General features: G+C 38.2%; 1 protein-coding gene across 4 annotated transcripts; it reads right to left on the reverse strand.

Moving 5' to 3' along the window:
* Positions 1-6794: 6794 nt before the first annotated feature.
* TENM3 (teneurin transmembrane protein 3) lies at positions 6795-310987 on the reverse strand. 4 transcript variants are annotated; one of them, XM_065736563.1, is made up of 31 exons: positions 310694-310987; positions 295895-296173; positions 171735-171944; positions 138477-138714; positions 132937-133029; positions 119071-119309; positions 98606-98728; positions 91402-91616; positions 84943-85153; positions 84004-84105; positions 83648-83842; positions 82068-82268; positions 78964-79149; positions 66310-66336; positions 63598-63744; positions 57044-57260; positions 55907-56026; positions 55260-55521; positions 48714-48981; positions 48207-48350; positions 45076-45325; positions 44651-44671; positions 40012-40244; positions 39384-39538; positions 37673-38547; positions 22262-22437; positions 21415-21650; positions 16483-16779; positions 13693-15304; positions 10827-10957; positions 6795-7667 (listed from the first exon to the last, which is right to left on the reverse strand). In XM_065736563.1, the coding sequence occupies exons 1-31, from the start codon at positions 310923-310925 to the stop codon at positions 6912-6914; spliced, it is 8451 nt and encodes a 2816-aa protein (XP_065592635.1). In that variant the 5' UTR covers positions 310926-310987; the 3' UTR covers positions 6795-6911. The 4 variants fall into 4 exon arrangements, with proteins under 4 accessions (XP_065592635.1, XP_065592637.1, XP_065592638.1 ...); XM_065736565.1 differs by lacking the exons at positions 132937-133029; positions 171735-171944; XM_065736566.1 differs by lacking the exons at positions 66310-66336; positions 132937-133029; positions 171735-171944.
* Positions 310988-576716: the final 265729 nt, after the last annotated feature.

A 576716-nucleotide genomic window follows, 5' to 3' on the forward strand; every position in this document is an offset into this window, starting at 1 on the left:
ATTTTCCATTGGCTTCAGGGCATCTCAGGGTTGAAGAAGGGTGAGGCATAGAGGAAGACAAACCCTAACCTCTGGCCTGATATTTGTCAGAGTTTGAAAGTTTTCATGGTAGTGTCTGCTGTGGGATTGAATGGGCCATGCCATCATGCAGCCAAACTCCTATTGCCAGCAGCCATCAAATGCAGCTATTCCAACAACCTTCTTGGTTTTGCCAAAAGCTTCAGGAAAATTCTTTCCCCATAGTTGGTGCTAGGAACCCCCCTGCTTCTTTTAGTACTGGATGTGAATTTATCAGAATTGCATTCCAGGCTGCTGCTGCTTCCCACTCCCACACTTTGAAGCACTTTACTCACTGTGGTTTTTTGTCTTTTGTTTTTTTTTTTCCCTCTGGAGGCTCTTAGAGTCTATTGTCAAGGCATCTTTTGGCACTTTTTTGTTGGTGAGCTGTTTAAATCTCTTTCGGCAAGCTGCTGCTTTTTTTTTTTTTTTTTCTCCTGAGCCTCAGATTTATTTGTGATGTCTCCATGTGCACTCTCTCCAGGGTTTAACAGCTTCTTCGCAACGTGCACATCACAACTGTGTGCAAGAGTAGTGTTGCCAGTGCCATATGCAGAGATAACATTGCTTCCCTATTTCCCTTGTTTAACAAGGCTGGTAATCTCATTAAGTTTCTCCACCCCAACGAGCTCTTCCTTGCCACCACTATTGTGCTGGAATCTCACAATGAGTTATTTATCTATTATGCACACCTCATTCTTTCCAGTGGCTGCTTTCTTGTAGGCTGCTACATACCTTTCACAGTGAGATTTGCAATTTTTATTCTGATATCTTCTACTGGAGTCACTGATATTAAAAAGCTTTTTGTTTGAATGGGCTCACTTCAGCAAGTGATCCATATTGTTCTGTATGACTGCTCTGTCCCAGCCGTTATTTGCCACTCCATCAATTTTTGTCATCTGCAGATGTCAGCATCGCTATTTTTATTTTTTTTATATGTACTACTTTGTCATTGCAGTAGATGGGAACTAGCACCTGGTCCCTATCTTACATCCTTGTGCCCCCTCTCGTTCTTACAGATTTGCCCCAGTAGTTCTTGTCAGTGAACACAGGAAGGATTTTTTTTTACAGCAGCAAGTGACATGCCTATAGGCATTTTCAGATTTTAATTCTTGAGCTGATTTCTCTATTATTAGCTTTCCTTATGCTGTTTGTTTTTTCCTCCCATATTTATTTATTTAAATGGAGGTGAGGTTAACTGGTCCATTAGATAGCCATTTGTGTCATTTCAATTTCAGATTTGTTCTTGGGCTTGGAGTGTAGAACTGCTTCATTGTGTTGGGTTAGCAATTATTTCCCGTGTGCCTCCGTAATGCATGGCACTCTCTGTGCTGTCTCAGACAGCTTAAGTGTGATTGAGTAACTAGAGCCAGCTGAAACATGTCGCCTTCCAGCCCTGTTCTTCCTTTCAGAACCTCTTCCTTTTCCTCTTGAATCCCAGAAGGCTTTATTAAGACAGCTTTGGGGGTGCCATTAATTCCAAGCTGCATAATTACCTTACTGTGAGCTTTAACTGTGTTTATAGTTGGAAAAAAGTGCTGTGTGGTGCTAGAAATTTATATTCCTTGACGTCAGAATTTACACTTGGTAAATGAAAAAGTTTACTCCGTTTACCTAGGAATTTATAGTAATTAATGGCAAAATTTACATGCACAACTACTGAGTATAATGGATTAGGTTTTGTGAAAACATGATGTTCTAATGAGTCACTGTGTTCTTACACTTGTTCTTCACTTCCCAAACTGCATGTAAGGCCCTTATATATTTTAAGAAAGGCAAGCTTTTGCTGTTCAGCTTGCTTTGTTTAGAAGTGGGAAACAATATTTAGAATACTTGTCTTTACTTGGGGGTTCTGTTTTAATGTCAACCTTGTACTACCTCAAACTTGAACGTGTTTGTGATGCTAGAAATCAGACCAGGCTTTTTATTTTTATTTTTTTTTATATTATTTGTATTTTTTTTTTCTTCAGGGATATGTGTGTAAGGATTAATGGTGCTGAGATAAACCTTGAGCCAGTATTTGTGTGATACCGTGTGACTTCACTCTCACTGCTGTGTTTCAGACCAGGTAAGGACACCTCTCTTTCTCTCTCCTTGTTCAGCCATCCCTAGCATATCTCAGTGTGCGTATCAACCAGACTGTGCCTGAGCATGTACTTGGTCTTTTGTCACCTTACAGTGCTACCTGCGATCCAGTGTTGTGTCATCTGATTAGGAGGTGGCATGGGTTTTAGTGATCTAAAACCATGTGGTTAGTTCTAGAGCAATGAATCCTCTGTTTCCTGAGGTGAAGAGCTGCCTTTTGTCCAGGCTTTGTTCATGGAGTAATTTAAAGTGCTGACATCCTAATTTGCATTACTACTGAGGTTGAAGATGGGCCAGGGGAAAGCAGTGGGGTGTTACTGTTAGTAGCGTTTTGACTGTTTTTTTAGCTCAAACCTAGGCACTCATGCAGTTAAGTTTTGCCTCATGTGGTCATTCTGCCATGAAGATAAGAACTTCAGACACAAAATTAAAAGTCTTAAGTGTTGTCTATCAATTTGATGGCTATGGGCTTCGTGTTCCTTCTTCCTAGGAGGGTGACAGTTGGCACTTCCTTGTCAATTAACTAGTTTTCATTTTTTGGCTTTATTTTTGATCAGTGAGTCCCAGGAACCTGTGTGTGCAAAGATCAATTTAATTTTATAAGTGTGACATTTTTAGTTCTTTGCACTAATTGGCTGTAGCTGAGAAGCTGAGCGGTCTGGTCAGTTTGGATGTGGCTTTGCAGTTGGGGATGATTTTGTTGTGCTTGTGGGGTTCAGCTGATGCTGTGTGATGCTGTCTGGCTTGTCTTTAACCCTGGCTGTTTCTAGTAAGCTGCTTAGAAACTGTTTCAAGTGCATGTCTTTGCTTTGCATTTCCCATCCCCAAAGCACTATCCACTAGTCTCTCCTCACAAAGGTTCTGAAACCAGCCACGTTTATAGCTATTAGCAGTAAACAGTAAACCAAGGTATTAACTTTCTTAGATTCTTTTAAGTAAGTGATGTGCCTTTAAAAGGATGGCATACGGATTCAAAACTGTGTTTTAATTCAGCAATTCAGCAAGGTTTAAGCTCGGGAATCGAAGATGGAATTCAAACATTTTGTCATCTCAGATTCTCTGCAAACGGAGCCTATTCTCTCATAGACAGTCATTTTAAACTGCTATTTTATGCAGCGTTTCTTCTTTTACAGTCTTTCAGCCATCACTTTAGAAGTGCCTCTGAAGAGTGGCAGTGGTAACTGGCATTTTTTTCCTTGTCAAATGCAAATCTCTCACCTCCCAAGCGTGAACATACAAAGCTCTCTGGCTGTTTTTTTTTTTTTCTTCTTAGCAAAATTAGGGCACAGTTAGCTAAGCAGAGTGACCTGATTCATGCTGGATCAACATGTTATCAACTTGAGGTTGTCACTACAAAGTAAGTGTGGTGAAGTCTGCCTGTTCCAACTAAAATCAAAGCAGTTTCCTGACATACGGTAGCGCTGAAGTCAGCAGTTTCTACAAAGAGGGTCTAAATGCAGATTGAAGGATCTCTTCAGTGTGTATCTGTAACTACCAGTGTCAACCTAATTATTTATAATCAAATATTTTTTTGTCATATTTCTTACTCTGGAGGACACGTGGGGAAACAGTTCTAAGTGCTTTTTTTGTTTTTTTTCCTTTGGCTTTTCCTTATCTACAGAAGATGTGACTTGGTGAGGTATATTTAATGTTTTCTCTAAAGTAGGCTGCCTTAGAGATCCCATGGAGTAATTCGCTTTGCTGAGTTAGCAGACTAAGCCATTAGACAGAGGGGAACAAAAAAGATACAGCCAACTGCGAAGCAAGTGAATCGATACCAGTGCGACTGGATCAGTTTGCTTCTTACAGTAGAACCAGAAAAGCGATAGCGCAGCTGTAAAACCTGACATAGAGATTTAAAAAACAAATATAAACACACACACGCACACACACATTGGGTTGGCTTTTATTGGAAAGCCCAGATGCAATCTATAGTTATCAATTTGTGGAAAATTCAGGACACATATAAAGTTAAGAAGGCAAATTAAAAGAACAGTACAAATCAGATGAAATATACATCTCAAAATATCAGGATAGCATTTAGACTGGCATTGCCTAAAATACTTAAATCTCCTTTTTTTTTTCTTTTTTTTTCTTTTTCTTGGTAATATGCTTCTTTTAACCGTACATATTTTAACTTTAAAAAGTTCTTTCTTTTGTTTAGATATTCCCCAAGGTCACTATTTCCTGCAGGAGCATGTCCAGATCACAAGTCTTTTTTAGCAAGAAATAGGCTCGTTATACCTACTAACAAGGTCACTAATTGGCTTGATTTGACTTTATTTAAAATGATCACCAGCAGATACTCTAATTTGTTGTTTATTGGTGCCAGAACAAAGGAGAAGGAACTGGTACGCATCAAGTAGAAGATATATTTCATTGTTGATACGTTAGACACGCTTTTCATATTCAAACAGAACAGAAACATTTGACATCGTAATTTAGAATATGAGCCTATTTCAACAGAGAGCACTTAAAGCATGCTAAATACAGTGCTGTGGAAGAGCCACCCAACAGAACTGCGAACACCTAGCATTTTACATCTTTAAATAATACGTAGGTCAGTGACACGCCTCTGGGGGGGTCTGGCGTTTTGTCCTCTCTAAATTTAGGGCCCTCAGGGCTTCCAGGGTAAAAACACTACAACTATTCTGTGCTTTCATTCTAATAGATGATTAGCATTCGTTATATGTTTAATTAGTTCTGTGTGCTTTACCAAATGCGCACATACAGTAACAACATTGATACTGTAGATTTGGTAGCAACTAGGCCGGCAGAAATTCAAATCTGTTAATCAATCCTAATGTGCAATTTAGAGTATGTAATACCATAGACTCTCAGAATACAAAGCAGTTAGTTAGAAAACTATTTTTATTACATCCACTTGAACCATTCATAGTTAAGACACGTTCACTTACTATGTTTTGTCATTATAATACATGGATAGAAATACCTGTGTATATTTCAATGAACATCAAAAAACCCCAATTTTGTCTCATCTTAAAAATATTTGTTTTTGTGGCTGAATTTAGTGCTCATGAGAGTAAAGCTCAGAGAATGGTTTCAGCCAAGATGTAGAACAGATGCCATAGATGCCCCTGCAGGCTTCCTGTAAGGAACCAGCTGCACGCTTCAGTTATGTCTTACAGCAAAGACGCTGGACCTTGGAGCAGAGCATGCCAGTTCCATGCAGTGGTGTTGAGATGCAGACTAGGCACTAGGATAAGACCTTCCTCTCCATCCCCACGTTCAGTTTTCACAGTAATGGGATGTGATCTGGCAGCTTAAGGCCAGGAGATGAATCTGCTGAACAGCCTGCCTGCCTAAAGAGCAGTTCTGTAGCATCAGGTCAGAGGTACGCTTCTTCTATCTATCTGGAGTTAGTTATAACATCTAAAAGAGCTGTACTATACAGAAGACAAAGTTGACATAACTGGATGAAACTACACCATTTCTTCTTCTTCTTCTACGTACAGTTTGCCAAGCACCTGAGACACTACTCTCTCCATTGTGAAACAAAGCTTCTAAAAAAACAACAGAAAGCCCACTTGGTATGAATAAATGTCCATTTATTACATTAGGGCTGGAAAAAGACAAGGAAAACCCATCCTATTAAAGTCTTCCATCATAATAAACGAGACTTATTTGGTTACTGTGCCTTCTAACAATGATGAAGTGGCACTGGCCTGGGTGACAGGAGAGGTACTGGAGGGAAGGGAGCTGCAGTCTGATTCAGCCAGCCACTTTGGAGTGTTCCGTCCTATCAGCAGAGTGATAGATGCACAGCTTTAAACCTAATACAAAAATATTAACACTTTTGGACATTAGTCATCACTGTTATATCTCTACAATATAATACTTTATACTGTACAGCTATAACATAAAAGGTGCAATTCCTTTTTCTTTAAAAAAAATCACACACAGCACATGTTTTTATCATTTTATTTTTAAGTATAAACTTTTTTAAACACTTTACATAAATTAACTCCTCTGAGACTAATATTTGATGTACAGTAAATTGTAATTCATATAAAAATCCATAAACAACTTGTCTCACATAATTTACAAAAAAAATCAGGGTTTCCTTTGCTTATCTGTAACAAGGATTCTACTTGCTGCTTTTTTTCCCCCCCAAGGCAAACCACGTTAGCATTGTAAAATCCATTATTAAATTCCCATGGTAGCGTAAGTCACTTGTGCCAATGTCCTTTTAGAAAGCAGCACAGTTTAAAGCAGTTGGGTTGTCTATAAACAGTAATTTTTGTCCCACGTTTTAAAATTAACAGGTATATACCACATCCTATGCAGTGAGAAAAAGAGAGAAAGAGAGAGAGAAAGAGAGACTACTTCTCATAAGCAAAGGTCAACAATTCAGTAATATTTAGAAACACTGTATGGGTCTGTATCTTAATTAAATACAGTGCCTCAGAACAACAGACAGACTGTTGCAAAATCTTTAGGCTTTTTTTTTTTTCTTCTTTTTTAATACTTTTCAGTTCAACTTGAGTGCAGCGATATGCATATGTAAACATATTCTTTAAAGCAGATCACCTTTAAGGTCATTGAGAAAAAAAAAAGTTTTGTCATTAGCAGTATCATTCTTCTGGAAGGCGCTCTTTTTGTTACAGAGTCCGTTCAGATTGTGCTACAGAAAAAATCTGAGCAAAGATGTAAGCTTAGGCTCAAGTAGTAATGCAGCAAAACAGTTTGGTCTCCTTTTTAGAAGACACTGGTACAGTCTCTTTGGCAGCCTGAGCTAAGCCAGTGTGTTACCTCTTTCCTATCTCACTTTGTCTGAGGAACTGTATGTTGTTGGCGCTGTCTGCTAATTCTGGATATTGCTCCACAGAGAGTACATAGTACCCATCATATCCTTGTACCTTTCCAGCACTTAGCAACTGCCTCTTTTCTCCTTCTGTCCACAGCCTGGCACCTTCCTCTCCATCCCTTACTCTCTGTTGTTCCCTGGCCCAGGCACTGGAAAGGGCTCTTTGCCTGGCTTGCTCCAGTATTCGGGCTTTTTCCTCATCGAGTGTCATGCCGTATCGGACATGAAGAGCTAGCGCACCGTACTGCATTTCAACATCAGCAAACCTACGAGTCCTGCCGTTCACCACAGTAGTGGACTGGGACACGGTGACATTGATGCCGTTCTCCAGGGCCTTCCGCCCACTGGTCAGCCGCAGGGTCCCAAGGTCACTCTCTGGGGAGGTGGTCTTGATGAAATAGTGCGTGTCTTTTCCCTCAACGGTGAAATGCAAGTTTTCTAGGTAGTAGGCGTTGTTCAGGACAGCTGCCACTTTGATGCAGTCCTCATTTGCTATGTTGAGCACGTTTGTCTGTACTTTCCCTTGATTGACAGCAAGCATCACCCCTTTCCCAATCAGAGACTTCACTGTGGCAAACCACAGCCATGACTTCTCGCCACTGGATTTCCGCCTGCTGACCTGCACTTCTGCCATCTTTCCCAGGGAAAGGAAAGCCTTTGCTTGTCTCGCCACTTGTTGTTGCACTCCAGAAATTGGCTGTAAACAAGAACAGACAGAAGTTTTACCAACCATCTGTAGCCCTCTAGATGCCAAGTGGGCAGGCTTTCTTGGTGTACTGCCCATGGACAACAACAGGATATGCCGCCACTGACAGTGCCAAGGAGCTAATTAAATCTGCATACTGCTTTTTCTACTGAGCTACAAGACTATTTGGTTTGATAACGTTCTGTATTTCTTTCCCCTTGTCTCGCTGCAAACCTGCACGAGCACAAAAAGGATGTTTATTTCAGAGGCTACTTGGAGGGCTACACGTAACTTCTGCAATACTAACATTTAATATGGGAAAGAGCTGTCTTTCTATAGTGTTATCTCATCCTTTAAGCTTTTCAGCTATGATTCCTGTCTACCATAGTTTCATCTAAATCAAGGGGATTTTTTGCAGGCCACGAAGCTGTGATTTAGAACAAGAACAAGCCTTTCTTCATGGCCAGTCCAGAGGTAGATGGAGTCTTGGAGGCAGCTGCAGTCTAAGACCAGACTGCAGGGAGGCTCTCACAACCCCCGAAGCTGCTAAAGGAAGGGGACAGTCAAACCACGAGGATAGTCGCCATGCTAAGAGAAGAGGAGGTAAACAGTACAGAGCAAAAAGGGTGGAATATTAGGCATCAGAGGGGTGTAATCCTGAATACAGCAGAGTATGTTGTTGGCAAAGAGGGCAGTGAGTCAAAGTAACCAACAGGCAAATCACTCAGTATTTCATACTGTAGCACATCGGGGGTGCTCTTGTTGAACTGGTATATGTGTGTTAGAGGGGAGGGAATTGCAGTTGTAATGGTGAGATGCAAAAGTAGTAGGTGGGAAAGTCTAGATAGGAAAATACTATAAAGTTTCACTTTTGAGAGCTATGTGCAGGCCAGTATGCTTGGTGTGCTCTTGGTTAGGTGAGAGAAGACAGCTAGAGACTAGGAGCTGTCAGCAGAACTGCTGTGATTAGCCAGAACAGCTAGAAGTGCAGGAGCAGCCAGCAAGAACAGCAGGGTAGCTCACTTCATGGGGTCAGCTGTGGTCGGGATGAGAACTTACAACTGCAGGATAGGCACATCTTATCTGTGTAACTCTGCGGCTCAACAGCGACAAGCTGTGAATGAGTTTAGTACTGATGGAGGTAGAGAGTAGACAGCTGCCCTAGCAGTTGTCTCAGCAGGAAACAGAGAGAAAGATTTAAATAGCTTTGGCTACACTTCTGAAACTGAGTAGTTAGTTTCTGTAGATTATCCAGCTTATCTTCCAGTTGACCCTTTTTCCTTCCAGTAAAGTATTGTTTAAAACCACTTGATTCATGACTGACAAATGAGGCAAGCGCCTGTTCACTCTTCTCAAATTTCTGGACCAAACAGGAGTCATTAACACAGACTGCAGCAACCTTAATTCCCCCTTACTGCTAATCAAAGCCCGGCAAAAGGTTTGCAAAGACTTCTCTGCATTGCCACGAGGGAACAATTCCTGAGGGAATTCAAATTGATTTGGACTCTCAAGTCTCCTTGAATGTGGCAAACTCTTGTCTGCACTTGTTAACAAGTGTGGATTTCAGCTGCCTAAATCCCACGTAAAAGCTATTGAGTACAAAATATATTTTAGCCAGCATGCTCATCAGTAAGAAGCAAGAAGCTATAGCAGCTTAATAGCAAAGACTGCTTATTTTTCATCGGTATCTTCGGAGCTCTGAAGTTAAAGCTCAGAGGTAAAGCTCACTACCTCCAGAATGTTTCAAAATACCAAGTACGTGTTTTGTATCTTTACTTCTGGCTCCCAGTTGTATTTGCTTATTCAGTTGTGAATACCATAGTTACAGCTTCTTCCTACCTGAGCATTTTTCATCTTTGTTTTTGTCCCACCTCTCTCCCTCTCTTCTGTCATGCTGCTGCACATCTCTGGTACTTGCGTGCCTCCCTGGTACTCGCTGTCCTGAAGGGGTCTTTCTAACAGCTAGCTGTCTGCTCACATCTCCTTGACCAGGCTGATTCTCTTCCTGGTGTGCTTGTTCTAGTGGTGCTGGATAGTCTAATTCTTTCAGCCTTTGAGATCTAAGTAAACAACTTCTAATACTTCTTCACAGCAGTGCCAGATGACAAACACTTTGCCCACTTGCAACGCTTTCTTTACTGCTTTTGTTGGTCATGTTCTTACCCTGTGCTCTAAGGTCCTTCTCCATTACTCAGCTCCTGGCTGTTAAACTATGTAGACCGTGGAGGATTTTACGCATGCAGAATTTCCTTTCGTATATTCCCTACTGCTGGGCCACCCTTTCTGAATGATTTTTGGTCTAAATTAGTTAGCAGAGTTCTTCAAGATTCTATCATCTTTTAATCTTGAAAAAAGGGAATGTTTATTGACTGCTCACGATCAGATTACCCATTTTAATGTCAAAACTTCCCTCTTAACTGAGTACCGTAGGCTTTGGGGGCCCTAGGCCTCTGATCTTTGAATAAGCTTGACCTGTAAACATCATTTTCTTTAATAGCAGATTTGAAAATTAACTTTTACTGTTACTTATTTTATCATGTAAATTTCTAAGAGGTTTTTAGGCTTCAAGTTCTTTTTTTTTTTTTTTTTTTCTTCCTCCCAAAAGAACTTCATAAGCACTTGCAGTTTTGATTTTTATGTAATATAACAGGTTTTACCTCAGATAATTTCATTTTCAAAATTTTATCTTTACATATAAAGCGTAGTTAATATTAAAGAGAAGTAAAACTATGGTGGTGCCTGGTATACATAATTTATACCACCTGTTCTTCTGTTTATTTCACAGTCTATTTTTTGCTATGCTGTTCAGTTTTTGCCTTTGGGCAGAGTGTTAGTACAGATCTAATCTCTGTAGTTTCTGGTAGGAAACTTAGACATCTTCAAAGGTTTTTAAACTTCTTTTCATTGATTATTGTCCTTCAATATTTTCATTGCTGCTAGAAGCAAATAAAAGCTTATTTAAAATTGTACTTAGCAAATCTGTAAGAAAGAACACCATCTGTATTTGTTAAAATTCTTTTGAAAATAAATAAGATAAAAAAATAGATATTTGAAAAGTACAATTCAGATTAATTTAGCAAACGGTCCTGTCAGGATTATCCATTCCTCTCAAGCTGAATAGGAGGGAATATTCTATCTTCTTCTGTTTGTATACTTAGCTTCGATTCTTACAGGTATATCTTCCCATTGCTGGCTCTTCACAAGTTCATAAGAAGGTTCTGTTAAATCAAATTTTGGAACAGGAAAACCAGGAATGGCATTGTGCAGATGGAAGCCAAATGTCACCAGCCAGCTGTTAACATCTGAAAGAGAAATAAGAAAAAAATGAAAAAAAAAAAGCCAGAGAAAAAGAATACAATGATTTTGTAACTATTTGTTAGCATTTGTACACAGAACAGCTTTTGACATAGTGGATTTTCTTCTGCAACATGAAAATGATACTGTGTTTGTTTTGATGCGCATGGATTAAGACACACTGCAGCTAGAAGACCAAGCTTATGTAGAAAACCTGAAGCTCTAAACTTGCATGAAAACTTCTGTTCTTTGGTGTAGTCTCTTCTGAAGGGTGTTACAGGTACCAACATTTTTAAAGGCCCCAGTGATTTCTAGAACTTCCAGAAGCATAGGACCACAATTTGGGTGAGATTTCCTTCTAATACAGTCTGAACTACTTGGTATTTCATGGTTAGACTGAACACTCTCTTTGCTATTACTTCATCATCAACATATTAATCAAAGCAAAGGAAAAAGATAAAAAGGTATTATAGGAAACATCCAGTCCTTTCATTATACATTTGTTATTTTAACGTCTTCATACTGTATCTCAGGTAACACCTGTAAAGTCAATTACCTTTACAGTGACTTGGCAGACAATTTACGTTGATTCAGGAGAAATCTCCCCTTCCTCAGGATGAAATTGGATTGATGAAATTAAAAACTAACGAAATGTATTACAGTTGTGTCAGTAAGTAGACATGACACTAAATTAGCACTAGATAACATTATTTATGACACACTTCACATTTTATTAAAAATAAATATAATAGAGATGCCAGCAGTAAAGTAATTAACGGTGGTTGGGCAAGAATGGGTACCCTGCCTTGCTAGTTCCTGTCTTTTTACCCTATCTTATGCAAGTACTAAGTTTGGCAGAAGTTGGCAGAGTGCTCCTTATCAAGTCTAGTGGCTTCCCCTTAAGATAAATCCACACAATTTGAACAAGGAACAGAATTTTTCCATATCTTAAAACAGTAAAAAAAAAATATTTACTCAAGATTAACGTATAATCTTTCCAGATAGTTAAATGATAAGCCTCAATCTAAAAATGCTAGCCAGCCAAATTAGTAATTTTAATAACCTTGGGTAAGCAGCATGTACTCCCTTTTTTATTCTTTTTTATTAGAAAAAAATGTTAAGATAACTAAAACTCTATTTTGAGGGCAGTTTTTGAATTATGTGTGCTATTTTCAATGCTGCAAAGAATCTGACTGCAGTTGTATCCCCTACAGCACATGCTGCTAGAAGAAGCCGGAATTCAAAGGCTGTTATCATCCTTGCTCCCAGGCAGCCTGTTAGCTACCCTGCTAATAGCTGCTGTTTTTAAATTAACGCAAGCCCCCTCCTTGACTCCCAGTATGCTTCTCTGAGTGGTAGCTCATGATTCATAAGGGGAGCTGAGACCATCCTGTAGTCTGCCCCTGTCTGAAAAATAGTTTAGATTGTTTACATCCATTCAGACACAAAAATTAATATACATCTGATCGAGCCATGCATTTTTCAGAACCTTCTGGTGATGTACACTATTTTTTGTGTATAGATTATTGGAAAATACTACTCATCGCTAACTCTAGATGCACAAAAAGCGTATAGATTCCCTAAAAAATCAATGACACAAGTGGCATGTCAGCAGCTTTCTATTGCCAAAAGAGAATTTTGTACCAATTTTTCTGTATCCACCCTCCTTGTCCTAGCTGTTTACTCCTTATTTTGTGCTGGTTCTGGACCTCACTGGACTTCTGCTTCTTAGCTAATTTACCTCAGTAGTTTGGAAAAACCCACTCTAGGTAATACCAACCTGAGAACTTTGAGTGAGTACTTTCTGCCATGTTAATGGGTAAAACTGGTTGCAGAAAGACCCCTCCTGCCCTTGCTATCTTACATTCCCATTCCCTTTTTTTTTTTATGCCCATAAATAATACACAGTTTTTACTGCTCTGTAACTCAGATCTGTGAAAAAAATTGGACAAAAGAGATTGTCATGAGTGGTCTTTAAGGGTTCTCACTCTTGTACTTGCTTAAGTAATCTGTTTATTTTCATTGTATGAGCACTTGGCACTGTGTTAAGATACTGGAAGGACAACCTGGATATCTGCTTTCCTTTTCAGTACACTGAGATCTCTGAGCCACTGAGAGTTATAATTCAGTCCGTGGACAAAGGAAGAGATACGTTCCACTGGTGGTCTGAAAAGTACTTTGGAAAACTGAACCCATCTGTGTGTTCAGATGCTCTGGATTATCATTTTTGGTCAGGTCTAATACTAGGTAATCATATGGACTCATAGGGTACAAATGCATCTCCTACTACAGGTGCCTAAATGGAAAAGCTAATATCGTGTTATGGCCCTCCATCTCTCTCTGGTATCTAAATCTATGTCTAAAGGCAGTTGAGATATTCTCAAGATTGCGGTTTCACAATTCCTGATGAGCATGTTCGCAGTTGTTAATGATGTCAAAGTGCTTAATGCTTCCTCAAAATAACTTTTCCAAATGTAAATATATCTAAATGCTTCATTAGAATTATGAATTCCAGTCTAAATTTGATGTGCACAGGTCCAAGTACACCAAGCTAAAATCACTAGGTTGATCTAGACCTAAATTTCATGCACTTCTCTGAACAATTATTTTCCCTGAGAGTTTCCTTATTAACCTTCCTCACACAGCATCAGTCTCCCAGATTGACAAATTCCAGATTATAAGAATGCAGAATGAGAAATTACTGAGCAAGAGGGAGAAAGTCTTGCATGAAGTAACCTCTTACCTGTGATGTAATCTTTCACATCATGTATTTTACTTGCTGGGTTGTTATTTCTAAACATGTACAAATTAAAAGGAGCCGGATCCTTCCCAATTCTCTTCCAGACTTCAATATCAGGTGTTGTCCACCGGCCTGCCATGATGTCATAATCTCTTTCTCCAAAGTGAACTAGCTTGGTCAGTGGGTCATATAAACCACCGTGGAATCCTATTACCAGCTGGAAGTCAAGATTAGAGTCGAAGTAGATCTCCCCATAAGCAGTGTATTGGATTTGTTTAAGCATGAGACCATTGCTACTAAAAACAGCCAGTGGTGTTCCTGTATTGTCAGATGCAATGTAAAACTCATCTCCGCTGCTAATCTCCATGGCAAAAAGGTGTCCCTGCAGGTCATAGTAAAGGGATGTGATTTCAGAACTTGAGTGGTTGTATACGTGAGTTATCCTAGTTGGGTAAGTAAGATCTGCATAAAAGAACTGGAGGTGCTGTCCAAGGCTAGTTTTACTGGAAACTCGTCGTCCGAGGCCATCGTAACGGTAGATCACTGTCCACCCACTGCCTTTGCTATAAACTCGAGTAAGGAGACCCTTTGAACTGTATTCAAAGATTTCGGTACCCCTCTGGCGCAGAAATCCATCTTCATCTAATCGATACTGCACGTCACCAAGTCGGGTTATTCTGTCTCTCAGGTCGTAGCGAAGTGGCGTCAAACGGGCGCTGCTACTGGGGTTGAGCAAATGGAGGTTGCCATTCAAGTCATAGTTGTATCGCCACATTATCTTCTCATTCAGGTAGACCGTCTGGAGTTGACCATCTACATCATACTCATAGGCATATTTTGTGGTGTTGGCGAACGGCCCGATCTTAATTTCTCTTTTTGTCACTCGTCCCATGTTGTCGTATTGAATTGTAATCCAGTACATCAGTGAACGAAAGATTTCATACTGGATCTCCTTGATTCGGCCGTGTGCATCAAAGTGTTTTGTGTATGTCATTACAGCTGTAGAAATGATCTGGTTAATGTCATAATATATAACTCCAAATTTGCCAAATTGTTCGACCTTACCAGAGATGTCATCAAACTGGTAGAGATCAATAGGCAGTGGGGTTTCATTGATGACACCTTGCATGCTAGTCACTCTGAAGCTATTGTCATAGCTGTAGTCAAATCGGGCGTTTACCATTCCATCTTCACTGAAGCGGAAAATCTGTCTGTCAATCAGTGGGCCAATTTGCCTGTATCTAATGGTGCAGATAAACCCATCGCTTTGGAGGTTTACTGTTTTCAGGACTCCCGCTGTCTCATCGTAAGTAAAACTAACTCTTGTACTATCGTATAAAATTTCTGAGAGCTTGGTCTGCCGTCTGTACTTGAATAATACTCTTCGGCTTGTCCCCAGGAAAGCAGTTTGAAGGAGCTGCCCTTCTTCATTGTAGTCCATTATAACAGAAGCATTACTTTCAGGGGGGTTGTATATATTCCGGTAATAGCCAATGGAGCGGATAGTCTGCATGGTATGACGAGCAACGCTGGGCATGGTGACAGCAGAAAGCCGATCCAGCAAATCATATTCAAAGATATACTGCCTTTGGCTATGAAGCAGAAGAACCATTGACTGAAAATCAAGAACAGATTTTTACCATGTGACAAATGGTAGAGTACCTCCCTGCATCCCCCTTGCCATATACAGATACTATTTCTTCGCAAAAATGTGACATTCCCACTTGGGAAAATTTATCTCCTCTTTAATTGAGTTATCCTTGACCTTACATGTTGTTAACATCTCCCTGCCTAATTTACTTGGATGCTTAATTGTAAGGGGCTCTGTAATTAGTAGTTCGACATTCATAATTTGCTACTTGTTATGACTGTATCACTTTTATCAAGCACTCACAGCTAAACAGCAGATTGTCAATGGATTCGGATAAGTCATGTTTAATATGGGAAGACGTAAAACTGTCTTAGAGCCATTAACTCACGAGGAGAACAACATATGGGAGATACAATTTCTTCCCTACAATTAGAGATGATTTTGAAGAATTTGAACAGCCTGAGATCCCTGAATACCGTGTTCTTGTTCAGTAAGTGTTTAAGACACAGGCAAAACAATTGTTTGATTATTTATATCAGAAGGAGCCACCCGGGATTATTCTGACATTTTTCTCATGTGTGGCTATTATGTATCATAGGTCTTGATTAAATTATGTCTGTAATGTCTAGCAAACAATATTTGCCGAGCAACAGATTCAAAAGAAATACAGTTAAATCCCACAAAGAAATGGATTCTGTTTTTGCACAGCAGGCATGAGATCTCACAAGGGGGATTTTCACAGCTATTTCCAGAGGAAGAACTTATCATTCAGATATCATTATATATGAGGCAGATTCCTGTTTTTTTCTATGCTACCACAAAGAGCAAATTAAGTGTGGAGCTTTAACTATCTAGAAACAAGAGCTTTTCTTGGCAGTTAAAAAAAAAGCAGCGAAGAATTTACAAATAGATGATTTTCAACTGACTTACATTGCAGAGATTTAGTTCCTGTACCTCGATCGTTGAGATAAAAGGTAGATATAGATACTGCTTGTTAGTCTATGGCCTAAATGGTTTTAAAAAAGTCATCAGTTCTTAACAGTCACCCAAAGCAAGGCTGCACATCTAGTTTATAAATCATTCCCATAGGAACCACACATTGATACTTGGAATAATCAGAATATGCTTCTGCTACATCTTTTGGGATTGCTGAATGATCTTAGCACAACCAAAGCATTTTTAAAACCTTGAGCATTCTTTACCTTCTCCAAATATGTGTAACTCCACGTTTTCCCATCAGCAAACACTCTAGACACAATCCTTCCCTGTCCATCATACTCTATTTTTTCACTGGTCGTTCCTCGCTGTATGCTGCCTATTTGCCCTGTGGATGAATAGGTAACATTGACAGCCATCAGCTTGCTGCTTGGTAGCCACAGGGTTGGGTGCCCTGACGTGTCATAGGCAATCCTCAGCAGGAATTTACGGTGGTCGTCGTAGATCTTTTCTGTCTTAGTGGTTCGATCAAAGTCAACCGAAAGGAGGTTCCTGCCATTAACCTTTTTAAAACAAACAAAGTGACACAGTGAATCATGTTGTTCAAACACTTGCCACCTATTATCTCCAGGAAATGGTAGCAATTCTTTAACTGCCATTTACTGTGATTGACTTGCTGTGAGTATAAATTATTTTAGCACCTCCTTAATATAAAGGCACTGCATTACATTAGCATGCATTTTTAAAAGTTCCATTATGTGAAGAAATTTGTTGTAATTTTTTTTTTTCTTGACTCTTAGTCAACTGTTAAGAAAACACTACAAGATACACCTTGAAAACTTCTGCAATAAACAGTGCTGTTTTGGGGAACAAACTACTTCTTTTGCGGGCAGTCCAAACTATACCCAGCAAAATATTAAGACATATTCCCAACAACTGCTGGTGGAGTTTGTAACAATCGTACTCTATTAAATCCCAATCTTCCACAGCAAGTATTTTTCAAAAGAGTAAATACAAAAGGAAGATCTTCAAAAGCACATTTCATAAGTGACATCAAACAGTTTTTAGAACATAGGCATTCTGCCCCTTCTAGATCAGATGGAACTTGAACAGTACACCATCCATTGACGTTACATATCATACAGCTGAAAGTGTCAGTAGAGGATTATGTCCTTTGCCTAGTTAATTCACCAGATAAAGCCATACACGACTGGAAGACTACAGAACGATCGCAAAACATTTACAAATTTTATTCTGAAATATAGATATTTATATTGAAAACTAATGTTTTATCAGTATATGTAAACTATAATGGTGGACAGTGAGTTAGTTTAATTATATATAATACTTTTACCTTAGAATCTGTCCCTGCTATTTTAGTAACTTACTTACATTAACTTTCAGTTTCATTGAAATCAGCTCTCATTTTTTTGTATGCATGAAATGAAAACTCCTGGTTTTCTTTCCCCATACAGGCATCTTTGCAATTCTCTGTTCATCCTCTCTAACTGCTTTTTAGTGTTCTCTAACAGACCTCTAGGTTTCTTTGTTCATCTGCAAACCATTTCTATATCTGCTCTGCCCTTTTAAAGTTATTGCAGATAAGTAAGTAAGTGTGAAACACTGATAACTAAGACTTTTTAATGCTGCATCTTGCTAACATATGAGAAGTAGAGGACAAATAGACATAACTTCATGAATTGAGAATTTTTAAAAATTCGTATTCAAGTACTTGATGCATGCAGAGTCAAGAGGTGAAGAAAGATGGCTAAATAATGTTTGGAAAAGAAAATAAGATACCCCAACCAAAGAAATGGCCTGCATTTTCAGGCCTGCATGTTACAAAATCCATATACTGTGGATTTTGGTACTTTTACCCAGAGGCGGATACATTTCTACAAGATCAGTGTAAATTAGGTTCTTTACTATTAGCATAAAAGGTATTAAAAGTGCTGGAGATGGGTTATGGGCAAACATGAAAACATCCTCTGAACATTCAGTTTTGCTTATACCTGTCTATTTATCTGTCTACCTACATCACTTATGCTGATGTGCTCTTATTTAGTACGAAGTCACAAGCATGAAAACAATCTGCACTATCAGTGTTTTAGAACAAGAATCATATTTTCATGCAAAACTCAGAAAAGAACACAAAAAAATCTAGCAAGATACAGAAAATATACTTTACGGATTACACGAACCATCAAATTTATTTAAATACACTAAAAAATAATTCTAGAAGACTAATAAGTAAAAAAACTAAGTAGGTTTTTTTAGTATCTTTTGGGTATTTTTTGTTTAAATATTTCAACATTTATATTTGATCATTTGCCTAAATTTATACTTAAATCTTGTCTATCTGCCTCTTTCATCTCAGCCCCTCCCACGCACGCTTGCAGTCTTCTCTCCCTGCCTGTTTTGCTTCTCTGATTTTTTTCTTCCCTTTCTCTCCGTGCCTTATTTTACATTTAATTATGATTTTTAATAATTTTCTTGTCAGCCTCTCAGGCTTAGATGCTGAAGTGAGAAGAGGCACTTCTGATTCCTGAACTGGCAAAGAGGGAAGGATGGTTTTATGGTTAAGGCAGATGTCCAAGCAATTGCGGGTAATTTCTTGGCTAAGCACATCCTTCCGGTGTAAATTACAGCAAAGTACTTAATCTAGCTGTCTCACTGCCTTATCTGCTAAATGGGATAATAACATCCCTTGATTCTCACTTTCCATCTGTCTGGTCTGTGTAAGGACAGAATAGAAGAGGGAAAGGAAATGCCTCTTTCTATAGCCAGATTCATGCTTCCAGAATCTGCTGACAGAGCTCTTGCATTCAGACTTGAGTGTTTGGTGAAACTGGCTGTGCTTGCATAATCCGGTGATACAGGTGTCAGTTATAATAACAAATAAGTTTTGGTGACATAGTTTCTTTCATTGGACAGTATGGGACTAGAATAACGTGTCAGTTGAAGTCCTGCCATCAACTGAAGCATTAACAACAGCTCAGTACCAAAATGTTTCTACAGTAAAACTTAACAACATCTATGTTGCGTCTAAGACAAGCGTACTCTAAATATATTTGATAATTCTGGGCTTCACTATGATAGGAATAATTCAGGAATTTTTCAGTGAATAAACATTTAATGACAAAAAACCAAGTCTCTTGACACTGCCTACATGCTGACCTACTATTTCATGAATTCCAGTGTCCATCTGTCCTGCTGTGTTTTAACTCCTGGCTTTCTTTCTTGGGTTCCACTGAGAAGCGTGAAATTGGTCAGTGTTTTCCCCATGAGGATTAGGGGTACATTTATGTACCTTGCAGGGAGATTTAAGATATAATTTGAAATCCGCACAAGTCATCAAGGCTTGGAGCTTGTAAATTGTCTGGAGGTAGTACTAAAACCCTTCTTGTAAGCTCTCAATTGTATGTTAACTGTCCTCTCTATGTACAACTCTTTGAGACAGAGCTCGTACCAGCTCCTTTAAGACCCTTGAGAGTGAAGGTCTTTCTGGCCTCAGCACAAACACGCTAAAAAACCTCCTTCACAAAGAAGAGTGCCAGTACCTCTGCCAAAAATGACCTTTCAGAACAGAGGTATAGGTCAAGTGACAGACTAGCTTACAACAAAGAAAAACAACACACATGGAACAAACTTGAACAAAATTAGACTGATGAAGAATTATTAAGGGGTAGGGAAAAAATGGTGTGTGTCTATATACGTATGTATATATATAATATAAAAACTACTAGTAGTGGGTGTAATTAGTACAAAACAGAAATCCAAGAAGGTACCATCTGTATTCTTTCTGTTCCTGCTTTCTTTTTCTGTTTTCCTATATTCCCCCCCCAGCCCCTGAGCAACCTTTCTGTACTATCTTCCTAAGTACATTACTTTGAAAAAAACGTCCTTTTTTTCCTTCTGATAGATCACATACTCTGCTTGCTCGACTTCTCCCATTTGTATATACATTTTTAATTACTACTATTTTACACTAACTTACGGTCTTTCACTTCCTCCCTCTCGGGTTAGATCTTTTCTACCTCTTTGCTCTTTTAAATCGGAGTTTCCCATGACATTTCTTTAACCACCTTAGTACTTGAATGAATTTTGCTTTACTTTTTAGAACTGGACTCATGGAGGTTTGTTTCAGTGTCAAAACCAAATATAATCAATATAATTGTTTTATTTTTTCTTAGGTTTCCATCAAGAATGAATTGGCAGATTTACGCTTTCACCTTGCTATGTGATGAAACTGCTGTAAACCTGAACCATAAGGATAAGCTTCATTAAGCATGGATTCCTTTTGCTCTTCCCACTACTGGAGCGACGTACAAGTACGTTGTTGAGCTGCTGTTAAGCTGCTAATCATTCTTTCTTCTTACAGAAAAAGCAATTATTCTTGGAGGGCAAGTAGTAGAAATGCAAGATTCATGACAGCATTCCCTCCTTCACAAAGGAAAATATAAAAATTTTAAAATTGAAAAGTGGCGTGTTACCATCTTAGAAGTCAATTGGTTTGAACTTATTTACCTTTAGCTGATATACTGTTTAGGCCGTATTTTAAACAACTGAGTTCAGTCTTAATATGTCAGACCTCCAGTGTAGTCTTGAAATGGTTTCCTGGCAACTCTATTTTAAATGCTTAATCTATGTTGTCTTTACCAAATGGCTGTCATAAATCACTTCGCTTCCTACTTACATTTCGCTCACTATATAGGAAGAAGAAATGCCAACAAAACGGTAAAGACATATGTTAGAGGAATATGCCATACGCAGTCACACAGTTGAACTCTCTCTTCCAGAAATAAGTATTTTTCAATTTTTAATAAAAATTCTACTAGAAAGAAAACTGCAGGCCCATGTAAACCTATGACAAAATAATTTAAAGCAATTTAAAATCAGGTGTGAGAATTCAGCACTGGAAATAAAAAGTGAAGGAAAACCTAAAAATCATCTTTCTATCCTGATTCATTTCAAGGCATTGCAGGCTAAAACCAGTGTAGATTTTAGAGAAATGAGTAATAAAGAAGAAGAGCCAATACACAAAGTAATAAAAGCAACTACTTCCAGACTTACAGTAAGCTTACCTACGGTAAATATTCTGTGGAAGCTGGATGGCAGCATCAACAAGAATGTGTTTATCTTTCCTCTCACTAAGTGAGAATGCAGTAGACACCACCCATGCCTACTTGGATGCTTACCCTAAGCTTTCGGCCGAACACGTTGACTTTCCCCTGGGCTTGCTCCTTCCGGAATCGCCACTCCACCAGGTTCTGCCCATTCTCCCCTGGCAGAGTCATGTTTCTCTTTGCCACCGTTGGGTTGGCGGTGCCAGCCAAGACGTGCGGCTCCGTCTGATAGTGAGAGTCCAGGCCGCTGGCATACAGGATTCTGAGCGAGCCATCATAGCCAATCTGGTAGCTGTTTCTTAATTGATCTGAAAATGCAAAGAATCGAACAAAAAAACAAACAGAAACACACATGACATGTGAATTAAGTCTTTCTTCGTCCTGCACTCCTTATACATTACATGCATGTAATATCTTTACCTGCTGACTCGTTAGAAATAAAGCCCAAGGGTGAGAGAGATGACAACATTTGTATTGCATACATATGTATCACAAGAGAACACAAATGCCTTTGGGACACATATTCAAATTCACTTAGACACTTAAAACAATCCCACCTCTAGAGTATATCCTCGGGGCTGGCACAAAACGCATTTTCTGCAGCGTTATTAGACATTTTTGGCCTCATCCTGACTACTGACTTCTGCTTGGATGTGGCTCCAGGAATGTCACACACTATTTTTAAAGCCCAGATCTCACTTAAGTAAGCTATTTGGTTAGGAAACGTTTCACTACACTTTCATTGTACCTCCTTCCTTCCCTGAACAGATCTTTTCATGCATGTATAAAAACATGTATTATCTCTACCTCTAAACATTAGGCCTTTAAAGTCTCCCTCTAATGCTTCTGATTTGAGCTGCTGATACTATAAGAAAACAGGTTTCAAGTCAGTATCTGAGAAATCTTTTGTATACGGTACCTTGAACCATGGTGTAAAAAGAATCAATTGATGATAAGTTGGAAGTGATGCTGACATCTTCCTCTCTGCTGGATGATTCGATGTCCACTGTAATGGCCCTTTCCATTTCCCCATGAAGATTAGTGACAACTCCAGTTGGGAACGTAACATTTGTCAGACGTCCCTCACTATCATAGCTTTAAAAAAAAAAAAAAAAGAAAAAAGTTCCTAGGTGATACATGGCAGGAACAAATTGTTTTCATTTACAAGTAAAATGAATCAAAATACCAGCTACTCAGTGTTGTTAGGGCACGTTTACTTTTTGTGCATGGGATAGGCACAGCACAGCCTTCAAGCATGTTTTAAAGTAGTCGAAAGACTGGTTAATATACAGTATCCATACTGGTGACTGCAAGAGTAAACAGATAGATCCTCAGCTCTGCATGTTATTCTTTGAAGTGTGTCCAGATCATGTTGCACAACTGATGCACCATTTCAAAGAGAGTGCATTTGTCGGTGCTACATTTTGTAGCATTCTGTACTCACTCCCTAATACCGGACTACGTTTCTGCTGTTATTGTAGGAATCCTCAAATACATTCATAAAAAGGGTATCTTAATAGACTGTTCCTGTGGCCCTTCCTATTCACTGATTATGCAGACCAGTTGCCCTCCTGCTCCTGAGTGCTTGACATCTTTTGTATCATTTAGAGAAAGGATCCTGGGTAATACTTAATCTACTTTAGCTGTTTGTAGCTGGAAATCATATAATACGTATCTCGTTAGCTTCCTATGGGTCGTAGCTTGAGAACTGTGGCACAAACCATGCAGGAGATGCTTTTTCTGTCTTCACTGACACTTATTTTAAACTAGTGCTGTACATTAATTTATGTAGAGATAGATAGATACAGCGTCTGTAAACAGAAAAAGGCTTAGGACTTCTAAAGTGTATCTTTTCCTGTGCTGTGTTTGTTAGGTATACTGCAGCTATTATTACCACCAGGTAGGATAAGCACAGCTCTATGTATGTGAAAAAAAAAAGACAAAGGAAGTGATCCCATCAGATGTACAGCACTTTCTGAGGTTCAGGTAAGCACTCAGTGTACAATGGCATACTTCCATCAGGTTTTTCAAACACAAGACCAAGAGCAGGCTCAAACTCATTGTGGTCTTAGCATATAGAGGCAAGGCATTGTGGAAGCTTCAGGTCACATGGCTGCCTTTGAGATTAGTTCTATCAGTACAACAGCCTAGAGTCATCAGATTAGGTGTTCAACTGAGGTTCCCAGTTCACAAGTATAGTCTCTCTGTATCTGCAGCAGAGAGAAACATCTAAAGGGTGATTTGGCCCACCTAAGACCTATTTGCTGTCAGTTAGTTGCCCATCCCTCTACCACAGCTATGTAGTAGGAAATTAAAGGAAGCTTTAGTCTCCCAAAGTCCCTGTAACACAACCCTGCATTCCACAAACTGCGCTAGGAACTTCATACTTACAATTATTATCCCTCTGAAAGAGAAACCCCTCAAAACAATCCCAAACTCCAAGCATATCACTGAGGCTACAGAAACTCAATTTTAAATAGAGAGAATTAATTCCAAACAGTTTTAACCCACAATACACTTACTTTCTCTGAACATCACAAGCACTGCATGGATTGCTGTAACTGAAAGGATTAGGTTAAGAAATGTTTTTTTCCAGTTTGCTTACTCGATAGATTTGACAGCTTTTCGCACACAGTCATTTTCATCCTTTTAACACAGTTGATTTCCTTTGTTTATGGAAGACTTTCACTTAGCAACAGGAAAAATAAAAGAATGTTTGAAAATCAGAAACCCTTCTGCAAGCCAGGGAAATCAAGTGGGAAAAGTTGCTTCTTGAAGTTAAGTATACTTCAAGATAAAAGTTTTATTTTATTTCATTTTTTTCCAGGGTGTTTCTATCCCTAATTTTGGCTCTCTTTCACATACAAGACTTGGCAAGCCAAGACATCGCATTTAGGCAAGAAACTGAAACAAACGTACTAACATTCCTTGAGCATATATTTGACTGCAAGCCCATTAATGACCTTCGGTTCCTTAAATTTATTTATTTTTTCATATGCAACTTCCCTTTGTACCTCCCAGGGGAACATACATTCTCCACTTATTGTCTTTTTCTGTTCTCCACTTTACAGAGGAATGCATGAAAATAGCATCAAGTTACCTTGTTGGGAACTACTTGCATCCTTTTATTTCAGGAGCCAAGTGCCAATTTTCATTCTGAACAATGCTTCCTAAAGCCATAAAAGGTAAGATTTCTCTGTGAGAACTTTTCACCCTTTGAATCACAATGTTTATGAGAAATTGTATTTCTGAGTACAGCACTGGAGTTGGAAAACACTGCATCAGTAGCTTTTAGTTCAGCGTGCAGCTTCACTACAGCACATGGCACTGAACGTTGCTATTCTTGTTTCATGCATTCTTGCTTCCACATTGTTTTTTGACTGAATCTGTATAGTTCCTCAGTCAGTCTCTTCTTTCATAAATACATGAAAGCACATCACGAGCCTGAGGTAAGTAGCTAATACTATTGCAGAGATCAACAAAAATTCGTGCTACTCATTCGTGTTCTTATAAACACAACCTGAAAGTGGAAAGAATCTTAACAGTTTCACGTGATTGCTTGGTCCAGACACAGGACCAGATGCAGGAAAAAAATGTGAATGAGATGTGAAAGGTAAAATTTCTCATACTTTGATAGCCAGGGACAGAAAGAAAGGCAGTAAGTCCTTTTACAACTTACTACATATTCAGTTTTGTGATGGATTGTAATGTGTGTCCTTCATCCTTTTCACAGCACTTTGAATACTAAACTTACTTTTGTACTTGCTATCTTCTTGCTCACAATGAAAGCCTTATCAATGCTCAACATAGCAACATCACTCATACCTTTGGGCATTCCTATGCCATTTTTCTTATTACATCCAAATATCCTTGCGTTCTGCTGCCAAGGTGAATTTATTCATCCAAGTTTGTCAGTTTTAGACCAAGAGATTTTTTTTATCTGTCTGGTGTTCTAATACTGAAATTGCCCTAAAAGGAATGAGACATAAAGTCTAGAGGGCAACACCTATATTTGGCATTTCACAGCCTCTTTGATCTTTTCATCCAAACACAGCACAGGCACGTGTTACTGATGAGCCCTCTGATCTCCTTTGAGAGGCTCCATGACAAAACCATTGAACCAATCTCTTACATTCCTCAAGAGAAAGTACCACATCAGCTTCTCAGGAACCTAAACCAGAAATTGCATAGTGGGCGTTACCTCATGTGTTCTAATCCTACAAACCCCAGTTCACTCTTTAACACAATGATCTTGTGTTTGGTCAGTAACTTCAGAAGACAGAAGTAAGGATATGGCAGCTGCCACCACTTCTAGCTGAACTTCCCCTTAGATCAAATTTGTTTCCTTCCTTAGCACGAACTACCACTGCTGGCCAGTTTTCCCCTTCTACAGTGACAAATTCACAGAGATAATGATTATCAGCTTCCCAGATTCTCGACCTTTTGCTCTTTACCTGCTGGAAGTCTCTCTTCCATTGTTCATCTTCTTTAGTTTTAATTACATTCCATCCCAGACCATTTTCTGTTCTAGTCTATGTAGGACACTTCATTTTACAGTGACAGCTTCCTGGTAATCCTTGTCACAGATGGAAATGCCCTACTTTCTATATTTCTGACTTGTTTTTCATGTGAGGTGCCTCTTAGTTTGGAGCACATTTAGCTCGACCCCGACTTGCTGAGCATTATTAACATTCTATATCAGAAGTTATTTCAACATAAAATAGGTAACTATAGAAATGAAGTGTATAGTAAAGGTTGCTGCTAAAGCCAATAGCTAAGTTATGACTGATGCTTTTCTTTTCCAGAGACCTCTGCAGCACACTCCTGTAACGAAATACATTTCGTATGTATTTTTTTCTGTTGTTGTAAACATGTCAGGTTTAAGAGCAAGCCATGCTGGTTTCTGCACATTTCAGATAACAAGACATACGGTGCAAATGTATATTATGTATTTCTTTAAAGACTGGTTATGGATTACACTATTAGTTGGGATACAGTATTAGAGAAATGAGGCATGAATGCGTTTCGTAATGCAGACATGTATAATTTTGACAGTGGAATGAAAAGTACCGTTACACACTCACTCAGCATACATCAGGCATTTCCTCTGTGCATCTTGAATTATCGAGAGCTGTTTGAAAATTCACAGAACATTACCCTACTTGTTTCAAAGTGTTTGTAGGAATTTAATATCAATTTAATATCAACATGCTGCTTATCGATGGGTGAACACAGGAAGCTTAAAGTTTCCTTTACACAGAGCAGTGTGGGTTTAGGCATATAAGCACTGTGTTGATCCATACTGAAAATTAACCCTAACCTGGCAATAAATATCTCATTGAGCTTGTTGAGGCCATTAAGTTCACATTTAGAATAAGGACTGTTAAATTATGTTTGTTGTTTTGCAAGTACCTTCTTCCACTTGTAGCTAGCCTCTTATAACATACTTCATACTTAGTCCCTCCAAAAATTTAATCACAGTTTGAAAACTGCAGTGAAGAGAAGCCACCTTAAGTCACCTTGATTGCTTATCACTGCCTTGCTAAACCAGTGACAAAATGGCCATCATAACTGATCAAGAAGAAACAAAAACATAGTTTGCATATCATTCCTATCACTATCATTTCATCACTGGTCTGGAAGTCTCCTGTCCTTCACTGTTTAAAAACTGGGCACAACAACTTAATGGGAGTTCTGTTCCAACCATCTTTTAACTATTACGTGGGCTGCTGGAAGAGAGGAAAAGACCCTTAACTTCAACATTATAATTTTTCCCTTTCACTCCATTTCTGAGTTGCTTTCCCAATTTAGATATGCATTTTTGCTTTTTATTTACCTGAAGAGTGACTGAACGATCCTGCTAAGAATGAACAAACTGAAAATAATCTACACATGCATGGATAAACAAACAGTTTTGCCTGTTTTTCTTTCATTCTATAGTCTTACTGATATGCATACATCAGTGGATCCACAACTCCTCATTTATAATCCACCTTCTTAAAAATAATACTAATTGAAAGATGCATATTCCTTCATTTGCACAGTTTGTATTTGACCTTAAAAGATATAACATCGTGCTTGTTAATTCACGGTATAAATGTATCAGGAAACCCACAACATTAAACTATAACTTTTAAGTAAGTATTAGGTAGGTTTTTTTCTTCCAATGGAACCATAAGCAGTGAGATAGCTGTATGCCTTTGTAACATTCCCTTTTTTTTTTTTTTTTTTTGTTAACCTAACAAGAAGGGAACAAATGTGTCACGAATGACAAATTTGATGTATGTTAGTAGGCTTGTAAATTATGACAAGCAGCTTGATTTTTTTGAAAACTACTGTTTAATACTGGTGCCATTTTTCCTTTGTTCTTATCTGGAAAGTTGTTAAGCATGAGAAAAAAAAATCGGTACTCTTACCACTCTTACAGAAGTGTAAGTACGTGAAAAAAATCCTTCTTTATGTTGCCTCCCTTCCCCTCCTTTCCTCTCACCCTCCCTTCTCAACCTTCTCCATCTCCACCTCCATCTCACTCCTGTGCTCATCTCAAACAAAATAGGAGCTAAATAAAAATCACAGAAAATAGGTCTTGGAGTGGTGCTTGGAAGGGCACAGAGTAAAATGCAGCCTGAAATCCAACCACAGATAGGAATTTGTCTGTTACTACTTGATTTTAAAATACAGAAAATGCAAACTCATACAGAGGCTGGACATGCACTAAAAAGTCTGTTAAGTATCAGCTAAATTGCTCTGTCCTGTTCAACCAAGTGTCAGAAAATCCAAACCACAATTCAAGCAGATGGTCACCTTCTCCTGTCCCCTTTATCTCAATAGCTCCCTCCCACTGAGAAGGGGCTTTCATCCCAGTTTCATCCAGGATAGTCTGATCCAACTGTTTGTTACATAGTTCAGGTGATGGTCTTTTACCTTAGCAAGCTGGTCAGGAAGAATGTTTCAGCCCATGTTTAATGAAGAAATTTCCTGAGCTTGAAAGCGATAAACAATTTTTCTTTTCACTTTCTCCCATAATTACTGCAGCATTTGAGGCTTTTTTGTGTGTGCCTGTTTTGTCAAAACTTTATAAGGATAGTTTTCAGACTTTTTGTAGACTAGCATTCAGTATACTAGACTTGTGAAGAATTCACCTAAATAGGCCATTCTTGACAGCTCCGAGTTATCTGCAAGACAACAGGCACACTCTAAAACCACAGTCACTGCACAAAATGTGTGTGTTGGAAAGAAGCTCCAAGCAGAGAACCAACACCTTCCCCCAGATAGCTCGCTCCCCTCCACGTCAAGACGCTCAGTTTCCACTCCATCACACAACAGTGAGAACAAGCATGAGTTCCCATGCACTTCCCTAGGATTGACCACTGAGACAACCTAATCCAAAATGACTTCCAGACAGCTGTTTTGGGGGAACAGAGCTTTGCAGTGAATGAAGCAATACATGAACTTATCACGCCTTTACTTTTAGTAGAGGAATAAATAGGTAGCGTGAGGGCTGCTGGCACCCAGAAGCAAGCTGAACAACTGGTGTGTGCACAAGGGGAAAGGGTGCACTGGGAGCAGCTGATGTGGCTGAACATAGAGGCGTTAGCTGGGGACAAAGCCACTTCCTGAGGTTGTGGTTGCTCCTCAGCCGCTTTTGAACGGAGTGCAGCTGACTCAAGGTCAGTAGTATTGGGATTGTCTGTATGAGGATGAGACTACATTACAGTAGCTAGACAGCCAGAGACCCAAAGCTGGGCTTTTATCTACAAGACCTCAGCCCTCATCCCTTCCCTCTAATTAGAACCTCAGGGTCTGGGCTCACATTTTTGCCGAGCGTGCAGGGCAAGCACCCACCCGTCAGCAGCTCCCTATGCATGGCAGCTTTGATCTCAGGGCTCCCTGAGGCTGCTTCCTCCCCTCTTCCCTATGCCATCTATCACTGCACAGATAAACAGTCCGCCCTGTAGATATAAATACCGGAATATAGCCTGTCAAACAGAAGAAAAGTTGGTGTGTATGCACTTTGTGTGACAGATTGGCCCTTGCTGTAAGGTCTGCTTACAGTATCAGAGCTGAGCGCTGAGGCCTTCCATGCAAAAAGAGGCAGGTCTCCTCAGTCAGAGAAATCAAAGACTTTGGAAATACATCCTCCTTTGGAAAAAAGGTTAAAAAAGCCCCCAAAATTGCCTCTGTTTTCCTGCAGGAATCTCAAAAAGGAGAAGTGTGAAAGAAATATGGTTGCAAAGCATAGAGGAATTGGAAAAAAAAAAAAAAAGATGAAGACCGAAACAACAGTGAGCAATAATGGCAGATCAAATCTTCAGTAAGATTGACCATCTTTACAACCTAATCCAAAATGACTTCCAGAGATAAGTATTTCAGGGGAAGGGTGCGTTGCATGAAAGAAGCGGTGCCTGGGGAAAGAAACAATGCAAGATGAGGCTCGAACAAAGAGGACTGTGCTTGAATACAGCGGGACTGAAAACAGCTGTTGATGTGAAGTCTGGAGCTGCCCTTCACCACTCAGTGCACTGGCTTCCAGTGAAGTGAGTATAAAGGAGGGGCAGGGAGCTTGGCTGTAGCCTCACTGACTTTTATTTGACAGAGAAAGTGAACATGGGACAAGGGTATTAGCATGAGGATAACCGAACAAATGGTATTGTGCTCCTGATAAAGCCGGAAGCAAAATGGATACTTTCAAAAGCCTTATCAGAGTTGATTGGATTGACAATGCAGGACGTTTCTGTCATTAATAAGAACAGTACTCATTTTTTTATATTATTTTTTTGCTGAATTATTCTTCTAAGTGCTTTCCAAAACCACAGAGACATCATACGCTGATTTTCTTGGCAGAAATCAAAGCTCTCCTTTCTTCCTCATACATGTAAGATATAATAATGTTGATACGTCTCCTCAGCGTTGCTATTTTGATAGTATTACCTATTCAGTGGTTTTCTCAGTTCTTCTTTTATTACTTAGCCTCATTTTAAGGACAAGGAATAACAAACATTTGAGAACCAACAAAAGGGTAAAATAGGTCTACTGATATCAGAACAATTAGGAGACAAGTTCTCTGAAAAATTTTACATTGATATAAGATGGTATCTATTAGTGGATGATTTTCCAAGTCTACTTCATTATTTAGTAAGATGAGTCTGAAATGGCAACATAGCGTGCAGCACTGACAGCACAGCTCTCCTGTACTATATAACAGCATACTGCATTAGAATTATGAAATGTACTGTGAACCTGAGTTATGTTCCAGATTAGGAAACTGTGAGACCACAACCTCTATTCTCATCAAAAGGATGTTTAAGTTAGAAATTAGAAAAGTTACTTAACAATTTATTTAAAGGAGCATGGTGAGTATGGACAGCAAGCACAACTGTCGCTAATATCTCCTCAGAAATTCCATGCTGCATGAGTGATAGTTCTGTGTCTGTGTGATTGATGTAACTAAGGGAAGGTTTACAACATGTAATGTTCGTCAACTTGCTGCGACCTTGCACATCAGCTAGATATATTTCTTGATAAGTTCTCTTGGACAGAGGGAATATTTAGCTGGTTTAAATAGAGGGAAAGGCTTTAATGGCTATTTGGCCAGCCTTGTCTCCATGGGTCTGTGCAAGAGGAGGGGAGAAAGTTTTGCTTACAAGAGTTTCAATTTGTGCCATGCTGAGAGGAGGAGAAACGCCACTTCTTGATTAACAGAAAACCAGACAGTCCCTGAAATGTGCTTTAGAAGGGAAAAATGCATATTGCATGCTGGACTCAGAGAGACAGTGTGGATAAAGAAACATATGCACGGGGACTGGATATAAAAAAAAAACTTCCAAAAGAAACTTAAGAAGGGATTAAGAAGGAAGAGAACATGCATTAAGTTGCTTGAGTAAATATAATACTGAATGATTAGAGACACCACACTTACTTGTAAGTTGTGATTTGCACACAGGGGTTCATGTGATGCTACAAAAATCAGTGCAGGAATTTGAAAATCAAATGACTAAAACTCATCTGATTTAAGAGTATGGTTAATTACTTCATAGCCACTACACTGCAGACAGCCTACAGAAGAGAGAAGCTGCAACAGTAAAAGCAAGAGGTCCAGAAGGCTGCTGATGGTAAAAGGGAGAACAATACCTAAAGAGCACAATGTAATCAAAGACGTTCAGATAATGCTGCATAGAGCTGATTTAAAAAAAAAAAAAAGAGGACAATTTTTGTATGTAGTTCTGGTATTTGTAAGAAAAATAAACCAAATTGCCCAAAAATTACAAGAGAAAAAGACACTAGGCATTTTTTAGATACTGAAAGATAAATGTGATTAAAACAGTGAACACAAATAGAAACAAATGAATGCTACAAAGTTTAAAAAAACCCACACACAAATGCTTAAAATTGAAAAGTGAATTGCAAGCATCTTAATGCACAATACAGCAGCGACTGATTTGACACTTGCTGGAAGATAATTTGTATCTGATCAGGATTAAATATTTGCTTTTCTCTAAATTAAATGTTCCAGTGCAAGTGCAAGTTCCTTAGATATTTTTTACAGGCTAAATCTCAGTATTTCCAAGTCAGACTCAAGAGGAAGCAAGCGGAAAACTGCAAAATATCATCAGCTCCCTGTTGCCTGATGCAGACAGTTACAGATGATGTGTCTGGTACGTGGGGAAACTAAACAAGTCCACGCCAGAGGCAGTGCCTTACTCTGAATCACAAAGTTTTAAGGAAACGACAGCACTGAATGCATTGTTAATAAAAGCATCATATGTAAAGCATGATGCTCTGCGGCACGCACTGGAAATAGATTTCACCTGCAATTCTCTCTACTCTGTTAAATTATTGTAAGGATAATTTCACATTCTGCACAATTTCATCACCTTTCCAGAATGGCTGGAAAGCTCATTAATTTAACTGTGGGAGCAAAGTAAACTTGCAAGAGCTCTGCCTGCTAATGTCACTCTCTTTGATTTCTGTTGCATTCCCTTGGAGACAAGAATTGAACGAGAGAGGAGGGAGAGGAATGAGAAGACAAATGAGCTCAGGGCATGAAATGCCCGGGGAAGGATTGGATGGACTGTCAAGAGTTACAGGAGGGGATTGAGAAGAAAAGCACCTCTGGGAAAGGAGGAGGCAGGAAAGCCAAACACGCCTTAGAGAAATGACAGGAGACACGGGAAGGAGCAAGATACAAAGTAGAGACATATGGAAACCCAGTAGGAAGGGAAGGGCTGGGGAGGCAAAATGAGACCTGGATGAAAGAGAGTGAAATTGCAGGGAAGAGGAGGAGGTGTCTTAGTGTGGATCAGATATTTATTGCCTGCTGACATTGCTCCCAAAAGGAGAGAGAGTGATGCAAAGGGGGAGAACACAGGAAGGAGATAATGATCAGCAGCTACTGGAAATAACGCAGTGTAGGGAGTAAAGTTATCTCAGATTAGCTATGGGGGTGAGGGAAAGCTGAAGGTGATCCCACACAGTCTGTGCCTTCCACAGAAACAGAGGCACCAGGCAGAAGTCAGAGAAAATGCAAATGTCTGGAACTGCAGTACCTGCTGCCTCTGTGACCGATCGATTGGCTTGCCTCTGCACAACGCAGCCCAGCCTGCAGGTGCCCCATGGCTCCAGTCATCTTGATCTGTCCCAAGGCATCCTCAGGGAGGACACACCTGAGGGCCAAGCACACCGGTCGGATGCACACAGCAGCCTTGGTAGTGCAACCCGCAGCTCGGCCAGAACATCTCTGTCCTGGAATAATTTGCCCTCTTAAGCATCACCAGCCACTCAGCTAGCAGTGGGCTTCGAAGGCATTTTAAGCTGAACTGAAAGCCTGGCTGACCAGAGCTGGTAGGGCAGGGCATTTGAGGAGACCAGGAGTGCAGCTGCGGGTCTGCCTGCTGCTCAGAGCACTGCAGGGCCCTGCGGCAATTCAATTCTGATTACAAGTGCTTGCAATTTTCATTTAAAAGAACACGAAGAATAGAAATGCAAAGATTGCTATTGTGTCAGTCCTTCCCTTAGGCAAAATGGAGACTAAATAAAATAAACTCCAGATTATTTAGTATCCAGATGAAGTTTAAAAAAAAAACCCAAAAAGCAAAAAACTCTTTCGGGCCTGATATTAGTGTGACTTAGTCTGTAGGTGGAGAAAAAAGCACTAACAAAAAGTCATGAAAAGATGTTTCAATATGTACCAGGGAAGTGATTGCCAATGTTTGGGATGGAGCATTTTTCTTCAAAGATTTTTTCTTCTTACTAAAAGATTGTATTAAGTCTACTACAGCAGTGAGAACTTTGCTAAATCCATGTTGCAGTTCACACAGAATCACAGCATTGCAGGGTTTGGAAGGGACCTCTAGAGATCATGGAGTCCAACCCCCTGCCACAGCAGCTCCCTAGCCCAGGTAGCACAGGTAGGTGTCCAGGTGGGTCTTGAACGTCTCCAGAGAAGGAGACTCCACCACCTCTGTGTGCAGCTGTGCCACTGCTCCGTCACTGCACTGTGAAGAAGTTCCCACGCACATCTGTGCACAACTTCCTAAGCCTCAGTTTGTGGCCATTTCCCCTCATCCTATCACCACACACTACAGAGAGATGAGTCCAGCCTCATCCCTTTGCCTCCTGCCCCTTATATATTTATTCTGGGAAGCCCAGGACTGGACACAGCACTCCAGTTGCACAGCACATTTGCACAAGAGAGCAGTCACCAGAACTATTACTGAATTGACTCTGAAGACTCTGTTCAAACAAGAAAGTCAACGATTTTTTTACTCCACTGTAACTTCCGCCATTTAAACAGGCACAGGACCACCAAATGGTGAAACAGCTGAGCCACAGTGAGAGCTGAAAAATGCCTTTTCTATTCCAGTGCAGGTTCTGACAGTGGAGAAGTTCTACCTGAGTTGGAAGAAAGTATGAATTCACCGTGGAATATAAACTTAGTTGCCAACTCAAAATATTTTGAGAAGCTGAGTAATAACACAGAGTGACTAAAATACATAAATAAGTTCCTGTATTAAAAGAAAACGTATCCAGCAGTGAAACTGAAATATTGTGCTGTTACTAAAATAGAATAAGAAAGATTTCTCCTCCTAATTTCTTCTTCCTAGCCAGGCATCCTAGGGAAACCTTACAGTTTTACCAGGACTTCATTTTATTCAGCAGAAAAGCTGAATATGTTTTAGCCTGTGCTACCTACCATCATGATTATGCAAAAGCTGGGACTGAAGACACAAGCACACGGGCGCACCGTGCCACCCCAGTGTGAGCCCCGATGCAGTAAGCCTAGTTTCCATTTCAACAATGGTTGCAGAAGGCTCTGGAAAGGCAGCTGAAGTCAGATGTACTATTACAAATCATCAGCATCGAAAAGCGAAGTCAAAACGTTTGCCGATCCTAGAATACGAGGTGTCAGAACGGCCTTGTTTATATCTGCCTGTTCTTCGGGAGGGGAAGTACACAGGCACAGCTTTAGAGTATGGGGATTTTATGTCAAAAAAAAAAAGAAAAAGCAGCTGTGATGCCCGATGGATGTTTTCAAGAATGCTGTTTTGGCAAGAAAAATAACTTGGTGCTTTTTCTTTTTTTCTTTTCACTTATTCCCTGTAGCTTTACATAATCAGCACAGTTTTTTATTTTTGGTAGTAACTTGTACAGAGCATCACAGAAAACATGTCTGCAAAGGACCTTGGGAGGTCAGATGGTGCAGCCCCTACCCCAAGGCAGGATCTGTTCTTCCCAAGTTAGTTCTCAAAGATGTCTAATCTGCTCTTAAGGACAGCCTGCGCAGGGTAAGGGGTCGCTTCTGTCTGCCCCAGGCCTCTGCAGCCTTCACTGACAAGTTCCTCCAAGTGTCTAATCTGAATCTTCCTTGTTGCAATTAAACAGAATATTAATTTGCCACAGATAGGGGGAAGAGATTACTATCTTTACTTCTGCAAAAGCCTCATACAGCTGCACATCTGGGGTGAGTGGAACTGCTTAGCTCTCATCGTGCTATTTTGGCTTGGGTCTTCCAGTGAGACTCTGCTCTATTTAGGAAGAATGTAAGCAGCGGCTTGGGAACAATACTGGTATTTTCTGAGGGGAATGGTCTGCCCTTTGGGCTCTGCAGAAGCTGGCTGGACGGACCAAACACTGACTAGGAATCCTGCATGGAAGCAGACCAGATGTCAAGGGTGGCTATGTAGAGACTCAGTAAATAACCATGTATTTCGTGACACGCAGTGCCCTAAGTTCTTCCTGTGATGAAAAATACAGACCTATAAAACATTTAGTGGGGAACATAAAATCTACACTTTTTGCAATCTTGCAGATCCCATTAAGATACATTCAAGGGCCATCAGCAGTGCACTACAGTAGGCACACAAAAACCACAAGCATCACGGTGAGAAATTACTGCCCTGATTAGGACTCTGGCTCCTCAATTATCCAGTATGCACATCAGCATGATGTGAAGTGCCTGCTGTACCCAACAGATGCCTTAATTTCAGCAAGGGACTTCACTCTCCCCAGACTGTCCGCCTTTTCCAGTTCACACACTGGAAACCGGTGGTATTTGTGTGTCACGGTTAAATGCTGGATGTACTCTGTGGAAATGAGGAGTATTCACAGCCCTTCAGAAGCTGTGCTTTGGTCCCTGAGCATACAGGGCACAGCTAACTTACAGGACAGAACATGTGCCCTCCCCCCTGAACAGCTTCTCATTTCTCTGTGTATCCTCACTGTGCTTCTTTGTCATCCTGGCAGGACCTAAACAGATGCGCAGCGATGCACAAACACACCATTAAATATTACAGGCGTGAGCTAATGCTTTGGTAAGGTGCCCACTCCCCAAGCCCTGCCAATTTACAGATTACTGTAAGAATACCTTAAATCTGGCAGCAATGCCATTCCACCTGCTGTCTTTGGTAGGGATCAGCATTTCTAGCTGTGTCTCCACTTCAGGACACTATATGCAGTGAAGCAGCACCTGCTGCTCTCGTGTCTCTGATGGACACGTGTAAAGGTTGGAGAGTAGATACAGGTGCTCAGAGCCTTCCCGCACACTGCCTCAGCCAAATGCACACTGACAGAAATGTGAAGTTATCTCAGAACACAGATGTTTGGCTTTGCTGCCATTGCCTGACACCAGCACTTTATTTTCTTTATCATGTGTGTTGAATTGAAAGCGTTTTTTAGGCCCTGACCTTGGCAGCAGTTGCTAGTGCATTTCATCTAAAAGATAGAATAAAAGAAGGAAAAAAAAAAAGAAGAAAAAAAAAGGAAAAAGGATTTTCATGATGCCCTTTGTAATCCCAAGTACTTCAATGGAGGGCCCTTGAACACTTATCATAGCAACTCTACATCTTCATAGGCACATTTTTATCCCACCTTAGCATCCGTCTTTCAAGTGAATTAAGTATATGTGCATTTTCCAATTGATAGATGTCTAAAAGAAATCTGTGTTAATGTTGTATTTGTCTTTACTGAAATTGTATTTTAAGCAGTATTTTCTTTGTTCTCGGTTGATAGCAGTCCAACTCATTTGTGATGGAGCTGCCTATAAACGCGGTATCTGAGCTGTCAGGTGTATCTATAAGTTGTCACGACCTTCCTCATTTGATATATCTGAAGAGCCTTTAAAACTTTTTGCTAACCTGGCTCTTGCAAACTGGCACCGGTGTCTTAATGACATTTAACGTAAGAGATTTTTCCAGAGCTGGTAAAATGACAAGTCTTGTATCTCTCACCGTGAGGTTTACACGCGCATACCACGCATTGCTGGTGGTCTCTGTGTTTTTTTCCTGCAGGAATGGCACTTCCCCCCACAGCTCACATTTCTCAGATACTTGCTGCTCAACGAAACACAGCCTGTCACAACTTCAAAAAGGGAGAGCATACACCCAGTTTTTTTCTGGGTAAAAGACCAAAGGTACGCTGCTGCTTTAAGAAAATTAAGGATAAAATAGTCGGCAGTGATGCACGTTTCTTGTCAGTGTTTGCTGCAGAACAGTGTCAATCTAATGAGCAAAAAGGATGAAAATTTAGTTCTTGATGCAAATCTACGGAATCATGGTTGTCTGAATTACAGCTTTGTTGACAAGAGTGAGATGTTGTCTCACAATTATTCTGATGTATAAAACTGAAATTGGAAATAATGAATTTAAAATTATGCAGACCCAGTGCTTAGACTAAGACAGATGTAGACAGGCTGGGAAACTAAAAGCATCTCCCTGTGCATGTCGTTATCAAGCATTATTGTTGCAGTTACCTCACCAGTCCCCAGCAATATCGCAGGCGGTGCTGTAGAGCTCAACAGAACTATAAGGAGTGGGGCTTTATTTTATGTACTTACTCAAAAAAAGTGGTCCATCCCGTCTCATCGCTTTTAGTTGCCAGCAGTCCACTGTTGCCATGGTAGGTGAATAAAACAAGCTCCTGTCCTTGTGCAGTCATGCTTTTCAGACATCCGTTCGTGCCTATCGTCAGCCAGATGACTTGGTTATCGGGAGAGACCACTCTCACCGGCATCCGGTTGGGATCCCGCCTGATGCGCAGAGTGTTCCCGTTGCTGTCCGTGACTGAGGTAATATCGTTGTCATTACTGTAGCTGAAGTTGTACAGATAGTCTCCAGTGACTAAACTCACAGTGTACTGGTGAGTACCATTGACATCGAAGATATATAGCTCTTGATCGGTTGGAGAAGCAACTTCATAAAAGTTCATGGAATTCAGTAAGGGTCTGTTCTTTGACACAGCCCGTATCCTAATGTTCCCCAGATCAGCAATGTACAGCGTGCCGTCTGGAGACACAGCTAAGGACGAGGGAGCATTAAGTTTGGCGTCTTTAGCATAGCCATCTCCACTCTGGTAACAGTCACAGTTGACATCGTTCTTGCAGTCACACTCCGAAGGTATTCCGGCGACTAATGAGATCTCTCCGTCGGTTGTAACCTGCCTTATCCTGTTAATCTTTTTCTCGTCCGTTTCTGTAATGTAAAGTACCCCACTGTAAGACACAGCAATGGCGGTTGCTGACTCCAGCGTGGTCTGCACTGCGTGCTTGCCCACCGTGTACTCCACTCCAGGAACCTGGCAGTGCATGGGCCTCCCCGCAGCAATGCGCACCTGCCGGTTTTCAGTGATCTGTAAAACGACGTTGTTGTCCAGAACGTAAATGGAGTTATCCATTGGGTTGATGGCCAAATCTGTCGGCCATTCCAGCCGAACCTTAACAGAGAGAAGTGGTTCATTACAATTAACCAGCGCGGATGAAATGAAACAAATAAATTCACCTTCAGCTTATGATAATGCCTTGAGCTTATTTTTCATTTGCTGTAAGCGATGAAGACAGGAACTCTTATATGAAAATGTGCCCGGCAAATGAAAGACCCTCAAGGGAGCGAGGGGAAGGACATCAGGATACCTATTTCATTGAAAGAATGGCAGAGTTGGAACTGTTAACAGAGGTCACATTTTCCCTCTGATAAACGTTACGCTTCTCTGTATCAGCAGCGCACAAATAAAAATACACATCAAAGTCTAGTCTATGTAAGGCAGCATTCATTTTTTTATTCTTGCTTAGCAAACATAACTTACTGCCTTCCACACTGAAATATGGTACCTGTACTCCATTTTTAAAGACAGCACCACTGGCATCTCTTCTTACCTACATAAATGGTTCAGACAAAAATAAATACTCTATTGTATTATCTCATTCACTCTAGTGGGCTAAAGATGCAAGTAATTCAGAAAACATCAACGTGCCAATAGAGTTGTAACATATCTGCCATTCTTCCAGTATTTACTACAAGAGTTAATGCTTCCTGCTGATGCTTTTGCTGTTCTAAACTAAACTGAACTTTATGGGCAGAACAATTGAATACAGCAGCAGTTATAGCTAAGAGAACACACTGCGACTCACGCCCTTGGAGCAGGTTTCTTCCACCGCAGGTTCTGCTCTTGAATACTCGTTGCACACTCCACCCAGTTTTATTGTGAGGTGGAAGAAAGCCACATTTGCACCTGCAGCCCCAGCTCAGCTCTCCGAATGAGTTCCCGCATACCTGGCTGATGTGCATGCTGGTATCGCAGGTCAGCGGTCGTGCTGAGGTCAGGTCATTGGAGCCGAGCAACGTGGATATTATTCCATTTTGATCCACTTTTCTGATCATGGTCCCATCAACAAAGTAGATTAATCCGTTCTTGTCAATTGCTATTCCTTCAGCGAAAAGAACAGAAATTAAGTTTATTGAAGCAGCTGTTAAAATATCAGTAACTAAGGGCCTAAGAGGTATGCACGGAGTGGAAATTGAGGGTAGAGGTGATGTTCTTAGGCAACAGATAGTGCACCAACTCATAAACTCACTCTGCATTACAAAATAATGTTCAGTGCAAAATCTATAGTGCTGACTGTGCTTGCTGTTCACTGGAGAGCACGTAAGGTAACCTGCAAAACCGGTTAAGAGGCACGCAACACTGATTTTAAAACTTCACTGCTGTTTGCCAAACACATAATCTAAATGAGCATTTCAAAACATTCTGTAATCATGAAAGGCAAATATTGACTATAAAATCAACCTGGCTCTCTGGCACCTCTCTTCCTCAGTGGTCTTTCCCATTGGAAGAAACGGTTCAAAACGGCATTTTTGAATCAGCTGCTGCATTAAGCACAATCACACCCATCCTGTTTACCTTTAGGGCTCATGAGAGTTGCCTCGACCGCCTTGCCCCCATCACCACACCGTGCTTCATCGAAGGGCAGGCACTGCTCCCCGGTCCCTCCAACAACCTCTGCGTTCTTTGTCAGGTCTTTGGCACCCGCGAGTGACCTGGGCCGGTAGATCCTGCGTGTGTTTGTGTCGGAAACATACAAATCTCCTGTCACGGGGTCAGTGGCGAGGTAGTATCTGTGAGCTGGGTTGTTGCTGTAAAAAGGAATTACACATTGCACATGCTGTAATTGCACAATGTCACAATGGGAAGAAAAGGCTTCAGTTCATATGCACTGTATACTAACTCATAAATAGTTAAAGCCTATGATGGCACTCCGGGCTTACTCAGCACAGGTCATGGCACAAAGTCTTTCTTGGCTCCCCCTTCCTCCCTGTGTCATAGGCAGTCCAACCTGGACTCCTCACCCTCATGAGAGAAATGCAGTTTTATCTGTGATGCTCGGAGGACTGTCCTGCGCTCTGCAATTAGAGACAGCTCCTGTTGCCGCCGTGTCCAGACAGTAGAGCCTTAAAACTCCCCAGACTTCTACATGTTTAAAACCATGAGTCAGTTTCAAACTCTGCAGCATGACCTCAACCCTGGAGTGCACTTTGCTGCTGTTATCAACTTATCTGTTTTATTATAATTTACATAAGGCTGCTGGGGGTGCACGGCTTATATAATTCATAAACAGATAAGACAGAGTTCGTATTATTAGTTCACAGGCGAAAGATAAGACATCCTTCATAAGTATTTGTTTAATCTGCTGCCTTCAGAGACGTGATACGCATGATTTAACACATTAGGAAATGTCATCTTTTCCACCAGAACACCGAGCGCGGCTTTTCCGTTCTCCTTAACGCAGAGTTGTATTTCAAATAACCGTACACGTTGGCACAAAACCACTAACTATGCCAACACGGTCTTTATTACAGTGAAAATATATACTGCTAACCATTTTCCCAGAAACGTACATTTTGCCTCTCCGCTGGTGCCACATAAATTGAGAATTACTGCCTTTTCTCCCCTGCTGGTGAAAAAACCTACCCTGGAGAGTACCTTTTGGGTTGATATATTATGATGTAGAAACTTAACCCACCGCAGTTAGGATTCCTGACCTAATTTACGGCACGAAGAACTGAAATAAGGTCATGTAAACACAGGAGGTAATTTCAGATGCTCTCTTAATGGATTGAATCAGTGTCAGAACAGTCAGCTCCACTTCTGATGTTTGCAAAAGCGCCGCTGAAACATATCTCCCCGTCCTGGTGATATCCAAACATCTGTTCACAGAACGCCCTGCTTCCCGTTTTGTGAATACATAACTGCGCCAACGGAACACGTTTTTATGTACTGCCACTTGGAAAACGCAACAAGAGACCAACAGGAACAACTTGCGAACAAATTACGTCTTTTAGCAGGGACAGATTTTTATAGCCTTCCACTTAGAAAAACACAGAAAAAATGTGTTGCATAAATAGGATATGCTTTGGTTTTAAGGCTTTTACCATGTTGGTTCAGAAGGAAGAAGTCAAGTGAAGCAGACTAATGAAATCAAATACGCAGTGATTAGCACCTCTTAAAAAGCCCTGCTACAGAGCTGCGTGTTATACAGCGTGTCTGAAAGCGATTAAGTGTGGCCTTACATCAAATTCCTGTCTGCTAGAAACACGTTCCTGCCAACGTACCAAATAGCTTAAAGGTGTTTTCTGAACCTTAATTTACGCAGAGATCATTTATATGATCACTGTGTAGTGTACGAATTATTTATACCTCCATAGGCTGCAAATTTAATTACACCCATTTGTACAATTACTTTGGTCTTCCAGAAACTTTGCAGGCATTTCAAATACAAACACGCTGCACAACGACAAATGTGCAATTATGTTTTTGGTTTTTTTTTTTCATTGTAACTTAAAAGAAAGTCCTTTCTTAAGAATACTAACATCCTAAAGTATTTTTCTTCACCTTGATTAGCATTGAATAAATTGTGCTTTTCAACTGTTGGAATAAAGAGGCATCAAATCAATCAATAATTAATACCCAAAGGTCATCTCTGTCTAAAATGAATTTTTAAAGCTGTTCTCGTCTTTAGTATGAAAACATATCCATGTTTACTTAATTCCAACCACAGTGATGCAGTTATTCAGGATGCAAGGTGAGTTCTAGCAGTGGTTAGTGTATACTCATACAGAATACACACCCGATCTATTAAAGATATTTTCTCAGTTTATCCAGAAATAACCCTAACTACCCCCAAGTTTGGGAACTGAATAGGGTATTATTATTGAATCAACATAAATGGTCCAGTTTGCCATATGACACCTTATGGTTCCCTTCTGAGTCAAGAAGACAAGACAGCAGCCTTAACCTCAGGTTTACTTTCCGAAGGAAGGTTAAAAGCTGAGGAGGGAACCAACCACTAATTCTCCAGAGCAGGGCATGATCTCAGGAACTGTGTAACTGACCAGTGAACACCATGCTTCCCAGCCAGGAGACGCTCTTGCACACTGCCTGTGCACAAAATGGTACTACAGGGTTAAGCATCCAACACCTGGAAAGCTGCACAGAGACTACTGGATTTCATTGCAGCCTGAAATTACGTTAATGCTCTGCTTTCCACCAATAACAACAAAAAACAAGAAATAAAATGCAGTTGGTGATGTCTTGACTCACTCAGCACCGCCTCACCACTGCAAGGAGCTTTGAAAACTATAAGCAGCTACATGCCCACGTGGGGTTCAGTAAATACAAATGACAAGTTAACTGGTTCTATCTGCCCTTAATAACAGTGTTAATAACATAAAGCATACACGCACAGCTCAGGCCCCTTCCACTACCAGACTTTCCATATATTTCCAGTCCTGTTGTTTGTTTTCTTAATATGAAATTTAAAATGTTACAGAAACATACTTTTAAGTGCTACCTGTTTAGTTGGCATAATGATCTATTTCCTGCTGCCTTACCTTGCTTTTGCTGTTCCTTTAAATCCTTAGATCACCTGCATTACTCTCCACGCAGAGCTTCATAAAAACACTCTCCCTGATCTATACCCTCTCATTCACTGTGCGCCTTCTAAACTCAAAGCTGTTTTCAGGCCTTACTGAACTTCTTTCTGTCACCCTGAGGACTCTATGGGACAGTGCCACAGCCTGCAAGTGACATTTCTGTTTTCTAAGTCCTAAAGATTACCTCTTCTGTGAATGCCTAACAGCATTAATCACCCCCAGGCAGCAGTGTGTGTAAAGACACCAGCTCAGCTTTCAAATGGAAAAAAACATGAGGTCACCACTACATTGGTACTGAGGGATTGGTGACCACTCCTTCTTGTCCTATCACTGTTACCTGGGGGCTGATACTGACCCCCACCTTGACAAATACCCATTTTGTATATTACTTTGTCTTCTGTACATTTGTCAAGACAGTGTCTTATCCAGCTGCAATCACAGCTTGTGCTCTCATGAGGGATGTATTTCTTTTAAAAGTAATATAACAAATGCAAATTAAACTTAATGAGAAACTAAAACCACTGAAGAAAAGAAATCGCCTTCAAGTCACACCTGGCAAATAACTTCAAACCAGCCAGACTATGCATCACCTCCCAGTTCTCACCATTAGTGCTGGTGCAAATACCTTATTTAGTCATGGAAAGTTTTGCCTCATCTCTTTGAAGGGATTTCTTAAACATAACCCCCTTCCTCATGAACAGCTACCCCCAGAGCAAAGTGAATTAAAAACAAAATCACCTGGGCTAAAGGATAACTGAGGTATGACTCCCTTTGTTTAAAAACAAGGAAGGAGAAAGGTTGGCGGCAAAAAGGAGAGGCCCTACAGGGCTGCTGAGCCTGGAACTTAGCAGTTCTGTCACAAAGCCTTGCAGGGCTTCCCATATCCAACAAGGTTTCACCATGACTGTGGTTTTGCCCGCTTTTCCGTGACAGCTACTGTGGCAAAGTGCTTCTAAGCATCTACCTTCCTGCTTCAGTTCTTGCCACTGCTGCAGTTACGTCACAACAAATGGACGCTGTACTACAAACCTTCCAGTTCACCCTGTGTCTATGACAAATCTTGTAAATCCTGGTGTACTTTAACATCTTAACTTCTGGAATTGTCCTATTACGTGACAATTTCAGCTTTCGCTACTAAGAAAAGTTCAATTTTGAAGAAGAAGTCTGATAAATGTGAGCCTGAAAAGCCTCATCATTGGAGGATCAATGAAATGAACTCACTTCATACTTCTGTAATTCTAGTAGTTACACGCCTTTCTCGTCAGGTTTGGGGGATCTGGATAAAGAATGGGCTTTGGAAGGATCAGCAGAAGGGCCAGCAAGGAATGGGAGTGAGAAGATAGGAGCACGCAGGAAAGGAGGGCACATACAGCATGGAGAGAAGCCTGACTGCAGACAGAGAGTGATGAGAAAATAGGAGCCTGCATCCGAGAGGACGATACCGCCTGACGGCTGACATAACTAAAACATATGAACTCATTATTTTTGAGAAATACTCCTCCTTTCTAATAATACATCTTAGAAATGACTAGTCCATTATAAGCATTCATTTGTTAAAAAAGAAAAAGGAACAGTTAGAAAAATATAAATCTTCTTTAAGAAATGCTTACCTATGTCTAAAATCTTTATTTCTTGGTGGGAGCAAGTAAAAAAGAACAGAAAAACATTATTAGAGAAATACTCAGAAAGGATGGTAAAAGAGGAAAAGAAGGCAACATTTAAATCTGTCATTAGTGAAGCGGTTCGCTTATCCCAGCTATGTTGGTTAACCCTTCAAATCCACAGAATAATTACTCTGGGTAGATTAAATTCTCACTGTTTGGATGTATAGAGTGCAGATATTTTACCACGGTATTTTTTTAACTTCAGTTTTAAATATTATTTCACACGTACTAAAATCTTTTTTATCAACTTCCTGTTGTTTCCACAAGCATTTGGAAACTCTGACTTACGCAGTGCCAGAAATCTGTTACGTACATACTATCTGCAACAGTAATTCACAATTCTAAAGGTCCAAGACGTGAGAAAAACTTACCTTAGCTCGAGAACACTAGTTACATTTCCAGATGGAAATATCCGTCGAACGTAGTTGAAATCCCCCACGTAAAGACTGCCATCAATCCCACAAGCTAAGGCAACCGGAGCCAGTAATTTATTACCATCAGCTTGACCGTTACAACTCGGGCAGGAGATGCTGCGTCTTCTTCCATTGCCCATAATGCTACTGACAATGGGGGGTTGCTGAGATATAAACTGATTTTCACCATTTCCTTTGTAGAGGATTCCTGGCAGGTAATCCAAAAAAAATGGAAAGCAGTTCATTAAAACTGAATGTATGTACATGGAATGACACATAGGCATTCAGAATACTTCCTTTTCTTGGTTTAATATACTTTAAAGCACTCCTAAAGGACCATAATTTTTCTCACTACAAGTTAGAGATCTTCTTGGTCAAGCGTTTCTAGTTGGATGAAGTCACAAACACACTAAAACACACAGAAAGCGTTAAATTATTCTGTCTGTTGAAAGTAGGGAAAATCTGTTCTAAACGTTTCCATTTTGGAATTCTCCTGAAATGACTGAAATTCCTCTATTATAAAAAAGAAAAAAAAGAGTATTTGCTACTGTAGATAACTATGAATGTGGTGTCAAGTGTCATCTAAACTAGATTAGTGCTGCAAACTGTAAATATTAATTAAAGAGGTACTTCAAAAAGTTGAACCTTGCAGTATGAAAAGCTCCTTACTCAGCTCACAACAAAAATTTACCTCTGGCAACAATGTGTGCCTCAGTACCACGTCTGCAGCTATAAGCAGTTATTAAAAATGTCAAAAAACAACAACAAAAAAAATGTGATGCCAGGCCAACCTGCCTCTTGAACTTAACTCGGCTTTGAGGCATGGAAGGAACAGTAATCTTGTAAAGACAGAGTGATGTTTCAGCAGTATTTTTCTTACTTATGCCTCCATAGGAAACAGAAGAAAAATGTGTATGCGTTACGTTAAATCTTCAGTCTTGGAAAAAATGTTTGATTTTACAGCATATTAAAATGTTGCCCAAACTTTCAGTATTAAAGATGGCAATGAATCCATCAAGGTGCAGTCTACTGATGGTCAGCTACCGTGGTGGTACTGGTAAGTCAAAACGTGCCTTTCCTTGGTACGATCCACGTAAAGCACGTCCACCTTGTACTTCCCACAGATGCATGTTGTACTGGTTGTCAGCACAGTTCCAAGGGAAGTTTGGGGCCGGGGGACGCAGTTCTCTTTGAGATAAGTCAAGGCAATTGAAGATGAATTCCTCTTTCAGTCCCCACCCCAAAACCAAACTCTTCATACTGACAGATATGCGGAAAAAATACTTTGCCTCTTTAAATGCTTTAGGTGGCTTCACTACTTGATAATGTTATAAAATTTGGGAGATTATACACGTAAGAGCTATAAACATGATAAAATTGGGAAGAATGAAAATGGTTTATGGAAACTTAATGACAAGTAATCTAAATAAGTAATCTAACTTAGGAAGGGGAATGTATTTTTCATGAATAGTCAAAGCCAGAAAGCATTAGTAGTATACGAAATCCCCTGTCCTATGATTACATCATTTATGACAATCATGGAACCATAATTTTGCCTGAAATAGCTGAGTTCTATAATTTTCATCAGAGGAATTCTACAAGTCAGCACAGTGCACTATTGCACCTGATTTATTCTGTCATTACCTTGAAAAATGGGTCCTTCACATTTCTCCTCTATTATCACAGACTAAGAGATGCATGTTAGACTATTTACTGCAGGAGCTGGGGATGTCCGTGCAAACACTGCCTGCATTCTCTTCTGAGTAATTTTCTCCCGCTCACCTGCCTTGTCATTGCAACTCTCCACTTTGTTTACTCAATTAGACACACCTCACTCTGAAAAGTCATTACTTGTCATACATACTCTTGAACACAGTTTAAAGCTACCATCAGTTCAACTTGTGATCAGCATCAGTTGCATGTATGTACTTATAATTGTAGCTCCTTGCATTTTTAGGTGGATTACCTTTCAGGAATTTGCACTCTTCCTCACCTCGGTTTTAAATTAGGTACAATGACATCCTTCCCTGTACTTGGTTATAGTGCTTGCTAAGTGAGCCAGAAGCGACGCTTTAGGCGATGCTTAGTGCAGCTCACAAAATAAGGGGAGGCACTGCAGGAAACCCCTGAGGGATACTGGGTACCACAGAAGTGGCTCTCTCCCTGCTCACTGAATTCTGAGCTCCTCCTTGCTATAACAATACAGTGCAACCAAGTCCCACCTTGAACTTTTCTTCAGCTCTCTATCAGCCAAATTGTTCCCAATTCCCTGCTGTGCAGCATTCAGTTGGGGTTTGCTCAGCATGACAGCCACCAGAAAGCTGCAGGTAGGACCAAGTGACCTTAGTGCCATGGCCTGGTACTTAGAAACACGTCCTGCTGAGATGAAGGAGAACTTGCTCACTAGCAACCAGGCTCTGCTCAACACTGAGGGGCATACGGGTTCTCACTGCCTGAAGGTACTGTCATTTGCCACCTGCTGGGCATTGAGCTGACAACAGCACCCCAGAGAGGATATATCTCATGGAAGAGTTTACATGGGAAGGTGGCTGCTCATCCCAGAACAGACAGTACCCGTGTGCTAACAGCTCCCAGCAGCAGCCATGCTGTAGCTGGGGATACTTGAGCTGTAGGGAAAAATTCTCCGGTGTAAATGGGGGACTTTTCCCTGGGAGTGAAGCACTCTTGGTTTGGCAGGAACGCGTGCTACCGCCACTTTATTTTCACTCAGTGTGAGAAATTCAAGCAGAAACTGCTACCATACAACCGATGAATGCCAGTAACAATGCTGAAGCCCTACCACTGCTTGAGAAACAGCATTTCCTTAGCATCACTACATTTTTAATAACAATGTCAAACCTTTTTTCTTGGTGAACATATCCAGCGCAGAATGACACTGTTGCTGTTAGATGCTATTATTAATGCATAAGTATTTGCAGAAGTAATAAACACGACATGCACTGTAAAACTCACAGCATTTATCAGATGCAAAACATCCCACAATTTCCCTTTTTTTAATTTTTTTTTTAATGGAGATGCAGTTAAGCATTGAAATTGGCATGAAGAAACTTAGAAACTTAACTCCTTACCATTCTGAACGTCCAATACATGATGCTTATCCAGTGTCCAGCCACCCATGTTAGAGGCATCTAGCTCATAGCCCTGCAAAATGGCAGTCCTCTTCTCCCAGAGAGTCAGATCCAGGCACGACTCATATTCATAGCCCACAGACACTGAAAAAAACATTAAGTTTCCTCATTAAAAATACTTGCTCAGGTGACGACTACAGGGAATGGAACTCCTTGATGAACTACGTACATTCTGCTGCTCTCCCAGACTACCCGAGAATCCCTATGGCTTCATATGACATACTGCAAATACTGAGCAGGATTCCAAAATACTTCAAAAAGTAATCCTGGGTTATTAAAGTAATTTCTATTATTAAAGGAAGTTGATGAGAACAGGTACAGAAGAAATCCATTTTGTGAATTACATCAGAATGCTACTGCATGTGGGGAAGGTATGCCTCTCTATTTTCAGTGAAACAGAAAAAACAAAACAAACCAACAAACCAACCCTCTTTTTAACACACATACCGACAGCTTCAGATAATCCATAGACTCTCTGGTTGTACGCGTCAGTTTTATCCCATATAAAAGTGTAAGCCAGATTGGGAGATGCAGGGAACCATTTCTGGAAAAGTCTTCCCACCACTGCCACCATAAGATGAACCTTCATTAAGTTAAATGGTATCACAGACTGGGTCATGGTGATCTTCAGAACAGATTTATATCCTGCAGCCCTGGAGCTTAAGTATGATAACCTCAAATCGGTTCCTGGTATTGTAGTTTCTTCATGAAGCACCTACACATTGGGTAAGAAAAAAAGGCACTATTTGAATGATTTGGAAATCAAATGGCACAATGAAGATACTATAAAATGATGCCTGACAGGATATTATGTGGCATTCCAATATGAGTTATCATCTAAACCTGGTCTTCAGTTAAGGTGCTAAGTAAAAATCAATAATGAGCGGTATTTCACCTTTTCTTTCCCTCTGAAAAGCACAGTCCCAGCTCTGTCATACTGAAGCTGTTTAGCTGATACTTTCTGTTGAAGGATTTCAGAGATGTCTCCTTTATTTTAAGGGGTGAGATCTGAAGAAGAGGGAGAACATTCCCCAGTTCCAGAAGAGGCAGAAAAGCATCTTTTACCTAAGTGCTGCTACCCATCCCTAAGAAAGGCAGAGGAGCCTCAAAACTGCAGGGCTTCAGATTTGGGTTAGGGTGTCTAGTTGCTCCTGTAGTTCATGCATAACACAGGAAGGGCTTTTCAGTGGCTTATTATTTGCATTATCTGTGGATTGTAAATACTTTAAAGCTGAGCATTCTTCCATTTATTTCAGAGAGATAAGTAGGATGCCTCAGGGAAAGCTTTTCCATATTTCCTGATCAATATTCACTACTCAGACATCAGCTCACCACTTTCTCATTTCAGAGAGGTGCAATGATTCAATTTTATTTTTAAAAGGTTCCTACCCCCCCCCCCCCCCACCTCGTTTCTTCCTCTGAGCTGAGAAGCTTCAGTGGGTGATGGATGGATGCAGGGGGTTTCTGAATAACGTGGATGAGGACAGCCAATAGTGTCCTATGCCTCCATCAGGACAGAAAACTCTATCAGGGAATCGTGTCCCTAAGCAACTAAAGTGAGCACTTCAGCTAAACAGACGCCAAGCAGCCTTGCTTATTGAAAATAAGGAAAAAGAAGCATCTAGACACATTTATAAACGTAACAGGAGGCAAAGGATGTGGAATCACAAGCCTTGGTGGTGTTGAAGGAGCACTTCCTGGGGAACTTCTGTTTTACCTTCCTGTCTCCTAGACCTGAAGACTAAGCATTGATCAGTATCAGCAGAAAGCAGCCTTCAGGAGAGCACGCATATCCCCAGCATCAAGCTTGAGGCTTCCATGGAATCAAAAGCTGAAGCACTATGTTAGCTCAGGATTTCACCAGCGTTCTCTGTGCTAGAGAACCCCTAGGCACTGCTTTTAAACAACCGACTGTGTTGAAAAGAGTAAAAAAATGTGGTTTTATGTTCTCGAGGAGGGCACCAGATGCTTCACCACTAACTATGTTAGTGCTGCTACTGGTATGTAGAGATTTGTATGCTATTAATTGTATCTTCGTCCTTCATAGCACTAACAACAACAGCAACAGATCAGAAATAGTGTTTCGGCTCATTGTCTGAAATGAGCACTTAAATCTGATATATGTAGGCATATGGCTCTTCATCTCCAGTAAGGCTGTAACAGAACTGTGGGAAATAAAGGAGGCATTGGAAGAGACGAAGTAAATGAAATTCAGAGTAATTCTTAGTCTTTGAATGTCTCTGCTTTCCCCACCAACAACCTGGCATCACTGAGAGAAATGACAAGCAATACCATCACCTGGAAGGAGGTGAGTGGCACCATTTCTTTCTGTAAATCTAGCCTGCTCTCCCCCAGTCCAATATATGCACAGTAAGGGAGAGGAGAAGCGAATCTTTTCTGCACAAAGCTAAGCTCTCCAGAGAAAAGCAATTGTGAATATATCCCCTTTCTAAGACTTTGAAGGAACAACACAAAACACAGTGAACTCGAGACAGATTCCTCCTCAGGACATCAGCAGGACTCTCATCTACTGCACATTAAAACTGGTCTAACAGATGGAGTTCTCTGTAAGCAAGAGGAGAAAAAGAAATCATACACTTGTAATAGGGCACAATTTCATGGACTTTGCTGGTCTCCTGTTAAGACCACTGTTTCTTTTACAACTTTGACTGTGGCAGAGCAGTGTTAAACACTTAGGTGGTCTTCCGATACTCTTGCCTGAGATAACAGGCAATAAAGAGGACACCTTGAAGTTTCAATTTCCAAGAAATTCCACTGTGTATTTGGATTACTATCAAATTAGAAAGTAGGACACACGCAGTTCTCAGCGAGGTTTAAAACAAAACAAAAAAAGAACCCCTATTATTAGTTTCTGCAGAAGCCTCAAACATCTGCTGGAAATCTGACTTATAACTTCCTTCTTTCCATAAAATATTCCCTGTAGTAACTTATTTTTCTTGCGAACTTTAGAAATCTAGAGGTAAGGTTATGCATCTCAATCTCTCTCCCAGAATCGAGCATTACAAAGAGAATTAAACAGTTTAATGTTCATCTGAAACGTTAAATCATCAGGCACAGCAGAGAGCATCCTATGGGAGCCATGACAACACATCAATTGTAAAGCAATCAGGAAAGTCACCGGGTATAAAAGTCGCATCAGGAATCGCCAGCACAACCAATCTGTCTGTACTTTGTGTTCTCCCGACACAGTATCACACTACCTCCAGAAAGGCTGATACCCCACGGGGGCTGAGTTATAGCCCCCCTGCCACATCCCAACAGCTGACATTTTACTTATTGATGATCAAGCTTCACAGGAGGCCAGCTGCGAAATACTTAAGCTACAGGACTGAGACAGTGGTTGCCTCAGTTTTCACAAAGGCAGAGGTTGCTGGCCCCAGAGTTCAAGCGGGTGGCTGAGGCACAAAAACAGTGCGGGGCTCTTTGTCTCCTGTGGCCACAAGGACTCACTCTGCCCAGGCTCTGCAATGCCTTCCTGCTCCCCTGCGTGATGTGATCGGGGTGACGTGCTCTTGTACTATTAAGAACATCTAATGAGGAATCTGTACTATTAAGAATTTCTAATGAGGAATTTACATTCAATTCGGGGGGAAATGCCTGCTGTAGCACCACCTATTTCTGTCAAAATGAGCAACAAGGATTTGAGAACAAATTTCACAAATGAGTGCAAACTGAAGTTCTAATGTCAGAGCAAGGTGCTTTGCTGACGTAAGGAACTGAACTGCTATACTGAAATAAAATATTGGCTTGGTTTGAGAGTGGTAAAAATGGCACATTTAGACACAGGCAGAAATGGACAATTAGTGCTAATGCACAAAGCTCAAGACCAAGGAACTGTAGGATTATACTTTTTTAAGTAGAAGCCTAAAAATGTGTCAGTGGAAGTGTAAACCAAGAGGCACACGTTAGGTTTCAAACAGAGTACAAAGAGGAGAAAATCAGAAAGCTTGCTGGAAAACAAGGACACGTAAATGGAAGACATTTGGCTTTGAGAGTAATGTTGATTTTTTCTCAGTTCAAACTCAGAGTTTTGAGATTTAGCTCAGTGAGAAGTAAAATGTAACTTCTTCTAAGACTGAAATATCTATAGGAATCCTACGAGACTGCATGTTGTAATGGTAAAACGCGTTAACTGATTTGGTGAAAACTTGGCCACTCTGAAGTCAGAAACACCATCACTTTTACTAAGTTACTGAGGCCTCTGTTTTACCCTTATTTCTTCCAGTGAAAGAAATTCTGCCATCCTCTGCTGTGCAGCACTGGCGGAAGTGAAACAGCCAGAGGAGAGGAAGAAATAAAAGCAGGAAACCTTGAACTGGTTTCATAGCACTCACCCAGAGTTCATCCAGGCAATACCTGAATTAACCCAAATCATTTGCTCTTGCTAATTGGTCCCCTAACAATGCAGGTTAGGTCTAACCTGCTGTCTTGGGCTCATAACCACGCAGGTCATACTCTGCAAATGCAGAGTCACTTCTCTCTAAACTCATACAAGCATAAAATTCTAAGGAAATCATACAGTTTGAAGGGAAACTTGCCAGTCTTCATTCACCTCCACACCTGGGGCAATGGAAGCAAGCTGCCCAGCTCCTGTTGAAGGCACCTTAGAGCCTGGCAGTGTGTATAATGGAAGTGTAGGAGAAGGAAACACACAAATTCAGTTTCAGAATTGTTCACTGTAACTCACAACTGGGTTTCTGCCACACTAATCCACAATATGTTTATTATATTAGGAAAAAACTGAAGTAATATTATGTAATCCTCACAAACAGCTCCAGCTCAGCCCAACCTCCCCTGCCTCCACATAGCTAGATGGGATTAACCAATGCTAAGCTATGTCTAGGCTGCGCGTGCTAGCTGGTTATTAAAAGTAGATAAAAACTCATGCCTAAGTGGTTCAAATTTCATTCACACGTATTTATTATCATCCCTCTTGAATAATGGTCTGCTGGGCTTGCAATCACCCTTCCACCTGCTGCATTCTTTCTTTCCCCTTGCTTGCCCTCTTATTCCATTTTCTTTTGTGCTGCTCCTTCAGTGCAGACTTTAATCCCCCCTCAGATCATTTTGAGATTCATAAGCCACTAAGTACTCTCTTTTGGAAACATCATCTCCCAGGGATGATGAAGCACTTCAAGGAATGATGATGATTACAGCAGCACATCATTTTCTCCTGCACGTGACAGTGAGAGCTGTCACACCGCATCAACAGGGTGACTGATATCGACTGCAAAAGCACGGGGAGCACTTTGTTTCTCTGTGGCTTCATCCAGACTCTTGTGCTTTAAGCTAGCATCACCCCCTTTACAATGAAAAGATTTACAGCAGTTCCTCAAGAGCTGAGCAGACAGCTTTGGACAGAATCTGATGCTGCTCATCTTTTATCAGATTGGCAAATTTTTTGGGAGACAGATTGTTGTGCAAGATGCATTTCGGAGGCAATTCTGACCCTACAGGGGTACGTTGCAGGCACAGCCATGCAGCTCCCACCTCCTGAAGCAGGGGATCACCCCATACAATGGGCTGAGTACACTGAAGAAAATACTCCTTGATGTTTTCACAGAGCACCAGAAAAAGTTTTTGCATCCGTGATCACCAGTACATTTTTCTCCTCATCAGAGATCAGCATTAGCACCATGGACCAAAGATACAGTGAGAACATGACCTTTTTTTTCATAAGGAAGTCAGCTTGGGCTACCAGTCCTGCCTGTCGGGCTTCCCACCCTTTGAACCTGGCAGCCAATCTCCATCACATCTGAAATATGTGAACTCTCTAAAATAACTCAGTACCTTTAATGTCTATTAAAAAAAGAAAAAAGAAAAAAGAAGGAGGATTTGATAGGAGTGTAGTATCCAAATTGGTGCTCCCATGAGACAAAGGCTGAATGCAGTCAGCAGGGGAAGGACTGGACACGGCAGACAACAGCAGCAGGTGGGAATCGGTTGGCATCCTGACTTTGTTAGTCTCACTGTTCACAAAAAGACATTCAATCTAAGCATTACAAGTATTCTGAGAAAAGAGGTACTCGCTAATATTTTTCTATTATTACTTTTTCTTGATTTATACCCCATTGTGGTGCCTTTTGCCATCACTTCAGGAACTGAATCTATTGTCTGTTGCCAAAACAAGTAAATAAGAGCTGCTTTTCAGTGGACTGTATTTTACAAATCCTTACTTTCAATTGATGCGCAGCCACAAAAGGCACAGAAAGATAGGATAAAAGCAACGATTTCCTAGTGTGCCCTAGGTTTGCAAGAGGGTTTAGTTGTAATTTTCCCCACATCTTTACGTTAAACTTGCTCCTTTCCATGATTTTTCTAAAATGATTTTGCTCTTCTCTTGAAACCTTTAAATGGAAATGTTTCAATACATTTTCTGTGTTTCCCTTTAACATGCAAGTACATTTCTTAGCGAAGGGGAAAAAAGAGTCCCCTATGTAATTATGACATTATGAGGGTGGGAGAAAGAGGAAGAGAGAGGGAGACAAAGACCGTAGAGCTATTATCAGAAATCAATGAGATAAATATTCCTTTTCTGTAACGCTGCTTTAAGATTGTAAGAAGACTACATTAGTGATTGGGGCTCTGAGATGGTGGAATCTAACACAGTCTATGTTCGAGAAAAAAAACACATTTCAACCACAGCTCTTTCAGTGGATAGCATTCAGGCATTACAACTTCTGAGGACATACATTAGCACCCATGTTCATGTCCTTGTGAGCCTGCCCTTACTGTTACAGAGAATTCTTTTTGTATATAAATGTATAGGTATCATGCTCTTCATTAAAACTAAATCGATAGAGTGAACTGTGTGGGTCTTTGTGACACAGCGAAAAACCAACTTCCATTTTTCGTTTCTGTGGTGTGCTCATAGCAGGAGGGCAGTCAAGAAAGTATGATGGTGCAATTTCTTAGTGATGTTGCTTAATTCTAGCCAGAGATAAGAAGCTATTTTTTTGTAGAACAGTTTACCTGTGTCTCTGGGATGATAGGACTGTCTTCAGGAGAAATTCTAAAGAAGGTAGATAAAGGTGATGACACGATGATAGGGTTTGGCCTCACAAATCCACTCAGATCACAGCTAGGAATGTCGTTCTCTTCCTTTTTCATGACCAGGGTGTCCATTACATAAAAGACGTTCCAGGGAATCCATACTGTGTGATACTGTGTCAGGAACGGTGATCGCTCAAACACCAGTGTCAGAGAGGCACCACCATTTGCTACCAAGTCAAACCTAGAAAAAAAATAGGGGCAGCTGTTGAGCAAATTCCCAAAGCCATCCATTTCACTGACCAATTCTTTATCCTTCTGTACTGCTCTGAAGACAGAATAGCTCTACGAGGAGCCATGAAGAAATCAATTACGTTACACTACATAATACTGCACTAAGAATGGGGAATTTGAGATGCTGTTTTTAAATTAAACAAGCCCTTCTACTTCTAAAGTATAAAATGGGCCTGTTCATCGTTACTCAAAAAATGTACAAGGTAAAGTGTTGCTCAACCATTTTTTTCATGTCTTTTTCCATTCTTTAATTAGAAGTATTTTTTTTTACAGGGATATATTTTATTAATGTATTGCTGTCTTTGTGTCTTAAAAGTGCTTCAAAACGAACTTACATGCCGTCTTGGCGGGTGATTGTATATCCATAGTCTGGGTAGTGTAAAAAGGAAACGTTGACTCCGATGAGCGGAGTTCCATCAGCAGTTAATACCTGGCCCCTTATGACAGAAGCAAGGCTGTAAGAAAGACACAGGATCAGATACAAATTTGGCTTTTATAACTCTCTTTTGAATGAATAATAGCTAGTACAGCAAACACACACACACACAAACATCTCCACACGGCATCAGCTCCCGTTAGCAAAATCATTCCCGAGCCTTCAACCCTTCTACAAATTCACATAATTTACATTGTATAAACACATACCTTAATATCTACATATAATCATTTTATTTTCATTTGGCTGAGTTTGCTTTGGATCATTTTGTCCGTACTGAGCCTAGTAATTCACTGAAGAATTTTAAGAATTTATAAACTCTAAACATTCTGCATGTCATACCTCTGGCACATTCTTGAAAAGCATACTTTTCAATTATCAAAGCAATCTGTAAAACTGCAGGGACTACAAAGTACAAAATTTAAAAGAGCAATAAGGAACATTTGTGCAACAACTTTTAATCATCTGCTGTGCCCAAACACATTAATGCTGTTAAATTACTGCAAACACAGTAGTTCCAGTGTAAATCATCTTCTTTCACTCAGTGAGATCTGAGACACCTGCTTCCTGTTACTGGTTTATTTTCAGGTCATTACTGCTTTGCAGAGCACCAGTCAAATAGTTTATGCAATTATACTGTCACGCACTTAACAGTTCCATTACATTAATTCATAATTTATATTATTTAGCAAGCTCAGTTTAAAAAGTGCAGCTTTGCTTTTCCTTCTGAAGTGTTTTCACTGCTTTGATACATTTCCAACTGTGCTAACCCAAATCAACTGGTTAAATAAAGATCTATTTAATCATTAATGAAGTGCCCACTTAGAACACAGGTACCACGTACGGTAAGTAACCCAGTGGCACTGAGAATCTGAATTCTGCAGGTAATGAGATAAGCACAAGTAATCTGAGAAAATGTTTTTGCTGAAAGTTCAATGCATGAAGACGAAGATCACAATGGATCTTCTTCCACTGTGCACCTCACATACTCTTCAGCTGCTTCACTACGCATGAGTAAAGGATGAAACACGCTCACCTCTTATTGAAAGGACTTTCCCCAGGTATGACATGAGTGCTGTCTGCTCCAATGAGAAAACTGATTCGGTCATAAAATGCTTTGGCAGCTTGCTGAGACGGTGACTGTTGGCTTTGGCTGATAATATCTTGGGGATCAGGTAGCCCACGACAGTAAGGCTGATTTTGGCAAGAGCTCTGTAAACAGCAGTCGGGATCCATGCAGTCAACCAGCCCATCTGTTGGCAGAAATTCAGGAAAATGAACAAACTCTTCCCTCTGCCCTTTGTATGCGAGCGAGTCAGCCAGCAGAGAGATTAGAAAAATTACGTAGCGTGAAAGAATATTAATAATTAAGATTTTAATGAATTCACTTTCAATTAAGGAAAAATAAGCTCGTTTCCACTGAGTTCTTAAACTCCCATGGAAATCCTAGCAGGCTCAATGCACATAAATTAAGCGCATTTGTTTGATACTTTTCTATAAACATGTGGAACAAACCAGAAAATGAAGGCAACTCGGGCTCTGCATACACTGCTAACTTATAAATATTAAACATTTTAGGCGAGTCTCAGTAGCTTTTATCTGGGGTTACTCGACCTGCCAGAGAAAAGAAACGAGGAATTCCCACTCTGCTGTTTTCCTTGAGTTTTTTAGCCCATCTGTGCAGCAAGGAGCTTTAAATATTTCACAGTATTTATCAAGGTGAATTTCTTTATACTTTGGCAGGAAGGTTTTGTTGCTAGTGGCAAAGGCAATTTCCACCTCTACTTTGCATGTAAATGCGCAAGGGAACAAAATCTGTATTTAACCTTTAGTGTTTTTTCTGAATAAAATGACGAGGAGTGCCGGCCACTATAAATGTGATTTAAACACGTGGGTGCTTTTATGCTCCTGTGCTGAAATATTCACATATAACGAGCGGTAGATGTGTCACATCACTGAAAATCTAATTTGGTGAAAGATTAAAATCAAGATCAAATTGATAACTACTAATTTGCTGTAAGTAAAGTCGTAAGGAAAATGAGCCTGGAAATGTCAGCGACAGAAAATTTGTAGATGAATGTAATATGGTATCACATTCTGATAATTGTTTCCCCCAAAGAACAGCAAGACTGAAATAGCTCAAACATTTTATTATTCCATTTATATTACAGAGGGAGTTTGCTTGCTGCACTAAACTGAAAAAATATACTGATGCAGCACTCTGAGGAAGCCCACGACTGCTTCTCTTACAAAAGAATCCAGCTTTATAGTAAAACTTCTTTCTGCAGGGAAAATTATCATCCATTTTTCTGTTCAATCATATGTTGAAAGAGTGTAAGTAAACAGAGATCTTCTAAAGGTATTCCTCTAAGAATTGCCATGCTATGTGGATCAGTTAGAGGATTGGCAAAACAGTAAAGGGCTGGGATTTCTATTCTTTTGCACATCTAAAATTCTTATTTAACTCAGCTGACATTGAAGTCAGTTCAAGGAAAATAAAAGGGATGAAAAAGTCATCGTTATATATATCAAAGCTTAAACTTTTTCAGAGAAAAGAAACATCACTGATTTTTCCTGGGATGAGTGGTTGATATGCCTGAGGGTTGTGCTGCCATCCAGAGGGACCTGGGCAGGCTGGAGAAATGGGCTGACAGGAACCTCTTGAAGTTTGACAAAGAGAAGTATGAAGTCCTGCACCTGGGGAGGAACCCCCCCAGGCACCAGGACGTGCTGCGGGGCAGCTGGCTGGCAAGCATCTCTGTGAAGAAGACCTTGGGAGTCCTGGCAGACACCAAGCCGAACACGAGCCAGCAATGTGCCCTTGTAGCAAGGAAGGTGCTGATGTCATATGGGGCATGTGAGGAAGAAGAATGCCGGCAGTTCATGAGAGGTGAACCTTCTTCTCTGCTCAGCCCTGATGCGGCCACATCAGAAGTGCTGGATTTGGTGTAGGCTTTCCATGCTAGACAGAGTTCAGCAAAGGGCCAAGAAGACAGCTACGGGACTGGAGCACCTCTCCTCTGAGAAACAGGCTGAGAGAGCTGGATCTCCTCAGTGCATATAAACACCTCGTGGGTGGGTGCAATGTAGATGCAATCTGATTCCTTCCTTGGCGCCCAGCAGAAGGACCACAGGAAATGGGCACAGGCTGGCAAACAGGAAATTCTGTTTAAATATTGGAACAAGTTTCTTGCAGTGAGAGAGATCAGATGCTGCAACAGGACACACAGGGAGGCTGAGCAGTCTCCATCCTTGGTGATATTGAGAACCCAACAGAGCCCTGAGCTGCTCGCCCTAGCTGACCCTGCTTTGAGCAGAGGCTAGACAATATCCAGAGGCCTTTTTAACCTCAAACCATCTGTGACTCTACTGATTCTCTACAGTATAATTCTTGTACGATACAAAACCCCTTTCCAGCTGAGATGCTCAGCTCCCTTGCTGGCTTTAACTCTAGAAGCCTGGCTCAGTGTCAAACCTGGGGGTACCGATGGTTAAAAGCATAGTTTTGCTTTTTTATATCTCTGTATGGTCTCCCAGGCAATATCTGGTGCAGTTGCCAAAGAAATGCTCAAATTTAGTCATTCATCTTTGTTAGTTTATAAAAAGCAAATGTACATCTGGAGTACAGTCTGCAGGTCATAAAACTGCAGGAGATTGACACCTTCTGAACTAATCAGCTGGAAATGCATTTTTACAAGCCTCTCTGCTAACATCAATCAGAGAAAGAATCTCATTTTCACCCGCCCAGATATAGGGATACGCTGTTTGTTATTTTCCTGTGGAGTTTATCAGCATCTTGCCCAGGCGAGTGACGGATGGTTATGAATCTGGCTCCTTATAACTTGAGAAAACATTTTTCATTCTTTCTCTGTATTTATGTGGCTAGAGCTACCTAGTACCACTAAGATGACTACTCTATTGCACTATGTGAAGCACAGTAGAATTTCCTTACTGAGAAGGTTCTGTGAAATATCAATGAATTGCATTTAAGCCTGAAAAATATGAGGCTTAGCTTAACACTAGCTTATCAGTTATATCACTCGAATGCAATAGGAAAATTATACAGAAAATGAAAACTCTTCTAGCCAGCTGGACAATCATCATCAGCCTCAGGGGACTACTCTTCTGCCTTTTTTTTTTTTTTTTTTTTTGTTCCAGATATAAGTGGTTCTTCTATATACAGCAGACATAACGACTATATTACTGCCTCTTCCTGGAACACAACTTGTGGGACAATATTACTCCTGGGTACATGTTCTGGCACTGTCAAAGACAGCTCATGGCCAAGGACCGACATCAATCACATTCTTGGTAAACAGCGGCAAAGTATCTCCATAAAGTGAAATTTAGTCCCTACATTGAGGCGCCTATTTTTGCAGCTATGATGCTGGCCATTCCACAAGAATGGGTTCAATGCCAGTGGCATACAAAGCCAAGAGGCTGGAATGGACAGAAAACTGTATTAACAAAACTCTGTTATCCTCATGCAGCTCAGTTTTACAACAGGGTACACTGAGTAGACTCAATTATAGACAGCAAAAATGATTGCCTGTAGGAGCAGCTGGTCAGAAAAGCCAAAAAAGAAGAAATAGCCCCTGATTTATTCCTAAGCAGCACACAACTATCTTTTTCAGTGCTGTTACTGCGGCATCCCTGTAAGCATACACATAGGGTACTCAAATTAGTCTGACCTCATACTGTGACAACAATAATCCTGAGCAAGCCATTGTAGTCCATGCAAGTAATTACAAAAATACAGCAGCATAGTGCTTAGTAGGCTTCGTTTTACCACAGTATTTATTTTATTTTTACTAATAATAAACTGTTAATAGTCCTTTCAGTTCTGCTGGTGGAAACATGTAGTTACTTTTAATAATTGGATAAGAGCTTGTAAAAGCAAGCCTAACAAAGGATACTACTCAATAAAGACCTATCTAAAGAGTCAACAGATTTTTCTTCCTAAAAGTGATGACAAAGCATAGCCCACTTTGTCCAAGTGCAACACAATTTTTTCCAAGTAAAGAAGCTAGGGTTATTCCAACCCCGGACAACTCTGACTTGCCTCCTTCCAAAAAGTCATTAAGAGTTTAATTCAGACACATTTTTTGGTGGATTGCTGAAGTGCAAAGAAAATCCTGTAACAGACTATCCAGCTTGAACACACAGAAAAATAAAGAGTGATCCTTAAAAGGAAACGATACACAAGACTTTCGAAAATCTGTATTAAAAGGCAGACAAGTAATCATCCTATTATATGTCAAGTAGTTTCTAGATGGGAAAAAGACCAAGAGTGCCTTGATGTCAATAACGTTTCTTAAGAAGAATTTTTCCATTTAGGTCATGGAATTTGAACAGTCAGTCCCAGAAACAGCTAACAACTATGCTAACTCCAATTATATCACCGATGAGCCTAGTGTGAAGGAGATGGCACTACCTGCAGTCATTGGTATAAATTCAGCAGAAGTGCTCAGATAACCTCAGGTCCCATAGTAAACGAATACAGCGAACGCATCCATGTGCCATTACCCACAACCATCTGGAATCTGCATAGCCTGCTTGAGAGATGAGTGGGCTGGCTGCACATATTCTTGGAAAGGGAAGAAATGGTGCTTCTCTTTCCAGGTGGGTTTCTGGCAAAGAGGACTTTTTTCTTATTCCCGTATGGCTCCAGTTTTTAATTTAATTGTTGCATTTTAACCCTGTTTCTCAGACACCAATCAAAGACTGAAGTGAACACGCTCCTTACTGAAGCATACACATTTAAAACAAGGTTTACTAGAAGAAAAATGCTGGTGACAAATAGTATTATATAGGTCAATTGTGGCAAAACAACTGTTTGGGCTATCCCCTCCCAAAATTTTGCTGCTTACTGCCTGTAAAGGAAATAATCATAATAAAAAAAAAAAAATCAAGAGAAAAGAAGCTATACAAACACTACCATTAGAGTTTCATTTTTGCAATATCATTCTTTCTCTTTAAACTTTAAGTCATCCTGTTAGATCCTTCTGCTCCAATTCCTCAACCCGTTCCCCCTTTTTCCTCACAAACAGCTATTACTGCTTTCAGTCTGAAGGAGTATCTCCTTTTCACTTGTTCTGTTTAAGTGCATTTCTGCTCACCTTGCTCCTCTTCCTCCTGCTGCTCTGTTATCTGCTGCCGACATTCTATTATTCTTAACACTTAGCAAATCTGTTTTAGTCTGTCCTTGGGATTTCATCCCCCCCCCCACCTTTTTTTTTTTCTATCAGCTTTTATTTCCATCCAGATTATATTCTAACCTGGTTTCTCTTCCCCCTGTCTTTGTCTCTTTTCTCACTTGCAGGTATCTCTTTCTTCCCTACATTTTTAACCACCCAGCCCACATGAACTCCGTTCTCTGAATATCACATCTCTGTAAGGAAATGCTACATACAGCTCAGTCCTCTTGCATCCTTCATGCACACAGAAATTTGGCTTTGCATTAGCTCACCGTATATCAGATCGCGTCACACTCTTCAGGCCTCTAAGTGTGCAAGGTTCACTCAAAATGTAAAATATTTAAGAGAAGTGTGGTAAATCGAAAGAAATGTAAAGCAGTAACCACCACCACTCTTATGACTGTATTTTCCTCAAGCTGTAAGAGCTAGTATTATTTACAGATTTTGATTTCCAAAATCCCAGCTAGAACCAGAGGGAACAGCCTACCAACAACAACAAAGGCCTTTACAAACAAAAGCTGAAAAACAGTAAGCCACAGATGACATTGCTACCATCTGTACTCCCTAGCAGAGTTTCTTATCTCTGCTCTGGGTCAGAAGGTGTTAAAAAAAAAAAGTTAATGAGAGAGGAGGGATGGACAAAAGACAACAAAAGTATTATGCTGATCTGCTACATGACTGCATTCACATTTAATCGTGTTTTGGTGGTGGTATTTTCCTCCTGCTTAATTCTGGAGTCCTGCCAAAGTCACAGCCCGTCTCCTTTCCCTACTCTACTACAACGATGATTGCAGATTGATTCCTTAAGTCAGCAGTCCTGCCTGCATCTCACTGCAGATTGTTACCTGTCACTCGAGTGACAGACTGCAGAGAAGCAAGCCAAAAAACCCCCCCAACAAACGACTTCTGGGAGTGTCCTGTCAATTACCTGAGCGTTCACAGGCTAACAGAGGGAACAAGATCTTTCTAGAGTGGGCAAGCAATTGTTTCCACCAATAGTACTGTAGGTCAAAGCGTACAGTCCTGGCCTTTCCTCATGGGATCATTTCTTTGTGAGGTCACTGAAAATTTGCACTCCTTCCTTTTTTGTTTTCCCCACTACAGTTCACTGAGTTGAGGCGATGCTTTATTCCACTCTAAAAGAACACTGCAGGAAAACTAAGGTGACACCCATCATTTTCTAAGTACCTATCTCGCCTGTCATGAGCATCTTGAGGGGCTCTGCTGATACGCCGTACAAAAGCAGAGCATACTGCAGTGTATTCTTACAGGCATGAGAGCTAGTAAAGTGTGTCTGCATGGTTCTCACAGCAGTATTTTGCCATCTGACTGTAAAATCTCCATTCCTTGACGCATTCTCCCCAGCACTACAGATCCAGTTGGTGTATCTTACCTCCCTCGTTGTCCTTACTGTCAGTGCACAGAGTTTCCATGGCCACATCACAGCCTGCTCCCCTCCATCCTGGCTGGCAGACGCAGTGCCAGCCGTTCTGGTCCAGCGTGCACCTCCCGTTGCTATTGCACAAGCCGGGGCAACCCTCTGTTAAAACAGACAAAGAACAACATCACAAGTGATTTAAATATTGCAATTATTTCAGCCAAATAAAAGATACAAACAAGGGACACTTACTGGGAACAGGCCTTTAGGACAGCACAAATACTGTAATTGCACATGGAGTGGAACAGCAACACTACCTGGGGAACGTAATTCTGAACAAAGTGGCATCTTTGATTGGCCTGACACTTGAGACACCACTTACCTGTACAGGCAGGAAATAAATGCATCAATCCTCTAAATACCTGTAGGCCAGACAAAATTAAGTTTGTCTTTAATTTTTTAAATTTTTAAATTTTTTTTTTGTCAGAGTAACGAAATGAGTGCATCGTGCAAACACAGCTGCATAAAATTATACATTTTTTCTGTGCTCATAGAATTGATTGTCATCTGCTCTCTGCAGTATTGGTTATTTACTGGCACAAATGTTGAAACTCCCTGTTACTATGAACAAATCCCTCCAAATCATTAAGTAGGAAAGCAGGTATGTTTTAGGCATGTAATAAAAGAGAACATTAACTTTATCTGGTCTCAGAGTTGCCGTATATTCATGTGAAATTACAGTGCGCTAAAAAAATGCACAAAGTATAGGCTGGTTTTAATGACTATACTTTATGCCAGAAGTACATTCCTTTTCACAGAATAAGCAAAGCCCAGGAAATAGTGAAGCAGCTTAGCATCTATTCTAACAAACAGTAGGATTCAGGCTGCATACGGATGGGACAGGACCAACAGGATTTCCAACTAAATGTAATAGCTGTGCGTATTTGATTACTTAGGACGGACAAAATGAAGTACCATAAGGACCACAATAAAACATTGATAGACTGAACAAAAACACGGTAGTGACGTGCTTCAAGACAGATAGCAGAGAGTGATTTTTTGTGACAATCTCCCTAAGGCTTTTGTGCTGTTACCTTTATATCCTATCTTGTCTGCTTTTATGGCCAAGGAGGGAAAATTTGGGAAACAATTAAAATAATTTAATATATATCCAAAAATCTATAATTGTTTTCAGTCTAACATTACATTAAAAAAAAAACAACAACAGTAGTTGTCACTTCCTAGTGATGAAATCTGGCATGCAGCCAACATGATCTGTATGAGAATGACAACACTATAAATATGTAGATTTTGGCGTTCCTTATCTGTGACTATGATAAGACACTGACAGAAGCAAGAACAGATATGGCACTAAATATCTTACGAGAAAGTGGCTAGAAATCAGTACTTTTGGACACAACAATTTCCTGTAAACTTTTATAAAAAAAAACCATACAAAATCTAAGCGGTTAAAACATTTCTCTTTCTGGAACTGCTGCTGCTGTGAACTGCTCTACTGACTCTGTTCCGGTTAAACTTAGTTGAGCTTAGAACAGTACTTCAGAAGGAACAGTTTCTTTTTTCTTCTAAAGAAACTTGAATTTACTGACTCCTTTCAAATTATAAACACTCTTGGAAAAACTTATAAAGAGTGCTTACCTCTCATCAAATTACTCTTAGGAGACAGAATCAGAAGAGCCTCTTGTGAGGAAGCATGGTGATGCTACAGTTACAGTTGCACGCCACCAAGCCAGGCTGTGATTAGTCATGCTACTCTTATTCTTTCAGACTGCAGCTGCTAATTGTATTTGTTGACATACAGAGAGCTATTTTTTCCTTAATGTTTCTTCTGCTTAATTTATGGAAGAGTTACATATTTAATTCCCCTACTGACAGAACGTTTTAGGAGTCAACTGGGTACATTCAAGACTTATTGTGTGAAAGCCTGGATATTGCCATGAATATTGCCATATTCTAATGAAAAAAAAAAAAACCAAAAACAAAAACACAAATAAGGAATAGAGAAGATACTCAGGGAAAGAGGGGGTGGGAATGTTTTAAACATCTTTTTCAAAAAATAAATTTTTCACCATAACTGAAGATACAAGAGTCTTTGCTGTTTCATGGTAAGTATTTAAATCCTTGACCCTTTCAATTGAAAATGTTGTATGGAGTATACAAGTTTTTTCTAGCTTCATATAAAATACAAGTCATAATTCTCTATAGATTTTCTGCTTTCAGATAACCAAAAGCTTAAACTCCTGTGTTATTCTATTGATCTGTCTATATATAAACACACATATCTATAATTAATCTGTTCTTTGGAACTAATGACACTTGTTTTAGGGCAAGAATATTGCTTTGCTTTGTCTCCTAAATATTTTCTTTTTCACAGGTACAGATCCAATGACAAAACCCACAAAGAAACAAATCAAACAGCAAATGAATACTATCTTCAGTTTTTGGCTCAAACAAAATCTAATGCATGTAGACAGTTTGTATAGAAATGTATAATAACTGATAAAATGTCATGACATAACATAAGCAAGATTTCATTTTTCATTTCATAGGAGTTGAAAATAGCATGAGTTAAATTTATAATCAATGGAAAATATGTAAGAGATGATTACTTTACCAATATAGAGTGTTTGTCACTATGTATTCATATATAAAAAAAATAAATACATGTAGGTATAGGCATGTCATCAAAGAGCAAATATACAGTACCTTTCACTATCTTATCCAAATAGTGAGCTTGAGAATTAGAAAGAAAAAAAAAAACAGACAGACATTTCAGAAGTGTCACATAAAACAAGAACTGTTCAGAATTCACATGCAAATCAAGCAGGTGCACCTGACATGAGAGGTCTTACATTACAGAATGAAAATGTATTTCTCATCCTTCAAAAATGCAAGAAATTCAGCAAACACAGTCATGACTCATTGAAACTGTTTCAAAAAGGAAGCCTGCAGAGCAAAGAGATGCTGCATTTCTGAGACTAGGATTTTCCTTTTTCTTCTCACTTTTCTTCACATGCTTTGATTTTTATGTATAACAAAACTACGATCAAATTTAGTTAAAAAAAAATCCAATTTTCAACACAATAGAGGAATAATCACTTAGCTTTTGAGCTTTAAAGCACTGGCCATACTGGAGATCTAGGATTTGTGGGTCACATATGGCTCTGAGAGCATAACCAGCATAATATGTCAGCTCTGAATGGATTAACGGTATTTTCAGGAGGACAAATTCAGCCACCATTATTCTTCTGAGCACACACACTGATTTTGTAAATATGTTAGACCATACACGAGGTGGGAGAGGGTGTAGTGAGGTTATTAGCATAGTAATACGCATCATTTGGAAAAACAGGTGAAAATTAAACTCAGACATTAGATGTATAAAAATAAGTAACACTGTACATCCAAGAATAGCAAGACTTATTTCTCATCAGTTATGACAGTTCAAATTTCAAGAAAAAATTGAGGAGGACAGATGGATGAGTGAAAGACAGAGCACAAGATGGATTTAAAGCAGCAAGTCTTTCTTCTAATACATGAAACACAGCAGAGATGGGCTGTAAGTTCACTCTTTACTTTCAGAAAACAGACATTAGCTGCAGTTATGTGCAAGGGACTAATACATACAACAAAATCATGTGGCACAGGCCCATTGCGAGTTATCAAACCCAGCTATCTTCAAACATCATGACAAGATACTGCAGACTACTGTAGTGGGGGCAAGCAAAGCTGAACGATCAGGATCAGATTCAGTTCCTCACTTTTCCTGTGGATATGATCTCCCAACAGAGGTCATATGGGCTAACTTCCAAAATTTGTCCTTTTCTAAACATGTGCTGGATGATGGATACAGTCAGGCAAGTACTGTATCACTTGTTATTGACCCTAATGCTAAATACTGGAGGTAAGAAAGGCATTTTCAGTCATGGAATTTCCTCTTATTTGGCTGAATGGGAAGTGGTTCTTCCCAAATCCAAAGATAATGCAGACCCACAGAAGATGCAATCACTGCTACAAATAACAGGTGGAAACTTCCTACTCTCTGCCTCTCAAAGAAAGCATCAGATGGCCACTGCGCTGTATGTTTTTATCTATAATTGTAAGGTTAAGGGGAGAAAGTAAGAAGATGAAAACATCAATTACAGAACATTTAGGATAGCAGCAACAAAGTAAGTACCTTTTCACATAAACCACAAACAAAAAGAAAAGTGATACAGCTGCATTTCAGGGTAGGTAAAATTATTCTCTTACTCATCCAGTAATATTCCCCTTGCTCCTACACAGCTGTTCTTAGAATAGTGCAGCACTGGAAAAACCAAGCTTTTTTTTTTTTTTTTTTTTTTCCTTCCATAAAATGGAAGCAATTAGGTCTGCCTGGGGAATGCATCTGTCCACCAGTGAAATATTAAATGGCTCCACAAACATAGTGATAGGTAACAAAATGGAACATACAAAAAAAAAAAACCTCCTAGGCAACAGAAAATAGTCCCTGCAAATAGGCCTCCACATGCTATTCCCTTTCAGAAATCCAATCTGCATTAAAAAATAAAAAAAAGGAATCAGATTTCTTTTTTTAATCCAGCAGCCTTGAAAGAAGTCAGACCCAGACCATAGTAAATAACCTCTTGAAACCATGTTCTGTTGTCCAATGTCCTTCTGCCTACGATCATTTGACATTAAGGGCAATGTGAGAAACTACTTCTGTGAGCATGCAGCATCCTAGAATCAAAAAGCAGAGAATGAGAGACCAGAAGCAGTATAATTTTGTAGTGAAGTCTAACTAGATGTGCTGTCTTCCTTATTTTCATGGCACTGCAACTGAAACAGGGATTAACCCCATACAGGCTGAAGTACTAAAAAACCTCTCAGCATGGTGAACTCTCTATGGGATTAAGAGCACTTTGGGAGGATAGAACATCTCAGCAGTTGCTCCTCTTCATGATTTCCAGACATCTGACACATACAGGTTAGATTAAATCCTTTAAAAGTCTTAATAAACTAGTTACTGACCAGGTAACACATATGTAACAGTTATTTTTCTGCAGGGTTTACAATTATAACACTGAAAATCTTGGTATTACTTCAAGGAGTTTGTTCCATCTTTAAAGACAAACTTTTTGTATAAAGTTTGTACGTTTTTTAGAACATCCAAAATCCAACATGTAAGTGGCAATCAATATAAAATATAAATGGTATTATTGCTGTGTGAGCGTAGGCACTCAAACAGGTGGCAGACAAATGAGTTTTAAAAACAACTGGTAGCAGTCAGACAAATTCAAATGCAACATGGCATATTTCAGAACCAGTCAAAACTCAGGTGTTTTTTTTTTTAGATATAAAGTCTCCCATTACTCGCCTACTAGAGTGTCTTCCTTAGGTTATTCAGATCCTCCTTCCTCTACATATGACAGAATAGCCTCAGAATGAAAGAATATATTAAATCCATTTATCCTAATCAGCTCCTGCTTAAATCAGCATGAGTCACACACCCATTGATTCGATGTTGCTTAATTGGTACCTATAGCACTGCATTATACTGATTATTTCGTCATAAAGAATTGTAACAGTGACATCTTTCTGAATACTGCATAGAGAATTCATAGTTCTATTAGTTCACATTATTACCATTGCATTGGGCTTAGGTGGCAAGTTTTGGGGTGCAGGGGCAGAACAAGGTAGAACATGGCCATGAAAGGAATGGCAGAGACAAGACACTATGGACTGGCTGCAGCCCCACTCCCCATGTGGTGCAGAGGCACCACTCAGAGGGGAGGAGGTAGAAGAGGGTGGATGGGAGGAAGGTGTTTTTAATTTGCTTTTGTTTCTAACTGCTCTAGTCTGTTAGCAGTTGGCAATAAATTACATTAACCCCTGCGTACTGAATCTGTTTTGCCCATATGGTGATTGGTGAGTGATCTCATCATCCTTACCTCAGCTATTGTCTTTTATCTCCCTCTTCACGTGAGCTGGGCCAACAACATTATGGTGTGGTGGAGTTCAGTGGCCCACCAGCGTGAAACCACCACAGTCCATTAAGACATTTTCACCTACCATTACCTCTGTCTTATATACCTTAAACTGTCATACACATTTTTTTTCTTAGTGAATACATATATAGTCCCATTTCAGTGTCAACTCAACAGCTATACAGAAATCACGAATTCCTTTGCAAGTATGAGCAGAATTTGACCTCACAGCACTACTCCTTAGTGAGCAATGCAGGCAGGCTGGTAACAATGGACACGGAGGGGGCTGAGGTACACAAGAACTTTTTTGCCTCAGTCTTCACTAGCAACTGCCAAACCACTCTAAATGATATTTGAAAAGTCACAGTGGTAAGGTGAAGTCCTCAGTGATGGGGAAGATAGACAATATTACATCCATTTGTAAGAAGGACAGAAAGACCCAGGAAACTGCCGACCTGACAGTCTCACCTCTGTGCCAGGAAAGGTCATGCAGATCTTCCTGTAAGCTATGCTGAGGCACAGTGAAGAGAGGGAGGTGATATGGGATAACCAGCATGGCTTCACTAAGGGCAGGTCCTGACTGACCAACCCTGTCTCTTTTTATGATGGTCTAACTTGTTCACTGCATCAGTGAACAAGGGAAGCACCACTGATGTCCTCTACCTAGACTTGAGTTAAGGCCTTTGATACAGTCCTCCATTACATTCTTCTCTCCAAATTGGAAAGATTTGGATTTGAAGGGCACACTGTTCAATGGATGAGGAAATGGTTATGAGATTGTACCCAGAGTGGTGGTCAAAGGCTCAACTCAAACGATTCTATGATTCTATAAATGCTCATTCTTTCATTATTATTATGATAATGACACAAAGACCAAATTGGAGTTGCCATGTGGCTTCCCAGCTTTGTTTTTGATTTTGCACATCTACTGATGTTCTTTCAGCGTGGCTTTTGAGCATCTAAAAGTTCTGAGTTCATATACATGTGAAATAAATGACAAGAAAACTGAGGAAAAAAAAATCCCTTTTGTGAAATCACCTTTTTTTCCACAGTGAGCAACAGGGAAACTTAGATGAACCACTTCCACTTCTGCCATTTGTGCTAAAAAGGCTTAATGAAAATTGTTTCTTACTCCTTGCACAGCCAAGCAGTAAGTGAGCATGAGGCACCCGCTGGTTCCACAGTCACTTGCCAAATTAGAGAGGCACTCTGAGAACTTCACTGAAAACTTCAGAGAAAATGCACTTTGTATTTGTTTTGGGGGAACTCGTTCAAAAATCAAAGTTGACTGCTCTGCCTAACCCCCCTAAACCAACTCAAGCCTGTCTGTGGTTCCTCATTTTGGTTTACTGCTAGCACATGTTCCTTTCATTTCCACCCAGCTACAGTTTTGCTACCCAGGCAATTAAAACACCTTCAGAACAACAACAACAACAACAACAACAAAAACCCACACATCTTTTGTGATATTTAAATCCAGTAATTTTTATCCTATCCAATGCAGACTTAGGGAATGGTGTACTGATTCCTTTATGAACTGCTTTTGTTCTCTATGAATGACTAAAACATGTTATGCTCCCGAGAAGGACCACACCTCCATTAGCTTTTGTGCACAGCAATTCACTCATGTCGAACTCATGATTCCACTACAGCCTTTTCTGAGTTTCTTCTACCTGGTGAGCTGCTTCCTAATGTTTTGTGTTGATTATTCTGACTTAATCACAAAACTCTGCATTTGCTGAATTGCACCTATTATTCTGCACCCCCTAATTCTATTTGTTAAAGTAATTTTAAATTCTTGTCCCATCTTCCAAAGTGCTTGGGGGCAGCAGTCTTTGGTATCATTTGCAAATATAATTCTCTTTATTCATCGCCTCACAATACTGAAAGCACATGTTCTTCCAGTGTAAGCAGCTCATGGTCGTCATCCTTTTTCTGAGTTTATAAGAACCTTGCCTTAGACATTCCATATGCTCAGAGTGTTGCTGCCAGTGGAGGATTACAAACAGTCTTTCCTAAATTCCCATCTTGCCCTTCTTCTAAGGGAGAACACATGGTTGGAATAATAGTTTTAGGTAATTTTCTTTGTTTTCCACTACATAGGCCAAAACATAATCCTCACCCTGAAAGCATACCTTCATCATCATCGCCTCACTCTTCTCCAATGTCTGCATAGACCTGTCTCTGCAGGGAGATCAGATTCACTGCAATTTATCCCTTGCCAAAACCATAACAGTTCCTTGCTGCAACCTATTATGTGTTTTTACATTCAAAAGCATAGAAGCCCACTATCTGCTAGTTTGGTTTTTTTTTTTGTCCTGGAGGCCACCTCAATTTTACTTTTAAAGCAACATTTATTACTGGAAAGTCATGTCTCTTAGAATAAAAACTTAAGTTGCTTTTAAGGATACAGCAGACATTGAATGTTTTAGACTACTAAGATGTTCATGAGCAGTGTTATTTCCTATTTAACATCTAATTAACTGGAAAAGAATTTAGAAGAAAGAGTATATGCCATTAAGGATTTAAAACTGCCTCACATGTTAAGGCTGAACAATTCAAACACCTGTTTGAGGCGTCTGACAAACTCTTGAAGAACTGTCTCAGGCAGTTGCACATAGAACCTGACGCTTATACTAAGAACTGCATGAAAGTTAAATTTGGCTTGAAAACATATTAGGGGCATGGAATGAGACAGGACGGGATGTGAAAGGAAGAATTACTGTTTCCATTTTTCTTCCTCGATGATCAGTTAATTTCAGAATGTGTCTGACCAGCACATAGCTATACAATTACAACAGCACTTACTTTCTAGCCACTTCAACTCAAGTAAGCTTTGCAACACACTTTAAAACTCTTCTAATCTCACAGGATTCTGCTGCTTTCTGAAAATGTGCCTAACTTGAACTTCACATGTGGTCCTCATTTAAATGCAAATCAACCAATTAGCAATTTAAAGCACACTAGCAGATAATTTGTATTTGAGATGCTTGGTCTTGGAATGTGTTAAGGCCTGAACAACGATTCACTTTGTTTTACAGCAGGCACTATTTTGCATTTACCTGGTAATGGAATGTTTTAATAGCTACAAAATGTGCAAATATTTCGCATATTCAAGTCTTGGCCTCGAAAATTAATAACATATTCTTCAAGCACAGGGAAGACTAATAACATATCTGTACTAAATTTCATGAAATACTGTTAAATTGTGATTACCAATCCTCTGCAACCCAAGAAAGTAATCTCTTTTCTGTTTTTAGGTATAAATACTGTGGTTGAATCCTGATTCCAGCAGTGTCAGTTGGTTTTGAATTTTGAAAAAAGGATTTCATTCTCATTATTGTGGTGAACTTATGGGTATTTGATGTAATTAGTTTTGAAACTTTGGTAGATTTTATCTGAGAATAAAGTGCTTGAATGGCAAAGCACATACCCTCCTTCAGATTCAGCCTTACTTTAAGATGGAATTTGTACCGAGCATAATTCCATGAACTTGAAACTAAGGGAAAATATACATGCAGGAATTTTGATAATTACAAGATGTATTAACAAAGCAGTATTCTTATTTGAAGGAAAACATTTCCTTCTAATTAAAACACTAATATCACAAAAAGAATGCTAACACTTAGGAAGAATTCTTGGCACAAATGCTTTAAGGTACATTAAAATGTACCTTAATGACATAAGCATTAAAACACTAGGAAATGTGAATATATTTGGGAACTTGATCTCTGTAGAAAAGTGAAACATGATTGCCAAATTATCATCAGTATTGAGATGATGACGGTCATCATAACGTATTACACTTTCCCTCTAAGCTGAAATAAATGTGGAAGATCAATCAAACCCTCAGAATGGTCCATGATTTTATTTGTGAAGCTCATACTGCAAAAATATACGATGTAATGATATTTAGTTGTATCAAGTCTTCTGTGAGCGCTCCCTTTAAAAGAACAGGAGGAATACATTTGTCTTGACTTGCTCTCTCATCTTATAAAGGGATAAAGTGTCATTTCCCTGTAGTCATATTTGAAATCAGCAATGTAAGGAGCCCTAAGCTAAACACAGGCTGAAGAAAGCAAGCACAGATCATATGGCTTGGAGAAGGAGACTATTTCTTAAAGTTAGCATTTGTCAACACTACTGGCACCTCTGAGCTTACGCTATTTGTGGTCACATAGAAAACCAGCATGCAAATGCCATCATGTTTGCTCATACTCAGGAAACCCTTTTTACCAGTAACCAGGGCAGGGGTTGTATTCACAGGAGTGCACTTAACAGGAGTGTGCTATAGATTATTATTTTTTTTAATTCTGAAAATCTAAATCAGATTACTTCCACAGAAGTAATCTAGAAGTAAACTAGAAAACACCTGCTAAAGAAAATGCACATATGCAAACAAATTACAACCTGTACACCTCTACACTCGACCATTACTGGATCTAAATTTCAGTTCTGTGTACCAGGTGAAGAAACATCACATCGCAGTCAAAAGTAACACAAACATCACTATGCTGACTTTAGCCCTCCTGAGGGATTAATATCGGGGCTTAATGACATTAATTCACATTTAGATCACTTATGTTTAACGACATGTTTTCCATACATACATCTATAAATATTAATTTTGGACTGAAAGATAATTGTTCAACATGATAACAATTAAACAGCTGTAACCTGTCTCATGTGTTAAGTAATGGAGCTGCAGGCAAGCTCCATAAACAGATGGTCTTACCCACCCATACTTAATGTTAAAGACTTTTTAAAAAAGAAGTGTTGACAAATCTGAACAAGAAGGCATAGTTCTAATGCAAATTGGCCAATTTGCAATTTAGATTACTCTAAAGCTGATTTGGTCTATGGTAAAAATTAAGCTGCATTATAAAACTGAGATGTTACACTGCACACGGATATATGATTCCCCACCAACATAATTATTTACTAATTTCATTCAGCTAACAGAGTTTAATGGAAAAGCAGCTGGAAAAGTATTCATATTTATGAGCTTCCTATGACAGTTACTTAATTTACTCATGGTGCATGCCAGTTATATCACAAAAAATAATAGACTTTCTGAAATAATACCATTCCAATCTCACACAACAACTATTCAGACAGGAGAGGGTCACCATGCTCATTGCAAGCTGGGACAGAAAAGAAACAAAAACATATCTGAGCACAACTGTGTTATGAAAACTTAATTACAGAACAAATTTTCATCCAGGCTATCACTTGGGCACCAGCTGTGCATGTGTGGTCATGATTCACATTGAGATGCAGGTTGAGCTTCACCAAATGATATACAGATGCTGACCCCAGACCCATGAATGTGACTCCCAGACCAAATAAAACAACTGAGTGGTGATTTTCCATAGCTTTGCAGTAAACTGGTGATTTAACCTGCTCTCATGTGGATACGAGAAGTGGTAGAATATTACAATTCTCAGCAGGGAAAAGACATTTAGATAGCCTTAAAATGCTTAGTATCTGGAATATATACTGCCAGTGCTTAGATGAATCCTGCATTATGCTAAACAATAGCAATAAAACCTGAGTTTCTTTTTTTCCTCATTAGATTAATTCCATTACAGCACTGTGCAGTTATCTGCAGAATATCTTTGATGTAAATGTTTGGAAGTATGTGTCCAAAGCAAAGACAAGCACTTGCAAGCGTGGTCCACACCAGGTATGGTGTTTATGTCAGAGCTACTCCTTGCCAGAAATGTGCAAAGGACTAGTGGTTGCTGGCAACACACACCATGCTTTTGATTAGTCAAAACAATCTTGCCCACCTTACTATGCACATTGCTTCAAAAAAGATTAAAAAAAACCCACAATTGCTTTACTTGGTCTACTCTGTTCTCTCTCACCAACCAAATGTATATAAAAGATAAATGTGTACTAATTCCTGTTTACAGTCTTGTGATGCTGGGCCTTAGAGAAATACTGATGCTTAACAAATGTATATTGAGAAGTAGATGTCAAAACTGTGCCTGAACAGACAACTCAAAACTCTGCAATCACCTATGATTTTGCTTCCTGATGTCCTGAAGCACTGGAATAAAAACAACCGTCTCCAGAAGTTTATAGCAATCAGAATTTCCTTTGGTCAAATTTCCACTTAAGTGTCTTAGGAGTAAATATAAAAACCAGCATAATTGAAGAAGCAAACTAGGGTGTCAGAGATTTCAGAGGAGAGTACCACTGTGGACTACTTTCTTCCAATTACAGCAACAGGCTTGTTTCTTTCCTTCTTTTTACCCTTCAATGATTAGAGTCAACTAAAAAACCAACATTGGGGATAACTGAAAATGAGATTGGACAGTAAGAAGTCTATAAAAACTGTGAATTGCAGAACATTTTAAATGCCATTCATGCTTCACAAAACAAATAAACAAATAAACAAAAAACCCAAGGCCACAATCTTTTCAATCAAAATGAACTGGGGACTTATAAGATTCAGTACGCATTTCACTTAGTGTCTTTGTAATTAATGCTTATGTATGTACCCCATTCTGTGCAACCAGCTAGAGATATGGTGGGCTTTCCCAAAGACTGAATGAAGTGCACTGGCCTTAAAATTTACAGCTTCTTCGGTATATTCATTTCCCAAAGAAGTTGTAAATGCAGGCCATTGTGTTTCATGTGACATCCAGCTAGCAGCTGCATCAAAGAAAGAAATCTGTATTTCTAAAATGTTTCACACTACTGTAGTTCAAATGGTTAATGAGTCAGAAATGAGAAAGATGCAGTTATTATCATTTAAGGCATTTGAAAGTAGAGCAGGAGTCTTTCCTGCACACATACAAGTTAGGTAAATATTCTGCTACCAAGTTGAGAGCTGTCAGTAACAAAAAAAAAAAAGCTTGGATTACATCAGAGGGCGACATTAAAAAGCTGCTGTGCATGGAAATACATTCTGATGTCCTTTGCATTTTGAAATTTATTGCACAGGAGGAGCTAGGGTAGATGAGAGAAAAGCAAACGGACTTTACCAAGCTTAGGAAGCATCACTTTTTACTCCACTAAGTTGGAACATCTCTTGGAAATGAACAATAAAATGACCCAGTTTCTTAATAAGACTGGTGTCCTCAAGAAAACAGGTCTAGGAACAATAAATATTAACAGCAGGCTAGTGCCTGAACCTCATTACTTGTCTTGGAGGCTGTAAGGGTAATATAAACAAATCAAACTATCTTTACAGTGGCAGCCATAAAGTAAACACTCATCTGAAGAATAAACAGGTGGGAAGACAGACCTGCTTGGACAGCACTGAGGAAAAACTAGTTTGTGCCTAATATGTTGGAAAAATTGTTCAAGAGCAGTTCATCCGTGTATAACTGCAACCCTTGAAAAGCTGCCAAGGTCAGTGAGACCAACAGCAGAGCAATCTGCTGAGCAATTGCTTGTTGGCAAGTTAAAGCGGTCAAGGGAAAGGCTTTATCCTCCTTCTAAAGATTTACTTTATTTTATTGTTTAAAAAGTTCTCTCCCCACCTCTCTGCTCACTTTGTCAGCATGTTTTCTGGAAGCTCCTTAAAAATGTTAACCACATCAATTCTCCCCAGGGTCCTGCACGGATGCATCTTGGTTCCCCCTCCCTCCTACGTCTGGGCAATCTCATTAGTAAACAAACAAAAAAATCAATTGCGATTTTTCTTATAAACAGCACACAAATCAATCTTACTACTTCACACCTGACTCCCTTCCACGAAATGAAATCCTACCTTCCCTTTGTGGTGCAATGATATGGATACCAGCAATACAGCTAACCCAGCCCTCATTTCCCTGTCCTCAAGGCTCACACCACTGTTTCCCGTGACCACCACACACAGCACTGCCACCCTGCCTCTCCCTGGCAGGGCCACAAGCTGCAGGGAATGCAGCTCATGTCTTTCATCTTGACACTCATGTCCCACTGATGACTTAGCTGAGTGAGCCCACACACTCCTGGTGACACTTCTTCCAAAACATGAACAGAAGTTGAATTTCTCCAGCCTCTTTTCAGCTTGTGGCAAAAGCAAACCACGTTGTTATTTACATCCATTATCTCTACTGCTATTAGACTTACTGCTCTATTCTGCTACACACACCACTTCTTCTGACTGACTTCTCTATCTCTTCAAACATTGAAACTCTTTTTTTCTTCTTGGAAGCTTTCTGGACTATTTAGATGATCTTCTGATTTCCACATCACTCAGCATTAACGCTTGCCTTTGCCTGACCTGTGGCCACCTTTTCACTGTCATTTTAACTCACCTCTAAGCACTTATCCTCTGTGCTGTTCTCAGGTTGGAGATGTGCCCCTGAATACCTGCAGAGCAGGTGTTACTCCTGAGACAGCCTTAGCTGAGCTTAGTACAAGGGTCACCACGCCTCTATGGATAGATGAGTATTCTATTAAAATTAGACCACAGCCAAGTGCTTTGTTTGCGCTTCCTACCTGTTGTCATGCAGTTGTTCTTATATGTGGTTAAGCAGAGACAAGATAGGTCCCACTCCTTTTGCATTACAGTCCTGCTGCACCTTGCACAAAGAACCCTACTGCAGAAGGGGAATTTTCAGCTCAACCACAATTCAAAACCTAATTAAAAATGATATGCTTTTGGGCAATTCCTCCTCCCCTTCTTCTGTTTTCTCAGTTCCTTTACCTACAAGTGTAATCTCCCAAGCTGCCTCACCATCATGCCCTGGGCAATGGAGAGGATGCACTGCACATAGGACATACATACTTTAAATCACTGAGTAAGAAAAGCTCCATTAATAAAGGCATAGCAATTTCTAAAGGTTTCACACACTAGAACTAACTTGATTACAAAAACACAGAAGTTGCAATAAGGATGACTTCTAAATCCACTGCATGAAACTGCTATTATGTTGAAGTAATTCTAAAATAGAGCATTATGTTGACAAGAATGTGATTTTAGGCAGTCAGATCACACATGACAAGGAGGCAGTGGTGGTTTTGTGTGTAGGTAAAACTCACTTTTTAGAGCTTCTTTTCCAAATAATAATAATAATTAAAAAAACCAAACAAATGGAAGCTTCATTTTTGAAAGTTATTAAGCTATCGCATAAAAATAGAAAAAGGCAAATCAAAGAATGTATTTACAGTTTAAAATAAATGCGACCTCCCCACCAGCAAAAAGGCAGCTCAAGGGAAGAGACTGAAAAGGGAATTCATTTCACAGCAAACTAGCTATGAAGACCTGATGAGCCATTATATAACAATTTCCTTTCTTAAAATATCAATTCCTTTACACAGACTGACAAGTGCAAATATTCTGTTTGAAGAAAAAAAGCTTCAAAGTGACGTACTTCTTCTTCAGACACAGCCAGCAGTGCCAGCTCTTTGAATTTTGCACCAAAGACACATTAAAGCATAGCCAGCCTACCAATGGTACAGTGCTCTCCGTTCCAGCCCTGGCTACATTCGCACTTCCCATCCTTGCAGGTGCCGTGCTCGGCGCAGCGGGGGTGGCAGGCCCTCTGGTTGCAGGCTGTGCCCGTCCAGCCGTCCTCGCAGCGACACGTCCCGCCCATGCACACGCCGTGCGTGCCGCAGTCCACTGAGCAGATTTCTAGATTTGAGAGGGGAACGGGGGAGAAGGAAGAGGCAGAGAGTGCACATGGGAGAGAGAGCGTACGCGTCAATTAGCAGCGTGGCGTTTTAATTCAACACGTGAAGAGTAAGATGGGGCAAAACGTTTGGTAATTAAATCAAAGGTATTTACTGGGAAAGGTGTTTTCAGGTAGGACACAACAGAAGGCAGGGTACAGGGTTTTTACCTCCGTGTTAACGCTTACTTAGTTATCCCAGTAGACTTAGTGGTGCTGGAGTGTACACAGCTCTTCTGTTAGCTTTAAGTAATTTTCAGTTACGTTCTTTGTGATCACATACATCCTAAGAGTAGCCTTTCATAACTAAGACTACATGACACTTAAAGCTCCTAGAAATTACAACACACAACGTACTTCTAGCAACTAAGCGTACCATACATTTAAGGTCATTGTGTGTTGCGAGTGAAAATCTAGCATTAATGAAAGATCATTTTAACAAGGTTTTCCTTCCCTACCCTGCTCGCTGTTTTCTTTCCAAGTAAAAATGTGCCACTTCTGACACGTTTTTTCATTATAAAGAGTCAGCCTTACTGAGACAAATTAGTACTATGCTGACATACTGACACATCTGTTAAATATAAAAGATGATTCTCTTTTACTCTCAGTAAATTTATACCAGTGACAGCTAAGAACGGTCTGGTTTAAATAATAGATTGTTAAAAAAAATAAATCAACATACAGCAATTTAACTTGTCATTTACGTATGGTAACAGGATCTTGTAACTGATAGAATAATTGAAAAATATGTTAAGAGCCAAAGGTAGACAGAGGCCAAACAACACATGTTAAGTCTCAGCTAATAAGAGACGATAATTTAGACTGCCGGATTTCGCATTTACAGTTATAGTTCATTTAGTCAGACTCCAAAAAACTTTACTTCTGCTACGCAGACAAGAGAATAAAAAGAGAAGCTACAATATTGCCTGAGGGACTTCTTCAGTTCCTTGGCATAGAGCTGCTTGTAAGCACATACTGCTTCATAAGAGTACCGTATTTAGTTTTTGTTTTCTTGTAAAAGACAACAAACAGTTTAGCAATAAAAGACTGAAATTATTTTCAGCAGCTTTCAGCGCATGAAAGGTTTCCAGTTTTCTATTCAATAGTGGTTTTCTTCCCCAGCAGAGGATAACTCTTTCTCCGAACGCTGCGCAACATTAAACAGAGTATCAAAGAGCTGTGACATTTTCCATAAGAATATTTCTGGAGAGAGACAGCTGCAACTCTCCCTCCTCCCCTCTCCCCCTTTTTTTTCCCTATACATTTTATATCTACTTTGAATTAAATTTTTGATTAAGAGATGTAAGATGGTTTGATTAATTTTAGAGTTGCAAAACGTCAACACAGCTCCAAAAAAGAAAGGGTTATTTCTCTTCAATCTAATCAATTTTTCATTAGAGTAGAGGTGTTTATCAGCTTTTAGCACACTAGCTTTGAGCAAGGTGCGTCAATCTTTGTAATGAACTTATTAATTAGAGTTAATTTAATTGAAGTGGAATTGAAGGGCTAATTAACGGACAAACTGCTGATGAAGATAGAGGAAAGCTCTGCTGATTTCAAAACCTATAAACTCCTCTGATGGAAATAACTCATTCCTTTTTTTCTTCTATCAGCTTAACAAAACATTTATGGGTAGGATTTACTTTTTTAGTTTAGCAGTATGAAGGTCATTTTGCACAACTTCAGAAAGCAGTCCTTTCACAAAGCTCTTTTGTGAGTTTGACACTTGTGAAATATCCGAGATCAGAAATACTGCATGTATTACAATTACTGATCACTCCTTGAAACCTAAGTAGAAGATGGCGCATAACAATAATCAGAAACAGCACAGAGGACACTGTCAAGAAATAGAGGACCCATGTTTTGCCTGAGAACTACAAAGGGTCTCTCACAAATAGTCGTTTTTAGTACAAGAAACGTTCAGAGAATGTTTTCTTCTGAACAAATTTAACAGAAGACATTTTCTTCTCTCTGTCGCTTTTTCTTGAATATTTAGAGCTTTGTCCTATCATCCTTATATGCATAAAACATTATGGAGTATCACAGATCCTGGTCAGGAAGTACATTTGTTTTGAAAAGATAGTTTCTCATGGAAATGTTATATTTATTCATAAGCTGGCACAAACCCAGCTAGTCCATGTGTTCAGTTTTCATTAACAAAATCAGTTAGATGAACAGTTTAAGACAAATATATGTCTCACAGTTAGAAATGATTTAGTCTCTTGATATGTGACTATCAAACAACACTCTAAAAACATGTATTTGTTAGGAGGCTGCTGTTACACTTTATAAAAATTTAGATAATGCTCTCAACAGTAAATCCTGCCATTTTCTCCTGCTTCTGAACTCGGATTATAGTTACAGTAAGAGTAGTTTCAGACTTCAAGAAGCTCCCTCTACTTCTTCACCTCTACCAACTCCTTCTGCCCTGGCAGTCTGTGCCTTTCCTCAAAAGCTGTTAAGAATTCATTCTTGCATTTGCATTGCCTTCAAAGTGGAACATCTGAGTGAAGATCTCAAGAATAAAAAATGTCTTCAATTAGCTAGAGATTTTTAAAATGGAACTCTCTATAATTTCACTGCTATAGCTTCTAACTAGTCTTATTAAGTAAGATGATACTTAGATACATACATTGTACAAAAAGATTCTGTACTTGCACGTGAACTAACAAGCAAAAATGGCTAACAGAAAAAAAAAGAAATGATTTTCAAATACTTCATCACCTATCCTGAACCTTTGAATCAACTCACAGTTCATGCTACAGTCATCTGAAAAGATTCCATTAGCCTGGCAGGACAGATGTTGACACAATAATATCACTGAAATAGTGCTATCCAAAACACCATCGTTTTACGAAGTGTGAGTGCTCTTAACCCTTACCATTGGAACAGTCTGGACCTGTCCAGTTGGGGTCACAGGTGCAGGTACCACTCTCTTGAAGGTAGGTGCCGTGGCCAGAGCACTGGTCTGGGCACAGCGTCTTCAGGATTTCACAGTTGCTGCCCCCCCAACCTGGGTTGCAGTGGCACTCGCCATGGATGCACACACCGTGGCTGGAACAGGCTGGGTCCAAGCAATCCGCTGCACGGTGAAGAGAAAGATCAGCTTAAAAATGTTGTTTCCAACAACAGTAGTCACCTCTTGGTGCTTGTGGCACTGTTGGGCTTAATCTGAACTTCACGACCTGGCAAAATGTGCAGCACTGCGTTCTTGAAGTAAATTGAAGCAGAGAAATTCACCTTCATTTCACTGCAATGAGCGAGGGAAAAGAATGGTGGACCAAAATAGCTTGGTGCCCGCCTCCCTCCTCTAGCTAAAAGGCAAAGGACCATTTATCTCATTTCTGACTACCAGTCCTAGCCAATTTCTGTCAGGATACATGCAATTTTCTTCATAAAAACAAACCACTTCCACACCATTTTCTGGTATAGTGAAATGTGTGTGGACGTAACTGTCTTCAAGACATTTACAGGCTGCCATCAAGTTAACAGAGAACCTTTAAAATTCGCTAATTTTTCTGAATTCCAACAAGATTGGCCCAAGGTCTCAGGCTACTGATCTCTGTTTTGCCTTATCACCACGTGACAACTGTTGGATTACTTGCTTGGTATCAGCTGACCCAATCCAGAACACACTATGGAGTTCTGACAGCTGTACAGGACCCTCAACTTGTTTCAGAAATAAATGAGTTGCATACTCTCTATCCTTCTTAATTCACTTTAATGTTCTTTAGATGACGAGATTTAATTTAGCAATTTGACTCAATAAAATGTTACACTTGTAGGGTCAATGGTCTGAAAATTTAATTCCAGGGACTTAATTGCATTACTTTGTACGTGGAGATCAATAAAATCAATTTCATTGAGGAAGAAAATGGCGCTTTTTACTCCCTAAAAAAAAAAATAGAATAGAAAATGAAGAACTGCATTTTGCAGCACACAAGAAAGAATATTATTATGCACATCTCTGGAATACAAAACTGATGTGCCATTTTTCACTGTGATGCATTGGAATCAGCATTTTCCACAATGTGGTTGGTGGAAAAGATTGCTAACAGATGCAATACATTAATGATTTATTCTAGACTTCAACAATTCAGCCAGTCTTCATGTACTCAGGCATCTATTTTTTGGGTGCTTTACTCTTAGCCAAAGAAAGTACAAACTAGGAAGTAAAAAGATATAATGTATTGTTGGGAATTGTGCATTGATTACTTAAGAATAAGTGAAGTATAATAATTCTGTAGCAGTACTAGTTTTTACCAAACTTTAGTATTCTTAAGTGAGTTCTGAAGAAACACTACACAACAAACATCTTCCAGAGTATATGACTCAATGAAAAACAGACTTTTTTTCCCCCCCTTTGGTACTAGTGCAAATGATCTAGACCTAGAACAAGATGTGCTAGCTGGAAACCTGACTAACAGCAGCAGGTGCCGAGGTAAATATTTGCTCCTTTACCTTCTTCACAGTTCTCTCCTTTGAACCCAGAGTTGCAGGCACATGAGCCCATGATGCAGATGCCACGGCCCCCGCACTGGGGATCGATGCACTGTGTTGCCGGCACGTCGCACTCGGTGCCCTTCCAGCCACTGTAACAGAGGCAGCGGCCTTTGGAGTACTGCCCATTGCCGCTGCACAGCACCGGGCAGGCCGCTGTGAAATAAAGCACCACGGAAAAATTCAAATCAAGGTTTTCATCAATGCTTTATAAACAAGAACATCTATGAAGTCGGTCACATGGCAATTTCTTTCCTAATGTATTTGTTTTCATGCTTGCTTAGGCTGACTTGAGAATAAGGATGGGGCTGATGTACCTCTCGAGCAGTCGGGGCCCAGAAAGCCAGCAAAACAATGGCAGGATCCTGAAACACACTCTCCGTTACCATGGCAATTCCGGGGACACTCCACCACAGACTCTGCAGGAAAAGAAGCGGGATCACTCACCGGCCCCCAGAACCCACCACGCAACCACTGACTGACAGCACGCCCAGGCTCCCCGTGCAGTGTTTATGGCTGCTTTGTTTCAAGAGCATGCAGAGCCGTTATTTTCTATAGCTATGCCTGTAATATCTCAGGACTTCACGTTCCAATGGAAAGGCTCAAATTATAATGGTAAAACAATATGAGCTCTACACTCAAAATATAGCACCGTGCTGCTTAGCAAACACTTCAAGATGGAGTACTCCTTTCAGCTCAGCTTCGCAACAATCTATGTGCCTTGTGCCTTAGACCAACTAATTACAGTATATTTTCTGCACATGTTTTCTGAGTAGAAAAAGAAACACTCTGAGTTAAAAATCTGTGAAGAAAGGGTCATTGGACTATGGATTTTCTGGGCTTGTTTGGTCTGGAGGAAAGAAGGCACTGGGGAAACCTCACTGCAGCCTTCCAGAACCCAAAGGAAACTTATAAACAGGAAAGAGACTGACTTTTTACGTGAGCCAGTGGTTAAAGAACAAGGGGGAATGGTTTTGAAGTAAAAGAGGGGAGATTTAGGTTAGATGTGAGGAGGAAATTCTTTACTCAGAGGACGGTGAGGGCATTGCTGCCCAGAGCTGTGGGTGCCCCAGGCCAGGTTGGATAGGCCCCGGCAGCCTGAGCTGGTGGAGGGCACCCAGCCCATGGCAGGGGCTTGGAAGTAGACGATCTTTGAGGTCCCTTCCAATCCAAGACATTCCATGAATCCTAAAAAAAAACCCCAACAACACAATCGGAGTGTATTTTTTGACAAGATCTTTGAAGACAACCCTTACCTATAATAATGGTATTAAATGACACCTGCTCTGCATTTTTCCCGTCGTTATAGAAGGCCAGATGCCAGATGCCAGAATCCAAATACTGGATAAAACCCGCTTCGTGGAGGCTGACGGACCTCGCCTGCCGACCCGCTCGCTCCACCTCGAGCAGTGTGTGCTGCTCCCGTGCGATCAGTCGGCTGCCATCCAGGAGCTCCACAAAGTCGTACTGCAGGGAACAGAAGGGAGTATGACATACAGCGGTGCTCAGGCTTACAGCAATGGCTTTTTAGGGACAGGAGCACAAGAAGGATGAGCCCATTTCTCACAGCAGGTCTATCAAAACATCAGCTGAAATAAATCTGTAGTCATGACTGTCAGCTGACTAACAGGTGAGAGCAAACTTTCAAAGTATGTTATTTGCACTTGGGTTAATAAAAATATCCAACATCAACCATCAAATATCCAACATCAACCATCTATGTGGCTTTTTATTTGTTTTCAGGTTAAGGATTAAATTGTCTGCTCAATCCTCATTTCAGACATTGCACAGATGAGAGGGATGAAGAGAAAGAGCTTTACTTCCATTCCCTCCAGTAGAAGCCCAAAAGGGGGAAATGAAAGCACAAAACATTACAACTGGTGAAAATGACAAAATGACAAAAAAAGGAGGATACCAGATCAACAGAGGAAGAATGCTGTTTTGCTAACAACCATCAATAGGGCTTTGAAAATATAGTACCTGAGCTGATACAACAAGTAAACTCTTAACCTAGGATTTCATGCATCTTTAACTACTGCTAATAGCACCTGGGACATTGCATCTGCTCTATAGTGGTTTATGCTGCCTGAGACTCCTAGCCTAAAGGATGCCTTTTGCACATTTAACATAGAAAGATCAATGTGTACCCAACAAAACTAAACACGGAGGAAAGTTAAAGGGCACTGATGCTTGTGGTGGAGAGTCTGCTGGCCCTGCTGTGCCCGCATACAGTTTTGCTTTGATACGTGTTTATGGCAGGAGGGAAACTGTTACACATAAACCTTCAATCTTCCCATGTGTTTCAGACCTCTCAAATGCAATTACATGTATGCTGGCCTTTACTTCAATGGGCCCTGGACACAATCAATGATTCACCTAAGCTAGGTGACTGGGTTACCAGGACTTCTACATCTTGACTTGTGACCTTCAGAACCTGCTCACCAGACAAAAGAAAACGCGATAGCCTTTGTCCCAGGCACAGAGCTTAAGTACTTATGTTCTCATCTCAAAATTGCAGACTTGCAGGTCAAAATTCACCAGTATTGTAAAGATGTTCTTCCACAGTAAACTGAATAGCCTCCCAACCATACAGGATGTGAAAAACACGCATAGTTACTATGCCACGATCAGCGTCTGAAACATTTTCCCAGCTCTATCTGACCAAGCAGAACATTAATACGATTAGTATGTGTAGGAGCCAGTACCTCACTGCATTGTCACTTTCTGTGCGCTACACCACATGAAAATGAATGCAATCGTTTTGGGAGAGCACCAATTATTCAAAACCAGTCAACATTCTCATTTGTCAGAGAATTAAATATTTATATTATTATGTGTGAGAGAGAAAAGCAATTTTGTCTTTTCCTCTCACCAGACTCAAGAATACTTCTTCTTGCTCAAGCTATTCACTAATACTTTTAAAAATAGAAAGCCCAGGCAGTTTTAACTAGTCATTAATAGATGTTAGGAGTGACCTTATAATTTGTATACTGCAGAGGGTCATTTTCTAATAGGAAAATTGCAGATAAACCTATGTTTTTGTTACAGGAGCAAGTGATCATACTACTTGATTGAACACAAAGAGTACACTAATGGCTGACAAGAATGGTACAATTAGACATTTTGTATCTGCAACGTAATAAGGGCATATGTCATTATCAGAGCACTGTTTTAGGCTATATTTTGAAAGCTGTACAGAGGGGAATTTACTATTCAGTTTGCCTCTCAGCAAACAACAACTGACCTTATCTACTTTAAAGGATGGCTCTTACATATATATGTTTATATGCATATATACATATCATACATATATATATATATATATAGGCACACATTTATACGTAGAACAGAGTAACACAAAAAGACTGGAAAAACTATTATCTTCTGAAGTAAAAAACATACTAATTTTATTTTTCTCCTGTGAGGGTAAACTAATTAACTTTATATAAATTCTAAATATGCTAATTTGCCCTAGTACTCCACTCAGCTTTTGCTTTAAACCAAAGTCTTTTTTTTTTTTTTTTTTATTCTTGAAGTCTCTTTAAATAAACATATTGATTCTCTGGCTGCAATGAAACTGACATTTTTAGAAAGTGTCACAAAGACTTTCAGGTTCACATTGATTGGGTTTTGAATGGACAGTCACTGTCAATTATTTCTGGTTGATTTATTTATGATTCCCCAGAAAGAACAGAACTATGCATCTTATACTGGTCTATGACACACACAGAGGCTGTGCTTGAGACTGATTTAGGTACTTTAGGAGAATATAGAAACACAACCAAAAATTCTGTCCTGATAACAGTAAATCAAAACATTTTTCATGTCCTATCCCTATTATATTGGATTATGGGAAAGGAGGTTTGCATTTGTTGCAATGTGTTACTATGTTATGGTGAAATAATAAACAACTGATACAAATGGTTTAGATTTAGTTCAACCTGTTCCAAGACAGGTGTGGACTAAAAGACCTAGTGAAATCTCAAGCTCATTTCTTTCATTCTCTCATTACAACTGTTGCAGTGATAGGACAATTTGTATCAATGGTTGTACAGCTATGGAAAGAAGGACTCCAGTTTCCTTTTACTGGATATAGCAAAGACAAATAGATGAAGGGTCTAGGAAGCAGAAGCAGGGAAGAAGTTGACCAATGTCAAATGCAAGGTTTGCTTATGGGAAGGAGGCAGATTTTCAAAGAAAGACCTATGCTTTGAGGAGCAAGCTAAGGAAGACAGAGGCATGTGGTTATACATGCAGGGTATCATAGGCAAATGAGCAAAGAGGGGGACAGCTGGTACGGAAATTTTATGAATGCTGGCAGAGGACAGGTTCTCAATTATTTAACAAAAGATCTGAAATATGAAACACTGACGTTTGAGGAACAGGCAGCAGTTGCACATTTGCATAAGTTTTGCTATTAGCACTTGTCACTCAGTGACTAGAAGATAAGGGCAGATAGCATTTAAGAGATGTAAACGTAATGTGATATATATATGGGTAAGACCTTACTTTACAAAGTCCTCATGGAACAACCCTAGCTTTACACATCTAGAGATGGGCTCTGTGCCAAGTTATATCATTCTGGAATGAGATCACAGAGTTACAGTAGACAGTTATATAGATACATCAGTTCTACAACAAAATATATATTAAAAAACAACAACAACAACAAACCAAACAGGAGACATCACTGCGATACCATACAAAACCACAGCAGCTCAAAGCTGCTATATTCTATGCTGTTCTCCCATCTCTACAGGCTGCAGTAAAACTGGAGGACGTTCCCAAACTGAAAAAGATGATCAGAGGGCTGAAACAGCTTTTGTACAAAGTAATGATGAAATTGGCTGGAAAATTACAGCTCCTCCAGGACACTACAGATTTACAAATTCTGAGTGGCACTGAAAAGAAATCAGCGAGAAAATCTTCTCTGTCTCTTCCAAAACACTAGTGACTGGGTGTCAGAGTACAGCTACCAGGTGGCTGCCTCTGAGGGTATCGTGTGAGATGTATAGTTAAGCTGCTAACTCCTTGATGCAAATGTCACACATGCTAAAAGCTTCCACGGGTTCAAAGGCGATGAGGAAAAAAGTATTTCAAAGGTTATAAAACATAAAGACTGCACCTCTGACTCAGGAAGTCATTCAGCCTTAAGGTGCAGGAGGCCAGGACTGTATTCTAGGAAGAATAACCACAAATCTGTCATCTGCTCTATAGATCTGCTAATAGCCAGTGTGGGCTAGAGGGGCCTTTGATCAGACCCAGCACGGACATTCCTGTGTTTTTCTAACATTTTCCTATGACCTTTGGAACTAAATAAGCACCCTCGCCTAAGGGAAGGATGCAATGAAGCCCAGAATTAGCTGGTAGTCTCCTGCTGATAGCTGTGTCTGGCCCGTAAGTTAAATGCATTTTTAGTACAAGTTGTGAGGAATAGGGAAATAAGAAAATAACAAACAGATTTAAGCTTGCAACCCTCTCGATATTCCATTTCATGAGATGGTGATTAGAACTTCGCTTTGCTGCAAAAAAGCCTCAACTGCTGAGAAACATTTCAGCCCTCCCCTTACCATGTGTATCCATAGTTTAGTTGATCTCAGGCCCCTAAACCAGACATGACTGGGGTCAGGCCATATAAACATTCTGATCAAGCCCGCACCCTAGGGAATCTTTAGCAGCCCTACAAGTTCATCAGGGCACTGATAAGTAAGCATGCCTAATTTTTCAAGACATCGAGAGTAAAACAGACAGTTTGTGAAAAATACTCTAGATATATACTAGACAACAATAGGACTTCACCTATATCCTGGGAACAACAAATCCAAGATCCAAAAAAGAAACTACACAAGAGGTACTGGAAGGATTTGTGTGTGATTCTTTCTACTGAACCATAGGTGAACACGGATAAGCATTTGTGTACTAGAAATCCAAAAGGAAAGGGGTCTGTGTGACACAGATGATGGGAAACAGATTTGGTTATCTCATTTTTCAGAGCTTTTAGATATAGAGCATCTCAATTTCAATCTTCTGTAAGGATAAGGAATAAAGAAAGGATCATTTCTGATACACATATCTAATTGTATAACCCTTCTTCTAAATGCACAGTCCCAATTAGCTTCTCCAATTTTATTCATCCTTGCCATACATTTATTTCCCTAGCTCCTGCTATTATTGTTACTACTAGGATGGTATTTGTATTCCAAACCCTTGTGACCAATGGCTGATAATTTACTGAATCAATTTTCTTTGAGCTAGACTATCTCATGCTTGTTGTCAGCCTAAGGGTAAGTGTTCACATGTGAAGTTTTGAAGAAAATCCATTTAATCATTTTTTATGAGGATGAAATTTTTAAATAATCATAAGTTCTTTTTCTGCCTTCAATAAATTGTTTGTTGTTTAACGGAAGCTAAACTAAAAACTAAGCCTAATGTAACATTCTGTGATTTTAGTTGCATGAGACTTCTTTGCCGATCCTAACTCTTCTTCCACAGTTCACATCTACATTTCATATCAACATGAGTCAGTACCTGCCAAAAAGGTGAAACAATTAGGAATATTTCTACTTTCTATGTTTTTAGAACTCACCCCTAAATAAAATATGAAACACATTTCGGAAGTATAACAGTATGTAAATCAAAATAAAAAGTAAGTACTAAATAAAGAATTTAAATCTTAGAGTTATGACTTTAATGTTGAGACTGTGTATATACCATAATCAGTCAGGCTTCATTTCAACTCTGCCTATAGGCAATCTTATGAACTTTCAAAAAAACAAAACAAAACAAAAACCTAACAGTAAGATATTACATAATTCCATAAATGGTGTATAAGTGCATGAGCTCAGTTCTCTTTTCAAGTGTAACAATGGTTCAGAGCCAGCACTTGGACTAATGCTGAGCTGAAAGAAATCCGAACTTGGAAGGTCTTAAAAACAAAATCTGAATACAATTGATTCTAAAATGCCACTTCAGACAATGCTTCTCCCTTTCTCCTGCCAATCCAGAAGACTGTTCATTCTTTTAGGCTTCAGCTCTCCTATGACTATGGATAAAAAGTGTTTCTTTGTCACTAGGCAAGAGCATAATAACGTGCAATAAAAAGTCTCTTCACAAACCTTTTGAGGGGTGAGCAGACTAAATCCTTCTGGGCACACAAGAACAAAGTTTTAAGATACTTCAGACATCTAGTGAAAACTGACACACAACCCCAGTTCACTGTATCTTCATAGGCACCTAGCACAAACCTTTTCTTTTACATATTTATTTAGTGAGACACCAAGCTGCAAACACTGTAGCATTTGCTTACAGAATAAACTGAAGCTTCTTTCTTTTCTTCTTGCTTGGAAATTGGAGAAACGTTCCAACTGCTAGGCGCATATGAGCATGTGTATGGGCACAGGAATCTGTATTAGTTTGCTGAGGTTTTTAAACATATGTAAACATATCTTTAAAAGTACATATAAATTCTGCACCAAACAACTCCATACCTAAAGCATCATCACTGCTCACTGCATCCAGACTGCTCCTAAATAAGAATCTTCCCTTCTCCCCGATGGCACATTTTAGATCCCATCACTTACAGTATTATAAATGTTTTGTACATCACATGAGATCAATATGGAAAAACCAAAATTCAGCAAAACAGAAAAGATACAAAATATCCAAAGTCACAGTTTTCAATAACATATCCTACTTCTCATTCAAGCAGCTCTTACCTGAGTATGTGAAGGTGGTAAGCCTTTTCGGCCATATACTCCAATCAATGCATCTTTCTGAAGGGATATATTGAATTTTAGAAATTGTGGCTGATCAATGAAGAGTTGTGATCTCCAAAAAATCCCAGGGGGAACTTCTTGTATTGCTCTTCGGCCTATATCAAGTTCTCCAGAATCTATAGTGTTGTTTTCTTGTGCAAATCCCCCTGATTTTCCTGACAGGTTAGAATAATAAGAGATAAAAAATTAGTATTCTTTTCTTGTTCTCAGTCACCCTTCATATGAACTGTCAAATATTTAGAATCAGCTCAGGTAAAATGCTCCCTGACAATCTTTCTGAATATAAGTTCCCAGGGAATTCACTGATTCAGAACTAACAAAGCAAAGATAACACAAATATCTACCGAGCAAAAACACTGTAACTTCCCTGGACACACAAGTCTTCCTGCTTTGGGATCTACAGCAAATATATATATATACACACACATATTAATAAATATTAAAAAATTAAAAATATTTATTTTTTTAACCAAGGTATCTAAGAATACAGGGTTTTCCAGGATAAAGACACAAAGTGGAACAAAGGAAAAGGGAAATGAGGTAGACAGATTTTAATAATAATAGACAAACATGACAAGAGAGCTAACAGAACCAGTCTTTTCTACCTCAAATATTAGAATTTGTACACAATTGTAACAGTAGTTCACTATGTTGCTTCTTTTTTTGCTCCCGAAAGAGAAAGGCTGTGTTTTAGGTTCCACTATGTCTACATCCTGACACACCTTTAATCCCCATAGCACCTTCATCCTCTGGGCTCCCTGGCCTTAGCCCCAAGCTTGTTCCCACCTTCTCAACCCTGCTGTCTCCCAAATAAAATCTGCAATAATATGTCAAAGTCTGCTATTTCCACCATGTTCTATATAACAAATATGTGTTTATCCAAAGGCTTAAATGTGAGGAATAAGAATAAAGTGATGAAGGGTATTAATGATCTTCCCCTAAAAAGCAACTATCAGCCTTGGGAGTCCAGTGATGATGGCTTGAAAATGCTCAGAAGCACAAAAGATCTTAACATGCAAAAGACTCATGATTTCAAATGCTGACACTGAAAAACTAGCCTATGGGTTGTGGCTTATTAAAAAAAGAACCTAAGTCATAAACTTTACATATCCCCAGCAAACTTTTTTTCAAGCGGTAAGTGAAGGCAAGAAATATCCATGTATCTATGTCTCATCTTGGGTACAGAATGGTATCATCCAACCTGCCAAGCTCTGTGACCTCCTAGTGATGCACTATCAAATGAATGGATTTAGCAGAACTGCACAGGTCTGGGACAGCTTGATTACCACATATGCAGACCTTAAAATATGGCAAAGATTTGCAATCTTTGTTAGTAAGCTTTGTATCAAAGCTTACTAGCAAACAAATTGTGACTTGGTTAGGAGAGCATCTTCTCGCCCGCCAGACTTGAAAGAAACAGAACTGTTAAGATTGATATACTAAAAAGGGCTTGGACGAACTGCCACCATCAGCTTCAAAATTGAGGATGGCTTAGTGAAGTCTGCATGAAGCTTGTGTGAGGCCGAAGGCCCAGAGCTGTGTCCGGGCACTATCTCTATGCCCTGTGGCTGCACACAGTTACTCCTGGAAGCCGGAGCCAGAGTCAAAAGCTACTACAACCCAATGGAGTCAGTGCTATCAGATCTAAACAAACCTTTGCCTAAGAACTTGTCTATCAACACATATCAACTCTGGATTGCAAGTAATTAAGCAGCTGGCTCATCAAGTTGAGCCTTGTGTGAAAGCAATATAAAGAAAAATGGAATTGTAGTTACAATCTTACAGCTCACTGGGTTTTTTATCAATTCATTTTCTTTTTTCAGCAGCTAGTCTGTTATAAAGATTGAACGAAATGCATCTGAATGTGATAACCATGTTCAAGTGATGCTCGCTTGTTTATGTACAAGTGTTGTAAAGAATTGACAACACTCTGCTGCTGCCCTGTCTTTTATGCTCAAATTCTACATTATTCATCATTTGGGGAAACAAACTGACACAACCTTTTTGCAAACATTTAGGCTGGAAAAAAAAACACAAACCCACAACTAGATTAAAATCTGAAATGCCAGGTGAGGTCACAGATTGATCCTCTCCACTTTCTATGCATCCAAGATGAACACAGGTTGCTTCTGAATTAAGCAGACACAGAAGCACTACTTAGAGGCCTGGAGTGGGGGCTTGTATCACCAGCAGAGCTATAATGCAATACTCCTGCAGTCATTGAAAACATCTCACTTACAGAAGCATCATATTGATCAGCCTTCTGCTTTCAAGAGGCAGTGAAATATCTGATCTTGGAAGAAACATTTTTTTCTCTCTTCGGGATGAGGCTGATGCTTTTTCAACTTTGGAGTTAACCTTTCACAATATTTACACGTTATTCTAGAAGACAGGTCCGTATTTACAAAGGCTGCTCTCAAAGTAATGTCTGCTATTTTAGTATGTTGTCCCATGACCTCAGAGGTGGATGTTGGTGGGAGGACAGTACAGCACTTTCCCACCAATATCCCATTACATTTTGTTGCCATGTGACAGATGGCAGCAGAGGGACAGTCTGACGGAATGGTGTCTGACATGAAAGTGTGGGTGGAGCAAAAGTATGTCACTAAATTTGTCCATTAAGAAAAACTTGAACCCATCAGCATTCATCAATGCTTTCTGAACGTCTATGAAGACCACTGAGAGGATGTGAGCACAGTGAGGTGGTGAGTGGTGCATTTTAGCAGTGGTGACAGCAATAGTGGGTCACCTCTGCTGGTGCAGATTTATATGAGAGCACTGTGCAGCTCTTCTTCAACTCAGGCAAAAACACAGGGTGACCAGTGGTGACTATGCTGAAAATTAGCATTTGGTAGTTGAGAATTTGTACTACCAAATAGTCTTATAACTTCCACCTGATTGGATCGAAGAAAGAATGACTGACTGTGTGGGCAAAGTTTTCCTAGCTACAACTCTTACCTGAGGAAGCATTTCTTACCTGAGGAAGAAGTCTTACCTGAGGAAGCATTTCTTTTCTGAAAGAGTGGTCAGGCACTGGGATGGCCTGCCTAGGGAGGTGGGTGAGGCACCATCCCTAGCGCTGTTCAAGAAGCGTTTAGATGAGGTGCTAAAGGACTTAATTTAATAGTTGGGTAGAGATAGTGATAGGAGGATGGTTGGACTAGATGATCTTATAGGTCCTTTCCAACCTAATGAACTTATGAACTTATGAACTCCATCACAGCAGCTGTCGAAGAGTGGTCACCTCAGCTGGTGCTGATTTTTATAAGCACTGCATACAAGCTCTTCTTCATTGCTAGTGGAAGTGCACAGCTAATGGTGGTGACTATGCTGAAAAATACTGTTCTGTAGTAGAAAATTTGCTCTGCTGAGTAGTATTATTGTGCTCTTTGTATATGTTGTAGTTTCCATGGAAATAAATGGGGGGCATTACTTTTGGAGCAACCTACATATTGTTGCAGTTTATTTAAATGTTTGTTTCTTACTACTTTCTTCAAATTGATGCACATTTTGTTGCATAAATTCACACACTGATGACTGGTAATCACTAACCAATAAACACTTGTTTGCAGTATTGATCTGTGACTTCCGTTGTTTGTATATTGGAAATGAAAAACAACTCTTGCTGCTAAAAAGATGAACTAGATAGCTTAAACAGGTGCGCTTTTTCAAACAAACAATTTGTCCAATTTGTTAGAAATGCTTATTGCTGGGCTTCAGCAATTATCCTTAGCAGGTAACAATCTTATCAACTCACATTTTCTTCATCATATCTGAGGTACATTCACCCTGTTGCCACATACCTGTTCAACATCACATCACCTCCCAAAATCATCACTAGTTTTCTGTCCTGCTAAGAACAGGGCATTAACTATACTTCTTCCTTTCTGGGAAATGGGCATGAGAAAATGCAGTAGTTTCAACATTTCCTTCTCATGTTCTAAAGTAGTAGAAGTTCTTACACGGACCTTTAATTAAATCCAAAACTTGAAATACAAATATGAAATATCAACACCACTCACACAATTCCATAATGACATAATAGCCCAAACATGAAATCCATTTTTCAAGTAGCTTTCCTCCTGAATTTTTTCTCTTTCACTATACTTCTTCTCTACCTCCAATGCTCTTTTCCCAACACCTCTCCAAAAGATAATAAAACAAATACCCCAAGTATTTACATCAAAATTAGCAATTATGTTACTAGATCTATTAATAATTTACAAAATAATGTGCTGCATCACATACTTATGATGTACACACATCATTATAGGAAATATTCACAACATAGCTAATCCAATGTATAACAGTTAATTGATAGATAAAATATTTGTCACATTTATTATTGAACCGAGCCAGAAGAAATGCCCTTTTCCCCAGAAATCCTTTTTCTCCCTTGTATCTAAAACAAAACAAAAACCAACAACCCAGCAATTAAGCATATATTATAAGGTATTTCTGAATTGCACACTGATTTTATAGACCATAAAAAAAAAAGAAAAAAAAAAAGAAAAAGCCAGTGAAGTATGATACGTTACACAAATTTTCAACTCTGTTTCTTAACCTTTCTTTTCTGCTGCATAGTTATAAAACCATGTAAAACGCCGAGGCATCTCAAGAAAGTGCTGGATGTGATTAAGCATGGCTACAAAACTACTTCGGAGAACCTGAACTGAAGTGCCCTACAAAATTCATCTTACTCACAGAAAATACATATTCTTATGATACCACATGCAGCCCTGAATCATGCCTGTCTAGATAGGCAAGTGATATGTTGGCAGCAGCTTACAGTTCATAGAGAGGAAAGCACTGGGAAAAGAAAGAAAAAGCCCACCACCTAAACAACAATCCACAAAAGCAACAAACAAAAAAGAGAAGGCTTGTTCAGAGAGTCAAGCTTCATTTAACAAGTTATTTGCATCCAAGGATTATTTCACATGGTTTTGCTGTCAGTTTATGACTAGCTATTTGTAGACAAACCACAGCTGACTTTTCTTCAGAGGTCAGAAGAACACATTTTAAAGTCTAACTTTTACTAATTCATTACTTGAAGTATCTGTACTTCTGAATGGCAAATGAGTATCTAGGATCTGAGCCACTCATCTAAGGACTACAATTTTCTGACCAAAGCTGGCACTTTTTTGGATTACTCCAGATTTAGATAAGAGACTCATGAAAAATGAATGGTCCCCATAACAATGGAAGTTTCTCCTCTCTGAATCAGAGTATCTTATAACTGGGGAAGTGGAGAGCTAAAGAGTAATACTGAAAGCTGTACAGCTGCCAAGGTATCAAAATCAAGGCTTTATTGATTCTCTCCTACAGTTTTTACTAACTAGTATGACAGTATGAGGGCTCCCTCCTTAAATTTCTTATCTAGCCATCACCACATCTTCTACTTAGCTTTCCTTTTGTGGTTTAAAATGTGTATTCTCTGGTTTATCTGTTGCTTAGTATTGACGTACGTTGATAAATGACCACTTACTATATTCTGCAGAGGACAGCATTTTAACAGCAGATGAAATTAACCCCATTCTTGGACAGTATTTATGGACACAGAAAGGAATAAAATATATATTTGATATTTGTTATTTTCTTCTAATTCTGAGGCAAAGTAAAGGAGGCTTTAATTTATTAAAAAAAATACCAAGGGGGAAAAAAAACAATTATTTATATTTTAAAAATATTTAACAAAATATTTTACAAAAGAAAAATGCATTGGTGTCTCAGAGCAGAAGACAAGAGAATGATGAGCTGCCACTTCAGCATCAATATTCATTAACCATACAGTACCTTTTTGCTATTCATTCAAAACAAGTAAGAACACAGAAAGAGATAATGAATATCTAAGTGCAAGAAAAAGGCAGCAGGGTAAAGGAAATGAAAAAGTCCTACTAGAGAAGTTATGTGTGCTTGAAAAGATGACAGATTATTATATTTCTATAACTTGGAACTGTGATAACTTGAAAAATTTTCAAGATGTCAAGTGCTGGCAGGTGCTTCCTCCTCCTCAGTGGTAAGGAGGTCAGCACTACCTTGCGAAAGGGAAAATGGATTTTTCTGTAATGAAGCAAATACCGCATTCATCAACCATTTAAATCAAGTTTTCCATTCAAAAACTATTGATTTTAAAGCCTCTGTTAGCCAGAAGTGCATAGGCTCTTAAATGTTTTGAGAATCTTAAAGGGCAACACGGAAAAAGGTCGATAAAAAAATAATCCCTTTATGTGGCTTGTATTTTCAAAGCTCCTACAACAAAACTAGTAAAGTTTTTTGTTTTATATATTGGCTGGACGATTCAGGCTCAATATTATATGCTAGACTTTTTGAGAAAACATACGAACATATTGTATGTGACCTACTATGTTTCAGAGAGAATTAAGAAAAATAAACTTCACCAGTTACATAAAAAAAAGAACAAGTAGTGTTCCACAGCAAGGTCATCATGCAATAGGAAGATCCTTAGTTACAAGTTACCTTCTATACACAGTGAATAGAAAAGCTTTGAAAATATACAAATCCCACTGCACAGCCTCTTGTGGTGCCAACCCTTCTGAAAAGGGTTGATTATGTCCCTCTGTCATGAATAAGTTTTTAGTCTGAAAACTATCCAGAGTTCACTGGGACTCACAAAGACGGCATCAGGTCCCTCTTATGGAACAGTGTGTCCTATCAGATGGGGGACTCTGGCTTTGCTGTGATCATTTCTGCAACCTGGATTCCCTGGTCCCTGTCAGCCTCAGCACTATCTCACCCCCACTGAGGACTCCAAAACAATCATTAGGTTGTTGCAGACTTTTACTTCTGTGGTTGTGATGTTTTCTCTCCTCATCCAACAGGGCATGTAAATTCCCGTGAGAAATTTTGGTTGACAGCCACATCTCCCAATTATATCAAGATTATCAACAAGGATTCATCGCTCATCTTATATGTTAGTTTACATGTTCTCAGTTGAAATACAACTCCTGCTTAGTATCTGCATGCCTATTTAGAATTATTATTATTTTCAAAGGCTCTGGGTTTAAAAAAAAATAAACAACAATAAAGTTGTGGAAGAAAAATCTTAAAATCTGGTGATGCAAACAAAACATGAAGAAAAAAAAATCCTTTGAGAGAAGAAAAGAAATGGGCGTGTTTCACTTACCATTTTCTCCAGCAGGTACTGTTACAGGATGCGTTGGCACAGTATCAGAATTCACTTTTCCATTCTCAAAAGTATCATTTTCGGTTTGCTGCAGCTGCCAGTTGAGGCCAAACAGATGCATTGCTGGTGGTAAAGGATACAGTTTATTTGACGCTCTTAACCACAATGACAAATTGCACAAATAATGGCTTTCCACGCTCTGCAGCAGAACAGTCATACATTAAAAAAAATTAAATTACAGGAACAAGCATTCACAGACTAATAGTTCAACTTAGCAATGGCACTAAGCAATTACTACCACTGTCCTTTAACGATACAGTGCTTTCAGTGAATGCAGCTGACAAAAAGCTCACCACTCTCATTTTGAGTCTTTTACTGGTCCCAAATCAATGTTCAAATGGATAGGCAGTAATTATGTCCTTTTCTCTTTTTTTTCACTTTTGATCAGTCTAAACAGACAAATCATTTCAGTGAGTTTCTAAGTGACCTGCTGAAATGATTTCTGCAGCACATGGATCTGTTCTGGTTAGCCAAAAAGAGAAAACAACACAAGAGGAGAGGAAGAAAGGTTCTGTGGGCACAATGGGGCTAACCTAAAACATTAACACTCCTTTCCATTCTGTCATCAACACTCTGTGTAACCTTAAGCTTTGCGCTCATCCTTCGTGCTAGTCCACAAAACAAGGCCAAGATCATTAGCAGAGTTGGAGACGATGGGTACTTAGTTTCTGTGGTAATGAAAACATGTAAGGTAGGTTTCTGAAGTGCTTAATTCCCCACAGTCACATTCATCAAAAGATGATATCAAGTTAGCATGTTTAACTATGATAATTATAGAAGCCAGAGCCAACCTCCCACAGTATTAAGGGGAATACCAGGGAACCTTGATATCTCCAGGGAGTAATGAACGAATCCTGGAGAAGAACAACACCAGACACCAGTACATGTTGGGAGCTGCTTAGCAGCAAGACAATTTTGAAGAACAGGATCTCGAAGTCCTGATGGCCACCAAGTTTAATTCAAGCCAGCAACATGTCCTTGCCACAAAGAAGACTAACAGTGCTCTTGGCTGCATGAGGCAAAATGTTGCTTGCAAGTTTAAGAAAAAGATCCTTCCACTTTACTCAGTGTTGGTGAGGCTGCACATGGAGTGCTGCACTCAGTTTCAGGCCCCCTGTACAAGGGAGAGATGGTCAGAGCAGAGAGAGTCCAATGCAGGACCAGAAAGATGATGAAGAGACTAGAGTACATTTCCTATGAGGGCAGACATAGAGATGGGCTTCCTCAGTCTGAAAAAAGAGTTTGAGGGAGATCTCATCCATGCCCACAAATACAAAGGGAGGGCACAGAGAGGACCAAGTCAGGCTCTGTTCAGTGGTGCCCAGTGCCAGGACCAGAGGCAATGGGCACAAAGAGTGTCCCTCTGAACATCAGGCACCGCTTCTGTGTGGGTGATGGAGCACAGGCACGGGCTGCCCAGAGGCTGTGGGGTCTCATCCTGGGAGAGCTCCCAAAGGGATCTGAGCAAGCAGCCCCAGGAGCAAGGGGGTTGGAACAGACTGACACAGAAATTCCGCCAATCTCAGCCATGCTGTGATTCTGTATCCCACACCTAAACTACTAGAGCAAATAAGGAAAAAACATTACCTTAACAATACACTAAGATACGCATAACTTTTAAAATTTCCTGCTGTCTGATGGTCAGTTTCCTTTTCCTCTCATTACTCTATGACACTACCAAAAAATAATTTCATTATAATTAAGCTAATTTACTTTCAGCATAATTTGGGTTTGCTTATTCAACAACAGCAGCTATCTCCAAAGGTGGAATTGTCTTTCTACTAGGGAGTAAAAATACACTGGAAAATTTTTCTCTACTAATGTATTTTGACTATCAGTGTATCATACAAGGAAGATGATTCAGTGCATCTTGTTCCTTCTGCTTCTTCCGCCCTCAAAATAGATCACTGCTGTAGTCAATGTTATTCATTCCTTCTATCCTAATGATAAGCAATTCTTCATCCTATTTACTTTCACCTCTAATCTTGCAATCTCTCTGTATTAACCGTGGCAACTCTTACTCAAGACAAACAGACCACAGTGGAAGTTTAGTTAAAGAGACAGCAAATACTGCAGAATTAAGACGCTCTTTGCCAGGTGTTTGCCTTAAGCTCTCCCCCTCACCAACACAAAACAAAACAACAGATAGCACCCAAAGACCTATTACTGAATGCTTCAAAGACTGAAATCCCTAGTAGACATGACATATTCTCTTTGTTCCAAGTCTCTGACTCTACTATTACTCTTCTTTCTCAGACCTTAAATTGCCTGTCAAAGCCTGATAATGTAGAATCTTCCATGACCCTAAAACCTTATTTCTTTTCTTCCCTCCCACCTCTTTTTAAAACATAAATTTGACCACCACCATTTTTGTCACGTTCCTAGAATTAGCCATTATTATTTCAGCCAAACTGAAATACTCAAATTCTTGCTTGTTAATCATTCGATGAGTTTATCTGTTTAATTTATTTCATCAAAATCCCTAGGGTCAAATTCCACTATCTGTTACATTAGTTCACTGGCAACAACAAAGAACTGAAAATAGCTAAATATTTCATGATTCAAACTTAGCACTCTTTGCTTCTAGTGTTTCTCAGAAAAAAAAAAGTGACATTCATTTTGAAATCAGGTTTCTCTAGATGTGCATCCTTACCAATCATGTGAACTTAGAACTTCTCTGTCTGCTGGTACTACCTATGCACCCTGTGCTTCTTCATACTCCACTGGGAGGTCAAAAGGGGAAGACCTGACAGACCTTCTAGTCATTCCCTCATAATTCTAAACAGCTGGAATTTTAAGTCTTCAAAAGCAAGGACTGTGGGATTTGTATTGATTACATCTCAAAAAAACATAGTTACTACAAGGTAAGTGACAGTTACCTTCTCTTTGTGCTTGTGCCTATGTGCATTCCACTGCAGCTGTCTGTCAGAGATGGTAACAGTTTTATCTCACAAAAACACTACTGTTCTCTCAACTTAAACACTGAACTAGAACCAAGTTCAGTAAACAACATTTAAAACAAACCAAACCAACCAAACAAACAAACAAAAAAAAAACAGGCTGACACATACAGCACTTTCACAAATTTTGCCTATTAGAATATTTTTGATGTAGACCAAAACTGTTGCTTGAGTTATAAGGACAATCCAAAATTGACAGCATGTGTTGATACACTAAGTAATTCAACCATCCATTTGGTGGAATTTAAGGAAGTTACATTCACTGCAAACAAAGAGGAAAAACATGAAAGAATTATTCCTGTCAATACGAAATCAAGATATAGACCCAACTGCCTTAGAGATGTTGATAAAATAGGTAAATTGACCAATTAAGACAAGTTCAAGCACTATTTATCAGTGTACTGCTTCTAGTTTTGGTTTAAATTTGTTCTCAGCCAGTCATCTAATTAATGGCAAGTCCTTCACAATGTTACAAGGGTAGTGAGGTACCTGCTAAAAACTCTTGATGACCAATGGCCAACAGGCAGCACCTGATACTGGTAACCCTACAGTCAAAGCACAGTTCAGTGGGGAGTCTGAGACTGACAAGTCAAATGGTATGAACTAGTGCTGAATTTGCAGAAGTGAAATGATTCAAGCAGGCTGCTGGAGTGTTCAGTCTGGTTTGTTTTCCTCAGGCCTAGGAAAGAATGAAGACGTTTTTCCACCTTTAAGATAAGAATATCAGAAGTTCATCTTTTTCCCTTTACTTCTGAAGATTTTTTTCTGTTAGGTTCATAGAAATAGCAAGTCACTTTTTTTTTTCCTGTAAAGAATTTGAAACTGGAAGCAAAATTAAGGGAGGAATGTGTTTCTCATTTACCAGCTACTATTTTAATTGCAAATCTAATGTAAAGCAGTTTATTGATTCTGGATTGGCTGTCAGTTCTAGTTTATTCTTGTTCAGTTTGGCTTTTATTTGATGTTAGGCAATGATAATGAAGACAACGGATCCCTCCTAGAATTACCAGTTCAGAGCCTGTAATTAGGCATCCAAATCAGTGAGGGTACTAACACGGGAACAACTTTCAATAGTGGCACATCTCTTATGGTGGTGAGGACTTGTCTGAGAATGCCGGATGTCTCTAACAAGGAAGCAAATAGCTTGTGATGGCTGTGGTCACAGAACATAACTCAATCCAAATAACCCACAGCTGCAAGAAGGAATGAACCCTCAGGGAACAGATGAAAATATGGAACGTTGCAATTGCAAATGTGTCCACAATCCCCAAGAAAAGCCTCCCTTTTCTTATATCAAGACTAGAAAGATTGTTCCCATCGAAGAACAGAATAACTTTTCAAGCATAGAAATAGATGATGATATCCTCTACTTATTCTGCCATTTCAGTCCACATCTCCAGTCTGCAAAGTAATCTCTAGCTACCAGCTAGGAGTTGAGGTAGCATTTAACCTTGGGGTTGACAGACTTGTTTAAGGTGGTATTTGTATTGCTACTGGCCAAGATTATCAGCTTTATGGATAGCCTTTAGAGCACAATGGTAAACGATGAGGACTTCATTCACTTCAGCTGGATAGGAAGAAGAGGCATCAGGAGAAAGTCCTCTGGGATCTCCAATGCTCTTTGCATGAATACAGAATCAGTGTCTGGGAGGTGCTGGTGGGTATAACTGAATTATCAAACACATAAGAAATAATAAACTAACAATTCAGCTTTTCTTCCTCCCTTTACACTTCTTCAAAGCAGCACAGGGCCTGCATGCCAGAAGAACTGGGATATTCAAAAGATTCAGAGCCCTGTTTACAGAATTGCACTTATAGCTACAGCAGCATCAACAAAAACACAGTTGTTTGTTACAGGTTATCAAGCAATCTTACCATCTGTCACCATGCAGTGTTTCTAAGAGGTTTCTAAGGCATTCTAAACCACCTTAAACTACTTTTTCAAGCTTGGTTGATCTTACCTTTCACTCTCTGCAATCATGGTCTAGTTCTTTGTTTTGAAAACTGTCTACAAAGTCTTCATTTCATTTCCACTTAATAATTAAAAAAGTAACTAGGTATACATTTCACAGCAAGCACTTGGAAAAAAAAGACTTGTTCACACTTACATAGAACATTTTACAGAAGTCTGCTTTAGGAAATAGAAGTTGCTGCTATCAGGCCCTTTCATTCTTTAAAGGCTGTCAGCCTGCTTGCCTGGTATGCTCGTTTCTTGAACAAGTATTGCTGTACTTGATGCATTTTCTTTACAAGCAACCCACTCTTGAGGAAATACACTGCATTATCACTTCAAAACCTTCTTCAAGACTTTCTTCAATAAGCCAAAAACAAATATGTTCTTTTATTAGAAGGCAGTAAGAGGTGGATGATTTACGTAACTATGTGACAAAACTAGAATGATGAGAATTGATCATTACCTGCTGCACCCTGCTTAGGTAGAGCTTCCCTTCACTGCCTTGCTCCCTGTCTCAATGGCCTCGTCTGCCAAAGTTCCAAGAGGTAAAGCAGAGAATGGTAACAGAAAAAAAAAAAAAAACCTCAAAGAGGATAATAGACATGCAGTTGGTAAAGAAATCTGACAGGTGTTATCCTCCAGCACCCAGGATGCAGCAGTTGTCATTTTTACTGATGAACTCGTAACAGAAAATATCTGGACACGGATGTGAATACATATACTTTGCTGGGGTTGATGATTGGTATCAGAAAGAAAGCATATTTTTTTCTTTTTTAGGAAAGAGTAGCAATATGTAGTAAAATCAGAGAAACTCACTGGTCAAAATTCAAGGGTGTCTCTCATAAGCCATCAGCACCAACCCTATTTTCTTCAAAGTACTGTGGTTGACAGGCACATACAGAAAACAAAGGGCATAGCAAACACCCTACACACTATGCAAGTGAAAGCATTAAACCTGCAGGTCATAAGGATGAATAAGAAAAACTGTATGAACATAAGCAGATGCTTTTTATACTTATACCCATTTATTCTCAGGCTACGAGTCTGAAGTCTCTGAAAAGCCAGTAATCCAGCAAGTGACATTCCAAATTTGGTTTATCTGTTCAGAGAAAGAACTCTGAAGGTGACAATGCACTTTAGGGGAGAACGAGAAATTTTACAGACAGGAAGGTTCTTCTAAACAGAAGGAGTCAAAACTGGGAAATGAATTGACCTAAACTGGGAAAGAGACTTCCAACATTTTTCCACCTCTTCTTAGGACAGATAGAAAAAAAATAATAACATCAGACAGCAGAAAAAAAAACCAAAAAACTGGCTACCTCAAAGGAGCAAGCACCTCCCCAAGATCTCTATAGAGATCCAGTCTGTGGTGTATGTATGTTCTATAAACATAAAATACTCAACACTGTGGGGAATGTTAGCAAGAGGAACTGAATGATGTTAGCGACCCTCCTTCCTTTCTCCCGTGTGTTTTACAAGGTATAGTGTTCAAGTCTTATTATTCATGAAGGTGTACTTGAAGATGAGCTTCTTGCTAAGATATTGAACTTATCCTTCTAGGACTGCATCTTCTACATATTTCTGGGTGCTGGTACTTTCAAACTACAGTTTACAAAACTGCTTCCCTAGAATTAATAGAATAATATATATGCACACTTGCACATAAGGAAAAGTGAATATAATTTATATTTAAAGCCATGCAAAAAAGATTATAATTTAAACTAAATAAATTGCAATTATTGCTCAATCTTGTTGAAGAATTGTCTTCTAGTTTATCTCCCTGTTAGCAATACATTTTCAAATGAAATATTTGAACATTGAAGTGGTTTTTAAAATTATCTTCCATATATTTTTCTTGCAGCTATAATTAGAATCTGAAACTATTTTATTCTGAAGGACCTGGAGTGGACCAGGAGACGTGCAAATCAACTGTCAGTGATTTGCATTCATTTGCACTTTTCTAAGATAATAGGATGGCTTGGATATTGCTGCAGATCAAATAGTCAATTAAAAACAGTTAATTAAAATTTTAAATAAGTGAATTGCAAGTTATAAATTCTTTATTTATTTCTGTCTTCCTCAAATCAACAAAAAGCTTGATATTTCCAAACTTAAAATAACACTTGAGTGCGTGCTTTTAAGCTTCTTCAAAAGGTTAGCCAATAGGTGCATCATATATTTACATCTATAGAAGTTTCTGAACCTATATTATGTGTATTTTGAGTATAAAGCAATTTGTATATCATTATATGTTAACTTAGCAATGCTGGTTAAGAAAAATACTGTAACTGAAGAAGCATGGCTCTCTTTCCCCTTATCCTTAATCATTGGATAGATGTATTATTATTATTTTTTCTTAGCAGGAGAGATAACATGTATACTCTATTCTTTCTTTTCTGATGAAACCTTTCAATAAAAGATTTGCAAAACAAATCTTTAAAAATTGGCTAGAAAAAAAATACGGCAACAAAGATGTGTCAGGTGTCTGCAATGGAAAGAACTTACTTTCTCCAACTACCAATTAAAGACAATTATATGCTGTTTCAAAGTACAGTTGCATTTGAGCTGTTAAGAAAGATGTGTTGTGGGCTTGGTGTAACTATTTTTAGTACATTTAACAAGAAATGAAACATTTATTCCTCTGTAAACTTGTATGTCTAGATGTCTCGTTCTAGTCGTCAAGCCAATGACTTTTACATAACAATGGTCTAATTCTGTCAACAGCATTACATGAGGCACATTCAAAGCTTAAGGGAGAATCCAGATTTCTTACAGCAGAGATAGCGATCGTTATTCAGTAACCACTTACTTAAATAATATCTATTTGTTACAGCTTATTTAACATTTGCCATTGACACTGATGATCATCCAGCATTCTCTTATATGTACTATCCCTCAATATAACCTAAATAGCCATTGGTATTATCCTGGGCCTCCTCTGAACACTCTGTATTTAATTTTTTTTTATTTTCTCCCAAATAATACTGTTCACAGTTAACAAGATGCTGAAAGTCAGTACAAGTGTAGAAATTACAGGGACACACATATTAGATTGCTGGCTGCTTAGAGACAGGGTTGTTTTGTCTGAAGTTCTAGAATGTTTTTCACACCCTTCTGTGAAATTTGGGGTTTCTATCTAATAAAGTAATCATCGATGATTTCCCTGTCAAGCACTGTGGAAAAAATTCCCCTAATTTAAACCTTCCAAGACTGGGTTAAGATGGCATGATAATAACTTCTCTGTATTCCTTCAGGCATTTCTTTACTCTTCCTTCAGTCTTTTAACTCCTTCCTTATCCTCCTTCAAACTCAATTTCTAGAAAACAGCTGAGGCTCATGTCCATACTTATCTATTTTAGTTTTTTTCCTACAGCTCTAACAGAAGTTTTGCTCAGGGCAACACCCTTTAGATGGCAGACCTCGTAAAACAGCAGTATAAAGAAAAGCAATGCCAATGTAATGTCTCAACATCCATTGGAAACATCTCACTTAGGCAAGAACATCAGTAGATGGGCCCAAGCACTTTTAAGGTTTAAAAACCTTATATACTAAAGAAAAAGCAAAAACCCTCCCACCACATTTCTTGAGGAATAAAATAATATTGAAATGGTACTGTACGTGATCATCATAATCTGTTTGCATGTTGATGGCACAAAGAAGTGCAATCTGATGAAAAGATTTAAGAACCAAAGAAAAAAGAAACAGGAGTCAATTACTGTGATGTTCAAAGGACACATCGAGCTGCGATTTTAGAGTATATAGTTAAAAACTCATGTTGCATATTTCCATCTCTTGACTGTCTAAAAAAGATCAAAGCTTTTTTATTCCATATTAAGAATGACAGAATATTACAGCAAACATGCAATAAGGAGAAATGTAGTAAGATTTAATAAAAGATGATAATAAGGTTTGATAAGAACTTCTGGAATGCTACCAAATGTGGAATGTTAGATGAAAGCATCTGCATGTAGAGACTGTAGTGTGTTATTTGGAACCCCACAGAGCTAAACTGTGATTAGAACTACATATTTTTCCATAAATTAGCTTTTGTTTTGAATTTCCTGCTGAGATCATATGCGAATTGATTGAACGTGCAAGTCAACATATAGGTTTTCTCATCCTTCGCTGTTTGTTAGACTTCGTGATATCACAATTGCAGCTGTCCACTTGTAGATCAAAGGTAGGTGACTGAGGCCAAAACAAAATAACCTGTAAACTCTTTGCAAAATTTCTACTCAGTGACTTAGATCAATGCCAGATAATAACCATTCACCCATGTGAACTGTACAATTGTGCTGATGCATAAGCCAAGCACTACATGCAGATCAATTTGCAACCATGCAATTTCCACTTATTTTCATATTAAAAAGTAAAATGAACGTGCTGAGTTCATCATGGAAGAGGCTCTTTTATACCATTCCACCTTACTTCAACACCCTGTAAGGCATTCACTATCCATCTGCACATGTTAGTGAACTTGTGCGAAAAGTTTCAAGGTTTAAGCCAGTTCAGGGATTTCAACCATGCTCTCATGGAAACCTCTTCAGCACCCTCTTAAATAGCTAAGTTCCTCCTAGGATACAGCTCCTCACTGTAGCATCAGGAATCAGGACTGGGTAAGCAGCTTTGTGCTTGAGCCAGAAACAAGAATAAGGGCAGAGGAGAGACTGGCTACTAGATAGAGAATCCTTAATTTTACTGTCATTAATTTGTTTTATCTGGATTGCAATAGCACACCATGACAATTGTTCCTCCAGAGGACTCACTAAAGTGAGATGTGGTATTTATGAAACTATTCCTGTGAGCAAAGATGCACTCAAGGTACATAAAAAATACTACTAATAAAAAGAAAACAGGAAAAAAAAATCATAAATGAGTTACGGAAGAAACCTATGATACAAAGACAACCCTACTGCTAACTGTAAGTCCAGTGGTCTGTGCCTCATGAGCCACTTTGTTCTTCTTCTTTAATAGTTATGTAAACACTGGGAAAAACAAGGTAGGATTACAGTTTCAGATTAAATATTCTTCCCCCAACCCTCATTAAATCAGCTATGACACTGAACTATGAAACCTTACAAGTGATGTAAAGATTAGGCAGTCTTAGCTCTAAATCAGCAGTAACTTAGAAAACTGATGGAGAATTGATTACATTTGTTACTGTATGAAAAGTTGGTGGCTCAGTGATAAGGACTTGCTTTAAACATTCTAGTTTTGGCTCCAGGTGCATTGAAATAACAAGGACTGAATTTCTCCCTTTCCAACTTGTGTTTACCTACATAGCATTACCTCTACCTGAGATTACTAATAGGAGAGAGATGGAAAAGAAGCCTGCTGGGAACTGAAAATCTGGCAAATATATTGAAAAAGAACTCTTATTTGGCACTGTGAGAAGTTTTGGAGTCAAGTGAGAAACCACATTCTAACAAAAAATGCTTCAATAGAGACTGCTCTGAAACTTGGCATTTCAAAGATGAAAGAGAAGATGAACAACAGATGAGTTTGAAGCTTTAACAAGTGAAGATATATTTACTGTAGCAAATTACTGTGTTACACCTTGTGTGAAACTCAAGTAGATTAGCATTTAGCACAAAGATGTTAACTGGCTGTTTTAGTTTTCAATTAAGTATTAAGTAATAATACCACTCTTTCTTTCTTTACCATAATAGTGATAAAGTTTGTTGTTGTTGTTTTCCTATTTAAAAAACATTGGAAATATAGCAGTTTCTTAGAGGCTTGTGGAGCTGGGTAACATTTCCAGTGGCTGACAGCCACTCACTACCTAAAACCCTTCTGTATTACTCTTCCTATTAGAGCTATTAGAAGAGACGACTTTGTGTGATCCTATTTCATTATGTTTAGGCAAAATCACTCTTTCTTGTGCTGTAATAGGTGATGATTCCTAAGAGGCAACCTTCTCTTTGGTTTTGTGAATGAAGTCTTCTGAAACTGCATGTGTGTGAAAATACAGGATCATGTATTTAATGGTTCCTGTTTACTTTGGGAGAGCCCTAACTTGCATGCTTGATTAATCACTGCAGTCAGGGATGTACACCTGTATTAAAAGGTACATGCACTTTCCACCCAGGTCACAAATGTAACACCAAATGAGACTGCTCACAGCAAGTTTGGACACGCATACTTGACCTTTTCATTTTAAAGCACTTAAGCACAGAGAGGTTCACAAAATTCTCATCTAAGTCAGGAGTTTTAGCAGAATGATTTCTGTAAAGCATTTTAAACCATAGAAAGCAGTTTTCTTCACAAGATGCAAGAAAGGACTGCAATTTAAAGATAAGATGCAATTTACAGAAAATAAGCAATTTGGACACTTAACTACTGCTTTTACACATGTACTGTAATTCAGATAGCACATCTCTGTGTGGACTGCAGAACTTCAAGGGCTATCTTCTTTCTCCATAAACACAAATCAGAAATTAATGGGAACTACCAGCAAAGAAAAGAGGTCTGTAAATCTTACATTTACAAACAACTTAAATCATCTGAGTAATTTCACCCCTACTTTGCAAAGTATCTTAAACATAAATTTGAGGTACTACATATGCTTACATACTCCTAAATGTAATACATATTTACTTCCACTGATAAAATAGGAACTACACTTTCAAATTACTGGTTATTAAACCAGAAGAGTAACTAGTATAATTTAACTACATTTCTCAAGTATTCATGATTAGTCTGAACAATTGCTACAATCTGTGAGTCTATCAGAAGATTAAAGGGGGAGCAATAGAAGGAAGCACATTTCCACATAACATGCTTGAAAGACATTTTGGTATTCCTGGAAACATCATTCAGATTTTGAAAAGCCACTGTACTACACTAAAGTATGACAGCAAAATGACACAGTGTAGGACCTATGGACAATGACATCATGTCGTCTTGTATTTCATCGCTACACATATTAAATTGCCATGATTACTGAGTTTCAATCTGCTCCGCTGGACAAATGTGGAAGGGTGACAGAACAATGGACAAAAGCCTCGTGGCAAACTGCTACTAGAACACAGCCTTCTGGGGAGTAGAGGTGGGTATGCTCCTTGGTGGATTAGGTTTCTTAATCCCACAAAATCTTGTCAAGTCTCTTTTAACCTCCTGACTGCAAATTACAGGTTCCTACATCATTTCGTGTGAGGATTATCTTTCTCAATGAATGTTTTACTTTCAATGCCATTAAGAATAATAGCATGCAACATCTACAGCACCAATCAAATATTAATACTCTGCACTCCTGAAATAGTAACTATTATGTTTTGTGCTTAGTCTAAAACCCCATAACAAGAATTTTGTTGAAACAACAACAACAACAACAAAAACCCATCAACTAAAGGCATTATCCGTAACAGTATTCTTGCTAGAAACAAAAAAAGTACGTTCAGTGTGCTCACATTTCAACATGCTTGGTTGTGGTACAATTTCAGGTGAAAGATGTTGGAAAGATTTTCAGTCTGATCAGCCCAACAAAGTTGGTGAAATGTGACATGCTTCCTGACTAGGCATTCTTTGTCTCTCATTTTTGAAAGAAAGCGGTAAACAAGAAAATATATATACTTTCATGCTATGGAGGTACCATCAGCAAAGCCTGCTCTAAACGTGGTATGAATCTCACACATATACCTACAAGCCAAAGGCAAAAAGCTTTCTCAAGTTAGAGATAGATGAAAATTACTGCAATGCATAAACTCGTGGAATTACTGGCACTAATATTAAGCTTCATGACAAAGCTTAAGAATGGTGTGGACAGTCGTCTGTATCTGAGTACTGCCATTTACAAAGAATATGTCAGAAATGAATTGAATGACCTGACATTCCTAAGGTATGCCCTACAAACACAAATTACCTAGCTTTCATAGTTCAGTTTCTGAAGGTTATGAAGTACTGAGATGGAAGTAGGAGATTGGTACTTTAGACTTCAAGGACTCTCCCTACTACTAAATCCTATCCATTCAGGACATTAAAATCCTTTAGAAACTTCAGAAGAGGGTTTCTACTTGCTAAATAATTATTCATTCACCAGGTATATGGGTACAAAACCCCATATTGCAGTTCTAACAGCAGAGGCTATATGCTCATTAGTACTACGGGATATTTGCAGCTCTGTCCTGCTAGGGCAAGGTCCAGGAGTAACATCTACAAAAACAAGTTGATGTCACACATCAGAGCCATGCACTGCAGGAAGGCCGACCCTTTCAGACCACCACAGTACTATCATCAGGGAAAATGCTGTCTGTGATACCTGGAGCTGAGAGAAACCTAAAAATGTTCATTCTGGACATGAACAAGACAGTGGTATGTACCTAATCCAAAGATTCCTACTTTGAGATGCAGACACTTCAAACTCCCACTGAGTTGGAACTGATAATGCAAACCTCTGGTCTGTGAAGAGAAGGCTGATACAGAACACTCCTGCTACCTCCAGAAGCACTAGAGACAACCAAAGCCTACCTTAAAAGCCTGAGGGATTGTTCTGATGAGATGCTGACTGCGACATATATGCATACACGAATATCATACATGAACATGCAAAATTCACCTGGTTCTTTTAAGTGCTTGGTACAATCAGCAGACACTAAGTAAACACTCTTGGTGTGTGTATGTGGGGGGAAGTTTAAATACACTGTGATACATGGATTTGGTAAAGTGTAAAATCTCAGAGTGCTTTCTTCAAACGATGACAACAGACCAAGAGGAAATGCAAAACATTTTTCATCTTTAGAATAACAGAATCACAGTTCTGTTTGAGTTGGAAGGGATCTTTAAGGATCCTTGCAATGAACAGAGACACCTACACCTACATCTCAGGTTGCCAAGACCCCCTCCAGCCTGACCTTTAAATGTCTCCAAGGACTGGGCATCCACTGCCTCTCTGGAGGAACCCGTGCTAGTGCCTCATCACCCTTAGTGTAAAACTCTTCTATGCCCAATCTAAAACTCTTTCTGTTTGAAATCATTTCCCCTTGTCCTACCATAAAAGATCCTACTAAAGGGGACAGACTCCTCCTCTTCTTTCTTGTAGACCTCCTTTAGATACTGGAAGGCCATTCTCAGGTCACCCCAGGGCCTTCACTTCTCCAGGCAGAAGAGCACTAGCTCTCTCAGCCTGTCCTCATAGGGGAGGCACTCCATCCCTGGGATCATTTCTGTGGCCCTCTCTGGATTTTCTCCTGCACTGAGGACTCCCCATCTGGATGCAGTGCTCCAGGTGAAGTCTCAGCACAGAGCAGAGCTGCAGAATCACCAGCCCCCTTTCCCTGCTGGCCAGGCTACTTTGGATGCAGTCTGACTTCAGTTCTGGACTGCGAGGGCACACGGCTGGCTCATGTCTTGCTGCCATCCACCGGTACACTCAAGTCCTTTTAGGCTCAATCCTTTTGTCTCACAGCTTGTACTGACAGTGGGAGTTGCCACAACCCAGATGCAATTTTTTTTTAATCTGTGATATTTACAGGTATTACCCTACTTCAGCACTAATTTGATGGAATAAGAAATGTAGTGAGAGCATAAACTCGGCAATATGTGAAAATCTGCCACACAGTTGCAGGCAGGGAACATATTTCCAACCCACACACACCTCAGTGAAACATTAGTCACAATCAAGGTCCATGAGAAACACCGGGAGCCAGAGTAGGGAGAGAAAGCAGGCACTCTGCTAGAAACACAGCAGAAGAAATCTTGGAAGTCTTCACAGAGATTCTAGTGACAACAGCATTACAATATTCAAAATTAAATGCAGGTCAAAGAGAGAAAGACACTTTTTGAATACATAATGAAAGTAAAGGTGATTAATGGCAACTAAGCTATATTCTCCCTCATGGCCGTTAATTACAATACCTATGCCAAGTACTGTAATAAAAATTCCATTTAAATGGCATTATTAATTAAGTTGTTTTCGTCTATCCTGGCAGTAATTGCACTTTAAGAACAGCAGAATATTGTTAACTTGGCACTGTAATCAAAAAGACATATTATACTTTTTTTGCTGATAAAATAAGATGGATTCCTTTTGATTACAGGTATATTTTGTAATTCTTTAGTCACAAAAATCCAGTTCTAAGTCCATTAATTTTGTGAAAGTGGTTCTGCCCTATTAGGACATCTGCCACTAAGCCTCACAGGAAAAGTATTTTTCTGGTCCTTTACAATCTGTGAGCAGATGTGAAAGCCAGCAGCTGTCACACTACATCCTCAGTAATGTGAGTGGAGTCACAGACAACAAACTGTGAAACAACACTGAAGAGATGGAAAGTTAACTTCAGCGTGCAGAAGCAGAAAATCTTCTCATTTTTCAGGAACACTTCAAACTCACCTGCAAGAAAGTTAATCGGCCCTTCTATCTAATTTTCAAACACTACATCCTTCTGTGACAGTCTATTCTAATGATAAACCTTGGTAGTTATCTTTCCTGTACATCCACCTTTATCTATAGAAACCTCCCCAGTTGTTCTGTTCTTATTCTCAATTTTTTCACTGAAGATAATTGTCCATGCACGTTGATTATTAGACATTTATCAGCAAATAAATTTGCAGTTCGCTTTAAACATCTTTAGATATTAAATCAGTAATGTTTTCAGATTGGGTAAAAAAATGAATGCATAATATAACAACAGCTGAATAAGTGCAACATATATATATATCTTTATATAAATGTGGAAGGGATATATTATCTGTGATTACCTAACATAGCTTTCTAGTCTGGTATATCTTCTATGTTCATATTACATTTCCAGTTCAGATTATGTCCATGTGGTCATCTCTGAGACATAAAAGAATGATGACTTTCCTAGTGGCTCTCAAAGAATGAAATATAAATTACAAATGCATTTACCCAGAAGATGTTTCAGTTAGGTCTAAAAGTTAGCTTTCTTTTCTGGTTTTCTGTCCAAAACAGATTTACTTAACTTCTCACAGGAAGCAGCAGTGATAAAAATAGTTCTGTGATCTATCAAGTCATCATGTGTGTCCCCCCACCCAAAGATGTCTTTACATACCACTGATATTTACGTAACTATGAAGAGCAACAGGCTGGTGTATATTTTTCTCCTGACCACTGGCTGCAGATCGACTCAGAGGATAAAACGCTCATCAAATACAAACAGGCTTCAAAGTGTGACAGACTGTTCTTAAGAAGTCAGGACAAATGAGGTGGACTAAACAAATCAGGTCTAACTGTGTATTTGAAGAATATTTTATGTTAATAGAAAACTATTTAGTAGATGTAGAACAACATTCATGACAGATGCATGTGATCTATCTTCCAGTGTGCAACTCTCAAGCCCAGTTCAGTAGATCTAATTCCAGAACCGACTAAGGGAAACCACTTCCCTGTTTGGTGCCATGCAGGGGAAAATGGCCTTTGGAGCAGCTTCTTATATCAGCTCTGACAATGTCATTGGCAATGGAGAATCAGTTGACAAAACAATTCTTGGGGTAGAAAGAGAGGTCCCGATATCCCCAAATTCTCATTAATTTTGTGCAGCATGAATCCACACTAAAAAATGATTACTGCTGTGCCAATTAGACCGTTACGGTAGCTGGTCAGTCTGTGTTATGCGACAACATACTGAAAACAACTCCTTCTCACTGACGCATACGTTTGTAACTGATTCTTCTACTAAAAGAAAACAAATCTAAGAACAATGAACTCCTCCCATCAACAACACCAAAAGTAAATAGAGAAGATCCTAAAATACAGAACTCGTAGGATGGTGATTATATAAAGGACTTTGATTTGATGCTCATGTTTCACCCAGGCATTGCTCTACCAAACCACTTCATGCATTCACTGCAAATGACGGATGCCAAATGAGGCACAGTAAGTTTTGGAGAGAAAAGAAGATGAAGTTCTATTTTGTCTTGCACATTGTAAAGCTGGACTCTATTTCTAGCTCTCACACAGACTGCGTGTACAAAGTTGGGTAAAACTCTCCACATGTATACAAAAAAGAGGTCAAATGAAGGCGACATCATATTTTTTATTCCTTCATGGCTTAAATGTAATACTTCTCCTCCCAGTCTTCCAAACAATGAAAAATAAAAGAATATTTTTTGAAGTTTTCTAAAAATGTTCACGTTGGAAATAAAAACTGTCATTTTCTTGGTTGCAAATCTTATTATGTATAGCAGTTAACCAAATGAGCTGCTTAAAGAAATTCCAGTGTAATCTCAATCCCTAAACTAAGCAGTTTATATTCTTTATTACTCCTCTTTTTAACACACTGTTTCAGGAAGTTGTTATTTGAATCCTTTAAACTAGAAATGCTTTTTATTTAAGTCTACACTTCTATATGTAGTGCACTGTATTTTGGTTCAGCATCTCTGGCATGCTCCTGTTGATTAAATAATTGTTTCTCCATAATTAAATACCAGATAAATCCGTTAACCGAAAGGTCAGCACTTTCCACAGCTCATTTTTATTTTTTGTAAAGATCAGCATGTCTTACTGACAGGAATGGTAAGCTTCAACATTCTGTACATTTCAGAATGGTTGAGAGAGACCACCAGGGCTTGAAAATCAAGAGTATGTGGAAAAGCTGGAAGTGAGACTTTCCTTGCTTTAGATTGAAATAATGTTTTCAACTCCTTGTGACCTCCATGACTGTATTAAGCGGCCTTACAGCACAGCACCTCCTCTGCTCCCTCCCCATGTTGATGTCTGCTGCTCTCACCTCCTCTTTGTAGACTTTGTAAACGTAGGAGTCTTTCCTGTCACAGTGATGGAAGAAGTGCAAGACAGACCAGACTCAGTGTAGCTCCTCTCCTCTGGCAGGGCTAACTGACTGAGCAGTTCTGCAAAGGCAGACACAAAGTCTAGCAAACTGTCTCTTCTGCCGTATGCTGTCTGAGCAGAGGGGATCCAAAGTCACTTTCTCTATCCCATACCCACTGCAACTAAAATAAGCCTGGGCAAGACATATTCACCCCCTGTGAACTACACTGGTCACCAGGTGAGCAATCCAGTTTCTCCTTCAACCTACAGCTGCCAGTCATGCAGTAGTTATGAGCTATGCCGCATTCCTTATCAACTCTACTGACATATTTTACAGCCGTGGATGTAACATTTTTATGCTAGTGGCAATGCCTCTCTGAGAAGTTAAAAACACATCTCAAATCAGCTTCACAGACATGACGTGCCACCTCAGCTGCTGTAGGCCTCAGGAAACAAGCTGGATCACCATGTTTGAGACACATCACAGTGCTGGAGGTCTCACAATACCACTACCCTTCCTGAGATTTTATTTCCAATTACCTGCCAACCATTTCTCTTTCATATCTACACTGCACAATGTTTAACCAAGATGAAGGACTGTTTCCATCTTACATAAAAATTATTTCCACCGATTCATACTTAGATGGCCTACTAAATGGAGAGTATTTCTGATACATCTGCAGAGATGAGAAAACCACATATATGAGAATATGTGTAATACATTCATGGTTTTATGGATGCAGTGTTCTCTAGAGAGCGTCACTGAGTGCTGGATTTTACATTTAGATTGCTGAGTTAGCTGAAATATGTGTAATACCACCAGTAGCAAAAGAGCTTCCTATTGACTACAGGCAGAGGAAGGCCCTTGTGCACTGTTTATTTCAGCAAGTATGTGAGCTGGCAAGTGCCCATGAAATGTTGTATAGCTGTTATTTTTTTTCCATCATTACTTCCTTTTTTTTTTTTTTTTTTTAACAGAGTATGAGAATAAATCGTGTGCGGAGATTAAAGCTCTCACTCACTGGAAAACCCAATTCTTTCCCTGAATACAGGAATGGAGATGCATTAGACATGCTTATATTTCTTAATCTTCCTGTGGGAGAAATAATCCAGTTCAGCTATCTTCTTGTGTCCTCAGATTCATAAGTAAGCTTGCTCTTTCTTGCTCTTCGAGGCACAATCAGACCTTCAGTATTTTACTATCTGTATGGCTGTTTTCTCTATTTCTTGATATTGATACTTAATACTGAATTTTTTCTTACACTTTTTTTTTTTTGGAAGCAGATATTTGATAATAACAACTTAAGAGATGACATTATGAATACCGAGCGCAATTAATGTGTTTTATAAATGGGATTATTTCAATCTCACTTCAAAAAAGATGCTGTGTTAAAGCTTAACTCCACACCACACCTTCATACTCCTGTGTACATTCACATCAAAAATAATCCAAGGCATGAAAAATGACTGGGCAGTAGTGGCATGCCCTACATTTGTATACATGCATTTAGTACTTAGGGGTTTCACAGCTGAGTTGAAAGGGTGCTCCTGGAGCTCCGCTTTGCCATGGCACGGAGGAATTTCTCCAGCTACTCAGCAACCCAGTTTCTTGCATTGTTCACAGAAGCTTCAGCCCAGAAAGAACTACTTCAAAGGCTTTATACAGCTTATGCTCTGCCCTGGATTGAAATGTAGAAAGCCTATTTCAACAAAGGCAACGAAGATTTAAGGATCACAGGGCCTTCTAGGCTTTGTTATTAATTTACCCAGATGTTAAAATGAAGGAGAAAAGGAGAGATTGACTCTTCTCATTTCTATTTTCTTTCCTTGACTTCCTAGGACTCTGAATTTCAGCGCAAGCAGTGCCTTATAAAAATCAGACCCTTATGCTTTTATTAACATAATTAGAAGTTTAAGCAAATACAGTTAACAATTCAGTTAAAAAAAAGTCTTTGAAGACCATTTAAAGACTCAGAGGTAAGAAAATATGAAAGCTGGACAAAGCCACGGAAGAAGATGCATGCACATTAAAAAGCCTGTTCTGTTCCCATACAGAAATCAACCACGTTTTCCTCACAGTTTAGCAATTAACTACCTAAAACTCAAATTATATAATATTAATAGCAAGCATTTATGAAATTATTAAATACAGTAATGAAGAAATAAAATAAATCATGTAGAGTATTTAAAACCCAGAGAAAACAGAAATTAAAAAAAAAAATACTGTGAAGGAGGAAGAAGCCTCCTTCTCTGCATGTTGTCCTAGACAATAATTTTCTCTACCTCTCAACCAAAGTCTATATCACGCTTCTGCTCTAGCTCTACATGCAAAGTATGTATTATATTATGCTATATACATGTGTATAATAATGAAATAAGGGAAAATTAGAATTTCTAAATGCTTCATTGCTTGTATCTAATGCAAAATGAGAGGAAAAGAGTTCCACGGGCATGCTGCAAGTTGTGTTTTGTTAGAATACTTTACAGCCTTCATTTTATAGATACGTTTGTAAGAACTAGACACCAGAAAGCTTAATTGCAATTCAAATACTACTTTGAAGTTAGTTCTACTGCTACTGTGTCACAAAATACTTTAAAAGTATTCAGATTTTCTACTATCTCAGAAGAACTAGGAGTTCTCATTAAGTCATTGTTGTGGTTTTTACTGTTAACAAAAGCTTTGCTATACATGAAGGTTAATATGGGACAGTCTATCCAACACCCTTGTTTATGATGACAGCTATCATAAAGTAAAGGAACTCACCTATGAAGTAGGACAGCAGTATTGCCAGCAGCACTGAGACCCCTACAGCACAGAGAGCAGTACATTTCCAGCTACAGTACTTCGAAGACTTCTTGAATTTAAAAGCACTTCTGGACAGAGTGTTCCTAGGTAGTGGCCGAGTAGGAGGGGAATAAACAGAGCCGGATGCCATTGTGTACCCTGGCGTTGCAGTACTGAACAGCGGTGTGGTCCCTGTTCCTGTTTTGAATAGGAAATGCCTGTGGAAGGAAAGAGTGTATGGTAAAGTAGAGAAGTAAATTAAGCTGGAATACAGGCAGTCATACTGTTTTTGCTTAATGTCATGTATTGTTTAAGAGCATCCAGTCTGCAAAGGATCACAACAGCAATACTGGTCACAGAATTTGCACTTTAAAGAGGCACTTTCACTTGAAGATCAGAATAAAAAGCCCCCAAAACATTAGTGATACACTGTTACACAGACAGGAAACAGTACTACCAGAGGGAAGGTATCTCACAGTTTATCCAACAAGTAAGGACAGGCTTTATGCTGCTGTTTATTTTTGTTGGCCTCAACTACAGACTACAGGGAACTCCATTAAAAAGTCAATATTATGCAGTCTGACTGTAGCCCACACTACTCATCACATTCTCCTGGGTCAATTACAAAGAAAACAGCAATCTCTCACATAAACTTCTGAGAATTTTGCCCAAAATTGGTCAGTTAAAAGATGTTCTTTGTGTTATAACTACATAGCTCACTAACCTGTATCTCCTCACACATAATCCTCCCCTATCAAGATCTCATTTATGGACACAGCAGCCAGTTACAGCCTGAAAAGTAATCTAAAAACATGTATTTAGTAGGTGCCCAGAGTGAACCCCAGCCAAAATTAGAAATTAGAAGCTTAATTTAAATTAAATTTTCTCCATGAAATACTACTCCTTCCATTTACCTACATTTTATTTCAGTTCACACTACCACAATTGTGGTGGAAGAGACTCTAAAAGGAAGCACACCATATAGGCATATACTACCTGCAGTTTTTCTCCAGGCACATGTGAACAACTCCATGAACAACAAAACTCAAACCAAAGATCTTGGCACCAGGGCTTTTTCCACTGATTTGTTACATTGGCAACTCTGCTGTGTAAGGCTTTCCCTTGAGCAATTAGGCTTTGCAAAGTGGATATGTTCTAGACAAATATTGTATGAAAGTCCACTGTGGAGAATTTTGAACTTACCAAGTGCAGAAGCAGCTAAACAGAACTCCACAGGAGTTTGCATTTTTGAATAGGTAAGAGACACTCATGAACTGCTGACAAGCAGGTCCTCCTGAAGCCAAGTAGGGCACGTCTGTGCCGTTTTTGTCTATCGCATGCCACCTACATGGCATGGGTCAGAGGCTCTAGCACAATGTCATCTACCTTTGGAGGAAAAGGCCCTCTAGCTAAACCCCCAGACATCAGGCTCACCAGGAGTGCCTCTCTGCTGGCAGCACTTTCAACCTCCAGGGCCCATGTCTGGATCCTTGGATAATAACGTATCAACCTATACTGGTACAGTGACTTCATCATGCTGTGGAGACACTGGAAATTAATCTGCCACAGTGCAGCATGAGAGAAATAACAGCAGCAGATAAACAGTTTGCTATGAATTTGATGAATTTGAACATAATGGCATAAGCCCCCACCTTGAAAATATTTGCATCACAAGTAACGCCATGAAATATTCTACATGCAGGTTACTTCATTTGGAACAATATGAAACTTGCTGGCAGAAGAAACGGATATATATTAGATCTACTGATGCACAACAGTACACGGAAGTTTTTCTAAGCTTCTGAGCAAGGAGGATTACTAATGATTTCAAAAGACAATGCCCCTGTGATTTAAATCTTCCCTAAGACAGTACTTCATTACAAGTTGTGACATTTTCTAAGCAGTAAACATAAAAAACAACAATGCTTAGCCCAACGTAAAGGGTGTTTCACCTTGGAACCGTTACTTTGATTTTACAGACTCACGGAAGCATGTAGATTCATTAAGTCCTGATAAAGAGTCTTATCCACTTGACCTTTACTGCTCTTTCATTTCAAGCTACACACGGTAAAAGGTATCTCCAGGTTCATCTGCATAGATCCCAGGATAACAACTAACAGAAAGAAAACTGTTTCCTTATCAGTATGTAATGAATACTGCTTTGGGGGACTGAATGGAAGCCATTCAGCAGATACAGTAATCGTTCTTCTAAATATCAGCTACCATGTTAAAAACTGGAAGTTGCCTGCCCAACCTGTGATTTTAACATCCCCCTTTCTCACTGTTAGGCTCAACGGACTGAAAATGGAAACATGCATCATATGATCACCTGTATGGAGCCCCATCCAGTCCCAGCTTTAATAAAATAATGCAACAAAACCATCAGCCTCTGATTTGCTTTTTTTCCCCTCTGAGAAAGTGAGAGCTGAGATGTTGGTACAGCATAACCTACTAGACACTGTAATCCATATTCTCAAAGCTTTTGAGGAGTTAATCCCGTAGATAAATCCGGGAGATGGCCCCATATCTGTGGTGGTGTGAGCTGTCACAGCTCTGACAGTCCACCTCAGGCACCTAGGCAATGAAAGAAAATTCTAACTTTTATATGTGCATACAGCAGTGTGCAGTCCTAACGTAGCACACGGCATGACTCCTCACTTCAAGCTATTCCTTCATTGCTTTGAATCATGTTAATACACTGGCAGAGTGGTTGTACTGGCTAGCTGGAGGCTGCTGGGGGAAAAATCCAGAGAGAGTAAAAGACCAAAAAAAAAAAAAAAAAAAAAAAAAAAGAAGAAACAAAACAACTAGCATCTTCCTCTGGGTAAAGAAAATTTGTTTGGATTTCTCTCTTACTAGTCAGTGAGGTTACTAACAAAGTTGTCAGAGGAGTACTCCCCTGCTTCATTAACTCAGAGTGAACAGTATTTAAAGTGCAATGCTATCAGGCTTGCATATCTTGCCTGCCTCTCTGAACCATGATCCTGAGAGACAGACACGCAGAAAGATGCGGTATCGGACAATAAATCCAGGCTGCTTCCAGATAATGCTGAAATTCCTTATCCTCTTGAAATATAATCTATCTGCAAATGATTTTAATTATCTGTATATCCATTTATCTTGTCTTTTCAAACCATGGTACTCAAGTAGCTATTTTTTAAAGCCTAAACTGTTTGCACTATTTGACCAGACACTGACTTGCCACCAATTACATTGCATTTAATCTCATAGGGAGCTTACGGCATCTGTAAGAGCATATCCTTCCATTCAAAACTGATCATTTAACAAGCACTTGCTAGATCCTCTGTAAGCAGCACTTTGAATATTTTATTAAAGCTTTAGAGTACAAAATTCCATTGAATCCTGCAAATATTCTACAAGACCAGGTAGTTCTGCCATTATTAAATAATTCACTTATTGAAGCAAATAATCTTCCACTTCTATGTTTATTCAATATATACTTCTGTCTACTAATTTTGTATCTACTTCTATTAAAAAGTGCAGCTAATCTTAACATTTTAGAGGGAAAGAATTTTGTACCTAAAAGTTATACAAAGTTTTCACATAACTAATAATCGCTTGCAAAGATAGCTGGGAAGTCACCTTGTTTCACAAATGGCAGGCATTGTGCTTAACTTTCCTCTCTTAAGAGACAGAAACTAAAAGAAGACAGAAGCTTCTGAATAAAAATAAAATTATCATGCTTTTAATTTAACTCAGTACCAGAGACTGGTACATACAATTTTTTTTTCCCTCCTCAAGCTGGGTGGAGAATTCACACCAAATAAGATTTTCTCTCTGCTGCCACTTCCTCAGTGGAAACTAAAATTGAAGTAACCTCTACTAAATTCAGAAAATAGAAAAGTGGGATGGGAAGAAAGTGATAAAAAACCCAGGAGTTGGGCAGAAAGATTACATTAAGGCTGTGGCCTCTGAGAAATGGAGATGGATTGCAAAACCATTCAAGGACAAGGAGGCTCAAACCCTAAACCCAAACACTGATGAAATAAGGTAGCACAGTGTCCAGCAATAGAAATACAATTTAGAATAACTTTGTGACAAAGACTTTTAACCCCAGTTCATAAAAAAACAGATACTCTACACTAATGAATGCAGTATTATGTAAACACATCTGGAAGACTCTAAATTCCAGAACACCATAATCTCAGACATTTTACCAAAAAGTATCTGTGACAAAAAGAACTATTCTATATTACCTTAAAACAAGTTGCTCTCAAACTTTAAAGAGTTACTGAATACTTTTATCATTTGTAACATAACATCTACATTAGATATGTGACTTTTTTTTTTTTTTTTTTTTTTTTTTTTTTTTTAGCTTAGATTGAGATTGATTAAACTTCCAAAAGGTGATTTGCAGCTGTGATTTTTCTGGTTTTGGACATCATATATAGAATGCTTTGCAGACATTTGAAAGGTATGAAAGAGTCAACCTCACTCTTTCCAGCAGCTTTCTTGGCACCATTTTAGTTTTGTATTAGCATATATTACATAGCAATACCAAGTGAGTGCAGAATCTCATGGCAAATATGTCACAACATAATAAGTTAGTACTAAACAAGGAAATGTGAAGAAGCTCCAGTGAAATCCTCTAAGCATGTCAGAACATGCATCATGTTTTATTACCATGATATATATATATATGTTTTTTTTTGTTTTTTTTTTTTTGTAGTGGTGTTATTTAGATTATGACAGTGACCAGGAAACTGCTGTTGCAGGATAAAGGTCAGCGTGGCTGGGCTTTATGAATACACAAAAACAAAACACTCCTCACCTAAAGGGACAGAATATCTTCAACCCAGAATAAAACCATATTTAGACCATACATCCTTACAAAACACAAATCCTTCCCTCCCTTATATTTGAACTTTGTGTATTATCATGAACTATTAGCACTTAAAGGAACTGGAATGGAAAAAAAAAATCAATTCGTTTGGTCATATTTCTGAACAGAAAGACTCCACTGTGATCAGAAAAAAATAAATAAATACATGGTGTCAGTGCATACAAGATATCAGCACAGACTGAGGTTGTCTTGCAGTGCTGCATTCTATAGTGTCTTAAATAGCGTTCTACCATTTTCATGATGGTCTTAATTATATGTGGATCTTCTGATCATTACAGACCACTAAAGTAGGAAAGATCTAATGCTCAGAAGATTGCACTGCAGAAGTCATTCTTCTGTCTTAGAAATTCTCCCTTTCCTGGTAATTAGAAATGGTCTCTGGCTAAAAAAACAGTGTATGGGGAGGATTCTCACGAGCACAGTGGTAACACAACCGCATCATTTGGCTCCAAAAAATTGTATGGAAGAAAGATAATCTTACTTGACAAAGAACAGTTATGTATTTAATGGTAACCAAATAAGTAGAAATAAGCCTTACTACAGAAGGGTAGATCACCAGGGACAACATCCTGTCTAGAAGAGACAAATAAAAACTGCAGAAATAGTCTTCCAAACAACTTATCCAGCAGTAGTTCACTGTCTCTAAAGTGTCCAAACTCAGGCTCCTGCTGAAATCTTGTGGTATTCTGCTGTGTAGGCTAAACACGCATTGTGTCAAAATCTGTTTTCTTCCATCAATTTCAATTTAAATTCAACCGATCGTTCCCTTGTTCTTTTATAATGAGTCTGTAGTGTTTGCCCTACGGTACATGAAAACAACATTTTTATAAAATTACTCTTTGATTCATTTTATTTCAAGAGTAGAACATATGAAGATATTAAAAAGTAATTGCTTAAAGCAAAATAAGATAGATTTAGGCTTTCTATGGGTCAGGAAAAAGCAACTGTGGAGTTGAGGAAAGCTATTTTCAGATACCTGCTGTTTTGGTCAGAATACAACAAAACTGACACTGGAAGACAACAGAAACTGACTTGTGGTGAGGTAAAAGAAGAAAGAAAACACTTCCCTAAAGTTCATTTTTGGATATGATTCTTTTACCTCTCAGTACCAACAGATCTCCAAATTCGTGTGTATCTGCGAGTCCCTGAAATCTTATTTTGTGTGAAAAACAAGGCCACCAATCTAGTAACTTTGACTCCTTTGATCTTTTCCTGATTTGAGAAAAAACCTGGACATAAAAAGCTATTGCCACTGTAGGAGCTTACTGTTGGACCACACAGTTACTACGCTGTACTCAACATTTCCAGTCAAGAAAGAAGTCATTTTGTCTTCTATAATCACAAGTTAACAGCTTAGTGAAATGCTCACACCAATTTTAACACCACGGAGCAAAAGCTGATCTTCCCTCAAATCTTAACTCAAGCCTGCCAATATCTCCTTCCATTAAAAAACAACTATTCACCTCTACAGAGTGTTGAATCTGTGGACATCATCATATGAAGAAATAAATTTGCAAGCAAGCTGAGGTAAATGTTTTTAACTGTTCTGATGACTTCCTCAGTCTGTTACACTGGGTTTGCCCTGAGGCACGATACAGTGTATCTGAACCTAGATACACTGAACTAAAGGCGGGAACACATCAATCATATTCTGATATTCTCACGTGGTGGAAAAAACTTCTGTTGAAACTTCAAGTGAAGGCAAGCTGAGAGAAATATAAATTTTAGAGAAATTACGGTTTGGTGGTGTGCCTTTCAGGACCAGTACTTCAGGACATATGACTTTACTGCACAGAAAGGGAAAGTACTCCTAATGGCCTGATTTTGACATTTCATATAACGGTATTACTGAATTTCATACACGGTATTACCGAATGTATTAGAATAAAAACTGCAATTAATCTATTTGGAATACAGCTGTGATGATTGTTAACCTGAACAAAAAATAGAACAGCAAGTTTTATCTAAAAATGGTCCCAGTTCATAATTCTCCTTCTGGGAAACAGAGGCAATTCCACATTTGAAAGCGTAGGAGCTCTTTGTATAAAACTTTGGCAGCACTATGAAGTCAATGTAAGCTAGCAAGACAGATGGGAAGCTACAGCATATATTTTTTTTTTTCCTTTTTTTCTAATGGTTCCAAAGGGCACAGACAAGAGAGATAGCAGACACTTTTGAGGTGTGGAAGCTCTCGTTCTCTATCTTGAATGCTGCCTTCCTGACACAAACAGAGATAGCACGCATCTATCTCTGTGAAGACGCAGTGCTCCATTTGCCACTTTCATTCAAAGAAATCAACGAATCTTAAGGAATTAACTCCAAAAGAGTATGGCTGCATCTAGCTGCAGATATCTTAGCTTGATCCAACTCTACCATGTAAGATTTTGTGTTTATCTCTCCTTGACTTTCTTTAATCCAAACGAGCTGATTTTCTCCCTCCCAGGAATGAAACACCATGCTCTTTCTTTGTGTACAAAAACCCTACCAGATACATTAGCTGTCAGAACATGCAGAAAACCATTAACCAGAGGAAAAGAAAACAGTGGTCTGAAATTGCAATCAATCATTTGCACTGCATCTACTGGCTGGTTTGTTCTCTGCCTTGTCAGACCCTTCTCACACACTGGATGGATCTGGATTCTCTGAGTGAGACCATGACCCTCACCTGCCATTTGACATTAGAGAGCTCTGCCTGGTTCACTAATGGATAGATCACATCGATAAAACTGATTCCTTGCACTGAGTTGAAGAAACAGATGGAATGAGAAGATTAATCTCTGCTGAATGACGTTACAGGGAAGATGTAAAAGAGATAACAGAAATTACTGGCTAGGTCTCATATGAACTCTAGTTCACTGATGCATGAGATCAGCATTCCCAGTAGGCTCCACAAGGAATTGGATTTTTGTTTCTCTGTGAGCACTTTATGCCTGTCTTCATCTTCTGTTAACAACTGTCTGAGATGAAACCTTGTAGTGAGTGATGTTTGCCCTCAGCACCACTTTATGATTGACTTTCACAGAACCATATGACTGCATTTAATGTAAATCCAAGCCAGTCCAGAAACTACATCAAACTAAGACAAATTCACATCGTATCTTCTCTGCAGAGTTGCAATAAAAAAGTATAGCAAAAAAAAAGTGAATTTCTGTTTCTTCAGAGACAATATTAATACTACCATAACCCCAGGAAAAAGCTCCAGGATCATACCAGATCAAATGATAATCAAAGTTTGGGAGAAAGACAGAAAGAAAGAAAACTATTATCCATATGCAAAAACAGAGGAAACATCTGTGGGAACTGGAGATAAGCCTCTTCTAACAGTTTATTCAAATCTTTCAGAGAAACACTTTGCACATGGTAACACCAGCTTGAATTTGGCTGGGTTTACACTGAGAACCTGCTTTCCTTACAAACTAAACACTGGAAACCAAGAAAGAAAAAGTACTATGATGACTGAGGGAGTCTTCCTTCATTTTTGAGTGTTCTTCCACATCTGACCCCTGTCAGGTTACTGCTCCATTGATGACTGCTGCCACAGAAAGATTGGAAAACTCAAGCAGCAGAAACATCAAACACCAACCCAGACACTAGAGTGCACCTCAATCAGCTGTGAAAGCCAATGGGACATGGTGAACTGCAGCCCAAAACTTATCTTCATGAGTCCAGGAATACTTCTCTTTTGGATGTGCTCACCTTCTCAGTGGCATAAATAAGAATATAGTGCTATAGTACGCACCTAGTGCTTGTAAAAATCCTATTAATAATTCTTCCAAATTCAGATTAGGGCAGATACCTCTCTCCTGAGAAAGAGAGTTTCACTTCACTGTGATATATATATATACATATATATATGCATGTTTATAATCAAAAGAATCAGAATAACCAGGCTGTTTGGAGTCTGCTCTTTCGTGCTCCTCTATGCTGTGCTGCACTCTGTGAAAATGAGCAAGGGAAACAAACAATGCTAAGCTGCACTTTGCTTGCAGAAGAGAGCAAGGGAGTCAGATGCAATGATGCTGGCTGGGCAAACAAAGAAAGCTGGCACAGTTTTAGTTACTCATTTTCTTCTCTGCAGTGTAGTTCCATTACTTGCCTTCCAGAAGAGAGCGAAACTAGATTCACATATTGCTCAAGCAATATAAATTGATTCTATTCTCCTTACAAGCTTCTTCTGGGTTTCTTAAAAGTTAAACATTCACACTGATTTCCACCTAGGTTACAGTAAGTAATGTGGCCACTGTCATTGTTGCTGATGCTCACTTCAGAAGGGGAGACAAGCTGCAGGGAACAGACTTGACACCCTCCCTTCCTGAATTTCTGAATAATGACAGTACTTGTGCTACCCATGGGTGTCCCTTTTTGGCTTGTCTGGGCCACACTGAGTGAAGAACAACTTTTTGGGCCACATCTGCAACAGTTGCTGCTAACAACAATTGATAAAAAGAGCACAATAACACTATCAAATAGAGTAAATTTGCAGCAACAAAACATGACTTTTCATAGTCATTTTCACCTGATGAACAAGAACCTGTGCTTACAAGAATCTGCACCAGCAGACGTGAATGACTGTCACTGTTGCCACCGTGAAATGCACCACCCACTGCATCACTGCACTCACATCCACTGTTTGGTCTCCAGAAATGTTCAGCAAGCATTGATGAATGTCAATGGGTGCAATTTTTCTGCATGGAGGAATTCAATTTCACCCCTTTGCTTCATCCACACTTCCATGTCAGAAGCCAAATTGTCAGACTGCTTCCTCTGCTGCCACCTCCCTGTCCTGGTTTCAGCCCAGACACCACTGATGACACACTGAGGGGTTCTGCTGGTGCTGAGCAATCGGTGTGTGCTTGCAACAGAGCTGCAGCCCTGATGGTGTGGGGAGGCTGAAGGAATGTCCCAACCACAGCTCAGCTCAGCCATGCCTGTGCTACTCCAATTCCCATCTCTCCAAAGAATGGGAGGGTAAAAGAAAGAATTTGAATTTTACACTGAGGACTGCTCAAGTGAACATAAGGATTTATATAACAGTTCTTCATCTTGTTCTCTGCTCTTCTGGAATCATATCCCAACTGAGACAGAGAGAGAGAGAGAGACAGTGGTCTCTGAGTTGGAGTACTCTAATATCAGCCAGTTCCTTTCTTGAACACTGAATAAACTAAGCTTTCTGGAGAAAAAAGATAGTCAAAGAAGAAAGCACAACACTAGTACTTATCCAATCTCTTTCACTATCCTTGCTGTCTCTAGTAATCTGAGAAAGTAATTGCAGCAAATGCCTTGAAATACACACTGAAACAATTTCAAAAAAGCAGATACAGTTTAAGAGAGAATCTCAGAACTATGATATTTATTTATCTAACAGTTTAATCCTGAAGCTGAAACGAAGGTTGAAATTTAATCCACGGTACGAAGACTTGACTGGGCTACTGGACATTTAAGAGAGAAGTTAAAGAAGTGAAATATTATTCTGCCAGTGGCTGAAAGGATCTGATTTTGCCTCAAGCTGAAGACAGGCTGAAGTTTCCATCATTATGGATTTGTGAATCTCAGGTCTCTTATGGATGTCCATAGCTGTGGCTGCCTTGCAATTCAGAGCCTGAGATAATCTGTGCTGAACTCTGTGTTGCCACTACTATGTTACCAGCAGTCACTCAAACAGCCAGATTCACGTCACTGAAGTGACAGCACTGCCACAACCTCTGAGTTAGAGTCACTACAACCAACCTAGCAACTCTACGCATACATGTGATGAACCTATCACTCCTATTTTCTAGGCCCTTGGTGGGAGCTAATAACTTGCACATTCTCTTACATGCAAAACACCAAAACCTGCATAAAGACTTGAGAGATCACCATTCAGATAATCAGCAAGGAAGAGGACCAGACCTTGTGCTCAGGCAGGGTGACAGCTTTCCCTTTAATAGTATTCATTTCCACTGATGTCTTTTTGGAGATGGACTTGTCAGTGCACAACCAACATTAACTAGGACCTTGGACACCAATGTTATAAAGTCATCCAGCTCTTTGCTTTGTCATGATACTTGGTAATATTCTCTTACTTATCTGATTGTGACAGAAAGAATCTGCAGAATCTGTTGAAGTTCATTCCTAGTTCAACCTAAGTTACACTGATTGAGATGGTAGGCTCAACTGCAAGCACGTAGCTGTAGAAAGATGTTAGTTTTTAACACTGTAACTTGCTATATGCTTATCTTCATGGTCTTTTACCAAACTTACTATTGAAATGTTTGTTGTTGTTGTTTGTTTGTTTAATTTGGAAGAAAATTCAGAGATTGCATTGAAAAGCTTCTTACTGACTAAGAACACCACTGACAGAAAGTCTTGAGTCTCATCATTCCTATTCTATGAGAGTATATACCATCAGCCAAGGCTTCACATCATGCTGAGACAGTCCTACAGGTGATGAGGTACATGCTATTCAAAGGGATTTCATAAGCACTAACAAACAGTAAAGGAAATCTAATAATCTTAGTTCTCACCCTACTTAGTCCCTAATGCTACAGCATTTACCTTGCCCCACCAAATAATTTGTTCTTCTGAACTAATCCATCTTACCCATTTATATAGCTACACCTACTCCTCTTCTGCCCAGACACATCAAGATTTCTCACCCTACTCTGCGCTCCTGATTTCTTAATTCAATCTAGTTCACTGTGGCTTTGTAACTATCTGGCCTTTTTTTTTTTTTAACCAAACTCCCTGAACATCTTCCCCAGCACATGAAAAATATCCCCAGCCTTTGCAATCCCTGGAAATAAGGCTCTCTTAAGTGCAACAGGTTTTCAGATCCTATCCCTGCCAAAAATTTGAACTTTCAGCAAACGAAGCAATTCCATAAATAACTGTAAATATAAAGGATATGTTTAGGATCTTTGAGATATCTAAATATAGTTATTCACCAATAGTGCACCTTTTTATTTTCCCAGATTTTAATAGGATACCCCAATATCTCAGAGAGATTTTAGATAAAAGAAAAACAGGCTCTTTACTTCAAACTAAGCTGACTTTTTAAGATGCAAACACGTATTTACATATTAGAGAAAAAAGTGGCCATACCAAGGAAAGCCAACAGTACAAACCATTAAAATAATTTGAGATTTCCAGCTGCCTTATGCTAATTAATGCACAGTGCGCAAAAACGAATATCTCAAAGTCATAAACAACCATTCCTAAAGTCTAGGCATATGAATCATTAGAATTGCTATAGAAAATGGCTTTTTCTATTATCATTATTAACACTAAAATTGTCAAATTCATTAGATTAATATTCTCTCTGTAAGTCATACAAACTAAGAAATACTACACCATAATGTAACACACACATGACATGAAAGCACAGAAACAAATATATAATGAGTCTAGCTGTGACACAGTATGTTAGTGAGATTGATAAACTGAATCTTCATGCTGAAAGAATATCCAGTTTCAAATCTATTATGCATTGGAACGGATGTGTTATTATCTCTGGACTACTTTCACGCAATGAAGTGATCCCTGCTAGCATAATTATCAAAGTCAAGGGATTACAAACAAGATAAATTTCATTGTACTGCTACCTGAACTAGTATCAGTCAACAAGAATTTCATATAATATAGTCCATTTGCCAAAATACTTGCATTTGGTTGACCCGTTGCAAACATATAAACCAGGCATGCCCTGATTAACTTTCCTTCAGCCATTACATATCCAAATCAGTATTCTATGGCACTGATCTACTGGGAACAGTAATATATGGCCTGTGGGTTTGGTTTTTTATTTTGTTTTTTTTAAATATACAGTAAGCTGTATATTGGAAGAGTCTTCCAGCAAATATTCGCAGCATCTTCAAATTTGCTGAAAATTACTAATTAATTGAAGTTAAGCACACAAATCTCTCACTGCTGCTGATTTCAGTTTGTATCTAAGGGAAAGTTTAGGAGGTTTTTTTATACATGAAGCAGATCAATGTATGGTGTCAATATATTTTACAGATTAATTAATCTTTAATGAACAGATGCAGAAATCCTCAATTCAATCACATAGTATCTCACCTTGCTTATATTTTAAGAGTTAAAATCAGCAAAACAGAATTTGGACAAAGTCCTAATTTCTAGCCTAGCACTGACAAAAAAAAAAAAAAAGGCAAATAAATGATTAAAAAATCTTTTCTGAAACTGAACATACTGTGTTGGTTAGAAGGCTGGAATTCACCAGAATTATATTGCTTAGACAGGATTTTTTTTTAATCAGAAATCATGTATACTGATTTGTTAGAAGACGAGCAAATTGCAGTTCAAATAGAAGACAGGTATTAATGAAAAAATAAATAGACATGGAACAGTTACGTAATAGAAATGGTTTAACTGAACTAAAATGTTATTTATATGGAATTCTCTATGTCTTTTTTTTTGTTTTATATGTACTATCATCAGTGCCTACATATCTGTATCTATTATCAGCAGTTCAAATTTCAAACCAGCTGCTCGAAGCGTTTCAGATGAAATGCACAATTCTATTTAAAAAAGCAACCTTTCAGTTGGTCATTGCCCATGATACAATAGTATGTCATGATATTTCTATAATAAACGTTTGCTAAATAGGAAGTTGTAACAAACTGAGGATCAGATCAGGCAAATGGAAAAGCATGCAAACAGTTTGCAAAAGCTTGCAGAATCAGGCCACAGAATTAATACGACCTCCACTGCCCTTCTGTTTTCTTAACTGAAAGTGAATCTATTAAGTGAATAGATTTGGAAGTCAAATAACAATTTTTATTTATTATGAATCTGTATGACAAATTATTTAAAGTGTAATAATAATAATAAAAAAACCCCACAAAAACAACTGAAAGGATTAAGAGATGAGCAAGTCTGTTCCAGATGTTTTTCTGACCACTCTAAACAGACTTTAAGAAAAATATCACATTTTGCCTTCTGCGGCAACAGTTAGCATCATGCAAACGCTTAGAGTCACATACCCATAACTGCTATCGTGATATGTTGGAGAAAACACATCCATCTCTATTACGTTGTCATGACCATTTGCAAGGACTGCTTGATTTCCTAATTCTCTACATATAAAGATACAAAAAAACGAAATTAGAGTGGCAATTTCAAATTAACGAATGGGATGATCCCACAAAAAAAATTCACTCATTCTATTGAATAACTTGCTTTTCCCATGGATGTAGAAAAAAACACAACTGCATGCTGAATCTAGGATTTATCTGCCTTCTGGACTATCCCTGGAGCTACATGCTGACACAGGGTTTATTACAAGGCTACTGTTAGGAGGACATTTCCCTTTGGCGATCCCCTACTTCTGTGAAAGACCTAGAATCAAATTCCTGGTTGCTACCAACAGCAAGACAGAGTTTAGGTCTGGGCAGTGTGTAGTTGGAGGATGTTTACTTGATGAGGTTGGAGCAGAGTTAAAGCAGTGAAATAGAACGGAGACTATAAAATGCACAGCCAGTCAGCCAGAAAACATGCTGAGGGGCAGCTGACACTGAGTGGAGATCTCATGTTCTGCATGTGGTGTCCCACAGTGGCAGGGTAGGGAAAGGACACACCACAGACATTTTCTCTTCCGGGGAACGGTGAGAAATGAAAGTGGATACACATAACTAGGCACTATTCCTGCTTTTATAGCTGCATATTTATAGCTCTACTTAAACAATGAAAAGATTAGTTTTGGAATTCTTCCTAAATTTGCATCCATGCTTGCTTCAACAATTCCTCCTCTTTGAATTGAGAAATTACTAGCTCAAGGAATTCTGTGGAAATAACACTGAAATCTGTCCTATTGGTGCTTGCCTAGGACACAGGACAAAAGAGACAGCATGCTCAAATTGCAAGTCTTCATGGTGACAGAATGGGATTCGTGTGTCAGAAGGATGCCAGAGACATCAAGCAGAAATCTGAAGCAACAGATCACTCACGCTGTGGGGAGCTTATAAGCATACAGGGCCATTGTGCTTGGATTCAAATACAGATGCTTGGTAAGCATCCTGACTGTACAAGAAATCTGTCACATAGAAACAACCTTTTTTGGACTAGTCGGTTGCCTTGAATAACATTTCTAGTTTGTGCTATCTACTGTCCCCACAGCTACAGCATGGCAATATTTAAAAATGTGTTCATCCTCCCAGTAACCCAAGTAAAATGAAGAACCATTTCCTCCATTTGCTGGTTGGCAATATGTCATGGCCAAAACAATTCTCCAGGTCTTCAGAGAAGCAGGACTTGAACTCCATTCCCAAACTGTGGTTTTAGTGTGTACCACTCATTTTCAATATAATTACATCTTTAATCAACTACGTGTGTGAAAACCTGCAAGACTTACAGAATGAAACAATTTTGAATTTGATTAAGCTGGACACTGTTTTAGTGGGTGGAATGCATAAAACAGCTGCTTTGAGCAGACTTTAACTTCCAGCGCTACTGTGGTTTTGCAGAAAATCAATCAGGCTTTACACAAATTGATTTAAGGGTACCCTGGAAACTATTAAAACTCTTTCCACACCTTAATCAATACTGAAGGTGTTAGCCTCATTGGCAGTCCACCCCAATAAAGACACGTGGTTGTTCAGCACTCATCACAACTAAGGAGCTCCTAAAACCTCTGCATGCTAAAATGAAGTTTGGAGAAAGCTCGCAGAATGCTTTTGAAGTAGCATATGCTAGAATTTGTTTTACCCGTGTCACCTCTGAGGTAATCTAGTAACTGAACTTAATGGTTCAAAATGCGGAGCTGCTTTACAGTCATCGTGTATTTTTTCAGACTTTTCCATCTTTCTTCTCAGTAAAATTAGCAGAAAACAGAATACAGTAATGCGTCCACCTATTCTATTTTTAAGAATAGATTAGGGGTAACAGAAGACTATGTGACATCAGTATGAACTGTGAGAAAATAATTTAGTTTCTTACAGTTTCTATTAAAAATTCTTAACCCATCATAAAAAACACAGTCTTCCTTCTTTAAAAACTAGGTATGTTACACAGCAAATCAAGTGAGAGAATGTAAAGTTCACACACCGCTCAGCACAAGTTTTGACTAAATTTATGTAAAATTCTCAGAGATTTATTCCTGGACTTGGAATATGTAAATTTTCCCCTGCTGACAATTTATCTTAGACATTCGTTGTCTTAAATTAATAAAATATTGCCTAAGAGATTATACCAGCTGGTTTTTATAAATAAATTGATGACATACTCTTCCCCTGCTCATTTCTATCTTATGTAATTGATAGTACGTCAGAAAAAGTCTGTGAAGATTTAACAAAGAAAGCATCTAAAGAACTGATTTACTAAGTATTCTTAAATCTCAGTCTTTCAGGTTCTACTAGAATGCAAAGCCATGAAAATATAAGTAATCACCTTGATGCTTGAGAATACAGTATTAAATCTAAAGAATATAAGTACAGAATAATAGAAGATTAGAAGTACTAAATATCTAAAGAATACAGTACTAAATTTTAATAACGAAGGTAAGAAAAACATACCAGTATTTAATTACTTAATTGCAATTTATAATATGCAGACACTTAGCAAGTATTCATGCACTTGCATGATTTTGGCTGTCCAACATATAATTCCAGGAACAAAATGTGAAGTTATTCAAGATATTCCTGCTTTATATTCCTCCACAAGTTATTATTGTTAACGGGTGCTGTTTTCCCCAGCTGAACCAAAATTGCATCAAGTTGAGAAAAAGGCTAATAGTAAAGATCACTAAATGTCCAACAGAAATGTCCTGTAGCCTGCAAGAAATCAGAGGAAACCAGCAGGAAATAATTTCCATCTTCCTTGCTTTTTTTTTCCCAAAAGTTGATTTTACTTTCATTGTTCTGAAAGTAATGTATCCTATTTATTTCCGTGGAAATGACAACTGGTACAAAGAGCACAATATAACTACTTGACAGAAGAAATTCTCAGCTACAAAATGCTAGTCAGTTATGCATTTTTGCCAGTGATGAACAGGAGCCTGCACATCACCATGATCCTAACAATTTGCACCAGCGGAGATGATCCACTGTATCACCACAGCTGAAACACACCACCGTCTCACTGTGCTCACACCCCATGTTTGGCCTCCACGTACGTTCAGAAAGCGCCCATGAACGTCAGTGGGTGCCAATTTTTCTGCATGGAGGAATTAAATTTCACTCCTTTGCTCCATATGTGCTTCTGCTGCTGCCACCTGTCACATGACAACAAAATGTAATGGAATACTGATGGGAAGGTTCAACCTCTACTGTTGTACCACCAACATCCACCTCTGATGTTTTGGGTCAACATTAAAATAGCAGGCATTACCTATGGAGCAGTTCTCAGCCTTAGTAGAAAGAGGTCAGTTTTTGCTACTGCTGGATAAGCATGCTGTCATTTAAAGATCACATCAAAGGTGCAAGAAACACTCATGTAACTCAAGTTGTGGTTTCAGACCTCATAAAATTTTAAGGAAAAGTTCTTTTTTTTATTAAAAAAATACTAGAATTTTGATTGGACTTTATCATATCAGCTTACAGTTCATCCATTTACAGACTAAGAGCAATGCTTTACAAAAGTATTAACACTATGCAGAACCAAATTGCAGCACATTCTATCAATTACACAACTGAAAGCAACGTTACAGAATATATATCTTGAAAGTCACCTCTTTTACTACCACAAAATCATTGGGACTGAAATCTCCCTCAGGTTCTGCAAATATATCCTTCTCACCTGCATCTACAAAAACACTGTATTCACTATCCAGCTGTATGCGACAGCAAGCTGTATTTCATTTTTATGCCACCCATCACCAATAAGAGCTATAGAGGGAAAGATAGCTATGCATATATGCTGACATTCACACTCTGTAGCTCTAAATGACAGTCATCTAAGTCAGATAAAAAAAAAGAAAAGCTGAGTACGGTCATAAGCTAAAATACTGCCAAAGATGAAATAAACTTCCTTTTAGGCTGAAAAATGGATAAAGGAAGAAACCCATCACAAAGTTGTTAATATAGTTGAAATTGAGACTAAGAATCGCACTCAGTAGGGAACTTCAACCAAAAAGAGAAAAATCAATGACAAGTTCTTCACCTCAAGCGTTCCAACCAAGTGATACTATTAGAGAAACTACAGTAAAACTGTGTCAGTTTTAATGTGAAACTTTCACATTTCAACTCAGGTACAAGTGTTCAAAACGTGAACACTCATAGACCTGTAGCTTCCCATCACGATCATTTAAAAGATTAAAAGTTTCTATTTGACAAAAAAATACTTAATCTTGACTGGAAGCAGTATTCTTATTTAAATATACTTATAAAAACAGTGAAAACATACACGGCAATGAATACAAATATCAAAGATCTTATCTCTCACAGAAGATTAACCAAGTGCCCTGAAAACATCCACCATCTTAATACTCTTTTCCACTACAAACTTCTGTCATAAAAACATCCCAAATATTTTCTCAGCGTGCTAGATTAGCTGAATACTACAATGAAATTCCTTCAGAGGAATTCTGTCCCACAGTTCCCAAGCAGCATAAGCAATGCAGCAGCATTTAAGTTTGGAGAGCTAAACTGTTCCCCCAAAAAATTGCCTGAAGCATTTGTAGGGACAAAGCAACAGAAAATCTTTAGGTCACGTATGTTCTGACATTCTCAAAATCAGTTGGACTATTATTACTTCATTGCAAATCATAAGCTAAAAGGAGTCAAAGAATGAACTGAAGGGATTTCATAAATATTTTCAAGAATTACTGTCAGCTTCAATATAGCTGTAAATGTTCAGTCTGATGACTAAATTGGAATATTATGGCTTATGCTAATAAAAAATTAGTGCTGATTGACTGTTTCACAAGTATTAATTAATCACTGTAGGTAAATTCAGCTCTGTGTCAGTAAGTCCTATAATTCTCTTTTTTTTTTTAATAGATCATTCTGCATCATACATTATTCTGCATCTATAGAAGCTTGTGTCACCCTTTATATTAGCTGCTCCCTTCCTAGAGCCAGCTATCAATTCTAAAAGACAGGAAAGAATGGGAACAAATTAATCATTATAGCAGAACTATGCGATTCTTTGGTCTCACCAAACCCTAGGTGAGTTTAGAAAACATCTGGCCTCATATGGGGATTTCTTGAAAGCTACCAAGTGCTAGAATTAAAAAGTTACTGAAAGTTCATTCACATCTGACGTGTATGACAGGGTATGTTTAACACACAACATATCTGGCAAGCAAAACAAGACATCTCTTCGAACAGTCAAAAGTCACAAATTATGAACAGGAAGGAAAATGTTCATCTTGAAAAATTAAGATACTCTCCACATCCAATTACTGTGCCATAATCATTGTAAGGGAAAAGAGTGGAATTGTGGATTTTGGAGCAAGGACAGAATATTTTAGCACAGAAAAGTTTTCAGCGTTATTTGCTGAGTAAGGGGAAGTATTAGCTGCTGGCTCACTTTCAAGTTAAATGTTTCCTTTAGAAATGCCAGTCTGTAGTAGTACCTAAGTAATTACCTGCTTTCCAGTGGCGCATTACTGCCAAGGACCCAGCTGTCCTGCAGCTGGACTGACTCAGGTGTGGTTTGCAGCTCGGCGGGCAAAGCAGCCGGCGGGGCCGGACTCTGATTCCTCCTATTTGTCAGTGAGTTTCTGTTAAGTGAGGTGATGGATGGGTGATGCTGTGCTGAATGTTGCTTGTGAGAAGGTGGCAAAGGCTGCAGGGTCGACTGGCCTTGGTTATTTGGAGGTTGTTCTAAGAAGAAAGAAAATTAAAAGTTTGTTATACAGTGTCTCAGCAGTTGCTACATCCAAAGCAGAATGTGAAATTCAATATGATCCTATCGTCTTAATATATTTGCATATTATTTTATTAGCAGACATTCAGTGACATTCTTGAAGAGAGAGTTTACCCTTGATACACAAAGTTCTAATTAATATACAACAGATGGTAAAATTGCTTTTGGTTTTAATTTGTTTCAGGGTTTTTTTTTATTATTTTTAAATCTGGTTTTATTAACACCTACAGAAAACAGCATCTGACAGATCTCCTAATGCGCCTTTAGATTTCAGCTTTTTTTTTTTTTAACAAACCAACCCTGAAATTAAATGGGTAATTTCAGTAGAACACAAAGGTTTTCAAAATGCGTATAATCCCTGTAATTATTTAATGGAGTTTTTTAAGCTTTATTTAACTGCAATAAATTATTACAAGCTAGTTGCTTAACAGCAGTAGACTACTCTAGTTTAGTGCATTCCAAATAAGGCAGCTCTGCACTATGATCTGCTAATAGATGCTAAGTATTCTTTAGCAGAAGGTCACTCTGTGAAGCAGATGTTGCTTCATGGATATTTAACAGACTGAATCACATCTGATTACAACGTCAGAAGACTCATATACTTAATGACCGTCACATCCATTAGAACACACACAGAACAGATTTTCCAATTTCACACTACGTAATAGAACTCCATTTTGGAGTATGTCACAGGTGATCAGACAGCCAGGCATCTAAACAGCAGAGGAAATCTTTTTTTGCTTAACCAAAGCACACAGCACCCACAAAGCTTGAAAACAAACCCTTAAGGAACAACAAAACCCACAGTCAAGTAACTCCAACAATGTTAGGTTCTAACAGTCTGTTCTGCGTAATCAGTAGGTAATAAATCATCACTTGAAGAACAACCTTGCCATACAACACAAGGAACACAAAGAAAGCACCAGGGCACTCCATTGATAATCATTTAGAGATGACTGATGACACTTAAAAATGTAACACTTCACAAGAGGGAATTAAAATTGTAATCTATTATTTCCTAAAGTAACGTAGTAAAACATAATAATATAAATGCAAGTTTTCAGCAAAGCAGAAGGTATAGGGCACGCACTTTGCTCACAGTGTAAGTGCTTTCACATGAAAGAGGGAAACTAGTTTTTTGATCTAAGTAAGAGATTCTGTTTCCATCTGGTTATGATTGCAAATTGTTACCAAACCAACAACACAGCTGCACAGAAAACACAGACAGTATCTCCATTCAAACAGATGTCTCCAGTAACTTGTGGGTGACTATTCTAAAAATACCTTTACAGCGAGTAATTTCTCATGTTGCAAGCGAAGTTTTAAGAATGATAAGGAATAGACATGCTAAACTTAAACAGAAAGCACAGCCTTTGGAATCATTCCTTTTCCAGGAAGCTCTCTCTTCCTTTCCAGTTTTTCTTTGTGGTCTGTGTGACATTTGTCACAGACAGCAGCAATGCTGACTGTCCCAGAAATAATTTACTTAGCCAATGAAGTTCTCAACTTCAGCCAGAACCTTAACGTGGTCACAAAAAGATGCTTATCCAGGAAGGATACAACTGATCGGCTTTATCATTACCAACACTGACACAATGGGTGTCACTGCACAGGACTGAATCCCACATTTCAGTAGATGAGTTAAAGGGCAGTGTAACAGACCAACACTTAACAGAAATTTTTTGGCCTCTGCCTACTTAAAATTTGATTTAGATTACAATCTTTCACCAGCAGATAAATAGACTAACTGTAGCACCATCTTACCTATAAATACATAGGACCACATATGTAATATAAAAGTATGTATATTCACATATATGTCTAAAGAGGCATTGTGCAACTTTATGTACACATAAAAGATTAATTACAAGACAGGAAAAAAATACATTCATTTGTTAACTTGTTTATTTTCAATCATAGAAATTAATTAATAGAAATGGCTCTAGAGACCCAACTTCTCTTTGTTATTCCTCTTTTTGACCCTCTTACTTGCCAATCCTTGCTGAAAAGCATTGCCAGGACCTCCTCCGTCCAGCTCCTACTATGCAAATTATTATTCTAACTTTCTCTTTCTTTAATGTTTCAGCTCATTTAAAATTCCAGCTAAAAAGTCAATCTCAATCTCACTACTATTTTGTACTAAAGACCTAGTAAGATCATCTGCTCAAAAGGAAGCAAAACTAACATTACTCTCCACAGAAGAGTGTGAGCGAGAGGATGGCCATATGCAGAGTATCACAGACAGACCTTCCCCCTACTACTGGGGAGTAACAGGCACATTAAGAGTTATTTATGCCCTTTTCTGAAGAAATACTTAGCTCTAGAAAGTACACAGATGACATGCTGGAGGACTCAGCCCAGAGAGCAGCTACTCAGACCTCTCTTTGGGGTTTTGATTATTTCCCCCAGACACTTACTATGAATTTACAAAGCCCTTCTGCTTCATAACATATAAGCATTTCTGACACCGAAATTACAGCGTGGTATATAAAATAAATTAGGAGTTTGGGGGATGGGCTTGTAACCATAAGGCGCAGGCTAGAAGCCAACAAGAAGAGCACATCAAGTGCTTTTTTGTGAAGACCACATGACCTAGAAAGTGCTGTCTTGCTCCATAGGATGCTGCTAGGTGACATTTTCTAGTGTCTGAGGGCAAGTTCAATTGGCAGGGAATCCTGAGCCTACACAGAATCAGAAACGCCAGCAGAATTTGCAGTGATGTATGCTTCTTCTAATTGTATAAGAGCCACAGGCAGAATTGAGCCTAACAAGGTTAGATTTTCCTGTAAGTCAATAGAGCTTCAATCTATAGTCCTCTGAATTTCCTCAGTCCTGCATTGTCAATCTGAACAAGAGATCACTGAGAACTGCTCTTTCGATCTTTTCTTCTACTTGCCAGATTTCCTGAATCCACTGATTTTTTGAACACCACACAATTTCTAACAGATATGTCAATCTTACTCATTTCTGAGGAAGAGACAAGAATCACACCAGTTGCCTCTTGAATGCTATTCTTAAGCCTGAGCCAGGTTCTCTTTTGATACACTCCTCTTTTAAGGAGCTAATAGCTAAAGAACTATTAGCATTATTGCAGCTTTCACACAAAGCTACAAGGGTCTTACATATTTAACTCAGCCTCTCAAGATCACTGTGATGTTAATGAAAATATTCTCACTGTACATGCAGGAAAACTGAGGCTTAGATGTTGACTGGCTCTTTCAGGTCTCCTGAGAAACCAGTACAGTGCTCTGAAAAGCACTGGATTTTTGCTTATCATAATTAAAATAGAGAATTGATAAAGACAGTGGGAGTTTCATGGGTTTGATGCATGTCTTCTGAACTCTGTAGCACCAGAGACTGGCAAAAATACTTCTGCACATCCTACAATAGTCAGCATGGACACATGACACCACCCTCTTCCTCTCTACTAGTCATCAAGTTGAAAAATGCAAATCCTAAAGAGAAACCTTCTTCTCTTAGAAGAAAAACAGAAGGAATGGGGACTTGGCCAGGGCCCTCACTACAAACTACTTATTAGGAACTGCCTTCAGTGCCAGGAAGAAGAAAGGCTGTTCAAAACTGCTAAGTCACAATTCTTCTGAAATACTTAAGAGGTACTGCAGAAAGTTACAATTGCTTTAAATTCGATTTTAAATGCTATCTCCATTGACTTAATCTCAATGGAAATGGCTGGTTTACTCCAAAACTAAGCAAGTATAGGTAATAGTGGGCTTCTGTCTGAAAACAGTAAGTTTTAATTGGAACTTTCTTGTTCTGTCTAGACTTTAACGACTGTAGAGCAACCCCATTCATCTTCCAGAGATTCCTGCAGAAACAAGCAAATGTAAATGTAACCACGTTGTGTTCACAAGTTGTCCAGGTACTCCAAAAAACCCTCTCATTTTTGAGGCATTTGCAACATAAGGGAACATCAGATAATTATGCTTGTCAACATACGTACAGAACTTGGAAAAATCATAAGAAATCGAGTGGAAGACTGTCTTACTACAGTTCTATGAATTTTTCAAAACATATTAAAATTGTTATTTACCCTTGGGAGCAACATTGAAGCAAAGCAACCATTTCAATTGTAGAAGTAAATTATATGCAATCTCTAGCCTTTCTCAATAACTTCTTCTCTTTTCTTTTCCGAAAAGTAATTTACATTTAATTAATTTTATTATTTGTTATTGAATTCAAACAGCATACAAAAGAACACACAAGAATGCCTGTGCAAAAGTAAAAAGGGAGAGGAGAGAGAGAGAGATTTAAAGTACCTACTGCCATTTGGAGGAGAGGGGTTAATTCAGAAGGAGAAAAGCAGACTGAGGCTTCAAGAAAAAGTAATTTGTTGCACATTTAACATGCTAGCCTTTCTGTAACAGACAGATTGCTGAGACCTGTCAGCCAGCTACTCTACGAAATAGAGGTGATTTCCATTTGATAAGGATGAGGCTTCTTAATAGTGTATAATTATCTGTAACTTTGAGTTTCCCTGACAAACACAAAAGCAAAGACATACATTATGTTATAAACATTTCAAATGTGAACAGAATGTAACTGAGTACCTATGTCTGTAAGAGAGCTAACTCTTTCTAATAAGCTTTCTCCTTTTTCTCTCCTCTCTTTAGGAGACTTCCTTCTAGGGTAGAATAAACATCCACAATATACGCTACGTAAAGTAGCTGGACTAGACTGAACTCCCTAGAAAACTGGTAGAGAAGAATGATAATCCTTTATTTCCAGGTCGCTGGCCACAGGTTTGGCTAGCAGCTGATTATAAGTGATCAAAAGTAATTTCCATAAGCAGTGGCTCAATTTTTTGAAAAACAACAACAAAAAAATCCTACCACAACAAAATCAATGCAATGCTTTGTCTGACTCAGATTTTACCTAATTGGTACAGGGATATACCTCCCAAAGTCCTATAAATAGAAATGGGATTTACCTTGGGAATTGTTGCAAATAGAAGAGTTTGGATGTTGCAGCTGCATTACTCCTAAAGCCCCCAGAGGCAGGAATTCCCTGCTGATGGAAGGGGATGACAGACTCCCTCCTGCACTGCTTCTGCAGGGTGCCAAACCACTTGCTGCAGAGCTCTTTGGTCTGGGGAGCATCCTTTGTGAGAAACTCTCTTTAACTAATGAGGGTTAGAGCTTTTGAGAAAAATGTACTATTTAGGTGCCCATTTGCAATTGGGCTGATGTGTCTTTTGAAGGAATCACTGCTTTTGTGTACTTTCACTGCCACAGCGTGCAGGAATCCTTCTCTGGTCATTTGCTACAAGCTAGAGTAGCAATCCAAGGTTACCTACCATATGCATCATTTTGTGGTTAATTGCAAGTATTTGCTTATTCTTATTGATGTCCAAATGGGCTTTGCCCTGCCAACTGTTTCAAGGAGCCAAGCTATAGGCTGAAGCCAAGGAATGAAGTGACACAGGGCCAGCCACCATAAGAGAGCCCTTTCATTTTGTTGTGCCATCAGTCTGCACTATCTTTTCCTGCTTCTATTACAATTAATGGTCACACAAATGAAAACAGCATTAACCCACCACCACTGCTCACCTCTTGATGCACTCTCTTTTGTACTACCTCTGTGTTGACTAGAATGTGAAGAAGAGACAAGGACACTTTGATCAAGATATGCATCTGTACCTTGTGTGTGAGTACGTATACTATTATAAGATAGGAAAGAGTCATACAAGTAGGCTGATCAAAGCAGGCCAATGTTTGTCTTCCCATCAGTACACTGCCTGTAGGGTCTGACAACCTGTCAGGCTACCTGGGAAATGAGAAACTACCAGTAAATCCAACTGCAGGATACGTTCCCAAACACTGCGCTGCCTTCTTTATGCATCATAAGCTTGGACAAAATAAAGAAAAACTGAATGTTGTAATGCACATGACACTTTTTTTTTTTCCTAAACCAAAGCATTATTTTACTTTATAAAGAGAAATAAAGATTTTTTCTGTAAAAGGAAAGGAAGACTTTGACTGCAGAGAAACTCAGTCTAATAGTACAGATGTGGTGACTATCTGCCAAAGATCTACCAGATGACAGGGGGCTCCCTGTAAGGTAGCAGGACAGTCTTGAACACATTGATATTTTCAACCACAAAATGTGTTGATAATTTCCCATATCATCTACAGACATTGTTTTTTGACACTTAAACATACACTGGTAAACAGAAATATATCATGCAAAAAATGTACAAAAATGCGGTCTTTAGAAAAGGAAGAGAAATATTTTTGCCAGTCTCTTTCAGCTAAATTATTCTGATGCGCTATCTGCAGGAGTGCTACTTTGAGTTACTGGTACACCTGTAATTTAGTCTTTCCACTTTGCAACCATTTAGCTATATTTCCTTTCAGTAACTTCAGACTGATATCACCTGTGCATGCTCCCCCATCTATTAGAATTCAGTCCTCTGTAACATTTCACAAATCTTACTGTAGTAAAGAGAAGCCTTCAGTTTCCAACAATCTTTTCAACACCTATCAAGTATCTTTTCACAAAAATGGGAAGTTTCTGAAATAAACTTTAAGCATATTTGGAAGAGAGATTTTTTGTCATCTCTGGTATTTTTAGAATAAACAAGCTAAAGAACTATCTACCATATATGATATGCGACCCTGTGAAAACAGATAAAATAACTTTCTATTTTATGGCATTTACTTTGAAAATCTGATTAAGATAGATGTCTCTAGTCCGTAATTCTTCAATGTCATGTTGTCACAGTTCCCATCAGCAAGATGCTTTAAAGGCTTTCGATTAATATTGCATGCCAGAACTGAAATTACATCCTTTGTCGTTTAGTTCTTAATGGTGCAAGTGATATCTATCAAGCAGTGTTTTATGAAGCATGTGTGATTTTTATTAGAGGCTGTTTTCACAAATCTTTTTCAGGTTTCATAAAGTCTGTTCATGGTTCACAACAAACATGCCCTGCATGCAAGATTATGCCTATTCACAAATGCAGAATAGAACTCAAGATTTTTTTGGTGAGGTTTAATCAACAGAAAAAAAAAAGTCCCATCCTGCAGTCTGTATAAAATCATCTTAATTGGCAATGCAAAAATATTACTGTAGAACTAGGCAACTAGATAGTAAAAAAAAACAAACAGAAAAACAAAGGAATGCAATTGTGTGTTCTTTTCTTAAAGACTGAGTTAGTTCACAAATTTACATGGATGCCTTTTCTTTTAAAATGAAGGTGAGGGGTAAAACAGAAGATGCATCACGCTCCCATGATCCAAATATGACAGATTTTCTTGCAGCATTCACCTTTGTAAAAGAAGATGCATGTACCTAAAATCTCTTCAGTTAAATGGAAACCAGATAGTTGAGAAAGAATCTTTGAGTTCATTGTTTTTGATCAGCCTTTGGTAGACATTTTAAATGAAAATGTGCAAAAATCAAGCTTGTATCATAGAGGACAGAATTCATTTTTCCAACATTTTTGTCCAAAGCCATAAGGAATTTTCTCTTAATACCTGACAGAGTACAGCAACTGCACTGCAGGGAAGAAACACTGCCCACTGAGAAGAAAGAGGGCATTTCTTACACAAATGATGGTGAAAAGGGAAATTGGAAGATTTACTTCTGAAAGGTTTACTAAACATTGTTTCTACTTTCTGTTGTTCACAGTGGGAAATGAACAAGCTTACTTTTAAAACATTTTTTTCCATTAGCTGGAATCGATTCTCAAAGCATTCCAGCAAATCTACATCCAGCCTGCAAGTGCCCCGTTAACCCTTCGATACACAAGTAAAGTGCCGTCGTTATTGTAGCAAGCAAGATATGGTTAATATACATACTGTAAAATGATGCATGCTTTCTTGTCCATAGTACCAGGAGAGACTGGTTAAGAAAAAACAATTACAAAAACATAATGTGGTGGAAGGGCTCAGATGAGCAGAACAAAATAACCTACAAGGAGGAAAAGTGATGATAATGCTCTCATTCACAAGACAAACATTTTAAGTAACAAAATAGAAAACTTTGCAGGTTTTTGATTGAGTTGAGGATGGTTTAGTCACCTTATTAAAGCTTGAAACAGATAAATATTTCAGCGTCACTGAAAAGAGCTACAGTGAAATGAGTTCAGCAAACAACCTTCCTAATAGCAGCCTCTTTATCCCCAGAGGGACTTAAGAAGCAAGACGAAAAATAAAGTACAGAAATGCAGTTAAAATAAATTGAAATTTAACCTGCTGGGTTAATACACTTAAGATCTTGCTTTACAAGAAAAAGAAGAAAGAAAATAACATAACCCACGAGATGGTAACCTCACACAGAGAATGAGCTAGAAGCAAAAGCATACCTTGCTGTCATAGCACGTGAGCACCCTCTAGCCTCATGCTGGGCTAACCCATACTGAGGTTTACCGGGGATGCTAAGAGGCACTACTTCTATAATCACATTAGGACCAGAAGTCTGTGAAACAAAGCATAACCCTAAAATAGAAAAATGTCATTGATGCATTTTCAACAATTTATGTGAGGAACAAAAGGGGGAACAAATGCTATTGGATGTAAGTTCCTCACTTGAGACACCAAAATGAAATTCAGCTAATGTTACGCAGTGATGCTAAACTTAATAATGAAACCTTTAGTGGTATGCTACTGGCATGGCTTCCCCACAGCAGGATTTAGATCTTGATGGAAGCCCTGTATTTTGCAGCAGTCTCTCAGAGCAATGATCCCACTTAACGACTGCACACTTGTCTCAACTCAGAATATAGTTTTCAGCATCTGAAATCAAACTCTCCTGCTTCCATTTTTTTTTTTTTTTTTTTGGAACTAGGAGTAGAAAGTTAGGCAATTATTGCTAGCTTCAGATAATGCTCGCTGGTAACTCAAGAAAAAAACAGTTGATGTCAATGTACCTTTGAGGTCACAAATTGAAGGCTAGCTTTTTAACCACAGAATTCAAGTATTCACTGAAAGAAGAGAAACACAAAACAAAAATGGTGAGGCCTAGATTCCTGAGTCCAGCTATAAGACCACAAGGGAAAGAAAAAATCGCCCATCTGAGCTGCTGAATGGGGACTGGAATTCATCTGAAAAATCTCTGAGAATACAGCCCTGAAACTGCTTGTAAAACAGGGGTAAAACAAGGTGAGCTATCACATTTTCTGCTGTGCTCATCCAGCACATCACATTTACCCCAAATACAGATGGCACACTTAAATTTGACTGCAACAATTGTGAACTATATATAAACGATACCTAAATTACCATGCTCCAACTGTAAATTGAGTAAGTTCTATAATATGGATTCAGGCAAAATGACAGGGTGTTAATATACGTGCTCACATCATACCACATGTTTAACTGAAGTGAGGTAGGGATTTGCAAGGCTTGATGTATGACTTCTTAATAGATTTCCTAGCATTTTCAAGTGTTAGATAATTTTGGTTCTCATCCAAAAATCATTAATCCAAAATGAGCTATGACTGTATGTTTTTCTTTGTCTTCCTATTTTTTTTCTTAACACTTCCAAGAAAAACAATTTGCCAAGGCTGTTTTACTTTAGAAGCACAGTTACTACTGGATAGGTTAAGAAAACCCACAACTTTCATGAACTTCAACCTAAAAAAATACACTCACAAGGAGCAATTGCATAATGCTTACAGCTGACAAAACTAGCGGTGAAAAAGCTGCCCTTCCTCCCAATAAATAAAACAGTATTTAAAGGCTCTTTTACTACTTAATCAACCTTTTACTGATATACGTTTGACATTCATGAAGGAGCAAATCACCAGACCTCCTCAATTCTGAGAGCCAGGGGGAAAATTCTTCTCTAATTAAGTCAACTGCAGATTTTTGTCATTGACTTGCTAAGGTCAATGGCACTTCTTGAACGTTTTGTAAATTTATGAATCCAAAAGTAGTTTGAAAGACCCTCAAAAACTAGTTCATTATAAGCGATGAAATTCTTGACCAATTTCTGCATGCTCAGTTTGGCCTGGAAACATAGAGCCTCACTAATAAAGCCTGTGAAAGATAAGCAAGGAATGGGAAAACACAATATAAAACTTGTAAGCACTACTAGATTTCATCAGATTTGAAATAACTCAGGTAAGAGGATTTTGTGTTTTGCTTTGGAGGAAATGAAAAAGAAACAGAGGCAGTTAGGTGAAAAGGAAACCACTGGGAAAAAAAATGGTAACATTGCAATGAGAAGTTGAATGAGTAATACACAGAAAAGAGGCAAATGCAAATAGCTAAGAGGAAAAATTGTAAGAAAAATGAGAAAGCATATATAATTTTATTGGCAAATCATAACTAAATTTTTATTAAAAAAGCAAAAACAATATCCTTAAAAACAAACAAATAAACAACCCAAACAGTTTAATCCTGGCTTCCCAATTTGAAGACAGAAAATCTTGCCGATTACAGCTTGGGCCTAAGAGCAAGACAGAAATAAAGCCGTAGGTTAACAGATGAATTTTTTGTCTCCAGACCAATTAACTGACATATCTGCTATCAAGTAGAAGCAAAATGTAGATCACGAAATAGAGGAAAATAGAGAACAGGCTTCCAGTATAGCTTTTAAATACTTTATTCCTCCTAACAGTGTCAGAAAAAAGAAATGCACGAGGGGGAGGCTTTCATATGAGCACACAGAGGATCTATTGTTCTCTAATGACTTTAAATAAGCTTTTTAGTCTTACACATGAGTTATTATTTGTGCTCTTGCTTATGTCTTAAAAAAAAAAAAGGAAAAAAACACTTTTTATTTTGTATTCTAATGGCAATCAAGAATTGCCTACTTAAATATTAATCAAAAGAACAAATTTATTATCAAAAGAACAAATATTACATAAGATCTGCTAAAGGATGTTCTGTTTTTTCCAGTACAGCTACTTCCCTCTACAGAAGGAAGTCAGTTATTAACCCTCAAATCAAACAAACTTTGAATTGATGAGTTGAAATAAACCCCAGCTTTCAGTCTGATTGTCTCAGTTCATATAACTTACTGACAAAACTCTTCCACATCTAAAACTGAAGTAAATATGAAAATTTGAGAGATATATGCAGATGCACAGAGTGACTCAAGATTTGTATGCATCCACTATTTTGCGAATACTGTGAAGAACAGCTGTATGCAGAGCAGCTTAAACAGACTGCACAGTAACTAACAGTAAGCGGTTCTGACTAATAATGAACAAAATGTAAGGGGAAAACTCCCTCTACTTTTCTTTTAGAAATATGTACAACGTGACAAATTTTCCTTCCTACTTGCATTTTATGTTCCAAGCATATTTTCATGAACAAAAATAGGTTTTGCCTTCTCATGTTTATTTTTCCATTCTGTCCTACTTCTGCTTCCACCAGGTGATCTTTCACATCAGTTTCTAGCTAAATTTTACAGCTTATTTTCTGAGCCAAGCTCCTTAAAAAAGAACATGGCTGATTCACGTCCATGTAAGCTTTTTCCTTTTAATAAAACTGCTGTACTTCTGAGATTGACACTGACAAAACAAGTAAAAGACAGAGAAATCACAGCTCACAACTAGATCTTTTGATTTAAGTAGCCGGCTAGACTCATGAAGTTCCAAAAAGAACAGAGCTAAAATAAATGTTCCTGAAACAATACAAAAGTAAATAAGCAAGCACAAAGTAAATCACTACCATGATACAGTGAAAAGTGACAAGATTCCCTGCATATCAGTAGAGAATGCAAGTCACACTCCCTGATGCTTTTGCCCTCCAGGCAATTGCAGCAGTAAGGGAGAGGTTGCTGTTGCTTCTGGTGTAAGCAGTGGTGAAATAAAATCATTTGTTACAATTCCATATCCTTCTGAAAGAATTATGAATTCAGCACATCCCTTCAAGTTCCTAAAAAAAAAAAAAAAAAAAAAACAACAAAAAGAGGTTGGCCTGAAACTTCCTAACAGTAACTCAAATTCTACACAAACAGAATTTGAGTTTCAAATTATTTAATTTGCACCAAGTGTGTAAACTCCCTTTATACCTAACAGCTGTCACTCCGACAGCAACAAATTTGGCAGAAGTGCCTCTTGGTACGCAGTCTGAGCACTTCTGAAGACAGCTTGCTCCCCACTTAACGCCACAGATGTACAAAGGAAGTTATGCCACAGCCATGGGGACCAGAGAGCACGCACACCGGGAGCCACGGGAGATGTGGAAGCCTGGAGTCTCTGGCAGCCTACTTCCTATTAGTCGCAGGGAAACACCCCGCTATTTCTAGCATAATTACACCCCCTCCCCCTGAGCACATTTCCCCACTCTGTCTGGTGGCTGAGCTATCCATGGGAACACGCCTTGCCTTTTGTCTTCTGCGGTAACCCCGGCGGTGATGACAAGCAAGCAGCATGTGGGGGTGGCATGCGATTAGGGGGGAAACAGATGGTCGCAGGCTGAGGAATCTGATATTTAACACGCTTTTCTAACTACCACCGGGGGCTAAAAACAAACATTTCAGGAGGGGGAATTGTCTCATATAGTATTGCAGCAGAGTAAGACAGGAAAACTGTTTATGTCCCTGGCACAGCCCGTGGCTTGCTGTGGGATCACAGGCAGGAGAGACCCTTGGCACATCCTGCGCTCTGGCTGCCCAAACTGCTCTGAGGTACTGGCCAAGGCACAAACGGCTGCAGCCACCAACAGCTCTTGGCTGAGCCTAGAATGAAAGATGCTCTAGTGATGAAGGCTGAAGAGAATAAAGGTCTGCTGCTCTCCAATGGGCTTTTACAAAGCACACAAAGACTAAAGCTTATGCAGAAAGGAGGAGAAAAGGGATTTTTTGGTGTTCTGCTGAGGAGCCATCCCAAAGCAGGGAATGGAAGGGGACAATCAAAGAGCTGATGCTTCGATAGGGATCAAGTTATTCTCACTTCCCCATAAAGAGAGCCCAAGGGTAGCAAGGTACATGCCACCTGCTCCCTGCAGAGCACCCAGCAGCCCACCTGCCAAGCACCATGCAGGGAGGATGAGAGCTGTACATGCGCACACTTCCCCTCAGAGCAAGGTTTCATGGGTTACATGCTGTGTTACAGGAAAACGCTGTCTCCCAGACAGAGAAAGCAACATCATAAATGAAGTAACATCTTCAGCAACAACTACTGGGCTGCTTTAAAGTCTCAGGTGAATTAAATCTGTTAGAGAGATTCACACTTCGGAAATACACATGTAAAAAAAGCAAACAACAAACAAACAGTGAAGAATTTAAGGTACATTAGCTGCAAAAATTACTTTAAAAGCATTTACTTCTGAAAGCTGCAAACACGGACAATTAATAGCATTCTTGAAAGCGGAAAGTCTAAATAGCTGTCAGCAACTACACCAGCAAGTGTACGTTATTTACAACAGCAAGCAGACAGATTATCAACATAACAGAAGCACTGATTAATTGCGTAGCCTCAACTTGCAAGAAAAGCAGTGTAAAGCTCTGTGTGAATAGCAGTTTTTAAATAGGTACATTTTAGCTCCAAGCCTTCTTCTATCTTCTACTCGCTCATTTAAATAGTTATTACCACTTAATAATAACCACTGAATCAAATTGCCCTGTTAATTTTCAGAACCTTAGAAATTAAGAACCTATCTTCGCATATAGCCAGAAAAAGATTTTTCCAAGATCTAAATACCAAAGAGATACCTACCAGGTGCTACAGGCCATTGCAGACTTTGCTGCAACACTTAAAAAAGAAGATGCCTGAATACACTATCTTTCCATGATAGCACAAACTTCAAGCCAAGATTCAAAATATTTTATAGATCACAGTAAAATTGTGGTTGAAGACCTAATTAATTTTGTCAAGTATGGACTTTTTCATCGCCTGTTATGCATCTTATACACTTCCACAAAGACAATGGGAAATCTGAATAATTTCCACATTCAGCAATTATATTCAGAACCCTTTCCAAATGTACAGAACTTTTGTTCTCCAAAATACAAACCTGGCTAACAGCCAGACCTCAACAGGGTGGAAGTCTAGACAAAAGAAGAAACTCATGTCCTCATCCCATGAAAGGCAACAGATATACTTATTCTGGAATCCAGGTGGTTGTGGTTGCTGAAAGCAAAACACCTGCCCTTGGCAAACAGACATAGATGAGCACATCCTGGGTTTGAGTAGATCTGGCAGCAAACAAGGAATCAGCAGACATGAGAAAGCTTATAGAAGGAAGGTACTCACAATGTCCTGGACCTAATTCCAGCTCACAGACATTATTCCTTGTCATTGTTTCCTCCTAATAGAATCCTTACAGACTTTTTTTTTTGCTGCTGTTTGTGCCCATGTATTTCTCTATAACGCGCTTCCACATATAGCTATCTCAAGTCAGATTTCATGGTTCCAGCTGATTAAGTGCATCAGGGTTGAATTGAATGGGATGTGCGAACACCCTTACTGGATAAATTCTTCAGATGTCCCAGGGTGCGTCTGTATTTGTTACAGATCTCTGCTGAACATGGGCAAGGATGCCCAGGTACTTCACGACCAAGCCTAATGCTCAAAGCAGTAGCCTAGCTTATGCTAGTAGCATTTCAATACTTGCTTGTTCCTGATAAAGCCAGAGGAATCTTGTTTACTGGAATGCTTACTAGAGAAGGGGACCCCAGCTAGTGCATGACTTATCTAGATCACAAACAACTTCCACTAGAGAGATGCATTATGACTCATTCTTCTTTCTATTTGTACAAAAAGAACAATAAGGTCCAGCATGGGTTTTTCTGACGTTATAAAAAGAACTGACAGTGCTCATGTACTTACCAATTAGTTCTTTAAAGCCACCTCACTAACAACTGCGACAAAAGGTCTCTTCCTGACCCATGTTTTTTGTTGTTTTTTTTTCCCCCCTTACATAGGAATGTAGTGAAACAGGAGGAGCACACAGTGCCAGGAGAAGCATCTATTCTTACAGAGTAAAAAAAAAAAACTCAGGTCATTTTTATCTGCAGCACTGTTACAGCTCTTGGAATATTGTTTGTACTATAGCTATTTATGCCTATGTATACAAAACTACTATCAATAAAAGTACAGAAAGTACCATAAGCCAGTAGTAGTACATTTTAATATTACTTGATGAATATCTGCTATGTTTGTGACGTGTCCTTGCTGTTTACTAAAACTAAAGTGAGAAGCCGCTTGTGTCTGGATCTGCCTGTGATAATTTACAACTCCCTAAGGATAAGGGTGCTAAGCTTTCCTCAAACTACTTTTTCTTGGCACCAAAACTGAGCAATTATAGCTATGTCTCACACTTTGTCTTTTAAGGATGTGGCATGTTTATTACTTGTAACCAGAAAAGGACACATGTAATGATGCTTTAAAATCACTGGGTTCATACAAAACACCACAGTACTTAGTATAAATGAGAAACTTAAGTTTGTAAGCAGTTTCCATCTCTGCGCCATGTAAGTACAAACGCCCCAGGCAGAAGAGTGTACTTTTCTTGCTCTCTCTTCTGGCGGGCCAATGACACTATGGAAATTACAATCAACGGCTGGGAAAAATCCCTACCAATATTTTGTTTCTGTACTAAGAACTACTAGTTATGGACCTGCAAATTATTAAAACTCAATTACAGATGAGGTGCTATGATAAGTTGTGATCTTCAGAATCACAAGAGTAGCTACTGAAAGATTGTTTTAGCCTCATAACTTGTTGAACTGCCATCTAGACCTGCATTTTGGGTACCTAACAAATAAATGCAAAAGTCACAGCAACTTGAAAAAGACTTCAAAACTCCTAGAACTAAACCAAAAGCTCAACAACCGTGTACATAAGTGTAAATACGAAATTGGTCTTGAGCTGCAAAAGGAAAAATGTAATGCTGAACGCATAATGCTATCAAATAAAATATATTCATTGCATCAAATGAAGGATACAATGATTACTAGCACTATCCATAAATCTGAAAAGTAATACAATAGAAAGCAAACAGACAATAAAATAGGAAGAGTTTTGTAAAAATAATTCAAGTCATTACTTGTGAAATACAAAACTATATTGGTCTCATTAATCAGTTCAGAATGTTGTGTTAATGAATGAAAATTATTTCCTCATAAGGCACCACTTTTACAAGGTAGCTTCCTCTACAGCATCAACACATCTCCATTCTAGATATTAAATATGAAAACAATGAAATATGTTTTCTATAATAAAAAAAATTAAAGCTGTATATGAATTTGAAGGGTTATAAACCTAGATGTAAAACTTGCAAACAAGCATTAAAAAAAATAGAAAACAGAGCAAGTTTTAATACATCCTAGGTTTTCTTCATTTTGTTACACAGGGTATTACTTCATCTACATGTAAATAATGATGTGAAGACCTGTTTAGGAATTCTTCAATCAAATTTCTCAGCTGAAAAGTAAAAACACAAGCAAAATTACTTGTTTATGACATGGTTATCATACTCCCTATCCTTTAAGAAAAGTAACTTAAATATTCACCCAGACCTTTTGTTTTGTTTTTTTTTAAGAAATAACAGCCTCTAGGCAACGATATCCCTCGAAGATGCAAACATCTGGGTAAGGAAAAAAGAAAGTACAACAGCAAGTGTGCAGAGACAACCACTCAGACATGTCAAAAGTGCTTCTACACTAGCATACAAGAGGATTAAAAATCCTATTGAAGAAAGAAGGATGACAAAAAAAAAAAGAAAAAAAAAAAGGCTGACAACAAGGGAAGGACGAAGGCACCCAAGAGGAACTTCTGTCCTAAGACATAAAAGCAGCAGTAATCTTGATTTGGTTCAAAGAACATTTTTTTTTCCTCTTGACCACATTCCAGATTATTGAATAATTATACTGCTCAAATTTTCTTTCCTGCAAATTAGACTGGCCACAACCACACTACTAGAGCAATTGGAAGAGCTCCTGAAATCCATCGCCTCCCAGAATGCCGCAGACACTCATCTGCTCAGCATTATGAAGCCAGCTCATTCTCTCTGAGCACTCACAGTCTTGGGAAACCACCAGCACAGAGGGGTGCTTTGCAGGCTGCTGGATTTGTGCTTGGAGGATGTGAGGCTACTCAGGAGAACTGCAGTTCTTCTCCCCAAGGACTCTCAGGCAGGATCCCACCTGCACTCAACATGGGTGCCACCAGGGCAGTGCTGGGCATTTACAATAGCTTAAGCATGGTTGTCAACATAGAAGCTAAAATGCTGACATTTTTTCCAGCACATCTAACCTCTTTTTATCCATAGCCCATCAATTTATCATTTAGCTCAAATGCAGCCACAAACATGTCATCCCCACTGCAACTGCCTCTTGATGCCACTCTAATACTGCCAACCTTCTACCTACAAGAAAAGTTTTCTCTTACATGCAGTGATACCATTGATTCCTACTTGCTGATTACCTGTCACCTCTTCAAGAAAAATACATTATCTAATGAGACTGCCTGAGCATGAAACACTACAGAGAACACAGATCCCCAAGATGCTTTCAGTAATCCCTTTATATCGTTAATTTCTTCAGAGAAATCTGAGATTCCAAAGTTGACTTTTGTCTGGTAAAAACCTCCCTTTCAATATGTCATCTAACAATACTAACAAGATTCCAGGGAGAAAAAGTTAATATCCTTATTTCTAAACAATCAATTTTTATAGAAATCATTACCATCAGCTATTTAAAATCTACCCATATGCACAATACTGTACATCACAAGCAGGAATACAAAACCGTACAAACTCATAGTAAAAGAAATAGAAAAAACAGTTGGGGAATAGCAAAAATTGAGACGTTAACTTCTACACAGCGAGCATAAAGAGCCACTTGATATCAAACTCACACATGAAAAGACTGTGGCATTTAAGGTTAAGTGGGAGCATCTCACTGAGAAGTCTGAAATCAGCTACTCCTTACAGCAGAAGTGGCCACATTCCTGGAAATTAGTGCTATTACCAGTACCAACATTTCCTTCGTTTCTGCTTGTAATCCTCTTGTAAGGATATGAAGGTCTCCACGAATACCTGAGTTCCCCAGTATCAAGTGTGACAAGAACCCCAGTATCCCAAAGGTTAAGACAATTCTGCTCTGTTAAAACCACCCGAGATTGATACTTCTCTGTATTTTTATCTCCCATTGCCCTCTCTGCAACTGTGAACTCCCCCCAGTAATCACATCGACTACCAAGAGAAAAGTCAGCTGCTTTTTTCTGATCATTTTTCATCCCTTCTAACAGCATTTCTGCCACAAGAGTGTAAGTGGGATCAGAAGTGGACAGGATGTTAGTTTTAATTCCCAATTATCAAGGAGCTAGACTTCTTGTAAGTGATCCTGTTTGTGTTTTGCAGACCCTTCTGCAGACGACTGAAATGCACACAAAACAGAAGGGTTAAAGAAAATTCTGAGTACTGCACTAGGGATTATAAATATATATATTTTTATTTGTGTCAGAAAACATGCACGCTGCATTGCATCCTATTTCTTTAATGGGAAGACACATATTAGAAAAGAAATATGACATGACTATTTTAATTATGCAAAATTGTAATTGGCATTTATTGCATAGAGCTTCAGAGGGATGGGAACATGGGATGGAAAGCTGATTTTTTCATTAAATAGCTGCCCCAAGGCAGATACATTCTGAACAAAACACCTTTTCATGAGATGTACCTGTCCCACAGAGAAAACAACAAAGGGAATGAGGAGGGGGAGGTGGGAAGCCTGAGCAAGGAGAGAACGATATGAAAAGAGCCTGCTAAAAGAGAAAGGAAATGGGAGGGAGTGAGAAAAAGTAGCCTTTAAAGGAGAAGGGGCAAAAAGAGAGAAAGGAGAAAATTAAAGGAGCACACTTAAAGGGTGAGAAGAACTATAATTGGAATAAGAGAAAAAAATCTCCAAAGAGGTGGAAGGAAAAAGCAAAAAGAAAAACAACCTAATCCATGCATTCTGATCACTTCAGGGAGCAAAAGCTCACATCCGTTTTCATCTGCTGTATCACACGCCTGCCTGTATGGCATTCCTCAGTGCTCAGGAACTGCTCAAGAGAGTTAACCAGAGAAGTCATCAGGGATGGATCTGGGGCAGAGTAGTGAGAACATCCCTGCTTTCTCATCTACACGAACATCCGTCTCAACTCCTTGTAGCTGCTGAGGCCAAGCAGGAAAGCCTGGACACCGCCTAGAAAGAGCATCCCCTTGTTTATGTTATTCAGAGATTATGGGTAACATCAGAAGAAACCATCCATCCCCTAACCAGCTGCGTCCACTGCTGGTGGAAAAGAAGATTCATGCCTGGTTCTCCATAAAAGATGTAAACATTTGACAATACCAGAAATTGATACAGGGTGGCAGATGAGCAGTCTCCATTATTCATTCATTTATTTTTCCCACTGGGGAACCATGCTTACGATGCCTGCTGACACTCAACAGCAGGAAGGAAGCAGTGGAAACCATCATTCATGCTATGGTAAACAATGAATATACCAAGTAAAAGGGATCTAATTTTTAGTGCCTTCTGTGGATTCAAAATTAGAGGCTTTGATGCATCACCACTTGGCTTCTTTTACATCTCACAGTCACTGTTAACAGATAGATAGGCAAGAAGCAACTTCCTTCCCTCCAGAGGTTCATATAGAGCAGTACAAGCAGCACATGGCTCTAGGATTATTAGCTTATAAAGCAGCAGCAGAGCTTTGCTCTTGGAGGCAAAAAAAATGATGGCAAAGCAGCTGTCTGATACTTATCTCACCAGTGTGTGGGCTTTTGACTAGAGGAAATACTGGACGTGCAATACTTTTCCCTTTGCTACTCAATGTCTCTCCCAAGGTACCAAACAGAAGCAGAGAGGTATTGATGAGGCAGTGAAAAAGCACTGCATCTTGAAGTTGCTGCATTTCATAACTCTTACGAGTTTTTCCCAAAGGCCTTCTACAGATACCATCGAATTGTTCAAGTCTGTATCAATGAGAGTACACTCCTTCTCATGTTTCTTTAAGTATGTTTTAAGAACTGCTGTAATCATGGGAATACAGTAACAGGAACATAAGCATATGGTAATTACAACACAATTCTGATGGGATTTGTGCCTTTATTTGCACTCATGTGAAGCGAGTCAAATATTTCTAAGATGAAAAGGTTAGCACATTGATTATAGTCTATTTATTGTTCTTGCAATTTTACAATTTCTGGTCTATATAAAATAAACTCTACATTAATAACCATAGACAAATAAAGCTAAAAATAAGCCATCTTGTAATAACTATTTATTTTATTCCTGTCTACATATTTATTGAACTTGTGGCGCAAGCAGCATCCTCTCCATCACCCTTATGAAACATATATGTAAATATCTTCTAATTTAAAACTGCAGGTGCAAAATTCATAGTCACTAGCTGTTCCTTTAACATATGACAGAACAGATTAAAACTGGTGTAAAACACCATATGAGAAAATCAACGTTACTATAGCATAGAGGATATACATTAGCATCCCCAACTTGCTCAGCATAGAACTAGTATTACAAGGTTCCTTAATCCCAAAGACATGGAGTCAATATGCTGAAGTTTCACCACTTAACTCTTAAATTGCTTGCATTTTAACTTTCTTTCTTTAAGGAACTTTTCACGCACAAGTGGGAAAAAAGACCCTGACCTGTTGTGGCCAAGTGCACACAAAAATTAATAAGGTAATGAGCCAAAGCAGCCTCCACTGAGTTATGATCGAATTCAATGATATATTTCATTAACAACAATTCTGATCTAAGTATTGCTAGGGATAGAGCACCTGATTGACTTGGGTAGGTTATTCTGTTTTACTCTGTCTTACTCAGACGTTATTTTGCTCGTCTCTCTTCAGCACTAGCCATTTTCATGTCTGGCTAATAACATGAATAGCAGTAGAGAGGAGGGAAGAATTTCCCTTTGAGGCTCCCAGCAAAGCTGGTGCACTGTCTGAGCTCAGCCCTGCCTAGGAATGTCCCGCAGGGCCTCCCAGCCCAGAGGGCTTACAAAGCAGATTACTCTAGAGAACTTTTTAGAAGCTAGAAATGAGTTTTAAAAATATCTAACCAATCCTCCTCCTCTCTGCCTCTGGGTTTGCTGGTTTAGGTACACAATACCCATAATTTACTACAAATTACTGGAGACAACACACACTTGTAAATAGAAGACTTGATTCGAGTAAGAAATAATGTCACTTGAGCGAGGAAGAGACCCCTACATGTTGCCTTGGAGCATTCTGATGACAATTATTTTGAGCTATTCATACAAAACTGTAAACAAAAAACAAAAATACTCTGTCTTACAAACCACTGATTTAAGGCCTTAAGGAAATAGACCAGGAAGGGCATCTGAACAAAAATACTGCAGTGAATTTTAAGAGCTACACACTGCAGCGTTAGTAATAACTTTGTGTTTTTATCTCCTGAAAAATTGCATCACAAAGACTTGAGAAAAAAGATTTTTAATTACCCAGGTAAACATGCTAAAAAAAAAAAAAGTGACACATCCAGAGATACAAAAACATCAAAGGACTTGGAAATTGAAGTTTAAGGGAACCAACTATTGCTTCCACTGGAGAATCCTTTTTTTGTGGGCATTATTTAATCTTTCAGTGTCAAGAAGATTAAAGTGGTGAAGTTCTCAGTACCAGTAAAAAATAACTGTTAATGAAAATCCAGATCTCTGGACACTTAGAGCAAGCTTATAACCACAACTAACCTCTCTCTGTCTCTTTTTTTTTTAATCAATATACCATTGCTTTTAGTTGTCTTTCAGCTTTTCCTTTTTCATCATCATCCCCATCTAGATTGCCTATATCAGAAACGGCTGAAGAAAGTTTATGAAATTCACACTTGTGTAGCTTAAGTCTGTTGCTCCCACTTTGCTATGCAGTGTTGGCCAGTGAAACCAAGTCAAGTAGTTAGCTCCAAAACTCCATGTTGCACATCTCTTCCCAGCAGCAATTACAGCAAGTGTCCAGCTGTAAAAACCCAACGGAGTTCCTGCGTAGATTCAGAGAATCAAAAGCTCTATTCATTAGAAGTGCTTCACTTGCTTTCCAGTGCTTTCACTTGCTTTCTGTACAGGCATGCAGAAGGAGAGAGCTACAAGGTCAGCCCTGTTTGTGCTTTTCCCCCCGCACAGCAGAGGGCAAACCTTCATAAAGTTACCCTGAAACTCAAGATTACCACCAGTGTTACCTTACACTGTTCCTGAAGACAGTAGAGAACAGTTTACTGAGGAGAAAGAAAGGTACACACAACCAAAGACTCCTAGTTTCTGAAATTAAGAATAACCAAAACACATATCTTTACACCAATTATGATAAACAAAACCAAGGGAAAACTTAAGCCTTCTTTGAAGCTGATTTAACTACAAGAATGAAATGAAAGCAGCTGACACTTTGACTCAGCAATTGCCAAGCCAACCTTCTGAACATTCAGCTATCATAACATATGGTTTTGTAGAAATAAATTCCATTTTATGTTGTTTGCAAGGGTACTGTACTGTTACATTAAATCTTTAAGAAAAGTATGTTAAATAATATCTTAAAGAATATTTAATGTGCAGCCTCCAGGTTATGACAATGATGGAGTGATTTTACTGCTTATTACTGCAAAACTATATTTCAATGCAGAGATGAGTTAGACTGATGGTGGGATTCACTGTAACTGTCTCTTCCTTTTTATTTGCAATTACCCTGCACTTACGGTATTTCTGAATGGAAATTTTTTTTTTTTTTTACAACAAGTTGTCCCAGTACATACAGAGAACTCTTTCACTCTGTATGATGCAGCTAACTCTTTGAGGATTTATATGCTGGAGAAGAATAGCAATGAAGAGACAAATTAATCCATTTTTCTCTAACTGTCCCTACCCCTACTACACCAGTGTAAACATAGAGTATTCCCTGAGAGAATGCATTCAGTCCTTTGTACTAAATGATCAACAGCTTAGCAGAAAGAAACATCCTTGTCTTTTTTTTTTTTTTCCCTGGCTCGGAGAATGTATCTCATACCTATGAATTCTAATGATTAAAAAATTCTACCAATTACTTTGCTACATTCCACTATGCATAGTCAAGTATGTAATGCAATAAACTATGCCTGAATGGTCTGTTTACCCCACAGCAAGTTACAAGGAAAACTCTTTCCACTTAAAGGACTTGTCTCTTTGGAATGCACAAGCTGGCAAAAAGCCAGGGGAAGCTGGTGCTTAAGCAACCAAGACTGAGGAGTGCCTGTGTGCATTGCAATCTCAGCCAACCGCAGTAAATGTTATTGGAGTTTTTGTGCTGTAAAATTGCTGCTTTCATGCCCACTGCATCTGACAATAGGAATCCTTGGCCTTGGATGACAGAGGAAGGCTGACGTGCCTTCTAGTCAGATCTCTGCATCCTTAAAAAGAAGGGTTACTACTCCTATGTACTACTAATGGGTTAGCAACAAAGAAATTCATGTCAATGCTACATCCAGACAGAGAAAGATACTAAATGGAGAAGCCTTTTCTGCATGAAGAGCAAAGGAATTATGCTTTAAGGGCAGTCCTGAAGCTTTTAAAATCATTGATAATACTTAAATAGATAAAGGATATTCAAGGCTTTAGCCTTATATTTTTCAAAACAACTTGGAGATAAGCTGTTAAGATTTCCCAATCATCTATTTATTTATTGTTTTCTTACTGACTCATGTAAAAACCTCAGTATTTCTCCTATGAAAGACGGTGTCAGGCATCTGCCAATAGAATTTGCCACAGTCCTCCTCATTTCCAATGAGCAGCACGTTCAAAGTGCTCAAACATCATCCTCCCTTTAGAGTTTAAATGGAAGTTAAAATCTTACAAGGAGACTTTGTAAAAAATTTCTTTCAAATGCTTTTCTTCCCATTCTCTCTCTCTTTTTTTTTTTTTTTTTTGCTTTGTTTGCTATGGGGACATCTACAACACTATAGAATAAAACATGGGCTGCAGTTGCATTACAATCATTTGGTTCCTGTAATACTTCACGCTCCCTGGAAACTTTCATTTATTTAAAAAGCAACCTGGTTTTCCTCAGAAACAGAGTCAGGAGTAAGTATTCATCAGAACTAAGGAATAAATTAGGCACTTCACATGTTTGCACAGTTCTTTTTCTTCACTGGTAACAAAAGACTCAGTTCCAATTGAAGAGTCTTCTGCAATCAATAGGACTGGGTAGTAACACAACATTCTCACCACAGTTACTTGTTATACCAAGCTGATAGACATTTGGTGCTCTCCAAATCACCAGCTCCTTATAGTCAGTAACCATGATTACATGAACCAATTTTAATCCAGTCAAAACAAACAAAGAATTAAATCAATAACCATGCTTTCAAGCACTGGGGAAAACAAACAAACAAAACACGGAAAAGAAAAACCAACACCAACATAGAAGCTACCTAAGAAACCAGAAGACAAAGACACCTCCCTACCGTCCTTCCACAAAAGAAAGTTCTGACATTTTTCATAAATAAAACTCACTGTAGGCTTCTGAGGGAGCTTCTGAATTCTGAAAGTTATCCAGGCTCAGTGAGTAGCAGAGCTGCTAAGGAAGTGCGCTTTGCAAAACCATAAGTTCACGAGGTTGCCACTTAATGGCGAACAAATGGGAGCACATACAAGATTCACAGTGTTCTAAATGAGATGCTTGGCTTTCTTTACAATTTCTGTAGTGCAGCACACTTAAAATATTAGATGTTTCCCTGAAATAGTATCATGAAAAATCCTAAGTAGGAGTTTAATCCTAAGTAGGAGTTTAGCACAGTGATGCAAGTTGCCTGCAGTCACCCAGGCTATCCGCTGCACACCTGCACGCTGCTTGTCCCTGTAGGTTACCTGCAGGGGCTGCAAGTCATCCTCAGAAACTGAGTGAACTCCTCAGCTTTATAATTTATAGTGAAAATAAACTTCCTTTGTGACTGTTTCCTTCTCCTTTTACCTCCTGTATTATAAATTAACTTCTATAAATACGTTAGAGCCTTCTTGTCCCCACAAGAACAATCCATCCTCACTCCTGCCTGTGACTTCAGGGCTCTCCCATTAGCAAACTGCAAGCAAATTTAAATTCAAGCTCCTTATCTTGCAATTAGTAATGCCTGTAATCAAGATAGTCAAAGGAAACAATCTGTGTGCAAGCATTAATGAGAAAGGAAGGAATGCATTGTTGACTCTCTGGTTCATACATACTCTCAGGTGCAAGTTTGCTCAGTTTAAGCCATCTGACATTTAGAATCAGCTGCCCTCCCAACCTCATTAAGACTACATTTGTGCCGATATTTCGCCATGTTTCAGAATGAATTTATCTTCACAGATTTTTTTGCGTGCTTTTTTGTGATATGATTTATGATGGGGGAAGGAGGAGGAGATAGCTCTGCATCAGATCATATCTGCAGTACGATGCACAGTTGGCAGGTCGTCCCATCTGGCACGCTTTTGAGTGTAAGACAGATAATTTGTCAATCGGAATCCTTTGATTTGTGAAGAGGACGAAATCATCACTGGAAAGATATTTTGCAGCTAATGATACAGGAGGTGTGGGGGAGACTGTTCTTTGAAGGCTACAAAGGCCAAAATCTGAGGAGAAATAATTGGTCTCGGCTCTTCTTCTAAGCAACAGAGATCGAAAACTACAAAAATCTTTAAGAGAAGCACATGACTTACAACAATCAGATATAATATCTAATTGCCCACTGCTTTGCAAAATTTGATTTTGGAGGAGTGAGGGTGAGATTGGAGAACTTTAATTTGCTCTTGGCAAGCAGAATGAATGCTTAATTAAACCGAACAAATGTACATTTTTGTACATTAAGGGAACAATGCCGACAGAAGTTTGGCTTAAAAAACAAAGAAAAAGGATAAAAAGATGGATTCACGAGACTGAAATCAAATATCAAAAAGGGATCAAAAATAAATTGGTTAGCAGTCATGACTTTTTTTTTTTTAATTTTTTAAACAGCTATATTTGCCCCAAGCATATGGAACAGATAAATTCGTCGAGCCTTACCTAAAGGATATTGGCCTCCCTGCACTGATTTTTGAACGGAAGAGATTAAATGCTTCTGCAGCTACTGAGGAAGCACTGCAAGCATCAGTACATACTGGTTGGAATGTAACAGTCTCTGGCCTCAGAAAAAAAGTCAGCATCTATTTTTAAAGAATGAACTTACTCCATATACACTGAAAGCTTGCCAAATACCTCTACTCAGCATCACAAGCATTTTGAGTTTATGAGTATCCAACACGTTTGCTTACAAAGTATTCTTATGAGCATGTACATGCCCAGAAGACATTTGTCAGTTTTCATTCAGAACAGAGAGCCTTACTTTATCATTTTGCAGAATATGAAATGTTTCAGCAAGTGGGAAGAGAAAGTAGCTGTTTTACAGTACAGGAATACAGGAGAAATGGCAGTTCTCTATCAAATGTAAACAGATGATGCATATGCACTGCTAATGAAGCAGACTTACTACAGCTTAGCGCGATAATCTCCATTATAAGCTATGAAGTCATGTATACCTGATTTGAAACACAATACTAGACAAGCACCAGGAGGTTATCCACGTCTGCCTTTTCCTAGGCAAATGCAGTCTCAGTAGCATGATTCTGACCTTCTTATTTATTTTAATTTGATGTTACAGGTGACAGAGCTTCTGCCATTTCTCTTGGGATAGCCTTTGACATCTTAATACAGTTTGCTGTTAGACAGTATTTCCTGACACTTTGCTGAATCCTTCCTCTCCTCATTTTCATTCTATTGCTTTTAATTATATCTGTGTGGTATATAAAATGCTTCCTTCCATGTCGAGATGTCGGTTTCCATCAGCACTTAATTAGCCCTTAGGCTACGTGATGAGTAGAAGTTTAGTTCTCTTACCTATCCCCATATATTAATATCTCTACCCTCTACAATGTTTTCATTCTGATGCATCTAAACAGCAGAATAGCCAGCAATAACACTAGAATAAGTAACAAGAGAAATTGACAGTAATTTTGAAACAGCAAGATGCCCCAAACCAAAATTTATACTCCACCTGATACTATGTCTACAATTTCCTCTTTTCTGATGCATTTGCATGCCTCGCACAATCTATACTTGTTAGTCAGACCACGCTGCAAATTTATGTCTGCTTTGCTGTTCAGTATCACTAAAATTCTCCAGGACCATTCTCCCTCTTCTGCTCCCCCGAATATTCAACATCTCAGGACAGTTAAAATTTTTCAGTTCTAATATCATTTTATTAGTTTCTGGCCATACTATTAAAGATCTTTCCTTGTCCTTTCCTATTAACTTTTTGTCCCCAGTTGGTACTCAGAACTCTCACTATTTAGTATCATTGGGAAATTTTATTAGTGCCATTTTTACTCCTTCATCCATATAATTAATGATGATGTTAAATAAAACCAAGATTATAGCATATCCCCATGATGTGCTTTAACACAAGACCTAGTTTGATCTATTATTCTTAATTTATTATATGAGGCTTCTTCAAACCAAACAGGTCTGAATTCATTTTTCAAGAAAAATGTCTTTGGACTAGTGTCAGACCTGAAGACAAATTATGCGTACTGATACAACAATGACAAAATTTATCATGAATTAAGAGATAAGGAAAAAAAAAAGGGGAATAATACAATGTACAATGCTTAAGATGACAATGAAAAGAAGGGGCCTGTGCACCTAAGGAGTTTCCATGGAATTCAGATGGCCTATGAGTTCTTAGAATGATGGAGGGAAAAAGTAGCAAATGTACACTTCACCAGAAATGCCCACACAGCTTTTAAGCATTTGATCTTACTTCACCATGTCTGTGTTTCCTTCTCTCCCAGAATTTTTCTCTTTCCTTTTGTTCCCCAATAATCACAACTAAATTGCTTTTTATTACATGGCAAGCAGCAGCCTGGTCACTCAGTTTTAGTTCTGTATCACATGTGACTTCCCTTGTGGAAGAACTACAGTAAGGAAAGAACAGAAGAACTAGGAAGTACTTTCCAGGCACTAAAGACTTCCAGAAAGTGCAAGGACCAAGGCCCATGAGGTCCATCTAAGATGTTAAGATGACAATTTACTGTAGATTTTAACATTCACAGGTTACTTCCTACCTTCCTGTAAACCAGAGGTATACATGGGAAACCACCAATGTCCCCCTGCTTTCAGTGTAAAACAGGAGGTCTTCCTACTCTCTCAGGAGCGACTACAAAAACTGCTAGATTGGAAAAGCTGCCTAAAGTTCACCACTAACTTTTAACACAGACTCCCATGTTCACTGTACAATTTCATTTGTTTCTAATGAGAAGAAAAAAAACAGAAGTGAGAAGAAAAAGAAACTGAGGATTGCTTAGTTACGGTGGTTAATATATACATTAACTGAGATATCTTGGCAGAAAAGTAAAACATGATAGTTGAAGGGCAAATTTAAGGTGTAAAAAACAAAACTAAAAATATCCATATCAAAAAATCACAGAATTGCAGAGGTCAGAATTGACCTCAAGAGATGATTGAGTCCAACACCCCAACATCTATGGTTTTTGCATGTCTTCATTATCACTTCCATGCCTGAGCACTTGGCCTGCATTCTCTCAGCTGCCTGCAAAGGAGCTGAACATTTTCAGTATGAATTTCTGACATCATGATATGAGAAAATAGTAGCAATTTCTGTATGACAGATACTTCTGTATAACCTCTTCTAACAAATTCTAATGAGTCATCATAAACAAAAGTCCTCAGATTACAAGAACTATACCATAGAGTATTTGATGTGTGTAGAGTTACGATATTGCACACTAAGATCTCCAAATATGAATATTCCTTGTATACGGTCATTCTCCCAGCCTTTTTAGACTCTGTTTCTCTTTCACAAACTGAAACTCAGAGTTGTGCTCTAGATTTCTAAGCTTCTGTTTCTGCAGGAAAGGTTAGTCGTTTTTAACTGAAAAGCCCATCAATCTGCAACTCCCTTGTGGCTGGAGCAAAATCATGTTTGTTATGCATCACCTGGCAGATCCTTGATCAAGGACAACTGAAAAAAAACATTATTAAAATTTATTTCAAATCTTTCCATCACATGAACTACTGCTACAAGCTGTTATGAGAAACTTGGACAATTTAAGTGTTCAAATACACTGTACAAATGCTGCTGTCAAACACAGCTTCTGCCATTTTTTATATTCTGATATATTTTTTATTTAGGGGTAAAAATCCCCAAACTTCATACCCATTGCCAGAGTGAAGCATTAACATTTAACTGTATCTTTTCTTCATGGTATCTACTTAATCTAAAAACTTAGCACTGTATTTGCCATCATACCAAATGTCTATGTCGATAGATAAGCTACTACTAGTACTATCAATAAATTCCCCTCCAAATTCTGACTTATCTGTATTTTTTGGCAGAAATAAATTAGGGGCCTATGAAGATGCTCAAATATAGACTTCACGTAACTTATACTGTTTATAAGCAGACCATTACATAAAGAAAACCTTCCCACAACTCAGTCACATTCCAGAATCTTCTCTTCTCCCAGCTCCTAGTTCATTCTTCCTCTTCAACTGTTCCCTCTTCTCTGAAGACCTATTCAGATACTGCTGGTTTTTTTTATTAATCGGTTCATTATTCTTTCTAAGAGTGATTGGAAATTTTCAGGAGTGCTAAAAATTGAGAACTAGCAAATTGTTCTGAAATTGGTAGACAAATAGGCTGACTGATGGGACAGAAGCAGGAGAGGAGGACTGAACTGCATTGTGGAGAAAAAGAACAACAAAAAATAGAAGAAATTGAAAGCTCTAAGAAAAAGAACACTTTTACACCTGATGGTCCGAAAACATATCTTCTCTTGAATTTTACACCTACTAAAGCACCTCTTTAAGAGAAATAAAACATTTTCTAGCAAACCGTGCACAACAGTTCTCCTCTGACATGAATTTCTAAAGTTAGTAGCAGTACCTTCCATGAAGACTACCACACCTCATGTGATGAGCATCCAATAAATGGATTTTAATAGTTCTCACTTCTCTTCTACCCAGCTTCTTAAGGGAAAGCTAATTCTTGTTGGTCAACAGAAGCAACCTATCAAACTCAAACTTGTAGATTAACAGAATTCCAACCGCAATCAAACCCTTTAAATTATGAGGGTGTTGCTATATTCATCAAATCAACTCAAGACTAAAATAAAACAAACAGATGTTTGCATAGGCTGAAGAGGAGGTAATTTAACTTCTATTCACAAAAAGTCAGTATAACTGAAAACAGTTCAGTAGCAGTTATTTTCAATCAGAACCTTTTCTATCCTAAATGCTTTGAAAATGATCCCTCCTACCCCTAGCTAAGATAAGCATCTAACAAAATCATCCAGAATATAATAGTTGAGTTACTGTGTTATCCATTAAAATCACACAGGAGGGAAGAGAGGGAAGGTTCCTTTGTATCCAGATGCATTAAAAGATGACTGGTGAAAAAAATGACATCCTTCTTTGAAAGGAATATCCTACTCATGCTGTATTACTTATCATTTTAGCTAAAGAATATACAACACTAAGAGAGTGCCCAAGGGTCACAATTAAATAGCCTTCACTTTCTAGCACAGATCTAGAGAGATCTACATACTACTAAAAAAACCAAAACTATGTAACTATGCAAGTCATTAAGAAGAAAAGTTATAAGTAGCACAGAAACTATTAGCTTAATTACTAAATTCAACTGTTGTTCCCCCCCCCCCCTCCCCCCCTAACAAGGAACACAATTTTTTTCATCTACTGCTGTAGGTTTAACCACGGTCTCTATCAGACAGCGGGCTTGCCACAAGAAGATTGTAACAAAAAGACAGAGGGCTTGCCTAGAAATGTGTCAGTTCAGACATAAGAAACCACCATGAACAAAACAAGTCAATTTCCCAAGCAATATTCACATACGTGCTGGATTAAAACATCCGGTTCCTCAAGTAAAGCAATCCCCCCCATCGTGCTGCTGACTGACACCAGACCATCTATGGTCTTTTAATCTTTCAGCAGAAAAAAATAAAGCAGCAATACTTCCATTTTGTCAATTACTAATATAGTAAAAATGTGTTTAGCAAGCTGAAGCACCTCTAAAAACAAGTCTGATCTTGGGAAGAGGAAAATAAGTTCATTAACTGTATTATACGACTGCCAGCACTACTAGATTGAGTGTCCATGTATCACTGATTTAATTCTTTGACAGCATGAAACAGCAACTGCAAGCGCTTCCATTGGACAGAACACAGGGAAGGACAGAATTGCACACATCCGCAGACAGAGAAGAAAGGCAAGCACAGAGGAAAAGGGGGGAGGGGAGCAAGGGAAAAAATGAACTTTTAGAGCATGCTGGGTGCTCCTTCCAGCTAGTCACAGTCTCACCACAGATGACACTCTTAACATACACCATAGTGTTAACTCCTGCCCTGTCAAAAAAACAACTTTGTTTTGTTCTGCCGAGAGGCTGAGATTTGCTGTGGGATTAGCTGAACTTATTTTGGCTGGGGTGTTAAGGATTGCAGAACATTCCTCAAGGCTGACCAACTTGCACCAGCTGGCAACTCCCAAAAATTTCCAAAACAGAAAAGCGCCCAAACCTAGAAGACTGATAACATTTACTTCTTACTCCTATGACTTTAAAAGGCCAGGAGGTGTAAGAATTTAACATAAAAAAAAAAAAATCCAAAATTTTTAGCAGCTTTCTCTTGCTATCACATATTTCATTTGGAAAGGAGGGGTTGATGGATAAAACAGCAATCTAAACATACTGACTTATTTAACTAAACCAGTCTATCTTTTGGATAACACGAATTGTCTAACAAATTTCACCTTCATGAACGTTAAAGAAATGATACATCTGCATAACATAACCTATATCACGTATTACCATACTTCTGAGGTCCTTGCAGATTAAATATTGAATGAGTTGAAAATGCAAAAATAAACTGGTAATGCTCATTTTTCAAGAATTTAAGCCCCTGACATGGCAACCCATACTCATTCTTTAGAGCATGATGCCTTTTCAAAATAAATAAAATCATTGAATCCATGCGCACAACTGCTCATTAGCAGATTAGTTTAGACACAACAGCAAAGTGGCACTCGACACTAGGAAGACAACACTGTTCTGCTCTGCAAAATAATTCTGTCCAACAAATCAATTCGCAATCTGTAGGCAAAATATTTCTCCAAACCCCCTCTAGTGGTTCACATGTAGGACAGTTCACTGCAATCAAAAGACAAATTGTTCCGTAAAAGCAAAAATTCTTGTTTCAGGCTTTGCTGATCTACTGGGTAACAGTCAAATTCTTCTTCCAATCAGTCTGTCCAACCCCAAGAAAGCTTGTTCAATCATACAACAATAACAAAAAAAGGAACCATGAGGCTATTTTTTTTTTAACATTTAGAAAAAAAGAAAAAAGGTCAAGATTTGTTTTCCTGTAGCAAGATGTATAAGCAGGTACTTGTTTCATATTCATCTTGCTCCCATCAACCATTCAAAGAAGTTGGAGGATGAAAGCCATGGAAACACACTTTGGAGCTGCTGTTCCATTTTCTGACTGTACAGCTCTCTTCCTCGACTTGTAGTGCCCTGTCCAGAAACCTGTAAGTCCTCTTCTCCTGCCCACAGGGAAACTAAAGCACCTACTGGAATCTTCTAAACTTGATGAGGTAGTAAAAAATTTATTTTACATTATTATGAAACTGAATTTTATGACAGCTTAACAAACTTCATCATATACTTCAAAAAGTGTCAGTAAAGCCTAGTCACTTGCAACAAATTGCATTACATAAGAAATCATCAATAGCTATTGCTTCATGTAAGTACTGCATTTTAAAATAACTGAAACGATCTTTAATACATTATGAGCTTCTACTCTTGCTTATCCTACAGTACTTTTGAAAAAGAGACATTTACGAAATTTCAAGTAAAATCAATTTTAAAATATAAAATTATTTAGATATTTTATTAGGCAATTTTGTAAGAGAATGGAAAATAAAAGGGTATTCAAACTATGGACAAATCGTCCTCTTCTTACCATGACCAGGGACAGACACTGAAACAGTACCGGTCTGTACTAGAAATGAGCTGGCAGTATAGTCCTCATCTGTATCAGAGTCCTGAACTGGCTGGCTGGCATTATTACTTAATAACCACCTCTGGTTGTCATGGAGATTGGGTGATGAAGGAGGGGAGTGTAAATGTTCAGTAACTGATGGACTAGATGAGGAGGATGGCATGGGAGGACCTATGGAAAAAAAAATATTAAGAAATGGGTCAAGATATGATATGAACAACAAATCAATTCTTTTTGCATCAGTGAAAGGCAAATTGTCTACCCCAAGTTATAAAAAGATGGAAAAAGAAAATATGACAATAATATGTAATATACTGGTTTAAGCACTTTACAATACATAAGGCAATGCTGTGATTTGCTGTTCCAATGTACAGCGTATATCACTCTTCTAGAATTCCAGTGTCTCCAGTAGAAGGACAGAAGAGCAAGTGCCAACTGAAATCAAGTAATTGCTGTGCAGTCAGTTGGGAAATATAGTATTTTCTATTTTTTAAGCATTTATTTTCTCAGGTCACTGTCACAACTGAAGCAATTCTGTTTTGTCTAACAAATACTAATACGTAATGCAAACACACTCATTGCACTCCCTTTCAGTTCTCATCTCTCCTAACCACATAGACTAGCAGAACAGAACTACTCAAGTATATGGCCAAATACACGGCTTCCTCTTTCACAGGATCATACTTGTACTTAGGGAAGAAAATAATACAGATTAGCAGAGAAACAGTTTTCCAAGCTCACAGATACAGAAACATGCAGCCTTTAATTTCTACCCTACGAGTTATCCTGACAAGAAGTTTTTGACAGTATTTTTTCAGACATGGATACTATTTAAAATCCATTAGAACGTTTCATCTGTCAAACCTGAGTCTATCTGCACAAGTTTTTTTAAAACGCATATGCAATGACTGCTTCTCATTTCTAGATCTTGCAAATACCACAAAGACATCATGAGGGACAACAAATTTAAATAAAGCTTTAGGATATCATAACAAAGCATTTAGTCTTTCAATAAAACCCAATAAGCAATGAGGAATTACTTAACTTATCCTGCCACAGAAATTCAGCACAAATCTCACTTAAGATGTCCACAGACCAAACCCACAGGGGCCTGCAGCCTTGAGGAGTTGTCTCCTCATAAGGAGGCCGCTTCCAGTAGACAGAGACCTATGCCATGCCTGAGCTGAAGTGGTCTTCCTTAATGAGAATTTATTTTTCAGAATCCCAAGATTATTTTTTTTTCCTGAAAAAGCAAGGCATGCAGGATGTGTATTGATCTAATGTTTCCAGTCTGGTGTCTGGAGCACGCTCTCTTTTTAGAACATGCACCTGTCAACGTGGATTGCTACAATCCTCGTTGATTTACTATATGCACCTTCACATGGGGATTATGGGGACAGAGGCCACACTACAGTACAATAGCTGTGCTTGTCATTTAGATGACTTCTATACAAGTCCTCAAATCCAAGAAAGCGTCAACATGTATGGCACTAACTTGGTGCTGTCTCCTTCCTTATTTATGTTACTGGACCCACCCATGGAACTTAAAGCCATCTTGCTGTCACAGATGTTCAAGAACCTCCTTAAGTATGTTCACACTGACACACAGCACTTATTTAATTTATGGAACTGAGAGATCCAACTATTAAGAAAAAATTAATTGCCTGTACTCTTGCTAAATATATACAATAGCAGGATTAATACTGAAGCAGAGTCAACTCTGTGACCTCTGCTGGGCTTTAGACACAGCAAACACTACCAATAGTATTCAAAAGCAGATTTAGCTTTACATGGTGTAAGACTGCCAGACTACTTTAGAATAAAGTATTTTACTGTGTGTAGGGGGGGGAATTCTAACAGCTAATGAAGTAGCTTTATTACATAATTTCTGAAAGAAAAAGATATTAAACTGCATGGATACTACTCATGACTAAGAACCTAAAATTAAAGTAAGGGAAAAAGAGTGCTTTTCCATCATATAATCACTGGTATTTTATCATACTCCACAGTATAGTTGTACTGGAAAAGTGCAGTACCTCAATGCTATATTTAAATTTAATATAATAATAGTGTTGGCACCGATAACTTGAATCGGCTTCTCTCCGTCTCCTTTGTACAATCCTAGGATCATGAGAATTAAAAAAAAATTTCATCCACATTCAGCATAGTCCAAGACATAATATCTTAGGACCTAATGTGTTTTGGAGAGCTATAACTAACTGGTTTTCCCAGGGAAAAAAAAAAAAACAAAAAACTGTGAGAGAGCCTAGTCACAAACTGTTTGCTTAATTCTTTCAGGCCATTTACTTCCCCTCAAACTCGCAGGGAACAGTACAGTACATACTATTAACAATTTTAAAACAGCCTTGGTTCTGGAAGGAAAGCGAGCACATATCATTAATCAAGTAACTCCTGTGCAAAACCCAAGGCTTATGGTTGGGGAAATAAGGATGAGGGAGTGACATTTTACAGTGCTCAGTTTGGGAATTTGAAATAAGAGATCAGACATTTTTTCAAGTTCAAGATAAAGAGCTACCACATTTTCTTGCTACACCTTGATTTTTTGAGTTGTTTGCTTCAGTGACCTGAATTATTTATTGAGAGTGTATTTAAAGCTTTCATTATCCCATGCCCAAACTCATTTAAATAACCACTGTATCTCATTCAAATAATTAATGATTTTTTCCCAACTAAAAATTTTAAAGCAACATATTGCTACCTTAATTCAGAACAAATCTCCATTCCTCCCTTTAGAGTCCTCTTTCTATGGAAGAGCATTTCAGATGCATATAATCTGAAGCTAACCAGCATACCTATGGAGCTTATGTATAAAGATGTTTTCAATATGCTTTTCCCCACTTCCTCAATTAACACTCATTATCTTTCATACACAACATAGCCTTGACTACACAAGCCATAATCACGGAAAGTATCTTGTTGCCTGAAGATGTGTCATGTCCGAGAACCCTTAATTATTTTGTAAATTCCCTCATTTATCCAGATTTATTAATTGCCTCAACAGAACGTGACTAATTGACACTGCACTGGTGAGCATCCATCCAGAAAGAGCAATCTTCAGATGCTCTGGACTACAGTTTCTCAGCTCAGAAAACAAGGTGACAGGTACAAGGCAGAGGGGTGGGATTATGAGCAAAGCTTCCATTACTATACTCAGTGGGGACAGGTAGTTGCTACTGGAAAAATCAGGTGGTTATGCCTGTAACCCTTGCAGCAAATCATGCAACTTTGGTGATTTTTTCTAAATCAACCTGATAGCAGCAGACAGGTCGTTCCTGTCTCAGAGTTGCACGGTCTGCAGAGAACAGGGAGCCAGTGAGAGCAAGAGCCAATTCCTCACAAGTACCCTAGGCCAACCAGCTGGGATGCATATTTCTGTACAATTTCATCCAGCACTGGCAGATCTCTACAGAACGTTAGTGTGAGTTCCTGTTTGATTCCAAGTGAAAAGACAGATAGCTATATACACTGCCATTTATAGAATAAGCTACTTGTTAAGAAAAAAAATACTTAACGCTAGAAAAAGAGGGATCATAATCATGTGAATCCCTCTCCAACTTTATTTTACATGGAATGGTAATATCTCTTAAAAATGTCTTTCAAACAGTTTAATCTTAGTTAAACACATTTAAAAATCACAATAATCATTACACTTGGCAAAATCCAGTTCTCCCTTTTTTATTTTAATCACCTTTTTTCCATTCAGCTTATAGTCAAACAACGCAGAAAACATTTCATTCTAAGGAAAAGTTTAGGAAAAGTAGAAATAACGTTTCCCTCCCCCTCCTCTCCTACTTCTTTTGGTATACATTCAACAAGAATTTCAATCCTTCTGCTTTATCTCTCTTACACATATTTAAAGAAAAGCAGATTTTCTTGCTTCTACTGTGTGACTTTGATGTAAGGTAGTACACTATTTTCTACTACTTACAATTATATCAGGCTTTAGAGAAGATACAAGTACTTTTTAGATTTATTTATGAGGACAAAAACACCTTCATTTGTTGCTATTTCCATAATGGAAACCACAATTTTTGATTTTTTTTTGCAAGTTTATATAAATATCTTGTGAAAATGCAGACTTCTGCAGATCTCTGATACATAGACAAATTCCATACAATCAGAAGCAATGTAGCAATTTGTGAGGATGTGAATTTTTTCAATGGAAGTCCCAAAAGAAAGTAAAACCCGAAGAAAATTGTCTGTAAGAATATTAACAAAAAAAGATACCTGAGATGATAAGGTGTTAAATGCCTAAAAAAGAAAGTATGTTTCTGTTCTAGGTCCCAATTAGCAAAGTGATTGAAGAACATGGAAGAGCCTGAAATCAGCACTGGTATTTGCAAAGATGATTTAAAAGCTGGAAGCAAAGGCGATGTTGTGTATGGAAAAGCTGAGAACAAGTAGGACACGTTCAGTCAAAAAAATAAAAAGGCAATGAAACAATGGGTAACTCTGCCATCAACTGCTTGGTAATAATTGAAGGCACAGGGATTTATTAATCATAAACCAGTGTTAACATTGAAGTTGAACTCTCATCTTCATAAGCTGAAATGAGGGTCAGTTCTGGAAACAAACTCAGACAGCTAATGTGGGACTCCACGTATGAAGTATACGAAGGCACCAAACTCTGAGCCTGATGCAATTGCTGCTGCCTAACATTACAGGGAGGAGAGCCTGGAAGTGACAGTGACTACTTCAGAGCATGGGGGGTACTGGAGCACACAATGGTAAGAGCAGTGAGTGCCTGCAGCAGCCCCAGTTTCCAGTATGCCTCCACCCACCTACAATCCACAACTTACAGATGTATATGGTAGGTCACCCACACCCTAAGCTTTAAAAATAAAGCCACTTGTGCTTGTTTATATTAAGAAAAAACAATAAAACAACTACTCAGCTTTCATCTTTTATCAGTCACTACATGTTAAAGCAGCACTTGGCTTCAACACCAACAGGTGTGTACTTGTATTTACACCCTGCATGCTCCCTAGATGAATTGAAAAGAAAATGATATCAGATGCTTTTGGAACACTGTATTCAGGAGAAAAATAGGATGGAAGAGAAACAGTAGTAATGATCTCTTACTGCTGCAGGGTGGGTGGCCTGGGAGAGATGACCCAGAACATCCCTGCAGAGTCCTAAAATACTCGCATTTATGAGAACTTCTGAACTTACTTTTAGAGTAAAACTCTTAAAACAGACAATTTGCTGGCACTACGACAGTAACAAGAAGAAAAGCTTACTTTTGATTTTTCATTATAAATCTATGCATTCTGTATAGCTTTTCTATTGACGTGCCTATGTGCTTAAAAAAAAAAAAGCATCTGAAAAGAAAAAACAAACCTGAGCACCCAGCATTATCAACTCACTCTGCATAAAATGTATTGCAGGTTACACATTTTACAAAAGTAATTTCACTATAAAAACTTGAAGGGCCATTATTTTCATCTCCATCAGCATGCATAAATCCTACACCTAACTCTGACATAGGACTCCTGATGGATGCTTAAGGCAATCTAAGAGCCGACAGCTCTGTTTAGGCTGTTTAGCCACGGCAGAACAATGCATTTTTCATTTCATAGTCTTGGCAGCCCTTGTCACTGAGACTGAAGAAAAAAATTCCTCTACTTGCATCTCAAAGCCAGAGGGGAAGAGGCTTATTTTGAAGTTAGTGGTAAAGAGTACTTACCGACTTCAATGTCAGTAAGAAAATGCTATTAAATCACAAATTGCAAGGTTGGTATTGCCTTTATTAAATTAATGGGATTTTTGGTGGTGATTCCATGGAAATGAAGTTTCCATGTTATGTTAAGTGCCATTATATCATATAAACCCCAAAACATAATCACATACTGTGCAGAAGTGTTATATATATATATACACACACATTACACCTCACTAACAGTAGATACACTAATATATATTAATTCTTTACTTTGCTCTTGACAACAGGAGATAAACAGATGAATTTTTTTTTTTTTTTACAGCTAATGCAATTTTTTCAAACTAGAATCAGACGGTCAGCGGTTTGTGAAGGTCAGAAATAACACATCTTCTGGCTAAATTAATTAGAAATCAGAACACTTTCAAACAGGCAGTAGGACACTTACAGCCCTTCTGAATCAAGCTGAGATGAGTCTTTGCAATCTGTTGCATGACTTCCCAGTGTGCTGAAAGCTGCAACACACTCTTAAATAGGGCACCTATACATCATTAAGAAGTTTACCAATAGCATCCTGAAGTTTCAATTTCCAATGTATCACATGCAAATTGACAAAAATACAAATGAAAACCTCCTGGTAAGCAGAACCCTACGCAGTCAGATTTTTTAATCTTTTCATCTCTTCGTAAAAGACAGTAAGTCAGGAATAAGCGAGTTTTAATTGTAAACCTGTTTATTTATTTATTTTTAATTCTGGACTCCCCGTATGCTATCCAACCTGTATGACTTGGCACTGGCATTTATCTCTCTGCTGGATACTGCAGCCTTCTGTAGTCAACCTGCAGTGACAGTTATCTCTTAATTAAAACTCTACATGCAAATGGAACTACTGAAAATTGTTGTGGCATAGCATACAAAGAACAATTATTTATAGCCGACACAGTTCTTTTTATCTACTTATACTAGAGTCAACAATTGTTATTGTGATGATCTGCCCAAGGGAATATATACATAGACAGTCTTCCCTACACATGAAATATATACACAAAAGTTGGTTCATAGACCTATCTACAGCAAAAATCACTCTTGCATTTTTTTCTTCAATAATGCTTTCAAATGCCTAAAAACTATGCATGCAATCCACTGCAGGTTTTCCATTTAATTGATTTTGATTTAGTTTTACATAACAGATAATGACCTTTTATACCCTGAATTTGTAAGTGTACTTCCCAAGTTCCAAACCTCCCTGAACTGTCACTACATCTCAGATGCAAATCTTAAATAAAAATGATGTCTACTTTTCCCAGACATCCTTGAAAAGTTGTTATGTCTAAAGAAAAGAAGTGCATTGTTTTGACACGCATTTTAATTCACAGAATTGCAACTGCTTCTGTAGACTCTGGAAGCTGAAACTTTACAAGATTATAATATGAGAACGCTGATTTGAGAACAGAAGTAATTCATTAGGAAGCAAGATAAATTCTGGTCTGATTTCCCTCCCCCCCCCCTTCTTGGAAATATATTATGATAATTATGAGTGTAATATAAAGCTTATAATTGTTTTCTGAAAAATTTTTCCTGAGAAAAATGCTTATGCATTCTAACTGGTGATCATTTCTGAAGAAAACACATTGAGTTTTGAGTCTTTTTGTTGTTTTCGGAAATTTAACAGCTGCCGGTTAGCAGATTGCTAAATGAAAGGAACGCCCTATTCTTGCAGAGGTCAGACTGCATGACCACATGCTCCTCCAGTCCTGAGCTAAGGCAGTGCTTATCTTTCCTTTAAATGGGAGTTCTACCTATAAAGAAACTGCAGAATCTGATCCTTAGCTGACAGATTATTCTAACCAAAGTATATAACTTTCTACTTTTTCAGAGGTTTTTTTTTTTTATTATTATTTTTTAGCTGTATTACCTTACAAATAGGCCGTCAGGTACAGACTGAAGGTCCAAACAGTGAGACAAAAAAGTTCATCAGCCAAACTGAAAATCCAATCATCTCTGACTGAATGTTTATTTTAGGAGCTATTCTGCTCAATTCAACTGAACTTACTTGCCTCAACATTAATTAAAAGAGAGTGCACATGAAGTTGGAAGGGGAGAAGAAAGCTATTTCCAGGAAAATGGTTTTCTGAGTCAAAGGAGGAGTTCTAGTTTAAGTGATAGGTCTTGGTATTTTTAGAAGAATATACTTCCCCCTTCCTTTGCTGGGGATTTTTGGACAGAAGCAAGCTGATGAAATGAACACCAGATTGCAAAACGTTTCCATTAACTCCTATCTATCTCCACTTGCAAAGTACAAGTTCTCTCACGGAAACGCCGCCTTCCATTTCGAGCATCTGTTGGGACAGACGCTCGTGCATCCCAGCCTTGCCACACAAGCCCCGCGTGGCGCAGCCAGGACACAGAAACACCAGCTCAGCACTGACTTGGCTACACACATCCAGTTTTAGGCTAGCTACTGCCACTGGCTGCCATCTCATAAGCGCTGGCAGCCAGCCTGTGGTGGCTGAGCACAGTGGCCTTGAAAGCTTCAGGAGAACAGAGCACCAGGAAAACCCACCACCAAAATTTTCTTTTTTTTCCATTTTCAGAAATGCAACTATCAATCAATAACAGAGCTGCTGCCATAAGCTGTAACTCACGTAACAAGGCTGGACACTCTCAGTCTCTGTAAGTCCTACATTCACCCAACAATGAGGCTGAAGCTTGCTGTTCCCACTCCCTCCTGACCTTTGCAAAAGTAATTTGTTTTTTGGATGCTGATATCCTTTCAGAAGGCAATTCATAAAGAGTAATCACCTAAAAAAGTAACCTTTGTGAAGAAATGCTGCTTTATTCTTCCTATCTGTGACATTTTATTATTAGAGTTGAGATGGAATGAGCCATGTCACATCTGGTTTATCACTCTTCCAGCATGACCCTGTGTTAGCCTTCGTACCTTTTATATTCAGCATTCCTTTGGGCTAAAATAGAGGAGGGGGAAAAAATGCCTTTTCGGAACAGGACAGGAAATGCATCTTGAGGAGTACAACAGCACTTCAGGATATCTTTGGAAGGAAGCTGGTGAGAGGCTTGCTAAAGAGAAAATAAATCCTCTGAGAATGACTCACATATCATCCAGTTTATAGAGCCAGGTAATTTCCCACCCTCATTCCTTCCATCGTGCTAAGAATTAATCCAAGGAGGAATAAAACCAAATACCCATAAGCTACATTGAATTTTCTTATTTTTCCTGAGTCCTCATGTCAAAACAGTGGTCAGGATGCCAGTTTTGGCCACTTCCACTACGGCAGCTACCTCACAGTTCATTTTAAGAAACCCACATTTTGAAGCAGAGTGTCTGGAAAAGCTACTAATGGCATCAGATTGTCTGTAATCCAGACCACAGCAGATGACTTGTTTTCTCAGAGATGTGGCAATGTAAAGAAATTTTGACAGAAGCTAACAAAGAGCTGCCAGAGCCCAAGCGCTGTTCCACGTGAAAGAAAACATCATGCTGTGCTGTTACACCCTATTTTCCCAGGAAATAAAGTAAACCAGTAACATCTCCCATTAGACTAAAACGGAAGAACCACAGGATGCTTATAAAAGCATCAATTAAGCAATGAGAAAGGGGAAAGCATTCCTGCTTGTGAAACTTCAAACCAGCAAAGGAGCCCTGAATTGCACAGCATCCACAGGCCTGAAGGTACCAGCTGAGTAGGTATATTTGGCATGCGAGCTCTTTGTTGCTCCATTTTCAGAAGCTCTCCCCTTCCTGCTGCACTATTGAGTTTTGTTCCATGTTGAGGCATTTTTTTTTCCTGCTATATTAAATCCAACTCCTTCACAAAGGAACTTTTGGGGAGGGGAGGAATTAGAGAATTACCAGAAAATTATCAACTGTTGTCTCACACAGCACCACTCTGACAAGCAACAGGACATTTACTGGACATTGATGTCTCATTACATCTAGCATGTAATTTATTTCTCTGCTGGAACAGAACTTATCAGCTTTGCCCATGTGGAGAAAATGTTTCTACCTCAGAAACAAATAGAACACCACAGCCAGGAAGCTGGAAAGCTTAAATGAAAATCCTCCACATGGTCACCAGAGCTCACTTGGTGCTGAATCCGTGGTAAGACAGCAGCATCAGAACAGGCTGGAGGTGGCATTTCAGGGCCAGATTTTCAGAAAAGCCCAGTCTCACTGAGGGACGATTTAAAAAACAGAACAATAAAAACTGTTGGGTAGTGAATAATCGGAACAGGCTGGACTCTTTCTTTAGGTGTCTCTGGAAATCTTGCATTTTAAACAAGTTAAAAAAAACAACAAGAAAAACCAGCATCACAACAAAACCTCTTAAACTGGAGCTAAATATAAGAACAAAAATATTTTAAACTGGTAAGGAAACATCCAGCATTTGTATAACACTGTGAAGTTGCATATTTTTCATTACTCTCCCCGAGTACAGGAAATTACCATGATCTATTTTGACAACTTAGATAAAATCCCTATTTGATAGCTTTAATTTTGTAGCATTTCATCTGTATTTAAACTTGTCAGGACTGCACAGTGCTCTAGCTATATGTAAAATTCTAACCCATAAATTTCAAATATATTTAGTTATCCTTCGAACTGCAGAGGAACAGGCTTAATTTTCTTCCAAGCACACTTGCAAAACCTTCCCATTAGTTTTAGTAGGCCAGAAAATGTTGAATAGTTTGAAATAATCTATTTAGCTTCAGACTAAACACGGAAATTTCTGTCCAAAAGGGCTATTCATTAAGTTATTAGATAATGAACAAAAGGAAGTTACAATATAGTTAACAATTCACGATAGTTTAAAGTCCAGAAATAATAATGTAAGTTTTACTTTGTTGCCAATTTGTCCTCTTCCGAGTAGTAAAACAAAGTAAGATAAACCACTCATGTTACTTCTAAGAGGTCTTATCTATACGAAAATAGAAATGCCTCAAAGACTAGGCCAAAATACATACAAGAAACATTCTGAAACAGAAAACAATTGTTTAAGCTTGACTGGAACTAAGGGTAACAACACCTCTTTACCATGCTGCTTTCAGAGTCCTTGGGCCTTTGTCCAAAGACTGGGCAAACACCAACAGGGCCATCCAATCCATCAACAGACAGAGGTTAGCCATCAGCTTGAAGAGATGAAAGACAACTCACATCTGACTGCTTAGCAAAGCTGAAACAACTGCACTTAATGGTAGGAATCGCTAGCTGAAGCTTTATAAGCCTTAGAGTTCCTGAAAAATTATAAACGTTGAAGCATTATACTTCCAAGATACACCTCTCAATACCTGTAAAATCTGCCAGCTAAAAAACCAATTACTACACAGAAAGCATTTAAAGGCATTGGTCTGGAAGCACTGCTCTGTAAAACTAAAATTCCCCATATACTTTATTGCATGTACTTTCCAAGATTATCAACTCCTTCGCTTCAACTTCAATCAATCTCTGCTTCCAAAACATCTACCACAACCACTTACTGGTAAGAAAAGACATGAACAAATTCCTTAATTTGACTTCTTTTCCCATTGAAAAAGTGCACTTTTTAGCAGTTTTTTGGCCAAGACTACATTTGTATTCACACAATTCTCCTTTTATACGATGAAGTAAAGCAACCAATTATAAGAGCAGTCTCTGAAAAAGCCAACTAATGTCTTGACTTTGTCCACATTCGTACAAGCACAAAGTAAATAATTTTATATGATGCTTGATAAAGCAGCACTGTATAAGGAAAAGATTATGCAGGAACACTTACAAGCTAAACATTCATTCTGAAAAGATCAGACTACATAAAAAGCAATTTGCAAGTGAAGAGAAATAGAGAAATACAGAATTTGAAATCTGTTTTACCCACATCTCATTCCTTTTGTACTTTAGCATGTGTATGCCTAACACACACACTATAGTTTTTCTGATGCACTTTTCTATAGTTTTCTGATGTGTTTGCTCCAAAAGTAATGCCTCCTATTTATTTCAATTGTAACTAACCCAGATACAAATAACAGCATTTGATAGAGCAAATTCTCATCTACAAAACACTATTTTTTAACATTTTCTCCACTGTTGACTACACATTTCACCAGCAATGAACAAGAGCCTGCACACTCACAAAAATCTCCACCAGCAGATGGAGAAATCCAGTGACACACCTTTGTTCCATGTTGAATCCCAGATGGCATTCTGTTAGAGAGCCCTTCTACTGCCATCTGTCACACAGCAACAACATGAAATATTGGTGGGGAAGTTCAGCCCCTACTACCACACACCACCAACATCCGCCTCTGATGTTGCTGGCCAACATCATAAAATATCAAGAACTACTTTTGGAGCTGCCCTTGTACATACTACTTGAATTAAATCTCCTATATTATAAATACCATGGTATCTACATGAAGAGATAAAGACAATGCAATAGTCTCACCACTTCTGCTCAGTTATCTGAGATGTTTCTTCCCCCCCCCCCCCCCATTTCTTATTCATCTCTGCAGTATTCTAATAGACCAAATCATTCATTGTATGTTTTCTGAAGCAGTCAGAGCCTGTAAAATCCGTTCTTGGTCAGACTTTTTACATCTACAAGAAGAAAACAAATCACAGGATATCTCAAAGTCAGATCCTGTCAAACAGAAGGATGTTAATCAGTCCATTTAACGTAAGCCCTCTGTCATACTCCTATTAAGATTGTGCGCCAAGGTGGGTAGTTAGAGATAAAGAACTATACTCAAACGCCTTCTGAATAAAGATCATACATCAGCCCATAACATTCACCAGCTCACGTAAACTCTCAGAAATCCAAGTCTCACTACAAGCGTCTTTCTGGATCTGTTTATTTCAGAAGATATGGTACGAACAATGCTATAATAAGTTTTACTATGTTTTAGCCATAAATGACTCATGCATCACTCCACTTGAAAGAATAAAATCCTAGCATGCAAGTACAATATGTTACTGCAGCTGTTCCATGGGAACAACAACATATCCATTTGGAAGGAAAATACATTTATGAAAAAGCCTGACTAGCAGAAAAAGCAGAAAACAATTTATTATAAACAATAATATACAACACAACTGCTTTATTTGACATTTTTATGGTTACAGTCTGTTTTCACAGAATCTATTGGATTAAAATGCATCCAGCTCTTTCCCTCCCACTCCCAGCTCAGATTATCTTTCATTGATGTTATCAATGAAAAACCCACTAGATTTCTATTAACTGGGTTTTGAAAGAGGGCTTCCCAGGCTAGTCAAATGTAAAGTCACTGGTCAGAGTGCACCAAAATATTTTTTTGCTTCAGGTATATCCTACCCCTTTTACCAAGATACCATTCTAGGTACAGAAACATGTTTTCTTTCTTGGGTTAGTAAAATATTGTATTTTTTTCTTACAAACCTGCAAAGGTTACAGACTGAATGCTGCAAAGCTGGCAGGCTATGTATCTATGTGAATTATACAATGTGTTTAAAGACAAGGCAGTGCCACCACTATCACAGCACCTATGACCTCCTAGAGACAAGGCTTCCTGATTCCTTTCTTTTCCCTATTACAGCCAAGGCAACCCTGCCCTCTCTACCTTATTCCTATCTTTGTCTTTTCCCTTTTATTTCAATGCCCATTTCTCATTCGTAGACAACTTTATTTGCCTTCATATTACAATTAAAGTTTCATGAGCTTCTTCTGTCATAAATTAACAGTGTATAAAGGAAGGTAACTTGCAAAAATTATCAAGACTAGAACAGGTAGAAGCATTTTAAGTAAAAGATGAATAATTATGCAAAGTTAAATAACTATGCCATTTAGCATAAACAATTGGCATATCAAAACAGATCTTTTACAGTGTTCTGTTTAATAACATACACAGAATAACATATATAGGTAGTACTGATTTACTGATAATGCCATTGTTCCTTCCCATGAAAGGAATGCTTAAAAGCAGTGCTCCATCTGGATACAGATGGACACTTCTAGATGGAATAACCCTCAACCATTTCCCCAGAACTGCTGCAGACTCGTAACACAAACCCCAGCTACCCTTGCTCCCACGCTAGTATAGGATGGCATCTCCGCTGGTTAATGGGACTTTCTGTCCACAACAGATGCAAACAGACTGAGAATGCAATTAATCAGAGAAAAGCAAACAAACAACAACCCACTACTAACACTTCGTTCAATTCAGGCCAAAGAGTTAAGTCAGGATCTCCCACATTCCAGGTGAGTGCCTGAGTTCTCAGCTAGCAAGAGAGCAACTTGTTCTCCCTCCCTTTTTTCACAAAAATCTCTGAAGAACTGTGTTTAGTTTCTCATCAAGACAAATGCCAAGCCTGCTAAATTTTTCATGACACTGAGTTCTTGTTCTCCTGCCAGCCCTGGTTATGTGTGAACATTTTTAGGCTCCCTCAGGCATTTATTTTACTACAGAATCCTGAAATACTTAAGTCTATTAAGACCTAAAATAAACATGCAAAAGGGAGGAATCTGCTAGCTGTTCTTCCAGTCTACACTGTAAGGAGGCAGTACCTACACTACAGAAGTTTGTAAATTATTCCCAAAATCACCAGTGAAGTTGTGGTATATTGGATAACAAAAGCCATTAAACCATTCAAGCTACAGCGTGGGGTTCACTCCAGTGCCCATCAGGAGAAGCCCTGGGAAGGAAGTTGGTTAGAAGTGGTCTGACAGGGCTGAGGTTGTGCAAAGCACCTGAACCCCAAGTGTGCAGCCTGAGCGCAGTGCATAAAGCATCTCAGTAACAGTGCATTTACTAAACATAACCATAATGGGTATCCTGCATGTGCACTGCCCTGAGTCTTTGCCTAGCTAAAGTCACTGCCTGCTCTCCTGCTGCCACAAAATGAAGGACCAACACAAAGTTACGTGGCTTAGCCTCAGTTACCCTCCTGGTCGAAAGCTCTTCTGAAGTAGAAATTGCATTAACCACAAGTTAGACTGGCCTACTTGAAATAAACTTAGAAAATCCTCTTGTTAAACAGTTTCTATCCTACAGTGCTCAGGTTATGGTTGCACAGATGGTGACAAGCAGTCCTCAGGAGACCAATGCTCAAGGTTGATATAGTGAACCAGATTTAACGTGGTTGTAGTACATCTATATAGTGCTTGAGGGTGATCATCATCAAAACCTAAGACTAAAAGACTCCAAATTCTTGCCATTCAGATCTGCAAGGAGTTTTTTTTTTTCCTTTCAATATGAAATCTGATAATGGGTTCCTGCCAACACAGAACATTACAGAACAGACACTTACATTGGCCTTTGCCCTGTTTCTGACCCTCCTAAGACAGCAGACCAGTAGAACATTTAAGACAAAACCCCAGAAGATTTTTCTAAAAACCAAGAATATGCTTGAGAGGAGATGATGAGGCCTTCAATTCTGTCATCTGCATTTATTTATCATGAAACAACAAGGGTGGAATAGAACATGGCCATTTGTTTACACTACTTTCCTGCATTAGTCAAGAATTATAAGGGTACTTCAGTTTCCTGGTCTATCTACAGTTAATTGGAAAATTAAAAAAAAATAATAAAAAAGAGGAGAATAGAGGAATTAAAACATTATTGAAAACCCTATATAAACAGTTAGTTAATGGAGGTATACTTACAGTTCATCTTCCCTGCCACACAGTTTAAAAATCACATCATGTTAGCTCCATTTATCGCTTGTAATTCATTTAGCCTCATCATCACATCATCTCTATGCTGTTTTCCGTATTTCGTCACCTCACCCACCTTCATCCACAAACTGAGAACTCAATACAGAAATATTTTCTTCCTAAAACCTGCAGAGTCCCAGAGCCTATCAGGGGATGTGCTTCAATTACAATAGTGGTCATTTGCCATGCCTCTAATATGAGAATGACACTACCAGGCTGAATGGCACATCTGTGACGAATCACACCTTGTGCCTCCAAATACACGCGGTGGAAGAGGAGAATCAGTCACTTCTACTGGGGACTGACAGGACATGAAATACAGAGAAACATGAAGTCAGAGAATCAGATCTGCCAGCTTTTACGTCACATGCAATCCTATGAAGGGCCACAAAAACCATTCGGTAAGATAAAAAACACAGTAACAGTTTCCCTTTGCTCAGCCTCCACCCTGATCAGAAAGAAGCTTTCTTCTGTTGAACTCTGAAGTGAAATGGTAGTTATGCTTCCACAGACACCTGAGGAGGCTCATTTGTTTTGCCTTCAAGCAGCAAGAGAATATGCTGCCAAGTATTTCACCTACAATGTTTTCCTACCTTGTGGGAGGTAAACCCCATTTCAGGGAGTTAAAAGAGAAAAACCCCATCTCAGGGTGTTAAAAAAAAAATCAGCAATAAATGAACCAAAAAGACAGAAAACCAGCCCCAGTGGATTTTAAATTTAAGCCCAGTCTAAAAATCAGTTCTGAACCCCTAAAATCTGAACACAATACAAACAGTCACAACTTCAGTCCAAGATACGGTTGTGACCTCAGATTTTTCTCCTCACTTATTCTTACACAACTCTTAACCTCATTCAGCTTTGAATGACAGCTGCACAAGAAGGAATGCCAAAGGAATGTCCTCCATTATTGCAACATCACAAAAGCTCCACACAGAAACCAGGCATGGCACAAGAGCGTGTTTATTATCCACCAGCTAAAATGTGACTATGTCAAATAAGATTGATGACTACTGATAGAGACCATATGTGTCTTTATTAAAGCTGAAACTATCCAATTATAAAGCCTGCTTCCATCTGATTCTTTCTATACTACTGCAGCTTCAAACATTATCCAAGCTTTATGTAAGTGAAATAACAACCTTCTGTATACTTTCAGGATTTTACAAGTCTTGTTGTTTGTAAACAATATCCTCCTCTTTCCTTGTCAGTTTGTATTTGTCTTTCACACACCAGTAAGGGAAATGAAACAGAAACAAAACAGAATAAGATATTACTAAAACTTTTAAATAATTGCACAATAAGCAGCAATTTTAAACCCACTTTTTAATGACTCGCCTGATTTTAATTTGTGACTTATTACACTGGTAAGGGCAAGAACATCTGTTGCACAAGGCACTATAAAAAGGCACAACAAACCCCACAGTCCTTTCTCTGTATGAGGAAACAAATAGCAAACACCATGTAGCGCTCACTCCAGAGCAACAACTCAAAGGCAGAGGAGTAGAATTACTGCTGACAGCACGTCACCTCCCCTGCACTTGCTACCCAAGGTCTCATGCAGCTAGCGTGTTGCCAACCTCTAATACAGGTTCTAGAAAAGCTCTGGGGGACTGAAATCTGAAAAACTGGTCCACTCTATACTGAAGCCACCAAGTTTGCAGACGACACAAACTCAGGGCGGTAAGGATGAGGGCAAGCAGGAAAGAATTGCATAAAGATGTTATGAGATTGAGTGACTAGATGATGAAATGGTAAATTAAATTCAGTGTAGATAAGTGTAGAGTGATTCACATGATTCAAATGTAACCTTAACTTCACATGTACAGTGATGGGTTCTGAGCTGTATGTTACTGCTGAGGAGTGAGACCTCTAGGTTACAATAAATTGTTCCATCAAGATGTCAGCTCAGCACTCAGCTGCCAAAAGCAGCAGCTCAAATGCTGGGTATTGTTAAGAATGGAACAGGAAGCAAAACGGAGCCCACGATTATGCCACTTGGTAATTCCATCCAGTTGATAACCTATCCCTGCTTCCAGGACAGAAAAAGTTAGGAGACACGTTTATCACTAAGTATTTCCCATTGTGGTTAGAAGCAAATCAGAAATAAGCTTCATAAGAAAGAGTGACCTACAATTATAGGGACAAATATAGCAGTATTAATACACCGACAGCATCTGAGTTTTTTAATAGTTGTGTCTGAAGCCACATTCAGAATTCAAAGAGACTGTGCCTTCCAGATACTTGCCAATGAAACAATCAAAAAGGTTGATGAATTACATAACTATAGAGCTCTATTAAAAAGCATCACTGTGTAACAGAAGGCTCCTAAGCTACTGCTAAAAGTGCAAGCTTTACGAGTATTTGAATTAGCTGGGAAAAGACAAGCTTGAAGATTTGCCTTCACTGTAGCACTATGAAGTCAGCTAAAAAATCACTTTGCCATGCCATTTTGAAAGCAACTAAAGATTTTAAGCCTCGAGGGTGAGCACAAGTGCCTGCAAAAGGGTAAGTAGGAACAAATGAATCTAAAGATCTTAAAGGCCTTTGCCTGCCTCATTGCTCTCTTGCTTCATTTTCTTTCCTATGAAGTAGTCCATCTGAGGGACTACTCGAACGAGGCTGTGCTGCTTCAGTGGCACACGGATGTTTTTAGATGCTGAGGCTCTTGTTACATACACGTGCACATAAGACAAATGCACTAATCTCACACAAACCAAGCTACGTGGTTGCTTTACTTGTCATGTAATAGCATAATTACAGAAAGGTAGAAAATATGTTGGATGGTTAATGAGAGGAACAATGAATAATAATTCTTTAATTTTAGATTAATGAATGTATCACACATGGACATAATTCTTTTTCAACAAGAAATAAAGCCTGCTGGGTATTTTATTACTTTAAACTGCTTGCTGCAGTTCTTAAGAGTTGCTCCAGGAGAGCAACAGGGATGAACACTATTCAAAAACAGACTAAGACAACTTATTTTTTCACCTTGCTTTAGACTTGCATTTCATTAAGAAATAAAATCTGTTATGAGTTATTTAATGCAATTTAAACAAAAAATCTGTACTGTGTTGAAAAATAAAAAAAGCTATTATTTTGATGTAGCCATAATTCTCCAGCACTTCAGGGCAGTTGAAGGCCCTTGCCTTGGCTGAGCACACTTCTATATTTGTCCCATCCATGCACGTTTTTATGATAGGTCATAAGGGACACTCAGCAGGAAGTGCTCTGGGAAAATAAGTAGTCATGACTTACAAAAACGTTTCTACAGGGAATAAATGAAGGAATTTTAATTAAAGTAGAATGAAGAAAACAGAAGATGTTAGCTAGTATCTAAGATGTAAAATTTTCAGTTACCACAAGTAAGTGAAAAATCAATCGAGTCGCTCACTAAATTCTTTGACTGGCAAGAAAACAATGCATAGAATGGGTGAAACCGTGACAGGCAGCAGATTCAATGCAAGGCAGACACGACAACTAATTTGAGCTGTCTTCTCCCACCAGAAAAGACAACTTATGTTTCAGCAAGACAACAGTTTCTTATATTAATCAGAGGAAAAAAAAAAAGGAAAAAAAATTCAACCTTCCTTCTCTTTATTCTGCTGCCTACTAAAAATTAACTCATCATTTGTGTACTGAAGCGAGGGGAGAAACGTTAATTAACCCAAGAAAGTCCGTGACTGCTAGATAAATCATTCCTCGACCCTGTGCTGTGTGCAAAGGGCAGGACCAATCCATTACACATGCTCCTCCCTGCGCTTCAGGTGGGGCAGGAGGGCAGCCAGCCCCATCCAGCAGCCCAGCATGCAGTGAAGCTTCAATTCTGCTGTGCCATTAGGAAATGCTGAATAAATGAAGTTTTCCAGAAAGTCATTCCAACTTAGTTCCTCATTACAGATCTAATTACAAGCCATCTTTCTAATGTACACCTGATGACATCGTGCAAAGCGCTTAGCTTTAAAGGTCAGCAGAAGTAAAGGAACAATCTTGCTATTTATAGTAAAGAGTGAACTTTTCTTATTTGGCTGTTTAAGCAGCCAACCCATGAGTTTAATGTAATTAGGGAGGGGATATTCAATTTACAGTATCCACAAGTAATGATGATTACACTGGTTGAAAAAAACTGCTGGTAAGCATAAGAAACCTTTGTAATTACATCCCGTTTCCAAAACGACCAGCGTACCGTGAACTTGAAGCATTCCAGCAAATGAAGGCCACAGCACATAAAAGCAAAGGAGCTTTGGCAGTTTCAAAGCTGCGCTGTTCAACGTAACGAGCCATGCAACTGTGGGGAGATGACTAACCACCTCGCAGCACTCACCCCAGCAGCTCAGGCCATCTCCTTCCACCTCAGAGCTGGCCATGTGCACCCTGCATGGTGCCCTCCCCTCAGCAGCCTGCGCTGATCTTGGCTTGTCAAGAAGGACGACGCTGGCCCTGGGGATATGGAAACGTCTCCTCCTCGCCTCTCCCCGCCCCGCGTGTGGCAGATTAGCTAGGTCAGCAATCCACCAGGACCAAGGTGAAAAATAAACAAACAGCCACGTTCACAGCAACTGCGGCGATCACTCTCTGGAAAATTATTCAGGCATTATGAAGGAGGCAGCATTAAACGCTGCTGCCACTTGCAGCTTCACGGCTCTCTGCGTGCTGGCAGCAGAGTGGGGCACGCACTTGAGGAGATCATCAGTGAGCTTGCCTGTCGGAGCATCTTCCATTAAGTTTTTGTCTTACAAGGAGATAAGCAGGAGCCTCTCTGCCTGATAGGCAAAGGGCTTGTCATAATTCATTAGTAGGGCAGCCTCACTCTGCTTTCCTTCAATGAAATCAGGCAACAGGGCTATGAAGGAAACGCTGAGCAAACACCAGCTTCTCCGGAGCCAGTGCATTAAACTCATTGCTACTTGGCATCGCCTGATGCCTGAGATGGGGTGACCTGCACTGTTCAACAAGGTCTGTCAGGGCCTGAAGGGCTGTCAGAGAGACCCACAAAGAAAGCAGCAATTCCTCATCAGGACAGAACTCACTACCTGCAAGTGAGAACTTCCCATCTTGGCAGTGGAGATAACTGCATTCACCTGCTTTTGCTATGCCCAGAATGAAGGTGACTATTTACTCTGCTAAACTACATATATTCATAGAGAAAAAAGCCTAGAGGAGATGAGGCAAAAAAAACCCACCAACTGCAACATTGGACTACCGCAAAAATTAACAGATATCACAATTCTTCAATCACATCCTAAATTCATCTGAAACCTCATTTCCTTCTGAGTAGGAATAATGTAAACTGCTATTGCAGTTATCTGTTAGCAAAGGAAACAAGCTCAGACAAAGTGTTGAGATAAAGTCATTAGGATGGCATTAAAGTAGTGAAGAACAGAGCATAGAAGAGCAGAGCATGCCTTTATATATTTTTTCTACAGTGCATCAATTCATATTGAGCTAAAACGTACTCATTCTATTTAATTGTGTTTTACATATTTCTTCATGATGAACAGATCCCGTAAGACGGAGTGAAGAATTGTACTCTGACAGCATTTGGTCCCGCTCACATTACATATATGCAACATTGCTTCAGATGACAAAATAATCCTGTACTAGCAAGTAAAATGTAAAGCATTTAAGGGCCAATGTTTAAACAGACTTCAGCAGAAAAGCTGGGGTTACAAGCCTTAAATTTAACTATTACAGAGCTTCTAAATTTGCATTCAATTTCTCAAAGTTGCTTGATCATCACATAACAGAAGCAGTCCAAAGATATAAATTAATCTGGTATGTTTAGAAAAAGCAGCAATGGCACTGAAAGTGGCTAATTACTGATTTTAGAACATCTGTGTCACAAAATCATCTTCTGCAATAAAGCAGGTTCAGGTAATTTGCAAACAGCAGAACAGCACTGCTTCCCTAAATTCCTTTGTGCTTCACTTAGGCATGATAATTTATTTTGAATGTAATATCTGTCTTTAAAACTCTGGTCTATAACCATTATTAGCAACAGCACTATTAGCATGTCTAGAGATTGCTTCATGCCAGCAGAACACAAGTGACTGAACAGAAATCAATAAAGGTGTTTAATGACTTCACGAGAAAAATAAGTGACCCTCACACCCTTAATGGATTAACGTCACTTGTGTGCAACACATTGCATAATGCTGACACAGAGGCACTCAAAGGAGTGTCACTTTTCATACAAGTGCCTTAAAACCTTATCAAAGGGAAACTGTGTTTTAATGCTATTTCAGATGTCATTTTTGAGAGGATTTTTACAATCCCATTTCATAAAGCAGAAAGCATGATCTGAATTGTTACAAGTAGCTTTTGTCATTGGCACATGCACTAGGTCACCCTCTGAAGCTAGCTGGTAAAGCGAAATCCTGAACACAGAAGGATAACACTTGGAAACACCACTCAACTTGTTTACTTTCCCCTCCAAATACCCCAGTATCTACACATCTGAGTCTTTAATACTATCAGCAGCATGCCTTTCTAGGTTCAGGATGCTATTCCTCACAATCAGTTCTACAGTGTGAGATCCATAGGATGTGCAGCTCCCCAACACCACCACCCAGCCTTGGAATGGAGGTGCCAGAGGAACAGTTTGAATGAAACAGTGCTGCACAATAAATGACTACCCCTCAGACTATTACCAGCTTTAAGAATATGAGTATCTGTTTTATCTTTAATATACTGCTTCCTAGCTCATTCTATTGCTGTTCTCCAATAAGGAATTGTTGGTCACAGCAAACTTCTCCGTGCTCTCAATCCTTTTTTTTTTATTTTTTATTTTTTTACTCTAGCAGGTTAAATGTGGAAATATATACAGCATCTAGTAGCTGTCTCTTTGAGGACGTGAAGGTTTTTTTTTGGGAAACAAGCAAGTCAACAATGTCAGTAAGCATCATCTAAGGAGACTGCCATCACCAGGCTGTGCACACAGTTCCCACTGAGCGAGCTCAAACAGAACCAAGGGCTGCGGGCATTCAAGCTCCTTGTTCAACCTGCCATATTATCTACCATAATTTCAGGCTGAACATGAAGAAAAATGAAAGAACTACAAAATCTTCTTCCCCAGGTAAGTCTGTCCCTGGTTTCACACGTAGTTTCCACCTGAAGAAGCAGGAAGGCTCACACTCAGATAAAAGGAGGAAGCAAACGCAAAAGCTTTTTCTGACTGACTTGAGCATTTCCTTATTCCTCCCCGAAGGACATGAAAACTCCTCCAGTAAATGTAGCATCATAATTGGCTATAATTGACTCCATCCTTCAATTTTTAAGGCAATCTATAAAATATGGATTGTTTTGTCAACTGGGAGACAATTTTGTGACACCACACTGTTTATCTCGTTACAGTGATCTTCCCTGCACTCCATATCATTTGTCACCCCTCAGTCTACCTCATTTGTACTGCAGCCCCTGGCCTCTCCTCATTTAAGGCACTGCGCACTCGTTAGTGTAACACTAAACATTTAGAGTGCTGCCGAAAGGAATTACTTGCTGAAAATCACTGCAACAGGATAACAGCACCAGCAACACAGCAGCAGGTGAAGTACCACACTGGTATTCAAGTGGGCACACTCTGCCCTGACGTGGTCTGCTAGATGCTATGCTGTCATCAGCCCATCTCACAACCTACTGTGCACAAAACAGAGACAAGGGGGGACAAAAGAACCCCTCAAGGTTTAACCAGTGTGCTGCTGTTTCCTTTTACGCCTGCTGTACTAGTGAATTTGCAACAGTTTAACGCAAGCTGATAATGCTCTGGCTGTGCAGTCCATTGGTACTTGCCTGGCAGCTGCCACTCCATGGCACTTGGGTCACAAAAACATGATTTTTGAATGGGAACAACTGCATCTGGCATCTTCCACTAGCTAGATGCAGAGAAATACCTCACAACACAGCCAGAATGACAATTCTTTTTCCCCTATTGCTTCAAGCAACTTTTTTTTTTTTTTTAAAGTACACCCCTCTGTCTCAATGCTTCATTTGAAAATCAGGAAGGAATCTAAAAACTAGAAAACCCAATACCGGTAGTCACAGAACTGCAGCACAGGACTGATAGAAACATTGATGTAATCCTGTCCATAGCAACAGTTTTAATTATGAACATCTTGGCAGTGAGCCTGCACTATGTGTTGATTTTCCCCAGCAGAGAATGCCATACAATCCATCTTTGTATTGCGCGCTACATGACTACATGGAGAGGCCAATCAAAGGGAACGAGGAACAGAGAAGTTGTAGTAAATTATGGGGGGGATACAGAAGTACATTGGCCATGAATAATTTCACTCCTGAGGATAAGCAAGCCTGAGAAAAAGGAGGGGAAGAAAAAAATAGCAGGAGGGTGCTACCCACAACAAAATACTACTACAGTCCTTAATTACAGTGATTACAGCACACAACATGAATACTCCTCAGTGATGAATGGCATGAGTTTCTGGTACCCATCTAAGAGTTCCCCTCGTCCAGTTCATTTTCGCAGAATGCCTACTGCACTGCCAGAGATGCAGCCAGAGGAGATCCTGCTACCCAAGGTGAGCAGGACCCCATGGGGACACTGGGCTTAGCAGTCACCTCCACGTTACACCCTGCAAAAAGCAGAGCAAACCAGCAGGTGTGGAACTGCTGTAATAACTCAATAGCTACATGTTTTGTATGGTAAGCATTCTCCTTGTGCTGTGCTGAGGGTGGAAGCACCTTTAAATTCTAGATCTACTATTTGAAGCAACATTTGGGAAAATCTCTCTGAAACACTGAAGTAAAATGTTAAACTGTCGCTATCTGCTCTTTAACAAAATGTTCCGGTAATTTTTAAGAGCGCGAACAAAGGTTTTGTGAAATCCTGTTAAGGCTATTACACGTGGTAAGAAAACCATCAATCATTTCTGCAGCTCGGTGTCCACATTCACAGCTTAACTCAATAAAGACTGGTTTTATTTTCTATTAAAGTATGAATATTTTATATGTGTAACCACATAAATCAATGAGAATACTCATACACATACATGTATTGCACTGAGTACATGACTCTTTGAAAGGAACGCAAAACAGTTCAGAACTTCAAAATAATGGCATTATAAAAATGAGCTTCTTACAGTCTACAAAATTTATGATATGCATACTTAAATTAAGCAATTAATTCTGAACTTCTGGGAGTTATGTTACAAGCATTGTTCTGTTTTACACTTTTTCACTGCAGATGCAAGATAAAGTATCAGCATCACAACATGAGAAAAATATTTTCTTCTTATAGCATCAGATTTAATGCACAGTGGATCCCTAGATCTGTTTGAGAAATGGCTCTTAAACACTAAGTGTCAGAATCTAGCTGAATCTGCTTTATGTTCACTAGTTCGTCCTCATTAAAATTTACTTAAAATGCTGGGAAGCACTGAAGAAAGGGATTTGTTTTGGTAGGTACAAGCTAACGCCTAATTCACTACGTTATAAAAATCTATTAAAACGCAGAACTAAAATTGAACTAGTTACTTAAGCTCCAAAAAGCTAAAGATACTCATCTATCAGTTTCCAGATACAGTCATTTTCAGCTCTAAACCCCCATTTCATATCCCAGCTCACACTACTCAAGATAATACGTTTTTGTTCAGAAAACTAGAGTGTGTTTGCATTTGATAAAATGTCACACTGCGTATCGTCACTTTTTCAGTACCAAACATTCCAGTTTGCCAACAACAACAAAATTGTTTAATCATCTCTTTAATGCTGCGATTCTCTCCAAATAAGCACATCTTTCACAATACCCATATGACTGCCCTGGTCAAACAATTACCTGAACACAATACCCAGCCGATTACACTGAAGATTCAGTTAACTTATTTAGCCTTCAACATCTAGAGACACAACGAAAGAGAAACCCATAGGAATTCCTGGTAAAGACGCTTTGTTGAGACATTAATCAAAGTCAGAGCAATAAGAACAGTTATAACATTCCTCAGTTAAGTTCACCTTGATATTTACACGAAAAGGCCATTTGCAAAATCTTAAGAAAAGAAAATGACACATCACCGTGTCCTGACAGGCTGGTGAGTGGGGGAAAATAGGACTTTGCTCCAGGGCACAAAGAAATACATAGCACAGAGTGCTTCTGATGCACTTTTTGTGGACAAAGCGTGGCTACAAGAAGAGAACCCACGTAAAGAAACACTGCTGTATTTAGAAACACTTCATGACAACCACGATACAGAGGATGCACAAGTTCCACAGCAGACAATTCTGAACTCCCAGTGCAATTGCAAATTCAACATGCATATAATTTTAATGAACTAAGAACTGAATTAACAATTACAGAACACCTGAAAGATCTGAATGACTGCTAACGCTGACATTAAAGTTTGTGGCCACTTAATCTTTTATTACTTTTGCTGCATTACTTTAGATCAAAGCGCACAAATCTGGCTGAAAGTATTTTTCCCCCAAGATTTCTAGCACAAATCTTTCTCTCAAGTTAAAAATTCATGTAAGAACAAACAAGAAGGCAACCACATCACATCTCAAAGCATCCCAGCCAGATCATCTGCCATCCAAGAGCATTTACCTATTGGAAAAGGTAGCAAAAGCCTTTATTCCAGAACAGAGGTCTTTTGGCAGACCTCCTGCTAGACAGCTGATGCAATGCAAATACACTGAGAACATTCAGCATTACCCAGACCCAAGACAGCTCCTGATAAGCTCCGCTACAGTCAGGCACAGGTCTGCCTGGCTGTCATGCTGACTATATATTATCCCTTCCAACCCCTATGATTCTATGATACACTGCTGCTCACTCAAAGAGGGGCAGTTCAATGAGAAAGCACTATTCAACATGGAGCCTGCAGTGAAACGTGATGACAGGCACTCTGGTCAGCTTTTGGTCTACACCTTTTTAGGAAAGCAGGACTGTGGAAGCAGCTGACAGGACAGATTTATATTCCTAGATGATTGTTTCAGAAACAAACATTTCACTATGACAAAACTGCAGCTTGATTTTAAAACAAAGTACTAACAGCACACGTGTGGAAAACATTTTTTAAAAGCATACGTTAGAGCAGAGCACAACAGACCTTCTCATGGAAAAAAAGCAGTAATTGAGGACCACTGCTGTAAAGAGAGCTCTTCACAGTCATTTACACATGCTTAAATTAAATATTTAAATGAAGGGGAAAGCCGTCCGGATGCTTAACAGGTTGTAGTCCTCTGAACTCACTCTGGTCATCTCCACAGCACAGCAGACTGCAGAGTGAACTAAACAAAAGCCACTTCTGAGGGAGTCAGTGCATTTCTACAATTTGCCACAGTGCCAAGTGGCAGCTGGGATCTTGGGATCAGCTGAACTGTGCCCCGTGCAGCCACACTGCTGTCAGTGCAGGCACTGGTGAGCTCACAGGGCTGTGGGGCTTTGGGGCTGGGCAGCAGCATGGGTACCTCCACCTCAAATTCTGTGTGAGTTAATTAAGTACATGTGATATTTGGATGTATTCTGAGTAGCGATATCTGGAAAAGAGGAATGTGTATGTTCTGGCACCAATATTTAATTATCTGTATCCTACAACAGTAAACTTGATTGAAAAAATCACTTAGATCAAAACAAAAAAATAGAAATATTTCACTTACTGCTCTTACTACATTTAATACGCAAATAATTTATTGTAAGAACTGTTAACACAATGGACTCTGAGCTTCTTTAGGCATTAGCCCATAAATGAGAGGGCACCATAGAAATCTGTGTGAACTGAAGTTGTGTTCCAGGCAACTACAGAACATGAAAGAATGAGATATCTCCATGCTGAAACGAGTGCTCAGACCGAGGGTCTCATGCCAATTACAGAAGCCTGCCAAAAGTACACCTGATTAGATAATAAACTTTTCCTCTTCCATAATCCAATATGGATAAAGTAAATTGTTCCTGTTCTCTAAAAAAAACACCAAAACATTCCAGTGAACAAACGTGAAACACAAACTTGTTTGATGGATACGCATCTGTGATGTGTCAGGCAGCAGAGAGATTTTAAATTGCAAACTGTTATATTGGCACTTGGGAAAATCCTGCAAGCTCTGCCTCTGCACATTCCTCCACTACTTGAACATACAGTCAGATGCAGAACAACGCTGAAGGCAACAGGGATTTTTCAGTATTTTTAACATAACAAACAGTACATACTTAGGCAGTATGCAAGTTGCTATTTCTGCATTTTAATTATGCTTCTGGAACTTAGTATGGTTAAGAGATTAGCCATTGATTTTCCTAGCTCTGTTACTCAGCAGAAAAGAAGTGTTTTGTCTTGCTTTAAAACACCTCTCTCTTTTGGAAAGCAAAGGAAGCACAGGCTTTTTAGTAGGCCTGATTTACCAGTAACAAGGTAAAGATGGAAAACAAAATTCTTTTTCTTGACCACACTGCACAGCCCATCCTGCTTCTGCTCATTTGTCTCCCTTTGTCTGGTGGGTCAGCACATCACACAGCTTTTGAGGCCATCTTTGACAGTGTACTCCAAAAACACTTACTGTCTGAGACATTTACAGTCCATTAAACAGAAGCTAACACTGAGGTCTTCAAAGGTTTAATAAATTACCCCTAAAAAGTCCAAGTGAAAAATAAGCAAATCCTTCCAAACTAGAAATCAGACAACAGAAAAAAAGGAAAGCCCTCAGTCACAAGTAATTGTTTTGCTGTTCTGCAGGTACGCTTCAGACGTTATTTCTGTATAAACATCCCATATTTCATCCAGTAATTCAACTTTCAATTAGAATTTCCTATCAGAGTACTCAGTATAAAAACATTAGTTAAACAGAGCAGAAATAAACTGGTCTCAGAATCACGGTCTTGATATCTGCATTCATCCATAAAGCTGTTTTCACCTTAGCTTACAAACTCCAATATCTTGTTTAAGCTCTCTGCTTCATCATAGCTTTGTTCACAGTTTCTTCCTACTTAAGGAGAAAAGTTGTGGAAGACACAGATGTGAAACAAAAAATGGAAAAGTAAGTAAAAACAAAACAAAGCCACAACAATAAAAGAGAGAAATCAATAGCAGAATTGTAACTTGGCTTTGTTTATACATTGTCTTTCATTAATACAACTAGGTCTTCTAACCCTTGGTCAGTCCTACACTTTCCTTCTTGAGGGCAGTGCTGTGTGCCTGTAGGGAATTCCATTTAGCCAAGCAGACTCCACAAGGCTCTGACCATTTGCAGTTGTGCTGCCTGTATTTGCTTGCTTGCTTCCTTACTGTGAATGTATTTGAAAACAAACAAACAAACCCCCTAACACCAAAGGCAAACATCATGATCCCCACCTACATACAACTGTGACTCTCCAGCCCTGAGAACTTGCCAGCCCTACCTTTCCAAAGTCATTTGTCAGTGATGTGGGTTTGGACATCAAGCAGCCATTTGCAGCAGGAAAAGCTCTCAGTCACTGCTCTTTCAAAAAAGATGTGATGAATTATAAGGATTTCATAAAGCAGCATTAATTACTCTAGATTTAAGTCAGTACTTGGCCTATTACTCCTCACGTGATAGAAGCAGCTTTGCTGTGAAGCTCATTCTTCATTTTCCAGCAGGTAAGTACAGCTCACAGTCTGAAAAGTTAGTATTATTTTTAATTCAGAAAACTGAGTTCTAATTCAGAACATTACCATTAAAATCCCAAAACAAATAAGCTCTAACCACACAGTATTACTGCATTCAATTACAGACACAAGCACACAGATCCAGATAGAGCTGCTGCTTTTTTTTGTTTTTTAATTTCAACTGCAATACATGAAATGTGTCAGCTTCTGCCACCACCAATACGACTGCACCATACACAATTTGCATGGCAAATGTATCAGAACTAAAACCAAAGATCAATAAAGTGAAGGCTCATGATCATTGAGATGCCAGGCGCTCTGCCTTCAGCCCAGGGTGGGAAAGGCACACATCCAACTTGTTACGCTGAAAACTAGCTTCCACTCAGTTGACAAAAAAAGCCAGGTATTAACAACAACAAAGCAAACAGCCTGTAATTTTAGAGAAGAATAACATTGCTATTTTCCTACCCGTAAATCAATATTTTCAATACTGAACAATACTGGGGAAGTGGAAGCAAATGAAACACAGTCTGGACCAGCATCAGCGATTCGCTGCAGTCCGTTTGTGCTGCTCCCATAGCAGCTCGGGTTTTGGACTGATGCTTTGATCAGCTTTGGGCTGATGTAGCACTGGGAGCACTCCCAAACCACAGCAATCTGACAGCTGCACTGCAACCCTGTCCCAACACCAATACTGAAGGAAGTAAGCTGACTGTCAGGGCAGCCCCAGTAGACGGTAGCACAAACCAATGGGCTTTGCTACACACTGGAGTGTGGGGCTGCAAGAGTGCCCTCTCTTCAGCTCAGAGACAAAACTGTTATATCTTGGCCCGGCTCTTTTCTGCTTCCTTCAGTAAAATAGAATTTAAACCAATTGCCTGATGTGCTGTATCTGAAAGCAAGGAGAACGCCTTTGTTTATAAATATGAGCATCTTGATACACAAAAGGAAATTATGCAGTGCTTTCCTCCTGTTTACAATTCCCAAAGGAGACATGAAAATAATTCCCTATGTGTATACAAACACACATTAAGAGAAATTGTGCTTCAACTTCTGAAATTCAGGCTCTAATGATCTCTGTCAGCACAGATTTCAGTATTACACAGGGACATGCTCTAACCAACCAGTATATATAGTGAAGGGCTCAAGCCCCATTCCCCCACCCCAGCTTCAAAGTTGTGAAGGAGACACACATGCATACCTCTTCACTCAACATTGCCTTGATCAGCAACAGCCCAGAGACTGCTTTCTGTGTAGACATAGTCCAAAGAAAAGATGTTACAGAGCGATGCTTTAAGAAGAGACATTTTAATTCAGCTATCCATTCAGAATAAATTTATGCTACTACATCTAGGGCACTAGTAAAAACAAACAGGTTGTATTAAATTGCAGGAACAAATTAGAAAAATCATCAAGCTTTAGTTATACAAAATATTTTTTTTCTTCCCCCCCCCCCCCCCCCCCCCGAGCATGCATTACTTCCTATACCCATCAACCTGACTCCACATATCCTGAAACCATTTTTGTAAATCTGCAGCTGTACACAACACGTTGCACTGAAAAATCAGCTGTGACATTGCAATACTCCTATCCTGGCCTTTGCATCAAGCACCCCTCTGCAAAAGGGATTTGTAAGCCCTGATAACTATACTCAGTGGCTCCTTTATTTTGTAGATGCTTCACTTCTAAGCTTTCCTGGAGATGCTGTGGAGATGCACACCCCAAAGCATTCCCTCTGTGAGCAGTTTGAAATATCTCAGAATTTTACTGTTTGCCCATTTACAATTTATTGATTTCAAATGCAATCTAAATGACATTAACAGTTATTTTATATAGTTTAGATCCAAACAAAGTATTTCATAATTATCTTTGGGAAATGTTTCCAATGATTTACACTAAAACGACTTTTTTTTTTCTATTAGCAACCACAATAATTTCAAAGATGCCCATTTTGTCCTGATTTGGAATGAGAATATCTTCCTAGAATATTAAAGCTGTTTTTTCTTCAGTTCTATTCAGAACATTTATGCAGATTATTTCTGCTGCCTGATGAACACACGACATACTTCAAATAGCAATGACAAAAGGGGAAAATGAGCCCTGACAGTCTGCCAGAAATGCATACGTCAAGGGCACAGTTAAATCACAGCTAAGACATGTCTATGTACCTAGTATGATTGAGACTTGAGGAAAGAGTAAGAACTCATCTATGCTTACAATGGGAACTGCAGTGCCTTGGTGCAGGCACATCACTCACCCAGAGCAGCCCCACTTTACATGCCTGGGAACTTGCAGAAGACCAGATTTTCACCAGCAAATCTTCAAGACTTTAATCCTACTACTGAATATCTTACTATTACCTTATCCTTATGAATGCATTGCATCTGGATGTTAACTGCTGCACACAAATGCTACTGACCAAAATTCATAGAATCGTAGACTGGCCTGGGTTGAAAAGGACCTCAAAGATCACCTACTTTCAATCTCCCTGCCATGGAGACCACTAAACCCACTAAACCCACTGCCCAGAGCCGCATCCAGCCTTGCCTTGAATGTCTCCAGGGATAGGGCATCCACAGCCTCTCAGGGCAACCTGTTCCAGTGCGTCACCACCCTCTGAGTGAACAGCCTCCACCTAATATATAACCTAAATCTTCCCTGCCTTAGTTTAAAATCATCCCCCCTTGTCCTATCACTGTCAACTCGAGTAAACAGGTAACATTCAATCTGTGTAAAACATCCGCAAACGTTTCTGAGGCTCTTGAGGAGTGCTTTTTGACCAACCATTGCCATTGTCAGATGGTACATGCCTCAGTTACAATGGGGCTCAACAGCTGCCAGACAAGCTCAGGTAGCTGCAGCCCTCGCTGATAGCACCAGGCTCAGCACCATTTCTTGCTTGTCCCAGTCAGCACGCAAAGAGGAAACGCGAATCCTCACTGTATCAAAAGCTGTAGCATTTACAGCTTAGTGCAGTGAGAACATGGCAGAGCTTATCCCTGCCACCAACTGCAGAGAGCAATGACAGGAGAGAGAAGTGACAGGCTAGGGCTGTTCACCTACACCTGTGGGAGGACGGCAGTCCAAGAAGGGCACCTACAGAAAAACAAGGAAAGTAACCTTGGTTTCTCGAGTCCTGATCTGCTCCCAGATCAGTATTACTCCCTTTTACTTCACTTTTCACAAGTAAAAAAAAAGTTATATATATATATATAGTTAATCCTCATCAGGATTAGAGATATTTATAAACTGGAAAGGAGCGAAGTCAGTGTTAACAAATATTAACAAGTGTTAAAATATGCAATTTTGCACGTCTCAAGTATTCAGTGCCAATTCCATGTTTTATATTCCATGTTTTAAGAAAGAGGCAAAGCACCAACAGAGAGGCTACAGCTCTCATTAAAGATCTGTCAGGATCAGAAGGATGTGACAATGTTAGTATATAATGTCCGTAATAAACTTCAGTGCAACATTTCCCTAAATATACCATCTGACTTTTTGCTGTTCTTTATGTACACCACGTTGTGCGTAGTACCAGACATTACAAAACACCATAAATTCTGTTTCTGGAGTAATTGCGTATATATAGAGAGAGAGGACACAAAGAAGGAAAAAAACAATGAGGAAAAGGATAAAGATATAACTGCAATAACTCAATTATACATTCCAACAGAATAAAAGCTCTTAAACTTTATCACAAATCAATCAGGAAGATAAAACAGCATCTCAAAGACTGTTCTGTAACTTATCCTAATCACTGTGTAAGAACAACAGATATCCATATTATAAAAGGCATTCTCTAAACTCATTGTTGACATTAGGGTACATTCAGTCACCATTTTCCATACTGTAATATAGTTTTCCCCCCCTCCAGTAATTACCTGAAAATATGGCAGCTGGGATTTCAGCAACCGCAATCACACTTTTATTGCTGAGAATTATCAGACCAGAAATTCAACGTATTGCTGGAAAACTCCCACACTCTCTTTGGGCTGTAATACTGTAGCAGCTAGGGAGTTCTGACAAAACAGGCCCATTATTATTTAATCCTCAGAAAATGCAATTTGGAAGATGAAAAGAGGACAAAGAGAGAAAGGGAAAAAAAAAGCCACAAAGGTTGGGTAAATATCTTGAGATTACTTTGTAGTAAGTTTTTCCACGTGAGAAATGGATACAGCTTCAAATGCTTTGTGAAGTTAATATGGAAATGGTTGCTAAAATGGGCTTTCAAACAGAAACAAGCTCGACAAAACAAACTGCAGTCCCCTCTAGGCAGCAGCTCCCCTCACTGCTCAGCAAGGAGACAAGCTCTCCTTTCATTACTCCAAAGCACTGCCTTCGATTGCAGCCTCCAAAGTACAGCTGCAGGATGCCTCACCAAAAGTCAGGCCATGGGCTGGGATGGAATGACCACCAAGCTGCTCAGTCCTCCAGGTCATGGCTGCTGTGCCTGCAGAGTGGGGCCCAAATTGCTCCTGTGCCTCAGGCCCAGCACATTTAACAATCCGCTCATGTAATTTCAGCTCATGTAGTCAGATTAGAGAACACAGGGACTCAACTGCCATAACAGATCCAGAAAGCAACAAGAAGTGACAGGGGGATGGTTGGACTGGATGAGCTTGGAAGTCTTTCCCAGCCTTGGTGATTCTATTAAAGAAGCGTTCAGCATCAGGAAGCATTCGGGTAAAACTCACATAAAAATGTTGAAATTATGGCCACTGTCAACAACCAGGACACACAAGATGGGAGGAAAATACAGATGTTTCTGCTAACTACTCACTGGTATTGTTTTCTTTGTTTTCTCACCTCCACTTTTTCTTCAGAATAGCTGAGCTGACAGCCAGATCTGTCTCTCACAATTTCAGAGATGCAACTTTCTTCACAGGTTTCCATGACAAGGGTTTTCCCCTACGCAGTGTATTTTTGGCTTAGTCAGAGAAATTGTCTCATCTACTTGCATTTTAGCATGAATTTCTCAGACAAGCTACTCTTTGATTTTTCTACACAAAGCAGAGTTTCAGTCATCAGAACAGCATAAATTCATTCTAATAGAAAGTTAAAAAGTAAAAAAAGATTTTTGAAGGATCAGATCCAAATACATGAAAAAAGCCTTACTGAGTACAGAAATATTCAGACTTTGGTCAAATTAAGAAAACAATGAAAAGTAAATTCTAGTGGCCATTTTAGAAAACACCCCGAGGTTACAGCTGCAGCAAATGGCTTAATAGTTGCGCAGCATCAGGACAGTACTTCCAAATCTGAAGACACAAGATAAAAACAGGATCGAAATGTTGTGCTTGTAACTTAGCAGGAAGGTTCAATAGTGACATTGAGTAGAACATCAGAAAGTGAAACAGCAGTTCAAACACACAGGGCAAAAAGTGAGAGTAGCAGGCAGAGACCTGTAGGAGGGAATGACTTCCAGCCCTAGGATAAAGTCTAACTGAAATAGTGATGGTCACAGCAACATAGAAAAGCAAGCAGCCCGCAGTTCTCCCATCTGAAATCCAAGATATGAAGCAGGAGAAAACCTCAACAATTCTGAGCCCTCGTTGTAAGAAGCTGTGGTTGTATACCAGGTCCTGCACACATCCCCTGAAACATTCTATAAATTTTTTAAAACAAAACTAGAAAAGACCCCAAATGTATGTACTAATAATGAAGTGTTAGAGCCAGTAGATCCAATATGCAGTAACAAGAAAAAGAGAATATTGCTCTGCACAGACCCTGCAACAGCTCAAGATCAGAGAAAACATCATACTTCATCCTGTGGGGACAAGCTAGAAGAAAATTTTTCAGTGCACATAGATGTTGAACTGAGACAAATGTAGCTCCTTTCTGCATCAACTTTCCAAGCCTGGTACCCTCACGTCTGATTCACGAAGGGCTCTTTGGGATGCACCGAGTCTCGGCCCTTGTTCAGCACAACACTGCCTAAGCTGCGGGAGGAGCCGCACACCACCAGCATAGCCTGGGCTGCCACAGTGCTGAACACCAGGAGGAAGGAAAAAGTGCAGGAAACTGCAGGCAGCAGACATGCAAAAAGGTACAATATGTTCATCTCCCACAGCTGAAGCACTTTACTCAAGAAGAAATTGACCAATTGACCACAGAGGGAAAACACCTTTCTATGTTGAGGTAAACCATACTTAAGGAAAACTAACAAAACCCTAAAAAAAAAAAAAAAACACCCTAAAACAATTTTCCCTGAAAAATTAAAAACCCTAAACAACACCCCAACAACACACCACCACCAAACAACCAACCTAGCAAAGAATAATGAATTATAAAAGCCAAATGATGCTTAAGGAAAGGGAATCTAGACAGCTCACATTCTGGAGTCTTTTCCTGCGAGCCTATAAAATGCTTCAACTACAAGTAGCAGCAGTTCTCTTATGTCTGACTTTTTTTTTTTTTAAAGATTCCCGTTGCAGTTTCACAAAGAGGCACAAAGACAAGTAGATGTGGCGATATGGTGCTGTATTCCCTTTGAGAAATATGACAGCTGCAAGAAAAAAAAAAGAGCATATATAAATACTTAATGAGATGACCAAGTCTCATATGCCATAAGAAGTTCTGTGATTTGTGCTGATCCTCTGTTGCTCTTCAGAGGCTGTAGTCTCAAGACAAAATAGTCTTTTTGTTTCTGATTAACTCTGATAGGGGAAACAAAAGCTCCAAGAAGATGGCCCTTAGGGCATGAGTGACTGCGCGAATGTCAAGAGCACAAAGTTCACTGGAACTGTTTTATAGCTCCCTGCTCGAGCCATTTAATAGATACGGGAGCACAAAGTTCATGTACTGCCAGGAGTGTGGAACGGAGCAGAGAGCAGTCCACCAAGGTGAAAGCACAAGGGGCAGCAAGCCAGGATATAAATAATGTCTGGGGGAGTCAGCACCCTGCGTCCCAACAACTGCAACAGTGACCGCATGCCGTGCTTTGTGAAACTCTGTAATGCTACAACTTTGTGCACGCAGCAGACACATGAAGGGCGCTGCGGAATTGCATAAAGTTACGATAATTGGAGCAATAAAAAGGGCCAGAGAAGTTGGACTGCGTACGTCCCTAAAAATGATTATAAAAGGATGACTATCAGTCACAGAAACAGCAGGAAGGAAACAAAGTACGACACTCTAACAACCCAGCACGACGAGCAGGACAGTGGGCACGTCACCACTTTCCTTCCAAAAGGCACCAGTTGGAAGCACCGCTGTCCTATTCTGTCCCTAGATTTAAACCTTATTCCCATTGATTTATTTCAAGGCCTGCAGCTATTTAAAAAACAAACAAACAAAAAACCCACAACCACAAAAATATAAGCCTTGCTATAATGTATGTTGAGTCAACAGGAGACACCATAAAAACACCACAGCCTCACATAGCCATAAGCAAACAGACTGGAAAATATGTAATGCTTAAAAGCCCCAAACAAACAAAATGCTTAAACAATAACTAGTCTTTGGATGAAGTAAGAAACTTCCTCTATGCAGGCAGAATACATAATACTGACATGTACTTAATGTAAGAGAGATGTTGCTACGAAGCTGCTATGTATATGACTGATCTTAAGAAAGGCTTAGATCATTAGAAAAAACTCAAACACATCAAAGGCAGAAGCAACGTTAAAATACCTAATGCATAGAAAATATATTCAGCAACTAGAGTGAGAGTATTCAAAACACTATTTATTCACATTCAAGAAATGATGCATTTCCACAGCACTGATATAACAGGCTATGGTTAGTGGAAGAAAAACTGAAAAAAATCCCACACTGAAAAATCCCACAGAACATACACTAAATAGAGCATGTAGAAAAGCTGAAACTATTAATGGAAGGGGTGTTTTCCTGACAAAAAGTAAAGAGATTGAAGTGCCATGCAAATCAGACATGCCTTTCAGCAGGTCAGGGTGGCTGATCAACAACTTTCAATGCCATAGGAACAAGACAATGGGAAACAAGTTCAGTCACGGTTCTATTGTTAGCTTTGTGAAGCACTTCGATTCATTTTCCTTAATAACAGAAGAAGGAAGAGGAAAAGAAAAAAACGTTTAACTAAGAAGTTCCAAACAAGGAAACACAGAAGTACCAGACCCTTAGAGAAGGCCACATGCACAGAGAAGTACTAACAAGAGGATCAAGTATAGATAAAGAGTGGAAACAAATAGAATAAGACACAGAAGGAAACCACCCACCTGCCTCAGAGCAGCAGCTGTGCCAGATGCCCCTCACATATTCCTTCAGGGAGAAACTCTTCTGAAAGCCAGAGTTCCTGCTGCCCTTTTGAGGCTCACATCCTCCTGAGAGTATGATATTTCTCCTACTATGGTCTGTGTATAGAACCTTGCTGTGTATATGCTACAGTTAGGTCTTGTATGAGTGAAGCACGTGATTTTGATGTGGAGATTCTTGGGTCACCAAGGTGCACTGCTGAGTCTTACCTACTAGGGACTGCAATAATCTTAAGAAGTCACTACAAATTCAAGATTTTTGTCTTCCTAGAGCTGCTTCTGCTCAGCCAATGTTATAAAGATACCAGAAAAGCCATCTGACTTCAGATAATCCTCCCCAAACAACAGATCTTCCTGACAACTGAAAAAGCAAGCAATGACAGCCCAGCCCCTGGCTGTCTTTCCATCCTGACCCGCTGTAGTATGGGGTCTTTCCTTCCCCAAGAGCTCACAAACTTACAGGCTGTAGGATTACCCTGTTACGGACACCTGCCTTGTGCCTTCCACTCACAGCACACCCCAAGTGGCACAGCTGGGGCTCCCTTCCCCCGAGCAGCTTCCTCCTTAGGTCAACCCAGTTCACACCTCACCAGACAATAGCATTTGATTTCTAGCTTTTAATTGTGCCAATTTGAATCAGCATACATTTTCAAGCAGTTACAGTGAATCCGGATCTCAAATATGGAACCAATTTGTACTGTATTTGGTTTCACTAAAGCCAGCAAAATTTAGTACAAAGAGATTTGTTCCAGCATTGAGGTAATCTCAAGCAGGTGAAATACAAGACTACTGCTATAATGCAAGATGTAATCACTGTCTGGGAATCTCACTTTCAGCATTCTCTAGGATTCTGTAAGTTGAATTTCAGGACTGTCCCTGCAACCCAAGTGGCCCATTGACAAAGGTTTTTCTGCAGCCCTCAGCTGCCAGGGACAAGACCTATACATTCCATTCTCTTTAAACGCTATGAATATCACATCTGGAATTATTTTTTTAAAAATTAGGAACCCACAAGATTGTACAAATTGCAGAAATGTGCAAGTATAAAGGAAGGGCAAGCCAATACAAACTCACATCTATCTGCAGTTTTGTTTTTCAAATCAGCCAACCGAGATACTAAAGAGAAATGGGAATATTTGTTAATTTTGTAACTTTAAAAGATTATAGTACATAATGCATGTATATATGATCAAGTCATTTGTTCCCATTTTTCATATATCCTTCACTTTGTACTAAAAGCTCTTCAGGACCAGGACTGTGCCTCTCTATATTTTTGAAAAGCATTTAGTACAAAGAGGTTCTAATGATGCGTGGAGACTTGTGTGACTACTAAAATATTAATAGTTTCTATTTAATTTTAATATTTAATTTTAACAATATCAAGAGCAGCAACAAATATATCTGTTGAGCTGTCATAGGTGTAATCTTGGCGGAGGAGGAGAGCCTCAGAAAGATGAAAGCCTGGATTTCAGACTCTCATGCCTTCAAGCCCCCTTCAAGCTGCACAGAGGCCCCCCTTGCATTCCACCTGCTGTACATGGCAGCTGCCACTGCCTGTACTTTCCATCACAAGTTTCAGGCTTGACAAGGTCTGCACTGGCACTATGTAACTTCAGAAAAAAAGAAGAAAAATTAAAAAAGGAAAATCATGCCCATGCACAACTGCGATGCACCATATGGTCTGGGGCAAGGGATCTCACACGTTTTCCTACACGTATGGTCGTCTTTGTCATCAGGGTAACTACTCCCCAGCCTTCAAAATCACTGATATTTTCATAGAAAAAACACAAAGAAGTTATTGAAGTGCACTAATGTGGTCTATGCAAGACAGAAGAGGAACAGCATGCACCCGGGAACTCTCAGTTCAGAGTTCAGGATGGGGTGAAGCACACTAGGCTGTAGCTTTATGTTCAGCTGAGCCTCAGCTACCAGCTTTAGCAGTAAGACAGAGGTAGAACAGATTTACTCAGTTATTCCTCTGCTCTCCTTGCTTCTGTATGCGTTATTTCTTCTCAGTGCTGTGTGCAGCCTACTTCTAAAAGAAAAAAAAAGTTTCTAGGACTTGAACGGCTTCCTCTTGAGAAAAAGTACACTTTCCTTCTGAAGCCTGTGCATTTTTCTTAGTCACAGTGTAGGAATTTCCCTTATTTCTATTATTGCCAGCTACTTGTCTCTTTAAATATATTTTCCTCCCTCTTCTGCTAATCACATATTGCTAGATTTGTGAGCTACTCCATCACTAACTTGTCCTTCAGCTATTTACCCATTGCAGTGAGCCCCTGTAACAAAATATTCTGCTGAAATAAAAGGCATCTGAACCAGAACCACCTAGAGAACTATAAACATAAAATCAAAGAATACTGAGAGTTGGAAGGGACCTTTGAGGACCAACTAGACCAACTCCCCTGCAGTGAACAGGGACACTGCAGCTAGATCAGGTTGCCCTGGGCCTTACCCAGCCTCGCCTTGAAATGACTGCCTTCATCCAGCCATTCTTAATCCCAAACATACTTAGTACATTTTGTCTTAATGTGAATGATTATCCCTAAAATTGTAGAGCAGAGTTTAAAGATGATTTACTAATTTAATGTACTTTTATAAGCAGAAAACCACTATTAATACATGAAGAAGAGCACTGTCTTTTTCCTAAAAGCAAGATACTGCCTCTTTATAATCAAACGTGGCTCTCCAAAAAAGGACTATTTCTATATCATCTGATTCTACACATTTAACAGCAACCTTTACAAAAAGGATTTCCCAGTATTCCCCAAATGCCACTTCGTACACATAATTAGAGCAGTGGTACAAAATGCCTTGAGGTCAAGTACTGAACCACATACTAGAGAACTACAACTTCCTGCAGTGGAAAGGATCAGACAGTATGTAGTAAGACACCAAAACTCATAAACTTCTGTCCTATAACCTACTTCTATTGTACACCACATCTTCAATCGCATGAATACATGGGCCTCAGTAAATTCAGGGTGACTAAAACCTTAATCTTCAACAGCAAGTGCAAGCTTCTCAGGATATAAAAGCACACTCATAGAAGGTTTGATATTTGGAATATGTAAGTAAACAAGAAGATAAGATTGAAACCTGTACAACCTGAACAAATGAAAAGAGAGGTAAAGGTGATTTCCAAGCTCTACTGTCCTCATCTTCATTGTCTGTACTCAACTGAAACAGTTAAAATTAACTGTATTCTCACCTGAAAAACATCTCTTAGTGAATTTCCTTATGACATACTCCTTATGACATACTAATTGATAATAAAACACAGCATTCTCTACACATCAACACTCTTTAATCCGTACACTGGCCTTCCCATCACGAAGAAGTAAAGGAGCATCCAGAGAGCTCTACATTCAACTCTACTTTTGCTGTTAGACAGAAACCTTTGTCAAAGTGAAAATAATAGTAATAAAAAAAAAAGAGTTGTACATAGACATGGAAAATCAGCATATTTCTTTCAGGCACAGATCCCTATGTTTATTTATAAAGAATGTAGCTATGCCAAAAATAATATTTTTAACATCGCAAATGAGGAATATTACTTCAATTTCAAAAGAAATGCCTCCCCCAATGCTTTCTTCAAACGTTCAAATCCCAACTTAATAAAAACAAATGGCATCCCTTATTTCTTCAAAATTGCATATTTGATATCCAAAGGCTTGCTTTTCTAACAAGATACAAGCACTTTGAAATCCCACAATTATGCATTCATGCGCCAGAAATCAGACATCTATTTTTCCACAGACGTGGGTGAATATAATATATTTATAACTCTGAAGTTTCAAGACCTTGCTTTTTGCTTTTGAAGCATAAATAAGGCATAATGGCAGCAGATATTAAAGGCCACTGGAAACACCACAAAACCATTGTAAAGGATAAGTCTTACTCCCTTGGTATGTTATCTTCAGTCTTCCACAACCACACACAGCAGTAACAAGCCCAGAACTTTATTTTAGATGCTTTTGCAGCCTTATTTACACTGGGAAGCTACAGGTGGCTTCTCACAAAGAACGCAGCTCAAATAGCTTCAGTCCATGGAATCAACACATATCAGAGGAGAACTGCAAGCCTGGCTCCCTGGAAGCAGTGGACTGAACGCAAGCTCAGCTGCTCACTTAAGTTGTTCACATATAACTTAGATTAATCTAATGACTGTAAGAACATGCCTTAAAAATGACCTTTCATTTCCAAAAGGACTCAGTAAAAAGAAAATGAAGAGCTATTTATTATTAGTAATGGAACTTACACAGAATAAAAGGGCTGGCTTACTTTTCCTTTGTATGTTAAGAAGTTTTACTGAAGACCTCCGTGAGGCTTTTTTTTTTTTCCTTCACCTGACTGATAGATATCAGGTAACTGCTGCAGACACCTAACTGACCCCACAAAGCAACAGGTAGAAGATGATAATATTTACTTTCAGTACACCAGAATGCAGAATTTCTTTTTTAAAGCATTTAGCATCGTAATACTTCTGAAGAAGATCTCCCCTATCACAGGACACTTACAAATAATGCAGTGGCACAATGGTTACTTAGAGGTCACAATTTCTTTTCCACACCACTTAAGGAAAACTGGTACACATCTGTTTGACACATTTAGTATTAAAGGACTTCTAATAAGTCTATCTGAGGGGTCTGGAATAACGTTTATATCATACGCTCTCAACAAGATACATATATTTAGCAAAATGATTTGAGATTATCACCATCAGCAGTTTCATACGACATTCAAGATGACATCAATAGCAACACTACAAATAAGACAAACTTGTGGTAACAAATAACAGAAAAACAGAACGATGCTGATCTAATTAGGTTTCCAAAAAATGAGCCTATCTTTTAGCCACATCCCTCTGTCGCTGCAGCTACAAGCCCTCTCTGAAGCAGCACAGACTCTTCCTGCCAATTAAACATGCCACAGGGAGAATGGTTAATGCGACACCAGCAGAGTTCCCAAAGGACTCACTTCCCTCAGTCTGAGTCCTAACGCATCATCTTACTTCTGCACAACAGCGACAGGAAAGCCCTCCCTGAATGATGCAGGGCTACTCCAGCTGACAGGCACGCTTTCCACTGTGGATTTGCGTCAGGACAGAACAACTTCAGAGATGCAACTTCACGTTTATAAAACATCCAGTTCAACTTGGTGAACACCATCGCGATTAAAAGACAAGGTATTTTCAGACCATGTGAAATAACAAAGGTTACTCATTAAACTGGCCCTCAGAAACGGCACTGCTGAGCGCGTGTGGGGTGACGGCGGCACCCCTCCCTGCCGTCTGAGGCTGCAGCAGCAGCTCCCGCAGGGCAGTATCTGGCACACAGCAACAAAATGCCTCTCGAGGTGCCACACAAAAATGTCCTACTTACAGCAGGCTGAACACAGGGAACGTTCAAAGCCCTTTGAGGCCATTCAGATGTCAGGAGATGATGGATACCGACTGCGGGATCCCGACCTCTTGCAGGAAATTATAAAGCGGGGTGCTGAAGGAGGAAGGCCTTGAAGAAATGTTCACCAGAGAACTTGCACCTCACACTGCCGCAAAATATGCTCTGTGCCTCTGGCCACTTTAAGCCTATTAAAGCTTCTATAGCCTCATCTAGAAATAGAAAAAACAAAGCAATCCGTTCTGATACAACACCCGGCAAGCCCTTCCACAGCTGCTGTTGCTAGGACATCGTGGATCCCTCTCAGAATCAAGAGCAGCATCTGCTTCTGTGAGACTACAGAGAACCAGCAGTGAAACAATTTGCAGCACGGTAAGATACCATCAGAGAGAATTTGGAAGATTCCCCTTCAGAATACATTAGCCTTGGTTAGGGGAAAAAAAAGCACAATAAAATCCCCACGTAGACATTTAAAGGGACATCAGCACTTCTGAAATGCTTCCACAGACTGTTTCAAAGCATTTCTGAAACACGCACCGACAAACACTCACTGCATGCCAGCAGAAGGGTTTGGTAAAAGTCAGTGGGTCTGGCAGCCCACACACTGTGAAAAGGCAACGCAGCTTCCTCGCACTTGGAGTTACCCCGGAACAAAGTCTCACAAATGAAAGCCCACTTCTTTCCTCTAACACAGTTTCCCAATTTAATCTCAGCAAAAATCAAGTTCAAGGCAGCAGCTTCTCCGAACCTGCAATTTATCTGGATTATTGACTGTCTTTTACAAATACCTTCTTCATTGCTAAAAAAAACCTGACACGGTCATCTTGTTTGTTTAGTGTTGAATTAAGAGCAAGAGTTAATATTGTCTTTCTGCAGCTCTAATGACAAAAGGGGATGATTCACTACAAACCCATAGTAAACCACAATTAACTGATGCTAAACAAAAACAGAGGTGTTAAAAAGGTATGAAGAAAACATTTTTTCTTCTCTCTCAACATATCCTCACCTCAGCTGAATTGAATGATGTCAAAGGTTCAATTTCTGAAAACATTTTATATGAAAACTTTGAAAAAACTAAGAAAACACACAATCTCCTGATTCCAATCCCAGCTTCTCAATAAATAGATCCTTCTCATTACAATAAAGCACCTATGCCACAGCACTTATTTTTTTTTTTTAACTTCGCCTGGATCTCAGCACAGGTGATAAAAAGTACATATTACACCAAAGGCACACCACATCCCAGTGCTTTGTGAAACACGATCTATATCAGGCACATGTAAATCCTTTGCTAAATATTATTAACATGCTTCCTAAATAAAAATTAGTTGGTTTGCAGCCATCTCACGCTTGCCTTCCTTTAGTAAAATCAATTAAATAGATGAAGCAAAATGGTATGTGGAGAAAGACGCTTCCTAGGGCACTGTCTATTTTGAAACAAGATGGAAACTTTGTACATCGCTAAAAATTCAAGCAGGCTTCTGAATAAACCCTGGTAAGACTCCCCGGTGCCAAAAGACAGAGCGCTGTACCTACTGGTGTGCAGCTGCAGACATCAAGAACATCTTAACAGTTAAAGAGGAGTTTTTGGCACACAGATGCATGGCCTGAAAAGGCTGCACACGTCCAGCAGCTCTCACATAGGGGGGAAACAAAGAATCAAACTGACCTCTCTGAGAGAGTTTTCAATCAATTAGCAACAGCCTGCAGCGAAACCACCAAAACCCAGTATCTCTAAAAGGTCACTCAGTAAGTCAGATACGGGTTATTTTAAACAGTCACTGTGAGGGCTGATCTGATGCTCTCCACCATTCATCTTCCCTTCCAAACATCGGCACAGGAGGCAGACAGCAGCACCAGGATGGGGAGTGGACACTCCACCTGCCCTGGCCTTCCCTCCTTGTCAGACATGCGCTTAGATGCTGTTTCTTAAAAACATTCTGCCCTCTCTCCATCTCCCTTGCAGACTGATACGAGGGAATGGGGATGACTCCACACAAATCCTTTTATTAGAAAAAAAAATACATAATGATCCATGAATAGAGCAATGATTTTTTTTTGTTGGTTCTCTGATTTTACCCAAGAGATTTTAAAATAACCACTGTGGTAAGGTTGCAGTGCTGACAGTAAAGACTGGCATGTTATCTGACAGCTAAGTTTTTGTTTTTTTTTTTCCCCTTTCCTCCCCTCCACTCCTTCTAGAATAGAGGTTAAGGCCTTCCAAAATACTTCACTATCTCACACCAAAAAAAAAAAAAAAATCCATCTGTTACTACAAACACGATATGATAAGTAATACATTATAAAAGCACACATTTATACCTGAAGCTAAGCAATACAGTTATTCTTCTACGCAAACAACAAATAGCAGTACACTGATAGCAGAGAGCAGCTTCCATGCAACCTGGGGGTAAGCAGCTGTGGATACGTTACGACATTTACTTGGCACTTACACATCTTGAGGTGACTGCAGACTGTCATTGCTCCTTAGGGGTGTATGCTTTAAAGGAACTGGGCAAACATTCAACCCCATGAAAATCATGCAGCTTGGCTAATCTCACTTGGCTCTAAAGACTACCTATTAAAGGAGCCACGTTATTTAAAAATGCCTGCCTGCACTCTGTGCAGCTGTTTCAGGTGTTCTTAAGGAGCAAACTCTCCCTGCAAGCAGGAGGGGAGAGGTCTGAGCCGCAGGGCTTTAGGGAGAGGAGCAAGGCAGCCCTGATTGCACTGCAGTCTGGTTTTTAGACAGCGCTGTGCTCCTAAGGCACAGGAGCAGTAAGGCACAGAGCATAAGCTCACAGGGCAACTGGGACAGACTCCTTTGATTTTTCTGTGGAGAAAGCCCCTACAGCTGCTCAGGTTTACGAGCCTATTGTAGTGATTTTTTCTTCACAGCAATTGTACAAATGTGCACAGTAAGCATACTGAGGCTCAAATAAGAGCAAGACAAGTTCAGTCTCATATCCCACTGGGAAGCCCAAAAAATAAGTAAACAGTAAATGCACTGCAAGTCAGCACTGAACCCTTCACTTCCACTGATACTGCAGTCATCAGTGTACATGTTTAACTAATGTGACTGTGCCCTACAGACATTCCAACTGCAAGAAAAATATCTTTAAAGAATAAAAGACTGGGGAAGGGGGTCACAAAATCAACCACCTACTGCAGTACCTCCAGCCACTGAGTCACCACAGCTACCTTTAGATGAATTCTAAAAAAAAAAAGTAAGATACACAAAATAGGGTAGAAATTCTTTGCAACGATCAGAGACATTAAACACTGGAGTTGCAAACAAAAGCTGAAGCTGTACCTTTAGGATGAGCTGTTGCATGGTCTGCCACCCAATCAGGAAAGCTTTGATCCACCTACCCCCAGGTCCTGACAGGTATTCCTACTCCCCTGCTGCGCCACTTAACTGCACACGTAGCTGATCTGACACCCAACAGAAAACTATTCTGTGTGCCCACCCGCCGCCCCCCCACTACGATCACATCAGTTTTCTTTTGTTCTTGGTAGCCCTGAGTTGTCAGCTTAGTGACTGGCTTGAGTCCTTGAGCATAGCTCTACCCCAAGGTTTAGGGCAGAAGGCAGGGGGAAGAGGCTTCCCTTAGCAATCTCTCCTCTCTCTGAACTCAGATGACTTTAACTTTCTTGTTTGGTCATCTCACATGGGTACCTCCTACACCTTATGATTTGAACCCCTGTAAAAATCTTGTTCCACTTGCAGACAGGAAGTCTCTAAAAATTTGGGTCAGTATAGAACTTGCTTTACCACTGGACCCCATGATTTGCATTTCCTACTTTGCTTGTGTAGATGGAGCATTTGCCAAAAACGCATTGACATACTACCACTCCACTGATATCCTAAGCAGTAACTATATTTTACGTCTAACATCAGCCACCAAGACACTAACAGGGCAATGCTTGATACATTTAAAGCCACAGATAGCCTGCAGATCTGCAGAGCAGCACAAAGCAGCAATGCAAGCAAACTGATCTCCAACTGTGGATGCCAGGCTTCAGCAGCAGTTAGGAGTAAATGCCAAGCTAGAAACTAGAGGAAATCCACCTCAAAACAATAGGCTCAAAGATACTGGAAACATGGCTTTTTCTTTGTCTCTATTCAGCACCACAGTTATTTGGGAAACAAGCAGAATTCAACTGGATATCTTAATTTTCTAGCATGCCACCCACATTAGTGCACAAACTAAAACAGTATTTTATCTACGTCAGTCATTCTAAGCTCCTGTTCAAATTTTGAAGAAAAAAGGGAAGTAGTAATAAAGGGATTGGGTTATCAAAATTTTAACTGCTTGGATATATGCCAATAGTTTGATTCATTCTTAAAAAATGCTTTCAGGATTCACCCAGCCTAATTCATAAATAGCAACACTGTGAAAGATTTGTGGGTTTTTGTTTTGTTTGAGAAAGGCAACAGTACTAATATGCAGCCTCATAATTGGGAACAACCTCCACAGAATCTCCTTAGAGGTGCTCTCTGGTAATCTGAAACCATTTTGAAGCCAAGAAGTATAACTAATTGAAACATTTCAAGGCTCATATCTTCCCTTTAAAAATGCAAATTTGATCTCAGAATAATTCACTTAATCATTATCTGAAATTTGAAAGAAGATTTGATTCCTTCTCCCGCACCTACTTGAAACTGCAAGACATGAATGCAGAGGTTCCAGGGCACCGTCCTAGGGTTCTGGTTGCTCAAGATAGCAAGTAAGCCACCTTTCATTTCCTAAATCACTATTTTCTAACCTTGCTACACCAATACTCACTTTGGATTAGGAAAGCAAGGACTTGAGCAGAAGAGCTGTAATGGCAAAAGGAGATGCACTGCACACTGAATCAGAAGCTGCTGCAGATGAAGTAGCAAAGAACTTCTTTAAAGATAATCCTGCAGCCAGCTGTGCTCTTGCTGAAGCTACCAAATACAACTCTTCAGAAGACAGCCTAAGCACAGCTCCTCTGCTCTGCCTCATGGCACTTATTTCACTCAAAACAGGATTGGCATGAAAATCTGCACTCTTGTAAGTTGGTACACTTCATTACAAGGCACTGAACCGAAAGCCAATTTGAAATGCTGTTTCCTGAAAAGGAACGGAGGCTGTACCGCAATCTCTAGTTCTTGTTTGGGACAAAACAAAGGAAACAAAAAGATGATAACGAGCTAGGGCAGAAAGCTGGGATGGATAGGAAGACTGGTAGAAGGGACAAAGGAGATGTTGCTTCTCCCCACCCTGCCAAACCAGAGGTGCCCCCCAAGCCCTTCTCCAGCCTTCCCTCTTAACAAGAACAAATTGCTTCCAAAACCTGCCTAGCTGTCAAGTTCATACTAGAGCAAGGGGATTTTGAAGAGCCTGAGCCAGAAATACTGTGGGCTGCAAGGAGGTGGTATAGAAGTGCTGAAAACGAGCAGCAACCTGAGGAAAGGAACAAAGCAAATACACCACTGACCAAACGATTAAAATAACACACAAAAGCTGGTGAAAAACTTAACAAGGTTGAAATCAGAGCAAAGGTGGAGGAGGAAGAAAAAAAAGTTAGGAAGCTTTCAGAACAAGACAGGTGGGAAGAAGGAGGCAGACTGCAAGCTGCTCCAGGTGAGCTGCTGGCCCAAGAGAGTTGGGCTGAATGGCCTCACTGTTGTCTGCTGTCTCATGGCACTGCCCTCCTGCTCCACACAGTCACCCCCAAGTACAATCAGCAAGTGATGCTCAGCTCAGAAAAACGTAACCAACTGTCTCACGAAGTACAACTGCCCGCCTGGTTTCTAGTCCCGCACAAGTGGGGAAAAAATGTGGGGAAATGTACCCAGGCACCAAATGCGGGGGTAGAAAAGCATTTACTCTTCCCACTGAATGCAATCTGGCAGCTATTCTGCTCAAAGAGAGGAGAAAACAGCAGTTATTTTATTTGATCTTTTTTATACAGATGGTATTTTCGTATTAAATTAATGAACACACAGCATGCTGAGATACTAAATGTTAGTGCATGCACTGAAGAAGTTTTAACTTGAAGATGCACTGCTATTTTCTTCTTGTTTTAAACATTTTTAGCATATTTCTGAAATGAACACAGGCCAGCTCACTGCACTACAAATAATTATACAATCTCTAAAACCGCACCTTGTTCCAACTATTTGAATTTGTTGTTGTTTTTTATTTTTCAACTATGATTTAAAGAAACCAAACAGACATCCTGCCATAAAAAGGCTTCACAACAGAAACAAGTCATACCTGCAATAAAAACATCTGAAACAAGAGCTTGTAATCAACATCTCTCCCAGCTCAAACACACAAAGCACCCCGATAAGCCTGTAAATCCAGACCCTGCACCCTCATTACAGTACAGTGACAGAAACCTCGACCTCCATCCTCCTCCTCCACATGCTATAGCCCTGCCATCCCACCTCAGGCCACCAACTCTATCACAATGAAACCATGATTTAGCTTACAGGTGGCTTTTTTGCAATGGAAGCGTTAGGGATAAAACGTAACTTGAACTGCAGCATATCAGAGATAGGACTTCCAGGGCTAGATATAAATCTGAGATAGGGCGTAGGGGAAGCAGTGATAAACAAAAGCTCAGCTTCTCTCTGCAGGTACCTGTTTCAAGCACCCCTACAAACTTAGTGTGTTTGAGGAAGATTGAGTAATCCTTGACTTTATTTGACAATGCTTTTTGCATTTGGCCACTTTCAGTACTTTTATCACATAGCCAGCTATTTTGTTGATTTAAAATGACCCTACAATGTCCCCAGGAAAATAATAGCCTGAAATTGTTGACAAAATACTTATCATTTAGAAATTATTAGTTATTAAAAAAAACAAACAAAAAAGCAAGAAAAAGATAAGCACACGTGACAGTAGACACTCTTCCTAAAAGAACTTAGAAGCGTACTTTATTCCTTATGAAATACATTTACATCAATACACACTCTATCAGAAATAAACCAGCAGCACATTTAAAACCACAGAAATAAAAATTCTTACACTGAAATAACATACGCTTCTACCAGTGTGAATGGCTAGCAGGGCTTGCTGATACATTAAGCTGAAAAACATTTGGGTCAAGTAAGGCCTTCACAAAAAAGTGTGGCCAGCAGGTCAAGGGAAGTGATCATCCCTCTCTACTCTGCCCTGGTAAAGCCTCCTCTGGAGTACTGTGTTCAGTTCTTGGCTCCTCTGTAGAAAAAAGACTGGGATCTCCTGGAAAGAGTTCAGTGGAGGGCCACGAAGATGATAAAGGGTATGGAACACCTCCCTTATGAGGACAGGCTAAGAGACCTGGGTCTGTTCAGCCTTGTAAAAAGAAGACTCAGAGGGGATCTGATCCACGTCTATAAATATCTAAAGAGAGGAAGGCCAAAGGGACAAGGCCAGACTATTATCTGCAGCGTGTGGCAAAAGGATGAGGGGAGATGGCCACCAGCTGATGCATAGGAAGTTCTGCACAAATGTATGTGGGAACTTCTTTACAGTGGAGTGACAAAGCACTGGCACAGGCTGCAGAGAGGTGGTGGAGTCTCCTTCTCTGGAAACAATCAAGACCCACCTGGACGCCCACCTGTGCAACCTGGGCTAGGGAGCTGCTCTGGTAGGGGGTTGGACAAGCTGATCTCTAGAGGTCCCTTCCAACCCCTGCAATTCTGCGATTCTTTTTTATTTTACCCTAAAATGTCTTACGCAGCAATTTTCAGCCTCTTGCTACTTAATTCTGGAGATCTATCTGGGAGATAGTGGGATCTTAGACAGTTTAAAAAAAGAAAGCCATTTTAAGATATTCTTGGTACTTTCAAACATTAACTTGGTAATCAAAATACCACTGCCCCATATACTAACAAATGTATCATTGTGCAATACTGATATAAACATACAGAGGCTGTTAAGTGCAGCTGCCTCAACAACTTTAAGATTGTTTCATGCTATATTTAAGAACCTACTATTTGCAATTCCTCTCATAGCTCCATGGCATAAAGAAAAACACTGTCTACTGAAAATAGCAGACAAATTTCAGTCGGCTAGTCTGAAATTCTGTCTAGTCAGTATTTCCTACCCTTCCATGAAGGAATTTGGGTGTTAAACAATTTATTTCAGAAAACATTTTGCTGGTCCTTGGAGAGCTACATTCATTACTAATGAACATGATTTTGTAGCCTGTTTTACACTCATGTTACCAAAAATTATTTATTTTACTGGCTACAGATGTGAGTTTTAACACCTTATCGTGTCAGATGTAAGTTTTAATGCTAGTTGCATTAAAATCGTCGCTCAGATTATACATAAATGTCACTCCAAAATACCAGAGGAACGTGCCACACCAGCATCAAGCATATCCTCTTATATTTGTATTTCTACATCTCTTGGGGTTAAAGCATTGGATGGTCTTTTGGGCACAGCAACAAATACAGTTTCTTCTGCATTTCTTGTCATATCTATTTGGAATCTGAAATGCAGCCACAGTTCTGAACTGTTGCTATCCAATAAAATTAGCTTATAGACAATTACTTAACAGTGTTAGTAGCATTATTCACAGCATATGAAAAAAATAAACTGAAGTAACTTTTCCACTGCATGAATTAAAGAGTTTACAATGTTCCTACTTCCCTACTCATGCAAAAGAGCCTTCCAAACCATTTTTTGAGAAATATTTCAAGACAGAACAAAAACACACTGGAGTGTTTGTGATCAATTATGAAGAATGAAAGAAGATCCCTCAGAACAGCAAGAAGTCTTTCAATACATATTTTTCCCATTTTCTTAGACCTTTCATGGAATAAAAAGGCTACCAATCCTAAAATGCTGCCTGAACATCTGAGTGACGCATGCAATTAACACCACCACAATTTGGAAAATAAATACGTAACTTCATTGCAATTTTAAAACTCACTGACATGGGAAGTAGCACGCAGAAGAAAGGTATTAGACTCACTAAACTTAAAACACAACTTCTGTTTCATAGAAGTCTAGAGATGCTTATAAAAATACTTAAAACATCAACAACAAAAAAAAAAAAGCAAAAAGATGATTAATAGCTCCATACATACTACTTTTTAAAATCTTAGTAATTTTTGCAGGCACATAAAGACCTGCGATATAGAACAGAATTTGTCTACAGAAGCAATGTGCCTCATTACTACAGCCTTCTGTAACAGGAAAACACAAAGGTGATTACTTCTGATTTTACTACATTTTACATGTTAAGTTACTACAGCAGTTTCTGGAATTCCAGTGCTAGAGCTGTCATTTCCACTTCAAACTCTGCTTCTAAGCATTTGAAACTTTACAGTTATAATTCACACCTGGCTGAAATTTTGTATTTGAGTCAGCTTGCATACAAAATTCTCCTGAAAAGACATGCTCTGCTCACAAAGAAACAAAATGGCCTCTGATGGGCTGCAGGCAATACCAGATCAAGTATTTTCAAATAAAGAATAGCCGTATACAGAAAGGAGACTAAAACTCACCCAACTAGTGAAGGGAATCTCTGCACATACAGCACTCCTTCTCAGAAAGCAGCCCAGGTCCCAAAGATACTCTCCCTTCAGTGGCTGGCCCTTATATTAGCCCAGGGGCTGCTCTGCTCTAGGTCCACCCCTTCTCGTCACCTGTGGAGCACAGGTGCAAACAATTTGTCTGTGCTCCTGAGGCCAGCCACAGCCCTTTACCAGGTGCTTAATCAACAGTTTAAACCCTGACCTAACTGCTCACCTACAACATAGAACAAACAAACAAAAAAAACCAGCATCAGATTTCTTCCAGCTTGTTAACTTTAAGAGACTAAACTACTTTAATAAATGTTAACATTATTTCAATTTATAATAATTACCTGTGCCTTCTTGGGTAGCTCTGTACTGAAACATGAAGCTGGGAGCACTGGGAGGTATCTGTGCAGAGTCATCTGCATGCAGCTGGGATGAATGCTTTTAATTACATAGCTTACAGCCTCTTGGAGTAATCACAGAACCATGGAAACACTTGGGTTGGAAAAGACCTTCAAGATTACCAGATCCAACCTTTAATACCAGGTGACACTGATCTCTGTTTAGCAATGGGACCTGGAAACTCCAGGTTTCTATTTCATACCCTATCAGTGACCTCCAACAGGTTTCTAAGTTCAGATTTTATGGGGAAACTAGCCTTAAAGGCTAGCCACAGCGACAGGGAACTGCCCATTACCAACTTAGCTATGTAAAGTCTACACATTCTCTCAGCTGTCTTAATCTTGCTGAAATAGGGGAGAATTAACGAGAGCTACCTGTGGCAAAGACAGAAGCAGTTTGCAGAAACATGACCAAGGTCTGAAGTAGCAGTGGATAGAAGGGGGGGGCATTTTTTTTTAAACAATACTTTGGCTTTGGTGAGCATTATCTTCGTTAAAAACACAGTGATGGCAGCTTTTATAAGGAGATGCAGCATCATCCAAACTGACAAGCTAGCTAGGTCACTTTTCTGCCACAGAGAGATACAGCATCAGTATATTTAGTGTAAGGTATAATCGACACAGGAGCTGGGTGCACTTCTTTAGGGTCTTCAGATGAGTAGCCAAAAGGGAGTATTTACACATTTTCCAGCCAACTTAAAATCCAACTGTAGCAATTTACTCTTAGGAACATCGCAGTACAAAGGTTTATTACTTTCAGGACTGTGTGTACAGGGGAAGAACTTGATTCTATAACTAAGGAATGTAATGCACAAATGGACATGCAGCAGAAAATACATCAAAACATTTTTTGCTGCAGCTCAGTCATCTCAAGAAACAAAATGTGATCACTGATATGACCTTCCATATTTTTCAGTATGAGGACAGCTCCAAAAGCAATGCCTGCTATTTTATTATGTTGGCCCATGACATCAGAGGTGGATACTGGTGGTACGGCAATGGGAAATGAGCCTTCCCACCAACATTCAGCTCTGGTGCGGCCGCACCTCAAGTACTGTGTTCAGTTTTGGGCCCCTCACTACAAAAAGGACATTGAGGCCCTGGAGCGTGTTCAGAGAAGGGCAACAAAACTGGTGAGGGGTCTGGAGCACAAGTCTTATGAGGAGCGGCTGAGGGAGCTGGGATTGTTCAGTCTGGAGAAGAGGAGGCTCAGAGGAGACCTTATTGCACTCTACCACTTCCTGAAGGGGGGTTGTGGTGAGGAGGGGGTGGGCCTCTTCTCCCTGATAAATAATGACAGGACGAGAGGGAATGGCCACAAGTCGTGCCAAGGAAGATTTAGATTAGATTTGAGGAAAATTTTTTTCTCTGAAAGAGTGGTCAGGCACTGGAATGGCCTGCCTAGGGAGGTGGTTGAGGCACCGTCCCTAGCGCTGTTCAAGAAGTGTTTAGATGAGGTGCTAAGGGATTTGATTGAGTAGTTGGGTAGGGATAGGAGGATGGTTGGACTAGATGATCTTGTAGGTCCTTTCCAACCTAATGTATCTATGAATCTATGAACATCCCATTACACACTGTTGCCATGTGACAGATGGCAGCAGAGGGGCACTCTGACAGAATAGCATCTGAACTGGAAACGTGCATGAAGCAAAGGTCTGTCACTGGATTCCCCCATGCCAAAAAAAAATGACAGCCAGTGACATTAATCGATGCTTACTTAATTTATGGAGACCAAACCGTGGGTGTGAGCACAGTGAGGCAGTAGGTGGTACATTTAGCAGCGGTGACTGAAACAATGGGTCACCTCCACTGGTGCAGGTCAGTATGGCAAGCAAGCTCTTGTTCTTTGGTGGCAAAAACACAGATAATATGTGAGGTTATTATGCTGTTTTGCAGCTAACAATTTTCTCTATCAAAAAACATTACTGTGCTCTTTGTGTCAGTTGTAGTTTCCAACTACTGAGTAGGAGGCATTACTTTTGGAGTGACCTATGTATTTCAAAAACTAAATAAATAAACGAAAATGAGACAAAGTTGAACTCTTGTAAGTGGATTTCACTGATAATAGAGACAATAAATCTTGCAGAAATTGTACATGCAATGTAGTTACACACAAAGCTGGTCAAACAAGCTGAATACTGAAGAGGAATTGGCAGCTCGTATAGCCTCGTGCTGTTTTTGTATTATAAATGAATCTCATGATCTTAAATAAAGAGCTATATGACAAAAAATCTGGAAGCAGTGATGTAATTTGGGTCAATCTGTGGCATCAAAGACTAGTGAACTTGAGATAAATGGTATCACTGTAGGTAAGTAGGACACCTGCTTCAGGTCAGGACCACCCTGAAAAGTGCTCCTTCTCTGACAACTCAGGCAAAAACCTCCAGAGAGAGAAGCAGAACAAATAAATTCAGACCTATCTGGGCTGGTGATATGAAAAAATATTATGAGACCCACATACTGGGTGAATTTACATTTAAGTTTGACCTGTTATGCTGGCATTAATGGCTTCTGTCAAACAAACTTGTTTAAAGCAGCCTGGTGTGTCCCTACACTGCCCTTTGCTTTACTCTTTCTGTATCAGCTCAACAGGACCAGTTCAGTGTTGGCTTGAGCACAGGCACTGGCACGCAGTCATCAATTAATAATTGTTAATCGACAGATTCTCCTGTGTTAATTCTGGTCTCTATCAACCAGTGCTCTCCTGGGTAGTATCCACACAACTCAGGGAAGTGTATGGACCAGAGACTGTTCCCAGCAGGACACACAAATGTGGTCCCTATGCCTTTCTATATAGACTATACCCTGTAACCTACTTCCAAGCAACTGAAGTTAATACTCAGTCTTCAAATACAGGAGCCACAATACTCTCTCAATTTCTAGAGAAGGCCCCTATATAGCCTACCACATAATAATGACCATGCTTAGCACAAGAATATGCATAGAAACTTACCCACATATAAAACTGCACATAAAAAAAAAAAAAGATTTCTTAGCTCAAGCTCTCCTTTATGTTGCAGAGAAAAAGAAAACATTCTGAAGGACCCATTTCTTACCTGCTTTATGGGGTACACTTGCAGCACTGAAAACAAAGCCAGATATTCCTGCTCTTTGTCCAGAAGGCAGATGATACACAAGCAAGATAAAACAGCACAGTTCTACATAGTTTCACTGAAATCACTGCTAGCAAAACCAATTACCTCAAAGGCAAAAACATAAGTTTGTCTGATGTAGGTTTTTATTTTTATTCTTTTTCACCTCATGTAATTGATTCTGCTGCCATGGGTCTGATCAGCAGTAAATTAGGATTAGGTAGAAAGAGCTAGGATAAGGGGGTAACAAAAGCTGGAGGGCAGAAATGAGAAAAGAGAATTGATAAATAATATACAGATCTCTCCTGTGAAAATCTGGCAGAGCTGATGAGGAATAACTGGAAATACTATCCGAGTGGCACTGATAGAAGAATCGGCTGAGGAGAAGGCTTACACACAGGGAGCAACCAACTGTCTGAAAAGTCAGTTGGAGATTCCTTTACCTCAGGGGGAAAGAGTGGTAAATACTGGGATTTCATACAAAGAAAGAAGTAGCAGAGCTTGCAGAAAATGACTACTTGAGATGCTCTGAAGATGCTTATTTCACATCATGAATCTCACTGTAGAAAGGAGAAAGGAAATTGGAATTTGGAGAAAGGAAAATGTTAAAAACAAATTATTCCAGCAGCAAAATAAGCGCCAGGTTCTGTAAACCAATGTGGTCAATAGGTGTGCAAATGAAGAAGACGACAAGGGGGAGGAAAAAGAAAAATTACTTGGATACAACTGGGCTCTGAAAAAGACTGAATATTTGACAGTGATTTTTGGCACACTTGTCAAAGAACAGTGAGAGCGTCTTCAGCACAAGTTCCAGCAGCTCACTGCTGGTCTCTTTGTTGGTAAGAGAGATCTTAAGGCTCAGTAGCATTACAAGACAATGGACAGGTGTACCTGTGGCATCCTTCCTGGAATTATCTGATGAAAAGGGAAGTTTGACAGAGAGAGGGGGCAGAACTACATTTTCAAACTCTGTGTGCCTTCAAAAGATTTCTCTTCCAGATGGATGGAGAGAAACATACACAGGCAGAACATGAGCGATAAGTACCAGGAGAGTGCTAAGGGGAAAGCAAGAATAATTAGAAAGAAAATAAAACTTTTTATACCGCAAGTGGGAAGGGGCACTTCCATCATTTAGGCAGCTAGATGAAAAGGGCACGTCTGTGAGGAATAAGGCATGTGTGAAAACTGAGATTCTCTCTCCATCTGGATGTTCTGCTTTCAAAATTGCTCTTCTGAGAATGAGCAACCAGCACTGGAACATGGCGTTAAGAAAAATACTCCACACCAATTAAGAAAGAGTGAGAGGGCACTGGGTACTTCCAGCTCAGTTCAGCTCCCGGTTTCATCAGTACATGATTTTACAAAAACCTGAGGGAATCAAAGGAATAGAAACTTCACACTGACCACATGGCCCGAAGACCACACCAACACATTGCTTGCAGCTAGCAACTTTAAACCTTGCGGTCAGACATGAAGCTAAAGGTCTCAGAGAAGCACTGCATGCTCAGACACAATGTGCTTTTTTGTTGGTTTAAAAAAGATAGGATGAGATGCAGCAGCAAGGAGTTTTTACCAGCTCCAGAAAGAGGCGTTGACAGAAGAACCCTGCGCTCTTCTTGGGGAGCTCCCATGTGATGAGGAATTGACCATCTCCAGCTACACTGTCTTGAACATTCTTGTAGATGGTTCTTTCATAAGAGCACAGATATCATGCAACTAAGCTACATACACACACACATTTTTTCCTTTCTTTTATTTATTTATTTTTTAAGTCATTCCCTCTAGCCTCCAGCCATTTTAATGCTTTGCTAAGGCATTAAACTTCAGGCAATTAACTTAAATCTTAAGTTGCTCGAGTTTAGATCCAGCTTTCCTGATGCAGTCTATCCTCCTATTTTGTACATATTTTAAAGTTCCCTTAAGAATCACGGCAACGTCTGTACAGAGAGCACTGTAAGAATTCCCACCTAGTTCTGATCAGAGACCAAAAATTATATTTTTTGTTTGGTGTAAAACTACATTGATTTGGAACAAAGAAAGACTGCATTTTTGAATGAGAAAACACAGCTAAAAAGAAGGAAGCGAAAGATGGACAGTTGAGAGGACTCTGATTAAACACATACATCAATGTCCAACTGCGGAAATTTTACGTTTATATGTTTTTAAGGCATCAGAATTGACTGCCAACACAAAGCACAAGAGACACTGGAATTGAAGCACTAGTTAAACATTTTCTAAACTATCTGTTTCCAGCTTAGCCACAGGCCTCCTGTGGTTTCAGTATCTTTGTGAAAACATAAATACGTAAACGTTAAAACAGTGTCCCTGCTGCTAATGCTGAAAGTTGGCTTGCCTGTCCTATTAACTTAGAACAAGTTTCAAAAGCAGCAGAATAAAACCTTACACGAACAGAAAACAGTGATCATCATTAAGAGATTCTTAAAGGCAGATGTGTAATAATCAACATTAACGGCACTTCAATATTTGGAGATATTTCTGTATTATCCAAGCTGAAGGATAAATTCCAACGTATAGAATTCCAACTGATAGAAAAGCCCATTTCCATTTTTGGCCTCTAATTCATTCTCTGTAATTAAGAAAAAAAAATCAGATTTCAAAGCAACAAGAAGAGATGGCAATAACACTGTTTGAAGTACTCTCTGGCAGGGATAACGGCAGCAGAGAGGTGGCTGTCATAAAATCACCAAATGGCTTTTTCCACCTCCATCAAGGTCACTTTACTGATGATGTGCTCAATAAGATGATAATGCATTTAACCACTTTCCTTGCATCCGACTTCGACCTTATTGCAAATCCAAACGGCCTTGTTTAACTACCCTGGCCTTTCAACATTTCCCTGAACAAAGATAATTAAGGAGATATACTGCCCCCTACTATCACAAGAATTGAAAGACAAATAAACTTTTAAGAGCACAGCCAGGTGTCTATTGCATGAATGTATAACATTTGAGCAGGGGGTAAAATGAAATAATGGTTAAATAATTATAAAAGGTTAACGAACTTAACTTTGTTACATAAGGCAATCCCGTTTTACTTAAAAGAAAGAGCATAAAAGGCTTTCCAGACTACTTTTAATAACTCCCCGGACAACAGTCTTTTCTTTAGTGTGATTTCTGACTAAGAGAAAAACCCTTCTGCAAAAATTAACAACTCAGAAATTCCTGTGCGTTTGGAACTGCCTGTACTTCATACACCAGTGCGATTACAGCCGTTTTTATGAAGTAGGTCTATGCGATTAAACGAAGATCTGCTCTAATAAAACTGTTTCTGTTCTTTTCTTCTCCTTTGTGTGTGGTTGGCAACCATACCAGAGACACAAATCGAAGTAGCCTAAAAATCAGGCTGGCAGTCATGACAGCTGAAGGTAATGTTTCCTCGTGATCTACGTGGCCAGGAAGACTGACCAAACACTGCTGACCAATAACTGATATTACTTTCTTCTACAGTTTGCACTCACGTATGTTCTGCCACACCAAAACATTCTACAAGACACTAATTCTTCTTCGTAGCAAGAAAAGAGAAACAAAAACAACTCACGTCAGTAGTCCCTGGATTTGTAACAAATGAAACATGATAAAAGGAACAAAAAGCCAAGCAAAGCAGTTGGGTCTGCTTTTTGTAGCTGCATGCAACAGCTCTGATTTTGGATTAGTCTTTTTTTTTTTTTTTTTTTTTTTTCTAAACCTGTTTTTCTTCTAAGCACCTTAGAAATTCTGCTGCACAGGTCTGAATTCTCTGCAAGAGCCTGAAAGAGGCAGAACAGCACGCTGTATCGGAGATAAAAACACGCAGTTCCTATCAACATGATACTAGAGCTGTGAGCATGCTGCTACTGCAAACATAGCTATCTTGTGCCACAGAAAATAAAGCACGCGGAAAACTTGTTAAGCGTCCTTAAACAGAGTTCTGCCACAACACAGATCTTGACAAATGACAGCAATATCTGCCCTTGCTGTTTGTTTAAGGCCACGCTACTTTGAGTTGTAGATAGAATTTACCTGAATTTCAGTGAATTCAGCTATTTGGTTAAACCCTTTAACAAAAGATTTCTCAATTCAGACTCAACTCACGAACATACTAGAACATTTTGCAAATTTACCTTCTGATACCCGATACAGAAATCAGTGCTTCTATTGTCACTGCTTACCACATCAAATACCCGAAGTTTGCAGCAATTCTTACAGTATTGCTGGGCAAAATCTCCACTGCTGCACACAATGTAGGCATAAGTAAACCTGAACTACAGCTCAAAATTGTAGGCTCGCATTCTGTTTCCTATATGCACTCCACTAGGATGAGATATTGTCTCCGTACAAGGTAACTCCACCAGTTTATTAGATTTAAAGGACTTCTTTTGTAATGCTACTTTTTTAAAGCAGCTCACACAAAGCAGTTACTCTCATTTCCACAACAATTTGTCAGCTAACCCCAAAAGAAGACTACACAGCTAGCTGTCATCCACTCTGATGTTCTCCTGTACAATCACACTCCCAATTCCCTCAATGTTAGACAAAGAAGGCAAGCAATTGTTTTCCATCCATTCAGAATGTCCACCTAGACTGTACAGAGTTGAACATACGCACAGCTTTTCAAAAGAACAGAAATAACATTTTTCCCATTTGTTCCTAACATTTAAAAGACTCGCATTATTTAACCTGGAAAGCTAAAGAAGCATTATACTAACACTGCTATACTATTTCATCGTGATTTTTTCTGCAGTATAAAAACCTTCAAGCGTTTCTACCTAATGGATGTATACATCTTCCAGTCACTCCTGAGGTCAGCAGCTCGCGGCACTGAGTCTGTAACACTCACTGAACATAAAAGAATCTCGCTGTTTTTAAACACACGTAACTGCTTCTTGAGAAAGTCTGTCAAACTCATACACACTGAAGCCTGTAAGAACACAAACTTATTTTCGTACTTGTGAAACAATAAAGCAACATATTATTTCCCGGTATTGCTACTGAAGCGTGTATGTTGCAAAAGTACACCTATCATGACCCTTAATTTTGCCTTGTTTAGTTCATAAAGTGAACTGGGATGCAAAACGAGTTACAGAAAGCAAAGCTGTAAAGCCCAGTGTCATACTTGCTTATCAGATCATTTCAGTAATGCGGTAAGTCAGGTTGAAATCGTTGTACACGCACATCAGAAATGCAAGAATGCAGCTCAAGACAAATTCTTTAACTCGTGGCAGCTTACATCAACCACCGATAGATACCGAGCAGCATTCTTTACTGTGGACCTTAAAAGCAAACACACACCTGACATACAACATGTCACTTTTTCTATAGAGCCAATTATCAAAGTCATTTTTAGACAGCTGCCACTTGAGCTAGTCTCCTTCAAAGAAGAGATAAAAAGGAAAAAAAATTATCTTGAACTGCACAGAACGTGTTCCGTCACATGTCCTCAGCTCTGCCCCAAAGGCTGGAAATCACCAAGGACCACAGCCAAAGAAGCCCAAAGGGGGATGTTGTTGTGAAGGTTACATAGTTGTTGCTGCCTGCTAAATTGTAACAGAGACTTTCTTATCCTTCCCTGAAGGAAAATGCTGTATTATGACATCTCTCCTGCCATTCTCCAGGTAGGGGCAGAGCGATGAACTGAAAAACTGTGCAGTGTCCCATGAGTAGCTGGGATCTGGCCCACAGCTCTGAGCCTTATCACGACATACAGAAAAGGGAAGGCTGCTTTCCGATCCTGATTTGAACACCCTTCCCCACGTTTCAACTAAATACTTCCCTCCCAGCTTACTGACAGCACACAGAAAGGTTTACATTTTGAAACAAGACACAGAAAAGTTACCTGAGGAGGTTACGGGTACACCAAGAGGTTCAAGGAAAGAAACGTGGCCTATTTGGTGCAATTATGCAAATGTACACGTTCTTATCTTAATGACAGCCTGTATTTAACACCAGGAAATCAGCTCCTCGCATTTATTCAGCAATTAAGGCACTAATGGATAGGGGACTCTTGCCATCTCCGGTAACTTTTCCACAGGTCACAGTGAATGCACGCTGCAGCCTGGGGAACCCGAGGGGAGGTGGAGGCCGTTCCCTCCTGCCTCCACCGCTCTCCACCCCGCAGAGCCGGGCACGGCTCGAGCAGCTCCGGCCGTGCCCATTACCCACCCCAGACTTCTTAAGCTTCTCCCGGGAACGGCCGAAAAACAGCAGCAAAGTTAACAAAGAGGAGCCGCCAGCACAGAGCGCCAGAGCTGTTTACTGAAATACATCGTTACGCCTTCAAATCTTCAAAACTTTCCATCTGTTGTAGCTCGATCGGCTGTTAAAACAATGGCAGGTGAGATGAGCCACGTGAACGTAAGCCACAAGCCGACACCACACCAAGAAAGCACACGCACTGCAGAGACGGGCAGCTCCAACCCAGCCACACGTGCATGCACACAGCTGCAGCGGGATCCATGCACCGCAACGCGGACAGCGGAACGGTAAATAGACTTAACTGCTGACATACCTTGCTCAGGCTTTTCCCCCACTCCTTCCTTCAAGTCTACTCTAGCAATTAACAACCCGGGGTCTCCGGACGGCTCCCTCAGACATTTAAAGCTGGGGAACAAAAGGTTTATTTTAAAAACGAAAAAACCTTGGCTCGTACAACTCCAGACGTGAATCTGCTTTCAATTACCCCAAGTATTTCAGCCAGAGCGAGAAAGCCTCAAACCCTCAGCTGCCGCACCGCCTCCAAGCACCCGGCGGCCGCGCTCACGGCGCGAGCCCCGCGCGCCTCGGGCTGCCCGCGGACACGGCCGCACGCGGCTGCGGAAGGAGGCGGCTCCGGGCAGCACTGCCCTCCGAGCGCATTTGGGCCGATTCGCTCCGGGAGATTTATCCGCGTTCATTGCACGGCTGCGAAGTTGCGCTTTTGTTTCCTGACTTTTGAACTACCGACCTCCAACCCCATCCCCCCCACCCCGCAATTCCCCTCCCCACCCACCCAGGTACGCAGCCCGCTCCGCGGCACAATCATTAACAGCGCTTGATACTTTTCTTATGAGGTCAGCATAACGGAGTTAGGCGAGGGAGCCGCAGCAACGAGACGGAACATCTCGGATGCGAATTAAGCAAAATAAATAAAACCCCGAACCCAGCAACAACGCCAGAACTTCTCATTTCTTACATCCCCGGCTCCCAGAGGCGATCCTCCCGCAGCCCGGACGCAGCGCTCGGGCTCCTCCAAGCAGCGACTCGAGCGAGGACAGATCCCTCCCGCCTCGGCAGCACCGCACCCCGCGGAACGGCCCCGCAGGGCTGCCGGCAGCTGCGGCGCGAGGAGGAGCCCGAGCAGCCGCTCCCGCCCCGCGCAGCCCCGCGCCCACCTCCGCGCCGCCTCCCGGCCCCGCTGTGTGCAGCGCGCCCGGCGGAGCCCCGCTCGCCCCCGGCCCCGCGCCGCCGGTCGCCGCGATAGGCTGAGACGGCCGTGTTTACTCCCCGGCGAGCGGCGGGGGCCGGGCCTGGCACCGCGTAACCCTTTCGGGGCCGCCGGCTCGGCACGGGCACCGGCGGGAGGTGGGGAAGCCGCTCGCGGCTGTCCCACGCGTGTCCGTCGGTCCGCAGCATCCCGCACCGCTCACCGTGCGTCGTAAAAGCAGCGATCTGCCACAGCGTCGAGTTATCGAGAGATTCCTCCTGCACGAATTATCAGCGAAGAGACAGACGCTGGCAGAAAGAAAATGAAGTCTCCCTGTATGGAGATGCACCCTACTCCCACCAGCGGTGTTTCTGCGGGTGGGACTGGGAGACTCCCTCAGTGCACGCCTGGTCCCACACAGGTACGGGCACAGCTCTTCTGAGGCCTGCCCAGCCACCATCACCTGTGCTCTGACACCAACTCAGATGCCACCTCTCCTTCCTTGCACCATCTACCATCTCACAGCTTGGTTCACCCCTACCACAGTACGCACGTAACAAGCAGCCCATGGGCAGCACTGCATGCCGCTGCAGCCAGATAAAGCCATCACCTCAGAGACACAAAACAGCCTTTCCGTACCCGCTGCTAATTGCCAAACTGCCAGAGACGGCCACAACGACCTGGCTACAAAATCTGCAGATACAAACACACTCGTTCAAAATAAATAACTTGCTTTCAGCTGGCCGTCAAGCTGAAGCTAGTGCCCCTAGCTTCAGCAAAACAACCAGGAAAAAGGAGATTTATTACATCCAGCACGGAACCCACAGCTCCTTTAAGATGTTTGCAGGAGCAATATCCCCAACGTTATTCTTAACATCACCACACAAAGAATCTCTTTCTGAGTTGGCATGGAAAGCACGGCAGTACGTGGCAATTCCCACAGAAGCTCCTATCAAGCTTTGACTCACCCTCGTGCCCCTCATCCCAGCACGAGATCTGCAGCCCACACTGCGCAAGTGGCCGCAGCCGCCACTTGGAAGCCACGTTCTGCCAAAGATCTGGTCAAGATATTGTTACTGGCTACGCAGTACTTCCAGGGAAAACAATAGCATTCCGGATTTATGTTTCAACGATGTTACGCTGCAAGGAAAGCACATATTTTTAGATGTATTATTCATAAAGAATGTTAATAATATTCAAAAAAGCTTTCGCAATTAGAAGTTCCATGTGCTTGTTTGCCACTTCCAAGAGAAACACAGACTACACAGACTGAAATAGTAGAATTCTGTGAAATGGGGGAAAATGAGCTCAGAGGCCAAGTCCTGATGATGGCAGTCTTGGCTGACAGTGGGGAAAAGTACTGAAAAAATGCACAACAGCTCTACCACCACTTCTTGAAGTGAAGCTCTTCAGTTAGATACGCAACAGATTACATGCCCTGTGACTTAGCACAAAGGAAATACTGTAACACAATCACCACCATTGGCTTACACTTCGCTAGACTTAAGGGGTTTGTGCTGAAAATTGGAAGCTCTTGGCAGTTCACATTCTGGACAGATTCTCACATCTGTGAGAGCTGAAACACTGGCCAAGGAGAGAGGTACGAGATGAAATCATGAACAAGCAGAGCCAGTTAACGAAGCAAGTCTCTAGCAAGGCCACAGTAACACACATATCCCCCTCTTCCAAGAGGTCCAGTTGTAACAGATTGGATATGAGAACGCAAAAAAAAACCCAACAACTATTTCCTGAACTGCCCGAACACAATGCCTACAGGTAATCACTTTCTGCCATTACAAAGTCTACGAAGTGGATTAATTACTTCAGCACACAGCCTTACAGATCTTGAAAGAACGAGGAAGGAAGACTGGATGTCTGGAGTGTTCCACAGCTCTCCTGAAGTCAGCATCCATCAGAGGACACAGGCACCTGCACCCACCCTCTGGAAGCCTGTCCCTGACTTGCAGGAAGCAGCATAGGGGGTGCATCTCACACTGTGATTCCACCATCTCATTAATGGCAGCACAAATCATCTCTGGGATCTAAGTGCAATATTAAAGGCATCAGAAACCCAAACGTTTGCTTAGGAAAATATCTATATGGAGGAGACAAATGTGGGTGATGCCAAATCCAGGACAGATACCACACTTTATGCTGTTGCTCCTCATGCCCAAACAGTAGGAAGAATGAACTGTGGTAGGTGGGGAGGAAAAGCAGATATGTTTCATTCACAGGAAAAGAGAGAAACAGCTTTTTTTTTTTTTTTTTTTTTTTTTTTTTTTAAGTATTTTGGTCAGAAAGATTCTTCCAGTAAATTATGCAGAGCATTAACCACTGAATTTGAACCCATTTTTAGTCTTTCTCTATTAATAACTCATTATAGGCCTTTTTCTTAATGTTGAATAAATTAGAGCCGTGTTAATCCATGCAGCTATCTACAGGTACATTTATCACCACTGCAGCCACTTCTACTCTCTTTACGGGAAACCACATTTCATGGGCAACAGAGACTCTCCTCTTGCTGAACTGAAGTCAGAGGCTGCTGGCAAGGGGCACCTGAAAGGGTACCTTTATTTATTTATTTTACAGGACAGAAAGGTACAGCACAGCTGGCCTTGGCATACGTGAAGGAATACCTCTCTCATATTTCCACAGTTTAGATCAGTGAAAGCAACTGAGCTGGGGCCTTGCTGGTATAAAAGAAAGAGAAACTGCTAACGGGATGTTCTTGGTGGGAATGCAAAGCTGTTGGAATGGATTCCTCTTCCCTGATCCAAAAGAGCTAAAATTTTATGGCCTCCATAGCATGTTGCATAGTTTCTATTTTTCCAGAATACATGAAAACAAGGAAGAATTGTGAATGTGGTTAGTTTCTGGAGCAGGGCTTTGTTTCAGCAATAAAATTGGTTGGATTACTTTTGGCTGTGAAAGGGAGGGTGCTAACAGCTTGGTCACCACAACTGATTTTTATCTTTGCATTTTACATGGGAGTGATGCCACACTGTCACTGGTCTACAGAATTCCTGACACAAGCAATTGCACTCCGTGCCTCACACGTGAGGATTCACTCCTCTTTAGTATCTTGTCTGAGCGCTTGCATGTAGAAAACTCTCATGCCCATTTCAACGTGGCAAGTAGATGCGGGAACAGAGCTGACTTGTCAATACTGCAAAAGTGGAGCAGTGGGAGAGTAAAAATCTGATGCCAGTCTTCCTATCCTAATTGCTGAGCCTTTCTCCTAATCATCAAGATAACAATTTCAGCTATTTATCAACATTACTGATGGACAGTGACTTTTATTAAAAGGGAACAAGCACCTTTTTAGGCAAATACCAATTCACCTATTTAAACAGCAGCAGCCTAAGTGCCCTATGAAGACATCCTGTCATAAATAGTTAATTAGTGTTCCAGCTATTTGTACTGAAATGCTGCAAGTACTTTGCAGAAATACTGTTCTCTGCATGTGCGGTACAAACAAGTATGAGCGGAGGCACTAGAAGCTGAAACGGCACAGTATCAGTACATCACTTCTGAGCCTGTTTTTCTTACAGCCCTAAAAAAAACCCTCAGGGTATTAAGTTATGGAATTTACACACTGCCTAAGAGAAAGATTCTTGTCAGATGAGGTGTCATACGTAACAGCAAGATACATTCCCGTGTCTGTTTTACAAAGCAGACATAATCAGGTAAAATACGTGTAATTTAGCTTTCCAGTTCCTGTTGGAAATGTATTTATTTTTAAAAAGGGAAATTATTTTCTAGAAATAAATTTTAAGAATACTATCTGATATCAGCAGGATTAACAGCACGTGTTACCATGAGAATTATATTTACACATACAACATCTTGCAATTCTTAAGCACTTTGATAGTTCACTAAATGGACTAGATTTTGTTTTCCTCATAAATAAGACAAGCCATGAAGATGATGAGAAATTGTATTTCTCATGCAATAATGACTACAATTTAAACGAGAACAGACTAAGTCAATGATGATGTCAAAGATTCAGTGTTCATATCAGAAAACAATAAACGTTTTTTTTTTCCCCTCACAGAGATAAATTCTAACTACTTTTTTATAATCTCTCCCAGGAATGTATTAAGGATTTTGCAGTTTCTGATTTGCATTGCACTGAAAATGCAAGTGGAAATTGCAAGTAAGGGGATATGAAGCAAGAGTTATCATAAAAATACAGTGCTTCCACAGAATGGTTGAATCGAGATATTCTTCTTGAATGTAAGCAGTCAACCTGTGATATTTTTCCTAAGAAGCAACACAAAACCACGCCCTGTATGTTAGTAGTGTGATTTTTGAGTGCTGTAGATGAATATGTTGAAGTAAATAATGCTCTTTTCCTCTTCGAAAAATTTCGAGTTCAGTGTGTTATCTGTCCAGGTAAAAAAACATGACTTATTTGCTATCTAACAGCACAATGTCCTGCTTAACATCACTCTACACTAATTCCCATCACAAAGAAGAGTATGGGAAAGCATAAACTGACAATTATTAAATACATTGACTATCTCGGTCTCAAAAATCTGAATTATTGAAGACAAAAATACTGACCATACTATTCAGAGTACTTACATAATTTCAGTTACATTTTCCACCAGTACCTTTCTGTGTCCAAATGCAGACAGCACCAGCCTGTCCATAGAGTACAGAGAAAAAGGGCTCGCATGCTTTGGATGATCAGTGCAGTTTTTGGAAGCTTTTCCTACACTACAACTGAGTGAAGATGAGGAGACAAAAATTTGCTGGGATTAGATGATGTATCAGTGAGCTCTGTGAAAGACATAGCTATCATGGGAAAAAAAAGAAAGGACAACTGGCTAATCCTATTTGTTTCAGGAAAACTGCTGTACTAGGAACAGTTGCAAGATGAAACTTTAAAATGTAATGCTCTGCTGTTTTCAGGTCATTTTACCCACATCTTAAAATAAAAGACAAGAGCATTTCAGGAAGAAGTTTAAACCCTTCACGGCAGTAAGAAAAATCCAAATATAATCCAAGTCTCGAACCTCTCTTCAAGATGAACCTATGAACCTATGAAGATCAACTTGCTGTAAATATGGATTCTCTTTTTATCTTGTGGGACGACTTCAGTGCATCATCACACTCTGGAACCCTAAAGAGAATGCCATTATAGCTTCAAAAAAAAAAAAAAAACACACACAGTTGCAACACCTTTCCTCCTCAAATTTTCACATTGCTTTCATTTTTTTCCTCAGACACTTTCATCATCAGCTGCTACTCAATAGCTTTCATCCAGAAAAGAAGGCAAAGAAGCACTTGCTTGCACAGCCAATGCTCCAAACTGGAAACAGTGTCTATTCTTCATAATGAGCAGCTTTCAACACACCAAGCTTTGATTTACATTTAATACTTAGGTGCACAGCTCTAAATCCTTCTGCATTATTAGATATTTATATTTTTCCTAATAAAAAATATACACTTTTGACAGAAAGAAAAATACAAAAGGGGCAATATTGGTTGCAAGTGAAAGTGACCAAAACAAAAAAAGTAATCTGACAGAAAAAGAGCTCTTTTGGTACATAAAGATGTGAGAAGACAGGACATTTCATAACAAATAAGGTAGGTGTAGGCTGTCTGAAACAACCTACTTAGAGTAAAATAGTTTTGTAGAGAGGTTTGACAAAGAGAATTGGCTTTTGTGAAAAAAAAACTACACTACTGCAAATCTCTTAGAATCAGTAAAGACCACCAGCAGGGCAATCCTATCAGTGCAAGAGGACAAAGAAAAAGCACTATATTCTTGTTAATAATGAGGCTGGCGTCTCATGCCTCCAGAAGGGTTTAACTTGTATTTTTGAGCATCTCGTTTTAAAACAAGTTCAAGGTACTACTCCAAAATGACATCTTTATAAAGATATCTTTAAAAGAAGCGCACACACACACACACAAAATCAATGCCCTTGTGATTCCCACGAAAAACAGTTCACGTATTTTTTGGAATAAGCACTATACTGATCAAGACTGAAGCTATGTGGCTGAGTCTGTGCTTTCGGCTGCTGCTGTCCTTCATTCTCTATTCTGCCTTCTTTGGGTGGGGTAGATAACTGAAAACTCACTATCAGTTTGATCAGAAATTTCTTTTTTTTCCTCAATAATAATAAAAAAAAATATTTTCTTTCTTTTCTCCTAATAATAGCTTCTTCCCCTCCCTTACATCATAAGTCTTTCAGAAAAACAAACAAACAGCAGAGCAAATTTTCTCTTTACACAGTTGCTTCTTTGGCAACATCAGAAAAAAAAAGCATCGTCCTTTGGGTAAGTCTGTCAAACAGATTTCTAGCATACAGTTTGAGAATGTTCATCTAAAAGTACTATATCTGCACTTGTGTATGCTTGTATGACATTTATTGCCTTGGAAAGATGGCATAAAAATTATTTCACACTCCTCTGACACCTGGTCTGAGCCACAATCCTGCAAGTGGTATATTTATGAAATGGTTATAAAAAATATGCATTTAAAATAAATGCTTTCCAAAACATTAGCTTGGGTACATTTAAAAAAATAATAATAATAAAGTATTGCAAGCTGCTAAGTAGGTAAGTAGGAACCTTACTGCTTTTTCAGAAAAAGAAAAAAAAATAAAGGTTTTCATAAACCATAAGAAGAGGTTTTCTATACCCTTTATGTGCACTCAGGCCTGCCTACGTGAACAAACTTTCCTCCCGTGGTATGCTTTCAGCCAGATGATGAATGCCTGGTGATAGGTGGGCTGTTAGGCACAAGACCGAGTGCTGCACTGTATCCAGAATTGCATTTATGGCACACCTTGCCGTGATTTATTGGATATTAATTCTCCTTGAGAACAGGTGATCATTTTCCACAGTTAACTCAACAGTCTTAATATTTGCCAACATGCCCCACTGCTAGTAAAATTTTTACTCACTCACTAGCAGATGTGACAAATCAGAAACAGGGTGTAGACACTACCAAGAATTTAAGGTCACAATTTACTTAAAAGTAGAGGAAGGAAAAGATATTTCTTCCTTCCTTTTATCCATAATTAAGTAGTTTTTGAGGTAGTTAATACATGTCAATGAGCCCGTGAACCTCGTGTTCACACATAGGGCCAGAACTCTCCTGCAGGTCTTATAGCCACCACTTAGGCTCAACTTACTTCAGGCAAGGCTAACCACAACACACCCCCAGAATACAGTACATTACATTGAGTTTATCATATGTAATTATCCCTGAAGTCCTTCCTCCTATTGCCACATCCCAGTACTCCATTTATTTGCTCAGTACTCCACTGTACTGATGTCAGACTGACACAGATCTACCTGTGCAAAACAGCTCCAGAAATCACAGCATTCAGCGCTGTTGTTTGTTAGCTTTTTTCACAGCAATCAGGTTCATCACAGTCATTTCCTAATTCCATCATCTAAATGACTTCACTAACAACGCATTTCAGTAAAGCCCTTCCCACAAGCACTGCCAGATTTGCGAGCTCCAGTATTATCTGCCAAGAGAAGGAGCTCAAACGCTGGCTGAATTATCTCATACAAGATACCTTAAAATGTAAGCAAGTGGTTGAATACTGGGCATAAAAGGTATTTCTCAAGGCAAATAAAGACACCAAATATAACATGCACGTTTACAGTGAGAACACAGAGAAAAGCCAATGGCACAGCATAAGATTTTAGACTGCAATTAGCAAAGATTTTTATAATAGAAGCAGCAAAAGTCACTGAAAAATCATTTTCCCCCCACTTCTTCCCACTCACCGTGTGCTTTCATTTTAAGAACAAAACATCCAAAATGAAAACCTAGATGGAGGAATGGAGCCAAATTTATAACGGAAAACATCAGTGTGATTGGATCGATTCTGAGGCCAAAGATCTATAGTGGTCAGAGCCAACCCTGCAGCAGAGGAATTCAAAAATAAGAAAAGCATTCAGTAAAAATGCTACTTGTACTGCAAATGCCCTAGAGATATTGGTAAGAAGGTGTATGGGTACATAATCACCGATAATGATACAGACATAGCATTAACAGCACATCAGTTTACTCTGCTTCCTACAGCAGTTTCCTGAAACATTTCCCCATGTGCATGCAACTTCCCTTAGCTATTCTTTGCCATCTACCGCACTGTAGTATCACCTGAGCTCCAGAAAGTTTCCATACACTGGGATTACTCTTCCCTCCTCATTTGCTGGTGATGCTTGTGTTTCTTCAGAGCCAAAAGACTCGGCACAGTGCATTTCCTCAATGCAACGTCGAATTGGGTTCAAAACCCAAGAACGGCTTGTTCTTAAAATTGCATGGAAAATATATGCATAAAAATACAAATTTTATTATAAGAAAGATCACCACTCCAAAGTTAATATGTTCAATTCATATCCGGAAAGCAAGTTTTTCTCTCATCTGTGTCCATTGCCCAGTATCCCCAGTGCTGTTCTCTACAATGGGGATGATCTACACATATTATACCTCAGCTATTCAACTACGCAAAGACTGATCGATGAACAATGAACTTCAGGAACTGCTGCCACCAGCACTCTCTCCCTCTCCCCTTCTCTCCTTCCCAGGTCAAGTTGTACTCTCTCATCACACTCACCTACCTTTGGGCCCACTTTAACAAGCCTCCAATAGATCTCTCCCTCGGAGACCAAAGTACTGACACTTGTCATCCATTTTGAGACAAGTCCTCAAATGTAGTATATAAGAACCTTAAATTATAGGGGTTTGAGATCTCTTTTTAACTCATGGCCTCCCACAAAGTTCTTCTGAAGTTTCCCAAGAGCCAGTCCTTCCTGCAGCTGGATCACAGATGCCAAGGGAAGCACTCTCAGGGCAACAACATGGCACAGTGGCTCCTGTGACTGCAGGGCAAAATTGCACCAGACTTACACTGCAGAGAATTCATCTGGTTGTGGTTCCCAGCTCTCTCTTGAGAGAGGAAAGACATGCAGAACCTTAGCTAAGATGATGCTCAGTTGTATAACTGAGTGATTTCAATACCATATCTAAAACTATCATCATTTAAATTCTTGCACAAGAACTCAGTGGTTAAAGTCTATCAGTTTTCTTGCCTTTTTGATCACACTCATGCTAACATCCCCTTATGAGGGTCATGCTGCTGTTTAAAGCTCTCTCAAAGTAAACAAAACAGACACTGACTGATATCCTGAAATACTCTGCAGCAAGAGAAGTTTAAAAGAGAGAAAAAAAAGATGGGCAAAGAAAAAGCTGCTTGCAAGAGAGAATTTTCCTTTAGGTTTTCTAAATCTCACCACTTGTATCTTATTCCAACAAATCCTTTAATTAATAGAGATATTTTTACTATTAAAATAATATTTCCCCTAAGTATTTATAAAGAGATAAAGTTGGGCCCTCTTCTTTGCAGCATTTTTTTTTTTGCATGCTTGCATGATTAATTAGGTTTAAAATGTGTCCCTGATACAGTGGAAAAAGGTGTCATGAGCTGTAAAAGAGTACTCTGAAAGGATACAGAAACATCCAAGAGAAAAGGTATCACACCAAACAGTGTTCTGAAAACCTGAAGCACTTAGTGGTGAAGGTGTAACTCCCCCTAATGGAGGCATATTTGAATTTATCTTAAAAGGAAAAGTCAATAATATAAAATCCTAATGCTCAAAACAGTAATAGTGTCTTGTTCATTTCTCCTTTCTGGCTCCTTAAGGAACCTTTTAAGGCATGCACCTATGAGCTACAGTAAACATCCAACCATTATCAACACAAAATATTTCTTTTCTTAGTGAGCTTTAATACATAAAGAAGTATCCTGAATTTTAAGGGCATTACAGCTTAGTTACACAGTATGCACTCAGTAACCATCAAAATTCCCTTAAATTATCCTCTGTCAGTCATTTCAACTCCTGTTTTAGCTACATGCTTTCCGTTTTCTTAAAATGCCAGCTATTTGGTATGAAAATGACAGTGACAGGCTGCAGTGGCTTGGGTTGTGTGGCATAAAGAAATATTCCTTATGCGCACAGCTGCTTGTAATGAATGCAGCATGTCTGAGGCCTGGTCTTGGACAGTTTTCTACATTACAGACTCCAATTTCCTTGGCAAGTTTTCTGCGACCATATTATCTATATGTCCCAGTATTTCAGCCAAAACTTTTCAATATGAGTCTGGCACTGTGCACGATGGAATGGCTTTCCAAAGTCTGTCCTCCCATAGTTAACAACTTCTTAGGAGTTTTTGCTCTCATTCTGTTCTAACAACAAAGCAAAAAAGCACTCTTGCCTACTTAACCCCCTTGTAAGATATGACAGACTGCATTTTTCTATAATAAAACCACATACGTGAATGCTGCCAGATTGACAGCATCAGAATCTAAAATTACTTTTGTCCAGCAAATCAATGGCAGCAGCAATCCAGTTGTTGTCAGAGCTCTCAATTTTGAGACACTCTGACTTCTAGGATAAGTGAATAGCTCTGGTCTTTGTTCTGCTGAGCTTCTGATCAGTCTGGATGCTGCTGTAATTGATTTGGTGATGCTGTCACTAAGTGATAGAAAGAGGACCACGATTAAACACTAGATTTTGCACAGGTCACCGTTAGAGTACACTCACCCATTTTCAAGCTGGGGAGATATTTAACCTCTCTCCTCCCAGTGCTAAAAGCCTCTGCATCTTACTCCACTGCCACAGCTAGTCGTTATCCAAACACATCTATACACAGCTATCTTCCTAATACAGAGAAAATGTAAAAGACAAGCAGTTTGGAACAAAGTTAAAGATGCAGTCGCAAATGAATTCCCCCAGGTTTTAATTATTTGTGAGAAACAAAATGAGAGAAATCTGGTGTTGAAGAGTTATTCTCCAGGTTTTTTTGTTTGTTTGTTTGTTTTTTTTACCTTTAAATGTGACCTTAGATGTTTTCTCTCTTCTTTTCCCATTAAAAAAAAAAAAAAAAAAAGAAAATATGCTCTTAAGTAACATTTAGCAGGGCTGTCAAGTTCTACTTTGTAGTGACAGCCAAATAAAGATTAATAAAATACTAATTTAAAATAATTATACTTTAAGGCAAAAACAGATGTGTTCTTGTACAGAAATAAGCTCAGAAGCAAGAAAGACACTAACAAAACAGGTCTACCTGCATAATTTAAGCTAAGGACATACAGATATATTTGTACCCTCAAATAAATATGAAGAAAGTTAAAAATGTACAACTTAAAAGGAAAGAACTGTGTTACAGAACAGGAAATCTGTAGACCATCTTGGAGAGATCTAAAACTATAAATGAGGAAGGACAAGCTAGAATTCACAAAGTAACTAGAGAGAAGTAAGAGCAACAATTAAGGAAGTACGTAAGAAACTTTGAACTTTCCCAAACATTTTGCTGCCTGGGAATTGTGCTTAACTCATTTTTAAAGGGAGCTAAAACTAGACACCAATACCTATATATAAAAATATGAAATCCTGCCATTCTTTATCTTACCCTGGCTCATTTCAGTTATCAAAGTCTCTACCAATAATCTTGCAACAGAATCCCTTTTTTCCCCTCCAAGATCATGGCAGACTCTGTGTACGTAACCAAGAATTGGTCTAGCTGTGGTTACAAGTGTTGAAACAAAAATTTTCACATCTGTCTGATCTGGACAATGAAACTGCGGGGCAGGCCATGATAAGAGATTTCCTGTCCAAGTTCCTTCTCTCCCCTAACGCCAAGTATTACTGAGATTTGTTTTATATGTTTGACAGAAAGTAAATTACTTAGATATAAGAGATCCTCTGAAGACTTGCGATCCTTGTGCAAGAGGTTAATGTGAGTCAGGAAACATCAGGGTTTAGGATATGTAAGTAATACAAATGCCGTCAGTCATTGTCTTAAGATGATAGCACAATTTTATTTGTTGGACTTCCTTGAAAATAAAAATAAAAAACCCTCTTTTATTATTACTTTTGGGACTGCAGTTCAACTCCAGAATACAACCTTAATGATGTCATGCTGGTGCCTGAAAATGCATTCCAGTATGTAGCTCATTGTTTAAAACCACCACTCACATCTCAGTACTAGTTGATGCAACAGCAGTTCTGAATTGTAGGAGTCATAAGGAAACAAAATAGAAGGGAACAATAGTTTTCCTTTTCTTTGTTTGATAAAAGAAATCTCTTCCCCCCCCCCACAACTCCAAACCCCAGCACCTACACCAAAGTATGAAAGCAAAGGCATGAACACATAATTAAAAAGTTTTAACTCTGCTAAGCATTATTTCTATTTTATCCGAAGCATTTTGGTGCAATCTCACAGCCTCTTTAAGGCATATGTAAATACAATGTATACGATAATACGTAGCATGTAGCACAAAACTGGTAGGTTACACAAAATCATAGACATTTGTCTCCTCAAGTACATTTGAGGTGATGATTGTAAAAACACATGAAGGATTTGGCCTCTCTGGCTCAGAAGGGCATTTGGCAACTGAAGAGGGCCTAGTGGAGAGCAAACAGGAGAGAACTTGCCACATAAAGTAAGGTTGAAGGAAAAAGAGTCTGCACAGCCTAGGGAAGAGAAGGCTCAGGGAGACACTAACAACAGTCTCCTGGTGCCTACAAACTGATCACACAGGAGAGAAGGCAGTCTTTTCATAGGAGTGACATGGTGATAGGACAAGAGGTAATGGGACAAGCAGCTGTAGGATATTAAAAAACATTTCATTACTAGAAGTAAGAACGAGACTGAGCTGCCCAAAGAAGTGGTGGGACCTCCCTTGTTGGAAGTTATTTGAATCTTGGCTTAACAAAGCCAGGGATAATTTCAGTCCAAGGCCCCACTTTTCCACAGAAGGACAGACCCAGTGAGCTGCAGGAATCCCTTTAAACCCCAGCTTCACATAATTCTGTATTCCCAGTTCCCTGTAGTCTAGGATACACATCCTTGCTGAATCACCATTTCTCATCCACAAATTACCATTTGTTCTTTAAGCACCCTGCCAAACAAAATACCACTCCCACATACAGGGAATAAAATATATTAAAAAAAAAAAAAGGAAAAAAACAAAAAGAAGAGGAAAGAGTTCAGCCATACTGACATGAATGTTCTTGTTTACCTTTTACACATATTCTTGTGGTATCCAAGTGATCCCAGAAATGGAAACTCATCCAGAAGGTCGTGGGTTTCTTCTATTATTATTTAATTAAGAGCTCGTTAACAAATGCACTGTATTTGTGCTTAGGGTCGCAAAATGAAAACTAACCTTGTTGTGAACCAGGAGTCTAATTCAGACACCATTGCTAAAGTGCCTAAAACAAACTCTGTTTGGTTTGAGAAGATGCTAGAATTCCTTTCCTCACTGAATTACATATTTCTCTTTGTTCTTTTGCTATGGAAAGTCCATTTGAAGCAATTCAGTAGCAGGAGAAAAATCCTCCCACTTGAGAAGACATAAATGACAGGGCTGTACAAGAACAGAAAGGCTTCTCTAAGTATTGTGGGTCTGGCCTCATATAGGATTCAGAAAAAACAGCAAGGTAGTCCAATTATGGTGGGCAAGCTAAAGCAGGCAGCTGCTGAGCTCAGAGGGTGATCTTTGATTTTGCTTTTACACCTAAGTGCTCCATTACAGGACAAGGAGGTTCCAAGCTCACCCCAAGACTTCTGGTGGCTGAACCACCCTACAGGGCCTTTCGAGTCCGAAGCCCTCGGTAACAGTGATAAAATAGTTGGACTATACATCACTTTGACACTTTTGTAGAAAACAAAATCTATAAAACAGTAATACAAAACTCTAAAATCATTAATAGGAAAGGTTGTATTTGTAGTGCTGCCTTTACTCACAGATTTGTTACTTATAGACTGAAAATAAAAGTCACATTTTAGTGATTCACATTTTATATTTCATCACATTTTATACTGCTAATTCTGAAATTACTGATTTTGTATTTATTAATTTTGAATTTGAGATTTAAGGTAAATAGAGATATTTAATTCTCAAGAGGACAGAGCTAGAACATTCAGCTTTTCAACTCTAAAACTCACAGTGGGGTCAGAAGAACTAGAAAAAGGCAAGGATGCTTTCAGATGAAATACAGGCAATTGCACGTTGAGAAGACTAGTAGAAAATAGTTCTTCACATTACTTCTTTGGTAGCACGATGGATAGTAAGTGGCTATTATCTTTTGGAGAGTAAGTGGCTACTGTCTTGTAAGTACAACTCAGTGCACACCCCAGTGAACTTCACAGACTCCCCAGTACAGCTGTTTGAACAAAGCTTACCAGAAAACAGGCGTACTCTTAATTTCATATCCTATTTTTTCTCAGTTCCATAGCAACCTTATTTGAACACAGTAATGATCATTAATTTCCAAATCTGGGATTCCAATTCCACATATCCAAGTACAATTACAAAAAGTTCTCCCTCCTTACTCAAATTTGGGATGAACCATGAAGAAAAGAAAGTGACTTTTGTCAGTCTCACGAATCTTATGGCTGCTTTCAAATGAGGCAGCACTGAGTCATAACTCGTCAACGTATATGGGATGACTAACGTACAGGATAAAGTTACCTCATCTCTAAGATGGGTGTTCCAATAGCTGCCTAAGCATAAGGAGGTGGTAATCCTAAAAGCTATAAACGACATATTTCAGTATTAAAAGCTAAATCTAGAAAGCCTTAACTGGAAGTTGTAATCATAGCTGTTCTGGATCACCAGAAAGCAGCCTGTATTTCTGGCAGCCTGATCTCAGAGGCATTCCCAACCCTATGCTCCAAGCAATATACCTGATTTGGCTGGACAAGCAGCAGACCAATATCCTTTGGATATTAACTAGCCTGAAGTCAGTCACTGTATGCTTTGAAAGCTGTAACCGCCCCTAGAACATGGAAGCTAACAAAATGAGCTGCTTTTTATCAGACTGGTCCTGACACTGTCAGACCTACCCAGCACGGATCAAACAACACTCATTACATTCCATGCACTGCTCACTCATGTGGGAGAGATTGGCTTGTGTGACAGCAAGCCCACTCAGCCAGAGCAGCATGGACATCAGCAGTGCTAGGAAAGCCTGTGGAAACAAAGGTGCCATTCTGAAGAATCTAAGAGATGGCTAAACGGGCACGAGAGAACCATTAAAGGAAACCAGCAAGCGACATTCTGGAGTGGGAATAACTTACATCAGACATAAATGCCACGCTGCCTCTCATTTTGGGGCACTTACCTGCCACATCCAAGAACCAGATCGAAAGTGTCAGGTCTGCCTGTTCCAACCTGTGCCAGGTTTCTGAAGCCTGGGAAAACGCAGGTGGAAGAAGGAAGTGAGCACAGTAAATTCCCATGGTGGCTTGTGCCTTCCTATGAGAGGAAGTCAGCTCTGTCGTAAGGCAGTGCCACAAGCTATTCCTGCTATGCCTGCATGAAGGGCACCATCAGGACCCGAAATATGCTAACATTTAGTTCTAAACTAGCTCTTTTAGCTGGGTAATTATTTACATGAAGTTCTACTTGCACTTTTGAATTTTGGTTGTGGATGAATTTCTTCCTTCCTCCGCCTCACAAAATAGTTTTGTAATTGAAATACAAATTGCGATGAGTGATGAGGAAGTGCAAGTGAGCAAAAATTAGATGATGTAAAACCGAAGCAGACGCTTCCACATTCCTCAGTAAGCTCAGAGCAGTCTCGTGTTACAGCCGTGCCAGTCTAACAGCTAGCGGCTGCCAAAAGGGGAGGCCCTGCTTCCCACCCCTTCCAGCCATGGATTCCTGCCTGCCTCCCATCCTCCCATCCCGCCTCCATCAGCTCCACTGTGCAGCTGCAGACTGAGCTCATTCAGCTGCTGGGGGATGAAAGGCAATTTCTGTCAGAGCTACGATACAGTCCCATTAAAGTTGACACTAAAATATTTGGCGCTGCTGCAGGTATGTTGCCTTCTCCAAAGCCCTGCCTCCATTTCTTATGTCGACAGTGCTGCTCATCTGACTCTGCGGGAAGCAAGTCCACGCACTAACCCCTCAGGAAACTATCCAAAGAAGCAGGAGGAGGAGGAGTGGGGAATTATCCTCTGCTGGCTCAGCGTCCTCAACTAGCTCATTGACGATTTGGATGAAAGCCTGCACCCGTACAAAGGAATGACAGCCACTGCATGGCAGGGCTCAGGATCAAGGAGGCACCAGCACAACATGTGCTGGCAGCAGCCATTACCTCTGGTCACTGCTGACCCGACACACCCTGTGTCTCTGAAATTGTTGATCGCAAAAGAAAGAGTCACTGTGTCTGACTGGAGCCAAGTGGAGTGGGACTGCCCCCTCCCAGCGCAGCTGGATATTTGACTGTCCTAACTGTTCCTCACCTGAGGAAGCATTTCTTTTCTGAAAGAGTGGTCAGGCACTGGAATGGCCTGCCTAGGGAGGTGGTTGAGGCACCATCCCTAGCGCTGTTCAAGAAGCGTTTAGATGAGGTGCTAAAGGACTTAATTTAGTAGTTGGGTAGAGATAGTGATAGGAGGATGGTTGGACTAGATGATCTTATAGGTCCTTTCCAACCTTATGAACTTATGAACTTATGAACTATGCTATTTGGTCTCAACCTTAAAAAGAAACTATATTTTCCATTATAATACTGCAACTTTGGGAAGCATAATGCATCAAAAGATCAAGATCAGCTTTGTTTTTGAAGCAGACATTTGTCATGTTGGTCTTTCCAGTGGGAGAAAGGTACAAAAAAATAAACAGCTATTTGCTAGGAAAAGCCAGTGCCCTTTAGATTTTTTTTTCTAATTAGCTCCCATTCATTTATTTTACTGAAGTCATTTCATATGTACTCAAATAATGATTTATTAACCCCCTGTGTCTAGCACAAGAGTTAAATTCCATAAATAGCTCAAATCCAGTGAGTGAAAAGAAATATTAAGTGAACTAAAACAAATCCTCAGACAGCTGGATCATAAAAAATTGTTCAACGCAGAGAACGCTTAAAGGTTAGAGATCTGTTACAGGTAAAAGAAAAAAATCATGGAGAAAGAGATTAATACACTGAGTACCTCATCCTTTTTAGTCATTTCATTATTACTATAAAGCTACCATTTTCTGGATAGTCAGAAGTATCACATTCCTCCCCAGTGCAAAAGGTTTTATATGAAACATTCTATCTACGCCTCTGACAGTATAGCCTACAGGCAATTGCTGGAAATGAAGTAGAAGTTATAAGTTTCTTATTATCTTTCTTCGGGACGACTTTTAAATATGGAATGTAATTCTAACATGGCATAAACCAACTACGGTCTGTGGTCTTGCATGTTGCAAATGGAAGTCAGACTCAGCACAGCTCAGCGCTGCCCCATGTCAGATCAGAGCCAGCTCCAAAAGCGACATTACTCATCCAACTTTATGTATATATATTTTTTAAATCAAAGTTGTTTTAGTAGTGGTTGCACATCTGATAACAGTTTTCTGCTACTTCGATATTATAAGTAAGTTCTTAATGAGTCAAAGCTTCCCCTGCTATGACTTTGTCACAAATGTTGCCGAGTTCTAAAGTTTTTATAACCAGCCCTGAAATAATTTAACTAATGCTACCATGTTCTCTTAAGCAGTGACAAAGAGAGGGGAGAACGCACCATGGCCATGCAACGTACTCTTTAAATATAAGCTCACTATTTGTTGTTTGTGTTGCATTAAAAACAAACAAACAAACCACCTAGGCTGACCGAAAACAAACCCACAGATCTGGGCCAATTTAGCAGGAACTTAAGCCAATGTAAGAACCAAATTTGTGCTCTCTCCCCCCTTGCACCACATAACTCCTTCCTGGTCAGTACCTGACCAATTTTATATGACAAACATTCAAAAATACAGATGTTATCATAACTATGTTGTTACTAAAATGCTATTTTCTACTCAGCAACTTCAGTTCTCTTAACACCTTATTAACGTTCTCCTCTGCCTTTATTTGATGCTACTCAAGTGTTTTTACCTGTAGACATTTCTATGTGCAAATTTTGAAAATGCTTGTCATTTGTCTTTTAGGTGCAATGTAGATGAATTAGATTTGTGATTTCTGTTGGAAACACGTTATCTTCTGTATCTTGCACTGAAAAAGTAATGCACTTGAAATACATTTTCAGCAGTATTTTTCCTGCATTTTCAGATATAGCAGAATATAATTTTGACTACCAGTATAAATAGGTTTAGATTTTTCCTTAAAAATGGAAAAACATATGCGTTAATTGCCTTAAGCTGTTGACAGTCCACGTTCAAATAAAACATGGCTTTCAGTACACTGCCTTCCTGCAACTATCTTCTGAAATCCTATTTATTTATATTTACCTTTTAGTGAAAGAGAACTCTAACAGAAAATAAAACAAATAACAGAAACCATAAAATGAAAAATCGCATTGCCATTCAAGGAGCTGGCAAGTGAATGGAGAGATGAGTGCTTCTCCCTCAAGTTTACCAGCCAACTCTCTTCGTATCAATAATGCACTGCCGTTAGGAAAAAAAAAAAAAGTATGACACTGTCACTTCCATTTCTCACTTCCTGCTTAAAAAAAACCCAGCAAACCACCCCACAGCACCACGTGTTAACACATTTCAGACATTTAGAGCCTTTGCATTCCTTGCTGGCGTCAAACAGATCACTGCCAAAATGATGAGACAACCGTGCAGTCAAATGCGCCATCATGCCTAAAAATCTCTGTGGTCAGCAAGCTCTGCTGTATGAAAAGGCTGACCTCTACTACCATATTTCATTTTATTTTATTTTTAAAGAAAGGTTAATTTAGAGACCTGTTAACTCGCACAAAAATAGATTTAATGAGGCCTTTCATGTTTCCGGATGAGATGTTGATTTATGGGTTGCCACCAGTAGGTGCCGAACAGAAGAGAGTAACTTGTTAACTCGGACAGCGTCAAAAAGGTTTAAATTGAATGAAATGACACGAAAGAAATGAGTTGACAGGCAGCAGAATGCTTCACAATACTTTCTCACAATGCATTATTCACTACTAATGATTTTAATGACTGGAAAAATATTATGTGGACTAGGCTACATAGGTGACAATATTAAAATGTATCAAAATAGAAAGGATAAGGGTATTTTTCTATCATAGTGCTTAAATGCCAGGTTTTATTAGATTGCTGTATGGAAAGTACATCTTATTTCTTGATAAAAGCAGGGAGACTGAAACAATAGTCACCATACAGCAATACGCAAATTAATTATGATAATGAGAGGATAATATTAATCTGCAACTTGCATCTCAGTACTTGAATATCTTGAACATTTCTTCTTGTCAGAAACCAGAGGTTCAAAGACAAGCACGCTTCACAAAAAGCGTACTTACCTCTTCTAGTATTTGCTCCTTATTCCACAAAATGGAGACACAGCTTCCTTCCATTTTCAAATTGCACATCTGCAGATGGATGTCTACATACGGATGCTAAAATATCTGACCTGGCAAGTATGTAAGGACCTTTGAGCTGAAAAACATCAAAGTGTGTTAGCACTGTGCTGTACCTCTTGACAAGGTCTATTAGGCAGGGTGAAGCTCCTGGCTAATGCAGACAGACTTCTGCACCCGAAGTGGCAAGACTGCACTGTGCTGCTTTTTAACACACAGATCGATCAGCTGGGGTCACTACAAACTGGGACAGTGCTGCTCTTCACTGCTCAGTGTAAGTAAGCCTGTCATTCCATTGGTTTCTCTGAAACACTGCTAACCACTGTATTTATCTATTACGAGTATTATAGTGATGAAGATGCAAAACAGAGTTAAGGAAATGTTTGGTCTGAAGAAAACATCCAATAAAAACGTGATGAAATATGTTATATTGTGCGAAGTGGAACCAAATGAGCCAGAGACATGCAGGTTAACCTCACCCTGACTGCAGAAAAAGCTGCTGCTGTTCTCTTTTCTTTGTCTCTTTCTTGCTTTCCTTTGTCCTTTCATATTAAGTCTGGCTTACATAGTTCCATTTCAGCAAGTCCCCTTTAACCTCCGGATTAGTGATGTGCTTTGCTCTCTCTCTGACATATTAACAGAGCAGACCCATGACCAAAGACACAGATACAATAGACTTAGTGAGGAGGAAGCTACGTAAATGCTTCCACACAGACTTGCTGCCTGAGAAATATGATGAGCTCTTGCAAAGGAAAATGAGATTGGAGATTAAATGCAGGATTCCTTCAATTTGCTGAGTGTTTGCCTGGAATTAACAGCGTGATAGTACTCAGAAAGGAGTAATGTTTTCAAGTTGTGAAACAGTAATCCTTCCCAATTCCAAGACTTAGTTTGGCTGATGAAATCACCAAATTATTTTGAAATCAGAACATTAAAACACATTTTTCCTGACTTCACCTACATCGTTCCTTAAAAACACAAACAAAGCAAAAGCAAACAAATAAAAAACACACTCAAGGCTTTTTTTCCTGTGGTTCCTGAAGGTTAGAAAGTTGCATTAGAGAAGGACAAAGCAATACAATGCTGGCCCAAGCTTAGCTGCAATAATTTTTCAAAAGTATGTCATGTTTTTATTGAGAAAAAAAACCCCAAAAACATTTTTGTCACCCTGTGGTATACACTGCTCCCACTCCACAGGCGACCCCTGCATTCATCTCCCATGTCACAGCAGCCTGAACTCTTGCTTCCCAAGTCCAGGGGGAAACCACTCTGTCCTGAACATCATTTCAGGATGGACCCTAGCCTGACCCACACAAAACCATCCCCCCACGGACCAGCATGACATGTAGCCGTCAGTGCTGCCAGTAGGAAAAAGTTCCTCCATCCACCTACAACCACCTTCTGTCTCCTAGTGCTAATGAGAGACTGCTTCCCCCTAATAACTGGTGATGCTCAGACCCATACCCACCTCGGGCCCCTAATTGTTCCTGCAGACTGGGCTCACTGTGTAGTAGCTGCAGGGTTGCTTACCGAGCAGTGCATAGCATCCAAGTCTCCTGAGGCTCATTAAAGAGCAGCATAGCAAACCAGCAGCCATTCCATAGCTGACAAATACACAAAAAAAAAAATGGATTTGGAAGAACCAGATTTCTAAAGAGCAACAAAAAATTTCTGACTTTACGCACTAGTTCACTTCAGCCATCACGGACTGGAAGAATACACCACACAAAAATAAAACTGCGAGTATCATCAACCATAACTAGAATATAGACCTTCAGTGGCAATCTGTGCCTTTAAGGAACTATAAGTACTTTATCTATAGGCTATGTTGTGGGGTCCACAAGGGAAAAAGATTAACTAGGGCTGTAAAATTGCATGATAAAAAGGTGTCACAGGGTCTGGCCCTCTACTAATCGATTAGCACATTATGTGGTGCAAATATTAAACTTCCAGTACAATAAATTGAAGGTATGAAAACCCAATTAGTTAGAAAAAATGTCTGAAATTAGGTGAAGGAGAGGGAAGATATCATTGTATGCAACATATAAACATCTACTGTTCCTAACAATGAACAGAAAAGTTCATAAAAGATTATTTATGAGTTCTTTTACATCAAATACCATTTCATTCAATGAAGATTCTGTTCACACAGCCTGGGAAAGACATTTCTAGTGTTATTTTGTACTGTTTAAACTGCTATGAAGGGACCTGCTATTTGGGTCACGCTTCAGAACTTCTCAGATTTCTCTTTGTGCGCCACATAGTCTCACAAGGAACCTTTCTCTTCAGACATTTCACATGTTGCAAAGCAGGTGTGACTAAGGGTGTTTAATTTGCAATTCCTTCAGTTAAATTAAGCCATAAATATAACTAGGATCAGGTGCACAGCAGGCCACAGTCTTCAGGGACTAACACTGGTGCCACGGAAAGTGTAAGTATGGTACAGATTCAGAGGGCCACCTCTTGAGAAGGCTTTCCTACAAGGCAAATCAAGTGGCAATGGAAGGGAAGAAGCCATTAATATTTAGGACCAGACTGCCAGCTATTGCAAAAGCAACTACAGAGCTTTTTGTAGGTGGGAGAATTGCATTCTGGCTACACATTGATTTCTAGGAACCTATTATAATTTTCTTGACTGCTGGGGCAAAATACTAAAGTTCTATGCACTATGAGCTGCACTTTCTGCAGCCTGCTGTCAGAAATATATGCCTGTATCACGTTAAGAATAACTCATGTGGGAAATGGCTACAACAGCCAAACTGAGAAAATGAGTGATGAAAACTATTTCCAAGTAACCTCTCTTCTGACACCAGGTCAGGTCAGCCCCATCTCAGCAGATTTGGTGCCCACTCCCACTGCCACACAGGGCCGAATGATCCCAAATGCCAAGGTAATGCCAGCTCTACCCCACTATTAATATTTCGCTCAGCTGGTAAAATCATTTATGTTACTCAGAGCTTTGTAGCTGGCTTGAAAGGGTAGTGTAGATCTGCTGGTATTGTGTACTCCCGCTGGAAATGCTTTCCCACCTGAGAAGACAGACTTGTTGTGAGCCCTGCAAACAGAACCCACAGGGGGTGTCAGGAAGCCATTCCACACTGCAGGTAGGTAATGCGTTTTTATCCACACCTGACAAAAGCACTCCTAGTGCTAATTGAGTAGTACATTGTCAGCACTCACAAAATGACTCCTGTCTCTGCAGAAAAGTTCTAAGTGCATGCTTTTGGACTTCGTGTCTTAAAGCCTGCTTTCTTGCAACACCACAATGGTTTTTCCACATATGACAAAAAGCAATCCACTGGCCATTTTAATGGCTACTGACTACAGCAAAGTACTGATGACTTGGTCTCAAGTTTACATTCAGGGAGAAGTTTTAAAAGCAACATTTCTTTGATAGCCTAATCTTCTAGGCAATTTATCTATTTTTAAGTCTCCTAAATGACAGCAATCCCATATAACCCATTGATGAGGCATTTTTCAGGACAGTTCTGGAAACGAGCTAAACTGCCCAGTCTGGATTTTGAAATGAAGGTGATAAATTCACTCACTAAAGGGACAATATCCTCAAACACAGATTGAAAATGCCATTTTTGAAGTAAAACAGGTGAGAAAAGAAGCGAACAAACACACATTACATTTTGCAGAATGAGTGGCTTCTTACTCAGCATAAGAAAGAATAGACATAAAAACAAACGAGATGCACATCAACCAAGAAAGCACACAAAAATGGCTTGCATCCACCATTTTAAATTACGAATTGATAAGGCACTGTAGAATTCAATAGGTTTCATATTTGCCCCAAAGCACTGTGAACAGCACTAAGGCAAACAGTGGCAAACACACCTGTACCATCTTGGATGATGAAGTGGTATCAAAATTGCAGCCAGGTGCTAACGGCCCTGTTTGGTCAGGCTGCAGGAAGGTAATGACTTGCTGCCAACCACATCCATCAAAGAAGTTGTCACACGTCTTGGAACTGATACGGTTCTTTAGGACACAGACAATCCTTTTTATGTGAACAGCACAGAATCAAAGAAAGCTGGCATCTCCTTGGAGATGAAGACTAGAAAGCATCTTCGTGGACATCTCCCAGTTATGCAGCTTACTGGTAATTTGCTCAGTCTGACCGCAGGACAACAGTACCTCCAATTTTATTAAGAAACAAGAGGCCATCTCTCATTGGTAAGTAAGTAAAGGTGGGCTCTCTGTTCCATTCTGTCATGGTAAAAGGGGAAGGCAGCAGTTCCTTGTGGCACAGATCTGATTTCTGGCTCTTCCCTAAGCAAATCTACAGCAATTTGTCATTCAGTATTGACACAGTAAGGATTGTGTTCCAATATGCTTATGAGTAACTTTACTGGTGTATGTATATATACAGTTCATAAGTTCATAAGTTCATAAGTTCATAAGGTTGGAAAGGACCTATAAGATCATCTAGTCCAACCATCCTCCTATCACTATCTCTACCCAACTACTAAATTAAGTCCTTTAGCACCTCATCTAAACGCTTCTTGAACAGCGCTAGGGATGGTGCCTCAACCACCTCCCTAGGCAGGCCATTCCAGTGCCTGACCACTCTTTCAGAAAAGAAATGCTTCCTGAGGTCTAATCTAAATCTTCCCTGGCGCAACTTGTGGCCATTCCCTCTCGTCCTGTCATTACTTATCAGGGAGAAGAGGCCTACCCCCTCCTCACCACAACCCCCCTTCAGGAAGTGGTAGAGTGCAATAAGGTCTCCTCTGAGCCTCCTCTTCTCCAGACTGAACAATCCCAGCTCCCTCAGCCGCTCCTCATAAGACTTGTGCTCCAGACCCCTCACCAGTTTTGTTGCCCTTTTCTGAACACGCTCCAGGGCCTCAATGTCCTTCTTGTAGTGAGGGGCCCAAAACTGAACACAGTACTCGAGGTGCGGCCGTACCAGAGCTGAGTACAGGGGGATGATCACCTCCCTGCTCCTGCTGGCTACACTATTTCTAATACAGGCCAGGATGCTGTTGGCCTTCTTAGCCACCTGGGCACACTGCCGGCTCATGTTGAGCCGAGCATCAACCAACACCCCCAGGTCCTTTTCCTCTCTACATTCTTCAAGCCATTCTGCCCCAAGCCTATAGCATTGCATGGGGTTATTGTGGCCAAAGTGCAGGACCCGGCACTTGGTCTTATTGAACCTCATCCCATTTTGCTCAGCCCAGCTGTTCAGCCTATCCAAATCCCTCTGAAGGGCCTCCCTACCCTCAGGCAGTTTGACACATCCTCCCAGCTTTGTGTCATCTGCAAACTTACTGAGGGTACACTCAATTCCCTCGTCTAGGTCATCAATAAAGATATTAAACAAGATGGGCCCCAAAACTGACCCTTGGGGGACACCACTCGTAACAGGACTCGTACAGACCCTTAAAGATGTAAGAAATCCATTCTGATTAATACCTCTATAGAAAAATACTTACTTAATGCCTTGGTAAAGATGAGAAACCTTTCCACTGCCCAATTTTCTGCAAAAATTTTGAGAGAAATCAGCAGTTCTTAGACTCATCATTTTTAAAATAAGGATTCTATAACTATAAAAGGGCAGGGGAGATGATGCATGTTACAGATACACTATCCCATCTTAAATCATCAGACACACAAACATGCACTACTCACCTTAGAACTTTTGTCCACTGAGTATCAATACAGCCCACATAAGTTCATATACGATGAAGAAACCTAATTTTCTTATTATGGAGTCACATCGTTTATAAAGAAACAACCTTATAACCTACCAAAGATCCTTTTTCTCCACCTGCCAAAGGTTAACATATTCTGGTGACTTGAGGACAGATGATTTTTTCAGACTATCACAATGTAAAAATTACTTTCAAAGACAGTATGTACTTTTTCAGCCTTTAAAAAAAAAAATCATTTTAATACCCAGAGCCTTAAGAACTTAAGAATATATTACAGGTCCATAATCTTCTCCCTTCAAGGCAATAAATCAACTTGTCTTACAATGCCAACAAATGAACAAGGAACCACTTGTTCTACTTTATGAAATAACACCCCCCACTGTGAAAGAGCAGACTTCATTTCTCACTGACCAACAGATTTTGTTAATCACCATCTTTAAATATGGCACAGTAGAGGCCAGAACCACCAGGATGGCAAAACACCAATTAACTGCTTCTGGTGAAGTGTGTCAAGAGTCCCATGCACCACTTAAACACCTGTCTGACAACGGTGTCTAACACCTGCTCTGGTGCAAGGCTGCACATGGAGGTTTGTGAACACAGTGGCAACTCGAATGTAAGGAAGGACATTGCCAGCAAACCTTACTAATAAAACTCAAGTTTCTGAACAGCTTAAAGAACTCCAGTGCCTGAAGTTGCATCACTTTGTCAGATCCCAGAGCTGCTTTAACTCACAGGTTTACTAATCAACATTTAATGTCACCGTAATGAATGCAACATCTGGCTTGCGCACGTTCATGTCCTGGACTTTCCCTAGGTGAAGATTTTCCTAGTTAGTATGAATAGTTACAATGGATGATAACAAACTACATGTTATAGTGACTGAAATCCATCTTATGTCCAAAGGAATAAGATCTTGAAACAAAGACCAAAAAATACAAAGTAAAATTGAGTGACAAAACCCAGCAGTGATATGACCTCACTGTTCAAACAGAGCCCCAAAATACCAGACTTCAAAGCCGCTCAGATAAAGAAATATTGAACATTATCAGACATAAGTGCTTGGAAGTTTGTACAATTATGGAAAACCACATGCATGGCAAAGATTGGCCTTCCATCAATAACTTAAAATTGAAGACTTCTGGCTTCCATAAAGTCTGTACTCTCGTTTGAGGGTTGTAAAGTATGAATAAAAGAGACCTCTAGGAGCTGAAATCAAATACATTTTTCACCACAGAGTCTTCAGCTATCTAAAACCAACTAATGTGTGCAGCTTTGGATATATGTGGTTGTAAAATCTGAATTTAGTCTCTTACAGAAAACAGAACAATCTTGTCCTATGGGGAAAATAATAAAAAGAAAACAATGTTGAACATTTATAAATGACCTTTCCATGCATAAAATCCAGAGTTCTCAGAGGAACCCTGCAATAAACTTGCATATGAGTTTATCTGTAATCCATCATGAGGAAAAAAACTAAAACCCTTTGAGCTGGGAGAGTACTTTACTAATCTATTCCAAGTCCAGTGGAGCTGAAGCCTGCATGCCCTAGCTGTAATAATTTGCTCCCTCAGAACAGCACGCTGCCCGTCACGGGTCACAAACATCGCTTATCAACAGGTTCACATTTATACAGACCAGAAGTCAAATCTCCAGACCAGCGATGCTTTTTGCCTCAAAAATGCCACTTCAAATTTTATACCAATCTAACAGACAAAAATGTAGAGCGGTGACGAATAACGCTAGTAAACCTTAATGAGGTTATTCATTATAATGAGGTTACTAATTTTACTTCGCTACCAAAAAAAAAAAAATCTAGACTAAGGAAATGAGAAGATTAAATCACATTCTACCAGAAAAATCAACATTAAAGTGAAAGTGCATATCTCAAGAGAAGGAAAACCATTCCAACCAACTTTTCATGTAATAGGTGATTTTATCACTCTCTAGGAGTTCAGAATGTAACGTGCTCTTCTTCTCATCATTCTCACTTAATCTTCAAGCTCCCCCTCAAAATCACTGTCACAAACAATAGAAGTGGATATGATAATTTGTTGTGGTTACACCACAACATCTGTGCAGCAATTTATCTGCTATCTGTATCACAGACAAGTATGTTCTCATGCAAGATTTCACTGTAACAAAAGATACTCCAAAAACTATTTCAAACACCAAGGAGATTTTTTTCTTTTAAATCTCAATTATTATATATTCTGCACCTGATTCTTATGTGTAAATGTGTAAGATCAAATGGAACATCTCATCAGGGTTGACAGGTGGGTGCTATAAAAAAGTAAATGTGCAGCAAAAATACTAGAAATGATTCTTGGTCCCCCAAAGGGACCTTCTGCTTGTATTTTACATTGACCCTGATGATTTTATCAAATCAACAACATCCAAATGAATTTAAATATTCCTCTGGTACATGATAGGACCTCAGCTAAAGAAAAATAGAGTCCCAGTAATATGTTCTGTTTTAAATCTATGCATCTGATTATTTGGGATTCTAACAAGAAACCGTTGAATATAATCAAATATTTATCACCAAATTCAAGGGGAACAGGATGAAATTTTTTCTACCAACACTCACATAAACGTTACTCTTTCAGGCATGCTTGGCGATCCACATAGCATTTCATAAACACTATTTTACAGCAGTAATATTGACAAGGATGCTTTCATTATACTGGCACTAGAAATAAACAGCACATTAGCAGCTTAAAACAAACTGTAAAAGGTCTCATGTACAACAAAAATGTCTTACTGGCATTAGGAAAGAAGTGTTGAATATCAATAAGCTTTAACTCCCAATTTAATTCATTCAATTCAATGAATATTTAAAGTTCAAACGTATTAAGATGGCCAGTGGATAGAATCACTTACAGGAAGAATCTGCAAGGAAAGCAAAAGCCTTGTTAGCTACCCTGGATATTCACAGACGCTAGCACATGAACAGGAGCTGCGTCGATGCAGTAACCATAACCAGATGAGATTCTGGCAGGCAGGCAACCAGAATCCATGCCTCCGAATATCTACATAAGCAGAGCATGGTAAAATCATAATTTAAGAATCCAGCTTACCATATATTTTTCATCCTGAAGACCTCCACATGAAGTAATGTTTGAGAATAAATCTTAAAAAGATTTTTCATCTAATATCTCTAGACAGCAAGTTTCACCAGACTCATTTCTTTTACGAGTCAGTAACTTCTGTTTTATAAAGTGCATAGGAATATATTTCCTCAATGGGCACAGACAGACAAGAAGAAGCAGCTAAGGAGAACATCCTCCTTAAATCTTTTATATGGCACAAGAGTGACTTGGAATCAAATCCTCCCAAAAAAAGCATTTGACAGCTGATCCCTAACTTCCAAAAGGTGTGCTCTGACAGATCACTGCACGGGACTTTTTCAGACAGGTCTCTGTCAGCCTTGCCTACTGAAATCATCCCTCCTTGCGCAAGCACATTTCAGTGGGGTTTGCACCAGACCGCACTGCAGCCTGGATGACTGCCTGAACTGTGGGTACTCCAGCCATCTCATATGCTCCTTCTGATACGTGAGTTCAAATCTGGAGAAAGAGAGAGACTAAATACACATATAAAGTATTCATCAATATGTTTAGGTAACTTAAACACCTGTAGTCACTTCGGGGGAATCCCTTCTGAGACCCCACTGAAGAGATGTTTCCTTCTCATTTTTGCAAGAATGTGTAGACACGTCTGGAGCACTACAATCCAAAGGAGAAAATCCTTTCATACAAATTGGAATGCTCAGGTGCCACCTTACAGCCCAGGGTACCAAGTCCTTATTACTTGTTGCATTACTTATGCAATGTACTCCTTGGCTGCATGAGTGACTCCTGAAGAAGTGCCCAAGCCTTTATTTCAGTTTAATGCATCTGCACATGAAGTGTAATTAACACACCATATGCAGGTGTAGGCAGCTAACACAAGGATCTGCCAGTCAGACACAGCACTGAGATAGGATCTCACTCTTGATGCAATGCATAGGAGATACCTATTTAAAAAAGCAAAATGCTGTTTTCTTGTCAGGAGCTACTTCTCATTAGCTGTAGTTAACTCTACATTTCTAAAGACCCTAGGTGTTCTCATCTGTTTGCAGACAGGCTTAAAACAAACCTGCATAGCACACAAAATACAATGCATTTTAGTAACCTTGTATTAAAAAATAAATAAATACTAAAGCTAAGACTTTCTAAGAACTCATTTCCCTACATATATTGGTTTGTACTACAGTCTTAAAACCAGTTACAAAAACAGCAAATGGATGCAAATGCTGCATTTTTGCGTTTGACACAAAAAATTCTTTGGAACCGCAGCGTGTGCTCATGCAGTTTGCAGAGGTGATAATAACTACACGCACTTGCTCCTTTCACCAGCACAGAAAAGCAAAGCTTTGCAATGACAGCTGCAAGAGGAGGGTGGGAAAGCAGAGGTTGGCAGGGGCTCGCATGACTGCAGGCTGTGGAGCAGAGCCCTGCGGTGGAGCCCAGGAGGCTGTCTGAATGAGAGAGGACACAGGCTCTGACACACTGCGGGCAGCTCCTGCTGAAACATGCAAGGGTGCAACACCCCTGAGAGCCAAGCACATGGCGAGCCTGTGGGAGACCAAGATTTGGTCTGTGGGGAGGAATGCTCTCTTCTCAGCCTGTTCTTTCCTACAGACCAGCCCTGCCTCAGAGGCCATGACTCTTCATCTACAAGTTTGAAATTCTCCTCACTAAAAGCTTCTACTGGGTTAATTTTAAATATGGATCTTTTCTGTAGAGGGTTCAATTCCACACTTTTCCCACCTCAAATGCTTAGTATATGCCAAGCATTTACCCATTTGTTTCAGAAGTGTCATATCAGGGATAAATCGATGTGTTAAGAATTGCCTGATAATGCTGTTGTGGGATTAATCTTACAGAACAGATCATCAGCACGATTACCTTTGGCATTCTGTGTGCACACTGCTCCATTTTAAGCATGAAAAGCCTTCTAATGCCAAAGTATAAGAGCCATATATTGAATGATCTGCCACCATTCAATATTTAATCCTGCAATTGAAGGCACTAAAGGGATACAGCAAAGTAACAAGATGAATGAATTGTGACCTTAAACTTGCAAAAAGACAACCCAAACAATTTATCTTTCTGGCCTGTAGAGCATCCAATGGGCGATGCTCCTATCACTGCTCCTCAATTTGGGATCTGTAGATTGATCAATGCCATATTAGCAAAGTACCTGCGGTGTCAGTTTGAGAATTCAGACAGTCCACTGCATATGCTTTAAGAATATTCTGGGTCAATTTGGCTTATCTGTAGCAGAAAATTCAGACTTCTTAATTAAAAATCAATTCAATTTTCACAACAAAGTGAGTAGAAATAAAGCTTCTGGTAATCAACAAAACAAATAGAATTTTCTGAAAATCAGTTTGACCTAAATAAACCACCAGACTAATGCAATTCAAGGCTTGCTAAAAACTGACTTAACTAACTCATTTTCAAAAGAAATGTATTGCTGCTTCTGCGAAGAAAAAATTATCAATACAAAAAGAACATAGTGATATCATGACTGTTGTGTCTGAGGGCCATTAAGAATCACAGAATCATAGGGGTTGGTAGGGACCTCAAGAGATCATTGAGTCCAACCCCCCAACTCAAGTGTCCAACCCCCAAGAACTCAGTGTCTATCAACTAAGCAGACCCAAGTCTGTCCTGCCACTGTCTTTCAGTCATGCCCTCCCATCACAGCCAAGTATTCTTTCAAAGGACCATCTAGGGTCCACATGGGAGTCCTAGCTAGACAGATAGAGTAGCAAATATTCAATTAGGCACTGCGGTGGAAGGCACAACAAAAATAATCAACACAGAATGTCACATATTTAGCTGCTCAGAGTCCCAAACTGGAGTCAGAATACAGAGTCGTGCTGCCTTCAAGCACAATCTTATGTCCATTTATTTAATGGTACACAGTCATGCTTTGGAAATGGGCATCCCTGTTTAGGAAGGACAGTCTTCCTGGCTGAGACTATCCCTATTTATCAATAATATGTCAGAAGTAAATATTAGCCAACATAAAACACAAATTCCCATTGGTCTTGTCAAGGAAATATTCTGAGATCTTTTAACAATAACAAAACAAAAATCACAGAAGGCCTGGTAATAGGGGATTATTGCAGGTAATCCAGATGCCCTGCTCCTGTCTCAACAAATGAAGTTCTTTTTAAAAAACAAAAACAAACAAACAAACAAAAAAACCCTACAAACAAATCACACACACACACACACACACAAAAAGCCAACAGCAAACAGATCTTATATAGGGCATCCAAATTAGTGATTTTACTACTTTTTTTTTTTTCTCCCATTATTATTCTTATACCCTGAAATGAATACAATTTTCATCCAAAATGAGTCGGTAAGCCAGGCAAGCTCAGAGGTGGCTGCACTCCACTGATTAAGATACAAATTTTATTTCTTTTTCAGGAGTGAATTTCATTTCTTCCTGGTTATAGATCAATGGATCAGAAATGAATGGAATTAAGCATGCATAAATCAAAACAGAATGTTATCACAAATGATAAAACAAGAACAATTTCTTTGGTTCATAGTATTGTTATACTGCTAGTAAGTAAGAAGGGACCAAATTATGTTGTTTGGTGTATACTGATCACTCCAGCAAGAGACAGGATATGTACACATAAACAGGCACAACAGGTTAGTTAATGCTCACAGTAGTGCACTTTTTAATGAATGCAGAGACTATTATTGATACTAATTGTCTGCAGTGATATAACAAAATCAAGAAAAATCAGTTTGTTTAAGAAATGCATTATGCATTTCTAAAAACCTTTCTCCATAAAACCATGCCTCTGGGAATCTCAGCTAAGCAGTACCAAGGTAGAAATGTGATGTAACATCTACTTATTTAATGGAAGTCTGCTAATGAGAAGAGGTGAGGTTCACTGAGAACCTTCACTAAACCAAGTGAGAAAGCAAATGATGGAGATTTTGGGCTTTTCTAAGCTAAGCTTTTTGTGCATAAGTAAAAAGATACCGAGCATACATTTGGTTTAAGGAGACAGTACATTTGAAGTAACAAAGCTACCAAAACTAAGAGTACAGTTCAGCAAAACCAGTACTTCCAACTTTTTTTGTTTGTTTTTATCCACCAAATGTGTATGCCTTTGAAAGAAATCATTCACTATTTCCATCCTTTTCAGTTTTTCCAAAATTTACCTACAGAAGCTCATCCCTAATCAGTCAGCAGTTCCACCATGCATTCACATTTTTAAATTTTAAAATTCGAGGTGGCCCATAAGATTAACTGCTGCTGCCTTTATGGATCTCAAAACATGCCTAAGTTGAAGCTCACAATGAAACGAGCTCTTCAACTGACTCACCCAGTTTATATTTGGCTCTGATGATGTATAATAGTGAGACACATGCCTTTAAGGTGGAGTCTTCTGAAATGTTTTTTTCAGTAGTGTCAAAACTCTACTAAAAAAATGCCATACTGCAATATTCATCCACGAAGTAGGTTGTTATGTTTTGAAAAGAAAGAGCAAATAAAAGTAATTATTTGGGTGCTTGCAGAGCCAATTGTCATTTTGGAAACTATGGTAACCTACAGATATGATGCAAGTTAAAATTACTTTATCCTGAAGTTGCATTGATAAATTCTGCATTAATTCAGTAATCACTAGGCTAAATTTGTTAATGTTACCAAGAACATCTTCATATCTGAGAATATTAACTTATCCTGAATCTAACGCAGACCTACCTGGTCTCTGGTGAATTCTCTCTCAGTTGCATTACAGAAACAGCATTATGATCTCCTCTGAGAAGAAGATAAAAGGAGGAGCTTGGAGACATACCTACACTGCCCAACATATATATATTTTTAATTTACAAGAAACACCAGGGCACAACTCAATAATTTTAAGCTATGTTAAATTCACAAGACAAAGGATGTACAAATCAGCATTTTCATTACTAAAATGGAACTGTAAGCACATACCAGCATCCAAGCAGTTGAGTCAGAAATGGTCTTTTCCGTTGAGGCTCCTTTCACATAAGACTCATAATCCAAACCTCAGCTGGAAAACCTAAGTACACTCAGGGCAATCTTCAGTGCCCCTCGGCTGCATGACTTGTTTCATCTAAAGGAAATGATGTATCATTCTTTACATTAGGAACCAGTTTTGTTGGATACTGATACCTATCAGGTTTGGTCTACTCTTTTCCTGATATGAAAAGCTTTCACAGTGCTATCAGCCTCCGCAGAGTCTGAATGCTGCTGAACAGATGAAAAATAATTCACGTTATCATATCCCAGTACTCAAATCAGCATGAAACCTGAAAATGCCATATAATCATTCCTCCAGCTTTTTAGTAAGGAAGCATTGGTGACTTCAAAGTCATAACAGCAGTCAACACAGCATGTAAAAATCTAACCAGCATTGCCCCCAGATGTAGGGGCCACAGACACAGAGGCAAGTGTCCTAGCTGGAGCTGGAAAGCTCAGTCACATCAAGACTGAGGTAACTTCTATTGATTTTTTCTACTGCACAGTTTACCACTTATTGGCAGGTATTCAGACATTGTTTGACTGCTTTCCAAAAACCTATATAACCTCATTTCTTTGGTTTCCTCTGCTGGAGAAACTGTCCTCCCGCTTCCCAATACCTAGTGCTCCCTCCAGGGAGTACAAATGGTGCCAGGACTACAAAAAAAAAAAAAAAAAAAGAGAGCAGGCAATGCAATTTATAGCAGTCAGTTTTTTTTTTTCTTTACAAATGGATAAATACAATTTCATTTTGTTCCTTAAAGGTTATCTCTGATGCCTCTGTTCTAATTAGTATTTTTCTGTTAAGTTAGAGGAGTATAAAAACAGCTAAATTTTCCCTTCAAGTCAATACTAAAGGTTATTTTTTGTTTAAAATTTTTCTTAGCAGTTGACAATTCATACAGATTTCAATTTTTAACATTAGATACAATTAATATTTTAAATATACAGTAACTTCCACAAGCTCACTTATGTTAAATAGAAAAAAAGAAAGAGGAAGTTCATTTTCTTCTGTTATATTATTCTACCAAAAAATCCCAATGTATGATCACTATTTTCTGGAATCAATATGTTAAATCTCCAAACAGTATAATTAGATATTACTTAAATGCATTTCTTAGATGCAGCATTATGTTGCTGTTGTATCTCAGCAACAAATATTGCATGGGTCCTTATTAACTGCTGTATTACACCAGCATATGAAAATAACACTACTGAATATAGTTACACAGAAGTTCTGTAATTCTGTGTCATAACTTCTATTCTTAAATATGTTATAAAAAATACGGTCTGCATGTAAACATGTACCATCAATCTGTATACAAAGACAAGACTGCATTCTCCTTTTGTGTGGATTAAGCAGGAGCGGGCAGCAAAGAATAAAGAAATGAGTGGGAAAAGAACCCAGCTTTAGCCTCGACTCACTGCATTTGTTCAGGGAAGCAGAAGACAGAGTTTGATTTCTCTTAGCCCTGAAATGCTGAACAAGTACTACTGTTTCTTCATAATTTTTTTTCTAGAGTTGTTGAGCAGGTGGCCTTAGGGAGATTAAAGAGCTTGGCAAAAGCCCATGCTAAACTTACTACAAAGGTAGAGGCGACAGAGAAGCATGTCACCCAAATTCGAAGGGAAAGAGTTGATAAAAGTGAATTTTTCATACAGAGACAGAGATTAGGAAAAGGCTGGTCTTAGTAATAGGTTAAGAAAATATTAATAACTAAAGATACATATGAACAGGAAAATATATCGCCATTGCATTGTAAATTATAATCATCTTCAAGAGGGCATGATAACAAACTCAAAACATGTTTCATCCCTGATTTAAAAAGCAGAATGCTTTCTTCTTTCCTAAGTATGTAAACCAACAGTATATTCTCAGTGGAACTCACGGTCAAAAAAGAAAAAGCTCCAGCTTTCCTTGAGAATGTGCTTCTGTTAACTTCTATGTATTTACACTTCTCAGTGACTCACAGCATCACACAGATAAAGCCCAAAGGAAATGTAACAGTTAATAAATTATTAAGCCATTCTCCTTTAAAACATCAGCACTGGGCAGTACAAAGACTTGGCATGCCACGTCAAATGCAAAAGGATCTGCAAATCTGAAAGAGTTATCTGCTCTCTGGAACAGCTGGCTCTGCAGATCCCGAGGCCCACCTGGGATCCACTTACTACAGCCTGTCATTCTCACTGAGTTTAATGCTTATACAGTCAATGAAACATAAGATGAAGCTAAAGGATACATCCCCAAAGAATCCAACTTATGCTTTGGGAAATGACCTTTAAGCAGTCACCTTCTGATAGAAAATTAAACTATAGCTCCATGCTTCTGCAAAAATACCTTGATGTTTGTGATTTGTTCCTAATGGCATTCAGGCATTACTTTAGCACTCTTTCCACTAGGTTTTCACAATACTATTTGGGATCTTTTTCTGTGTTTTCTATTTTCCCACTTCAGCAAGTAAAACCTGATATGCTAATGTGATTAATTTAAAATTACTACAGTTGGTGGTTTTTCAGTGACAACTGAAAGCCCAGTAATTCCTTTGGCTACTTTGAAAAGCAAGATTTGCATTGCATGTGGAAGCATTTCCTTAACTCTTTGTTTGGTGAGTATATAAACCAAACATATTTCCTCGTTTTATTAGAGCAGCAAGAGCCGTGTTTTGATGGCTACTGTCACAAACAACAGATCCTAGTACGATTTGACTTGTTTTCTGCTGTAAAACAAAGATGATTCCTTTTATGATCTTACTAAAGAAACATTCTTAATTAGGAGCTGGCCAGAGTGAAAAATAAGAGTATGACATAGGAAATACTATGTTTGCGAAACGACCTGGGAAGAAGCGATGAAGAGACATAAACAAGATAGAAACTTACATAAGAGCAGGTGAAAATTCAGTCTTAGCATTGCGTTTCTGATAGACCTGACACTGTAACCTGATTTTATTTGCTTGGAAAAGATTGTTGGTAATACTGGCATTTCCTCAAAGCTAAGGAGCAGAGAAGTCACTGGCCATACCACACTTACGAGCGCACATATTTATACTTATCATATAATGGATCACACCTCACTTCTTCAGAAATCAGAAAAAATGTGTAGCATCATATTCCCTCTCTCATCCCAGTCTTTCTTAGCTTTGACACAGTGCATATACTTCCAAATTTGGATTACTTAGCAGTTATCATCAGAGATGAAATAACTGTGTTCTGATGATGCCTGTGTACTCATGCAGGAAATGGCCATGTCAAGCACCAAATCCTTCTGTTACAAGGAAATGACTGTAATCAAATTTTAACAATTTTAAACACACGTCACATTCCGTAAGCAGTAAAAATCATATGCTTGAAATGTGTATGTATGTTGATATTAAAACTCCAGTATGTTTATTTCTTTATCTACCCTTATTGGAATTTCATTCCATCCCTCACAAAATTGCTTTTAATTCTATTTGAAAAGGTACTGTCAACTTGAGAGTCGTACATGGAAGACAGAACAGCACAACTTCAGAACAAGTTTTGAGACTTCACACACCCAGCTCCCAGGTAATCCCCACCATGCACAAGCACAACACAAACTTGAGTACATTTGATACTGATTTTAATTCTCTCTACACTTTTTCAGAAGAAAGCAAGCTTGATGGAATTTCCATGTCAAAATGCAAAAACTTAGCTTTGCAAGCAGAGCTGAAGTACAGTTTCTGCAGGTGGTTTTGGAATAAGTGTATGCATCTACTACAGCACAACTGATTATTTCTAATTTTGAAGATAGATGCTACAAACTTTTTCTTCCTCACAAACTACTTTCAGTATTCTAAAGTTACTGCAAACCAACACAAATACTTTTTCATTCTACAACTCCAAGTGATTCAACAAACTGATTTATGAATTTGAAACACTGAGTGACAGAATGATCTACACTAGTTTTTGAGAGGTGAAAAATCGCACACATTTGTCTGTGACATGCAGCATCTGCATTACTCCCATACTCTGCATTATGCACAGCAGCCTTACTGTAGGAAGACTGAGCAAGGAAAAATTGCAAAAACTCTCACTGAGAGAACAAGGAGCAATTGTAAGAACAGTCATAAAAGTGAGTAGGTCTCAAGTACTGGATTCTACAACTTTCCTACTCCATTCTTTGCTACTTTTGATCTATGGAACAATAACATTTTAATTACATTTTTTCACCAAAATACCTGTGCTCTCTCCAGTATCAGTACCATCTGAAACCCTCTTATCCTCCACAGTTTTGTCAGTTTTGTTTCCGATTTTGAACGACTGTGAGAAGAATGACTGGAGTCAGTTGGTTTAATTTTACTGCATTATGTTAATAATTAGTTTAATCAGCTGTATATTTTCTGAAAATCATATTTTACCCAGGAGACTGTGAAGAAAATGTTTGTCTGTATTAGAAAAAGATGGCAGCTTGCACTGGGGGGGGGGCAATCCAATTTCTTTTAAACTGATTTAAGATCCTGGTAATCCAGACACACAACTGAATTCTGGTATAATACTTTTAAAGGCCTTCCTCTTCTGTCAAAGATATGCTTATGAGCAAACTACCTGACATTATCTAGGGATCAATTTATGCCTCAAAGTACTTGAGCCACATTCCAGTGTTTCTTTCCATCCATTATGAAGGGCTACAGGCATTGTCTTGGCTCAGACAAACTCTACCATGCTAACTTTGACAAGAAACATTTTTATTAGCATACACTGAGCTTGTGCATGCAAGATATTCCTACATGTGAAAACTTAAAAATCACTGATTTATTTGAAGACAAAACCATTTAGCAATAACCATGAGAAAGAAACAGCTGACATAAATCTAATAAACAAAAAGTCATTATCTTTATTGGTAAGGATGGAGCGTATAAAGATCCCAGTTCACTAAGTACTCAAGAAAAAAGAAAGGAGGTGGGGAAGAGGGCCTTTGGCAGCAATTGACTTGGAACAAGATCTGCTGAAGAACACAGAAACAAGACAAACCTGAAGGGAGATGAATCCCACCAGTACCAATACTTCAAGTCAAACAGAATCCATGCATCTGCTTTAATACGTTTGGAAAACATTAGTTAGATAGATCAAATAGAAGCACTTACCAGAGAGACTTCTCTAATACAGACATGATCTTAGGGAACTAGAAAAGCAGTAATAATGCAGAGATGCTGTATGAGAATAAGACTCATACTCATGAAGAGTGGGAAATAGAAACATGAAAATACATGAGTGATCTCAAACACATTTCCCATCACTGACAACACCTTACAGCTTAAAAACAAAGAAAATCCAGACTACTCTTACACTAACATCTTACTTTACTGAAAGAATAAAGAGGGAGGAGATCAGTGCTGCTTTTAGTTTCGAGACGGCGTCACTAGCAACTGAATCACACTATTTCTTAAGGGGATCAGGAAATGCACAAGTTCCACTTGCATATTTGTTTGTAACAATGCAAGAAAATATATATCAAGAAGATGTAACGATTGAATTTTCTTGATAATTCTTTTTCAGCTTATATATGAACACTGAGCAAAGAGCAGTTTGCCCTTTCAATTGGCAGGATTATTTCTTAAAGAAATGATTTTTACATATTTTACTGTTAATTTTTGTATTTCAGAAGCTGGATATCAATCACATCTTGCGTGCTAAATTTGTGGTAGCTCTAAGTGACACTGGAAAAAAAAAGTATTCATTTAACTGCCCAACTTTACATTTTGAGGTCTTAACTGGGGTTATGCTGTGTCCCCAGTGCACACTAGACCTAAATTATATAGCATGGGCCCTGAGAAACCCAACTAATTCCCCTACCTGCACCTCATTCCTAGTTAGCTCTTGCCTTTTCCACATTATATATCTTGTTATTATTCTCACTGTATGGGCCAGAAGAGACTCATTATCCACCTGAAAAGCAAAAAACACAGCACACATCTAAATCTCAAATTGATATTTGCATGTCCTTGTTATTTCAACAGGAGCTATGCAAATTTATTTCAAGAATGTAGCTCGAGAATTTCCAGGAGCTCCCAGCAGAACTGACATTATATCTCACCCAGTCCATGAAAGTGAACCAGCCTGGCAAAATGAGAGATGCCTCTGCCCACTTGTGAAACTTTTCTTCTAATTTACATCTGTTGCAAAAAAGTAGTGTGTGCACCCAAGCGAAGCAGTAATTCTCACTCTCTGTGTTGTCACCGTAAATGACCTTACCAGCCAATTTTCAGTCCAATTATTGTCCACCTACTGGCTACCAAAACCATCCTGTTGAAGTGTTGAAGGAATATACCCCAGAAGTTTTCAGTGATTTTTTTCACTGGTGATAAGTCAATAGATCTCAACTGAAGATTTCACGTCTGTCTTCAGAAGTGTGGTCCACCTGTTCACATACTACTTGACAAAAAGTTCTCAACTCCATGAGAGTTGACTGCAATGCCAGCAACCAGTTTCATACTTGCTCTCCTTATAACCAGTGCCAAGTTACAGAATGCAACAGGGGAGAGGCACAGCAACACTGGCCAAAGCAAAGACTGCCCATTACAAGGGTTTTCACAGTGCACAGCCTTGCTACAAGGCCGTGCTGCAGGCCTCTAGACACCAAAGCAGCTGGTTAGTTTGAGCAGTGCACAAGAAGTTCCAGCAGTTTTCAGACTAGGGGATGCATCAGCAGGGGTAGAGGAACTGTAGCGAAGAAACCAATCTTCCACTGAAATCATGCAACCTGACAGGCCTGATAGAAGCAGAATCCTAGCGCCTGTGCCAAAAAAGACCGGGGGGAAATGAAGGAATTTTCTCCCTTTGAACTTCTTGTAAGGTTTCCAGGAGGCATGTGAATGCTATAGAGTTATTATAAAGCCTTTTCAGGGCAAATATCCTTTGCATAATAACATGAAAGAATCAAAAGCATGCAGATGCCTTATGCTGGAGGAAGAGCTCAGGTACAATTAGCATGTAGTATGTAGAAATACAAGCATGTGTTTTACAGAGGATTGTACTGAGTAGGAAAGAGCAAGCCATCCTTAATGGATGACAAGGAATTTGTGGGCTCTGCATCTTAATTCCAACCTCCAAAATTACACTGAGAACATATCACTGCTACAGTCCTGCTATCAAGTCTGAGTTCATGTTTTACATAAGTTTGTTCTTTATACAAGACTAACAACTACAGTATTATTTAATGCTATTAATAAATTGAAGATGAAGTTATCATTACAATTACTTGTTTAAGAGACTGGCTCTTCTTCTCATGCTAACAGAAGAGTTTGGACTGTACAGCACTGGGATATCAGGAAACCTAACAACTTCTGAAATTGGCAGGTGTCAAAGAAAATAAATAAATAACCAAAACAATTCTAAAAATCCAGCTTGCTAGTGTTAACATAATCTAAATATTGTCATAGGCATTACTATGTAATACGGTATTTGTAAAGGCTTGCTAATGATTTTAATAAATCTTAACTATGCTCTGCCTTCTTTTTCCTGATGTGGACACTGAGGAGAATTCGCTACAGAAAAACTAATTAGTTCAATGATAATGGCTCGTAAAACAATAAGGAGATTAACAGAAATTCCTTGTTTTTAAACTTTATCTAACTCACTAGAACAGGTGGATGATGCTAAACTTTGTCAGCTTTTACTATGCAACTTTTTTTTACCTGTTGTTTACAGTAATCTGTAGGGAGCACAGATTCATGGGAATGAATGAGACAGTGAGAAGGTTAATAGAACACTACCTACTCCTAAAGCCTCTGAGAGGCAGATTTCACAGCCTTCCCAAGGCATCTCAACCAGCACTCAGCTCCCCCGATGCCAGAAGAGTATCTTTCTTGTAGCAATTAGCACATTACTTCCTGGCCTACTGACAGAATGACCCTCAAAGTTGTTCCCCTGCTTCTTATCATCATTTTTGTTCCTGAAAGCATGTATGAGATCTTTCCCTCATTTTTCCTTCTTTAGAAAAAAACCTGCTGCTGTTACTTCAGAGGACATACTCTCCACTTCTGATTTCAAGTAATATTAGTGTTTTCCTCCCAGTGGTTTTGTTTCAGTACATAGCTGATTTGTGAGTCCCAGTGGCGGACAGTACCACCAAACAGTAGGTGAGGCCTTACAAGCACAGAGAGATGCAAAAGGAATTATTTTATGACCATTTCATATTTCACACATGCTTATACATCTCAACAAACTGCTTTCTCTCTCTTCACAAAATGAGTATTTGGTTCATTCACACTGTGAACCACTGTAACGCATCAGGATTGTAATGCTAATCTTGTCCAGCAAAGTGTTTGCAGCAGCTCCTCCTAGTTTGGCACCACTAGCAACTTAGCAAAAATACTCCAAGCATTCAAAACATCGATGCAGACAACAACCAGGCATGGAACCAAGAACCTCGCAAAACTTTGTTGTTCAACTGGTAGCACATACAGAAGTCCATTACTTTGCCCTTGTTATACTTTGCTGCCTAGCACACCACATAATGGAACTGAATAGCAATGGGTATTCCCAAAGTTATGACATCATTTGCTGAGAAGTAAAACAAAATATTCAACCACTTATGGATTACATAAAATGCTCCCATCACTAGTGCATCTGAAAATCCTAATGCTGTGGATATCTCTATTTTTATCACATGGAATACTTAGTTTGATTGAAACCTTATACCAATCCAAGTTTAGGAGCCAAATGCTCATGTCCACAGCCAAAAAACTTCACACTGTTAATAAAGGTGCAAGCCATAAGGCACACAGCCCAAAGTCAGTAAACAGACAAGAACAGGAATCACACGTACTGGAAACAGGTAGGTTCAGTTTTCACTGTTTGGTGACATGAACACAGTAATACTGAGCAACTGCTGACAATTAGCCAGAAGATGGAGCAGAGGTCTTGAAAGAAAATTACTCCCTAGTGGCAAAATATTGAAAATTCAATTACACTCTGTTTATTACAGACCTACATTAAGAACTGCATTCATAATAAAGACCTTGATAATATACAAATTAATCGCAGCACAGGGGAGTGCTTTAGTAACTTTTTTGCTCCTTGATGTATTCTTTGATATTAAGTTTTTAATATATCCATAGACGTATTAAAACACTTTCTATACACATTTCCATCTAAAGGTCTTTAAATACAATTGCATGATCGGTGAATATAGTTCCAGAAGACCACAAGATAAATTTTATTAGTTTGATAGAATAAAAAAAAAGTTTAGATAATTTAAAAGGCAAGCACTTTAGGTATTGCTGTCTACTTTAAAGTTCGTATTTGTGCTTCAATGAAGCGTGCTATTGTGCAAACACTGTTAAAGTCTTAAAGGCCTTACGTGTTTTGCCAAAAACTTACATTTACATATGTGAATATTCTCTTCCAGTTTAAGAAAAGGCAGGAACTTGGAGGTATGCTTATCCCATTTCTGCAGATACTGCTTTTCAGTTCGAAATAAGATGGAATAATCTAGTTCTCAATATTCAGGTTACAGCAATTGCACAGAATGCTCCCAAGAAGAGTAACTAGATAGTAATTCATGCTCTGACAATGTATACTGGATAATATCGAATAATTTAGTTTCTGAATGAATTTAGTCAGCAGTTTGTTTAGCCTTTAAATGGTCTGCTGCATCCTTTAAAGACTTATAGTCGCAAGCTCTTCAGCACAATGGGTTTAAACTGACACATTTCAAATCTAGCTACATGCTTGCTGATTTTAACTCTATTTTGCCACGGAGAGCAGTGTGATTTGTGAACCTTACAAATTTTGAAGTGGAATAAAAAAAAAGTCAATTGTTCTCATATTTAACAACCTTAAATATTAGTTGGTCTCGATCTCTAGAGGTCCCTTCCAACCTCTACAATTTTGTGATTGCTAGAAAATGTAAAAAAGTACTGAATAAATGCATAAAATTAGGGTAACTAATGCTTGAGAGAGATTCCTAAAGAATTTCTGTTACTATTAGGTGGAAGAAAAAACAAGACTATCCTGAAGTACTGCTACCAAATACTGCTACAAAGACTTGAAAGACCAAAGAAACTTGGCTGTACCTGACTAGGCTCTGTGGTGCTGAAACTTCCTTTGGATCCAAATAGCCTGAATCTCACTTGTAAAAGCCTTCTGTTTTAAGACGCTTTGTGCTTTGTAAAAGGCTGAATTGGTAGTGTACAGTCAAGCAATCTGTAGGGCACTTACAGTCAAGACCAGCCTCAGTGGCCAGATCAGAAAGGAGTTTTGTTCTGTAAGATATGCTGTGCCTAAAACAAGGGATTGCACATGAAGAGATCGGCAATGGCTTTGATATTTGAAATCTGCTTGAACGATAAGGAACTGCGATGGTAGCCTTGCCCCACCTAAGCTCAGGCACTTCTCTGGCAATCAGAACACCATAGAAATGAGCATAAAAAGAATAAAAAAAAATACATCTGGCAATAATCTCCAACTACAAATTATGAATTTCAAATTCGTTCCCATAGCAGATAAATCTTTCACAGACAGGTTCCTCCCTAACACTGCCCACAAAAACTCCTTCAGCACCTCTCCTAAGTCATCCTGCTCTGAAATTGCCAGATTACTGCAGAGCCCATGGAAATGGAGCTCAGATGATAAGATCACCTTGCAAGACAGACTGCTTCCCGGCAGAGATGAGATGAATGAATGCCTCTAGCTTTCAAGTGTGTTGTTTTTCAGGACTTGCTTGCTGAGGTCTTGCACAAAACAAAACAGAACAACACTGTGTTGGTCAGCATGACAAGTTTCAACTCCAGGGAGTGGGGATGGTGCATCTGAAGCAAACAGACACAGTAAAGAAGAAAGCAAAGAATTTCTACACTTTCACAGGCCCAAACACGAGGTCAGATCTTATTCAGTAAAAGTAGCCTGATCTTTGTGTTCAGGAGGTAACTGGGATGACAGAACACAAACTCCAGCCAAACTTGCAGTTGCTCTGAGGGAAGTTTTGAAAGCAGCCTTTCATATGCATGTACAATTTAATACCTCCAACCATCCACATTCTGCCCTGATAGTGTTAGATTTTATTATCACCTGACAGCACCGCCTGATCCACAGTTCATCACAACTCCACCAAACTGCCATCTACAACAGTGTGAGCTGATACACTGCTTCTCTCATGATATCTTCATTGGCACTGCAGGCTTTGTGTGACCTCTGGATGTGAGTCAACCTGCACATGGATTTCATCCCTCCTCAACTGTGCTTTCACAACTGGAAGATATCCTACAGTATTTGGCTCCCTGAAAAGTCCTTTTATTGCTATGTTACCAGCCATGTGGTACTCTAAAATAGAACACTGCTTGAAGGTTCAAAAGGTAGCCAAATGACTTGCAAGTTAAAAAGTTGTGCAACAGATGACTTCAAGAGCTCTGCAATGAAAAAGACAAACAAGAATGCTATGGATTTTCCTGAATCCCCTCAAATGTACGTTGTCTTCAGCTCTTCAGGTTGCCTATGTCTCAGAATGAGGAGATAATATGAACAGAGACATTTTCTCTTTAAGTCTGCTGTATCATCATCATCTATGGATCCTAAACAAAAAATGAGGTTACAACAGACTCCCTCTGATGAGGGGCAGGAGAAGGCATCCACAAGAAAATACAGCGTGGAAGACATCATACTTAGCATGGCATCAGAGCAATCCAAAAGAGAGCAAAGCAGCTCCAAAATCCAATGCTCTGAGCAGAGAGGGCCACGACCTGTGCTGACAGCCCTTGCTTTCATCTCTGCAATATTGAATGCCAAATCTGGGGCAGAGATTTGCTAATTCTCATGTAGAAAGTCTAACCTAGGAGCAATACACACAACACAGCACAAACAGCACTTGTAATGTCAGGAGCTCTGGTGCCAGCTGCTATTGCAACTAACCAAGTCCTACAAGGCTAATAAGAAGCAGTGTTGAACCTCCTGTCACTGCTGGAAATCAGAGACGACATATTTAACCTCAAACATACAACATCCAAAACCTCTGTCGTTAGGTTGAGTATGGTTCTTCCTAGCATCCATGTGTAATGGAAAAATTTAAGCAACTGCCTCCATTTCCAAGAACTTGTGGTTGTCCATGCCCTAGCTCATTCATTTTGTGCAACGGAACCTGGCCTGTCTATCCGAAGACAAACAGTTCCCATTATTTCAGTAAAATGGGGAAGAGGAAAGGAAAGGCCATTGATTCATTTAGATTGTATGAGAACATTACAGATAGTTTTGGAGAGTTGGTTTCACCCCTTCTCTCTCATATTCTGCACATCCTATGTAAAACAACAAGTACAGTGAGCAGTATGTGTAACTCTACAGAACAGGAGGCAGAGACACTTGTGTCCACTTGGAAAAAAAAAAGAAAATTAGTCTGAAACTGAATGGACAGAATTTAAAGCCTTAGGTTGAAGAGTACTGAACAAGAGATAAGGGAAAGCATAAAAACAGTATGATATCAAAGTGTGAAAAACGTCAGTACTTGATCTAAGAGCACTGATAAAATCAAAAGAATCAATTCAGAAAGTTACTACCAATTCAGCCACAGCTTGCACGAGAAAATTAGTTTAGCTGTCCCTACTATGATGGGAGGTGGCATGTAACCAAAGAAAGAGCAGTGACATCTCTGCTCTTTTGCTCTTCTACAAATAGATAAAGAACACATTTACAGTAATAGCAATTCGACAGATGTTTGAAGAACATAGAAAACTACTTCCACTTATTAAAAATACACAATATAAGCATCATTGCTTATAATTTGTGCAGTAGTTTCACTACAACCTCAAAGTACCAAGGATAATCTTTTTTTGTTGGTTTTTTTTTTGTTTTGTTTTTAAATAATAGTACACTTACATTACTTGCAGGGTTCAGAAACCCTTCCAAATTTATAAAGGCTCAACCTTTTTTAAAATTACTGCACATATTTTAATTTATATATACTTATGTGTATTTACATATATATGCATTTATAAAAAGTGATACTTTTTCAAATTCTTTTGTTCAAGAAGGTTAAAAAAGGTACCATTAGAAAGCATTATTGTGTTTAATTATAAGCAGAAAAAACAAATTCAGAAGGAGGAAGCAACGTATAAATGCAGAGACAGCAAGTTAGTGACCAAATCATGATTTCACTGCAGAATCTGACTTCAAAGGAAAGACTTTGAAGGTCTGCCACATGTGAAGCTCAGAAGAAATTGATAAGCAGAACAAAAGTCACTGGGATTGGAGTTTAGCTGAGCTAACACTTATGCTTGAGTAATTGCAAGTGATCAGGACACTGAACCTAAGCTTAACTCACAGCAGAGTACTCAGCACTGATTCTGTACTAAATTTAATGGACATAATGAACCATTATCATCACATCCAGGAGTATGGTACATTTTCTTTGATTATTTCTACAGACTATCCAAAACTCAAGTCCACTTAGCTTGTGAAGTCTGATGAGAGCACAGCCTGAAGTAATACAGACACAAAAACAACACAGAAAAGATTAGGTCAGGCTTGATTTAACAAGTAAAGTAACATAGGACCACAATGGTAGAAAAGGTGGCGGGTGCTTCTCTGGAGCAGGTGGGCAGGTTGTTTGTTCATTTTAAGGCAGTGTAGGATTATCACTTATTTGGCATAAAAATACACTATAGAGTCTTTTTTAACATCTTTCTCAAGAGAAGAATCATAGTTCCATACAAGTAAAACCAGAGTATAAAAACAAACATCCAGAAAGCATTACTGTTTCGGATGTGACTGCAATATTTTTTTTCCTTACCTTTTTGTGCACTCCATTCTGAATCTAATCTGTTTCAAATCACATTCAAAACTGGATTTTGAGATAATTGATAGAACCGTGTCAGCTAAATGAATAATTCATATTCATTTTATGAATTCTGGTGTAACCAGAATCAGCACAGAATCATGTAATCCAGTTCCCCAAGAGACACTGTCTCGTGTTTACTGAGCACAGATATTTTCTCACTGAAAACAAACCGACATCTTTTGAGTTCAATGAACTCTCCAGCTGCAGCAAAAGTGTATTACAGTAGATTCTTTTTAAAGCAATAAATTTATCAGAATTCTCCTTAGAGCCTTTTTCATAACATTGAAATACCTCCAAAAAGAGGATGAAAAAATTAATTCTTTAGAGGTGATCAGAGAAGAAAAAAGACATCCACTCTAAACTAGGGTAAACTGATCAACTCTTCAGAAATAGCAACATATTTAATATTACATAGAACAAAAAACTTGTAAGAAAACAAAAAATAAATGAATTAGTTTTTTCTTTCTTCTTTTTAAGAGCAGCATGCAAGCATGTGGACTTGGCTTCTATATTTTCAGTATTACAGCTGTATACATTTGTTCTCTGAGTCCTAGAAGTGCAAAGATGATTCACTGGTTAAGAAGAATGCTATCGATGCTTTTAACATGGACAATTCAGCATCTTATGATTAAGTTCAATTAACACCTTCATCTGATATGTTATATTAAGAAAAAACATAAAAAACACAAAAGCCAACCACAGAAACAAAGAGTTCTAATCTATTTTTTCAAAAACATAGTTGGGCATTGCTAATAACTAAAACCACATTTCTAGCTGTATGGCTGCTTCACTAGATTGCAGAGCCATCTAGGCGTCCCTGAGAAATAATGCCTAGGATCATGTGGACTCCAACATTATTCTTATTTAGGTGATGTTAAAAAGCAGGGATCTCCCAAGTTATTTAAGGTTATGAGCTATTAATTGCAGAAAGCAGTGGAAAGGTTTTTTTTTTTTTTTTTAACTGAGTTGTTTATGAGGCCAATTTAAAAGCCATTATATAGCTATACGTAGATGGTAATGAATCTCTTTTTAAAGACAGTGTACTACATCTAAAGACTACAGGCTGTAGTCTGAAACTTGACCTTGTGAGGAATAAAGATTGTAACTACTAAATAACAAAAGGAGGTTGTTTTTTTTTTTTTTTTTCCTCAATGACCATGAAAAAGAGTAATTCGGCCTTTTTCAGACAGTACTTTACCTAACAGTTAGAGGGCTTAGCTGGAAGGCATGGCCATCTTCTGGCAACCTAAAAAACAACAGAGGAATGACACAGCTACATAAAACTGCCTTGGCAGCATCAAGATGGCAAAAGGAAATGGCATTAAAGTCAGCCTTGAAGGTGTAAACCTCAGAGGCACCGAGACTGGATAAGCATCTTCACTGCCTCATGAGTGAGAAATTTATGAGCTGGATAGATAGTTTGGTGAACGTAAGGAAAATACTGAGAAGGAGTAATAAAAGACTGAGCTCCCGGGTTTAACCTCTGGTTGACAGGTCGCCAACAAGCAACACAGAGGTGGAACAGTCACAACTCATTCCATCTACGCTGAGCTGGCAGTCACTTCGACTTTGTTCGCTCCCCGTATGAAGTCAACACTGCTGCATTTTTATGTCATGGAGGTTGTTAGATATGAATAAAAACAGGCATATGAACTCTCTTCCTGCTCACTTCTACACATAACCTATTGGCCAGCAAACCCCAAAACAGTCTAATAAATTCAATTTGGGGATAAAATAGGAATACTATTATACATCAAGAAGTACTCTATCTCAAAATCAGTATTCTTGCAAACTGTCTTCCAGAAAATTACTAGTACTGTATGCATTAATCCAACATCTGCTGAGGACCCTCCAGATTCTGAAATCTTCAGAAGATATTTTCATGTTTATGAAGTATTGACGTGAAATTTAAACAACTAGCTAAGTTATCTGGTGTCTTAGAGCTTTTCTTTAGGAACAAAAAGGCTGGCATCTATAGGTTCTCCCCAGACCATCATTTCCTGCTGTATTTTTACAGAGCTCATTTTTGTGTTAAATACAGAAACGAAATGAGAGCGGGCAAAAAGAGTTATAGCCACAAAAACATGAACCCATTTGCACATCCATCCATTTATGTCCTGCAACGTCTCCACAACAAAAGATCTATAAATTCCACAAAAGCACTCAGGGAATAAGTCTAGGACCAGGATTTCTGCTAAATCCCCCATGATTTTGCAGTTCCAAACAGAATCAATGAAAGGGAGTGGAGGCAAAACAAAGCTTATCTGTGGGGCAAATAAGAGTCTGCGAACAACACTTTTTAACCCACTTTTACAACTAGTCTTTCTACAGACGTAGTCTACACTCTCTGTATTAACTTGATTTTTATGGGAAGGATTTTTAATAGCCCTTAAATGATTTAGGAGCAAAAGTCCTGCTACAATTTGTGAGAGTCTGAGCTCTAAACCTCTATGGCACTTTACAAAAAATTCACTCTAACTACAAGAAGAAGAAACAGTCATTGCTTTTTTGCCTTCTAACTACACTGAGACAAGGACTAAAAGGAATATCTAGTACTGTCCCTGCATGAACTCCTCACTTTTCCAAGGCTCAAGAGGCTAATATAGTCTTATCATGACTTCAGGTCAAAAGATTGAGTCTAATGGACCACTGAAAGGAATTAATTTCAGAGCTCAGGACCTTTAATTGAGAGCAGATGGTGCCTAGTCCCGATAAATTTAAAGTCTGGGGCCTGTTAACAAAAGTATCTAATCTCATCTCAATTGCCATAAGCAGTCAGGATCCAGCAATATTGAGTTTACAAAATAATATAAAAATTTCCTACAATTCCACTGAAAGCAAACAAGCAGCAAAGACAGATAATGAAAAAGACATCATGTGTTCTCTGCAGCTAAAGTAGTTAAGGAGAATGAGCAACAGAATTACCCACTGAGTGTAGCTTTTAAGCAATTTTAAATAAATCTCCTTATAGAACACATTGTGATCATGCAAAGAAGAACTTAGTGGCTTGAACAATTCTAGTCAACTGAGTATGGAAGATGACTGGATACCATCCATTCAATCACATACTGGTAACAGAGACTAATCTCTTCCATGTCATTTTGAACTAGGTATCTTCAACATTTTGAATATATAAAGATTTCCATAGATGATAAAATACCTTGACTCATTCAGTAACCTTCAATAGCAAGCAGAAAACTCAAATGTCCTCCAATAACTTACTTTTGCCAAAAACAATTTTGAGCATCTAATTTCTGCTGGTTTTGTTCAGTTTGTAGAAGTGACCAGTTGGTTTGGTGATACCCACTGCAAAAAGAAATTCAAGTTTTGTATGGAATTCTTATTTAAACTGTCTGCCCCAGGTGCAGATTGAGACCCTATAAGTACATCATTAGGGATGATACAACATTTGATTTATAACTATAAAACAGTTTACAGGAGTACTGCATTTATGAAAGAACGTCTTTCTTCAGCATATAGTATGTCAGCTGCACAGTGTGCAGTATCAGAATAACTTTCCTTTGCCTGTGTTCATGACTGCACACAGATTCATTACGAACATGGTTTGAAGTTTCTAGATCACTTGAAAAAGAAGAAACCTGCCTTTCACCCTCTATGATTAATCTGTACAGAAAAGTATGTATAAACTGTAAAAATAAAATTGTGTTACAAAAGGTCTTGTAAAGATAATATGCATACATATGCACATTTACACATCTATTTTACCCCAAAGAGTAGAAAGCTATCATGGCATGGTCACCCATCAAAAAAATAAAAAATTAAAACAAGGTCTTGGTAAGTGTTTTTGCAAATTCCCCAGTACCGTGTGGAATGCCAGCCTGACACATAACAAGTGCAGCAGGCATCGAAGGTTCTTCCACTGAAAGGTACTGAACGTGAAGGGAGAGAAAATGATTCTCCTTGATGTCACTGTGCCAATAACACCTTTCACTACAACGTACAAGTGAAAACAACAGCTAACAAGACACAACGCTTATATGATTTACCATGAAAGTGATGTTCACAGTGAGTGGAGAAAAAAAATAGTAACAAACACTTCCGTTTCTTAACAAACATTTCTTTTCCTGAGGGATCTGACATCACATCATCTTCCAATCTGAACTGAGAAAAACATCTTAAGTTTTGCCAACAAATCAGATGGATTATATAAATAAAAGCTCTGATAGATTCAACAGATAGATTGTTTTAGATAGACTATGATAGATAGACTGTAAAGAAATTCATTTGCAAATTTCACTTAGTATTTAATTTCAAGCTGAATTGTCATATGAAATAAATAGAACTTTTCACCCAGAAAGCATCAAAATAAATCTACATGTGTTTAATAACAGTTGAAAGTTATTTAAACTTTTTAATATTAAAAAAAAAATAATCTTGACAACTTCAAGTCTGTGCTTAATGTCTTCATCTAATATTTGACCAGCATATAAAGACAGTAAGCTAGGACAGCTACTGATTTTCTGATAATAGCACAGGCTGCATTTAAAAACAAAATTGCTATTAGATTATTTCTTAATGACATTATATTTAATTCTACAAAGAACACAATTAACATCTTCTTCCAAAGCAAAACCATAAGAAGGCTTAAAAGGGCTCTCTTAAGCAACTGCATATGAATGTCCACTCTCTATGAAGAACTATTATTTAGACTTTATACCAATACTTCAGTTTTGCCTAATGATTATATGAATACACACAAGTTTATATTCAGCATGTGCATATGTTTACACGTACCCTTATATCCATGTAACTAATAGGAGATGAAGGAAGCAGTGGCTAAGAAAGTTGCTTTCAAATGTCAGTAGATAAAATAACCTAACAGTTCTGACAAGATTTTTTTTTCTTCTCTTTATTCCAATGATAATTACATCAATAAACCTGATTCAGCAGATCTGTTAGTCTCTAATTCATTAATTAAAACAATTTACTGCTACCACTGTGATTTTTTCAAGGACATCAAAACAACATTCCAAATCAAAACAGCAGAGATCATCAGTTTATAGATGTGCAAAGCATGCTTTGCTTTCATAGCTACCTCACCATTAAAACACGACTCAAATGAGAAGGAACCATTCTCTCTTTCAGATTTCCTTGTGCAAGCATGTCCAGAACACATTTTGTTTAGGAGTTCTAACAGTAATATCTATATAGCCAGCTTAAAATGAATCTACCAGAAGTTAACTATTTGCAGATAGAAGAACAACGAAGATATTAATTTTATAAGAATGCAGCTCTGCAGTTTATTATGGCCTTGTTTTCTAAACCCATTTCCTGTTGATTAATTTTTGGGTCAAATGATAACACGCTTGACTTACAGAAAATAAAACCTGAGGGAAGCTGAACAGTTCTTCTTTTCATCCTCTCCCACAAAACAAGACTGATGGGAACTATGTTGACAAGATGACCAAAACAAATTTTATAATGTTTAGGAAAATATTCTAGATGACGAAATATTTGCACAGTCCTCAACAATCTCTTTCACTGAATTCTCCTTGGAGCTATACTGTCTGATCTAACTTCTTTCCACTACTTGCATCATTTGTTTATGGGCCTATTTATACTTTTATAATGGCATCAGTATCCAACCAAAACAGGTTAGGCAAAATGTTCTGAATCCTCCCAACCCTTTTCTAGTGTCTTATGTGTAAAACTTCAGACTGTTCTTGTAAACCTTTCTCTAGGCTTCTTGTTGGCTGGCATTTCCCTTCAAAACACACAGTGCTGTTGCCAGTCACAGAGACACAGCATTTCGGTCTTGGCAATGCTGAGTGCAGTAGTAGGATTACTTCAGCTATACAGCATATAAATTACATGCTATGAGATTGTGGAAAAAACACACATGAGTCACAGAAAACACTGACAGCAAATGCTTACACCACGCTCTAAGCTGGCTACAGGGGAGAAATGCAGAGACATTTCCTGGGCATGCAGCTCACGGGATAGGAAAGCCAATGGCTCAACTGCAGCTGAGAAGCACTGGGGCAGAGGAAGAGCTGTTAGTACCATTTACCACAGCCGGGCACACATAAGGCCAGGGGACCAGACAGAAGACGTGTGTGGGTGCTGACAGAGCCAATCAGTGTCACTGAGCATCCTTGGAATGTCTTGGCAATGGGAGGAGGTTACTGATGACTTTTTAGAAGGTAAAAGTTATCTCATCTTCAAGAAAACCAAGGAGTATGGGAGGAGGCAAAGGCAGTCAGCCTCACCCCAGCTTCCCAAGGACAATTACTGAATAAACACTGCCAAAACTATCCTCCAGGGATCCAGGAAAAGGAAATACTTCAGAACAGACAGCATGGATTTACCAAAAGCAGATCATTCCCAAACAACTCATCTGCAGCCTATCTCATCAGACAAAGGGAGAGGAGATTTTTTCTCTTAACTTTAGCATTTTCTCTTAACTTTAGCAAAGTTTTCAGTGCTGCCTACCACAGCATTCTGGTAGTCAAGCTGGGGAGACAAACTGGGCAGGTGGGTTACAAGTTCAGTGTATGGAACATTGTTTGGATAATCAGGCAGAAAGAATAGCATTCAGTAGCTCAAATTGCAGTTTAATGCCAAGTAGTTGGCATTAAATAACTGCCTTCTTCAGGGGCTAATACTGGGGCTAATGCTGTTTCATGTTTGTATTACATTTAGCATGTTGAGAATGAATAGGAAGAAATGTGCCCTCAGCAAGTTTGTGGATGGTGCCAAGTTGCAAAGAGCAATCAACACGCTGCAGGGCAAGACTGCCTTTCAGAGGGATCTCAACAGGCTATAAGAATGGGCAGAAAGAAGCTCATGAATTCCAAAGGCAGAATAACCTCATCTCACACTGCTGGCTGCGAATCTGCTGGAAAGCAGCTTTATAGTAAAGGACCTGGGGAGTCAACCTGAACAAGAAGTTGAGCAGGAGTCAGCAGTGTGCCCTTGCATCAATAACAACTAACCCCACGGCAGGATGCCTCCAGAATACCGGCCAGCATTCTCTTGGAAGTGAGCAGTTCCCATTTATTCAGAACTTGAAGACCACACATCTGGAATACAATATCCACTTTGAGGCTTCCCAGTATTCATATGACACTGAAAAAAATGAAATGATTTTAACAGAGGCTGAGCAAGATGACCAGTGTGATGAACCATACAACTCAAGGAGAAGCTGAGAGTACTGGGTTTGTTCAACCTTGGAAAGGTAAAAAGTTTAAGTATAACACAGTTTTTCCATCTCTTAGAGCAGTGGTTACAACTGCAGCGAACAGAATTCTGAATAAAGGAAAAAAAATCACGAAGAACCTGGCAAAACAGCTTCTCGTGTAGAAATTTCTCTTGGAAATTTTCAAAACTAAACTGAATAAGGCCTCAAGCAGCCTCATCTACATTAATGTTAGCCCAGCTGTGAGCAGATGGTTGGACCATATGACCTAAAATATCCTTCTAAACTCAATTATTCTTTGATTTTCTAAAGGACTGTGATCCAGCCACATGTCTTTCCCACATTTTGGAAACTGATTATTCTTATGTAGATGTAAGTCTTAGCACTTGCATTTACTGAACTATATTTCTTCAAATGGAATCATTTTTTCTCAGCTTTCATTCTGTACTACTAAGTGATTTTTTCCAGGTTACAATATTCTGTTTGTATTATCCAAACCATTAAGAAAATCTGTGGCACAGTATGTGGAAGACAACTTGATTCAGTTTGCCAGCTTATGAAATAGTATTAATCACTCTTCATGCATTTTCCAAATAATTTCTACATTCATCTTGCAATAGATGAACCCAGACCACGTGACTCTGTTTAGGAGTATGTCAGGACTGAAACAAGGACAAAAGCCTCCCTGATGTCAAAAGACCTATTGTTCTAGAATCTGCTCCTTTACCAAGGAAGAGCTTACACTATCACAGAAAGGAATCAATATCAAGTGCTCAAGTAGCTGACAAGACTTACTTCCCCACCAACACATGCTTGTTGTTACAAAGCAGAAATTTCTAAAGCTTCTTTTCTTGTAGGTTATTACCTGGCTAACTGATTACAACAGTTTGTTCTCCTTCACTTTGCCCCTTCTGGAGTTGTCACTTCTATTTTTTATTTTTGTCTTCTGGAACCATACCCATCCTCTCTGATGTCTCAGACACGAGTCATAAAAAGCCCAGAGGCTATGGGTGCTCTATACATGCAGGACAATTTTCATTTTTTTTAAAGTAACCTCTAATCCTTTATTTAATAGTACAAATGTTAGCAACATGATCAGTTATACTCTGAGCAAATGCTGAAAAAGAGCCAAGAAAACTTATGAATAATATATTATCAGTCTTCCTGCACTGCTGAGTAATAAATTAACTCTTTCGTGTACACAAACATGAATGCTTAGAAAAGGAAAGCATCTTCACTTTATTGCCCGTTATATGTTATAATTGAATCACAGACTGGATTGAGTTGGAAGGGATCACCCAGTTCCAACCTTACTGTATGGACAGGTCCTCCTAGTCCAGGTTGCTCAAGGCTCCAAACAACTAGGCCTTGAACAGTTTAAGGCATGGGGCATCCATAGCTTCTCTCGTCTGCCTGTACCAGTGCCTCACCAACCTGAGTAAAGTATTTCCTCCTTACAACTAATTTAAATCTCCCCTCTTTTTGTTTACAGACTTTTCCTGTCCCTATGCTCACTGATAAAGTCCTTCATCTTTCCTAAAGACCCCCTTAAGTACTGGAAGGCTACAATTAAGCTTCCAAGAATATTTTCTAGGCTGAACAACTCCTACTCTCTCAGATTCTCTTCATAGCCTCTTTCAGTTGCATCTTTGTAAGCTCCTCCTGAGGATTCTGACCTTGCTTCCATTTTCTGTGCTGTTCCTGAAATTCAGATCGCTTAAATTCTGAACGATGTCAGATGGCCTTTAAGCACCTCTTTCATAATTTGTTAACATCAGAATGATTTATAGTCTTGATAACCAACAGCAAATTCTTTGAAATTCCCTTTTTAGATTTGTTTTCTTTTCAGAACTCAAGTTTAACTACTGTAAGCTGTTGATAAGCCTACAATTCCTGTGCATCAGAAGATTTTGTGGATGAATTCAGAGTGTCATCATCTGTCCTGATATCCTATACCATTATATAAGCATCATTAGGATGGATATTTGGAATTTCAGCCACAAGTTAACAGTCTCTCATACCTTCGAAATCCAGAGGATCCAAAACATTACTGGAAAAGGTCAATGTAGCTGTTTCCCTCTTATGGCTACCACTAGACAAAAGAATCATCAATATAATTTTCAATTGCATTAACTGTTAACACTAGGAAGATTTACTGAAATACACCCACAGATGTGCAACCATAATATAACAAGCTAAATATTGGCATAGAGGCAGAAAATGTACAACAATATTGCAGAAAATCAGGGACAACTCATTTTCTGTATGTATTTCTGTCGATGTTCACGTAACCAAAGAAAAATGCATATTCCTGTTTAGGTACTAAATATTATTTCAGAGCTGAGTTCTGTCAACAATAAAACAGATGGATTTCCTGGCCATGAAATTTCTTAACAGCAAAGCAGGATTTAAGAGATATTGGCATGCTTAATGAGGGGTAGATAATTGCTAGATGGAATACTGTGGGAAAGAGTGAAGAAGCTGTAAATGGTGGTATGGCAGTAAGATGAATATTCAACTCATCAGATATGTGGCTGTCTTTGGTAAGTAGCTTCAGCTTTTGCCTAGTAGGTACCAAGCAGCTCCTATTCAGTAGAGCTTTTCCAAGTTTTGCCTTAAAGAAGGATGTTAAACGTGAAAATGTCTAACTCCTTCCTGAATGATGTGCATTATTTAAGAATGCAGAGTTGAAGTCCATGTTATACATGTATCGTGTTAGTGAGAACAGATTTAAAATGTCTTGACAAGTATCTTACCAATGCATTTCTTGATTTTCAGAGATCTGAATGCCAGTAAATTCACCATTCTGGAAGGACAAGAGAGTATTAGATTCACAAGAATGCTGTCTTCAGAAATTGGCTGAAGTTGGAGAAAGGAAGCAGGCAGGTGCCCAAGCTACAGATCTGATGATAATTTTTCTTCACAGAAAAATCCTCAGCAATGGACATTCTGTGAGCAATATCTGCTTTTCCATAGCTGTGAAAAATGGAACCGAGTTTCAAATCATTTATCTAACCAATTCAGAACGACAGCCCGAGGCCATGATCTCATACTCCTCTCTTCATTTTATTTTTTTTTCCTCCATTTTAACACTTCCTAATATCCTTCAATATTTTTCCTGTTTAAACAAATCTCCAGCCGTGCAAAACTTCCACTAAAAAACAAAATAAAACTCCACATTACAGTGCCAGTGCAAGCGTACAGCTAGTTACTCGTTGTGGATGTGGGTACGGTCAATTACGTGGTACACCCTAACTCTTACAAACACTGTTATCACTGCTTCCAAAGGGATAGAAAATGATTAAGGGTCTGCTTAAGCCTGAAATGACTAAAATCTTTTCAGTCACAATTAATGTCATAGCCTGGGCTTCAAATCTGCACAAATAAAAAAAATGCATGCAAAACTGGCAATGTAACTTGAAAAAAACCAAAACACCAACAAACCTAAATAAAAGCACAATTCTTTAAGGAGCTGCACTTTAGGAATAACTAGCTCAATTAACCTTTGTGTTTTGACTAACATCTTTCTGATGTCACAAAGTCAGAGACAGCAGTTTAATGAATTTAAAAATAATTCAAATTGCTATGCAAATTCTAAAATATCTTAAAAAAATGGTTATCTGAAACTTAACTGCAATTTCTTGCTCATAGTCTGCTGGAATACTAATCAATTTTAAAACACAAGCTTTAGCAATCTTAGAGCGTACTAAAAACAAAAAGCTACTGGCATGCACATAACAGAAGGGCTGCTTGAATTTCAACACCACAGCTCCAAGAACAATTAAATACCACGCATTTCTTGATGCAGCATTTTGAAACAGAAAAAGCATGTATGCCATGCTGATCCATTTTTAAGTAATGTGTTCTTTTTTTGTTGTTTGTTTCCTTTTGTCTCCAAGAGAACTGCAATGAGAATGGAGAAGACTAAGAAGCACATGAGAGCTTGGTGTGCTCCAATTGATGCATCATGCTGTACATTACACTGGTAGGTTGCCCAGATTAACAGATGCAGGACCTCCTTCAAAGAGGCTGACATGACAAATCTCCATGAGTGTGATGCCAAGACTCATACATGGAACCTGAACAAGCTCAAAGTAAAGTATTTCTTTTTAGAATAATTTACGCAATAATCTGAACCCCTGAGTTGAGAATCTATATACCTTATCTTTGGAAAAGAGTTCCAATGTTTTTTAATACAAAATCCGCTGGCATTCACTAAATGATTAACATATTCGTATTCAAAACTACACAACAATCATGTACAATTTTTTTTTTTTTTAAGAAACTTTTAATCCTGCCAATATGATGCAAGAACACAACAGAGCCTGGAGTTTTGCCTTTCTGAGGGAGATACAATCTACAACTATTTTCCAAAAGCAAACATACCCAGAAATTAAAAGCAAGGAAAGTAAATTGCATTTTGATGCCAGGCTTCTATTCTTACCTAACTGACAAGAAAGAAAACCTTAATTACATTCAGCAAATAGTTAATCCTAAATTCATAAACCTGTAGGACAAGTCACAGCTCTCCTCACTATGAATGGTACCATGAACTCCAATAAGAGTGGCTTACAGTAATGGAGTATTTAAAGCAGCAAGCCACTTTCCCAGGGAAAAGCAGCTTCACCCAAGAACTGAGGCCTTCCAGGTGAGGAAAGTGAGATCTGGAGCTGTGTTTTGCTTATTATAACCTGTTGCTCTTTACCTATTTTAGAGGTAAATATACTGCACATAAATGCGTTTATCTGTGAAACAATTCAAATGAAATTCAAACAGGAAGCTTTCAAACACAGCAGAGAAGAATGACTGAAATGCTAGTTTTGGATTCGAAGCTTTATCGTATCTGTCAGATTTTAACCACACGTTAGCACTGCTATTAACTTCAGGCCATAAATTATGAAATCTCGCACCTGCCGTTTGGTCCTTATATTCAAGCACCTGTGCCTGCCAAGATGGCATTGCTTCCCTGCCTTTAAATTATATTTCTGATTCTACTGCGAGCATTTTACATACTGATTTCAACAATATTTATAAAATCATTTCTGAGCCAAAAATTCCAGGTTCAGTGGAAACAAAATCCAGAGAAAAATACCAGAGAAGATTAAGCTTTTCACCACTTCCATAACATCTGCAACAAAATGGGGACCCGTGACATGGTCTGAGTAATACACGTTTCATAGCCCTAGGGGACTTTCAAGCCATCAAAATTTCATTAGCCTCACAGCAGTCCTAGTACCTCCTTAAGCTGGACTGCCGGCCTTCCTATCAATAAATAAATCAACTGTAATCCTTTTTAGTGACTAAACTCTTCTTTGAAGTTGTATCAAACATCAGACACTCTTTGCATGGTTTTAACTACTGCAGAGTAGTGCTTTTTCTAACACATTCAGATTTTTCTCACACAAAACATAAAACAAAACTCCCATTTTCTACCGCCTGAGGGGTTCTTGTAACAAGATATTAAAAAATATTAAAAGGGCAAAATAAGAATTATTAATTTAAAGTTTATTAATGAAGTATACCTAAGCTGAAGTGGTGACCTCTTGGATAAAGTACAGATACATCTCTCTTAAGGATATTGTATGTGTGTGTATATACACAGGCATAAAAAAAATCATTAAGCTAGGGTTTTACAAAAGACTCAAGGCAGTCAGTTTTAGCACAGACTTTTCAAGAGGAAAAAGAAGAGAATTCCTCAACATTTTTTTCCTAGACTTCTTAGCAGCCAAAGTAACAAGAGTCATTCAACAGAATCTCCACTACCAAAAGGAGGTAAGCACATGCTCCTATCTTCCTCCTTGAAAGACTGCTTCCTGCCCAAAATAAATTCACCAAGCATGAGACAAAGCTGTTTTGAACATGGACAGCTGCCTCCTCAGGTAGCACGCAGCATTAAATCCAACACAAAAAGCAAAATCCCCTTTGAGGCGGATGTCATGCACAGGTGCTTTCAGCCAGAAACAGCCACCAAGGCAAGGAAAGGCAATGACTACAACAGCTATGGTTCCGCATTCTCAAACTGAAGATGAAACAATAAATAAGTAGGACAAAACATTATTGCTCATAGTTTAAAGTAAAAGTGGTGTCTTTCCTTCTAAGTATCACAATAAATACTCACACTGCCATTTACCACAATGCGTCAAAGCTATTTCCAGAGGATAGAAAAAAAATGTTCCAGCTTTGGTACAGCTGAGCAGCCACGTTTAACAAATTAATAAAATGAAGTTTAGACATCTAGGCAATAGCCTTTGCTCTAATTTTCATTTTTACTCATTTTTCTTTACTCATCTTAGAATCTGTCACATAGCAAGTCTTGAAGTTAATAGAACAAGTGCATTCTAGTGAAGCTGAAAACCTTCTGCAAACAAAAAGTTAAAGATAAAATGTTTTCTAAGACTTGTGCACTTAGCATTAAACATCACAACAGGTTCTGTTCATAACCTCGAGTTGAAGTAAAAGGTTTTTCAAAGCTCTAAAAGTGAATCAAGTCAATTACATTAACCTCTTCTCACTTAAAAAGCTAAGCCTTAATATACAATGGTCATACCCCACATCCTACAAAGCCGCTGTTTAGATTTATTTGCAGATTTTAATTGCACAGTAATCCAGTCCCCTAGGCACATCAAAGGCCACACGTCCCTCTTCACCACAATTCCAATTGCTCTCATCAGCTAGTAAGTTTAAATCACGATCAAATTTGTTTTCCAATCACATGAGTCCTGTTAATAAGCTATTCTTTGTGTTCATTCATCCGTTCTAAGATTCGGCAACTTCTCTGAGATGTCTTAAAAGAGGAGTTCACAATGAAACCTTTGATTGTAAGCTGGCCTTGGGGATCAACTTTTATCACTGCTTACTTAGCTGCTTCCCAAAGGGCAACAGGTGAAATGGCCCAAGATAAAAACAGAGCTAATCTTTTTTGTGATGAAACTCCTCCAAAATTACAGCCAAAACATCAAGCCCAAAGCTTTTCTTAGTTAGGACTGATAGTGAATATTGACTTTTCTGGGAAGGGAAGGAAAAAAAAAAAGGAGATAAATAATTCAAGGCTATTCCTTGAACTTTTAATGACTTGAAATGATTGAGTACCAACCAAAACAGCAAATAAAACATTGATTTATATACGTGCATATGTGTAAGAACTTACCATTTTCACTGTCGGACTTGTTCTCGTGTTCAGTATCAGTCAGAGTGAGGGCTGAGTTGGAACGGCTCGACAGACAGGAGCTGCGCCCTGACTTGACCCCCCTGCCCCAAAGTCTCATGGCATGCTCTGGAGACATCACTCCTTCATTTTCAGTATCAGCATCTGACCCTGCACTGATAGAGTAACCTCTGTGGGGGAGCCCCATTTCCGCACAAAATGCCAGTCCTCGACGTGTTGCTGGTTCACAAACTCCTAACTGCCTTAGGGTAAAATTCTGTCCTGATTAGGGGAAAAAAAGATAACAGAAGGTGAGAATTAAAATAATAATAATAATAATAAATTAAAAAGTTAGAAGTAAAAACTCTTTGTGTCTAATTTTCTTAGGCATCACAAGTTGTTTTGTCAAAACTCTGCACGTACTACAATCAAGTGGTTCCTTCTGTCTCCAGCTCTCTGCAGTGCCCCTTTCCATTCCGAGTACCTTAGCCCTGTTTTGGCAACTGCTTCAACACATCAAAAGTGTTCTCATGTAGGAAAGAAACATAACAGAACATGCAAACAGGGAGAAGCTAATTCAGCACACTGAAGGATTAGAAGTAAATGGCAAGCTTTTTTCTTTTTTTTCCCCTTTTCCTTTTAACCTTTTTGAAGTGTGAAGCAGTGGAAAGTACTTGTCAGAACTGCCTTTTTTGTCCTGACTAGAGAGGCCTAAGCAACAGGATATTTTCTTGTACAGATGTCACCTAATGTGGCATTAGAAAATTAAATGGGAGCACAGCCCCCGAGGTCTTTATTGGAGCTCTCTGCTCTCCTTTAATGCACAAGTGTAAATAAACAGGAACACTGCCTCCCATTACCTGCAGTTCTGTGGTAAGATGGCATTGCCTGTCACTGAATTCTGAGAAACAATTTAGGCTTGTACAGCAGAAGCAGAGCTCTTACATTTTAAGCAGACTTTCACCCTCTGTTTTGGGGCAGAGCAAGAGACATAAGTGAATCCCAAGTGATTGTATTAATAAATTAGGTGTGATAAACTCACGACACTGCAATAACTTAGATATGCCTAAGTTATGTGACACTCAAAAAATGACTGCCTTTTTAACGGCTGTGTCTTCATCCTGCTTTTATGTCTGTAGATTTAAGATGTTGTATGATATATAGACACTTCACAAGCTCATTTGCATGCCAGCACCCATAATGCTTTCCCAGTCTGGCTCACAGTTATCTGATAGCTCCGGGAACATATTAGAATACACACTCAATTTTTTGCATCTGACAGGCATCTTAAGTACTCCAAAATTAGTCATTTATAAGTACATGAAAATACATGTTTGTAAGACCATTAAAGCTTAAAACACAGCAAAACCAGACTCCCCTCAAATAAAAACTAATAAAAAGAATAAAAAATGTAATTAGTTCCTGAAATGCTAAGAGCTTAAGCACATCAATGGGCAAGGCATTAAGTCATCCAATTAATTGCTTTATCTCTGTGGTCATATGAAGTGGTCACTCTAAGTGTCACTGACTTCACAGTCAGAACTATAAATGAATTCTGAAAATGAGTTCATAAATAATGAAAACCAGTTACTACCATTAGGTACAATGCTAACTGCAGTTATTTGCTGCTGCAAATGAGGATTTGAGCAGAAATGTCACTGGGGAGGTGCATTTCTAAGCAAATATAAAAGGAGAAAATGCATCTATAACTAGGTCTGGACTGTATGAAGAGTGTAAGAACAGGCAATTCCTATGTGTGCTCTAGCTGTGCCTTGCCACTTAAAACCATCAGGCCACATGAAAGATCAAGTTTTGTGAAAGCTGAAACTAATAAGAGAAGCAAAGAGGCCAAACAAACTGCCCAGCTGTAGCAGGCAGAGCAGAACAAAAGGAAATGCCTACAACACTTTTTTTTTTTTTGCCAAATTTTGCCAAATTTAAGCTAGAGATGACAGCCTGGCTACTGGTGCTATGTGTGGAAAACATTATTACATGAAACTAGGTTACTCCAGCAGCTCCAGCAGTTGGAGCAAAAGACAGGAGGAGCCCATGCACAGATGTGGGAGCACTCACTGCAGATGCAGCATCGGGTTTGTCCTAAAAACAATGTTAAAATAAGTAAAATAGAAAGAGGTAGCCCTGACTGACAAGACTGCTTGAGTCAGTAACCAAGCAGCCAATGACCTCCTGGCTATGAGGTGATGCAGTATGCCTATGGCCCTGACATCCTCCATGCCCAGAAGCAGGATCACACTGTGGCCAGCTGCAGAGGCAATGGAGGTCAGCAACAGCAGCACTCAGCTCTGCAAAGCACTGCCCTGCATGGCCAGCATCAGCCACTCAGGCAGCCACAGTATTCTGAAGAGACTACTGAGCCCTTTTAATTTTATTTCCTATTTTAATTACTGTTTTTAAGCTCTTAAGCATACTAATATTTGTTTCTAAGAAAAACTCAGGCACTCTACGTGAAAACTCATAGTTATTTTCTCAGGCTCAGTCACAGGCACAACATACCAACTACCCACTGCTCACGAGTTTTATGTTTTAATTTATTTTACAAAAGCTTGCTTTCACCTGCATTCTGCCTTTTCCTCTCCTCTTTGGAATAACATGAGAACCAAAACTGCATGTCACAGGACCAAAGCAAAGCTCCAGTGCAATTCCAGAGACAAAAAAAGGGGTTGTTTACTGCTCTCTCATCACATTCAATATTTTAAAGCTCTTTCACTACACTGAAGTTGTAAAGCAGTGCCCAGAAATGCTGTAACAGCTTTAGAGACATCAGGCACAATCATCTCCTGAATTAAAGCTTTCCTAAAAGCTTCACTAAGAGGATTGCACACTATGTAAGTTGCCCACACAAATGAAAAACAAGCAAAGTTAACATAGAAAAATATGTACTTGTGTAGGAATTTATGTCCCAAAGGAAATCATACATATGTAATGCAAAGATTTTACACCGTCTTAAGATTGCCTGAAATTTTCAGCATCCAGGAGAAGCCAAACAAGGCTGGGGTACAGAATTAATGGGCTGCACACTGGAATGGGGGCTTTTACTTGCTAGGAAACAATGCTACCAAAAAAATTGAAAAGTAAGTTTTAGAGGCTCAGTGGAAAAAGAGTATGAAGACAGGATGTTCTCCCTCCTGTGTTCTTAATATTTCTAATTAACCTTTTCAGGAAGACTTCAACGCAAGGGATTTAATCATCAGTTTCTTACACTATACACACATTTGTAAGTTCTCCCACTGACAATAGGTGCCTCAACATTTCATAATGACTTAAAAACAACTTGGAGAATTTTTAATGAACTAATTTCAAAACGTAGAAGAAAGAGAAAATAGATACGGATAAAGCTTTGTGGGTTTTTTTCCTTTTTTTTTTTTCTTCCTTTACAAGAAGTATGAAGTGTAAAATGGAAAAAAAAAAAAAAAGATTAGACGTGATGTTTCAACAAAACCTGGGAGACAACTCTGGGGTTTGGGGGCCATTCAGAGTGATGCTTGTTTTTAAAAACTGATAATAATGCTGTTACTACCATTCTACCATTAGATACTGCCATGTCCCTTGGCTAGGGATATAAATTTACAGTTAGTGTAAGGAATGCCGACACCACTCACATGTCCAGATGAACAAATGAACAATATAACTTGAAGATAATTTTCAAGAGCTTGTACAGCAATCACTGTTAACTACACAGTATTTACCAGCTGCAAACTCACCTGAATGATCGGAGTATCTCTAACTACATTAATTACATATCAATAAGTAATTTTAACACACATACACAAAAATTTCTCTGCCAGGACCACACAGGTTATATTTGTCTAGAACAACAAACCATTTTTTAATCAAATAGTGAATGTATAAACAAATGCAACATACGCAGAAGTTACATGTTATTTTAGTAAGCCAGGATTTCACAGGTGAAATTAAATGGCAACCTGCCCTACTTGTGCTTTGTTGGTTTCAATGGCCTACATTGGAGTTGTTATTTAAAGACGCCTACAGCAGCTTAATCTTCAAGTTGGAAGTGTTATCTGTGGAGAAGGGTTTTGGAAGGGGACTACTGAACAAAACAAAACAAGGTCCTGTGGTTCTTCAGCTGTCAATCTTTGCTTTAAAATGGATCTGTACTAACACAGAAATATTCTCCTAAAATGACAAACCACAAAAAATGGAAAAACAAACTAACAGACGGACAAAAAATAACCAGCAGAGAATTTGTCAGCACCTTCACACATCTCCACTGACCTCTGTAATCCATTAACTCCCGCAAAGTCTACAAGTCAGTTTAGCAACTACAGATGCTTTTGGAAACAAGGGGGAGGAATGCTCCCAGACTAAAAAGCCCCCTAAAAAACATCTGTGAGGTTAACAATAATACACATGCACACACACTCCTCTTTCAGACCAGATAAATTGTAGCGTGAGTGCCTTTGCTGCCTTTGGCTTTGCCATAACAGGGTAGAGATAAAACCAGAAGGACAGAAGTCTCACGCACACGCATACTCAACATTGTGATATGTTCAGGTCTGCTTGTGCTTAAGGTTCTGATAAACTTTAATTCCTCCTCTGCTGTGTCCGTGTCCTACATCACTTGCCAGTCCCTACTCCAGTCTTAAGATCTGGCAGCATTTTTCCTTTGTATCTTGCTGCCTTCTGTCTGCCCACAGCACCTTTGTGCTGTTCAGAAATCATTCTCAAACGCGTTTTCCCTGTAATCACTCTGTGGTAATGCATTACAGGAAAACACTAAATTTAGAAAAACAAATTGTGAAATGACTGAAGCAAGACAGATGAAAAACAACATGTGATCATAGTCCTCAGGAGAACCAATCTTCTCATTTCTGTTCTTCTCTTCAATTTTTCTTTGTTCCCATACTTAATTCTGATTATTTATTTTAACTAAAAGAAGACTAATCTAATTTATTTAGAAAGTAAATGTGGAAAAGTGCTCCTCTCATTTTTTTTTGTCAGTGGACTAGTGCATGCGAACAGGTCCTCATAGTACAGTGCTTGTCACTGAAATACCCTATTAGTAGAACTGATGTCAAAACTGTTTGTTGCAATGATCATGTAGTTTTCTGCTATTTTGATACTGGGAATTACTTTTGTATCCACACTTTGCTAATACACACAATAGACACATTTCTTTTATTTGCAGCTCCTTGCCTGGAGCTGATCCACAGCACTTCTGATTACAGTGCAAGAACCAGAATGCAGAACCTTTGAAACACTTCATCACTTCTGTGAAACTAGGAGCCCCATGCTACTGATGCCACGGTAGCTTGCCTTCCTAACTCATGCACATGACAACCATAACTGGTAACTGGCAATTGGCCAGGCTGATCTCTTTACCTAAAAAATACAGCATTCATAAGTTCATAAGTTCATAAGTTCATAAGGTTGGAAAGGACCTATAAGATCATCTAGTCCAACCATCCTCCTATCACTATCTCTACCCAACTACTAAATTAAGTCCTTAATTTAGGATTAATTTAAGATTAAATTAAGTCCTTAATTCAATCATGTACAAGTAAAAGACGGAGTAGGGAGCTTCTTTGTATGGAATGATAAGTAGCAGAATCATCCCTTCTCTTCTCAGGTGATCAGACAGTCACTACTCAAGCACCAAGAGGATGCCATCTTCCTAGACGCTCAAAGCAGAGCTGCACTGCTTCGACAAGAATCCAAAGCAATTTTATGAGATCTGATTATCTACCTCTAAATACCAATTCTGTTTGGTTTCTCAAGGAAAAATGTATAATTTGTTGTAATTAAAGTATGTTAATTTCCTTCTCCATTTACTGGTGGCAAAGACTGCATACCAGGCTCACTAAGGCAGTGCTTTCCAAGGAAAGATCTTGAGGAAGGACTTAAAATTGGAAGCACATGGATAAGAAAACAAATTTGCTAGAAATGAAAGGACAAAGATTTTAGAAAAAAGAACTGGCCAAAGATAGAGGCCTTGCATGCTTCATAAACTTCTGATAAAAAGTACACAAATGCTGCTTTAGGATTCAGAGCGTTAGGCAGGTAGAATTGTTACAGAAAACACAGAATGAGTAATAGATGTGATACCATCCATTCTGCCCCACAAACTCCACAGTGCATTCACTAAACAGGAGCTGAATTCTGTTTATCAGGATCCAAGGAACAGCAGCAAAGACTGACAAGTGATACACTTTGCCTTTGTTAACAAATATTTTCTTTCTGATCTGTCTTATTTTAATTACTTCAAAATGATTTTCTTTTCTGGTTTTGTGAAAGTTATCTGTGAAATTAAACCTCTCTAATTCACTACGTTGTGGTTTTATCCTGTCAGTAACTTCTGGATATTTCTCCTCACTCATCACAACCTCCTTCCATGTCACCTCTTAACCTCTCTTTCTCGACCTTTCTGCTCTACACTCTTTTCCATCTTTACCACCTTCTCTTGCCTTTCTTTGAGTCAGAGTGGAACTGTAAGACTCATTTGAAAGACAGCTGCCTCTGAATACATTCAGTAAACTACACAAAACCAAACAGCTTTATATCTTTTTTTTTTTTTCTGTGCATACAATGATACAGTTTTCCCATTCATTATGGACTTTCAAAAGCAGGTAGGGAACTAAGTCACCCTCACAGTGACTCCTGAAGGTTACTGGCAGTGACACAGAGCTCTCCAAGCTGCACCTTTTGTGCCACTTTTGTAGAAGAGTTCCATTGGAAAAGACCCAAAACCCAAGCCAAGTCCGACAAAAAAAGACCCACTTTCAATGTCTGGAAGGGGCTAAAGTATTTCAAAGCAGATATTTAGACTAGTCATGTATTCAGAGTTACTAAGCTATAAAGTTGCAAGAAAACACGGGTTTTAACACTGGTCTTGGAAATGTGTATTTCAAGAAATAGAAGAGAATAAATGTAAATACAACATATCTCCCAGCCACTAGCTTTTCAAGTTAGAGTTCAAACATATAGACTCTTTGGCGTGCTACAGGGGACTCAGTTTTATTCCTTGGCAGGCCTGGGGGTGGCAGGGGGATCCTCAGTACTAATCCACAGGCAAGAACATAAGAAGCACTTCTTAATCTAGTATAAGGATAAGGATTGTTCATCAAGTCCTTCTGAAGGTACCGCAGAGTAAGATTAAAGTCAATTGAAGATAATTTTACAATTGTGCAATTAAAGCTTCAAGCTGCAGCATAAGCAATCATGCTACAGTAAGTGAATTAATAATCCAAACATTACAGTTCCAAATTGGTGGATTTTAGATTAAAAAAATCTGATTTTCTGATTACGATGAAATAACATACAATTTAAATTAAGGGAAACTATCAGGGCTGTCCAGAACATGAGCAGCAAGGGAATAAAAGAGGATTCTGTGGAATTAAAACAGAAATGCAACTCCATGAGTAGCAAGGAAGCTGAATCTTGATCATGACCAGAATGACAGTATAGATATTTCAGGCCTCTAAAAGTTTGGATCAAACTGAAAATCATCAACATCTAAGCATCCATTTATTACAAAATACAAATAAAACCTAAATTTGATAGATGTGAAGAAAATACGACCCGAGGGTAAGCAATGCAGAGATGATGGATATGCAGTCTGCAGAGAGCCTAAAACCACAGATCTGACAGGTATGAACTGCCACATTAAGGTCAGTAGGATGCTAATGACATGACATATGGCTTGAAATGAAGAAAGAAGGTGAAGAGAAAGGAGGCAGCAGGGAAAGGAGCATGCAGAATACAGCCCAGGCTCAATCCTGTCTCTCCAGACGTGGAGAGGAGAACTCCACCCCACTTCAGGATGAAAGGCACGTCTGACAATGCAAGACAGTGGACAAGGAGAGGGATACACCACAACACAGAAGAAAATTTGATCATTTCAACAGGCTTTGATCTTGTGTAAAGAAAGAAACTGATCTTATTCAGAATAGCCCATACATTCCTATTTGCCAAATTTTATAAACAAATAACCCACATTCATAAGAGTCTCTTCCGCAGTGCATGAACAGAATGAAACTCTCAGACCATCACTGTAGGTAATCACAAGAAATACCAGTAACTAAAAGAGCCAAAGATTCCGCAGAAAAACACTATTCCTCCATCTTCATGCACACCTTCCTTCACACGTCCCCAGTGGACTTTGCATCCAGACCTAGTGCAGTGTAGGCTTAATTTTGATTTTCTAGCAGAAAGCCCATTAAGCTGAAGAAAAGGAAGTGTTTATGACTTGGACTTATCTGTGGCGTGGCAAATAAAAAAGTGCAAACAAAACATGAGACTAATCTGATCTGACGGCTCATCCATTTCCTCTTTTGGCTTTAATAAGCTAAGTAACACTAAGTACTGCCTGTCAAGTCAGTAAGCTGTGACATTTTTGCATGTCACTTTCAAAAGCTATCATCTCACTGAGAAATTATTCCCATTTCACTTCTCTGTCTCCCCTCCCACATCAGTTTGCTAGTAATGGAACTAGTAATGGTACTAGTAACCCCCACAAGCTGGCCCAGAGTCCTGACTCTCGACCCTAAATCATGGAGCAAGACTCCTAGCCTCCCACTGCATGCTTCTCCAGCTTTGTTCTCTCCATGGAAATAGACACACAGCAGTCATCTTTCACAGCCATGCCTGCAACTCATGTTATCTCCCTCATCCTCCAGTGAGATGTTTATTGTGAACAGGAGCAGCATACACATCTTGCTACATAAGCTACAGGAAGCTATAAATGCAATCGCTGGCCTTCTAGAATGTCTTCTATTCCATGAAGCCAAAAAGTCCTCAGGGACTTCACTCACCTTTAAAATCTGTAATCATTACGTTCAAGAACTTCATTCCCTTCTTTTGCAATTGGGCTGGTATAGGACAAGGCTTTCGCTCTGCAGACCAAGGCCATGCAGAAATGCCTGATCAAGCAGTGTAGTGCCAATAACCAAGGTTGATTTTTCCCTAGAGAATCACAATTGCCCTTTGTCTCCAGATCCATAGCTCATCTACAGACCATGACCCTCCAGGGGCCAATTTCAACTAGATGAAAACCTTAGAGAAAGCACGTGCATCACTGAGCAGGAGCTAAATATACTCTTAATCAAATGAAAGTGAAATGTTTTCCTTAGTACCACTCTGCAGCTAAGAGAATAACTTTAAAAGTCAACAGATCCTTATCACCTGGAACCTGAAAACCAATTAACTTCTTATTGTTGCATTAAGAAGTAACTAGTACAGCAATGTAAGATGATAATATTACTTAGCACTTACAGCATTTTCATCTTCAAAGCATTTTGCAAACAAACTAATTAATCTTCCCAACATGTCTGTGAGGTGGGCAAGCGTTATTATACCTGTATAACAGAGGGGAAAGTAAAAAAAGCAATGCTGGCAGAAGGTTACGTGCTTAGCTCAAGGCCACAGAATCACTGAACACATACTGGCACTGTATGCTTCTCACAAAAGTTACCTGCTCAAAGCAGGAGGATGCTGCAGGTGGCTGCATTTTAGCATAACAAAAAAGTGTCTGCCAGAAACACAGTAAGGACACGTTCTGCACTGCAGCTCACAAAACAGAACTCTCATAGCTGCCTCAGATTTTCAAAGATGGCACTTGAATGGCGATTAATTTGCTCATCAGGAGAATACAAAGTCACTCGTGCATCATTTCATACCTGCTTGCAATTAATGAGCACAGCAGGCTCATGCAGTTCTGGTGAGAATCCTTGCCTACCTGGCAGCCAAAGCCAGTTCACTGATAAGGCAGAGGTAGTGGAAACTCAAAAGTGGTCTGATCCATCTACTCTCCCATTGCCTCTTAAGGGAAGGCATGAAGCACGCGAGCTTTAGGTTTGAAACAGTGACCATTGAAACCCTTTAATCCTGCAGTTGACATTTATGGTGACTGAGAATATTCATCACTTTGCTACTGGAATAAGTCATTTCAAGTAGCTAATATTTAAAAAACAATAAAATGTGACATCCTGTTACTAGAAGTTGCAATTCATACTTCAGGTTTCTGAAAAGTTAAAAATAAATCCTTGACAGTGCTTAACATCAATAATAACATAAAATTGTCCTAACATATATATATATATCATTACTTCAGGTCCTCTTTTTATTGAATAGTGATATTTTTCCAGCACCTAAATCTAATTGTCACAGAGCAACAGCTGAACAGAGGCTACGATTCATCAGCACAGTGTAATGTACTGTAAATGGCTTTGCTTTTCAGCAGCCTCGTATCAGTGACCCAGCATACTGTGATGGGAAGAAATTCTTTTTCTTTGCTTGTTTGTTAAGTCCAGCCCCTCTCTTTGCAGGCTGAAGGAGTTACTAAGCTCCTAAGAATTCCAGAATAGTAAAGATATAAAAACCTCTACATGAATACTTTCTCCTGCAAAAGTGGAAGGGGCAGCATAAAAAGGAATTTGTGTTGAGGCTTTGCCAAAGCAAATTGTGCTGAATGATAAACACAGAGAACTCATGCATGCCACCAGTTAGAAAGACCAAGAAACTTTACCTCCAGGCTAAACTACAGATGCCTCAAGCTTTCAAAAAGTAAAAATTCAACACAACCTGCACTACCTCGTCAATCCTTCTTGTAGCAAAAGGTGTCCTGCAGCTCAGCTTCTCATCTCATATCATTCACAAACAGGAGTGAAATTATTTTGTGCGTATGTATGAACACACACAAATCTCCGTGTACTGTGCCAACTGCGCCTCCCACTCCAAACCTCACTGACTTGGCAAATGGATCCCATTATAACATTGTTATATTGCCTTGCAACAAAAAATTCTCTGAAGCAGAATGATGGCTACTTAATCGACATTGCAGAGTCCAGTCCTCTTTTCAAAACATATCTGGCAATAAATAAAATAGCTTTTGCCTGCCTGTATTTTTCTTGTTAACATAATGTACTCGCATAACAAGCCTCTCAGTCTTGCAGGTTTGACTCATGATCAACTTCAAATCTGCAAATCATTATACTGTTAATCCTGAATATTTTTTTAATGCAATTTTAAAAATACAGTTTGCTCTCTGTAGTTCTTCTCATCCATAGTCACACAATACTTCCAAATATTTTCACAGAGCAGTCTCCTATGTGCGTCTTATCACTTCACACAGCAATTTAATTCTGGAAACAAAGAAATTTCTCCCTGAGCAACAGAGAAATTCAACTTAATATATTAATTTCTGAATTCAGCGAGATACTTAGGCATATTCCAAGTATGAGCATTTAGGTTCCTGAATTCAATTAAAGAAGTTGCACGTTTACATCAGACTGCTCATTACAGCTGGATACTTCAAAGCATAAGTAAATAGGTATCAACTTCCTCTCTAACACAAACAGCAAACAATCACCACATTTTGGAAAGCAAACGGCCTTTTACAGTGTTTTATCCACTGTCAAGGAAAAGATTAGGCAGCATGCAATTTAAAGTTAAGCTTAAAATTAGTTTTAATGAAAAAGGCTCAAGTTCCTCATTTACATGGTTGGATGCACAGTTTAATTACTCACATTTACCAATTTTTTGAAACTTACGTGGAGATTAACAACAAAGTGAAAATAAACAGCTAAATTAAAAGTTATACAAACAGTAAATGAGATAATCCTTGTATGAAGAGTTTCAAAATAAAACTGCTCTTTCAAAAAATAAAGGTATTTGAGAAGGAGAACGCAGGAGATCATTGTCCTTTAAATTAACTGAAAGCACCCTGCCTTGATCAAGTCACTTCCCAGAAACACACATTCCTTCTTAGAATCGTGTCAGATGGATTTCAGAGAAACAAGATAATCCTAGCCCTATAATAAATGTTATAGTATTTTAACATTAAATTATTTTAAATAGTGTTTTCTGAAATAAAGGGATAAACAGTCTTTTAAACCGTTACCCCCAGTTTATGCAGTTAATATCAAACAACATAAATTCAGTGGATGAGGAAAAAATGCTGTGAGCTGAGCTGATGACAGGGGAACTTCCCCTCCATAAAGAAAGATTTCCTGGAATAAAACCACTCCTGAATCAGGCACATCTATCTCCTATAGCAGCATCCCCTTCTGAGTTCAACCATGGGCCTTGGGAAGCCGGAAGCACAAAGACATACTGAGACAAATGAGGAAGAGGAGGTGGTAAAAATCTGACTGTAACGGCAACGGGACCAACGCAACGAGAAGGCGCTACAAAGAAAGAAGAAAACAGAACGCTCACCCATCTCCAAGGACCCAGGCTTGCAGGAAAAAAACTCCAAAAAGAGGGATCTCCAACAAGAGATCCTTCCTCAGTGGCAGTCAGCCCTTAAATGAGGTCTAAGGGGGATGGAGCCTGGCTCTACCCCTTCCAGTTGTACAGCTGAATTGCCTTTGCCTGTGTTCCTAGGGCTGACCAGGTCTTTTTTCCAGGTGCTCAATCAGTGGCTCAGGCCGTGACTCAGCAGTTGTCATACACTGACACACAAACAAAAAGCTTTGAAGGGTTTACCCCTACGTACTGGCAGTAATAACACACTGATGTTTTTTATTTATGTCAGATTTGAGAGATTCAAAAAGTTCAAGTAATTGCTCCAGTACATTTCCACACTGGAAATTTGGTACTATTTTACATAGTCTGAGCAAAAGAAATGAAGCAATCATCATCAATAATTAAAAATGTTAATTTCCAATTAAAGGCATTTATTAACACTTGCCTTTTTTTTTTGCTTGTAGATTTAATTCCTTTGTTTTTGCAGGGTAGTATGTAATTAGGCTGTCAAAGCAGCTACATATCTGCACTGTATTTTTAGACAGAAGCAAAAAAAAAATAAATACAGAGAAGTGTCTTTAATATATTATTTAAAAACCTTTAGAACGATCTTGAACTCCTTTTCCACCAAATGCTTCCAGTGCCAGAAGCAGTAGATTCTCTCAGACAAAGATAAATCAAAAGAACACAGTATCTAGAACTACAAAACAAGCCCGTATTAATTTGACCCTATCAAACTTGCAGGTAGTCCCCAAAGGTGCTAAAACAGCAAGCGTTAGAGGAAGCCAGTAAGCCATACAAGGGGAACTGAATGGACAATGAAAAAAATCCAACAGACACAAATGACAGACAGCACTGAAAGATGAAGACAACTCTACACATCTCAAACTGACAGATGTGTAACTTATTGCATATGGGACAATAAGTATTAGCTATGTATTAAGTACTTTTCTGAAAAAAATGGAGAGGAAAAAAACCCGCAAGCCCCAGTTTTCATTCCACGATGTCTATTTAATAAAGAGAATAGTACTGTATTCAGGGAATGGTTTGTGAATTCTTAGTCAGGCAATATTAAATAAACACTGCCTATTTTGATATAATTTTGTCACTAGTAGTATGAAAGCACCTATAGTACAAGCCTTAGAAAACTTAATTCCCTTGATTTTTCCTTAGTAAAGTATCAGGATCTAATGACTTCAGCTTGAAAGTAGCGATGACCTGAAGTTTCAACATAACACAGAAACCAAAAATACACAGCAGAAAGCAGACAGACCACAGGAGCAGCCCTCCTCAGTTACATGAGTCTAAGAGAAATATTTTTATTTCCTTTGCAGACATTTTTAGGGAAAAAAAGTCAACACCATCTGCATGGCTCTAATTCTAATGTAAAGTTATTCTACTTGGAACAAAGATAAACCACGAATGGGGAAAATATTTTTAAACATTTCTAAAAATCAAAGCTAAAGACTTTCTCACAAGGAGAAAGCCTTCTATATCTACCCCTGAATCTAACTCCTGCTTCCTCAAAAAAGAGATTATCTCTTTATAAAGAAGACTGAGGGTTCATTTCATGTATCTTCTGGCCTTCCTTTTATTCTTTCAGATACCTAGGCTATAATATTGCACACATCTCAACTTCTTTTTTTTTTTTCCCCTACATTAAGTACTTTAGCTGGGGAAGTGCAGAAATGTTACGTCTAGGTGCTATGGTTTTGAACACAAAGTGAAGCACTGAGTTCTTAACCCTAACGGGAGCTAAGTGCAACCTGACAGAATCAGAAGGGTCCTCTTAAGAGTAGTTAGTCCAAACCCTCTCTTCAGCAGGGGTCAGCGACAGCAAACTGCCCAGGGTCACATCCAGCTGGGTTTTGGATATCTCCATGGATATCTACATCTCTCACATCTCTCCTGTCCTGGACTCAGATTTTTAGCAGAGACAGCAGTTAGCATCTGATTAAGTGTCACTGAAATCCACTAAAAACCAACAAAGAACAACTCAAAATTAGCCAACCCAAACTCTTTCAAACTAATTCACCTTACGCATTTACTCACTCTACAGTGCTCTATTACTGCCTTTGTGAACTAAAAACACTGAGCTATTATATTATTTGTATACTCAAACATGCATATTGGATTTTTCAGCAAGCCTATTTATTGGAACAGTTGCATTCATCTCTTGTGATTAATTCTGAAACTATCTAAATTTTAGGAATGTTGGAGTAGCAAGTTTTTGGACAACCCAGGATTTTTATTTTTTTTTGCCGGGGGTCTGGTTTTTAAACTGTAAGGCCTGAATACTTCATACTTGAACTCACAAAATCGTCACTGAGTCATTGCCCAACATGGGACATTTATGCAGGTTTCCTGTTTAGCATGTATTATTTATTTCAGAGATGGTACATAATGCTCTCCCATCTTTGTAAAATATTTAGGAAGATACAAATAAGTGTACTGCTTCTGTAGAGTACTATTAAAACTGTTAAACCGGGTGTAATAACATCCTCTTCCCACAGCAGGAATGCCTTGTTACTCTGTACTAATGAATTATATACCACAGTTGTATAAAAACTTCTTGCCTACCTTGTCTGGTATACTCATCTGCTTCTCTGTGGACCAAGTCTTTTACCCGGTTTCCATAAAGCAACCTAGAGGAATCATGATCAAAAGCCTTCAGGGTTTCACTGGAGCTGTAGGACTTCTGTGTAGGTACTCTGCACTCCTCATTTTCTGCAGAAGAATTCGTGTAGCGCCGCTCTTTGTCCCGTCTGCTCTTTGTCAGGGAGCAATAAGGCCGACGTTCCTTCACATCCATGCTTCATTCCTTCCGTGTGCACATCAGCCCAGCTTATTTGGAATTCTTATCTACATTCAGCTCACATCTACCTAAAACAAAATTAGAGAGACAACAGATGAAGTGTTACAACGTTCTCTAATTGCTGTGATTACTTTCTAACTACCTGATGTGCAGAGAAATGTCTGATCAACTACGCGCAAAACGCAGTCCTGTATTGAGTGCAAGACTTCTGATAGTTTCATGTACCAGCTATCCCAAAGAGAAAACACTTAAGAAATTCCTGTTAACAACAATGCTAGTCACAACAATCTTCTAATGTTTTTTTATTTATACAGCAGATTAGAATACTAAAACCAGACTGAAAGCTAAGGGAGAAAACACCCTCAGCTTTTCAGTTTAAGGAATGTGTTACTCACTTGAAGTCTTTCTATCTGCAAATACATCAGTTTGACTTATCCTGAGAAAGGTGTGTGCCTAATGGGAAAGGTATATGCTTTTTCCTCCTGCTTGTCAGAAACTTCTCATTTCAATGTCTATTTCTAAGATACAGACTACTACAATGCTTCTTGTCAATTCCATTCTTACAAAATTGTTCTCACCAAAAGCGTACACATAATTTTACAGCAAGCTACAGAAATATCTTAGGCGACATGTAGGAAGGCTTCTCTTGGGTAGTATGTTCAATATAATTTCTGCTGGGAAACAAGGAAGTATTTCATTTAGAAATGACATTCAGGAGTAATTTTTCCTTCCATCAACATTGTTGAGAAATGTCACAGTAAAAAACTTATTTCTATTCATTTTTCTTTAATGGTTCATTCCAGTTAGTTTTCAAAACAAGGTTTCTCTGTTTCATCTCATGGGCCAAGCACAGTTAACAGAAATACCTTCACTACTGACAGTTTGGAAATTCTGCCATTATTTTTAAAGAGAGAGCTAGATTAAAATCAAGAATATATTTCGTACATTTAAATGACTGTCCAAATATATAAACAATGAAGTCATACCTGTGCAACCTGGGCTAGGGAGCTGCTTTGGCAGGGGGGTTGGACTCGATGATCTCTAGAGGTCTCTTCCAACCTCTACAATTCTGTGATTCTCTGGGATTATTTTGTGTAGCATTACCAGTAAAGTGATGTAGAATTTATAGAACCACAGAACCAGCAAGGTTGGAGATCATCTAGTCCACCAAACATCCCCACTAAACCATGCTCCTCAGTACAACATCTAAACATTTCATGAACACTTCCTGTGACAGTGACACCACCACTGCTCTGGGCAGCCCATTCCAGCACCTCACCACTCTTTCAGAAAAGAAACTTTTCCTAACATCCAACATGAACCTGACCTGGTGCAACTTGTGTCCATTCCCTCTAGAAATGAGGTCATTCTCTCTAATTCAAATGACATTTTGCAGCACGTATCACAAAGTAACATCCTATTTCATTTGCAGCCAGTTCAGCAAAAACAAGGTTGCTTTAGAACTCTTAACATGCTTCATTTTTAAGCATTTAATAACAAACTAATTAGTTGTCAGCCATGAAACGAGTTTTAGTATTTAATATAACACCAAACTGTAATTCAAGTTATTGAATGGCAAGTCTTTTATCATCCTATCTGTTTTGAAATTCTCTGAAAAGCTCTCACATTTCTTGACCTGCCTGAATCTCACTTTATACTAGATGACAAAGCTGCAGTCTTCCATTTGAGCAAATTCTCTTCTGTATTAATTACACTTTCAAACACTCGAGCCATAAAAGCAATTGAAATATTTGTACGTGGGCCATAAAATTGAGATAGTATAATACTTTACTCACTTTATGACTATTTAGATGTCTGCATGTCCACATAGCCTTTTTGTTTGATATGAAACACTCAGATTTTAAAATATTTGATTGACTAATGAATGCAAGTTCTTTCCACATGAAAATAATTTTCTCAGCATTTTGTGAACTTTGTGCTTTATTACTGAAACGTGCTTTTAAAAATCATGATTAACGGGTACATGCAGGTATTCTTCTGGAGCATAAAGATTGTGCGTGGAAGCTTATCTCCCCCTTCATCTATGCATTTCAAAACTTTAAAGGGACACTAATTCCTAATGTCTCTGAATTGTGCCATGGGAAAACTGACATGTGCTATTCATCATCAAAGTTTAAGAATAATTCTGATTTTTTCACATTTCTGGGCTTATGTAGCTCCTTCTTGATATTAAAAAAAAAACAACAAAAAAAACTCTTTGCAGAATACTTTGTTAGTATAGCAAGCTAAAATCCTCAAAGATTTAATCTATGCTGTAGCATGAGGAGAACTACTGATCTGCTTCCCACAGAAGTCAATGAATTCAATAAAGCATCAAAAAGCAGTTTGCTGGGTTATCTATTGTCTCTCTAAGCAAAGAACGCAAAGGTTACAAAAAATACAAGCTGTTTAACAGCATTAGATTATTGAGATACTGACAGTGATTACACTGCCATGATAAACAATGAGGGCTACTGCATTTTTTGTGGGCATTTTGAAAAAACAAACCAAACCAAACCAAAACAGTTTCACAAGCTTAATCTTTTCAAACCCAGCGTTACTCAGATCACCTCGTCACCTTTAGCTTCTCAGAAGTTAACAGTATCTCTCTGCAAGTTTTAGGAAACATAACATACCTAGGCTCAGACCTCTACATTGTTTTCATCAGTGAATTAATATAAATATCAGAGGTAAGGAGCCAGAATAAAAGCTATGTTAATGATAGCTTTTTTATTTTATTTTTTATTTACCTGTCTATAAACAAATGTCCTGCGCCATGACCAAAACACAGACAGAAAGAGAGAGCACAAATATATTTGCAGAACACAGGAATATATCAGTGTTAACAATTACCAGACTGGCAATGACAAGTCAAACAAGAGGGGATATGCAGATGGCTTTACAAGATCTGAACTGTAACTATTCAGTGAAACAACCCAGCATAGCACAAGGTGCTGCAGCAGTTTCAGCACCATGCAGGATTTACTTGTCCCACTGGGAATCCTATCGCACATTTCCAATTCTTTAAATACACCCTTCTTTCCCCATAAATGGTGAACATTTTCAATTAATGATGAAATTCAGAAAAAACAAACAAAAAAACAAACAAAAACCCCACAAACCCTGCAATTTACTGCACCTGCTCAGCTGCTTTATTATATCACTTTAGTTAAAATAATGCTAAAAACAATCCCGCTCCAATCTCTAGATTTAATGGAACAAACTGGCAGACAAATTTCAACACATTTCATGTTTTCTTCTCCTCTGTTCTCAGTAACATAAAAGCTGCATCCTGCTGGGAGTTGCCTGAATGCACTGATCAGCTTTCCTCCTCCTCGGTGTCTTAGAATATGCTCAAATATTAGTAATGAGTACAATATAAACACAGTGAATAATTTGATGCATGAACAATTTTTTTAGATTAAAATTTTAAACCAAATAAAATTAAATGTGTGACGTTACTTGCCTTCATCTGTGAGTTATTTTTGCCCATATGCCAATATGAATGGTCCACAAAATAACAATTTTCACAGAGCAGTATTTATCAAGCAACTGAACCAATAACTCACCCACTCACATATGGATGTCAAAATAGCCATAATAAATAGTGTTACGTTTTGCATCACAACTTCAAATGAAGCCAACTGAAAGTTAACTGACCAAGGTATACCACTGTTCCAAGTGTTTGATGCTTTCCTGCGTACAAGACTCCAGGGGTGCTCATCTGAGTCACTGCCTGTTGGACCCTCTGTGACTTTGAAGGGATTTGACCAGGGTTTGGGCTCCTGTTTGGGTTACGTGGGTAAGCATGTCAATCACCAGACCCTCGTGTCAGCTCTCCTATAGCGAACCCTATCCCACTTGTGTAGCCTCTGCTGCAGCCCCAGGCAGCTGCCAAATTATAAAAGCCATTCAAAATAATAAAGAGCAGATGCCTGCTTTTTAATTAATAATTATTTCTTCTAACATTAATTTACAGAGAAAACAGGACTAACAAAGAGGCATCTATTTCTTATATGTAACTAGGTCACAGGGACCACAGAACTCCTTCCCTTGTGTAAATATTTACAATCTTTAACGACTAAATCAGGTAAGGTAACTAACAGTTAAGTTATGAGACGATAGTTCTCTCTTTCACTCCAAGTGCTGTCTGGGTGTGCAAAGCCACACAAGCTGAAGCTGCGGTGGGAGCTCCAGTGACAGAACAGAAGTCTCAGGTACAGACAAAGCCAGCTGAAGCAAAAGCAGGAGTTCTGTTTTTTATGTAGAATTCTCCAAGAAAGCCTTTCAGATCCCCTCCATCACTGCAATGCAAAATAAAGCCACCACAGTGAAAACAAACAATTGCATTGCTTTTTACAAAAAACAAAAACAAAACAAACAAGCACCTCAACGCTGAAGCCCTACACAGCTATATAGGAAAAGTACAGTAGGCATAAAATGTGCTACATATTTTAATTGTTGAGATGTAAACGAGGATTTAAAGTCATGCTATGGAGCATTATCTAAAACATCCAGCTACAACTACAGCATGCCTGCAGGCTTTTTAAAGCAGTTATGGAAAATTATTGCATTTAATTCCGCAGCTTCAATGCCAAGCTCCCCAAAGGGTAGTTACACTTTGGCAATAGGATGGCAGTTCTCCCAACACGTACACCGCTCCCCACCCGACTCACTGGGAATCTTCTTCCAGCACAGGAGCTGGATAGAATGCTGAGGTAATGGACTGAGGAGCTCAGTGTTTTATGCCTTCTGATATCCAAAAGCTACGCAGATACAAAATAATAAAAAGGTAAGAAAAAAGATGCTTGTTATCAAAATAAAGAAGTGACAGTCATATACAAGATGTTATGCTATTGCTGATGCTGATTTATCAATCTGCTATGGCATATATTATACTCCCTTGCAGTGCATATAGCCATTTTAGAAAACTCAAAATGCACAAAGCAAAAATTGAACTGATTCTGAGAAAAAGAGGGTAATATTTTCATATACACAGTGCCAGAAGAGAAAATTTTAAAAAGAAAAAAAAACAACTAAAAAAAAAAGAGGATGAAACATGCAATTTCCTTGTTAGAGAGGAGCAGCGACAAGCATGAGATGCAGTTAGAGCGTGGCCAGGCCCTCTCTGCTGGTCTCACAGGCTGGAAGCACCTCTGTGACACAGCCGTGCTGCTAAGAATAGGAGGGCAGCAGAAGGGCTGGAGAATGGACTGAGGTGTTTAGCACCATCCTCCCTCTAAAGGCTCACAGCTGACAATTTAGGCATACCTAAGAATGCCAGCTTTCACAGCTGCAGTAAGAAGCCGGTGCTATTACCAAATTACTATTATTTTTATTACCAATTACTATGATTATGAATTAGGGATCATTGATCCTCCTGCATTCAGTTAACACAAGCCTGAACTTTGCTTGCTTCATTCAGGAACAAATTTGCTCACACAATACAGTGCTGCAACAACACAACAGGAGAAGCGTTGCAGCACTTCAGTGGGAAGAAGCAGGCTCTGACTTCTGCTCGAAATTAGAGGTTGCACAGATAGGTGTCAGGACAGCTTCTACTGTCAGCTCTGAAAAGTGCTACAAGTAATGCCTAAGTATTTCTGCTGTATTATTTTAATTTAACCAGGATTTCCTTGTAATTGCAATTGTTTGTTAATGTAAATATTATGGTAATCACAATTTGCACTAGTTATAATACTTGCATGCCTTTTAACAGTGAAAAAACAAAGCAAATTCAGCAGGAAATGTATCACATGAAGATTAAAAACTGCAACACACAAATATCAAGCAAATTAAGAAAGTCTCCTGTCCACAAAAATACTCACAATTCACACAACTAATCACCCATAAAACCTATTACAAACAAATACTAAGAAAAACTCAAAAGGCATAAAAGAGTGATGAAATTTCCACTTCAATGGCTGATAAAGTGAGATATGTCAGAAATCAACTGAGCTGGAAAAATGACACTTTGAAGAGGTGCTTAGGATGATCTGTAGCCATGGTGTGCCATTAGTCAAACTGATGACTCTTAATACATGGATATTTCAGGTCATCATATCTAGAAACTCACTTCTTAATATTAAAAGTGTCTTCCAGCACAGAGACTGGAGCAAAAGCTCCCAAAGCCTGGGGAACTGGGAACAGAAGGGCTGCCAGCCAGCAGCTCACAGACTGAAAACAGAAAAAGCCTCCTTAATTCATGGGCTAACTCTAAGTTTTGGGATTTGATTACATATAGAAAAGGGAAGGAAAAAAATATGAACAGGGAGGAAGGAAGAAAAAAGGTGACCAGTAAAAAATATCGCACATTCTTCATGCACTTTTCTGCGTTAGTCAGGGGAGCAGAGCACTCATATCTGCAATACTTAAAGATGTAATATTAATAAAAGTGACTTTCCAGAGACAATCTAGAAGTCTAAGCTTTATCAGAGAATAAACAACAAATAAATGCATTCCAAATTCATCAGAAGTTGCAATGAGTGTTGGGAAAATATGCAAAAAGATAAATGAGTTCTGCGTGGTGCTGGTCAGACGCAGAGGCTGACATTTGTGGAAGTTTTGTGGCCAGTACAGCCATAATGTCTTGAGGGAAAATAAAAATGAAGGAATGCACATCTCACGTCTTCCCTCATACCAAGGGAGCACGGGCAGTACTCCTCCAGATGCCACATTCCTCTGAGGGCAAGAGGAGGGCAACAAAGTGGCAGCTGCTCACAGTTGCTGGGAGCCTCCACAGCAGGGCTGGGACCTCCAGGAGGGAGAACTGAAAGCAGACCCATGCTGACCCTACTCACATATAGCCTGTAATTCACAAACAGGGATTGGATCTACTTTCCCTCTGGAGGGGCTCAGAATTGGCTATCACCAGCAATCTCTGTTCCTACTTGGGAAGAATGGTTTGGAGGAACCTAGAAAGCCTAGAAAAAGAGGAAACCCTAAAAGGAAAACCTGAGCAGAGGAAAAGAACAAACAAAACCACAGAAGATCAGAGCATCGAGCCTGATTTACTTCAGAGCTAAGTAATAAACTTTCAGAGTCAGCACTGTGTAATTCATTATTCAGCAACAATTAAGAAGGCCTAAATGCTTTCCTCCACTCTTTTAAATCTAAAATTCATCCCTCTGCCATCATCTCTTTCCCAACCCTTATTTTAGAATTTATTTTTTTCCCTCTCTCTCCGCACTAACCATCTAAATGGTCTCCTGATTTATGCAGGTATAATTCCTTCCTGATCAGTACCTCCCAAGTTTACTTTTACAGAGCACCTGCTCTGAACTCTCTCCCTTGTTCTGAGACAAAGCTGAAGAAATGTAAGGATTTTTGAAACTGAAACAAGTCAGATGGAGAACCCACACGCAACAAGCCCACATGTAACCTACCATGTAATAAACTCTAAGCATCAACAAGGGTGCAACAGTCCCTGAGTCCCCACGCAGTGATCACGGTGCAGTTTTCTTCATTTCTTCTCAGCGAACAAAGCTATCTGTATATCAAACTTTACCATCTGAACAAGCTGTCCATCATTCAACTCCTCCATCTCCTAACAGAGTTAATTTCAAACAGTTTGACAGTAGTGAGGTTTCAAAAATAATACCTCTCTCCAGTCACTATAAAAGGAACAAAGCATACCACAGATGACACGCAATAGCTGGCACACCCTCACAGACTTCAGCTAAAAATGACCTTCTGAAGGTGTGTGAGAGTGTGAGGAGGGAGGTCCTGAGGACCCTGCAGTGAGGATGCCACTGGTGATGAGCAGGAGAGGGAAGAAAGAAGGCAGAAGGGCAGTTGCTGAAGCTGACACTTGTGCAGCACGAGCCCTGGTTTCCAACTACAGCTTCTCATAGAAAAGGCTGAAATCCCACATAAACAGAGAACATTCACAGGAAGTTTTTTCTCTTCTCCATGTTCAGATGGATAACTGGATTTTCAGTCCTGGTCCTACTGTAGCTACAATACTGTCTCTGTCTGGGAACTTGGAAACTTGCTAACAAGTCACCTTGATACAGAGTAACTGGGAAGATACATCAGGTATACTGTCCTTTTTATTGTGTTTTATTTTATTTTTTACTTTTTAATGCTGAACAGCTCTGGCTTGTTCCCTGCCCCTCTGACTTACCCTTCCAAATCAGCAACAAATGAAAAACAGTCCTATGCAAACAGTAGTCCTAAAAATGATGAAAAAAGTCTCAATACAGCATAACTGGTGTTTCTCCTACTGTTAAACACTTATTCACCACTTCTAATATGGAAGCGTGAAAATCTATTAGCTGATGCCCAGGTAGCATGAAATGTAGCAAAACACTGTTTATCTTACATTTACATTAGCAGTTTCATCTCTGCATGTACCTGTCTATTCAGACTGTATCAGCAGTCATGTCACCTTCGATACTCCCTGGGTTCATGTTTGCCTGTCTGCACAAGCTGCAGCATCTTCTCACAGCCTTTGTTTCCTCTTCTGCACTATTCTACACCAATGTATAGTAAAGAGTGGAGGATGTCTACTCTGCTGGATCACTTCCTTCTGTAACTCCTCTTCTAACTTCCTCTTATAGCATCAGATTTTTAGCCTTATCTTAAAGGTCATATAAAAAAAAAACCAAAAAAAACCTGTCCTCTCATTGCCCCCATTTGACTTTAATGTCTTAGAGTTTGCCTCCAATTTCAACAGAAAAAAAGACTTTGATTAATTGATTTGGGGTGGATAGCAGGGAGAGGGAGGGGATCGTCCCACTCTACTCTGCCCTTGTGAGGCTCCAACTAGAGTACAGTGTCCATGCCTGGGGCTCCCAATACAGGAAGGATGCAGAGATGTTGTAGGGGGTCCAAAGGAGGGCCATGAGGATGATCAGAGGATTGGAACACCCCTCCTATGAAGAAAGGTTGAGGGGGCTGGGTTAGATGTTAGGCATAAATTCTTTGGTTAGTGGGCAGTGAGACTTTGGAACAGGCTGCCCAAAGAAACTACGGATGGCATTCAAGGAGGTTGGATGTGGCCCTGGGCAGCCTGAGCTGGTGGTTGGCAATGCCAGCCAGAGGGGTTGGAGCTCGATGATCTTTAAGGTCCCTTCCAACTCCAACCATTCTGTGATTCTATGATTAATGCAAACAAAAGAATAATGTTTTAAAATATGCTCTTTGGTTAACTCTTTGAGACATAAAATTTGCAACCGTACTTATCAAGTTTGTTCAAAGAACCACACTTCTCTTTGAATGTTTCCACAGAGCTTACTCTGGCACAGCCCTAGCTGACTGCCAGCCAAGACCTTCCCTGGTAACTGTCTTCAAAGAACAAATGATTAACCTTTAATAACATAGAGCATCTTTTCCTTTGCAAAGCTAGGGAAGTCCCGTGAAGAACTATGTTCTACTGCCTTGCTCCTCTGCCTGTGTTTGTCACCTGTAGGTACAGCCCCAGCTGTGCTCCCACACACAGCATAATTCCTGATGTGGGGAGGGATGCAGCAGAGCTGCTGCTAGCAGAGCCCAGCAACAGCGGCTGGTGCAGTGCACTTGGATCTGACAGCAACCATCTCTAAAAAATATTCCACTGCCAGAAGTTCTTAGTTTTTGTAAAAGAAGCACAAGCTTCTGTAGTAAGCACTGAGCAGCTTCATGTTATGCTTTTGCAGGGTAGGGATACTGTTTCTTTAAATCGTTATTCCCACTTAAGATGATATGCTGGATTTCTCAGTACAAAAATTGATTACAGACCCTTCTAAGTAATGTAACAACTCAATGCAGAAACAGTTCTGAAAGTGACCTATAAAGGACAGACAACTTATACCCTCATAAATAAATAAATAAATAAATAGGTCTCCTAATACAATAAATGGAAGTTGACCTCCACATTCATGGACTACCAACTATAATTGAGTCATGAAAATATCTGGTAATTATCAATGAAATCCCCTTGTGATCTCATATGAGTTTTGAACAGAAATTCCACAGTTCAGTAACACCAGAACTAAATTTAGCCTACTACACCTAGCTGTATTTCTTACTAGACACATTCAGGTGCAAAGACTCAAAGCCAGGAACACTGCAGGGTCCAGCTCACTTATCAGGACAAGAAAAGGAAAAGCAGAAAAAGGATTAAAACCTTTCCCACAGTGATAGTCCAGATACCTCACATAAGAGCATATGGACTGCTGGACAGATGAGCAGATATTTGAAACAGGATGGAAACCATACTAAAATGGAATTGGAAATAATTTGAAACATACACAGTAAAAATATTACTAATGCATTATTTTTCATTGTTTGCATTGCCTCATATCTAATAATAAACTATTAGAGATTTTCTTAAATCTATAGGTAAGGACCCAACTTTCACCCCCGTATAGGCAGGAAGGAATGTGAGGAAGAGAAAGATGCATTCAGTAAGTGAGGATTCTTTCAAGATGCACAGAACTAAACGATCCAGTCTGCACCGAAAAGTTTTACCAGTGTAGTTGAATTTACTACAAGTCATAGCTTAAGCTAGCAAAATTTATTGTGCAGATGCAGCTATACTGACAGAAGAGTGCACTTTTAAAACCACTGATGCCACTGATGCAGATAAGCCCTGAGACTGGAGCCGGTCTGATGAATATCATAGGCTCTTAGTGCAAGCAGGTGAAAGGATGAGACTACCCAGCATGGTGAATGAAGGGGATCACACCACTTGGGCTATCATTTCCGGATGTGCTTGCCTTCTTGAGATGCCCTTATTCAGCTGAGAACAACAATTGTGCTGCTTCATTCCTCCTTGACCCCCCCAAGTTTACAGGTTGACTCAAAGCACTCTCATCAGCATTCACGAACATACTGTCTTAGTGTGCTGCAGGGAGCCATAGGACAAGATCAGCGATAAAATGTGTGTGAGAGAATGAGGGAGTGAATGTGCAAGTTAATTTGGGTTTGCAAGATGCAAGCATCCAAAAAGGAAAAGATTTTTAAAGGACAGATGCCAGTACTCAGAGAGCTTATCTTCAACTATTGGGGAACACTGGGAATAAAGGAAATCTTAATGCTCTGTCATCACAGATCTATGTATAAGTGAATTTAAGAACCCAAAATAAAAGAATTTGCAAGCAGTGCAAAGGAGAAGTTGCATTACTCACGAACACCAAGCACAGCTGGAACAGAGAGAGACTGTACAGGAAGTTCAGAACACAGCGAAGGAGAGTAGAGCAAAGTAGGTTAGGGAGCTTGAAAAAATGAGGAGACACATAGCTCTGTGGCCCTATTTTTAAGAAACATCAGATCTTCACCAATGTGCAGAGCTTAACTCCCTAAAGCTTAAAAGATTAATCAAACATTACAAAGAGTGAAATAGGTGTGTGTGCACAGAAATATATATATATATATATAAATGTTTTATATACATGCATGCATATACGTATACAAATAAAAAACGTGAAGGACATGCTGTGCTGGAAGTATTGTTGGGGGTTGTGAATGAGATAAACATAGCTGTCTCCTTTCTTGAAGCTAAAATACCAAAGAAACCACTGTGTAGCTAACCTAAGCCATGCAAGTTTGAGAAACATATGTCTGTGATTAACCTCCCTTCAACAACAGCATGTTCCAAAACCACTTAAACGCTGATCATTTGCCTCTTCACAATAATAAGTTCTTTATGGTAAAAGTGTCCAAAACAGAATAACCAGGGAGTACTGGAAGAAGAGGCAAGGCATGTTCTAATAACTACATAATTTGGTTTTTAAACAGTCCCTCTCTTGCTCTGAAAAATACAGGAAAATTGCCCCCATCTAAATAAACGGGAAACTTTAGATTCAAGTGACAAAGCAAATATTTAAATCTGCAAAGTGCCACTGGAGAGACCAGTTCTATACTGATTTTGCACTTGTAAGCCAGAAAAACATAAAACCAATAGCCTCAGAATTGGCTTTATTTGTTCCATTAAAATTTACTATACAAATGAAAACAGTCTCACTAATAATAGCAAAATACTGCTAACTGTATTATTCCATATCATCTTACCTGTTAAAACCACAGCACTATGCTCCAGGGTGCGTGAAGAAGTAGTCAGTAGCTTTCAGCACAAGAGTCAGATTCATCAGGAGCTGCTGCCTATCAGCAGGTCAACAACATTACTGAGAGGCTTCATCTTCCACATCCCATTTAAGGATTTAGTTACTGTTCACAGCAGCATGGCAACAACAAAAAAAACTACTGGCTGGTTCATGACTAATGCAAAGGGCACTGGCTGTGTTACAACCATTCAGTAGCAGGTACAACAAGGAGATAACAAAATAGTATCTTGCCCCCCTACAACATCAGTCCTGAAAGCCCAGCCATACCAGTGCACCATGCTTAGGACACTACGATATCATTTTCATAGAAAGTAGTCCCAGTCAGTCTCATTTGCTGAAAATCTTGTCCATAAAGTCATGAAGCAGGGTAGATTTGTCAAATGAAACACACTTCTGATTTACAAACTACAGTCTGTCAGAATCCCTGTGACAAAGTTCTGGAGTCCAGTTTTTCATGCATCTGAATTAAAAACAAAACAAGAACACTAGGCCTACACAGGCACAGCATCATCCGTGTTTCTTAAGCTGGAGCTGGGTCTTAGTGTGGCATTGAGCAGAGTCATGAAGCCACAAGAACAAGTAGCATGATGGGGTTTGGTGAAAATGAGAGACCTGGAGTTCTGTAACAGACAAAATGATACCATCACAACCACAGGTTCTCATGGTAGTACAGACTCTTGCCTACAGGATATGCTGCCTACTAGGAAACTACTCATGTCAGCTCTCTCTTCTCCCCATGTAGCAAGATATCAGCTTACTGCTTGCTCCTACTTTATCATTACTATTTTTCTTTAATTCACTGGCCAGTTCTAAAAAAGAAGTTCCTGATTCCAGCTATTACTACAGTCAGTCAGTTTCGAGAGCACTTGGTAGCACTGGTCTACAAAGTTCCCTAAGACAGGAAATACTACCCAGATACTCATAATTTCAGAAAACTTGAATCTAAATGATATTTCTGTATATGATACAGCCCAATAAATAAAATTCTTGCAGATGCCATTAAAAGGCCAGAGGCTCTTGGAGTAAGTGGCAAACTTTAGCTGTGAATGAAAAGGAATAAAGTAGGCTGGCTACAATAAGAAATCATGTGAATGCAAGACCATGTGGACCAACAGCAAGAGGAAAGAATCCTCTCCATGAACATTACGTACCCCCTGGTGAAGGGCAGAGAAAGATGGTGACTTCCTGACAATACATACTCCTCTATTTACTGCCAGCCCTACAACCCAGAGGAACACTAGAAGTGAGAACCAAGCCCCAAAGTGGTAGAGATTTTTCTGCATTATTATGAGTTATTAAACTGCTAATACGCTAACTGAACAACCAGTAAATTCTTATTTCCTTACCTACAGTAGGCAACCTTCAACAGGACTCATAATAACGTGTCTTCTCATCTGCTTAGTTTGCAAGCAATAGCTTTTAAACACAAAGACAGAACTTCAAAAGCTTTGAAGGTTTTAAAAAAATCAGGGTGCTTAGAATAGTAGATCATTAGCTCTCTTAACTGCTTTCCACCACTTTTCCTTCACTCTCTCCATATGCAAAATTTTAGTAGCATGTATGAGGGAGCAATGATGAGGATGGCTGCTGCCACACAAGTTCTCCTTAGACTAGTAGTGCCGGATTGATGAGCAAACAGCCTTTGTCACAGGACACTACTCATGACATTCATGAAAGACTACAGAGTAACTATTACACTCTGCATACAAATGATCACTTTCCATATTCTTAATAAACAGTAGTAGCTTTCAGAACAAGAAGAGAGAATAAATTTTAAAAAATATAGTATGATATTTGACCTATTGAAATGAAAGCACTTTAAATACTACTGTTAAAAGCCAGCCTCTTCACAAAAACAGAAACAGTATGTATTAAAGTAGACAAAACTCTAAATAGCAAATATTTTATCTTTCACCACATATTACTTATGATCAAAAGTCAAAGAGCCTCTTTGTTTGAAGAACATTTAATTACCATGGGGATTCATTTATTTGTTTTGGTGGACAGATGATTTACACATGTAGTAATTATACAGCTTTAAAAAAATCCGCATTATTACTAACATCATAACTGATTTTAAGAGACTACATGCTGAAATAGCACACCCTTTTCAGAGCTTCTTTGTTCCATGATTGCACCAAGACCTGTGATAATATTAAGCCTTTATTTCAAAACAGATTCTTACCTAAGTAGGAAGAAAATATTCCTTCTCTATACTTTGGAAGCTCTCACTCCCACAGACCTTAAATACTCAAATTCCCAGAGACTTTTTTGTAAATGAATCCTTTGATGCGCTTTACAATCAGGCATTTTAACAACAGAAAACACCCATAAACCTCTTCCTATACCCTGCTGTTGTGACCACCACTAGTGATCGTAAGCTTTCAGTACTCTGAATAATTCAGAATCTCATCTGTTCCTTTCAGCGTAAAGACAATGTTGAGAGAAAAAGGTCAATTTTTCTCCCTCCAACCACTGACTTTTCCAACCCAGCACTGGTCCAATCGCATGATACACCTCATGTTTGACATGCCTCCCCTGAAAGCTCCTTAGCAGCAGTTAGTCTGTTTAGAGTACAAAAATAACAAGGGCACAGAGGAGTGACAAGTTTCAGTAGTTATACACACAGTGCCAGCACTCATGTTTTCAGGAGCTGTATTTCTGATGCTTGGTGTATAACAACTCTATGCTTAATCATAATATAGACAGATGTCAGCATCTGCACTGTAGCCAGGCAGTCTGGTACTGATGCATGGGAACAGTGTTATTTGAAAAATATTTATGAAAAATAAAACTGAGCAGCATGATCACCTGTTTCTCCAAAACTAACACTTGAGAATATTCTCCTTAGGCCTTTTTGAAAAGATTGCAAATTCAGTGCCATTTCGTCTTTAATTTCATGATTTAAAAGTACAGTGGAAAGCTGTCAGGATACTGTATATATACAGCATACACATCTTACATGCAGTTTTACTTGAAATGATATCTATCAGAGATCAAGACAGATTTATATAACATTGTATTTACCACAGGGATTACTTACTGTTTACTTTTATCACTTTTTCTTTCATTTAAATTGTAAACCTTTTTATAAGCCAATGAAGCTTATTTTAAAAAAGGTCCTGCCTTATAACGAATACCTCATTTTCAAAATAAAGATGACTAGTTAAAAGTTTTTGAGTTAATATTTGTAATTTTAGCAAATGTGTACCCAAACAAAGGCTCTTGCAGTGAACCACAAATTTGTGTTGAAACATGATGGATGCTAGAGTGTTCTTGGATAGTAAAAACAAATTTACCAGACAATATAGCAAGGTGTGGCATTGAAGTTTTTGTTTGCTTGGTTGGTGGCTTTACAACCCATCTGTGATTGGTATTAGCAAAAAATAAGAATTTAATTCTTTTTTTCCTCTAGCTGAAATCAACGTTATGGTCAAGGCAGATGTCCAACTAAGGGAAAATAAAAGATAATGATGCTTCTCTCTCTCTTAAAAAAATAATAATAAAAAAATAACCAACCAAAAACTAAAACAACAACAACAACAAAAAAACCCTCTCAAAATAAAATCTAGGAGCTTGTTACTTGACATATTTCCCCCATTTCCTTCCTTCTCTCCAAATAATTCCACATATATCACAAAATGTCAAGTTTGCTGCTGAAGGACTTTTCAATGTCTTCATTATTGAGATCAATGAACTCCTCTCTCAGACTTCTATCCTGGGAGGGTAACCTTTCTCCAAATGTCCTTCACTCCAAACCACCCACAGTCCCAAACATGGCTAAACATGAATGATTTCGTAACAATAAAAAGGGTCAGCATGCACTTACTCATCTGGTATATATTTAGTTTTAATATTTTCTTTACAGAAAGTACTAGAAATATGTACTTCTTATTCTGAGAACAGGTCAAATCCTCTGTTTCTCATTTAAAAGCTCCCCAAACATCTCAATTCCATACTGAATGTGAGAAGCACACCACACAAAGCATCATGAAAGGTCATAAAATTCCCACTTCTCAAATATTGCTTGTCTGCAGTCTCCCATTATAAACATTTTACAACCTGTGTAAAACTGAGTAATCTAGACAGTCACCGTGCCTTCTGAGTCCTTGATCATTTAGTAAGACCATCTATCTATCTCTAAAAAAAAAAACAACCCAAAACACTGATACCACTTGTAGGTCTAGATTCTGTCAAGTCCTAAAAAAAACTAATAAACGCATAGGCTCTATGACAACAAGATATTTTGGAGTGCTTGGTAAAACGAGTAATTCAAGCATCTGTTTTTCTGGCAGTATTTACATATCTTAGAGATATTCTAAATGATACAACATTATTTTAAACTTAGGGAAGGAATTATTTTTTTCTCATTACTCTTCAGGCAATTAGGTTGCCTGTAGATATGAGAGAGAGGGAGAACACTCAGAACACTTCAGCAATTGTTTAGCTGCCCTCTTAGCAATTAACAGAGCATTCACTTCACTTGCAGATGGGAATAACATGAGCTGCAGTCTCCGAACGACAGCTGAAGGCTCTGCCTAGCCACAAGGCCTGTGCAAGTGCTGAAATCATAGAAGGCATCTCACCTCTCCATGACAAAACACCTCCTTCAAAGGCCATGAGAGAGTAGCACTACTAGCACACAGAAGATGCATCTAGAAATTCATATTATGAATTGGGGTTTTGTTGCAGGGTTGTTGTTTTTTTTTATCCCAAGAAGAAACAAAAACAAAAAGAATAAGGTAAGCTCAATAGAGACTATGTTCAACAGAAAAATACTCACATCAGCTCCCATTTAAATCAATTTAAATCAATACCTGTAACTAAACAGATGTAAGTAATTAACTGCTTAATCCCAATATTTTGTCTTGAAACAATAACAAGCAGTTTACAGCATTGTGCTCTGTATGATTTTTCATTATTTTACTTGTTGAATGGAAAACGGGTCTCAGAACAGAGAAGATTATTACCTTCAAGCCAATGAATTTTGTCCTTAACAGTGGGTTTTGCAGCACACTAACTGACACTGTCTAACGCAAAGTTAACACTATTACCAGTGCTCATAAGTATGACATTTTTTTGGTGCACTTGCCTCTCACCAATAATTTTCATGACAGCAGTGGCAAAGGAAGACAAGCAAAAATAAAGACAAAAAAAAAAAATACCAGTTTGTGTAATGACTGCTACCTACAATTCATTTATGGTATAATTTAAGACTCATGCCAGTGAGCACCAACAAATTACTGGAAGAAAAATCAGTTAAATACTTTTAAATATTTAGAATAAATTTAGATAGATTTAAATTTAGAATACACACATAATAAACAGTAACGTTAAGACATTACCAGTTTTTTTAATTAGTTTATTGTTTTTCACTTCTAAATTGTTGCCGTTTGAAATAAGTATCTAGGAAATACGCAAAGCTTTATTAGTATCAAATCAAACGATGTATCTCAATTTTGACACTGACAAATGATGGAAAAAACAGTCACAAGAGGCTCGTATCTGCTGTTTTTCTTAAGTTGCTGAGTGAATGTGCTGTCAATATGAAATCTTAAGAAGTGTTTGTATTTAAGTTGTCATTTGCCAGATTCCTACTGTTCTCTCTACTAGTATGTTCACACTTCTAATAATGTGCTGAAAAATGGAGGAATTTCAACAAATTAAATGCTTTTCTCTCTCTCTTTTTTTTTTTATTAAGATAATTGAAGTTTACTGGTAGCAGTAAAAAAATAAATAAAATCATTCAGCAATTTTCATCAAAGGGAGAAGGGAAAAAGAGGGCACTGTAGCCCAAGCTCAGAGGAAAAGCAGCATTACATTAAAAAATGGCAACAAATGGATTCTTGAAATGTGTAAACAACCATATGCTGTGGCCCTGCAACTACTTGCATATATGCTTAATCTTAGTGTAGTGAGAAGGGTGATGTTTGGAATAAAGTCACACAGAAATTTTCAGGTCACACGCTTATGGATATGAGTTTGCCTATTGCTGTGAAAAAAAATATATTAAAAATCTGTCTTGCTAAATGATTTCCATTCTAGCCTTCCCATTTTAAATAAGCTTTGACAATTTACATTCACAGGGCTAGTCAGAATCTCAGGATTCGTGATGAGTATGAAAGAAAAAAACAAAACAATTTGTAACATAATATATAGAAAGTGTCTTTAATTAGCATAGTTGTTTCTTTCACAGCTATTTAATTGCCTCCATAATCATTCATAATCCACACACAACTGCGCACCGTACATTCAAAACAATTCTATAACAGAATTGCATGAAAATGTCCAAAGCACCTACTTCAAAGCCCTTAATATTTTCATATCTCACTGCTCAAGTTCATATGGTGCCTCTCAGGAGTTTCCCAAACACACTTGCACACAGCAACAACAAAGTAAATCTAACAGACAACACAGATTAAGATTTATGACAAGTTTTCCCTCTTCAAAAAATTACACTACAAACAACTACATAAAGAAAGCATAATAGCAAGCTTAGTTAATGTAAAAAATACATGGCAGTGAAGCTCCACTGGAGTGTAAGGTTTTGAAATCCACATTGGAAAGTCATAGAGATAATAATCACAAATCATAATCTCCAGTGAAAAATCCAACATGTAAACTATGGCTAGAAGCACGCTCTTGGGAAATTTAAGCTATATAAACATATAAAAATTTACCTTTGTGTGCCAAAGTAAGCCTTTCTCTGCCAGTCTTTGGGATCTTTATCAATTTGTGTACTTTCTTCACTGATTCTTCTCTTGTATGGAGCCTGCAGCAGTCACTGGAGAAAGCACAGGGTTTGCCTCCTCCTCTTTACAGCAAGCCAAAGTGTTCAGGAAGCTGTGAGACCCATACAGAAAGGGGGCTGTGAGTGCATGGGTCTTCTTACACCATGTCTGTCCTCTTTAGCTTTGAGCGATGTGTTCAGTGCTGTCACTGAACTCAACTGGGGTGTCCAGAAGAATTTCTAGCTTATATTATAGACACAGAACATAATGGTCCCAAGGTTTTACAGAGTTGGTTAATGAGAAGGCAGAGCATTCTTGCATCTCTGAACATCTCCTGCAAGGAAAATTGCACAGCTTCAGGTACATCTGAATGATCCCATTTTGATCATAATCTGGAAGTAGTAACCCCATGAGTAGATAATGTGTGTCAGACTGAGAGAAATGTCTGACTGAGGCTTTTAGCATCCCCTTGAGAAGCAGGCCAGCCAAGGCCCAAAGAACACTATGCAGCCAGAAAGATGTATAGCTTTCTCTCTTTGTTAAAAATGTGTTGCTACTGTGATCAGCAAGATAGCTGATGCTTACAAGATCTTCCAAAAGAAGAGAAATGCCTCAGAGAAATACCTTAGAGAAGTGCCCTTTCTCCCCATACACAGAGGTAGCTTGTAGAAGGGGCACAAACAATAACAAAATAACTGCAAGAGGCCAAGTAGTTTTCTTCATTCCACCTTTTTACAGATAGCACCTCCTAACCACTCCAAACTGAAAACCAATGGGAAAGTCATTTTCCCACTGGCCCACCAACACAATGTGTGAGAAGTGTCCTGGAAATGTCCGTCACACAACAGCGTCACAAACGAGAAGTGCAGCCGTTAAGCCTCAAAATAGCTCTGCAGCTTTCTGTACTGAATCACCATGATCAAAATCACAGTAAGCTTTTGAAGAATGAAAGAAGCTGCCAGATGATGCTACAGGCACCTTTTCTATATCTGTTCATAAACACGAACATGGATGTGTGCATGATCCGCACATATAGTTGAGAATATTTAGGTATCTGCAGAATTTCTCCCTTCTAAATCTTCTAAACTCCTAGATTATTTTTAATTTCTTTTAAGAAATTTATGGATAAAGGAGACATTTGTGAAAGTTCCTTGCAAGACAGGTTCCTAAAGATGTTAAGTTTCTGTGATGTAGGAGGGAAAATGCTACTGAAGTAAACCAGCAGATTGACTTCTACGCTATTTTGCTGTCACCTATGTTTTCTTTGTGGAGAACAGTCTCATAAAGGTGTGCTAAAAACTGCAAGGAAAGATGAGAAGCAAGGCAAAAAAACTAACTGAGTCTGTAGACATGACTGACTACTTACCAGCTCTCTTATGACTCTTGAAAGACAGAGTATGGTCATGACTAGGTGTATATAAAAAAAGATCGTGTTTAAATATTACAGTAACTCTATGAATAGCGGCTAGAAAGGACTTGTTTTTGTTGATAAAGTCAGAAAAAAGCAATTATAAATGGAAAAAGTCATTTCAAGGTAAGTGAAGATTTTTCACTTGCAGGGACTACTTCGTTTAGCTTGAAAAGCATCCATACTTCAGATAAAAAATAATTGCTATATTCACATACAAATTATTTCCATTTCCATATAAAATATGCAGCTTCTAACAACACTGTAATAACTGACTGATTCTTCTACCCTAATGAGGCTTTTTGGTTCAAATTGTACATATTTAACTAACACATTCACACCAGCTGTCCTAAAGTCATCCCTTCTATTTCATACCTTTTCACATATGTGCAGCTTTTAGAAAGCAGAGAATGTTACAAGGAATGTATCTATTCCAAGGTAGCAAGGGATGGTAGCTGTATGACCTCCGTAGTTTTTCTTCAAAGAAAGGATCAAGTGATAAAGCAGTGCTGTGATTTGTAAAGGTCACATACTGGCAGACCAAATCAATCTTAGTTTAGAGAATGATGTAAGAATGAAACCATGACTGCCTGCTGGATCTTATGGATGCACAGTGTTAAAGAGACAATCATAACCAAATCTTCAACTCAGATGTTTTATGAATGTATTAATTTGTTCTTCTAAGGCAGAAAAACAAACAAACAAACAAACAAACAATTGTTGAGAACTGTCTATTTGCAGCAAGATTAACTTTTTGCTTGGATGCCTTCTGTGCCCTCATCAATCCCTGCTGCATTTTTTTTTTTTAATTGATGTTGTACTATTCTTACTACTAATAGATAAATTTGCATGTATTAAATTAAACACATCATCCAAGAAAAAATACTTGCATTTGGATTTTACCTATTTAATAATATTATTTGAAGCGCATCTTGAACATGAGGAACACCTTTTCAAACTGAATCTGTAACCTTTCTAGGGAAATTTATCACAAGATCGGGAAGGACAAAGCCCTGGTCTATCTCATTATGTCTACCAAATATATTTCAAGCTGAAATGTGAGAGAAATGGACAAACAAAAGACTATGGATAAAGAAAAATACATGACTTCTGTCCGTATGCAAAGAGTAATTCTTTCATCTTGAGAGCTAAGTTGGATTTTACCAATTTGAACATGCTGGTACTAGTTTCATTATTGCACAAATTCTCAGAACAACGCACATGCAAAGCAACACTCTCTTAAGAGAGATCTATTGTGCACATCAATTAAGCAAAATGTTACAGCACCTTTTAGGCAAAGAAAACGTCAGTAGGTGAGGAGAAAAGCCAGAAATAAGATTACCTGAGTTCATGGGTTGCTGCAATGGATTGTTAAAATGCTTTCTGATTTTCCTGTTATTTATTAGTAAATAGGTTTACATCTCTTGAAATAATTGCTACATATATACTTTGTATGAAGCCCACTGAAGAGTCTGCCTCTCCCTGCATAATGGGGGCTTCCAACTAATATGGTGACAGGTGTCAAGAAAAGCAAAAATGACTACTTACTGATGACACAGCAAAAACTAGGAAATATTTAACCTCTATTCCTTTTGATTAAAGGTTTTCCAGAAAAAAAATAATAAAAATCAAGAATTAAAAGAAATCTTCTCCTTATTAACATAAAATATTTGATAGTCATTGATCTTGGTCATGAGAAGGCTTGGGGATCACCTCACTGAAGGCTCAAAAATGCTGGGATTACCACCCTCTTCTAACACCTTCCTGTTTGGGCAGGAGGGGGCTCACCCTCCCTCACCTGCAGACTGCAGATCCCAGATACGGATGTGCCCTCTTCATCTGAGTTCTGCCAGCACTGTCACAACCATTTAGCACTTAGAGCTCTGTGCATGTGAAGGACGCTGACACGCCTTCAGCTAACAGGGCTCCAAGTAACACCTGCCAAACCCTGAGCTTTTCAGAGCGCAGCTGCTGACACTTCCATGGTGAGACCATTCGCTAGACCATCTTCCAGTAGACAGGCATGAATACAGCGTACACAGCTGCTTGTCATAGGAAAATCTCTCACACACATAGGAGAAAGTGGAGGACAACAACAGCAGCTACTCTAGAGCTGAGAAGACTGCTTACGTTTTTGGTGAGAAAACGCTGGCAAGTGCCAGAGGTTACTACTGGCAGCCTTACCATCTGCCAGCTGGGAGCAGGGCAAAGCTGCTGCCAGGACACAAGAGCTGGGTAAGAGCAACACAAGCAGCCAGGGCCACTCAGCACGCAACACTGCATCTGAAGTGCCACAGCAAGGAGGAGCTACCTTGATGTAATATGTGCTTCCTTGATTGTCAAAGCAACTATCTTTGGGGAAGCACAAGAACCAGGAATGAGGAGAGAGGGAGTGCCTTGGGTTTGTTTCTTCATGCTTTTAGGACATGGCTAGCTGGTATCTGTGTCAGTCCGCCTCTGCAACAGAACAATATTTTTCATAGCAAAATCCCTTCCTGCCACTGAAAAGTGTCAACACTTCTACCAACAAGAAGACTAGCTGTTTACAAATGGATTTAAGAATATCAGTGAGCTCTCTGGCAGGTACAGTCATACTGGCAATGAGAAACAAGTTCTTTCTTTAGGGCTTTGCAGATGTACCCATTTGCCTTCAATCAGAAGTGGATCAGCATGCTTGAACTGCTTGTTTCCTACGGAAAATCTCTGTATCTCTGTACTTCTGAGTGCTAATGGCCAAAGTATGTCTGCTATCTCACATTAAACATGGAGGGGGGGATGGCACATAAAGGAAAAGAGCCCTGTGCATCTTGAAATTCCAAACTGACTGGGACACATCAAATTCAAAATACAATTTTCATTCAAACTGTAGTTGTGAATGGAACAAAGAACTGATAGCAAACTACAAATGTCCATTCTAAAACACAACATTCAGTACATTCAGATCTCTTCATGAGCTCAAAATGCTCTGATCTCAGTGCCAGCAGCAGTCCACACTACACACTGGAAGCAGAGACATGTATATGACAGCTAAAATATTGTAGAGCTCAAGTGTCCAATGTTGCTTTTAAAGCAAAAGTTCAAAAGACTGCAGTACTAACTGGAAATACTGAACCATTCCTTCTGCTGTAACCAATGTTCTGGAGATGACACTCTGCCTGACATTTCCCGGGATTCCCTAAAGCCTTCCTCAGGCTTCAGCAGCTAACCAATATGCACTGTAAACCAGCCTGCAGCACACGTGGTGTTGAACAACGTGGGGTATCTCCTGATCGCCTCCAGTATCAGAAATGCACACCAGGATGCAATAATTTAAAACCACCTTTTGCAGCTATCTCAATATATGTAAACTAATATTCCAGATTACAATAAAGAATTGTCTCAGCCATAAATTTAACTCAACATTTTATTTCTACAAGAAGTCATGATTATAAGTCACCTTAACAAATGCAGTAAGTATAAGCCTTCACTGACAGAGCTATTCGTTGCAGAGCTACTCACTGGTCAGTCACTACAATCTAACTGAATTTGTCGTCCACAAGCAGCACCAACCTCTGGCTTCCACAAATCTCACCCAAAGACGAGGAGGGTATTTGATTTTTTTTTTGGTAATATAGGGCAGTTCTTTGAATGCAGAAGTCTCTTAAATCAGTTAACAAGCTAAAGTCCTCAGCACTGCGTTCAGAACAGCAAGAATACCTTGTGTAGCAAACACAATATATCAGAGTTTGTTTCTGCTACTCTAAAGAAGCTAAAGGAAAGCATGGGTATCACATGCCCATAACAATAAGTACATTTATATTTTGAAACAAATACAAAACACAAATGAAAAGTGCGAAAACAAAGAGTCTTTAAAAGAAAGTTTGAAGGAAATTACACAGGTAAGTAAGGTGATGCTGCAGCTGGAAGCAAATCATCTGAAAATTATCAACGCAATAAAATATGCTTAATTTATGTAAATAAGACCTGTGCTAAAAACGAAAGGAAAAAGTTGAAAGAAGAATGATGAGTCACCATACTTCGATTTTGAGCAAGAGGATGGTTTTCTATCAATCCCTGAAATTAATTGGAACCAGTAGTTATAGGGCACTCAGAAAAAGAACAAATGCTTCTTCCACATGCAGCAAATACGAAGATACAGAAGGAATGCAGAGAAATGAGTCTGACAAGAGAGGCACCATAGGCCACAAGGTAGCAAAAAATGCCAACGTTATATATAGCAAATGAGATCTGCAGGTAGAGGATAGGTATCACTTGAGAAGTTCAGGATCAAACATGGTACTGAGGTTATTCACAGAAAGTCTAAGTACAGTCTATACAAGCAGAACAGTTGATCTGTCCCCGGGAGAAACACATCCACATGAAGTATTTAAAGGGAAAGTCAATGCAGGCAGGCAGAGAGAACAGAAAGTCATTAGAGGTGTCAGGAAATATGTACAGCTGCGAATCACAGGCACATAACTGTCAGTTAGCAACGTAGTTTATGCATGGTGTATAGGAAGGAGCAGGTGACCAAGAAGTGACCCTGGTGAGAGGGACTCAGGAGAGCAGAGGTCTTGGCACATAAGGAGCGAACACATACACACCTTATTGTTAAGAGATGTGAGGAAAAATGTCCACAATAAAAAGATGGAGCAGGCAGCTATGATGAGATATGTGTAGAAAAGCAGGGGCTGTGCTAGGAGGAAGAAAAGAAAGAAATAATGCCTGCATACAGATATTCTACAGAGCTTTCCAGAGCAGTACTTATTATCAACAGCTAGGTCAATCTCAAATATAATTTCTTAACAAGTTATTTGGGAAGAGATTATGAGTGAGGTCTAATGCTGCCTATCTTCTCTTTTCACTGCCAGAATGTTCCTTAGCTGGAAAATTTTATATCAGGCCTTTTATAGATGTGACATTTAAAACTTTTATTAAGTGAACAACCCAAGCCAAACCTTACAAAGCAAAGCAGCAGGTAGGCAAGCTCACTGTAGACACTGGGTACGCTTACCCATTTATTTAAATTACCTAACTAGATAGAATTGTAAAGTGAAAATATCACTTGTCAGCACACATCAGCTATAATTGGTGCTGTACATTTAACGAATAAGCCAAAATTGAAGACTCTGTAGTTAGTGCCTGACTAACAACACAGCTTATGCCAAACTTCCTTCTCTAGCTTCAGGCTCAAGTCTCTAGACCATCCCGTTGCTCCTCTCAAAAAGAAGGATTTGACAGAATATGTTTATCAATTAAAGGAAATAATTTGTGTTATTGAAAACAAGATAAAAATGGCTAGGAAGAAAACAGAACACTTATCAACTTGTGAGACAGTTACTTAAAACAACTAGACTGTTTTGCTGAGAAACATATCCTAATGCCAAATTTTTCAATTCTCTCCTCTCTACACTGTTTAGATAATGGTTATACATTGAGATACTTAACTTTACAGTCTGAAGAACAGATCCAGGTTCCAACCTTCATAAAGCTCACAAAGCATCTATTTACAACATATATGTTTGATAAGTCTCTAATGCAGGCTGGAAATGAAAATGGGGCAGTCTTCTCCAGTCTCACAATATTTAAATGTATCAAGCCTTCATAACAAGTAGCCCTGTAATTCTGAAATCCTGAACCTATTTTCCAAAACACTGCTTTCCAAAACAATGAAGAAATTCGAACATCAGAATCTGCCATTTTATTACTAAGAAAATTGGGAAGATAAAGAGTAAATGAATATTTACAAGTTTTAAATCCCAATGATGCATCATACGCATACTGTTACAGACCACATAAAAATGTAACAACCTAATATGATTATGTCTATGTGTTTTATAAGGACATTCAGATGATATATCTTTGTGATTTAAATCATCTCACATTCTACTGAAGCAGCTCTATAACTTTAAAACCTGCTGCAGTTTTGCATGTCGGCTGCCTTTTACACCAATCATCACATTCTGCTGAATATTCACAAGCTAAAAACCTCAGCAGACCTCATGGGGTGGTGTCGCTTCCTGTGACAGGGGGTTGGAACCAGGTGGTCTTTAAGGTTCATAGAACCATAATCAGCAGTAGTCTGGAGCACAGAGGAAGGACAAACATTTCCCATGTCAGGGTGGACAAGGGAGACTCAGTGGGAATTTTGTAATGGCCGTGCACTCCACATGCTGATTAATGAGGAGGATCTTAACCACTGAATTTCACAGGGAAGGATGAAGAGAAGAGAGTCACGTAAGAGTTTACACCTTGACAGACAGCTCTCCTGTGAAACAAAGACTTTAAAAAAATCTGGTAACTCTTTTACCTCAGTCCTGCTCTCTGCAGCAGCTTTATTTTATGGTACACAAAGAGAGAGTTCCCAATTTCAGCAGAGCCATGATTTGCCACTTATACTGACATAACTCATAGAAACACAATTGGTTCTTTCCAACCCAAACCACTCAGTATCCCTACATAAAGCAGGACAAGTCATTTCGCTAGTACTTGAAAAGTTCAGCACAACAAGAGTGAAAACCTTGCAACAAAACAAATAGTTCTTTTGTAAAATAGTTTCATCTGATCTTGAGAACTCAAAGGTATACCTCAATTATTAGCATAGCTTTCATTCTCAAACCAAGATGAAGAAAGATCACAGTTTGAAACAAATTTAGTAAATCACATATATATATATCAGTTTATGCATTGCTAGCAGTAACTCAGCAAACCTGCCCTATCCACTTGAAAGTACACAGCCTTAACTTATCTTTCGAATTAAAAAAAAAAAAAAAAGGAGCTCTGTAGAACAGGATTCACCCAGCACTGATTTCATTTGCACAATGTTTCTTGCAGATTAAGATATCTGCATAAAGTACGTAACTTTGCTCTCTATATACGACAATTCTCCAGTTTCCTTTGGGGCATGCTAATACAGATCCCATTCAAGAAAGACTGCCCTGTTTTGCGGAGCTTGCTGACACTGAGGGGGTCTCCCAGCCACTAAGACACTGAAAATCTTCCTATTCCTTGAACGGGCTCTGCCTGGGGAAACCTGGAGGTAACACAGCCATCTCCCTGCCAAAACAAGGGAGGCAATGGCCTTTTGTGCAGTCCCACTGCTAGTCAGCTGCCCAGATGGTATGCTTGCAAGCACTGCAAGCTTCCTGGGCAACTGACCTGAAACTCTTCTGAAAAACAAGCGGGGCTAAACCCTGCTCCCCTGTGACAGCCTGGTGCCCATGGGGCTGCAGGAAAGCAGGAGCCGGCTTGGCACAGTTCTCCCCAGCACAGAGCTTTGCTTCACTCAAGCAGTGCAGAATGTGGAGTGGGTGTGTTAGCAGAGAACTAGAGGTGCCAGGCTACGTGTACACACATTTCAAATGCTGATGTGAAGGAGTTCAACTTAGAAAACAGAGGCTGAAACTTGTTAATTTCTATCCATCGCAGTAAAAGCACGCACACATGCGTCAATACGGTACAGAAAGCCAAAGTGAGTCCTCTGAAATAAATCTCATCTTTCACTTTACAACGTTCCTCACAGATGAAAAGCAACTGCACTGCAGTCCTGAAGGCTTTAACAGAAAATCCTTTCGCATTGTGAGAGACATTTCACAGGCATTTGTATCATTTTACCTCATTTGGTGTTTGTTTTTAATTGAAAAGCTTCCTGTCAAAACGAAGTGGTAAGCTGATAATAACATGATTCTGCTCCAGTATCACACAGTTACGTCAGCTATAGGCTGGCACCTTTCACAGGTCTCAGCTATTCAAAGGGAGGCTAACTAGTCCAAAAAATAAATGTTAGTGAGAAACACGCAACTGCAGGGAAATAAAACAGACTAAAAGGAGGACAGCATTTTCCAAGGGATGTGAGCAACCTGTAGGGCATCTTCTTTAATAACTGCATCTGCCGGAGTGCACAGAATTAATTTTTGTTCAAATACAAGTAATGTATTCATAGTTCTCACACAACAGACATTACTACCTGCACTGAAGGCACGGCTGTTGAAGTATGCTGACTGTAAGCATAAATGGTCGTATTACGATACAGAGAGACTGACTATTTCACCAGAAACATTACAGTCTGACATCTGTTAACAATTGTACTGTTAACAATTTAATTCTAATGAGAGTAAATGGAGACAGATCTTCAAAAATCTGTCGCTTGGAAAGATGTATGTGTGCCTTTAAAATATTTTACTTTAGATACATGATACCATAGCACCAAGAGGAACAAGGATATATTCTACTACACTGCACAAGTCTGATACTCCTGTATGGCTTTTGGGCCAATAACCAGAAGCTACAGCTACAGAATTGATTTGTTCAGGCAGAAATGCAGAGGCAGCACTTCAGGATTTTAGCCACAGCAGCCATCAAACTAATTGAAATTAAACTTACTTTTTACGATATTCTAAAATTCCATTACGCTCATCACTGAGACATCTCCTCACAAGTGGAGCGGTCACAAGGCAAGAACAGTAAGGGTAAATTTTACTCGTTCCTCACATGCTCCTAGTCCATGTCCCACTGCCAGCATGCTCACCAATGGCGGGGAACAAGCAGAGGCTCAACTGCCCTGGACACAGAGAACGACAAGGGACACATGGAGCAGCCAGTCCCTTACGCAGGTGCCTTATGGACCGAAGTAGCCACCAGAAACCTAATCTCATGAATATTAAAGCATGGACACAAATCTTAGTACTTTTCTTCTCTGTCACACCCCTTCCAGAATGCAACAGTGACCTCGTACTCTTCTATCTGCATGCAGCATCAGTTTAGTGGTGCTCTGAGTTCACTACAATCCTTCAGAGCGCAAGCACAGGTTAAGATCAGGGTGTAACATCACAGTACTAGGCTACCATTTATGCTGATTATTTCATTCTAAAACTGATTCATACAGACTAACAAAGATGACCCATATTTCTTCTTTATGGTCAGAACCCTGAAGACTATCTTTTCATCATTCACTACCTCATTTAAAGCTAATGCCTGCTTATTATCTCAGGATTGCTATGTTTTTGTCATAAAGTAAAACTACATGCTTCTAATTTTCCACAGACTATATAAACTGAATAACATCAGATGAAGAGATAAAGAGCATTAAAAGTAAGTCCTTTAACCAAATTTGTTTACAGAATACTGATAAAAAACAGATTGTATTGCATTTTTCATAGTTCAGGAGTACTGATTTCAACCATGATGTTCCAATGCTACGTGCTGAAGGTCAGGCATTAAATATTAGATTTCCCCAACTTGGTAATGACGTAAAGGCATGGTCATCATCAGCAGTTTCTAAAATAAAAAATAATTCAAAAAACAAGATCCTACTCCCTGCACAAACACCTTCTTTGAAGCTTCTGCACGGGAACACAAAACACAAATTAATTGTCATGTTTAAGCCATTGTCTCCTATCAAAAACCTAATTTACATAAGAGGTACGGTACATGTGTTTCCAGATCCCCCTCCAGCTTCCCTATGACAGTGTAACCGATCTAAATTAAAATAGGTACTCATTTTATATAGGTGGAAGGAAAAAAAAAGAGCAGGTTGTATTTATAATGTTTTAATTACTTTTAAGTAAATGGAAGAAGTGCCATAGTGGTTGTAAAGGAAGTACACATGATATTTGGGTGTTTTACAGCTCGGAATAGCCATCCAAGTCAGTATTCTATTTTTTAAATATAACTATTCCCTGCCCTGAAAACTGATAGTACAAATAGACACCATTTGTTTTTTCCAAACAGCTTTTCAGTGGACAGGGAGGGAACAAAGCAGACTGAGTGATTTCTGGAGCTCCAACTCCTGGAATAGGATTTGCTTTCTGTGGCCCTGAGCAAGCTGCCACCTCCTCCCGTACCACTGCCACCTACAACGTGAACACCAAAGATCCCTTTTTGACACAAATATAGCAGCATATCAAAGTGTGGCATTTAGCAGCAGGGGAGGGAAGGCAAGGGATAGCAGCAGTAGGTGAGGGAAAGAACAATAACAGTTTTATAACAGTTTTTCCCCCACAGTCTTCTGGATTTATAGCAGTAGAAACTTTTTAGAATTGTTTTTTGGGGGCTCCTTTTTGTACAATGCCAGTTTTTTACCTCTCCTTTAGTGTTGTTTTTTTTGTGTGTGTGTGACAAATATACACAGGCACACACACACACACTTGATACTCTCTCATTCCCCAGCTATAAATATGCAAATTCCTTTAAAATAACAGGCCCTAATTTTGAAAAGTAACTAGAAATGCGTAATACACAAAAGACCAAGTCTTTTTGTAACTAAAAAATACGTCTCCTGGAGATACAAACTACATTCTCTCTTGTAATTCTTTTGTATTTTCTTTCTGTCCCTTTATACATGAGTCTCATAGTGTTATAATAACACTGATACTGTAACTGGAGCTATTTGACAAAGGAACAGAATACAATGGGTAACTTCTATTCCAAAAGTAAGGAAATGATTTAGTCTAAATTGAATTGGGCACTTGAACATTGTCATGTGGAAGGCAGTAAATACCTATTTATTTATTTAGAAATGCTGAAAAAAAAGATACAGCAAGCTTTTGCTTTTTAAAAAAAATATATCTTAGTTCTCCCCTGCTTTCACCGCTGTAACAGTCCTCACGGAGCAGAGATTTCCAAGTTTGATGAGCAATCATCCTGGATCAGTCAGAAGGGTCTCAACAAATGCTCTATGAAAATACCAGTGTGCCAGCACAGCGTTTTATACACCCTCAGATTTGTTAACAACCCAGAGCATGCCCATTGAACGGAAGACAGCACAGAAGCAGGTTGCCTTCTCTAGAAGCTAAAGTAAAAAATCCCTAAATGTCGTAACAAATTTTATATATATCAGTTAGTACAAGGTTAAGAGACAAAAAATTCTTACTATGAAACCCATTTCCCTAAACAACAGCCTGTTTCTGTCAGGAAACCTAAATCTCCTTGTACTAACGCTGAGATATAGCTGAATCTCCATGCTTGGAGACCCCAAGCAGCACACATGCAGATATTTGACCACTGCTCCCCAGACTGGCCATGTGTGTGCCCAACATGGATGCTGCAGAGCAGTGCTGCTGCCTTCCAGGGCCCCTGGGCCCCCTTGGCTGATAAAGCCATCTGCAGGACAACACACTTCTGGGAAAATACAAGTTCTGAAACAGGAAATAAAGATGTTCCATAGATTTCTTAAAATCCTTCACACTTCACTGTCTAGAGACACACAGCGAGTTTGCTATGACAGCCTGTGGTTAGTTTGTTATATCCTCAAAATATAGAAGATCAATTCTGCATTGTGATCAATGCTCATACTACCTTATACGCTAAGTTAATTGCTAACAAAGCTGCAGTACATTCTTCAAATTGTTTCTGAGGAATAACTTAAGAATTTGTTACCTAACATGAACAAATCTCCAGTTTGTGAATACTGAGCACAGATGTTAGTATTATAAGAGCCTGCAAGTGACTTATGTGAGGTGTGTCAGTAGGGTAAAAGTAGAATTAAATGCGTGGCCATGGAAGCACAAAGGCATTATTTAGATACACATACAAAATGCATAGTTCTTTTTCCTCACCCAACAAGAGAACTATTAAAAACACAAAAGTCACATACAAAAAAGTGAGCTTTTACAAAGGAACAATTTTGAATCTTGACAAATCAGGGCTACATAGCTTTGCAGCTGTTATATAGTATACATATAACAAGCACATACTCTATAAAGGCATTATTTAACATTTTACTACAGAAATTTGCTAAAGATATCTAGCAGTTCTTGGAATCAAGGATGGATTTTGAATTGAAAACACACAAAAAATAGGTAATTAATTTTAATTGTACATGTTAGGAATTCTCTAAGACCTACAGCTTAGTTTCATTATTTCCATTCCAACAAAACTCTGAGATTCTTAAAAAGCACATGCGTGTCCATCACTGTCATCTTCTCATCCTGAGATCAGCCTATATACTGCTGGAACAGGGTGATGCTTGGTTTATGAAGCCTTGTGCAAGTACAAGAGCCCTGAATGCCACAGTACTCCTGAGAGAAGTAACCCTGTGCTTCTCCCATGCCTGTGCATCTTTTCCCCTCATCCCACACCAAAATTCATGCAGTCAAATGGTTTCCCAGTTACCAGAGCTCAACTGGAAGGGGCCAAGAGCTGCTTTTTACCAGAGCAGCTGTGCCGTAGGTGAGCTCCCAGCCTGCAGCCAGTGTGGACCCGCAGGGCTGCTATAATAGCCAGCACCAGAGGGACAGCAATGGCACTTGTTACACCATGACCTGCACCTCCCCATCCAGGAGCAGCATCCAGCCTGCATTATGCCACAAATCACAAACCCAGGCAGACCTGATAACTCCTTTTGATGCAACAGTCAACTTTTTGCTGAAGTACCTATTTTCTGCTATAGTAAGAGATCTGTGAATATTAAAGGACACCAGCTGAGCTCTGCTCTTTCTCCTCTTGTCCCCTCCCGCTGTTCTCCTTCCACACTGCCAACTCCAAGTATTTACCAGTGGTGATTCAGGGACAGAACTCAGGTTTCCACATAAAAACCATGGGGTTTTGGAGAATTCTGGCTCTTAGCAGCAAGATTTCTACTGCTTCTCATTCTGTACTTTACAGCCTAGACTAGACATCGGTTCCACATATATTTGTTTAACCTTCACACACACAAGTCAGAAAGCATCATATTATCACACTGGTCTGAAGCTTGGGTCTTACAGAGAATGCTAAATAAAGATTTAGTCAAAGGTAGGGAGCTGAGTAAGACAGTAATTGTTGACATATGTATTTGCCTCCCAGTGTATCACATAGTGGTAAAAAGCCAGAAATAGGGAGGAAAAAAGTAATTTACTGACAGGAAAAAGAAACTACACCTCGGGGATAGAGTATGAGAAAGAAGATCACTAAAGCTGCCAGCTCGTGTCTATTGTCCATTCACAGTGATGAAAATCTTGTTAGAGAGGGGAGGTGAAAGTGGATGTAATTACTGGGACTCAGCAGATTCATCTGTGATTGGAACAAAACTGATCTTCCAACTACTATTGTACATTCAGGTCATATGTATACAAATTCACAAAAGGAATTCTAGGGGCAGTTTTAAATAGATTCAATATTAACATAAAAAAATTATATATATTACGAAGCATTCTCTGGCTACAAGTGAGGAGGTTTCTTACCTGAAAAAACTCTCATGTTATGTTTTAAGTTGCACATTCAATATTTCTTGCTAGGATTTCCCTTCCCCTTTACTAGAAGAGAAAAAAAAATCCATTACCTTACTGAGTTCTCTGAGAAGAAAAGACTCCCTGATGCAATCTGATTGTTTTAGCCTGATTTTACAAGGAAACTAATGTTGTGTTTAGCTTTCTTGTAACAAGATTTGAGCATGTTGGCCCAGTTGTATCAAATTTACAAAACACTTTATGTCTCAGGTTAGAATTTCTCAGAAACTAGATACCTTTTAGAAGAATAAAACCTACCGTGACATCTCCTGAGAGAAGAACAACCACAGCTTCCTCCCTTTCCACCTGGAGAGACAGCAACCTACTAAGCTAAGCAGAATTCAGCTACTGTCTGCTGAAACCACAAGCCTGCTGTCCCACACCTGCTCCTGTACCACAAAGGGACCACAAGGACTGATAATCTTCAGGAACCTAGTGGGGAACTGGATGTCTGACACTGGAGACTAAGATACATAGGGATAAAGCTAGAAGAAATGCAGGCTTTAAGTCTATTAACTCACAGAACCACTCAGTTCATAATTCTGGACTATTCTAAAGCCATAATGCTAAAGAATAAAAAAACCCACATGAACAGTAGCTACATATAGAACATAACCATAGATAATTTCAGTAAGTCAATGCCAATTAAACAGAAGGGATGAAAAACACTGCAATTATTATTGTGACTGGACAACTTTAATATACAATATAACAATGTAGATCTGTGCTGAGGTGCCCCAACAAAAGACAGAGCATCTCTCATTTCTTCAAAATGCTTGAGTAATGTGATAAATATTGAAATTGAACAGTGAAAAAAGCCTCTCGCCATTTATTCTTCATACAAACAGACATTATTTGTATACGTAGGCTGTCAGGCACACATTCACCCTTTTAAAAGCCTAGTGTTCCAAGTAAATTTTATGGATAGCACATATTTACTTGGTTTTCTCCTTCCAAGAAGAGAGTATCATTGAAAGAAGAAAGGTCTCCAATAAAATAAGAAACAGAATAACGGATGTTCCCAAAAATCCAGAGTAGACACAAATTATTGTTGACTCATATTTTAAATTGCCTGTCCACTACAAGCTTTCAGAGTAATGTAACAAAGAAAAAAATACTTTTCAATCACTGCCATCCATCATCTTGGTAAACAAGTAAAACGTACACTCTGCCATCTGCTAGCTATTAGTCTGTGTAATCATAAAATATCATGTAATGTAATCATAAAAACCACTATTATTACCTACTCTTTCAATTTATAAGCAAATATTTCTATCTGTCAAATTATTTCATGCTAGCATGGGGCTTGAACCTTCTGTGCTGCATACCATCAATCCAGTCTTCAATCTAAGATAAGTCTGTCTCCTGTTTGGTCCTTCTACATTTGGAAAATGCTCAGCACAGCAGTACTTCGATTTCATCCCAGAAGAAATCATACAAAGAGAAGGAACAGTAAGCAATCCAGCTGTCAAAGACATGAGCAGTTGAATGAGGGCTGTGAGAAAGTCACTGCTTTCGTTCAAGCAGACTTCGATGCCATGAGAATTGAAAAGAGTTCTCAGTTCTAAGAGATTTTTTTCCCTGCATCATATTCTATTTTGTTTCATACTTCTTTTTAAACAATGAAAAAAGTATGAAAAAGTGCCCTAGTGAAAGTTACAGACTTATGAAATGACATCTTTTAGAGTTACAGTAGAAAGTTTTTTTTTTTTCCTAAAATGTTTCTATCAATAGAACAACTTCAGAAGTTTTTCTTAATACAACACACAAAAAAACATTTAAAGCCAAAAGACTGTTAGGTAGTAACTACACTAACAAGCAACTGTTCAGGAAAACTAGCGATTTTCTCCCAGTGATCTGTATTACCAAAACAGTATTTAGCACTGGAATTCGTTTTCTTCCTAAACATTTCCCAATAACTCGTGAAGTAGAGGTCACATCAGTTAATGTTTTCTCATTTCATTAGATTATGGAACTTGTCAGATTAATTATGATTGGACCAAGAGCAATCAATGGACCAGTTGCCTAGAGCCGAGACACCAATGGATTATTTTCTTATATAATTTTAGTTTCTGGCAGGAAAATGACGCTGCTTAAGAACGTTTTTCCCCTAGCTAAATATCAGAAACAAGGGTAATGGTGTAAGTAGCACACCAGCTGCTAGTTTGCCCATGATGCTAGAGTTTGCTCATGGATACTTGTGACTTTAGGGCCTGAATCTGTTCCCAAAGTGACAGAACAAAGCTAAATGGGACACCACGGGAAGACTTGCGATTTCAGTGTCCCAGGAATTGTCACTGAAAACTGAAACTGTAACTTCTGTGAAGATGCAAGAGATGCAGTTGCATGGATGGACATTGAAACTCTAAATTAGTACACTTGTCAAGCTACGTAAGAACCTCTTCTTTCTTCAGTTCAGCCCTTTCAGGACAAATTCAGCTACAGCCTGTGAGAACCCTCACTTTTTATTTTGTCTTAGTCAGTAAGATTTTGACTTTTTCAGAATGTTATCAGTCTACTCTGAAGGCTTGGTCCAAGGGCCCAAATCAGAGTGGAACTGCAGCACAGGGAGAGGAGAGTTTCTGGTCCACGAACAGAAGCTTTCCATGGGAAGGGGTCCATGCTACTAAGAACAGCAATCCCTCATGCCATCACATTGCTTTTTGTGGTCAGCATCAGAACCCCCCACAGCAACCCAGGTTTTCAGTCATCACCAGCCACTCAGCCCAGCACAGGGTGCTGCCAGTCTAACTTGGAAGCCCTTCACAGAATTCAAACCAACTCCTGAAGAGAAAACACAACTAACTCTCTCAAGCATATCCACCTCCCAAATCTAATATAATGATCTTCTCTAGCTGTTGGCTGAAATAGCCCTGCAGTTCATAGGCAGACTTTCAGTGAAGAATGAGGAGTTCAAAAACTGCACTTCAGAACAAAAACTACCCGCACCGCAAAGTTCTTCATCTAGAACTTATAAAGTGAAACACATAAGACTGCAGGACTTACTTGCCATCTTAAACTAAATAGTAACACATAAAACTTAAACTCTCTTTTAGTTCTATACATTATGATAGTATCTTTAATTACATAATCATACATTTACTGCGGAGTCACTGATTTGTGCCACAAGATACACAGAAAGGAAAATACAATTTAAAAGGTAAATACAAGCATCAATCTGTCCTTCTCCGAGGTTCCTGACCTTTACATGTGTATTGTACTTGACGCTGAAACCTAAATCAAATTTACTCTATGTATTACACCAAAAAAGTCACTGCTGTCATTAAAAGATCTACATGAGGAACAGAAACAAGATAGTGATATTAAAGCGGTCTGCAGTCTGGAAGAGGTTTAATTTCCTAGGATGCAATCTATAAGTCCAGCTAACTTGACCATTAATATCACTATCTTTACATCATTGACAGTGAAAAATTAAAGGAAGCCTCTAAACATAAAAGGCACTTCCCTTTTTTGGATATATTCTCAAATTAAAATCATATCATACACTGAACGGGAAAAGTGCTCTTACAGAAACAGGAGAAAGACTTGAGGATCCAGTTGTGTACTATTTGTCACTTGGACAGAGACACACAGAGAGAAATAGGCAGAAGCTTTCTTTTGTTGTTTTTTTTTTTTTTTCTGGGTTACTTTGTCAATTTCTCTTCCCCTAATCACAGGGATACATAACCTGCATCCTGGTAATAAATAAAGAGGTGGAGACATACGATGGCTATGCTTTTATGTCATCCCGAAGTGATGTTAGAAAATTGGTGCAGAGCTTAGACATTATTTCATTTGAATTTCTAGTTTCTTTGCACTATGAAATACAGTTGAAAATTCTCTTCAACCAGAAAATTTGCATTTTCTTATATTAACAACCTGGTCAACTTGTAGCGACATCAAACAAGAGTTTGATATCACAAAATCTACATCATTGCAGAATATTATTTAATTTCATTATTTGCAATCTCTCTTTTTTTAGTCCATATGTAGTATTAGAACATATTTGTTTTCAGAATTTATAAAAAACTGACCTCTTCAGAATTTCCAATATCAACTCCACAAAACCTCACTCAAAAGCCTGATTCAGTTTGCAGTCCTCATTAGTGGTTATAAAGAGAATGCAGAAAGATGTTTGCTCAGTGCTTTCCCTCCTGTACTAATAGCCAGCTCTGTAGATGTTTGACACGATAAGCTGTCAGCACAAAAAATGTTTACAAGGCTAATAGGGCAGTGATTCCACCACGGTAGCATTAGACAGGAGCACTGCTTCTTCACCTAATGGAACTAATGGAACCTGGAGGGCTGGGCCTGGATGCATGACTACATCAAATTGGTCACATCACCAGAAGAACATTATATGGAGTTTATGCAAGCTGCAAAACAGGTAAAACAAAACATCAGCACAAAGAGTAATACAAACAAGGTGATGTAAGTCTCCTTATAGAAAATGAAGCAACCAAAAAATGAATGGCAAAAGGAAATTTATATCGAAGCAGATTTTGCTCTGTATGGGCATTAGGAGTTGGTCTCTGACTACTGGATACTCTAAGGATTGATTTAGTGCACTGTTTAACTAGTTCATACTTTGAAGATGAGGAAAGGCTAAGGGTGAAATCTGGTAATATGAATGAACTGGTGTTCTGTTAAGAACTTGCATCATTAGGTTTATTTGTTGGCAGTGTTGTTTTTTTGTTTCTTTGTTTTTTGTGGACTTTTGTGTGTTGTGAGAGGAGAACCTGTGTGAGTGGATGCCTGTTTTATAAAGAGAATACAGGAAAGACACTTCTGGTTGCATGACCAGGAAGAAAATAACTGCTATTAATTCCTTACCCAACTTTCTGATGTTATTGTATATCTTCGTAATTCTATTATGGCTCTGAGTTCATGACAGTCGGATATTGTTACAGCAGCCCACTACTTTTAAATGACAGCTCTCTCACTTGAGATATCAATTAAGGAGGGAAAGTTAATAATCCAAGTACAGTTCAATTTCTTACTCACACAGTCAACATTTTAACTCTCTATAACAAATGACTGTACAGGATTTAACTCCATAACAAATGATAATGCATCCTTTTAACTCCCCATAACAAATGACTCTGCAACACAACAATAAAGCATCTTCCCTACTTTTGGGCAAACAAATAAAGAAGATGTTATGAAAAAGAAGTGGCAAAGCTTGGACATTGGCAGGAAACATTTTATAAGGCCAAAATTGAGCACGAATTGATAATTTGCATGGATTTTAAGATCCAAAAAGTGTTATATTACTAGGGGAGAGGAAAAGGCTTGCATTTAGCACTTCAGAGTCAGTGATGCATTTAGCAATAGATTAGGTAACAGTGTACTTACTATGACTAATTAAAAGAAAATTCTGCATACAGCTAGATTTTGTTTGCTTTTATTCTGCTGTTAGCATACTCCACTTTTTTCATCCTTTACTCACACACCTGGTGTGAGGCATTTCTGTGACAATTTTAACTTTAAAACTACATATTCCTAATGAAAGGGCTCTCATCTTCATCTCTGTGCAACACGTACCGCAGTAAAGCTCTTTTCCAGAAAGGTCGACTGGCAAATAAACACATCAGCTAACCTAAAACCTATTCCATCTTCTGGTTTATATTGCAGAGAATTACCAACATTCCTTAAAAAATTCTAATTTCAGCATGAGCAAGTATTTAGGTCATCTTAAAATGGCAAGTGTTCAAAACTTTCAGAGAAAGATACCTGGACAGGCTTTTCTGGCATGCACTTGGCATGACCTGCATAACTCACCAGCAGTGAATTTCTTTAATCCAAGGAACCCAACTACCTCATCTGTACCAAACACACAGTTTTGAATTTAATATAAAGCATATTCCTTAAATATGTACCCACTAATATGTTTTGGAAAAGATGTACAAGACTTTACACAAACACCTCTTCTCTCCATGTCTTCATAGTAATTCACAAAGGGAGGGCCTTACATTTTTGAAGCTTTCCACTACAAGGCATCCAGTAAGCTAACTTCTCATTCTTGTCCCCTATGAAGGCTCCTGAAAATATCATTACAACAGCGACAGTTTCCTTGAAGAAATTCCTTGCATTTCATGCACTCTGCGTGAGTCCTATTTTTCAAAAGATAGCAGTGTTTGTATCGTACAGAAGAAAATAATAATTTCCAGGCATGAAAAGTGATAAACCTTATGGACATAAAAATTAAACAGGTTCTTGAAGATAAAGATAAGCCACTGATTTGCAAGAAAATTACATTAAAAGAAACTAACCCGAAAAACAGCCTGACATCTGCCCTCTGTCTCCCCCAACTCTTTTCTATTTAGCCCTTCCAGAATGAACACAGCAGTTATTTCATGTGTAAAATGAGTTAAGTACTACTTTCTGAACCTTTTTTCTCTCGGAAACATGACATTTCTCAAGCTATGCAACTTGATGCACATTCCACAGGACTCTTTTTCCAGAAGGCAGCTGACAATGATGGTACTGCACACAGGGCTGGGTGCAAAACCAGACAAATGTTTGCACACTGTAAACTATCCATCTCAACATTAGCACAGAGCAAAAGCTCTCCAACATGATATAATTGAGGAAATAGAAAATAATCAGATATGAATGATTTTCTAAGGTAACAGAACCAAACATCCTGGGAGTTTCAAAACACTCCACAGCAGCTCAGAAATACCAAAATCGGAGACAAAAAGTCAAATTTGAAACAAAGGTCTACTACCTGAGTCTTCTCAGAGGCGAGTTAGAAAGTTCTGTATCAAAACAAACAGTTCTGCATATCAAATTAATCTGCATCTTACTCAGATGTAAGATATGAGACAACCAAAACAGAATCTGGATCCCAAACTTACTAAATACTCACATTAACTCCATTCCGCAGCTTCCTAATGTGAGAGGCTAAGCACTGGAACAGCCTACTAAGAGAAGTAGTGAAATCCTCATCCCTGGGGATTTTCACAGCTTGACTTTCACCAGCCTCTGAGCAACCTTACTCAGCTTTGAAGACAGCTTAGCTTTTTGCATAGGGTTGGACTGGATGACCTCAGGAACACCCTCACAACTGAAATTATTCCAGATTTACCCTACGATACACTAGAGAACTCCTTAATAAACATAAGTGAGAGCTGTTAGAACCACAAAATACTCATTCAGGATCTCAATAATGAGTTTCATGAAAACATTTATATAGGCATACTACCCTGAAAACATGATTTCTGGTCAAGATCAGTTGGAATGTGTCTAAGTAAACTAACACAGATGTATTATTTGGACAGAATCAGTCAAGGTTTCCCATAATGACAGAGGAATTGCGTTCACCAGTCATACCCATTCCATGTGGCTGGACCTATGCTACATCTTGACAGCAGCAGAGAACTTTCAACTCACAGTGCTACCAATGAATTGAAGAAAACAATAAATCAAGCAGCAGGTTACCACACAGAATAATCCTAATCCCACAGGATATGCATGAGAGGGTAGGGCCTCTTTGATCACAACAAACAGAACAGAACAGCTTGTTAGGACAGCAGGTCCCAGGAGCTTAAGACATCGTTCATTTGAAGAGGTTTCAGCACTGCCTCTCCTCCCTCTCCTTATCTCACTGGCAAACACCCTGGGCAGAGATTTCTCATCCTTCCTATAAATTAGGCACTGCAGTTGAGATGCTTTAAGTCCCTTACTAACAGGTCAGCTTTGTGAAATTCTGCTACACTGCATGCACTTCTTCACAGATCTCCAAATCTGGAGGGCACACTTGATTAACTTGTCACATCACTAGAAAAAATGAATGGGAACAATGACACAGAAACAGTAACTCCAAAATTAAATGTTTCAGTTCAGCTAATGTCAAAAGCTACACCTGCATACACAAATAAAACCCTGCAAAGATGCACCTGTTTTCCTGCCTCAGCTTCCTTGCTAGTGCCAGCAAATCGCTTACACCTAATTCTTCTTAGTATCCAAATTCCTCTTGTTTCCCTTTTTCATACAGTGAATTTCTCAGCTCCCTACAAACCAGACTGTATAGACCCCTTCTTTTCCGAGGATTTCTTCAAATGCTTGGAGAAATACTGCTTCCATTATAGCTTTTTGTTCAATGACTCATCAATCAGGCTTACCAAATGTCTTGAAAAAACTCCCAAAACGTGAATATTTGCTTCTGAGTTCAGATGTGAAGAATGAGCTCCTCTACAAAATAGTTATTCCATTATCAAGGATGCTCAAATGTCAATGTTACTGTAAGGTCTACATCAAATTACCGTTCTGCACATCACCACTCATCAGTTTTCTCCCACTTGGTGTGTCTAATCAAGTCCAGTATCTGAACTTCACAGACCAGTATCGAACAACTAATACACAAAACACCCGATTACCCAAAGCAGTTTCTATGCAGATGCTCTTTTAAGGTTTTGGGTTGTTTTTTAGGTTTTTGGTTGGGGTTTTTGGGTTGGTTTTTTTTTTTTTTTTTTTTTGAGATTTTTTAAACAACTTGATTTACAGTAATTGGAGATGAAAAATAGTAAATTTATCTTACACAGAGTTTAAGTGATGGATGCACTATAATTTCAAGTAGACTTTTTCCCTGAAACTTCCAAGTAGCTTAACTTTAAAATACTTACACTTCTGTTTTAAAGAAAACTTAAGAGTAATGTCACTCACATTGTTTCAGCAGCCTATAAAGCTTAAAAATGTCAGACAGTGCTACCCATGAATTTCTATGAATCTACAAATCAGAGTCTCCCAATCACAAAAGCACCACAAAATGCACCGTGTCGCTAACACTGTGCTCAGTGATCAAGTTTTTGACACGTTTTAGGAAAAGTTACTTCTCATCTCATGTATGTAGCTCTCTTGCCCAATTCCTTCCACACAGACACAACACAACTTCTTTTCAATAATACAGCTGTTAAATCTCAATTAGGTGGGGTAAATTGCCATGTGTTATTTTTGCACTAGACTGAAATTCTTTAAAACGTGCTGCACCATCGCACAGTATTTTATCCAAAGTTTCATCATTTGTATAAAGCAGCTTGCCGTGATTTGTTATCCAATATTCTGAAATACTCCACAGCTGTAACAGGGCTGAAAGCTCTCTCCTTTATTCAATTACTTCCTGGGATCTCAGGAATTCTTTAAAAAGCTCAGCACAATATCCACTTGTAGGGCTGTCAAGTTCTGGTAAATCAGCTTCTATTGAAGAGGGAAACAGTCAGACAACAAAATGCTGAAGACATATGCTTGCAAAAGGAATTTTGTTTTCTTTTTGGTAGCTGTAGCTCTTGGAACATATAAAGACAACACTAAGGAGATGAATATCACCTGCAGAGAATAACATGTGGGGGATTATGTGCAAACTTCCTTTATTTCATTAAAAGGAATGTCTGTTTTGGCTCCCACTTTCTTTATTGAAAGGTGCAGCCCATGAGTTGTATTTGTTTTAGCATTCAATGCACATGCACGTGTTCAACTGTCTTTATTTCTTTCAAAGGTTAACCTAACAGAAACTCAATGTGAAATATCACCACCAACAATGCATTCAGTAACAGCCTTCAACAGAAGAGCACTTGTCATGGCCTGATGCACAATACAGGGAGTTGCTCCTGCTCCACCCCATTCACTCAGCCCTTCTGTGCAGGCTTTGCAAACAGAGCCCTGAAGACTTTTGAGGATGCAGAAGGTGCAAAGTGTCTGGCCCTGCCTTCAGGAGGCTGCGTGTTGCTGCATGCTGCCCACCGCATGCTAGGCACCCTCCTCCTCACGTACTGGTGGGAAGTGCTCGGCGTCATGGAGAAACTCACATCCTAGAAAAAGCCACCACAGCTCACAATATTAATCCTGAATTTTAGAAAGGGTACTAAAGAACTGATGAGTGAAAAGTGTTCGATGCTGATAATGCTGTCACATGACCCCCTACCACATGCTAAACCTAAAAGACCTGTTTTTTTCTCTCCACAAATTGGAAATAATACTTCCCATCCCTTTGTTAAGTCACCTCAGTGTTGACAGCTGTACAGTCTCGCAGAACAGTATATAACAGCATGAATGGAAAAAATAAAGGCATTGTGGGGTCCCGAATATTAAATGCAATTACATGCATAACCAGGAGTTGAAAAAATAAGCCACCACCCCATCCCATCGGAAAATACATATTTATAAATGTAAAAAGAAGCAGAATCTTGTTTCGATTGTTTTTAAGACGTTATTCACACTCACCAATATCCCATAAAAGTCAGCAAGCCTCACATTCCCTATTTATTAGTATGCTATGCTTTGATTCAGTCACGTGCTAATTCTAAAATTAACCTAACAGTGCAAATCTGGTTAAATTTTCCAGTGGTATATGTCCTTTGGGTTACCAAGCAAGCAATGACTTCTATTACTACTGTGATAAAGCTCACGTCTGAAGCTTACAAAAGACAGCTGACCCCTTTCTTTCACAGAGCAGAATTCCACTGTTATAATAATGATGACTAGCAAAATAATCATGCCATCAAAAGCGTCTACTGACTCAGCTGGAATTTCAGATCTATCAAGTAAAGCTGCTCACAAAGGTTACTGAAAATGCTCACGATACTGGCATGAACTGCATTAGAAGAGGATGATCATTTTTCAGATAGGTCAAGTCATTCTAAAGAAAGTTAAATTAAAAAAAAAAAGTGAGAAAAATGATTCACCTTTCCCACACAGATTTAAATTAGATTATTATGCAAAGGTACTATTTGTATACTGACATTAAAAATGTGATATGTCTTTAAAGATGTATGTCTAGAGAAGAATCTGGCAAGCAGTGCAAATAACAGCAGTGCTTGTTTTAAACAAGCTGCACATCCAAGTCTTCAAATGTACACAGCACCAGGAAAAAGAGGATGCATGGGTTCTTCTGCAACAAAATGTATTGTTAAGGCAAATCCAACCACGCACAGGGGTTTTGTGCACTTGGCATAATGTTCCCAAGGAACACTCCCATGCAGACTGAAGTTCCACCCACTGCATCGAGACACTTGATGATTAAGAAAAAGTTTGCAATGGTGTTACAGCCAAAATGAGAAACCTGCCCAGTAATTACTTACATAATACACCCCCCTTAATTTACATGCACAAAAAGGCTCAGTCACATGAAAAAATATCACAGAAAACTAAGAAAGTAGCTTTTTAAAAAGCTACTTTCTATGTATTATTAATAGCAACATTCGGGTCTTTAGCATTAAAGAACAGTAATATTAAACCCTCCCTCGGAGCTGGTTATTTTCATTGTTGATCTGCCAGTAACTGAGATTTCAGAAGTTAACCTCTAACTAGAAGACAGCGAGGTTTTTTAGGTCATGAGGGTCTACACGAGTCTCTCAGAAGACGAGCATAAAAGTTCTAAAATAACAAGCACACACACAGGTTTCTCTTAATTTGCCCTGTTGGATTCCTATAATAAGTGCTTAACAACTCCATCCCCAAAGCAACTCTGCAGTCATCAACAAGACCATTTACCACATGATTTAGCAAACATATTTCCAGGATTTTCACTTACATATGCTACACGGAATTGGAATAGGAATTAATGTAAGGCAATTTATGGGCAATATCACTCCTACCTTCACAGTTATTTTCATACCAGATCCAAGAGGAAAGATGCAATGCTTCCAAGTTACAATACTAAGGGACCTGGCTCCTCCTCTCCCATTTGCTACATTGTGGGCAGTCAGACAAGTTTTTCAGTGGATCTGCTACACCAAATCAACAGTGATATCTGAACAGTGACACCAGTCTTAGAATATTATATGACTACTCATATTGTGAATATACTAAAGCATTGTTCAAAAACCAAATTTAACACACTCTGAAACACTACCATTTGGCAGCACTAAGGGTCCTGCCATAGCAAACCTACCTGGTGGCATTCTCTGCATAGGCAATAAACTGCAAAGAATTACTGTGCAAACATTTCTACAAGCAGTGTCAAATTAAACCAAAGTAGTTTTTGCTGCAGGATGATTTTTTCTTATTGTTATTTCACATCAGAAATCAGTCAACGATTTTAAAAATCCAAACTGAACAAAAGAATTCAGAGTTGGAGGAAGTTTGTTTAGACTGCTGTTACCACATCCCTCCCTAACTCTCTCCGGAAAAAAAAAAAAAAAAATCCCCCTAAAACCCAAACAGAAACAACCAAAAATTTCAAGAAAACAAAAAAACAAAAAAACAACAACACCCAAACACCCAAAGAGCAGAACAAGCCAAAAAGAATCAGAACAAACTGACTTGTCTACATTTTTAGTCTTTCATTTCTACTAGAAAGTAAAACTACTTTCCAGTTGTTCTCAAAGACAAGCTATTATTGCTCTGAAATACTCAGCAGGAAAAAGAAGAAGAAAGCATGTTTTCTATTTCCAACTTCTAGAAAAGGAATAGAGCAGGAGGCAGGAAGTTACAGCTTAACATCAATTAACTTCAGCTTTCAGAGAAATACAGAACAGTACAGGATGGCTAAATTACTGAGCTGCCATCTGCTCTCAACAGCTCTTTGGAAAGACAGCTAACTCAGTTTGGTGCCTGTCAAACACCAGAAAATAATAGGCAGAACCTAACCTGTGACAGCCATTGGTTTCTGGCAGATATGCATCTCCTTTCTAGCTCCAACCAGAACTCTTCAGACCTATCTGCACCATGCACATTCTGGATCTACTTTTTCCCGCTGGATGCTCCTACAGCTGCTGCTACACAAAACTACTCATGTGGAATATTGACTTGTCTGGAAGCGGTCCCACCACCACTTTAATAAAATAAAATCAGTCTGCATGGAGAAACTTACAGATTTGGTCTGGTTTAATCTGCCTAAAATGCAGCTAATCAGATTACCAACTGACTTTACAACAGATTAATTATAGGCGAGATTAATTATATTCAGCTCTTTCCATTTTGCAAAATTATTTTTCAGCTTCTTCTCTGATATGTATCGTTGGCTAATTTACTGCATTTAGCACTCAGAGATGTCATTGCAAAAATTTATTCTTCCAGGTACAAATTCCACTCTGCTGCCCCTTTTTATAATGATTGATAGTCAAGTTAACAATATTTTGTTCACTCATCAGTTTCTTACAGATAGCAATCAAATCATTGAGGTCACTTTAAGTACTCCACAGCTACGTGTCAGATTCTTACCTTTGTTCTTCCCCCAAGGAACGACACCCAGAAATCCTAACACTTCCAAAGACATGAAATATGGCTGAATCAGCAGCAGCACAGTGTAACAAACACATACACTCATACAAAAAAAAAAAGTTTCTGTTTAAATAAAAAAAAGAATGCTTTTCTATCATTTAGTTTAACCTGTAACTATCCACATTCCTGCCAGCAGATTATACCTTGAATGTGTATTTTAAGACTACAACCTACTTAAACAAAGGCCATGAAGTGAATGAAGCACTTCTGTGACCCCAAGTTTCATTCAGAGCCTGACCAATACGTAGTTTTTGCTGGGGATAGATCTCATAGTTAAATTCATGGCAAACTGTCTGATCAATGACTACTTGTTCTCAGGATTCAAAATTCTTCACTCACCAGAAGTATACATACAATAGGGTCTACTTCTATTATATGTTGCTATTCAACTGAAGGAAAAAATAAACATGGCACACATCTGCAGAGAATGAACTGAAGATTTTTAAGGTCCTGTGAAAAAACTGAACATTCATCAGAAGGCATACCAAATGAAAAAAGTAAAAAGCAGCCATCAGTCAGGAGAGAATGTTAGCACATGTAAGCACAGGCAGCAGACATAACAGCAGAACAAGTTTGATTTATTTTGCTTATTTAAGTGGTTTTATACCTCAGAACGTTCAACATTTCTTTCAGCATATGATCACCTCTTTTTCCAAACAAGCATGTATTTCCACAGTATGCACAATGTGGAGACTGCACAGGAAACACCTACATTTCATCTCAGTGTGAGCTGAGCTATTTTCTCACTGTAGAAACTGTAAAGAGTAGCTCTGTGTAATAAAGTGTTCATAAATGACATTGCTTTATAGAAATAATGTTTTACTGCATTTAATTGGTATAAAATATATGAACACTACTTGAAACCAAGTGTGCAGATGAGTTTTTTAATTTACATTTCCAAAGTAATGATCCATTTTATCTCTAAGTGTGATGAACACAAGAATTATTGTTTCTGAATATTGCTTCTTCACTATTTTGAGCAAGAAGTAATGGCCGTTTCCTCTGATTTTTCTAAGCAAAATATACAGAATACTGCTGAAGTGCCTAGCTAAGAAACTTACGTGATTTCTAAACAGTAAAAAGAGGTGATTTTTAAACAGTTAAAAAAAAAAAAAACAAAATGAAATGCTACTTTTTTATTATTAAAAAAACCTAATATAAGAATTACCTTTCAGTTCTAACTATTCTTTTCCCAAAAGAATAAAATTAACATCTGCAGGACATTTTTGTCGCTAGCGATTTAGTAACATACACAGTGTATACACAGTGCCCTAAAGTAAAACACAAAGACAAAATAAATCCAACCAAATAATCTGCTGGAACACTGCTAACCCGCTGTTCAAAAAAATCCACCAGCAAATAAGGTGGTGTCTCAAAGCCTTTCAATTTAAAGGATTAAACAAAGTTGCAGTTAGCACCACGAAGATGGTGGTCTTGGACTGTGCCCAGCAAAGCTTCTGAAAATAAGCTTGGAATTATTCTTATAGCCAAATTTTTCAAGATAAAAATGTACGAACACAACTTTCAACAGTTATCTATTTTTAATTTTTTGGATAATGGTAGAGATACTGTGCAGGAATGGGATCTGAAGATGCAACAAAATGCATAACTACAGCAACATCTGCATCAGAAGGCAAGGGGACCAAACTGATAGAATGACGGTCATATTCCCATCAGTATACAATGGCCCAGGAGAAGAGACATTCCAGGAAAACCTCTGGCACAAACATGAGAAAGCCTCAACTGATCTGCACCTCTCATTTTTCTTGTGTGCAACTCCCACAGCTTAATCCAGAAAATCAAGAGTTCTAGCTTATTTTGTAAAACCAATGGTTTACACTGTCCCAGTTGACATCCAGAAAGACAACACAGCAACAACTAGCTATAGAGCATCCACCTTGAAGGCCTTCACTGAATAACTTCACATACAATGAAACGCTATTTCAGTATAGAAATTGGTTTCAAATTAAATCTGATCTTCCCATGGAAGATGGGCACCCTCTTTTCTGAGCTTAACAGAGACCACAATATGTAAAGCTTCAGCAATAGCACAGCTGTGCAGAACAATCTCTGTAAAGCAGACATAATTGCTAAGCATCAATGAGGACAATTACTATCCACCTATTTGCACATCTCATCTTTTACATTTTGCGGTAACTAGAAGAGACAGCGGAATTTTGGGTTCAAGAATGGAACAAGGAAGTGTCAGTCCTTAAAGAAAGGGTACTTCTGAGAACATGTCAACACTGGGAAAGCTGGATGTGAGAGGTCAGCCTTAGGTCAAAATCCATCTCCTCTACATCACTATGCTGCAGAAGCAAAGCTCCTGAACTCTTCATCAATGAGAGACAGTTTGGCTTATCAAAGAGACATCTGCTGAGCTTTTAACAAAGAACCCATCTAAATCAAACCCTCCCGTATGCAAATAGAGTGTTAAGTCAGATGACTTATGGAGAAGTTCTAAATTTATCATGGTAAGATAGCTGCAGCTTAATTAAGGCTGTTATCAGCTACCACAATGAATATTTGCTCTCAGCTCTCCAGCTCTCACCTCAGAAGTCTGACTTGATTTAGCAACTAATATATATTAAGGACAGAGTTCAATAATTGGAGGAGAGTTGTGTACAAATCCCCAATGTCAGTTTCTAATTTCCATCCCTCATACTGTGAAAAGACTTGAAACTAAAGAAAATGTTTTAATTAAAGCACACTGGTTTTGATAGTTCAAGTGATTGGTGTTTCTGGCAACCTCAGTATAAGCGTCTAGTTCAAGAAGTCATTCACTAATAGATAAACAGGTTTAACAGCTTAAATCCAAAGATCACAATGCCAAGAATGGAGCATTGTAATCATTAACGTCTCACCTTTTATGAAATTAGTAGTGTTCATGAAGATAACTAGAAAAATCCTTCTATGTGAACAGTTACTGAATAATTTCAGATCACTACTGCATGAACAATAGTTTAACCTTACCAATGGCAATATACAGAAAACAGCTAACCTCTGTCCTTCGGTTAAGTTTAATTTTTTCCTTCTCAAAGGTGTTACCCCTCCCCCCCACACACACCTTTTCTGCTCCATCTTCCTTGTCAAACAACTAGATATTTTCATCTGCAGATTATAGCTTAGTAGAAATTTACACAATTCTTTGAAGTGCTCAAAATATGTAATAATAAAAAGATAACTTGAAAGTAAGTGAGATTTTTATTCTTCTATAAGGAATTTAGTATTTTTGAATCTTCACCTCTGTAAAATTGCTAGACTGAACAAGACAACAGAAACTGAAGTAGTAAGAACATTTAAAAAATTATCATTTCTTGGTAACCAGACACGATGCCCCAAGGTGACACTGAAAGTAAAAAGTCAATGGGGGACTTGGTCTGTTCTATCATAGTCCTGCTGTCAGCAGAATCTCTCTACGACCGAAGAAATATATGAAGGTGATGTATTGTTGCAAACAGGGAGCTGTAGCTGACAAATACTTTCTATGTTCCTTACAAAAGCAAGTCCCAATCCTTCATGTTGATCTATGAAAGCCACAGTTGCTTTAGGCAAGTACACAGGATCTTCTTGCACTGAAAAATTAACATGCGCGAGGTCACATTGCAGCCGTGTACTTTTTGCAGACCATGTTTTTACCAATATTCTCCTAACAATTTTAAAACTTCCAAAAGAATGTGAGAGTTTATCTGCAAACATCATTAGCTTTATCAGCTGCTCTTACAGTGTAGAAGTTAAAAATAGAGCACGGCTCTAGTTAAAAAGGGCATGGCCCAAAGCTGCAGGGAAAAAAGCTAAAAATAGCTTTTAGAACAAAACCCAACAATCCTAGTTTTTAGAAAGCAACTAGAGCTAAGTGAAGATTAAATACTTGCTCATCACATCATTTACAGATCCCCAAAGGAAATGATTTTCCAATGTCCAATAATGCTGAGCAGTCAGCATTACCAGTTGTACTTCGGCTAACAAACAAAAAAAGATGGTAAGTTTTGTTGTTTTTATTTAAGATGTTGCCAGCAGAAGGTAGGGCCCATACTATTTTCAAGGGAAATTAACAGTAACATACAGAAACTCTTCAGAGCAACAACCATCTGAAAGTCAAGAAAACAAATCACAGAACCATAGGATGGTTTGGGCTGGAAGGGATTTTTTAAAGTGAGAGCCGTACCAAATTACATCTATTTTTATCACCTGCTCCCCTAGCAGCCCACCTCAGAAAGAAAGCAAACTCTCGGGCATTCGCCACACAGTAACATGCAACACGTAGGGTTGTAGCCACACACAGAGAAGTTAGTGAGGCCATGGGTTCCCCAGCAATCTGTTGCCTTGAGCGCTATCACTGTCACACTTTCTGTATTTGTCTGCATACATTTTTTCTCCCTCACACACAATGTAATGCAGAAATTATCAGGAACATGAAAAACTTTCAACCCCAGCTCCCACCCAGCTTGCAAAGCCTACATGTGAGGAGTTGTGCCACAGTGCTTTCTGCTGCCCAAAGGGGATGGACTCACACCATGCCGCTCTGTCCTGATCTATCTCTGCTTTGAGGGTTGGAGAAAGACCTTACAAACTGCTACCTGGAAGTTATACAGTGACACAGAATTTTTGTGTCTGTCTGAAGTTGTAGCATTTTTCCTGGTATATTTTCAGTAAAAAAAGAAAAATAAAAAAAAATGAGCTCAAACTGAAGAAACACCATTGGAGCATTTAGGAATTTTTATAAGAGCACGCTGATAAAAGTCAACCTGAAGAGGCTGAATGATCTGGAAAAGGGTCTCTTCAGTGCCTATAAACCATCACTCAAGTGTTTGGCTTTTCCTTGTAAGCAAGAAAAGAACAGAGAAATTAGAACATGTATTCCAGAGAATATTTTCTTAAAGGCCAGAACCACGTATTTCCTGATCTCCACAGTTGGGAATCTTTTTATCATTCTTCTCAAACATAGCAGGTCTCAGTAAGAGATATCCTTAGTAAAGTTCTGTGCACAAAAGCGATCTGAAAACATGTTTCATTTTGTGTTAAAAGGTCTTACTTCCATCATTGTCTAATGCAATTCATAACTGATTTAATCATGGGGCGGAACAGGGGGAAGGGGGATGGGAAAGGGCCCTTAGATTTTAGAACACAGACAATTTTTCCTTAAGTACTTCATATATTTTTTTTCATAAAATCTCCAATTTTATTTTCAGTTCTGTTTAATGGATCTAACAGGTTATTCATATACCCTCTATCACTCAGTTTGGCTACAAGCTGTAGTTCTGCTTGGGAACAAGGACAAAGCACGCAGCATCAGGAGCACACTTTGATTTGCTTAAACTAAAAACTTTCATAAATTATTTACTAAACTTCAAAGCTTTGAAGTTTATGATGAATATAGTGGGAAAAATAAGATGTTTGATTACTATCAATTATTTAATACATATGTTTTACAGTATAAGATATGCACAACTTAAAAAAATGTGTTGTATTTCAGTAATACAAGATGCAAAAAAAACAGCATGTTGGAGAAAAAAAAAAGATTTAATATATACTTTGCAGTAAGAAACTTACATCTGTATATGCAAAACATCAGCCAAGACCAGACAAGAGAAAGCTTTGAATCAAAGTGAACTACTTACAGAAGTCAGTTCAAGTAATAAAACGTTCAGAGCCTAGAATATAAACAATAGCTGAACCAAATTCACATCCAAACCAGACAGATCAAAGAATCGGCTCATCAGTTCTAACCCAAGCAGGATATCAAATCAGTTGAGCAGTTAGAGGTCCAAACCTCCTTCTGATTAAGACTAATTCTGAGATGCACAATGGTATGCCAGAAAGCTATTGTTTTTAATGTGCCTAAGGTCAAACATGGTAAACTTCACACTTCTAACCAGTGCTGTTTGTAATAGATTGGATGAAACACTTTTACAAAAGAATCAATAAATGTAAAGACTGGAAAGAATTAGAGAGGCTTGCAGGCTTGTACCTATTGTCTGGGGGAATTACATGTCAGTTCGAGTATTGTAACTCCAACAAAGGTTTCCTAGCTTTAATTTACTAGAACACATAATGGGTGATGTAGAAACTAGGAAACACTAGTCAGTCCGAATACATTACTTAACAGACAATTTAATGAATGTTACAAACATTATTATAGTCCTGGCATACTTCTCTGCTCATTCATTTTCACTTTGCAATTTTATCATGAAAGGGCATTTTCTTTGTGAGGCTGTTCCACTTAAGTTTCAGAAGCAAAAGCACATTCAAAACATGTATCTAAAATGATAATAAGCAGTGTAAAAAGCTAACTAAATAACTTGTGATGCATAGCTTTCCAGTCTGTCTCACACATACTTTAGTGGGAGACATCACATGTATTTGCCCAGCTTACGTACTTTTAGCAAACGCAGGTTAGGCAGAATATATTGTAAATATGCACCTTGAAAAAAAGATCATGAAAACAAATATATAAAGGGAGACTAGTAAATAAACAGACACACTGGAAAGGGAAAAAACAAACAAACCCCACCATGATACACCTTAAAAACAAAAAGAGACTGGCTGATGTCAGAAAACACAGCCAGCTCGCACACATTCAAAAGACCAGTATTTTCTTTCCTGACAACGGTATAACTCTTCAAACAGTTCTTGTTAAACAGAACATCCACACCCTCCCCTAACTAAACATTTCAGCCACCTCAGTTTTATTCCTCAGCTCAACCTGACTTTGGTTCAGATGTACAGCCTAAATCTTAAAGGCACAACTTCTGCACTCTAGTAAAATAAGGCCTAAGGCATAGTTTTACACTGTGCTGAACTTTAAGGTTCACCTTCGATTATTATAATATTTTCCCTCACAACACCTGATTTATAAAGTAGAAAATGAGAAAACAGTGAACAAACAATCTGTAAGTTTTTCAAGATAAACCATATGGTCTGCTGTTCCAAGAGACAAAATGAAATTTTAAACACACAACAGGGTTGTTTAATGCCATATTCCACTGGGTAAAATTGGATACAGAAGGCTGGTTTTCTCCATCCCAGGTTCCCTCTTCAAACTACTAGCTGTTCATGTGCAGCTGATAAGTACAGTATCTCTGAAACTCCCTTTATAACCCAGTGCATACATTGAAAAAATCACTGGAGTGCTTTTTTTCCCTGTAAAATGTGTGAAGAACCTCATTTCTGAAGACAGAAATTTATTCTGTCATAGAGTTTTGAATAACAAGTTATTGAGATCTTCTCCCACCATGATGGAAAAGCCTCACCTGGGACTTTCTGGTTCACATGGCAAGATGTTGCTGCAAAAGATATATGTACATCTGCATTACAAAGAACGTCCTTGCTACTGAGGAGGACTGCCTATATGCTACTTCACCCAAAGATAAACACAACCTGTGTTCATTTTTCATTATTAAATGCTCACAACTTTATATAAGAGGACATTACTATAGGCTGTTGCACTGTTTTGCAGAATGATGCTGGTTTTGCTTTCTATTCTGTCTGTATTGGTTAATACACTCACATGTGCTCTAGCTAATCCATAGTGTAGCTGCTGGCAGTACTTCATCTTCAGAAACAAATATGCATTTTTGACACCCTCTCTTTTCATTTAAATCTACTTTAACAACTTGGGAGCCATGTCACTTGGACAGCCAAGGTCATGATTTCTGAAGAAGGTTCACTGCAGACAAATCCCAGAGGACTGGCTGAGTCTCTTTTTGTCAGGTCACATCAAAAGGAAGTTTTAAAAAGGGTTAATCATAGCTTTACAATAAAAAAGAAGCGCACTCCACAACAGACGCTGCTGTTTATGTTCCTTTAGGCTGTTCACTGTGGAAGTCTGGTTGACAGAAAATGGGATGAAATGCATAGAAACAGCTATTCCTAGAAATAGCTGTTTCTGAATAAGAGGACTTCAGATTAACTTTGTGGTATATATAAGTAGCTTATTAAATTGTAGCATTCTACGGTGAGGAAACATTCAGTAATTTCTGTGGGGGGAATAAAAAAACAACAACAACAAAAAAAGACAACACATTTGCTCAAATTTATATTTCTATCAATTTACAATCAATTTACAGTCTGTTCCTTCTATTTGTGTTATTGTAGCAAACAAGTCTTCCAGACTTTAGAACCAATGGCTCATTCTGCCAGCAGCCCACCCAGATTCACATGACATCACAACCCATACGTCAGTGACCACTTCCTACTTGTACACTGAACTGAAGGGGCCAGGCAAGGTCACATTTTGGGAACACTGACACACCTTCAACGAATTTGTTAGGAAAGGGAAGGAAAATGCTTTCCCAGCAAGAGCTATGATTCAGCTTGTCTCAGCCAAAAACTATTCCCAGCTCTACATCCCATTCTCAACATGGCTAAAAAAACTGAACAAAACTTCAGGTGTTTTCTTTTGTTGTTGTTGGTGTTGGTGGTGTTTTTTTTACTAGCTGTGAAAAAGGCATGAAGTGTATCTATTAAAAAACTTATGTTTGTCAACTAGAAGTGAGGGAGGTAGGAACTTGTGCATTTTGAAAAAGAAAGGCTAAGATGCATGTTATGTCAGACATAGTTAAGGACAAATATTACTTGGTTATAGGCATCCACAGAAAAGGGCAACCTCTTTTTACATATGAAAATGTCATCTTCCTCAAACCCCATTCTCCATTTTCTCTTATTTCCCTTCCAATATGCTAGCAAATACGAAACTTAACAATAGCTGCTGACCTCTAAGTTGAAGAAATAGTTCCCTGATTGTTTCCTCTCTCATAGACTTTAACCTTGCAATAGACTCCTATGGAAAATGGAAAGCCAATTACTGAAGCTGAATGAACTAAAAGAAAGTACATTCTTTCTCAATAACAAAAAAGTTAGAAAATTAGATTTCACATTTAAGTATAAAAAGTGTTCTCTATGCAAAGTCAGCAGTCTAGAAACAGCTGCAGGATGAAAACAGCTTCTTTGATGTAAGAGTCAACAGGACAAGGGAACAGTAATGGGAAAATCAAGCCACTTTCCACTTACTAGTTCATCCGAATTCAGTAAACTTTGCCAAAAGCAATATTCTTCCTGTCATCCCTTACAATGGGGTGGGGGAGTTATTACCATCTGCATGGGCAAATACCAAAGAGGTTCTGTTGGGCCTACAGGATTACAGGACTGTAGAGGTTGGAAAGGACCTCTAGAGATCATCGAGTCCAACTCCCTGCCACAGCAGCTCCCTAGCCCAGGTTGCACAGGTAGGCGTCCAGGTGGGTCTTGAACGTCTCAGAGAAGGAGACTCCACCACCTCTCTGTGCAGCTGTGCCAGTGCTCCGTCACTGCACTGGGAAGAAGTTCCCATGCACATTTGTGTGGAACTTCCTATGCTTCAGTCTGTGTCCATTTCCCCTTGTTCTATCATCACACACTGCTGAGAAGAGTCCAGCCTCATCCTTTTGCCTCTGGCACCTTAGATATTTATAGAAGTGGATCAGATCCCCTCTGAGTCTTCTTTTTACAAGGCTGAACAGACCAAGGTCTCTCAGCCTTTCCTCATAAGGAAGGTGTTCCACACTCCTTATCATCTTTGTGGCCCTCCGCTGGACTCTTTCCAGGTGATCTCTGTCTTGATAGTATCTGGATGTGGCACCAGCCAACCTTAACTCATCCTTTTGAGACATCCGTATTGTAGGAAAACATTTCAGGGAAAGATCAATGGGAATGTATTCAACATACTTTTGTGGAATTCACTTGATTATTCCTCATAGCTTAGAGTTGTTAGGATAATCTAGACACTTAGTAATTCAATTTCTCTTTTTTTTGTGTGTGTTTAATTCCTCACTTGACACAGCCTAACATATGATAAAAGGAACAACATAACTTGAATTTTGTTGAGTTCAGAGTTGTATGAAAACAGCTTGATTGCTACGCTGAATAGCCAGTTTTAGGGTTTTATTAAATACCATCCCAGACAATATTTCAGCATGTTAGGTATTCCTAAATAAATTCGCCTTTTTTTTTTCCCCCCTCCACCCCTCTTCTCTTTTTCCTCTGTGAACGTATAACTTAATACTTAGTTCAGACTCACAGTCTTATTCCTAAATAGGAGTGTATCCAGATATATCTCCATTGCTAACCTAGACTGTAAATGCAAAATGAAAGGATCACAAGGCTAATAGACAATACTTCAAATATAGTACTAGCATACCAAATTTTCCTACCTATGAGACTCAGTCTGGCAGTCCGTGAAAAAGGAAACATTTCAGTCTAGCAACTTGTACTTAACTTTCAAAACAAGATTACACTTACTATACTCACAGACAGTACATGAGTCATTGACATAAAGTAGCTATTGATTCATTAACACCATAGCAGGCAGGATATTAAGTTAACTTGTTTTAAATTCACATTTAATTTTTTCATGTTTATGCTATTTGAATAGACTGGAAGTACTGCATGATCACATACAGATGCCTTCAGAAGTGTACATGACAGACCTTCAAAGTAAATGTCCCTTAGTACTACTAACTGTGTGGGATACTTCATCTACCGCACAGAGACCTACAAGAACATATTGCTATTAAGACATAATATTGTTTGCCTATTTGAGATCTTGCTGAATGCTGGTGTCTAAGCCATTTATCATAATACACAAGCTACCAGTACAGGAAATCAATAGTATTTGCAACTTATCAAGACTGAAAAGCCAGCTCCACCGTTCAAGACAACAAACATGTGGCATGTAGAAACACTCCAAGTTATGAGTAATGAAAAGGAAATTTTTTTTGCTAGTGATGCATTAATAAAGCTATTTTGTTTGTTAAATGCCATGCACCTCACATAACATTAATTAGCATACTCTTCATTTAAATTGTTAACATCTTTTACATAAGAGAGGTGCCATGCTTCACACAGTAAAATTTCAGTGCATTTTCTTGAACAAAATGGCACATTTATGTCAGCTGTGTATATAAAATAAATAAAAAAAAACAACAAAGAAGAAGCAAATTAAGCCAGTGGAAAAGCTAGAAGGGAAAAAAAAATATAACATCACTGAGAATTTTCAGGTAGCTTTCATTCATAGACACAAGCAGACACTACAGATACTATCTGATTTCTTTCACAGTTGTGGAACAACCACCAGACAATACATTGGTAGTTGTCCTAATGAATATATTTCAAATCTCTGACAACACTAAGCACAAACCAAGACAACATTTCACCAAACAGAGGTGTCAGTAACTTTCTATTTTGTAGCTTTAACATTTTAAGGAGTCAATGGACATATACTTATTTTACTAATTTATAGTCTTTAAATGAAGCAAAAAACTTGCTTTTAATAGCTCCCTGGGTGATCCTCAGATCCAAAAACCCTTCGGCTAAAATAGTCCTCGGTTAGGAGCTTGCAAATAACCTACTTAGATATTATACTTTGAGTTGCAGCTCACCACTATTTTTCCTTTGGCGAGCCAAAGCAACCCAATAAACACCCAAACATGGAGTCTTATCCATAAGTACTACTTTATAAATTACTTTGACAGAGGCTGAAATAAAAAAAAATGTATAGCTGATATGCTCACATCTTTAGCTGCCTTACACTTCCAAATCACACAGCTTTATATAGCTACCTAGCTACCTAGCTATCTAGGACACAGACTACTGGATTCGCCACCTAGGAATCTCCAAACTCACTTGAAAACTTGGATAGCAGTTACTCTGCACTACAACTGAACAAAACTGTAGATGTTCCTTAGTTCTCCAGGTCCATATTTACAAGAATTGACTTCTGGAAGGCAGAAGGTATGTGTTTCTGTTTTCTGTTTTGTTTGTTTTTTAATTTAAAAACTAATACCTTTGATGAGGAAAAGAAATTGTTTAAGCATGGCTATAATCTTCCATGCCATATTAATGTCTTCTAAAATTATCTGCTGTTTTTTGTAATTTTCTCGTTCACATGTGGAGGAAAAAAAACAAAACCTTTAAACATCCTCTCATTTCTTCTCACAAATGCTTATCTTTCAGGTCATTGGCACGTCAGTGAATATTTCTTTTCCCAGCACAACTATTTTCAAAAAGCATAAAGAGGTGAAAAATCAAAATATGCAGACACACACTTCTTAAAAGTTCTTAAAGCTTAGACTACTGTTTCAGAAGGCTAATGCTAGCTAGGATCAAATTGGAAAGCAATCTGCATTTTTGTCTGCATCTCTACTTGCTAAAGAAGGCATCAGTAAGAAGCAACTGAAGGATATTCTGAATGTAAAGACTGATACCTTATATATATATAAATTACCTTCAAAATAGCAAGCAACTAATTACATTTCCAATATAAGGAATTGTGCTATATACTTCGTGTTGTTTTTCAGCAGAAGACATTCTGCCGATCAGTTAGTATGCTGAGGCACTGGCTCCACATATACTTTACTCTTAAATTTGTATACAAAGAAGCAGGAGAAAAATAATGTAACCAAAATGAAAAACTGTACTTGCAAATATATTCTCCTGAATGAATTCTTGATATCATAATGATAATGCTACTTATAACACAGAACACATACACTGGGACTGTTCCTATTTCACAAATGGGAAAATGAGGGTGAAAGGTTATTTATTTAAATTCAGCAGCAGGCATGAAAAGAACTGAAGACTGCAAATACCACACTTCTACTGCGTTCTACAGATCAAATGTAATACATATAAATACTACTTAACTGTCCTATTTGCAGTATTAATACTGATTTCAGGGAAAAGCTTGCTTAACTTCACCCATATAACTAGTTAATAGTGCTTGCAAGCTAAAAATGTAGTTAATGCTCATTCCTGAGTCCCTCAAAACTACGAATGCATTAGATGGAAAGGATATGGTAAGTGTACTTTAGAGGGCTTAAATATAATAGATAAGATATAAATAACTATTGCTTATCTGTTACCTTTTTAAAGTACAGAATTGCCAAGATGCCTGTTAAGTCTTATGTATGTATGCATGCACATGCACTGATGAAAGTGATTTTAAATTGGAAATAATTTCAATCTAGATTTTTTTTAATCTTTTCTTCTTTTAAAGCCTATCAGAACGTGAATGCCCCCTCCGTCGAGGGTCTCAAGGTCCTGATGGACAGGAGTTTGAGAATCTCAGTCTAGAGGGAGGTGCCCCTGCCTGTAGCAGGGGGGTTGGAACTAGATGACCTTAAAGGTCCCTTTCACACCAAACCATTCCATGATTTTATGAATCTAGAATACTTGTAAATTTTTCTTTCTACTCCACTTCCAATACACCAAAAATGTCACCCACAGAATTATTCTACCATATCCATACTTTAAGACATTTTATTTGCATGTCAATTATTCAGCAATCAAAGAAACATAGCCTTTGTTTGCAACCTAATATTCATTAGCTATATAACAGCAGTATTTTATGCTAGAAACCCACCACTCTAATTATCATAGAATGCCCTGAACTGGAAGTGACCCAATAAGGATTATCATGGTCAATGCCAGGTTCCACACAGGTCCACCCACTATCCTATAGCTACAACTCAGACAGATATAACACTCATTAAAAAGCGTGCTTCACTTCCAGATTAGGTCAATAAACTGTAGCAACAAATGTCCTGAAAGAAAAGGATTTTGCTTTGAGGTCTTCCACATCATCATTTTATCACTTACTTTGTCTGAAGGGCTGAGTGGGTACACTCAGCACATGGTACAACTCAGAGCTCCCCTGCCTCCTAGAAGGAGTCCAGCGGAGAACCACAAAGATGATTAAGGGCCTGGAGCATCTCCCGTATGAGGAAAGACTGAGTAACCTGGGTCTGTTCAGCCTGGGAAAAAGAAGACAGAGGGGATCTGATAAATTGTTTACAAACACCCTAAAGGGAGGTGGTAGGCAAATGAATGAGGCCAAGGATCTTCTCGTTATGTAGCGATACGACAAATAGTAATGGCTTAAAACTTGAACATAAGAAGTTCCATACAAACATGTGGAAAAACTTTATGGCAAGGGTGACGGAGCACAGGAACAGGTTGTCCAAAGAGGTTGTGGAATCTCCTGTGGAAATACTCAAGACCCATCTGGACACCTACATGTTACCTACTGTAGGGAACTTGTTTTATTAGTAGGACATTGGACTCAATCTCTTGAGGTCCCTTCCAACCCCTGCAGTTCTATGATTCTGTACCTTTGAGGGGTGCAGGGCTGCAAGATGGAAGAACAAGAAAAGCTAGCACAGCTGACATCCACAGCTTTTTCAGACCACTCTGGAAATACTAGCTACCTACCAATGTCTAAGAGGTCTTTCTTGTCTCAGGAAAATGAAAGTATTTCTTCTAACCTCAGGAAGCTCTAATCTTATGTTCAAAAGGTCAGAAGGACCTGAGTGCCCCAGTGCCAGACATCAAGTTCATCATCAAGTCTCCACAATGGCTCACTGTGAGCACTAAAACACTTTTTGTTTGAACACCCAAGTGTTTATAAAGGCTGTGCTGTTTATTCTGCAGTAACACTAACTTGAATCTTACCACCTCTGATTAAAAGGTGAAAATGACGGGGTATATATCAGACCTATGACTCACACCATCAGCTAAAAAGAACTCACTGAATAAAATAAAACATGGTAGTATGCACTCTTCACAATTTTCAATACGTTAGTATTCTTTTTCATGAAAAACCTTTCAGATTGCCTATCAGGGACTGTACTTCAACAGCAACAGAAGTGCTCCACACAGCAGCCTGCTTTACCCTATATGAGTGTGATGTGCAATCAAGATGCTAGCAAACTGAGATACAAAGCCTTACAATAGTAAAAGAATATGAATAAAAATGAAAATCAAACAAACACAGGATTTTCTGATAAAAATGCAGAGATCGTGAGATTATATCCAGTTTTGTAATATAAGAACAAATAGAGTAGCATTTTTTATGTAAAGGAACTATACAGATAACAAGGCAGTCTGTTCTAATCTTGATAAAATAACATAAAGGTAGCTTTTTGACACACACACACACACACACAAAAATAGCAGTACAAAACCCAACTGAATTACCATCACTATCACTAAGGATTTTAGTTTCTTCAAGCTCTGTAAAAGAAACTTTCTAGAAAGTTGTAAAAGCACAGCAATTATGCCTGTCTAGTTCAACACTCCCTACTCTAAATGAAGGAGCACACATTATTTTTCATTCATTGAATACTTTATCAGATCACTTCTTGATTCCTTCCACCTGCCTGTGCACAAAACTCCTGCTTAACGTCTCAGATTTGTTGTCCTAGCACAGGTGAGATTCTAAAAAGGCAGGAGATATTGAATACTACTCTATACGCTTTTAAAATGCTCCTAACTGTAAATTATTACTTAAATAATGCAATAGGATGGCAATCCTTAGAAATAATAACTGCAGCTTCTTAGAAAACACTGTATTTTATTCCAGTATGTAAGCTACAGCCTACTGCTGGGTGGAGCTTCAAATTCAAAGGGAAGCTGCACAGTGTCTTAAGAAAGATACTACACATTTTAAGGTATAATTGACAGCAACAGACATTTTTCCCTCCCAGTTACAAGACACCAGTAACTTCCCCTCAAGGATAGTTTCATTTGTCCTATAGACTGAAAGAATGCTGCATAAGGTATCCAGCAGATACTATGTAGCACCAACAGAATACAAACTGTCCTCAATGCAGCAGAATTGGACCCAACTGAGTGGTGAAGCTGCATAAGCACTCAAACTGGTGCTTAATTTAATACATTGTATTGCCTTGTCTTCTTTCACCAGGAGTACTCCTGCTTGCATACTTACAGAACCAGCAATCCCATCAACTGTAGGATATTTAAACTAAATCTACACTCACCTGTTCACATTTCACTGAGACTGAAAATGGATTTCAACTTACTGTAAAACAAGACCAAGGTTCCTGCAATAGAGCTAAAATCTCTCCCTTCTTCGAAGATGCCATTTGTGTGTTGCTGGACTAAGAGATATCATTACCACTCCTAGTGTGCCTACAAAAAGCAGAATGAGTTGCAGCTGTACTATACCTGCCTTTAAAAGCTACCCAACTTGGATTTTTAGAAGTCCATCTCTCAAAGGCATTTCTCCACTCTCATGCAATAACTATATCTGTGCTTTATTACTCATGGTTTAAAAGTTGCGGTTTGTTGACAGCATAATTCTTTTTCCAAGGTCAGCTTTAGACATGATGGCCCAAGTATCAGACATCATATCTATAATGGCAGCCTTCTTAAATTTCCCCTTGAAGAAGCAGACTGAACTCAAGTTTCCACTTGGAAACCCCTATTTCCCGTTTCACCCATTCCTCAGAGATTGCTGTACATCAGCACCAGCCAAGAAAAACAGTAACAACCTGAGCCTTCCTGAGGCTCCGCTATTTGGAGGATTTCTCTGCTAGCACAGTTCCATATGTTTCCCTCGTCTCAAAACAGCTATTGTCAGGAGAGCCCAAGCACTCTTCCACTTTCTCACTGTTGAGCGTCTGCACTCGATCTGTTCAAACTGAAAAGGTGCCAGTCTGCATCTTCAGGAGAGACCTCCAAGTCTTATCTGGAGCAAACACCAATCTCCTCTACATGCAGACCTAAGACAACGTCAGAATGACTCCAAAAAGAAGGGGTGGGGGGGCAAGATGCACACCCTATTAACACATCTTACAAAACCCCTCTTGTTATTGCTAGTCACTGTATAGCACAAAAGAAAAATCAAGTATTGTTACACAGCCCGCTAAGCAATTTTTACACCACCAAAACTGCCACCTGCTATAATGAATTTAATTAAAAAGACAGTTTTTGGCAGATAAGAAGTAAATACAGATGCCTCTTGAACATGATTAATTTAAATCCAATACTGTTATCACTAAAGCTACTTTTTAACAAGAAAATATGCTATGGAAGTGTCATTCATTTTACACACCATAAAACAGCTATTTAAAAAGTTTAAAGTTATATAGCTCATTTGTGTACATTCCAGACTTTTAAAGTATATGTTCACACTGTACTAACGATTGCCTCTTGTCAGCTTTGTATACAAGTTTTCTTTTTGTAGTTTCCACTGAAGTAATGAAGGATTCTGTCTAACCATATGTAGGTTGCTCTGAAAGTAATGCCTCTTATTTATTTTCATGGAAATTAGAGACACAAAGGGCATAATAACAGTTTGATAGAACAACTTCTCAGCTATTTTTTCAACAGTCAACACCACTAGCTGAGCATTTCTGCCAGTGATGAACAAGAGGCTGCATCCCATGCTCATAACAATCTGCCAACATCACAAAATAGGAGGCATTACTTTCAGAGCAGGCCTCACACTTAAAACTGTCTTACAATTCTTAATAGAGCTTTCTAATCTAAAAAGCAAAAGAAAACAAAAACAAACAGAACATGACACATTTTTATATGCCATTCTTACATTATTTATTAAAAAAAATCAAACTACAAAAAGTCTTTAATGCTTAAAATGCCCGACAATCAAGCAAAATAAATAGATAAATAATATATAAATAGATAAATAATTAGCATCTGAACCTTAACATATTTCTGTGAAATCCCAAATATTTAGAAAACTTGTCTGATTTCTGTTATGTATGATTCTTTCAGCTAACTTCACCTACTGAAATACACTATTCCTTACTTCTTTGAGCTGCAGTCTTTCTCCTGTGATTCTAGTGGAAGACTTCACACTGAGTAATTTGGCAGCACTTCTCTCCCTAAAATCAGGCTTAGAAATTTGGAATCTGCAACAGATTAGCAACAAAATCCACTTCATATCCTCAAACACATACAACAGACCAGTAATTACCCTTCATTTCATTCTTCTTTCCCTCCAGTCATCATGGGCTCTTTTTCTCTCTGATCAACACAGTTATAATGACCAAACTTTTGTCTCTGTCCACTCCCTCAAGTTATTATCACAAACTCAACCTTTCATTGCTGCCCATATGACAATTATTTCTAAATGTTTAAGTTAAAAAAAAATATCTCTTCAATTTAAAAATGCGTTAGGGGAACACACTGAAAAAATCTGTTTTGAAAATGGTATCATGATTTATATAATCAAAGGTTCAGAATAGAAGTTGTGTGACCATGCTAAGAGTTATTTATTATTATTATTTATTATTATTTTAAGTAATTCTCTTGTACCTTACCAAATCACCTGAAATACTGAAATGGCACTGAATATGTTCCCTTTGCTCATATTTTGGTGATGCATTTTTCTTTGTTTTTGCAGAGATCTGCATAGTAAGACACATCATCTAAGTCTTTGACCAATGCACTCAGGGAAGAAAATGGCAGTAAAAATGGAGAAAGTGCTTTCATAAAGCACTCCAGGTAACATATTTTTCTCCCAACAGATAGAGACTTCGTGAAAAGGAGACCTCGATACTTACAGATAACAGTAGTGTATTAAGACAAAGACAAAATTTAGAGACGACCATCAGGGATCCCCACACTCTGTACATCTCCCTTCCTTTACCCCAGTGAATCAGACACACCAGTGAGTGATGTGATGCCCTGCTATAGCCAAATTTCCACCAACAGGTTATGCAATATGCATCTGGTAAGTATTCTTGATTCACAATAGGTCATAGATTTTTATTCCAATCTTTTCTTTCTTTTATTACTGTTATTTCCTTGCTATTCTGTTACTCATCCTTTAAATACTGATTTTTAAACAAATATTCACAATCTTCACACTTCTGCATTTATAGTCACTTGCTCCACATCTACACCTTTTCATAATCCACGTTAAAATTTGCCATTTTTATTCTTAGCCTAACCACTTAGACCTATGAGAATGCCAAGACCCATCTGGCAACAGTCTTATGCAGTTATCTTCCACACAATGTACCTGATCAGCTCTTAGATCTAATCATTTTTATGCTCTCTTCATTATAACCCCACTGCTTACATATTTCAGAATTTTATTATAAAGTAGATAACTAATCTATAAAGTAAGTTGTGTGTTCTTCTGCTATCTCTAATGAAACTTTATTTAACTTATGAGCATGGCAATAAATAAATAAATAAAAATAAATGACCTTAAGAAAAAAATAGCAAAAAATAACAAAAGATTAACCTTTTATAATAATAATAATAATAAAGCCGGCAAAGACTAGCAAGTTCGTATCAAAAGAGAGCAACAGAAAACTGATGTTTCTGTATGTTTCAATATCATTTAAATATTTTTAAAATCAAAAGTTTCAAGCAGACAATATATGCATCAACAGGATAATTTATAAATGCTGGTAGAATGCTACTACTGTCCTCTTTAAGCCATTTAATGACTGTAAACAATAGCATTGTAGGCCAAGAGCAAAAATAAACTTATAGCAACACTACTAATATAGTACTCTAGTCTATCTCCATGAAGATATGAACTACAGAGGGAACAAAGTACAGGAAACAACTGTTTGCTCATTACGGAAATTAAGCAGTGCCAATGACATTTTAGGTATGTCCCTGAATCAGCTGACTACTGAATGGCTTCGGCTCTTGAAATAAAAAGAGATTTTGTAAAAATTCTAACATGTTCCCTGTGAGTTGGATCATTCAAAGCAACTTGTGGCAAGAAGGTCTATCACTAAGTAACAGTGAAAACATCCTCAATTTTTGTCTCTTTCATCTGACCATTTTTATTTTCCTAAGAGTGCCCCCCCCCCCCCCCCCATTACTCGCTGCTCAAGTACTGGCCAGGCAAGAGAAGCTGGACTTCACCTCTGATGAAAACAATCACCAGTAATACCTTCTACTTGCAAATCATTTTGAACAAGCACTCTTGTCTGCAGTTTCTCCTTGCACTCCTAACCGACCAGGCTCCCGTAACATTTCTGAGTGTATCAGAAAGACTTTTACCTCGGTGCTAAGTGGCAAAAGGTAAAGCAAAGAAAAACAACCTGCACTTCAATACATTTTCAAAAGGAGATTATAAGAAATTTACTTTCTTGAGAAATCAGTAATTTAGTACTGCATTTCAGAAAATGTGATCAGCTTCCACTGAAGTGTTACATTTCACTGGAACAATGCTTTCAGAGTGAGAACCTGGTCTAACAGCACTGCATTTGTGTAGTCCAGACAGATCCATTCTACGTATCCTGGAATGTATTTCTGATGCAAGCTGTCACGCCACTTGTATACCATGAATCTGTCACCATGATATTAGATCTGAAGTCACATACTGAGAACGCATTTCTAAATACTGCTCTTTTATGTAAAGACCAACAAGGTCTTTAATAATGCACATGTGACTCAAGAAACCAGACATGCAATATCCCTTTATTTTCACCGTGAAGAGATGTGACATCTTAAGTTAAATTCAGTAAAAATGCAACAACACGATACTATGAACTAATGGCCTGCAAAGGTTCAGGCTCAACTTGGCTGTACATTCAAAGTAAGTTTGAATGAACAGGCATTATGTAAATGGAGAGACTGAAATAAAAGGCAGCTCTCACATATTAATCCAAGGCCTGGGGTGCTTTCAGAGGAGGCTGGAGACAATCCCAGACACCTGGCTTTTGAAAGACCTCCGAGGGAATACACAAGGGGGAAGGGGGGGGGCAGCCTAAAATGAAATTTAACTAAATTCAAGACTGTCTGAAAGCATCAGGGTCAGCAAACAAAAAAATCAACTTTTTTTTTAAGTTATTAGATGCTGAAATATGCTTTTCTATCTTAAAGATAGAAAATGATTTCTGAAGCAAGGTGTATAACAAACTTCAAAATTCAGTAGTAAGTACAATCTAAGAAAAAGAGGAAAAAGAAAAGAGAAAAAAGTCTTTTAACTACAGGTTCAGAATGAAGATGCCAAAGCAAAATGCACAACTTATAGTTACTACACCTTGTAGATAAGTCTCTGATAACAAGTCAAGTAATTGTGCCATTCAAATGCTGGACATTGAAATTAGGCGATCACAAACTTGGCTACCAAGTGTAAGAACTCCTGCTAGATCATCACTGACAGCCAGAGGCTTAAGCTACACCAGATGACTGGTAAAACTTCAATATCATCACGCCTCTAACATTTCTTCTGCCCTTTCCCACCAGAGCTTAAAGAGGTTCTCCAAAACTGCCTTAAAGAAATAAGATAAAATTGATTTTCTCTCAGATTCTTTTTCTCCTCTTATGCCCATTTGTTCTTTGTAATGCTTCTCTCTTTTCCTCACCGATGTTTTTTTCTTTTTTCTTTAAGGAATCAAACTCCCACAGAAAGTAGGAGCAGAAAGAACACTTGCTTTCTTCTTTGCATGATTTTCTTTTCCTCACACTTACTGCCTAGTCTCCTTTATCTATATACTTCTCTACTTACTTCCCTTCCATGCATCTGATTTCCAATTATTTATCAGCTCCTGCTTGATAAATTCTTGACTCCTTTTCCCAGTCACCCTATGGCTGTTTTCTCCCTTGGCCCCCCTACCTGCCCTTACAGATTCTACACCTGATACAAACACCTGGTTTTGTACTTGGTCCTGCCCTGCAGCACCTCTGGGATGCAGTCAGTGGACACATGCAGCAGCTCCTGACCACTGCAACAACCAATGTGCTGCCTCCTGAACAGCTGACCCAGAAACAAAAGCTCCAAAACCATAGACTGTGTGAGAAACTACCGTGGGAAGAAGATGCTCACATCAACAGAAAGAAACTTTTGGAAGCCTAGAGGAACTACTGGATGTGTTTGCCATCCATCAGCTATTATCCTGTTATGGGAAAATGGTGCCACCTGGTGCTCAATTCATCCTCCTTTAGCCATTCACCTAAGCTGCTCTTCTGGCTGTTCTGTCCTCTCTTCTCCAGAAATGTACCTAGGCCTCCAGCAGGACCCCCAGATTTCAGTCTGTTCCTACATTCTCTTAATCTCATGTACATTCTCAGCCTTGGAGATGTTTTTTCAACTTGTTATACCCTAAAGGGAGCAGCAAAAAATACAGGTAAATAAGGCCACATCCTAATAGCCTAAAACTAAACCAATCAGCAAACTTACAGCTTGCTTACACAATGGGGACCCCACTCAGAACAACCAGTAATTAATTACGCAGTAGAACTGAGATCATCTGTTGATTCAAATAACGTGGCAAGAGAAAGCACTCATTGCATCTGTGCTCTAGAAAACATTAAAAAAAAAATACTTCCTGGCATATTGCTGTAGAGCTGTACACTACACTACACCGAGCAAAACACTGCTTTTACTTCCTGTAGTGTTGCTAACTGCTACCACAATACACATAAAAGGACAGCTATATTCTGATTCTGTGTGATAGCTATTTAATTGCCTGTGTATGATGCTTTATCTTTGCAACTACGTAAAATATATAGAATACACATAAGAAAAATCCTAGATGATTTTTTGTGGAGGTCTAAAAGAAATAATAACACATAACCCAGCCCTAATTGGAGGGTTATCTTCTGAAAAGGTTTCTGAGTCTGGGAGGGGATGCTTGAATTTGCCCTCTTTCAGTGCCAAGCATCCCGCTGAAATCCACGTTTATGTGACCACTTTCTATTATTCTAGATTTTCACATCTCTGCTTCCTTCTATCAGCTCAGTGGCTGTGGCCTAGAAAATTCACATCAGCTCCAATGATTGGCAACTCCAATCTTCTGAAACTGCCGAGTAGTGAATAGCGTATTTATACATTTGGGTAAAACACAGTTAAAGGAACTCATCTCTTACTTATTTCAAAAGCAAAATTCATACTTCATTTGCCACACTAAAATGGGTTAGTATTTTTCTTGTACTCCTTTAATTTTAAAGACAAAACATTTCCGTTTATTTAGAGTTAGACTTAGTCTTTGTTGTAAAACAGCGGGGTATTTTGAGCCATTTCCACATTCATTTTCTAACTACATTGTCTTGATCAATAGCAGAGATGCATCTGACTTCCTTTTTTTCATTATTTTATTAGGATTACAAATGGACTTCTAAACCTGTGATGGAAAAACAGTACCTCTTTAAAGCAAAGTTTGGAGCATCCTAGATGCAAAATACATAAATAAATAAAATCGTTATTATGAACAAGACTATTCTCTGTTTTGTTTTGCTAACTAAAATATTTTATTGATTAGTTTCATTTGGGAAACTAAAAAAAAAAAACCAAGAGCTGTTTTACTTTCCCTATTGTTCTGCCAATAAATCCACAATTTTATTAGAGCTTTCAATAGTATTTCATTGAAGCCTTAGAATGATTGAAGTTAACAAGTGGACATGTGCAAATAAAGCATTTTCAAGTTTCTACACAACTGCATTCTATATTTTACGCTCTTAATTGTGTGCAATGCCTATATTTATACACTTAACCATATAACACTGAGTCGAGTCATTACCTGTAATGTCTGCATACCCGAGTATTTATACACCATTATGTAAATACAATATAAACCAATATTCTATTCTTATAAGACACTTAAAATGTCAGATACCAGGAACAGAATTGCTTTGTAAAAACAGAAGCAGAATTAAGAACTATACTCACTCTCCTAAAATAGAAAGCCTGAGAAGATAAATGACATAATGTGCTGTTGAATTTAACAGGTGCATATATATATATATATATATAAAACCAGACACCTGTTATACGTACACAAGACAATGTAAAAGCAGAAATGGAACTGAAAACCCCTTTCCTAAAAGGAGAGAGAACTCCTGCAGAGTTTAGAGAACACGTTCCTTTTTAAATGTCAGTAGTCAAATACTCTTTCCTAATTGTGGTCATTTATCCCTCCCAATCGTAATCAGACCTTACAGCTTTCAAAAGACAGATATTCACCCCATACCAGGCTGTTTACTGTTCATTTCTCTAATACTTCAAGAAGTACTGTTCTCTAGCTCTGATTAATCATAATTATAGACAATAGACTGACCTATAGACTGATGACAGGATCAGAGAGAAGAAGATGAGCCCTTCTACAGTGAAAAGGGCCTTGATATTAGATAACATAGATAAAATAGATAATGTAAGTGAAATTTCAATGAGAGCATTACTAGCAAGTAGTATTTTCAACCACGGTTAGTTGTGATGCCTGCAAAACAATAAGCTGCATTGGACTAGAAGCAAAAACAGCAGCAGTGTTCCCCTAACTCCATCACAGCTAAAATCACATCAGGCCCTTTGCATTTCCCTCTTACTACTGTTCCCACAAGGAAGTCCATAGGAAGAGCTCACAGAAGGCACCTTGGCAGGCAACTTCTTTAGATATCCCACCTTCCAATATACAAATGATATTACCTTTTATCTATGAGATTTATTACATATCATTTGTTGAAATTTATGATTTCCCAGTTATACAATGAAAGCTAAAGCTTTAATATTAATTTTGTAATGCAAGTGCAAAAATAAAGAAAAAAAGCTAAGAAGCAAACAGCAAATATTACAAAACCCCCCAGAAAACCCAAAGCATTATCTATTTGTCATCCAATTGTCTAAGAAAAACTAGTACCACTAGTACCATGTAAAAGATTTTTCTGTCTTCTTAATGTAATACAAATCAAACATAAGTGAACTCATCGCTTTTGTCACTTGAAGATTTATAGTCTTTAATACAATTGACCAATAAGAGCGTATTATCGCTACTGACTGAATACATCTGAGAGGTGGAGGTCTTCGTTTTTGTATTTTTTTTTAATGGAATGAGATCAAGAAGCATACTGATTTCAGATTGCTATTAGACATGATAATTATATGCTAAACTAATTACAACTAAAGCAAAACCTGACTTACAACTAATTAAATTTTACTGCATGAAAGTAAAGCATAGTCTTTAACAAAGGGCACGGCTATAAATGTTTAGGAACTCACCAGCCTGCAGCCTTATTTCAAGCCAAGTGCCCAGGTCACACTGTGATGGAGCTGGAACGTCCCATGATTTGGTCACCAACCAGCAGACTGGGGAAGCCATCCATATGAGGCACGCTATAAATCAGATCTATGCTCCTAACATGGCTGCTTTTACTACTAAGAAAGAATCCTAGATGAGAAAGTCCCCATTAACATCCTATTTCATTTTCATGCAGATTCTCGTTGTAGTTTTACAAGGATCAGGTTTAAATTTCAGAGGCAGATAAGCAACTCGGGAGCTTAAGTTCAATTATCAAGGCTTAGAGACAGTTCTTTTTTAAAAGCCTGTTCAGACCTATAAAGATGCAGACAGGGAGCTTCCATGGAATATGAAACAATATAATTCAGTTTAAAATCCCACTACTCTTTCAGCTTTTGTATGGAAAAAGTATTTTTAATTTTAGCAGAATATGAGCATGCTCATACAAGCCTAAGTAAATAAATCAATACTGCCAGAGAAGAGCAAAGCAGGAGGATTTAGACCTCAAGAAGGATGTGAGAATATGATTTCCAATGGCAGAGAAAATGGAGGCTGAAAGAGCCAGCTGGGATCTCCAGGCACAAAAATTAAATGCAAACCACCTGCAGTTCTCTCCTGGTTTTGCATCCCCTTTTTGGGGCACTGAACAGCACCAAAGTCCTTTCATCACTGCCAAGACACCTCTGCTAAGTTCCCACGGCTGCTCAGTGCTTCCTGCCTGCCTGCCCCAGGAGCACCGCATTAGCACATGCCCACATGCTCGCCAATCTCTCTGCAAGCCCCTAGATTTATAACACTGTAATTCCGAGGTTCCCTTAAAGCTTCTATTTGCATGAGAATTTAAAATTTCATTGACAAATTAAAATTATTCCTCAGTCAGAGAACTACCATCTCAAAGGCTCAAAACCTAAAGGCTAACTAAATATGCAGGTGCTGCCCTTCAGTTCTGTCCCCTATCAGCCAAATAAAAATCACTGTCACTGCCCATCCCTTCCAATCACACAACTCTGGAAGCAGCTTCTTACCAGGAGCACCTATCTGTGTTTCATGCTGTGATGGCTGCATGTAACATCCTGCTCCCCCTCACCTTGGGTAACTTCTACTCGGATGGCACAAACACGAAGCAGTAGAACAAAGTAGCAGGGGGAGGGAGGAAGCACTTAAGCAATTTAATGAGCAGCACAGTTAATTAATCATGATTTGCTACAAACATCTCCTAGTCTTTTCTTCTCACTGCATACAGCCCATGCTATAGGGAGCTGTTAAGGCGTCTCCTTTCTACCAAGCCACCTGGTCTCAGATGCTATAGGAACTCAATGTCTTTGGAATATTTTCTGGCTGTCAAAGTTGTTTAAAATTGGCTAACACATTCAAAATTATTACAGTGGGACTGATGCCTACACAGTAGGATTGGGTACGCTGTGTTTCTTTAGGAAACCGAGATTAAAAAGCTAAAAGAAATAATGAGCTCAGGAAAGAACAAAGCAACTGAAGAAAGGGGAAAAAAAGAAGTAGCTGTTTGAGAATAAAATTGTGTAGAATAAAAAAAACAACAAAACAAAACAAGGAGGAATAGGAAGAAGAAAAATATGAGAAGAAAAGCAATCAAAGTGCTTCAGCAACACATATGCACTGTGTATGTTTTATTACATTACACTGAACAGCATGCGGGTTTTGTCTGAGCAGAAGAAAGGCACATAACTACTGAATAAACAGTGAAGTTAATAAAGCAAATATTCTAAAACAATTTTATGCGTCAATGCGTTCGTATAACGATCTTTTAAATATAACCATGATCCCCTCCCTACTGAAGATTTTAATCGACTTGGCTAAACTTGGGCTATTTGCAGAAGCCAGAAACCACAAGGGGCTTGCTACCTTTAACTTGAATTTCCTAAAAAATGTTTACTTTCTACCAGATGGCAAGATTAAATTACATAAACACTGTCAGCAAGTTGAATCCTCAAATGTATTCATTTCTACCACAGAAGCTTCAAAACCATCTATAATTTTGTTACTGATGTTTGGAAACAGCTGTAGCTGACATGGCGATGTGTTGTGTATGTCAGCGTTAAAGGATTAAATATTCTTAACCCCCAGTGGAATAAACCTGCTCTGTTAGCCAGACATAGCGTAGGACAGTCAGAGACTTTTCACAATAAAGATGTCTTATCCATTTATTGATAAACAAAAAAGTCCAAGATAACATATTTGGCTTTCCTCTGAGGAAGCAGCAGGGAAAGGAGGGATTTTAAAACTTAGGGGTATTTTTAAATATAACACAGTTTATGAGGGACATACTAAAGCTCCATAAGTGGCTAAAGGAAAATCTTTTATTTTAGGTAATATTATGTAGTCATAAAAGTTCTACGATAATAGCTTTAGAAAGAAAGATAAGTTCATAAGTTCATAACTACTAAGATGCTATTTTTTCTGCCACATTCGGGCCTCTGATACAGCAGAATGCCTTGGGCACATTACTAAAGCCAAGAACCATGCTGCTGAGGGTTTTGGCTCCTGGTATCATCATCTGAGTCAGAAAGGTTGACAGCCGTAACCTGATGCAAGCCCCTTTGCTTCAATCATCAGGTTAGAGGCCCAATGGATGAAGTAACAACTTGTCATTAGCAAAAAAAAGCCACCATATAGTGCCACAAAACAAACTAGACCTTTCACTTTGCTGCAACAGACACCTATCCACTGACTTGTCATCTATATGGTGCTGCAGTGAAGAGAACAGCTCCAGCCATACCAATGGATGGAATGAAATACAGCATCTATATAAAACTGTGGCTTACATAGGCTAAAGAAATCAATAAAACTGTGTGTACATAAAAGTGTACACACTACACATGGAATGCACTGGTAAGACTCAAAGCCCACATTCCTGACCCTACTATTTCATGGCATCTTCCATTAAGGTTAGCAGAAGATATCTGTAAATAACACTCTAATTTCTTTGTCTGCACTTATTTAGGAGCCCCTCTTCTTCATGAAGCCCCAATTCATCCACAGCAAACTGAGCTCTCTCTGCAGCTTGAAGAGGAGCAGAAATAGGCCCCATCATGTGAAGAACAGGGAAGAAACACTGCACGAGCAACAGGGCTCCTCCTTGCTTCCTGGGAGTTTTGTGAACTCTTGCAAAAACTGGATGATGAATTACGGCAGCCCTAGAGAATTCAGCACTTCAGCAGGTCACATGGAGCGCACATCGGTCTCCATAATATCAGAGATATTTTCTCCTTGCTGATGCACAGCAGTTTCTCTTAAATATTTCCTGAGGTACATTTTAAATTCAACATGCTTTTTTCACCACACTTTCGTGCTTTTTTTCTTACTTTCTCTGTTTTGGCAAGAAGAATTATCCTACTTGTCTGCTTCTCTCCTCCACCGAGCAACTCCCAACACCTTTTTAGAAGGTTGTATGATAGGGAGGGGGAGAAATGTTTTTTTCTCCCTTTTGAGCTCCACACACACTACCAACCCACTTAGCTCCAATTCTAAATGAGATTTAAGATTTCGTTTCCTCACTTCAACACACGAAGATCCAGGCTGTTCCCTCTGCCCCATCAATTCACGGTGTGCTCCAGCAGCAGGGATGCCATAAGCGGTATTCTGGGGCATCAAAATGAACATCATCAGGAACAGACTGCTCCATCAGTTTTGCCTCCACTTTCCCACAGATGCAAGCTGTTCAGTGCCCTGCGTTGGGAGAAGGCTGTCCTGTGGCAAAATGCTATATGTAGTTATAATCACTATGACAGAAAATGAATTTGCCTTAACTTCTCTGAAACTCTAGTTCTTTTGCAGATTTGTCATACCATATCCCAACCATAACATACAGTAATGGTCTGGGAGGAGGGATGGAGGAGCAGAGTAACAGAACACTTATCTATAAAATTGTTAGTTCTCTCTTAAAATATTTATAGCATTATTCATATAGCATGCAAGCGTTGCATATTATGTTGCATGTTATATAAGTAGAGATATTTTCTTAGTAACAGAATATTCTACAAACAATAAGCTGGCTATTTACGAACACTAGCTTTGTTTCTTTTCCGATCCAACATAACCCTGTGCCTTCTATATTTCTGCAATTCTAAGGTTAAAAAGAAAAATGTTTGCACAAAGTATTTTGAAACAGAAAAGTGTAGACTCTGCAGAAGGCAGAGGCAACCTGATTTACGAAGAAACCAGCACACCAAATGACCCCTGTATCAAAGTTAGAGCAGATGCACACTCGCAAGGTCATGCTGCCATTACTGCTCAGACTAGGTCAGCTTCTGAAGACATATTAGTGCAAGCGGGCTCGTTACCCTGACACAGACCTCACAGGCATATGTCTACCTTCACACCAGACAGCTCAACTAAACACCTCTGTTGCTTGAGAAGGACATAGCAGCCTGCACTGACAGTCAAACACTCACATGTGTGCCTAATACCAATTTGGCAAATATTCTCGCCTCCAGTCTTCTGAGCTATTGCAACAGCCAGCTAGCTAACACCTCAATTCCTCACCCTGGGAGGAAATTCTTCTATTTCATTAAAATCGTGAGGGACTGGACTGGATCATTACAGCCCTCGTGCCTGTCAGCAGCTACAATCACCCACTCCCCACATCTGGCAAAGCCTGAAAACACCCTGGGTAGAATCACTTGGCACCAGCACCAGCAGTAGGGCCTCTCCCTGCAGACTGCTTAGTTCCACTTCCACCAACCACACTTCTCCTTCAGCCATGCAAACATGGCAAGGCCCTCCTGCTCCAGAGCCCCACTGAGAACCCTCTGATGATAACTATCTGCAGTAGGATTGCCAGGCACCACATGCTCTCCAAGAACACACGTTGCATTAAACATTTCAGCAGTGAGAAACTCTAAACACTACAGTCACAGATGTTCTGTGTCACTTCAAAACAGAAAGTGCACATGGAAATGAGAATGCAATAAACAACACCAAAAAAAAAAAAGGGAAAAAGAGCAAGGATTTAAATGAAGCTGACAAAGAGCCAACATAGCCTACACAATTTAAGCCAAAAGAGCCACAAAACGATCAAGCCATCACTATGGACAAGTCAGAAACACAGCCCTCAGACTCCTACTGCAACCTGCCGATGAGCAGCTGACACCAGGAAACAAAGGACATCTCTCAGAGCTGAGATTTCTTTTACTGACGTTTTCTGGAGGACATGTTGGTTTGGCACCATCTGCGCAGCGACGAGGGGACCGCAGCAACAGGCAGAGCTCATGACTCACAGCTCACCGCAGGGAAACGATTCCCTTCCTTAAAGGCAGCTTCAAGTCATACTTCTCCAAATTTACTTTACCAGGCAAGTTGCTGCAAGGACATTGCATAACTGAAATCAGAGGGAAGGCAACACTCAAAGCATTTTCCCTGCTAAAACAAGCTGTCCATGGCTGTAAAAAGCACCAGGGACTTTGGGGGCTCTACGTTCCATGTGCTGAGGATGCCTTTTACCATCCTGGCTGCTTTCCAGGAGCTTACTATGAGACATCAAAATTCTCCGAAGTTTCGACTACAAATACAAAATTAAGCTTGTCATACAGAAAGATAAATAACTTTCTGAATATGTAATATTTAAATTAGCAATTATTTCTTACTACTTAAATGTGCAAGGCATACAAAAGTATGTTCACACACCTGTTTACATGGATTTTTAGGCTTCTAGTGGTGGGGTGAAGTTTAATTTTATACCCGTTTTACAGAATCCCAGTATCACAGAACTGCAGGTATTAGAAGGGACCTCAAGAAATCACCAAGCCCAACCCCCCTGCTACAGCAGGTTCCCTACAATAGTCACACACGTAGGCATCCAAATGGGTCACAAATATCTCCATTTTAACTGTGATCTATCTAAACCTCTGAAGCCAACTGCCTAATATCAGTTCCATAACACCAAAACAACAAACTTCTATTTTCCAAATCACAGGATGCTCTCAGTCAGTGACTTGCTACAGAGCAATTCCCATGTGCGCTTTACCACAATGACTTTTTTTCCATCTCTGGTTTCCAGTTTTATCAGGTAAGATACCTAAGAAAGAAGCAAGATCTGTAACCAGAAAAAAATCTATATTCAGAATGTAGATGCTGTGCATCTTCATGTGAACTCTTTGAGACATACTTTCTGTAAGGTCACATCCACATTTCCAGCATGCATACACACACCTGCACCTAAAACATTCGCTATTTTCACTGATGGCAGCAGAAATTAACTTACAGTTTTAAATTCTCTGAGCTGTCACCTAGAAACATTCATAGTACCATTGCTCAGTGCCCCAATTCTTCAAACAGAGATAGTAAATCTTTTCAGAGAGCTTTAACCACACTGGAATGAGGACGTGGCAGTGACTGGTCATTTTCAAACCAAAGGAACGCAGAAGACATTGAAAAGAGCATTTGCAGCTTTCAAGTGTGACTATATTTGAAGACAAGCAACTAGAAAACACAGCTTGACATTATTGTCATCTTCACAGAAGTATACAGGACTACCATCAGAAAGCTGAGAGAGAAATTAATGCATTAGCCAACACAATGGACAAAGCAAAAATAAGAGTATAAAGAATACAAGCCACTTTCTACACAGACTAACTAGGAGTAAAGGCTCTACTCTATAGCCCCTTATAGTACAACGAGTGAATCATCTTTCACTGCCTTCACATGTGGACTGTCAAAATAAGAGTAAACTTCATGGGTTTTATCACACTGACTAAATCTCATTGGCAGCTTTTATTCATGAACTGCTGAAAGGGTCTGTGGTGACAGTTACCCAGCAGCAGCTGTCCTGCTCTTACAGGGGGAAACAAGTTGTCACAGCGCCCTGAGAGTTATGAGGGCAAGCCCAGGATACCTGTGCATATGAGAATAACATTCTGAATTACATCACAAACACCGCTGCCAACATGAGAAATAAATGTTGGATATATACTAGATTAAAAATATATATATATATATATATATTTCATTTTCAAAATAATTTATTTTCATTTTGTATTTCTTCCCTTTGCATGTTCAAAACCAGCCCCATGTGACCTAGGATCATGATCCAAGCTGAGGCTCAAACTGACAACCGCTCCTCCAGAGAGAGAAACAGAAGTCAGATACAGAAAGGAGTGTATGCACTTAAACTCGGATTTGGGCCAGAAAGAGGGCAGCATCCCTTACAAGCAGGAAGCAGCCAAGTTCTACCTGTCCTAGCTTTTCACTACATATGCATTTATGTTGTAGTTACATGCTCGCTTTAATCCCATATAATCTCCTTAAAAAGCATCCCCAGCCTTCTCAGTGATTTCTTATTCCCAGCCTTGGCTACTGATTCCTTCCCTCTGTGCATCAGCACTAGCAACTGTACTGCGCACCAAGAGACAGGCTGCAAACTGAGCTAGTAAAGACTAAGAAATAAAACTGTGAGTGTAAACATATATGCACATTCCCAACTTGAGGCTGTTCAGAAGGACAAATTCAGGCTGATCCCCCAAACCATACCAGAATGAAGGAAAAGGACATTTCCAGCAGATCTCCCCTTCTTGAATGCATGCTCCAAGCAGCGGGCTGGAAAGACGCATCCCTTTCTTTGCCCTCCTTCAAGCTAACAAATCTTTAAGTGCTATGTGGGAAACAGGACAACTTAAACAGGAGAAATTGGTCCCTCTGTACCACAACCCACAGCTAAGGTTTTATGACCTTCTCCAGACAAGTTCAGGAATTGAGCTGTGCTGCCTCAACGCTGCAGCAAAGCATAAGCCCATCACTGGATGTAGAATTATCTGCTATCACATCAGCTGGCAATAAAAGTTAGGGCTAAAGTGTGCAAACACCCATGAACCCCTTATATATTCATGCCTGTAAGAAAAAATAGGTGGTTGGTAGAAAAAGCAACGTCAACTGTTGCACCTCCTATTAGCCTCCTATTAGGGCTGCAACCAGCCCTAAACAATCAGCAGAGAGTCTGAGGAAGCTGCAGTACCAAGTGCTGTCTGCTGACATCTGTTTTTTGGTGGGGAGAGGAGGTTTTGTTCTTTTTTTTTTTTTTTTTTAAAGAAAACCAAAACAAATAAACACATACAAACCAAAACCCAAAACTGGTACAGAGGAACATAAGCCTAAGGGAAGGAGCCGTCTCATGCTCTCTCTAAACAGCTGCTGATGGCTGCAACATCCATTCTGCTGCTGGTTGAGCTCCTGGAGAATGACTGCAATTCAATTACCAAGCAAGGGAATCTCAGTATCGTTGCCTTTCCTTCTATAAAAGGAATATATATATATATACTGAAAAGAAACGTGGCTCTATGATATGCGTGCACACATACCATTATTGGGGAAGAAAAAAGTGCTTTTTTACTTCAGTTTCCTCTCTTTTATTTATGGTTTTTCTTGCCTAGCCCTGAAAGTTTTCTGCTGTGATGGTGACTATGAAACAAAGCAAATCACAGAGAGGAAAAAAGTACGCTGCAAAGCCATTTCTAGGAATTCCCCTATCTCCTGTAGGTGTTTCTAATTTATGTCAGGAGAACGTAGAAAGTGTGCTATGTTGCTACTGATTTTTTTAATGAAACTGAAGAGGCAGTCCTACCCACCTCATATTCCTGCCTTGCACCTACCACTATGTTGTGGCCACCTGCCAGGTCAACCAGCCACCTAGAAACCTGCCAATAACAAAATATAAGTAAATGGGAAAAAAAATAAAATAAAAAACCATCCAAAGATTAAAATTTCTCAACTGTACTGCTGTTCTGAACAAGTACACAGCCAAACAAACAGCTGAGCTACTACACAGGAGAGGGCAAGAAGAGCTGAAGATCTGCTATAAAGGGTGTGAGATGTAACTTTGTTTTTAAAGGAAATACAATCTGTCTGTAAAAGCTTAACATGTTAACCAAGAGAAAGCCTTGCTTAAGTCAGTTACGAAGAGCTTATGGACCAAGCAGCTTGTGCGCTTGGTACGCCAAAGCCTTATCACCCATATTCTGCTAGGAAAAAGCAGTATCCAGCAGGAGGTTCAGCCATCAGGGAAAAATGTAATAGGGCTCAGTGAGACGCTCATGAGAGTGGCACTGTGGAACGTGACAAAGAAATATCAAGACCAAGCTTTTGGGATCCATAGGACTTGGGACACAAATTATATATAACTTGTTGGGAATATTATGAGAGGAGAAAAAGCCCTACAGATGTTCTACCTACAATTTTGAAGATATTAGTATGCAAGAAGGGTTAATACATAAATATATCTCAACCAATTTTTATGCATTTTAGATTTTTTTTAAGTTGTATTTAGCAAAAAAAAAACAAAACAAAAAAAAAAAACCACAAGAGCACTAGATAAAGATCTTGTCAGTTAATCTGTTTATAATGAAGTAGTATATACAGGTTTTTTCCAGAATACAAATCTAAGGCAGAGCTTAAAAAAAAAAAAAAAAAAAAAAGCAACACAAAAACAACCTATGAAAACTTCTGTGTATTTGCATCAACATCGATTTTAAACGGTCTGATTATATATGTTAACGTAAAAATCAAAGTCTCATTTACACATGGAGGTGATATTCAGCTTCCAAATTGATCATGAAACTACAGTTTAGAAATAGGTTACCATGTTATTTCAGTGGTCATATTAAAAATAAAGCAGAACTGAAAGCAGTTGAGCTCCAGGTAAAGAAACCCTTAACGTGCCCAGTGCTTTTGCAGTGTTCTTATGTCTATCAATGCCACGCTGGCTGGGGCATTCCTTGTGAAATCCTAGCTGCCGAGATCAGGTCACAGAACTGAGCCTGCACTTCTCACAGCACAGAGCTACTGCAGCAAGTGCCCAGCTTTCAAAGTGAGGGAGAGAAGGTCATGACATGCCATAAAGACCTTCACAAAGATAGCCTGTTCAGGTGCCTAACCTCAGAGGAGATCCCTTGTAGACTATTTCATTTATTTTCCTTCATTAACTGGGTATGAAACTGAAGAACATAAAAAAAAAAAGTGCTTCATAAGGCACTGAACTCCTTAAGCTTCAGTGAACTGCTTGCATTCAGCAGACTAGAGCCCACACTATTTTCTGTCTTGGGTACCTAACAATTGTTCAAGTGCGCTTTAAGTTCAATTTGTAGAATGCAAGCGTTCTTACATCAACGTGTATGAGACAATGCAGCTTCAGCTTAAGCACTGTGACATAAAAGCAGCATCCCTCGTTTGACATAAAGATCCAAAAAGCAGTAGTTAATTCTTGTATTTTTATTCCTTTCATCAATGTTAAAAAAATAAATAATAAAAAAAAACCACAGCAAAAGCAGTGCTTTCACCTGTTGCTCTTGTTCATACTGTATTAGGCTGCTTGAAAAAAATTTTTTTTTTTTTACAAAAAAAACTACAGATTCAAGATCCTCATAGTAAGTGAGATATAAACATCTTCAAGCTATTCTCACGAAGTCAACAAAACGCTGTTTATGTGTGTTCCATACATCACGTTGTCCCATAAACAGCTTACTGTGCATCTAAAATTTAATTCAAGCAATTAGAATTGTTGGGTTAGTACTGTGCAATGGTTAGCAGCTGTGTACACTAAACTTAAACTAGTCTTCTCTTCATTAACATTTGAAATAATTTTATCAAGTATCTAGCACAAGGCAACTTGACTTACTTAATGACAATTTAGGAGCTTGAAATAAAAGCTGGAAAAAAAAAGGCATCTCAGTGCAGTCCTATCTTTGTGAATAGCACATGACAGAAAGCTAACTGCCTAGAAATGAAATCTCTTTTCCAGAAACACCTCAGAGTTTCAAATACAGGAAGTCCACTCCAGGCTGATCAGCTCTTACAGATCCTCCCAGTTGAACTTATACAAGTAAGGGGTGGATGAAGATTGACAAGTTACAAAAAAAAAAAAAAAAGAAAGGAATTGGTTCATTATAACTGATTAAACCAGGAACATTATGAGTTAGATTCTAAGTCCATTAAATCCATCTAGTCTTGCAGATGGAGTCACCAGAATTAGCATCAGCTACAGTGAACTCCAATGAGACACCTAAACTGGTATGCATCTCCAAGTAAAACTGCAAAGAGTGCAGCCTGCAAGCTCAGAAGCACTGGGTCATTTAGGCTGCAAAGGATTTTTGGAGGTCATCTTGTCCGAACTTGGGGGTAATTAAATCAGGTCTGCCCTAGTAAAAAGTTTTAACATCTGAACTGGGAAGCACCAACCAAAGCACTTGCTGGGAATAGTCCCAAGAACGTGTCCCTAGCCTAAATTGCAGAACCTACCCAGGAAAAAAACCACATGATTATCCCCCGACTCTCCTCATCTTTAGCAGAATACCCCATGGAAGCAACGAGCCTCAGTCTGTGTTCCACTGATCATAGGCACAATGCCTATTCACTATACAATCTCACTAAAGTCACTGGACCTACTAACTAAACAGATTTAGAGATTTGCAGAATTAGGCTCATTAACAAACACATCAAAACCCCTCTATTATTTCCTATTTCTGTCCTGAATTCACACTTAAGAATTCAGGAGATAAACTGAAGAAATTCTGTATCACAAAGCAAAATGTTGCTCTGTAACTCACATGATAAACAGCATGATGCTTTTAATTTAAGGAGGAAAAAAAAAAGAGAGATTATTCATTGGTAAAAACATTTAAATAAAATAGCACTGCATTTTCAGGTTTATTTGAAAAATAAGGTTTTCAAATGTAACACTGAGATGACATTTACTCTCCCCCAAATAAAAATAATTTGATATAAGAACAACTGCAGCAAAGCAACCAAAAACAGTTACCATCAATTAAGTAAATACAAAATATTCTGCACAAAATTGCTGAAGGAATCTGAATGCATGTTGTCATTTTGAGTGATTGAGATTGCAATTTTGGACCTGAAGAATTCTACCTTCCGATGATGACATATGATAAGGAAGGTAACGGGAAACATCACATCACCCCTCAGGTCTATTATTACTGAGTGTTTAAAATCTCAGCCTCATGGAGTTAAAACATCTTGTTAAAACAAAAAACATACAAAATAAAGTTATGTAAAACACCAGAAGATATTAAATTTCTATTATTCTATTACTAATTCTGCACTAAGTGAGAGTTGACTTATGCAGCTAATATTAAATTTAGAAATTAAATACATGTCCATATTGTATGCAGCCTAGCTGGAATCCACTAGATTAAACATACTAATTAATTTGGTCATGGTGTGTTTTGTATTATATTTCAGCATTTATTTATGAGGTCCACATACTCAGTTTACTAAATTTAATGACTGCACTGTTCTTAAACATATCATTAGAACTGCTAACATTTTCTATCATTACCCCAGTATCATTCTGTAATTATCTTAAAGTTACCAGAAGAATAAACAACCACACATTTTTAAGCCACTTGCACACTTAGAAAATAAAACCCCAGCTTTTCCAACCATGTATTACTTTAAGTTTCCTGTACAGTAATCCATAATGCATCTCTGGGTTATCACATATTTAAATAGATTGCTCACTCTTACTGGCTGTGTAAAATATGTGAAAGATGCAAACAGGCTACAAACACATATTTTATTACAAGACTGGTCTTATTTCAGGACCGAATAATACAAAAAACCTGCAAACTTTCCGAGAGACGGTGAGCATTTCTACTTCCAGTGCTCATGGAGGTGTCACCAGAGATTTCAAGAGTTTCAGGGGTTGGCCACTGCACAACACCATGGCCTCAGTCGCAAATAACAAGTTTCTGCAGCTGCCAGGCAAACTGGAAAAAGAAACAACTAAAAAGTCTTCCAATAATTCTGCTCTGTAGTGCTTATTAAGTCAAGCAACTGTATTGAAGGGTGACAGGAAACCTTCTCCTTCACCTGTCAGGAATTTATATCAGAATGAAATTGCTGCTTTTGAAGATTTTACAATTACAAATGCTGCGTATCACAACTGCAAACACACAGCAAGACATAAAAAGCTATAAAAGAATCCTTGCTACCACCTATATACACACAACACATAACAGTGATGTCAAACCAGGCTCAAAACAAGAGAGAAAACTGTAATGACTTGCCCAAAGTCTTAATTTTCTAACGAGCTATGGATGAAGAGAAATTAAATTCAAAGATATCCCTGAATGCCTATCACTCTCACTTCTCCAATGCAAGCTGAAACCCTCCATACGCATTTGGCTGAACCTCAATCATTTTTCTTCCGCAATGGGATCAGTGGTGAGCAAGCAGAGTTCAGCAGCTGCCGACTGAGCATCAGGCCTCCGATGACGTCTTCTTTGCTGCAGAAGCAACACCCAAATGCCTGCCACCTGCAGCCCCTTTGGGCCAGCAGCTCGGACACTGCACCCGGCTTCCCCTCAGCCACCACTGGGGCAAGCCTGGGCCGTGATCTTGGCCTACCCACCCAGAAATCTGGGCTATCCCTTCCAGGGATCAGGCAGCCATTGAGCACTCGATTATTCAGCATGAATAAAGGATGCCTTTCCAAGGAAAACTGATTTAACAACAGGAATTATTTTCTGCCTTGCCAATTTCGCTAACAGGCGGAGGTTTTCCCCTTTCAATGAAAAGCACAAAATGTCTGAGAGCCACAGCGCTTTCCAGGGGCATAAAAGCCCCTTCCAATTAGCCGTGTATTTTAGAACAGGGAAGATGTAAACTGTTCACAGAGCAGAGGAGTTAAGGGAAATTGAAATTTAAAGGGAAATCTGCCCTGTGAGTACAGGCCCCACGCTTGGTCACCTACAAGGTAAATAACAATGTCTCCATTGAGGCTTTGCGTTAGCTGGGCATGTCCTGGCTTCACGCATTTACATGCTGCCATTCATGCAACAAAAGTACTCCGCCTACCCCAGCCTTCTCAGTGCACAGACAGTGGCAGAACTGGCATGAGAATGATTAGCAAAACAATCTGGCTTTGGATTCTGCGCTAGACAACGGTGATACTGTTTACTTTTCTGAAGCTACTCAGAACTCATTAGACTCATAAGCCTTACACCACCAGAAAGAGAGATTTAACTAAATGAACAATTTGCAAAGCTGTGACAAGTAACATCTGATATTTCTGCGCTACAGCCGTGTTTTGCTGCTCCTGTCACTATCAGACAAGCTTCTCAGGACAAGGTCTGGTCACTCCGTTCTGGGGCACTATAAGCATGAAGTTTCACTGTGATTTCTTTAGAAAGGTCGGACAAACGTTGGAAGAATTACAATGAGAATGGATGAGGCCTTTGAAGGACGCCGCAGGCCTTCATTCGCTAATCTAAAGTAACACTTATTAGCGCCGATGATTTCTCCAAGCACTGCACAGTCACCCACACCATGACCCAGACAATGTGTACCAAGGGCTTTGGGGTCTGAACAAACTACTGTCGCACCGTGGCAAATGACGTGCTGTTTACATTTTTCTTTTTTGCTTCCTTCTCAAAATTCTAACATACAGTTACTATTACAATTCCTGCCAAGAAAAATATTTGAAATCTATATCGCACCAATTTTAGCATTGGCAGGAGATTTCTTAAGACAGCAGAAACTGTCAAGACTCAAGTATGGAAATAAAACACATTCGTTCCTTTGTATTTTGGCTTAACTGCTGTCAAAAACACTATTACAAATTCAACACATTGTTGGAAAATAATACCAACAGCAGTATTGATTTCAATATGACGCGTTTCAAGTTTCATATCAACAGAGATTTTACATTAATATTTGTCATTTTCCTGAGCATTTTTCTATGTTGACATGGGTAAAATTAAAGTTGCAATACGTTAAATTTTGTAAACTGCCATTTTACACTTCTGTAATTTAGATGCAAAAATACAGCTACAAAGGTCACGTATGAATTGGGAACTGTGGCTAAACATTAGAATTTTCTGTTTAACTTGATAGGCTTGGAAGATGAATTAACTGTTAAAAATGACTTGCATCTCTACATTAAAGGAAATGGACCTCTAAAAGTAACTTCAGGCAAATTTGTGACAGGAAAATCCCCTTTTCTCTCCCTCTGGTTGTTAAACACCATTATATACATTGCAGAACACTGTAACTTTGCCTCAAGAAGTGGTAATTTCACTGGAGAGGTTAAAATGCACATTTGCATGACACTCAAAGGGGGGCAAAAAAGGAACAACAACTCCTTTGCTTTTCTTCCCCCACAGGACTACAGCCTGCCTTCATAGAAAAATATTCTTCCCCTTGAAATAAATTATTTTAAGAGTAAATGAAAAAAATTGGTAAATGCGCTTTGCACTACAAATTTCTGCAGCCATTCTAGTACTTTGCTAGGGACAAAATAAAATAAAATAAGATAAAATAAATGTAATTATTATGAATAGCTAACGCAACATTCTTATTTCTCACTTACCAGAAATGCCTTAAAAAAAAAAAAAACAACCAAACAAAAAAAACCATGTCAAAGTCAACAAAAAATAATTTAAAACCTTTTCTCATGTAGAAAACTGGTTTTGTTTCTCTTCACATACGAGGACTGCATTTGCATTCAAGTCTACTGTAAAGCCCAATCGAAGTTGCTACTATAACCTATAGCATTCAAGCAGTGTATGAAGAGATTCTAAAACAAAGGGGTAGCTCAGTCTCTCGGATCAGCAGAACAGAGTACTCCTGAACTTCACCGATATCCAAAGTGCATTAAACTGGGCTGAACATGTCAGTGTTTTCCAATTTCTAGCTTAGCATTTCCCCCCTCTATTTAATATTTTTCTACTCATGCTTACAATTAACTTCTTGCAGACAAACATACACATTAAGAATCAACAACCACAAAATCTTTTAAATAGATAGAAGATGCAAAATTTAAAATAATTAGGTCAGCTAGCCTTCAACTTCTATATTGTATTTGAACTAGATGAGAAAAGCACACCTCCTCCTTCACAAGACACATAGCATAACAGAACAGTTTCTGTCTTAAATTACTTGTGTCATTTCCACATCATCTTTGCAAAAAATGTGTCTTATAACAGAAGTAAATGTACTGTAGGATGAATGCCTGTATCGTGCAAACAGAAGTGCACCTAAGAAGGCAGACACGCATCTGCGATACAGACTGTGTTGTAATCGTTGTTTTGGAATAAGTTCTAAAGATCTCCTTCGTATTAAATCAGCAGCAGCTATTTCTGCTACAGACTGAAACTGTAGCGATGCAGCAGCTCTTTCACTGGAAAAGGCTGAGATAAGTGGCATGGAGAACTCAGAGGTTGCTATTAGTAAATATTTAGTATTTTTATTAGTGGCTGATCTGCATAAGGCTGGAAATACTCCTTTCCAATGCTCCAGCTATATAACCTGACATAGACAGTCTACAAACAGATTTTAAGTAAGAGACCTGAGCAATTCATTCAATATACAAACTTAAAGAAACTATCGAATACAATCAGCTTAATTAAATACTTAAATAACTACAATTTATAGTGAAATCATTATTCTGACAATATATGCACATGCATAAACCTCTTGAGGACTGGGTTTACTGTTTCATGGGTTTCCTACTTCCACCCCAACCCCCAAACATTTGCCCTTTTATTCATTTATTTTTATTATTTTCATATCATTTATTTATTTATTTTAAAGAAGGATTTTTCTCCCCCATCCAGAAATTAGTTTTTCCCAAATGCGCTCATCAGGAGCGTGGGGCCACATACCATTGGTTAAGAATAAAATGGTGGTGAAGCTGAGACCAGAAGGTGCACAGAGAGAAGAACGTGCACATATTCCAGCAGATATCAAAACAAGTACCCTCCCTGCTGGTTTTAAAAGACAGAAAAGGAATAAACCCATCTATCATTACCAGCATAGGTAAGGTGCAGTAGAGGTGCACCTTGCTGTCTGAGATTCGCCTCACAAGTTTTGATTCCAACAAAGGAAGCTAATCGTTCTCCAAAGCAACGTAGTGGCTGCCCATTGTCATGCTGCAGTGCCACACGGAGACGGTCCACACGTGCGGTGCCAGCCAACCCAGGCTGCACACAAAGGCCAATGCAGCAGATGAAGGAGCTCCGTTTGAGGTAGATGCACTTCTCCTGGTTTCCAGGAAAGCACACCACTTGGCCCTAATGACTCTGTGGAGCTTCATTCAGGCCACAGCCTGACCCTGCACCCAAACTGCTGGAAGACATAACACTTGTTTTGAAACAAATCACTCCTCAAGATGGAGCAGGCTTGCTATCAATCACTAACAAGTTAATTCTACATAATAAGGCAGGTTTGGATGCAGACTGATACATTGTGGAACGCTCTATCTGAAATTGATTAGAACAGCACTCAAAATGAATGCGGCCCTCCAAACCACTTCTTTGCTCAGAAACATTAATCTCAATTATAAGGAGAGCTTCATAATGGTAATGCTCGGTATGAAAAAAGTATCAAATAAATCAGGTTTTATAAGACACGGCAATTAATCAGCTTTAGAACGAAGAAAAGGAAAGGTTGTTAAAGCTCACATTTTCACAACGGTACTCCTTGAAGCCCATGAATCCTCCAAAAATTAAATGATTTTGTGTTTGGCTGGCTTTTTTAAACTGCTGAACTGGTTGGTGAGGGTGCGCACCCTGACTCGAAGCTCATGTCACCGCACACCAGAACTCTTTGCAGATCATACTGCGCTATTATTGAAAGCACTTGATTCCAAGACACTACTCAGCAGATGAACAGGGATTGCACGAAAACATCCTGAAAGAACTGATGTGCTCCATCCTGGGAAAAAACACTCATTAAGCCAAAACAAAGCTTTTCACTGGAACACACTAAAATTATCCCCGATAATCTTTTGTGCAGTATTGAACTGTACCAATGTGCAAGCGTGTTTTCATGCTTTAAAATGCACGTTATTGCCACAGCTGCTAAAATACAGCCTCTTTTGATGAGTTTACACGCACTCACTCAATGGAGCTGATTGTAAAGCTATTCTCAAAAATAAACAAAGAAATAACGCCAAGAGTAACATGATGTACATTAATCAGATTAATAATCTCTAGCGCATAGCGCCGCAGTTCAAACCTGCATCTGCAAGTCTTGAAGAAAGTCAACAAAATTGTGCAAGATTCTGAAAAATTACATTAAGATTTCTGTTCAGGCATTTTGTGTATCCTTCTGCATGCCGCCATGCATTCAGTCCTGGAAGAGAAAGGCGAGGATCGATGCGCAGTACACCCAGCATCACCCTGAAACATAAAAGTGCTCCAGACCTGAAGCCGCACACAGCTCTCAGAAGCTCCCTTTTAAGGCCCCATAAGCAGCACCAGCTCCTCCAAGGTGCTGCTGAGCATAACCCCAAAAGGGGAGCCAGCGGCAGTGCCCGCAGCCACCCCTGGGGCTCAGCTCGAGTCCCTCTGAGGGCAGCTGGGGCTGGAGGTGCTCAGGATCTCAGCCCTTGCCCTGGCAGACTGCAGGGGCTGCAACGAACGGACCTTCCCATTATTATTGCATTTCCTCATGTTTTAGTGGGGTCGTATCAAAACCGTGGGTTTAATTTGTGGTTTGATATGCAACTTTAAATCCAGTTTCTATTAGTAAATCCTTTTTCCATTTGAGCAGAGAATAATTACAGTGGGCTCAAAGAGATTTGATTGAAGTACCAGTCTTAACTTGCTAACTGGATTAGAGATGTTATTCTGGATTTTTTTTTTTCTCTCCAATTAATATCAAAAGAACCTTCTTAGCATGGTCAAGTATTTCTTCTAGCAAACAATACCTTCCAGGTCAGCATTTGCTCACATACTCATTTGATTCTACTTTTTAATCAGAGGTATACACCCAGTACTTCAGTACTGATGGTTTTTCCTCCTCCCCTGATCTGCCACGCCATTGAAAACATCCCAGCAATCCCCATAACAATGAAAGTAGGAATTGTAACATAAGGGGTAGAGTAAAAAAGAATATTTTACTGGAATTTAGGTGGTGTATTTTCCATATACATTCATATCTGTGTAGGTCCATTTCTTTCTAACTACTCTTACATTAGAAAGAATTGCGCTTTATGAAAATCTTTCCTTATATGCAACATGAAGCCAATCTCCTGGATATGGTTGTACCAATAATTCTGAATAATGCTTGCAGGATTCCAGAAGGAAAGGGCATCTGAGAAATCTCATCATTTCACCATTAAGTGGTTTACAGTTACCTCTTCTGTACCATAACCAAGCATAGGAACGCAATATGACAGTGTTCTCTTTGCTAGACTGAGTTTTAGGACAGAGAAATATTCCTTTAACTCCTCAACGCAGCAATGCAAAAATGCTTCGTATGAGAACATACACATGGAATGAACAGGTAGCAGCCACACAGAATCGCACGGGCACCCAACCAGGAAGGCTGCCTGGGAAGGGCACACGTCACATTCAGAAAGTATTAAAATAGAACTGCTAAAGTCAGCTCATTAAAATATATATATAATATATATGTATAACCTGAAAATTTAGATGAACCCAGAACGGTGCATCTTACAGAAATAGCTCCCGTTGAAACTTTTAACAGCGTTCGGGAACATAAAAGCGTCTGCGCGTGTGTTTTACCTCGCTACATTACTTTGCTTTAAAACAACTTCGCAACATAAAACTTTTAAGCCCCACCAACAACGGCGCCGCTCCGTCCGTCCAACCCGGGGGAAAACGACCGAACCGAGAAGCTCGGAGCAGCCGGAGCCTCCCGAGGCGGGTTCACCCGCCCCCGGCCACCCGCGCTCCCTCCGCACGGCGATTCGCCGCTCCCCGCGATATCCGAACGCGCTGCGCCCCGCAGGAGCGGCCCCCACCCACGGTGCTCGCCGAGGAGCACGGGGTCGAGCTGCCCCACGTACTCTCGCTCGGCTCGCGTCAACTAAGTTACCCGCCCGCCGCAAACTTCCCTGAGCGAGCCTCTCCCCTCTCCCCTCGCTCGCCAACCAGAAGCGTCGCCGCTTTCAGCCGCCCCCGGGAGCTCCGGAGCCGCCCCGGGGAGCCGCAGCCGCCGGCACCCCGCGATCGCCGGGCCCGGCCCGGCCCGAGCGTCCCCTCCGCCCTCGGCAGCGCCCCGCGCCCGCAGCCCCCGCTCCGCGCAGCCCCGCGTACCTGCGGCCGCTCCGCCGCGCGTCCTTCGCTGCGGCGGCGAACGGGTGCGGGAGCCGCCGTCGTCCGCGCGTCGCGAGCCCGGGGGCGGCGGGCGCGAGAGCGGAGCGCGGCTCTCCACGCGGGCGCGCCGCGATCTCGGCCGCCTCCGCGCCCGGGCAGCGGCGGCGGCGCGGGGAAGAGCGGCGCTCGGCAGCACTTTGTCAGGCCGGGCGGGCGGGAGCGGAGGGAGGCAGGCGGGGGGAGGGCCGGGGGCCGGCCGGGGGGAGGGCCGCGAGTCGCCGCCCGCGCCCCCCGCCGCGGGGGCCTGCGCGCCCCGCGGAGCTCCTGCGCCCGCCTCCTCCCGCCGGAGCCGGGCAGCGGGAGGGCAGGGCGAGGGGCCGCGGCGCCGCGCCGGGCGGGGAGGGCCGGGGGCGGAGCCGCGCCCGCACCCACTCGCGGCGTGGCGGGGCTCGCGGGGGGAAGGGGGGGGCAATCGCAGCCCGGGGCCGCCCGCCCGGCGCTGACGAGCCGCTCCTCGCGCCCTCTCGGCACGCGGGCGCTGATGAACTTGCCCGGTTCCATCGCACCTTGCCGGCCTGGTCTCCCCCGCGTCCGCACGCGTGGGGTGCACGGCCCGGGGAAGCGAGCCGCGGTCCCCGCCCCGACGACGCCCGGCTGCCTCCGGCTCGGAGCGGCCCCGTAACTTTTCACACGCCGCGTTTGCCCACCTCCCCGAGGCCGGTGCCCCGCTCTCGTTGCTCTCCCTTCGCCGTCACGTTCCGCGCGGCCGAGCGCTCCGAGTTCCCGAACTCGGCGGGGGCAGAGGAGGCTCAAAGGCTCTCGGGGAACCCCCGCTACTCCCGAGAGCGCCCCCGCCCTGGGACGGCCCCGGTACCCCGGCTACCGGGGATAGCGGCCGGTGCCGCACCGACCGCAAACGTTAAAGAAACCGCCCAGGTCGCAAAGCCCTGTTCTGCAGCGAGTGCGATCGCGAATGCATCCGACATCTCTAAGCCTAATTCATAAGGCTGAGCGCACGGGAAAACGCTACGGGTGTTTTCTAACGGAAAAGCGGTGCTAGCACCGAGTAACTGCTTCGAGTTACCCAGAAGAAGCGCTCTGGGAAAGGCTTTTCCCGAGGACACCGACGCCAACGGGGCAGCAGTTCCCCCCCCGCCCCGTGCAGGTGGGACCCGGGGCCGCCTCCACCTCCGCCTCAAACACCGCCCGCCGTGCAAAACACAGCGAGGACAGGCGGCAAACCTCAGCCCGGGGCTGAGAGCCACGCGCTGCAACTGTATTCGCAGAGCGCACAAAGTTGCATTTCTGCTGAGCTAAAGCGCACCTGGGAGAGCTACGGCTACGCGCGCGGTTTTGCTTCTCAATTATTTGTTTATTTGTTTCTTTTTTGACCTTCTAAAGCAAAACTTCAAGTTCCGCTTTGCAGACGCAAACACGGAGGTGTTGCTCGTTTTGCCATTCGCGCGACCCGGCTCGATCCGCTCCTCCGGGACCGTGCAGAACTTTTCACCGCCCTGAATACAGACGGTTCAGACAGGTCACTGCGTTACCAACAGAACTGCGTCACTCCTCGCTCGTGCGAACCCCCTCGAATAAACAACGAATGTCAAACACTTATCCACACCCACCCGGTCCGGGCTGTGCGCGGCCGTGCGGAGCGGTGCGGGCGGTCCCGCCCCACGCCACCCATCCCATCCCAAAGCACCGCGCTGCCCTTCCTCGCTCCTTTGGGCTGCCAGTGCGCTTTGTGTCGGGTAGGAAAACACGAAAAAGACACACTCACGCCCTAGCGACTTTTGGTTTTTTTTTTTTAGTTTCTCCGTGACTCCTAGGAAGCATTTGAGGATGGTCGGTGCGAGCGAAGGAGAGCGAAGGCGCTGCTCCCGCACTCACCTATCGGCAGCACCAAAATGGGGCCAATTCGGGACGTCTGCGCTCCTTCCAAACTTCTGGAAGTGTTCTGAACGCGTCCCCCTGCTCTCCCGAGGAGTGCCCGCGGTGCTGCGCGCTTGGGCTCACATTCGCCCGTCTGAAAATGTTGCGTCCCAAAGCCGCCCCGTTGCCAAACGTTCTTCACCTACAACGAATCCAGGGGGAAAACTGTCTCCAGCCCCGGTACTGCCCCTCGGGGTGCCAACGCGAAGCTCCCCGCTCCCCATCCCGCTTAGCCGAGCCCAACGCTCTCCCGGAGCCACTCACACGCCCCGCGCAACCCCCGGGCAGCGCAGTGGGGCGAGAGGAGGATGCCAGGCCGTGAGCCCTGGCCCGATTTCCCTCCGTCGGGCACGGGGAGTTTCGGGCGGTGACACCTGCCCGGTTTCCCAGCAGATTGCCGGGCTGCCGGGAGAGGAGAGAGAAAGGCGCTGGCTGGAGTACTGGATTGTGGTAAAATCGCAGAACAAACACTCGAATCTGATCACTGACAAAGCCATAAAATTAAATAGCTGTCTGCAGAGGGAAATATGTCTTAATTACCTTAATTAAAGCAAGATAGGGCCTTACACACATTCATTTTGAAGCCACTAAATGTACTGATTATCATACAAATCAACCTTTAAATGGGGGTCAGGCTTTTCCACTACATTAGTTTGTGTTCCACTGCATAAAACAAAGCTATCTGCGAGGCTGACCCTTTGTGAAAACACCGCACTTGAGCCGCACCAACTGCTGACCTTCTTCACTGGGCTCCTACAAAAGAACCTGGAGAAGTCTGCATGTGATTTGGAATACAGAAATGGCTTTTCAATGCGGTTAGTACTGCATTAGGAACTACGGTCTGAGCTAAACTCACAGCCTTAAAACCCAGCATGCCATTTCAATCACCCTGTGCATAAAGAGGAGCCAGCGCCAAAAAACATTACTGCCATCACCATGAGTCAGTACCCGAGGCTGGGAAGATGTGGCGTTGCCCATACTTCACTTTCCCCCAGCAAGTGCTGGGTACAGCACTTCTCCCCCAGCACACGCTGGGGTGCCCACCAGTACACCCCAGGAACAGGAGGAGCACAGGCACTGACAGCGGCTCAGCAGGCACGACACAAACCTTATATGTGCATGCAGTGGTTTCCGTAACAGAGAGTCACATTTATTCAGAATGTATAATTGCTGCAAGAAGAAAGAGGCCTTGTTTCAAAGAAAGTTCATAATTAATTTTTTTTTCCCACTTTCTAGCTTTCTGTCTGAAAGAAACAGGAAAAAAAATCATTGTAACAAATTCCACCAATTAACAGCTCAAATAAAGGAAATTCACAGAAAAGGATTATTTGAGAGGAGGAAAAAAGACAAACACACAGAAAGAGGAAAGCACACACTGAGTGCGCTTTTCTGTTGTCTGCTTCTTTTCTTTTCCCCAATCCCTGTCATGAACTCCTCCAAGTAGAAGACACCACTAATAAATGCAGCCTGAGGAATGTACGTCTAACTCAAAGCTCTAACGAGGGACAGTGATCTGCTGGTTTGGTTTGGTAGCTTAGGTGTTACCTGCTCTGTCTGATGCATCTAAACTGAGACTTTATTAAAATATTATTGCTTTTAAAAATTTCTTAGACTGTTGCTAGTAAAATATGTCGTATTCAAGATGAGTGCTTTCATTCCTGGAAGATAAGAGTTCAGGCAGTATAGTGGTAACAATCTGTGTTTGTTCCTGTCTGCTCAGGAGAACTGTTTCTAATTGATCTGGCATGGAATTTAGTTGGAAATGTGTATGTTGCAACCTAAGCACAGTCCCTGTATGCTTTGTAAAGTGATCACCATATGGGCCTTATTTGAAACATTTGAAGGTTTTAGCCATTAATCTTGGATAAATGGAGCTGTAAATTCAACTCTCAGAGTTGAAAAAAAAATAAATGTGTGTGTATTCACGTATGCATCTGTATAGATATGTGCCCAGATGTATATATATATACACATATGCACAAATGTCTGTATCTACAGATGCAAATGCACACTGACCACTGCTACGTATCACGAACACCTGCAAATTATTATGCACTATTCCCAATTAATAAAGGTACCACTTATATTTTTGGATAATCTTTAGAGTGAAACTATACGTGGATTTAAAGCAGTTGCTTGTTTCTCAGAGGCACTTTCAATAGTTGCCATTTTTATATTTGAGAGTATTTTTATATTTTTTAGAGGAGAAAACACACTTAGGTCTATTTTCACTCACGAGACTATTTTTTCTTCCTATTCCTGATGTCACAGAGGTTGGTTTTATTATTATTATTATTATTTATTTATTTATTTTAAGAAAGCCCAGATAAACTAATGGCAAAGCTGCCTGAAAACTTTTGTGAGATAACAGCCAACCGGATTCTTCTAATCGTGGGGCCAATGATCAATTTTTAACCCTCCGAACTCTGAGCAGTGATGGCTTGCTCAGAGTGCAAAAGAAACAGCTCGGCTTTGTGGCAGGTAACAGCACTAAGTTATGAATGCTGATGGCCTTCTTGTACAGCCTTAAATTACACTGGAAAAGATACAGTTTCTTTAATTAAAAAAGCTGCACCAAACTAATCCCTCTAGCTGAAAAAAGAAAAGTTTTAAGCAATCTCTTTCTGCTCTGGGAGAGAAAAGCAGACAATACCATAACAGATCAGAAACATAAGCTATAGTGTGCAGCCAGGAGCACAGCAGGGAACTGAATACTGCTCCGACTGTGTCATTTTTTAATCCCCCATCCCAGTTTTCCCCGTCTGACCTCATGCTGAGATGAAGTTATCACAGAAGACAGCTTTACTCTCACCAATGAATCCAACCCTGGATCTGTATTATCCTCAGCAGATCAAAACACCGCTTTCATCAAATAGCATTATCTGCATAAAAGGCATGCAATTGCCCGATAATTTCACCCAAACTACGCTATTCATTTAAAGGACAAGAAGAGAAATGTAATTCATTCCTTTTTTCCCCCCTGGAAAAGCTAACTTATACTTCACTCATGGGAACTTTTCTTTTTTTAACACAAGATCTCAAGAAGAGGTCCATTAAAAGTTTCCCCCTGGTTTACAATTAATTGTTAGAGTACCCCTGTGCAGCCTGAGTGACATAAGTGTAGTTATGCAGAAACCTGGCAGTGAGAATGCACAAAGCTTGCTGTAGCCATGATACTGATTCCATTAGCCATGGTTCTGCCAACCCCAATAATCAAATCATATATGGCGTAATTGTAGAAGCCTACGAATAAACAGTGGCTGAGGATATTTACAGGGAAATTGGGTGATACGGTCTTAGAAAATTTCAGTCTAATCACTTTGCCCTAGCAGAGAAAAGCTGCACCACGAGATGCCAAAATATCTTCCCTAATGTGTGTGTTGTTAATAACAAATATGCATTTATATTAGAAGCTCATGCTGGTGCCTTGTCTTCCAGAAACGAAAGCAGGCGATGCTGTGGCTCATTGGCTTTACTGATACATACAGCAAACAGTACAGTCAGGACAGAGGTGAGCAAACCGTTCTAAATGAGTGCCATTGCAGAAGCTATTGTATTTTGAGTAAAGCACAAAAAGAAAAAAATAATACTTGTAAGAGCTTATGCATATCCCACGCTCCTTCTACAGGAAAATCATAAATAACCTTTTAAAATTTGCTTTGCTTCTATCTGCTTGAGAGTAAGGAATACTTTGTGTTTTGGTCATGTGCTCTCTAGGTGCGTGGTAAGCGGCATTCCTGGTTTCTGATGGGTAGCACGGTGGTCAGAGCCAGCAGCAAGAGCTGGTTTCTGTCTGACAGAAGGAGCTCTCTCCTTCTGACAGTTGCAAGGACCTTGGCATGCTAGGCGGCTGCAAATGCTAAACTAAGTACTTGTCCTGCTCTAAATATTGCCTGCTCCATACAATGCTCTGCCAGTTACTTTCTTTAAGACCACGGGACAGGTACTGTTCTCAGTTCAGAGGATAGAGCTTTATTTCCAGCATGTCTTTGATACTTTTTAAAACAGCCGCTCTTTGAAGTGGCTCAGAGGTTTGCAATCACAGAAGTTGTCTCAGAAGAGCTGGATTAGTAAGCCTAACAAAGGTGCGTGCTACATTCACCATGGGGCCACAGCCTCTCTGTGTACACACACACATACTACGAACTTCACATCTGTTAAACTCACAACGTTTTTGGATCCTTCCAGCCTCAAGATGGAGTGCTTGTTTCCACCAGTTTCACAAAAGCTTTGGGTATTCCAATGCTTCTTTGTGAAATTGAAGTGAATAAACGTACATATATTCACCTTTCTTGTCAAGTGATATTTTCATTCTTAAATGTTTCCCTATCATACCTGGCGGAGAAGCCTGAGGAAGGAATAGTGTAACTGGAAGATTGTTTCTGATTTCCAATGACAGCGGATAATCAAAGAATATAACTGCTTTTTACAATCCCTGCTTCTCTTGTATTCTCAGAAGATCTCATTTACAGTAAGATAGCCATAGAATGGTGCAGTCTTGTTAAGGAACAAGGTATGCAAGTCCAATTGGTTTTGGACCTGTGTTTTTACATATTATTTCCTATATGAACCCTATTTGTAGGGTTATCATAGGTTTCCATGGCAATGGAATGCAACTTCTTAGTGAAAGATTTTTTTGTTTTGTTTTGTTTAATATTGGTTGTTGAAACTGGATGCTGATAGGTATTCAAACCAAGGTTCTCGCGTGAAAGAAACAGCATGAGTTGAAAATGCTAATTTCCCATATTGGTATGGTACTAAGCTGTGTACATTAGTATAATCATATGTGGAGCCCCACATGCTGTTAATGACTTAGGGGTCCTCTTTCCTTTCTTGAAAAGCAGATCAGTCTGACAATGGAGCAATCTGGGAAGAAGAATGATGCTAGTGTAGGAGAGAGCTTTATGTTTCCCCTTCCTCCAGAATTCAGGGGCACTCCTTGTGGAGCAGAACAACCTGGGAATGCTTAGAACAGAGGCCAAAGCAACAAGAGAAGCAATCATATAAGATGGATACAACTGTCTGGCTTTTGCTGTCTGAAACAATAGCGATGCAGTATCTCTTTCCTGCTTTTTTGAAAGTTCAAGAAAATCTTCACTAGCAGGGAGAGAAAGTATAACAGAGCAACTGTGAAGATGTTAAGTTCTTCTGTGAAAATGTGAGTTTTCTGTAGAAGTAATGATTACATGAACTAAATGTGGGCAATCCCACAGATAAAAGAGTAAATCAGCTCTACTAGCCATGGCATTGTCCAGGTTCTTAGATGTGAAGATGACAGAAAGCACAGTAACTACTACCTTACTAGGTAGAGATCCCCTTTTAATCCATCAAGTACAACACCAGCCTTACTATGACAAATATAATCAGGAGTTCTCCTAATATACCACATCACAACCTGAGGAAGAAGGAACAGTCATGCATCACCTTTTGAAAAGTTATAAAAAATACAATGCAGAAAGCCGTTCTTCTCTGGAGAGATTTCCATGTAGGGAAAACAAGGAAGGGACACAGAAAGCAAGCACTCATATATGAAGCAATCAGAAACATTATCACAGAAGCTAATACTGACACTCTCATATCAACTTCACTGGATTCAAACTCCTTAAAAACAAAACAAAAGAAAAACAACCACAAAACATAATACTTATGATACATAAGGCATACATTTCTTTTCAAAGGCACTTATTTTTCTGGCTTGAGAAAAGATCATAACATTAAAATTCTGTCATTTCAGTTGTTCTTGTTCTTGCTTTTAAACTGTAATAAAATAAATTGAATTGGTAGGTTTCTTAAATCACAAGAAGCTATACGTGGAAAACTCCAAATGTCTTCCAAGATGAATACACACAAAAATAATTCTGTAACTGATAATTCCACCCTTGAATGGAAGTTCTGAACATAATTTATTTCAGGAACTTACAGTGACCTGAATTTGGATTCTATTATATTCATCTTTTATTTGGAACAGTGTGCCTTCGCATGTGTGTCCAAAAATGTAGCAGCTTGAGTGGAACCCTGTACTTTTCACACATCTTACCTCAGCACCAGAGAACCTCCAACAGTGGAGAGAGACAAATTTGGTACTGACATCAATTTGGACTGCTTTCCATCATATGCATTCAGCCTTCTGTTTTTGTTTTCAATCAGCTGTACACTGAATACTGTCTATATTAGATAAGGTGATATTAAAACACCCGCAGTTTCTGGATACACAAGTTTTCTGTTCTTTTTAAATTTTTCTTATCCCACCCCCCCCCAGGAATTTAAATACAGAGGATGAAAAACAAAATAAAATCACTTTCACTCTTATTATCTTCACTTTTTAATTCTCAGCTGCATCAATGCCACATTTGTGTTTCTGATTTCACGGCAGCATAATTGCACACAGCATGTCTGATTCTTCATTACCTCTCTTGAATTATGTTTGATCAAAACTAGATCTGAAATAGTGTATTCATCCAAACTTACAATATTAAATGAATAATAGTGTGATTTTTGTAAAACCTAAAATTATCATCAGGCCACTGATTTCATAGCAAAACACTGAATCCAGACAAAAGGTTCTGATCTTAGGAAACTTAAACCCCAGTTCAGCATTCATATCAACTCTAACATTTGCTGACTCAAAGAAAAGCTGACCCATCACTTTGGGAACAGGACTTAGAACAAGGTGAAACAGAAAAAGAACTAGTTCTAAACAGTCTCATTTTACGATATAGATCTTTTTGGAAGTTTTCTAATACACAGCACTACAACTCCTCTTTCTGAAACATTTAGCAGAAGAAAGCTACTAAAACTCTCTGTATGTTCACGCTTAGAAAATACAGCTTTTGTGTTTATTCACTACTGGAAAATCATAAAGCAGCAGCAGCAGAGATCTGTCGCTCACGTGCTGGCAAAACTAGAGTTCCACCTGCATGTGTATTTTTCCATTATAGAATAAATGATATTCTCAAAATAATCACAGAACAATAAATCTATTGCATCTGTCAAAAGGAATTCTACCAGTGAAAGTAAAATATATATATATCTGTATATCTTGATTTAGTTGTATGTGGCTTATAACTTTTCAAAGCACTCCTGCAAAGGTTCAGTTTTTACAGGCTGCCACTTTGGCCATTGCAGGCACCAAGGCGATGCCATGTACTTCTGGCAGCCTCTCTCCACTCTGCTGTGGAACTTCAGCTCCTTGCCTTCCTTTTCAGGATTCTCCCATTGCCCTTTCCCATCCTGCCACTCATCTCTTCCTTACTGTCAGAAGCTCAACACCCATGTCAGGCTCACATATGATGCCAACCACTCTTGCCAATTCTTAAGTTTTGAAATGCAGCTCTGAGCTTTTTCCCCATGATTTCTCTGACACTTGGAAGAAATCCTTGGTAGGAAAAAAAAATAAATCACAGAACTATCTCACTTGTTTTCTACCTGCTTCTTGGAGATGTTCTTTCCTGTGATCTCAGACAGCATTTGTGATTGTGCTGAGGTCACTTCTATTGTGCTGACCACTTCAGTGAGCCACCATTAGCTGCACTGCTGTGGTGTTTCTGTTTTATGCTTAGACAGTAAGTTCTCTGGAAGCAGGAAAGGTCTTTTCCATTTAGGCTACGTCTAATGCAGAGAGTCTGAAAGCTCTTGTAGTCTGAGTGCTCATAGAAGGCACGGCAATACAAATAAGTAACAACATTGGCAATAATCAAATTCACACACCACTTCCTTTTGTAATTAGATAATAGCTTCCACGTCTACGCTGATAGTATTTCTCATTTTTTCTATGTTTTCTGTAAGTACTACTTTGCATGTGCTAATCCTCTTGTAAAAATCAGATTATTTTAATGCATATACATATTGTTACATATTAAAATGAAAAGTGATAGCAAAAAGCAAAGAAGTTGCTACATCAAACTGTCAAAAATTAGTGAATGTCACCTATAATCAAGGCTGCCATGTAACTGATTCAGTATCCTGCTATTTGATGCAGGGATACTATCTGCAGTGATCAAACTTAGTTTTTCTAGCAAACAGCTTTATTTAAAGGGAAGGCAGTTAATCACTGTGCTTTTTTATTTTTTTTTGTCTCCCACAATCTGTAGTATTTGCCCTGTCTTTCTTACTGCATGCTGCTAGAATGGCGCACTGAATAAGGACATTATTAATTTTGTCACAGGCATTTCTGTGGTAATGGGGGAATGACTTATCCTTATTTTATACTGTAAGCCTATTGAGACTCAGAATTAAAGTTCTAAAATTCAGGATGCCTGATGTGGGATACACAAGCATGATTGAGGATGGAGGGCACTGCACAATGAAGCAATGTTTCTAATGAATTCCTATCCTAGAAGTAAGGCCAACTAGGGATGCATGCTTAAGGTCTTGCCCAGAATTGTATAAAAACCTCTGGGGCATAGACAAATGGATTGTTCAGTTCGTCAGGTGACAAGCAAGGTTCCCAAAACATCTTTTGCCTGTTGATTCACTGCAAGGCCATACTTGTATCTTTATCTGAAGAAGAAGGGTATAAAAGAAAGCCCACTCAGAACAGCGCTTTGTTCAGTTTTATGGGAGGCCACTGTGCGTGAGGAAGTTGTATGAGTGAAAATTTGCCTCAGATAGTTCAATTCAATGATGTATCACAACCACAGAAACCATATTTCGCAGACATCATACATTTTGCTACTTTCTTACTTGTAGAATATAGTTTTCAAATTCTAACAGTGCTTCAGCTTTCCTCTCATAGTTTCCAAACAAAAGATCATGAAAACCAGAAATGTATTGCATGGATTAACATGTTGTCTCCAGAATACATTTTATCCCTTGATTGATAGATCTTTACCTACTAATACATTTGTACCACTGGTAGACTACAGGGAAGGAAAATACCTCTAATCTCCAATTCTGTTTAAGATATCGGTTTATTTTAAATGAAAAAAGTTATTAAATAAACCAATATCTTTTTTTTTAATAGGAGGATATTTCAAAGGTGCAATGCTTCATTTTCAGATACACTGGAATGGTAAATAAAATAAGTAACATCAACTCTCAGTTTTGATATGCCCCTTTAAGGGAAGAAACACTTGAAGGCAAAATGCTAAAAAAGTTAAGTGACTGGAAGTGAAACAAGACTGATCATTTTGACATGAAAGAAAGGTCTGCATTAGCAAACAAATTCTCCCTCCCTGACCCTCCTCTCTTTAACCCCCTCCATGAGTCTGTTCCAGTGCCGCTTGAAGCAGCTCCCTCTTTATTTTCTTTTGTGCTGGTATGGCCATGCAATGAAATCACTGAGCACTCTGCTAGCCTCCCTGGGGGTACTCCCTCTCCGGTAGTGCACACATATCTGTTCCAAACCCACCTTCCTTAAACTCTGAGCTTTTTCACAGCATAGTTACTTTCACATTTTTCTCAGCGCCCTTGCACATACAGTATTTTCCTTCCAGTTTTGCACATTAATTGCCCACAGAAGATGTGTGGGCATTGACTACGAAAAATGTGACTCTGTTCCGAACAGCAGATATACTACAATGGGAAAAGAAAATAAAATTATTGTGAAGTCCATCACTCATCATCAAGTGTCTTTTCAGAAACCAGACAGAATGACTAGAATAAAATTCCTGAATTTTTTGAGTAGGAAACGCTTAGTTCAGATGGTATCTTCAGAAGAAGTACTCATTCTTAAAGTGAAATCTCAGTGAAATGAAAAATAACTGCTCTGGGGAAGGAGTCAGATTTTTTTTTTTAACATCATATTCAAAAATAGTTGGTTTTAATGCTTCTATTTAGTCTGTGTTCTCACTTAGCTGTGCCAAGCATTGAGGGCAGGGCAGAGCAGAAGGATAGCTGTGAGACAGCTCTGTTTGCCTGATACCGCTTCATACCTTCTCTAAAAGGCACTTGGTAACTCAGCTCAACAAACTATCACATAAATTACTGCTTCAAAGACCTGATGTAACTGATGCACTCTTACTACTTTGACATAAGCTTCTAGGAGAACACCCTGTATGCTCACATGGCTGACAGTTGCAATGCTCCTCGTTCTGTTTCTACGATCAGTAAAAATTAGAAAATAAAAGGAAACATTTTCTGTATCATTGGGAAAGTATCTGGAGGAACAGCCGAGTGAACAAAAGGAAAAATAACAACAGCGCTTACGAGGCTGTAAAACAAGAACAAACGTGTCTAACCAATTGTTCAAAACACTAGCAGCTGATTGTAGAAAATGTGAATCATTGACCTCCATCTCTGTTCTATTATTTTTTATTCTCCCAATCCTCCTGCCTCATTTGTGCCAAACACAGGAAACAGTTTTAAGTGGACAGATTGTTACTTTGCCATTACAGTTACAGCTGTGTGAAGGAACTGAAATGGGAGGCTTTCAGTTTCATTATGGGACTTCCTTTGATTAGCCATGGTTACCCAGGATGTCAAGCACTTGTCATACAGCTCTATGCACAAGTAATTGAAGGGATTGGAGGAAGCGCTTCTTCTCATAACTAACACACAGACTGATTTTCACATTTGGAAGGCTGTTAAAACTCTGTTCCCCTCCCACTTACATATGAATTTCCACACTCTATGTAGTATAGCTTGTAAAAATGTAATTATCAGGCTAAAAAGCAAGGATCTGAATAATATCCACTATTTCACAAAATCACAGCATTGCAGGGGTTGGAAAGGACCTCTAGAGATCATTGAGTCCAACCTCTTGCAAAGCAACTCCCTAGCCCAGGTTGCACAGGTAGGCATCCAGGCAGGTCTTGAACGTCTTCAGAGGAGGAGACTCCACCACCTCTGTGTGCAGCTGTGCCACTGCTCCGTCACTGCACAGTGAAGAAGTTCCCATGCATTTGTGTGGAACTTCCTATGCTTCAGTTTGTGGTCATTTTCCCTCATCCTATCATCACACACTACTGAGAAGAGTCTGGCCTCATCACTTTGCCTCCCACTCCTTAGATATTTGTTAGAAAGCCTGTTTCTTAGACTGATAAAAAAGTCACATTTAGAATTCAAGAAAAAGTCAGCTTGAGAGAAATCAGAAGTAGATGAGTTAGCTGAGAATTTCAAACATGTCACAATTAAATAGCACAGCTTTAATGATTCCACTTTATCCTAGTCACCCAATTATCTAGAAACAGCCTTTAAAAAACACTCAAACTCTATTAAAAAGTTAAGCAGTCTAAAGATTTATATTTGTTATTTACCTTGAAAAACCTCTATTAAATGTCTTTCCTACTCCGATTTTTTTTCCCTGAAGTCAACGGGAAGGAATTAGTCACCTTTCTTTGTTTTTTTGTTGTATAGAAATGTCACTTACAGCTGGATGCCTTTCCACCAATGCATTAATAACTTGTGCTTGTGTATTTTTAAAGTATATGTTATCATTTTATAATGAAATGTTAAATATTTTACTTGTATTTTATTTTACTTTGATTTGTACTGAGTACAAGCAACTGCAGTATTTCTATTTACAAGAATATTTTATTAAAATGAATATTTAAAATCACGCCTTGCTTAAAAAAAAGTATTGCTATTTTTTACAATAATTGTCTCCCTTTCAGTACTTGAACCAGCACTTGATCTTTTGACACAGGTTATCATGGATACTGTAGGACTTTTTGTTAACTTTACATTACCTTTCATTCGGTTAAGTAAGGATTGGTTCCAGACTATCCTTTGGTCAGATTGTTTCTCAGAAGGACATTTCCTCATAAGAAAACTCCCTGCCACCCATGCCACTGATTAGCAACCTCTACCGTATAGAATAAGCACTCTGATAACATCACCTCAACTGCTCACATTGCTTTCTTTTCTCCAGAACATCCTGCCACTACTACCCTTACCTGGCCTTGACTATTTCACCCCCTTCCCAGTGACACATCAGAAAAGAAAGGTATGGAAAAGGATGTACCACCAAATTCCCTTGACATGTATGAATTTTCTAAATCTGCAATGAGCAGTGAGTTGGTTGCAGGCTTAGTTCAGGGCACATTCATTTCAGGATGCTTGCTTCTATGTGCTATCATAGCTAAATACGTGTAGGTCATCCTTTCTTGGCTCCTCTCACTCCCATTGCACAGCTACAGCCACTCCTCATGCAGGCTTAAAGCACTAGGAATTTTAGAGGCTCTAAGCCATACAAACATACTGCGAGTGCCTCCCTTCAGTATTAATAAAACTCAAGATTTACTTAGAATTTTTGCCTCTAATTATTCATATACTTGTCATTATATGATATTGGTTTCTCTGAATTTCTCACAACTTGTGCAATGAAAGTTAACAGAAAGTGTTGCTCATACATATTCTCTCCAGTGAAACATTAAGATACCATCAATAAAATATGTAGCTAAGAACAACTGTGGGTTTGGGTGCAATAAAAAAATGGAAATATTTGCCTTGACTTTGCCTTCTATTTGCATTATGTTTGAAATATACTCCCAATAATACTATCAACACATAGTAGGGCTAATAAACATTTATTTTTTAAAATCCTGCATAAAACTAATCTGCCCATTAAAAACTATCACATCTATTCTAAGATTTTCATGAGACAATAGGTGCTTATATTTTATACAACTTTGTCATTTCTTCTCACTGTCAGCATCTGCTGCCCATACTGGTATTTCCTACAGCGAAGCCCTATTAATGCGCCCTGTCGTTTCAGTTACCACATTGTACGGCTACTTAATCATGTTCCAACTCAGAGATTCTATGTAATTTCTCCTCTCCCTCCCCTTCCACGGTAGTTAACTCTGATGAAATTCTCATTTGGTACTGAAAATTGAAAAGACGACTTAAGAAGCAGTAGCCTAAATCCATGTACACTTCATTCTCTAGTCCTCGCGCTTAGAGCAGCTGGTCCATAGCGCAGGTTCTTACACAACACTCATTGCTCTGATCCAATTTTGTGGTAAAGATTTTAGAGATTCTAAGTTTAACCCAAATCTAATCACACAGTCAGCAAAACATTATTCCTGAAAGCATAAGAATGTTACAGATATGCTTTTTAAAAATGTGCCTGTATCTCACAGGACAGTAGAGGGAACATTTTAAAAGCAAATGCCCCAAAGTCAAGAGATGCTGTTTACACACAGCTATGAATTCATGTGAAATCCCAACAGCCATCAACAGTCAAAAGCTGACCTAAGCTCAAAGGCTTCACAGAAACTAAAGGTGGGTGTTTGGGTAACCAAGGCTAGCCAGAAATTCAGCAACCACGAACAACACCTTACTTACAAGTACAGGTCATGTAAAATACTTTCCAGAGAAGTTCCATGGATAATATATTCCAGTACTTCAGTCTGGAAGCTGTAATTATGCTTTTTAAAAGAATCTGTACCTAGATAAATCTTTACAATTTATTATTATTATTATTATTACTATTTGTGCTTAAATGGGCCTGTATTCTGCTGTTATGGGCTGTGCTTCCATCAGTTACCACAAGATATTAAACTCTATCATAGGTTTGTGATTAATTAAGCTACAACAACCACTCCCCAGGCTGTTAGGAGCTGGCAGACAAATAACATGGTCAGTGCCATGGGGTCAGGAAGCACTACAGTGGGACGAGAGCCAGTTGGTTTTACACAGGAGCCTTGGAACTGGTGGGTCTCAGAACTGACAGCTTCCCTGTGCTAGCAGAGCAACGCAATTCTCTGTACACCCTCAATTTTAAAAGCTCATCTGCATTATCACAAGAACTATTTTCACACAGTAGTCTGAGTTTTTCTTACCTAGTTTTTATTCAAAGGATGGAAAGACACAACAGGTATTTCCTAGACACTTAAGAAGGGATGCGTTCCTTTCTCAGATAACAGCCTCTCCAGCAGCTAAAAGAAGTCCACATGACTAGATTAAAACATGTGTGTAATTAGTAGATGCAACATAAAAAATAAAGTTAGAGAAATCTCCTGTACAGAAGTGGTCTGACAAAATGCATGAAGTCTGAGACAAATCAGTAACGGTTTATTCCTTAAGTTTTGCTTCATGATCCATGGATAGAAAAGTGAAATGAATAAACAGTGCATCTTTCTACAGAAGCATATAAATGTATTATAGACAGGATGCGATCCTGCTGCACTAAATCTATTTATTTTCCACTTGCGGGTCTATGGTAATGTTCAAAAAGTGTCTTGCATATTTTCCCAAAGATTTAGCAAGCATTGTGTTGCAGTGTAAAATACACCATAAGAGGCTTTTCAGCAAATAGGAAGCATCACAAATAATTCAAACTAAACTACATCTGTCAAATAAACTGCAATTTAAAATACAGTATTTGTGTGTTGTATTTACTAATTTACAAACCCCTATGATTAGCAATTGCTTTCCAATTATTGTTGAGAAATAGCAGAGCTGAATGACAGTTATTGAGATCTCTGCCATTTTTCATCTACACTCAAAGACATATTTACTGTTTCAGGCAATGCTAAGTTTTCTGTTTCTTTGTGGTTGGATTTATAGTAAGCCATTTGCCTTGTTCATCAAAAGGTATGCATGTGTAATGTATATGCATCTATAATTATCTGTAACAATTCTATCCTCAGTAACTACTTGGAAAGCTGTTGTAATATTTCCCCCCAAATTTCTACAACTAGGTCATGAAAGTAATTATTCATTTTCCCCAATGTAACAAAAAGGTCTTGAAATGTAGGTCAAACCAAGGAGTTTAACACTATATTTCTTGCTATTTAGGGAAAAAAAACACGCTAATGTTATCCTATTTTTAGTGTGGTCTTTTCTTTATGTTTTATTTAAAATGTTAATGGAGCGTATCTGCAATTCAGATAAATTATCTTTAAATCACTATTCTCCAGAATAATGCACTGTGAGCACTGCAATACGCAGGCAAGTCCTCTTAAAGAACATGCATCAATTCTGTTTCCTTCTGAAGCATATTGCAAATGCCCTCTAACAGGGCACAGCAGCATTACATAAATCATCTTATATGAAAAATTAACATGACATCAAATATTTATAAATATTAATGTGTATGTTAATATAACCAAAGCTGTAACAAACAATCATAACCTTGCCAAGTTTCTTAGGACAGGCGCCGCTGATAATGATATCCATTATCTCTGGAGGAACGCACAATTATGAAAGTATACATGGGATGCTGTATTGTTATCTGCTTTTAAGTTCATCCATTAAACACTCCACCTCACAATGGATGTTAACCTTCCTCTTAGCTCTTTGTCAGGTACCATTATTCTGTGTGTTTACACAATCATGTGAATGAAAAATGAACAGCTGTTAAATGTATACACTCTCCCTACTTCGTTAGCACATGTATTTAATTTAATAATATATATTCTTTTACTCTTATCTACCTACGTACCTATCCACCTCTCCATCTGTCCTCGTATCTGGTACACGGCTTAGCTCTAATGGAAATGTCTGATCTCCTTTGGTTTGTCTTTTTGCAGATGCTACACTTATGTTACTATGATTAAAGTGGTGTCAGCATTTACACTAGAAGCGTTAATTATTTTTTTGGCCTAATAATGATTATACAACAATTAATTTCACAGAAATGTAAAACAGAGTAGAATGCATCTCACTGTGACTGAACTTCATTAGAGGAAACCACGTTCTCGTGCTTTGGGTTATTAAAACTTATCTAACTGATGCGGAACAAATATTAAGCCAACATCACAACAGTATCTGGGTTTCTCAGATGGACATGATGAGAGGTTTTGGAACTCTTCTCAGCATATGTGCAAAAGAGATGATGTTCCAGGAAACTTTCTTGAAGGTTTAAGTTGCACACCTGGGGGTAACTGACGCTGACTGCTATTCACAACGAAGTGTTCACTTCATTGTTGTGCTTCTGTTGTAATATATACATCCAAAACTACATTAAGTGCTTTTCCCATTTCTTATTTCTACAAGACAAGTCATCATAAATACATATTAAGTAAAAAGTCACTGAAATACCACACACTGTCAACATCTATTATCACTGAAATATATATATATCTGTACATTAACTATTCAATGTAATAATGCTCTCTTTCTTTAGATTATTACCAGAGCTACTGAATGTGGTGAAGTGCATTCTGGAAGTTGTTTGAGGAGATAAGCTCTAAAAACCAGGCTCACCAGCTAAAACACTGCTACCTTTCTATCACTGGGAAGTCAAACAAAATGCAAGTAGGCGAAAGATTTTTCCAAAGAGAAAAAAAAGGCACAGAGCTCAACCAAATAGGGACTGCAGCAAAACCACTTTTCATCGCTCATCTGCTACACAACCAGACTGTAATTACGTAAAAAGCTGCAGCTAAGAAGGAACATTTACAACTCTTGTGGCTTGTGTGTATAATAGTTAAATGCCATTCGAATGATTCTGCTTAGCTTTAAAAACAAGTTTGTTTGTTTTTGTTTTTTTTTTTTTGCATCTGAAAACATTGTAATTTACACTATTCAGACAGGAAAGCCCACAGCTTATAACACAGAATGCAAAAGATGCTTTCTGAAAAACATTTAGAGTCCTCTGTTAATATCTCAAGACACCCGACGTACTTGTCTTTCTTATATTAGCACTTTTTTTTGTTACAGTCATTTGCTTGTTACTGCTCTCATTTATTGCAAAAAACTTCCTTGAAATGCATTTGTAGGTTATATGCAAAAGATTCGAATTTCAGAGCCTACAATACCTCTCAGAATCAGAAAAAAAAAAAACCCAAAAAAAAAAACATGCACAGGGTATGTGAAATAGGAGCTCTTTCCTCACACAAAGATGCCAATCTGAATAGGACCTCTTTGCAGATGCAGTCTTAGTCTTTGTTTATAAAAAGAATCGATAGTTGTCAAGCAAAAAAGTCACCCTTGGCTGAGGTCAGAAAAGAGCAGCGTATTTTCCCTGTTATATAAAATCATCAGTACAGTTTTTCTCAGCAATTACCTTTACATTTCCTACCCTTTCCCTGAGAATACTGCATGCAGAGTCAAAACACTTCAGTTATATGCCTAGAGTAACATCTAATCTCTGCAGTTAATGTATGGATGTATTAGCTCCCACCTTTCCGTAGGATCTTAAAAAGGCTGATCTGGGAGAAGTCATCTGGTATTTGCTCTGCTTTGCTACTCAGTAAGAAAAAATTAGTGATATTCTTTATTTGAATAAGGCCTCTTATAATGCCACAGCCCTCCCTATTAATTTCCCAATTAAGAAATACTGTATTCCTGCACGCTAAACACATGCTCATTAATGCAGACTTAAAACTTCTTACATACCAAGACCCTTCTTCTGCTATGCTATTCCTTATTGCATTAGGCAGACTGAAGCAGTTTTTAGGCAAGTGAGCACTATGACTAAAATATTGAAAGTTCCTACAGAACTGAAAGGCCTCTATTAGACTCAGAAAACATCTTTAGATGTATGGGCTTAAATAAAAAGAACAATTCTGGAAACACATCTTTTCAAATAAGGCCACAGCAGTACTTGATTTAGCTAAGATATGACAACAAAACAAATTGGAGGCATGAGGAGAAATACAGATTTAACTTAAATGAATGGAGAGACAGCTGGTCTCATGCCACAGTGGACTGCATTCAAAAACTAGCTGAAACTGGGTTCAGGAATGAAAAAGGATCTAAGGCTGATGGAAACCAAGCATGTTACCAAGGTGACATCATCATGGTGGGACAGCTGTACTACCACTGATACGTCCTCATTCAGATAACCAGTGGAGCACTTTCACTTCAAGACAACTAGCTTTTTCTGCCTAAAAGATGATAAATTACTGTAGTTACTAAAAAATATAATGCAAGGAAGAGAAAAAGGATTTGTATTTTGAAGAATAAGGAACTAGGCAAGAGACAAATAAAAAGTTATAAAACCAAGTAAAGATTACAAACCACTCAGCTAACATTGCACTCTCATGTTATTACATTTGCCCACTGTAAAACAATGCTTATGAAGCATCAGGGAATCAGCTCCCTGATGGAGAATATTTGCAGTTCAGCAGTGAGATGCGGCCTTCCCTCAGTGCTGGCATCAACCTCTCTGAGGCTGGAGAGCCCAGTAGCCCTTGCCTGAGGCTGTCCTCACCAGGAGTCAAGACAAAGTACAGAGATGAGTAGCTACCTCCTCTTCTAGCTAGCAGGGGTGAGGGCTCTGTTCCAGCTGATTAATGGCCATAACAGCCATATCCATTCTCTTGCTTATAGCTGAAATTTTGAATTTTAACTGTAGCATTCCATTAACACAAGAGCTTTGCTAGGCATGAATATATGGTTAAGTAGAAGCTCTATCTTTTGTATACCCAAGGAAATAAAAATACGACAAACTAAAGGAGATCAGAGCTGCTTTACACTCCATTTCTTGACTACTTCCCAGTGTCCTCTCTTTTCTCTATTTGCCAGTATTTGCTTAAAATGTTTCAGGCCTCTGAATTACTAAGGTAATGTCTGATACGCTCACTGAGAACATGACAGCAGTGAGGGTTAGATACATCACAAGACACTGTGAAGAATAACCTTTCTCAAGACATTCGGAATCAAAGAATCACAGAATTGTAGGGGTTGGAAGGGACCTCTAGTGATCACTGAGTCCAACCCCCTGCTAAAGCAGCTCCCTCTCCCAGGTTGCACAGGTAGGTGTCCAGGTGGGTCTTGAGCACCTCCAGAGAAGGAGACTCCACCACCTCTGTGTGCAGCTGTGCCAGTGCTCCGTCATCTTTGCACTCATGTTCCTGCCATGTGACTCACAAAATACCATCTAGATGTGATGGACTGAATTGCTGATTAATTTTTTTTTGGTCATAAAAGTGAGCAGATTGCAGATAAAAGAAACAGTTCAGAGAGAAATATTGAGAAGTTCTTCTCTTGATGTAGATTTCCTGAAGTTAACATGGTTTTAATTTGAAATACCTTAAAATTAACAAAGAACTTCTTCTTGTTTGATGTCTATATTCAGCTCTACAGCATGCTCAGGTTTTTCAGATAGGAATAGAATGAAAAGTTATACGGTATACACAACTTCATCTGAATCTCACTTCATCAACATTAATGACGTTCCACTTCTTTCCTTTAGATCTGAAGCTAGCTTTTGAAATCCAGATAAGATTCAGCCCCAAAAGATACTAATAAAGACATCAATAATTCTCTCCATTCGGAAAATATTTAGCCCAGCTCTTGTTGACTCAGCCCAGAGAAGAGCACTGCCCTTTCTCCCACCACAGAGGTGGTGCTCCAGGAGCAGCGTAACGTCCTGGGGGAAGATGAGTTTCCAAGCAGCAGAATCCACCAGCTAGCCAGAGCAGACAGCTAGAGTCCAGACCCCAAAGTAAACAGAAATATTGGTAAAAAAGGATGGGAAGCAAGACTGGATTTATAAAAAGTGGCATTAATTATGTATAAGATGAGAATACACACAGGGAAATTTCAGAGCCTAGCTATATTGCCTAGTGACAGATTCATTGTTACTAACAGAGTAGGATTCTTCCCCTGTGACCCAGAAGGTCAGAGTTGAAGTTTTCATTGCAATCTGGATGATGACGATTGTGTCCATATTTCCCCACACTAACCAAGAATATTAGAGCTGGGAACAGGAGAGATTGTGGCACTTGTCAGTGAGGAGGATCAGCTGCTGTTGAAACAAAAGATGTCTCAGGTGAGAACTGCAATGAAACTGGCAATGTGCCCTCTTGAAAAACTTGGGAATATGATGGAACGGAGCATTTTCAAAGGCTGTTCAATCTCAGACCAATATTGTGTAAATTTCTATGTTGAATAAAGACACAGATACCTATCTCAGGCTGCAAAAATGCAACATCATTGATGGCTGTACATGAAAAGCACGTGCTCAAAAGAGCACAAACAGAAACACATACATTCAAAATGGTTAAAGCGATTGAAAATGTGAAACAGTTCCAGGAAAGTAGTGAGGCTGGCACTCTGAGTACTGAGTCAGAAAGTCATGCTTGGCCCTGCTGTTCTGCTCACTGCACTTCGAAGAAATTGCATTTTAAAATCATTTAAAAAATGGCACGTCTCATTCCAGACTTCTTTTATGTCAGTTAATTGCTCCGTAAGCTACAAGTAGCAATTGTGATTTGTAGTATTAATATACTGGCTATGCAATAGTCTGTTCATTTACACTGAAGTCACTCTGTAAAACACAAGCATGCTTTTATCACTTTATTTGGGACATGGCTAATCATTTACATCTTCTATGCCTGGCCACGTATCCAGATACAAGCTTCAAAGCATGGCAGACAAAGAAGATACACTGAAGCCAAACATACTAATCATAAAGTGAAATTAAAAAGAAAAAAATCCTGAATAGAAATGATTTTTGTTTTAAACTGTTTTCTGAAATAAGATTGTTTTGAAATTTCTGCAGTACTCAAAACTCATACATCAGTGTTCTCACAGCAGACACACAATGCATTGAGAGTTTAGTGTTCTCAGTGTTTTTAATCCCCAAGCAACTTCTCAGTGTTTAGAAGTGTAAACCTGATCTGGAGATGTATAATTCTTTAGGGACTATGTCGTGCCTTAAAAATCATAATTCGTTCTTCTGGTGGATGTTCAGAAATGAATTGGATCCTGAGTCAGTTATGAGTAGCACAGCATATTAAAAGCACTAATTTTTAATAAAAAGCAATAAACTTCACCCTTTTCTTAATCACCTTGAAGACCAATTTTCAATAGATTAATTCTTGAGATCCCTGAATGAAACTCTTTTGTCATCAGTGTTATGACACAGAAGCAGAAAAGCTCAATGCTTCTTTCCTCTAAAGATCAGCAGTTTCAAACACTGAAGTTGCACATGAAGCACTGATAATATTTCTCTATGGCTCCATCAGAGTTAACATCTGCATAGGTCAACTCAAGGCATCACAATGACTAAGCACAAGCTTATCATATCAAAGGTCACGGAAAAGTGTCCCTGCACTCTGAGCTGTTTTGTCCTTCCTGTTTTTTAATGCTGATCTATCTATACTAATGGATTTAGCTTGTAGGGGGCTGCGGAAAGAATGAACACCACCAAACTCAGCTTCCATTCTTCATTAATATTAATTTCCTATTCAGCCATAGCATTCTAGTTCAGTACATGCTAAGAACTTGTAGGACAAATTGCTCCCCTGCTTAAAGGCACACGTATTCATTATTAAGGATTAAATAAACTCTGTAAAACACTATAATTCTGCATTAAGCATCACCCTACTTGACAACAAAGAATGTTGTTTCAGTAATGTCTTCAGGCTTCACGTCTGAAAGTGATGGCTTAAACCTAATGTTTACTACATGAAAATAATTTATTTTACAAACCACTGATACGTTAAAACAAAATAAAATATATTTAGATATCAGTAATACAGTTCCTATACTTAAAAAGCTTACAGTTTATTTGCTATAGCTTCAGTTACATAAATGCTCACAAGAAGTCCTATTCAAACAGCAGAAGTATATACATCTGTCAAAAAAAAAAAGTGCAGATCAGCATCTCAGCCTTAAATCTTATCTTAGTAAAGCAGGGTGATCCTAGCATTATGCAAAGCACTGCATTCCTACCACTACAGCTATATGACTGAATTCACTAGCCAAATGCCACAAGTGTTCTCACAGAAGTTCCCAAATCAGGATGGGTAAATAATTATATAAGTTCCAGTGAAAAAAAAAAATCCATGTAAAATATGCTTTTCTGTGCTAGATTAACTTTTGAAAAACAAAACATCTCTTCCATACACATCAATTGACAAACTAAAAAGTGGTGATCCTTGGGTGTCTTGTGCCTTTCAATAACACTGCACTAAAATAGCAAATAAACTCCTAAAGCTACCTCTCAAATCAAGTAACTGCATATAAGACATCTTGGAATTAAAAAAAGAAAAAAAGAGAAAATATATTATTGAAATACATTGAGTGGTGATCGTGGAAACAACATGGTACGTGTCTGGAAACCCACCAAAACCAATCTGACACTGCATGTAAAATCTGCCTTATGAAAAAGAGAAAAGAAGCTGTGCATGAAAAAAAGCTTTCATATCAAACCCACTGTGCTCCTCAGTATTATTACAGTGGTCCTACACAGTACTTTTTAAAAATAAATGATTTGTTGCCGAGAAAAATGGAAACAGGAAGAGAAACTTGAATGTTTAGTTCTGGATAACACAAGGGTGCAAAAAGGTAACTAAACTGCAGACCAAAAAATAATAAGCAGTATTCATGGTTTGCTATAACTTGATTTTCATAAATAACAATACAAGTATTAAATAATGACAACAAAGAGTTCTTTTTTACTTGGTTCTAGTTATGCTACTTTTCTATTTATTTACTAATAACAGGGGCCTATTTCACATTTATTAGGTAGTTCTTTGTTTTTTTTTTTTTAATTCATCCATTACCAGAACACACTAGATACTGTGTATTGAAATTGCTACTTGTTTCCCCACTGCTGGTTGACAAGAAATATTCTTCTAACTCTCACTATACAATGCACAGTAAACTATATTCTTTTAGAAGAAAGTCTAAGTGGCTGCTAATGACGAGAAACTTGGGTAAAAAAAAGTCGATGCATTTTAGAAATTCCTACTGCAAAACTGAATAGAAACAACTGAAAGTGGAAAATAAAGAAATAAAGAGGGACAGTTTTTAATACCACATACAACAATACAATATATGTGAAGAATACAAACACTTCATATGAATTAGCATTTCAGTGTTTTGTAAACTATAGTAAAATATGCTTTTCATTATTTTAGTAAAATTAAAGAATGGGTTTTACAGCAATATCTTTAAAATTTCATATTGTTCAAGCTTGTTCGGGCACGGCAAATCAATTTAGTATGATGAATGTCTATGCACTCATCAGAGATACTTATAGATACTGCAATACTTTTTAAATTCAAAGCTAAGAGAAAGAGAGTCTCATTTTTATGTAAGCCATTATTAGAATTTACTTGAAATGTGACATACTATATCCTATTGCTTTAATATAAGCCATATATTAGAAAACATTTTTTCTGTATTATGTGGGATTCACAGGAGCAAAAACAATTGCATAACACAACGAAAGTGCAAAGATTTACAACACATATACCAGCGAGGTTGGAGGGAAAGGTGTTTAGACCAGCTCCTGGACATTCTAAAGGAAAAAGCAGCAAGTTAAAAGAACTCAGGAAATCCCATTAAAATAGCTCCAACCATCTTTTTCAAGATGTTTAAAAAGCAGTAACTATTACTATTCAACAGCCACATCATCATGAATTTTGAGTTTTAGAGCCTGTTTTGGTGCAACAGACCAGCTTTACATCAGTGCAAGAGCATTCCTTTCAATGGAATTTTCACCATTGGTGAACTTACAGGGAGGTGGCTGTGACCTGTGAGAGACATGGCATTCTTCACTAAGGGCTCGCAGTTTGCAGCTTAAGTGAAAGGAATTAGATTACCTGTTATAGATGCTGGAATTTTAGAACGCACTTCGGAATCGTAACATGTAATTCTTTTCTCTTTCTCATTCATTGAGAACAGCCCCTTGCATTCAGCCTGAACAGAAAAGAAAAAAGATCTTCCTCGAATAGATCTTCATGATTTTATACCTAGAGATTTGAAAGTTACTCTAGGGCTTGCTGCCTTGGTGGATTGTAATGGGCTTCCTAACCTAATCTGCGTTTCCACAGACGTTTGTCTTCCATTCACATTTGATTGAGAAATTGGTCAGATTTTATCAGTTTAAAGAGGGAAAACATGTACAAATGCTTCAATTTTAAATAAGGGTGTTTTAGCATTTACAAGAAGTAAATCTTCTTTGTTTGCTTTGTTAAAATTGTTTACTTTCAGAGTTTTTCCTGAAGCTGATTTCAAGTCACACGCATATGCTGAAGTATGGTACTTTTAAAGGCTGGTGGTGGCATTCTGAGTGGCTGGTGGGTGTGCACACCTGCAGCAAAACTAACTGATCTTTGCTACACAATGAAATTATTATTGTGTCTTTCAAATTAGCTACAGACCTATTAGTCTCACCTCAGTGCTGGGAAGATTATGGAATGGTTAACACCAGGAGCCATCAGGGATCAACTGAAGGTCAACTATGGGGGATCAGGCCCTGTCAGCATGGGTTCATGAATGTTAGATCCTATCTGACAAACCTGATTTCATTTTATGACAATTTGACCTGCTTGGTGGATGAACGTAAGGCTGTCAGTGCAGTCTACTTGGACTTCAGTAAAGCTTTTGGCACTGTCCCCCACAGCATCCTCATGGAGAAGCTGGCTGCCCATGGTTTGGATGGACATACGCTATCCTGGGTGAAACACTAGCTGGAAAGCCAGACCCAAAGAGTTGTAGTCAATGGAGCTAAATCCAGCTGGCAGTTGGCTCTAATCTTAAGATGAAATAAGAGATAAAACTCCATGTGGGATTCATCAAATCTTGATAAATGCTAGAAATCGCATTTTGTTCTCTACTTATAGACGCATCATCACCTATTGTTGTAAAAGCTGAAAACGGTCTATTTCCTCTGCCATGACCAATAACTCCCCTTACACATTTGCATGTGAGGTGACAATGAGAACTCTGGTATGGTGCTAACATTTACTTTTCCAGGAAAAGGTATCCATGGAGCAGCTCCAGGGCCAGCCAAAGCATTGCATGGTATCCTCTATGGAACCTCTGTGATTTTATTCATTTCAGAGACACAAAGCAAGTACATAAAATCGAGAAGGCTTCAAAATGCAAATATTTTTGCTGTTTACTATCCAAGACTGTTTTTTATCCTGAAATAGTCCCCTGAGCTGCTCAAAGTAAGAAAACTGCTGCCTATGCCTAATGTTATCTAATGACTAAGTCAAAGTTCTCATACAGAAGTTCCTGTTATTTTCAAATACAAATTCTTATGCAGAAAGCAGAAAGATAAAACTCCACAATGTTTCCCTAACCACTGTATTTTTAATAAACCTTGAAATTGTAAGACAGAAGGGTTTCAGGAAATTTGCAAGTTTTATTAGTAAAGTGTTTCTATTCTTTAATGTAAAAGAGAGAGAAAAAAAAAAAGATGATTCCAGTGAGATAACACAAACTCCCAAGTCATTATTTTAAATGTTATATATTATGATAAAATCTTGACATCTAAACTAGTCTCTGTGAGGTAGAGTAATGGCTCCTAAAGCATTAATGAACCTTTCATAATTTTAAGGTGTATCAACATATCTGCAATACATGTTTATGGGCATACATGCATTGTTTAATACTTCCACCTGTCTAGATTTTTCCCTACAAACTCCATAAAGGAAAAGAGCAAAGCAAGATGTATTTTTTTTTATCTGCATGCTGTAGCTGGGACAACATTGTTTTTTAAAATTTCAAATACCAAGGATATAAACAAGCACCAACACAAAACTCTCCTTCTCATAGAGTACAACTATTCAGAATATTGCACCTTAATAAATAACTCGTCCTTCAATCTTGCTCATTGGACATTTGTCTGATGCAGGCTAAACCTGTCAACTGTTACACATCTAAGAAAATACTATCATACGTATTCACAAGTATAACAGGACAAACTGAAACAAACGAGTTCAGATAATTTAATTAGGTCATACTTTTTTTTTTAATATAATTCAGTAAGTATGTGAACTTTCAACTTGCGTTAACTTAATTTCCTCATGCTTTCATTTACCATTTGTTGGGGACATTACAGTGATTAGCCAAAGCCCTTCCAGCTCTTAATGTTCTCAATAAATTCTGGATTAAATTGACTGTCACTTTCTCGCTATAATAAAGAAGGTATTTGACATCTTGGAAGGAACCAGTCTACTCTCTATTACATTTTCTTGAACAAAATTTTTCTAGTTCCTCAAAAATCAACAAAAACAGAATTGCAATAAAGACCGCCACAAGTAGCCACAGCAGGCAAACGGGCTGAACAAGTGCATTCTCAGACACTTGTACAATCCTGATTCTTTTGGGAATTAAAATGATCCTGTGTGCCTTTTATCTGACAAGCTAAATAACACTATATTCATATTTAATTGTTTTGTTACCAAGTTATTAGCAGTGTCAGAACTCCCTGAGAAGAAAAGCCAAGTATTCTGCATGTCGGCAATGTGTACCCACTGTGCTGAGATGCAAATGCAACAGCAATGTTACTGTTCTATTAGTTTCAAAGATTAGCTGTTGGCCAAGTGCCTTGAAAGCCAATCTGCTAAATTGTAAGGTGGCATTCTAAAAACTCTGCAAATTTGACTATTAAAAATGCCTCCAAAAACTTTTCTATCACAGACAACAATATCTTTTATTCAGATTGCTTGATTGTTATTGATTCTTAAGTTGTGGTTATAATTCAAGTTCAACCAGGAAAGATATTGGACAGAAAAAAAAAAGCAGAAATCCTTATCTCTAAGCCTCTCAGTTTCTTATAATTTCCTTATAATACAACACATTCATATTCACATCACAGAAACCTATCTTGTGAATCTTTGTATTTTGCAATCATGACCTACTCAGTACTTCAAATGGGAAGGCATATAGAAGCATTCCTGGCTAGCATTTTTTGGAGAACAAATTCTGACTTTGCATGAATACCACATAATGCCTTCTATCACCTGTATCCCCCTTAATTGATCTCCTCTGATATATTTACTAAGACAACATGCTTTGATAAGTGATGCTCTCCCACCCACCCTTCCTGTAGCTAGATCTACTCTGTATGTTACCTTAAATTTTTTTAAGGATCCTGCTTTTGTTTCTCAGCAGATTCAGATGAAGAAAATAGCTCTATTATGAAACAAATCCTCAATGCATATTTTTTCAATGCATTATTTTTTCAGATCAATAAATGCTTTATTTTCATTTTTCAGAACATGCACAGCCATAGAAATGGGCTGAATTGTATCCTGGCTACTAGAGTGCAACTTGTGTACCCAAGAGGCCCATTTTAACTCAAAATCTGAATGTAACTTTCTATAATGTGATATAAATTTAAAGGATGAAAATAACCTTTCCTACAAACCAAAGTAGCAATAAAATATGTAAAATTATTCAAAACTAGTTAGCTCCACAGAGGCATACTTTCTCTGCCCAGTAATTAATGACAAGAAGATAATAGGAAAGGAATGGTAGTCTGTCTTTTCCTAGTGACCTTAAAGTTTGGGGTACACCCAAAGAGACCTCAAAACTATTATTTCCACGGAACTGAGTTCCAGTGCAAAGACATCAGCACTGATCAGTGTGTAAGGCACAGGAATTTACAATGTGAACTAGAAGTCCAACAACCAATATACAACAAAACCCAACAAACTTACAAGTGAAAACATCATGCTTGGACTTGGAGACATTAAAACTATGCACAAAATATTTAAGACAAAAGCATTACTCTTGCACAAAAGAAAAAACATGTTAAAGAACATAACCCTAATAGATACAAAGTTTAGCACCAGTAAAGACTCCATATATTTCCTAATTATATATTTCTGCTTCTATAAAAGTAAGGTTATTAAAAAGACCAGAGAAATTTAGCAACATGCATGAGAAGGATATATGCGAAGTATTGCTTTGTATAAGCCCAATCTACCTTTCCCTGTGAAAACAGAGTGAAAAGTCTACATTTATTCCTGTATCAAGTGATATGAACAGCACTGAGAAGTACAGTAAATGAACTTGTGAACAACACCATTAAATAATTTCTCTTTTCCTCTATTATTTTCAATGATACTTGAATGTGTGCTTATAAGTATATAGACAATAAAGTGCATACTTTCTAAATAGTTTGCTGATCAATGTATCAACAAAGAAACTACACAAGTCTAACACTTTCCATAGAAGTTGAGTGTGCTATAGCATTAAACAGTACCCATCTGTGAATAAGGAGAGAGGAAAAAAAAAACCTTCTTTCAGGTTATACATAACTAGACCTTCTTTCTAAAATTCAAGTCATTTTATCCTGTCCACTCAATACCTATGACATGGGAAGGGAACTATAATGGATCTATGAGGATGGCTTCAAGACAGCTCCATCCTGACTTTCACAAACAAAACACACACAGAAAAAAAAAAAGAAAAAAGAAAAAGGATGGACTCACTAGTGCAAGCCCCTAACGCACTAGTATACGTATCTGGCTTGTGCTATACTTTCTCTTATCCTCCTGACATTTCAAGAGCTCTCTGCCAGATTTTGCAAATGCTCTCCACTAAAAATAACCACTGACATTTGCAAGTAGCATGTACTAATTACATTCAGAATAGGCTTTCTACATATGTTTATTTGTTTATTTTATTTTTTAACCTTGATTCTGGTTCTTAAAAAATTGGCATGTGTATTCTATACCTGTCTTAAAACAAAAACTATTCTAATGGAAACATTTTTGACAGTAATGTCTAACAAGGGAGTTTGGGTTGCCTTTTATTTATTTTTAAATACTTGCATGTCTATCCAGTATTCAGTGACTGAAAACAGTGTAGCCTGCCTCATTATAACGAATCAATTTCTGAAGGAGGGAATCCAGCACACTGAGTAACACGAAACTGGCTCCTGAAAGATGGCCCCACCTCTCCATCAAAACAGCATGTTAATATCACCAAAGCACAGAAACTTTATTTTAATAGCTTTTAAAGAATACAGCTGCTAATAAGCCAGTACAGCAGTCTGAGGTATGCAGTCACTATGAGCACAATCCCACTCAGTTTGCTACCAGAATTTTCATGTATTCTTCTGGTGGATTCCAGCCCTTCAGATCTCAGATGTGAAAGCTTTGTTAGCAGCAGTGTACAATTTATCCCTTTGTTACCCACCAGGGAGTGGCAGAGACTGTTGCTATTGCATCAGATTGACTGAAGACACAATATTTGCCATGGGATTTTATGGAAGGAGTCCTGTACTTCCCTGCACAGAACCCGCTTATTGTTTGGGTTATATTAGGTTAATAAACTTGCGACCTGCCATTCAAATCCATCTCCGTTTTCACCTTAGTCTTCTGTATATCACAATCAATGTTTCAGCTTCAAATACTGTATGTAAAGCTTGCTTATAGTATTTGTGAATCTTAAACATGGAAATTAAAAAATCATGAAGCTGCTTCTATAAGCATCTGAACAATTCTAAGAATATCATTTTTAAAATAACAAATTATACTTTTGTTTGCTTCTTGAAAAGACCTTTCTATTCTCCTTGTATTGTATGATATAACTGTGAAACTTAAGGTCAAAAAATAGCACCAATGCTAAAGTGATCAGGGAAGCAACCTGGTGTCCCGTGAGAGGAAAATTCCAGCTCCAGCTTGCAGCCTTCAAGGAGGCCACAAGCTACCAGACTCCATGGGGTGCATTTGGACAGTAAAAAAAAGTGATTGCCTATCTCAGCTCTTACATGCTATGGGAGAGGTGGCAGACATGAACTACAGGTTACTAGGAAGAAAGACAACGTTTCACGCTCTGGTTACATTGGTTCTCACATGGTTCCAGCACTGCTGCTCCATCAGTCCATGCAATAGTCTCCTGAAACCATGTGATTTTCAGAACACGTTCACAAGATCTGAAAACTGACTGATAACATAGGCTTTTTTCTTCTTTTTAAATCAGCCAACTACGGAATATATGTTAATCCACGTCTATATTTGCTTTATTTTTTTTTCTTTGACAAACACTTGTCTTTCAACTATATTAAAAAAGACTAACTACATTTGTCCTGCCACTATTCCTGTATTATCTCACTGATTACTGCAGAACACAAATTATCTACTGATGCTTGGAAAAGTGAATGAATTAGCACATCTTCAAACTGAGATGCTTTCCTGGGTTCTTACTCCTAAATTAAGGTAAGAATTTTATTTCTCTTTCCTCATTTAGGATACAGACATTCCTTGTCAGCTACGTTCCTTCAAGGTAAAAGTACAGGTTTTTCAATCATGTAAATACAACGTCTCATTGCCGTCTGTTATTGAAAACTGTTAAGAGTTACTATATAAGAAAAATAAAATCTGTCACAGAGAGTTAAGTTGGAGGGGAAAATTTTCAGTAGCATGGAACATAAAAGATGCCATTTCATTTTATAACATACTGTCTGTTTTGTACCAACAAAGTTTTGTGTAAGCATCACTGAAATACAAAGCACTTTCAGTTGAGCTCAGACTGGAAGAATCTTCTTGACAGAGCTTATCTCAAAATCATTTGAAGTCCAAAGTGTCTATGCAAAACCATTAATCTCAGAATGTGTCTAAACACTGTTCTGGAGACAGGCTGCAATTTACAGTTCTCTGTGACAGAAAAATCACTGGTAGAGCCCTGTCATTTAACCCCAATGATTTCTTCGGTAGGCACGGAAAGAAAGGTTCTCATACTGTCCTGTCATAGAAGGACTACAGAATCTGTCAACGTTGTGTAGCTTTACATAAAAAATAAAAGCAACATGTAGGTTTTTCAGTCATTCAGTGAAACAAAAGTCAGCAAGGTGGCCTTTTAGATCAGTGTCATTGACAAAAACTCGCTACATGAAGTATAAAAGAGGGCTTTTATATTTCCAGGAGAAAACATGAGAAATATTTCTGCCTCCTGCATCAGGTTTTTGTTCTACCTACTTAAATATAAGATGGAACTCTCTAGCTCTCTAGTTTTTCAATCTCCAATTACCTAATGGCCCATGTTAGAAGAGGACTCCAGAGTGACTGCCATGCTTATCTGTCCAATATACACAAATCACAGTTCTGAAGAGTCAAGCTGGCTAAAAATAATTTCTTTAAAGAGGACATTCTCATTGGATTTACAGTGTAAGTGCCTCTGTGTTTAGTATTTGTTCCACCATCACAAAATAAACTCTGCATAACAGTGTCCATCTCAAACCTGAGTTTTATACAGCTTTAATTGCCTTCAAGTATCTATAGAGAATCTGTTTAGCAAAATACAGTAAGCCAAAGTTATATACATATTTCTGCACTTATAACATGGCTTTTCTGTTTGAAAATATTGTTTAAAGTTACATAACTGAGAAGTCTTTTCACACCAGTCAAGATGAAGAGATATATTGCATGTGTCTTGAAAAAACATGTACTCATCACACAAGTAGAAACTGGTTCAAGTTTCAGGGAACACCACAACGTACTGGAGGGGAGGAAGACGATCAGAGATCTTTAACTATTACCCTTCTTAAAATCTATGACCTTCAAAAAGTATAGACCAATTATTGACTCATCAAAGCCTCATTTGTTGAATCAACAGCCAGAAAAAAAACTACTGAACTACAAGATGCATCACCTTCATTCAAGCACGATCAAATGCTAGGGGAACATGCATAGCAGTGGAGCTCCTACTATTAATGATCTTGATGAGATCTGATACTGACCATCTCTGCCCCAGTTATGAACAGAAGAAAAAGAGATTAACTCCATTCAAAACAAGAAAACAACGATGATAATGTTGTAAAATGGGGACTGCAGTCAATGTGTTTAAATGTCTTATCTGAGTTTGATGGCCAGAACAAACTACTTGAAGAGAGGCTAGACAAGAAATAACACTTTTTTCAAGCACATCATTCAAATGCAGTGATAGCAATAAGCACACTAAAAAAAACAAACTCTGATTTTGAATCCACTTACATCTTCTCATTCAAAATTAGTTACCCTTGGTGTGATGTTAAGAGTGACAGTTGTATACTTAATGCTAGCTTTGCAGTGCATTGAGCTAGCAGTAGCTGACTTAAACAGTCAGAGACAGTAACTACTAACTTTAAAGAGGATCAGTGTTGCACACATTCAAGGCATAAATAACTTTTCATCTGAAAAACTTAGTATACACATTTGCTTTCTCAATACACTACAGCATGGTAAAATATGTTTATAATTTACAAGAGTCACATAAAGCGTAACTCATCACTGCATGCCAAACAAAAAAAAAAACACAATATTTCCTTCAGAATTTTAGAGCTGAAAGTTGTGAATTAAAGGTACTAATGGCATTTGTTAGAATTCCATAGCTATATGATAACTTAAACCCAACAGCTCTTATTATTAGCACCCCAAAATATTCCAGTTTTGAGCATTTCCTATGGAAATGTTATAATTTTCAGTGATTCACTGATCTGGACAAATACACACTTGGTCCAGGGCCCCTAAATTCTTCTGTTTTTGTACCCTGTAAGTCTTGAATTTTATTCCTCCATTTTTCACAGCTTCAGGTAGAAAACTTAACAAAAACCTGTGTACAAATTCTCTACTTCAACCTTAAATTTTTCTGTCCTTCTGGTGTTCACTGACAATCTCTGAGGCTCACACTTTATTCTCCTTCAGGGTTCATTCTTCTTCTAAATACTCATCATCCATTGCATTCTATAAAGAGAGTTCCCAGCAGTAGTTTTTAAAATAAAAGATAAAATGTTCAGTATCTGAACATTTAGGGCTCTGGTGTCAGTACCTGCAATGCCTCCTGTTGACAATGATGGTTATCACTGGGGGCAACTGAAATCTGTTCATTCTGAACTGTCTTCAGAAATCAGCCTTATCTGATTGTTCTTTCAGATCAAAAGAAGTAGGAAGACAAAGTAAGCTGTGCATATTCTTTCACTCTGTACTTTGTTGTTAAAAAAAGGAAGAATCCCAGTAGGACCCATAAACCACTTTTAGACATCACTAATCTTTGCTATGAATTTCTATTTTTTTTTCCATTTACTGCCATCTGACTGATTAGATTTTGATATTTTAGTGACATAGAGCAGCACTGTTAGGAATTAATGTGCAAAACATACAGAAAAATTTAGACAGACGAAAGAACATTTATTGCTCTAAGGAAAATGACATGTAATTCTTAGCACTTACAGCTGAGACAGCTTTTTTTCTTCCACATTATAAATATATAGTCAGCAATAGGAATACTTCCAAGGTCTCACCTGGAGCTCCTGGATTTAGACACCTTTATCCTATCTTTTAAATATTTTGGTAAGATAGCTTGTGCTGCCTCTTACATCAGGTTCAATTTCAATAATTAATTATCTAAGTACCTTTGTCAATTGCTTACAGTCATAACAGAAAAGCAACCCTTCATTTTTCTCTTCTTAAATTCGAACAAAAACACAGCATAGTTAACAGATTCTGGCAAAAGAGATGTGAAATACTAAGCATCAAAGTTCTGTTGAGAAAACAAACTGGGTTTGAATCATACATGGTACATCTCAGGCTTCACATTCAGCTTTTCACAGATGGAGTTGTATTTGTTGGAGACTTTTCCAAAATTCAGCAGGATCATTCAGAGGAGCTCTACATTTATACAAAACAGCACCACCCATGTGATTGAAACAAAGTGAATAAATGAAGCATATATTTTACACTTTTTATAGTCTCCAATACAGCCATTATCAAAGGACTTAAAACTTTAAAATGAAGCATGCGTCCTACATTTGTTTTCTCTATCTACATCTTGGTTACTTACCATTAGTTTATATATCACTGAACAATTCTCAGGAAGTCTACATATAACCGCCCAGTTCCCAGCTTTCCAATGACTTCTACCTGGTTCATTGGTTTGTGTAATCCAAATGACGTGCCCTTTCCCCCCCACCCATTAAAAGATGATCAGGTCAAATACCATCCTATTGACACTCAGAGAATGTTCATCTTTCTGTCTTACTACAGTTAAAATGAGTTTCATGAAAAAATATGATTTGTACAGTAGCCTGAAGCACAATAAGCCAGATCTCTGCATCTTCTTGGTACCTGTCACGTGCTGGAGAAAAGGATTTGGATGACAATTGAATCTGAGACCAGTTTGCCATCTGCTCAGAAGTGAATGCATTAAAATATCCCTATTCATTAAAGGAAATGTCTCTTAAACCTCTTTGAAAGCACATCACAGTAGATCTTGAGGTCAAATCCCTCCTACAGGAACTCCTATCCTTTCCTACACACATAGCTAAATCTACATGGAACCAGTAAAAATCTGCCACTCAAATGTTGATTCTTTTTGTACACAAAGTGTACAGATCACAGGTTAATCCAAAAAAACAAACAAAAAAAAACCAACCCACATCCAGAGCAGTAAAAAAAAAAAAATCAAGTTCTTTGTTCTCTCACTAGAAATTCTCACTGACAAATTGAGTTACACTAGCTTTTGGTTCAGCTTCAAGTGCCAGCTTCACATTTTCTTGATTTCTATGCTTCCTGATTTATCTCCCCTGGGCAATTCAGGTTAGATGGATTCAAAAGAGTAAGTATAGAAATCATAGTACAAATTCTACCACAAATGAGCCTTAAAAAGTAGCTCAAAGAACCATAACAAACCATGAGAAAGGGTTTCTGAAGGCTAAGTAACAAAATGTTCTTTGAAACAATAGTGTAGTGGCTCAAGAATAATTGAGCATCTTAAAATGAAAAGGCTGCAAAACTCATTGCAACTGAAAGCATCAGCTGTACTACTTCTAGACACGTCATTACCATTCTGCAAAAGAGAAACTGTCAACATTATTTAATATTACGCTCAAGAAACAAAATCTTTGATTTTATTTCCCCTTCTATTTTGGCATGCGAGTGACAAACAGTATATACAAACACAGGGAACAAAAGAATGTTCTTTTAAAGAAGTCCCTGTTTTTCATCTAATCTACTATTCAGAAAACACACCTTATTAGTTCAGTAATTTCCATAATATCTGAGAAAATCCAATTCCCATGTCATAGCAAATATTTTTCTTGGAAAAAGAAACTGGGTTCTACACACCAAGAGTAATGCTACTTTTTCCTAACATCAACTTAGTATAAAATTTTACAGACCAGAAATGACGGCATATTCTAGAATTCACCACCTGTGATATCTGTTCTCTTATCCTGGGGTGAACAACATACCCGCTAATGCCAGAAAAACCTGCAGAACTAATAACTAACTCTACAATAATGTGTCTTAACAGTTTGAACTGAGAGTCCCTGAGCGTACATATGCTGCACCTCCCAAGGCACAGAGTTTTTTCCCGTTGCTCTGCTTCTCTAAAAGGGAGTCCCTGATTTTGCCTACAAATACTCCAAGGGAGAATTCACCCAGTAAACACAATTGTTCCTAAGGACAAAGGTAAGTTAGCAGACCTCCAGGAAAGGAATGCTTATACATTTTTCAGAACACCCAGAATATTTCACACTGAATCCCTTGATATGTTAGGTCAGCTTTACTGAGATGAAACAAAGCCTGAGCGCCACAGCTCACTTCATGCTGTACACATGCCAGCAGGTTGCACTGGGCCTCAAGAGTAAGGCTAAATTCCACTGTCTGCTGGAATCTCAGGAGATTGAGGACCCTGTTCACGTGGAAAAATGTTTTGGCAGTCACTTTCCACCTGAGGACTTCTAAGGCTTACAAAGGAGACATCTCTTCATTTATGACATTATTAAACAGGTTAAGGTAGAACTGCTTAATGACCTGATAAAAACAAAGCTCATAACTAACCAAACAGCTCACTTCTCATTATAAGGATAATACTGATTATGAAAATGAAATAGAAACTAACAGGTAATGTGTTATTTTGACTTCATGTCTGAAGTCAATTAATACACCTCAAAGAGGGGCTTTAGAGAGGCTGTAAACCAGGTGTACACCATATTCCTGATGGCTAAGAATGCTCAAGACAGAGAAATTTCCCTTGATAAGCAGAGCAGGAAATTGCAGAGTCCTACTAAAAGAGAAGAATCTTGGCCCTAATCCATCCTCCCGGAACTATTCAGGATTGCTGTTTAACATCTTTTCTCATTAGGCTATTCTATGTACCGCTCACAAGAGAGGTGTGTGGTATTGAAAAGGGCCTAGAAACAGAAGTTTCCCACTTCCTGTAAAAAATAGAAAAAAAAAAGCATATGAAACTCTAGAGGAGAGACTCAAGTCACCATAATCCCTTCCTACTAAAGGAAAAATTCTATGGATGGCCAAAAACACAACTGAAGTTTCATCTTCCTGGACAGGCTTCAGGAATATTGATGTGGAGAAACAGAAGAGCTTGATTAATAATTATATTTAAAAAAAGAAAAAAACTATATAACTGTTTATGTACAAGAAAAGTAAAAAGTATCTTTTGTTTGAATGCTTGTGAGATCATATATGTTCTGCTAAGTAAATGTTCACAGTTAGGTGATAGGCGTACATGTTTGTTCGTATTCAGAGATCATACAGAATTTTAAACATTAGCACCTGGAAATAAATCAAGTGTACTTTAATGTCAGATGCATGTCCATATGTAACTTAAGCAGGAACTGGAAAGACCTGTTACTTGATTTTCAGGTCTTCAACATTTCTGTCCATTCTGCTTTGAATTCTTCCCCTTACTGACATGAGTCCAGGAAGGTACAGGTGACTTAAACAACTGCAGTACTAGCAATTCAATACTGTAAAATCATACTGATATAACTACAGCCTGTAATGACTAAATAGGCAATGGAAGGCACCATTTTATGTTGGCTAGTTTTACAAGCATATATTAGTTTCAGGTCTTAAATCTGATTCAGGGATATATTTCTGCTACCTATATCCAAGCAACAGCATGTACAGATAATACAAAAACTTATGCACAATACAAAACAAATTCAATTTATCAATATAGTCTTAATGCTTAGACCTGGGTAAACAGGAGAAACACCTTTCAAATATCTAAACAGAATGAAGAAATCACTCAGAGTAGTCTGAATTTTTTTTTTTGGAGTAGCATTCATACAACCATTCTAAAGTGAAAAACAGACTAAGTTACACGCTCAAGAGTCAAAGAAATAGCAAAAGTATGTTTTCATAGCATCCACATAGCCTTTGTGTGCGTACTGCAAATAGCCAACCAAGAAATATTGTTAGGTACTAAGCTGAATGTTAAGTCTATATGTACAACCTTGAATAAATATTTCCCTATCAACTACAGTTACTTCCTTTATTCTAAAATGAGTATAATCTCAACTCTCAGCTAGGTTCACAAACTGTATTTGATGAGAAAGAAAAAAGATAAGAGCACACATTTAAATAACTGTATTTTAAACCCATTAAATATTTTTTATAATTTTACTTTAAGAGAAAAAGACAAAAAAAAGTAGATGTTTTGATTTTGCTATTATATTTCATTAGAAGCTGCTATACCAAGCAATCCAAGTCTTAAGGCATGTTCTGAAAATGAAACAATGAGGAATAACTTTGCATAGAGAAAGCTGAAACTTCCCAGTACTTTCAGAATCACTCCTATTACTTTTTCATTTATTAAGACGGAGCCACATTATCTGCTACTAGAGACTAGTTAAAGTGCTGGAGCAGGGTACCAGAAAAAGGTTATAGGAGTCACTTATATTGTGTGCAACCCTAGAACTGCAAATGTACATTTTTTCTTAATTTAATACCTCTAATTCTCACAGTTTCCACAAATGAGATCCCTTACTCTACCATACTGACACTGTCCCTTCCACAGATTCAAGAAAAAAAACAACAACCTGTACTACTCAGCAATTACAGAACATATTTAAACAAAGCATGACAACACAACAGCTAGAAGACGAAAAAGGGGAAAGCTAGTAAAAAAAACATCACATGATAACGAAATCCAGTCTGGTGACAGTGCAGTACAATATCTATAAGCCCTTTCCAGGTTATTGAGACTTTTACTGTTTTACATATAGAGCAAGTGAGAAGCGAAGAGAAAAAAAAAGAAGAATCTGTGGTCTGTAAATGATCAGCACAAAAATAAATTATGGTCAAGTAACTGAACTTTTCTGATGTGTAAATTGAATCATTCCCACACGCTGGTGTTTTATAATTAAAAGACCATTTTCACTGTGGGAAATTTTACTGAATTTTGTATTAAAGGAAGAAACAAACCATCAATCAGGAGGAGGTAGGGAACTCAAAGAGCTCAACCCATTAAACTTGAAGAGCGTAGTCGAATTCTGAATTACTTGCTCTAGGAAACTGTAGCTCTTTTCATGCAGGATACTGTACAAACAGTAACGAGCGGAGCACACATTTGCTAGCTGTATTAAAATCTTTTGTAGTCATACAGTTGTACACTTCCCATTTGGTATCACAAGATGCTGAATACAGTTTCACATGAACCCTTTTTGTGAGGTTCATAAGATCTAACATCTGACTTTGGCTACCACTGGGAAAAAAAATCACTGCACTAAAACTAAAGAAAAAAATAATCAGGTGCTTAATTCTTTTAATACAGTTGCTATGCAAGTACTGTTCAGATCAATTAAGATTTGGTTACAATCAGAACACTACCAAATGCAAACACTTCCGAGTGGGTACCAACAACTAACAGTACTGTATCTCTGTAATAACTGTTTATGGGCTGGTTCAGCCCAGATTGTTCTGCCATGCTTTCATTTGAGTTCAGGCCATGGATATAAAAAACATTTTGCAAGTTAGTAATCTAAAGAGAACTCACAAGAGAGTTAGAAGCTCTTTTTTGAATTTCATTACTTATTCAATTATGTTAGACTCTTGATAACATTGGTTGGCAACAAGGTAAAGCACAGAGAAGGAAAACTGTTTATCACCCTAGATCTCTTTTTCCAGGACAAGATACTCATACGTTAAGGTTAGTACTACACCCATTTATTTATTTTTAATTTTGACCTACACTGTTATTGCAACAGTAGTAAATTAGATACAGCAGCATAAGTTATTGAGAATGGGTTAAGTCAATAGGGCACAGCATACTGAGCTCATATGGCCTCTTGTAAAATGGTAGTTACACTCTATTCTGTCAGCCACATAACTGAGTGTCATTTAAAAATCACCAATGCAATATCTGGATCCCATTACGGATTCAGGCTGTCAGATGTTTCATCTTACCTTCAGCTTTCTATCTGGTGTTATGCCAGTAGGTCTCAGATGAGCCAGAAATCTGCAAATAGAATAGATTATGATGAACAAGATCACGTGCATTTAAAAGAAAATTGTTTATTATTACAAAAAGACACACTAACTTTTAAAGCAGAACATCGTAAATTTCTGTACTTTTTTTCCCCTTTGACTTGTTATATAGAATGCATTAATTGTTCATCTTTCCTAACATCTAGGAGTGAGATGCAGATTATCTTTTACGCAGTATTTATTACTGCTGCTAGAGGCCTGACATGCTACTAGATAATAAGGCAAATTTATTTGCTTAAATCACATGGAAATCTTGTTCCCATTAAACGCTATATCTAGAGTGATATATTGGGCACTCGTTCATTTTCACTGTGTTTAATTTCACATTTGTTTTCCTCAGATCACATATGAAAAGGTTCTTTCCTTTCTACTACTGTGGAAAGCTGATCATGTGTCCTGAGCATTTTACAAAACTTAGAGATAGAGGTCTTCCTAGCTTTACCACAGTGATTTTTCAGCAGCACCTTAGCAATTTTGTTGGTGGATTATGCATCAGCAAACACAGTAAATTATCCTCCCATAGCCTTGCAAAGCTCACATACTCAAAAGTAATATGGATGAAACATATGGGAATGGTACTGACAGTTTTTAAAGAAAAATACAACCAATGGCACTTAAAATATATAAAAGGCTATTTTCAGAAAGTATTTTTTCATAAGTACTACAAGCTTACAGTGTTCAGAATTTAACTATAAAGTGATTTTTGTTTTAATAATCGTGAATTCAGAGTATTTCACATATAAAGACTAAGCAGTGGTAAATTAAGGGGATATACAGAACAAAACCCTTGCATACAACAATAGTATCTGAAAGTCATGCTTAATTCTGTTATTTCTAACATTACAATTACATTCACGCTGTACTGCCTGCCAAAAAATAAAAATAAAAACATGAAAGAAAATACAATGTTTTGAACTCCACAACTACTTTGCGCATCTACAACTTCTCACCAAAACCTGTAGGCTGTTTGTATCCCTGTTTTATTTGAGCTTTCATTAATGCTGAAACTTTGCATGTGACAACAACCTTTGACAACAGAACAAGTATTAAGAAATGTACACTTCCTCTGTTTGTGTAAATACTTCCATCACAACACATTTTCATTTCACTGAACTTCCAGCATTTAAAAACTGCATTGTGAATAAGCACTTTTTAAAATTTCTTTCAAGCCAAATAGGTCAAGTGTAAAGGATTTTGTTTTTTCCTCATTTTAAAGGTAGTTGTTGATCAAAGAATCAGTAGTATCAGTGTCATCCAACTAATGGGCACAGCACCAGAAAAGCCACTCCTAATACTGGCCTCAAACTTCTGATAGGCAGAGATTAAGATATATGATCAGCACCCTATTTTTAACTTCAGGAGAAACAAGTGTACACTCCACATTAAGTCACAGTATCGATGCTCTACATTCTGAAAAAAATAGATGTATATTTGGCCTGTGCATCTGGTTTACAAATTTCATTTAAAGACTTGGGAAAATGAAAATTAAGTGATTATATAAAGCTGGTTTTTTTGCTCAATTGGAGGTCATAAGAAACATCAAGTTCTCTGGTTCATACAGAAGCCCCAGTAGTACAGTATTTGCATTTTATCTTTTAGTTATAAGAAAGTAGAAAACCAAATACGAAGTAACCAGGCTTGTATCTGTTTTCCTGATCACTCAGTCATTCATATTTGTGTAATCAGAATTCCTGCACTAATGGATCACACAGTAGCCTACTTTAGGAGTTCTGAACCCAAGACAAGCTACAAGGCAAATCTGAAATGCTGACATGTAAATACCTGTGGTAATTATCTTCAATTCCATCCTTATGTTTTGTACATGCATTTTAAGTTACAGGAATTTAATCTTCCACCACTGGAGGGTGGGCTAATAAGTTCTAAGTCATGACTTCACAAATCTCAGTCAAGCAGGAATTCTTGAACCTATGCTCTCTTTAATATTTCTTACTCCTAGGTTTAGAAGACCCTGTGCCCAAAATTCCTCACACACCTAACAATGCTGATTAAGTTCAGTCATACTTTGGAATATCTACCTATGATGGTACACTTGAATGTCAAGTTTAGTGAAGTTCACTGTCAACATACTTAACTCCCTTTGATGCTCTAATCATAATTTACTGGAGCACGATCAAAGAGTACAGCCCTCAGAAGCTCGGGAAGGAGAACTCAAAATAGCAGACAGTTAAAGACCAATAAACAGCGACAGAAACTCATCCCACATCAGCTCCTTCTGATCTGCTCAGATATGGAACTCCATATTTTACTGGAATAAGTCTGGTCATTCAGTCTGCTGGATTTAAGAGAAAATGTAGAATTCAGCAGAGGGGCTGTGAACAAGAGATTTGAAAATTCAAAAGCTTAAAATTAAGTAGCTCAGCTCATGCACAAACTCCCAGATATGGCACAAGAATATCAGCACCTTGAGAAGTACTACTGGTTTAAGAAAATAAGTTAGTGTTATTAGGGTGTATAGACAGTCAATCTGCTACAAGGAAATTATAATTTTTCTCTAACTGGTCCTAAGTAGTTTCTGAAAGCTGACACTGAGAATTCTTTTATGACAACCCTAGGCCAGACAACACAACAACAAAGTCTCCCGGCCTGAGTTGCCTTTCCAGGTTTTTGCTCTCCCACAGGTACAAAAAAATCCCTCAAGGGCAAGAGACATACATTTAGAAAACTGAAACTGCTTCTAGTAATCCACCAGAGAGACTGACTATTTCTCAGCATCCCATAAAATCAGTGAAATATTTACATAACCATTTGAATCATAGAGAAATTGGGAAACATAGCAGGGAAAGACATCACTTCTACTTGAGGTATAAGCGGCTCAAAAAAGCTGATAAAACTTCACTGCTGCCTGCCAGACAAAACATTGAAATGATCCAGTACATTCTATTTCTCTTTCAATTTTGAAGTTGTGTATGTTTGGAACATGATTTATTGTATTGTTGTTAACAACCATAAGAAATTGCATTTTGATTTGAACTGGGTAAAAATAGCTTGCATGCCGAAAAAACATTCCTGTTTCAGGACACTGATCAGGAATGTTATTCCCTGCTCAGTTTCACATTGGGATAGGAAAAAAGGGTAGTGAACTTACAGAAATCTGTTCTCTCCACATTTGCTGGAAAGGTCTGTCAAAAACGAAGTGGCAATGAATCTAGTGTTCATACAGAGGGAGCTAGCATGATGTATAGCAGATACTGCATGTAGCGGATGAACAGCTATCGATGATACAGAACGCAAAGCAGGTTAAGTGGCTTCCTCCAGAATTAGACCTGCCAAACAGGATTTCAGTAGAATTTATAATGAAAAGATTGGATAGGTTTAGACACCAACTCAGAAAAGAACCCTGGCTGCTTACGTTAATTGTACTCTTTTTAAGACTGTATTTGAGCCATATCCTTAAGCACAGCTGGAAAGAGTCCTGAGCCAAAGACCATGTAGGGCATTTTTATTTACTAGTTCATTGAACTGGATCCTCGGCACAATTGATCCAAAGTGATTGGTAACAAATGAATTAGAAACAGCCAAGAGACACAGTGCAATGGAGAACAAACAATTCATGGTGAAAGAGCAGGGTTCATAGACTGCCACAATCCCAGAGATCCAAAGAACCAGCAAGAGAAATTTTTGAAGTGACCACATAAATGTTGGTGTACACAAATATCTAAAGCTGAAAGGAGCCAGTGAGAACAGACTTTTCGGTCCTAAGTAAATCCCCTTGAGTACCACTCGTTTATAAACTAATATAAGAAAATAGCTTCTTATACAGGACAACTAGAATTTTATACATTATATTCTTATAGTTTTATAATTGTATAAATAACTATAACTATGTTAGTAACTAGTCTATGCATGAATGCTTGTGTGACAAGAATTACACACTATACAAATACAATAATTTACAACTTTGCAGGGGTACTGTTAAGTTTTATTGTGACAACGTAACTGTCACTTAGCAGTACAGATTTGTCTCCTTCTACATAAGCACCTTTTAAAAAACTAATCACCATAAGAATATATCTATGCGGTATCCACAGACCTCAACATGCTGTTAACTCATCCAGTTATTAGCAGTGAGGCACATCCACTACTAGATCTCCTGTAAATCTGAACAAAAAAAAAAATCATAAAGAGCACTAGAAAATGCAACATTTTAATGTTAAAATGTCATTACTTATACTGTGGACTAACACCTCTCAAGCAAATTTTTTTCCTTGTGTTTCGCATCACTTATTTTCCATTGAACAGATTCTTCACATATTATTTTCATGTTCATTGTATTACTGGTAAAACCTGCTGAGATGCAACCTCACAGCTATAGATGCCAGTTACCTGACATACATGCTTAAAATAATTGGTATCATAGGAAAAGCAACAAGTAACATTAAAGATCAGTAATCTCTGTGATATAATGCAAAACATGTTCAAAGTGTATAATAATTGGAGCACCATTCATCCTATTTCATAGCAACTCCATCCTTGCTTAGACAATTTGTAAGCAGAAATTGCATGCTATAATTACTGGTTTTACCAATTTCACGTTCACCCCAACTATATGACTTCTTCAGCTTCACAACACTTCAGCCTGCACAAAAGTCACTACCAAAAACAAGCAAAAAACAAGCTGTCCCTAAGAATTCTTATCATAGACAGAAAGAGTAAAGCATGTAAGAAAAAACAGGAGTAAAGGTAAGTATTCCAGTCCCTTTCAACTCTTAATTCCTTAAATAATTGTGATCAAGACTACACAGCTTCCTGCATTCTAATAACTTTCCAACAAAGCATAAAACAACAATATGCCTTGCCTTTACAAGGAATCTATTCCTTGCACAGAATGATGTTTCAGTTTACATGGAATACAATTAGTATGAAAAATGCGCAGTATCGAGCAAGGATGTACATACAAAACTATCAATAAAGTACTTTTGAAAAGGCAAAATATGACTATATTCCTAAAACTGTCTTCACAATAACCAACATAACTTCACATTTATTTTGTCTGAGTTCATTATTGTTCTCGGTACAAACCATTTTTAACAGGTTTCTTTTTTCCTGATCTTTCCTTGATCATATGTACTTATATCACGGTGAACATTCACATAAAGCTGAGAACAGCTCGTTTGCAATGAATGATGTAGCAAAGAGCTTCCCACTGTATGCTGCTCCTGAATGCTGAGCAAGATAAATTCTGGCAGTTCCCAGAGAAACCTAATGTATTTGAAAGCCATTTGTTAAATAATGTTAGTATTCAGATCTTTACTGACTGAAGTCTCAAATTATTGTTAATTAAATGGAGTGTAGCTTTCAAAGGAACTCTATTTCTTCACTGATTAATCAAATAATTACTATTTTAAACAGTTCTGAGATTAAATTCTGTCTTATCAGAAGTAGTATTTTAACAAGAGGCAACAAGATGCTAAAAATGAATGTTCTGCAACTCCACCTTTACAACTCTAATTCCAGCCCAAGCCAGCAACATTCAGTAAGCAGTTTGCAGTTTGTCCCCTCATCCATGATATACACAAAAAAAAAACCAAAAAAACCTGAAAGGAATATAGATTTTATTATCCATGCCTTAATCAGACATCAGAACATACACAAGTTTAGGCAAAATCTTCAATGTTATAATAAAGTGTCAGTCTCCCACTCCAAAAATCCTTAAAAAAAAATCTAATTTCCACTCTCTTTGTATTATCTTTGTTATCTACTTACATATTTTAATAATACCAATTAAATGTAATGAACTGCAACACAAGAAATCCTTAAAAAAAAAATCAGCAGATATCCTCAAATTATTTAACATGTAACTTGCCATATATATCCAACAACTTTGCAAGTTATGTGAAAATAATCACTGTCTTGTAGATGATCAGATCAATATTACTAAGCTATAATTAGAGCAGAAAATTCTGTGAAAACTGCTTTTGTTACACGTTTTTGAAGTCAGAGAGCCTCAGATAAATAAAAATGAATCAAATAGAATACAAATTATTCCTTACGAAGATTTTCTCCAACGAATATGAAAAAATAATAACCAAGTCTAAGTTAGTTCTCAAATATGGAAAGTCAAATTGGACCATGTTCACTAAAACTAAAGGTAACCACCTCAGGCTAAACCAGCATGTGGTTTTGGATGTGATGTTCTTTGCACTTTTTTTTCCCGAAGTCTTTATAGAAAGGTGTAAAACAGTTAGGATGAGAAAAGAAGGGCTAAGACTTTAAAGGCTTTGATGGTTTGCTCTGCAACAGCCATAACTGGATTTATTGAAAGAAACCAAACAGTTTTTAAAAAACTTAAGCTGATCTGCAAACATTTGCTGCAAGCATACAAATTTTTGAACAAGCTCTTTAATAGTACTTTGAGGGGATGTAAATTTTGCCTCCAGCTTATTTTGGAAGTTTTCAGCTAAACTGAAAAGAGAGTAGGCCTTAAGGAACAAGAACCATAGAGGTCCCTTCCACCCCCTGCAATTGTGTGATTCTGTGAACTGTTTTGGGGAAAACCAGAACACTAGAGAAATACAGTTACTGATACACACTGGTGGGTTATAATTGCCCTTGTCAACCTTGACCACTCAGTGACTAAATATCTGAAAAAAAGTCAATATTACACCAACTGTGCACTTAACTACAGTATTTCTGTGTTCATACAGAGAAAACAAAAATCAATGTATTGTGTGAGAGCCTACCATCCTTTCGGAATTCAGTCAATCCACTGATTTATTAATGCTATTGATTACACTGAAAGAAACGTATTATATGAAGACTTGCCACATCAAAACGTGACTCACAGTTTTCAGTTTAAAGATTTGATTTTACAGTTTGGGACATGAATTATCCTTGAAGCAAACTCCATTCATAGAAATAGGAATTCTGTAGAAAAAAATAAAATCTGTAGACTGAAAGGAATACATCTGGCAGAGAAGTATGCTCAGTATCACCTTTTACTTTCATATTTAAATATTTATGCACAAAAACTCCTTTTCTAGGATCTGAAGCAAGATGGACACAAAATATAATTGCAATTAGAGATATGCTGAGCTTCCAGAAAATATGACTGGAGACTAAGCCATGAAGAATACCTGCTGATTCCTGGGCAGCATGGGTACTTAACTTACCCGCATGCTGTGCATCTAGTTACTGTTTGTGTTTCACAGGAGAGATCCATTACCCACATCACTAGTGGGCAACCAATTATAACCAGAACATATTACTTCAGCTATCATAATATGTTATGTTACAAGTGGCAAATCATGAGGATGATCTATGATAATTAGAAGAAACCGACAGCAAGTTATGCATGTGTGATTCATCAGAAGAGAAAAAAAATGCAAAAATCAACTGTAACTGCTGCATGAGATAAGCTGGAGTCCTCACTTGGTTTGCACCAATGACCATCTTCATTTACACGAAAATACTAATGCTTCTGGGTTTTAGTTAGTTTTAAGGTTGTTTTCTCACATTCAAGCTGAACTTGTTATCTAAAAGTCCTTCAATATCTTATGGTTATGCACAATACATAATTATAAAACTCATATAGGCTTCTGTGCACTGAGGTATACACAACACATACTGCTAACAAAACAGTTACAGTCAATGAAGCAGTTTCTATTAACTCAAAGTGACCCTCACACTGCCAATGAACTACATTATAGTAGACAGTGAAACCCCACAAAAACATTTTCTATACCTTATATTTTTCCTCCGACAGGTAAGACAGATAATCTCTGCATCAAAAGATATTTCAGTCTCATAAATACATTGGCAGAGAATCACAAAGATCACAGAGTCCAAATCGTGGCTCCACAGTGAAGCACACAGAAAGGAATTCTGTACAGATGGCCCTTAAACTCCAATTGTTCGGGGCCATGACCACTGCCCTGTGGAGTTGGTTCCATGCACCCTCTATGCAGAACTTTTCCATACCCCAACCTGACCCACCCTCTGACACAGCTCCATGCCATTCCCTCAGGTCCTGTCACTGTCCCCTATCAGGAGCAGCAGCTGCCATGAAGCCTCCCCTCAGCCTTCTCTGAAGGCTAATCAAGGGGCCTCAGCTACTCCTCACATGCCTTGACTTTCTGGTTGGTTTTTTTTTTTCAGGAGATGAAATAAAGGACAACCACAAAACAGAGTGATGTAAGAATAAAATAAGAACTCAACTGCTATATAAAGCTTATACAATCATTTAGACTTGTGATAGCTTTAAAAGAAAACCGTGATTGTACTGTGACATAAATGACACAGCAAGTCATTTAGATTTTCCTTTCTGAAAGATATCACACTTATCTGTTTGATTCTCCATTGATGTTAATAGAAGTAAATAAAATAAACATTTGCTACTACTGTTTAGAAAGAGAACCTGGGAGACTAGCTCTCTAAATCCAGCTTCCAATCTCAATTAAAAAAGCAATAGTATGTTAGAAATTATTATCAAAGACATCCGGACAGAAAAGGTTTATACCAGATATCCACTGTGCACTCATGAACACTTAATTACTTACTATTACTTTAAGGAAAAAAAGTGCCTTAAGCCTACAAAATAAGAAGAAAAGGTAGAAAGAACATGAAGAGACTCCAAAGGCATTCCATACCAGTAGACATTGTTATGGACCAGGGTTCTTTAGCATGAAAGAGACACCTGAAGAAGCATATTAGATGCTTATATAAATACATACAGGGAATTTTCATTACTGTAATATTAGAACAGGAAACTTTTAACTGAACTACCATCAGACAATTTAAAATAAACAAATACAAAGGTTCCCTTAACAAAAACATAACTGAATTGAGTCATTGTCACAAGGTGATGCAGGTGACAATCATTAATAATTTTAAAGCTTAGGAGATCCCTTCATATCTATGCAGTACAATAGCCGTGAATTGCCCTCTGCTATAACATCTCAGGCCATATTTCCAAATGCTGGGAGAGCTTACACAGGGAAGTATTGCCCATAAACACTTCTATACTCACACTTGTTCTTTAGACATCTCCAGATCTTTTAGCTCAATGCATTTGCAACTTCTGTATCAAAAGTAAAACATGCTTCTGTAAAATGCCTGTTTTTCTTTCTGTATATGGGAGACACGTTAGCTCTCATCCATCTTCATTAGTAAACTGATGCAATGCCACACTAACTAAGCTCAAGATAAGAGAGGTTAGATAGGTAAGAAATTGATGAAGGTGAGATACATGCCGGTAATGCTGAGAGCCAAAATGTTTCTCGGTCTGAATTTTGAGTGAGGTTATTTAATATTTTCATTACTGATCTTGGCAGACAAATAGGAAGAGGATGCTGACAACATTTTTTGATGACACAAGGTAAGCAGAGGAGGACTGTTGCATCATAGGGGAAGCAAGGGATGACCTTGAAGCCTGGTGTATTAGAAATAAGATGAGCTTACACAGATAAGACTATAAACACACCCAACTTCTGCCAGGAAAAGAAAATATCATTCATGTCCCAGTCCTTCTTTGAGTATGTGATCAGCCCACTTGCTTGAGACACATTTCTTAGCTTCTCTCCAAGCATGTATGTGCATGATTGTGTAAGACAAGGAAATACTGAACTTGTTTTAAGTACTTGTTGATTTTATATCCACTAGTGGCTTTTCCAGAGTGATAATGATATTTCGGAAACCTGTTTGAGTTTGCAACATTGCCATAAGCCATGGCAAGTCAGTCAAGGAAGGAAAATGTTTTAAAATACAAAAAAAGCTGAAGACAATGTAGATCTAAAATATGCAAAAATACTGAACTTTTAGAGATAGACATGAATGCTATCTAGAAATTAAGTTACCACCTGGAATAGTTGCAGCTCCCTACACTATTTCCTTTGGAATGCTTTGGTTTCTCAAGGGAAAAAAAATTGAGATATTTTCTGTTAGACTGGATAAAGTAACATTTTTCAATTTCATCACTTCAAAGTATCCATTCCATTATGGCAATAGTTTACCCATACACAAATATTAGACGTAGAAGCCTAAGTAGATTCTGAAAGACAGCTTTTCTTTCAAAGTTACCTTATCTGAAAATAAGCAAAAATTTTAAAATCTAGTCTATTATGGAGGTAATTTCAGAGTTATATTGTGAAATGAAAACATTGATACACACACAGACACAAATATACTGGTGCATAACATACAAGAGCTCTCTATCCCCATTTAAGTTTTTATTTATGATCTTGTTTCATATTTAACTTCTAAAATGTTTCATGTTTAATTTCAGGCAGAAGAAAGCAGTCCAGCCACGAAAACTACTAGTTGAAGTTCCATTGATTTCTGCTATTAATGTAACTGTATGAAATGTTATGTCTAATTCAGCATTTAGATTTTGTTATGTCTGTCAAAAGTTTACTGGGTCTTACCCATGTAAATACATTCTGCTCCAAGCAAAATAGTTTATCGAGTCAAGATCAAGCAAATAAATGTCTTAAAAAGGGACTTGTGGATTAGGATCATAGGCTGATTTCAACCACCTGCAAGCTAGTGACCTTTTTTTCTCTAGCAGAAAATCTAAGTGCAAACTAAGTGCAGCATAGCGGGAAGTCACCAATACTGCACTGTATGAAGACAAAAAATAACCTGTAGAAAGTATTTAAAATTCGCCTCATACAATTATTTTAATCACTAAGAATTCTTTGCAATTATATCTAACCACAATATTTTAATTAAATATACATTAAATAATTCCATTCTCATATGGAAATCTTCATCAGTTATGCAACAGGATGAGTCTAGGATAGTCTTCAGAGGATAGTCTTAGTAGAAATGCTCAAGAACAAGATTAATTCAATGCATTGTAATGGTGTCTGAACACAGCCTGTATACTTTTCACTCACATGAAACAGCTGAGTCAGGTGCTGATCCCATAGCATTATTTTGTTAGTGTTTTTCCCCCTCTCTTCAAAGATAAAGTTCAGTAATTTTTCTTTAAGAGGGATTTCATAAAAAAATACAAGTAGAAATCTCTGAAGAATCCTAAATATTTTACAACTCTATAGATTTAACTTTAAAACATAAACACGATAGTTTGAGTTTTAAAATAGCACTCATCTATGCATTGCCCATCCTGCATCATTTTCAGTTATCAACACTTTAAAAAAAAGCATGTGTGATAATAGTGATTTATAATTGAACTCTCCATCTATAACATAAATCAAAACACTGATTTTCCTTTAGAACTATTGCTTACTGTAAACAAACCAGTCACACCAAGCCTGAAATGCATTTGGAAAAGCAAGCAGCAGATTACACTTCAATTTGATAAAACCATTCTAAGTGTTCAATATCTCACATTTCAAAAAAATGCAAGTTTAAAGAATGTTCACAGAATGTAAACATCACAAGAATTTAAAAGCAGAGCTGCATTCAAAACATTGGATGTACACTTCCCAGTCGGAAAGCGTTTAAGAATATAGAATATAGAGACAAAGCTTTTCTGATGAAGAATCTAAACTTGAGATAGCTCAAAAGACAGACCAGAAACTCTATTACATAAGTCAGTAGAGTGATTTATATGCCTCCCATGAAAATTCTAAAGACTAAATTAAGAGCTTGTCTCTCTATATATCAATTACAAAGCAAGGTGTAGCGCTTAAGTGTACATATATAAGTTATAAGGTTGAGCTTAGAACTTAAGAGTCGGACATCAATCTATTGATTAAATCATTATTTTTGTTAATACAGCCTGAAAACTCTGGCATTTTTTCAAGGGTATTCTATTATGTGCCTATTAGAGACATAAGTGACTATTCTAGGAATTATTTAATTTATTATGACCACAGTAAACTTCCTTGTTACAGCACAGACAAAAAACGTAATTCTTTTCTATTTAACTACCAATTAACTAACCAAAGTACAGCTGCTTTACTTTCCTAAAACACACTAAAATGTTTCCACTACATTTGTGATTGATAACTGGGTGGAAGAAGGCATATAAATAAGGAAGAGCCAAGTATGGGATTCAAGGCAGTAATCCCTGAAAAAGCCACTTAAGAAGTAAAGTTTTAACATTTGGAGTTGGGAAAAGAAGAAACTACCACCAGCACAAAAAGAAATCCTTATCAACATGCCTATTAAGATAATGAGGAAAAACTAATTAAAGTATATTAGCTTAATGTGCACAGACTGGATAAAGACAGATCACTTTTAAAAATCCAAGAAGATAATGGCACCCATTTGGGATATGTTTTTGGCATTTTTCACATAAATTGGACAGTTTTAGAGGATAAATATGGTACAGAAGTCCTTACAGACAATTACGTCTTCACAGTACTGGTGGCTGACATAATAAAAGTATAATTTTAATTGCTATTAATTGCATTAAGTCTACTTTTATTGAGTACTTAATGTCATTTTTGACAGCTTTAGTAATTTATGTATTTTAATGAAGCCACACAGTAGAAGCTTGGACATACAGGGTCATTTACACCATGTTCAAAACAACCCACTTGACCAGATTAGACATATAGGTTATAAAAACACTTATTTCTATGCGTTCATGTTTTATTTCCTACTACTTCAGCCTTATGGAGATGTCTACAAAATCTGTTTCCGACTTCATTTTAAATGCACCAGAATTTACAAATATATGTCTAAAACTGTTAACGTAAAGTCTTCCAGTATGAAGCAACCTCAATCTCCAATAAGAAAGGTGATATTACAGAACCCAGTGAAGGATAAAATGACACCGATTCGCATAAATACTGTGCCAACTGGGATCACAGAATAGGTAAAATGGAGTGCTGACATCATTTTAACAGTCAACTACAAAGTAACTCACTGCTAACTACATAGGGCTGACTGCTACAACAGCTTGGCAGGAATGAAGTAGCCCCCCCAGAATACATAAAGTACATAAAAAAGAAGAGTAACTGAAGTAATGCAAAACAAAGAAAGACTGAAGAAATTTAGCAACATTGTTTTATGAAATACAGAAGAAAATAATGCTATTGAATTTACAATTCTGTTCTAAAATTCATATCGCTGTCAGTAACTGCAGGTCTTTATTGTTTGTGTGATTTGCATTATTAAATTTTGAGAAATTCATTTTTCTCAATCAGTGCTAGCTTCAATATTTGTGAACTAGTAATAACCCCAGTTGCACTTATGGGATAATTCATCAATTACTGCTTTTCCAGCTATTTTCAGGCCTACTTTAAGTACTAACAGCAACATACATATATATGTATACATGGATAGAAGTTTTTGTGTGGAAAAGGAATGTGCCAGAAAGAACTCCCAGCCTCTAAGAACTCTAGACCTTTGTCAAGACTATGCAAGCAAATTTAACAGAATAGGCTACTAAAAAAATAAATAAGGAAAATATACCAATATTTGATTTGGTGCAATTAAGATAATGCCCCCTCATGAGTCACGTAGCAGAGAGTTGTAAATAACTGAATTGAAGCTAGTGCACAGAAATTTCAAAGACAGTGAACTCAATGCAGGTGCTGGCTATTCATCACCACTTTCATTTTGTTATCTCCGTATCACTCAAATCAAGCTTAAGGACTTAGAACCATACATTCACATCCCTAATGATTTAAGTTGTGCTCTTCGCAGAAGAAGAATTAGCTAGAATTCTAATTTTTAGACATTGAGGAATAGATCGCTAGTTTGCTAATTTTTAGGAGACATGTCTCCCATCCAATAAGTTGGAAAAGACAGAGACTGTCTGAAAGCAAAAAATATCTAAAGGTTATGTTTTAATCTAAAAACCAGATGAAATTCAAAATACTCAAAAATACTAATCCTGAGAAAAGCCTAAAAATGTGTAACATCATGAATTCTTTGCAGATATTCCAAATAGTCTACATTTTTCATCACCAATGGTCAAAAATGCAGTATGAATCTCTGGTATTTCTGGTACCTGTAAACCTGTAAGAGCAGAGCAAACTTTAAGACCTGCCTGAATCCAAAGAATGTTGAATACTGCAAAAACAACTGGTTCTGGGAATATTTCTTTCTAATGAAAATGAAAGAAGCAGCGTATATCCTCATTAGGATAAGAAATACTATTTCCTTATTTATAAGTTACTTAAATATTCAGTACTTCTACATTTAAACTGCCCCAGTCTCACTATGTCCAGGACTGGCAGCAGTCAGGTTTGCTTTCTTCCCTGTTTACAAACATTTTTGCCTTAAAACATCCTATACAAATACCCACAGATCAGTTTGTACATGCATTGATCTGAAAGTAAAGCCTCTTATTTTTTTCCATGGAATCTACAATGCACAAAAAGAGCACAATAACACTATTTGATAGAGCAAATCTCAGTTAAAAAAACAAAACTGTTTTTTATCATAGACACTGCCATCAGCTGTGCATTTTCACCAGCACAAACAGAAGCCGGAATGCCATTCTCACAACAACTTGCACCAGTGGAGGTGACCTGTAGTCACCACAGTTGAAATGCACCACCCAATGCTTCACTGTGCCCACATCCACTTTTCGGTCTCCAGAAACATTCAGCAAGCATCAGTGAATGTCAGTGGGTGCCATGTTTTCCACATAAAGAAATCCAATGACAACTCTTTGGTTCATATACACTTCCACATCAGACAGCACTCTGTCAGGTTGCCCCTCTGCTGCCATCTGCCACAAGGCAACAACATGTAATGAATATTGGTGGGAAGGTTCAGCCTGTACAGCTGTACCACCACCATCGACCTCTGATGCCATGGGTGAATGTAACAAAACAGAAGGCATAATTTACCGAGCAGCTCTAACATTTTCTACTCCTAGCTGCTGTTAGTATTAGTTGTGGCAGTTGTCTCATACTAACAAAGCATGCATGAACTTAATGCAGGATAAGCCTGTGTTTCTGGAACACATACAGAACAGACAATTTATAAAACACTTGAATCATGGGGAAAGTTATTATATTACTTGAGTGGACATTTTATTTGAAAAAATAAAGCCTGATTTCTCTGAACATTAATCAAATTTACCAGGAACGGAGCAGGCTGCCTGCTATTAAGCTATTTTCCTTGCTTTCGTATCCTTCTTCCCCCCTGCCCAAAACAACAAAGGGAAAAGAAGTCAGCACAAATTGTTTGTCATCCAAGAAATCTCAAAACATGACAGTGAACGAAATGATATATTTTTAGGAACAAAATGAAGGACTGTTGTTGAACCAGACACCCATCATCCAGTCCAGAAAAATGAAATTAAAGCTAGTCAATTTTTGATTTTTCAGACTAAAGTGCACACAAAGCAAGTCATTTTCCCTGTTTTTTTTTCTTCCCCTCCAATTTATGATTCCTTGCATCACCATGAAATAAAATAGAACATATAAACTTCATTTTACGTTTTCAAAAGAGACACTTTGAAGTACACCAGCTAAACAGAGAGAAAACTTATATATACACACACCAAATACATTTAGTCTGTAGATGTTCCAGTATTTTACACACAGAGATAACTCTTCATAATTAGAAGAGGTCAGGGAGAAAAGGTTTTTCTTTAAGTTAATTTGAATGTATGGTCAGAAAATGAAAAAGGAATATACTAATATTAAAGGCTACTTGTACCATCAGATTGGTGTTTATCTGAAGTGTTTGGTCTCACAGTTCTCTCTACCACTACAACAAAAACTTGGTATCAGATTTCATTTAAAACATGCATTTGCAAAATATGGAGGTAGTATGCACTAGAAGTGAAGCATGCATTTGTAAACTTAGCTCTGTACTTGAGATGACACTGTAGAACACATTAAAATACAATAATGATGAACAAGACATAGTATGCTACTTCAAAAGCAGGATAAAGATAAAAGCTATAAAATGTTGTGTTGTTCAAGGATGTGTGAAAATAGACAATGAGGTAATCAGATTAAGAGTTCTGAAGCAGGGTACCTAAAACAGATACATTTCCAACCCCACACTACAAAGCTGAGATAGGAGGGTGTCAGGAATTAAAACTGAGAAATTCAAATCCTGTGTTTTAACTGTCACTTATGTTTATCATGAAGTGAAAATTTATCCACAGTCATGAACATAACAATGCATTCCTAAAGACAGTTCTCTTTATCTTCTGTCCCAACTCCAAGAACACTTCCCTCATTTTGTCTTCCAATTCAGTTCTCAGCCTCCTCTCCCTATTCATCTCTACAGCGTTTCAGTAGCATATCTAACCTTCTCAATTAAATAGTAGAATTCATATTTTCCATTTTTCAAGTATTTTTGAGTCATTTTTATGAGTCATCACTTGACCATTAAGCAGCCATTGAGAAAAGACTGCCATCAGAGCCGTATTTTATAAATAAATGTTTAGAAAATAAAAACATTTACTCAAACTGCGGAAACTATAGTTTCCTCCTACAAGTGACCAAATTCCATTAGTGCAGTCAGATGTTTTTTCTTGACTGCATTTACATCACTGCAAAAATAATGCATTTTTTTCTCTCAGTTAAAACTACAACAGATACAAAGACTATAACACAAATCAATAGAGCAAATTCTCAGCTAAAAAACATTTTTCAACACAGTCACCACACCACCATCAGCTGTGCAGCAGTGAACAGAAGCCTGCATGCCACTCTCATAACAACCTGCACCAGTGGAGGTGACACACTGTCACCACTGCTGAAATGCACCACTCCGTTTCATCTCTGGAAACTTCAGCAAGCATCAATGAATGTCAGTGAGTGCCATTTTTTCCTGCATGCAGGAATTCAGTGACACACTTTCACTAAATAGGCATTTCCACGTCAGACACCATTCTGTCAGACTTCCCCTCTGCTGCCATCTGTTACACAGCAACAACACGTAATGAAATACTGGTGAGAACGTTAGTCCTATACTGTCCTGCCACCAACATCCACTTCGAACATCATGAGCCAACAAAATAAAATAGGAGGCATTACTTTCAGTGCAGCTCTCATACGTCAAAATCAGCAGAGGACAGAAGTAAAAAAAAATTATTTAAGCAAAAACATTTTCAGGCATTATGAGCAGAAATTTCAATGTGAAATATAATATTTTAATCAAACGATAATTTTTGTCCTGGAAAATTCAAATCTGAAAACCTGAAGTTCAAAGTTCCTCCCATTCTGTACTTACGTGATTTCAAGCAATTTAAAATTTTTTCTTACTTCCATTTTCCACATAGAATATAATGAGAAACATAAAAAACAAGACTGCAGGAAGTTTCCTTTTGCAACCTAAATTATGTTTTGATCAAATATAAGGCTCTTGATTAAATATCTCTTCTGATATTTACCCACAAAAAACATCCATAGCAAAATGAATAGACTGCTGCCAGTCTTGCAAAAAAAAAAATCTTCTCTGTGTATTTAGAATTAGAATAGAACTGATGGTGTTTATTAAAAAAGAAAACACAGGGAGAACATTGGGTACATTACGTGAGAGTGAATGAATAACAGAGCAAGGAGGAGGGAAAGCATGAGAGCAAGAGAGAAATGTTCTCTAGGGGAGCTGACAGAATGGGAATGGCACAAGGGAAATAGTGGAAGATCAAAATAGAGTTCAGAAAACTGAGAAAGGATTAAAGGGAGCCCAGGATACTTTGTGAGGATCAAAGAAAAACGAAGGGGGTGAGAGTGAGAAAAAGATGTGGAGTGGCCATGAGGAGTATTTTACTGGCAGTCAAAATGTCCCAGTGATAAAATCATAAGACATGACAGAAAAGGAGCTATATACAGAAATGTGGGTCAGTTGACCTTAAAGGTCAATCTGAAACACTTTACCAGGAAAGAAAGAGGAGTCCAGGAATGACTAAGTTTGTACCTGAGATGCCTTAAAGCAGTGGGGGACTACTCCATTCCTACCACACTTCACTGGGTTTTTGATTTACAGCATAAAGAGGGTGAGACAGTGGAATTTGCAGACAACTACCTTTTACAGAGATATTCACTGCAATACAGATATAGCTTTCTTTTTCAGAGAGAAACTAGAGGAATTTCTCAGGAAGGCACCTTGATTCCAGTACATGTTGATGAGCAGAGAACAAGAGAAGGTATGTCAATAAAGTAATTGACAGAATAGAAATCCACTTAAAAATAAAATTTCTTTCTCCATCTTCTATTTTTTAAAAATTTAATCAGTTGTCAAGAAAGAGCTCACTCTTGTTTGAAGTAGAAATTTGAAAGAAATAATCATGCTATTTTGCAGACTTGTTACAACTGCATGGTGCCACATTATGCCTCACTTCTTTCCTTATCATTTCAATTCCCCTACCTCAGAGACCAGCTGGGGTCTCCTAAGATCACTTGCAAGTGAAAATAAGTTGTAGAAGACAATACAGCAAAAGCTGAAGTTTCTGCTTATTGCACAGTGAGAGGGAGCAACATGGAGCAGCATCAACACCTTCCCCTTCCTCACAGCCCTGGGATAGATAGATCATTTTGCTGGTGGTGAGAGGGTCTGACACACTGGGAAAAGTCCCTGAGATGTACTAATTAGCAGACTTTGACAGAGGTAAATTCAAACATTGACAACACTCAAAGCAGCTGATAAACTTGATTGTGCCTTTTCTTGGCTGGATCACTAGGTCTCTCAATATCCACATGCCAAAATCTCCACATCTACAGAAAACATTACTCAATGTCAGGCAAAATGAAGCTGCATTAAACATTCAGAAACATTGTTCCCATGGTGTTATTCTCTAACAAGCAGGAAAAAAAAAGTCAGCTTCACTCATTGTCCATTCTCTAAAACCCTTTCAAAGAGCAAAGACATTTAAAAATACTAATCTAACTATCCACCTAAGAGTAACTAAGATGAGATGATGTATCCTCTGTGAGGCAGATAACTTCAGCACAATTTAAATGTCTGTTAACTGTTTCAGAGATGTAACTTCTTGATTTTCTAATATTCAAAGCACATCAATATTTAAGCTTACTATTTGCAAAGATACTTTCTCATAACCTGTTTGCTGCCAAGACCGCTAAGGGTGATCCCTAGCTGCCACAGTCACCAGCTAATTGAGGCTAACCATGGAGACACTAAGAGGAAAAAAAAAAAAAAAAGCAGCAGAGCTCAATTCTGGGGCTATAACAAAGGTGACCTACACAGCAGAAGCATGCCCTCCAAAAAACCAAACCAAAACCTAAACAAACAGGGAAGCTCTGAAACATCCTGAACAAGGAAGGCCAAGCATCAGAAACAAACAGAAAAATCCATCTGGTGTCTGTTACTCAGTAGCCCTGCTTCTCATGAAACAGTTCAGTTTCCCAAGCTCTCCTCAGCTGCTTACGGGCCATAGCACCCCATTCTGTCCTCCTTGCACATTTCAGAAACCTGATAGACACACAGCTGTTGCCATCAAATGTGAAATTCACCCCAGGCTTCAAGCCAGCCTAAGGACTATGACACTACTTAAGTCCCACTAAAACCTTCAAAGACTTCAGCTGCACTCAAAACTTTGTGGCATTTGGCTAAGAATGTTACCAATGTCAGGGAAAGAGCATCAGGCTAAAAGCACAGTACTCGAACCAAGTTATTTCTTCTAAAACTGTCAATGTCTCCAGCAAAATCTCCAAAAATGCTTCCTCCCCCCCCCCACATATCCCAAGACCTAGATAACATGAAGAACTTGCGTTTATGTTCTCAGAAGATTATAACTACAGTTCAGAAATTCATTTTCTTCCATATTTTCTTTAGTTTTTTTTTATTACATTTAAAAATAATTTTCTTAATGTTACTCAAAATTACATATTTCAGGACACCTAAGCAACTACTATTTTTTTTAAATAAAAATGATTACAATCTTTTCATTTCATTGTTGTGAATACACAACACAGTGTCATACCATTTACTTCTGAGCTTTTAACAGACATTGAAAAAATTCAGAAGTTCACCTACTTTCCAACTGAGAAATGGAACAATCCACAAGAGCTTAGTTGTATGTTCGTATGAAAGTGAGAACTGTTGGAAAACAATGGCAAAGAAAAATCTATATTTCCACCTTGAAGTGATAAATTATCTACTCCATGTGCTAGGTCAGCCCTTTATACTATAATTATCACCAGAAAAGCCAGTAGAAATCAAGTAGCATCCCCTACTAACAACTACCCAGAAGGAACATCTGTGTCCTGCTAACAAATGCTTTAATAACTTGCACATTCCGCATTTCATCTTTTTGACTTGTAAAATGGGAATAGTAGTGTCAATGCATCTCTCATAGAGGACTTGCAGTGCAGTTAAAAATGCATGCTGAGCATTTCTTGGCATCTGGTCAGTAATGAATACATAGTCTTCATAATTTCCATGTAAAATCAAAAGCCATTCAGAGTACTACTAGAAGAACAGAGCAAACACTGATGAGTGTAAACCAGAATTCACCTTGATGTGTGGCTGGGACTAAATTCTTTGTTGACAAAACACTAAGGTGTAAAGATAGAATCAAGCTGAAACCATTCAAAAGATTCCTCTTAAACTGCATGAAAGACAAAGGACACTTGGTTTGTCTTTAAATGCGATTCAGCAGTTAAGAGCTTAAATCCAATTGTTTTTCAGGAGCTTTTATATGAAGCTATTGTCTTACTGGTAGTTACTACACCTATCATTTCACTTCTAAAGTATGTGTATTCTTTTATTCCTTGTCTATTCTAAAAAATAGAACATGAAGGAATTTATATTTCTTTTTTTTCCCCTCATACTTCTGACTTCTGTTATAAATGTGCCTATTCTTTGAATTTATTGTGTGCTCATAAATCAATACTTTCAAGCAGTAATAAAAATAACTTATTGTAATGGTAACAGCTCCAGAGGACTTCTGACTATGAGTGGCATTTTATTTAATTCAGATCTATGTTCTGTTCCCCAACTAATAGCATACTGTGGGTTGTAAAGTGATTAAAATTGTTGTCAAACTGGCCTCCTGGAATGAGGGAGACAAACTTCTTTTTCTGCACCTGGTAGATCTGCAGGACCTATATTTGTCTCCTGTGATTGGAAAGCAAAGAAAAGCTAGCATTGGAATAACAAGCCAGATGATGGAAAAACAGGTATTTTTTTCCCTGATGCATCTGGTAAGCCTGATTAAGTAAACCACAAAAACAAAGCAGTAATTAGTACCTCTGTTTTCTGAAGGCTGGTGGAAATACAAAGAGGTTTGCCTACATCTGTGTAGAACAACTTTAGAACGCATAGGAGTTTGGCCCCTAGTGTCTTCATTATTGTATTTCTATCTTAAGTTCTTTAAGGGTCACTGGACTTCATTCTTATTTCTTGAAATTTATAAAAAGGCTACAATAGAAAAGTAAATATAATATTCTTGAAAAACGTGCAGACATGTAAAAAGAGTATTTTCTTTCAAACATCAGCACTTCCATTTTACTTCCCAATATTGAAGGAAAATACTGTAATCAATTCATTAATTAAAGGTGCCAATGATGAAAAAACTCAAGTAAATGAGAGCTTGGAAACAATTTTGATTCTGAATTTGTTACATTTGCACATAAAGAAGCTGCTACACAAAACCACACAGTAAGTCCAAACAGAATAACTGTATATGAAAGATTTCTAAAAATCCAGAGATTCTCCTGAGAAAAGGAATTGTGAAAGCTGTTATAAAAGGGAAATGCAATCCATCTGCCATTAGTTATGGCTCTCTACCTTTTACTGTTCTATGAGAAAGAGATAATACTATCTGTGGTCAATTAGAAGAAAAAAACTGCTTCTGAGAGAAGAAATAGATGGGCCACAATACAGGTAACTGCGCACACTTCTGTATTTCCACCTTCTGTTGAAGTATGAGTGTAATAAACCATATAAAGGTAAGAGCTGCAGCAGCCTAGCAAATGTTTATTTTCCAGCCTGTGACATCACCTACCTGGACATAGGCACATCATTTGACAGTCCCACTGATGCTAGGAAAAAATTATTTACTGTGAGGGTGGTGAGACACCAGAACACATTGCCCAGAGAGGTTGTGGATGCTCCTTCCCTGGAAATATTCAAGGCCAGGCTGGATGGGGCTTTGAGGTCTAGTGGGAGGTATCCCTGCTTTAGGGCAGGGTGGTTGGACCTAGATAAACTTGAGGGTCCCTTCCAGCACAAAGCATTCTATAATTTCAGTTCAGCCCTTATGCTGGAACAAGGTGTAACCATAACCTACTAATTTTACATATCCATACCTTCACTTTTTCCTACAGAGAAAAATGTTATAACGACACGCAAGAGTCACAATAAAAGGAAAACAATTTCTGGATACTGACTTATAACTCCAGCTCCCTAAGGCTCAACCACAAGCACAATATATCTGTTTAACATCAAGCAGTTTTTAGAAGACTCCTTGAGACTTCCCTCTTCCTCTCCTGGCTTCCTCCACGATTCATGATATACTCTATGTCTGCTCATACTATGAACCTTTTGAAGCTCAGATTTCTAAGTTGTCATTCTAACAGACCAAAAACGACACTGATAATAGAAATAAAAATAAATCTAAAAAGAACAGGTATCTGCTTCAAGGCTACATGTTCGTATCTGTATTTTTGATAAACCTTGAACAGAACAAGTTCTGTAAGACCATCCAGCTCACTTTGTAGAGAGGAACAAATCATGTATATTCTCAGAGAAATGGTGAAGATTTTAGAAGTAAAAACAAATCCATTTTTTCCCCTAACTGTTCTCTAAACTAGAGTAGATTTTAACACTGTTTTTGTGCTAAATAAGTATTTTCTCTGCTGCTCTCTTACTCTTGAGCAATGCTATGAAAATCTGCAAAGTGGACCAAGTTATATTTCTTTCCTAACTGGTTACATAGCTTTTTTCTTGCCACAGTCAAACAAGGCAGCACTAATGTAAGAAGCAGTAGCAACTGTAAGCAGAGGAAAACATCCAGAAAGCAAGCTTAGACACAGGATTGTCCAGATTCAGATTCAGCTTTAAATACAAGTTTACTTGTGACCATCACCAAATTTTAGCACCTCTGCATCTCAGGATACCAACTGTTAATGACACATGAACAGATCTGTTGAGTATATCTGAGCAATTTTTTACAGCCTTTTTAGCTTAACATTCTGCCCAGAGCAATAGACACCAATGAGAATTTAAACATGAAATGTGCCATGCATATTTATTCTGTAAGGGTTAATGACTTCCAACAGTGCTTAATACTCCCTTTTCTTGATGCATGTTCTCTGTATTTAATAGCTCACTTACAGAAAAGTCCATTACAGCAGAATCCTAAGAAACAGGAGCACTGTTGTACACAAGCTGTATTGTTAAGATCACTTGAAGGACTTGAATCAGCCTCACGCCATCGTGGAAAAACTCATAACATAAGGTGGCACTGAGAGGGTTAAGGTCTTCCTATCAAAATCCAGTGTGCTTGTCTATGTTAATTTTCATGTCTTCCTTCTGAAAGTTTTCCCTATATCTATGTTTATTCTGTGACCTGTGGCTAATGCATGCTTTCTAGCTGAAATCCAGCTAAGCCTCTACTGATACTTGTCATCTGTTGGCAATATTCAACAGTGCGTACAGCATTCTAACAGAATCATACAGTTACAGGCAAAATGCATCAGCATTCACATTTTATCTCAGAATCTCTGCCCAGGTTTCAGTGGTGAAAAAACTTGGAAAAGGGAAAGAATAACATTGTGCTTCATTAACACATTCAGTGACAAAAGCATAGGCCTCTACAAGGCTGGTAGATGAGGGAAAGGCTGTTGATGTAGTCTACCTGGACTTCAGCAAGGCCTTTGACATGGCCTCCCACAGTATTCTCCTGGGGAAACTGGCAGCCTGTGGTGTGGACAGGTTCACTCTTCTTTGGGTGAAGAACTGGCTGGAGGGCCATGCTCAGAGGGTAGTGGTTAATGGAGTTAAGTCCAGCTGGCATCCTGTTACGAGTGGTGTCCCCCAGGGGTCGGTATCGGGGCCCATCTTGTTTAATATCTTTATTGATGACCTAGATGAGGGGATTGAGTGTACCCTCAGTAAGTTTGCAGATGACACCAAGTTGGGAGGATGTGTCAAACTGCCTGAGGGTAGGGAGGCCCTACAGAGGGATCTGGATAGGCTGAATAGCTGGGCTGAGCTCAATGGGATGAGGTTCAATAAGACCAAATGCTGGGTCCTGCACTTTGGCCACAATAACCCCACGCAATGCTACAAGCTTGGGGCAGAATGGCTTGAAGAATGTAGAGAGGAAAAGGACCTGGGGGTGTTGGTTGATGCTCGGCTCAACGTGAGCCGGCAGTGTGCCCAGGTGGCCAAGAAGGCCAACGGCATCCTGGCCTGTATTAGAAATAGCGTAGCCAGCAGGAGCAGGGAGGTGATCATCCCCCTGTACTCAGCTCTGGTATGGCCGCACCTCGAGTACTGTGTTCAGTTTTGGGCCCCTCACTACAAGAAGGACATTGAGGCCCTGGAGCGTGTTCAGAGAAGGGCAACAAAACTGGTGAGGGGTCTGGAGCACAAGTCTTATGAGGAGCGGCTGAGGGAGCTGGGATTGTTTAGTCTGGAGAAGAGGAGGCTCAGAAGAGACCTTATTGCACTCTACCACTTCCTGAAGAGGGGTTGTGGTGAGGAGGGGGTGGGCCTCTTCTCCCTGATAAATAATGACAGGACGAGAGGGAATGGCCACAAGTCGTGCCAAGGAAGATTTAGATTAGATTTGAGGAAAATTTTTTTCTCTGAAAGAGTGGTCAGGCATTGGAATGGCCTGCCTAGGGAGGTGGTTGAGGCACCATCCCTAGCGCTGTTCAAGAAGCGCTTAGATGAGGTGCTAAGGGATTTGATTTAGTAGTTCAGTGGGTAGGGATGGTGATAGGAGGATGGTTGGACTAGATGGTCTTGTAGGTCCTTTAATCTATGAATCTATGAAGCAATTTCCTCAAATGGAATCAGTGTCAAATAGGAATTCTTGACAGAGCCACCACATCCAAAGTGAGCAACAGAATGAATACAGCTCAGAACTGAATGAAAGCTACATCTGATTACTAGCTGATGAAGTTCTAAGGCACAGAAGCATAAACCATCAGCAAGTCTACTCAAAATTCCTGATACAGTTATCTCAGTATTGGGGGAGACAACCTAAGCAATCTTAGTGTGATGCTACTTCAAGCCTTACTAGTATAGAACCATGTTTCCATGCATATAATAACAGATACAACTTCCTTATATTTTCCTTAAAAATGCTGTAGTAATGTTCTTTTAGGTCTTCTGCTTCCTAATGGTATGATTTATCAAATTTAAGTTCCATTAACATTTTCTCTGTTGAATCCTTTACACTTAACAGTTAGCTGAAGACTAATCAAACCAAATACAAACTTTTCCTCCTAGATCCTACTGGCCTTGCATCACTTAAAAAATAGTTACATCAGCACAAACCAATTTTGCTGTTACGGTCACAAGACTTAATTTTCCTCTACACTGTACACTGCTTAATTACATCTGTAAATAAATACAAAAACCTAGCAACTCTAATTAGCACTTGTACTGCTATCAGCATTTTGTACATACTCTGCTCTGGCACTGAGGACAGAACGCGAGAGAGAGAGAGAAGAACCACTTTGGTCAACTGCACTCCTCTGAAAAGGATTTATACTGAAATCTTAGTGCAGTGTTATGTCAATTCACCTTCACTTCCACCTCACAAACAGTACTGAACCTGCCATCATGAAAAATCGAGCCAACCACACATAACAATACTGGAATAATATTTTTCAAGTAGTATACACACACCATGGATGAAAAGATAGCTCTTCATTTTATTTTTTAGCTTAAATAAAATGAATTAAAGCATTTAGAATGTTTTAGGAATGAAAAAAAGGATCATTATAGATTAAGAATCTTATAGCTCAATATTTGAGATTCTCAGCTGTATTTTTTTATTTTTTTAATACAATGCTGTAACTGCAATAATTAGTTCTCAAAGTTATTTAAAAAAGCTTCAATATGCCACAGCATCCTGCAAACAAACTGATTCTGTCAGCTGCAGAGCTCATCAAGAAGATTTTAGAAAATATGCAGAAAGTTTAATTATAAACATCAGCAAAAAAAGCACATCCAAAAGAAAATCCAGATAATGTCATTCAGGTCACAACTGACACACCCAGATTTTCAGTTTGTCATTTCACACGTTACATTTCCTCAGGTCTGTGCAACAGGACAATGTATAAGAGAGCTTACATTTGAATGAGAGATGAGCCTGCTTGGCAAAAAGGTATCACCTAAAGAACAACAGTGATACTTCATGTGGGCTCAGATCTGTAGTCTGTATTTATTTTAGATTAAATATTTTCTTTTAAGATAAAAAAATTAAGGTAATATACACTAAAAAATTAAAGGCCAACCTCACTTTGCACAAATCTATGTCTGTGCTGCAAACCCATATTCTTACTCTTAATCCTCTTGATTGTCCCTGGTACTGCACCACTAAGACCAAATCAAGTACAAAAGCAATTCCAGTTAACAAAATGAATAACAGAGATCACAGGAATAAAGCTGGGTATTGCATTTCTGACCTAAAGCATCAGCTCTGACTGATCTAAAGTGTTAGCAATAAGAATCCAAGCTACTGTTTTAAAAAAAATAGAAAAATGAGTTCTAGAATTTCAAATTTCCTGAATTGGAAGATTAAAAATAAAACAACCAAACAACAACACTTATGATCTCTACAGTTCTCGCTGAATAGCAATACAGTCCACAATGAGAAATTTCCTGAAGCCATCAAGTTTCTCATTTAACTCTCTTTGCCAGCCAGATTTAAATATGGGGGGGAAGTTCAGAATCTTTGTGCATTAAAATGGAAATCTAGCTTTTTTTTTTTGCCCCAAAGTTATTATCTCTATGCAATATGGTCCTACTCCATTACTGAAGAGACTGTCCTCAATTGTATTGCCTGCATTCTAGCACATCACTAAAATTAGAGCATACATTTAAAGTAATCTATAATAACAGATACTATACTAACCATAAAAATACCTCATGTTCCAGCTTGCTCTGAACTTCCACTGTATAGCAGACTTCTGTCTCACTTAAAACAAGAAGCAACATGCAGCCACAAACTAGCATTCTTAAATAATGGACATGATTGATCCAATTGTGTTGAAATAGTGAATAGTACAATTGGCTTTATTTACATAGCTAGAACTTTGTGGGCAGTCATGTCTTTCTCCTGGTGAGACCTCTCCATCCTTATGGAGAGATACGCTGCAGGAATGACACATGCAGGGAAGTTGCTAACAAGAAGGGGTTTCTACACTACTACTCTTGCTAGCAAAACTGGACTACCACACACTAATGAAAAAACTATATATTTCTGAAAGTTATCAACAGAGGTCAACACCAGCTTTTCCTGAACAATAATCAGATTGAGAAATTCTGGTTGTCTGGAAACTGCTTTCTTCTGGTAAAGTTAAAATATTACAGACATTGGGAAGCCCCCCACTCCTTAGCAAACAACAGCCTTCTTTATTTAAACACAACTATTTCTCATAATTTCATTGAAAAAAAGGTTTCCTCTTAGTTTCTTCTGCGCTTGTTTGGAGAAGAAGCTGCTCACCATGTCATGATGAGTCACATGCAGCAGTATTTTATGAAAGGAAGTATACTGAGATCACCAATAAATTAATTTCCAACTTGAATACAAATTTAAGAGCACACAGGAAAGTGTTGGTAGTCACAAAATGTTTTCTGCTGTTAGATAATTCAATAAGTTTGTGTAAAGGCATAAAAACCTTTTCAGAAGCGGTGGTACCATTGTTAGCAGTTTGCTTATTTATTTCAAAACCTTTTCCCACAATATTTAATATGTAAAAAAGAAAAAAAAATGTAAAAAGAACAGAAGTAGGTAGTGCTTATTTTTACACCCCTAAAGTGGTAAGAACATTACATTAAACTACAAACACAGACTCTACTACACACATTCAGAATGGTGATTCTTCTCTAATAGGGGTGGAAATAACCCATCTTCAGCACTAACTGCTATAGCAAGTGATGCTCTTACAAGGACTAAAACAGATTAGTGCTGGAAATACACTACATGGATGACTGATATTTGCTGCAATACAACTTCTCACAGCATCAAGTCATATCTAATGGTCTAAAAATCCCCACAACTGGTAATGGCAGAGGAAACACCTGTGATAGCATGCTCAGCTTCTTTAGATTGATCACCTAACTCTGCTAGGTTTAAAATGTCTTAATTTTCAGGAAAAAAAACAGGTTTTTTTGGAAGTTCACCAGCCAGTGTCACAGACTTAAATTGCAGGGATTGCAAGGGACGTCAAGATATCATCGAATCCAACCCCCTGCTACAGCAGGCTCCCTATAACAGATTGCACAGGTTGGGATCCAGACAGGTCTTGACTAACTCCATAGAAGGAGATTCCACAAACTCCCTAGGCAATCTGATCCAGTCCTCTATCACCCTTACCATAAATGAGGTACTCTGCATGTTTGTGCACAACTTCTAACGTTCAAGTTTCAGGTCATTACTCCTTGTACTATTACTATGCATCACCAAGAAGAGCTTGTCCTCATCCATTCATAAGTCAAACCTCCTACTACATAGTTTTCTCTTTTATCAATTCAGCAAGCTCTCTGTCAGGAGCCTCCTCACCTCTGTTCATACGGTATTCTCAGTGAAATTAGTGTTCATCTGAAATTTACTGATGATATTTGATGCCTGGATTTTCTTCAGAGAATATCAAGTACTTGGCTACCAGAGTCTAACCATATTTCCATGAACTCTCACTTTGGCGTGTGATAGATTTTCATAAGTAGAAATTAATTTCAACTAAATCAGCAGAATTTGACTTCGTCCCCAAGAAACAGGGGATCAAGTTTCTCAATAATACAGAAAGACAAGAGGGCACACTTCCACAATGATAGCAGGCTATACAACCAGAACACCAGATTAAGACCTAAAAAAATGTAATCCGACTCTGAAAAAAATATATACATTCAACAGAACAAGGCTCCATGATGGGCAATAGCATACTCTTTCTTCTTATTATTATTTAAAAATAACACGTCAAACCCCCTTTTTCATAGAAGCACTCACGCCTGTTGTACATTTTCTTACTGTAAATAAACCACTTGAGAGGAGTCTATCAAAGGGACAACACAGGACCTTTAGAAAGAGGTTCAAATTACTTCCGTTCTCCATGTCCACCCCGACACAATTTCAATTTAATCACCCATGAAATAAAATGCCACTTGCCAAGTGGAAGATGGGAGTGGAATTAAAATACAAGAAGTCTCCAACGATTCTCTTGCTCTTAGTGTTTTCATTAAGTCAGTTTCCTCAAAAGAGTGATTAACTCCAATATAGCAGACAAAGAGACAGCAGGTCATTTTCAGTGCTGTTCCGCTCATGAAGAAGCAAAAAAAAAAAAGTTTCTGACGGGTTCTGGGTGATACTAAGCAAAGCATCCAAGGTATACCAACAGACATATACAGAAAGAAGCACCCAACTGGAAAAGGGACTCTCTAGCCACGTAACACTCCTTCTCAGGAAGCAGCTCAGGTCCCAACAGTGCTCTCCTGTCAATGGCTGACCCTCTTATGAACCCAGAGGTACTCTACCCTGGGTCTATCCCTTCAAGTCCCCCCGGAGAGCACAGGTGCAAACAATTTGCCTGTGCTGGTTGGGCCAGCCACACCCCTTCACCAGCTGCTCAATTACCAGTTCAAGCTGGGACTTAACAGTTCCCCTGCCAATGGTTTTACTCTACTTTCTTAAGTCAGACTAATTATTTTGGAAGTTCACACTGATACTGCTCAAAAGGCTGGACACTACTAGCAGGAGTTCTTTTATCTGTAATTAAGTCCATAATTCTAAGAAGCAAAAAGTCACCTAAGAATCTATTATGATCTGGAGGATCCCAGCCCTCTCAGTACTACAAGGAAGGTTTGGAACACAAATTGGATATGATCAGTAGCTGTTTAGACTATGGGAATTTCTGATACTGAGACTATGATGAGCTTAGATTTACAGAAACGCTTACTGTTCAAGTCTTGTTGACAAATGTACCTGACACAGTCTACAGTAAAATATGAAGGCCTCTCCTTATTTCATAAATTGCCACAATATATTTCAAATAAAGAATTAGCCTTTTGAAAACAGGTACTGACAACACTGACCAATCATATCTAAGCATCCCTTAGTGCAGAACTCTACTTTCTTTGTGTAATCTCTAATCTCTTTACAATGTTCTTATGTCACAGAGATGCCAACACTTGAATCTTATTTCAAGGAAACTGCATCTCTTACTACCTTTTCACAGTGTGGTGGACTAGGTTCAGACTGAGGGTATGGTTCTCCCCAGCTGGAATCTCATGCTTTCAGCTTTTTTCTTGCTCTACAACTGACATACAGCTCCCCAGAGAATCCGAAACCTGACTGGTGTACCTGAAGGTCTAAATGTAATTTGAAAAAAAAAAGCATCAGAGTCTACTCCAGAATTACCATTTAGTTTCATCTAATTAAAGAAGTTACAGAAAGTACTTGTCAGTCATAACTAGCACAAGAATAATATTATTTACTATCACGAAATTGATACTGAAAACCAAGCTTACTTCACTTTCTCATAGCAAGAGTAGATGTGCTGTTCTAAAAACTGTTGAAGAATTGAAACCCAACAAGAAAACAAAACTGTCACTTACCCACCAGGACCTGCTATCAGTGGTTGTTTCTCAGCAAGCTTGTGAGGCTGGACAATTAGCTTTCAATGACTTCAAGGCTCCTGTATTTTCAAAGCAACATATTTTCTAACCATTTCAACAGAAATGACAATCCTCAATTTTCTTAAGACAAAAGGAGAATGGGAAAGACATAATGGCTCTGACAAATGTGGCTCTTCCTTTTTAGACCACAATAGCTCATCTATCCTACCAGTGAAAAGGCTCGGCCCCTCGTGCCTAGTAATTGTGTACAGTAAATTATTCAATAATAAAGTGAATTATCTTGCTCTCCTCTATAGTTTACTGATCTGCATCTTTTCTGCAGGTCTTTGTTGACCTTAACAATGGAAGTGGTGCAAAAGCATATGCAATGACTGCAAATTTTCTGTTTCCTTTGAATTACTTTCATAGGCGTATCTGTTCACATCCTAATATGCCAAATATTTAGAATTCATCTTTGCAAGTAGCATGAAAGGATTCACTACCTCACCTGGGGAGGATGGCAGGAGGAAGTTTTCTTTAGCAACTGACATTTTTCCTCATTATTTTCTTTCTGCCTCTCAAGCATTTCTAGTTACAATGACTACACTCCCTGCCTTGGTTTCTTTTCACCTTTAAGCTTCCAACTTTCAAACCCTTCAGGCTTTCAGGAAAAAGGCTTTACACCTCAGAATATACAGTGGGGCTGGGGAGGACCAATAAAGTATAGCATATAATAGCAGCGAGTTCTACAAGCATAAAAGACGTGAACCACCCTTAAGTGTCATTAATACATTTCTTCATAAATTCTCCTTCTCAAAAGGGAAAGCTATATCCTGCATGGGGAGGAGTGAGAGAAACTGAAGTGTACAAGTTTCTATGTCCAGTAAGAGACATGTGGCAAAAACTTCCTTCAAGAAAAAAATGCTTAAAACAAGCAGTAGCGAGACATCCTACTCACCTTGAACGACAGTATGTCTAGAACTGAAAGGAGTGGTGACTAGTGCCAGACTTGATAATTACTTACTGATACTGTGCTGAGCTCAGTTCAGAGTGTTCAAAACCTTTGCTCTGAAACTACTCTGTGGCTGACACAGCTCTCTTTTCTGTTTGACCATGATACCAGATTTTTATTCCAAAGCTTCTTACCACCTTAGGCACACATTCAGATCATGATTCCTACTTTACAGTCCGAACACTAGGCAACAGTGGGCAAATCTCCTTGTCTTGTACTTTACATTTTGCAGTTTTTAAGATTCATTTGAATGAGAAAACCAAAGTAATGCATAATAAAAATGCTGACAAATAAACAGAAGTTGATTTTTTGTTATTTCATGACTGCACTGTTCGATTTTATAAAAATCATCTGAATGAAATTGTCCCCTTCAATCCCTCTACCTCTACCTCTACCCCCACTATTCAAAGATCAAGCTGAGTTTTGGAAAAGACTTGTACTTGACTCAAGGATTTCCAAACAGAGAGAAAAAATAATGTAAAACTCACTGTAAATGCAAGGCAAAAGCACAGTTTTGAAATCAACTTGAAATCATTTTTCAGCATTCATTTTTATAAAAGAAACTGCATGGCAAAATGCTGAAGCTCATTCATAGCATGACATTTTTACATTACCCTTGAACTGCACCTTTTTACTTCTCATCTTAACTTCATTTCAAGTGGACAATAAATGATACTGTTGCACTTACTTGGTAGGTAGAAATGGATTAGTTACATCATCTATTCTCATCAAAATCCAAGGTATTAAACAACTGAGCAACACTGGACTCTGTGGATTTAAAGAGTTCAGTTTTTTGAGGGAAAATATTTTACTGTAACACAGAGGTATGATGTAGATATGCTTGAGTTATTTAGATGTTAAAAGTGGTTCATCACTACTTCAGTTTCACTCTCAAAATCAGTGTTAAAAGTGTGGTGATATATTAAGACATTTAACTTGCGCTAGCATTTTTTTCTGCCTATTTGAACTAGAAAGAAGGTAAAACCCGAGTTTTAATAAATAATCAGGCACTCACAGAGACATAAAAAGAAAAGAAATCCTAACTGCTAGAAGCATCAGACTTTTCATTGGTCCCTAACAACAAGAGTGGTCATAAATAGCCTCACTAAGGTTGAAGAATATATTCACATTGTTAATCTATGCAGCCAGCTAGGCTTTCATGCTGTAATTACTGTTTGTACTGATGAACTAACAAAGAAAACTTTTATTTGCATATTGGATAAGATTTGTCTCTCTACTTGCCTCGCTGTCCCATCACTGGATTTATTATATTGCTCTAGGATACCCCACAAGGATCAGAAGGAGAATATATTAATCTAGGGATGTAGAAATGATAGAGTTGCAGCTGGCTTGATGGAAACCATAGTTAAAAACATAATGAACAGCTGTCAAACAGGAAATCACCCACAAAGACATGCTTTTTACAACACAAAAGAAGCATTTAAAAAGAGAACCTTGTTTAATATTGAAACAAAAGTTGGTTAGGATCTCTACTTTATGTGTCCCTTGTAAACCAAAACGCTGATAGTGTGGATTCACAGGTACAGTCTTGCCTTGGGGAAAAGTGTGATGTGCCATATTTAAATAGTATATTAGTCTCAATTCTTTAAACAACAAATGATGTATTGAAATGTCATTTAGTGGTGTCTGCCATAAAGTCTGCAGAACAACAGTGGTAATGCAAATATAAATCCCACGTTCATTAACCCACCAAGTAGCAGAACAAGTAAACTACTGGAAATACTTAATATACTTGACTTGCTATAATATTAGTCAGTGAGGTGAAGGATAATGGAAACAGAAATCTGGCTTCTGTATCTTATGAGAAACGTATTTTTGGATTTGTAAACATAACATAACATGTCTTAAGTCTTAAAATTACAGAAGTGTGTTAAGTGAAACCAGATTTTATAAACATCACAATTCTAATTATTTTCTTACCACAAGGCAATTTCTTCTCTTGCAAAAACTGTGACAGAGATGGAACAAACTAACCTAAGCTTTTAACAATGAGACCTTTATAAAGAGATTAAAATGCTGTGTTGGATGTAAGAAGCAGAGCTTAGGTGTTGGGGTAACCTGTGTGGGAGAGGGCCAAAGATGGCCACGCACCCGGCTCTGCCATGGACAAAACTGCCTCAACACATGCTAAAGTGTCTCAGGGGCATATGGCAGCTTTGTGAAAACATATTTTAAGAAAGTGTGGCAAGTGCTAGGGACAGGAGACACCTGAGCAAGGGAAGATCCTTTGAGGGGAGAAATATGAAGCACACGTGACTGAAGTAGAGGAGGGAGGAAGGAGAGGGGTCCAATTTGAAGGTGAGGTGTTGTCCCTAGGTTTCTGTTTAATACAGAAATCAGTGATTAAAAACTTACGTAAAGTGACAATAAATTAAATGGGTTTTCCTCACTTGATACTTTTGGTGGACAAACACCCAACAAAAGGAAAAGAAAATTATTCTGAATGTTTAAAGATAATCATACATTACTTTAACTTTCCACTCTTTCCAGATCACACAAGGTTAAGATTGACCATAAAAATATACTCCCATTTATACGAAATGAAACCATTCAGGAAAAAAACAGTTGTACAGATAATGGAAATCTAAAAGCACACAGATACTTTAGTTTTTGACAAACTTACAGTTTTAGATTAACAACAGTTACTTACTTAAAAAGTGAAGACAATTTCATTGTGTAGAAACAACATTATTTGACGTGCTGTTTAAACCTGACTTGTCTCTGAGATACATTCAGTGTCTGAACATTTAATGTGCACTAAATGATTATGGTAGATCATAATGTATGGCCAATGGCTAAGTCAGTGTTCAGGAGACAGGAGAATTTAGTCTGAGACAGATACAGCCAATGTCCTGAAGGTCTTGAAGAGGAGAGGTTAAGAAAGCAAAATGTTGATTTGAGGCGATGGACTGCACAGAGGAGATAGCTAGAAAATGTTCACTCTCACCAAGGCAAATCCTCAGTGTTGGTGAAGAATTTATCTTCAAAGTGAAGCAACAGAAAGATGCAAGTCTGGGACCTCTCATTTAATCTACAGCCTTTTAGAGGTCCTTCATCCATTATTGCATTACAGATAATATAAGAATCAATATATAGCTATACGAAGAAATGGAAGAAGATAATACCTGTTATTACCTTGGTGATGTCAGGGACAACTGTTGGGAGGTATTACCCAGCTTACCTTAATTAAAGGTAAAGAAAATAAGATGATCAAGGAACACTGTAGGCAAAAAGACTATCAGAAGAAATCTTTTCAAACAGAAAGGCAAAAAGCCTGCTCTTGCAGACTAGCCATTAGATGGATCTGGTTTATCACTTGAACTTCAAATTGTCTTTGAGGTTTGTTCATTACAGTGGAATAATTTAAATTTGATAAAGAATTAGAAAAAATTTGTATTAGTGGTAAAGTGAGATTTCTGAACTGTGTTCATCTGGCTTTTACCGTATTTTCATGATAAAAATTCTGATCTGAAGATGTCCAGTAAACTCTGAATTAAAAGAATTAAAAACTACTTTCTGAATTGAGTTAAAAAAGACTGTCTTTATGGCTTTTTTTCTATTAGGATTCTTGGAAGTGAATTCTCAATTTTAAACATGAACACCCACTCTACCTTCTGTTTTTCTTTACATTGTTATCCACATAATCCTAATATGATTGAATTCCTTGAATTCCTTGAATTTTCTTCATTCCCAGCTTCCATATGAGAGACCAAAAGGGCAATTTTGAAGTTTGAAAATTTCATGGTTGTTAAGTCAGCATCTAATAAGAGACATTTTATTATCTTAATGTAATTAAGACATAGTTGTCATTGACAGTTAAAATAGGTATCAGTATACCAGATACTGGAATGTGAAGCTGGAAATTGGGCAATCTTTTCACTGCCAAAATAGAACCAGTAGCAAAAATTGTTAAGCATAAGGTTAATGGCTCAAGAAGCCATTCAAAAGATCAGTGAAGAGGTGCTCTTTTTGGCTTTCAGCTTGTTCAGAGATTGACTTAAGGATCTATCCAAACCTTCAGATAGGATATCCCTTCAAGATATGTGATGGGTAAAACCTAGAAAGAGTGAGATTAGAGATTCAGAAATTCAGAGGGAAGCCCAGGTTCCTCCTGGAAATTCCTTCATATTCTTTTGATTCAAATTCCTAAGTGCCAAAAAACTATTGTCACGTTTTTTTGTCTACTGTTCATGGAATCTGTCTGGTCATTCACTGGGATGAACTGAAAGCAAAAGAGTTCCCTGATCACAGCTTAAGCATTGACCATAAGTAACAGAACTGCTGAATGTTTTTTTTTGTTCCTGAAACACATGTATGGTGTCAAGAAAAAGAAAGCTTCAGGTAGTGTTGCATTCTCCTGTTATATAAAAGAAAAGTGATTTAAAATGCTTTCCAGATAGCTGCAGCTTCTCTGCTAGGGATGTTGTTTTCTAACAGTATTTTACAGTACAAAATAATATTTGATACATGTAACTTTTTTGAATACTTAAGGAATAAACATTTTGTAAAAAGAGTTTTGGAATTAATCGGTTTCTTTCTTCATTTTGCACATTTTTTGATGAATTGACTTCCCCTTTGTGTAATACGGTTGTTAATGGGGGGCCTTTCAGCAAGAGTATTTGTATCTTTTTAGAGCAATACTGCTTTTCACAACTGCTGAAATCAGATGAGCAATTAGAATTATACTATATTTGTTTCATGTGTTGATCTCAATCAGTACACATGACGAATCTAATTGATACTGTACAGACTATATTGATAAGACTTGGAATTAATGTTTTAACTCCTGTCTTGATAACCTTATGAGCTTGATTTGAGAGTCTGAAAAAAAAAGTCACGGGTATAAAGAGATTCCACTTATTATCTGTTCTTGTACACATGGAAGGCACGATAAAATTTGAATATACTAATTAACCATCAACAACTGCAATCTAGATACAGGCGCCTCATGATGCATCTCTATTTACTACAGCATGATGTAGAGGGGCACAATAAACACTTGGAAATAATTATTAGTCATATTTGACAATGAATTTTTATTATAGACTTTCAACTCACTAGTATCACTAAAAAAAGACATTGAAATTTTTCTGATCATTGATAAAATGCTCAGAAAATGCTCAGCTTTTCCCCAAAACCTGAGTGTTTATATATTCATGGTTCTTTTACCTGTAAAATATTAAATGAATAATTATGTAACCATACAAGTACATTTTAAATAGATATAATAAAGCTCTCTCCACTCTCTCCTCTTTCTTCCTAATCCTTGGAAAGGATAGCAGACAGAATTATGACTTGTTTAGAAACCTGAGAGACTGTAAGAATCTGTGAGAACTACAACTAGCTGGAAACTATGTTTTAATCCATTTTTTTTCCTTTTTTTTTTTTGAGTGCTATCTGCTGAATCTATCAGTTAAGATGGACTGCACCACTCTATCAGGTAGTCACCCAAGCCTTAATCCTAATAGTTATTCTACAGTCCAACTTTCAACCGTGATAGCAATTCAATTCACACCAAAATGGTAAGCACACTAGAAATCAGCCTGAAAAGTGAATATCAGAGTTTAGAAAGTGAGGAATAATGTAAATTCTCTAATACATCCTAGCTGTTTTCATATAGTCCATTTCTAACACAGAACCTATTAAATTCTCCAGCCAGAGAACCTATTTTCCTGGACCTGTACTTGTTAACGTGAGCCTTACATGTACTTGTTAATGGATGAGTTGTTCATTAATGCAGAGATAGCATGCTAATACCATTGAAAAGGTGATAATAACATCAAAATGCCACTATCTAATTTTTAAAAGCAAAATACTTCAGTTATCTATGTATATTCCCTGTCCAGAAATTGTGAAACAGATAATTCAATATAAGACATATAAATGCTGATTAGCTAGCTAGGAAACAAAACAAAACAAAACAAAACAACAACAACAACAAAAGCCACATCCAGCAAATGGACCTGATTTTATCTCACTTTGAACTGGAAAGTGAACTGGCATGGACTACTGTACGTAAAAGCCATCTAGGTACAATCAAAAGTCATTTTCATCAGCACAGATGTCCCCAATTGACCATCATAATGTGGTGGATTAAATGGGTCCTGGAATTAATCACATATGAAAGGTTTCTTGAATGGTGGAATCATATGGGAACTTCACCTGCTGTGATGTTATTGACATGCTATATGAGCAGCTTTTTAAAATGCTGAAAATAAGTCTTTGTCTTAGAACATTCTTCACTCTGAATTTCAAGAATGCAGGAAAATATGATGAAGAATGATAACTGGATGCAATTAACTAGTTTAAAAGGTGAATAACTCTGACATTGAAGAGTCCATTCAGTCAAAACGAGGAGTTTTCAGTGATTTCTAATTTCAGTGATGAACAACAATTCTATAGCTTAGGGCAAATGAAAAGTGGAAAAAAAAGTCAAAGAAGTGCTAAGGGTTGCTATCATTTTCCTCTCTTTTCTTCTCAAACTGCAAAATCTATTCAAGCTGGGGGACTGGAAAGCAAATGTCATGTTTGCAAAACAAAAGAGGAAAACATCACCAGATTCATAGGGCATATGAATAAATTTAAATCTATTTGATTTTCTGTGAAAAATCTATAGTAGACTAACACAACTTTCAAGAGGGTTGAAGAAGCACATCAGCACAGTAAAGTATCATTCACGTGAGTCAATACAGCATCTATTTGGTAGTCTGTACCTTTACCCTGTACATAGAATTTGATCTAAAATGTAAACATAAAGGAGAATTATGCAATTGCAGTTTAAAATACATACAAATCTAGATGAGATACAATACATATTAGCTATAAATACACAGTGAGACAGAATAATATTTTAAATATTGAAATTGTTTAGTTTTGGCCTGTTTATCTTACATACATGCAGGATTTTTATAGATATTAACGAGAATGGCATATGTGTTTCAGCTGTGAATACTTTGACACCTCTCCTTTTTTTTTGCAAGGCCACTAACATGCCTCCCGAAAAGAAGTGCAGCAGCACCGCTCTACAATATTTTCAGAGGATTCTGGAAGTTTCCTCTTCCCCATGTATGTTTCCCTGGAGATAAGAACTTCAATCATAATCATTCCTTAATCATGTCTCCTGATAAAACGAGTGTAGAGCACATATGACTTTTATGCTTTAAGGCTTTGAAAACTGTATTTTGGCTGTGTTTGGAAAAACAAATATCACCAGTACTGTGGAACTTGACCTAAAGTGAACTAGAAAACTTCTAAGAATGGAACATAAAACCTCGACTGGGGCAGTCATGAGAATAGTCTTCTCTCACCTTGAATCAGATCAAATACCTCAGCTGAGTACTAGACACATTAAAGCAAACAGTTTTCCTCTTTACAGTGATACATTATTATTTATACAAAATCTAACAGTCCCAACCTGATACAGAGGAAGACCAAAGAGAATGAAGAACTTCTGTTTAAGGCATTTCACAGAATCACAGAATTGTAGGGGTTGGGAGGGACCTCTAGACATCACCTAGTCCAACCCCCTGCCAGGTGCAATGTGTTAAATCAGTGCTAGAACTAGCCCAGTGCTTTGCCTCCAGCAGTGGCCAAAACCAGGCATCTCTGGAAGAGCACAAACACAAGGAAGACAGAATTAGCCTCCAGCAATTCACTGGCCAGGGTCTACCCTTACCTGGGGAATGCTTTCTGTGGGTCAAATCTCTCATATTTGATGTCTTTATTTAAAACTGGAATGTTTCTGCTTTTACTATAATGGAAAAAAATCTGAACTCTAAGGCAGAATTAAATACACGTAAGTAATGTTTGAGCACGGCTGAGGCAGTCACGTATTGTTGGCATCTGTTTTACATAGTTGGCATCCAGACTCAGGCTAAATTTACCAAGCACACACAGTGTCCTCATATTCCATGAATATTGAGTTACATGAACAAAGCTGAGCTCTTCCAGCTGTACCACAGGTATCCGCTTTGTAAAAGAATCCTAACCAAATTTTCTTCTTCATTATAAGCAAAAGACATCTCTCCTTCAAAAAGAGAGGATACACTCTGACCATTTCAGCAATACTGTATTTTATTCTTTTCTGTGACAGAAAATAAAGAAGCCACAAATATCTAAAGTTACATTCTTTAACCATCTGGGAGCACTTCTTTTAACAGAAGACAATTCCAGGCCATAGTCAACTTCCAGTAAGAAAATTACAATTATTCATATATAAAAAGGCAAATCCTTACTTTATAATCAGAATTTTACCGCTTTATTATAGGAAATGAAAGAAAAATTGATTTGTGTAAATTAATTTTATATTCTACTAGTTACTTAGAAATCTCCATAAGGCCTAGAACAACTCCAGATCAGATAAGAAAAGATTATCTGAACCACAGAGGGAAATCACATACTTTAACAGACTCAGCTTTAATCAGTTAATTCAAAGTGAGATTTTATTAAACCTTGTTAATTTTTTGGATCAAATAAGCTTGACAAGGAGGAGAGCTATTTCATTTAAAATCTGAACACACAGCATAACTGTAATGGAAGAAGAATAATTCCACAAATTGTAAAAGTTGGGCATTTCACATAATGGTTTCAATATAATCAATGAATAGCTTAGAATTAATAATCACTTTTGAAAATTAATTCACATGTATTCACTCCCTCTAAAAGTTCCTAAAATACTAACTTTGAAGTCCAAACAAACTCCAAATTATTTTTCCACCTGAGTGTGACTTGTGGTTGATTTAGGTTTTTAAGAAGGTGAAACTCTGAAGGTTTTCCTACACTTAGGATGTCTCCAATGCTTTTCTTCCCATATAGATTCTCCAGTGGCTAACAGAGATTGATTTCCAGTCACCTGTTTTCTCCCTAAAAGGGCACTCAGAGGTTATACACATTCTCTTTTCATGGAGCTTGTATGAACATAATTATTTCTGGGACCTCTAGACCCTGTCAAATTTAGTTGAAACAGTTATGCTTCAAAGTTACTTAATAGGGGGGAATGCAGACAGAAACAAGTGCATAAGACCTCTGCAAGACTGTTTCCACAAAAGCTGGGTTGAAAACATTAAACAAATACATATTACCACTTCCTTCTTTAGATTTATAATCAGTTACATTAAAAGCAAACTCACAAACATAAAATCATGTTACAATTGACAAATATAACTCCAGTGACTGCTAAAGTCCCCCTTACAGAAGAAATCTGTTGTTCCCAATCTGGCATATCCTCCCTACTCACCTCTATCTTCCTAGGATAACACAAAGCACGTCATGCATTTCTTGGCAGGATACCCTGATAATCCTGAACACAATCTTTCAGAGAACTGCCATGCAAACATGATCTAAAATAGGCTCTTTGTAACCTGTTTCCAGAAATTGCAAGAACACTGAAAAGCCAACCAGGGAACCTTGATCAAAGTTGATTTTGGTTGCAATATTATCCTGAGCGGTCAAACTCTACCCTGAGCACCTAGGGATACATTATACCAATATAATCCATATTCATTTTCATTCTGAAATCATATTAGTTAAAAGAACTGATTTTTTTTTCTGCCTTTCCACGCTCAATATATTGTAGTTCTGTGCTGTAAATTAACTGATTTAAAAATATTTTGATTATTTTAAAAGAGGCTTCATTAAATATCGTTAACAATCAACCCAAGATGATGTTTTGAATAGTTCATTGCAAGGAAATAAATCTGGTTATCTAAGAAGTGATGTTCTTTCTTGTACTGGTGTTTATGCAAGATTATAAAGGGCTTCAGTAGTAATTTTATACCTAATCACTTCCATGGTGTATAATGTCTAACAGTAATTTCAGTTGGTGCTGTAAACCTAGTTTTACAAGGTGTTACTTGGGAACACACAGTTAAAAGCTTTTAAGAAAGTGCTAGTATCTAACTACTAACAGTTATCACTGATGTAAAACAAAGTTGCAAGAACGATATTCCAAAGTTTTGTTTCAAACAAGCAGACACACAAAACTCCAAAGAATCTGTTCAAGTGAAAAGAGAAATGGAATCTGTTTCTTTCCTTTTTTTCAAGTATTCTTTCTAGCTGTATGTTTCTAATATAAAAGTCAAATGATATAATATATAATTTCTCTGTTCAGTGTTGGCCTATCTTTTATTTACTATGCATTATAGTAGACAAATCACCATTTATTTTCTCACTGAACCACATCCATAACAATAATTTAAAAACAGCTAATAAACATTATGGTTTCTTAGAACTGCTACCGATTAAATCTTAAGTGTCTAAAATGTACAAATATAAACAGAATGTAATTAGAGCTATTTAAAGAACTCATTTTTAACTTAGATTAACCATACTTTCCATTTGCCAAGGATAAACACTCATAAATGAAACCCATTGCTGAACAAGAAGCAATTACTTCAGTTTAAAATATTAATACATGCTGCCTTTTAAAAAGCCGAAGAAAATCATTTATGTACTCTACAATAGAATCTCAATTCATACTGAGAATGAAAATGGGATGGCATTCTGAATCCTAAGCGAGCTGCAATCATCTTTGAGAAACAGTTCGTTCTTATCCATTTATAAGTCCATTAAACTATTTTCTCCAATTAGCCTTGTTTTTTTTTTTGTTTTTTTTTTTTAACAGAAGTATATATATGTGTGTGTATATATATGTTTCTGGTTCTTTTAAGCTATTCAAAAACAGATGACATTGCTGATTGGCTCTCTTGCCACATCCCTTCTTAGTAATAACTAAGTCATGCTAGTAATGCAAACTAATTACTGGTACATAGCAGACTAAATGTAGACTAGATAGACTCTGCTTATTCCAGTCTGCACATCTCGAAATGTATGCATAGTTACAAATATGCATATCTATATATACAAGTATATATTGGATTATAACTACCTGACTATGAAACAAAATGTTTAGAGATAGTCGATTTCAGTAAAATGTATTGTATTTTGGTGTTATGACTTTCTGTTGCTTTGTGTATTTCTTGGTCATTCCTATAAGCAGTGTTATAAATTACATTTTAAATTATATGTTTAGATAAAATCATACAATGTCTTTCATTTCACACTGCTGCACTGAAAAACTATTTAGTGTTTTGTATTCTGTAAACCTGCAGCAAGACTCCTTCACTAGAAAGGGTAAAACCATGGATCCAACAGTGTTGTAAACTTACACTGTATTAGTAAGTGGTGTAGTGCCAAGGTTGGGGCCTTCCTTTCTTTAGCTTCAAGACAACAATGATATTTCTGAACAAAAGATCATATTTCTGAAGTGGTAGGACTAAGATTTATTGATATTTTTAACAGTATTTTTTGATTAGTAAACAAACTTTTATGCTGTTACTTCATACACTGCAATTTACCTGGTTATGAACCTCTGAAATACATTCTCTAGTGCATATAAAATGATGAAAATTCTACCCTCATTATTGACAAAGACATAATCTACCATTTTAACACTTGTCAATCCATCAAGCTACAAAATTAGAACTATAACTGGTATAAAAAGTTTAACCAATTGTTATTTTCTATTTTCTTTGAATAATCTTGGAATTATTAGTTTTTATAGTTAAGTGTATGTTAAAGAGAATTAGCAACTGAGCAAAGAACATAATTAATTATGTGATGTTAGAATGGAAGTATAGGCAAATAGCATATTTCTGGCAAATTTTAACAAAGAGATAAATTATAGCAATTATAGGCAAAGTAATAACGATTCTCATTCAAGCAATATAAATGAGTATGTGTTCTGTATTCTGGCAACTAATGTTCAATCTGTTAGCCTGTGTTTAAACTGGCCACACTTCACATGTACACAAATCATTAGTATGCCTTTTTTTGATGAAACACCTTTATTTTTGTCTGTATTCAATATTACGTATTTTTGCATACCAATAAGCCTTTCCCACTGGATTTTTAAGTACTGCTCTCTTCTCAATCTTCTCAAGACATGTGGGGATATAAAATCCCTGCCCCTCCACCTCACATCCCTTAGAGAGTCTCAAGTGTATGGTGGGCTGCTGAAAAGAACATGTAGCAGGAAAGAGCACTTAAGACCATTTAAACTGTCCTGCATTTGGGCAACTTTTTTTTTTTGCCCAAATGGCAAAATTATTAAATTTGTCCTGATTAACATTCTTGCATTTTAGAAAAGCATATATAAACCATAATTTAGATAATTCCAGATATATATTCATATATGTATATGTATGTAGGACTCTGGTAGTTTCTGTACCTTTTCAGCCACGTGGTACCAATGAAGCTAAAAAAATTGGAAATACACCATATTGTGTTTTAATATATAAAACAAATGCAACACTTGAAAGATAGTTACAACTATCAACACCGCACACAAAGAACAGTCAGGTATATAGATAACAGTGAAGATAATTAAGATAATTTTTTTCCTTTAAGAAAACAGAGGATATAGAAATGTGCTCAAAGAAATATCCTACATGAATTTATGGATTAAGTACTCATGAAATAAATCATTATGAATAAGGAGTTTTTTTTTGTTTGTTTGTTTTTTCTGATTATGCCATTTATATACTTTTCTTGTAGTGTCCAACTGGTAACTTTAGTACTTGCTGCCAACTTTCACCCAGCCTCACTGAAAGATAAAGCTCTCAAAGACATTACTACATGTTACATGAAGTCAGTTAGACAGAAGAATCAGACCCTACTCATGTACAATAGAGAATGTGCAGCATGATGACACACAGATGCATAAGGTAGAAATACTGCTGGAGAATCCTGAATCTGGTTTTAAAGATACAGTACCTATTAATCCCACCAGGGTTTCTCTTTCCTGGGTGCCCAGTGTTTGAAACTGGGTGAGTTCCTGATAAAACATCATTAGAAATCAATTAAAATGCAGTTATCCAGAGGAAACTAGTGTGCAAGTCACAGAACGACTCTGTTGAATGACAGATGTGGTTGCACTCAAGTTTGCCTATTGGCTTACATTTTTCAAGGGAAATAGGGAGAATTAGTAAGTTTAAAGATTATAATCTTCCCACATTTAAAAGAGTGAGATCAGGAGGAATAAATCCAAAATCCAACTTGAAAATTTCAGTGAGCTAAAATTTCTACAGGATTAGACCTCGCCAAAGAGTTATCGCAGACCATGAAGTTATGCAGTACTTTGTATTTCCATGTGGGATCCTCAGGTCCTTAAATGAGTGTGTGGGTTTCAGCACTTTTTGAGATTAAGTGACAATGAATGAATGTGACTATTTATCAGTCAGCTTGTCCTGACTGAACAATAAAGAAGAAGCATACTATATTTTAAAGATATTCTTTAACATCTAATACATTTCTAGTTTTAAGAATATTCTGCAAAAGAATATTCTGCAGCTGTACTCTAAATCGGTATGTAAATGCTTTCTAAAAGCTTTGAGACATGAATGATTTTAACTACGTTCTAATGTAATGCCTACTTAAATATCAGCCATTAATTAAATTTGCTAAATATACGCACACATGCAAAACTCACCTATTTGAATGTAATTAATACACATTCAGCTCTGTCTATAAATGACACAGAATTCATTGTAAATCTCCATTAGTTCCATATGTGTTAAATTGCAATTATACTCTGCCAAGTTAAAAAAAAAGGTCACTTTACTGAGATTTGAGATCGGTATTCTCAAGTTTCTGCTTCAAGTTTATTGTCTTTTCTATCTTAACACTTCTAAACAACCTTCTATTTACAAGCTCATTGGGATGCCCTCTGTAAGAAATTTTTCTGCACGCTTTTGTGTCCTTTGAATGAAATTGAATATTTTGGTCGTGACTTCAACAGATTCCTGATCTTACCTAGTCACAGTTTTCTCTGTCGTGGGATGTACATATATCGGTCAAGAATTCTATATTCCTAAACTTCCTGTTCTTTATCTGAATATTCTGAAGTATTCTCAGAACAAACTAATATTAATTTTGTTGTTTTTTCTTCCATGATCTTCGATTAGTAACTAGTACTTTTTAATTTGCTATCAATTTCCTCCCCCTACCTAAGAACAGTAACTTACCTATGCCCCACTTAATTCATCAATCATTTTAGCTGCCCTTAAAGATGTTTAAGCTTTTCATTTCTAATATATCCCAGATAACATATACTTACTTCCTTTCTTCTATGAAATCAATCTTACAAGAAAATAGTTTATCACATATTAGCTAAACCAACAGCAAGTACTATGTCACTCATATCTTTGGCATGTACACACTATCTTGTATTGGCTTTTATGCCTGCTGTCTCTTGTCTTCACTGGTTGCTTTTGTGACCTCACTCTCTCTCATCATTCTTAGCTGCCTGAAAGGCTTCCACTTTCTGCCTTTTACCTATCAAATGTTGCACTTTTCTTTCCTTTGAAACTTTACGTCACCTTTTTTTTTTTTTTTTTTCCTGGTGAAATCTGCATACCTCAGGTATTTGCAACATAGACTACCTCAAGTGCAAGATATTGAAAAGGCAAACATATTATAATTTTATATATATATATTGCCCCCTTTCTATGACCGTTTGATTTACCAGGAAATACTTAATTTTAATGTTCCACTCCAATAAGTCATCTCTATACATGTTCTTAAAAATATATGAATCAGCAAAATTACATTGTAGAGATTTCTATGCATCAGTCTAAAGCAGAAAAATTTCATCTTTTACTTTCATGCATAGCATAAATTGCATCTATCAGACTTCCTTTTGGAGCCCAGACACAGACCGCCAGCTGTTTCACATCCATCAGGCTTCTACAGCCTGAGAACAGGCTTTAAGTTTCATCATTTCAGCCAGGAGGCACATCTTTTTTTATATAACCTGGCAAATATCACAAGAGGAAAGCTCAGCTACAACAGTGGAGGTCAGCCAGAGAAAACAGAAAAAACACAGCGGGTGTTTATTTATATTTACCTCTGCACGGGGATGGAGGCTGCCATCCACCCTACTTGCAATACATTTACTTCCATGTGGTGCTGTCAGCACTGACACTGGCTATTGTTTTCCTGACATTATTTGTGAACTCTGCTGAGAAAGGATGAACATCAGAAAAACTGGTTTTGTAAATCTAACGGTATTAAACAGAACAATTTTATTGGACAGCTGACTTTAAGTGACTTCTTTGTGCTACAGGAGATTCACTTCACTTGCTTGGAATTGGATGGACTCAAAGGCTGTGATTAATACTTGAGAACAATGCCGTGCTCCACCCGACTGAACAGAGATCCTCTGCATCAGTTATGGACCAAAGAAAGGGCTGGAAGGGATAAGTGTAAACCAGCTCCAAAGAGGGATAACTCATGTCTGTGTGTGAAGGGCAGCACCATCGACATAATGCCAAAGTTGTGGGAGTTTAAAAAAGTAGTGTGCACGATGAGCTCCTTACTTTTTCCTATTAACTTTCTTGAATAACTAATTCTTCCTATTAACTTTCTTGAAATTGTACCATTAACAATGCTGCATGTATTACTTTCTTCCTTGTTATCCTTGCAGTCAATTGCAAATACTGTTTTATGCTTTCGCTGTTATCTTACTACTTTAACTAGAACACAACCTTACAAGTACAAGCACTATTCCAAGACACAGAGTTGAGTTTATTAAAATGAGAGTTATGCTAACACAGTAAAATACGAGGGAAACGTATTTGGGTTAATTTGTGAGCTTCTGTTCTGTAAACATAAACTTTGGAAGTCTCTTAAAAACCTCTTGTGTATTTTCAGAAACATCCTTAACTCACTATAAGCTGAACTGTCACTTTTATTATTCTGCGTATTAGACATTGCTTAAAATTAAAACCATTAATCAGAAAACCGCTGTCTAAACCAAAGAAAATATTGCCCAGTCTAAAATTTCAGTATTAAATTATTTAATTGGTAATCTGTGGAATTCACAGGATCTAGACACAGTGCACAGCACTCTTATGTTACTCTATGCATGTGCGTATTTATCTCAAGCTTTATACTTTAAATTGCAGGACACTGGAATAGAAATGATGTCCCCTGTATGATGCGCAATATTAAAAAGCATCTCCAGCACCTTCAGGAATGAAAAATATTTCTGGCCAAGATCCAGAGAGTGTGGAATAAATCTAGGCATGCAGGTACAGAAATCCATTATTCACACACAAAGGTCAGGGGCTTCATTTGTATGTATAAATAACGCAAAATGATTTCTCTTTGAGAAGGCAGAAAGTCCATAAGGGCACAAAGTTGGTTTCTAGATGGTTACAGGACTTAATACAAATTGTTAATTAAGTAAAAACAATAAGTATTTCCTTGGGATTAGTGCCTGGGTTCTGTGAATATCTGTGAGACAGATAACAATCCACACAATAGTCAGTGAAGTGTACCCTCAGACATGAGTATTCCTCACTGAATGTAAAGGATCTCAACAAACAAGCCACACTTCTCTAGTCTTTATAAAAGCCTGTTATTGTTTCAGCTAAACCTACCATTGTTATAAATTGGTGGCACTGCAGGAAGGGAGTCTCAATCTCTCTCTTATTCATCTTCAGGTAACTGACATGATTGGGTGCAGTTATTTTCAACTCTTCACTTCAGTATTAAGTTGTTAGACACTCTCTCTTTGTCAGACATTTTCCAGATGGGAACAGAATTTTAGGTTAACTATATCCCTTCAAATTTTATTATTATTATTATTTTCTTTTAGAAAAAGATGGTGTATGTTTATGTGTACATCTACCTGAAACAGTCAATTATACTTAGAAGAAGCCCTATACATCTTGAAAACCTACTGCCTTACTGTTGAGATTTATATACAGGGATTGTGAAATCAGTCTATAGTTACTCTTGTGGAAAAAGCTAGTTTTTATCCTACACTAATTTGAAATGCATTTAGAAAATAGGACTCAAATCAACTTAAATATGGAGAAAAATGGATTTGATAGATGGACCACTTGCTGGATAAGGAATTGGCTGGAGGTTTGCACTCAGAGAGTTGCAGTCAATGGCTCATTGTATAAGAGGAGACCTGTGACAAGGAAGCATTTAAGGCCAGGTTGGATGGGCTATGAGCAACAAGTCAGTGGTATCCCTGCTAAAGAGCTAGATGATCTTAAGGGTCCCTTCCCACACAAGCAATTCAATGATTCCATTATTCTATGTGTTTCACTTGTTGAATAGATAGAGAAAACAGATATAACCATGAGAGCTACATATACTTGTACATATCATTTTCTCTTTGTAAAATATAATACTAGCTGAAACTTCAAGGATGTGAAGAATCTTCTGAAGTTCCTATGGCACACAGAGTGTAAAGCCGTGATCACCAAAAGACTATAGAAATTGGGGAGATAGGATCTTAAAAGGTTTGCATAAGCTCTCCAGTTACCCTTTTAAACACTCAACATGTTCAACCACAAGCCATCAAACATTTCCTGCTGCTCTCCAGGTCTCACCTATACAAATAGCTTGAAATGATCCCTATTTTACAGTACAGATTTCCCTTCCTGTTTTGAGCCATCTCTAGCTATGGTTTGGTGGTGGTGTTTCTTCCCTCCCTCCCCCCCCCCCCCCCACACACACATTATGGATATTATGAAAAGCACCAAAACAACAGTTTTGATTATGCTTAACTTCTCCAAGAATTTATCTTTCAACACAATGCAGACTGATTGCAGAATTTAATCAGTCTTGTCCCTCACAGCACTACTTTCTAATAACCCATCAGAAACTGTGTACCAAAATATGTATCACATACAGCACATTAAAGTCACTGCTTAAGATTATATAATATGTAAATGTTACATATAAATCTAATTTACTCTCTTTTGGGAGCTACTAAGAAATAGGTTTTTGTTTGAATAAGTTACTGTAATAATTCAATCTCTTAAAGTCTATGCTGTTCTGTAACTTTTCTTAGCTGTTTTTATGATAACTACAGATGATAAGATGTATCAAGGAATATAACTCCTTCGTGGTATTTCTAAACAGAAATGCTTCATCTGAACAAGTATAAGGTAAATGAGGAATGGAGTGAAGACAGAAAGTACAGCTCCTTTACAACAAATTGCACACATTTTTCTCAAGCATCACTGCTGTGAGTATATTTTACTTACTGTTCTTACAAACAGGTGAATGATTCAGCAACTACAATTTTATCAAATTTAAGTTCTTACACATATGTCAATGGAAAATCTGACAAGGCCAAAGAGAGAAAGTGAGGTATAGAAAGAACATGAGTAGCAGGTGAATATATCAGAATTCTTCACTAGTTTTAATAGCCTACCCTAGCATTTACAGCTCACTGATATTCCGAGATTGAGTATTTATACTGACATCTACTCCATCCAGGAAACTTTGGTGAAAAATTACTGTGTCAGGTACTGATAGTTGATACATTCACATAGAAAAATACCACTATTTGCCATTTTCTACAAGCTGTGATATTCCTAGTTTCAGTAGAGTGATCAGTGTTCAGTAAGGCTACATCTTCTCAAACTAAAACACCACAAAACTGAACACAGCAGTCACTGCAGTCACCACCTACACTGTGAGCTGTTTTTCACTCACATCTCTTCCTTTGAGATACCTCAAATAAAGTGCATTCTAACTCCTGCCAAACTTGTAGAGACTCTGAATTGTTGCTTCAGTGAGAAACCTGTGTGCTGCTACAAGCGTAACTGATTAAAGAGGTCTTAGGAGTGCTCTTCTGAACAGTCTTTCACATACACTTCTGAGGGAGCCTAGAAGTAAACTGCCCACACTTTCCTGGTTACTGTATTCATTTTGCCTGTCTCAGCCCGCAGAATTTAGAAGGGCCCCTAAGCATTATTATGTTTAAAGAAAAAAGAAAAGAGGACAAATATTGTGCCTTACATTTATGTGTGCTTTATTTGTCTATCTTTATTTGCTGCTGCAAATACTGGCACATGTTACTGGAAACTAGGAGGGAAAAGAATTTCCACTCTTCTAGCTTCATGTCACTGATGTGAAGAGGATAACTCGGTTAAATGCTTTACTGCATTCCTGATAAAGCTTACCGTTTATAAAATAGCATATCCACTGCTGCAGCTCCAGATTAAAGAGACAACGGTAAAAGAAGGAAAAAAAAATCTACTTCCAAATAGCCTTCCTCTTCATAAATACGATAAACTCTTGGCTATTTGCTCACACTTCCTGACAGAAATAGGATAATGCCACTCTTCAAATAAGTTCTTATTTGTTTGTTACACCTTTTGATGGGTTTATCTCCTGCCATCCGATAATGGATAACTTTTCTGGTGAAATCAGTCATGTCAGGTCTGTAAACGAGAGCATGATTGTGGGGAGTCTAAGCAACACAACCAGGAGACCCATGGTGTTAAAAGAGAGCTTTAAGAACTTTGCAAAATTGTCTCTCTAAGCCACAGTTGGAATGGATTGGATTGATTCTTATTTTCTTTTTGATTTCAAAGAACTGTGCTTAGTCTACAGGCATTTTATTGCACAGTGTGTTTCCTATAGGTGAAAAAAAATCAATTAACTGTCTATTATACATATAGTGCAGCTGTGCCCCAACACAGTGTTTTATTTCAACTGAATTGATAATCTCAGGATACATCCTTATAAATCCATATAACAACACCCTATGAAATGAAAACTAAGTCTGTAAAAAACGGTTATTTTCAAACAATTGAACCAGTTAAAAGTAAGGCAAGTATTCAGGATTTAAAAATTCCTGTATTAAACAGTGTTATAGTCTTGTTCAAAGATTTCATTGAACACAAAGAGCATTTACCTGCAACCAAAGGCTCCAATTGAAAACATATCTATCCTCCTATCTATGCTTATTCTGTACTGCACTTGATGTAAATTTGCTTTAACTCAGTTCATTATATGCCAGTGAACCAGGTATCAAAAACTGGCTTCTAGGTTTTCAGAGTGGAAGAGCATAAACTGGAATTTCTTACATGGTTCTACAGAGGAGAAAATTATACAGGAACTATTCTTTTAGTCAGCTCGCAGACTCTTTTTGAAATGTGAAGAAAGGAATGGACCAAATTTTTGGAAGTAATCTCTGCCACTCACCGACACAAATGTCCTAAGAATCAGTAAGGGCAGTGAACAGACACTGAATAACAAACTTCTTAGCAGCTGGGAACTGGGAAGAGCTGCCTTTGCAAATCTTGTTTGCTACGTTTTTTTATGGCATTATCACCTTCTATTTAGTAAGGTGTATGTCTCTTGGTTATCTGTCTATTAAAAGAAGACTTTGTCCTTGGTAGATTGGAAAGCGTTCAGGATTCTCATCTCAAAGTAAGGGCTAAGAGTTGGGTTATAAACCTGAATGAGTAGGAAGCATATCAAAGTGGTCTTCACATCTGCAGAGACAGGGAATGAATGTGGAGCTAGTCTCTTGGCAATTTAAGGCTGACAGAAAATAAGGCAGAAAAATGCAGAATTAGCTGAGTTTAAATGAATGGAACAGAAAGGTTTGTGAATTTCCAGAAGTAAAGAAGACTGGGGCAAATAGTGAGAAGAGAAAAAGGTATACTCTCGATCCTGTGAAAGAAGGGTGAAGAAAATACTACTGAGTGAGCCACTGACAAAAGGTAAGAGTTTAAAGGGGAGAGTCAAAAGGGTATTTTGTGAGACAGAAGACTGACAGAAGTATCTGGGATTTTACTCTCCTTTTGCTGAGAACATTATTATAATGTGAGGAACAAAAAAAGAAAGAAACTGAAGAGAGGAAAAGGTGCAGCTTTGTCTACATAATGTTAAAAGGCAATAGTACCTGAAATTACTGGGAGAAGTGGAGTCTTTAAAAGATAAAAGAGAGCATTTGATATAGGTGAAGGAGTGAAGGAGAGGTAGAGGAGAAAGTATAAGGGCCACAAGGATATGGAGGTTTGATCTCCTCTCTGAGATAGTCAGCAGAGTGAAGTGAGAGGAATCAAAAGTAGTAAACAGTCACAAGAATTGCTAACTTACTGTTTTAAAGTACTGTTCATGCAGCAAATCTGAAAGTGATATTTTATATTTTAAAATTTATTTATAGAGAATGTCACTTGGCACAGTAACTTATTTTTTAATTATTATTTTTATTTTTTAGTGTGCAAATGCTAGTGCAAAGAGTATGATGATGGTGAAAAGAAGGGCAAGAGTCTGTACTCATTTTCATAAAGTCATTTACAAGGCTTCACAGCCTTTAAAATACAAAGCTGGAGAGAAACCAGTGTAAAACAGGATTTTCGTTAGGTATCTGATTTAAAACACAGAATAAGGAAGTTGATAAATGTGAACAGAAAATGTAGACTGCAAGCAAGTAATGAAAATAACTACATACAGAAACAATAATGACAGCAACATGTTTGCAGAGCTAAGTTTGATTAGCCTCACCCCACTCCTGATGGACAAAATATGGTTCTGATTTGCAACCCCTTCATCTCCTGCTGAAATCTCCATACTAACACATTTATGTGGTTTCCAGACTAGAGCTGGCTCATGTCCCATCGGTTTACGACTGGGAAGAGTAAGCTTACATCTGCCTGATTATATCCATGTAGGTGGTTTCCCTGTCTGTGTTGCAGTAGCTTGTTATTACTGCATGCCTTTAACATTAGGACGTGTCATGTTACATTATGTCTACAATGTAAAGTAATATAGAACGTCATGCAGTACTATTGGTAGGCAGAAGAAAAAGCTACAGACTAAACATAAACCATTCAACCCCATTTTACTGCAGGATGCAGTAGGAGAAAGTGCAGTAAGATATTCAAAGAATATTCAGCATGCTGACTAGTGAAAGCACTTTTGGGTAGGAACTCCATTTATTTCACATTTCCAGATTTATTTTATGTTGTTGGCTCAAGGGAGCAACCTCCTTGTCTCTAAAAAGCTCATTCAGCGTACGTCAGATCCTGAGAAGAATGTCAGATAAAAAACAAACCAACAAAAGGAAAAGAAAATGAAAAATAAATAAATAAAAACGGCCCCCACAGTACAACAGAACAAGAATTACTTGGTGAATCTGAGTTTGGGATTGAAGCAAAAATTGAAAATAACATTTATGAACAAATACAGTCCTAATATGGTTTACATGTTGGTTTTTTTTTTCATTCTTTATTTCTTTGCATGCAGTTGATACATAAGACTGTATACTCTGAAAAACTATGTAGAAGATGTTAATTCAAAACCTGTAAAATTCAGTTTCTGAAATTGGCATATCTAACATACGAACCTTAAAGGAGTTAATTAATCTTCTGTATATATTCCTCATTTAATAAAAGACACCAGCTATGAAAAATATGTAGTTGAATAAAGTAAGTATTGTAGGGCATTTCAAACTACTTACTAATTCATTTTCATGTTGTGTTGACATAAGTTTACAAATTAAAAGAAGATAATTCATTTTTCTTTTTTATTTGAAGCCTTCCTGATTTCAGATCTTTCTTGGAAGGGCAAGCCTAAAGCAATAGCCATAGGAAGGAAATGCTGCAGGGAACTCCTGCAGCATATTATAGCAAGCAATGGGATTGCATTTTAATTCCATATTTTGATTCCATATTTTATACCAAAATCTATTTTTTTGGACCAACTATGTTGATTTTTTTGTTTGTTTGTTTGTTTGTGTGTGTGTGTCTGTGTGTGTGTGATTTCTCCATTTTTAATCAAATTCATTAATCAAATAACAATATTTACTGCCTATGATAAGTATTTCATACTTGGAGAATAAACTGTGATAATCACTGCAGTTTGTAAACCATACTGCTTTTAACTTCTTAAAATAAATCTGAATACAAAGTCAACTTCTTCACTGTTTTCAATCTAATAAAGTATTCTCCTTGGTAATATAAATATGAGCACATCTTTTGAGCAGAACTATCAAGAGCAAGTTGAAATAACAAAAAAAGTTAGTGCAACTATATTATACTGATTAATCTGGAGTCAAACTGTAAAGGAATAGCTACTCAATATGTTTGTGTTTGGAATCTAGAATACCTTTCAGGTGTATGACCTACAGCTGAACAGATGCCCACCACAAAGGGTTTTCCTAATGTTGCAATACCACAACCTAGGGAGTCAGAATACACCAGCTTACCTTGAAAAGGAAACAGCATGACTGAGGAAGTCCTTGAAAACATATGTTCTTTCAACTAAAGTTTTCATGCTGCTGATTTAATTTTATTTATTATTCCAAAATTGCCCAAGGACACTGCTTCTTGTAATAGCCCACTTTCAGGGAAGCAGATATTTTCTTACAAGGCATTCAGTTCTCATATTAGAGATATTAAAAACAAAAAAATAAAAAATAAAATAAAAAGATGAATGTTGCTAAAATTATCACGAAACACTTGTAACTTTATCTGAATTACTAGACCAGAACAACGGAGGTAATTAATATATGGCTTATTACACACAAACATTCAAAATTATGCTTTGCAGTTACTAGATATAAGATTGAGAAAGTTTGTCACACTTGAATACACTGGACCCTTCTGCTCTGTCCATCTCTGAAGCCACATCCATCCCTGTGATTCATGATAACAGACACTTGAGCCTTGTCCTTTTGGAGACCGACCAGATCACTCTTTAACCAAGCACACCAAATTCTAAACCAGATATGTTCCTTCTATCAGTGCCTCACAACCATACATGAAAAAGCAATGCAATTTAAGTCTCATTCCAGTTATAAGTGAAATGACAATAAATTAAATACAGCCTTCCATTACGTTTTGCTAGCTACCTGGAGGAGCCATATCCTAAGTAGATGGTACGCTGCTAAAGCAGCATACTTAGGAACAAAACAACTTCACAAAAAGAGAAATTTTAAACAGCTGTATGTGATTAATGCTTCTGGATATACAGAATTCGAGGTGGCCAGTTTGTTACTAATATGACAATTAGTGCACCATCTCATTTACTTTTTTTGCCATTACAATCTATTTTCAGACTAAAGTGAGGAGCACACCACACTCAAGCTTTGAACCTTTGCACTTCCACCTGTGAAACTGTTTACTACAGGAAACCATTCCCTCAAACCCTCAGGAAAAGAAACACAAAACGAAACAACAACAAACTACTGAAGTGACTCAGATAACTTATTAGATCTGTAAAATTCCAGTTATATCCTATCTTCTAAAGGTTAACCAATAATAGTTAAAAAAAATTATGATTCTTGAACAACTGATTTTGTACAATTTGTTGTCAGATAAACTTTTTTTCAGAAAATTCAAAACATCTGTGACAAAACACAACCTTTTTATTTTGTAGAAATATAATACTTCCAGGAACACAAAAGTGAGAGGAGAAATGCATATTTATTGCACTTAGAAACTTTGGATCAGTCTCTGAGTGGTTCTAGATTTCCATTGGGAAAAAGTTTATTATTATTATTATTATCATCATCATCATCATCATCATCATCATCATCATCATCATTATTATCATTATTATTATTTAAATCCATAATTTGTCACATACATTACAAACCTTCTTGACTTTCTGTGTTGTAAATCTGTTTTGACTTGGCTGAGTTACTACAGTTTTATAAACATTGTTCATTCATACACAGTATTTCTTTTATAGCAAGTGGCTTTTACAAATTATCACTTGAAGTTTTTTTGGCACTGTGACATGCACTTAGCTGAAGCTGAATGGAATTGTAGACCATATGATTTAAAAAATGAGAAATAGGAGCAGTCTCTAGGTTTTCAAATTCATCTTTTAATTTTGCTTTTATCTGGAATTACTTCAGTTAGATTTATAGTTTCACTTCCAGATATAATGACTTGAAATATAGAACAGGAGGCTTCCTCGAATTCTTAAGAGTCAGCTGCAATTTCATTTCTTTTGCCTTTCTGCCACCTAAACAAAAACAAAGAAAAGGATTTGGCCTTCCCTCCTCAGAAGCTAAAACTACTTGTCAGCCCTAGAACAGGAGAAAATGTCCCTGGATGCTCCAGTGAGCTGCAAATTCAAGGCATCTCCGGGAACACTCCAGGGTGCTGCAAATCCAAGGTATCTCCTGGAGCTCCCCAGGTCTTATCATAACCCTAATGTAGCTGTGATATCTGAGCAGCACTGGGGGAGGAGGCTGGATGGATGTCTTCCTAAGCCACAGCAGAATCACAGGGCAAAAGTAGCCAGAAATGTGAAAGCAAATTCTCATTTAGTACATGTATAATTGCAGAGTTCTTACAATGTATTATAGCAAAAAAATAATTTGAGATTATTGTTATTTCTGTGCTTTCACATGTGTTACTCCATTACAATTTGTAGTAATGAATACACAGAGAAAAAAAAATACTGTTTTGCCAATGATTTCCTAGCTGTTAGAAGAAAATGTCAGAGCAAATAATGTTGTTTCATCCCAGTAGCCAGCAAATTGGTAACATGGGTCAATTTAATTTTACTGCAGGTAATGGTATCATTTAGCCATTTCTTTGCTCTGAAACAGCATGAGGCTTTAATCCCCGCATGCCAACTTGGACCTTATTTTCAAGGAGTAAAATATTTATTTATTTATTTATTTTGTATTAGTGATCTATTCTTCGCCAAGGTGCCCAAGTTTACCCATTTGTGAAAACACAAAGCTCTTCAAAAAGTCACAAAGTAGTCTGTTAGCAATTCCTGCATGTAATATGCTCGTTTTCAATGCTTGCCTTGATTTGCAGTACATGTGAAGTGTATAACCTCCTATGTCAATAACCATGGTCTGAACATCTTACACTAGAAGTTAACTGTATTTTGTGACAATATACTCTCAAGGTTAGATTAAACAACATTGTCAAATCGTGATTTAAAGAGGCATTCCACTAATGAAAACTAAGAACGCTGTATAAAGGATATTTTTATTTCTGAAATCTGCAGGAAAAAAAAATAGTTTAAAATAAGTATTTCATTCGTTAATAAGTGGTCTACTATTAACAGTTAATAGATTTCTAATACAGTCACCTGTTGCATATTCATTTTTAATATGACAGATGACAGTGCTTAAAAACATTTTTTGAGGCTAAATTTACTTAGGTGCTAGAACAAAAATTTCTGCCATAAGGCTGTCAGACTCAAAAAAAGAACTTCTGGATAAATCAATCAAGCACAGGGCAATTGCAAGACACCAGTATGAAGGAGTAAAAAGCAAATTTTGACAGGAACATAGAAAATTCTGGCTATCACAGTCATCAGGCTTTGAATCAGCCTTTCAACAGGAAGAGTGAGAGCAAGTAATCCAACAACTGAGATCCCCACAAGGATGCCTATGTGCAACGACTATGCCTGCACTTTGCCTGTTAAAAGTAACTCAGATCTCTTCCTGTTACATGTTTATATAAGGAAAACAAAGGAAAACGTTGGTTTGTTACTCAACAATGAGGGTAATCTGTAGAGTTATAACATTGTACAAAATGAAACAATTTAATACCTCTTTTGCATTAGCTTTCACTAAAAGATCAAATGAAAGCAGACAATTAATACCAGCAAAAAGAGATAAGATCTCACTATGTAACAGGAAGAGGAAAGGTTACATAGTGCTTAAATAACATAGATATTCTCAGATCATCTGTGCTGATAAACTGCATTCATCGTAAGAGACTTAGCTGATTAAGTAGGCTCAGAAGGCTTAGCGGTCTTTGAAAAATTATGGAGGACAGATGAGATGCTGGAAGACTGAAAAAGAGCAAATGGATTGCTATTTTTAAAAAGGAAGAATAGAATAGTCCAGTCTACTTAGTTTCAGCCTCTCAATTCTAAGTCCAACACTATTCAGTGAAGGAAAGGAGAGTGTGCTTATTACATCTGAAGACACTACAAAGCTGGAAAGACTCTAAGTATCTTGGGAAGCAGGATTGAAATGAAGTTATTTATCTTCTAGATTGAAAAGAGGTCTAGAAAAAATACAATAACTGCAATAAGGACAGGTAAAAAGTATTACAGTCAGGCAGGTATACTCCATTGCACAAATACGGATGGAGATCAACCAATATGTCGTAATTATTCACAAAAGGAGTTCAGAGCTAAAGCAAAAAGAGATGAGTTAGCAATGAATATACCAACAACCTTATAATGTGAAAAAGGCAAATGACAGAACTGGGATATATGAACAGAAGCATGACAGACAAGATACCAGATATTTTACTTATGATCTGTTCAGAATTCAAGATCACTCAAGTGTGTTAAATGCTCTACACGAAATAAAGGAATACGATTGGAAATACTTCAGAATACAAAGACTGATCTAGAATATATGATCTACCAGCAAAGACTGAAGAGATGAGGATTGTTTTCTCAAGAAAGAAAGGAAGAAAGGAAAGGAAAAGGAAGAAAGGAAAAAGAAAAGGGCAAGAGAAAGGGAAAGGGAATGGAAGGGAAGGGAAGGGAAGGAAAAAGGAAAGGAAAGGAAAAAGAAAAGGAAAAGAAAAAGGAAAAGAAAAGTGAATTTTTTTCAAAACAGAAAGTGCTTTTCCTAGAAGGGAAAAAAAAAAAAAAACAAATTTTTCTTCATATCATAGAATGAATAGAACCAGGTATAATGCAGTTAAACTGCAGTAAGAAAGGGTTTGCTCTGGTATTAGGAAAAGAGAAATTCTATTGGAAAAGATTAGCAACAGACTGCATGGGAAGATTATGGAGTTTGCTGTGCTGAAGGTTAACTATGAAGATGTCATCAGTGACAAAGATATAGCTGACTCTTGAACAACAGGGTTGGCTAGATATCTTCTTCAGGTTCTTTTAGCTCTGCCCTTCTGTGATTAATAAAAGAAGATGCTGAATATGGGTTGAGTAATTTACACTGGGAACCTTTACAAATTAAAATATCAGAAAAGCACAGCATTTTTCTTCCCTCTGTGACACAAAGAGAATAGGAATATATTTCCTGAAAAATATAGTAGATGTAAAAGAGTACCAAGAAGAAGAGTGGACACTTTTAAGCACTGGATGCAAGGGATCTTTTTCTACTTTGAGACTAGACTGACAGATGCAGAGACACCTGCAGTGGTACAGATCCACCTAATTTCATTAGGCAGCCAAACTAGAAACCAAGTGGTGGGAAAGTATGGTGACTGGATTTCTTTTTGTGCCAAAGATCAAGGGTGATGCAGTGAACAGAAACCTTTCCTTTCAAATAGGAACAGAGGGAAAATATATATTTTTTAATCTGGTGTTAAAACATTTAATCAAGCACTGATTAGTGTCACTCCTACTTAAATCAATAAGGAAAACAGAATCATTTTATCAGAGCTCAATTGTGTTAGTAAATCGTGCAGTCAGGCATTCATGGACTGTGTGATGAAACACTAAAGGGATCATTTGAGACTTGTAAATAAGTAAAAAATTTAATGGATCTACAGTCAGCAATGTTCAGTTACTTTTTAAAGTGTTTTTTCTGTTTCCAATAAAGGAAGAGAACCTCTCCAATAGTACTTTGTGATTCCTAACAAACAAACTCCTATCTCATCTCCACTGGGCTCAGCAGAAGCAGTGTCTAATATGAATGCTAGATATTTAAGAACCAGATATTAGCAAAGCTAATCAGCCTATTTAAATTCAACATGGATATTAATGCATTTCCAATAAATATGTTACACCATGTAGCTTCACTTAACTGAGCACAGGAATTTTTTCTTTGATAGCATATTAGGTTACAGCCACAAATGGCTGTTACAGGTTTTCAAATATCACGAAGGAAAATTATCATAGCAGGAAAGCTGTAAGCTATAAATTGACGGAAGTTAGCACACAGCGTTGCTTCTGTACGTTGGGCGTTATGCCCAATGAGACCAAACAGCATAGAAATCTACTTCCACTGCTACCTGCTGGCAGCTGAGTGACTTAGCAGGGGCTTCTGCATGTGCAAGGGGGAGGATTGTGCATAGAGAGGGGATAGGTAATGTGGACCAACTGAGAGTGGTGACATGGAGCATGTAATGAACTTTTCAGGACAACTGACTTACCCAACACTTCCTTGTTATCCTACTCCTTCACTTCCACCAGTCATGGTATAAATTCACACCTGCCCCACACAAAATCCTGCTTCTATCCAATTATCTGCAGAAAATTGCCATCAATAGGTAGACCTTTTTAACCAAGTATTTCAAATCTTCCAAGTTGTCAATTAAATGAAACAAACATTAGCCTAAGAATACAGGAAGCATAGAAATGATCAGGCAAGGTGTTTGCAGGTTCTCATCTTACCTGCAGACAAACAGATACGCCATGAAAAAACCTTAAGACCTCTCTTTGCCGTATTTATGACACACTTCTGTACCTTCACGGTTTCTGCTTTTAAATACACACACACAAAAATAAATAAATAAATAAATAAATAAATAAATAAATAAATAAATAAAATAGAAGAAGAAAACCCAAAGGGTAGACAAACTTGTCTGACTTTGGTTGATAAATCAAAGTTTAGGAAAACAATTTAGAAATGTGAATATGTCACAGTTTCCACACGCACTTAAATTTCCTACATCTGTGATCTCAGTGGTTCATTTTTCATGGGCAATTTTCCTTTTTACACTTTTTTTCAGTTTTCCATGTTTCTATATCATTGTCTTAATAATGATAAATCAGTAATATAATAGAATGAGCAATGTTTTTGTTAAAAATGCATTGCTTTCACCTCTATGAAGAAACTTCATATTCTAAAGAATGTGAATAGACCTTAAAAAAGACATTAGAATACCATTATAAGTGCAGAAATTGGAGTATAGAAAGAGAACTCAACCTTTCTTTTCTTTTTGAAAAATAAAAAAAATAAAAAAAAGAAACCTAATGCATTTAATCAAAGGTTTAATTCTTTCTAAAGCTTCAATTTTCCCAACTTTTCAGAATGCAGCATTAGGGCTGAAATGCTGTGAACTACTGCTTTGCAAGATTCCATTGCCAAAGCAGCCAGTTAAAGTAATGTCCTTTCACTTAACCACATTTAACTGAGATAAAGCAACACAAGATTTAATAGCTTCCAGCAGTGCCTGGTGATGGAGTGGCTAGCCCAGATTGCAGCAGAAGGTCACAGGTTCATTCAAAGGGCACAGTGCACAGAAAAACTCTCACATGGTAACAGGCCAAAAGCAGATTTGATTTGACTAGATACTACTACACTGGAGTTACAATTGATTATATCAGCCTCGGCTTTAACTGAAAGCTAGAGTAACAGGAAAAGACCACGTAGATCTACTCCTACAGTCTGCAGCAATCCATCCTACTTCAGCCCGTGAATGAAGCCTGAATACAGTAAACATCAGCAATATCCTCCTTCCAGAGAGGTGCTATAGTTATTTAGCAAAAAAAAGAGATTACAAGTAGAAACAATTGAAAAAGCTTGTAAAGAGAAGAAAAAGGAAGGATTCATTCAGAGCTAATATCTTAATATCACATTCAGAGTAGTAAGGTAAGTAGTAAGGTGAAAAGTGTGAGGTCACAAAGTTAAATACTGCCATTGATTGTCAAGATATATTGCATAGCCAAAAAACCATGACTAGTCACACTCCTCATCTTTTTAGGGCCAGCTATGAGGAGGTAAAGGCTAGAATAAACGGGTAAGAATATAAAGAATGAACGGGTATAATATAAAGAAATAAAAGGGTAAGAAGCGATTTCTGGGCTCAGCGATTCCTCATCCTGCTCAGATTTTTGTCTATGTGATGAATATTTCAGATACATCCTGCGATCTTTACATTCTTCACTGACAAGGAGACAAGATGCATTTTGCATCTGCTAAAGTCTTCTGATTGGCACATATGTTGAAAGACTGGCCCAAGATCGAAAGACAGAGTGTTCTTCAAAAGCTGTAACCATGAAATATTTATTCTTTTCTCTTTCATAGAAATACATTTGATGACTATATGACATAAAGTGCCACTAATAGCTCTGGACAAAATTATATGGCTCTAAAGACTATTAAACTATTATTCTTGGAGGGTGGAAAAGGTTCTATTTGACACATATGATCACAATAATATTAGCAAGGCTTTGTTTACAACCTACACAGAAAAAAATGTTACATTATCAACTGCTTTTTGCACTGGGAAATTCAAACCTGACAATCAAGGCAGGCAACAGTGATATTTGTAATATATTTAGTAGGTACTTCATCTCAGGATCTTTTCAATGTGCTTTTTATTAATTTTTAAAAACTTTAAGTAACCCACTAAGGGCAAGTGAATACTAATGATACTGTTCAAAATATACTTTGTTTCTATCTAAGGCTATATATTTTATAGAGTAAGCCACAGGTAAATGAATCCTCAACCGTTATTTAAATCTCTGAAGTCAGCTGAAAAACAAAGACGCTCATACATACATAATCCCTCGCATGATAACCTGAAAATTATGTGAAAACAAAAAGGCTCCTTTGTAAAAGTCTAACTAAAATGTTCTGATAAACAGACCTAGCAGGCATCGCTCCCTCACAGAAATCATTTTATTATGAATTTTACATGGAAGTTTGCAGTACCTGCAAACCTCATAAAATACTTAAAACCTTATAAAAACTTACAAAAGCCTACCCGGCTAAATGAATAGAGTTATCATCCAGTAAAATGCATTATCTCAATACCCATTTACAATCATATGCATTTCAGAAACCTCCTGCTACTGCAAATCCCTCAGTTGTGTTTCCCGTTGAATTGCCTGTTTCTCATTATCAGCCTCTGATGAAAGGCTGTATAGTTGTGCAACATGTGGACCGAAAACGCTTCTCTGACAATTCAGTTTATCTTTCCCCTCTGAAGGGTGAGCTGCTGTGTAAAATACTGTCTTTTGCTTGAGCAAAGGGTGAAGCCAGAAGAAAGGTGAAAAAATCAAGCCAAAGTAAATTAAGCAGTGGCATCATGCCCAAATCAATCTCAAACATTACATTTAGACTGGGAGTTGAAGCAAGCAGACTGTACCTTAAGAGTCACATAAGAATTCTGTTTTGCAAAGTCACTTTGTTTAAGAGACCTTTTAATAGACCAATGGTACTCATTCCAACCTTGCCATGTAGCATGAAGCATTTCTGGGAATTAGATGTATATGCACCCAGTTGAAAAAAAAATAAAATAAAAGAGGTCTGCATGAGTCTGCAATTTGAAAATGGCATGCATCCAAGAGAGGCTTTGCTGCAACATGAAGTGATAGCAAATATTGCTTCTTCTTGATTCAGATGTCCTCAACTGTCTTCCCAGAAAGACTGCTAGATTTGCTGTGAATAGTCTGTGATAGGGACAACGCTCTCTCCTGGAATTTGGCATATGCTTTTCCTCCTTTTGACATACCAGGAATCCCTTTTAGGTTATTAAAGTATCATTCTAATGATCCTTACATTGTTCGAAATTCATCTTCCAGCAGTGGAATATGAATTATTATTTGGTTCTCTAAAATGAAAATATGTTTTCTCATACTGCATAATCATGAAGTTTGACAAATATACCTTAAATTGTTTCATTATTCTAATGTAAACTAAATACAGCATTTTTGAATCACTGTGGTGTTTTTAGGCAGCACAATAAAATCAGATACTTTAATCTTGCAGTATAAGAAATTAAAAGCAACATCAACATCTACTGTGTGGAAGAATGCTTTCCTACCTTTCCATGACTGGAAGGAGAGGAAAAAAGGATAAAGCTGAGCCTGAAACATTCAGTTCACTAGTAATGGTTTGTGCAAATGCATATTTTCATGAAGAAGGAAGAGTATTGAGATTGTAACAGTGCACAAGTATCTTACCAACTAAGCCATAGTGTGCCTGAGAGGAGCAGCTCTCAAAGTTGAAAGGCAAAACACGAAAAACATGGTAAGAAGGATGGGCAGAAGAGTCTGTTTAAGATTTCTGCAAGTGAGTCTGTACTTGTGCTTTTTATTTTTTAAAAGCAAAATGGAATTAACAGAACCTGTTTGCATGGAAGGCGAACAGCACAGCTAGCAAGATCATCAGTATCTCAGGTAAGGACTTACTACAGCTGGATAGGGGGACCAAGCCAGGAGAGTTGTGAACAACAGTGGTGGGAGAGATTTCCTACAGGAGGTGGGAAGCAGCCAGCTGGCCTAGCACTTACTTTACCAAGGAACCAAACGGCGAAGTAAACAGCTACAGTTCCACAGTGGGGACAAAGCAATTAGATATTGTATGTTGCAAAGTTTCCCTGCTGTTCTTTTTGTTTCTCCTTTCAATGAAATACATTTGGCTAAGCCATCTGACTCATATTTGCAAGGACAGAAAATAAGCTGACTGAGCAACAGAAAGACTATTTTAATTTTTCCAGTTTTCTATGTGGGAGTTTGAGTTGTTGTTTATTACTCCTGAAATTTGAGCCTGGTGGTTATTGCTGCTAATCATGAAGCTAAGTGGCTGATGGGTTGGTCAGACTGCTTGTTAGGAATGACTGCAGATAACCTACCAGGTGAAATTCAGACAGATGCATCCACTCAGGTATGCAAATGCCTCACAATACCTATGTAACAAACAACGTCCGTAGAGTATGGTATGCTGTGCCATGATTTCTGATGACTGCTTCCTTTCTTTAATAAATGAACACATGCGGTAATGTCTCGTTTGAGAATTATCTCATGTGTAAGATACAACAGCACCTTCTCAAAGGCACCTCTTTACGAAACAGAAATTTCTGGCAATTAAAAAGGTTTGCAGACCTCTCTAACATTTCTCTGTATCCCTGGCTAGCTACCATTCATTCTGTTGGTCACTGGTTTGGGAGGTTATAGAAGTTGCATAAGATGAACAAATTACAGAATCACAGGGGTTGGAAGTGGACCTCTGGAGATCACTGTTTCCAACACCGCTGCTAAAGCAGGTTCCCTACAGTAGATTGAACAGAAAAGCATCCAGGTGGATCTTGAACAGAAAAAGATACTCCACAAACTCTAAAAAATAATACTGAACCTTTAATTTAAAAATCTAAATGTATGAAATACTAAATGGTTATCACATCTAATAAATACATTTAGTCTTGTAATGAGACCAGTAATTGCTATGATATGTAGCATATGTTCTAATTAGTTCACGCTACTTTTTGGATTTTGGGGTGCTATCCTTATTAAATTTCTTGTATTGCTTCAGTTCATATTTTTATATTGCCAGAGATACAATATAAGTGACATTGCAAAGTCTTGAAATTCAAAAGAACCTTTTTACTCCCATTCTGAAAACAAATCAAACATTATTACATCTCACAGATGATTCAATTATGGGATAGCTTCATGACTGATATATATATCCATGAACATATCCTGATTAAAGAAAAAAAAGAGAAAAAAAATATTCTGCCACACAGGGTGATACTTTAAACTTGTAGCTACATTTTATCATGGAAAGGGAGAATTGTGCTTCATACTCATGTAGATTCTGTGCATTATCCGACTCACATACTCTTCTTTTCTAGACATCTTTCCCTGATGTTTGTTTTGGTCTGCGTTATGGATGAAAGTCACATGGCAGAAACTTGAACCAGAGAAGTAGATGTTGGGCACACTGATGTAGGAGGCACTTCAAAGCAAGCAAAGAAATCTATTACTGTATGTATTAAGGGAACATTGCTTCAACTGCTATTAAAGGCGATGTGTATCTCCAGCAATTAAAGCAGACCAATAGGAAGAAAAATGCAAAGTCAGACTGCTGATGCTCAGGACCTAATGTCTGTATTAGGTATTTCATGGAAGAGGCAGATCTCAGAAGTTGCTGCAGACTGGTTCTATGCACTGAGTTCCTATTACAGATGGGTGCCACAGTAGCACTTTGGTGCACCTTAGAGCTTTGTTTTAATCCAGTCCAGGCATTCTGAATAGCTGCTGACTGTGAACAGAATCTGAACAGCAGGCAGGACTGATGATGAGATATAACTCAAAAGCATATTCTCGATATAAACTGAAGCCCTAATGTAGAGGCCCTCAGAGAAGACAACAGTCTCGGGATCTCCCTTAACCTATGCTGCTTTTGCACATTTCATGTGCAGGAACACTTTGTCTTCTTTATATAATAATGATATTATGCATAAAGATCTCTTTGTAGTCTCCTGCTTGAAATGTCTATTTGTGATTACCTCTGGACTGCACTGCTGAAAAGCTGTTTCTAGGTCTAGTCAGAATATCAGAATGAAAGGACTAATAAAGTGCAGCTGCTTGATTTGAGTGGCTTGGAGAATGGCTAGAATGCAGGAAATGACTTGTTATTTCCAAGTAAAATTAGTTTTTCAAGACATGACTCACATTTCATTCAGGTCAACAAAAGGTCTCTAGAAAGACTTAAATAGGTATATTTAATTATTAAAAATGTTCATTTTTTCACTCAATCCAACAAACTTAGTAAGAAAGAAGTTCCCATGCCGTTTTATGCATACTCCATTTGACATGCCAGAGTAACTCACCTGCTCCAGAACTCATTTTTGGGCATCCTTCTTCCTGAGGTCCTCTAACCACTGACAATGAGAGGACCACCTTAAATATCATTTCTCATTACAAAAGCAAATACACAGTGCACAACAGAACTGCCCTATAAGATATGCACACGAGGTCACACAATGGCAAAGGATGGGATTTTGAGTCTAAGCAAAGGCTTAGAATAAGAAGGCAAAGCTTTTGTATAAGTAATCTATTTCTGTGCATTTTGAGTCATGGTGTTTTTGTTTATAAGAGAGTTGTGAGAATCCACTGTTTCTTTTTCTGCCTGTGTTTACAAAACAGGAAATATTGTGCCAATAGACAAATTTTTGTGTCCTCTGTGGTGGAGAACTTTCTTCTTCCTACTCCTTCTTTATCCTTTTTTTTTTCTTTTTATGTCAACAAATAAGACCCATGAAAATTAAAAGGGATGCAAGCAATGGTACAATTAATTGTACTTTTTGCTTTGGGAAAAATACTATTATTGCTTTCTTTGTAAAAGACATGCTTTTTATAATATCTAATTAACATTTTCCCCCTTCATGGAAGAATAATAGGCTGTAATTTAAGCCTTGGTCAATGTTTACTGCAACTGATACTATATTACTGAAAAAATGGGTAACACATCTTTTACAGCGAGCTACCTTTATTGAAATATTTGGGTTCCTTCTACAAGAAATGAACAGTGACAACCAAGTCCCTAGAAGATTGTTAAGGGTCTCCAGAATTTCCTCCACTCTCTTAAAGACTTCCTTATTTTCTTATTTATTTGTTTGTTTGTTTGTTTGTTTGTTTTGCAGGGTTTTATTAGGTGAAAAGAACTGTCATGATATCAGAACAGTGCTTATGGTAGAAATGTCTTTTCAAAGAAGATGTTCATAAAGCTCTAGACCTATCTGTTATCCAGATTTTTGCTCTTTTATAGAAAGACCTTATTGACTGTGGATTCTATTCTCACTTTGGATTTAACAATCTGTTTTATCTTACAGGAGAACAACAAGAATGGGTTTATGTACCTCAAAATGTATTCTCTCAATTTAGTTAAGTATTATTCCATTAATTGTTTTCAAGGTTACTTTGAAGATCGAAGCTGCAGACTAGCACTGGAAGCTTAATGCAAGGCAGTAGAGGACATAAGGATGGGCATAAATGCATAGATGGAATAGAGAAACACTCAAATATCTTTGGTATCTACTGATGCCTGCACACTAGCTGCCTGAGAGATTCAGTGATGCAATTTGAGTAAGGATAACTAATGCACAGAATGTCTTGTTCTTCATCTGGAAGGAAGAGATGATTTCTAACAGAATGAAAGGAAAAATAATCATTCAGAGATCTCCAAGAACGACATTATTAAAATGTAGTAAAAATCCATACAGACCTTGAAATGAATAGGGATTTTATCTAAATCTTAAAGCATTTTCCTTTCTGATTGGCATTATTTTTCTGTTTTCAAAGTTGAACATGTGCTATGAATCTATATGCAAGAGTTGAGTTTTCCCTAAGCATACTGGTATTTTGAGCTTCCCCATAGAAAATGAGACATGTAATTGTGTTCCAGACAAGCACAAAACAAAACAGAAACTCCATAGTTTGTTATCAGAACGTCTCTCTCACACACTCAGATACCTCCAAAGAGGCAAAGCTTGGAATTAAATGTATATAATTTTTGACGACTATAGATTTTTTGTTGCCAGTATAATGATGCAGACAGCTTATGACTGTTTATACTGATGAATACTATAATCAACTGTTTCCACTGCCTTTCCTCCCAAACTGCCAGATATCAGGTTAGCCATGAAGTCAAAGCAGAGGTCAGAAAAGAGTGAGAACATATACAAAGAACAGAAACTACACTTTCTCCTCAATATATTCTTCTGTTCAAACATTCCAACTACACAGTTATTCATGGTGAACTTTTCAGAAAGGAGTTACATCTCCATATTTCTAAACAAGATATTTAAAAAAAAATTTGTACTTTTTGTGAGGGTAATTTAAAGAAACTTATTTAAATGAAAAAGTCATTATTTCAAAATACATCTATCTTCTCAATAAAAATTTTAGCTATACAGACCTAAATAGAAGTTACGTATGAAATGAAAACTCATTGCTTAAGATGTAATACCAAAATGTTGAGAACAAAGTGAATGAATAAACTTCAGTTTTCACTCCAAGAAAACTGCTCAATTTCTTTTTCTTTTTTCTTTTTTCTTTTTTTTTTGCAATTGATTTAAGAATAATTGTAGTAAAGAAAACTCAATTTGTAATAAATTCTAAGTAATTTGTATTATTAAGTAAAATGTAAGTAAGTACTCTTTTTTTTTTAAGAATAATAATAAACACAAAGAATATAAATGTGGTTTATATTCACTGGCAAACTCTTTGTGAATAAGACCAATATTCAGGAAAACTATTAATTATTCTTATTTCCACCAAAGGACTTTGGACAATGTTGGTTTTATTTTTTTAATTCTTTGTGACTTGATTCCACATTATATATGTTTGCCCTCATCAGTTCATTCTTTTCCCCATTTGTCTTTTCCATGTCTATTTTATAGTAAGCACATAGGAAAGATGTATTACTGCACAGCTGGAGAAGTTCTGGGCAGAGTAGCAACTTTATCACTAAGTTTTTTTTCTGGACATCTTGTGTATCTTTGTATTATAACAAGCTGCTATAGAAAGAGGAATTTTGAAACCAGTTAAAGTGAGATAGAATCTTCTTCCTTGAAATAACAAGTTGTTTTCCTCCAAAGCTAATTCTGAAGATCAGCTGGAGAGGGTCCAGAGCAGCTGAATTCAAGTGTTATTCACTGATAAATATGAAGAAAATGAGTTCTCAAGACTCCCCTCCCCACATTTAAAAGAAAAATCTTTTCATAGGGTATTTAATCATAGCTTCATATGTAGATAATCCTTTCCAAATGGTGAAGAACTAGAAATTAGAAAAATAGTAAGCAATAATACCACTGGGAGTCATTTACTTGAGCTTCACTTACCTAAAATTACTACAATTATTAAATGTGTTGGAAAGAAATAATGAAACACTACATTGTCTCTGCAAAAATGTACAAATTGTATTTCCTGCTACAAAAATTATTTTAGAGATATAAAAGACCATTATGTCATGATTCAGCAACAATTTACTTGCAATTTAATAGCAAATTAGATTCACACAGTATCATTTCTTGCCAATTGAGTAGGAAGAAAAAGAGATTCTCTCTGTCCAGAGAGAGACTTTGTGTTTGGCACATTTGGTGGTTCTTAAATTAATGTGCTTTGCCAATAGTTTTCCTATGAGTATGCAAGAACCCAGTGATCTTCGGACCACTCTGGGTGGCCTGAAGCCACATGGTCTATCAGTGCTTTCATTCATGCATTGCAGATGATGCTCAACAAGGCTTTTGATAAAACTTCTATTTTTGCCACAAACAGTGAACACTGAATCAAAATAAATTGTGACTGATGATAAGTCGATGACCATTTCCATAATCATCATGCCATCAGCAATTTATCAATGCTGTGTTCCTGATGTCACACAGCCTGTGTAACTGAGGGGAAAAGCACAAGCTGTGATTTTAAAATGTATTTCTAAGAACATTTATAAATGTTTCCAACAGTAAAATAATCAATAAGGTAGTGCTAATCAAATAAAAATCAGCTAGAACTGTAACAGTATTTTTTTACAAAGATTTTTCCCTAGAAAAAGGTGACAATTTTATCCCTGGAACATTTAAATGAAAATTTTCCTATCAGATGGTTCAGAATAATTTGCCCGTATGCTCTGGAACAAAATAACTTGCTGGGTAAAGCAATCTGTCAAAGAAGCTCATATTAACTCTACTAGACCCATTAAAAATGTATATTACCTTCTTTATGTGTTATTAAATATCAACTGTAGCTCTGTGATTTTTGGTTTGTTTCTTATTCTGCTAGCACAACAGAAAGGCTCCATATTTACAAGTACGTCATGTTTGAAAAATATGCTATGATGACATGTCTTTCTCTGTACAAAACAGTAATGACAAAATGAACTTCAAATCAACACAGCTACCATTATGTCAGAGGTAATTAAAAGGCTAACATATATACATGTACAACATGCATACAAACTAAGCCAGCAAGTCCTTCTTTTTTTGCTATTCATACCATTTAATTTATGCATGTAACGCTGGGTTTCTAACCGTGTTGCCAAGTTCTGCAGGCAGCTCGCGGAAGGAGCCTGGCTGTGGCACGATGCAGCACGGAGCATGACGCTTCAGGCAGCTCTAGAGAAGCCTCCCTCTCCCCACTATGGAGAAAGCTCAGTGAGCCTAACTTGCACATACACCTTAAATTAGATGCCTAAAGCAGATGGACTGAACACCTGTCTTTGTTTTCTACAGAATTTTTATGGCATTTGGCTTTGAGGAATGTCTTCTGCAATAGGAGGTGGTTCTACTGACCCAAACACAGTATTAAAAATATTCTAACAATGGCCTGATCGACCTCATACCATCACCAGAATTCTCTTTCCCTCTTTTCCATTTTCAATTTCCAAATGGTAGGTTCATATTTCAGATAAGGAAGAACATCTTCCTTTGATCTGTAGTTTCTGAGCTGTCCCGTTTCCACAAAATATATACCATTCTGTGGGCTCAATTCCAATGCACTATTTCAAAAACTTTGGCATAAAATCTAAATCACAAAGATGCAAACTCTTCTTCTGGCCTTAAAGCAACTGGAAAATAAGACAGCTATGACAAAGCAACTTTCTTGAACGTTTTCTGGCTAAAACAAGAGAAGGTGTTTCTGCAATTTTACTGAAGAGCTTAAATATTTTAAATAACCATTTATTTTAATCTAAAATCGTGGTTTACTTTTAGAAGTTCTTGCAGTAATATATAATAATTGTGTAATAAACAGACTCACGGTACATCTATTCTGTTGTCAAGCCTTCCTCTTATTACATATATTCAATTACATTTTGCTGTCTTACTACACAAGAGATGTAAGTAGCCTGGGTGCTGAGAAAAATCAGCTGGTCATCCTGAAGGAAGGGTGTTGTGTGTACAGGAGCAACGGTTTTAATATGTAGGATCATGTTACTTTTTTCTCTCTGCCTCCAGATTCCAAAAGGCATTACTGGATCTCAGTTCCTATATTCTGGGGGAGGGAGACAGAACTAGCGTGCTGACCAGCAGTGCTGAGCTTCGCGTACAAGAGTGCGTGCAGCAATGCGCCAAAAATTGTATTGCAGTAATCAAATTTGGCTGCATAAAAGAATGCTTTCTATCATCTTAATTTTGTATGGGATTCATGCATGCTAGTAGTCCACAGAACACCCAGAGAAATGTCAGTGGTTAAAGAGTGAACCAGACATCATGCAATCTGGGGATGCGTCACATGGAAGGCACTTTGGTAGCAGGGCACTGGGCACTTAGGGGGAAAGGGGCAGGAAGGGTCAGCTGCATTTTCTGTAGTGAGAATGGAGACAGAGCTTAACAAAGAATGCAAACGTGAGCTCTCCCAGCATTCACTATGGAATTTCTATATTGACATAATAAAAATAAATAGTTCTCTGTGCTAAGGTAACAAAGGTGCTCAATACTGCTAATAGTGGCATCAATCTTAGCTAGATTTTTTGGGGGGCCATTTACATGAAAACTTTTTTTCATTTTTTTCTAAAACTGGAAAAGCTGCAGTGAGTCTTCAGTGCTGCCAATGGTGCAGTATTTTTCACTGATGTCTGCAGTAAAACAAGTTGTAGTGTACTTTCATTTTTAAGATCTTTGAGAGCCTTCATAAATGCCCATTTGAATTTGGTGTGCTCTGTCCTAGAGCTCCAGGTAATGAATCACATAACAAAAAGGTCCCAAATGCCCCAACCAGGCTGCCTCTCTGAGGGAGAGCATTTGCTTCATGCTACCATTCTTTCCAGCCTTCACTTTAGTGTTTCAGTTAGCAGTGGAATTACTCACCCCCACCCTCTTCTCGGGATGAAATTATTGATAATGAAATTTAACAGTCTTTTTTCTAAAAAAAAAAAAAAAAAAAAAGAGGGCACTGTTTCTATGAATGATTAAAAGTTTCTCTGTCTGCAATTTTGGGCTGCTTGGAAATGAACCATGCATTCACCGCTAACTATTAAAGTAAACAAGCTATGATTTAATAAAGGCATAATAAATGTCTTTCCCTTCTTTATGACAGAACAAAATTCTTGTCTAACATCTTGTGATCTAGGCTGGAAACAAATTTCTGTGACAAATGCACACTCATTATCTGCAGAGATTAGAGACCTACTTAAAACAAATCAAAAACACTCAATGTCTCTGCACTGGTTTTACATACCAGTGTGTTGACCTCTTTCAGAGACTAAGAGGTTTTGAACTTCAGCACTGTCACTTGAACAATAATTTAAGATTCCAATAATGTCAGGCATATCAGATGAACGGGGAGAGCTTGATGCAAGCCCTTGGATAAGGTGAATAACACAGACATGAAACTGTTGAAGGAGAAAGGCTTCAAACCACAACAAGAACAGAGAAATAAAGAGGTGTTTGTTGGGAAGAGTCAGTTTTTGAGGAAGATACTTTCACACACAGTTCAGCTAAGCCCTGTGGAGAAGTTAGAAGGAAGTCAGATTAAAACACAGAAGCTTAAGTCATGCTTGTGAACTCTGGGTGCATTCTTCAGTGATAAATAAAATAAATCTCCATTCAAATGTAATCACAATGCTATATTTTTTCAACTGGAATAGTCATTTTTTCTTCAATATAATCTTAAAAAAATTATAGTTTCTCATGTTTCACATGTGGTTTTACTTAAGAGAAGATATTTAAATGTAATCTCCAAGTACCTATAATTTTCCCTTAAATAATATTTTATACTGATAAATTGAAATTCTACACTATAAGAAAAAAAAGGTTTTCAGTGTTTTCTTTTTGACATCATAAAATTGTATTGTTCCAGCTAATATAATATTTGAGATGTCCAAAGTCTATTTTTATTCCAGAGAAAAATACTGAAATATTTGATGTTTTGAGAAAATACAGGTGCTAATACAACAATGAAGTAAAGAAGAACTTTATATACAGAACCAAAAATAATTAGGAGTGCTTTCCTAACAATCCAAGTTTGGAAGCTTATTTCTTTTTACAAGCCACATGCACAGCTGCAGAAATAATCCTCTACATCTATCAACAGATTTGATCAATCTACTTGAAAAATTTCAATAATCATTCATGGAAAAATCAGACAATATTTGTGTAATGTGAGGGCCGGAAGAATAGCAAATAAATCAGTTTCAAGGACGACGCTGTGTTCCATTAGCCTGAGTTTGGCTTGACTTTTTAAGTGGCTTTTAAAAATATTTTTGAATTTTTAAACACATTAGAGAAACACCACAATGCTTTTCAGACTGTAAGTATGTAAAGTACATTTTTCTGCATCATAATTGAAACCTAATTAATCTTTTCCCCTGGAGATCTTTTAGAGTTGAAGGGAGTGACTATCATAGGAAGAGGACTCAGTAACAAGAGGCATTTCCATTTACAAGTATTTCCTCTGGAGCATCAAAGGAATGTTTGGAAATACATTGCAACAATTTGACTTAAATGTTTTGCCTATGCATTGCTCATGCCATTTAACCTCGCTGGACCTGAATTTCAACATATATGAGAAAAGGAAAATTATATTTACTCAATATGCTCATGGTTTTTTACAGAAATGCATTAATTTGTATTTGAGCTATACTTCAGAAGTATTATGTAGTACTGGAATTCTCAACTGAAATTTTCATGAAATCCTGAACACTGCCTTGGGAAATAAGAACAGGTGTTTTTTTTTTTTTTTTTTTTTTGTTTTTGTTTTTGTTTTTTTTGTTTTTGCATTGGCCCTTAAAACAGCACATTCATATGAAAACAATACATGAAGATATTTTACTGGAAGCATGGGAATTCAAGCTGCTTTTTATTTTTCTCTAGCTCTTAATAATATTATAGATTTATATGAGAACAATATATGAAAACATTTTATTGAAGAGTAGAAATTAAAGGATAAAAGCATCTTTCAGAGAATGAATGAAAAACCATATCTGTTTGAGAGTAAAAACTGAAGTACAAGCATAGGACAAGAATATATTTAAATACTGCTAATGCATTTAGTTCACTATCAGTTCACTCAGGTTATACATTAGTAGCTAAAATAACAACAGAGATTAAACTCTTACTCTTCTAGTTAATTCCTTTCCAAACTGCTTCAATAACTCTGTGCTGCTTTTGAGTTTTATTGTCACAGAGAAAAGGACTAAGAAATCTCCCTCAGCCTTGTTTTTGCATATGTTATACAAAAGAACAATACCAATGCTCTGTACATCTTCTAGTGAAGTTCAGAGAGGTACAGCTTTTAGATGCATATTTACTCTGAAGTTAGTTTTCTGTCAGAAGGGAAAGGAGGTTACTCAGTTGCCTTCCTTTATAGCAGACCCAAGTGTAGACCAGGATGTACTCAATATTTTGGCTATCTGTGAAAGCAGACACAATGTCATCCCCAGAATACAAATACAGAAGGCCTTATCCATAAAGCATTCTGTCATATTATCACTTAATTTTTTGTAAATAGCACAGCAAATCTGAAGATAGAATGATGAAATACATCCTAACTTTTATGATAGCTTTCTAACAACATGTAAGCTGCGTAATAATAATGGTGGTTGTGTTTGTGCCAAGAAAATAGAAAAATGATGCTTCCACCTCATATAGAAAGAAACATCATTTAGAAATTTAGAATTGTTTTTGATCTGCTAGTAATTTTTCATATTCATCTTTTAAAATGATCAGTTCCCTGACAACAAGATCTTATTTAAAATTTAGAAATTCATTTTGAACAGTTAAATGATTCCTTCAATCTTAATTTCAGCACTGTGGTATTGTGGTAATACTTCTAAGTATTACTTAGGGCTTATGTTTTCACATTTCGATCTGTTCCACCAAAAGATAATGTTTCCCTTTTTTTCCCCCAGTTATTTTTCAATGGTAAAATATTAAGGCAAGTGACCATTTTGTTTATTTTAAAAAGTGGTTGAAAGTGCTTTTATTATTTTCAGTGCCTCTTTAGCCAAAAGAAAGCATTTGTGAAATGCTGACTTCACACAGAAGAAAACCTGAAAAATTTACTTAACATCTGCTTGTGTCTTATTAACTGAAGGACAAAGTTCAATAGGACAATCCACACAAGCAGTTATGTGCATTTTAAACAAGAAGGGGAACTCATAAAATAAATGTATTACATATATTTTGCACATAGTCTTATTAATATATGCATCTAATTATTTCAGCATGGCAAATAACAATGCCACACTTGTTAAGGCATAGCTTCTTAATTTTCACATCTCTCTAGGTACTCAAGAAGGCTAGAGTATTGAAATGACTCTTCTCACATCACATACAGCAGCTCCTGCCTCACTGCTTCCAACTGGTAGGCATCTGCTCTTGGGTAACACTCAAGCAGTAAAGTCAGCTTGGCAGAGCAACACTGCACATCTCAGAGTCTCTTCTCTGTTTTTTTTTCTTCCCAGCGGTTTTTACACATTTCTGTCTTCAGTAGTCCTCTGAACTTGCTCAACACACCAGCAACTACTAGTGACTCAGTTACACATCTTAATCACTACAGTTTTAAATATCTATTCACGTCAGAATATTACCTCAATAATTAAAAAGGAAATGATTATAGAACTGTTCCCAAAGATGAAATGACTATATGGAAGAAAGAAAAATTATGGATACTTAAATTCGTAGGTCATCTCATTACAGATCCTATTCAGTTGGTAGTGAAGTCAATAGTAGGCTTCTGAATAAATTCTGAAACAAATGAAAATCCTTTGATATGGACATTTATTTTCCCAGAGATACTCAGATCTCCATGTATTTCTCTCTAAACAAGGTGACGAGATGATAATGCTTAATTATATGGCACTGCTTTTTCATTCACATCTTATGTAGCTCTGTTTTGCAGAAAATAGTAAAAAAAATTCTCTTTTTGTACATTTTATAGGGAATGTGTTGAGATAGAAGAACAACTAATTAGACTGCCTAGGACTGATAGGCAAGTTCTAAGGAGACAGATTTATTTTTTTTTTTTTCTTGAGATGGCTAACTAGAAATATAAAGCACCTTACTACATAGGGTTTTTTCCCCTTTTCATTTTTTTCCCCATTCCCATTTACTTTTCCTTTTTTTTTCTTTTTTTCCTCCTTTTCTTTTTCATATGCCATCCTGAAATAAGCATGCCAAAACTCTGCTTTGCTGCCTGCGTCATCAGAGCTTTGCACTTCTCTGACAGGCATTGTGAATCACAGTTATTTTTTCTCCCAATGTCTACGAGGTCTGCCACCTGAACTGGCATAGTTTATAAGTGCCATCAACTTCTCCTCAGGGCTTACAAGCTATACTTGCTCTTTCAGAAGAATCTGAAAATGTTGTGAACCATAACTATGTTTCTGAGAGAACTTACAAGTTCTGCCATCTGTGCCTGCAGAGCTTTAGAGCATCATAATATGGATATGGAGATATTTTCATCATGGGGTTTACGATCTCCACCAGCTGCATCAGCAGAGATTGTTAGTGCTGTGAACCACAACCATTTATCTCTCAGCACAGACGCCTGCATTACTTTTTCATTCTTAATAGTCTGTATCTGCTTGACCCGCTGTTATACACACGTGTATAATTTCCAGCAAAAGGGAAAGCAAAAAACCCCACCCAAACTAATCCTTTAAAGCAGGTCTTTAATCACTGCAGATCTGCACAGATCTCCAATATTGACACATTTAACTATGCCCTGTGTAACCTGAGAATTTATTGCAAATACAATTATTGTGATAGCCTTACCAGTTGTAACTCCTTATGGATTCTAACAAAGCTCCAGCTCTCACTGCTAAAACCATTGCTACATTTTCTGAAAGTATTAAAATAAATGTTTTCTAAATTGGAATTTTATTTCTATTTTAATTATGCTGTTCTGCAATCTTTAGTTTATCTTCAGTTTAGACAGTACCATAAAAAAAAAAAAAAAACGCCCTTGGGAAATAATCTTTTCATTAGATATCTTGACTGATTTTTAGCACCTGGAAACTCTACAAACAGCTAGATTAGTAAGAAATTTCTTCACATCCCTAGTCTCCATATATTGGCTTCACAAGAAAATGTCCTGGGTGTTTATGAGCAATCACTGCAAATGCAGATGGGTAAAATGAAAGCTATGCATGTCGGAGAGGGGAGCTTAGGAAAGCTCTAACTTCTCCATATGCTGACAGAGAAGGAAGCCACTGGCATGCCAAGCTCTGACTAGCTGTCTAGAGGGAAAGACAAGGGAAAAAAGGAAAATCAGAGGTCTTACCATTGATGTCATTACATGCCTATTGGATTCTTATAAACAATTATAAGAAATACATGTAGCTGGAAAGTGTTCCAGCACAATGCATATAAATTAAGAAGTAAAGAACATATGTTTTCATGTTACAGCTTTGAAGATACTGGGTTTATCTATCTGTGTATCTCTCCACTGTCCTCAGACAGTTAAATATTAACTTCATTTGAATGACAAAACAAATATTCTGTGCATACATGCAATTTCTTTTCCAAACTTCTTAGCTGAACCACAAGCAAAGGCCTTCTTTCCTGTCACATGAAAATGCGTCTTATACTTCTGAATCTTCAGATCTTGTGTCTGAGGCAGTCCAGGCTATTCACAGCTGGCAACACAGAGGACCTCAAAGCCCCCAATCAGGAATCATCTAGTGATTCCTTGGAGAAACTAAATCTGCCTCCTACATTTCCCAGCCTTCAGAGCCAGTGAAGCTTTCCTTTGTAACACAGTTTTTGGAGGTCAGTGAACAGCAGTGATTTCAATTGAAGGTACGTATGTTTGAGGGAGTATGTCTTATTTCCACTGAAAGTGCAGAGATTTTAAATATGAAAGTATTTTCATTTTAATATGAAAGAGTTTTCAAGATTTTCAAGATTTTAACCAAAAATAACGTATATGTTATATGGATGATGAAATCAATTAGTGAAGTTTCTATCTGAAACTAGTCTTTTACTTTTTTCTTTGCTGAATATGAATAGAAATCCTCTGTTGAATTTTTAGCAGTTGAAATTTAATATCTTAATAATGTAAAGTAGTAGAACCTTCTGAGGTTATTTAGAGCTAATTAACTAAGACCTATCTTGTCTTTTCCAAAATTTCTTATATCTGTGTTGAAAAACTACATAAGCTAAATTTCATACATAAGACAAGTGTTCAAAAAGATAACGGGAGTATAACTCTCTTAAATGTTAATTATACCATAGTCTACTGAGTTTGGATCCACGTAAGTCATTAGTGCCTGGATCCACATCCTCAAGAAAATTCCAAGTTTCAGTCTAATTCCTTGTCTGTAATGAATCAATCAGGTGATTAACATTGTTCCTTGTCTGTAATAATGTTTCATCAATTCTGACACAAATATGTTAACAGGCATATTTTTCAAACCACTTTATTAATGAACTCAAAAATCTCTCTTTGTAGTACTTCTGTTCTCTAAACATCTTTATTTTAAGAAATGGGACTGTAAATGTATGAAGTGAATTCACTCAAAAATTTGTTTGTGCTTCTTGGAAATAGCTGATATAGAAATTTAATTTAATCTTGATATTTATAAACATAAAATGAATCCATGTTACCATTGCTCAGGTATCTAAAATTAGGGGACCATTACCAAAACAAATTATTTTCACGGATAAGTGCACTTGGCTGTTATGTCACTGTTCAGAAACCTACAGACAAATCTATGGGCAGACTGGAGGGAAAACTGAAAATCCCTAAAAAATTTAACTTGGTCCTAATTGGCTGTATCTTGAGCTGCCTGAGTCATCTCCCTGTGTGATTGTACTAATATGAATATGCAAACATTTAGAGAGCTTATTGATCTCCAATACTTAACTGTTAGGTCATATGAATAGCAAATGAAATATGATATAAAATATGCAAAATAATAGTACATTAGCCTAAACAATGCTAATAAATTGCAAAGCTTAGCATGAAATTGAAAATCACTAATGGAGCATTGTGCAGTTTGCTGAAGCAATGAGCAGTCAAAGAATCATACATAATGTAACAGTACAATTGCTAACAGCAGGCTCATAGAAGACAATTTAAACTTATTTTTTATGGAGAAGTGGAATTGATCTTTGAAGCAGTTCCTAAGGAGATCCCACTTAGCCCGAAGAGCATCTTGGGAGCAAGTTCTGGTCCATCCCTTGCATCAAATACATATTTATGAACTTCCAGAAAAGACTGATTTAAACTACTCTTGAGGTTACGGTTTATGAACTTAAACCAGAAAAGGTAAAAGTACTAGGCAGTAGAACTAATACCTAAAACTGGTACTGAATTCAATGGTTATGATAGTTTTGCAGGGTCCATTGAAAGACAGATCATAGGTTCTTAAGATCCTTAGGAAGTAACAAATATGCGAAGCTGTGAACACAAAATACGAACATAAATGTTTTGCTGCAGAGAAAATACATACATGTGAAATGGGAAGGTGTGTAGATAAGTCTTTCTGTTGTTGTTGAAACTTCAAATATTGAATGTCATAGGCTTTTTGTATTACTAATATTTCATGGCTAGAGTGCTCCTACACATGCCTAGTCACATCATCAATAAATCTAAAGTCACAATTAACAGCAAGCCAGTTGTTTGACAGTGTATCAAAGACACAACTGTAGGGTAGAAAGTCCATCATCCCAAGGCAGTCAGTGTTGCAGGAGCAAGCTGACTGAGGAAGCAGAGGGTCATGGTGGTGGGACACTTTAATCACTCCTAACACTGAAAATGCCACATCCTGAGTATTGCCCAATGAGAAGGGTCAGACTTATATGGATCCTGTTTCTTTTTCTTCTGTACATCCTAGAGGTACCTCACAGGAAGCTTACTGTACTAAAGCTTTATGCTACAACTCAGCAAGTAGCTTGTGACTTCAGGGAAGCAAATGCAGAATTACAACATTATAGTCATATCCCTGTTCAGGTAAAAGGCTCCAACTCAAACAAAACAAATTTCTTATCACAGTAATTCAGGTGAGGCTGCTTATCTCTACTGTTGATACTGCCAAAATGAGATATAGCATGTGCAACTTATACTTTTGGACATGAAATATAAATACCTAAACAACTTATAGAAGAAAAAGAGTGGTAATAACTTAACATAGATATTATACAAGTTTAATGTTTGCTTTGTTCAGCTCTGACCTCTCTACTAGTCAAAACAAACTGATTTTTTATAGCCTAACTGTAACCAGCATTTGTGTTCCTCAAACTGTGGATAAGAACTGCACTGTCAGATAGCTATTAATCTATTCAGCAACAGTAGGGCTATTTTTTTCAAATGTGACTGATTCTTATTTTTAGCTGATCCAATTCTTTTTACAACTTAAGCTGTCTTTTTTTTTTTTTTTTTTTTAAGGGCCTATTTTCTTCGTGGGTGTCAGCAAAGCACAATTTCACAATTTTCTTGCCTCCTAGACTTTGCATTAACATCTATGAATTAATGAAAAGTATTCCCTTTCTGTAGTGTTTCTCTCTGATGCTAGTATTCAGCTGTTCATCCTTTGGGATGAACTTCCTATCATACTGTGCAATATTACAACTGTAACAAGGATGCTAACATTTTCATAAGAGGCTACATCAAAAATTGGCACCTTAGTTAATGATATTTGAATGAAAAAACACCCCACTTGCAAAAATAATATATTCCCTGTTCCTCTCATCAAATAAATAACTACATTAAAATGAGAGAGCTGACACTGAGACTGGAATAGAGCAGTTGGAAAGTGAAAGCACGCAGAATACTGCTGGGCATAAGGAGACAGAGAGACTAGAATTAACAAATGAGGAGCCAAAATCATACTGAGGATCCAGGATGATGCTCTTGTTTGTCATGTGGGATTAAGGGGAAGAAGGAATTGGAGTAATCCTGGCAGATAAGATATTAATTGCTTTACACTGGGCAATCCTACACATCTTCAAAGGAGAAGTGAGCTAGCAATGACTTTATGTAGTCCTTTGAGTCCTTCTCCTCCTTCATTACACACGGGGGAAAAAAAAAAAAGGAAAATCAAAATTACAATGAGGAGGGTTGAGAATATGGTTTGGCCAAGCTGCTTTACCCAGAAAGAGCAAGGGCTCTCTAGAAGTCATGCTGAAGCCATCACTCCTGTGTGTCCTAAGCCTGAGAATCTGTGCTCAGACTGGATCAGCACTGCAAGCCTCTGTGCTTAGGTACTCTAATACACCATCTTTTTGAATATTGCAATCTCATTCTGATTTAAAATATAAATTAGATAGACCAAACTAGAGATAATCTTGATTTTCTAACTCACTGCCTCTTCCTGCTGCAAACCTCATGAGTAACAATCAGTAAGTGCACCATTAAGGTCAACTTTAAGACACAAAATATAGGAGATAGTTTTTCTCAAATAGTAATTGAAAATATCTCTAAACAAGGACCATCCTCTTTCTATGGAGGAAGTGTGTGGCAATTCATCCAGTTCATCCACAGTGTTTAAAAATCATCACTTCTGCAAACTGAGCAAAAATGTAATTCTGATCCACCAGCTTCCTCAGTCTTCTACAGAAGTCTGCATTCTCAGTAGCTCAGTTTTGAGAGATTTTCCAGGAAAAGCATATTTATTAGATCCTGCACTGCAACCCAGAGTATTTGAAACAGTAAAGGAATAGAGAGATGGAAAATCTATACATCCAGTTCTTGTTAACCTTAGGATGAGAAGCAAACACCAAAAGGACCAGTAAAGTTAGATACATTACTTTACATTTTCTGTAAGTTTTAAAGCAATTTCATAACCCACTGAAAATGTCCAATAACAGTGGCTAAATAACACATTTTATTACTCAGTCATTTCTAGTTAGCATGCTTTTTCTTCCTTTTGCAGTAGTTTTCATCACAGACGTGTTATCAATAATTACTGGTTCTCTACAAAGCTAAAATCATGGTAGTGAAATAAATCTGGTCAGTCAAGTTGTTAAAAGAGCCCATGGAAAACAACAACAACAACAACTAAAACAAATTAAGTGTAGAGTTCAATCTGTTATTTATGGAGGACAGGAATCCTGAGGCTATTTTAAATGTGAAAGAGTTTCTTCTTCTCAAATCCCAAACCATTTTTTATCCTAATGGTCAGACTCCACCAACAAAAATAATTGCAAACATATGAAAAATCTCACTTCCATATCTTCTTTGTTTATTTATTCTGTAATGGTGCTACGCAAGTCTAGTAATAAAGTAAAATAATTCCTTCTTAATTAAATTAGAGGACCCCAAATTGGTAACGCATTTTAGCATACAGAATGTTCTGCTATAGTTTAAGTGCATATAGAGTAGTATAAGTAAAGTCTTATCTCTTATTTCATGCATTAATACATGTAATAATAAAATGCATGCTATTTTATACTTCAAAACACTCTCTGACCATTGGGATAGCTCTGTAAATATGCATACAGACAAAAATGTCAACTTTTTGAGAACTCAAATATAATATATGCACTTGGTACATCCAAACATATGGCAATAAAGGAAGACAAATCATAATTCTAATAGATTTTCTCTTCTTATAACCTAATTAACTCTGGTGAGATGCACCAAATGGACAGCTCTCAAAGCCTGAGCCCAGTGTTGTTCGTGTTTGATAAAAGCTTGCCCAATTTCCCATCAGCATATATAACTGCTGCCATTGAACTATTTGTGATGGTAACACAACAGTCTGTACAGTCTACTCAATGCTCACAGTTTTTACCAATAGCAAAAATTAGAGTGTCAATTTTGGCATTAGCTTTTGTGGATATAACAACCTGTCAATGAGAAAGTGAATTAACCAGTTCACTACACAATAATCATCACAAAACTCTAATTTCCTGCTAAGCTGTGCCATTTTAAGACTGGCAAATCAGAGGCAATCTGTTTGGTTTCTAGAGCTATGGGCCATACAGATGCCCCAAATTTGTTTGTTGGATCATGTCTTAGTACTTAACTGCAGTACTAAAATAGAATTCATTCAGATGATATTACTCCTTTTATCATTCCACTGGTGTGACATCAGTGGCTACAGACAATGAGCACACAAACACGCACTAAGGGCAGCAATCAAGACATCCCTTTTTATTATTAAATAATCTTGGCAATGGATTATTAAACTTGCAAATTTCAACTGTCTATAAAATACATAGAACACGTTTCAAGACAACATCTTTTAAACTTGTAACAAGCAACTTGGAAACGTTTTGATTATTAGAAGTAGCTGACTTTGACCATCATTAATGGTATTCTGGAGCCACCTAATACCATAAGAACTGTAATGACAGTAATGATTCTGCTGAAATCTGAATGTGTTAAACTAAGCTATTAAGAACTGTAAATATGTCCAGCAATGAAGTAAGTCAGTTCATAGAAAACCAGTAAGGACGTTGTATTCACGTCATACATAGCTGTAAGGTTTTTATTGTGTGTTCTTTGATTGCTTTGGAGAGTTCACAAAAAATGAATGATCATAATACTGCATCATACTGAATATTCTCTAGTTCTCTGATACTGTATGAAAAAAGTAACAAAATGACACCGCTTTCTACATTCAAACTATTGAGTTACTTTATTGTTTAATCAAAGTTGAAATATGGGGTAGTCTGACAAGTTAATCTACAACGACTAGTGCATGTATGCTTATATGTAAATATAGTCCACATGGATACTCCCAGGCAATCAGAACAGGATAATTCACTAAAATGTCTGAACTTCCCAAATTAAGAAAATAAACACTGAAAGCAGTGGGGCAGTGTTTCAGTTTGAAGATGTTGATCTACAATGTATTAAATTTTGCATTTGGTTTCAACGAAATCCAAAAAGTAAAATGAATAAGAGAATACAAAACAGGAGAAGAAAAAGTTTTATAAGCATGATGTACTTTACAGGAGTAGGTATAAATCTACAGAGAACACCTGAACTCGTTTTTGTTCTGCCTTTATAGTCTTTCCTTCAGGAGAGACAGGGCAAAAGATGGAGAATATATTTTATTAAACATAAAATACTGGAAGTGAGAATGTGCTTTACAAGCATAAATGACTAGATTCTCCTGACCATAACACGTACAGTCTTATTAGACAAAGACAGCATACTGAAGAGCTTAAATGTGAGATGTTGGTGAGACCATCCTGACATTGGTTGAAAAAAGAGAAAGACATATAGGAGAAAACCCGTCAGAATAAAAATTCAGTATGAACATAACTGGATAGAAAGCTCAGATTTAAAGAAGATATACACTAAAAAGAACTATAAAGGATTAGAGGAAGGAAAGGTGTTTTTTTGTTTGTTTGTTTTTCTTTTCAGTACTGAAATACCCTGAATAACAGAAAGGTTTAGAAAATACTGGGAACAGAAGAACCAAGGCAAACAAATGTTATTAAACCAGCCAAGTTTCAGTATGAACAACAGTGTACTGGATTTTATGAACTTGGCAAAACCACGGCTTATTCCTGCACTACCTGGTAGTCTCTGTACCATGCTCCCAGAACCAAACCCACTTGTGCTGGCATTTCAGCAGCAATGCTTTTATGGCCCTGTGGTAGCTTGCCTTCACTTAATAATGCTCTGCTGATCCTGAACCAGCTGTGCAAGGAAACAATATTTTGTCTCTGATATGGTCAATCTGCCACTCAAATAAACAAATAATTGGGATTTGACTGAACTTCAATGTCAAAACTCAGAAGACTAAACATAGGCATAAACAAGTAAGAAACTAGTGAAGCATATGATAGAAAGGGAAAAGCAAGAGAAACTACTGTCAAAAGCAACATTTTGGGCAGATTGGAGGAAGTAATATGATGGAATTTTAAAATATTGATGTACCATTCATAATATGTTAATAAGCTTGTAATGGATGAGGTCTGATTTCATGTGTTCATATAAAAACATATAAGCCAGAAAAAATGTTAAAATTCTGCAAACAGCGATGAAACTTCTATTTGAAATTCTTTACTTTTTATGCAGATGACTTGAGAGTAAGGGTAATGTAATAATCTTTCAGTCTGCAGCCCAATGGCAATGGCCCAATCATTCAACAAGCTGAAAAGAAAGTACATCTCCTACACTGGGAAACACTGCAGAGTGGAACAGTCTATAGAAGGCAGTAGTGAACTCTTAGACTGAAAGATCTCCAAATCAGACAACATAAACAGTATTGATAAAAAAAAATACAAAAAAAAAAGTTTTGAAAAGGAATACAAAGGAAGCAAAAAATAACAAAAAAGTAAAAAAAAAAAAAAAAAATGAAAAAAGAAGAAAAAGTAAATAAGAAAATAAGGATAAAGAAAAAATAAATGTCTCCACTACAGTAGTGAAGCCTTGAGAAAAAAAAAAAAAAATCAAAAATCAGAAACACACCAGAAATAAAACTGATTGCAAATCTATGTGGTTTTGGAGGTCTGGATAAAACTTCTACTGTAACTATCACTCACCTGCTTATGCCTTATTGTGTTAAGCTTATTACAATTTTCAGAATCAAATACTTAATTTGTCTTAATTTATATATATATATATATATATATAATATTTTTTTTTCCTTTGAAAGGAAAGGTTTCTGCTGATACTGCAGTAGGTGACACCCACTTCTTGTTGAGCTTTTCTGCTGATACATCATTACAAATTCCACTAAGAATACACAACCTGCACTTTAATAGGTTGGGGTCGTCTTTCTCCTGGAGAGATTTCAGTTCACTTGATTATACATGAAGACACAGTTTTAAAGCTAAGTCTCAACAGAGACAAAAGGGGCTGTAGTGATGGTCTACAGTGTGGAAGAATCTTTCTACTTTCATTTCAAACATGAGAAAGATATATCACAGAGACCAGCAAAGGTCTCAGTTGATTTCATAGAGGATTCAGTGAAAGCTGGAAAAATTCAGGGGAAGGTGAATAGGAAAGTAAAACAAGCCAGATCTCCTAGAGGTGAGGAGGGAGGTGAGGAAAAAGGTAATTATCATCTTTGAGCCCCTTAAAGACCTGTCCTGGTTTCTCCAAAACCTTTAATAAAATAGATGCTGTAACCTAGACATAATTGCCATTGACAGTTACTCACTACTTAATCTGTCTTGCTCTTATATTCTGTCTGGCAGTTTAATTTTTACCACTGTCAGCTCTGATACTGAGCAGTAATTAGCAAAACTCACTTTGATTTGACCTCTAGTGAGGGAGAATGTAACCAATTCTCCTCAGTAGCAGGGGACATGGACTCAGAGATAAGCTGGTGAAGAGTCAGCAGTACTAGGATGGACATCGCATTTTGACTTATCTTCAGAGATTTGGAATTATTCTAATGACATGAGCAAAGAGATTAGTTTCATTGTAGGTTAAGTTTTTTGCAAATTAGAGGGATTTCGGAGAAGGAAAAGTATTCAAGCACTGGAGAGATCAAAATCTAATTGCATATCCCATACAACCGCATATTTAAATTTTAACTAAAGGCTAATTGTAACTCAGAGTAGCATTAGGCCAGTCTCCCATGATACACATCTTCAATGAAGATTTTTGCAGATAAGAATATATAAAAGAATTGAAGCACTAAAGCCTTGATTTATCTATGTGGACAGAGGAGTGGCTGAGGAAGGTGCAAGCAAAGCTAAGACTTCTTCCACCTCTAATAGAAGCAAGGGGTAAGCACAAAGAAAAAATCCTTAAGTGGTCTGCATGTGGCATAGGCCATAGTACATCGGTGATTCCAGAAAGAAAGTCAGTTTAGGAAAAAGAATTGAGATATTTCTCATTATTACTCCCTGCACTAAGGGAGTTCAAAGGTGTTTTAGATCAAAAAGGTATGAGATGGAATTGACTAAAGGATTGTTGCATACACAGACAGAAGCACTTTGTCCTATCACTGCTAGACTCAAGGAGGCTAGTTGTAGAATAAGGCACTGCACTACACTGAGAGGTGTTTTTTTTTTGTTTTTTTGTTTGTTTGTTTGTTTTGTTTTTGTTTTTTATCCCAATGAGATTATTTTACATCACCTGGGAAACTAATACAAGACTAAACTAAACATTTAAGGCCCATTTTGGACTTTTGTTGTAGTAGAAAGAAGACAATGTAATACAATATTTTGACCATGATTTACTATGTATAACACAAAGCTTCATATACTGAATGCATTATATGTAAATATTAGTAACTCAAGCTGTTAGATTAGAAGAGGAGAAACTGAACTAATTGATCATATCGCCATTGTTTTGCGAGGTACTACGTATGTCACCTACTAGGCAATGAAAAACATAATTGAGCACTGACTTACAAGAATTAACTGAAAGGAAACCTTTCTTTTCATAGCTGCTTTATATAATAACTATCATGGGGAAGAGTAAAAGTTCTATTTATCTACCTCCTCCCTATCTATCAGCAGAAGTTTTGACCAAAACAGGGAGAAGAACAAATATTTGACTAAATACTTCTTTTGCTATATGGATTTTGCCTGTATCACTTGGGGAGTTTTAAATATAGCCCCAGTCTCCATGTATCTGTCATTTAAGTAAATATATTTTAGTTGCCCTAACTCTCTACTTTTCTGCTGAGAATCTCCAGATTTGATTGAGTTAATTTACTTAGAATAAGAATGTCTTTACTGACAACATATGCGCTTTTGTAACAAAGAACTAACCTAATCTTCGCCCCTATTCTACTCAAGAAATAAGTAGGTAGTTTCCAGTAGGATTTCATTGTAGAAATACAGGTTTTATTGCAATACCTTTATTTTAAAATTCATCCATATACCAGTTTTTAAAATGCATCATTCTTCAAAAACACACAAAAGCCATCACTTCACTCTGATTAATATGAGCACAATCAAGGGCATGTGAGATAGCTGCCATTTAGTTCAGCCAAAGCAATCCATGCCAACTGCAATAAACCCATCAAACTGTCATAGAGTCAAGCTGTGAGAAAAAGACTATGGTGATTACATGCAATAGTTTCCTTCAGTGGGTTTATAATTTCAATTTTTGTAACATTTCAAGATTTCCAATACTTAGAGTAGCAATCCTTCAGTACAGAATATTTTCTCTGGGAGTTACTATCAACAACTTAGCCTATTGGTTTTTTTCCTCATCATTGAATCAAGTATATAAGCTCATCAGACAAGAAATATTGTGATTACAGTCATATATAAATTATTTAAAGAGATTCCGCCAATCAAAACCAATATCAAAACATCTATTTTCTTCGATGTGTGCATATAACTTCCATTAAAAGGTTGTGGTCACAGCCCAAAAGCCTGAAATTGAACCTATAACTAAAATTAATTGTTTATTTGTTGTTGTTTTTCTTTTTTTCCCCTCCACCTTGAAAACCCTTTGTCCTTCAGCAGTGACTCTACGGACAACAGAAATAGAGAGACTGACTGTGTATCCTGAGGCATGTGACTGAAGTGAAAAAAAAAAAAATTTGCTCATTGGGACAATCAAGAAGCAGAAAGAATGACATCTAAGATTAAGGAAATTGAAGACAAACTACTTAAATTGTCCTTTCAAAAACACTGCATTATTTATGAGAATCCTTCAGGCAGATGGAATGTTGGAACCTCAAGGTGTGTTTTCCTCTCCACAGATACATTTTATGCAGCACAAATGCTGTTGGGAACTTCATCATCGTACTGCAAAGATAGCACTGAGTAGCAGGGTATGGAGGGACAAAACTTAGCGATTCTCTGTTCTACATAGTTCTTGCTTGGTTTAGGAATATGTTTAATAAAAGCCTCTGTCAGATTTCACGGCAATAAAAGAGACTACGGATGAGATTTTGTTTTGTTGATATTGTACCTTGCTAGGATTATTACTCATTTGACTAAAATTCCTGTGGTCTGAAATAACCTTGAATAGTGGTGGCTATGCCAGACCACTGACCTACGTTTCTGATGTTAGCACATTTATTTAACCTTAAAAGTAAAGGCAATCTGATACATAGGGTGCCATTCTCTTAACTACTTTTAAAATATGACTTACTAGCACATTATCCATGTGCTGTTTCATCCAGATGAAAACTACAAAAGTTATTAATAGGGGGTAAGGATTATGAGTTCTACTTATTAGACTTGCCAGTACCTATTTAATTCTACTGGTTTCAAACATTGCAAAACTGCAACGGCAGAGGAAGAAAGCAGTTGTTTTAATTAGAGGCCAGGTGAGAAGAGTCAGACTTGATCATAGAAAAGAGAAAGAGTTTAAGTCAAAACAACATTTACAGTAGGCAATGGTATTTCATGAAAGCAGTAACTTATAAATCAATAATATTACCATGAAATCAACAATTAATTGAAAATACAGTAAGTACCATATGGATGTCCCTAACATTGTCAAAAAGGTTAAGATAGAAGAGAGAAGGTAACAAATATTCAGGACCTATTAGCAGGCTCAGTATTTTCCATATACAAATCATCTACCTGCCACTGGTCCTTCATAAATACTACTTCAAAGCAATGCTTTTGCTTCTTTTGATTACAGCATCTTTTTTTCCCCTTGCTATTATTTTTCTTGTTTATAAAAAGTACAAGCAGGATACAACATTTCTACTAATATTCAAAAGGACGTGTGAAAAATTACAAAAAGAACCTGTAAAATATTTCATTTTTGTGTGTGGGATGAGAAATGTGATAAAGAGTTCCTTAAAAACATGTTTTAAATTGACCTTTGAATCTTGTTCAAGTTTCTGTCTTGTATTTTTAATTTGTGATAACTGTTTTCTCCTTCTCTATTTATCAGCTTTCTAAAGGGTTTCACACATTCAAAATATTAATCTCTCTGATTATGTTTTTGCTGTGATCATTTTGCAGTGTCATTATACAATATTGTTTAACATTTACAATGATTGATGATGTGTAATAATTTAAAGATGACTAATTAGAATTTCCATATTCTTTCTCTTAACTTTCCCCTGTCCCTTATACTACATTTTAATGATAATATCCAGTTGGCTGCTTTCTTAGGGAATGTCTCCTACCAGTTAATGCAAAAATTGAAAATACTAACTTTACATTCTAAAAGATTAATAAAACAACAAAGAGCCAAATAATGCAGATTCACAAACTGGTATCTGCTATGCTTATGGTAAATAAATGTTGATGTTCTGTACTATGAATATACAACCTTTTCTAGTTTCTTAATTTTTTAAAGCAATTCCACTCCAGACTGGCTTAATATGAAAATATTTATTTAAAACTATATTAACCAGAATTTAAGTGTAAGAATTAGAAAAGTGATTTTTTATCCCTCCAAAGAATTGTGATATGATAAAGTTAGTTTCCTATTTTGTTTTCTGATCTTAACATGGAAATAACTGCAACATAAATTTCTGCAATGCAGATATTTTAGTTCCCATTGTTATTTTCATTCAGTATAGTAATTTTTAACATATACTCATTTTTTAAAAAAGTATTCCCCTTTTACAAACGTCTCTCAAATAAAAAAACAGCATCGCTTAACATACACATAAAGCATATAGATGTAGAAATAACTTATGGATAGGTGTTCTTATTAACTATATTCTAAAAGCTGACCAAAATAAAATTTGACCCAGTTTTAATTTGCAATACAGAAATTCTGGAAACTTAAAGTACAAAAGTACTCCAAAAAGACTGGCTAATTGGTTTAATATATTCAGACATTATATGCGCTATCATGAAATAACAATTGTATACAAAAGTTTCTACACAGTATTGGAGAATTTGCTTTGGCAAGTTAGTACATCTGTTTTAACAGTCTGGAGTTTTCACTGATAAAGCTTGCTCCATCTCATACATGGAAAACAACAAAGATGAAAGAAAAATGAAAATCTTGGATTTGAAAAAAACACTAAAATACCTGCAAAGAAAACTGCTCTCTTTTCCTTAGTTTCACAAACTGCAATGGCAGGAGTTTTACACTGCTGAAGGATATAATCCATTTGTTGCATCTGTTCAGTGCCTCCTTTTTATATATGTATATTTTAAAATAAGGTGGTTAATTTTATGTGACCATTTGCATAAGACAGACATTCTGTTACTGTGTCATGAAGATTTTTTTTTAAAACCTTCTTTGACAGGAACACCAGGTGTAAGAAATTTTCAAAAAGCCATCTATAAAGAGCATCTACATCCAAATATGCTAAATTCTACTTTTGGAATACATACTAATGTCAAGAAAATCCTTCCAGTTTAGTATCCCCACTTCATCAATTGCTATGATTCACACTGTGCTTTGTTTCAGCAAGTTTTTGTACTACCTGCTCAGAATTTCCTAGCAGAAGTTTGTTGCGAGTAATACAAAGTGGTATTTTCCAACAACTTTGTCATTCCTTAATAATTCAACTCTACACTAAGCAAAAGAAAGCATGGTGCTTTTCTCCAAATCATATATACCAAGTTCTTAATGGGAATGCATTTAATTCTTCACATTATGCGTGTATGACAGCAAGTGGTAGAAGGCAGTAAGGGGTGAGGCCTCTGCCCACAGAGGAATTGAGCTGACAACATGCAGAGAGCTTTAATTCTGTCTGATAAATATTCCCTTAAGTTTGGTTTCATATAATCAGAGTGTCTAAATGATTTTTTTTTTCATTATGAAAGACAAGAAAAAATATGCCAAGCCATACCATATTGTAGAAACAGATAATTATATGCCAAAAACAACTAACTTCCTCCAAATGAACTGCAGATGATTGCTGCACCCTCCAAACGATTAAGATCAATCCCTTCCAGATTTGCTTCAGATATGCTGTAAAGAACAGTATCAGCAGTTTTGTCAAGTGTCTTAATTTCCTTTCATCAGTATCAGACTTTGCCTTTCACAGCAAAATTGGACAAGCAGAGAGAGCAGTAATGATGTTTCCTTTTTATTGAATGTTTTCTAATAGACACAGTACGTCTGTGGGGTTGCTAGAGTGCTTCTTGCAGAGTATGACCACAGTTGGCTGCACTGGCTAACCTGTCCAGGGCCTGGCCCAGCAGGCACAGAGAGAGTACTTCTGCCCCTGACTGTGCTGACTGAACATGGTACTGGAGCAGAACTGACCTCAGAACCAGATATGCTGTAAAGAACAGTAGGGATCTGTGACCAACTTTCTGTCCATCCAAATGAAAAGGATTATGTGACACAGATGCTAATGATAGTAGGGGGCTGTGCTCAATGGCAGAAAGCTAAAGATCTGGCTACTGAACAGGACCTACATCTGTCTGTCTTTAGATAGCAAGAAAAAGTTATTGAAAGCACACCTATGAAAATACTTTGTTTGTTATCAGTATGATTATAGACTCACAGAATGGTTTGGGTTGAAAGGGACATTTAAGATCATCTAGTTCCAACCCCCTGCTGTAGGCAGGGATACCTCCAGCAAAGATAAGGAAGCCAAAGCCCCATCCAGCCAGCCATATTACTCATTCAATAAACAATAATAGCTGCTAACCTACAATGAACTGTAATTTTTGACCATAAAAAGCTGCCTTTATCACACTCATTTCAGAACCAAGCCCAAGTTTATAAAATTCTGACAATGCTGTCTCAAATGTTTTTTTGTTTGTTTGGTTGGTTGGTTTTTTTAATTAGTTGGCTAAAATTAAAACACCTAAGATCTATTTTTACTGTAATGGATGCTCCATGTAAGTTAAGTACCTTTACTAAAGATGTGCTCTTTCAGTAACATACGATGAAAACCAATGGTATAAATTACGTCTGACAGTGAACACAGAGTGGAATGCATCTGCTATTGTACACAGATACAAGACATGAGGGGTTGTGGTAGTTTAAAGAAACCAGAAAATTCACAGGAAATACAGATCTTCTTGTTCCATTTGTCAACAGTGAAACAAGAATGCAAGAAAAGCAAACACAATTTAAAATAATTGTGCAGCCTGGAACACTTGTGGAAAATAAGTATAACTCTCCATTACTAAATGGATGCAAGTTTTTTTAGCGTTCTCTTTAGATTAACAAATTTCCTCTGTCAAAAAGGTGCTACCAGCTCTGACAGCAACAGAACAACATGGAAAGAAGTTATCTGTGGCACTCGTACCCTGCCTGAAAGGCCCCACACTGCTTGTCACGAATCAGCCTGCTGCTTCTGATCTGAATTGTGTGGAAATAGGTGGAACTTCTGTACAGCAGCCAGCTTAGCAGGGCTGTCAGCCAGTCAATACAGAAAAAAGCCTTGGCTGAAGTTACAGTGGATCCTCTCCAATACAACCTTCACGAAGCACAGTGATAACAACTTGCTTTTACTTGTGTAAATTGAATTTACTTTATGCAGAGCAGGCTTACTACGATTGGTACTGGTACCAGTCAAAGTAGATGGGTGTGTCAATCAGGGAGTTAAAATCAAATAAGTCTGAAAGATACATTATTTCTTCTCTGCATTAAAGGATAATATGGAAATACCATTTTTTCCCCTTCAATGGCTCTTATCAAAATGGTTTGGATATGTGAGCAGAGAAAAAATGAATAGGTGCACAAACATATAAATACACTGTCCTCCAAATGATCACCAACAATTGTAATGCCACAGTGCTCAGCCCAAAATAAAATACAGTTTGGGAGTTTCACTGTTTCTGCAAGCTTTTCCTCACCCAACAAATTTTGATCTTGATCTCTTCCAGATCTATACTATGGAGCAAAACAATTGTTCAGGTTTTGTTCCACAGTATTACTTCTGAGTAATATCTCTGCCTGCTAGCAAGTGAGTAGAAAATAGATTACAGCCTTTCTTGGTAACCTACTTTTGATACAACATTTTCATTGCCTAAATATAAACACTACCAAAAATAATGACAAAAATCCTCAGACAACTTTGTGCAACTACAATAAATAAACACAACCAACTAATTAATAACAGATGTCATCACAGACAAAAACAAAACAAAAAAAAAAGGAAGATAATCATTTTTAGTGAGATTTTGTTCAAGAATTTGGTTGCCACAGCTTAAGCGACAGCAATTTCATTAAGTCAATAATAAAATGAAAAGGAAATTCACATTTGTTTAAAACAGGACTGAGACTCGCATCTTTTTTTTTTTTTAAGGTATCCCTTGTATTTCATTAAAAGCATTTTAATGCTAATCAAGTAAGATCTACTTAAATAAAATCTTTGATCCAGTACTTTATTTTCTCAGAAATTCATGCTATAAAAGAATTTATTAACAATTCTTAAAATATATGCAGAAGTGCAGTCATAGAACAGACCTCCTATAACTGAAAGACTCAGCAGTGTATATATCTTTCATTCTATTGAGTATTCAATTTCAAGGATGTGTCTAAATTATGATTATGCAATATGTGGGCTTTGCCAGTATACAGATCAACATTTTAGATCACACACACAGCTGTCATCCACTTCCATAGAGGATTAATGATTCGATGGAGTCATAGTGAATGGCAATGATTCAGTGACCACAATAAACATTTTGGTCCAACCAAGAAACATTTCTTTTTTCTTTTTGCCTCGAGAGATCTCAGAAAATGCCACAAATTATTAGAGGACAAACATAAAATGGATGATTCCAAATGTGTGCACTGTCCCGCAGGAGAAAAGACTCAACTGCATTTAGTTTATAATTGAATTTAGTTTATAAAGTGAATACTACAAACCCTGCATGGGTATTTTTCTGTTCTAATAAACAGTGTAAAGCTTTGTGACTATCTGTGCATAGCTACACTGTGAACGAATCAGAATTAAATTAAAGGTCCTCTCATTTCTAGAGCTAAGGGTTTTCAGTAGTAAACCTGGCCGTATGCATGTTTGTTTCATATTTAGAACTGTATATTATATTTTAGTATAGCTACACGTTTATTTTGAGGTGTTTTGAAATAACTATCTTTGGCCAGCAGTTTTGGAAAATCTTTCGGAAAAAAAGCAGCTTCAAAAAAAAAAAAAAAATAAAGAACAGATACAAAAATGTTTTTCTCCAGATGGCAGATATCAAAGATCCATTCACAATATTAAAAAGTTTCAGAAACACATTTTAAACATCATATGGTATGTGTTTCAATTGACACATTTAGGAGCATTTGTCCTCAAATGGAGGAATGGAAAAATGCTTTACATTTATATTGTAGCAAAAGGCGGAGTGTTTATGCACTGATCTCTGGAACTCTCAGCAGCAGACAGTCATTGACATAAGTCTGATGATGCAGTTAAAAACAAAACAAAACAAAACAAAAAAGACAACAACAAACTGCTATTTATTTCTGCAGCTAATAGGAATATTTTCCAAGTAACTAAAAATAAAAGGTCAGAACATGAAGCAATTGCTGGGAGTGGCTAGAGGCCCTTACCTGTGCACTGTAACCTGCCACTCCTCCCTCTGCAGCAGCTGTGTCAGCTATCCTGCAGGATGCTGAAGAGACTAACAATCTGATATGTATCTGTAAATTAACCTGACAGCGTGACACATAGTCAGGAAACTGAAAGGTTCTTAGATGATACCTTGATTTTAAGAGCTTGAACTGGTTGAGGTTTTAAAGACTGATTGACTGACTGATCAATCAGTTGATCAACTGACCTATTGGCAACAAAGAACATTATTAAATTCTCCTGCTTTTTTAGACAAGGTGACTTTCTTCAATCACTTACTAGAAATGTGGAAAACAACCAATTGCTATATCTCCAAATTCACACAGCTCATCATTTCTTTTGCACTGCACCTGATACGGTGTGAAGATCCTTCAGGTTCTCTTTTTGTTAGACTCTACAGAGAAAGTAATCATTTGAGCCACTCATGTGATAAACCAGCACTTGAAAGACTCAAATGTCAAGTTGTTTTCATCACATCGACAGCAGGTCTTAGACTTAATCTTTCTTTGGTTTATGCTACTACTTTGCTTTTACTTTGCTGCAAAATGTGGAATTGCCTTGTATATGCTAATGTACACTGTCTTGCCCATTAGTTCTCCAATTTCATCTATATTACCCTTCACCTGTTAGTGAACAAGGCAATGGTGCATATTATTCTCCCCTCGATGCACATCCCATTAGACTTCAGTGGAGAATACACCCCCCTTGTGTGTAACCAAAATGAGATTCATAGAGATTTCCATTTGTGTTTACAAAAGCGTTTTTTCCTTTCTATACAATCTGTGCATTTTATATTCATATAAGACTTACACACCCGGAGTTTGGATGTGATCCCAACTTCTCCTAAGCTCAGAGACATGCACATCAGGAATTATGGCTATGTTCCACCAGTAATTCTCCCCTAGAATATCCAGCATTCCCTCTTGTGACATATGTGAATTTGCAAGTACTACCAAGTACTTATCCCAGGCATTTTGCTCCAAATTGGCACTGGGTGATCACATGCTTTTAACAGGCAATGTATTTCCAAACGCAAACTTTTAAGAAAGAATTCTTGAAACATAGAAATCCCCCTGTTCGTACTGAGAGCGTAAATATTATATATAAAGATATATTTTTAACATGTATTTTCATTCATATAAATGGATGTGATTTAAATTAGTTAGCATTCTGATGAGTTCAATTACAGCTGATGAGGCTACACCATACTCTAAATACTGCTGTGAATTAGCACTACATGCTTCCAAAATACCTTAATGTTATGTAATCAGAAAAACAATTACACATCTTAACAGATACAGAACATTTAGCAGTGACATTCTCCCATGATACGTGGTACTATAAATATTATCTGTTCTGTATTTACATATACACATAAAAGTCTGTGCTACAAAGAGATAAAGCTGGAATCTTACTATGGACTACTTCTAAAATACAAGAACCTATTACAGTGTGCTAAGTTTTCAATGTCATGCCAAAACTTAGAAATTGTTATTTAAAAATGTCTGATATCAACAGAATTGTGACCAATTTTTCATCTGCAGTTGGATACTAGAAGACACAGTAAATTTTCTGTCCTCTTTCTACAAATCTCTTGTTAAAATATTTAGGTGGCTCCCAGGGGAAATGCTATACTATGGATAATTTGAACCTGTTTACGTTAGGAAGTAAAATAACTCTCTTTGTATGCTGTTAGTCACAAAGATTTCCTAGTCTCAACCCATCACTTCCCCATGGGGGTTCCTGGTGCCATTCTTGAACACACAATAGCCAGCTCTGTTGAATGGCTACAGGGACTCCTTGTTTAATCCTTTTCCATCTTTGCTTAAAACCTGAATACAGAAAACATGCTACAGTCACAAATGTAGAGGGACTACATACATCCAGAAAGTAATCTGGAGTCTCAATTTAATGTTCAGCAATTAAGTTGCTCCCCATAGAATCATAGATAAATTACATCATCTTTGTAAGTGCACATTTTGGGTGACCAGAATGCAACAAAATTGCTATGTCCCCCAAAACATGTTTATAATTCAGATTTATAATCTAATGTGTTTCACTGAATTCCAAATATGCAGACAGTATTAATGCAATTCACTAATCAAACCTTGTAGATGATCTTACAGATAAATAAATAAAACTCAAACAAAAATGTTAATGAGCAAACTAAGGGAGTACTCACTTTGAATTGCAGTGCTCTAGTCCAAATCCTTCTGAAAAATGTCATAATCTGGGGATTTTATTTTTTAGTAAAGCCATAAACATTCTGGCTAGACATTTTCTTCAGCTTTACTGATAAATTGATGCGTAATGAAAAATGCCAACAAACTACATGCCGTTTGAATGAAGCTTAGAGATTGTTTCTCAGCATTTGGATAGAATACTTTCTTCAGGCTTACAAGTATTAGGAATCTGCAAACACAGTTCTGAAATACCTAATGAGGTCTAAGTGACCTAGAAAACGCAGTGTGCGGAAAGCAGCTTGAAACACCAAGGTCTGTTTAGAGAGTAGCAAATAACTCTATTCACAAAAAGTTGAGCATGGATATATTCATGTGTATGAAAGAATGGAATACCTGCTCTTTCAATTAACATTAACAGAGTTGATAGGAATTAGAAGTGCAAGGAGAAAAAATGTCTGCCATAACTGTTACTATATTTGTAAATTCCCAGAACTCTTTTTCCAGTGATTAAGCAAGAATGAGAATTTCATGCTTCATTTTAAAAAAAGCAGATAGTCTGATCTTCAAAGAGAGAAAAAGAAGGTAGCAAAAGATGGAGGAAAGAGACATGCTCAGGGCACATCTGCACACACATCGGCAGACAGACCATGGGTATGTGCAGCCTAAAGATCAAGGTGGCTGAATGCGAGAAAAATGAGAAATCTGTAGTAATGTGGTGCAAAGCTCTCCAATGCTAAGATGAACTAAGCTGCTATTTTAAAAGTCACAGAAGTTCTTTCTGGCTACGTCTCTTTTTTATTAATAAAGTTTCACTAGAAATGTACAGAAACCGCAAAGGAGACATCATATGATTTTTTTCATTTATTTTTCTGGAATCACACCAAAGAGTTTTTCAGAACTACTCATCTAGATTATGAAATTTAGTTTATGAAAATAGTGAATTGGCTAGGAAGAAAACTGTAGACAAACTGACTAATAAAGGTGGGGAAAAAAACTATGAATTCAGAGTGCAGACAGAGGACTCTAGACAGAACATCTAACCTAATTACAGCAATTCTTTGGGGAGTTCAAGTAAAATCATACATCAGAATGTTTGTTTACCCACCAGCTTTTACAAGCATAGATGAGTTTAATTTGAAGAATATTACCCATTCCCTGTTGTCTAGAAAGAAATTGGAGGATCTATTGCTAGAGTGAGCAAAGGAAATGTTAAGCATCCAACAAGCTCACAGTGGAACTGTAAGCGGGATTTCAGCTCCAATCAATTCCTTGAAGACATATAGAGGGTGACAACTCTTCATCTCCAACAGGAGTATGTCTGCTAGAGGTTAGCGACTTTCCCATTTGGACCTAAATTAAATCCTGTACTTTCCAGGCAGGATTAAACTGTTCAAGATAGGCACAATATATAACCTTCGCTGGCAGAACAAACTGAGAGCATTCACAGCTTCATGTGCCTATGTTCTGTGAGATAGTACTGGGGAATTAAAAGTAAAGTATATAGACAGCACATCAAACACTACACGTAACAACAATTCCCATCTTTCCAGAAAAGGAAATCACGTTGCAACAGTTTGAAAGATAACAGTTTAGACAACTGACCCAAATATTCAGCTGCTAGAATTTTCTATATGTAAATTTTATATTTTGTCCCAAAATTTAACAAGCAAGAGTACACCACCAGTTCTTCTAGCCAATTACACTGCCCTTAGTAGTGGCCCGTGTAGATGGAAGATGCAAGAATGGCTCTATTAGGGAATCTGCCTTTTCATGAAATACTGGCAAGGACTGTGCTATTCATCCCAAATCTCTCTTCATTTGTAATATCTTCAGTTCTATTAATATAAATGTCTATATGGAACATAAGCTGATAAAATGTGTCACAAAAACTGAAAAAGTCATCAGAAAATGATACTGTCTATAGTTTGTATAATTGTACTGAAAAGATATCTTTTTTTTTTAACTCTTCAGCCAACAATACTTGGAGCAGCAGGAACAGAAGTTTCTACCCTTTGAAACTTGCAGTTTTTGGATATGTTGTATTCACAAAAGTACACTAAATTAATTTCAATTCTGTGGGCCAAAAGCTCACCAAGAATCCTACCTAATATGACTGTAATAGTGGAAAAATGCCACTTAGCTCTTGATTTCAAACAATCGGAGGATGATTATTTAATGTCAAAAATTTAGAAAGTCCAATGCACATATTCTGCCTCTTGAAGTTAAGTATCAACAGCAGCAATGTAAATCTTTTTGTAGCTATCATAGTCTGCATGGACCAAGGAAAGAAGCATATTCTTCACATCTTTGGAGTTCAAAAAAATCTGTCAGCAACAGTCAAGGGACCACAGATGTTTATGCATCTCGTCCACCTTTAGTAGAGCCTTCAAATCCACCTCGCAGGATCACAATGACCATAATAGTACCCATCACAGAAACTATTCTCCTCAATTGTACAGGCACAGTGAAACCATGGGGCCAAAGCCGAGCCTCGAAATGGCTGTAAAATTGAAATCGATGAGAAATGTTTGTGCCATAATTTAACAACGAAGGTAGGAATGGCTGCCCTGGTGTCAAGACAGCATGTGTACACTATTACAACTAAAACATCTCACCTGGAGAACTGAAATTCTCTCTTTGTTAGACAACATGCTGCATGAACTGTTGTGATATTTTTCTGTCATTGGGGATCTTTTACTGAAGTAACAGATCAGACTTTTAAACTTTCTAGTTAAAGGCAAAAATCAGGAATGTTTTTGTGACAAACAATTTTATTCTGGTACAGACTAAAATATTTCTGCCATTAGAAAACTGAAAAATAAAAATAACACTATTACTATAACTGCAGTCAGCATAAATTATGGAAAATGATGCTGCAATACATCCAATATATGCTCCCCACTGTGAGAAAGTATCCTTCTTAATCTTGAAGATTTCAAGAACTATGTTTTCCAGACATTTCAAGAATAAATATGAGGACATTTATTGAAAAGAAGCTACAGAGGGTAACTAAGAGAATCAAATCTCTACAGACAGCATGGAAATTACAGTATGGAAATGATTTAAAGATACCACATTGAAAAAAAGAAACAAAACAGGTGTATATTACCAATCAAAAAAAGGTTAAGGAGGTTATTATAAGGAAGGGAGTGCTGTATGTGTATTTGAGCTCCTATTCATATGAAGAAATAGAAAGAACAACAAACTTTGGCTGATTAAATCTAAAAGCATCATCAAAAATTCTACAAAAGAAGTCTGAAGAACAACTAGTAAAAGAAATAAGTAATAATAACAAATCTTCCTTGCAATTTATCGGGAAAAAGATGTTGGATGATACATGAGGGGAATACATACGGATTTCAGTCAAGCTAATTTCCAGAGAAACTAAATCATTTTCTGCATTAATTGTGGAAGAAACTAGGAACTGTCCCTTCCCAACCTCTATCTGACAGAGTAACATCAGACGAAATAACGTTAAAGAAGCTGGAGAAGTTATTATAGAATACACTGACGAATATGAATAGCAGTAAACACCTAGGACTAGATGGCATGCACCCAGGGTTTCCTAAAAGAACCAGAGATGAACCACCTGTGCTTAATGATGTTGTGCCACTTTTTGTACTTTTAGTGATGGTAAAAAATATTTTTCTTAAATCGACTCTAGTTCCAGAGGGTAGGATGGAAGTGAGGAATCTGAGGAACTGCATAGCTGTAAGCTTGATGCCTGTGCTAGGCAAATAAAGATTCTGATGAATGCTATAATAAATAAATATCTGAGGAGGAACAAATAAATAAGTTCTTAGAACATATTATTTTTTCAAAGTCAAATTGTGCCTTCCTTTAAAATGCTCTCATGCTTTCTGGGAGAATTATGAAGCATATGCATGATCAAATGGAGGTATAGGGTGATCCAGATGAGACAATGAATGTTGATTTCCAAATAGTTCTTGAGAAAAATCCATTACTGACGGCTACATTAAAGCCCAGCAGCATTCTGAATGTAAGTTAAGTACTAAGAACATAATGCAACTATTTAATCGTTACTGTACCAATTTTATTGTACCCTTAGCATATTTCTTTGCTATAGCTTGAATACTGTGTCTATCTCCCAATCTCAAAAATCTCCAAAAGAATCAGAATAGTACCACAATAGCACATAGAAAAGCATAAAAACAGTATTTTATGAAGAATAACAACACAGGCCAAGGTCCATCCATGTTAACAGATGTATTTGTGTGGATTTCTGAAGTCCACAAAATCAAAAGAAGTGTTGAGATGGTGGATAGGTAGTGATCATTCTCTCTTACCATAACATAAACAGGGAGTAGTAATGAAATTGAGAGCTAAATTCCAAACAAAAGGAGAAGGTATTTGTGGAGCTCCTTGCCAAGGAAGGCCATAAATATTTAAAGTCTACATGGATTTAAAGTAGAAAGAAGAGACACAAGACAGATCCATCAATGAGAGCTATACCTGTCTTCCTGTGACTCTAAGCTTAAAACAGTTGGTACCTGAGATAATGTTAGAGGAAGTATCATATGTCTGCACAGCTGTTCCCTCTGTAAGCATGCATGAAGGCTCCTGCTGATGACTATCATGAATATATCATCATGACTAGGTTAGATGGAACTATTATCTGAACTATTGGGGTAATTTCTACATTCTAATTTCAGTGACTTCCAGTTCCACTGTTTCTTTTAAGTTGATTCTCCAATTTGAGATGCAAAATAGAGATCTCTGATTTCTTGTACATGTAAATAGTTCCCCTTAACAGTAAGTATTTTTATTAGTTTGGTATGTATTACAATTACTTGACATGCCAAATTCTTGGTTCTTAACTCCCTTGGACAGCTGCATAAGCTTTCTAATTGCTTGCACAGCTCAGCTATTACAATTGTACAAATATTGTCTATTTGATTTTATGTAAGTTTTAAAAAGTAATTACCAAATAATGATCGTGCTTTGATTAAGTAAAAATTGCTATTTGGTCACTAGTTAGGACTTAATTCTGTCATGAATAAATTGTTTCCATATCTGTCATCTTTACTCTGATTTAAATACTGGATAAATTTGCTTAAAAGATATCCTATTTTGCAAATTTGACATCAATAAGCTGTTTCATGAGTGTATTTGACATTATTTCTAAGATCATTTTATGCCAATCACATTTTACCCTAAACTACTTATTACTTTATTGCAGAAAATGGCAACATGTATTTATTTGCCTTTTTGTTTCAGAATCAGCAGGCTTTCACTTGCGTCGTTAATCAGACCCAACCTTGAGGATTATAGCTACCAGTTTCAAGTTTGTGTAATTGATGCTACTCAGAAAAAAGAACTTAGTAATGCAGTTACATTTACATCTTTGATGAGTTGCTTTTTAATGAGCTTTATGCTTGGAAAGACAGGATTTATTTGGTCCTTTCTCACTGCAAGTAATATATCTCACATTGTTATGAATCCTTTTGAAATGTTATTTGTTATATACATACTACAAATGAAACCAATTTTATGACTTAAAGATCATTTTCTTCTCAGCTTAGAAGAGCAGTTATCAGCACCAAAATGCAAAAAAAAAAAAAAAAAAAAGAGAAAATAAATGAGTTTCTTCAGACATTTCTTCTTGTGAGAGACCCTCCAAGGACACCTTTACTTTCTCCCAGATTCCCTGCAATTTATAGGGCTAGCTGCTAAATCACCAGTAGGGGTAAAAAAAAAAATAATAAAAAAAAAGTAAAAGCATAAAGTAGAATAAACTATTGCTCTATCTCATACAAGTAAGTTGGGCCCCATGAGAGTTGATTTGTAAAGTGCACACCTTGCAATCTTGTTTTAACCAAAAGACATCCAGTTTGTGGTCTATGAGATAGCTCTGCAACACAAAGCAAAGCTTTATGAGAGAAACTGAGAGTCGTAAGCAACATCAGAGACTAAACTCATGCACATAGCAAAAATATCTGTCTTCTTAATAAAATTGATTTCTCAGTGATAGCTAGGTATTTTGCAAGAAAGTGGGATGTACTGCGAAGAGCTATTGCTTCCTTTGATACAGTTGCATAAAGAACATCACTATTAGGGCATTCACAGAGATGTCCTTCAGTATCTCCTTTGATACCTCCTTATTAGACTTTTGTTTAACAGTCTGATAAAACAGAGAACTTTCAGTGACCAACTAGTACCTGAATGAATGAGCCATGTTCATTTTTGTCCCAGTTTTCCTATACAATGCTTGCGTACTTGCAACCATCCATCCATTTTGCTGTCCATGTCATTATGATAAGACTACAGAAGAAACTAACAGCTTACTCCCAGCACCTTCCCGAGAAAGAGGATAATATTAGAGACATAAGACCAGGCAGAAAGTTGTAAAGGAAAAATAACAAAATTTCTGGATTCTCATCCTCTCCCCTGACCTATGGTAAACCAAAAAATCCTTGAGCTAAGCTGCTATTTCTTCACATTATGCATGGAAAATCTTTCCCACTAATCTATTAGTTCAGCAAATAGGAAGAGAGAGATGGGTAGAAGCTGTTTTTACATTCTCTAATAGGAGAGATCATGTGAGAATGCTGCAAGCTGCAAGTCTCAAATATATGATCGAATACGGAGCACCATAGATGTTAATTTTCCCAGATCTCAGCACTACAAAGGAAATGAAAAGTAAAGTGAAAAGCATTAGGCAGGACTTCATAATGGAAGGAATTGAGGCAGCAGTACTATTCATTGCTAAGCTCCTGGTTATTTTTAAAGGAAAGGCTTATATCTTCTGAGACCTGAAAGCAGCCTGCAGCCTGCTGGAAAGAATGAAGGGAGATAACAAAGTCCAGACAGGATACTTTGATTGGCAGCGTACAAGGCTTGCCCACTAGTACTGAAATCATAACCAGTATTTCCTACAAAGCTGCATAGAAAAATACTAGAAAAATAGACTTGTCTATTTAAATTTTAGGAGTCTGAACATGTTAAGAACAAATGTGATTTAAGATCAGTGTGGGAGTTTACTCTTTTTATTAGGATGAAGAACACCTCTGTGAAGTTTTCATCACGTTACCTGCTCCACCCTTAAATCTCAATGCTGAAATATTTTATCTGACTTATTTTGGGGTTATGAGCTAACATATTAAATTTCAATAAGAAAATATTTACAATGATACAAATATTTTCAGAAGCAGAAGACATGTCTTATGTTTCAAGATAATCAAAAAGGGAAACAGTTTTTGCTCTGTTAGGCTCTGCCTAGACCACAAGTACCATAATTCAAATAAGCTGAAAGTTAACAAACTACATTAGCAGGTGCAAATGCAAGACAGTTCTCCAGAGACACTTCTATGCCACTGTAATGTATATGAATCCTTATCCTGTTGCCATATTTTCTCTCCCATAAAATATCTCATACCATTAGCTTCCTGAATAATCTGGTTTACTTTTGGTAATTTTAGACATATATGCATTATTTCAAGTCCACATAGCTAGGTTTTTTTCATAGTTCTGCACTGAACCTTTCACAGCTTTTGCCCCATGCTGTACTCAGGTTTCTACGCTACGATAAAAACCCTCCTAGACATACAAACAAAAAAAATGGATGGAAAACAAAGAAAACGCAAATACCGCCTGTTCAGTTAAATGCAGTATTTTGAGATATATGTACATTTTTGTGAACACTGACCCCAAGTACCACAACTGAGGATTTTGTTTTGTTTTTTGTCTTGTGCATCCATAAGCATAGGTTTTGTCACAGATTCTAGTTTACATTAGAAAATCTGCACTTCAAAAATGGAAAGCGACAAACGTTAGCCAAAGCACAATTATAACGCACATTGGAAATGGCCTCATCCTATAAAACCTTTGAGAATCTATAAGTGGGAATAAGTTTTTCAACAGCATGTCACACATGAAAGCACAATCACTAAGGGGAACACAGGCTACAAATTACTAGATTTTTCTGCAATATAATGGGCTTTTCAGCTATCTTCCCAAGTGAGCTTACAGAAAGGCATGGCTGCCAGTTCGCCAACTTACAAAGGGATGAAATAAATCTCCAGTATCATTATTATAGGTCAATGGAATATAAGCCAAAAGCAACACAGTATTTAGGAAATGGATGTTGATAATAAAAGACCCACTCTAATTTCCTGTGGAGTTCTTAAATTAGCTCATCCCATATGCATACTGGTTCAAACTGATAATTCTGCAAGATAGGCACTTTTCTGTACCTCATTGTAAGTAACTGATTTTGTTCTTAAGGAACAAGAACTGTGTGGAGTTGATATTAAAGTTGTTGATTTAAGCTACCAGAAAGTGCAGCTACTTGTTTTTATATCTGTCTTTACTAATTCTTAGATGAATTAAACTGCAGCACTTCAATGCAACCACGTTTTAATGCAGTCTCAAATACACTTATTAGCATGAAATGGAAAACACGCTTTATTCTTAACTGATGTTTATAATTCCTATTAATTCTGATGACAAAATGTCTGTGTAGCGTGAGAAAAATTAGCCATGTTTCTATCTGAAAGAAATAATAGTTTGCAGATCAGAGAGGCAGTTAAATATAGAGAGCCGCATTAGTATACTTTCTGTAAAATTCTCATTTCCTGCAGCTGAAAGATATTCATTGCCTTCTACTGCCAAAGCTTGGGTCAGCCAAAACATTAAGAAGAAATATATGTAGTAGTAAAGCATTTGTAGCACTTATTTAAAAACAAATAACGCTTGCAAGGCAGATCAGACTGCAGTATTCATGTGGCTGTGAGTCACAGCCACTAGCATCACATACTTTACTCAAAATTATTCTGAGAAAATTTTTTACAATATCTTTAGGCAACAAAGAACATTTCTGGTCATCGTGTGAATTCTGTGTGACTCAAACCCAGGATTTTCTTCTTTGTACTAAGTATGGGAAAGCCTGCTCCTTTGAGAGATAGAATAGCTTTCGAGGACTTCTGATTTAAATTTCAAACTCTTGATCATAGTCAGGGAGTAAATGTTTTTATCCTGGAATTGAAAATTGGGTTCTTTAGCTCTATACCAAGTGAAAATATTAAGCATTTTGTTGTATCCACTATGCGAGCCAAGTTCCCCACTGTGCCTTCAAATCCACAGTGAATGAACCATATTTGGATCTGCTTATCAGAAGGAGACATTTAGAAAGACAATGAGTCTGTCCTGCTAGACGAGACTCCTGATGCTTTTAGATAGGCCTGCAGTGAACTGCAAAATGGGCCCTAAAATCAGGCTGACATGGTCGCTTAACAAGCTGTTGGCTCAGAGAATTTCTAGTGTCACCCACAGGGCTGATGATGGCAGCCATCATAATTAGAATGCATGAATCAAAAACACCAGGTGAAGATTTTGCCTTGGAAGAAAGAAAAGACAGAAGGAGGGAATTACCATGCCCTTTGACTATTAAGCTGCTGCATGCAGCTGGATCAGTGACCAACAGTGCCTGGTCGGATTATGCTATGGAGATGCTTGCTATAGCCTTACTCTTCCCACACCCAGTGGCTGTCAGAGCAAACACTGCCAACGACTTCAAAGAAAGTGATACAAGCGGCTACATGGGGGAGAAAGGTAACCCCATTAAGAAGGAAAAAAAGGAAAAAAAGAAAGAAAAAGACTCCAGACTTTTATTTCAGTTTAGCAAATAATTTCAGTTAGGAATTGGTTTATTTTATTAGTTCTAGTCCCCTGAATATGTCCCTAGAAATGCTGAACTCTAATGTTTCCTGAAGTGGAAAATCTACGTAATCTTAACTGATATGACCTTGAAAGGGATTTGCTGAACTTTTGTATGATTGGATTTTTCCCAACCTTTATAGACTCTTGATTTTAAAATCTGCCTAACAAAAGCTCTGCCAGGAAAGCTGTTATTACAAAGATGCTTCTCAATAGGGAGAAGTGGGCTAATTGCAAGCTCTTCAGTGAAATAAAAGAAGGTTTTGCAAACAAGTACAGAATTGACAAAATGCACCACACTGCTGTTAACAGAAACGATGGGGGAGAACCATCAGAAATGGCAAACATGTCTAATATAAATAGATGCTCTAAGACTAGCTAGAAGAGGCTATACAAGATTTCAGATAATTCATAAACAGTAATTGCTCGTCTGACCTTGACGTGACTACAGAAATTCCATTAACTCACAAATCTTGACATTTAATTACATACTAAAAAATATTCTCCCATTTATTTTGACAGGGTCTACAATAATCCTGCATTCAACTTTTATCCATATTTTCAGCCACTTTTCCCACACTGCAATTTATTCCCAAAGTCACAAATAAAGAACATAATATCTACCTAAGCTGTTACTTAGAACATTCTTCATTTCTCTCCAAAATTTGAAATGAAATGCTGTGAAAAGTTGAAGTTCACAATGACACAGTGTCCTTCACTTAATGTCCTACACAGTTGAACTGAACCTCCCTGAATCCCATCAGATAACAAAAATTAACTGGGGATGTAACTAGGAATGACTGCCGTAAATAATTTTGTAGATCAGTTTAAAACTAGCCAAATAATGCTGACATTACAGTAATAGATATTAAGTAACTGGAAAAAAAACCCACAAAAAATGCTACTGTAGTATTTGAAGCCAATAATCACCTGTAACACCTCATTTAAAGAAAGGGAAAATATAATCCAGATATTGCAGGCAAGATGACACCGGTGTGATGAAACATGCGCTGTTTTAAGTGCTAATGAAGAAGGTGTTGGGTGTTTTTGTTCATGTGATCTAAATGTAGTAGACCCTAGGGAGGTAAAAAAAAAATCAGACTATTGAATATTAAGTGAATAAATACACTCCATAATTACTGGATTTCAGCAACACTTAAAAGTGGCTTTTGCCCCCTTTTGTGCAAGTGCCAACCAGATTAGATTGTTTTTCTTTATATTTTAAGCTCCATTTTGAGGCTATTGGCTATTCTCTGCAAGTTCTCTTTGTGTCTACTTTCTGTTTGCCTCATCCATTCAGAATCACAACACAAAAACTATTAGCTTAAGTAGGGCATGTTTCTCTTCCTGTCCCAGAACAAAAGTGAACCTTGTTGGTGACAAATTCTTGAATTTAGGTAATGATTTCACATCATCATTTGATTTAAAAAAAAATGCAAGAAAATAAAAAGGAAAGATTTAATTGATCATCTCATACGAACCACAAAATATCAAGGTTTTCAAAAACAGTTTGAAATAAATTGCAAGTAGGTTTTGTTGTTTTGTTATTTTTTTTAAGCTCCCAGCAGTCTAGCAGGAGCAAAACGATTTCTAGTAGCTCCTTACTACAAGCACAATACAGAATCCTATAGGATTCACACTAACGTTATCACTCAACAGCCTGGAACTAGGTCATACACCATATTTGCAGAATCATTAAGAATATAATATTCTGCCTAAAATAGCCAAAATAGTACATGCATGTGTGTATATATATATATGTGTGTGTATGCACTGTAACAGACTAATCTGAAAATGTACTATTTTTATGGCTTACGTTTTTTTTCTGCTCCACCGATATTCCTCCAAAGAAACAAAGAAAATACAGACACTGCAAGGAACCATACTGCAACCATGTATATACAATACAGACAGTATTAGACATTTCTGAGTATTAAATGTGTGGCTAAAGATAAAAAAGAAATAGCCATTCTAAAATTTCTTCCCTTTCTTTTCTTTCTCAGTTCTACTTACTACACTACTTTTCTCTCTAATTTCTGGTAAGAGCTATATCTCAAGTTTATTTTTTTCCTTGATTCTATTTCTTTCTCGTGTCCCTAAGACAATCCTCCTCCTTACTGAAATCACTGAGAAGAGTCTTTGACTTCTGCATTCTCATCTTGTGATTCTCTCCCTCCAGCCAATCTGAGATAATTTTCAGCTCACATCTCTTTCATGCCTATCTCCATAGTACCTTGTTTTCTCCCACCATATCAAGCTGATTCTCCTCATCTGTGAAAGGTTGCTTTTCAGCTGTAGTCTCCTGTCATGCTCTTTGCAGTCTTGTCTTGGTGCTTGCTTTTCCCTACTTCTGCAGCACAGCTGAATGAATAAAGAAGGGCATCTTTGCCAGAATGCACATTGCCATTCCTTAGCTTATTAAAACACTGCTATTGGCATTATCAGTAATGTTTTATCTTTCTTCCAACTAATTCAAATCATGATATACTCTAATGGGTCTACTAACATCAACAGTTATTATTTATGCAAGCCAAGCTCTTACCAGGTGTTTAATGGGAAATATCAGAGCTAAGAAAACACAGCAAAAAAAAAAAAAAAAAAAAGCCTTTTCCCTCCATTAGTTATGTCCACAAGAATATTTCCCACTTACGCACTCCTAATACTATTGTTTTCTTAGCAGGTTCACTGTTATTCCAGCCTCTAAACCAAAAAGAAGCTGAAACACAATCTGTCCTTAAGATCAAGACATTTGATTGCACATGTTGAGGGGGAAATTGTAAGTTTTCTTATTTGCTTCTTGTTTTCTGAAGGCTTCAGCTTTGCAGCATATAAAACGCCTTTTGCAGCACAGTTTTTTGAGTGTAGAATTCATCTGTGGTTTTAAACACCAATTTTTTGGTGTTTCCTCAGAATACGGTCCCTTACATTTCACTGGTTCTCAAAATCCTGAAGTGAACCCAAGTGAAAAACAAGGGTCCAGGCATCAAGTAGATGAGTTTGAGTAGATAAAATATAAAAAAACATGTGATTGTTACAGTTCCACTGATTCTGGCAGGTAGTAACGATAACAGGGATGGTTCACATTACACATCTCCTTTTTTTCTCCTACACTGATCTTGGCAACTCTTGAGTATAGAATATTCAAGGCTTCCTTACACCCCCTTTTCAACGTGTTTCTGGCTACTGAGTTTGTAGTGCCTGTACTAGTCCCTGCTAGTATGACTGTCCTCCTGATATCAAGTTCTTCACTGACAATCAGCACATCCTCACGACTATATTGATGCCCTCCTACTTCCCACTTCAGAAGAAAAAATTTGGAAGGAAATACTGCCCTGCAGATGCTTTCCTCTCTGTCTCAGATAGTGAGAGAAAGAGATGAACGCAGTTCAGCAAATTTCCTTCCTTTCCTCAGCAGGAAGGCTTGCACGTGGTTGGGCACAGCAAGAAACATGATTTCCACAGGGCCTCAGGCAGCAGCCAAATTTCACAGCAGGGGACGAATCCATGGCCACTTCTGAAGCTGCAGAGCTGCGCGTAACACAAGGCTCTCATTATAAGGTTGGACAACCCTCTAGAGACTTTCTGCTGTTTCCATATTAACAAGAAATGAGTGGTTTGTGTATGTCACAGGAGCTCTGTGTTAAATATTACTGCCTTGTATTATGCAGAGTAGTGTGTGTGCATTTCGACTCTGATAATGCACAGAGACATGAAGGAGGGGAGGAGGATTTACCATACAGGCCTTCCAGCCCCATGTGCAAGAACAGCACAGCCTGAGACCAGCAAAGTGAGATCATGGAACTGTAAAATAAATGGGAGCTGGAGGTTCAGCTTATTTTTCAGCTTAATCTTACATGTTATAGACATTTCTCCCAACACTTTCATGTAATTCTTTAGTAGATTTCTATCACATAGAGTCACTTTTAATATATTTGAATTTTTTTCATCTTCAATATACTCTATTCCATTCCTTTGAGAAAAATCTTGGTTGCTTTGAAGATATTTCTCTGCTTGTCTGCACTCTGTGAAATTCTTACTAAAACAATGAAAATGCTAAAGCATAAATCAGTCTCCTAAAAGTATCTTATAGGTAGATGACCATTCACTGTGCCATGTAAGTAATAAAGCACAGACTGCATGACTACATTTTGCTAGAGTGTTTCATTTTCACATGCTAAATGTGAAGTCCAGATGAAAATATAAATATAGTATATAAAAAATAAATATAATAATAGATAAATAGAATATAAATATAGTTCCTTTAGAGGAAACACTTCTTGAATTCAAAACCTGCTACGAGACAAGAATACTAGGAAAATTAATTTAAAACGAAAACATTATTATTAATTAGGAAAAACTGATAATTAGATTTTTCTTTTTAACGAGAAAAAGATACAAGGTAAAAAAAACCACAACACCTATGGCTAACAGATTTACAAATAACAAATAAAAAATGTCAGAATTATTCAGTAGATTTCATTCTTTATTTAGATAGAAAGCACATGATATACACGATGACGGTAATGAAATCTTCTTCCTGTCAACAGTAACTGGAGATTATGTTTAGCACAGTTTTAAACCCATCATTTTAAAATCAGAATGTCAGATAAAATAAAAGAGTTTTTAAAGAATTAATTGAAGAGTTCTGTGGATGAAAACAACAATTCCATTTTCAATATGTGTTTGAATTGACTAGGCTTTATATTTTAGAGTTTTAACATTTTAGAGTCTACGGTCAATCAGTTATCGTGTCAATAAGTAAAGTAATCAGTTGGATAACCATTGCAAATATGGGCCTGCATCCTGTCAACAGTACTAGGTAAAGCAGTGAAATTTTACAGGGATTATCAAAGAACAGAAGAAAGATAGCACAGCTGGTGTTAGTCAACATGGGCTTTATCAGGACTAAGACATCAGTTTTTGATCTCCTGTATTTGATTGACAAGAGTTGTAAGAATTTAAGTGTTTGTAACTTCAGTGAAGCATCTAAATTGATTATATAGAGAATCTTGGGTCTTCAAATTAAGACCATATGCAATACTTTTTACACATATTTAATAGCTAAAGTACCAAAACATATTGAATAATTTATTGATTGTCTTACAATGAGAACAAGGGAGTCATTATCATGCAGATGTTGTCTAAAGTTCTGCTTTCCTCATCATCTCCATTGCTTTATAGCACTATTCAGTGGAAAAAGAGATTGAATCAAATATCAACATAATTTCATAACTAATCTAAGAATTCTGGACTAAATTTTATAGAATATCAATACTTCAGAAATGAAACTGCAATAGCATAATCTTTTGCTTGCAATGAAACTGCTATCCTACTTTAATCCTGATTTTAAGGGCTACTGCAGTTACAATATTCAAACAATGTCTAATGATAAACTTTTGTTTTTTCAACTTCATTCACTATACTTAGGTTAAAGGTTTGCCCGAAAGTTAACAGCACACCTCAGTTCTCCAGTATTTTTCTGACACTCCTCATGCTCAGAAAACTGTTACTGTCTGGTTTCCTACCGTACTTCAACAAAAAGCTTATTACCTTACTTCTTGCCCTTTTAACATTTTTAATACCCACAAAAATTATATAACTCAGAGTACAATGATAGTTTAACAAAGAATTCTGGCAAAATGTTATTTCATATTCTAAAAATGGACAGGCTTCAGGACAATACACCTAAGCTTATCCTCCAGGTACATACGTACATTTGGTAAGAAGTATCTGTTCAAAATGTATAACGCAGACATTAGAAACTAAATCGTATTTATATTTTCTTCTTTTTTAACATTGCTTTAATGCTGTATTGTATTATTTTTTTCCCTAGGGAGAAAATGAAATAACTATTAAAGAACACAGAAGTAAGAAAAAATGAATCAAACAAAAACAAACATTATGTATAGGAATACTGAAGTAACTGTAAAAGCAGTTTCACAGTAACAAATGAAATAGATTGAATCAAGATATTTTTGTTGTTGCCAAACCGAAACCATAACTCTAGAACATAAGAGAGAGAGATGTGGAGAGAGAAAATGGAAATGCAGAAATAAAGAAAAGCAAGAGAAATGGAAAGATGAGTCCTGAGCCTTTTTCATCTTTTCACAGCTTTATGTTCTGATGCTTAATTGTCCAGATAATTGTGATTCAATCCCCCACTATAAATATCTTGTCTCCTTTTATCACATCATAATAAATCATTTGATGACGTTTATCCTTTGTTCAAACAGCCATTATGGTAACTAACATGCATTCCTACTCATCCTAAGGTCTTCACTCTGTGCAAGTGAGATGTGTGCACACTTACTAAACAGCTCAAATTACTGTCAGCTAATGGTATTATAGTGCTTTGAAATCATATTTGGAAAAAAGCTCTACAAGATCATTTGACTACTGGGTTTGTCTTTTAGTTCATTCTGAACTGACAAGGATCTGCCACCACAATCTTTAAAGTATTCCCACTCAGCATGAATAGCGAGTATTAGATAAGTATTCTAAAGAGTTAATCTCCACCTGCTTCTACCTCTTAAAAACCTTTTGTTTGCTTATAGAAAACACATATCCAAGCTTCACTTAAGGTTTCTCACTTAGCTGATAGATTTTTATAACATACAATAGGATATTTAATTACTGGTTTTTGGAGGTTTTTTTTTTGCCACTCAAACCTACATGATGTCATGAATTTGGGAAAAGAAGAAATATCAGACAAGAGGCTTTTGCTTAATAGTGAAAAATATCAGTGGGTTACTTAGAAAAAAACCCTCTAACTCTCCAGTTTAACTAAAACCATAAAGGAATGATACATTTCTAAGGCACAACATGTGATGACGTTATACTTTAAAACAAAGTTTTTCTGTTTACCTCTATTATTCTACTAGTACCAAATACTCTGTTTTTATTTCCAGATGTGTAGGATTTAATTAAATGCTTCATCAGAAACTTTAAATTTAAAGAAACAAAAGTTGGTGTGTGCTAAGGACATGACTTGCATTTCATAAAGATACATGTCATTAGTTGATCTGTATTAGGAATGAACAAAGGGAAACATCTAGCTGATACTCCGATTACTGTTCAGAATGTTCTATTTCTTTATACTTTGCTCCCTTCTAAGCTAGAGGAAAATATATGGAAAAAAATATGCCCTTGTTTAACCTTCATTTTTCCCCTCTATATCATTTTCTCAGAAGAGTTGGCCAAAATGGAATTTAACAGTCAAGGTAAGGATGTACATCAATTTATGTAACGTTGTAATCTTTTCCATAATATTCCCTACACGGTCTAAATATTATTCACTTTTTTGACCTCTGATACATTTTAAGCAGATGTCTTCATTGAGCTGTCTGCAGTGATGCCCAGATCTTTGTCCTGAGAGGCTACATCTAATCAGAATCCCCCATCACATACAGGAGACTGTAATTTGTTCGCTGCAGTGTCTGCTGTTTCCCACTCAAGCAGGCCAAGTTCCATCAGCCACAGCTGAACACATATTCTCTGGATGTGCTAGGTTCTTTTGGAGTTCTTCACAGCACTCCTTACTCTTCAGTAGTGCACATAAATGTTAATTACTGGCAAACATTTCTGCTTCAGTAAAATGCTCCCCCCTCCCAGGTTTTTAGGAGCAATGTTCTAGTACATATTCTGGAAAGATGCAATTATTAGCTTTCTTCTAGAATTTTCTTCCATCATTTTCTGTAAGCTCCTGCTGGATAACATAGAGAAACTAAGATATTTCCTTTGCATATTTATGTAATTACTCCAAAAAGATTTTTCAAATCCTCTGCAAAGACTGAGAGATCCATGCTGAAACTTGTTAGTCAAGGTTACATATTAATAGGGATTTCGTTATATATTCTACAAAATTGGCATATATTTTAGTTCTAATCTTCTTATCCCTCATTTTTTATCTGTAAATCTCTTTGCATTGGGAATTCTATGCTGCTCCTGTGCTTGGAGAACACTTGAACACTAAGGACAGTACTGGAATGCAAAACCAAGCTATGGGTATTTAGTGGCTTCATATGCTAATGAAAAACTAATAAAAAAAATGTGTAGATAAATATTTTTATTATGCTTCCTTAATATGCATTTTCTTATGCTTAGCTTTTAATGACCACACATGGACTTTGGTCTTGAATTTTTTTTCATTCTATCAGAGAAGCAGGAAGCGTTGGCTTGCCAATAAAAGAAAATGATTATAAAAGCCTTCAAGACTATTTAGTGACTGATATTCACATATATTTATTAATAGAAATTAGGTATTTAGCAGTAAGACACACTTTGGAAAGACAGCAAAGTTAATGGAAATTACATATGCTCCATACATGTTCATCTGAAACAGTGAACTGAATGAGTTCATGAACTTTGTGGTTTGTTCAGACAATAGTTCCAGATATTCAACATGTATAATTACCTGGTTGCAATAGATCCAATGCAAACTTCATAAGGCATCTGTGTTTTTTATCCTTTTTTTTTTGTTGTTTTTGTTTTCTGTCTATAATCTCAGACTGCTTGTCTGAGATTTTTCTTTTGCTCTGCTAGTTTGGATTCCATGTAGTAATTCATTCACAGCTTCAGATCTGGAATTAACCTAACACTAGGATAAGTGGAAGAGACATTCCTTTTAGTGTCACCTTAATTACTGTGTTAATTATAGCTATATTCAGTTCAGTAGGTGTTTTTCACATTTTTTCCATGAGGTCTTGACGGGATACCCAAAGCAACATTGCAGTAAAATCAGTCTATCTGGTAGTCACAGGTAAAATCCTGTATCTTTTGCTGTTGTTTGCTGTTCATTTTCATGCTAACATAATAATAAAATCTGTAAACGAAAGGCACAGGGCAGCACTCAGAAAATACTCATGTTAGCAGACAAAAAAGGGTAAAAATAACCAAAAATAATAATACTCAGAGAAACTTGTCGTGGAGTATACCAACAGAGTTTATCTAAAAGTGAGCTTCAAATAACTAGTTTAAAAAAATGATTTTATGGTTATTGGTGCAAGAGGTCCATTAATTCAGACAGTTTTTTTGTTTCCTACACAGTTTCCTTGTTACTCCTCCTAGTTTACACCTCTAGTGAGTCCAGTGTCCAAGGAAACTTACAGAAGAGAAAAATTTAAAACTGAAAATCTCCTTCATATTTTCAAATCGAAGCATAAAAAGCACTGCATTACATGTGATTGACACAGTACTACTCTCATAAATGAGGATTTTGTTTAGGCTAAGAGGCACTGTAAGTGCATGAAAGCTTTTCTATTAGATTAGAATATCAAATCTAGTTTGCCAAAATGGCTATATATTCCTATTTTGCAATTAATTTATCACTGCTAGAAATAGGGTTCATTCATTGATACCAAGCTGGCCACTAGTGCTGTGAATTAAACTATAGAGGAACAGAGAAGATGAGGACAGCTGAATACAGATAGCTGTGGCTTACAGAGCTAGAAGGACAGGACAAGAGTACTGCGAAAGATGCACAGCTCTTTTATAATGAAGGGACCCCAATATTTCTGCTTCTGAAGGAGCACCTAGGACTGCTATTTTGCAAGTGACTACATCTACCCCGAGTAAGCAGTTTCACAGGGATGATTTATCAACATAAATCATCAATAGCAGCTTCACTACTGAAGCTTGTTTAAATCTAGATTAAACCTATTGCACATGTGTGAAACTATATTTTTCCTATAGTTTTGAAAAATAGCAAAGATAATTAGATCAGTTTTATATTGACGTAAATCTATCATATCTACATAGCTTATAATGCACATGAGTACCTCAGAGACCTAAAGGCTGGTAATTATAATTCATTGTTTCACTCCTAAAGAAAGCTTAAGCCAAATAATTGGTGGCAAAATTATTTTGTGGAGCTTCTGTTATAGATGACAGAAGTTCTCAGCAAGTGAGAAGCCTCATTTCTGTACCAGCAAGAAACCTCAACTCTATGCTACCAATAAATGCTATCAATCAATAAAGTACCAGTTACGTAGTCTTTACTGACCTTGCTATTAATATTTGTCTATATATCATTCAAAAAACAGTAAACACCTATTTAATCCTGAACTTCTGTTTGTTATATTTTATTCTCAGATATCACAGGCAGTGATACATACTTTGTACTATGAGTTTAACAGAATGCACTCTGCTTTTGTAAGCTTTTTTTTTCCTCTTATTTTTAACTATCAATAACTGTGTCAGCTAAAATATTTGGAAAATAACTTCTCAGAAAACTTACCTGAATTAACTTAGCAAAATCCACAGTGAAACAAACAAACAAACAAAAAAAAAAAACCCCAAAAAAATCACAACCACTACAACAAATATATCAACATTTAGCTAAAAGCTTAACTAATCTCCAAATTTTAAAAGAGCACTTTAATGTATGCACATCACTACTGACGGCAAGCAAGTTATTATTGCTAGATAACGTCCATCACCTAGGTATTATATGAAATACCTAAACCAGAGTTTAAGTATTAAACTTTATGAATGAGCACAAGGCTATCTGTTCAAATAGATAATTATTCAGGCAGCCAAGAGGCAATACAGGGGGATGAGATGCTTTCCATTAGAGAGAATGTAAAAATGGTTTTCCTTACTGAACATATATGTCCATTTGTGATTTCATGCATTGTTATGTTGTACGATTCGTTCAGTAATTGGTGTTCAACACCATAAAAAAAATAGTAGACTAGAAAGATGATGTTAGAAGAGCTTTTCTTTTCAGTTTAGTGCTCACAGAGCCTTTGGGAAGGGACCTTCGCTGCAGCTCTAACTTTTAACTTCTTATCCACACAAAACACATCTAAGGCCTTCTGCCTAAAAGACAGATTAAAATTTGCAGGCTTACATTTCCGGACTTTTAACTTTTTGTTCGTTTGTTTATTTTTTCCACTCTCAAAAACTTTCCAAAACATAGAAAGATAATATTTCACTTTGCTGGATCCATAGATGAACTCAGTATCAATTTATGTTATCATTATATACACCATACAAAGAGATACATGAGATTACCTTTCTTCAAAGGTTTTTTTTCTAGAGTTTTCTCTGCGCATTAGCACAAAAATTGCAATCCTGGAAGAATAACTGTTGCAAGAATAAGAATCAGAGCACTCTGAAAGGACCCTGCTACCTACTTGGCTTTGTACTTAAAAATAAAAACAAGTAATAAATTTCTTTGTTGAACAGGCATATAACATATGAAGAATATAGCCAGGAGTTTCTGCAAGGAGGGAGATGGGAAGTCTAAGAAGCAAACTAGATACATCAAAGGGAAAATGAAAGGAGAAAGAAATACAGCAAGGAGGCAGTCCAAGAGGAGAAGACAAATTGTTCACTTGATATTTGTATTAAAAAAGTAACTGCAGATTTTAATGTATGAAATTATCGAAGCTTCCAAGTGAGACTTTGTTTAGAAATACATTTTCTATAAGCTCTTAGTGCCTATGCAGGTCTGTAATTTACTAACATTCTCTTTGTTGTCTTTGATATTTAAGAAAAAGGAAAGAAAATATCAGAGCACCACAAATAAATCAAGGAATTTTAAAACACCTACATGATGCTACTACATATAATGAAGAAAGAAAATCTTTTGGATCAGATATAGATCATGTGTAGCTTTATGCACTGAATAAAGGCTAACTTTAACACTAGTCATGGTTCTGCAACTACTAAACAAATTACAAAATTATACAGCAGTAATTGAAGGGTTGCACGTGTGTGCATGCACATATACGCAGCAAGCATGTGTAAGAGGAAGATGCAGTGTTTAAAAAAGAATGCTTGGTTTCACGATGAAGTTACACTCATGTGGAAATACTGATTTAAGGAAAATGACAACAAATAAATACCTGAACATATTTATAAGTTCGCATTTACATAGAAGCCAGGGTGCAGTTAAATTTGAAGAACTGAGTTACTTATGAAATCTGCTCCACTAGGTACAGTCATTTCTTAAACAAGGCTTTCTAACATTACTTAAAAACCTGTTAGCTGCAGGTCAGAAGACGTTCAAAAATTTCACACAGATGAAGTCTTTGCATGCTACCGTAGCTCTGTTGAAGAGCTCAGGCAGAGTGAACAGAAATGTTCTTACATTTCACAAATAATTAAAAGCGCTCCTGTTATTTCTCCTTGCTCACTTCACCACAGTCAAATGGCAATTCTCTATATGAATAACACAAAATTATTAACACCAAAAGGTGTCAATACATTAATTCTAAAATGACCACAGTTTTATAAATCTTAATGACATGCAGAGAACTATCGTGCTTACATCATTTATGCTTCTTGTTTACTCAAGGTATTGGATAATGGTGTCGCAGCACGCTAAACAAACGCAATAAATTTTCACTTATTTTATTCAAGACTGCCTATTGTTGCATTCTGAAGAGCACTCAAAGCCTGAGCTAGAGAGCAGTAGTTAAAAACAGCAACTGGCTGTCAGTGGTGTAGTTTGTCATTGTTCCACAGACAAAAGGCAGACTGTCACAATAAACAGCATTTATTCATTTCAGATTTGCGGCTTAGGGCTGAGGAAGGGGAGGTGTCATTCGTAGTAATTGTAAAACACATAAATAATAATAGTAGTCTGCAAATCATATATCAAAGAAAACAGTGGGAGTTGGCAGTGATGGAGGCAAGAAAATGGATGCTTTCAGCGCAACCTAATTTACAGCTCTTTTAAAAAAATATTTTTTCTTTCATAACAATAGAATGGAACGCTCTGTATTAACTGCTTGTGTGGAGGGTAAGCAAAACAGGACATCTAAATCATGGCTTTAATGACTTACTTCAAACAAACTGCTGAGGGGCTTTCTAAACATGATTACTCCATACTCAACCAGTGTCACTTCTATTAATTTAAATTTACTAATTAGAAACCATTTAATACTGATACTGACATCACCTCCCGTAGACTTTTTGTTTAAAACCCTACAGCATTTTAAAGAAATTATACAGCTCCAGGAGGATACGCTGTACTGCTCTTTAAGAAGATGCTTCCCTTAATGAAGTGTTTTATATCTGTTTTCTCCGTATGGTTTTCAAATGCCTAATCATAAATTTGGGGTGATAATTTCACGGACAGAATAGTAAAGCAAACAGATTCATCTGAGGTGGGTATTAACATTCTTGAACTTAAGGAAGCTTTTCTGTAAGCCCGCCTTGATCTCTGAGGCAGAGTCCTAACTCTGTGATACACACTGACGGTGTTAACGTCATCCACTGGAAAACCCTTTCGAGGTCCGCAAAAAGCTGCGGAAAGAAAAAAACTCTGGCATTTGAAATAGTGTTAGAAGTTGCCCTTAGAATTTACTACAGCTTGAAAGTCCCATTTCACCTCATAACCACTCCCAGTGCTGTCCAGAACATCAATAATATTTATTAGAGAGCATCTTCTGACATCCCCAGAAAAGACAGATGGATCTGAGCTTTCCTCTGGCGAACCACACAATGTTCACCAGATGGAAACAATGCTCCCTATATAGTTTTTGCCTACAAATCCTTCCCTCCCAGTCTCAGCTTCCATCAGGAAAAAAAGGGCACTAAAGGGCCAGGGAAAGGGCAGGTATATCCAAGCAACTGAACTCTGAGCTCAGCACAGAGCGCTCTTCTGTGACAAATCCAACGTAATTCACCAGAAAGAAAACAGGGTGAGTAAGAGAGATGCCCTGCATTGAAAGAGCAGAATGTCACATCAGTATTTCAGCAGAAAAGTGTTATTGCAGCAGCTGCTGGTTGAGGTATAATGGAGAAGCACAAACCTGGAGCTCCCAAAAAGCTACATGCTTAGTAGTTTGAGGTAAATATACTGAAAAATGGATGCACATGATCAGATCTAACGCAAGCTTTGGTGATTCTTCCCTTAAAAATACATTTATCTTTACCCATTTAAAAACCAAAACAGATGCATCTGATGGAATAGTCACAACATTAATACATGTAAAAATAGGACAGCACACAAATCTCTAGGCTTTTAATATCCACAGTTTGCAGGAAAATAAAGTGCAAAAAAAAGTACTTAAAAATGCACTGCTAACTATCTTTTTAGGAAAAACATGGAAAACTAACTATATAAGGAATAATACAGTTAAAATAACATCTAAATGGAAATTGTACAACTGAGGACTAATTTTAATTAAAGTATTAAAGGAGGAGTTTAGTCCCACTGAAAGGGACATTTTCAGTGCACCCTCAACTACATTGCTTTAAGCTTTAATTCCTTTACAATCCACAACCAAGGGATACAATTCCATCAAACATTATTGCTAGTAGCAACAAACTGCAACTTGAGAATTTCAAAGCAGAATTTATTCAGAATTAAATATTAGTTTTATTATTTATGTGAAAGTACTATAAAATATAACTTTGCTTCAGTTACAAAGGAAGCATATTTGAATAATGAAAACACTCTCATCTATATTGACACTCTACTTGGTTCATAGAGGTTCTTAGGAATGTTTATCTAGACTCCATTAATGCTTTAACTACATACACACAGATTCAAACTAATGCACCTCTTTTGCTTTTGAAACACATTTTAAACTGATTTTATAGTAAGGAAAAAATATTCATATTACACATTCCCTCATGTGGACTACTAAGACATTTAGTTTTCTTCTGTAAATATTCAAAGCTTGCCATGTTACAAAAGTCTGGAATTCTGTATTTGAAGACTGAATTTTGGGTTCCATTTTCTTAAATTTTCTCTTTCAAGGAATATGCTAAAAATTCTAAATTCACTGTTTTGAAGCCTCCATACAGTTTTCTTCATTAAGAAATTAAGGCTTGCATGATATGTCTGAACATGCGATCTTACCCTGGCCTCAGTCAAGCATGTGGTTTTCAAAGCATCCTATATGCAGTTAGAGGAAGGACTGTATGTGTTTGTCAAAGAGCAATGACAGCCTTCAATCTAATTATATTAGAATGCCAGCTCTCTGAAAAAAAGGCAGATTTCATATAACAGGAACAGCTAAACATGAATGTAAATCAATCAACAGCATTGCTCACAAACTGTTCACAGCCAGCATGAGACAGTGGACAGTCATTCACGTAACAACACAATCACTCTGCAGTAAATGCATGTCACTACTTATTTGCAGGGAAATTTCTGAAATGAAAATTTGCATGGCCTTTTTGGAACTTCCCTGGGCTGAATATCTTGCATTTAGCTTTCTAGCAAGAGTTCTGACAGTAGCACCGCTTGCAGCAAACTGCCACTGTCGTTTGTTCTGCTTCAGTGCTGTTTGACGGTCACAGACTGTCATGTGGGAAGAAAGCACCACATCTAACCCCCTGTGACAAGGTTTAATCACCCCTATTACTCCTACTGGCTGTTCAGGCCACCTTGAGGTGTACAGCGCACAGCCAGAGATGTAAAAATCCTTGCTTGTAAATGAAAAGGCTAAAATCTGGTTTGATCCGATCAATTGTCTGATAGATGGTTAAAAGGAACGAGAGAGATTAGCTAAATAATACAAATGCAGTGCTTGAGATCACTTTTAAACTGCTATATCTCTTGCATTGTTAGGAGTATTAAAGTATTTATTTTTCTCCAAGACTTTTTTCTTTTTTGCATTCACATTCTGCATTTCTTATCTCTTTTCTCTTTCTAGAAATTGCTGGTATAACAGATACATAAGCAAAAAAAAAGTATTGTTTTGTGTCTATTAGTTATACTAAAAAAAGAACGTTGCATCAAATGGTTTACCTGTCCAAATGCTAATGCTAGGTCAAAGGGCGAGAGGAGGAATGCTTAAAACAAGCCCTGTACAAAGGAGAGGTCACACTTAAGCCTTTCTGCTACAAATCAGTACCAATTAATTAAACCCTCACTTGTATCCGATCCATATAATGAAACTGTATGAACTTACGAACTTTGCTATTCCATATGGAAATCCATGTCTTCATGCTAGTTTTAAGAATGATTTTTTTTGAGACTGCTGTTTATGGTCTACCTGAGATCTGAAAGGCATATGGGTCAACTCTTCTCATACTTTCACTCGCAGCTAGTTACACGTCCTTTTTCAGTACCAAAACAGCATAGACATCACATTTTGCACATTAACAAATTGTTTGCTTGAGCTGGTCTTATTAAATCCAAAGCCTATTCACTGGGACAAAGAATTGATTTCAATATGAAAACATATTAACCCACCATTAATGTAGCTTTATCGCAGTAATCTAGTATTGTTAAATTTTAATTACTCCAGCAGGCTAATCTTAAGTAACTACAGAAGATGCTAGCATGAAACTTTATGATGGGAGAGATTCTTATGAATATCATGAACACCAGTGCTATTCTAATTGATTGGTATTTATAAATATCGTATCTGCTTTGCATGGAGTGGGCAGAACACAAAGACATCCTGACAGAGCAGATAGCATGGTGGATTAATAATGCAGCAAAAAGATTTAAATCCACGGCTCAAGCTGAGTTATGAAAGCAGCTACTCTAATGCCCATCTTGTAGAACCAGCATTTGAAATGATGCTAAGCAGCCTTCCTTACAGGGTTCAGAACTGCATTAAAAAAATAAATCATTCTTCAAGTACCTGAAAAGATTCCTTCAAAATAAGGAGCAAAAAATGCCTTAGAAAGAGTTTGAAAAAAAATAGCATTTATCAATACTACTTTGTATTATGTAATCATAATAAACAGACCATTTTAATTGCTTTCCTAACGGACGATTCCAGGTGAAATAAACCAATCAGGCAACAGAGAATTTTAAAACTTGCAAAAAGCATGTATGTACAAATGGAAAGTACATTACATAAGCATTTCAATTTTTCATGAAGGTTTAATCTAACAGCTGGATTACTTGTACATTTTCAGATAGAAACACACTTCTCTAGGTTTCTTTTGGTCTGCTTAGGAAAAACAAACAGAATTGGTTAAGCTGACTGAAGTTTCAGTTCTCTCTTGGAATTCTGTTTCTGAATGACCAAATACCAAGGACATATCTCTCTTTCCAAGGGTTTATAGCATCAATGGTACCTTTTACCACTCATCCACATCCAATACACACTACATTTTTCCTCCCCCAGTGAAGAGAAGCTTCGTCATCTGATATTGTATTTTAGATTTACATCACCAGGAGCTTAACAAATTTACTTTTAGTAAAGACAGCAAATGTAGTCTTGTTCGCTAGCAGACAACTGGGAAATATCATCTAGGAATATCCAGGATTCCACCTATCTAACTAGGTACAGGCAGACACATGTGAGCTGTACCAGCTAACCCATTGTTAGAACACAGTGCAAGTCAGTACTAATTTTAGGTGAAAAGGAAGGTCAGTTCCTCAGCTAAAGGTCACACCACACGCTCCCCTTTTGTCCACATAATTTGAGGTAATACTCTGCCTTCCTCCAACCTGCTTCTCAACTCTGGATGACAACAAAGGACAGATCAAAATAATACTGTTCTTTCACCCTGAAATGGAATTTTTATACTGGATATCCTCTAGAACAAAACAAACAAAAAAACCTCAACAGCTTTCTTGAGTTGTCCAGTAACAAGGAATAGGTTCCATATATATCTATATTTCTTTTTAATCACAAGGGAAAAATATTTTTGATTGTTTTCTCACCCCAAGGTGTGATATCAACAATAAGACAGATAATAATCCAGAACTTTTAGCTTCACTTCATCTTTTTAAAATAACCCTGTGCAATATTCTAGGCAAGGATATTGATATGAATCTTTGGATATGAATCATAATAGCAGATTTTCACATCAGGTATTTGATTCCATCTCTGAACTCTGAAGCTTCTGCGGTGTGAGTGGCAGCAGGAAATGGCTTTCAAACTCTTCCTAACAGATGGAATAAAATCTGCCAGGTTATTAAATTACTACGCAACTATTTTTAGTTTCCATTTCTAAATCCTTTTTCTCCTTTTGTCGTATAATATGTCATTGCTAATCAAATCTCAAAAGCACTTCTAGTTTGAAAATCTGAGAAGTCTCAACTGGCAGTTTATTATCCTTGGCTCTCAATAGTTCTTGTCACTGATTATTGTTATATTTTTTGACAGAAATTTAGAGAACTAACACAAATTTGTTAATTACAAAAATGGAACAAGTAAATAAAAACATCAAACAGTTTACTGGAGCTACAGACATAAGAAATGTTTTAATGGTGAGTAATCTGGTGTGAATACCTATCTAGACTGCAGTTTCAGATTAAAGACCAGGGTTTCCCAACAGCCAGCAAGTTGAAATGCCCTCCTAATCACTATGAAATCAAACACAAATTCCTAAGCTGACTGTGTCAAACCATAGCAGAAGTGCAATACATTTTATTTTAAAATAATTGTGCTTAGAATGAAGAAGAAGCTACTTAACTGTTGTGGAAATTAAACCAATTGTTTCCCTCTGTGAACTCTGTCATGTGACAGACTTCTTAGGGTACAAAGAATTCTTTGAAGGAAAATTTGCTTCAAGTGTTATGGAATAAAAGTCTTTGTTCATGTACTGATCTAAACAGTAACTCTCTTCTTACATGAGATCTATTATTACCACTACTCCAACTACAGTATTGTACAGAAGAGATGATATAAGAAAGTATTAAACACCATTTGTTAATATAACCACAGTCAATACTGCTACACTGAAAGAAGTGTAGTGTGATTAAGTCAACTAGCAAATTATGATTTTATTTGGGGAAAACAAAATGTAATCAACTAAGTAGAGTAAAACAATATGCAAATTGATCCCACATCTGATTTTCAGTAGCGGATTAAACAATCTTCTTTATACAGAACATGAAAATGAAAGACTTCAAAATGCAGTGAGAGACAGTACTGTACTATAGACCCATGTCTTCTGGAAGCTGCATTGGTTTACATCACTGCCACAAAAGCAAAGGAAAACTGTTGTGGTTTTATGATTTTTCTTATTGGTATTCCACATCATAACATCACGCAGGGTGCATCCGAAGTTAAAAAGTTAATGCTCCAGCTCCATGGATCATCAACACCCATCTCAGAAGAGAACAACTATGTACCCTAGAGGACTTCGCATTGCTTTGTATTTTTTCTGTTTTCTGCTCAGGAGGAAAGACAAAAACTGTTCACATGCCAGGAGACACAGGCTCTTTCCCCTTCAGACAGACCCAGCAGCAGGTGCTCCCTAGCCATCTTGCCTTCAGTGTTTAGTGTAAGGCCTTCCATTTTTCAGACACTCTCTCATTTTATTTGATTTACCAGATTCAATTCTAATTATATTGTATTATATTATGCTATTTTGCATTCTGATACCTTATTTACTAAATTAGCTTTCCTCCTCAGATGGTCACCACTGTTTTGCCCTTTTCCTTTCTCCCTTTCACCCTTCCCAGGGCATGGGTTTATGGGTCCTCTACTCTAGTCACCATGGAACCAGGTCAAACCAACCCATAAAAATCTGACATGAAGCAACTTCATATTTTAATTTAGTCCTATAGAACCTTATATTAGAGAAAAACACTCATGAAAAAATGCTTATTCAGAAAACTTCATCACAGCTATAAAAAAATGTATCAATAGATTATACTTCCAATTTCTATCAAAAATGAAATTGTGCACATACCTCAGTTAAGGTATGAAGTACGTTGGGCATTTTTCCAGACATGTAAACTAAGACAGCTTTGCAAAGAGAATACTCTACGATTTCTTAGTCAAGATTATGCATTAGAAAAGTTAAATATTATGGTAGCAGAACCCATGCAGTTGTTATATTATGGAGATTGGTATATAAAAACTGTATGTATACATAACACGTATGAATATATCGTATTTACAGAAAAGAAGATTGATCTGAAAGTGATGCCTCCTATTTATTTCCATGGAAAGCACAACAGATAAAAATACCATAATAGCGTATTTTGATAAAGGAGGTTCTCAGCTACAAAACACATTCTCTCTACAGTTGCCACCATTGGCAGTGCATTCTCACCAGCAATGAACAACAGCCTGCATGACAGGCACACGCAAATCTACATCAGCAAAGGTAATGCATTATCACCCATCTCCTCACTGTGCTCACATCCAGCACAGTGTTTGATCTCCAGAAACATTAAGCAGGTATCAATAAATGTCAATAGGTGCTATTGTCCCTACGTGGAGGAATTCATTGACACACCCTTGCTTTATCAGCACTTCTATTTCAGACGCCATTTTGTCAGAATATCCCTCTGCTGTAATCTGTCACACAGCAGTAAAACATAAAATAGAGGTGGGAAGGTTCGGTCTCTACCGCTGCACAACCACAGTCTGCCTCTGACACTCCATACACAAGGGCTGCCCTGAAAGTAACGCATTAAGACATCAGCCCACAGATAACACACACCCACACACACAACGAGGAATCAATGAAAAGGCAAAAAAAAAACTGAACTCATGACTTTTGTCAACATTTTCACTATTTACAGTATTTCTGATTTTATGCTCCGTAGCAGAGAACATAATAGGAGCTCTCACATTCCTGCATTTTTGTCTCCCTCATTTTGACTTCTCCTTAGATGTCTAAGGAAAAAAAATAGAAAACACAAAATGTATTTTGAACAATTGGTCTGAGAGATGAATTTCAAGATGAATTTGGTGTCTTCAGGAAAGGTGCCAATAAGGAAGAACGGAAAGCAGAAAAATTACGCTTTCATAACGTAAAGATTAAATGCAAGGCTTCCAGTAAAGTGGAGTTCCATAAAGCTCCAACTTTAATTACTACACATTAGTTCTGTTCAGTGAAATATTTTAGAGAAAATTTGTTCCAAATTCCTCAAGGCCACACATCTCCTACTCATTTTAGGAAAGATAATAGCAAAAGAGCATCCTTCAGATCTCCCAAAAACAATGATCCCTGGACTTTGTCATCTTAGTACAGTAATCAATAGAAAAATCTCTACTCCATAGCAGCATTTGCAACCAAATATTTTAATAACGGAGTAGTGATATATGGAGAAATTATATCTTGTAACTTTTTATCATTTTAAAACATAATACTTTTACAGTTATTGCAATATGATATTGCATTGTTTAAATTACAGCATAACAATTCACTCCTGTAGCATTCAGTGGCACTAGGCCTTTGGCCTCTTGCCTAACAATACACTAGGCAAGAATTATTACACTGTAATTCACACGCTGTCATGCCTTATTGCTTAATTAAAGCATAACCCTTCACGACATGACAAGCAATTTGACTGTTACCATAATAGATTATTATCCTACCTAGTGTGTTTTAGTGTTACCATCTATTCTTTTTTGTACATGCCCTGAAAATTATCAGAACAAACGCACACAATTCTTCCTTTATCTGCAAAGTGTGAAGACATATATAGGTCAAGTTAAGGATTATAGTTGTATTTTTGTTAAAACCCTACCTTTATCAAACTGTTCTTTTGTTGTTTGTTTTTTTTTTTGTCATTTTGCGTCAGCAATTACTTCTTTCAAGAATACTAGGATTCAGATCTCTGATTAATGGCTGCTTATGTATTTGTTATACTACTTAGTTAAGTGGTAAATTAATACTTGTTAAATGATAAGGTGGAACTAAATAAAAAATGGGACTGAAGACAAATTAACCAGTAGTTGTTGCAATATAGCACTTAGGTACTTTGTGCTCAACGTTAACCAACTAAACAAAGCATGTTTTATCAGGACTTATTTATTTACTAGGACATCTCACTCTATGATGTTTCTCACACTGAACAATAATATACAACATGCAATCAATTATCATTAAAACATTATTAGGTGAAATCACAGTTTTGTAATAGTTAATGTGAAAGCTCACTGACTTAAATGAAGTGATGGGCCATCAAGTGTAATAAAAAACATGTTACCAGCTATGAAAACATGCTTCAACATTCCAGCTTACAATATAACTATTTTAATTAGTATTCATTATTTTATTAATGCCCTCACACTGCCTGAGAGCATGAGATACAACACAGCCATTTGGTTATTAATAATCCTTCACTTCTGGCAATCAGAGTTCAAAATTAAAATATGCAACCACAGAAGTCTGAAACTGTGTGAACAAAAACCTGGATTTCTTGAGAAGACAAAGACAACGCATTTTAAAAAGGATTAATGCAGAAATCATATGCATCATACCTGATATATATGCTACAAGTTTCATATAACATCAAGGTGCAATAATAAGTTTGCATGAACTCTGTACATCTGCAAGGTGACTGGGTTGTCCCTGGAACTCTCCTTCTGCTATGCCTATGAAGTGACTGTGATATAACTGAAACAGCTGCAGTCTTTGATCATGTTCTGGCAGTGTACATACAGATGCAGAATATGTAATAAAGGTGCACTTTATTAAATAGAGTGATGTTCTGTTATTTCACTGGTTCCAAAAGCCAAAGGAAAGCAGGCTCCACCATGTTATCATGAGAATCATTTATTGTTGCAACATTTCAAAATGAAATATCTACCATCAGTGTCTAACTCATTCTCATAAGCAAGAGATATATTTTGATGTCCCCTCCCTGGAGGCACTGGAAGGGACTTTGAGCAACCTGGTCTAGCGAGAGTGATTTTTACCCATAGCAAAGGGGTGAAAACTCAATGGACTCTAAGGTCCCTTCCGACCCAAAACACTCTATGATTACAACCATGACTATTCTCTGTTGATTTGACATTTGCTATGATCTTTAAAGCTGGTGCTATAGCTAGAAGTATTCTTCCTAATCACTACAATATGCATTTAACTACAGTTAAGCAACGGTTGCCAATACTCTGATGTATAGGTATGTTTTCCGATAATAAATACTTGGGCAAATACAGTTTAGTGAAACTTAATGCAAGCTAACACATTTGGTACATATAAAAACACAGAAGTTCTCAAAACACAATAATAAAGTCAGATCCTGTCAGGTTAGCAGCTGTATGATGTTATACAGAAACAGAGAGTAGTCTACCTCCAGTTTTACAACTCCACACTTAAACTTCATATTTGCTCTCCTCCTTAATAACTTCACACACTTTGTTCCTATCAAACTGCTATGGTTTCAAACAACTCAGCTTTCTCCAAGTAGCAAATTAGAGTGCATATTCTTTCCAGATTACTTTGTCCCAAGAATTACATCACAACCAAGGTGTATTTAGAGGAAATTTTACTTTCCAGAGGTGTAAACCTAACCATGACTGGTGGAGTAAGAATTACTCACTAATTAGTGACAATGTTGGAATTGTCCTAATATATTTACTAATTTCTCCATATCTCTTACTCTGTAAGTAAATACTGATTTGTTTCAAACTTATTTTTATGTCTGGACTCTAAGTCACCCAACTATTGCATTCTTGACTTGTTTTCTTACGTAGACTTTTGTAAGAATTAGACATTCTCTCAACCTTGGAGAAAAAGAGTGTATCACAAAACCCAGAGCACTCCTTTAATAGGACCTCCTTCAGTCCAGTGCCTGCTCCACTGGACTTTCCAAACCAATTCTGGTTTCAGATTTACTTTCACTTCCTTTCTCTATAGCCCTTGTGCTGTAGATGGGGAGTAAATATCTGTAACTACAACAAAGGGTGAAAACCATAAGGGAGAAACAGCTGATACCTAATGTAAAATGTCCTTTTGTTTTTTGGAAGACCTAACAACCTTTCCTTCTTTGCTCAACTCCAGCATATGCAGACTGGAGGATCCTATCAACACTTGGTTTTCTCCCAAGTTCCCCTCTTGAGGACTGACACAGAAGCAGAGAGATCCAAGAGACATTGCTGGGCTCCAATAGTTCCCAGGGTATTGTTTAGGCTGACAGGAGGTGTGAGGAGGTATTTCAGCTTCATTTTCAAAACAGTGTATATTACTACAGATATCTTCTGTTAAGAAGGGCTATAGAAAGCTAAATTTTATCTGTTCTTTACTGCATTTTAGATCTCATGGGATACTCTAGAAGGTGAACTATTTCCCTCAGATCAAGCATGTAGGCCCATGAGGGAAAAAGAAATCTGAATCTCAGACAGAAAATGGAAAATGAGACAGACAGTAAGCAGGAAGGTGCCAAGAAATGGGTACCCTGGAGATATGCTGGAGGCAAACAGAGCCATCCCTCTGAGGAACAGAATGAAAAAAAAACTTGTCTGGAAGGACTCAGAAGGGAGTGCATTACTTGTTCTAGCTGAGAAAGCCAGAGGAAGTAAACGGACAAGGAAGAGTGACCTGATCCATAAATGCACATTGTAGCAAATAGAAACTGACTTAGAAATCCTCCCCGTGTAGCCCTGTTCTGAATTTTCTCATTTAAAAATAATTAACTTTGTGCTCAGCAAAAACATATTAGCCTGGACAATTCAGGGCCTCATCAGACCTTAACCAGAAGATGAAATGCTTTAAAGATAAATAGATCAGCCACGAGTTTCTACCAGGACCATGCCTGATTTTGCCAGCAGAGTTTTTGAATAAACAGCAGCCTAGGAAGATCATAATATCTCATGTTTTTCTGGCAGTTTTTCTGAAGCAGTAGTAGGTCACTGCATCCAGTTATCACTGTTTTAACACACTTCAACGTAGATTCTTTACTTCCCACATAAAAACTACCTAGTTTCAAAGATCATCGGAGTTCAGAAGGCATGTATTGATATTTTTTCTGTGGTAAGCACAGATTTAAATTATCCCTCACAGTGGTCCGAGCAGGCCAAGTTCCAAACATCTCAGAAGTTAAACAGTCTCCAAACAACACAAACCTATCTGTTCACATTTTTTCCCCCATATATCTATTCACTTTTCATCTAGATGCAAACATCTGTATCTGCTTCCACTCCAGAGTTAAAGATACAATAAGTATATAATCTCTGAGATGGTTATTTGCCAAGGAAGCATAATTCCTCTAACACATCAAGCAAGCGGTAGGCTTGTTTACAGAACATTAAAATAATCTCTTTGAAATATGTTTAAATGTCTTATACACATTTAATGCTTTCTATTCCCATTTCTAGAGAACAGCATAGATACAAAGTAAATGTAAAATACAAACACTGAATCTGGACTCGAAAGCCTGATGCCTATTTCTAGATCTGTTTTCACAATTCATTGCGAATCAGAAAACAGTATTATAAATAAGGAATAATTTCATTTCAGACTGTTCAAAAGTTATCTAGACACTCAGACGAATCAGCAACGAATCAGCAGAAAGCTGATTCCCAAGTCAGAATAAATTGTCATTATACCCTGGATTACTGTTTAAACCCTAGAGATATCCTTCTACAGACATATGTTTAGCCTCACTTCCAGTTTTTCCCCATGACTGCTTCTAATACTTCATGTGACATTTGCAATTGAATTCCTCTGCCAAATATGCTCAGATATATTCCAGCACCTTCTCGTGAATCCTCTCAATTCACCACGTTCTTATCAGTGTCTCTTGGTTTCAGAGGACTTCAGCTCAGTAGTCAGTACTCAGTGATTTCATTGTCACTAATTCCAGAATAATACGGCTAAATTAAATTCATTAATA

Source organism: Cyrtonyx montezumae, unplaced genomic scaffold, assembly GCF_038088225.1.
Source record: "Cyrtonyx montezumae isolate F1298 unplaced genomic scaffold, pur_monq_1.0 scaffold_2, whole genome shotgun sequence".
Classification (NCBI taxonomy): Eukaryota; Metazoa; Chordata; class Aves; order Galliformes; family Odontophoridae; genus Cyrtonyx; species Cyrtonyx montezumae.

Excerpts from the sequence above, each read along its gene's own strand:
- TENM3 (XM_065736563.1), bottom strand. The coding sequence starts at position 310,925 with ATGGATGTGAAGGAACGTCGGCCTTATTGCTCCCTGACAAAGAGCAGA. Across the intron at positions 40,245-44,650 it reads AATAAAGATTTTAGACATAG|CAACAACCCAGCTCACAGAT; the intron begins GTAAGCATTTCT and ends TCCTTTTTACAG. Across the intron at positions 22,438-37,672 it reads GGATGGACCACTTTTTTTGA|CTATGATAGTGAGGGACGTC; the intron begins GTAAGTACATAA and ends TTTTTTTTAAAG.